Source organism: Pristiophorus japonicus, chromosome 9 (assembly GCF_044704955.1).
Source record: "Pristiophorus japonicus isolate sPriJap1 chromosome 9, sPriJap1.hap1, whole genome shotgun sequence".
Lineage (NCBI taxonomy): Eukaryota > Metazoa > Chordata > Chondrichthyes > Pristiophoridae > Pristiophorus > Pristiophorus japonicus.
Genome location: NC_091985.1, coordinates 78471451 through 79048166, shown reverse-complemented (window position 1 = coordinate 79048166; position 576716 = coordinate 78471451). Strand labels below are relative to the sequence as shown.

The 576716-nt window shown below is 44.9% G+C and overlaps 5 protein-coding genes and 1 long non-coding RNA gene across 15 annotated transcripts; 2 read left to right on the top strand and 4 right to left on the bottom strand.

The window, feature by feature from the left end:
- Window positions 1-14964: 14964 nt before the first annotated feature.
- Window positions 14965-36311, bottom strand: slc30a1a (solute carrier family 30 member 1a). The gene is made up of 2 exons (XM_070889521.1): window positions 35368-36311; window positions 14965-16280 (listed from the first exon to the last, which is right to left on the bottom strand). Exons 1-2 carry the CDS (start codon window positions 36023-36025, stop codon window positions 15376-15378), a joined length of 1563 nt encoding a protein of 520 aa, XP_070745622.1. The 5' UTR covers window positions 36026-36311; the 3' UTR covers window positions 14965-15375.
- Window positions 36312-95382: 59071 nt separating this feature from the next.
- On the bottom strand, window positions 95383-220602 carry nek2 (NIMA-related kinase 2). 5 transcript variants are annotated; one of them, XM_070889517.1, is made up of 9 exons: window positions 220578-220602; window positions 116751-116968; window positions 106939-107179; window positions 106453-106535; window positions 101561-101687; window positions 100397-100619; window positions 99296-99350; window positions 98328-98401; window positions 95383-96538 (listed from the first exon to the last, which is right to left on the bottom strand). In XM_070889517.1, the coding sequence occupies exons 2-9, from the start codon at window positions 116948-116950 to the stop codon at window positions 96306-96308; spliced, it is 1236 nt and encodes a 411-aa protein (XP_070745618.1). In that variant the 5' UTR covers window positions 116951-116968; window positions 220578-220602; the 3' UTR covers window positions 95383-96305. The 5 variants fall into 5 exon arrangements, with proteins under 5 accessions (XP_070745618.1, XP_070745613.1, XP_070745616.1 ...); XM_070889512.1 differs by lacking the exon at window positions 220578-220602 and adding an exon at window positions 119172-119420; XM_070889515.1 differs by lacking the exon at window positions 220578-220602 and adding an exon at window positions 118685-118984.
- A 172-nt stretch (window positions 220603-220774) lies between these two features.
- On the top strand, window positions 220775-372259 carry lpgat1 (lysophosphatidylglycerol acyltransferase 1). 3 transcript variants are annotated; one of them, XM_070889519.1, is made up of 9 exons: window positions 220775-220929; window positions 221384-221587; window positions 223364-223624; window positions 256658-256776; window positions 261404-261499; window positions 270887-271154; window positions 297144-297270; window positions 357032-357138; window positions 367532-372259. In XM_070889519.1, exons 3-9 carry the CDS (start codon window positions 223387-223389, stop codon window positions 367684-367686), a joined length of 1110 nt encoding a protein of 369 aa, XP_070745620.1. In that variant the 5' UTR covers window positions 220775-220929; window positions 221384-221587; window positions 223364-223386; the 3' UTR covers window positions 367687-372259. The 3 variants fall into 3 exon arrangements, with proteins under 3 accessions (XP_070745620.1, XP_070745619.1, XP_070745621.1); XM_070889518.1 differs by having other exon boundaries at window positions 220775-220941; XM_070889520.1 differs by lacking the exon at window positions 220775-220929 and having other exon boundaries at window positions 221004-221587.
- Window positions 372260-423273: 51014 nt separating this feature from the next.
- Window positions 423274-502529, bottom strand: ints7 (integrator complex subunit 7). Of its 2 annotated transcripts, XM_070889510.1 has the most exons (20): window positions 502393-502529; window positions 497300-497429; window positions 497043-497189; window positions 496026-496163; window positions 493954-494000; window positions 479070-479269; window positions 478109-478231; window positions 471627-471744; window positions 468608-468739; window positions 460493-460590; window positions 456658-456897; window positions 455247-455384; window positions 443630-443836; window positions 441443-441637; window positions 440635-440738; window positions 439864-439932; window positions 435040-435172; window positions 432921-433019; window positions 430173-430358; window positions 423274-428869 (listed from the first exon to the last, which is right to left on the bottom strand). In XM_070889510.1, the coding sequence occupies exons 1-20, from the start codon at window positions 502484-502486 to the stop codon at window positions 428576-428578; spliced, it is 2892 nt and encodes a 963-aa protein (XP_070745611.1). In that variant the 5' UTR covers window positions 502487-502529; the 3' UTR covers window positions 423274-428575. The 2 variants fall into 2 exon arrangements, with proteins under 2 accessions (XP_070745611.1, XP_070745612.1); XM_070889511.1 differs by lacking the exons at window positions 497043-497189; window positions 497300-497429; window positions 502393-502529 and adding an exon at window positions 496578-496629.
- Window positions 502530-502624: 95 nt separating this feature from the next.
- On the top strand, window positions 502625-546098 carry dtl (denticleless E3 ubiquitin protein ligase homolog (Drosophila)). 2 transcript variants are annotated; one of them, XM_070889508.1, is made up of 15 exons: window positions 502625-502745; window positions 504627-504749; window positions 508054-508152; window positions 519039-519100; window positions 519191-519311; window positions 519407-519472; window positions 521367-521482; window positions 521608-521681; window positions 522725-522828; window positions 523282-523386; window positions 525175-525287; window positions 528960-529049; window positions 529884-529998; window positions 543085-543932; window positions 544641-546098. In XM_070889508.1, the coding sequence occupies exons 1-15, from the start codon at window positions 502697-502699 to the stop codon at window positions 544695-544697; spliced, it is 2142 nt and encodes a 713-aa protein (XP_070745609.1). In that variant the 5' UTR covers window positions 502625-502696; the 3' UTR covers window positions 544698-546098. The 2 variants fall into 2 exon arrangements, with proteins under 2 accessions (XP_070745609.1, XP_070745610.1); XM_070889509.1 differs by lacking the exon at window positions 519407-519472.
- On the bottom strand, window positions 523571-552060 carry LOC139273114 (uncharacterized). Of its 2 annotated transcripts, XR_011595019.1 has the most exons (5): window positions 552001-552060; window positions 550774-550986; window positions 544479-544710; window positions 529783-529968; window positions 528951-529158 (listed from the first exon to the last, which is right to left on the bottom strand). It is a non-coding gene; the product is annotated as an uncharacterized lncRNA (long non-coding RNA). The 2 variants fall into 2 exon arrangements; XR_011595020.1 differs by lacking the exons at window positions 528951-529158; window positions 529783-529968 and adding an exon at window positions 523571-525471.
- Window positions 552061-576716: the final 24656 nt, after the last annotated feature.

The window sequence follows — 576716 nt, the reverse complement described above, 5'->3', positions numbered from 1 at the left end:
ATCTGTAGCTCTGGATTGTTGCAGATTGGACTGCAGGTTCAGGACGGAACCTTGTGTGAGGACTGACTGCTGCACGGACAGACGCTGAGCAGGTGCGCTCATGAACACATGTACAGTAATGGCGGTGCCCAGGAGCCGTGCGTGAACCCCCTGCCAGAGAGCGCGAGAGGCAGCAGAGCCCCGAGCCGACACCACCAAACCCCAGGCTCCTCACCCACTCGTCAAGGATGCAAGATGGGCAAGCTCAACCAGGTGAGCTGGGCTTTAAACATCGAAGCCTGGGCTGGGTTTCCACCCTTGGCAGAATCACTGGGTTTGAGTTTAAATGTTTATTCTTAATCTCCAGCTGTCCCCCTCCAGCTGGGGAATCGGCCGCACTCCGGTTTCCCCCAACCGACCCTCCTTCATCTCCTGGCCTTCTCCTCAAACACGTGTAGCACAAACAGACCGGAACTTCGGCCTGGCCTCTTGAAGCCCCGGCCTCATAGCTGCAGAGCCCTCATCTAGTCTCCCCGCCCAGACTCCCAACCCTGAGACCTACTGCTCAGGCCTATGCCCATCAGCCTACGCCACAGATCGCTTGTGATGGGCGACAAGTACCCTCTGGTGCAGGTGCGCAGCCACAATGTCGGCGTGCCTACACAGTCGCAATGTCTGTGCAATGCATGGTTCTGGTGGGTAGGGCAGAATTTAGGCCCCATGCCCTCATAGAAACATAGAAACATAGAAAATAGGTGCAGGAGCAGGCCATTCAGCCCTTCTAGCCTGCACCGCCATTCAATGAGTTCATGGCTGAACATGAAACTTCAGTACCCCCTTCCTGCTTTCTCGCCATAACCCTTGATCCCCCGAGTAGTAAGGACTTCATCTAACTCCCTTTTGAATATATTTAGTGAATTGGCCTCAACTACTTTCTGTGGTAGAGAATTCCACAGGTTCACCACTCTCTGGGTGAAGAAGTTTCTCCTCATCTCGGTCCTAAATGGCTTACCCCTTATCCTCAGACTGTGACCCCTGGTTCTGGACTTCCCCAACATTGGGAACATTCTTTCTGCATCTAACCTGTCTAAACCCGTCAGAATTTTAAACGTTTCTATGAGGTCCCCTCTCATTCTTCTGAACTCCAGTGAATACAAGCCCAGTTGATCCAATCTTTCTTGATAGGTCAGTCCCGCCATCCCGGGAATCAGTCTGGTGAACCTTCGCTGCACTCCCTCAATAGCAAGAATGTCCTTCCTCAAGTTAGGAGACCAAAACTGTACACAATATTCCAGGTGTGGCCTCACCAAGGCCCTGTACAACTGTAGCAACACCTCCCTGCCCCTGTATTCAAATCCCCTCGCTATGAAGGCCAACATGCCATTTGCTTTCTTAACCGCCTGCTGTACCTGCATGCCAACCTTCAATGACTGATGTACCATGACACCCAGGTCTCGTTGCACCTTCCCTTTTCCTAATCTGTCACCATTCAGATAATAGTCTGTCTCTCTGTTTTTACCACCAAAGTGGATAACCTCACTTTTATCCACATTATACTTCATCTGCCATGCATTTGCCCACTCACCTAACCTATCCAAGTCGCTCTGCAGCCTCATAGCATCCTCCTCGCAGCTCACACTGCCACCCAACTTAGTATCATCCGCAAATTTGGCGATACTGCATTTAATCCCCTCGTCTAAATCATTAATGTACAATGTAAACAGCTGGGGCCCCAGCACAGAACCTTGCGGCACTCCACTAGTCACTGCCTGCCATTCTGAAAAGTACCCGTTTACTCCTACCCTTTGCTTCCTGTCTGACAACCAGTTCTCAATCCACGTCAGCACACTACCCCCAATCCCATGTGCTTTAACTTTGCACATTAATCTCTTGTGTGGGACCTTGTCGAAAGCCTTCTGAAAGTCCAAATATACCACATCAACTGGTTCTCCTTTGTCCACTTTACTGGAAACATCCTCAAAAAATTGCAGAAGATTTGTCAAGCATGATTTCCCTTTCACAAATCCATGCTGACTTGGACCTATCATGTCACCATTTTCCAGATGCACTGCTATGACATCCTTAATAATTGATTCCATCATTTTACCCACTACTGAGGTCAGGCTGACCGGTCTATAATTCCCTGTTTTCTCTCTCCCTCCTTTTTTAAAAAGTGGGGTTACATTGGCTACCCTCCACTCGATAGGAACTGATCCAGAGTCAATGGAATGTTGGAAAATGACTGTCAATGCATCCGCTATTTCCAAGGCCACCTCCTTAAGTACTCTAGGATGCAGTCCATCAGGCCCTGGGGATTTATCGGCCTTCAATCCCATCAATTTCCCCAACACAATTTCCCGACTAATAAAGATTTCCCTCAGTTCCCCCTCCTTACTAGACCCTCTGACCCCTTTTATATCCGGAAGGTTGTTTGTATCCTCCTTAGTGAATACCGAACCAAAGTACTTGTTCAATTGGTCCGCCATTTCTTTGTTCCCCGTTATGACTTCCCCTGATTCTGACTGCAGGGGACCTACGTTTGTCTTCACCAACCTTTTTCTCTTTACATACCTATAGAAACTTTTGCAATCCGCCTTAATGTTCCCTGCAAGCTTCTTCTCGTACTCCATTTTCCCTGTCCTAATCAAACCCTTTGTCCTCCTCTGCTGAGTTCTAAATTTCTCCCAGTCCCCAGGTTCGCTGCTATTTCTGGCCAATTTGGATGCTACTTCCTTGGCTTTAATACTATCCCTGATTTCCCTAGATAGCCACGGTTGAGCCACCTTCCCCTTTTTATTTTTATTTTGCGCAGAAGGACAGAGAAGATCATGCAAATAATCAGTGCTAGGGGTCGGTTCATAGGCGACCCCGTCTACTTATGGAAATTACCTTCCTCCCACGAGCACAAAGAAAAAAAGTAACAGGGAAGACTCTAAACTGTGGCATTTTCTTTGTGATTTTGAGTGTTCACCCTGACCCCCTTCATTGGGAGACTGTGATGTTCCTACTAAATGGAGACATACTTTGCAGAGTACAATAGCACCCCACTAACTTTCTTCCCCACTTGTCTTTCAAAATAAAACCTTGTTCTACATCCAAAACCAGCAGCCACAAGATTTGCACACCGACCAAAGTGGAGTTTATTGTCAGCTATGGCTGAGAATTAAATTCCAGAACCCTCCACCTAGGCATCATATACCAACAGAACTAATATCACTCTTAATTTGACTATAAGTCAAATACTGTATTTGTAAATGATGTAATCTGCTGTGAATGCAGAAACAAACTTTACTTCTCTTTATCTATATTTTATGTCCCTATCAAGGCTTGTATAAAAACCTGTTACTTGTGGATAGGTAATTAATTGTGAAAGATTGTATTCAACACTAGAACTTCCTCCATTCTCTAAATATATGCCAACTGTCAAGTTTTAGCCCTTATAGCATCATTTTACAAGAACATTTTGTCTTTTCACTGGAACTGGAGGCTGTCAGATCATTTGGAACGTAGGACTGGAGCCGATCAGAACCAGACAGGTTGGAGAGCAGAACGAGAACCATCTTTCTTCCATTATTTGAGGCAGAAAAACTTAACGAACTGCTTTTTTCAGAGAGGCTCCATTACAAACGAATGTGTTTAGATACAATTCCACTTGGGCAAACACAAAATAATGAAATGTTAAATGTAGTTAACATTTTTTCATTTCCTCAAAAGGAACATTCTGGGTCATGTCTGTCTGTTTTGTGTGAAGGTTTATTTTTTTCAATAACATATTAAATTGCATTATTTTACTTGTGGAATTGCTACAATTTAGAAATAAAATAGAGAATGGGGTTGAAGTGATGGTAGATATTAAAAAATGAGAGACCTGCATTGAGAATTACAGTAGGCTCCAAATCACCAAAAAATGTGTACAAAAATTAATTCTCATGATTTTGGACACTCGCATCCCCATTGTGTAATTCTAAAGCATCACAGCTGCTAGCGGTTTTCATTTGCTGCAATAAGTGATGGAATTACATAGAAATACACAAGTTTACAACACAAACAGGCCATTTGGCCCAACTGGTCAATGGCAGTGTTTATGCTCTGCACGAGCCTCAAGAACTAGGAGCAGGAGTAGGCCATTTGACCCCTCGAGCCTGCTCCGCCATTTAATAAGATCATGGATGATTTAATAAGATCATGGCTTATCTGATCTTGGATTCCTTCCACCCCTCTTCATCTAACCCTATTAGCATATCATACTCCTTTCTCCCTCATGTAATCATCTAGCTTCAGTATACATACAGCTCAGCTCATGACGAACTCTTCTTCACTGTATTCTGTCAAAATCCTTATCTTTAAGCGTCACGGATCTACATTCAGAGCTATTTTTGAGCAGACACCTTTTTTTAAAGCTTATGCTAGTTTTCTTTCAAGGTTGGCATGAATGTTTTACCAAAGTTGCTGAATTTAAAATAAAAATGATTAAATTTATTAAACACTTTATTTTAATGCCTTTGTTGAAAGGTTTTAGCTGAAATACCAATTTTATTGTTCATGTTCATCTCAGCTCCACTCTTGTACCTCTATCAAATGCATAGGTTGAATTATGTATCCAATATATTGGAGGAATCGAAAAAGACAGACATTATTGATGGTGAATAGCCTATCATTTTCCCTATCTATGCACATGGGTACAGTAGCTGCATAAATAATGCAGGTCTATCATTCAAATAATATATAGCTTCAAAATTGCATATCTCAGCACCACCTTTTCTTTTTCCCCCAACCTGGTGTCCCATTCTATCTCCTGAAAGTGACTTCTGACAGATACAGTCCAACAGGTGCTAGTTGCCTTCCAGTACCTCATTCAAGTCACTGCTCGTGTATCAGCCAAGAGTTTCAGGCTATTCTACCGGAGGATTTATCACACACAAGCTATATCCTGTTCTCACCAATGTACTGTAACCAGGGAGAGGAATGTTGCTGGTCAGCAACTAGGGGCAGGAAACTTGGCCACATTTCCCTTCCAAATCCAATGGCTCTATTGCTACCCTGGCAGAGATCAGCTAACTCAGCACAAGCCAGAGAATCAAACTTGGGACCTTCTTTGTCTGTTCAGCTCAGTTACTCACCACCTTAACCAGCAGAGCCACTAGGAAAGCCAGAGTCCTCCCTTTTATGCTTTGTATATGCAGTCAAGTCTATTTAGGAGGAAGCAATATGTCCTAAAATGCATGGATTTTGCATTTCCATTACTGCTGTTTGATCCAAAAGTAAATGCATATTTGGAAATTAGACCTGAATGGCAACTTTCTATATGCAATACAGCAATCTACATTTGAACTTGGTCACTTTTCTATACTTATTTGATAAACTCCAAAATGAGGAATTTATATTGCAGAGTACCAATCATTCTGGTTTACTTAGCTATTGCTTTGCAGTTTTGCACCATTAGTGTGTTTGCTCAACACCAACTATACTTTCACCTTGTATTCGCTATGTGCTGGGTGAAATCTACCCATCAATCCTGCTGTAAAGTTGAATGATGATGCAATATTCTAGAACATAAGAACATAAGAATTAGGAACAGGAGTAGGCCATCTAGCCCCTCGAGCCTGCTCCGCCATTCAACAAGATCATGGCTGATCTGGCTGTGGACTCAGCTCCACTTACCTGCCCGCTCCCCGTAACCCTTAATGGTTAAAAATCCACCTATCTGTGATTTGAATACATTCAATGAGCTAGCCTCAACTGCTTCCTTGGGCAGAGAATTCCACAGATTCCTTCTCAACTGGGTTTTAAATTGGCTCCCCCGTATTTTGAGGCTGTGCCCCCAAGTTCTAGTCTCCCCGACCAGTGGAAACAACCTCTCTGCCTCTGTCTATCCCTTTCATGATTTTAAATGTTTCTATAAGATCACCCCTCATCCTTCTGAACTCCAACGAGTAAAGACCCAATCTACTCAATCTATCATCATAAGGTAAACCCCTCATCTCCGGAATCAGCCTAGTGAATCGTCTCTGTACCCCCTCCAAAGCTAGTATATCCTTCCTTAAGTAAGGTGACCAAAACTGCACACAATACTCCAGGTGCGGCCTCACCAATACCTTATACAGTTGCAGCAGGACCTCCCTGCTTTTGTACTCCATCGCTCTTGCAATGAAGGCCAACATTCCATTCGCCTTCCTGATTAACTGCTGCACCTGCAAACTAACTTTTTGGGATTAATGCACAAGGACCCCCAGGTCCCTCTGCACCACAGCATGTTGTAATTTCTCCCCATTCAAATAATATTCCCTTTTACTGTTTTTTTTTCCCCCAAGGTGGATGACCTCACATTTTCCGACATTGTATTCCATCTGCCAAACCTTAGCCCATTCGCTTAACCTATCTAAATCTCTTTGCAGCCTCTCTGTGTCCTCTACACAACCCGCTTTCCCACTAATCTTTGTGTCATCTGCAAATTTTGTTACACTACAGTCTGTCCCCTCTTCCAGGTCATCTATGTATATTGTAAACGGTTGTGGTCCCAGCACCGATCCCTGTGGCACACCACTAACCACCGATTTTCAACCCGAAAAGGACCCATTTATCCCGACTCTCTGCTTTCTGTTAGCCAGCCAATTCTCTATCCATGCTAATACATTTCCTCTGACTCCGCGTACATTTATCTTCTGCAGTAACCTTTTGTGTGGCACCTTATCGAATGCCTTTTGGAAATCTAAATACACCACATCCATCTATCCACCATGCTCGTTATATCCTCAAAGAATTCCAGTAAATTAGTTAAACATGATTTCCCCTTCATGAATCCATGTTGCGTCTGTTTGATTGCACTATTCCTATCTAGATATCCTGCTATTTCTTCCTTAATGATAGCTTCAAGCATTTTCCCCACGACAGATGTTAAACTAACCGGCCTATAGTTACCTGTCTTTTGTCTGCCCCCCTTTTTTTTTAAAAATAGAGGCATTACATTAGCTGCTTTCCAATCCGCTGGTACCTCCCAAGAGTCCAGAGAATTTTGGTAGATTATAACGAATGCATCTGCTATAACTTATGCCATCTCTTTTAATACCCTGGGATGCATTTCATCCGGACCAGGGGACTTGTCTACCTTGAGTCCCATTAGCCTGTCCAGCGCTACCTCCCTAGTGATAGTGATTATCTCAAGGTCATCTCTTCCCACATTCCCGTGACCAGCAATTTTTGGCATGGTTGTTGTGTCTTCCACTGTGAAGACCAAAGCAAAATAATTGTTTAAGGTCTCAGCCATTTCCACATTTCCCATTATTAAATCCCCTTTCTCATCTTCTAAGGGACCAACATTTACTTTCGTCACCCTTTTCCATTTTATATATCGGTAAAAGCTTTTACTATCCGTTTTTATGTTTTTGCGCAAGTTTACTTTCGTAATCTATCTTTCCTTTCTTTATTGCTTTCTTAGTCATTCTTTGCTGCCGTTTAAAATTTTCCCAATCTTCTAGTTTCCCACTAACCTTGGCCACCTTATACGCATTGGTTTTTAATTTGATACTCTCCTTTATTTCCTTGATTATCCACGGCTGGTTATCGCCCTTCTTTTTGGAATATATTTTTGTTGAGCACTATGAAAGGGCTCCTTAAAAGTCCTCCACTGTTCTTCAATTGTGCCACCGTTTAGTCTGTGTTTCCAGTCTACTTTAGCCAACTCTGCCCTCATCCCACTGTAGTCCCCTTTGTTTAAGCATAGTACGCTCGTTTGAGACACTACTTCCTCACCCTCAATCTGTATTACAAATTCAAGCATATTGTGATCACTCATTCCGAGAGGATCTTTTACTAGATCGTTTATTATTCCTGTCTCATTACACAGGACCAGATCTAAGATAGCTTGCTCCCTTGTAACATACTGTTCCAAGAAACAATCCCGTATGCATTCTATGAATTCCTCCTCAAGACTACCCCGTGCGATTTGATCAATCGATATGTAGATTAAAATCCCCCATGATTACTGCCGTTCCTTTTTCACATGCCTCCATTATTCCCTTGATTATTGCCCGCTCCGTGAAGTTATTATTTGGGGGCCTATAAACTACGCACACCAGTGACTTTTTCCCCTTACTAACTCTAATCTCCACCCACAATGATTCAACATTTTGTTAATTAGAGCCAATATCGTCTCTCACAACTGCCCTGATATCATCCTTTATTAACAAAGCTACCCCACCTCCTTTCCCTTCTTGTCTATCTTTCCGAATTGTCAGATACCCCTGTATGTTTAATTCCCAGTCTTGGCCCCCCTGCAACCACGTTTCTGCCATATTACAATAGACAATATCCTACCATCTAATACAACTGAAAGTTAACACTGAATTTTACTTTGGGCATTAAAACGGACATAAATTCAATGACTTGCTACAATTATTTCCTTCCTCTTGTGAAGAGCACTCTATTAAAAGATCAAGTTTCAACACTGGTCATAAATGCAGTGCAAAATGTGACATTGAAGCACATACAAAGTTCATTGCTCCCACTGCAACTGTCATACTCCTTTATACTTACAAAAATATATTCCTTTTAATGCTTTTAACTTGGTTACCAAACACTTATGTAGCCCCACTGCCACAATTATAGCCCTTCCTATATTTTTGTCCCACACAGAAACATGGATTAGTTGAAAATGAATTATGCACTATTATCTATGCTTACTTATGAAAAATGGTAATCGTGAGCATACATAATTATGTTTCTTTCGAGTTGTGCCTCAGAAGTTAAAATTGTAATATTCCAATTTAGGGTAGTCCTGACTTAATTTTATTTGTTCACAGATTTCAGGTTTCCAGCAATTACTTATTTTGTTTGCACCACATTTTATGTTAAAATGGGTTTAGTAAAAGACAACTTATTACACTTTTGTGTAACAGTTTCCCACTTCTCCCTCACCTGCTAGCACTCCTGTCTTCTCAGCTAGGGGGACCCAACTCTGCTGCTTGGATAGTGCACTGCTCACAAACCAGGTTAGGCAAACTCCACTTAAATAATTAATCACTCCACTGCATCAAATTTTTACTTCAATAAGTTGAGTGGGGGCAAGGATCAAACGGTAGGCGTCAGTCATTAAACAAACACTAAATATATAAATTACTTATGAAATGGTCTACAAAAGGAACCATAGGGCCAAATGTAACCCAGAGTCCTGTCAAACCAGGCCTTTCAATACTTGAGAACTTGGTTATTTGTACTTGTATTTTTTGTTCCTAGGTCTGTCCAGTTCACATTTTATGGATCTAGGTGGTGTGAAATGCACCATTTCTAGCACGGTTACTTAACACCAATATTCATTAATATCAGCATCCAAGATATGAAAATTAACAGGAACATTGATTTAAACGCAAGACGAGACCCCAAGGCTCTTTCTAATTGCATCCAAGCAGCACAAGGCAACAAAGATTTGGACACCCGTCTTAGACAACTTAAACACTGGGATCGCTCCTATCATTTGTCAAATAGTTGTGATTATTTCAATGTTTCAGCAACATTAGTAGTATTTTGTTAATAGTTTGGTGGACATTTTCCAGGTGATTAGTTCTAAACATTGGGCATTGCCAGGTCCCCCACTATCAGTTTTAATTCCTGAAACAGCCAACAAATCCCACCATCTAAAGTTTGGGACTTTTTTTAATTTGTCTGGCCATAAACTCACTATCAATGATTTTCTCCATACTCACCAAAATTTAGCATCTTTCTAAACATAATGGGCTGGGTTTTTGGTTCTGCTCATTTCATGGCGGTAATGGCGGCAGGGCAGAACAGTTTGCGCCTCAGTCATCAAAATTCATCAGCTGGACCCTGAGTGTGCGGCAGAGCGCTAAGGGAGGCATTCCACACCTCTTAGGGCGCTAGACCGGCTGAGCAACTGAAAATCTCAAGCTAAACAGCTGGCCTCGGAGTGCTGTAAGAGAGGCCTGGGTGGGAGCAGAGGGAAAACTGAAATAAAAACACCAAACGCCACAACATAAACCGCCCAAAAAAAAAATCACTTACTTACCTCACTTTGACCACTACAGCTTGGACCACTCGCTTTCACAGGCGGTCCCAGCAGGGCGCTCTATGGAGCGCTACAGATTGGGCGACAGCCAAAAATCGAGCCAGTGTCACAACCCTGGGCGTTGCACACCAGCTCACCTCTTCCGGGCAGTAATGCATCGCGACCAGTCAAAACGGGCACCGAAAGTCCCGGAGGGGCGGTGGAAGGTGGTCGCCTGCTCGAAAGTGCTTACCACCACCATTGCCATCCCTTTGGGACATTCACAGGAGTGTCAGAAGCCCGAAAATCCAGCCCCAAGTTACTAAAGTGGAAACTTGGGATCCTAAAAAAGCACCCCCTCTGCTAATCTAATTAGGGTGCAACACCCTAGCAAACATTACAAAAAGTTCAACATTTAACTTGAACCAGCAGTTTCTAAAAAGGACACACAAATTTCATTTTTTGTCAAGAGCAAGTTTATAATGTATCAATACATTGAAATATTTCAAATAGTCGCTATGAGGTTGGAATAACTTTGGGAAAATTACAAAATGCAATATATACAATAGCAATGAAATTCCAGATTTGAGGAGTGTAGCTGTATTTGCAGACAAAAAAGGTGCATAGAACTGCACCAGAATCACTGCCAGAATTAGGCTGGCAACAGTACTAAAGTAAACAGAAACATTTACATACACAACACAAATCTATACAAATCACATACTCAAAAAGCAAAATGTTAGACCTCAAAAAAGTAAGATTTCTTATTCAAATACCACATATTTTTAAAAAAGGAAATGAGACACCAAGATTCATTTCTAGATGATTAACATTTACATCATCTGATTATGTTCACACTTGGCTCACTTACTGCTCTTCTCACTGCACTATCAACTTATTTTTATACTCATGACTAAAACCCCTGAAATACTATACTCCAACCAATGCCCACAATTTTCATTACCTGAGCCACATCATCAATCTCTGCAAGCAAAGTACGGATATTAGTACTTGAAGTCATTAATAGGACACGCAGGACACATGAAGGTGGGACTTGTAATATTATTTGTAAGCCCAATCTATTGGACTCATGTATTTTGAAAAGTTATAATTTTAAGTGGAAAAAACAAATTCAATTTTCCACTGATTTTAGTTATAACCTTTAAATAAAAACATTTTTCTATTATACATAATCATTTGTACAACCCAAGGAATGCCACTCTTCCTCCTCCCAAAAATGTTTTTAAATAAAAAGGTTTAGCCACGAGTTATCGCTAGATCTCATTGTACCACATCTCAAAATTAATTTAAACCAAACAGAAAGTGAATAGTTAGTGCTAAGAAACTGGCATTTTCAGTAATCCACAGTATTTCAGCAGCAATTCTCATACACAGCCAGGGTAGAAATCACATACCCAAATCATATGCAAAAGAACGCATCTCAGCAAGGTTTCGCTCATTTGATTATAAATAATATGATCAAAACAGCACTGCCCTGGCTATATAGAAACACAGTACCTGTATATCAAATATATGGTCTTTACATGTATTTATGGAATTAAGCAACTACAGGAAATAAAATTTAAAAATATTCCTGCCGTGGACAGCGAGTTGTCAAACAAAAGAATAACCATATTACCAACTAGATTAAAAAGAAAAAAGAAAATAATTCTGTTTATCCCCACCTGCCCTGATGATCATAGCCCTCACTTGGAGACAGTTTCTTTAAAAAGGACATACACTTCATTAAGCATTCTCTTTTTAACAATGCTAAACCACACCAATGTCCACAAAAAAGATCATGTAGCAGTTCTTTAATTGTACTGCCAAAAAATCAATCAGTTTCATAACTTTCGCCCAACAAACCAGTCAATTGTGCAAGTCTCCCAATAATTGTAATGATACGTGATCAACGATAAATGTCAAATCATCACATTGCCTGTGATTTAAACAAAAAGCTTGAAGTGGCAGCTAGTCTGATTTCCAAGCATCAGAAATTAATTAGTTCTTGTTAACTTAGGAGAGCAGATTTACTGCCAACTGAAATTGGCAAAGCTACTGAATTCTTTAAGCAGCCGTCCCTATTTAGACAGTATTAGTTTAGAAAAACCCTCCTATAATTTCAAATGGGCAAGATCAAACTGCTCATACACAGAGATCAAGCAAATTATTACATTTCCTTCAGGTCATCTCAAAGTCTATAAAAAGTATAAGGAATCTATGCAATACATATGAAATTCTCATTTTCCTGTAAAATAGGAATTTTATGCTTTAATTTTGTTCTAACGAATGCTCATTAAAGACATCACTGGAATGCTTAGTAAGTGAAAATTACACTTTGGCTTCATATCACTCCTCCAAAGAAAATCCAAAACAACTATTTTGAAATGTAAATAAAGTGTGTTTACTGATGTAAAACTGTGTGATGTATTTTCTCACATCAATGCTTAGACCCAAAGTACTGTTACACAGCAAGTAGAACGATGTCACATCATCCCACGGCCCAAAATCTTTATACTGTGTCCAAATGAGACTGCATTTCTCGTAACTACACACTTGAGCCACTATAAACAGGAGATAACTTAAGAATTAAATAACTTTCAAAATTTACTTTATTTATCTGAAGTTTGAGACTCCAGAAAAGAATCTGCTCAATGCTGTGTTATGAATAGATTAATTTCACCCCAAAAATGTGTGATCTATTTGATACCACAAATAGATAATACCTAACTGTAATGATTTGTGTTGGTTCGATCCAAATCATCCACAAAACCGATTGTAGGAGTCATGCATGTTCATAAGATATATCTAGGTGTGTTTGAAATATAGATGCAGGAATATCAAAGCAAAACAAATTGAGGGACAAAGTATTGTAATACATTTAATGAGTGCAAAAAATGAGAAAGTAATTTTAGCACTTATTTTCTTGTAAACCATTGGGCAAAATGTTTGAAGCTTCCAATAACTACAGATGGTTTATTCTTAAGGTATACACTATGTTTTCTCAAAGTACATGCCACATCCCTTATGAAATTTTTCAGCTTTCTTTCCCCCTCCCTATTAAATTTGGAACTTTTACATTTACATTTTTGGTTTCTCTTTTTTTTTTTAAATGACTATTACCTTCATTTAAAACATTACTTAGAACCTATAATGAAGAATTCTGGACCCAAAAGACTTGGACTCTGTAACTGATCTAGTCAAAACTCAAAAACACAAGCCTGATCTCCCATTTTCCCCCCCCCCACCCCCAAAAAATAATTCTAAAAAGCACTGAATAACCTGGCCACTGGGCTTCTTTAAAATATCGGGAAAGTTATATTCAAGCCCACGTATTTAAATGTTCAGTCAATACACTTCATTCATCATCTCAAATCACTCCTACCACTATCACAATCAGTAACAGACTTGTAATCACCAATACTACACCTCAATACTAGTTTTAAATCGTCTCTTCAGGCAGAACACATTTGGAATGTTAAATCTAATTGTACATTAGGGTATTTTTCACAGTTTTAATGGAATTAGTATGAAACTTGCATACACCCATTTAGGCTTTACTGAAATCCTGGTGAAAACACATGTATATCCCTTCAATCTAGCATCAAAGTATTGTTTGATGATTTAAATTTAAGCATTTTGATGATAGAAATGCTTTCAATAGTCCTGGGAGGAGGCATACTTAAGGTTTAGCCCAGAGGATTTTTAGCTATAAATGTATTTAATATTTTCATAGTGGACTACAGTTCAAGCTTCTCAAACGTAAAACCTTACTTAGTTTCTGCAGGTGGTGCTGCATTAAAATCCAAAAGTACTTTGACAAAAAGGATGGTTTAAAAACCACAATGATATGGAAGCTGAAAAACAAGGAAATTGTATGCTTTTATCAGAATTTCAGTGGAGTTTGCTTTGAGATTTATAAAATGCATCATACAAAATGCTAACAGTGTGCCATTAGTTTCCTCAAAATTCTCACACTAACCATTACACAGAATTTATGTTTCACAAAAGTTAACAGAGTTATAGCTTTTGCAGCTGCCTGACACCTCCATTTAGACTAATCTCAGACTTGTGTGTGTTTTTGTTTGGCTACAAAACTACTGTCTTAAAATTTTAAAGCAAAGGTTATCAAAAGAGCAGTAGAGGTTATTAGATGCAGGTACGATGTTACGGTATGCTTTTCCTCCAGGTTTTGACAGGAGTCTTTTGTACCTCATCACTGCATGACAAGTACTGCTTGTTGTGTACTACCTTATCTGTAAAGTGCTCTCATCGAAAGAGAGAAATTAAAGATAAAAATCCATCCAGATCTTGTATCCTCTGGCATTAGTACTGGCAGTAAAAGTTACAAAAATCTACCTGAATAGCTGAAGCACATATACCTGCTATTGTACTTTGTCCCAGAAAATGAGAGAATGCAGCCCAAACATCTTGTGTGCTTGGAAGAAAATAGCATATCTTGTCAAATAGGATAATCGATCAGAATTTCTGGTAATAAACAATTCCAAAAATTAAACGAAGCAAGTTACTAAGCAGTACATTGTTGCTGTCCCTCACTTGCTTACTATGCACTCAACCTCCAATGTACCAGTTCAAAAGCCTGCATCTTACAGATTTAGTTGACTTTTATTCTGAAATAAGCTCACACCACTGGTTCTTGCATATTTCAGTATATTTGCACAGGCTGTTGGTTCAGAGGAAAGCTATTGCACACCTCCTCAAGAGACAGAAACAGTTATTACCTGTGGTACAAATGCATGTCAGAGTGTTAAAGCATATCAAAAACATTTCTGCTATCTAATAATTTAGAGAAATACAATAACTGCACTCTTGAGCTCAAGAGGGAAAATGGTCACTATACATTTTAACCATACAAAGCAAAATTACCCATGTCCATGTGTAATACCAATCATTAGGTTTAACACTCTGGCTTCAATGGGTTATTTATACACCACAACCCTCCCTCCCTCTCCCACCCCACCTCCAGTTTTATATAGCAGCAACTCACATTGGTAAGGACAAAGGGTTTTGCAAGTTGATGTAAAACTGTTACATCAATCTATATAAAACTGCTCATGTAAAAACCCAAGTATTTTCCCAAAATGCGATCGCCTTTAATAATAATTAAATACATTTTTCTGCTGACAGTCAGAGATGCATTATCCACATTGTTTGTCACAAAGCTGTGATAACAGATTCAAGTAGTTTCTAGTCAGCTGTCCACGAGTTTGCTTTGGAATGTGCCATACATAAATCAAGGAGCTGTAGAACAAGTTCAATAACAGTTGTGTTATCTACCACGGTTATTTTAGCTCAGTGCCAATCAATTCCAGTTGACAACCCCAAAATTTGAAGTCAATAAAGTACCACATCACTTTTTAAAGTTAGATTGGCTAAATTTACACAGCCGATTCATATTGTGTGTCTTTGTTTTTTACTGCATTGTTGCCAGTCTCATTTCTTTCAGTCCTTGCACTGGGGTGTTCAGGAGATTCCCTGATAACCTCAAGAGAATGAGTAGATGGAGTTTCCAACTTTGAATCGCTAGAGGACTTCTCTCCATTGCCGCAGCACTGCTTTAAGGCACATTGAGTCTTGCATGGCAGTTCACAAAGGGAAATACGTGATTCAGAGTTTACTGAAGCAAATTCTGGTTGGATGGTTGTGGCATGGATACCTTCATCATGGAAAAAGTCTTTGATGCGTTTCGCTACATCCATGTAAGCAGTTGGGTCACGGCATTTAATGTGGGCCGTTGCAATGATTCTACTACCAGCTAACTGCCAGACATGCAGTTCATGTACAGCAAGGACACCTTCCAAGTTGCGCAGCTTCTCATTTAATAACTCCATATCTATTTGTTTTGGGACCGTTTGTAACAGAATAAGAGCAGATTCCTTCAGCAGAGGATAGGTTGTGTACAGCAAGATACATACCATAATACAGCATAAAGTGGGATCCAAGAACAGCACCCAGCAGGGTCCAGCTTCTGGAATGATTTCACCATTTTCAGACATGTTTGACAGTGTGCCATTTAGATGTGTTTGATCAACACAATGATCATGTAAACACAGATTAATGCATGGGCCATTTTCAGGACATGGGTTCCAAACAAAGTAAAATATCAGTGCATTTACCACCACTATGACAGAGCCTAGGGCATCTCCCAACACATGGAGAAAGACACCACGCATGTTCAGTTGCGATGCGGAGTCTTCTATATCTCCAAATTCATCACGATGGTCATCAAGAATAGAAATCCCATTCAGTTGCAGGCCCTCCATACTATTCTCCCTCAGTAGATCTGTTTAAAACAAAAACATTATTAGACACAACAGAAACATTTAAAGATCTACAGCATTTCTTTCTCCCCCTCATCACCCTTTGTAACTCCAATTTTTCAATGTACTACTCCCCTTTGATTTCCTATATAAAACACCATTCCTAAGACAACAGGCAGACAACCTACTGTCAATAGTATGTTTGAGCCAGGCACTGAATGTTCAGAGTGTGATCTACCACAGGATTTGTCTCTCATACTATATGTATTTAAAATGCAAAAACAAAACACATTCAATATTACAGATTAACCGATTTTCCTGAAACATGAACCTGCTCAGTATAATCTCTGGGCTTTTTGCCTTGTTCAGGGAGAGCTTTTCCACAAGGTTCCACCATCTAACAGTCAAGGTGAGCACCAAGGGCTCAACTATCTTTTCTCTCAGTTCTTTCCTTACATTCCTATATGCAGAATGTAATAACTCGTCTCATTAATGTCATCATTCTAAAGGCTCTTCTTAACAGACATCATATACTTCAACATTTTATATTTCAAATGTGCATGTGCCAACCAAAAAGAAAATACATGTTTTCCAATTTTGAACATACTGTTAGAACAACAACAACAACTTGTATTTATATAGTGCCTTTAACATAGTAAAACTTTCCAAGGCACCTCACAGGAGCATTATCAAACAAAACGACAGCCATTTAAGGAGAAATTAGGGCAGATGCCCAAAAGCTTGGTCAAAGTAGTATTAAGGAGTGGCTTAAAAGAGAAAAGAAAGGTAGAGAAGCGGAGAGGTTTAGGAATGGAATTCCAGAGCTTAGGGCCTGGGCAGCTGATGGCACAGCTGACAATGGTGGTGTGATTAAAATCGGAGATGTTTAAGAAGCCAGAATTGGAGGAACGCAGGTTTATCGGCGGGTTGTAGGGATTTGAAAACAAGGATAAGAATTTTAAAATCGAGGTGTTGCTTAACCGGGAGCCAATGCAGGTCAACGAGCACAGGGGTGATGGGTGAATGGGACATGGGGTGATGGGTGAATGGGACATGGTGCAAGTTAGGAAATGGACAGCAGAGTTTTGGATGACATCAAGCTTACAGAAGGTAGAACACGGACGGCCAGTCAGGAGTGCATTGGAATAGTCCCAAGTCCAGAGGTAACAATCACATCGATGAGGGTTTAAGCAGATGAGTGAGGAAGGGGCGGAGTCGGGTGACATTACGAAAATGGGCGGTCTAAGTGATGGCACGGATGTGTGGTCGGAACTCATCTATTTACTCTTGAGGAATACAAACTTATATTGTTGTCTTAAAACATGATTATTAAAAGCCAGACTTCAAATGGAATTTTTTTTTTAAATAAAAGAAAACAGTAAATGATGTAAATAATTTAGTTTTTAAGATTTCTAAGTATGTTAGCACAAGAGGAGAAAAAGAGTGCGCTTCAGATGTAGAACTGTCCGTCAAAGGATCAACATCCGGAATGTTCATCCATCTTTTGATTGGCCTACTACGTATTTTCAATGTTGCCTTTTATTCCAAATAGAAGCAAGTTTTAAAAGGCATCGGACAGAATTTCATAAAGACTAATTATAAAAAGTATTCAGAATTAACTGCTCTAAAATATGGTCTTCCATTCTGTTTGAAAGCACAATTAAAAACAATTGGGTACTAATTCAACCAATTCCTGTATTTATACCTAGCCTCTGACTTGCTCTAGTAGAACATAAGAACACAAGAACATAAGAATTAGGAACAGGAGTAGGCCATCTAGCCCCTCAAGCCTGCTCCGCCATTCAATAAGATCATGGCTGATCTGGCCGTGGACTCAGCTCCACTTACCCGCCTTCTCCCCGTAACCCTTAATTCCCTTATTGGTTAAAAATCTGTGACTTGAATACATTCAATGAGCTAGCCTCAAGTGCTTCCTTGGGCAGAGAATTCCACAGATTCACAACCCTCTGGGAGAAGAAATTCCTTCTCAACTGGGTTTTAAATTGGCTCCCCCGTATTTTGAGGCTGTGCCCCCTAGTTCTAGTCTCCCGACCAGTGGAAACAACCTCTCCCCCTCTAGTAGCCACAGCATTTATGTGGTTTGTCCAGTTCAATTTCTGGATCTGTAGTATAGAGTAAACGGTACAATATCATTTTTTTTTTTAATTCACTCTTGGGATATGGGTGTCGCTAGCAAAGTGGGCATTTGTTGCCTTTCCCTAGTTGCCCTCAAGATGGTGGTGAACCGATGACTTGAATCGCTGCAGGTGTGCAGTGAAGGTACTCCCAGAGTACTGTTGGATAGGGAGTTATATATGAACATAGGACATTCCGCCTCTCGAGCCTGTTCTGCCATTCAATGAGATCATGGCTGATCTGTATCTCAGCTCCATCCACCTATCTTAAGCTCCATATCCTTGTTTAGCAAAAATCTAATGATCTCTGATTTAAAATTATTAATTGAGCCAGCTGCTGCTTTTTGAGAGACACTTCGACACACCCTTTACCTGAAGAAGTGTTTCTAACCTCTCCTGAATGTCTTGGCTCTGATTTTAGGGGTATGTTCCCTTGTCCTAGACACTCCCACCAGCAGAAAAAGTTTCTCTTCATCTATCCTATCAATTCCTTTCAAAATCCTAAAAATTTCAATAAAATCATCCCTTCACTGTCTTTTTCAGAGAATACAAGCCTTGTTTATGTAATCTCTCCTCATACTTTAACCCTTAGAACTCTGGTAACATTCTGATGAATCGGTGCTGCACATCTTCCAAAGCCAATATATCCTTTCCAAGTTCCAAGAATTTTGACCCAATGACGGTGAAACAGCAGCGATACATGTCCACGCAAGATGGTGTGTGATTGGGAGGGGGAAAGGGAGGTGATGGTGTTCGATGTACCTGCTCTCCCTGCCCTTCTAAGTGATACAGGTAATAGGTTAGGGAGATGCGGTTGAAGAAGCCTTGGCAAGAGGCTGCAGTGCATCCTGTACATAGTATACTGCAGCCAGGATGCACGAGGGAGTGGATGGGCAAATGATCAAGCAGAGAGCTCGGTCCTGGATGGCGTCGAGATTCTGGAGTGCTGTTACAGCTGCACTCCAGGCAATTGGAGAATATTCCATCACACTCCTGACTTGTGGATGGTGGAAAGTCTTTGGGGAGTCAGGGGGTGAGCCACTCGCTGCAGAATACCCAAGCCTCTAACCTGCTCTAGTAGCCATGGCATGTATGTGGTTTGTCCAGTTCAGTTTCTGGTCAACAGTGATCCCCTCCAGGATATTGATGTTGGGAATTCAGTGATGACAATGCCATTGAATGTCATGAGGAAGTGGCTAGACGCTACACATTACAACATACAATGCATTCAAGAAAAATATGCAAAATATTTATATCCTTTGTTTAGATATACATAGCTGGTGTATCCATCTGTTAAATTAGACAAAGCAGTTTCACTTATACTTTCGATAGCTCTCAAGGCTTTTTTTATAAATTCATTCTCAGGATGTGGGTGCCACTGGCAAGGCCGGCATTTGTTTCGCATCTGACTCTTAACTAGCTGTATGAAACCAATCATGTTGATGTGGGACTGGCATCACATATAGGCATAACCAGGTAGATAGGAGTGGCAGGTTTCCTTCCCTAAAGGACGCTAATGAACCAGTTGGATTTTTACAACATGGTCACTTTTATTGTACAAGCCTTTTTTATTTCTAAATATAAACCAAATTAAAATTCTCAAACTGCAATATTGGGATTTGAATTCACATTCTCTGGATTATTAGTTTATGCCTCTGTATTACTTGTTTTGAGTTATTAGCTCCTCACATACCAACATATTTTATTTTACTACTGGACAGTGAATGAAGATGCACGATGCTGAGGAGAGTGTATGGCAGCTGTATTAGTTTTGGATAGCTCAAGCAAAGAGCCAAATGGCCGCCTTCTGTACTACAAACTTCTATAATTCTAGGTCCTCTGCTGCAGTGGGCATAAAAGATTACATATATAAACTAAAAGCTCAATTAATTCATATACATTACAATTGAACAATTATATTTTACCTAACAAATCACACATCCATCAAGAACTCAGTCCTTTTCACTAAATATTGAAAGATAAGCCAACATTTAGGTTTTTAACAAGGCTAGTCACGAAGTATGTCGTAAGAAGTTGACATCTTCAAGACAGGAGGAGAAAAAAAAATAAACAATTCCAAGTGATTGCATCTGTGAATTCATTCCAATACCAATGTATGCTCACTGTGAGGAGTTATCACATGCAGGAAGCTTCTTATAGAATCACAGAATGATACAGCACAGAAGTAGGCCATTCAGCCCATGTACCTGTGCCGACTCTTTGAAAGAGCAATCCAATTAGTCTCCTTCCCCTGCCCTCATATTCAAATCATTATGGATCTTCTGCATAATTGTACTTTCATGCAGGATTTTAAAATGAGGTAATTGAGTACCATGTTACAGCATATACAGGTCAGGCAATGTAAAAACATTATATCTGCAATTTTTACAAATCATGCTGGTTATATAGGTCTTGTGACGGAGATCTTTTCACCCTGTTTTAAATTACTCAACTTGATCCAACTACACTATAGAAAATGTGTGTGAAACACCTGCTGTATTGCTATAATAAAATCCACTTTGTTTTTGTACCGCTTCTGTAAATTTGCTTTGTACACCTACAGAACTTGTTCTTGAACTATATTCTGCAATTTACACATCCATAAATTTTTCACTCTTGGGGGTTTATCTGATAATTTATCAAATCAAAAATTATTTGCATTATGATATTCTTTAAATAACTGGATGACAATACTGGCATACAAATAGTCGCAAGTCGGGGAGTCGAGAGAGGCAGCGGCCTATAAAAGGCTCAGCAGTCCGGGGAGCGTCGAGAGAGGAGGGAGTCGAGAGAGGCAGCGGCCTATAAAAGGCTCAGCAGTCCGGGGAGCGTCGAGAGAGGCGGGAGTCGAGAGAGGCAGCGGCCTATAAACGGCTCAGCAGTCCGGGGAGCGTCGAGAGAGGCGGGAGTCGAGAGAGGCAGCGGCCTATGAAAGGCTCAGCAGTCCGGGGAGCGTCGAGAGAGGCGGGAGTCGAGAGAGGCAGCGGCCTATAAAAGGCTCAGCAGTCCGGGGAGCGTCGAGAGAGGCGGGAGTCGAGAGAGGCAGCGGCCTATAAACGGCTCAGCAGTCCGGGGAGCGTCGAGAGAGGCGGGAGTCGAGAGAGGCAGCGGCCTATAAAAGGCTCAGCAGTCCGGGGAGCGTCGAGAGAGGCGGGAGTCGAGAGAGGCAGCGGCCTATAAAAGGCTCAGCAGTCCGGGGAGCGTCGAGAGAGGCGGGAGTTGAGACACGTACCGGTGCAGCTCCAGCTGGGAGAGAAGGCAAAAAAGAAGTAGAAAGAAATCAAAAGGTGACGTCACAGCCAACGTGGTAAGTGATTGGCTGCTGATTGGTGAGTAGTTTTTCTTTTTCTTTATTAGTCAGTAACTTTTAACATTGTTGTCGGCAATTTAAGTGTATCTAAGGGTTAAGTCATGGCAGGACAGCTCGGTCATGTGATATGCTCCTCCTGTACCATGTGGGAACACAGGGACAACACCAGTGTCCCTGACGACTACATGTGCGGGAAGTGTGTCCACCTCCGGCTACTGACGGTCCGCGTTGCGGAGTTGGAGCTGAAGGTGGATTCACTCTGGAGCATCCACGATGCTGAGAATGACGTGAGTATCACGTGTAGCGAGTTGGTCTTACTGCAGGAGAAGGGTCCACAGCCAGCGAGGGAATGGAAGACCAGCAGGAAGAGTAGTGCAAGGAAGGTAGTGCAGGGGTCCCCTGTGGTCATCCCCCTGCAAAACAGATACACCGCTTTGAGTACTGTTGAGGGGGATGACTCATCAGGGGAGGGCAGCAGCAGCCAAGTTCATGGCACCGTGGCTGGCTCTGTTGCACAGGAGGGCAGGAAAAAGAGTGGAAGAGCGATAGTGATAGGCGATTCAATTGTAAGGGGAATAGATAGGCGTTTCTGCGGCCGCAACTGAGACTCCAGGATGGTATGTTGCCTCCCTGGTGCAAGGGTCAAGGATGTCTCGGAGCGGGTGGAGGACATTCTAAAAAGGGAGGGAGAACAGCCAGTTGTCGTGGTGCTCGTTGGTACCAATGACATAGGTAAAAAAAGGGATGAGTTCCTACGAAATGAATTTAAGGAGCTAGGAGCTAAATTAAAAAGTAGGACCTCAAAAGTAGTAATCTCAGGATTGCTACCAGTGCCACGTGCTAGTCAGAGTAGGAATCGCAGGATAGCTCGGATGAATACGTGGCTTGAGCAATGGTGCAGCAGGGAGGGATTCAAATTCCTGGGGCATTGGAACCGGTTCTGGAGGAGGTGGGACCAGTACAATCCGGACGGTCTGCACCTGGGCAGAATCGGAACCAATGTCCTCGGGGGAGTGTTTGCTAGTGCTGTTGGGGAGGAGTTAAACTAATATGGCAGGGGGATGGGAACCAATGCAGGGAGATAGAGGGAAACAAAAAGGAGGCAAAAACAAAAGACAGAAAGGAGATGAGGAAAAGTGGAGGGCAGAGAAACCCAAGGCAAAGAACAAAAAGGGCCATTGTACAGCAAAATTCTAAAAGGACAGAGGGTGTTAAAAAAACAAGCCTAAAGGCTTTGTGTCTTAATGCAAGGAGTATCCGCAATAAGGTGGATGAATTAACTGTGCAAATAGATGTTAACAAATATGATGTGATTGGGATTACGGAGACGTGGCTCCAGGATGAGCAGGGCTGGGAACTCAACATCCAGGGGTATTCAACATTCAGGAAGGATAGAATAAAAGGAAAAGGAGGTGGGGTAGCATTGCTGGTTAAGGAGGAGATTAAGGCAATAGTTAGGAAGGACATTAGCTTGGATGATGTGGAATCTATATGGGTAGAGCTGCAGAACACCAAAGGGCAAAAAACGTTAGTGGGAGTTGTGTACAGACCTCCAAACAGTAGTAGTGATGTTGGGGAGGGCATCAAACAGGAAATTAGGGGTGCGTGCAATAAAGGTGCAGCAGTTATAATGGGTGACTTTAATATGCACATAGATTGGGCTAACCAAACTGGAAGCAATACGGTGGAGGAGGATTTTCTGGAGTGCATAAGGGATGGTTTTTTAGACCAATATGTCGAGGAACCAACTAGGGGGGAGGCCATCTTAGACTGGGTGTTATGTAATGAGAAAGGATTAATTAGCAATCTCGTTGTGCGAGGCCCCTTGGGGAAGAGTGACCATAATATGGTGGAATTCTGCATTAGGATGGAGAATGAAACAGTTAATTCAGAGACCATGGTCCAGAACTTAAAGAAGGCTAACTTTGAAGGTATGAGGCGTGAATTGGCTGAGATGGATTGGCGAATGATACTTAAGGGGTTGACTGTGGATGGGCAATGGCAGACATTTAGAGACCGCATGGATGAACTACAACAATTGTACATTCCTGTCTGGCATAGAAATAAAAAAGGGAAGGTGGCTCAACCGTGGCTATCAAGGGAAATCAGGGATAGTATTAAAGCCAAGGAAGTGGCATACAAATTGGCCAGAAATAGCAGCGAACCTGGGGACTGGGAGAAATTTAGAACTCAGCAGAGGAGGACAAAGGGTTTGATTAGGGTAGGGAAAATGGAGTATGAGAAGAAGCTTGCAGGGAACATTAAGACGGATTGCAAAAGTTTCTATAGATATGTAAAGAGAAAAAGGTTAGTAAAGACAAATGTAGGTCCCCTGCAGTCAGAATCAGGGGAAGTCATAACGGGGAACAAAGAAATGGCGGACCAATTGAACAAGTACTTTGGTTCGGTATTCACGAAGGAGGACACGAACAACCTTCCGGTTATAAAAGGGGTCGGGGGGTCTAGTAAGGAGGAGGAACTGAGGGAAATCCTTATTAGCCGGGAAATTGTGTTGGGGAAATTGATGGGATTGAAGGCCGATAAATCCCCAGGGCCTGATGGACTGCATCCCAGAGTACTTAAGGAGGTGGCCTTGGAAATAGTGGATGCGTTGACAGTCATTTTCCAACATTCCATTGACTCTGGATCAGTTCCTATGGAGTGGAGGGTAGCCAATGTAACCCCACTTTTTAAAAAAGGAGGGAGAGAGAAAACAGGGAATTATAGACCGGTCAGCCTGACATCGGTAGTGGGTAAAATGATGGAATCAATTATTAAGGATGTCATAGCAGTGCATTTGGAAAGAGGTGACATGATAGGTCCAAGTCAGCATGGATTTGTGAAAGGGAAATCATGCTTGACAAATCTTCTGGAATTTTTTGAGGATGTTTCCAGTAGAGTGGATAAGGGAGAACCAGTTGATGTGGTATATTTGGACTTTCAGAAGGCGTTCGACAAGGTCCCACACAAGAGATTGATGTGCAAAGTTAGAGCACATGGGATTGGGGGTAGTGTACTGACATGGATTGAGAACTGGTTGTCAGACAGGAAGCAAAGAGTAGGAGTAAATGGGTACTTTTCAGAATGGCAGGCAGTGACTAGTGGGGTACCGCAAGGTTCTGTGCTGGGGCCCCAGCTGTTTACACTGTACATTAATGATTTAGATGAGGGGATTAAATGTAGTATCTCCAAATTTACGGATGACACTAAGTTGGGTGGCAGTGTGAGCTGCGAGGAGGATGCTGTGAGGCTGCAGAGCGACTTGGATAGGTTGGGTGAGTGGGCAAATGCATGGCAGATGAAGTATAATGTGGATAAATGTGAGGTTATCCACTTTGGTGGTAAAAACAGAGAGACAGACTATTATCTGAATGGTGACAGATTAGGAAAAGGGGAGGTGCAAAGAGACCTGGGTGTCATGGTACATCAGTCATTGAAGGTTGGCATGCAGGTGCAGCAGGCGGTTAAGAAAGCAAATGGCATGTTGGCCTTCATAGCAAGGGGATTTGAGTACAGGGGCAGGGAGGTGTTGCTACAGTTGTACAGGGCATTGGTGAGGCCACACCTGGAGTATTGTGTACAGTTTTGGTCTCCTAACCTGAGGAAGGACATTCTTGCTATTGAGGGAGTGCAGCGAAGGTTCACCAGACTGATTCCCGGGATGGCGGGACTGACCTATCAAGAAAGACTGGATCAACTGGGCTTGTATTCACTGGAGTTCAGAAGAATGAGAGGGGACCTCATAGAAACATATAAAATTCTGACAGGGTTAGACAGGTTAGATGCAGGAAGAATGTTCCCAATGTTGGGGAAGTCCAGAACCAGGGGTCACAGTCTAAGGATAAGGGGTAAGCCATTTAGGACCGAGATGCGGAGGAACTTCTTCACCCAGAGAGTGGTGAACCTGTGGAATTCTCTACCACAGAAAGTTGTTGAGACCAATTCACTAAATATATTCAAAAAGGAGTTAGATGAGGTCCTTACTGCTAGGGGGATCAAGGGGTATGGCGAGAAAGCAGGAATGGGGTACTGAAGTTGAATGTTCAGCCATGAACTCATTGAATGGCGGTGCAGGCTAGAAGGGCCGAATGGCCTACTCCTGCACCTATTTTCTATGTTTCTATGTTTCTAAGTCAAAGCTTTTTATTTAAATAGCAAAGCACATGCTGCAGCCCAGGGGAGAAATGAGGACAATAATCTCATTATTTTTCTTTTAAATAAATATCAGCTCAGTCCTATACCTTTAACATTCTGGCATTGCCGAAAATCTTTTCTTACAAAACATCCAGTACAGATGAAGTTGAGTTCTTGTTTTCTGATTAAGTATTCAAATCCAAATCAAACCATTCAACCAAGTTAATTTAGGAAGCATAGTAAAGATTAAATGAAATTCAGCACACTCTCAAGTTCTGGCTACTATTTTGATTTGTTTCAGTATTATATTTAATATTTGACTAAAATTGTATGCTATATTATTAGTGAGTTACGAACATCTTTCTAGCTGCAATCTCTTTCCCGAAAAATAATAACTGTGTTCAATACCCTACTTACAATACTACAGCTATATGGGTAAAAGCTGTAATCTCTCATTTGATTAAGTGGGCTACAACAGTGCATGGAGTAGCAGAGTGTAAAGCTAGTCATTTTAGCTTGTCTAATATACGGTTAAGAACTGCACTACGCATGTTGGTTTCTCAAGAGTTTGTGACAACAAACAAGACACAGCTAAGCAAGCTGCATAAACTCAAACTATAGGATTATAGTTTTGTTGTTTGACATGATTTTACCAAGATCATTTCCCAACTTCAAATCAATTATCTACAAGGAAGTTGAAAGTTTATTTTATCTTTTAAGCTATGACTCATCCCACAAGCAGAAGAAGAAACAAAAAACCCTTTCATACACTGTAAATACTTCTCAATCAGGACTCACATAATTGGCTCAATACAGAATGAGTTCACTATTCCCTTCTCTCTAAAATTTAAACAACACCACCTCTGTGCAGAGCAGTTTTTGAGTTCAGACATCTTGTTAGTTGCTCACAATGCAACCTACCACAATTCAAGGAGTGACAAGGGGTCGTCAATATTAAGATTTTCACTAAGAGGAAAGAAGTTGTGACTTTTCTTGGTTATTGGAGCATGAAAGGTTTTGCCATGGAATCGGCAAGATAGACGTATGCATCTTTTAAGAGAAAATTGGATAAATATTTGAAGCAGAGGAAGATATCGGCTATGAGGACTGTATAGAGTTTTGGATTGCTCTAACAAAGAGCCGGCACATTTCTATGGTCCTATAAACTCTACTTCCAGGTGGGAAGAGGAATAACTTTGGATAGATATATGAAGTATAGCCTTTTTTTTTAAAAACAAAGTAAAACTTATTCAATCCAATTCTACACCTGCATTCAAATGAACATTTTGCAAATAGGATTGGTTACTGAGAAACCAAAGAGCACACAATGTGGAATGTGCCAACTGAGATACTGTGGGTCCTATTGTATTTGAACAGCAATGTAATTTAATGCAAAATGAACAAATTACCAGTATGATTACACTTTGGTAAAGCTATATTTACCTCACACATCTCGAAGAAAGTTTGCTATACCACAAATTCTGTGGAAAGATTATCTTGGTTCTTAAACTGTTAGAAGAGTCAATATGTGAGACTGGAATTCCAAAGCTTAATCTCAGCTGGCACAGAAACCAGCGACTGGTCAGGCTGAGGGGGTCGTGTGCACACATTTATTAATCACTTTTGGCAGGTTATTTAATTTTGACAATAGCTCAAACCACAAACTAGATTTCAATCCAGAGACAAGCTCACAAGCTCACCTTTCCCGTACACTATTCTATGCTTATTTAAGCTGCTGTTCCTAAGCAGCTTTAAAAATATATATATATATATATATATATAATATTTGTGGAATGCATGGCTGCATTTATGCCCTCCATAGCTGGCCTGAGGCAATAGTAACTAGCCATCTCCTTGAACCACTGCAGTACTTGTGATGGTAGTGCTCCCAGTCATGTTAGGTAGGAAATTCCACAAGGACTCAGCAATAATGAAGGAACAGCAATATATGTTTGAATCAGGGTGGTGAGAGACTTGTAAGGGAACGTGAAGATGATGGTGTACCCATAACATTGGTGCTTTTGAACTTTAGGGTGGTAGAGGTCTCAAGGGAGGGGAGTGCTATTGAATGAAGTAACACTGGTGAGTTGCTGCCATGCATCTTGTACATAGCATAGCAATAGTGCACCCATGATTCTAGGCATGGATAGTGTGTTCAGGGGCATACCTTAGGTTATTAGTACACGAGAGTATAATGTCTTCTATTCTAGAAAATCTGAGAAAAGTTAAGAGGAGCACATTTTAGGACAATGATTTTCAAATTTCTGAGGGAACCCTTGCAAACGCTGACATACTACTCCCAGGGAAGCCTCTTTCTTATCTTCGACAAGTTAGCATCAGCGCTATCATTTCAGAAAACTTTGTTGTAATGGGTTTTCAGCTGCAAGTAATTTCGTTACAAAGTGCTTCTATTGTACAAATCACATTGTTTTTCCTATTGTATCTTTTACCACCAGTGATGAGTGCAATTTCTAAGAACATGCAATTTCTACTCCAAAACTGGTCAAAGTCAACAGTGTGCTTTTTCCTTATGGAAATTTGGCTGTCATGTTTAGTCTTCCTTCTAGAAATAAGCTTCTGATGCAAAATAAAGAATAAGTTTGAACAGTCCAAATGCTTTATGCTACACTTAATGTGAAGACGTCAACTCGGATGCTGGATTATATTCTTCAGTAGAAGAATAATGCAATAATAAGACAAACCAAAATTACTTAGTTTGTCTAAATTATTACATTCTTCTTCCACTGAATAGTTAATAATATATTCCACAGCTTATAAAACCAATGTTTGTCAATATGATGTAGTTGGGAGTCCGGCATATTAATTAGTGGTTGGATAGCGAGATATAGGCCACAATACTTAGCAGCTCATGTTAGTGAAATAAACTTATGAGAAAATGTGCGATTGGCCTTAGACTCCCATTGACATATCTAATGATTCTAGTAGCTTCAAAATGTGCCGTTTAGTCCCAAATTGCTTATAAATTCTCTAGTACAACATTCCACCTATCCTGTTAGCTTAAATGAAGTTAATTTAGTCTCAGTTTCATTTAATGAGAGACATGCAGTCAAAACCAATTTTAGAACATTTTTTGGCCAAATATATACCTCTCAAACAAACTCAGTTTTCCATACTATGGCTATTTGTCACAACCAACATTTCTTGGAACCTACCAAATACTCCCTCTACACCAACCCACAACATTTTTTTTAAATATCATACAAATCAGGCATTACATTCCAAACACAGGAAACTGCTGTAACAATTCAAATAAAATCTAATTAAGAGTAGGACGCGTGCAACTCCCATAAGTTGCAGTACCTTTCACAATACAATGGGAATCTACTCAATACAGGAAAATATCGGCAGAGAGGTGCACACGAATGGAGACGAGGAAGTGGTTGCACAGAGTACTCACAAGGGTAAAAACCTCGAAGGCCTCAAAAGACATGCAAATTAATGAGATTGAGGGTATATCCATGTACATGGAAGCTGACATGGAACATTAGGTTGAGTGAGGTGAGCAGAGCAAGGAGGTCAACAGAGATATGAGAGGATGGGTTCAGGTGAAGAATTAAATCACTGAAAATGAGTTACCCAGTGCCGAGGCTGAAAATAGAACAGATGGGGAAATCTGATAAGATGTCAGAACAGGGAGAAACGCAAAACCAGGAACTTGATTGAGTTCTTTGATGAAATAACAGAGGGTTGATGAAGGTAGTGCAGTTGATGTTGTGTATATGGGCTTTCAACAAGTACCACATCATAACCTTGTAAGCCAAATCAAAGCCCATAGGATTAAAGCGACAGTGGCAGCATGGATACGAAATTGGCTAAGGGACAGAAAGTAAAGGAGTAGTGGTGAACGGTTGTTTTAGACTGGAGGGAATTGTACAGTGGTGTTCCCCAAAGGTCGGTATTAGGATCACTGCTCTTTTTGATATATATTAAATAACCTGGACTTGGGTGTACAGGACATAATTTCAAAGTTTGCAGATGACACAAAACTTGGAAATGTGGTAAACAATCAGGAGGATAGTAACAGACTTCAGGAGGACATAGACCGAGACTGGTGAAATGGGCAGACATTTGGCAGATGCAATTAACAAGTGTGAAGTGATGCATTTTGGTAGGAAGAATGAAGAGACGTAGTACAAACTAAATGGTACAAAGAGACCTGGGGGTGTATGTACATGAATCATTGAAGATGGCAGGACAAATTGAGAAGGCTGTTAAAAAAGCATATGGTATCCTTGGCTTTGGAAACAGAGGCATGGTGTACAAATACAAGAAAGTTACACTAAACCTTTATAAAATCACTGGTTCGGCCCCAGCTGGAGTATTGTGTGCAATTCTGGGCACCACACTTTAGGAAGGATGTCAAAGCCTTAGAGAGCAGAGGAGATTTACCAGAATGGTACCAGGGATGCGGGACTTCAGTTATGTGGAAAAACCAGAGAAGCTGGGGTTGTAAATGCATTGACAGTCATTTTCCAACATTCCATTGACTATGGATCAGTTCCTATCGAGTGGAGGGTAGCCAATGTAACCCCACTTTTTAAAAAAAGGAGGGAGAGAGAAAACAGGGAATTATAGACCGGTCAGCCTGACATCGGTAGTGGGTAAGATGATGGAATCAATTTTTAAGGATGTCATAGCAGCGCATTTGGAAAGAGGTGACATGGATTTGAGAAAGGGAAATCATGCTTGACAAATCTTCTGGAATTTTGTGAGGATGTTTCCAGTAGAGTGGACAAGGGAGAACCATTTGATGTGGTATATTTGGACTTTCAGAAGGCTTTCGACAAGGTTCCACACAAGAGATTAATGTGCAAAGTTAAAGCACATGGGATTGGCGGTAGTGTGCTGACATGGATTGAGAAATGGTTGTCAGACAGGAAGCAAAGAGTAGGAGCAAATGGGGACTTTTCAGGATGGCAGGCGGTGAGTAGTGGGGTGCCGCAAGGTTCTGTGCTGGGGCCCCAGCTGTTTACACTGTATATTAATGATTTAGACGAGGGGATTAAATGTAGTATCTCCAAATTTGCGGATGACACTAAGTTTGGTGGCAGTGTGAGCTGCGAGGAGGATGCTGTGAGGCTGCAGAGCGACTTGGATAGGTTAGGTGAATGGGCAAATGCATGGCAGATGAAGTATAATAGGGATAAATACGAGGTTGTCCACTTTGGTGGTAAAAACAGAGAGACAGACTATTATCTGAATGGTGACAGATTAGGAAAAGGGGAGGTGAAACAAGACCTGGGTGTCATGGTACATCAGTCATTGAAGGTTGGCATGCAGGTACAGCAGGCGGTTAAGAAAGCAAATGGTATGTCGGCCTTCATAGTGAGGGGATTTGAGTACAGGGGCAGGGAGGTGTTGCTACAGTTGTACAGGGCCTTGGTGAGGCCACACCTGGAGTATTGTGTACAGTTTTGGTCTCCTAACCTGAGGAAGGACATTCTTGTTATTGAGGGAGTGCAGCGAAGGTTCACCAGACTGATTCCCAGTATGGCAGGACTGACCTATCAAGAAAGACTAAATCAACTGGGCTTGTATTCACTGGAGTTCAGAAGAATGAGAGGGGACTTTATAGAAGCGTTTAAAATTCTGATGGGTTTAGACAGGTTAGATGCAGGAAGAATGTTCCCAATGTTGGGGAAGTCCAGAACCAGGGGTCACAATCTAAGGATAAGGGGTAAGCCATTTAGGACCAAGAGGAGAAGAAACTTCTTCACCCAGAGAGTGGTGAACCTGTGGAATTCTCTACCACAGAAAGTTGTTGAGGCCAATTCACTAAATATATTCAAAAAGGAGTTAGATGTAGTCCTTACTACTAGGGGGATCAAGGGGTATGGCAAGAAAGCAGGAATGGGGTACTGAAGTTGCATGTTCAGCCATGAACTCATTGAATGGCGGTGCAGGCTGGAAGGGCCGAATGGCCTACTCCTGCACCTATTTTCTATGTTTCTATGTTTCTATGTCCTCCTTATAGCAGAGAAGGTTAAGGGGAGATTTAACATAGGTGTTCAAAATCACGAAAGAGTAAATAAGGGGAAACTGTTTACAGTGGCAGAAGGGTCAGCAACCAAAGGCACATTTTTAACGTGATTGGCAAAAGAACTAGAGATGTGATGAGAATTTTTGATTTAACGCAGCAAGTTATGATGATCTGGAATGCAATGCCTGAATGGGTGGTGGAAGCAGATTCAATAACTTTCAAAAGGGAAGATAACTACTTGAACGGGAAACATTTGCAGGGGTATGGGAAAGGGCCGGGGGGTGGGGGGGTGGGTGAGACTAATTGGATAGCTCTTTCATTGAGCCAGGACAGACACGATGGGCCAACTGACCTCGTGATGCATCAGTCCATGAGTCATAAACAGTGAAGTGGTCAAATGTGGAGAAGCCGCAAGAATAGGAAGATAAGCCAAGGTCTCAAGATGAGCTAATGCCAATAATGCTACAGTTTGATAGGGAACATGAAGCCATAAACCAGCAGTCTTGCTATTCAAAACACTGTACTCCATTTATAATAGATAGGATCCCCCCAAAAAAAATGACCTGAAGAAACCTCACACTCAAAACCAAATACATTTAAAAATGAATTTGTATTTACATTGCTCCTTACAACATCCTCAGGACATCCCTAAGCAAGTGACTAATCAATTAATCACTTATGTAGGAAACAGGGCAGCCAACTGCACATGGCATTCCCTGCCTAAACCTCTCTTTCCTCCTTTAAGACACTCCTTAAAATCTACCTCTTTTGGTCACCTGTCCTAATTTCTCCTTGTGCGGCTCCATATCAATTGAGTCTCATAATACTCCTGTGAAGCACCTTGGGACTTTTATTACATTAAAGGCGCTAAATAAATACAAGTTGTTGTTGTGGCAAGTCCAACAAACAGCAAATGAAAAAAAAACGACTAGTTAATATTTGTTTTGATGGTGTTGGTTAAGAGGAATGTTGACTAAGACTACTTGCTCTTTTTTTGAATAGTGCTATGGAATGCTTTACATCAACCTGAACAGAAAGATGGCATCTCCAATGGTGCAGCAGAGCTTGAAACCAGGATTTTCTGACTCAAAATGTACATGTGCTACCAACTGAGCCAAGCTGACAACTAACATCACCAATTTGTCTGGACAGGGTCCCATCAGGATGCTTTTTAAATCTGTTTCTAAACCTCCCAGATTATGGAATATTTTCCAAAAATATAGTTGACTCAAAAAAGTAGCTAAAATATGGAGCAGGATCAATATTTCATCAGAAATACAGTCTTGTGTGCACAAAGAAGCTGCGAATCATGGCACACCATTATGCCCTTTCTTCTGACCTTGTTACCATGGCACTGTAAGAGAGCCAGATATCAGCCATGAGCATTCATGATCTCCATTTACAAACCCTGTCTATACCAACAAATTACAGTAGGGTATATGTAGAGATGATCTTTCTACTGATGAGAGTTCAAAATTAGGTGCCATAAATATAAAATAGTTACTAATAAATTCAATAAAGAATTTAAGAGAATGTTCTTTACTTAGAGTGGAGAGTATGTGGAATTCACTGCCACATGTGGCGAATAGCATAGATGCATTTAAGAGGAAGCTGGATAAGTACATGAGGTAGAAAGGAATAGAATCATAATCATAGGCAGCCCCTCGAAAACGAGGGAGTCTTGCTTCCACTCAAAGTGAGTTCTCAGGTGACTGTACAGTCTGTCACAGGTGGGGCAGACAGTCGTTGAAGGAAAGGGTGGGTGGGGAGTCTGGTTTGCTGCATGCTCTTTCCGCTGCCTGCGCTTGTTTTCTGCATGCTCTTGGCGACGAGACTCGAGGTGCTCAGCGCCCTCCCAGATGCTCTTTCTCCACTTAGGGCTGTCTTTGGCCAAGGATTCCCAGATGTCGGTGGGGATGTTGCACCATCAAGGAGGCTTTGAGGGTATCCTTGAAGAGTTTCCTCTGCCCACCTGGGGCTCACTTGCCATGTAGGAGTTCCGAGTAGAGCACTTGCTTTGGGAGTCTTGCGTCAGGCATGCGGACAATGTGACCCGCCCAACGGAACTGGTCGAGTGTGGTCAGTGCTTCGATGCTGAGGATGTTGGCCTGATCAAGAATACAGCCGTTGATGCGTCTATCATCCCAGGGGATTTGCAGGATCTTGCGGAGACATCGTTGGTAGTATTTCTCCAGCGATTTGAGGTGTCTGCTGTATAAGGTCCACATCTCAGCCATGCAGAAGGGCAGGTATCACTACAGTCCTGTAGACCATAAGCTTGATGCCAGATTTGACATGGATATGTTGATGGGGTGAGATGAAGTAAGGTGGGAGGAAGCTCGTGTACAATATAAACACAGATGTAGACTTATTGGGCTGAATGGCCTGTCTGTGTGCTGTAAAATCCTGTGCAACAGCTTCCTCTTTCCCCACTGTTGCCCAGCATCCTCAAAAGTAATCCCCATAAATGCATTTGGCATACAGGTAAAATGAATGTACATTTTTAGTATTCAATCTGCACAAGTTCATTTTCATTTGCTATCAAAGCTGGTTTGTTGGACATCATTTAAACTAGATAAATCAGGTCAGCATGACCTTACACTATACCCAATATTAGATTCACTGTTTACAAAAAATTAAAGATGTCAACCATAGTTCTTTTGATTTTTTTTTAAAAAAAAGAGTACTGATAAAACATCAATACCTCGTGATATAGTAGGTCTTCCATTGGAACAACTCAAAAGAGTGCACTGTTGAAAGTCCTGTAACATAATAGCCAAATTGGCATTGGAAGTGTTTGGAGAACGCAGGCAAGGAGTTCAGACTCCCCATTCAAAAAAAAAACAAGACTGGGTAGCACACCTCACTACTACCGTTGGCGCAGTACAAAGGGCATAATACTGGATATTAGTTTGCAAACCAGATACAACACAAATCTTTTTGATAAAATCATTATCCTAGGCTCTATTTCAGTACAGTATGGATTTGTTAGTTTAAATGGTCCAAACGTTTGCTGGGCACTCTACACTTGTTCTGACTTTTGCCCACATTGCTACTATGACAGGACGTTATTGGCGTGGCTTAAAGTTATTTCAGGCGTTGCCTGAAGCAAATTATATCAAGACATCGCCAGGTAATGCTACAGAAACAAGCTCGGGATCGAACCCTCACTATAATTCAGATGTTTCCTTCATGGGAATTGTTTTCTGTGGACATAGCGTCGAAATGGGTACAGATGAGGGTCACAGTGTGTATACAAATCTGCCGTGACATTTTACTAGCAGCAAATTACAGCCGATCGATAAAAATCTTAGAATATAACATTCCCAGGGATGTCACAAAGAACTAAAAGAAAAAGAAAGCCGGTTTTGTTTCCGATTGCTCTTCAAGATCGCGGTTTCTGTTCACAGTGATTTCGAGCCGCAGACTCTGGAGTTGTTCTCCAGTTACGGTCACATCACATCCCCGGGGTTTTCCCATTTGCACAAGACAACAACACAAAAAAATAATGATAATAAAAGTGCATTTACCGTTCACAAGCCGGGGGTCGTCGCCGCCGCCGCACGACCCGAAGCCGTCCTGCTTGTCGGGGCTGACGCCGTTAATGGCGCTGCCACTGTTGACCAGGATGTTGATCTCCTCCTGGTTCAGGCTCGTCCCGTTGCCGGACAGCTTCTCGGCGTCGTCCTTCCTCTTCCTGCGGAGCCAGTGGCCGCTCCGGGTGCCCGAGACATGGGTGTGCGAGTGCCCGTGGGCCGCCGCGCCTCCTCCTCCTCCCCCGCTGCTGTGGAACATGCAGAGCCCCAGCAGGTTGACCAGCAGCCCGGCGGCTCCCACCCCGATCACCACCACCGCGTTCTGGATCTCCCGCGGCTCGCTGAAGCGCTCGATGGCCTCCAGCACGATGGTGAAGCAGAGCGCCGTCAGAAAGACGGCGTTGACCAGCGCGCCCATCACCTCGGCTCGGATCCAGCCGAACGTGTTCTTGGCCGTCGACTGGGTCTTGGCGGCGAAGCGCACGGCGATCAGGGCCACCACCAGCGCGATGACATCCGACAGCATGTGGAAGGAGTCGGAGAGCATGGCCAGCGAGCTGGTCAGCCGGCTCACCACCACCTCCACCACGAAGAAGCCGAAGGTCAGCCACAGCATGCACATCAGGCGCGCCCGGTTCGGCTCGCAGTCCATCTTCCTTCAGCCTCACAAGCACGGCGAGCGCGGAGCAGGCAACCGAGGTAGCGTTCCCAGGCAGAACAAAGGGCCGTTTAACGTTCAAAAACAACCGTCGCGATTTAAAACACAATAAAAGTGTGAGGGGGGGGGACGACGACAGAAAAAAGCTAAGCCGAAAGTTCCAGAGAATGTAGAAACTGCCCTCTCATTCTTTCACCCAGCTCTGTAACTATGCAGACGGTTACAAAAAACTTTTGCACCCGGCAAGTTTTTTTCCCCTCTCTGCGCACGGTTTTTTTTTCAGCACGGACCCATTTCTTCCCTCCCTCCAGTTCACCAAACCCTGCCTCCAGCCGAAGCCGATTGGTTGGAATGCCAGTTAGCCATCATTCCTATTCGTTAGTTGCCGTGTCAATCATTGTCACACTCTGCGCAGCCGCTCTGCTCCTTTTTTTAAAAGGTCCGGCTGGTCATGCGCGTTTTGCCGGGTCCCTGTGATTGTGACGCTATCACATTGTCCAGAAATCAATCAGCTACCGCTCTGGCCGGCTCTACCCCACCTCCTTACCTTAGCGCCGATTGACCGCTGTCTTCAACCTTTCTTTTTAATTGGGTAGCAGTTGTGTCAATCATACGCAGGTGGGTGAGGTCACCATTGTACTCGCCTTGCGGTATGCTGATTGGTCTTTCTTGTCAAGGGTTCTCTATCAATGATTGACAGCCCGTCCTGTTCAACAGTTTCACACTTCTCCAAAAAACCTTCCGTTGCTGTCCAGAATGCCTTATTTAGTGTGACTCAGCATTACAGGAAAGTAATATTTTAAGCAGCTTAAAATAAAACACTTAAAGGAGCGGTATACGTTATTTCGAATGTGTACATGTTGTACTATTATTCTTTCGAAGTTTTGTTTCTACTTTTTAATTTAAATTACTTTAATAGTCTAGCCTGGCTTGGAAGAGAGAAGAAGAGTTGGGGAGAAAGCTCCACATTTACTTATAAAAGGTCTTGCACATAGTATGCAAGTCCATTAAATGTCACATTTACTTCAAGTCACACTTTCACTAGCAAACTCTTCCAACTCAATGTGTCACCATAGTTCTGCAAGTAATTGGCCCAGATTTCCTGGCAACCATCTGCCATGCCGATCGTGCCAGTGATAAATTATTCCCTGGCTCAGAAATTGCAGCGAGCGGCGTGAAGTTGATTCCTCCGTCCGTCCCCCCCCCCCCCCCGCTTCAGATCGTATTATTCTTGCACCGCAAATTGTTGGAAATAGGCCCGGAATTTGCGGTGTGTAACAACAGCGAACGAATAGCATTCGCCATTATTATCCCTTTGAAACCGACTGTAACTTCAGGATGTAGCACATGCGCACCTAACATGGAAATCCCGATGTTGCGGTCAGTCATTAACTGCTCTGACACTGGCTACGCTGCCCCCGTCCACTCCCTACTGCCGGCAATCAGGGAAACTGATGAAAACTTTGGCTCTTCTGTGGTAATCGCTGTTAAATACCTATTAAAAGTTTGACCCTTTTGGATTAGGTGTAACTGGGATTGTAACAGTATTTTGACTGTTAAACAAACGTTATGGCTCTGAAAACACTAATTTTAATTTTGTGGAGTGTCAAATTTATCCATTTTAATAAAAATTACAATTTTTAAGAAACTTTTAAAACAAAAATTTAAAACTTTGTTCATTTTTTTCAGGTTTACCTTTTCTCCACGTGAGGCTCAATTTTTGTTTTGCTCTCTATAGCATTTTTTTAAAGTTAGAATTTTAGGAGCTTCATCATCATCACAGTCCCTCGAAATCGAGGAAGACTTGCTTCCACTCTAAAAGTGAGTTCTTATGTGACCGACTAGTCTCTGTCACAGGTGGGACAGACAGTCATTGAAGGAAAGGGGAGGTGGGACTGGTTTGCCGCACGCTCCTTCCGCTGCCTGCGCTTGATTTCTGCATGCTCTCGGCAACAAGACTCGAGGTGCTCAGCGCCCTCCCGGATGCACTTCCTCCACTTAGGGCGGTCTTTGGCCAGGGATTCTCAGGTGTCAGTGGGAATGTTGCATTTTATCAGAGAGGCTTTGAGGGTGTCCTTGAAACGTTTCCTCTGCCCACCTTTGGCTCGCTTGCCGTTAAGGAGCTTTCCCATTTCCTGGTTCTCAATCTGTGAGAATTCTGCATTGTGATCGGCTGCTTAGATAGGTTGTTAACGTCACGACAACTCGCATTAGGGATTCTGCCTTAACCTATGCTGATTTCAACTGAACGTTGGAAAAGCCATACTTCTCGCCACAGAGATCACACGATCTTTGTGGAACGCCTACTTCAGGACCAGCGGAGAATGCCTTTGTTTCGCTGCTGACCGTAAATTACGGGTCGTTAATTGATAATGGGACAGCGATGTCAACGGGGTATTTGGGATCTCCAACTCGTCGAGTTGAGTGGTCTATCTCCTTAACCAATGAAATTTAAGGATAAAGGAAAAAACAGAGCAAATAACAAAGGAAATAGGCTGATTTAAAGTCAAATTAGATACAAAAAGAGAAATAGAGAGAGAAAAAAGATTGGATGAAGACAGAAAGAAAAAAGAGACAATGGAAAAGTAAGAATTTTTTTAAAATTTAAAAACATTCTAGGAATAATTTACTACCTGCAGGATGCTCCACAGTTTCAATTGTTCCCTTTCTGGGCCTCCGAGGTTAAGTAGCATATCACGACCATAAATCACGTCATCAATAGGGTCCTTACTACATGAGATAGCACCCCTAAATAGCTGTAGTAAGATTCATTCGTATTTATAATGCAAATCCAGCAATTTCTTGACACTCACGGGAAGATTGACGGCGAACTTCCGTTTTAGCGAGGCTAATGATAGACTAGCTCAAATCATCTAGCAATTGGTGGTGAATCGCAACTCACGCCGTATCTCTTCCTTGCCACAAATTGCTGGGGGGGGTTTTTTACGCACTAATAATGGCATGTGCCATGAACTCACCATTATTTTCCCAACAATTTCTGGGACATTAGTTCCCATTTGAGCTCAATCTCCAATGATAATGATGGCATTGGGTGATTCTGACAAGAGCGCTGACATCGAATGATGTAATAGTTGCAAACACTTCAGTACTTGATAAACTGCATGGACTGGTTATATAATTTTAGGTCATTAAAGGTTTCATTATAGAACTATAGCATTATAGCCTGTGTCGAGTGGGTGCTTTGAAATAAATCATTATAATATGCTGCCCGCTGCAGTATATTCTATTTGGAATGCAGGAAAATATAAGTTATCAATAGAGACTGTCAAGGTGTCAGATAGTGGGTAGCACTCTTGCCTCTGAGTCAGAAGGTTGTGGGTTCAAGTCCCATCCAGTGATTTGAGCACAAAATCTAGGCCGACACTCTAGTGCAGTGCTGAGGGAGCGTTGCAATGTCGGTGGTGCCGTCTTTCGGATGAGACGTTAAACTGAAGCCCTGTCTTCTTTTTCAAGTGGATGTAAAAGATCCCATGGCACTATTTCGAAGAAGAGGAGGGGAGTTATCCCCGGTGTCCTGGCTAATATTTATCCTTCAATCAACATAACAAAAACAGATTATCTGATCATTATCGCGTTGCTGTTTGCGGGAGCTTGCTTGTGCGCAAATTGGCTGCTGCATTTCCCACATTACAACAGTGTCTACACTTCAAAAAGTACTTAATTGGTTGTAAAGCACTTTGAGACATTCAGTGGTCATGAAAGGCGCTATATAAATCCAAGTGTTTCTTTAATGACGAGATTAGCATGCTAGAAGGGAGATTCACGGTATATGTCACCAATCTCTGTCAGTTACCAGATGCTAAGCTCAGGCCAACTGGAATACAGGTTTAAAGGTTTAAGACCGATCTTGGAACAATAAATTACACAACTGCCAGGTCACTAGCACCATTATTTTTAAGTCTAAGACGCAGAACTGTGAAAACTGGCTTGAATGCAGTAAAATTGCGATAGCCATTGATTTCAATGGAGGAGGCGCATTGATAATTACATTCTAACTTATCGGCGAGGGTAATGGTGGAGCAGCGCAAAAGTCCAAGAAAAATATGGAGTGACATAATAGCGTAAGTCACTTACTCCATAACTTTCTCGTTCTTTTGCATCGTTCAAGAGTTCCTTGAATGCACCATGACAATGGTACACATGCCCAAGAAAATATGGGCCATAATATTTCCTTGGACTTTTTTTCATTGCGCCATGAAGTTGCGGCGGCAGAAATTCAGGAAATTCAGAACCTGTATTTCGTCAAAGAGGAATTTTCTGGAGGAGAACAATGGCTGGAACACCTGAGTGACAATTTTATCACAGTGACACATTTAGTGTGAATTGGAATAGAATAACATAAAAACATAAAAATTAGGTGCAGGAGTAGGTCATTCGGCCCTTCGAACCTGCACCGCCATTCAATAAGATCATGGCTGATCATTCAACCTCAGTATCCCTTTCCTGCTTTCTCTCCATACCCCTTGATCCCTTTGGCCGTAAGGGCCATATCTAACTCCCTTTTGAATATATCTAACGAACTGGCCTCAACAATTTTCTGCAGTAGAGAATTCCACAGGTTAACCACTCTCTGAGTGAAGAAGTTTCTCCTCATCTCGGTCCTAAATAGCTTACCCCTTATTCTTAGACTGTGACCTCTGGTTCTGGAACTCCCCAGCAACAGGAACATTCTTCCTGCATCACAGCACCTGGCAAGCAATTAAATATGTAATTGGAGGAAGGCAAATTTCAGTGGGATGAGAACGGATCTGGCCCGGGTAAATTGGAATTAAAGATAGGCAGGCAAAACTGCAGTGGGACAATGGGCTGCCATTCAAAAGGAAATAGTTCACATACAGTCGAGGTACATTCCCACTCAGGAGAAAGGTAGGGTAACTAAAGTCAGAGCTCCCTGGATAATAAAAGAGATAGAGAGTAAGATGAAGCAGATAAAGAGCATGTATGACAGATGTCAGGTCGAGAATACATCTGAGAATCGGGGTAAATATAGAAAGTTCAGAGGAGAAGTGAAAAAGAAAATAAGAGGGACAAAGAGAGGGTAGGAGAATAGAATGGCAGCTAACATAAAAGGCAATCTAAAAGTCTATAGGCATATAAATAGGAAATGGGGAGTAATAGGAGGAGTGGGGCCCATTAGGGACCAAAAAAGAGACCTACGCATGGAGGCAGAGGGTATGGCTGAGGTACACTAATGAGTACTTTGCATCTGTCTTCATCAAGGAAGAAGATGCTGCCATAGAGTGAAAGAGGAGGTAGGAGATACTGGATGGGACAAGAATTGATGAAGACAAAGTACTAGAAAGGCTGGCTGTACTTAAGTAGATAAGTCACCAGGACAGGATGGGATGCATCCTAGGATGCTGAGGGAAGTAAAGGAAGAAATCGCGGAAGTACTGGCTATAATCTTCCAATCCTTCTTAAAAACAGGGATGGTGCCAGAGGACTGGAGAATTACAAATGTTACACCCTTGTTCAAAAAAGGGTGCAAAGATAAACCCAGTAACAATAGGCCGGTCAGTTTAACCTCGGTAGTAGGGAAGCTTTTAGTAACAATAATCAGAGACAAAATTAATAGTCGCTTGGACAATTGTGGATTAATTAAGGAAAGTCAGCACGGATTTGTTAAAGGCAAATTGCGTTTAACCAACTTGATAACAATTTTTGATGAGATAACAGAGAGGGTTGATGAGGACAATGCAGTTGATGTGGTGTACATGGATTTCCAAAAGGCTTTTGACAACGTGCCACATAATAGGCCTGCCAGCAAAATTTAAGCCAATGGAATATCATCATCATCATCAAATAAAAGGGGCACTGGCAGCATGGATACGAAATTGGCTAAGTGACAGGAAACAGAGTATTGGTGAACGGTTGTTTTTCCAGACTGGAGGGAAGTGGTATTCTCCAGAACTAGGACCATTGCTTTTCTTGATATATATGTTAATGACTTGGATGTGGGTGTACAGGGCACAATTTCAAAAGATGCAGATGACACAAAAATTGGAAGTATAGTGAACAGTGAGGAGGATTGTGATCGATTTCAAGAAGACATAGACAAGCTAGTAGAATGGGCGGACACGTAGCAGATGAAATTTAACACAGTGTGAAGTGATACATTTTGGTAGAAAGAATGAGGGGAGGAAATATAAACTAAAGGGTACAATCCTAAAGGGAGGGCATGAACAGAAAGATCTAGGGGTAAATGTGCAGAAATCGTTGAAGGTGGCAGGGCAAGTTGAGAAAGCAGTTAAAAAAGCATATGGGATCCTGGGCTTCATGAATAGAGGTGTAGAGTACAAAAGCGTGGAAATTATGATGAACCTGTATAAAACACTGGTTCGGCCTCAACTGGAGTATTGTATTAAGTTCTGGGCACCGCACTTTAGGAAGGATGTGAAGGCCTTAGAGAGGATACAGAAAAGATTTACAAGAATGATTCCAGGGATGACGGACTGGAGAAGCTGGGGCAGAGAAGATTGAGAGATTTGATAGAGGTGTTCAAAATCATGAAGGGTCTAGACAGAGTAGATAGAGAAAAACGGTTCCCATTGGCAGAAGGGTCAAGAACCAGAGGGCACAGATTTAAGGTGATTGGCAAAAGAACCAAAGACGACATATAGACCAGTTAGCCTAACATCTGCTGGAGTCCATTATTAAGGAAGCAATAGCGGGGCATTTGGAAAAGCAAAATTCAATCAAGCAGAGTCAGCATGGTTTTATGAAAGGGAAATCATGTTTGACAAATTTGCTGGTGTTCTTTGAGGATGTAACAAGCAGGGTGGATAAGGGGGAACCAGTGGATGTGTTGAATTTGGATTTTCAGAAGGCATTTGATAAGGTGTGACATAAAAGGTTACTGCACAAGATAAAAGTTCACGGGGTTGGGGGTAATATATTAGCATGGATAGAGGATTGGCTAACTAACAGAAAACAGAGAGTCAGGATAAATGGGTCATTCTCCAGTTGGCAAACAGTAACTGGTGGGGTGCCGCAGGGATCGGTGCTGGGTCCTCAACTATTTACAATCTATATTAATGACTTGGATGAAGGGACCGAGTGTAATGTAGCCACAAAGATGAGTAGGAAAGCAAATTGTGAAGTGGACACAAAAAATCTGCAAAGGGATATACACAGGCTAAGTGAGTGGGCAAAAAATTTGGCAGATGGAGTATAATGTGGGAAAATGTGAGGTTATCCACTTTGGCAGAAAAATTGAAAAGCAAATTGTAATTTAAATGAAGAAAAATTGCAAAGTACTGCAGTACTGCATGAAACACAAAAAGTTAGTGTTATGTATTTAACCCTTTGTAACTTGCAGTACACCTGACCACCAGAGGACCCACCTGTTGGAGTCCCAAGGGATCCCAGCATCTCTTGGGAGCACAGCATATAAGCAGGTCACCCACGAAGTGCCTGCACTCTGGAACCTTAATAAAGGAGCTAAGGTCACACTTGCTCATTACACACAATACTCAGTCTCACCATTTATTATGAATGTAATAATTGGCGACGAGGTAACGAACAACCATGCGAAAATGCAAAGAACAATCAGCATCCTGGAGAAGTTCTCAGAAGGGGATGATTGTGAGGCCTTCATGGAGAGACTCGAACAATACTTCGTGGCCAATGAGCTGGAAGGGGACGAGAACGTCACCAAACGAAGGGCGATCCTCCTAACTGTCTGTGGGGCAACAACCTGTGGCCTCATTAAGAATCTCCTGGCCCCGGCAAAACCAACAGAGAAATCCTACGAAGAATTGTGTACGCTGGTCCGGGAGCACCTAAATTCTAAGGAAAGCATTTTGATGGCGAGATATCGGTTCTACACATGTCAACGATCGGAGGGCCAGGAAGTGGCAAGTTACGTCGCTGAACTAAGGCGCCACGCAGGACATTGTGAGTTTGAGGGATTCCTAGAACAAATGCTCAGAGACTTTTTTGTACTGAGCATCGGACATGAGACAATCCTTCGCAAACTGTTAACTGTAGAAACTCCAAATCTGAGTAAAGCCATAACGATAGCCCAGGCATTTATGTCCACCAGCGACAACACCAAGCAGATTTCAAAGAAGTTTCGGCTAGTACTGTGCATAAAGTAATGTCGGTTTTGAGCAGAAATGTACATGGCAGAACGTACACGCCAGCTGCTGTGGCCCAACCCCAATTGACCCAGAGTCCGCTATCATCTGTTAATGCGAGGCAGTTAACACCCTGTTGTCACTGCGGAGGTGATCATTGACCCCATCATGCCGCTTTAAGTACTATGCATGCAATGGTTGCAAAACAATGGGACACCTCCAATGAATGTGCAGGCGAGCTGCAAACCCTGCAAACCACCACGTTGCATAGGAAGATAAATCCACAGTGGATCAGACTGAGTTGGAAACTCGTACGGAGGAGGCAGAAATGTACAGGGTACACACGTTCATGACGAAATGCCCACCAATAATGTTGAAAGTTGAATTGAATGGCATTCCAGTATCTATGGAGCTGGACATGGGGGCAAGTCAGTCCATAATGAGGAAAAAGGTCTTCGACAGGCTGTGGGGAAAGAAGGCACACAGGCCCAAGCTCAGCCCCATTCACATTAAACTAAGGACTTACACCATGGAACTAATCCCTGTAATTGGCAGTGCAGAAGTCAAAGTCTGCTATGATGGAGCAGTACACGAACTCCTGCTGTGGATTGTGCCAGGCGACGGCCCCACGTTGTTTGGCAGAAGCTGGCTGGGGAAAATCCACTGGAACTGGGATGACATCCGAGTGCTTTCGTCCGTCGACGATGCCTCATGTACCCAGGTTCTAAGCAAGTTCCCATCGCTATTCGAGCCAGGCATTGGAAGCTTCTCGGGGTCGAAAGTGCAGATCCATTTGATTCCCAGTACACGACCCATCCATCAAAGGCTCGAGCGGTACCGTACATGATGCGTGAAAAAGTGGAAATTGAGCTGGACAGGCTGCAACGTGAAGGCATCATCGCGCCGGTGGAATTCAACGACTGGGCCAGTCCAATTGTTCCGGTACTCAAGGAGGATGGTACGGTTAGAATTTGCGGGGACTATAAAGTAACTATTAACCGTTTTTTGCTGCAGGACCAGTACCCGCTACCCAAGGCACATGACCTATTTGCGACCCTGGCTGGAGGGAAGACGTTCACCAAGCTGGATCTGACCTCGGCATATGTGACGCAGAAGCTGGGGGAGTCTTTGAAAGGTCTCACCTGCATCAACACACACAAAGGTTTGTTTATCTACAACCAATGCCCGTTCGGGATTTGGTTGGCCGCGGCGATCTTCCAGCGGAACATGGAGAGCCTGCTAAAGTTGGTTTCTTGCACAGTGGTCTTCCAGGACGACATATTACTTACAGGTCGAGACACCATGGAGTACTTGAAGAATCTGGAGGAGGTTCTTAGTTGGATCGCATGGGGCTCAGGTTGAAACGCTCAAAGTGTGTTTTCCTGGCACAGGACGTCGAACTCTTAGGAAGGAGAATCCCAGCAGACGGCATCAGACCCACCGACGCCAAGACGGAGGCCATCAAGAATGCGCTGCAACCACAGAACGTGACGGAGTTGCGGTCGTTCCTGGGACTCCTGAACTATTTCAGTCATTTCCTACCTGGGTTAAGCACCTGCTAGAACCCCTACATGCGCTAATGCGCAAGGGAGACGACTGGGTATGGGGGAATTCACAAGAGGCTGCCTTTAAGAAAGCCAGAAATTTATTGTGTTCTAACAAACTGCTTGTCCTGTATAATCCATGTAAACGATTAGTGTTAGCTTGCGATGCATCGTCATACGGGGTCGGGTGTGTGTTACAACAGGCTAATGATTCGGGGATTTTGCAACCAGTTGCATATGCATCCAGGAGTTTGTCCAAGGCCGAAAGGGCCGAAAGCATGGTTGAAAAAGAGGCTCTGGCGTGCGTTTACGGGGTAAAAAAAATGCACCAGTACTTATTTGGCCTCAAGTTCGAGCTTGAAACTGACCACAAGCCGTTCATATCGCTGTTCTTTGAGAGCAAAGGGATTAATACCAATGCCTCTGCCCCGGATCCAAAGATGGGCGCTCACGCTGTTGGCATACAACTATGTAATCCACCACAGACCGAGCACAGAGAACTGCGCAGATGCTCTCAGTCGGCTACCATTGCCCATCACCAGGGTGGAAATGGCACAGCCAATGGACTTGCTCATGGTCATGAAGGCATTTGAGAACGAGAAATCCCCCATTATAGCCCGCCAAATCAGGACCTGGACCAGCCAGGATCCTTTACTGTCCTTGGTAAAAACAACTGTGCTCCATGGGAGCTGGTCCAGTGTCCCAGTGGAGATGCAGGAAGCGATTAAGCCATTCCACAGATGCAAATACGAGTTGTCCCTGCAGGCGGACTATCTTTTGTGGGGCAATCGTGTGGTCTTGCCCAAGAAAAGCAGGGACACATTTATTTGCGAACTGCACAACACCCACCCAGGTATTGTAATGATGAAAGCCATAGCCAGATCTCACGTATGGTGGCCTGGCATCGACTCAGATTTAGAGTCATGCATGTGCTAGTGCAACACTTGCTCTCAGTTGAGCAACGCACCCAGAGAGGCACTGCTAAGTTTGTGGTCGTGGCCATCCAAACCGTGGTCGAGGATCCAAATAGTCTATGCGGGCACATTCCTAGGCAAAATGTTTTTGGTTGTTGTGGACGCTTACTCAAAATGTATTGAATGTACAATAATGTCTGTAAGTAGATCCATGGCCACCATTGAAAGCCTACAAGTTATGTTTGCCACGCATGGCTTGCCTGATGTCCTAGTCAACGACAATGGGCCGTGCTTCACCAGTGCTGAATTCAAGGAATTCATGACCCGCAACGGGATCAAACATGTCACATCTGCCCCGTTCAAGCCCGCATCCAACGGCCAGACAGAATGGGCAGTTCAGACCATCAAGCAAAGCTTGAAACGTGTGTCAGAAGGCTCCCTGCAGACCCGGTTGTCCCGAGTGCTGCTCAGCTACCGCACCAGACCCCACTCACTCACCGGGATTCCCCCAGCTGAGCTGCTCATGAAAAGGGCGCTTAAAACAAGGCTCTCTTTTGTCCACCCTGCTCTCCATGATCACGTGGAGGGCAAGCGGCATCAACAAAGTATGTACCATGACCGCGCAAATTTGTCACACGATATTGAGATCAATGATCCTGTGTTTGTGCTCAATTATGGACATGGTCCCAACTGGCTCGCGGGCACGATCACAGCCAAAGAGGGGAGTCGGGTGTTTCAGGTCAAACTGACCAATGGACAAACGCACAGAAAACATTTGGACCAAATCAAATTGCGGTTCACCAACAGCTACGAACAACCCAAAGAGGACACCACCAACTTTGACCTTCCAACACACACACACTAGTGGCAACTGACATCATAGTTGACCATGAAACCGAACTTATCATCCCCAGCAGCCCGGCAAGGCGGGCTGCCCAAAGCCCAGAGAAGAACTGACCAACCCACCCAGACCAGTATTTGTACCGAGAAGATCAACAAGGGAGCGCAAAGCCCCAGATCGTCTCACCTTGTAAATAAGTGTACTGTTGACTTCACGTGGGTGTGATGTTATGTATTTAACCCTTTGTAACTTACATTACACCTGACCACCAGAGGGCCCATCTGTTGGAGTCCCAACGGATCCCAGCATCCCTTGGGAGCACAGTATATAAGCAGGCCACCCACGAGTGCCTGCACTCTGGAACCTTAATAAAGGAACTAAGGTCACACTTGCTCATTACACACAGTACTCAGTCTCACCATTTATTATGAGTGTAACAGTTAATATGCAGGCACAGCAAGTAATCAGGAAGGCAAATGGAATGTTGGTCTTTATTGTCAGGGGGATAGAGAATAAAAGCAGAGAAATCCTGCTACAACTGTGCAGGGTATTGATGAGACCACACCTGGAGTACTGCGTCCAGTTTTGGTCTCCGTATTTAAGGAAGGATATACTTGCATTGGAGACTGTTCAGAGAAGGTTCACTAGGTTGATTCCGGAGATGAGAGGGTTGACTTCTGAAGATAGGTTGAGTAGGTTGAGCCTATACACATTGGAGTTCAGAAGAATGAGAGGTGATCTTAACGAAACATATAAGATAATGAGAGGGCTTGACAAGGTGGATGCAGAGAGGATATTTCCACTCATAGGGGAAACTAAAACGAGGGGACATAGTCTCAGAATAAGGGGCCGCCCATTTTAAACATGTGATGAGCAGGAATTTCTTCTCTCAGAGGGTTGTAAATCTATGGAATTCTCTGCCCTAGAGAGCTGTGGAGGCTAGGTCATTGAATATATTGAAGGCGGAGATAGACAGATTTTTGTGATAAGGGAATAAAGGGTTATGGGGAGCGGTCAGGGAAGTGGAGCTGAGTCCATGATCAGATCAGCCATGACCTTATTAAATGGCGGAGCAGGCTCGAGGGGCCAGAGGGATAAGAATTAGGAACAGGAGTAGGCCATCTAGCCCCTCGAGCCTGCTCCGCCAGTCAACAAGATCATGGCTGATCTGGCCGTGGACCCAGCTCCACTTACCCGCCCGCTCCCCATAACCCTTAATTCCCTTATTGGTTAAAAATCTATCTATCTGTGATTTGAATACATTCAATGAGCTAGCCTCAACTGCTTCCTTGGGCAGAGAATTCCACAGATTCACAACCCTCTAGGAGAAGAAATTCCTTCTCAACTCGGTTTTAAATTGGCTCCCCCGTATTTTGAGGCTGTGTCCCCTAGTTCTAGTCTCCCCGACCAGTGGAAACAACCTCTCTGCCTCTATCTTGTCTATCCCTTTCATTATTTTAAATGTTTCTATAAGATCACCCCTCATCCTTCTGAACTCCAACGAGTAAAGACCCAGCCTACTCAATCTATCCTCATAAGGTAACCCTCTCATCTCCGGAATCAGCCTAGTGAATCGTCTCTGTACCCCCTCCAAAGCTAGTATATCCTTCCTTAAGTAAGGTGACTAAAACTGCACGCAGTACTCTAGGTGCGGCCTCACCAATACCCTATACAGTTGCAGCAGGACCTCCCTGCTTTTGTACTCCATCTCTCTCGCAATGAAGGCCAACATTCCATTCGTCTTCCTGATTACCTGCTACACCTGCTTATGTTCTTATGACATAAGAAAAGAACATTTATACACACCGAGTGGTTAGGATCTGGAATGCACTGCCTGTGGGGTGGTGGAGGCAGGCTCAACCACTGCTTTCAAAAGAGAGTACCTGAAAGAAAAACATTTGCAGCACTACGGGGAAAGGGCGGTGGAGTGGGACTAGCTGAGGTGCTCTTGGAGAAAGCTGATACAGGCTCGAAGGGCCAAATGGCCTTCTTCCATACTGCAACCATTCTATGGGCTATACTTTCCATAAGTTTTGCATCGCTACCGCCCACTTAACATCCATTTTAATGCTGAGATGAGGTATAACGCCCAGATAGCGCTCATTTAGGGGAAAAATGGAAACTTACGCCCATTTATCGCTCGCTTATCGCCCAACATTACTTTCAGCATTTAGTTAACGCTGAGAATTAATAATACCGCCCGCCCATTTGTTTTCTGCCATAAACGTCAGAAAAATGGAAACTAATGCCCATAATATTGGCGAGCGTTACTTTCAGCATCTCGCCCACATATCGCCGAAAATATCGCTCGCCGAAAAAAACGCTGAGAAAAAGTTGCTCTCACCTGAACTTAACCCAGCGTTATGGACGCCATTGTCATGTATGTAACCATCATGCAACAGTAATCTTCATGTAACTGTAACCTTCATGCAACTCCTGTACACTGTACTTATACCCTAGAAATGCACACCCTGACCACAGGGGGTGAACTTGTGGGAGACACTCCTTACCTGGGTTTCCAGGTATAAAAGGGGAGGTCCCACCCAGGCTCAAAACTCTTTGGTCCTGGGAATAAAGGTTAAGGTCACGTAGTGACTATGTCTGCAGTACATGTCTCGTGTGAGTTTGTAGTACGGTGCAGGGACACCACATTTGGTGACGAGAAACGGGAACCGAACCACGAGGATGGCCACCAGTAGCACAAAGGAACGTTAACTGTGTGGGTGAGGACTGGGATGACTTTGTGGAAAGACTTTGTCACGAAGGACTGGCTGGGAGCAAAAGCGGCTGGCAAGCGGAGGGCACATATACTGACCAGCTGCGGACCACAGACATATGCGCTGATGAAAGACCTGCTCGCACCCCAAAAGCCAGTGAACAAGTCCTTTGAAGAGCTCAGGCCAGCTGATCAGTGAGCATCTCAAGCCAGTGAGTAGTGTACACATGGCCTGGCACCGGTTCTACACACACTGGCGTCGGGAGGGATAATACATCTCGGACTTCGTTGCGGACCTGAGGCGCTTGGCCAGTCTCTAAGCTCACAGACGCCTGCAGGGGAGGAGATGTTAAGGGACTTTTTCATTGAGGGCATTAATCATGCCGGGATTTTCAGGAAGCTCATAGAGGCCAAGGACTTGACTTTAGAAGGGGCGGCGTTGATAGCTCAGACCTTCATGGCAGGGGAAGAGCAGACCAAGCTAAGTTACGCGCGCAGCCCTGGTCCCAACGTGGCGATGGACCAGGGAGTTAACATTGTGAACATGACTAGGGACCCCGCAGGCAGGCAAGGGCATTTCGAAACCACCCCGGCAGCAACAGACTCGAGGGTGGGCCCGCAACAAGGACAATGGAAAGGGGATCGGCAATTCACGCCATCACGAGGAACAATGCATCCCACGATGGGACCATTAACACCCACCATCAGAGTGCTTAGAAACAACCAAATGGGCGATCAGAGAGGAATGCCTGGTAACAGTCCTTATGTTAACAACAATCTCAGCTCATGCTGGAGATGCAGCGGTAGACATACTGCGAAAAGCTGCAGGTTCCAGCAATATACCTGTAGGATTTGTAACGTCAGTGGACACTTGGCCAGGATGTGCAATAAGTCTGTGGCGAGGCTAATCTGCGAGACAGAGGAACCAGATGAGGGGTCTGCAATGCAGGATGATGCCTGGGGAAAAGCCATGGATGCTGAAGTTCAGCAGGTTCACATGGCTGACGTCCCACAGCTCATACACTAAAACGCCAGTCATGATGATGAAAGTTTTATTGAACGGCATCCCGGTGCACATCATTATAGTTGACATGATGGAGCTTGTTGCTGCAGGCTCCTCAGATGTCTCACAGTCATCAGTGGAGCGGGCACCCTGCAGCTCCACGGGCGAGATTCAGGGCTCCTCACCACTAGAATGACAATCCCCCACCGATGCCGGATCCGCACCTTGCCTCGGTGATGTTGCCTGTCACTGCGCTCTTGGCTGAGCTACAAAACATAAATGAGGTTCTTAGAGGGGAAGGGGGTGCTCAGGTCACAGGGTGATTCAAACACTACACACAGCATATGCACGAGAACAGCACTACTGCTTTCAAAATAATCACAGACATCATATTTAATGAACATAACCAAATTCTGCATTACACTGATTTTCATGAGCCCATCATTAATTAGATAACACTTTCAGCAATTATCTATCATATATTGTTCAGATATGAGTGGGTGTGGCATCTATTGACTTTACATCACGCAATGGTGTATATTTTACTCACATGGCATCACATCAGGTTCTGCTGCTGCTTGCGTGGCCGACTGGGCGTGGATCCCCACTAGCGCCAGCACCCGTTCCTCAAGGTCGGTCAGCTCGCACATGACTGGTGGGCCGCCACCCGTGTGCCGCTGCTCGACCCTATTCTTTGAAAGCTTCTTCTGTAAAAGGTAGCAACAGCACGACATGGAATAAGATTATTGCGTAAGATCATTGCTAGGTACTGTCACAGATACTGATACAACACACAACTGACAGATGTTATAATTATTATATTATTAACCTAAAGACGTACACCGTAAATGTAGGCTTTGAGAAAAACATTCCAGGTCTAACTGCAACACATCAGATTTGAATGTTTTTACTCATTACACTTACAATTCCAATTATATAAATATAAGTAAATTAAATAAATGTAACACTTACTCTGCCGGAGCCGACAAGATCGTTCCAGCGCTTGCGGCACTGGCTGCCCTCATGCACCTTGTGCGTCACTGACAAGACCATCTCAGCTATCTCTGCCCAAATCTTCGATAAACCTTTGCGGTGGGCTTCCCACGCCCATCCCGGGTTAATTGACCCCAATGTGACTCCACCTCCTGCAGGATTTGCCTCATCGGAAAATTTCCTAGCTCGTTTTCGTCCTCCTAACTCGATTTCCTCTCCAACTTCACTGCCCTCACCAGCCTCCTCCCCCTCCACATTGTGCTGTCTCACCTCCTCCATACCTTCCATGTTATTATTTTTCTTTTGCAAATATTTCTGTGTCACCAGACTAAGTAGTACTCTAATTTCTTCTTACTCCTCACAAAAATCTTTACTACTTCTCACAACAGCCAAACAAGCCACAAAGAACCAGACAATACACCCACACACGCTTTCTCTTCCTCTCTGCTCTCTCTCTCTCCTCTTCTGTGCATGTACTGATGACCTCTGATCTCTGAAACGCAGGAAAAGACCATTGCTGTGGACGCCGACATTTTACGGCAGAAGAAGAAAAAATTTACCGCTAACGCCCATTTCATTTTGCTCTCGCTAACGCCCAATTTATAAAGTGGAAACTAGGGGTTTTGAAAATGGGTGATAATCCGGCGATCTCAAAACCCATAATAAATGCTAATACTGGAAATAACGCCCATTTTGGGGCGATCTGCACAATAATGGGAAGTCTAGCCCCTTGATTCTAAGCAATGATGAACTATGCCAAGTACTTTTCAAGTCCTTAATTAGCAGGCCGCTGGAGGTAAAATTATAGTATTCATGATACTATTACCAACAAAGTAATATAAACTAAACTGATGGTATTTTATGTATGCCACTTCCTGCATAACAATTATCGGAAAAAATTATCTTTTTATAATGTCATATACCAAAGGTATTCAGTCAATGTAAAGTTATCAATAAGGCTGGTGATATATTAAGATATATATCAAGGGGTATTTGACTGTAAAGTCAAAATAAATTATTCTACCATAGCATTAGTGAGGTCACACTGGAATAGTATATGTAATTTTAGGAACAGTATCTTGAAAGTTATTTTTGTTGCTTTGAAAAGTACTCAGAATAGTGACAAGGATACTTTGGGCATTTACAATTCCATGTTATAGAAACATAGAAACATAGAAAATAGGTGCAGGAGCAGGCCATTCAGCCCTTCTAGCCTGCACCGCCATTCAATGAGTTCATGGCTGAACATGAAACTTCAGTACCCACTTCCTGCTTTCACGCCATACCCCTTGATCCCCCGAGTAGTAAGGACTTCATCTAACTCCCTTTTGAATATATTTAGTGAATTGGCCTCAACTACTTTCTGTGGTAGAGAATTCCACAGGTTCACCACTCTCTGGGTGAAGAAGTTTCTCCTTATCTCAGTCCTAAATGGCTTACCCCTTATCCTTAGACTGTGACCCCTGGTTCTGGACTTCCTCAACATTGGGAACATTCTTCCTGCATCCAACCTGTCCAAACCCGTCAGAATTTTAAACGTTTCTATGAGGTCCCCTCTCACTCTTCTGAACTCCAGTGAATACAAGCCCAGTTGATCCAGTCTTTCTTGATAGGTCAGTCCCACCATCCCGGGAATCAGTCTGGTGAATCTTCGCTGCACTCCCTCAATAGCAAGAATGTCCTTCCTCAAGTTAGGAGACCAAAACTGTACACAATACTCCAGGTGTGGCCTCACCAAGGCCCTGTACAACTGTAGCAACACCTCCCTGCCCCTGTACTCAAATCCCCTCGCTATGAAGGCCAACATGCCATTTGCTTTCTTAACCGCCTGCTGTACCTGCATGCCAACCTTCAATGACTGATGTACCATGACACCCAGGTCTCGTTGCACCTTCCCTTTTCCTAATCTGTCACCATTCAGATAAAGTGAAACTTAAAGAATTCAACTTTTCATTCAATTGAGAAAAAATAGGATTACATGGAATCTACATCTGGTCTATGCTGGTGTTTATAATCTGCATGAGACTTCTCCCACTCTAATTACCTCTTCCCACCCTGTCCCTTCATTCCTCTATTCTCTTCTCCCTGATGTATACACCAAGCCTCCTTTAAATGCATTACTGCTATATGCTTCGACACTCCATGTGACAGTAAGTTCCATATTTTCAACATCCTCTGTGTAAAAAAGAAATGTCTCTTAAATTCTTTATTTAATCTTGTAGTGGCTATCTCATATTTATGGGGCGGGGGAGGGGGTGGGAGTGCATAATACAGATTTTCAAAATGTTGGAAGAATTTGAGAAACCTAGGTGAATTGTATTTATATTTATATTCAAAAAGCCATAGTGCAGCGCATTATCACAGTTAAAAAGAACAAAAGAAAAGATAAGATAAATTAAGAACTGATGTTGAAGCAATGCCAAGCCTATTGTAGGAGAGAGAAGGAGCGAGGTTAGGTGTTCCACAGTTTAAAGGTCCTAGGAAATCTGTTTGATTAGCAGATTTTGCGATATGTTTTGAATTCAGCACAGGAGTCAGGAATGAAGATGGGTGTATAGAATGGAATATTGAGAGCTTAGTAAAACAAGAGAACAATGTTTAGTGGATCAATGACGATAGTCATATTGATAAATTAGACAGGAATAAAATATTCCAAAGTGAAAATAGCAAGAGATTGGAGGCTATAGGTGAGACAGGATCACCTCTCAGTTGACCGTCTCACATAATACATATCCACTTCCAAGTCAGCAACCACACAGAAGAATCAGCTGTGTATTCTGTTACCCAACAATTAGGGGATGCTATCTCAGTATCAGCAACATCGATTGTGTTTTCTTTAGGTTTACTGATTATTTTCTTCATCTTGTGAGGATGTGTAACATAAAATTACACAATAAGAGGTACAGGAGTACAGATAAATTAAATAAAATCAGCACATATCATCTATTATGTACCTAATAGTGATCATAGGTTCACTATTGAGAAACACATAATTGCTGATCAAGATTCATCCTGATTAATTGTGGTCCATATACACATCTACTGACCCTAGCCTTTGGCATATTCGTCCGGGGTTAATGAAAGTATTCATTATGGTCAATTGATCTATTCATGCAAGGTCAGTGAGAGAGAAGACCTGAGATTAGCACCAACACACACAATGAGGATTAGTAAAAAGCTTAAAATAAAAACTGGAAAGGTTACAAATATTGAAAACAGCTAGTGTGAAGAATTGTAAGATCTATTAACCACTGCAGAGCTGGATTGTCCGGCCAGGGAAACCCACTGTGAGAATCATAGTTTATCAAAAAAAACTTCACATATTCAAAGGATAGAGGTAACCTTCTCCTTTTTTGCTACTGTAGCCGCTGTAGTGACTTAAGTCATATAGAGCTCAATTTTCCCCAGTGATTTGTGCCGTTTTTTTGGCGCAGACCGCTTTTTTTGGCCTAAGTTTTAAAAAAATCACAGTTTCCCCGATTAATTTGCACCAGCATAATTCAGTTAATTACGATTTTTTAGGGTAAGTTTTATTTTCAGCCAAAGTGGGTGTAACCTGCCACACGCACCAATTCTGGCCATTTAGGCAAGTTACTCCAGTTCTTCTTAGGCCAGGGTATGTGGCCTCTGTAGAAAAACCTTCTGAAGAGTTAAGGAAATCGGCGCAGGTAAGGAAATCGGTGCAGGTAAGTGCAGCAGATGCCCAGACAGCAGCAGGAGAGGTAAGAGAGTGGGGGAGAAGCTTTCCGGGTGTAGTTATGTGCGGGAACCAGGAGGGAGGAGGCCATTCGGCCTGGGATAGGGACGGGGGAGCCAACCGGGAGGCTATGCAGCCTGGTATAGGGGCAGGGGAGCGGACCGGGAGGCCATTCGGCCAGGGAGAGGGGCGGGCAGCGAACCGGCAGGCCTTTCGGCCAGGGCTAGGAATGGGGGAGCAGACCGGCAGGCCACTCAGCCTGAGATGGGGACGGGGGAGCAGACCGGCAGGCCACTCAGCCTGGGATGGGGGCGGGGGAGCAGACCGGCAGGCCACTCAGCCTGGGATGGGGGTGGAGGACCGGACCAGGAGGCCACTCAGCCTGGGATGGGGGTGGGGGACAGGACCGGGAGGCCACTCAGCCTGGGATAGGGACGGGGGAGCAAACCGGGAGGCCACTCAGCCTGGGATAGGGACGGGGGAGCAGACCGGGAGGCCACTCAGCCTGGGATGGGGGTGGGGGAGCAGACCGGGAGGCCACTCAGCCTGGAATGGGGGCGGGGGAGCAGACCGGCAGGCCACTCAGCCTGGGATGGAGGCGTTGGAGCAGACCAGCAGGCCACTCAGCCTGGGATGGGGGTGGGGGAGCAGACCGGGAGGCCACTCAGCCTGGGATGGGGGTGGGGGAGCAGACCGGCAGGCCACTCAGCCTGGGATGGGGGTGGGGGAGCAGACCGGCAGGCCACTCAGCCTGGGATGGGGGTGGGGGAGCAGACCGGGAGGCCACTCAGCCTGGGATGGGGGTGGGGGAGCAGACCGGCAGGCCACTCAGCCTGGGATGGGGTGGGGGACCGGACCGGGAGGCCACTCAGCCTGGGATGGTGGTGGGGGACCAGACCGGCAGGCCACTCAGCCTGGGATGGGGTGGGGGACCGGACCGGGAGGCCACTCAGCCTGGGATGGGGGTGGGGGAGCAGACCGGGAGGCCACTCAGCCTGGGATGGGGGTGGGGGAGCGGACCGGGAGGCCACTTAGCCTGGGATGGGGACGGGGGAGCAGACCGACAGGCCACTCAGCCTGGGATGGGGGTGGGGGAGCGGACCGGAAGGCCACTTAGCCTGGGATGGGGGTGGGGGTGGGGGAGCAGATCGGGAGGCCACTCGGCCAGGGCTAGGAGTGGGGGAGTGGACCGGGAGGCCACTTGGCCTGGGATAGGGGCAGGGAAGCGGACCGGCATCAGGAGGAGTGGGGGGGGGGGGGGGGGCGGCCTTTAAAAATTTAATGTAAGTAAGTTGCTGCAATGTATTTTAATGTGTTTGTGAAGTTGCTGCAATGTATTTTAAGGTGTTTTTAAGTTACTGCAATGTATTTTAAGATGCTTGTGCAGGTTGCAAACTGGTTGTATGTTTCACTTTTCAACCTCAGCCTGCATTGTGTCCCTGGTTACCGTGGCAACCCGATCTTTTTGGCGCAGATTAAGGCTCCACCTCCAAAATTAAAGGACAGGTTAGGCTGTGCCAAAATAAAGAAATCAAGCGGGGAAACTTAGAACTTTTTTTTTTGACGAACTTGGGCCCCCAAAAAGCCGACATAACTCTTCAAGTGCACCAAAAAAAAAGCTTTGTGTAAAATTGAGCCCATAGAGTGTTAGAAAGTGGGATCTTTGATACTTTTGAGAAATGGATGCAATACTGAGTTACCATCATGAGTACTTGGTGATAATCTGCTCCAGGGAAAACGCCTCCTCACAGAACTTCCACCAGAATACAAGAGAAGTATCATTTTTAAAATTGTTGATAACTTAATGTTGGGTAGGATGTCATTGTCAAGAATATATAAAGTATATATGTAAAAATAGACCATTGAGTGACTTTAGATTTCTGACTATCATAGAATTATATAGAATTTACAGAATAGAAACAGGTCATTTTTCTCAATTGCTCTATGCCAGTGTTTATGCTCCACATGGGCTACCTCTCGCCTTACTTAATCTAACCCTATCAGCGTAACCTTCTATTCCTTTCTCACTCGTGTATTTATCAAGCTTCTCTTTAAATGCATCTATGTATTTGCCTCAACTACACCATGTGGTAGCAATTTCCACTTTCTAACTACTCTGAGTAAAGAAGTTTCTCCTTGTAAAGTCCTGTCCCCTCAGTACAGATTCACACGAGGCATGTAGTGAAATCAAGGTCACTCTGGACCTGCACCTTTATTTCACAGCTCTGGAATGCTGCACTTGCCTGAGACCTGTCCTTATATACCTGTCTCTTGCAAGTGCACCCCTGGTGGTAAGGTATGCTGGTGGTTACAGGTCATATCTTATTACAGTCATGTATAGCATGTTAGGATACAGTTATATATAATAATGTAAGATACATGACATCACCCTCCCCCAAGGTCTTATTGTCTTTATAGGTTCAGTCTCTCAGGTGGTCTACGCTCTCGCATGGAGCGTCTGAGTTGTGGTTCAGTTGTTTGCCTTGGTGTCTGTTTTTCTTTGGGTGTGGTTGCTGGTATCTCGCCTGGGCTGTCTGTTTCGATTGGTGTGATTGTTGTTGACTCGCCTGGGCTGTCTGTTAGGATTGCCCTTTCCTCAGGTTGTTCCCTCTGTCTGTTCACCAGGTATGGTGCGAGTTCCACATTGTAGTCTGCCTCTGGTTCCGCAGTGTTGTTGGTAAATCTGCTTTTGACTTGGTCTAGATGCCTCCGGCAGGTTTTGCCATTGTCCATTTGTACTACCAGTAGCCTGTTTCCTTCCTTAACCCGTTACTGTCCCTGCAAGCCATTTGGGACCCCTGCCATTGTTTAGTACAAACACTTTGTCCCCTATCTCATTCCATCTCCCCCTCGAATTTCTGTCATGGTACTCAGTCAGCTTATGGCACTTTGCCTCAACGATTTCATGCATGTCTGGGAGGATTAATGAGAGCCTTGTTTTTAAAGTCCTTTTTATCAACAGTTGCGTGGGGGGGATCCCAGTCAATGAGTGCTGACGAGATCTGTATGCCAGCAGCAGTCACGACAGGCGACCCTGCAGTTTTGAACCTTGGATTTTAAGCATGCCTTGTTTAATGATTTGCACTGCTTTCTCGGCCTGGCCGTTGGAGGCCGGCTTGAACGGTGCCGTCTTGACATGATTTATGCCGTGGTCAATTATAAAATCTTGGAATTCTGTGCTGGTGAACACGTACCATTGTCACTGACCAATATGTCAGGGATTCCGTGCGTTGCAAACATGGTTGCGAGGCTCTCTACAGTGGTGGAGGTTGTGCTCGAGTTTAAAATGGTGCATTTGATCCACTTTGAAAATGCAACTACAACTACGAGGAACATTTTACCCATGAATGGGCCCGCATCGTCTACGTGCACCCGCGACCACGGTTTGGTAGGCCAGGGCCAGGGGCTCAGTGGAGCCTCCCTGGGGGCATTGCTGAGTTGGGCACAAATGGTGCACCTTCGGACGCAGTGCTCCAAGTCCGCATCAATACCAGGCCACCAGGCGTGGGATCTGGCTATGGCCTTCATGAGAACGATCCCCGGGTGCTCGCGGTGGAGCTCCCGGACAAATGCCTCTCTGCCTCGCAGAGGCATGACTACTTGGTTGCCCCACATCAGGCAGTCTGCTTGTAGTGATAGCTCATGCATGCGCCTGTGAAAGGGTTTTAATTCCTCGGAGCAGGCATCGCAAGCCTCTGTCCAGTCACCGGTTAGGACACATCTTTTTACGAAGGATAACGTGGGGTCGCTGGCCGTCCAGGCTCTGATTTGGCGAGCCGTCATGGGCGAACCTGTGGACTCAAAGGCATTGATTGCCATGACTATCTCACAGTCCTGTTCGTCAGACCCTTCCGTGGTCGCCAGGGGTAGCCTGCTGAGCGCGTTGGCACAGTTGTCTGTGCCTGGTCTGTGCCTTATGGTATAGTCGTAGGACGCCAGCATGAGTGCCCACCGTTGAATTCGCGTCGAGGCGTTGGCGTTTATTGCCTTGCTCTCGGATAGGAGGGACGTGAGGGGCTTGTGGTCAGTTTCTAACACGAACTTGGCCCTGAAAAGGTATCGGTGCATCTTTTTGACACCGTATACGCACGCAAGTGCCTCCTTCTCTACCATTCCGTACCCACGCTCCGCCTGCGAAAGTGACCTGGAGGCATAAGCTATGGGTTGTAATTTGCCCGCACTATTGACATGTTGCAAAACGCACCCAACCCCATATGCTGACGCATCGCATGTGAGAACTAGCTTTTTACCTGGATCAAAGAAAGTCAAAACACTGTTGGAATACAGAAGGTTGCATGCCTTATTGAAGGCGCGTCCCTGGGCGTCCCCCCAAAACCAATCGCACCCCTTCCTGAGTAGCACGTGGAGAGGCTCCAGCAGCGTGCTTAAGTTCTGCATAAAGTTCCCAAAGTAATTGAGTAGCCCGAGAAAGGCGCGCAGTTCTGAGATATTCCGGGGCCTGGGTGCCAGGCGAATTGCTTCTGTTTTGGATTCTGTTGGGCGGATTCCATCAGCGGAAATCCTTCTGCCCAAAAACCTCGGGTGCGAGAAACAGGCACTTGGATTTCTTGACTCGTAGGCCTACCCGATCCAACCGCTTTAGTACTTCCTCCAAATTACGGAGATGGGAGTCGGTGCCCCTGCCCGTGATAAGTATGTCGTCTTGAAATACAACCGTCCCCGGGATGGACTTGAGCAGACTCTCCATGTTGCGCTGGAATATGGCAGCTGCCGACCTGATGCCGAATGGGCATCGATTGTACATGAAAAAGCCTCGGTGTGTGTTGATGGTGGTGAGTAGCTTGGATTCCTCAGTCAATTCTTGCGTCATATACGCAGATGTGAGGTCTAATTTTGAGAAAAGTTTACCTCCAGCCAATGTGGCAAATAAGTCCTCCGCTCTGGGCAGAGGGCACTGGTCCTGTAGGGAGACTCTGTTTATGGTAGATTTGTAGTCCCCACAGATTCGTACGGATCCATCAGGCTTCATGACTGGGACGATGGGACTTGCCCAGTTGCTAAATTCCACAGGTGATATAATGCCTTCCCGCAGAAGCCTGTCTAGTTCGTGTTCAATCTTTTCCCTCATCACATAGGGTACAGCTCTGGCCTTGTGATGGACCGGTCTAGCGTCCTGTGTGATGTAGATTTTGACTTTGGCCCCTTTGAAAGTGCCCACACCTGGCTGAAAGAGATGTACAAATCGCTTTATAACTGTTGAGCAGGAGGTCCATTCCTCTAATGACATGGCATGGACATCATCCCATTTGCAGTTTAATTTTGCCAGCCAGCTTCTCCCCAGCAGTGCTAGGGGGTCTCCGGGGACAATCCACAGGGGAAGTCGGTTCACTGTCCCTTTGTGTGTGACAGAGATCATGGCGCTGCCGAGGACTGGTACGATTTCTTTGGTATAGGTCCTTAGTTTGGTGTCGATCCTTGTGAATTTTGGTCTGTCTCTTTTATGCGGCCACAGTTGTTCAAATTGTTGAGCGCCCATGAGAGATTGAGTCGCTCCCGTATCCAGCTCCATGTTGACAGATATCCCATTGAGTAGGACCCTCATCATTATAGGAGGCGTCCTGTTGTAGGAGCAGCGGCCATTGATCGTGTTGAACCGCTGTACTGTCCCCACCATCTTCTGGTCCGCTTTCCGACCCATCCGATTCGTATACCAGCCGAGCTGCCATTTTTATGCACATGCGGGCCAAATATTCACAATATCTGCAAACAGCCTGATGAAATTGACATCCCCTTGATGAATGCCCACCCCTACACCTCCAGCACAGATCTGTTCCATTGTTCAAAGTGTTGCCAAAGAATGAGCTGCGTCTGGCTGATCTCTCTTGAGCTTCTCTCAGTTTGTAGTTGATTGCTCGCATTGTGGGTTGATGAGGTGTGAATGGCCGTTCCTGTGGCCCTTGATGGCTTCTGCCTGCTGTCGAGAGTCTGTTCTCCCGGTTTTGTCTGTGTATGGGGGTAGCAGCTTGTTTAGTGCTGTGAACTTCTTGTTCCGATATTTCGTTAGTTGTCGTACCTGCATTGTAAATCAACCTCGTTTCTTCTTCCCCTTCCAAGAATGTCTGTGCAACCAGTGCTGCTGCCTCTAAGGTGAGGTTCTTGGTCTCTATGAGCTTTTGGAATATGCCTGCGTGGCCTATTCCTTCAATGAAAAAGTCTCTCAGCATTTCTCTCCTCAGTTCATCGGAGAACTCACATAAACTAGCCAACCTCCAAAGTTCCGCCACAAAGTCGGGTATGCTCTGGCCCACACAGCGTCTGTAGTTGTAGAACCTGTGTCTGGCCATGTGTAGGCTGCTCGCTGGCTTCAGGTGGTCTCTTACCAGTGTGCTCAATTCTTCAAACGACTTGCTTGCTGGTTTCTCGGGTGCCAACAGATCCTTCATTAAAGCGTATGTTTTCGAGCCACAGCTGGTCAAGAGATGGGCTCTTCTCTTGTCTGCCTTATCATCGCCTAACCAGTCTTTGGTTACAAAGCTTTGCTGGAGCCTTTCTATAAAGTCCTCCCAATTGTTCCTGCATTGTACTTTTCATCTGATCCGTTGTTCGCCATTCTGTGGATTCTGTAATCCCGTAACTCGTCGCCACTGTAAAGTCCTGTCCCCTCAGTACAGATTCACACGAGGCATGTAGTGAAGTCAAGGTCACTCTGGACCTGCACCTTTATTTCACAGCTCTGGAATGCTGCACTTGCCTGAGACCTGTCCTTATATACCTGTCTCTGGCAAGTGCACCCCTGGTGGTAAGGTATGCTGGTGGTCACAGGTCATATCTTATTACAGTCATGCATAGCATGTTAGGATACAGTTATATATAATAATGTAAGATACATGACACTCCTGAATTCCTTATTGGATTTATTCATGCCTATCTTATATTTATGATTTTTTGGGGGAAGGGGGGAATCCAACTCTTGGGGCCACAAGTGACATATTTTCCATACATCATCAGCTACTCAACAACATTTCCATACTATATTTGAATTTAACATTTGTAGTGCAATTTTTTAAATATATATGTTAAATATTTAGAACACTGATTCCATCTAGTGGCCATTGTGTGTGCAATGTAAATTCTTGCATAATATTACATATGGTGACATTAACGAAAATGTATTTAAAGTGGTGCACTACCATTGAAACATTGAGTTCACAACATATAAAAAGTTTGGAACATTGATTGAAAATAAACCTCTCAAATCTAACAGCATACCCATTGGTATAACCAGGTTAATGCGATGCCTATTTTCACAAAGGTGACAAGACACACAGGCAACTATAGACTCATTAATCTGACCTTTATCTTGTGTAAAATACAGAAATTGATTATCATAGAACTATAGAACTGCCAGCTCTTTACTAGAGCAATCTAAAACTAATCCTACCATCCTCTGCCTCTTTCTATCCTTGTATCTTTCTCCACTTCAAATATTTATATACTTTTTCCTTAGAAGAAATGATCTCTGCCTCAGTCACTCCCTGTGGCAAAGTATTCCATGCTCCAACAATCCTCTGTGCAAAGACATTTCTAATCTCTCTCCTCACTGTCTTGGTGAAAATTTGAAATTGATGACCCCTGTTCATTTCCCTCTCCAACTAAAGACAATAGTTTTTCCCTATTCAGCTATCTAATTCTTTCTTAATTTTAAAAAGCTCTATTATATCTTATTTTAGCCTTCTCTGCTCCAGTGGAAATAATCCCAGTAACGCAAGTCTTTCTTCATAACAATAGTTGCCATTGTTGGCACCATCCTGGTGAATCTACACTATATGTGCTCTATGTCTTTAATGTCCTATATGTAATAGGGTGCCCCAAACTTCACGTAGCCCTCTAATTTTGAACTAATCATTCCCCTATGCAAATTCATCATCACTTCTTTAGCCTCGAATCTATGCCTCTATTTATGAAACCTAAAAAGCTATTGGTGTTCTTTTATGACCTTATCGAACTGCGCTCATATTTTCAGCAAATTTTATATTTGAATTCTTAGATCTTTGTGTTCAACCACACCTTTCAGAATCTTTCATGGGAACTTAGGAACAGGAATAGGCCATTCAGCCCCTCAAGCCTGAATTAGATTAGAGCATGGCTGATGTGTACCTCAACTCCATTTAACACCTTTGTTCCTTATCCAGCCCTTGATATCCTTACCTAAAAAGAACCTATCAATCTCAGTCTTGGAAAATTTCAATTGACTCAGCAGTCACAGCCTTTTGAAGGAAAAGGTGCTTTGTTTTTCACTCCAAAATGGCCTAGCTTTAATTTTAAGATTGTCGTTCTGGATTCCCGCACCAGATGAAATAATTTCTCTGCATCAACCCCTTTAAATCCTGTAAAGTCCTGTCCCCTCAGTACAGATTCACACGAGGCATGTAGTGAAGTCAAGGTCACTCTGGACCTGCACCTTTTTTTCACAGCTCTGGAATGCTGCACTTGCCTGAGACCTGTCCTTATATACCTGTCTCTTGCAAGTGCACCCTGGTGGTAAGGTATGCTGGTGGTTACAGGTCATATCTTATTACAGTCATGTATAGCATGTTAGGATACAGTTATATATAATAATGTAAGATACATGACATCACCCTCCCCCAAGGTCTTATTGTCTTTATAGGTTCAGTCTCTCAGGTGGTCTACGCTCTCGCGTGGAGCATCTGAGTTGTGGTTCAGTTGTTTGCCTTGGTGTCTGTTTTTCTTTGGGTGTGGTTGCTGGTATCTCGCCTGGGTTGTCTGTTTCGATTGGTGTCATTGTTGTTGACTCGCCTGGGCTGTCTGTTGGAATTGCCCTTTCCTCAGGTTGTTCCCTCTGTCTGTCCACCAGGTATGGTGCGAGTTCCACATTGTAGTCTGCCTCTGGTTCCGCAGCGTTGTTGGTAAATCTGCTTTTGACTTGGTCTAGATGCCTCCGGCAGGTTTTGCCATTGTCCATTTGTACTACCAGTAGCCTGTTTCCTTCCTTAACCCGTTACTGTCCCTACAAGCCATTTGGGACCCCTGCCATAGTTTAGTACAAACACTTTGTCCCCTATCTCATTCCATCTCCCCCTCGAATTTCTGTCATGGTACTCAGTCAGCTTATGGCGCTTTGCCTCAACGATTTCATGCATGTCTGGGAGGATTAATGAGAGCCTTGTTTTTAAAGTCCTTTTTATCAACAGTTGCGTGGGGGGGGATCCCAGTCAATGAGTGCTGACGAGATCTGTATGCCAGCAGCAGTCGCGACAGGCGACCCTGCAGCGTGGGACCTTGGATTTTAAGCATGCCTTGTTTACTGATTTGCACTGCTCTCTCCACCTGGCCGTTGGAGGCCGGCTTGAACAGTGCCGTCTTGATGTGATTTATGCCGTGGTCAATTATAAAATCTTGGAATTCTGCGCTGGTGAAGCACGGACCATTGTCACTGACCGATATGTCAGGGATTCCGTGCGTTGCAAACATGGTTGCGAGGCTCTCCACAGTGGTGGAGGTTGTGCTCGAGTTTAAAATGGTGCATTCGATCCACTTTGAAAATGCAACTACAACTACGAGGAACATTTTACCCATGATTGGGCCCGCATAGTCTATGTGCACTCGCGACCACGGTTTGGTAGGCCAAGGCCAGGGGCTCAGTGGAGCCTCCCTGGGGGCATTGCTGAGTTGGGCACAAATGGTGCACCTTCGGACGCAGAGCTCCAAGTCTGCATAAATACCAGGCCACCAGACGTGGGATCTGGCTATGGCCTTCATGAGAACGATCCCTGGGTGCTCGCGGTGGAACTCCCGGACAAATGACTCTCTGCCTCGCAGAGGCATGACTACTCGGCTGCCCCACATCAGGCAGTCTGCTTGTAGTGATAGCTCATGCATGCGCCTGTGAAAGGGTTTTAATTCCTCGGGGCAGGCATCGCGAGCCTCTGCCCAGTCACCGGTTAGGACATATCTTTTTACTAAGGATAACGTGGGGTTGCTGGCCGTCCAGGCTCTGATTTGGCGAGCCGTCATGGGCGAACCTGTGGACTCAAAGGCATTGATTGCCATGACTATCTCACAGTCCTGTTCGTCAGACCCTTCCGTAGTCGCCAGGGGTAGCCTGCTGAGCGCGTCGGCACAGTTGTCTGTGCCTGGTCTGTGCCTTATGGCATAGTCGTAGGACGGCAGCATGAGTGCCCACCGTTGAATTCGCGCCGAGGCGTTGGCGTTTATTGCCTTGCTCTCGGATAGGAGGGACGTGAGGGGCTTGTGGTCGGTTTCTAATGCGAACCTGGCCCCGAAAAGGTATTGGTGCATCTTTTTGACACCGTACACGCACACGAGCGCCTCCTTCTCAACCATTCCTTACCCGCGCTCCACCCGTGAAAGTGACCTGGAGGCATAAGCTATGGGTTGTAATTTGCCCGCACTATTGACATGTTGCAAAACGCACCCGACCCCATACGCTGACGCATCGCATGTGAGAACTAGCTTTTTACCTGGGTCAAAGAAAGTCAAAACACTGTTGGAACACAGAAGGTTGCGTGCCTTATTGAAGGCGCGTTCCTGGGCGTCCCCCCAAAACCAATCGCACCCCTTCCTGAGTAGCACGTGGAGAGGTTCCAACAGCGTGCTTAAGTTCTGCATAAAGTTCCCAAAGTAATTGAGTAGCCCGAGAAAGGCGCGCAGTTCTGACATATTCTGGGGCCTGGGTGCCAGGCGAATTGCTTCTTTTTTGGACTCTTGTGCGGAATCCATCAGCGGCAATCCTTCTGCCCAAAAATTCAACCTCGGGTGCGAGAAACAGGCACTTAGATTTCTTGACTCGTAGGCCTACCCGATCCAACCGCTTTAGTACTTCCTCCAAATTACGGAGATGGGAGTCGGTGTCCTTGCCCGTGATAAGTATGTTGTCTTGAAATACAACCGTCCCCGGGATGGATTTGAGCAGACTCTCCATGTTGCGCTGGAATATGGCAGCTGCCGACCTGATGCCGAATGGGCATCGATTGTACATGAAAAGGCCTCGATGTGTGTTGATGGTGGTGAGTAGCTTGGATTCCTCAGTCAATTCTTGCGTCATATACGCAGATGTGACATCTAATTTTGAGAATGTGGCAAATAATTCCTCCGCTCTGGGCAGCGAATACTGGTCCTGTAGGGAGACTCTGTTTATGGTAGATTTGTAGTCCGCACAGATTCGTACGGATCCATCAGGCTTCATGACTGGGACGATGGGACTTGACCAGTTGCTAAATTCCACAGGTGATATAATGCCTTCCCGCAGAAGCCTGTCTAGTTCATGTTCAATCTTTTCCCTCATCACATAGGGTACAGTTCTGGCCTTGTGATGGACCGGTCTAGCATCCTGTGTGATGTAGATTTTGACTTTGGCCCCTTTGAAAGTGCCCACACCTGGCTGAAAGAGATGTACAAATCGCTTTATAACTGTTGAGCAGGAGGTCCGTTCCTCTAATGACATGGCATGGACATCAACCCATTTCCAGTTTAGTTTTGCCAGCCAGCTTCTCCCCAGCAGTGCTGGGGGGTCTCCGGGGACAATCCACGGGGGAAGTCGGTTCACTGTCCCTTTGTGTGTGACAGAGAGCATGGCACTGCCGAGGACTGGTATGATTTCTTTGGTATAGGTCCTTAGTGTGGTGTCGACCCTTGTGAGTTTTGGTCTGTCTCTTTTATGCGGCCACAGTTGTTCAAATTGTTGAGCGCCGATGAGAGATTGAGTCGCTCCCGTATCCAACTCCATGTTGACAGATATCCTGTTGAGTAGGACCCTCATAATTATAGGAGGCGTCCTGTTGTAGGAGCAGCGGCCATTTATCGTGTTGACCCGCTGTACACCGGTCTCCCGGGTACTGTCCCCACCATCTTCTGGTCCACTTTCCGACCCATCCGATTCGTATACCAGCCGAGCTGCCGTTTTTTTGCACATGCGAGCCAAATGCCCTGTATATTCACAATATCTGCAAACAGCCTGCTGAAATCGACATCCCCTTGACGAGTGCCCACCCCCACACTTCCAGCACAGACCTGTTCCATTGTTCAAAGAGTTCCCAAAGAATGAGCTGCGTCTGGCTGATCTCTCTTGATCTTCTCTCAGTTTGTAGTTGATTGCTCGCATTGTGGGTTGATGAGGTGTGAGCAGCCGTTCCTGTGGCCCTTGATGGCCTCTGCCTGCTGTCGAGAGCCTGTTCTCCCGGTTTTGTCTGTGTGTGGGGGAAGCAGCTTGTTTAGTGCTGTGAACTTCTTCTTCCGATATTTCGTTAGTTGTCGCACCTGCATTGTAAATCAACATCGTTTCTTCTTCCCCGACCAAGAATGTCTGTGCAACCAGTGCTGCTGCCTCTAAGGTGAGGTTCTTGGTCTCTATGAGCTTTTGGAATATGCCTGTGTGGCCTATTCCTTCAATGAAAAAGTCTCTCAGCATTTCTCTCCTCAGTTCATCGGAGAACTCACATAAACTAGCCAACCTCCGAAGTTCTGCCACGAAGTCGGGTATGCTCTGACCCACACAGCGTCTGTAGTTGTAGAACCTGCGTCTGGCCATGTGTAAGCTGCTTGCTGGCTTCAGGTAGTCTCTTACCAGTGTGCTCAATTCTTCAAACGACTTGCTTGCTGGTTTCTCGAGTGCCAACAGATCCTTCATTAAAGCGTATGTTTTCGAGCCACAGCTGGTCAAGAGATGGGCTCTTCTCTTGTCTGCCTTATCGTCGCCTAACCAGTCTTTGGTTACAAAGCTTTGCTGGAGCCTTTCTATAAAGTCCTCCCAATTGTCTCCCGCATTGTACTTTTCATCTGATCCGTTGTTCGCCATTCTGTGGATTCTGTAATCCCGTAACCCATCACCACTGTAAAGTCCTGTCCCCTCAGTACAGATTCACATGAGGCATGTAGTGAAGTCAAGGTCACTCGACCTGCACCTTTATTTCACAGCTCTGGAATGCTGCACTTGCCTGAGACCTGTCCTTATATACCTGTCTCTTGCAAGTGCACCCCTGGTGGTAAGGTATGCTGGTGGTTACTGGTCATATCTTATTAGTCATGTATAGCATGTTAGGATACAGTTATATATAATAATGTAAGATACATGACAAATCCCTTACTCATTTAAAATATTTTGATTAGGTTACCCCTCAACCTCTAAATTCAAGGGAATACAAGCCAAGTTTATGCAACCTGGACTCATAATTTAACCCATTAAGCCCTGGTTTTGCAACATTAAAGGTGCTATATAAATGCAAGTTGTTGTTGCTTGTATCGTTTAAGTGTATACTCCCATTTCTTGTTTTTTCTTCCAAAATGTATTACCTCACACTTCTGTATATAAAATTGCATCTCACATATCTGGTATTCCACAAATCTATTGGTGTCATCCTCATGTCTTTGTTAACCCCTTACTTTTGTGCTATCAGTAAATTTAGTTATTGTGGTCTCTAGGCCCATGTCCAAACTGCACACAGTGTGGTGTAACCAAGGTTCTATATCAATTTACCATTAGCTCCCTGCTTTTGTATTCTATTTTTCTAGAAATGAACCCCAGTATTTTGTTTGTACTCTTTATGGCCTTATCAACTTGTGTTGCTACTTATGGTGATTTATTCATTTTAAAATCACAGATCACTTTACATGTCTATTCCATTTAGTTTCTTATGTTCCAAGGAGCAAGTGGCCTTCTTATTCCTCCTACCAAAAATGAACCAGCTCACACTTTGCTATATTGAATTTAATTTCCAATTTTTCCACCTACTCTGCAAGCCTGTTTATATTTTCCTGTATTTTGATGCAATCCTCCACATTATTGGCTATGCCCCCTCCCCCCATTTTGGTATCAGGTGCAAATTTCAACAACGTACCTCCTATTTCTGAGTCCAAATCATTTATGTATATAGTGAACAATAGTGGTCCCAGAACAGACCCCTGCAGAGCATTACTGTAGTGCATTTGCTTCCTGGGTTCTTAGCTTAATATTCATGGCTACGCATTTGCTGTAAAGAATTAGCTGGTTTATTAGCAAAAGTTTAACAACAAAACTGAACATTACCAGTTCATCTACCAGGCTCACAGCAGCCCACCTCATCGTGGAGAGCCTGAACGCAATTAACTGGGGTTTTATTGCACTTGGTGAACGTCACGTGACTGGGTAAGCCACTCACAGTGCAGCAGCTCCACAACTATTTTAAGCTGAAACCATAAATCAAGTAGCCCCTATTAAAGGGGACACTAAAACTGACAAAAAAACAAATTAATGTTTTACCATAAACTTAAATCAAATTAAAATTTGGTTGCCGGGGATGATGATGCACTCGTCTCGCGGAAGGCCGCGAGCGTACCGGTGGACACCGCATGCTCCATCTCCAGGGACATCCTGGCTTGAATGTAACCGCGGAAGAGAGGCAGGCAGTCAGGCTGAATGACCCCCTCGACCGCCCGCTGCCCGGACCGGTTAATGGCCACTTTGGCCATGTCCAGGAGCAGTCCTATGAGGAGGCCTTCCAACCTGCCCGCTCCCCTCCACACAGGATGCCCAAAGATCAGGAGCGTGGGACTGAAGTGCAACCAGAATTTGAGGAGCAGCCCCTTCAAATATTGGAACAGGGGCTGCAACCTGACACACTCCACATAAATATCGAACATGGACTCTTCCAGACCACAGAAATTGCAGGTGGCCTGGGAGTCCGTGAACCGACTTAAAAAGTGATTGTACGGGACTGCCCCATGCAACACTCTCCAGGCCAAGTCCCCAATAAATAAAGGGAGGAATCACGCGTAGAGAACACTCCTTGCGGACCCCCACCTCCTCTGGACCCCAAGATGGTGCACCATGATGTGTCCGAATGGCAGGCCAGGATGACAAAGTGGAGAGTGTGCAAGAGCAGCCCGTACAGGAATCCTATCCGTGCAGAACTGAAAGGCACGGAGGGGATTTCCTGGAGGAGGCTCAAGTTGTGAGGCACTGGCTCCCGGAGGAGGTTTCGGAGCTTGGCGCCGATGAGAAATTCCGTACGGATGAGAGTCAGTTCGGACGGGATCGGCCCACGTGCTTGAGCCTCCTCAATGCACCTAAAGGAGTCAGGGCCCAGTGCTGTTTTTAGCGACTCGATAGCATTGGCCGCTGGCCGGACGTCGGCCCAGGATAGACGCCGTGCCAGCAATAGCTCCACAAACCTGGGATCATGCTCACAGGTGCATACATTACGCTGCTACTCTTTTTTTAGAAACAAGGTATTTATTGTTGTAGTTATTTATATAATATTTCAACATTACGATTGCAATTTTAAAGTTCGACTGCTGGGCCTGCGTACTTTGTTGTAAGCTATTAGCTTCCTCCCCCTCAGACCTCCATTTCTTTGCATTTGGCTGGCCATGCCAATTTTCTATATTCTCCTTTGGCTCAGGAAGCCATCTTGAGGAATTTCTGTTTTCATGGCTAGTGGCCCAGGATTCCTGACCTCTATCTTCCTGTGTCCTCTTGGGTTTCCTTGTGTTAGCTTTCTTCCTAAGATTTTGATTATTCCCAGTTATTAATGTCCTGTTTAGTTGGTTTGCATTTTCTCATTGATCTTCTCAACTGAACCCCAACTCCACTTCCCCCTCAGAAGATACAGAGTCTCTGCGAGCTTGTCCCTTACCTGCAGAATTGTCTTCAGTCGGCTGCAGCTGAGTCAGTGAGGATATGGACGTTGTGTCCGTTGGAAATATTTGATCAGCATGCACCTTTCTGATGTAGTCACCAATTTTAACTAAGTACTGCTTGGTGCCACATACCCGAATAATTGTACCAAAGTCCCATCTGCCCTTTTTGACAGGCTGAGAACTCTGACCTGATCACCCTTCTGAAAGCACCGCCGAAATGATAATGACGTTTCTGCACCAATTGTGCCTTCTCTATCTTATCAGACAAGTTCGGTTGCAATAAACTGAGATGCGTCCTCAGCCTACACTTCATCAATAATTCAGCAGGTGAGTACCCTGTTGTAGAATGGGGCATAGTTATGTATTTGAAAAGAAAATTTGCTAACCTATGCTTCATGCTCACCGATGATCCAGTCTGTAGAACTTGTTTCTGCAAAGCCTCCTTGACAATGCTGACCGACCTTTCAGTTGCACCATTCAAAGCAGGATGATATAGTAACAGTGACTACATTCCAACAGTACTTCATTGGCTGTAAAGCGCTTTGAGATGTCCGGTGGTCGAGAAAGGCGCTATATAAATCCAAGTCTTTCTGCTTTACCGACGTGTATTTGATACCATTGTGTCTGGCAAAATGTGCAAATTAGATGGACCAAAATTGTGGCCCATTATCTGACACTATTTCTTCGGGCAGGCCATGGTATGCAAAAATATCCTGCAATTCATCCAATGTACGGCTCTGTAGTCGTAGATGACCCCATATGCTGTACTTCCAGTTATTTCGAATGGCTATCAATTAGAACCAGAAAATTATCATTGACCCTCTCAAAAAAATTAATCTCTTGGGCTGGATTTTCGGGTTTTTGCATTTTCGCCCAATTCCGGGCGCAAATCGCGGCAAAATCAAAAAATTAGCACCAGGTTAGCATTAGCACCAGAGTGCACAACTTTCACCAAATAAAAGTGCACGAGGAGTGTTAGCACTAACTCTCGTGTTGCACCACACAATTTGTGCACGGAGCCGAATATTCCGGCGCTAAAAAAATCGGCCATTCTGCGCATGCGCAAATGTTTTTTCTTGCTGCGCTTCTGGTCTGCTGTCCGATCGCAAACACGAATGCAGGGTGCAGCCACATACATGCGCAGTACACCAGGGGCTGAATCAGCCATTTTAACATTGAATTTTGATCATGGAGGACGAGGAATTGACACAGCGTGCCAGCCGATTTAACCAGGAGATAACAAAGCTCCAGTAGGGGCTGTGGAGAGAAGATGGCAGGAGTTACATCGCAGGGGTGGATCTAGACCCCTGTCATCCATTTTTAATTGCATATGGAGAGAAATCGCTGAGGAGGTATCTGCCTCAGACACAGTGGTCAGGAGTGGCAAACAGTGCCGAAAAAAGTTCAATGATCTTTCAAGGATCGTTAGAGTGAGTACAATTTTTATTCATGTACTCCTTCATTACTTCAATTATAAATCTGACACACTATTTGTTCTCCTGCTGTTGCTGTCTCTCAGCACTCTGTGGATTGCCTCCTAAAATGCATGACACATAGGTAGGCTTAGTTTGGCACCCTATTTGCCATGAATGATGTTTACACATTATTAAGATTGCTTTCTGAGATCTCATAAGAAGTTTCCGTACTCCGATGACTACCTGATGAACCACGTGAAACTTCCAAGGCCATTAAACAGAGGACTCTATTACATTCAGACATTATGTTATGTGCTTTGGTGGCTATCTGTGTGTGCCACAAAAGCAGATGGACCCTCTTGTAACCATTCCAATTTTCATCTTTGCAGGCAAAGAAGCCCCATAATCGACGCAAGCAGGTGTAGACAGGCGGGGACTGCCTCAGACCCTGCTACTCACCAATATCGGGGAGCGAATGGCAGGCCTCATCGGTGTCACTGGTCGGGCAGCTGCCACTGCTTGGAAACTGGGGGTAAGTCCTGCACACTCCCTGGGCTGGGTTGGGGCAATGTCACGCAGTGTCTGTAGGCTAGATATAATGGAGTAGCGGCGGTCCTTCAAATGAGCCTGTGTAATGCGACCTTACTCATGTCACCCTGCCCCCTCCCCTGCTGCTAACCACTCATCTGTTGCTTTCTACTTCCAGATGATGAGCCACAGCCGCAGCACCCCTCAAAGGAACACTCCACGTCAGGCCATCATGTGGAGGAGGAGGGAGAAGAAGAGGACGAGTTTGCAAATCAGCCGACTCCGGGGCAGATGCAATCCACCCCTCTTTTATCACCAGCACTCACCTCGTCTGAGGATGATGATGTAACTTTCTTGGGGTTCGACAACTCCGAGGCTCCTGGGACTAGTGGCGTGCAGCAAAGCAGTTCTGGGGTCGAATCCTGTATGCCATCTCTCCAGAGGGTGAGTCGGCAAAGTCGGTCTGCTAATAGACAGGCAGACGTGGAACTGGACATGGTGAGACAGTCCAGGGAGAGCATCCAGGTCAGCCGTCGGCTCCTTGATGTCTTGGGTAGGATTCCTGCGACCATCGAGACTCTCACTGCGACCATTACGGATGTAGGGTCGCAGATTGTCAGTGCGAGCCGTGAAACCAGCGAGGCCATCAATGCCCACACGAGGCTGGTGGTCTCCAACAGTGACACTGGAGTCCTGGAGAGTGTAGCACAAAGCCTTGCGGAATATGGTGCATCAAAGGCACAAGCTCTGCTTCAGCTAGGGCAGGTGATGCAGTCCATAAACCCTCCCGCCATACTCTCTGCATTTCCCCACTGGCACACTCAAACCCAAACCACCTGTGACTGTCAACGCTGATGAAGAGGCTCGCCAGTCAGAAACTGGGCCTTCCACGCCACGGGCTGGTCCAGTGTGTCCCCAGACGGCATCTCCATTGTCTCTCCCCCCAACACAGCAGCACTCTGACAATGTTGCTGCACACCATCTTGGTGCCATTCAGGTTAGGAACAGCAGGCAAGGGAGGGGGATAAGGGTAAGGGGGGGAAAAGCCGGGGCAGGGGTTGCTGCATTTATGTTGTTGATGCTGGATGCATCCGATGTTGTATGTTTTATTATTATGTTCTGATTTACCTTGTTCATAATGTTGTTGTTGAATTATCACACTGCTGGATGCAGCTAATTTATGTTATTTTATTAGCGTTTACAAAGTTGACAAAGTTTACAATGTTTAATAAATTCTTTTGTTCACCTTAACCATTCCTGTGTAGTGTCTCATTTGCAGAATAAGAGGGGGAATAGTCAACATGGTGGGATAGAGTGGCCAGGCAATGCTGAAACATGCCGTTCACTCTTCAAGCAAAGCGTTCAATTATGAGCTGCTGACATAAGGCTTTTGCAGCAGCGAAATTTCCACGATGACTCCCCTGTGGTTGTCGTGGGGGTGGTGGTGGCATGGGTTCCTCGCCAGGCTCCTCTTCCTCGTCTTCCTCCTCCTCCTCCTCCCCTCTCTCCTGATGTGGTTCTGCAATCCCCAGTGGCAATTCCTGTCCCCTCATGATGGCTAAGTTGTGTAGCATGCAGCACACCACAATGAACACAGAGACCTGCTGAGGGGAGTATTGCAGGCAGCCTCCAGAGTGGTCCAGGCATCGGAAGCACTGCTTGAGCACTCCAATTGTCTGTTCGACGATGTTGCGTGTGGCTGCATGGCTCTCATTATAGCAATGCTCAGCTTCTGTCTGAGGGGGGGTCATGAGCCAAGTGGCAAGGCTTTAACCTTTGTCCCCGATCAGCCAGCTTGTGGTTGATGCTGGAACATGTGTGTGACACTGCTCTCATCCAAGATGAAAGCATCATGGATGCTCCCTGGATATTAGGCGTTGACTGCCATGATGTGCTGAGTGTGATTGCAGACAATCTGGACATTCATGAAGTGGAATCCCTTTCGGTTTCGGTAAACCTCTGGATTCTGTAAAGGTATTCGCAGGGCGATGTGCATACAGTCAAGGGCACCCTGAACCTTGGGGAAACCAGCAAATCATCCAAAACCTTCAGCCCTCTCAATTTGGGTCTCCTTGGACATTGGGAAGTTTATGAAGTCCATCCTATGTGTGTACAGTGCAGCTGGCGAATGCAGCAATGTGTAGCGTGCTGCGAGACGGATCACATGTCCCCGCTGATGCCTGAAAGGAGCCGAAGGCAGAGAAGGCAAGTGCCACAGTCACCTTCACCTCGATGGGAGTGCAGTCCTGTTGCCGCTGGTAGGCTGTAGGTCTGCCCGCATGAGCTGGCATATCTCTGTGACCGCCTCTTTTTGGAAGCACAGCCTTCTAACGCACTGTGCCTCAGAGAGCTGCAGATATGAGCGTTGATCCCTGTAAACTTGTGGGGGGTAAGATCTCCTCCCCATACGTCTGAGACCTCTTCAATTACGTTGAAAATGATCATCAATAAGCCTCTTCCAGCTCGACGCCGTATGAATATAGGAGCCAGGATTACTGGCTGACGTAGCATGGCCCCCATCTTTTAAAATGTCCTTTAAAACAAATTATAAACTCACATAACCCACAATGAAAAATATGCAGTAATCCAGCATTCTTCTCCCAATGCTTTTAATCACTCAGAACTCCAACTTTCTCCTCCGTTTTCAAGATAGCGCTGTTGGCGCCTGTTGCGCTCTGGATCTGACTGCTTTTTGTTGATGGGTTCCCGGGCGGATGCTAAATCAGGCGATATGCTTGAAAATTCCACCCGGAGCACTAGCGCAGTGATGCACGATGATTTACATCATCCAAACAGTCAAAACAGCAGACCGGCGCTAAGGTTTAGTGCCGCCGCAAAATCATTGACGAAAATTCTGCCTGGGCGCAAAATCTTGTGCGCCTCGTTTCACGCCAAAAAAAATTGTTTTTGCACTCCACCCAGGCGCTAAATGGGGTTCCACTAAGCTGAAAATTCAGCCCACATTCTTTGGAATGGTCTCGTCGGCCAACTCCATGTTTGCAGCGGCATTTAGCTGGCATGGCCCTGCTGTCTTGACAGATAGTACACTTACTATTAATTCTAAGTCATTATCCAAACCAGGCCAATAAACAAAACTTCAGGCCACTGCTTTCATGCCCACGATGCCAGTATGCTCACCGTGAAGTTCCGTCAAGACTTTGGCCCATAGTGTATTGGGAATGACTACTCTCAGGCCCCATTTTAGACACCCCTGCTTACATGATAATTCATGCTGACGATGACGAAGCGGCTTCATCTCCTCATCTAAATGCTTCCGATCTTCAGGCCACCCTCGCAGAGTGTACTCAAAGGCATGGTGTAACATGGCATCTTTCTGTATGTGCTTTGCAATAACAGAGGCTGTGACTGGAAAGTCCTCATCAACAACATCTAGAGTAAAGGTTGACTGTTCGCGGCCGATTTCAGAATCTTCACGAGGCAACCTTGAAAGGACATCCACCACTATATTCTGCTTCGACTAACAATACTCGATTTTGTAATCATACTGAGACAATAAAATAGTCCATCTTTGCATCCTGGAAGCCACCATAGATGGAATTACCGTCTTTGGGCCTAAGATAGCTAGTAATAGTTTGTGATCAGTTCCTAGCATAAATTGGCATCGCAAAAGGAACTGGTGACATTTTGTAACACCAAATATAATTGCCAACGCCTCTTTCTCAATTTGGGCATACTTTTGTTCGCTTTTGTTCAGAGTATGCGATGCCAAGGCAACCATTTTTTCCTGCCCATTATTCATAACATGGCTGATCACTGCTCCCACACCATATCCAGAGGCATCACATGCTAGTCTTAGTTCACAAGTCAGATTAGAGTGGACGAGAAGAGCACTACTGCTCAAACGTCGCTTGCATGTGTTGTATGAACTCTGTTGCTCTTTGCCCCATATCCAACGCACATCTCTCTTTAATAGAAAATGGCGTGGTGCGAGCACCGTCGCTAACCCAGGAAGAAAATGAGCATAATATTGGACCATGCCTAAAAAGAATCATAAATTCAGTAACATTTTTCGGTTCCAGAGCCATCATGGTGGCTTGTTCTTTCTCCTTAACCAGTTGGAGACCATTTTCATCTACTTAGAACCCCAGGTAAACCACCTCACGCTGTATAAATGCACAGTTACTCCTCTTCAGCTTCAGATTATGGTCATTGAACGTCTGAATACTTCTAAGATTTCCAGCTTTTCCTTTTCTATGCCGATGGCTATCAACACAACATCTTGATTGCACAAACAGTGATTTATTCTCTGTAAGATCTTATCCATGGTAGCCTGAAATATCTTTGGTGAGGAGTTGATACTATAGGGCAACTTGGTGTATGAATATAAACCTTTGTGTGTATTGACTGTCAGATACTGCTGGCTAACCTTGTCAACGTTGAATTGAGTGTAGGCGTAGGACAGATCCAATTTTGTGAAGACTTTGGCTCAGACATTAAATGCAGCACCTCAAGAGTGGATTGCAAAATGGCTACATAGCAGAAAATAGAGGGTACGAAGTTTCTCAGAATGGCAGAAAGTGGGACGTAGTTGTAATGTATGCACCTGTGAGCATGCTCCCAGGTTTGTGGAACTGTTGCTAAAGGGGCTGCTCCTCAAATTCTGGTTGCACTTCAGTCCCATGCTCCTGATCTTTGGGCACCCTGTGCAGAGGGGAGTGGGCAGGTCGGAAGACCTCCTCATAGGACTGCTCCTGGGCATGGCCAAGGTGGCCATTAACCGGTCCGGGCAGCGGGCGGTCGAGGGGGTCGTTCAGCCCGACTGCCTGCCTCTCTTCCGTGGTTACGTTCAGGCCAGGATATCCCTGGAAATGGAGCATGTGGTGTTCACTGGTACGCTCGCGGCCTTCCATGAAAGATGGACGCCAGAGGGACTGGAGTGCATCATCAACCCCAGCAACCAAATTTTAATTTGATGTAAGTTACTGTAAAAGTTCAATTTGAAATTTGTCAATTCTGGTGCCCTTGCCAAAAGGGGGTGCTTGATTTTACGTTGTATTAAAATAGTTGTGGAACTGTTGTACTGAATGGCTTACCCAGTCACGTGACGTTTACAAGATGCAATAAAACCCCGGTTAATTGAGCTCAGGTTCTCCACAATGAGGTGGGCTGGTGTGAGCCTGGTGGATGAACTGGCAGGGTTCAGTTTCGTTGTTAAACCTAATTAATAAACCAGCTAGTTCTTTACAGCAAGTGTGTAGCCATGAATTCTTAAACAAAGAACCCATGAAGCAAATACACTACAAAATTAACAGCGAGGATGGGACTTTCTTCATGAAGAAATTGAGGTGGAATTTCCTTTTATGAGGAGACAATTGCAAGTGAAGCACGGTCAGAAGATATACCAGCAGTGTGGTTCCCAAATGAGAGTCTGGCTGAACTATATTTTTGTGAATATTGACAGTGTTGAACTGATAAAAAAGAGCTTGTGGAAAGCCATTTTGAATCATTGGAAAGCAATTCAAAATTACTGAGAGTAACTAATGGCTATTAAGCTAAGCTAAGAAGGCAACATGGATGTGACAACGAGTTATGTCAGTAATTTTGGAGCTTTTGACAAGAATAAGGAATCGTTTAGAACCTACAGTGAAAGATTGCAAATGTTTTTTTAAATCTAATGTCATCAATGAAGTCTCAGCAGGTGTGGCAGGTTCGCAATTAAGCAATCAAGCAGTTCAGGAGTAGATGAAAGCTATTTTGTTAGTTATGATTGGAGCAGAAAATTATATTAGCTTAGTGAATCAGTTAACTCCCAAGAAAGGATAAGGATGCTTCATTCTCAGACATACTACAGATATTGAAGAATCATTTGGATCCACAGCCTTTAGAAATAGCGGAGAGCTATAAGTTCGCAAGGAGAAACCAAAGGCTTGACGAAACCATCAGTGATTAAATTGTTGCCATAAGAAAATTATCTCTACACTGCAATTTTGGAGGATTCCTAGATAGGACTCTTCGAGATAAAGTTGTATGTGGACTAACGGATGAACGCATCCAGCAAGGAAGCTCCCTAAGCAAGCGCACTACTCGGAGCTCCGACACAGAAAGCAAGCCCCAGGTGGACAGAGGAAATGTTTCAAGGACACCCTCAAAGCCTCCTTGATAAAGTGCAACATCCCCATTGGCACCTGAGAATCGCTGGCCCAAGACCGCCCTGAATGGAGGTAGAGCATCCGGGAGGGCGCTGAGCACCTCGAGTCTCGTTGCCAAGAGCATGCGGAAATCAAGTGCAGACAGCGGAAGGAGCATGCGGCAAACCAGGCTCCCCACCCACCCTTTCCTTTAACTACTGTTTGCTCCACCTGTAATTCCCGCATTAGACTGTACAGTAACCTGAGAACTCACTTTTAGAGTGGAAGCAAGTCTTCCTCAATTTCGAGGGACTGCCTATGATGATAATGATGATGAACGCATCCAGTCAAAATTGTTAGGTATGGATGATCTCTCTTTTGAGAAAGCTTGCAAAATAGCCACCTCCATGAAGATGGCAGAAAAAAATATGAAGTAATCTCACCCATTGCCAGCAGTAGTAGCAGTTCACAGCCACCGGGCTGTAGAAATGCAGAAGAGGGTGAGCCCTAGTTGGAGGGAGAGTTATGAAATCAAGAATCAATGTCATATGTGTAATGGTAACCATAACAACAGTGTCGGTTTAAGTGGGCAAGATGCGACCAGTGTCAAGTAAGGGGACACATTACATAAGAACATAACATAAGAACATATGAAATAGGAGCAGGAGCAGGCCATTTGGCCCATCGAGCCTGCTCTGCCATTCAATAAGATCATGGCTGATCTGATCTTGGCCTCAACTCCACTTCCCTGCCCTCTCCCCATAACCCTTGACTCACATATTGTTCAGAAATCTGTCTATCTCCACCTTAAATATATTCAATTACCCAGCCTCCACAGTTCGCTGGGCTAGAGAATTCAACAGATTCACAACCCTCTGAGAGAAAAAATTGTTCCTCATTTCCATTTTAAATGGGCGACCCCTTATTCTGAAACTATGCCCCCTAGTTCTAGATTCCCCCATGAGACGAAACATCCTCTCTGCATCTGCTTTGTCAATCCCCCTCAGAATCTTATACGTTTCAATAAGGTCACCTCTCAGTCTTCTAAACTCCAATGAGTATAGGCATAACCAGCTCAACCTTTCTTCATATGACAACCCCTTCATCTCAGGAATTAACCTCATGAACCTTCTCTGAACTGCCTCCGATGCAAGGATACCCCTCATTAAATAAGATCAAAACTGTACACGGGACTCCAGTTTTAGAAGGACTTCCTTACTTTTATACTCCATCCCCCTTGCAACAAAAAGCCAACATTCCATTTGCCTTCCTACTCACTTACTGTACCTGCATGCTAACTTTGTGTGCTTCATGTACAAGAACCCCCAGATCCCTCTGTACCACAGCATTTTGTAATGTCTCCCCATTTAAATAATAATTTCCTTTTTTATTTTTTCTACCAAAGTGGATAACCTCACATTTACCCACATTATACTTAATCTGCCAAATTTTTGCCCATTCACGTAGCTTCTGTATATTCCTTTGCAGATTCTTTGCGTTTTCCTCGCAACTTGCTTTCCCACCTATCTTTGAATCGTCAGCAAATTTGGCTACATTACACTCGATTCTTTCATTCAAGTCATTTAATACAGATTGTAAATAGTTGAGGCCCCAGCACTGATCCCTGTCGCACCACACCAGTTACAGTTTGCCAACCTGAAAATGGCCCATTTATTCCGACTCTCTGTTTTCTGTTAGTTAGCCAATCCTGTATCCATGCTAATATATTACCCCAACCCCGTGAGTTCTTATCTTGTGCAGTAACCTTTTATGTCACACCTTATCGAATGCCTTCTAGAAATCCAAATACACGATCAACGGTTTCCCCTGTATCCACCCTGCTCGTTACATCCTCAAATAACTCCAGCAAATTTGTCAACGTGATTTCCCTTTCATAAAACCATGCTGACTCTGCTTGACTGCATTATGATTTTCTAACTGTCCTGCTACTACTTCCTTAATAATGGACTTCAGCATTTTCCCAATGGCAGATGTTAGGCTAACTGGTCTATAGTTTCCTGCTTTCTGTCTCCATCTTTTCTTATATAGGGGCATTACATTTGCAATTTCCAATCTTCTGGGACATCTCCAGAATCCAGGGAATTTTGGTAGATTACAACCAATCTCTGCGGCCATTTCTTTTAAGACCCCAGGTCCAGAGGATTTGTCCACCTTTAGTCTCATTAGTTTGCCTAAAACATTTTCTCTAGTGATAGTGATTGTTTTAAATTCCCCTCCCCCAATAGCCCCTTGATTATCAATTATTGGGATGCTTTTAGTGTCTTCTACCGTGAAGACTGATACAAATAATTTGTTCAAAGTCTCTGCCATTTCCCTGTTTCCCATTATTAATTCCTCAGTCTCATCCTCCTAAAGGACTAACATTTACTTTAGCTACTTTCTTCCTTTTTATATATCTGTAGAAGCTCTTACTGTCTGTTTTTATTTCTTGCAAATTTATTCTCACAAGTTATCTTCTCTCTCTTTATCATTTTTTTAGTTGTCCTTTGTTGATTTCTATAAATTTCCCAATCCTCTGGCCTTCCACTATTCTTCGCAACATTGTATGCTTTTGTTTTCAATTTGATACCATCCTTTACTTCAGTTAATAAGGATGAGATCAGTGCAGTAGTGAGAAATGATATTGGCTCAGAAGATCATGATGTAGAATCAGTTTGGTTGGAGATAAGAAAAAATAAGGGAAAGAAGTCACTAGTGGAAGTGGTATACAGGCCCCCTAACAGTAGCTACACTGTAGGATAGAGTATACATCAAGAAATAATGAAGCCTTGCAAAAGTCTAAAGGGAAAAAGTGTGTTAAGAAGACAGGCCTGAAGGCTCTGTGCCTCAGTGCGAGGAGTATTCATATTAAGGTGGACGAAATAACTGCGCAGGCAGCTATTAACGAATATGATATAATTGGGATTACGGAGACATGGCTCCAGGGTGACCAAGGCTGGGAACTCAACATCCAGGGGTATTCAACATTCAGGAAGGATAGACAGAAAGGAAAAGGAGGTGGGGTAACGTTGCTGGTTAAAGAAGAAATTAACGCAATAGTAAGGAAGGACATTAGCTTGGATGATGTGGAATCTGTATGGGTAGAGCTGCGGAATACCAAAGGGCAGAAAACGCTAGTGGGAGTTGTGTACAGACCAACAAACAGTAGTAATGAGGTTGGGGACAGCATCAAACAAGAAATTAGGGATGCGTGCAATAAAGGTACAGCAGTTATCATGGGCGACTTTAATCTATATATAGCTTGGGCTAACAAAACTGGTAGCAGTACGGTGGAGGAGGATTTCCCGGAGTGTATTAGGGATGGTTTTCTAGACCAATATGTCAAGGAACCAACTAGAGGGCTGGCCATCCTAGACTGGGTGATGTGTAATGAGAAAGGACTAATTAGCAATCTTGTTCTGCGAGGCCCCTTGGGGAAGAGTGACCATAATATGGTAGAATTCTTTATTAAGATGGAGAGTGACACAGTTAATTCAGAGACTAGGGTCCTGAACTTAAGGAAAGGTAACTTCGATGATATGAGACGTGAATTGGCTAGAATAGACTGGCGAATGATACTTAAAGGGTTGACGGTGGATAGGCAATGGCAAACATTTAAAGATCACATGGATGAACTTCAACAATTGTACATTCCTGTCTGGAGTAAAAAAAAAACAGGGAAGGTAGCTAAACCGTGGCTAACAAGGAAAATTAGGCATAGTGTTAAATCCAAGGAAGAGGCATATAAATTGGCCAGAACTGAGGACTGGGAGAAATTTAGAATTCAGCAGAGGAGGACAAAGGGTTTAATTAGGAGGGGAAAATAGAGTATGAGAGGAAGCTTGCTGGGAACATAAACACTGACTGCAAAAGCTTCTATAGATATGTGAAGAGAAAAAGATTAGTGAAGACAAACGTAGGTCCCTTGCAGTCATAATCAGGTGAATTTATAATGGGGAACAAAGAAATGGCAAACCAATTGAACAAATACTTTGGTTCTGTCTTCACTAAGGAAGACACAAATAACCTTGCGGAAATACTAGGGGACCGAGGGTCTAGCGAGAAGGAGGAACTGAAGAAAATCCTTATTAGTCAGGAAATTGTGTTCGGAAAATTGCTGGGATTGAAGGCCGATAAATCCCCAGGATCTGATAGTCTGCATCCCAGAGTACTTAAGGAAATGGCCCTAGAAATAGTGGATGCATTGGTGATCATTTTCCAACAGTCTATCGACTCTGGATCAGTTCCTATGGACTGGAGGGTAGCTAATGCAACACCACTTTTTTAAAAAGGAGGGAGAGAGAAAACGGGGAATTATAGACCCGTTAGCCTGACATCAATAGTGGGGAAAATGTTGGAATCGATTATTAAAGATGAAATAGCAGCGCATTTGGAAAGCAGTGACAGGATCGGTCCAAGTCAGCATGGATTTATGAAAGGGAAATCATGCTTGACAAATCTTATAAAAATTTTTGAGGATGTAACTAGTGGAGTGGACAAGGGAGAACCAGTGGATGTGGTGTATTTGGACTTTCAAAAGGCTTTTGACAAGGTCCCACGCAAAATTAAACCACATGGTATTGGGGGTAATGTATTGACGTGGATAGAGAACTGGTTGGCAGACAGGAAGCAGAGAGATAAACGGGTCCTTTTCAGAATGGCAGGCAGTGACTAGTGGGGTGCTGCAGGGCTCAGTGCTGGGACCCCAGTTATTTACAATATACATCAATGATTTAGATGAAGGAAGTGACAGTAATATCTCCAAGTTTGCAGATGACACTAAGCTGGGTGGCGGTGTGGGCTGCGAGAAAGATGCTAAGAGGCTGCTGTGTGACTTGGACAAGTTAGGTGAGTGGGAAAATGCATGACAGATGCAGTACAATGTGGATAAATGTGAGGTTATCCACTTTGGTGGCAAAACACGAAGGTAGAATATTATCTGAATGGCGTCAGATTAGGAAAAGGGGAGGAGCAACGAGACCTGGGTGTCATGGTACATAAGTCATTGAAGGTTGTCATGCAGGTGTAGCAGGCGGTGAAGAAGGCAAATGGCATGTTGGCCTTCATAGCGAGGGGATTTGGGATTTGAGTATAAGAGCAGGGAGGTCTTGCTGCAGCTGTACAGGGTCTTGGTGAGGCCTCACCTGGAATATTGTGTTCAGTTTTGGTCTCCTAATCTGAGGAAGGATGTTCTTGCTACTGAGGGAGTGCAGCGAAGGTTCATCAGGCTGATTCCCGGGATGGCAGGACTGACATATGAGGAGAAACTGGATTGACTGGGTCTGTATTCACTGGAGTTTAGAAGAATGAGAGGGGATCTCATAGAAACATATAAAATTCTGACGGGACTGGACAGGTTAGATGCAGGAAGAATGTTCCCGATGTTGGGGAGTCCAGAACCAGGGATCACAGTCTAAGGATAAAGGGTAAGCTATTTAGGACTGAGATGAGGAGAAACTTCTTCACTCAGAGAGTGTTAACCTGTGGAATTCTCTTCCGCAGAGAGTTGTTGATGCCAGTTCATTAGATATATTCAAGAGGGAGTTGAATGTGGCCCTTACAGCTAAAGGGATCAAGGGGTATGGAGAGAAAGCAGAAAAGGGGTACTGAGGTGAATGATCAGCCATGATCTTATTGAATGGTGGTGCAGGCTCGAAGGGCCGAATGGCCTACTCCTGCACCTATTTTCTATGTTTCTATGTTTCTATGTAAGAAAGGTGCAGCAATAATCATGGGCGATTTTAATCTTCATATTGATTGGATAAATCAAATTGGGAAAGGTAGTCTTGAGGAAGAGTTCATGGTGAGTATGCGGGATGGTTTCTTAGAACAATGCAGGGAACAGACTATTTTAGATCTGGTAATGTGTAATGAGTCTGGATTCATTAATGATCTCATAGTGAAGGATCCTCTTGGAAGAGTAATCATAGCATGCAGCCACATGTAAATCCAAGGGCAGACCCAATGATAATCAAAGACATCATTGTGTGGAAACCAATCAGGACAGTATAGGTTTTGATGTATATGCAGTGAAGGGCAAGGCAATACATTCAGTAAGTCAGGATTTCAGAACGATAACACTGATTAATAATCGATGGATTAATATGGCTGTAGATATAGTGGCTGATTGCTCAATAATGGGTCAAAATGTATATTACAAGAATTTTAGTAGCATACCGCTAAAACCGAGCCCAGTGGAGCTGATAACATATTCAGGGGAAAAACTGCAGATGCTTGGACAGATGGAGTGTGTAGTACAATACCAGGGGCAACAAGCAAGATTACCTATTATTATAGCGAAAGACGTCAATTGGCCGACACTCATGAGCCAAGATTGGCTAAGAGTGCTTTGCTTGAATTGGTACAGCATCTGCAGTACAGAAATGGTTACGTTTCGGCTAGATACTCTAATGGGAAATATGCTAACATGTTTCAGGACTTATATGAGGGTATCAAGGGATATAAGGCAAATATTCGGATTAGGTCAGATGTTAAACCTATTTTTTGTAGACTGAGGCCGGTACCATATGCATTCAAATCACAGGTTGAGCAAGAGCTTGATTGTTGGAGAAAAATTAAGTTTAATGAAGACTGATAGGAGTGACTGGGCCACCCCGTTAGTTGTAATTTCAAAAGCAGACAAAATGGTAGGGCTCTGTGATAATGAACAGTACCCTTTACCGACATCACACGACATGTATGCAGAACTGGCAGGAGCCAAAGTCATCACAAAACTGGATCTGTCCCACACCTACGCTCAACTCAACATTGACAAGGATAGCCAGCAGTATCTGACAGTCAATACACATAAAGGTTTATATTCATACACCAAGTTGCCGTATGGTATCAAGTTCCAGAATTTTGACCCAGCGACGATGAAAGAAAGGTGATGTTATGTGACTTGTAGGGGAACTTGTCCTTCTGGGCGGTAGACGTCATAGGTTTGGAAATTGCTGCAGTGCAACCTGTAGATAATACACACTGCAGACACAGTATATCGGTGGTAGAGGGAGTGGATGTTTATGGCTCCTGTATGGCTCCGAGATATGGACCATATATAGCAGATACCTCAAATCGCTGGAGAAATACCACCAACGATGTCTCCGCAAGATCCTGCAAATCCCCTAGGGTGCCAATCAGACTGCTTTGTCCTGGATGGTATCAAGCTTCTTGAGTGTTGTGGGAGCTAACCCACCCAGGCAAGTGGTGAGCATTCCATCACGTTCCTCACTTGTGCCTAGTAGGTGATAACGAGGCTTTGGGGAGTCAGGAATACCCAGCCTCTGGCCTGCTATTTGTAGCCAAGGCATTTATGTGGTTGGTTCAAGTTCAGTTTCTGGTCAATGGTAACTTCCAGATATGGTGGAAGACTCATCGATGATAATGCCATTAAGTGACAAGGGAAGGTGGTTATGCTCTCCTGATGGTCGGCCTGACACGGACTTTTCACACAAACTTTTTCTGTTTTCCAGAATTCAGCTGAATTACTGAAGACTCCATTTTAAGGACACCTTTTAGGCACTTTGCATTTTCACCACAGGTACCACCTGCTGAGAAATGGTATAGTATTGAGACACGTTGGCACAATGCAGCTGAATTTCTGGGGGGGTGGGTTCCCAGTTGTCTGCTAAGACTTTGGTGGAAGAGCCACAGAAACCAACGAAAAACAGTAAAATTTCTGCTGTTTTTCTGGGGTTTTCATGACTCTTCCACCAACGTTATGAGAGATGACTGAGAAAATCCCTGTGGAAATTGACTTCCTTCCCTCCCCCACCATGATACTCAACATTAAATATAATAAATTATCTTCTAATGAATTGTGATCTAAACAACAAAACTCAGTTTTATAAATTATTATCTGGCAAGAATTAATTATTTCTTAGAGCTTCACTGCAGACAAGAAAAGGATTTATGTATAGTACATTTTATTTGTGTTGTGGCACATTTCGAATGTTCAGATTACTGCAACATTTACTGTGGTATATATGCTTTCCACAATCATGTGTGAGATCTAAATGTATGTAATACCTTATCAAGACTCTCAGAAATGCCTCAAAGTGTTCCACATATAATTATTTACTTTGCAGCATCGTAACTGTTATCAATAAAGCAAAATCCAACAAATGGTAATGAGATATATGACCAGTTAATCTGTTGTTGTCAGTGTTGTTAAGGGAGAAATGTTGGTCAGAACAGAGAGAATTCTCTGCTCTATTCAACTAATGCCATTTAGCATCCACCTGAGCCATCAGAAAAGACAGAAGGGGCCTCATATCAAAATATTGTCTTCAACAGTGCACCGTGTCCTCTGGGCGTCTCAGCCCAGTTTATATGCTAAAATTCGAATGTACAAATGGTGCTGCATTGGAGCCTACTCTGAATGTGCAAAATAGCTGATAAAATAAGCATTCTTTTTGTTGAATAAGTGGCATGATTTTTGCTACCATATCTATAATAGTTCTACTGAAGCTTAAGGATGTTGGGAGGGTGCTCCCCAAAAGTCAGCCTGGATTTTGTGGTGGTAATTACAGCAAAATTGTCAACATTCACTGTCATTCCCCTTCTGAAACTGACAGCAACTTCAAGATTTAGTGCATGCGCAGATAAACTTGGAAATCCAGAAGTTGAGATCAGTCATTCATAGAAAATAGGAGCATTAGTAGGCCATTTGGCCCTTGAACCTACATGGTTGATCCTTTATCTCAACACCATATTCCTGCTTTCTCGCCATATCCCTTGATGCCTTTTGTGTCTAGAAATCTATCTCCTTAAATATATTCAGCGACTTGGTCTTCACAGCCTTCTGTGGCAGAGAATTCCACAGGCCTTCTGAAAATCCAAATACACTACATCCACTAGTTCTCCCTTATCTATTCTATCAGTTACATCCTCAAAAAACTCCAGTAGGTTTGTCAAACATGATTTTCCTTTCATAAATCCATGTTGACTTTGTTTAATCCTGTTGATATTATCTAAGTGTGCCGTTATTACATACGTTATAATAAACTCTAGCATTTTCCCTACTGCTGATGTTGGGCTAACCAGTCTGTAGTTCCCTGTTTTCTCTCCCTCCTTTTTTAAATAGTGGGGTTATATTTGCCACCCTCCAATCTGCAGGAACTGTTCTATAATCTATAGAATTTTGGAAGATGACAACCAATGCATCCACTATTTCCATGGCTACCTCTTTTAGTACTCTGGGGTGCAGATTATCAGGCCTTGGGGATTTATCAGCTTTCAGTCCCATTAGTTTCTCCAGCACTATTTTCTTACTAATAATCATTTCCTTTAATTCCTCTTGATCACTGGACCCTTGGTTCCCTAGCATTTCTGGGACGTTATTTGTGTCCTCTTCCATGAAGACAGAACTAAAGTATTTATTTAATTGTTCTGCCATTTTCTTGTTCCCCATTATAAATGCTCCCGTTTCTGACTGTAAAAGACCTACATTTGTCTTCACCAATCTTTTTCTTTTTACATACTTGTATAAATTTTTGCAGTCATTTTTTTATGTTCCTTGCAAGTTTACACTCATACTCTATCTTTCACCTCTTAATCAATCTATTGGTCCTTTTTTGCTGAATTCTAAATTGCTCTCAGTCCTCAGGCTTTCTACTTTTTCTGGCAACTTTGTATGATTCCTCTTTGGATCTAATACTATCCTTAATTTCTTTTGTTAACCATGGTTGAGCCACTTTTCTTTTTGTGTTTTTATGCCAGAAAGGAATGTATAACTGTTGCAATATATGCATTCGTTCCTTAAAAGTTAGCCATTGCCTATCATGCCTTTTAATGAATCTTCCCAATCTATCATAGCCAATTCATTCCTCATACCTTCATAGTTTCCTTTGTTAGATTTAGGACCATGTTTCGGATTGGACTACTTCATTTTCCATCTTAATAAAGAATTCAATCATGTTATGGTCACTCTTCCCTAAAGGACCCCGCACAACAAGACTGTTAATTAACCCCTTCTCATTGCACAATACCCAATATAGGATAGCCTGTTCCCTAGTCGGCTCCTCAATGTACTGGTCTAAAAAAATCATCTCATACACACTCCAGGAATTCATCTTCCACAGTATTATTACTGATTTGGTTTGGCCAGTCTATATGTAGATTAAAGTCACCTACGATTACTGCAATACCCTTGTTACATGCATCTCTAATTTTCTGTTTGATGCCATCCCCTACATTACTACTACTATTTGGAGGCCTATAGACAACTCCCACCAATATTTTCTGCCTTTTGGTGCTCCTTAGCTCCACCCAGACTGATTCTACATCTTGATTTTCTGAACCAATATTCTTTCTTACTATTGCTCTGATTTCATCCTTTACTAACAACGGCACACCACCCCCTTCTCCTTTTTTGCCTGTCCTTCCTAAATATCAAATATCCTTGGATATTCAGTTCCCAACTCTGGTCACCCTGCAACCATGTCTCCGTAATTGCAACTATATCGTATCCGTTTACATCTATTTGCACTGTTAATTCGTCTACTTTATTACAGATGCTTCGTACGTTCAGATACAGTACTTTTAGATTTGGCTTTTATAACATTATTAGACATCTTAACATTATTTTGTACTATAGCCCTATTTGTCTAATCGCTATTTTTTCTTACCTGGACCCTGTTTGTTAAGTGCACTCTTTTGTTTGTATGCTCTGTCCCTTCCTGACATAAATGGTTATCCTTACCACAATCACTTTCCTGCATCACTTCCTTTTCTTTTCTCTTTAGAATTCTGGATTTCTCTCCACTGGGACACTCCTCCCTCCCACCCCCCTTATTTAGTTTAAAGCCCTGTCTACCTTCCTAGTTATTCAATTCGCTAGAACTCTGGTCCCAGCATAGTTCAGGTGTAGTCCATCCCCCATGGAACAGCTCTCTCTTTCCCGAGTATTGGTGCCAGTGCCCCACGAATCGAAACCCAGTTCTCCCAACCAACCTCTGAGCCATGCATTCATCTCCCTGATTCTATTCACCCTATGCTAATTTGCTCATGGCTCAGGTAATAATGCAGAGATTATTACCTTTGTGGTTCTGCTTTGCAATTTAGTCCTTAGCTGCTCAAACTCTCTCAGCAGAACCTTTCTTAGTCCTGTCATTGGTACTTATGTGTACCATGACAAATGGATCCTCCCCCTCCTACTCCAAGTTCTTCTCCAGCCTGGAGATGTCCTTTACCCCAGCACCAGGTAGACAACACAGCCTTTGGGACCCACGCTTTCGGCTGCAGAGAACCTTATCTATCCCCATAACTATACTGGCCCCTACTACAACCATCTTCCTCTTTACTCCCCTCATTTGAATGGCGCTTTGCACCATGGTGCCTTGGTCAGTCTGCACACTTGTCCAAAAGGGTTGCAAGAGCCTCAAATCTATTGGACAAGTGCAGGGACTGAGGCTCCTGCAATACTACCTCCTGGATCCCTGTACCTGCCTCATTCGCAGTCACACCCTCCTGTCCCTGACCACATGTCAATTCTAAAGTATTTAATCTAGAGGGTGTGGCTGCCTCCTGGAACAAAAAGGCCAGGTAACTTTCTCCCTCCCTGATGTTTCGCAATGTCTGCAGCTCGGACTCCAACTCCTCAACTCGGAGCTGAAGTTCGTTGAGCCGCAGTTACCGCAGATGTAGTCACCCTGGACAAAAACATCCATAAGCTCCCACATATTGCAGCAGCAACACATCTCCTGTTCTCCCATTATTTTATTTAATTAGTTAGTTTAGTGTTAATCAAAATATTTACCGTATATGGTTTATTAAATTAAAGGTTAGTTTTTAGAATTTAGTTATATGCTATATGTTAATTTAAAAGAAAAACTTAGCCCACAATAACTACCAATCATTTATCTGCCTTACCTGTGATTCCCTACTCCTCCACAGGTTGCACTATAGAACTCCCCAGAGTTGGTAATCAAATCAGTTTTTGATGAAAACTTTCCCTATTATGCTGGAATATCACTGGTAAACCCCACCCCCAGCAGAAAAAGTTACGTTTGTTGAAAGAGGTGTAACTGGGTTTTTAATGGAGCACTGACTGCTGAACCCATGTTCTGGCCCAGAAAAACAAATTTTCTATTTGTGGAATGTCAATTTTTTTTCCATTAATATGATCAAGAATTATGTTTTTTTTTAAACTGAGCTTCTACCTTAATCCTATGTGTATGTCACAATCTTTATTTTGCTCTCCATGAAATTTATAAAAAAGTAAATTAGAATCTGTGCATTTTATTTCCTAGTTTCCGGTCTGTGTTCTTCAATGTGATTTGGCTACTCAGCTTCTTTGATGACATCACTGTTGCTGGATGTTGAAGATTCACTTGATATGGTCAGATTCAAACTAAGGTGGGGAGAGCTGAAATCAACACCAGAGATTGCTAGCTCTTTATGGACAGCTTTCTTTGGAGGTCAATGGTGAGCGCTATCACTTCGCCGCTGATTTCAAAATTTGGGCCGATATGCTATACAGACCAGGAGCCTTCAAAGTTTGATCCCTAATCTTTGCTGAGTTAGTCCAGCATATGGAATAATGCTATGGCTGCCATAATTAACATCTGCATCTTTAGATTAGGAATAGAAAAAATTGCCAGGATTCCCACTCTTGCTTGCTATCCAATGTCTTCAACTGGAACTGTGTATACATAGAAACATAGATGTGTGGATTGGGCAAAAACAGGACGAAGCTTGATTGTGATGCCCCCAGTTAAACGGTCTACCAATATTATCGTAAATTGCACGTGAATAACTTTAGTGAAGTACCAAGATGTTGTCTATGGTACTATACTCCAATCAGAAAATGTTCATTCTGATTAAGTACAAAATATTTGTTTAAGTAAATAGATGACACAGTTCAGAGCTTCGTAGCTTTTGACTTTGTAATCCATAATGGCTCACTTACTATCTTCTGGCAGATAAAAGCCATCTACACTTGAGAACCATAGAAGGCACATGGCTGAACATGATGGAGCCACATTCTTTCAATGATGATATCCCATCACTCTCTGAAATTATATGAATACCACTAAGAGAGCTCCTGAACTTTTTTTTTTGGGGGGGGGGGGGGGGGGGAAAGAGATGGAGAAGAAAAACAAAGTCTTTCTGGGGTAATTAGGTAAAGCTATACAAGAGATTTAGAGGGCTTGTAGTAAAAATGTGTCCTGCAAATATCATGCAAGAAAATTGTACAATGACACTACCAATATATAAACCAATGAAAAACACTGGAAAAAATGTGTAAAGAGGAAACTAACGATAGAGAAGTCATGTTAATATAAAACCAAACATTTGTGTCCCCTAACTTGGCAAAATATTTCAAAACTTCCAACTTGTCAAATTGGACACTGAATTTGTGAGAATCACTCAAATAATATCAGCATCATTTTTTTTAGTCATGGATATTGAAGGAGATGCAAGAGTTGGAAATTCTGTACTGGTTGAATGCTGTGTTTGGGAAGGGAAGTACTAGCATAAATGTGGTGTGATGACAGGATTATAGAATAGCATGTGGAAGTTACCCAATAGCAAAAGGCCCTGCATTTCAATTAACCCATCCTCACTTGACTGCATTGGCTCCCTGTGCCCCTACAAATTAATTTCAAGATCCTAATCCTTACCTTCAGATATCTCCACAATTTTTCTCCACACTATCCCAGCATGCATTAGGTTTTGAAATTGACACAGAAGGGTGTGTTCCTTCAACTTGAGGATTTGAGAATTTTAGTTTTTTCCAAAAGACTTTGAACCAATCCAGAGACTAAATTCTATTGGGCCCGAAATTGATGCACTCACTGCCCACTGCCTCAGATATTCCTCCTCGGGTTCCGCCCAGTGCCAGTTTCGATCTGGTCTGGAGCTGGGGGGAGGGAGGGGAGAGCTGCCGGGAACTGCCCGCTGACGTCAGTGGACAACCGAGTGGCGTAAGTGGACCCCCGCCCGCCAGGATGCCAGATTGGTGCGGGCGGGAGTCAGCGCCAGAACGGGGTGGACCGCTGCAAGGAGGCTGGTATTTCCAAGATGGTAGATATGAAGAGCTGAAAAAAAAAGAGTAAACATTTTTTTCTTTTTACAGGGACTTACCGGTATGGAGTTGCCTGCAGGTGTTCCGATGGTTTTTTTAATGCTTTTTCGTTACAGGCCTTCGACTCTCCGTGGGCCCGACGCCATCCTCGGCAGCAATTGGGTGGCATGCATCTTTGCCGCCGAGATTGGGAGCTCCTGCTGACTGCCGCCCAGATTGGCAGCGTAAGTCCCTCATTTGCCACCTGCCTCCCTTTGAAGGACCTTTTTGATGAAAACCCCACAGAAAGTACCATCAGTTACCTTGGCAGTCCTTGGGGCAGGCAGGGGCCTTCACCAAATTCGGGGCCATTAAGATTTACTTCAAATATATTAAAATATTATGTTATACAAGGCCTGTAATTAACATACCTGTGATTATCAGCTGTGGTTTCTTTATCATTTTTGTGAACAAAGATTTTTTTTCTAAATCAAGAAAGGGTTTATTTTTTTCCCTCAATACAAAGGTTGAAAATTCAGTTCAAAACATTTGTGGAGGTGGGACATTGATTTTTTTTAATTCAGGAAAACTGTATAATGTTTAACTGAGGGCATATGCTAAGATTCATGTCTAAATATCAACCATGAAAGAAAGCTTTAAGTACAAGAAAGTTTGCAGCATGGAAACACATGGTCTTAACTTGCATTTATATAGTGCCTTTAACATAGTAAAATGTCCCAAGGCGTTTCATAGGAGTGTAATTAGCCAAAAAATTTACACTGATCCAGAGGTAGAATTTAAGGAGGGTCTTAAAGTAGGAGAGCTGTAGAGGTTTAGGGAGAAAGTTCCAGAGCTTAGGGCCTATATAGAAGGCACAGGTGGCAATGGTAGTGTGATCAAGCTTGCTGAGAATTAGCCTCAAATGCAAATATTTTTTCAGGTAAATCTAGAAAATTATCACTTCCACCAGAACAATCTCATCAAGCTAGATGCAAATTCTTTGGTCAAGTAACACATGCAAGACTCAATGTTCTTGTTTGGGTTATCATCAATGGATAAATCTCTATTATAAACCTTCAAAACTCATCGTAAATTGTCAGGTAAACACTGGCCCTCTCAGGGGCCAGGCTGCAAGCTCTGTGTTACTATGTGGTAATGGTTTGTAATGCAAGAGGAGGTTCTGTGAAACCTAGAGAATAATGAAACTTGCTTCTGTGCCATACAAGTCAGTGCCAATGTAGTACAATTTTCTGGAAGCATTTCCTGCCTATTTGCCAGAACTACAAACTTGTTTCAGGAAAGAAGCAGATTCCAAAGTGTTTCCCCTCCTGGAGGAATCAAGCTTAGATTTGGTCATCAGGCTAGCCTTACCCTGAACAAGACTGTCACAGCATGTCTTTTTCCATTTTCTTCGGCATAGTCCAATTATGATTTTTATTTAAATCATGTCATGGTCTAAGTAATGTTGGTATGAGAACTAGGATGCAAACATTTTCTAGGGTGTGGACATGATTGCAGCCAACAACACAAGAAAAACTAACAAAATAAACCCTATTAATCAGGAATTCAAGCTTTTGTCTGTATGAGCTGCATGGTTATGTACAAGGGAGCCCCAGAAATGTACCTCATTAATTTGCGCCAGATCACATCACAGCTTGCTGATAATGGAGCTTGAATTTATCCATCAATGTGACAACAGCCTAAAAAACACAGGCATATGCCATCACTTCTTGTTTGTCCTGCTTGAATTGCATGAATATGAGTGCATTGTCTTTATATAATAGAATGGCACTTGAAGTAAGTTGTTGTGATATTTAAGTGTGGAAATCTAGTTGAAAGTTAAAGTTAATTTATACACTTGCATGTACAAAGTTTGGCTTCAAAGAGCGTGAGTAAAAAATGGACTTTATCAATTGTGGTCCTACACAAATAATTGAATTTTACATCTATATTGCTGTATCAAAGAATAGAAAACCAGCTTTACATCATATCCAAAAATATAGAAGGAAACTTTCAACTTTGGTGGGGCAAAAAACTGGCAGTATCCAATTGGCTGCCCATTATACACCCCGCCAATTTTCTTTCTCCTGGAAAGGAAGTACAGTATCAGACAGGGTGTATAGCAGGCAGCCGATCTGATACAGCCAGTTTACTATCCCCAGTTGAGTTGCCGCTATAGATTATAGATACAGATACCTGTATAGTAGTACAGGAACACAAACTGTACATTTCTGGCAATTAAACAGTTTGTACATAGAATGGAAAATAATCCTGTTAAACAATATACATTTTTAAATGAAGCTATTTCCTCCAAAGTTTTCTGAAAATATTTCACAACTAATCTGATCTCATACAAAAAAGTGGTAGCATTGGTACAGTGCAAGGCAGAATAGAAATAAGTGTGACAAGGTCAAGAAATGGTGCATTTCAAGAGGCCATAACAGCCTGGTATTTGCTGCAAGAGATTCAGTAGCAAAGCTTAAAAGTGTGAAGAATAATTGGTGCACTAGGGAAGGTGGTCTGTGATTCACAGATGCAGAGAGCCACAGTGGGGCAGCAATAGGCCCCAAACAAGGTGAACCATGGCACTTGATAAGAAAGCAAGTGGTTGATCTTTAGGATGCTGAAGGTAGGATGTTTGTTTTCATTTGTGCGTGGAAGCGAAAGTTAAGAGATTCAAAATATCAGGTGTGCACAGTTTAGCTTTAAAAGAAAAGGGATTGTCAACTTCATGATAGATCACCATTCTATAGATCACTGATACAGCTTTTCACAGAATCTCTTTTTTAAAAAAAGATTGATTACAAACAAATTAGCGCATGCCCAAAAGTTGCCTGCTTTTTAGTTGGTAATTTTTTTCCAATTCACATAATGCTCTGGCACGGAGGTTAGCAGCTTGCAATCTTTTCTTCAAATCCAAGTTCTTTGGTTTATTAAGAAGTCGCTTTGTTGCATCACTTTCCTTGAAGTGAATATTTTCTTTACTTTCTCCTGCAAAATGAACTTTCTTCTTCCCAGGAGAGGACTCTGTGTCTATATAATCATCTAGCAGAAAAATCAAATGCGAAAAAAATCAATTTCAGACATAGTTTACATGAATTCCAACTTTTTCAAAAAATATACAAAGGAGTTCAGCAGTTATCTATGTAGAGTCTCAACTGGTTATGACTTTTTTTTTTAAATAGGGACCAGCATTTTTGGGATGGGGTGAGGAGAGAAGAAAGGGAAAGATGATGAAGGCTGAAAAAAAATATTTGTTACACTTTTCAGCTCTCACCAGATATATTGTGTTCACACCATAAAAGCCCTCAGCCCCTACAAACCAAAATGTTAGCATAGATCCAGAGCACCCATAGAAATTTATTTTCAAACTAGAATTGTCAAACTCTTGTATCTTCTCAATCTTCAGTTAACAGCAGAATAAATCAGATCACATGGATTAGGCAATAATCTATGAATTATGTTAATTAAAAAGGGTAAAAAAACACCAGTTTTGTAACATCAATTTTCAGTTGCAAAACAAAAAATGCAATGCTTTGCTAGCTCTATGCTGAACCTAGACCAGCAGCCGCAGAAAAAAAAAATGGTATGGAAGGTGAAGCAAATCCTGTTCACTTCCATCTCAATAGAACAGAAAAAAATGCTGATTTAGCCAAAAGCTAGAGAATACATTTGTGCCAGGGCACGAAAACTCCTTGCTCCAGAGAGACCCTATGGGACATCCCTGCCACGAGAAACTAGTAGCTGAAGTTCAGATTTCACTGGCATTTCACATTACCGATCAATCAAATACAATTGAACCTATCTGGCTGGAACACCTGCTAATAAGCATACTAACCCACTCCTACTCGAGATGGCTCTGCCATTAGCAATCTTCAACTAGATTCTAAAACAATGACAATCTCCTGTCCCAAGTGAATGTCAAAAGCCATCAATATTGTGTGATGATACTTGCATATTCTAACACAATCTTTCAAAAATGTTACCTATTTGGAGCCAGTCTGCTGTCACAGCAGGTGAAGATGACACCTACAACAGTCTTAAGCTCCAGCCAAAGGCCAGTGTGGATTTCAACAAAGAAACCGAGTCAGCAGTAATGAATCTAAAGTAGTACTCCCAAGCCTCAAATTAAAAAGATATCTATTAGAAGGATTCTTATAACAAACAGAGCAGAATTCCAATTAGTCAGCTATCTTGAAGTTGATTTTTTGAATCTTAATGGAACTTTTGTGCAGAAGGAGAAAGATTTCAACAGTTTGTTCTGAGATTCCACTACATGCAAGATGCTTATGCAAACCCAGTTTAAAAGTTTCTATGGGCTAGAATTTCCAAACAATCTGCCAGCGCCGGATTGCCGCCCAAAATACCGCTAAGATTCCCAAAATTATTGCCGGTGAAAAATTCCCCCCAAAAATAAAAAAATCCCGGCCAGCAAAAAAAATGGATCTTACACCATTCTTGGTGAAAAAATGGAATCTTGGGCCAATTGGACGGTCCTTAAAAAAAAAAAATGGGTGATAATTACTAACAAGCAATTGCATGCCCACATACCATATTCCTCCTGCTGTTGAGGATTCTGAACTCAATTTGCAGCAGCATAAACAACAAAAGTTCAAATCAAAACACTAATTTGATTATTTGTTTTGACAAACCTACTAGTTACAATAATTTGGTGCGACAGATCATGGGAAAATAAAAATGGGGTCCTCTAGTATATGTATATCCAACATAAATATGGAATTCAGACAATTAAAATACCAGATTCATGCACCATTAGTATTAATCATTTAAGGGCTAAACAGGTGTGCCAAGTGGTTGTGCCAATAACACATACCTAATCTATGGACTGCTGTCTTCAGTATTTGTTGTTCCTTCATCAAGGTGTAGTTCTTTATTAAGCTATCTGCCCTGTTCAGAAAAGACAAAAAATTGTATGTTTTATTTTACCAATAGCAACTGAATAGGAAAGAAGATCTCATTCAGTTTAAACAGAAATATTACTTAATAAAACAAACCTGATATTAAAGGAGATGACAAAGAGGGTAGGGAGACAAGGGGAGAGAAAAATAGGAGAGAAATAATAGAGGCAATTGCATTAGCAGCTAACTAGTGCTAAACTTCCAATAATAACAGCTGTTGGTACAGAGTTCAGCTTCCAATCTTAAATTACACTGTGAAAAACAAAAATCATGTTTCGATGAGATTTTGTTAAAACAAAAACATTTAAATCTTTATTTGTGCTTTGAGACCTTATTCAAATGGTCTCCTTCTGTGCCATAAAGTTCTATGATTCTATGAAATAAAATGTGACTAATAGCTTGGATTTTACTTTTTTTTTTTAAATTGTATATAATTAAAATGTTGGTGATGCGTGTTTTTAAAAATTCCTTCATGGGACGTGGCCATCGCTGGCAAGGCCAGCATTTATTGCCCATCCCCAATTGCTCTCTAGGTGGTGTGCCACCTTCTTGAAGTTACACACCATCCTGACTTGGAAGTATATCAACGTTCCTTCATCATCGCTGGGCCAAAATCCTGGAACTCCTAACAGCACTGTGGGAGTATCTTCACCACAAGGACTACAGCGGTTCAAGAAGGCGGTTCACCACTACCTTCTCAAAGGCACCTAGGGATGGGCAACAAATGCTGGCTTTGTCAGCAATGCACACATCCCCTGAACGAATAAAAAAAAAGCCACTCATTTAGAATTGAAATGAGATGGATGTTACTGTACAATTCTTCTACCTCAGCTCCCTTATGCAAAAGAAAATAGTACTATAGTACTAAGCTGGGCTCTGTTACCTAGAAAACTTCTCCTCTGCTAATCTCTCCCGAATGCAAAGCTCCCGCTCACGTTCTGGAAAGAAAATAAATAGAAAGCAGTGTTAATAGTAGCAGTAAAGGTTCCAATACATTTTTACACTACAATACAATGAGGTGTATAAAATTATGAGGGGCCTAGATAGAGTGGATAGGAAGGACCTATTTCTCTTTGCAGAGAGCTCAACAACCAGGGGGAATAGATTTAAAGTAATTAGTAGAAGGTTTGGCTTCAAATGTTTTGACCTAGAAGATGGTGGAGGTCTGGAACTCACTGCCTGAAAGGGTGGTAAATGCAGAAACCCTCACCATATTTAAAAAGTGCTTGGATACACATTTGACGTGCCATAACCCACAGGGCTACCGACCAAGAGCTGGAAAGTGGGATTAGGCTGGATAACTTTTTGTCGGCCGGCACGGACACGATGGGCCGAAATGGCCTCCTTCCGTGCTGTAAATTTCTATGATTCTAATGTATTCAAAATTGACTTTTTGCATACAGTGTAGCAAACTGATAAACCGACATGTAAACAGTTTGTTGCACAAAGTTTTGCACAGATCAAACCTTTAGTGATGGGAAGTTCAAAGTGTTCTTCTCGATTGTGTAAATGAGTTTCATTATAAACATAATGCTCATGTGTTACAATCTCAACAATGCTTCCTTTTCCGATAATGCCTAGAATCTGATGCTATAAAAATAGGAAAAAGTATGCATAACATATTGGAATCGCTTTAGATTGAAGCACATTCTGTGACCTGTGTTCACTATACCCTACCTTCAACAAAAAAAAGACACGCAGATCAATTTAATTTACTTGTAATCAACAGATAACTAGTTTATAGTATTATATGCACTTTCAACCAACTGCTGATCTAATTCATACCCCCATAACAACTATTAGAGGAAGAAAACCCAAAGAACTGAAAACCCCAATAAAGTTGCTTTACAGTGCAGTATCTGAATTCATCAATTGCAAGAGGCAGGCCTCAAACCCTTGTTAAAATTCAATAGGAACATAGATTCTTCCATTTTGTTCCAATATACTAGAAATAAATAAAATAAATCAAAACAAGTATAATTACGTTCAAGAAGCTCTTCTCTTTCTTTCAAGGCCTTCTCCCTGTTGTGAAGCTGTTCCTCTTTAAGTTTCAGCTCAGTCACCAGTGGGTCACTGTTGTGGAGATGTTCATTCTCCAGAGATCTTCTCCCTCGTCTTTCGGCTGATATTTTTCGCTGCTCTTCAGCCACCAAATTAGCAATCAAGAGATGCTGCATTAGTTCATCCACAGAAGGCCTCAGATAATCCTGGTATATAAAAGACAATCAGTTACATTGAAAGAATAAATCACAAGTCAACTATATAAAAACAAATGAATCATTTTGGTGTGTCTGACTTCCCCTGCCGCCACCGACCCCCCACCTCCCCCTCCCTCCCACCCACCCTATGGAAAATTTCACGTCATGTAAGCAGTGCACAGCAATACTGATTGTTCACATATTGGGTGGCTCCAGAAGGAGTAGAAACCCAAAATGGCACAGGTTGATGGAATCAATACAGTTGTAGTTTGCGAGTATACTTCATCATGTTCCTTAAAAATTGCTTTATCCCACTAGCCATTCCTTCTTTAAGCGAACAGACACCAGTCAGATTGGGGCTCTGACCTAGTGTTTGCCTAATTCAGTGCTCGAGATCCCTCAATACCAGCTCATAACACTGAATATGATAATGGTACTGTACTAACAACCCAGAGTTCAAATCCTACCGTGTTAAGTTACGAAATAGAATTCAAACCAGATAAAATTACCATGAAAACCATTGGCTTGTCATAAAAAATAACTAATTCACTAATGTCCTTCAGGGAAGAGACCCTGTCTGGACTGCGCACAATTCCAGTCCTTTACTACGTGGTTAATTATAAATACCCTCAGGGAGGCTAGGGATGGGCAAGAAGTACTGCCTTGCCAGTGTCCTCCACATTCCAGGAAAAAACATTTTGATTTTAATCTAACTGAATGAATTGGTGTGGAAATAATAACTTGTGTACTCACCAATAGTATAGGATTTTGGGTTATACTTGTATGACCTGAACTGAATTGTGTAGAATTGGATAGGGTTTGCAGCTTTTGTGGCCAATACATGATGGCAAATGGTACAGAAGATGGATAGAGGAATAATATGGCAAGCAGGAATGATAAAAAGAAAACGATTCATAAAAACTATAGGACAAAAAAAAACTGATACTAACCTTGAGGTTTAACATCCTGCCAAGGAGTTCATTCAGTTCATCAGAATAGCGATAAGGGATTCGTCTAAACTTGCCCTCTCGTATTTTTTCTGCTAATTCCTTCTGATTATATGCAGTGAAAGGTGGGCTTTAAAATAAAATTATAAATTGAATCAACTATTCTTCTGCAAAAATCTATATATTTTGTATGTTTATAATACCGATACAAAACATGATTGGTATAATCGATAGCAAAGCTTAAACTGGACATTACAGCAGCACAGAGCATCATTTAACATCAAGGAAAAACTTGAAAGATATGCAATTCAGAATCTAAATATATAGGCTTTCTAGTTCCAAAATTATCTACTCATCAGTACCTGCAAGCTGTAGAAATGCTATGCAAAGATTTTAACTTTACCCCTAACCATCTTTCTGTTGTGCGTCTTCAGTACTTTAGATGTCATTATTCCACACATTAACAGCTCCGTTTTGCACCAATGGCGCAATACAATCCAACAGTTATGATACATACTGGGGTAGAGTTTCCGCTTTGGGCTCAACCGGAAAATTGCACACAAAAAAATGCGCTGTTTAAGTCACCTTTCAAGTTTTCACTAAAATTCATCTACATAATCACAAACTTAAAATCTTCCATGAACGAGCGCAATTGGGCAGAGTGATGGAAGGTAATCGTTTCCCACCCCCCGGATGTCTCAAAGTGCTTTACAGCCAATGAAGTACTTTTAAAGTGTAGTCACTGTTGTAATGTTGGAAACACGGCAGCCAACTTGCGCACAGCAAATGCCCACAAACAGAAAAGTGATAATGACCAGATAATCTGTTTTTGTTATGTTGATTGAGGGATAAATATTAGCCAGGACACCGCTCTTTTTCGAAATGGTGCCATGGGATCTTTTACGTCCACCTGAGGGGGCAGACAGGGCCTCAGTTTAATGTTTCATCCGAAAGATGGCACCTCCGACCGACAGTGCAGCACTCCCTCAGCACTGTACTGGAGTGTCAGCCTAGATTTTTGTATGCTCAAGTTCGTGGAGTGAGACTTGAACTTGCAACCGTCTGACTCAAGAGGAGAGTGTGCTACCCACTGTGCCAAACGGACACTGTAAAGTAAGCCTTGATGTATTTAAGAGTGGTATCCTGGTGCAGTTTTATTAATATAGCTGAAAATGGGTTTATCACCAAAAATAAGGTGTCCAATCTTCCACCTGTGCACAACCCAATTTAAAAATGACTGAAAATGACTTTGAAAATTAATACTGAACTATTTAATAGCTTCAGTGATGTACACTAGTCAGTTTCTTCGTCATTTTTTTTATATATGAAAGAACTTTTTAAAAACATGCCTACTAATGCAAGTGTGCCCAAGAAAATTAGCACAATTTGAGGAGCCTTCCCGAACCAGTGCAAATCGGCAGAATCTTGCAATTTCAACCTGGAGGTGTGGCCTATTTTGTGGGCAGAGCCCGATCCGGGCGAATCTTGAACCAGCGCAAATGGTTGTGGAAAATACGATGCAAATGGTTTTGGGCATAAATCACTTACATGTAAAATTCTCTGATCGTTTGCACTGGTTTGACCGATTCCGCCTAGATTGCACTGATATTACCAGTGTAAACAAGTGAACAAGTGATCCGGGACCTCAGACATACACCAGTTACGTGCACTATCAGAGCAGGCCGGGGAGTGGAAGGAGCAGGAGAGCGATGGCTGTGAAGAGGCTGTGGATTTGGCGGCACCAAGATCCAGGTCGATGATTGTAAAGCAGGAGCAGCGAGGTCGGGGCGAAGGAGCGGCGAGAGATTGTAGAGCGACGTGATTGGGGCCCAGGGGCAGCACGGGCCAGCCTACATTGCGATATGTGTGCGCACTAGGTCCATGCAGCAGAGCTGGTCTCCTGTCGTCTTGGTTAATCCTTGCCATGGACCAACACCAAGCTGTGTCAAGCCCGTGTGGTGGCTGGTGTGCAACGGCTACCACACGTTAAAAAAAATCCACGCACAAGCATCTTCCACCCTTCAACATGTAGTTCGAGACCTGGAATATTAGGTCCTCATTCAAACACCTGTGAACTTTTTGGCACGGAAGCAAGTTATCCTCAATTCGAGGGACTGCCGATGATGATGATGAAACAAGGGAAAACTCAACCCCATTAAAAAGAAAATGTTAAACCGATGTTTAGAAATTATCTATAAAATTGTATTTGTCTTAACTCAATTAGATTGCAAGCTTTTTAAAACATTTTAGAATTGGCACTCATTTTCAGTGACTTTTATTAAATTTAAAAATCAAATGATATTTCTACATATGGCTAAGAGGGGTATAATAAACCAAATCTCCCAAGATTCAAAACATCAAGGATTAGCAAGTTCGCCAATTTTGTTTAGGTGAAAATTCAGTCCAATAAAAATTAACGTGAATCAAATGATTTGAAAGAAAAGATAAATACTGAAAACAAAATGATTATCGCCTGTTTTTCGGCTGGCGATAAAAGTTAAAAATACCTCTTCCAAATCCATCTCTTATAATGCCACCAACACATTATCAACAGAGATTGACTAAGGTTACCTCACTCCTCTTCAAGAGACATGTTCAGTGATTCTCATCTAGCCTTGTATGGATATAATCCAACATTTGGCTACATACTCTCTCACTTCTAGGTTCTTCAATGAGGGCTAAATAAAGCAATAGGTCGAAAGCCTCATGGAAATACACCTGGTTCCCCACCCCAACCGAACACACCTGGGCCCCCACCCCAACCTTTAAGATGCTCTGATCAAATAAAGCAAATTTCCATCAAATGGAACCAACCAGTTCTCAACAGGTCTCCAGAGCATCCAATATACCCAAAGAACCACCTCAACAGCAACTGATATTGACAAGATTCCTCGGTAGCGTTTTGAGCGCATTAGGCTTTCTTGCAGGGAGAAACCAAAATTGCCTCAAACAGAATCCCATTCAACAAGGGAAGCTTCAAGATCAGTTATTGTTCACCAACAGCAATGCTTCTCTACTTTTTAGAGCAGTTTTGGGCATGAATACTGTGCATATCTTTTCTGCATTATCACTGATTAGGTGAAGAAGTGAGAGTTTACTTCCTCCCATCAAACTAGTTCATTAAAGCATTATATTGATGCAGCACATTTCAGCAGCTTCTCCGACCATACAAGTTGGTCCTACTACTGTCTGTTGGGTCAGGCACAACTCAATATAGCACTCTTTCCAGAACTCCAAGGATGCCCCTCAAGTTTATTAGAGAGCACTAGACTGGTCAGTCTTTGGCGCTCAGCCAGAGGAACACTTTTGATCATGATTCACAATAGAAAAATTACATTCGCATAATTGCGTGTCCTTATGGATGATTACAACCCACTGATCCCACTTTATTGCCCAAATGACCCTCTTGCCCTCATGCCTTTCCAGCATATTGATTGTTCCAAAGAAGCCATAAGTACTGTGTTAAACATCTTTGGATTTTGTCCAGTAATCTTCATTTTACAATTACCGTAACAGGGTGCCGAGTGACTAAGTCGCTATCACCAGTTTATGACTTCAGCTGTAGAGGGAAGGAAATCAGAAATCATTGGCTACATAACTTGTCAGAGTCTGCCCTATTAAGTCACAAACCTGGTCTTAGGCTTCATGGTTGACATCTCATAGCACAAATGCCATCAGCTACTCCAGCTTGACAGCCACTCTTTCATCATGACATCCACTTAAAGAAGATAACCCACCAATGATCTGTAATTTCCCCAAGACATCAAATATTACAGCTGGAAAGCAAAGGACATAGCATGCTCTTCACAACTGCATGATCAATTACAGTAATTAACTGATGTCAGACTCTTGCCTCAGAGTCAGAAAGTTGTAGATTCAAGTTCCACTCCAGAGACTAGAGCACAAACTCTAGGCCAACACCCCAGTGCAGTACTGAGGGAATGCTGCATTGTCAGAGGTGCCATCTTTGGATGAGACATTAAGCTGAGGCCCCATCTGCCCTATTAGGTGGACGTAAAAGATCCCAATATTTATCACTCAACATCACTAAATAAAACAGATTATCTAGTCATTATGTCATTGCTGTTTGTGGTTATTAACTCATTGCTTGTTGAGCGCAAATTTCTTTATTTTCTGTCATTACCACTCTGAACCCCATACTATCACATAATTAATGAACCTTGGAAAAGCAGAGCACTGGTGGAGTCTTGCACCACTTTTGAAACTCCAAGAATGACACATAGACAGTCAGAAAATTGTTCTGCAAAGCCATGTGGAGACTTCTACCCCATCACCCTCTTCTTTCCCCCACCCCCACTCAATTTGTCAGCAAATTCCAAAGTCACTTGATTTTTCCTACTTTAACTATCCAGCTTTACGCAACTTCTTACAGCATAATGGAAGCCAAACGTTAATGTCTGTCAACTGTTAAAGAGCTTATCTACATTTGGAAGAACTACAGGAAACACATTTTCTATCTAGTTAAGCAGGAAAGTTTCCCACTGAGACATCTTAAATCAATTTGCTCCTTCTTCTAGCAGAGGTTTGACATGCCAAGTAGAGCTGTATGTTTTGCAGTGTGCACCATACCCGCTACTCCTAATAATCTCCAAGCTTCAGGGACTCCGCTAGTAATCTCCAAGCTTCAGGAACTCCACAAGAAAAGAAAATAATGGATTTCTCCCCCACCCCCTTGACTTTGCAAAGCTTCAGGAGAATCACACTGCACAAAACATACCACTTTTAAGAAAATTGTCCATTTTAAACAAAAATTGGAGGGGTGGGGGAGGGGAAGACATAAAAAATAAAATACGAAGCATAATAAGTCAATTAAAATGCAGGCTCATAATCAAAACAGAAGATACTAATTAGAACTACCTTAGTACAGTACTTACGAAAGTGCACAAAGTTCATACAGCAAACACCCCAAGGACCATATGTCAGATTTCTCATTGTAGGACATGTGATTAATTTGTTCCTGCAAATCAAAACATACAAATGGTTTCGGTTTAAATTTACATGATCAGTAATATAATAATTGTAATCCTTAAGCCACCCACTCTAGTTAGTGGAAATACTTTAATGCAAGTTAGATAACATCTCAAAGTAATGACAAGTATAGTAATGTAATATTTAACAATTACATAAAGTAGATTGTATAATTAATGATCCTCAGATGGTCGCTATATTCAGAAAACTTCCCTATTAAAAAAGGTAATGTTATTTTTTTTCAGCTAAGTAACATGCCCCAGGATTACTTAATTGTTGAAATTCAGAAATTATTGGTAAAATCAGATATGCAAAAAAACAAAATTTTCAGGATTATTAACATTGGCCATTGCATCTATCTTTATATTGTAATCAAAAATATATATACTCACTGGAGACATGTAATATGGAGTGCCAACAAACGTTTTGGCAAAACTAGTGTCATGTTGCAAAATCCTAGCCAAGCCAAAATCACCGAGTTTGACATTATGTTGCCCATCAAGAAAGACATTAGCAGGTTTGAGATCTCTGTGTAGCACTGTGCGACCACTTTCACTGCTTCTGTGACATTCTCGTAAGGCCAGAGCTAACTGAGTAAGGACACGCAGAGTTATATCTTCCTCCAAATAACGCCTGCAAGACAAATATGGATTTTTAAAACAGTACTCTTGAAAATATTCAGTAAGAAAAATAACTTAAATTCATAATATTTCTATAGTTCATGAGTTTTAAATAAAATATGTAACTCTGAAACAAAACACGCAGGCAACACAATCCACTCTAAAGGGATTATGCTCATCTATTATTATCTGCTGAAGCACAAGTATTGTCTTCAAAATTATTTAGCATATTGGAAATAATGTACCCTAGGATGTTACAGTCCTTTATTCTTAACTTTTTCCAGTGCCCAATTTTCTGTCTGGTGTTCATTTTGCTGGGGTACAATCTGATTTCTCACCCAAATGGCTATTGTTATTCATAAATAAATAAGAAGCAAAACGGCAAATGCTGGAAGACGAAGAGTTTACTCGAAACAGTAACTCCTCAGTTCTCTCCACAGATACTGTTTAACCTGCTGAGTGTTTCCAGCATTTTCTATTTTTGCTTTTGGCTATTCTTCATGTGCGATCTTTGGCACCAAGCCGTAGCAGGTTAAGAACAAAAGAACATAAGAAATAGGAACAGGAGTAGGCCATACGGCCCCTCGAGCCTGCTCCGCCATTCAATAAGATCATGGCTGATCTGATCATGGACTCAGCTCCACTTCCCCGCCCACTCCCCATAACCCCTTATCGTTTAAGAAACTGTCTATTTCTGTCTCAAATTTATTCATTTATTCTCAGTTTCCACAGCTCTCTGAGGCAGCGAATTCCACAGATTCACAACCCTAAGAGAAGAAATTCCTCCTCATCTCAATTTTAAATGGGCGGCCCCTTATTCTAAGATCATGCCCTCTAGTTCTAGTCTCCCCCATCAGTGGAAACATCCTTTCTGCATCCACCTTGTCAAGCCCCCTCACAATCTTATACGTTTCGATAAGATCACCTCTCATTCTTCTGAATTCCAATGAGTAGAGGCCCAACCTACTCAACCTTTCCTCATAAGTCAACTCCCTCATCCCCAGAATCAACTTAGTGAACCTTCTCTGAACTGTCTCCAAAACAAGTATATCCTTTCGTAAATATGGAAACCAAAACTGCACGCAGTATTCCAGGTGTGGCCTCACCAATACCTTGTATAGCTGTAGCAAGACTTCCCTGCTTTTATACGCCATCCCTTTTGCAATAAAGGCCAAGATACCATTGGCCTTCCTGATCACTTGCTGTACCTGTACACTATCCTTTTGTGTTTCATGCACAAGTATCCCCAGGTCGCGCTGTACTGCGGCACTTTGCAATCTTTCTCCATTTAAATAATAACTAGCTCTTTGATTTTTTTCTGCCAAAGTGCATGACCTCACACTTTCCAACATTATACTCCATCTGCCAAATTTTGCCCACTCACAGCCTGTATGTCCTTTTGCAGATTTTTTGTGTCCTCCCTCACACATTGCTTTTCCTCCCACCTTTGTATCTTCAGCAAACTTGGCTGTTACACTCAGTCCTTTCCTCCAAGTCGTTAATATAGATTGTAAATAGTTGGGGTCCCAGCACTGCTCCCTGCGGCACCCCACTAGTTACTGTTTGCCAACCAGAGAATAAATCATTTATCCCGACTCTCTGTTTTCTGTTAGTTAGCCAATCATCTATCCATGCTAATATATTACCCCCAACCCCGTGAACTTTTATCTTGTGCAGTAACCGTTTATGTGGCACCTTGTCAAATGCCTTCTGGAAGTCCAAACACACCACATTCACTGGTTCCCCTTTATCCACCCTGTTTGCTACATCCTCAAAGAACTCCAGCAAATTTGTCAAACGTGACTTCCCCTTCATAAATCCATGCAGACTCTGCCTGACCGAATTTTGCTTATCCAAATGTCCTGCTTCTGCTTCTTTAATAATGGACTCCAACATTTTCCCAACCACAGATGTTCGGCTAACTGGTCTATAGTTTCCTGCTTTTTGTCTGCCTCCTTTTTAAAATAGGGGTGTTACATTTGCAGTTTTCCAATCTGCTGGGACCTCCCCAGAATCCAGGGAATTTTGGTAAATGACAACCAATGCATCCACAATCCCTGCCGCTACTTCTCTTAAGACCTAGAATACAAGCCATCAGGTCCAAGGAATTTATCTGCCTTTAGTCCCATTATCTTATTGAGTACCACCTCCTTAGTGATTGTGATTGTTAAGTTTGTCCCCCCACCCACTATAGCCCCTTGACTATCCACTGTTGGAATATTGTTAGTGTCCTCTACCGTAAAGACGGATACAAAATATTTGTTCAGAGTTTCTGCCATCTCCATGTTCCCCATTACTAGTTCCCCGGTCTCATCCTCTAAGGGACCAACATTTACTTTAGCCACTCTTTTTCTTTTTATATACCTATTTGAATGCACGGGCAAAACAGCTGAGCCAGATGCTATTCCCACCCAATATTCACACGTAAGTCCAAGGGGCACAGACTTGAATGGATATGGCGGACAATTGGTTTAGCCTTTCACTGCCAGATTTGGCTGGACCACGTAAAGCATTATTGGGTCCTGCTTTCGTCTGTCAAAATTGCTCACTACTCTGGAATGTAAAGATAAACCCTTTAAACTTCTATTCTCCACTACTAACCGCTTTTTTAAACCCCTCTCCCCAGTCTCCACCCTCACCTCCGACAATAAGTGTGAGGAACTCATGGACTTCTTTGTCTCCAAGATTGAGACCATCCGATTGCCCACCTCTGCCTCTTCCCTTCCTTCTCCTAGCCCACCAGGCCAAACTTCCTCTGAGGATTCCCCCTACTCCAGCCCTGACTTCACATCCTTCTCCAATTTAACTGCGATCTCCCCTCATGACCTTTCCGAGCTCATCCTGTCCATAAGACCCACTTCCTGCTCCCTTGACCATTTTCCCATCAAACTGCTGACCACCAACTTCCTTTTCTGGCTCTCATGTTAGCTGACATGGTTAACAGTTCTCTCTCCTCAGTTACTGTCCCCCTCTCCCTCAAATATGCTGTTATCACCCCTCTCTCCAAAAAGAAATCAACCCTCGATCCCTCCATCCTGGCAAACTACCGCCCCCATCTCCAACCTCCCTTTCCTCTTAAAGTCCTTGAATGTGTTGCCTATTCCCAAATCTATGCCCATCTTTCCCGCAATTCCATGTTTGAATCCCTCCAATCCGGTTTCCGCGCCTGCCACAGTACCGAAACGGCTTTCATCAAAGTCACAAATGACAAACTTTGCGACTGTGGCAAAGGCACAATATTTCTCCTCGTCCTTCTTGACAAGTCTGCAGCCTTTCACACGGTTGACCACTCTATCCTTCAACACCTTTCCACCGTCGTTCAGCTGGCTGGCACTGCACTCGCCTGGTTCCATTCTTATCTTATGTAATCGTAGCCAGAAAATCACCTGCAACTGCTTCTCTTCCCGCCCCCGCATCATTACCTCTGATGTCCCCAAATGCCCCTCCTATTTCTCATCTGCATGTTGCCCCTCGGCGACATCATCTGGAAACACAGCGTCAATTTTCACACATACTGTTGACACCCAGCTCTACCTCACTGACAACTCGAGACAGGCTGTGCTGTGCTGTGCCCCCGCCTCCACAAAAAAACAAAATGTAATCACTCAAATCAGGGCAACTAATGAAAACTTTGGCTCTTCCACAGTGGGTACGCTGTTAAATTCCCCACTAAAAGTTAGACCCAAAGGGATTAAGTGTAACTGGGGTTTTAACAACATATTGACTGTTAAACAAATGTAAAGGACCTGGAACACTAATTTTAATTTTGTCCAGTGAAATCTGTTCATTTTAATAAAAATTTAAATTTCAAGATTCAACTTTTTAAAAAAAGTTTGTCCCTCTTTATTTCAATTTACCTTTTCTCCCTGTTAAAAGATTCAAACTTTCTTTTGCTCTATTTTAAAAAGTTTGAATTTTAAGAGCTTACTCACTTCCTTGTGAATTCTGCTTGTTGATTGGCTGCTTAGAAACATAGAAAATAGGTGCAGGAGTAGGCCCTTCGAGCCTGCACCACCATTCGATAAGATCATGGCTGATCATTCCCTCAGTACCCCTTTCCTGCCTTCTCTCCATACCCCTTGATCCCTTTAGCGGTAAGGGCCATATCCAACTCCCTCTTGAATATATCCAATGAACTGGCATCAACAACTCTCTGCGGCAGGGAATTCCACAGATTAACAAATCTCTGAGTGAAGAAGTTTCTGCTCATCTTGATTCTAAATGGCCTACCCCTTATCCTTAGACTGTGACCCCTGGTTCTGGACTCCCCCAACATTGGGAACATTCTTCCTGCATCTCATCTGTCCAGTCAGAATTTTATATGTTTCTATAAGATCCCCTCTCATTCTTCTAAACTCCAGTGAATACAGGCCCAGTCAATCCAGTCTCTCCTCATATGTCAGTTCTGCCATCCCGGGCATCAGTCTGGTGAACCTTCGCTGCACTCCCTCAATAGCAAGAATGTCCTTCCTCAGATTAGGAGACCAAAATGGAACACAATATTCCAGGTGAGGCCTCACCAAGGCCCTGTACAGCTGCAGTAAGACCTCCCTGCTCGTATACTCAAATCCCCTAGCTATGAAGGCCAACATGCCATTTCCCTTCTTCACCGCCTGCTGTACCTGCATGCCAACCTTCAATGACTGATGTACCATGACACCCAGATCGCGTTGCACCTCCCCTTTTCCTAATCTGCCGCCATTTAGATAATATTCTGCCTTCATGTTTTTGCCACCAAAGTGGATAACCTCACATTTATCCATATTATACTGCATCTGCCATGCATTTGCCCACTCACCTAACCTGTCCAAGTCACCCTGCAGCCTCTTAGCATCCTCCTCACAGCTCACACCGTCACCCAGCTTAGTGTCATCTGCAAACTTGGAGATATTACTCTCAATTCCTTCATCTAAATCATTGATGTATATTGTAAATAGCTGGAGTCCCAGCACGGAGTCCTGCGGCACCCCACTAGTCACTGCCTGCCATTCTGAAATTGACCCGTTTATCCCGACTCTCTGCTTCCTGTCTGCCAACCAGTTCAATATCCATGTCAATACATTACCCCCAATACCACGTGCTTTAATTTTGCACACCAATCTCTTGTGCGGGACCTTGTTAAAAGGCTTTTGAAAGTCCAAATACACCACATCCACTGGTTCTCCCTTGTCCACTCTACTAGTTACACCCTCAAAAAATTCTAGAAGATTTGTCAAGCATGATTTCCCTTTCATAAATCCATGTTGACTTGGACCGATCCTGTCACTGCTTTCCAAATGCACTGCTATTTCATCTTTAATAATTGATTCCAACATTTTCCCCACTATTGATGTCAGGCTAACCGGTCTAAAATTTGCCGTTTTCTCTCTCCCTCCTTTTTTAAAAAGTGGGGTTACATTAGCTACCCTCTAGTCCATAGGAACTGATCCAGAGTCGATAGACTGTTGGAAAATGATCATCAATGCATCCATTATTACAAGGGCTACTTCCTTAAGTACTCTGGGATGCAGACTATCAGGCCCTGGGGATTCATTGGCCTTCAATCCCATCAATTTCCCTAACACAATTTCCTGGCTAATAAGGCTTTCCTTCAGTTCTTCCTTCTCGCTAGACCCTCAGTCTCCTAGTATTTCCAGAACGTTATTTGTATCTTCCTTAGTGAAGACAAAACCAAAGTATTTGTTCAGTTGGTCTGCCATTTCTTTGTTCCCCATTATAAATTCACCTGATTCTGACTGCAAGGGACCTACGTTTGTCTTCACTAATCTTTTCCTCTTCACATATCTATAGAAGCTTTTGCAGTCAGTTTTTATGTTCCCAGCAAGCTTCCTCCCATACTCTATTTTTCCCCCTCCTAATTAAACCCTTTGTCCTCCTCTGCTGAATTCTAAATTTCTCCCAGTCCTCAGGTTTGCTGCTTTTTCTGGCCAATTTATATGCCTTTTCCCTTGGATTTAACACTATCCCTAATTTCCCTTGTTAGCCACGGTTGAGCCACCTTCCCCCCGTTTTATTTTTACTCCAGACAGGGATGTACAATTGTTGAAGTTCATCCATGTGATCTTTAAATGTTTGCCATTGCCTATCCACCGTCAACTCTAAGTATCTTTCGCCAGTCTATTCTAGCCAATTCACGTTTCATACCATCGAAGTTACCTTTCCTTAAGTTCAGGACCCTAGTCTCTGAATTAACTGTGTCACTCTCCATCTTAATAAAGAATTCTACCATATTATGGTCACTCTTCCCCACACAACAAGATTGCTAATTAGTCCTTTCTCGTTACACATCACCCGGTCTAGGATGGCCAGCCCTCTAGTTGGTTCCTCGACATATTGGTCTCGAAAACCATCGCTGATACACTCCAGGAAATCCTCCTCCACCGTACTGCTACCAGTTTGGTTAGTCCAATCTATATGTAGATTAAAGTCGCCCATGATAACTGCTGTGCCTTTATGGCACGCATTGAAACAGTTAATTCAGAGACCATGGTCCAGAACTTAAAGAAGGGTAACTTTGAAGGTATGAGGCGTGAATTGGCTAAGATAGATTGGCGAATGATACTTAAGGGGTTGACTGTGGATGGGCAATGGCAGACATTTAGAGACCGCATGGATGAATTACAACAATTGTACATTCCTGTCTGGCGTAAAAATAAAAAAAGGGAAGGTGGCTCAACCGTGGCTATCTAGGGAAATCAGGGATAGTATTAAAGCCAAGGAAGTGGCATACAAATTGGCCAGAAATAGCAGCGAACCTGGGGACTGGGAGAAATTTAGAACTCAGCAGAGGAGGACAAAGGGTTTGATTAGGGCAGGGAAAATGGAGTACGAGAAGAAGCTTGCAGGGAACATTAAGGCAGATTGCAAAAGTTTCTATAGGTATATAAAGAGAAAAAGGTTAGTAAAGACAAACGTAGGTCCCCTGCAGTCAGAATCAGGGGAAGTCATAACGGGGAACAAAGAAATGGCAGACCAATTGAACAAGTACTTTGGTTCAGTATTTACTAAGGAGGACACAAACAACCTTCCGGATATAAAAGGGGTCAGAGGGTCTAATAAGGAGGAGGAACTGAGGGAAATCTTTATTAGTCGAGAAATTGTGTTGGGGAAATTGATGGGATTGAAGGCCGATAAATCCCCAGGGCCTGATGGACTGCATCCCAGAGTACTTAAGGAGGTGGCCTTGGAAATAGCGGATGCATTGACAGTCATTTTCCAACATTCCATTGACTCTGGATCAGTTCCTATCGAGTGGAGGGTAGCCAATGTAACCCCACTTTTTAAAAAAAGGAGGGAGAGAGAAAGCAGGGAATTATAGACCGGTCAGCCTGACCTCAGTAGTGGGTAAAATGATGGAATCAATTATTAAGGATGTCATAGCAGCGCATTTGGAAAATGGTGACATGATAGGTCCAAGTCAGCATGGATTTGTGAAAGGGAGATCATGCTTGACAAATCTTCTGGAATTTTTTGAGGATGTTTCCAGTAAAGTGGACAAAGGAGAACCAGTTGATGTGGTATATTTGGACTTTCAGAAGGCTTTCGACAAGGTCCCACACAGGAGATTAATGTGCAAAGTTAAAGCACATGGGATTGGGGGTAGTGTGCTGACGTGGATTGAGAACTGGTTGTCAGACAGGAAGCAAAGAGTAGGAGTAAATGGGTACTTTTCAGAATGGCAGGCAGTGACTATGGGGTACCGCAAGGTTCTGTGCTGGGGCCCCAGCTGTTTACATTGTACATTAATGATTTAGACGAGGGGATTAAATGTAGTATCTCCAAATTTGCGGATGACACTAAGTTGGATGGCAGTGTGAGCTGCGAGGAGGATGCTATGAGGCTGCAGAGTGACTTGGATAGGTTAGGTGAGTGGGCAAATGCGTGGCAGATGAAGTATAATGTGGATAAATGTGAGGTTATCCACTTTGGTGGTAAAAACAGAGAGACAGACTATTATCTGAATGGTGACAGATTAGGAAGGGGGAAGGTGCAGCGAGACCTGGGTGTCATGGTACATCAGTCATTGAAGGTTGGCATGCAGGTACAGCAGGCGGTTAAGAAAGCAAATGGCATGTTGGCCTTCATAGCGAGGGGATTTGAGTACAGGGGCAGGGAGGTGTTGCTAGTTGTATAGGGCCTTGGTGAGGCCACACCTGGAGTATTGTGTACAGTTTTGTTCTCCTAACTTGAGGAAGGACGTTCTTGCTATTGAGGGAGTGCAGCGAAGATTCACCAGACTGATTCCCGGGATGGTGGGACTGACCTATCAAGAAAGACTGGATCAACTGGGCTTGTATTCACTGGAGTTCAGAAGAGTGAGAGGGGACCTCATAGAAACTTTTAAAATTCTGACGGGTTTGGACAGGTCGGATGCAGGAAGAATGTTCCCAATGTTGGGGAAGTCCAGAACCAGGGGTCACAGTCTAAGGATAAGGGGTAAGCCATTTAGGACCGAGATGAGGAGAAACTTCTTCACCCAGAGAGTGGTGAACCTGTGGAATTCTCTACCATAGAAAGTAGTTGAGGCCAATTCACTAAATATATTCAAAAGGGAGTTGGATGAAGTCCTTACTACTCAGGGGATCAAGGGGTATGGCGAGAAAGCAGGAAAGGGGTACTGAAGTTTCATGTTCAGCCATGAACTCATTGAATGGCGGTGCAGGCTAGAAGAGCTGAATGACCTGCTCCTGCACCTATTTTCTATGTTTCTATGTTTCTATCCCTAATTTTTTGTTTGATGCTGTCCCCAACCTCACTACTACTGTTTGGTGGTCTGTACACAACTCCCACTAGCGTCTTCTGCCCTTTGGTATTCCGCAGCTCTACCCCTACAGATTCCACATCATCCAAGCTAATGTCCTTCCTCATAATTGCGTTAATTTCTTCTTTAACCAGCAACACTATCTCACCTCCTTTTCCTTTCTGTCTATCCTTCCTGAATGTTGAATACCCCTGGATGTTGAGTTCTCAGCCTTGGTCATCCTGGAGCCATGTCGCCGTAATCCCAATTATATCATATTCGTTAATAGCTGCCTGCACAGTTAATTCGTCCACTTTGTTACAAATACTCCTCGCATTGAGGCACAAAGCCTTCAGGCTTGTCTTTTTAACACACTTTGTCCCTTTAGACTTTTGCTGTAATGGTCAGCCTGTTGACGTCACAGCAGTTTGAACAAGGGGATCACCACGACAGTCCATTGAATTGAATGTCGAAAACCCGAAGGTCACAACACAGGGATTGCGAGATCCTTATACGGAGTGTACTCTGGGGCCAGCAGCGAACACCTTCCCTTCATTGCTGACTGCAAATTCCAGGCCATTGTTTTCCAATATAACAGTTATAACAGATTACAACAGTGACTACACTGCAAAAGTACTTAATTGGCTGTAAAACACATTGAGATGTCTGGTAGTCATGAAAGGCGCTATATAAATGCAAATCTTTCTTTTCTTTAGCAATTAATGGAAAAGCACCTTATCGCTTAAAATAAAGATTTAAAACAGCCATTCAGCTTCAACACACTTCCTTTAACAGGACAACCAATTTACAGCATTAATATATTTATCCAGTAAACCCACTTTACCTTTCTCGTAGACACTTGTTAATCAGACTGGCCAAATCTCCTCCTTCACAAAACTCCATTACTATGTACAATGTTGCATTTGTTCTGTCAATAATACGGTCATAATATCGAACAATGTTTGGGTGTTTAAGTTCACGGAGCAAGTTCACCTCCGATACAAGCATCTGCTTCTCTGCCTCAGACATTGACCCATAGTCCATCTCCTTCCAGACCAGGACCTGCAAAAGTTAGTGAAGAAAACACCCATTTCAGACAGACCACAGTAGTTTGGCATGTAAAAACAGGTTAGTATTTTTCTCTTTTGAAGTTGAAATTAGAGGATTGCGTTTATAATCCGATTATTGAGGAAGCTTTGCTGCATGATAACATACATATTTAAGTACTAATTGTTAAATATAAACTTTTCTGTAATTTTAGGGAAGGTCCAGGACTTCCCTTCCTCTTACCCTCTTAAGCAAGAGGAAAGGAATCTCGCCCTTTACTTTGAGCAGAGACAAATAATAAGTCATACACCATAGAATTTTCAATTTTCTAGTAATCAATCAAAATTTTGTCAAATGATTATCTGTAACAATTAAATCAGTCATGAATCATCGTGGCTCGGTGTAAAATTTATCTGTTTTGTCTTGTAACACTGTTGTGAAGTGCCTTGGGACATTTTACTACATTAAAGGCTCTAGAGAAATAAAAGTTATCAATGGGAATTACACAGTACACCCTGACATATGTCCACTAAGAAACCCACTGCAACCCAAAATAACACGTGTCCATCATATACCACTTTTATTTCCATCTCAATGTTGCCCACCTCCACTCCTACCTCCACTCCTACCTCAACACTTAAGTTGCACTTCCAGATTTAACTACTCAAAAACTCTCCTAGCTGACCTCTCATTCTCCATAAAATTCAGATCATCCAAAACTCTGTTGCTGGTGGTATCCTATTCCATACCAATACTTCTCACCCATTTGTTCAGAGCAGAAAACAACTAAGGTTAGCAAACTTCCAGGATTGTCCTCAAGCATGTCTGCTGTGAGGTAAATCATAGGGACATTAAAAAAGCATGTGTGTGTGTGTTTTCATTTTCTTTACATGGAATGTACAACACAGAAACAGGCCATTTTGCCAAACAAGCCTCCTCCCACCCTACTTCATCTAACCCCCATCAGCATATCCTTCTTTTCCTTTCTCCCTCAAATGTTTATCTAGCTTCCCCTAGCATCTATACTATTTGCCTCAACTACTCCTTGTGATGCCAAGTTCCATATTCTAACCACTCCCTGGGTAATAAGTTTCTCCTCAATTCTTTACTGGATTTATAAGTATAATTTACTGTATTATATTTATGGCCCCTGATTTTGGTCTCCCCCATCCTACATCTACCCTATCAAACCCTTTCATAATCTTAAAAAGCTTCTATCAGGTCACCTGAGAAAAGAGTCTCAGGTTGTTCAATTGTTCCTGATAGGTACAACCTCTTAATGTGGTATCATCCCCGTAAATCATTTCTGCACCTTTGAACACTTCTATGCATTAGTTATAGAAATATTGGTAGGTAGGTGGGAAAGGGTCCATTGAACTGACAATCATCCCATCATCATCATCATAGGCAGTCCCTCGAAACGAGGATGACCCATTTTCACGCCAAAAAGGGATGAGTTCACAGGTGTTTCAATGAAGGACCTAACATTCCAGACCCCGAACTACATCTTGGAGGGTGGAAGATGCCTGTGCTTGGATTTTTTTAACGTGTTGCGGCCGTTGCACACCAGCCACCACGTGGGCTTGACAGAGCTAGGTCTTGGTCCAGTGGCAAGGATTACTCAAGACGACTGTAGACCAGCTCTGCTGCAGGGACCGAGCGCACACATATTGCAGTGTGGGCTGGCCCGTGCTGCCCCGGGCCCTCGCCTCTTCTGGGCCTCAGACTCACGCTTCTCCTGGGCCCAGGTCACTTCCTTCTACAAACTCTGGCCGCTCCTTTGCCCCTCCTGCTGTGCCTGCCCGCACTGCAATCAGCGTCCTGACTTCACAGCCGTCGCCCTCCTGCAGTGGGTATGCCGTCGCACGCTGCACCCTCTGATGGCCCCGGCCTACTGATGGTCTTGCAGGCCGGGACCGCACCGATTTCCGGACCGGGCCGCCGCACGCTGCTCCTTCGAATGCAGCCATCTAATGGGATAACGAAGAGCCTTCCCATTGGTGGAGAGGGGAGATCATGTGATGATTCCTCCAGGAATGCCTGGGACCAGAAGCAGCAGAGGCGCAGTTTTTCCATTCAAGTTCAAATGACCCCAGCGTCTGTTTTAAAGCGTCCTCATCACCCCCCTAAAAAAAAACTCTCCGCGCCCGTCAGGTTAACTGCTCAGCGGCGCAGGTTTGTTTAGCCGACGGCCAGATCGGAGCAGCGCCTCACTCACTTTGCCGTCCGACTTCCTTCTGATCTTCTGGCACCTGCCGTAAGAGCCAGAGCCAATGCTCTCCATCAGTTCATAGTCTTCCAGGCGGGACGGCATTTTTTTCTATATATATCTATGAGACGAATGGCCGCGGGCATCGAAATCTAAAAATGAGCTGAAGGCGCTGCAGAGTTGGGCGGCTGCTGACTCTGTGTAACCGGCGGCCTGAGTTGGAACAGGAGCCGCGCATCCAACCGTCCAATCACCGCGAGTCGCGAGCCGCGCGCCCAACTTTAAAACCTAGTATCCTTACCGCCCCCCCAGCTCCATTCCGATTGGTCGGTCGGCCTCGGCGTCCCGGCTTTTGATTGGTTCACAGGCCACAACAAACGGGTCCCTTGGCAGCGGCTCACGGCGCGGGAGCAGCGCGCGAAGTTTAAAAGCGATCAGTATTCTCATAGCTGGCTTTTCATGGTTTCGGATTTCGGAACTTGTTTTGGTTACAATTCATGCAGGAAATTTTGAAATGCCAGTTAGTTTGTTGGTGGAGACTCGGTTATTCGATTTTTAAATTCAAATTTTTGGAATACCTATTTGAGCAAACACCAGAACTATAATTTTACTATAGTTCTTGAGGAAACAGTTGATTTATTGGAAATGAATTTTTTTTTAAAGTTTTTTAAATTCTTTAACCATAATACTTAAATAAAAAGGAAACACTGGGAGGACACTACTTCCAGTATTATTTGTTTCAGGAGTGTGGTGTGTTGAGACTTGAGAACATAAGAAGCAGGATTAGGCCATGCGACTCTTGTCTGATGTGCCATTCAATAAGATCATAGCTGATCTTCTACAACTCCACTTCCAACCCCCCTGTCCCATATCACTTGATTTCCTTAGTGCCCAAAAACCTATATACCTCAGTCTTTAATATACTCATCGACTGAGCATGCACAGCCCTCAAGTAAAGAATTCCAAAGATTCACAACCCTCTGAGTGAAGAAATTTCTTCTCATCTCATGCCTAAATGGCCGACCCTTTATCCTGGGACTATGACGCTTTGTTCTAGACTCTTCAGCCAGGGGAAACAGCCTTCTCAGCATCTACCCTGTCAAGCCCTCTAAGAATTTTCTGAAGTTTCAATGTCACCTCATTCTTCTAAACTCCAGCGAATATAGGCCCATTCTGCTCATTCTAAGGCAGAATAAAGGCATGGAATGAGGATTGAGATCAATGGAAACAAAAGTGCCTTATCACAGAACTTCATTTCCAATGAGTTACTTTGGAAGTGTACATGCAAATAAGATGAATGACCAGTTTATCTGGTTTTTGGTGTTGGCTGAGGGAACACATCTGCTCTATTTCAAACAGTGCCATGGTCATTTTTATATTCACCTCAACAGACAAACACGGCATCAATTTAACAGCACTTCAAACAATACAGAACACCAGCAATATTTCTCATTTACACCCTGCCCCTTGTACGAAAACACACTGTCGGGTTCCACATGTATGCTGACAACACCCTACTCTACCTCGTCAGTACCTCTCTCGACCCCTCCTCTGCCTCTAATTTATCACACTGCTTGTTCAAAATCCAGTATTGGATGAGTAGAAATTTTCTCCAATAAAATATTGGGAAGACCGAAGACATTGTCTTTATTTTCCAATCCCTCTATCACCTCATCCCTCCTTATCTTTGTAACCTCTAGCCCTACAACCCTCCGAGATCTCCGTGTTCCTCCAATTGTGGCCTCTTGCGCATTCCCGATTTTCATTTCTCCACCATTGGCGGCAGTCCCTTCAGCCACCTAGGCCCTAAGTTCTAGAATTCCCTCCATAAATCTCTCTGCCTATCTACTCTCTTCCTTTAAGATGCTCCTTAAAACCTACCTCTGTGACCAAGCTCTTGGTCATCTGTCTTAATATCTCCTTATGTGGCTCAGTGTCAAATTTTATTTGATAATGCTTCTTGGGATGTTTTACTACATTAAAGGCACTATATAAATGCTAGTTGTTGTTTCATTTATGTTTTATTTATGCCAGAGTCCATAAATATTTTTAAAAGAGAATTAGATAATTGCTTGGAAAAGAATTGAAGAGTAGGAAATAACAACAAAATATATTTATATAGTGCCTTTAATGTAGTGAAACATCCCAAGGCACGTCACAGGAGTATTATGAGATACAAATTTGACCGAGTTCAAATTAGCGCAGGTGACCAAACATTTGGTCAAATAGGTAGGTTTTAAGGAGCATCTTGAAGGAGGAAAGAGAGGCAGAGAGGTTTAGGCAGGGAGTTTCAGAACTTGGGCCCTCGGCAACAGAAGGCACAGCCACCAATGGTTGAGCGATTATAATCAGGGATGCTCAAGAGGGCAGAATTTGAGGAGCGCAGACATCTCAGAGGTTTGTGGGGCTGGAGAAGATTGCAGAGATAGGGAGGGGCGAGGCCATGGAGGGATTTGAAAATAAGAATGAGAATTTTGAAATCGAGGCGTTACTTAACTAGAAGGAAATGTAGGTCAGTGAGCACATGGGTAAGCGGGACTTGGTCCGAGTTAGGACAAGGGCAGCCGAGTTTTGGATCACCTCTAGTTTACGTTGGGTAGAAAGTGGGAGGCCAGCCAGGAGTGTGTTGGAATAGTCATGTCTGGAGCTAACAAAGGCAACGAAAGGGGGATTAGATTGGGTGGGATATTAAGGGACACAGGTGTGAGCAATAGAGTATGATTAGACTAAGTGCTACAGACTTGATGGGCCAAGTGGAACATTCTATGGTTCTTTGTCCTGTTTCTGTGTTCTAAGATTCTTTTTCTTTAATCTTTCCATCTAAGAGGCGAACTGCTGTTGCTGAGAGAACTTAGTAGGCGAAGAGGTTTAGGGAGGGAATTCCAGAGCTTAGGGCCTAAGTGAGCTGAAGGAAAAGGTCGACAATGGTGGAGAAATCTAAAGCGGCTAGAATTGGAGGAACACAGAGATCTCGGAAAGTTATAGGGTTGCAGGAGGTTACAGAGAAAGGTAGGGGCGAGGCCATGGAGGGATTCGAAAACAAGTTTGAGCGGATTGAAAACCGCAAATGTAACGACCCTATTTAAGAAAGGAGGCAGTCAGAAAGCAGGAAACTATAGACCAGTTAGCCTAACATCTGCCATTGAGAAAATGCTGTAGTCCATTTTTAAAGACATTTAGAAAATCATAATACAGTCAAGCAGAGTCAACATGGTTTTATGAAAGAGAAATCATGTTTGACAAATTTGCTGGAGTTCTTTGAGGATGTCGCGAACAGGGTGGATAAAGGGGAACCAGTAGATGTAGTGGATTTGGATTTCCAGAAGACATTCGATAAGGTGCCACATAAAAGGTTACTGCACAAGATAAGAGCTCACGGGGTTGGGGGTAATATATTAGCATAGATAGAGGATTGGTTAACCAACAGAAAACAGAGAGTCTGGATAACTGAGTCATTTTCCGGTTGGCAAACTGTAACTAGTGGGGTGGCACAAGGATCAGTGCTGGGGCCTCAACTATTTACAACCTATATTAATGACTTGGATGAAGGGACCGAATGTAATGTCGTCAAATTTGTTGATGATACAAAGATAGTAGGGAAAGTAAGTTGTGAAGCGGACACTAAGAATTTACAAAGGGATACAGATAGGCTAAGTGAGTGGGCAAACATTTGGCAGATGAAGTATAATGTAGGAAAATGTGAGGTTATCTACTTTGGTTGGAAAAATAAAAAGACAAATTATTATTTAAATGGGGAGAGATTACAAAATGCTGCAGTACAGAGAGATCTGGGGATCCTCGTACATGAAACACAAAAAGTTAGCATACAGCAAGTAATTAGGAAGGCAAATGGAATCTTGGCCTTTATTGCAAGGGAGTGAAGTATAAAAGGAGGGAAGTCCTGCTACAACTGGTGAGACCACACCTGGACTACTGCGTACAGTTTTGGTCTCCTTATGTAAGGAGGGATATACAGGTACAACCACCGAAATCCAAAGTTCCAAAAACCGGAATGTTTCGAAAACCAGATGTTTCCCCTCGTGGGGGAATCTAGAATTAGGGGGCATAGTTTCAGAATAGGGGACCGTCCATTTAAAATGGAGATGAGGAGGAATTTCTTCTCTCAGAGGGTCAAGAATCTGTGGAATTATCTACGCTAGAGAGCTGCGAAGGCTGGATCATTGAATATATTTAAGGTGGAGATAGACAGATTTTTGAACGATAAGGGAGTCGAGGGTTATGGGGAGTGGGCAGGGAAGTGGAGTTGAGGCCAAGATCAGATCAGCCATGATATTATTGAATGGCGGAGCAGGCTCGAGGAGCCAGATGGCCTACACCTGCTCCTATTTCTTATGTTCTTATCTCAGGGGTTTGTGGGCTGGAGGCTCGACTCCCTTATCGTTCAAAAATCTGTCTATCTCCACCTTAAATATATTCAATGATCCAGCCTTCGCAGCTCTCTGGCATAGATAATTCCACAGATTCTTGACCCTCTGAGAGATAGGGAGGGGTGAGGCCATGGAGGGATGTGAAAACAGGGATGAGAATTTTGAATTGAGGTGTTGCTTAACTGGGAGCCAATATAAGTCAGCGAGCACAGGGGTGATGGTTGAGCGGGACCTGGTACGAGTTCGGACATGGGCAGCTGAGTTTTGGATCACCTCAAGTTTATGTAGGTCAGAATCTAGGAGGCCAACTAGGAGTGTGTTGGAATAGTCAAGTCTAGAGGTAACAAATACATGGATGAGGGCTTCAGCAGCAGATGAGCTGAGGCAAGGGCGGAGACGGGCAACGTTCGGGAGGTGGAAGTAGGTGGTCTTAGTTATGCTGCGAATATGTGGTCGAAAGGTCATTTCAGGGTCAAATATGACACCAAGGTTACGAACAGCCTCACAGATGTTAGGGTGAGGGATGGAGGCAGTGGCTAGGGAACGGAGTTTGTGGAGGGGACTGAAAACAATGGCTTCGGTCTTCCCAATATTTAATTGGAGAATATTTCTGCTCATCCAGAACTGGATGTCGGACAAGCAGCCTGATAATTTAGGGACCGTGGAGGGGTCGAGAAAAGTGGTAGTGAGGTAGAGCTGGGTGTCATCAGCGTACATATGGAAACTGATGCTGTGTTTTCGGATGATGTTGCCAAGAGGCAATGTGTAGATGAGAAATAGAGGGGCCAAGGATAGATCCTTGGGGGTCACCAAAGGTAACAATGCGGGGACGGGAACAGAAGCTGTTGGAAGTGATTCTCTGGCTACGCTTATATAGATAAGAATGGAACCAGGCGAGTGCTGTCCCACCTGGCTGGACGATAGAGGAGAGGCGTTGGAAAAGGATAGAGTGGTCAACCATGTCAAAGGTTGACCACACATCAGCCAGGCTTCCGTCATAATCTTAGGCTAAGTTTCCATGATTTTATTTCTAATACCTTCTGAAAATAAACATATACCAATAACATCTACAGGGAGAAAGTGACCTTTTTGAGCTGGTTTTTCTTATTCCAACACCATTTTAAGGTTATTGAATCATTTTAACCTAAAGGTGACTTGGGTTTTTTACATTCAAATCTCAGGATACCCAACAAAGGAATTGAGTTATCCTCTGCAACATGTAAACCAGCTTTAAGTACTATACTGTCACATTCAGCAAATGTTATATGATGCAAATCTACTTCGCAATTAAAATGGAGTGAGTAGTGTTGTGTATGGAGAAAGAATCAAACTGAACACTGTGAGCTCAAAGTAAAGTGTAACCTTAGTCTTTTATTGCAGGTCTCCAGAGTGCCTCTCCAACTTGTGAAGCCTTCTTAAATACCTGTGCTCCCAAGGGATTATGGGATCCCTTAGGACTCTGGGGAATGAGCCCTCTGGTGGTTGTACAGAGGTACAGAGTAAATACATGTCCACATATGTAACAACATTCCCCCCCAAAGCCAATAGTGTAACTATTTACAATGTGAGTCGATCTGGGGCCCTTCTTTCCCTGGTTGATTGCCTCGGTGTGAAAGCTGGTGTTGTTGAATCATTTGTTGGACCCTCGCTGGGCTGCTGTGCAGCTGGCCTTGCTGGGCTGCCTGGTGTGTTGGGCCCTGCAGGGCTGCTGTGGATGATGGGGGTCGGTTGCCACTGGCATGTGTGTTGGGGGATCAAAAAAGGTAGGGTCCAAGGTGGGTTGCTCAGGGTAGTCCGTGAATCTGAGTTTGATTTGGTCCAAGTATTTCCGGTGAATGAGTCCATTTGAAAGGTTAACCCGAAACACCCTGCTCCCCTCTTTGGCCACGACAGTGCCGGGAAGCCACTTGGGACCTTGTCCATAATTTAATACAAATACAGGATCATTGTCTTCAATCTCGCGTGACACATTTGCGCTATCATGGTATGCACTTTGTTCAAGCCACCTGCTCTCTATCTGTTCATGTAGATCAGGGTGAACTAACGAGAGCCTTGTCTTAAGTGCTCTTTTCATGAGCAGTTCAGCAGGTGGGATCCCAGTGAGTGAGTGGGGGTCTCGTGCAGTAGCTAAGCAGGACTCGGGATAGGCGAGTTTGTAGTGAGCCTTCAGTTACCTCATCAAGCCTTGCTTGATGGTTTGCACTGCTCGCTCTGTCTGACCATTGGACGCTGGTTTAAACGGGGCAGATGTGACATGTTTGATTCCGTACGGATCATGAATTCTTCGAACTCAGCACTGGTAAAACATGGCCCATTGTCGCTCACCAGGACATCGGGTAAGCCGTGTCTGGCAAACATGGCCCGCAGGCTTTCAGTGGTGGCAGCGGACGTGCTAGCCGACATTATCTCACATTCAATCCACTTGGAGTACGTGTCTACAACCACAAGGAACATCTTACCCAAGAATGGGCCTGCATAGTCGACATGTACCCTAGACTACGGTTTGGAGGACCAAGACCATAAACTTAGTGGCGCCTCCCTGGGTACATTGCTTAACTGCGAGCATATATTATATCTGTGAACGAAGGACTCTAAGTCCGCATCGATACCGCGCCACCACACATGAGATCTGGCTATCGCTTTCATCATTACGATGCTTGGGTGGGTACTGTGGAGGTCATTGATGAAGGTGTCTCTGCTGTTCTTGGGGACCACTACTCGATTGCCCCACAGAAGGCAGTCTGCCTGTATAGACATTCCATCTTTGCGCCACTGGAATGGTTTTATCTCTTCCTGCATTTCCACTGGGATACTGGACCAGCTCCCGTGAAGCACACAGCTTTTGACTAGAGATAATAAGGGGTCCTGGCTTGTCCAGGTTTTGATCTGCCGGGCAGTAATGGGTGATTGTTCACTCTCAAATGCTTCCATAACCATGGCTAGATCTGTGGGCTGCACCATTTCCACCCCCGTGGTGGGCAATGGCAGCCTACTGAGAGTATCGGTGCAGTTTTCTGTGCCTGGCCTGTGGCAGATGGCGTAGTTGTATGCGGACAACGTGAGCGCCCATCTCTGGCTGCGGGCCGATGCGTTGGTATTTATCCCTTTACTCTCGGAGAACAGGGATATAAGTGGCTTATGGTCAGTTTCCAATTCGAATTTTAGCCCAAACAGGTATTGATGCATTTTCTTTACCCCATTGACACACGCTAACGCTTCTTTCTCAATCATGCTGTAGGCTCTCTCAGCCTTAGACAGACTCCTGGATGCATAAGCAACCGGTTGCAGTTTTTCGAAATCATTAGCTTGTTGCAATACATACCTGACGCCATATGACGACGCATCACATGCTAGTACCAAACGCTTACATGGATCATACAACACAAGCAATTTGTTTGAGCATAACAATTTTCTTGCTTTTACAAAGGCATTTTCTTGGCTTTTGCCCCAAACCCATTTGCCCCCCTTTTCGTAGTAAGACATGTAGTGGTTCTAGCAGGGTGCTGAGACCCGTTAAGAAGTTACCAAAGTAGTTCAAGAGTCCCAGAAACGACGGCAGCTCCATCACGTTCTGTGGCCTTGGTGCGTTCTTGATTGCCTCCGTTTTCGCGTTGGTGGGACTGATGCCGTCCGCCGCAATCCTCCTTCCCAGGAACTCCATTTCAGACGCCAGGAAAATGCACTTCGAGCGTTTTAACCTGAGCCCCACACGGTTGAGTCGACTAAGAACCTCCTCCAGGTTCTGCAGGTGTTCGACTGTGTTCCGACCTGTGACCAAGATGTCGTCCTGGAAGATCACAGTGTGTGGGACCAACTTCAATAAACATTCCATGTTTCTCTGGAATATCGCCGCCGCTGATCGGATTCCAAACAGGCATCTGTTACAAACAAAAAGACCTTTGTGCAGGTGAGGGCCTTCGATGATTCCTCCAGCTCCTGCGTCATGTAGGCTGAAGTCAGATCCAGCTTCGTGAAGTTCTTTCCTCCCGCCAGCGTTGCAAAGAGGTCGTTGGCTTTTGGTAGTGGGTATTGCTCCAACAGGGAGAAACGATTGATAGTTACTTTGTAATCGCCACAGATTCTGACGGTGCCGTCTCCCTTGAGGACTGGGACAATAGGACTGGCCCACTCGCTGAACTCGATTGGTGAAATGATGCCCTCTCGTTGCAGCCGGTCTAGCTCGATCTCTATCCTTTCTCTCATCATGTATGGTACTGCTCTCGCCTTGTGATGGATGGGTCGCGCCCTCGGAATTAGATGGATCTGCACTTTTGCTCCTTGGAATCTCCCGATGCCTGGTTCGAACAGCGAAGGAAATTTGTTTAAGACCTGGGCACACGAAGTGTCGTCAGCGGGCGATAGCGCTCGGACGTCGTCTCAGTTCCAGCGTATCTTTCCCAGCCAGCTCCTGCCGTGCAGCGTGGGACCATCGCCCGGTACCACCCAGAGTGGTAGCTTGTGCACCACTCCATCATAGGAGGCCTTTATGGTAGCACTGCCGATTACAGGAATCAGGTCTTTAGTGTAAGTTCTTAATCTCGTGCGAACTGGAGTTAAGACTGGCCTTGAGGCCTTGTTGCACCACAATCTTTCGAAAGTCTTTTTGCCCATGATGGGCTGGCTTGCGCCCGTGTCCAGCTCCATTGACACTAGGAGTCCATTTAGTTCAACATTCAGCATTATCGGGGGACGATTCGTGATGAATGTGTGCACCCCATGTACCTCTGCCTCCTCTATCTGAGGCTCTGGTTCGTAGTGACCCTCCGTGGCTCTGTCCTCCTCTGCAACATGGTAGTTTGCAGGTTTAACAGGCTTTGCAGCTCGCCTGCACACTCGTTGGAGGTGTCCCATTGTTCCACAGCCCTTGCAAACGTATCCTTTGAATCGGCATGAATGGAAACAATGATCACCCCCGCAGTGCCAACAAGGTGTTAATGGCCTTGCATTCATCACCCTTGATAGTGGACTCTGAGACAACTGCGGACGTGTAGTTGCAGGTATGTGTGACCTGCCCTGTACGTTACGATTCGAAAACAATATCACTTTGTTCACAGTACTTGTAGCAGCACTTGTGTGCTGAGAGATTCGCTAAGTATTGTCACTGGTGGCAATGAATGCCTGGGCTATCGCTATGGCCTTACTCAAGGTTGGGGTCTCTACAGTCAAAAGCTTGCGAAGTATAGTTTTGTGGCCAATGCCAAGTACAAAAAAGTCTCTGAGCATGTGCTCCAAATGTCCTTCAAATTCGCAATGCCCTGCAAGGCGTCTCAGCTCGGCGACATAACTTGCCACTTCCTGGCCTTCGGACCTTTTGTAGGTGTAGAACCGGTACCTCGCCATCAAAACGCTTTCCTTCGGGTTCAAATGCTCTTGAACCAGTGTGCACAAATCAGTGTATGATTTCTCCGTGGGTTTCGCTGGAGTGAGCAGATTCTTCATGGGGCCATACGTTGTGCCCCACAGACGGTGAGGAAGATTGCCCTTCGTGTGGCAGCGCTCTCTTCCCCATCTAGCTCGTTGGCCACGAAGTATTGGTGGAGTTGCTCTACAAAAGTTTACCAATCATCTCCCTCCGAAAATTTCTCCAGGGTGCCCACTGTTCTCTGCATCTTTGGGTTCACTATCTGTATCTCATTGCCAGTTGTTGTGTATGGAGAGAGAGTCAGACTGAACACTGTGAGCTCAAAGTATAGTGTGACCTTAGTCTTTTATTGCAGGTCTCCAGAGTGCCTCTCCAACCTGTGAAGCCTTCTTAAATACCTGTGCTCCCAAGGGATTATTGGATCCCTTGGGACTCCGGGGAATGAGCCTTCTGGTGGCTGTACAGAGTAAATACAAGTCCACATATATAACAAGTTGGAAGGGCTACTCAGCGTGAGGAGCTTATTGTTATGCAAGATATTTCAAAACATAAAGTGAAATCATGGCTGATGTCCGGTGGGAGCACTGCAAAGTTCAGCACTATTATATGATTTAAGTTTAATTATATTAGGTGTTTATTTTGCTCAGCATGAGTCTTTCCTCGTGAGTGCTTCCGATATGTCTTCCTTTTTCCTCAACTGAGGATTCCACTCTACCGTGGTTGACATGGCCGTTGACCGTGTCTGTTCCATTTCTCGCACTTCTGCTCTCAGCTCTTCCCCTCCACTCCCAGAACCATCATATGGTTCCCCTTGTCGTCGCCTTTCACCCCACCAGCCTCCACATTCAACGGATAATCCTCCGCCATTTCTGCCACCTCCAGCATGATCCCAGCACCAAACATATCTTCCCCTCCCCTCCCCTTTCAGCATTCTGAAGGGACCACTCCCTTTGTGACACCTTGGTCCACTCCTCAATCACCCCCTTCCCACAGCGCCTTCCCGTGCAAGCGCAGGAGATGCAACATCTGCCCTTTTACCTCCTCCCTTCCCACCGTCCAGAGCCCGAAACACTTCTTCCAGGTGAAACAGCGATTTACTGGTACTTCTTGCAATTTATTATACTGTATTCGTTGCTCACAATGTGGTCTCCTCTACACCAGGGAGACCAAACGCACATTGGGTGACCACTTTGCGGAACACTTCCGTTCCGTCCATAAGTGTGACCCCGAGCTTCCATAGAAATATAGAAAATAGATGCAGGCCATTTGACCCTTTGAGCCTGCACCACCATTCAATATGATCATGGCTGATCATTCAACCTCAGTACCCCACCCAAGCCTTCTCTCCATACCCCTTGATCCCTTTAGCCGTAAGTGCCACATCTAACTCCCTTTTGAATATGTCCAACGAACTGGACTCAACAACTTTCCCGTCAGAATTTTATATGTTTCTATGAGATCCCCTCTCATTCTTTTAAATTCCAGTGAGTATAAGCCTAGCCGATCCAGTCTTTCCTCATACATCAGTCCTGCCATCCCAGGAATCAGTCTGGTGAACCTTCGCTGCACTCCCTCAATAGCAAGCACGTCCTTCCTCAGATTAGGAGACCAAACCTGCACACAATACTCAAGGTGTGGTCTCACCAAGGCCCTGTACAACTGCAGCAAGACCTCCCTGCTCCTATACTCAAATCCTCTCGCTATGAAGGCCAGCATGCTATTTGCTTTCTTTACTGCCTGCTGTACCTGCATGCCTACCTTCAATGACTGATGTACCATGACACCCAGGTCTCGTTGCACCTCCCCTTTTACTAATCTGTTACGATTCAGATAATAGTCTACCTTCCTGTTTTTGCCACCAAAGTGGATAACCTCACATTTATCTACATTATACTGCATCTGCCATGCATTTGCCCATTCACCTAACCTGTCCAAGTCCCCCTGCAGCCTCACAGCATCCTCCTCGCAGCTCGCACTGCCAGCCAGATTAGTGTCATCTGCAAACTTGGAGATATTACATTCAATTCCTTCGTCTAAATCATTAATGTATATTGTAAATAGCTGGGGTCCCAGCACTGAACCCTGCGACACCCCACTAGTTATTGCCTACCATTCTGAAAAGGACCCGTTTATTCCCACTCTTTGCAACCTGTATGCCAACCATTTCTCTACCCACGTCAATACATTATCCCCAATAACATGTGCCTTAATTTTGCACACTAATCTCTTGTGTGGGACCTTGTCAAAAGCCTTTTGAAAGTCCAAATACACCACATCTACTGGTTCTCCCTTATCCACTCTATTAGTTACATCCTCAAAAAACTCTTGAAGATTTGTCAAGCATGATTTCCCTTTCATAAATCCATGCTGACTTGGACCAATCCTGTCATGTATGTAACCTTCATGTAACTGTAACCTTCATATAACAACATTGTACACTGTATACAGCAAAGTAATGCACACCTTGACCACAGGGGGTGAACTTGTGGGAGACACTCCTCACCTGGTCATCCAGATATATAAAGGGAGGTCCCACTTCTTGGTCCTGTGAATAAAGGTACAGGTCACAGAGTGGCCTTGTCTCCAGTATGTGCCTCGTGTTGATTTACAGTAGAGTGTAAGGACACAACATTTGGCGACGAGAAATGGGAATCAACGACTCACGAAAATGGCCACCGATAGCACAGAGGAACGGTACTGTGTTGGTGAGGACTGGGACGATTTCGTTGAGAGGCTCCAGCAGAGCTTTGTCACGAAGGACTGGCTGGGAGCGTCAGCAGCTGACAAGCGAAGGGCGCATCTACTGACCAGCTATGGACTTAAGATGTACGCGCTGATGAAAGACCTGCTCACATCCGAGAAGCCGGTGGACAAGACCTTTGAGGAGCTTAGCAAGCTGATCGGTGAGCACCTCAAATCGGTGAGCGGTATACACATGGCTCAACACCAATTCTATATGCACCAACGTCGGGAAGGGCAGAGCATACCGGACTTTGTTGCAGACCTTCGGCGCTTGGCCAGCCTCTGTAAGTTCACAGACACCTGCAGGGGGGGAGATGTTATGGGATTTCTTCATTGAGAGCATTGGTCATGCCGGGATTTTTAGGAAGCTAATTGAAACCAAGGACTTGAACTTGGAAGCAGCGGCGTTAACGGCTCAAACCTTCATGGCGGGGGAGGAGGAAACCAAGATCATATACGCGCGCAACTCTGCTCCCAACGTGGCGATGGAGCAAGGAGTGAACATGGTAAACGCGACTCAGAACCCCGCAGGCAGGCAAGGGCAATTCGACACCAACCAGGCAGCAACAGACTCTAGGGTGGGCCCTCAACACAGACAATGGCAGGTTGAACGGACATTTACACCATTACTGATACGTCCTTACTACACAGTATAAATGCACACGAGGCCCATGCTTGAGAGAAGGTCAGTCTGTGACCTGTCCTTTATTCCTTAGCACTCAACTGATGAAGGTGGGTGGAGCTTCCCCTTTTATACCTGAAGGTCCAGGTCAGGAGTGTCTCCCACCTAGTGGTCAGTGTTCTCACGGTGTACAACTTAGGTCAGTTTATACATGGGTTACAATGCTGGTTGAATACATGACATCACCTCCCCCCCCAAAGTCTTATTGGGATCACAGGTTGAGTCTCTCTGGTGGTTTACGCTCCCTTGTAGAGCGCCTGAGTTGGGGCTCCGGTTGTTGGGCGCTGGCCTGAGTGTCTGCTGTTTGCAGTGCCTGATCGGACTGCCCACAGTGACTGGGCTCTCCTCCCTTTGGTTCCGGTGTTCGGTCACCTGTGGTGGAGTGAACTCGATATCGTGTTCTTCCTCTGCTTCTTCTATGGGGTTGCTGAACCTCCTTTTTGTTTGATCCACATGTTTGCGGCAGATTTGTCCATTGGTAAGTTTAACTACCAGAATCCTATTTCCCTCTTTGGCAACCACAGTGCCTGCGAGCCATTTGGGCCCTGCAGCGTAGTTGAGGACAAAAACAGGATCATTTACATCGCGCCCTCACATTCCTGTCATGGTAGTGATATTGTGACTGGCGCCTGCTCTCGACAATTTCTTTCATGGTGGGGTGTATAAGGGATAATTGGGTTTTGAGCGTCCTTTTCATTAGTAGCTCTGCGGGTGGAACCCCTGTGAGCGAGTGTGGTCGGGATCTATAGGCCAACAGGAGGCGTGATAAGCGGGTTTGTAGGGAACCGCCTTGGAATCTGAGCATCCCCTGTTTGATTATCTGCACTGCTCGTTCTGCCTGGCCGTTCTAACATGGTTAATTCCATTGCCTGCCATGAAGTCCTGGAATTCAGTGCTTGTGAAGCACGGGCCATTGTCACTGACCAAGATGTCCGGTAGACCGTGGGCGGCGAACATTGCCCGTAGATCTTCTACCGTGGCAGAGGATGTGCTTGAATTTAAAATGTCACACTCGATCCATTTGGAGTAGGCGTCTACTACAACCAAAAACATTTTCCCCATGAAAGGACCTGCGTAGTCCACATGGATGCGTGACCAAGGCTTGGCGGGCCAGGGGCTAAGGGGGGCTTCCCTGGGCGCATGGCCCAGCTGGGCACAAGTGTTGCACCTGCGAACATGAAGTTCCAGATCTGCGTCTATCCCTGGCCACCAAACGTGTGACCTGGCAATTGCCTTCATCGTGACAATGCCCGGGTGCCCATTGTGGAGTTCTCTGATGAACACCTCTCTGCCCATCTGAGGCATGACTACGCGGTTTCCCCACAGTAGGCAATCGGCCTGAATCGAGAGTTCATCCTTGTGCCTGTGAAATGGTTTAAATTTCTCAGGGCATGCCCTGTATGTGGCTGCCCAGTCCCCATTCAGGACACATTTCTTGACTAGAGACAATAGCGGGTCTCTATTTGTCCAGACTTTAATCTGACGGGCTGTCACGGGTGAGCCTTCGCTTCCGAAAGCTTCAACAGCCATGACCATCTCAGCACCATGCTCGGTAGCCCCCTCAGTAGTGGCTAGTGGGAGCCTGCTGAGTGCATCAACGCAGTTTTCGGTGCCCGGTCTGTGCCGAATTGTGTAGTCATAGGCAGCTAACGTGAGTGCCCACCTCTGTATGCGGGCCGATGCGTTTGCATTTATGGCCTTGTTATCGGCCAAAAGGGACGTTAGGAGTTTGTGATCTGTCTCCAGCTCAAATTTCCTGCCAAACAGGTACTGGTGCATTTTCTATACCGCATATACACATGCGAGCGCCTCCTTTTCTACCATCCCGTAGCCCCTTTCTGCCTGGGACAGACTCCTGGAGGCATAAGCTACCGGCTGTAACTGACCCTTGGCATTGACATGCTGCAACACACACCCGACACCATAGGACGACGCATCGCACGTTAACACAAGTTTCTTACATGGGTCATATAGCGTTAACAGATTGCGTGCTCTATTAAAAGCCCTTTCCTGGCTGTGCCCCCAGACCCATTCCCGACCTTTGCGTAGGAGCACATGTAGCGGCTCTAGCAGCGTGCTCAATTTGGGAAGAAAGTTACCAAAATAGTTCAGGAGCCCCAGGAACGAACGCAGCTCCGTCGTGTTACGGGGTCTGGGTGCTCTCTGGATCGCTTCCGTCTTGGATGCAGTACGGCTGATCCTGTCTGCTGCTACCCTCATCCCCAGGAATTCTACCTCTGGAGCTAGGAAGACGCACTTCGCCTTTTTCAGTCGCAGACCTACCCGGTCCAGTCTGCGTAGCACCTCCTCCAGGTTGTGGAGGTGTTCTTCAGTATCGTAACCCGTAATGAGGATGTCGTCTTGAAAACCCACCGTCCCTGGAATCGACTTGAGGAGGCTTTCCATATTTCGTTGGAAGATCGCGGCGGCCGAGCAAATCCCGAACGGACATCTGTTGTACTCAAGCAACCCCTTGTGTGTCGTGATGGTGGTCAGCTTCTTCGACTCACTCGCCAGCTCCTGGGTCATGTAAGCTGAGGTCAGGTCCAATTTTGAAAAAAGTTTGCCGCCGGATAGCGTCGCAAAGAGGTCCTCCGCTCTCGGAACGGGCAGTGGTCTTGGAGTGACACCCGATTGATGGTGGCCTTGTAATCACCACATATCCTGACCGACCCATCCGCCTTGAGCACCGGCACAATCGTGCTCGCCCAGTCACTGAATTCGACTGGCGAGATGATGCCTTCCCTCAACAGGCGGTCCAATTCGCCTTCTATCTTTTCCCGCATCACATACGGCACTGCTCTGGCCTTGTGGTGTACTGGTCTGGCGTCCGGGTTTATCTGAATCACTACCTTGGCCCCCATGAAAGTGCCAATGCCGGGTTGAAATAATGAGTCAAATTTGTCCAGGACCTGTGAGCATGATACTCACTCCACAGAGGAAATTGCATTGACATCGCCCCATTTCCAGTTCATGACAGCAAGCCAACTCCTCCCCAGTTGAGCGGGACCGTCCCCTGGGACAATCCAGAGTGGCAACCTGTTCTCCGAATCTTTGTGGGTCACGACTACCGTGGCGCTGCCGAGCACCGGAATGATCTGCTTTGTGTAAGTCCGTAGCTGTGCGTCAATCGGCGATAATTTTGGCCTCCTGGCCTTGGATGCCCACAACTTTTCGAACTGTTTGATACCCATCAGGGACTGGCTGGCACCCGTGTCTAACTCCATTGATACTGGGATGCCATTGAGGAGCACTTTCGTCATTATCGGTGGCGTCCTGGTGTATGAACTGTATACGTGCTCCACATGAACTCGCTAAACTTCAGCTTCCAGCGATTTCCCCCAGTGTCCATTTCTGAAATTTCTGCAGGTATTTTGCTCATCTCTGCAAACTCCGGCTGAATGTATGCCTCCACGCCTCCAGCATGAGTTGCGGTTTGAAACAAAAGGTCCCTTGCCAGTCGATCGTCCCTGACTGCCCCGTTATTGTCCTTGAGTGCACCATTAACAGGTGTTGATGGCCCCATTACTGGCCGCATTGTCCCTTGCAATGGCGTGAATCGCTGTTCAGCTTGCCATTGTCTCTGTCGAACTCCCCCTCTGGGTTCGACTACATGTTGGGGCATGCCTGACTGCCCTTGTCTGCCTGGAGAACTGTGTGCTGCTTTAACAATGTTGAATCTCTGTCCCAACCATTCCTTAACACAGTACCTCTCGTCTGTTCTGCTAGTGGCCATGCTCGCGTGGTTTAAATCCCAGTTTCTTATCGCCATTGATACGTCCTTACTACACAGTATAAATGCACACGAGGCCCATGCTTGAGAGAAGGTCAGTCTGTGACCTGTCCTTTATTCCTTAGCACTCAACTGATGAAGGTGGGTGGAGCTTCCCCTTTTATACCTGAAGGTCCAGGTTAGGAGTGTCTCCCACCTAGTGGTCAGTGTTCTCACGGTGTACAACTTAGGTCAGTTTATACATGGGTTACAATGCTGGTTGAATACATGACAATCACAATGGACAATACGTCCCGGGATGGGGCCATTGACACTCACTAACAGAGTGCTCAAGAGTAATCAAAGAGATAATCAGAGATGAATGCCTGGTAACAGCTCTTTTGTTCACAACAATCTCAGCTCATGCTGGAGGTGTGGGGGCAGACATGCTGCGAAAACCTGCAGATTTCAACAATTTATCTGCAGAAATTGTAACTTCAGTGGACATTTAGCCAGAATGTGCAGGAAGCCCGCAGCGAGGCTGGTTTACGAAGCGGATGAACCACAAGAGGGGTCTGCAAGGCAGGGTTATGCCTGGGACACAGCAATGGAAGCTGAAGTTCAGCGGGTACAGATGGCAAACATCCACAGCTCATACACAAAGACGCCATCTACGATGATGAGAGTACTGTTAAATGGCATCCCGGTACGCATGGGGCTGGACACAGGAGCCAGCCAGTCACTTATGAGTGTCCAACAATTCGAGAAACTGTGGCCACTCAGAGCTAGCAGACCCAAACTGGAACTCATTGACACGCAATTACGGATGTACACCAAAGAGATCAGCCCAGTGCTAGGCAGTGCAATGTTGCTGGTCACACATAATGGATCAGAGAACCGGCTGCCACTCTGGATTGTCTCAGGAAATGGTCCCGCGCTTTTGGGGAGGAGCTGGCCAGCCGAGATGAACTGGAAATGGGGGGATGTGCACGCCATCTGTGGAGTGAAGTTCATGCTCACAGGTCCTACAAAAGTTTGAGTCACTCTTTCAACCTGATGTCGGGACTTTCAAAGGTACAAAAGTAGTGATACGCATCACCTCGGACGCCACACCAGTGCACCACAAAGCCAGAGCTGTGCTGTATGTGATGCGGGAGAAAATTGAGAGTGAGTTGGACAGGTTGCTAAGAGAGGGCATAATTTCACCCGTTGAATTCAGCGACTGGGCAAACCCCATCGTCCCTGTCCTAAAAACGGATGGCTCAGTCAGGATCTGTGGCGACTACAAGGCCACAATCAACTGAGTGTCACTACAAGACCAATACCCGCTTCCGAGAGCGGAGGATCTTTTTGCCATGCTGGCAGGCGGCAAGCTGTTCACCAAGTTGGACCTCACTTTGGCCTACATGTCCCAGGAACTGGCTGAAGAATCCAAGCGACTGACCACCATCACCACGCACAAGGGGCTGTTTGTTTACAACAGGTGTCCATTTGGCATTCGTTCAGCACCCGCTATCTTTCAAAGGAACATGGAAAGCCTGCTCAAATTCATCCCCGGAACAATCGTATTTCAGGACGACATCCTTATCACGGGTCGAGACACCAAGGAACACCTCTATAACCTGGAGGAGGTGCTACGTCGACTGGACCGGGTAGGCCTGCGATTAAAGAAGTCCAAGTGTGTGTTTTTGGCCCCAGAGGTCGAGATTTTGGGCAGGAGGGTTGCCACAGACGGGATCCGGCCGACCGAATCCAAAACCGAGGCGATCCGTCGCGCGCCCAAGCCCGGCAACACATCAGAGTTGCGTTCATTTCTGGGACTATTGAACTATTTCGGGAACTTTCTGCCGAACTTAAGCACATTGTTGGAGCTGCTACACGTGCTCCTGCGTAAGGGTTGTGATTGGTTTTGGGGGGACTGTCAGGAACGGGCTTTCAATCGGGCGTGGAACCTGCTTTGTTCTAATAAGCTGTTGACCCTGTACAACCTCTGTAAGAAATTGGTTTTGACATGCGATGCATTATCCTATGGGGTTGGGTGTGTGTTGCAGCAGAGTAATGATGAGGGCCAACTCCAACCTGGGCTTATGCTTCCAGGTCGCTCTCCGAAGCAAAAAGGGGATATGGGATGGTTGAAAAGGAAGCACTCGCATGTGTCTACGGGGTGAAAAAGATGCACCAGTACCTTTTTGGCAGAAGGTTCGAGTTAGACACGGAGCACAAGCCGTTAACATCCCTGCTGTCCGACACCAAAGCTTTCAATGCCAATGTGTCAGCTCGCATACAGCGATGGGCTCTCACGCTGGCTGCGTATGACTACACCATACGGCCCGGCCAGGCACCAAAAATTGCGCTGACACGCTCAGCAGGCTTCCACTGGCCACCACTGAGCGCCGGCTCCCCCATCACAGCCCACCAGAACAAAACATGGACAAACAGAGATCCCCTCCTATCTCTGATTGAGAAATGTGTCCTGACTGGGGATTGGGCGCCTGCACACGGAGCATGCCCTGAAGAGGTCAGACCATTTCACAGACGGATGGATGAGCTCTCCATCCAAGCTGACTGCCTACTATGGGGCAGCCGGGTAGTCATGCCCCAGAAGGGAAGGGAAGCATTCATCAGGGAACTCCACAGCGAGCACCCAGGCATTGTGCTAATGAAGGCCATTGCCCGGTCACATATATGGTGGCCGGGAATTGATGCAGACCTAGAACACTGTGTTTGCAGGTGCATGACATGTGCCCAGCTGGGCAATGCCCCTAGGGAGGCCCCACTCAGCCTGTAGCCCTGGTCCACCAAGCCATGGTCACGTATTCACGTAGACTACACGGGCGCATTCATGGGGAAAATGTTCCTCATTGTTGTTGATGCGTACTTGAAATGGATCGAGTGCATCATATTGAATTCGTGCACGACATCCACCACAGTGGAGAGTTTGCATGCGGTCTTTGCGACCCACGGCTTGCCGGACATCCTGGTTAGCAACAACGACCCGTGCTTCACTAGTTATGAATTCCGGGAGTTCATAGAAACATAGAAACATAGAAAATAGGTACAGGAGTAGGCCATTCGGCCCTTCTAGCCTGCACTGCCATTCAATGAGTTCATGGCTGAACATTCAACTTCAGTACCCCATTCCTGCTTTCTCGCCATACCCCTTGATTCCCCCTAGTAGTAAGGACCTCATCTAACTCCTTTTTGAATATATTTAGTGAATTGGCCTCAACAACTTTCTGTGGTAGAGAATTCCACAGGTTCACCACTCTCTGGGTGAAGAAGTTCCTCCGCATCTCGGTCCTAAATGGCTTACCCCTTATCCTTAGACTGTGACCTCTGGTTCTGGACTTCCCCAACATTGGGAACATTCTTCCTGCATCTAACCTGTCTAACCCCGTCAGAATTTTAAATGTTTCTATGAGGTCCCCTCTCATTCTTCTGAACTCCAGTGAATACAAGCCCAGTTGATCCAGTCTTTCTTGATAGGTCAGTCCCGCCATCCCGGGAATCAGTCTGGTGAACCTTCGCTGCACTCCCTCAATAGCAAGAATGTCCTTCCTCAGGTTAGGAGACCAAAACTGTACACAATACTCCAGGTGTGGCCTCACCAATGCCCTGTACAACTGTAGCAACACCTCCCTGCCCCTGTACTCAAATCCCCTTGCTATGAAGGCTAACATGCCATTTGCTTTCTTAACCGCCTGCTGCACCTGCATGCCAACCTTCAATGACTGATGTACCATGACACCCAGGTCTCTTTGCACCTCCCCTTTTCCTAATCTGTCACCATTCAGATAATAGTCTGTCTCTCTGTTTTTACCACCAAAGTGGATAACCTCACATTTATCCACATTACACTTCATCTGCCATGCATTTGCCCACTCACCTAACCTATCCAAGTCGCTCTGCAGCCTCACAGCATCCTCCTCGCAGCTCACACTGCCACCCAACTTAGTGTCATCCGCAAATTTGGAGATACTACATTTAATCCCCTCATCTAAATCATTAATGTACAGTGTAAACAGCTGGGGCCCCAGCACAGAACCTTGCGGTACCCCACTAGTCACTGCCTGCCATTCTGAAAAGTACCCATTTACTCCTACTCTTTGCTTCCTGTCTGACAACCAGTTCTCAATCCATGTCAGTACACTACCCCCAATCCCATGTGTTCTAACTTTGCACATCAATCTCTTGTGTGGGACCTTGTCGAACGCCTTCTGAAAGTCCAAATATACCACATCAACTGGTTCTCCCTTATCCACTCTACTGGAAACATCCTCAAAAAATTCCAGAAGATTTGTCAAGCATGATTTCCCTTTCACAAATCCATGCTGACTTGGACCTATCATGTCACCTCTTTCCAAATGCACTGCTATGACATCCTTAATAATTGATTCCATCATTTTACCCACTACCGGTGTCAGTTTGACCGGTCTATAATTCCCTGTTTTCTCTCTCCCTCCTTTTTTAAAAAGTGGGGTTACATTGGCTACCCTCCACTCGATAGGAACTGATCCAGAGTCAATGGAATGTTGGAAAATGACTGTCAACGCATCCACTATTTCCAAGGCCACCTCCTTAAGTACTCTGGGATGCAGTCCATCAGGCCCTGGGGATTTATCGGCCTTCAATCCCATCAATTTCCCCAACACAATTTACCGGCTAATAAGGATTTCCCTCAGTTCCTCCTCCTTACTAGACCCCCCGACCCCTTTTATAACCGGATCTCCTAGCTTGATCTCCTTAAATACATCTAAATACAAAAAAAAAAGTGAACTAACATGGTACTCTCTACCAACCGGCTTTTACATAATTTGAATGCTGTGTCGCATTCTTCTGACCACATCCAATGGACCTGTTTTTTTCAACAGTTCATTCAATGGATGTAACTGTAGCCAAATTTGGTAGGAACTTCCCATAATAGTTCAAAAGACCCCAAAATGATTGAAGTTCAGTGATATTCTTGGGAGTGGGTGCATTTCTGATTGCATCCAGCTTTCCCTTGGTTGGATGTAAACCATCTTCGTCTACTCTGTGCCCTAAGTATTCCAGAGAGTTTTGAAATAACTCACACTTGCGAGCAGTCACTCGTATTCTGTGCTTCTCTAGCCATTTGAGCACGTCCTTCAATACGTTATTATGGATTTGCCTGTTTGATGCTGAAATGAGTATGTCATCTAAATAACATACTACCTATTCAAGGCTTTGCAAAATATGGTTCATCACCCCTTGGAATATGGCGGGGGTGGAAGACACTCCAAATGGTAGCCTATTAAATTGATATAGGCATAGATGAGTATTTATAGTCAAGCATTCCTCATCTAGTTCAAGTTGTAAGTAGACATTTTCTGATCTAACTTTGAGAAGATCTGACCATCTGTCAACGTTGTGAACAAACCTTCTAGATTTATAATAACATATGAACATAAGAATTAGGAACAGGAGTAGGCCATCTAGCCCCTCGAGCCTGCTCCGTCATTCAACAAGATCATGGCTGATCTGGCCGTGGACTCAGCTCCACTTACCCGCCCGCTCCCCATAACCCTTAATTCCCTTATTGGTTAAAAATCTATCTATTTGTGATTTGAATATATTCAATGAGCTAGCCTCAACTGCTTCCTTGGGCAGAGAATTCCACAGGTTCACAACCCTCTGGGAGAAGAAATTCCTTTTCAACTCGGTTTTAAATTGTCTCCCCCGTATTTTGAGGCTGTGCCCCCTAGTTCTAATCTCCCCGACCAGTGGAAACAACCTCTCTGCCTCTATCCTGTCTATCCCCTTCATTATTTTAAATGTTTCTATAAGATCACACCTCATCCTTCTGAACACCAACGAGTAAAGACCCAGTTTACTCAATCGATCATCATAAGGTAACCCCCTCATCTCCGCAATCAGCCTCGTGAATCGTCTCTGTACCCCTTCCAAAGCTAGTATATCCTTCCTTAAGTAAGGTGACCAAAACTGCACACAGTACTCCAGGTGCGGCCTCACCAATACCCTGTACAGTTGCAGCAGGACCTCCCTGCTTTTGTACTCCATCCCTCTCGCAATGAAGGCCAACATTCTATTCGCCTTCCTGATTACCTGCTGCACCTGCAAACTAACTTTTTGGGATTCATGCACAAGGACCCCCAGGTCCCTTTGCACCACAGCATGTTGTAATTTCTCCCCATTCAAATAATATTCCCTTTTACAGTTTTTTTCCCCCAAGGTGGATGACCTCACATTTTCCGACATTGTATTCCATCTGCCAAACCTTAGCCCATTCGCTTAACCTATTTAAATCTCTTTGCAGCCTCTCTGTGTCCTCTACACAACCCGCTTTCCCACTAATCTTTGTGTCATCTGCAAATTTTGTTACACTACAGTCTGTCCCCTCTTCCAGGTCATCTATGTATATTGTAAACAGTTGTGGTCCCAGCACCGATCCCTGTGGCACACCACTAACCACTGATTTCCAACTTGAAAAGGACCCATTTATCCCGACTCTCTGCTTTCTGTTAGCCAGCCAATTCTCGATGCATGCTAATACATTTCCTCTGACTCCGCGTACCTTTATCTTCTGCAGTAACCTTTTGTGTGGCACTTTATCGAATGCCTTTTGGAAATCTAAATACACCACATCCATCAGTACATCTCTATCCACCATGCTCGTTATATTCTCAAAGAATTTCTGTAAATTAGTTACACATGATTTCCCCTTCATGAATCCATGTTGCGTCTGCTTGATTGCACTATTCCTATCTAGATGTCCCGCTATTTCTTCCTTAATGATAGCTTCAAGCATTTTCCCCACTACAGATGTTAAACTAATGATTTGGCAATGTATTGGGTAGATTACCCTCTAGAACCTGGTTTACAGTTACTTTATAATCACCACAAAATCTTACCTTACCATCTGACTTAGGTACAACAACAATGGGTGCAGCCCAATTACTTAGATGTATCTTAGAGATAATATTCTCAGTCTCTCGCTTTAGAGTTCTTGCTCAACTTTCTCCTTGAGTGCATATGGTACAGGACGTGGCTTGCAGTAAACTGGTCTAGCATCCTTCTGTACCCTGACACGTGCCTTGGATCGGACTGCCTGTTTCACAGAACACCTTCGGATACTTCTTGATGACATCATCTTTCGATGCAAATCTTGTTTCAACACGAAAAATCTCATTCCAATCCAGCTTCAGTGATCCAACCAATTTCTACCTTGCTATACTAGCATGGTTGAGGATTGGTTAACGGACAGAAAACAGAGAGTAGGAATAAACGGGTAATTTTTGGGTTGGCAGACTGTAACTAGTGGGGTACCGCAAGGATCAGTGCTTGGCGCCAACTATTCACAATCTATATCAATGATGTCGATGAGGGGACCAAATGTAATATATCCAAGTTTGCTGATGATACACAGCTCGGTGGGAATGTAAGTTGTGAGGAGGATGCAAAGAGACTTCAAAGGGATATAGATAGGCTACGTGAGTGGGCAAGAACATGGCAAATGGAATATAATGTGGAGAAATGTTAAGTTATTCACTTTGGTAGGAAAAATAGAAAAACAGATATTTTTTTTAATCAGTTTTGGTGGAAATAAGAAATAATAAGGGGAAGAAGTCACTGGTGGGAATAGTCTATAGGTCCCCTAACAGTAACTACACTGTAGCACAGAGTATAAATCAAAACATAATGGAGGCTTGTAAGAAAGGTATGGCAATAATCATGGGCCATTTTAATCTTCATATTGATTAACAAATCAAATTGGTCAAGGTAGCCTTGAGGAAGAGTTCATAGAGTGTATCTGGGATAGTTTCCTTGAACAGTATGTTGTGGAACCAACCAGGAAGCAGGCTATCTTAGATCTGGTACTGTGTAATGAGACAGGATTAATAAATGATCTCATCGTGAAGGATCACCGAGGAAAGACTGATCATAGCATGGTTGAATTTCAAATTCAGTTGGAGGGTGAGAAAGTTGGGTCTCAAACCAATGTCCTGATCTTAAATAAAGGCGATTACAAAGGTATGAAGGCAGAATTGGCTAAAGTCGACTGCGAAAATAGATTAAAGTGTAAGACGATTGATAAGCAGAGACAGACATTTAAGGAGATATTTCATAACTCTCAACAAAAATATATTCCAGTGAAAAGGAAAGAATTTAAGAGAAGGGAGAACCATCCATGGCTAACTAAGGAAGTAAAGGATGGTATCAAATTGAAAACAATGGCATACAATGTTGCCAAGATTGGTGGGAGGCCATAGGATTGGGAAATGTTTAACAAACCAACAAGGAATGGCTAACAAAATAACAGAGAGAAGATGGATTATGAGAGTAAACTAGCAAGAAATATAAAAATAGATAGTAAGAACTTCTACAGGTATATAAAAAGGAAGAGAGTAGCTAAAGTAAACATTGGTCCCTTAGAGGAGTAGATTGGGGAATTAATAATGGGAAACAGGGAAATGGCAGAGACTTTGAACAAATATTTTGTATCGGTCTTCACAGTAGAAGACACTAAAAACATCCCAACAATCAATAATCAAGATGCTATAGGGCGGGGGGAACTTTAAACAATCACTATCACTAAAGAAAAAGTACTCGGTAAGATAATGGGACTAAAGGTAGACAAGTCCCCTGGATCTGATTGCCTGCGCTCTGGGATCTTAAAAGAAGCAACTGCAGAGATAGTGGATGCAATCCACCAAAAATTCCCTTGATTCACGAGAGGTCCCAGCAGATTGGAAAGCCGCAAATATAACGCCCCTATTTAAAACAGGAGGGACACAGAAAGCAGAAAACTATAGACCAGTTAGCCTAACATCTGTTGTTGGAAAAATGCTGGAGTCCATTATTAAGGAAGCAGGACATTTGGGAAAGCATAATACAGTCAAGCAGAGTCAGCATAGTTTTACGAAAGGGAAGTCATGTTTGACAAATTTGCTGGAGTTCTTTGAGGACGTAATGAGCAGGATAAGGGCAAACCAGTGGATGTGGTGTATTTGGATTTCCAGAAGACATTCAATAAGGTGCCACATAAAAGGTTACTGCACAAGGTAAGAGCTCATGGGGTTGGGGATAATATATTAGCATGGATAGAGGATTGGCTAACTAACAGAAAACAGAGAGTCGGGATAAATGGGTAATTTTCCTGTTGGCAAATGATAACTAGTGGGGTGCCACAGGGATTGGTGCTGGGGCCTAAACTATTTAAAAACTATATTAATGACTTGGATGAAGGGACCGAATGTAATGTAGCCAAGTTTGCTGATGATACAAAGATGGGTGTGAAAGCAGTGATAAAAACAGAAAATGCTGGAATTCTCAACGGGTTAGGCAGCAAGTGTGGAGAGAAAAACAGAGTTAACGTTTCAGGTTGATGACTCTTCATCAGAACTGGAGAATGTTTGAAATGAACGGATTCTTAAGGAGCACTGAAAGGGGGAAGGGAAGAAAGAACAAAAGGGAAGGTCTGTCACAGGGTGGAAGACAGGAGAGGTTAGAGAGACAAAAGGGACGATGGGCCGACTTGAAATGGTAATGGCAGAAGTTAGAAAAAGGTTAATTAGATAGAGTGTAAATGGCAGAATATTACCAGCAGCCATGAGAGACAGAAAGATTTTTTTTTACATAAGATCGGATGGGCAGGGGGAAGGAAGTTGTGAGGAGGACACAAAGAATCTGCAAAGGGATATAGACAGGTTAAGTGAATGGGCAAAAATTTGGCAGATGGAGTATAATGTGGAAAAGTGTGAGGTTGTCTACTTTGGCAGGAAAAATAAAAAAACAAATTATTATTTAAATGGAGAGAGGTTACAAAATGCTGCAGTACAGAGGGATCTGGGGGTCTTTGTTCATGAAACATAAAAAGTTAGTATGCAGGTACAGCAATTAATCAGGAAGGCAAATAGAATGTTGGCCTTCATTTCAAGGGGGGGTGAAGTATAAAAGCAGGGAAGTCCTGCAACAACTGTACAGGATATTGGTGAGACCACACCTATAGTAATGTGTACAGTTTTGGTCTCCTTATTTGAGGAGGAATATACTTGCATTGGAGGCAGTTCACGAGGTTGATTCCTGAAATGAAGGGGTTGACTTATGAAGAAAGTTTGAGCAGTTTGGACCTATACTCATTCGAGTTTAGAATAATGAGAGGTGATCTTATTGAAACATATAAGATACTGAGGGGGTTCGACAAGGTAGATGCAGAGAGGATGTTTCCCCTAGTGGGGGAATCTAGAACTAGCGGGCATAGTTTAAGAATAAGGGGCCTCCCATTTAGAACTGAGATGAGGAGAAATTTCTTCTCTCAGAAAGTCGTAAATCTGTGGAATTTTCTGCCTCAGAGAGCAGTGGAGGCTGGGTCATTGAATATATTTAAGGTGGAGATAGACAGATTTTTGAATGATAAGGGAGTGAAGGGGTATGGGGAGCGGGCAGGGAAATGGAGCTGAGTCCATGATCAGATCAGCCATGATCTTATTAAATGGAGGAACAGGCTCGAGAGGCCAAATGGCCTACTCCTACTCCTATTTCTCGTGTTCTTTGTCTGATGGCAGAAAAGATGATTTCAGACGGTTGAAACTTAAAAATTACTATACTGGCCTGCATTTTAATTTTTCTTCAACATAATATCTTAATCATAACGTGTCTCCAATGTTGATGATTCATTGTTCACTCTCTTTAGTTTAAGAATGCATATTTTGATTCATGTTACTCTTAGAAATAAAATTAGAAGTTCATATTGAACAGTGTTTACAATCTGGCTCTCTCCTTTGATCAAAAATCTTACTCCTACCACTTGTCCTCTCCACTTCCTCAACTACATCATCCATGATCAGCTTCGACATATATGCTGATGATACCCAGATCTACCTCTCTCAACCGTTTCTGTACTGTCAGACTGTTTGTCCCACATCCAGTCTTGGATGAGCCACAATTTCTTCCAGTTAAACATTGGGAAGACGGAAGCCATCGTCTTTGGCCCCTGCCACAAATTTTGTACACTCATCATTAACTCTATCCACCTTCCCAATCACTGTCTCAGGCTGTACCAGATTGTTCACAATTTTAGTGTCCTGTTCGAACCCGAGTTCAGATTACAACCCTATATTCTCTCCATCACTTCTGTATAATTCTGTATAATTTCCCAACTCTTATCCAAGCCTTTATCACTTCCAGACTCAAATGTTCCAATGCTTTCCTGGTTAGCCTTCCATTCTCCACCATCTGTAAAGTTCAGTTCATCCAAAAATCTGATGTATCCTATCTTGCAACAAAGCCCCCTCGCACATTACCCATGTCCTCACTGACATACTTTGACTCCTGGTTGCCCAATGCCTCAAATCCTCGCATTAGAATCCCTTAATGGCCTTGACCCTCCCCATCTCTGTAACCATCTCCAATGCTACAATCTAACGCCTCCACCGCCGCCCCCAAAAAACTTCTCCTCGTTTCTTTAAAACCCACCTCTTTGATCAAGCATTTGATCATCATTCTGCTTTGGCTCAGGGTCCTATTTTTCCTTAGGCTTCTGTGAAGAACCTTGGTATATTTTGCCACGTTAAATGCACTATATAAATACAAGTTATGATAACATTGCAGTCGGCGACAAGACTCAAGGTGCTCAGCGTCCTCCTGGATGCTCTTCCTCTACATAGTCTTTGGCCAGGTACTCCCAGGCATCAGTGGGGATGTTGCACTTTATCAAGAAGGCTTTGAGGGTGTCGTTGAAACGTTTCCTCTGCCCATCTGGAACTCGCTTGCTTTAGGAGTCTTCTGTCGGGCATATGGACAATGTGGTCCACCCAATGGAGCTGGTCGAGTGTGGTCAGCGCTTCGATGCTGGGGATGTTGGCCTGATCGAGAACACTGATGTTGGTGCGTCTATTCTCCCAGGGGATTTGGAGGATTTTGCGAAGACATTATTGGTGGTATTTCTCCAGCGATTTGATTGTCTACTGTTAAGTCCTGACTCTAATGTACTGACTTACACGAGACACATGCTGAAGTCAAGGTCACTCAGGACCTGCGCTTTTAATTCCAGCTCTCCAGTGCTGCGCTTGCCTGAGACCTCGCTTTATATACCTCAGTGGGATAGGTATGGAGTGTCTCCTGCAAGTGCACCCCTGGTGGTAAGGTATGTTTATTGTTACAGGTCATATCCAGTTACATTCATGTATAGCATGGTAAGATACAGTTATATACAGTAATGTGAGATACATGACATCACCCTCCCCCAAGGTCTTATTGCCTTTATAGATTCAGTCTCTCAGGTGATCTGCGCTCTCGCGTGGAGCGTCTTAGTTGTGGTTCAATTGTTTGCCTTGGTGCCTGTTTTTCGTTCGGTGTGATTGCTGGTATCTCGCCTGGGCTGTCTGTTGAGACTGCCATTTCTTCAGGTTGTTCCACCTGTCTGTCCACCAGGTGTGGTGTGAGTTCCACATTGTAGTCTGCCTCTGGTTTTTCAGTGTTATCAGTGAATCTACTTTTTACTTGGTCTACATGCCTCCGGCAGGTTTGGCCATTGTCCATTTGTACAACCAGTAGCCTATTTCCCTCTTTGTCTGTTACTGTCCCTGCAAGCCATTTGAGATCCCGGCCATATTTTAGCACAAACACTTTGTCCCCTATCTCATTCCAACTCCCCCTCGAATTTCAGTCATGGTACTCAGTTAGCTTTTGACGCTTAGCCTCAACAATTTCATACATGCCTGGGAGGATTAACGAGAGTCTGGTCTTTAAGGTTTGTTTCATCAATAGTTGCGCGGGAGGAACCCCAGTCAACGAATGCGGACGAGATCTGTATGCCAGAAGCAGTCGCGATAGGTGGCTCTGCAGCATGGGACCTTGGATTCTGAGCATGCCTTGTTTAATGATCTGCACTGCTCGCTCCGCCTGGCCATTGGAGGCCGGCTTGAAAGGTGCTGTCTTAACGTGATTTATACTATGGTCAACTATAAAATCGTTAATTTCTGCACTGGTGAAGCACAGACTATTATCACTGACCAATATGTCAGGAATGCCGTGCGTTGCAAACATGGTTCTAAGGCTCTCCACAGTGGTGGAGGCGGTGCTCGAGTTTAAAATGGTGCACTCGATCCATTTTGAAAATGCATCAACGACTACGAGGAACATTTTGCCCATGAATGGGCCTGCATAGTCTACATGCACCCGCGACCATGGTTTGATGGGCCATGGCCTGGGGCTTAGGGGGGCCTCCCTGGGGGCATTACTGAGTTGGACACAAATGGTGCACCGACGGACACAGAGCTCCAAGTCCGCGTCAATGCCAAGCCACCAGACATGAGATCTGGCTATGGCCTTCATAAGGACGATCCCCGGGTGCTCGCGATGGAGCTCCCGGACAAACGCCTCCCTGCCTCATAAGGGCATAACTACTCGGCTACCCCACATCAGGCAGTCTGCCTGTAGTGAGAGTTCATGCATGCGCCTATGGAAAGGTTTGACCTTCTCGGGGCAGGCATCGCGAGCCTCTGCCCAGTCACCGGTTAAAACGCATCTTTTAACTAAAGATAACGTGGGGCCACTGGTCGTCCAGGCTCTGATTTGGCGAGCCGTCCTGGACGAACCTGTGGATTCAAAGGCATTGATTGCCATGACCATCTCACAATCCTGTTCGTCGGACCCTTCTATGGTCACCAGGGGTAGCCTGCTAAGCGCGTCGGCACAGTTGTCTGTGCCTGGTCTGTGCCTTATCGTGTAGTCGTAAGCCGCCAGCATGAGTGCCCACCGCTGAATGCGCGCCGAGGCGTTGACATTGATTGCCTTGCACTCGGATAGTAGGTACGTGAGGGGTTTGAGGTCGGTTTCTAATGCAAACTTGGCCCCGAAAAGGTATTGGTGCATCTTTTTGACACCGTACACGCATGCGAGCGCCTCCTTCTCAACCATACCGTAGCCGCGCTCCGCCCGCGAAAGTGACCTGGAGGCATAAGCGACTGGCTGCAATTTACCTCCACCATTGACATGCTGTAAAATGCACCCGACCCCATACGCTGACGCATCACACGTAAGGACTAACTTTTTACCTGGATCAAAAAAGGCTAAAACACTCTTGGAACATAGAAGGTTGTATGCCTTATTGAAGGCGCGTTCTTGGGCATCCCCCCAAAACCAATCACACCCCTTTCTGAGTAGCACGTGGAGAAGCTCCAACAGCGTGCTCAAGTTCTGCATAAAGTTCCCAAAGTAATTGAGTAGCCCGAGAAAGGCACGCAGTTCCGAGACATTCTAGGGCCTGGGTGCCAGGTGAATCGCTTCGGTTTTGGATTCGGTTGGGCGGATTCCATCAGCGGCAATCCTTCTGCCCAAAAATTCAACCTCAGGCGTGAGAAACAGACACTTGGATTTCTTAACTCTCGACTTAGTACTTCCTCAAGATTGCGGAGATGAGAGTCCCTGTCCATGATGAGTATGTCATCTTGAAACACAACCATCCCCGGGATGGACTTGAGCAGACTTTCCATGTTGCGCTGGAATATAGCAGCTGCCGACCTGATGCCGAATGGGCATCGATTTTACACAAAAAGGCCTCGATGTGTGTTGATGGTGGTGAGTAGCTTAGACTCTTCGGTCAGTTCTTGCGTCATATACGCAGATGTGAGGTCAAGTTTCAAGAAAAGTTTTCCTCCAGCCAACGTGGCAAATAGGTCCTCCGCTCTGGGCAGCGGGTATTGGTCCTGGAGGGAGACTCTGTTTATGGTCAACTTGTAATCCCCACAGATTCGCACGGATCCATCAGGCTTCATGACGGGGACGATGGGGCTTGCCCAGTCGCTGAATTCCACGGGAGATATTATGCCTTCCCGCTGAAGCCGGTCCAGTTCGTTTTCAATCTTTTCCCTCATCACATAAGGCACAGCTCTAGCCTTGTGATGGACCGGTCTGGCATTCTGTGTGATGTAGATTCTAACTTTAGCCCCTTTGAAGGTGCCCACACCTGGCTGAAAGAGATATTCAAAATGGCTTAGAACTGTTGAGCAGGAGGTCCGTTCCTCTGACGACATGGCGTGAACATCATCCCATTTCCAATTAAGTTCTGCTAGCCAGCTTCTCCCCAGCAGTGCTGGAAGATCCCCGGGGACAATCCGCAGGGAAAGTCGGTGCACCATCCCTTTGTGTGTGACTGAGAGCATGGCGCTGCCAAGGACTGGGACGATTTCTTTAGTATAGGTCCTTAGTTTGGTGTCGATCTTTGTGAGTTTTGGTCTGTTGCTTTTGTGCGGCCACAGCTGTTCAAATTGTTGAACGCTCATGAGGGATTGACTGGCCCCCGTGTCCAGTTCCACGTTGACGGGTATCCTGTTGAGTAGAACCCTCATCATAATTGGAGGCGTCTTGGTGTAAGAACAGTGGACATTGATCGTGTTAACCCGCTGTACCTCGGCATCCTGTGCACTGTTCCAACCGTCTTCTGGTCCACTTTCCGACCCTTCCGATTCGTATACCAGCCGAGCTGCTGTTTTTCTGCACATGCGAGCCAGATGCCCTGTGGAGTTGCAGTTTCTGCAAAAGGCATGCTGAAATCGACACATCCTGGTTTAGTGCCTTCCCCCACATCTCCAACACAGACCGTTTCCATTGTTTCCGAAGGATGAGCTGCGTCTGGCTGATCTCCCTTGAGCTTCTCTCAATCTGTTGTTGATTGCTCGCATTGTGGGTTGATGAGGTGTGATCGGCCGTTAATGTGGCCCTTGATTTTGATGGCTTCTGGCGCCATTGTCTGCTGTTGAAGGCCTGCTCTCCTGCCTTTGTCTGTGTGTGGGGGTAGCGGTTTGTTTCACAATGTGAACCCCTTGTTCTGATGCCTCGTTGGTTGTCGTACCCGAAGTATAGATCAGCCTCGTTTCTTCTTCGCCTGCCAAGAACGTCTGTGCGACCAGTGCTGCTGCCTCTAGAGTCAAGTTCTTAGTCTCTATAAGCTTTCGGAATATGCCTGCGTGGCCTATTCCTTCAATAAAAAGTCTCTCAGTACTTCTCTCCTTAGTTCATCCGGGAACTCACATGAACTAGCCAGCCTCCAAAGTTCCGCCACAAAGTCGGGTATGCTTTGGCCCACACAGCGTCTGTAGTTGTAGAACCTGTGTCTGGCCATCTGTAGGCTGCTCGCTGGCTTCAGGTGGTCTCTCATCAGTGTGCTCAACTCCTCAAACGACTTGCTTGCTGGTTTCTCGGGTGCCAGCAGATCCTTCACTAAGGCGTATGTTTTCGAGCCACAGCTGGTCAAGAGATGGGCTCTTCTCTTGTCTGCCTTATCATTGCCCAGCCAGTCTTTGGTCACAAAGCTTTGCTGGAGCCTTTCTATAAAGTCATCCCAATTGTCTCCAGCATTGTATTTCTCATCTGTGCTGTTGGTAGCCATTCTGTGGATTCTGTGATCCCATAACTCGTCGCCACTGTTAAGTCCTGACTCTAATGTACTGACTTACACCAGACACATGCTGAAGTCAAGGTCACTCAGGACCTGCACCTTTAATTCCAGCTCTCCAATGCTGCATTTGCCTGAGACCTCCCTTTATATATCACAGTGGGACAGGTATGGAATGTCTCCTGCAAGTGCACCCCTGGTGGTAAGGTATGCTTATTGTTACAGGTCATATCCAGTTACAGTCATTTATAGCATGGTAAGATACAGTTATATACAGTAATGTGAGATACATGACATCTACTGTATATGGTCCACATTTCTGAGCCTTACAGGAGGGCGGGTATCACTCCAGCCCTGTAAACCATGAGCTTGGTGGCAGATTTGAGGGCCTGATCTTCGAACACTCCCTTCCTCAGGCGACCGAAGGCTGCACTGGCACCTGGAGGCGGTGTTGAAACTCGTCGCGATGTCTGCCTTTGCTGATAATAGGCTCCCGAGGTATGGAAAGTGGTCCATGTTGTCCGAGGCCGCACCATGGATTTTGGGGGCAGTACTGTGTGGTGGGGTCAGGTTGATGGAGGACCTCTGTCTCATGGATGTTTAGCGTAAGGCCCATGCTCTCGAATGCCTCGGTCAAGATGTTGACAATGGCTTGGAGTTCAGCCTCTGAATCTGTGCAGACGCAAGCGCCATCTGCGTACTGTAGTTCGATGACAGAGGATGGGCCGGTCTTAGATCGAGCCTGGGCGACGAAGGTTGAACAGGTTCCCACTGGTTCTATAGTTTAGTTCCACTTCAGCGGGGAGCTTGTTGAGCGTGAAGTGGAGCATTGCAGTGTGGAAGATCGAGAAGAGTGTTGGTGCAATGACACAGATGCTTGACCCTGGTCCAGACGTGGATTGGGTCTGTGGTGGATCACGGCTTGCATGTCATCGTGGAGCAGGCGGAGGATGGCGACAAACTTTTGGGGGCAGCCGAAATGGAGGAGGACACTCCATAGTCCCTCGTGGTTAATAGTGTCAAAGGCCTTTGTAAGGTCAAGGAAGGCCATGTACAAGGGTTGGTGCTGTTCCCTGCATTTCTCTTGCAGTAGTCGCGCCGTAAAGATTATGGGGCCAAAATTCACCATCCCCAAAGGGACAGCTACCACAAAATTTGTGCAGGCAACCGAAAAAATTGATCAGCCGGCACGGTTGGATGATTTTCTCTCCCCGAGCCATATTCAGCTCGGGGGATTTGAGTTCACTTATGCCGGAAACGACACGATTAAGCCACTGTAAAGGAGACATTCCAGTGATGAGCTCTGCAGCATGCAGGCCACTGAAAAGTGACCAGGACAGGATTTTCAGCTGCAAAAAGGTAGGCCATTTCCCAGCAGTGCCCCCGCGAGGTATTCCAGTCGGTGCTCAAACGGGACACCGCTGGTGTATTGCTGCGATTGGGCCCTTTGGTAAGGAAATAGTTTTATTCATTTTAGTATTTTTATTTACGATTACAGCATCCACTGTATTTATCTTTTAATAGTTATATTAATTATTAGTGTTTTTATTTAAGATTACGGTATCCACTGTATTTATATTTTAATAGTTTTATTAATTGTTTTCGCTCCATTCAACCTGCTAAGTGCTGCTCAGAGGTTTGCACATACTTTTGTACAACTTTCAGGTCTGACTCTTGAGTGGAGTCCTGTGGGCTGCAGAGACCTGCTTGGCAGGGTTCACCCTGAGGATGAGAGGAGTGTTGGGAGGGTGACAGCTGGTACACCTGCTCAGAAGCAGGGCGACACGTAGAAGAAGGCGTCGCCGTCAGCACTGTGCAGACAGGTAGTGGGCAAGGGAGACAGCAGCCATGGTTCGTTCATTTTGTACCAGACCAGTGTGCCCGCCGGGTCTTCACTGGCCCGAATCAGGATTGCGATTGGCTGCTTGGGGACAAGGGATATCTCCTGTCCACTTGGCTGCTCACTCCTCTGTGGAACCCCAGGACAGCGCCAGAGCATGCATACAATGACGCTCATTGGGCCACCAGGTGCATCATCAAGCAGTGCATAGGCATCCTTAAGCAGAGGTTCCGGTGCCTGGACCACTCTGGTGGCACCTTGCAGTACTCTTCTCAATGGGTCTCCATCATCGTCGTGGTCTGCTGCATGCTGCACAACCTGGCCATCATGAGGGGACAGCCACTGGAGGTCGAGCCAGCAGTACCACCTGAGAAGAAGGAGGAGGTGCAGGAGAGGAGGAGGCAGCGCAGGATGAGGAGGAGGTGGCACATCAGGAGGAGGAGGCGCAGGAGGAGGAGGATCCCCATCGCCCCAGAGCTAGGAGGCATTGACTCATCGACCCTGGAAGGGCTGGGTGCAGACTGGCCAGCATGCGTCTTCACATATATGGAGGTGCCTGACACCTCCCCTGTAATCTCCCTCCATGCATTATGTACTGGTGGTCTACCAGGTCTCCCCACATCAGGAAACAGTATTCTTCTTCTGTCCTCCACACCGTCCATCAGTGTCCAGCTCCATATCAGTGAACCTGTTGGCTCTCCTTGCACCTCTTGCACCAGCCATCCTTCCAAACTCCTTCCCCCCTCAGGGCCTTGCTGCAAACCCTAGCCTTTAAAAAGGCCAGTTAGCAGCTGGCTTGTTAGAAACCCTTACCTGCATGCTGAAATTCTCAGTGGTGATAACGCTCAAATTAAGACAGCCACACTGCCGAAAAATCCACTTTGGAAGGATTCATTAGTGCTGGAACCCATTTGTTCACTTTTGGAGCTGAATATGGGGTGGCCCAGCCACGAAAAAATTTTGCCGCTAATGGCCACAAAAAGGTGGGGGGAGCACCAGTTTTCCAGCGGTACTGAATTTCGGGCCCCATGTCCGTTGTACCCCGTAGTGGACAGAATCTGCACTGTGACTCCCGGAGGAGCTCCTCAGCCACAGAGAAAAAACGGTTGAGGAGGATTCTAGCGATGATTTTCACAGTGGCCGACAACAGGGAGATTCCTCTGTAGTTGCCACAGTTGGACTTGTCCCCTTTTTAAAAGATGGTCACGATTACTGCAGCTTACCCCACAACTTATAGCGGGCACGTTGGTGTGAATGTGATTTGCTCGCTATAAAAAGTGGATGGTAAAACTGCTTCATGATGTATACAAAAAGCAAAATAGTAGATTTTCTCCAGGTCTCCATTTCTGAATCATTGTGATTCTTTCTATATTTCCTGCGGACTCAATTTGCTGCTGCAACATATTGGGAGTTTTGCTCAATTTGCTGCTGCAACAATCAATTCAAAATCATTAAGAAGCGCCGGTGGCAACTTGTGAACATTAAGATGATAAAGTTTCCACTTCCTATATGCTTGAAATAGCCGATGCACTTAATGTGTTATAAGCAGCATCTTTGTAATTGACTTCAATGGAAATGGCAAATGGTTAGTACCTTTTGCCCGATATAGACAGCTGCCCATGATGCTAACATGATTAAGGACCAGTTGAATACCAAATTTTTTCAGGGAGGTAACCTGAAATAAGGAAGCAGTTCTTTAATCCAGTGGTTCTCAAATTGGGGTCCGCGAAGCCCCAGGGCCCATAGAGGCTTTCCAACGGATCTGCGAAATAATGTGAGTACCGAGCAGGACATGTGGCAGCTGCACTCCCTTCCCGCCTCCTGGCTCACACCATGCCCGCCTCCGGCTCCTGCTCACTCGCTTACTTTTGACTCAAGAGTAAGTGAATGAGCGGTGGTCGAAGATGGGCTTGCTGCGAGCCGGGAGCGGAGTGTGGCTGCCACATGTGCAGCGCAGAGTGGGCTGGCTGTCTCACCTAGGAGGGGAGCGAGCATGGAGGAGCACTGAGAGTGGCATGAAGATCGCCAGGAAGAACCACAGTTACCAAGGCTGGTGGAGGTGCCAAAAAGTTGCTCGATGGTAGTGTCAAGGAGAGATAGACTCTGCAGGGAGAAGCAGGTACACCCATCTCACTGATATCTGTAAGTAAATACCTGTTTTCATAAAAGCATTATTAAAACTCTCTTTACATGCAGCACTTTCATGTTATGAGTATTATGTAGCATTATAATTAGATGGGATTTCCGTGATTACTAATCCATTTGAAAAGGGGTCCTTCAACCAAAAAGGTTTGAGAACCACTGTTTTAAACATATGGTAGAAATACTTACTTGAGGTAATTTTATTTAAAATGTGTGAAAATACATCATTACATAACAAAAGGGCATGAACTATTCTCCACAGCATACTCAAGGTTATTATGAACTAGTAATTTAGAAAGTTTAACAAATATTAAAAAAAAATTTGATGCAGAATCTTGCAATAGTAAATCAATCAATTATATAACCGCAAGGGCTTGCTCCATATGAAAATCTAGGGTTGGAAATGAGTGTGCATTTTGAAAAAACGGCACTGTGAAGTTGAATTCTGCGGCATGACATTTGGAATTCCCTTGATATCTTCCTGCCATTTGGTGGATAGAAGATGCCCCTCCTCCTGCTGACCTCTTTCACGAAAACCTTCAGTGCAGGATCAGAAAAACGGGAGGCAGGTCTTACAAATTCTCCTGTGCCTGCCATTGTCCACAAGCTTCAGTTATAGTTGTCTGCAACCAAAGTGCACTTCCCCTTTAAGAGTTGCGAGCTGCCCTTAAATGGCCTCAGCAAAGCACGCTATTGACACCTCCCCACGCCCCCCCGTCCCCCACCCTGCCCTTTAGGTGAGCTGCCAATGAACAGTAACGCTGACAAACTATTTAATTTTAATTAATCAGGGAGATCAACTTGGGGCCTTAGTTGGAGGGACACGAGGCGGGGAGTCAGTGGGGGCGGCGGTGGAGGGGAATAAAGGGAGTCTGGAGAAATGGGTAGGTATGGAGACCTGCATTTGCTGCAGAGCTGGGAGCAGCAACATGGTGAGTGGGAGCGATAAAGGGGTCAGAGGGTCTAGTAAGAAGGAGGAACCGAGGGAAATCCTTATTAGTCGGGAAATTGTGTTGGGGAAGTTGATGGGATTCAAGGCCGATAAATTCCCAGGGCCTGATGGAATGCATCCCAGAGTACTTAAGGAGCTGGCCTTGGAAATAGCGGATGCATTGACAGTCATTTTCCAACATTCCATAGACTCTGGATCAGTTCCTATGGAGTGGAGGGTAGCCAATGTAACCCCACTTTTTAAAAAAGGAGGGAGAGAGAAAACAGGGAATTATAGACCGGTCAGCCTGACATTGGTAGTGGGTAAAATGATGGAATCAATTATTAAGGATGTCATAGCAGCGCATTTGGAAAGAGGTGACATGATAGGTCCAAGTCAGAATGGATTTGTGAAAGGGAAATCATGCTTGACAAATCTTCTGGAATTTTTTGAGGATGTTTCCAGTAGAGTGGACAAGGGAAAACCAGTTAATGTGGTGTATTTGGACTTTTAGAAGGCTTTCGACAAGGTCCCACACAAGAGATTAATGTGCAAAGTTAAAGCACATGAGATTGGGGGTAGTGTGCTGACGTGGATTGAGAACTGGTTGTCAGACAGGAAGCAAAGAGTAGGAGTAAATGGGGACTTTTCAGAATGGCAGGCAGTGACTAGTGGGGTACCGCAAGGTTCTGTGCTGGGGCCCCAGCTGTTTACATTGTACATTAATGATTTAGACGAGGGATTAAATGTAGTATCTCCAAATTTGCGGATGACACTAAGTTGGGTGGCAGTGTGAGTTGCGAGGAGGATGCTATGAGGCTGCAGAGTGACTTGGATAGGTTAGGTGAGTGGGCAAATGCATGGCAGATGAAGTATAATGTGGATAAATGTGAGGTTATCCACTTTGGTGGTAAAAACAGAGAGACAGACTATTATCTGAATGGTGACAGATTATGAAAAGGGGAGGTGCAACGAGACCTGGGTGTCATCGTATATCAGTCATTGAAGGTTGGCATGCAGGTACAGCTGGCGGTTAAGAAAGCAAATGGCATGTTGGCCTTCATAGCGAGGGGATTTGAGTACAGGGGCAGGGAGGTGTTGCTACAGTTGTACAGGGCCTTGGTGAGTCCACACCTGGAGTATTGTGTACAGTTTTGGTCTCCTAACTTGAGGAAGGACATTCTAGCTATTGAGGGAGTGCAGCGAAGGTTCACCAGGCTGATTCCCGGGATGGCGGAACTGACATATCAAGAAAGACTGGATCAACTGGGCTTGTATTCACTGGACATCAGAAGAATGAGAGGGGATCTCATAGAAACGTTTAAAATTCTGACGGGACTGGACAGGTTAAATGCAGGAAGAATGTTCCCGATACTGGGGAAGTCCAGAACCAGAGGGATAAGGGGTAAGCCATTTAGGACTGAGATGAGGAGAAACTTCTTCACCCAGAGCATGGTGAACCTGTGGAATTCCCTACCGCAGAGAGTCGTTGAGGCCAGTTCATTGGATATATTCAAGAGGGAGTTAGATATGGCTCTTACGGCTAAAGAGATCAAGGGGTATGGAGAGAAAGCGGTGTCATGTATGTAACCTTCATGTAACTGTAACCTTCATAACAACACTGCATACTGTATACACCTAAGAAGTGCACACCTTGACCACAGGGGGTGAACTTGTGGGAGACACTCCTCACCTGATCATCCAGGTATATAAAGGGAGGTCCCACGCAGGGTCATCACTTCTTGGTCCTGTGAATAAAGGTTCAGGTCACAAAGTGACCTTGTCTGCAGAATGTGCCTGTGTGAATTTATAGTGGTGTGCAAGGCAGGGTTATGCTTGGGACACAGCAATGGACGCTGAAGTTCAGCGGGTCCAGGTGGCAAACATCCACAGCTCAAACACAAAAACGCCACCTATGATGATGAGAGTACTGTTAAACGGCATCCTGGTACGCATGGAGCTGGACACAGGGGTCAGCCAGTCACTTATGAGTATCCAACAATTCGAGAAACTATGGCCACTCAGAGCTAGCAGACCCAAACTAGAGCGCATTGACACGCAATTACGGACGTACACCAAAGAGATCATCCCAGTGCTAGGCAGTGCAATGTTGGTGGTCACACATAATGGATCAGAGAACCGGCTGCCACTCTGGATTGTCCCGGGAAATGGTCCCGCGCTTTTGGGAAGGAGCTGGCTAACCGAGATGAACTGGAAATGGGGGGATGTGCACGCCATTTCATCTGTGGAGTGAAGTTCATGGTCACAGGTCCTAGAGAAATTTGAGTCACTCTTTCAACATGGTGTTGAGTCTTTCAAAGGTACCAAAGTAGTGATACGCATCACCCCGGACACCAGACCAGTGCACCACAAAGCCAGAGCTGTGCCATATGTGATGCGGGAGAAAATTGAGAGTGAGTTGGACAGGTTGCTAAGAGAGGGCATAATTTCGCCCGTTGAATTCAGCGACTGGGCAAGCCCCATCGTCCCTGTCCGAAAAACGGATGGCTCGTTCAGCATCTGTGGCAACTACAAGGCCACCATCAACCGAGTGTCACTACAAGACCAATACCCGCTTCCGAGAGCAGAGGATCTTTTTGCCATGCTGGCAGGCGGCAAGCTGTTCACCAAGCTGGACCTCTCTTCAGCCTACATGATCCAGGAACTGGCCGAAGAATCCAAGCTACTGACCACCATCACTACGCACAAGGGGCTGTTTGTCTACAACAGGTGTCCATTTGGCATTCGATCAGCAGCCGCTATCTTTCAAAGGAACATGGAAAACCTGCTCAAATCCATCCCTGGAACAATCGTATTTCAGGACGACATCCTTATTACGGGTCGAGACACCGAGGAACACCTCCACAACCTGGAGGAGATGCTACACCGACTGGACCGGGTAGGACTGTGACTAAAGAAGTTCAAGTGTGTGTTTTTGGCCCCAGAGGTTGAGTTTTTGGGCAGGAGGGTTGCCGCAAACGGGATCCGGCCTACCGAATCCAAAACGGAGGCGATTCGTCGTGCACCCAGGCCCGGCAACACATTCATTTCTGGGACTCTTGAACTATTTCGGGAACTTTCTGCCGAACTTAAGCACATTGTTGGAGCCACTACACGTGCTCCTGCATAAGGGTTGTGATTGGTTTTGGGGGGACTGTCAGGAACGGGCTTTCAATCGGGCGCGGAACCTGCTTTGTTCTAATAAGCTGTTGACCCTGTACAACCCCTGTAAGAAATTGGTTTTGACATGTGATGCATCATCCTATGGGGTTGGGTGCGTGTTGCAGCAGAGTAATGATGAGGGCCAACTCCAACCTGTGGCTTATGCCTCCAGGTCGGTCTCCCAAGCAGAACAGGGATATGGGATGGTTGAAAAGGAAGCACTCGCATGTGTCTACGGGGTGAAAAAGATGCACCAGTACCTTTTTGGCAGAAGGTACGCGTTAGAAACGGACCACAAGCCGTTAACATCCCTGTTGTCAGACAGCAAAGCTGTCAATGCCAATGCGTCAGCTCGCATACAGCGATGGGCTCTCACGCTGGCTGCGTATGACTACACCATATGGCACCGGCCAGGCACCGAAAATTGTGCTGACGTGCTCAGCAGGCTTCCACTGGCCACCACTGAGGGGGCAGCGGAGCAAAGCGCTGAGATGGTCATGGCCGTTGAAGCCTTTGACAGTGCAGGCTCCCCCATCACAGCCCGCCAGATCAAAATCTGGACCATCAGAGATCCCCTCCTATCCTTGATTAAGAAATGTGTCCTGAAATGGGCGCCCGCACACGAAACATGCCCCAAGGAGGTCAGACCGTTTCACAGACGGATGGATGAGCTCTCCAACCAAGCCGACTGCCTATTATGGGCAGCCGGGTAGTCATGTCCCAGAAGGGAAGGGAAGCATTCATCAGGGAACTCCACAGCGAGCACCCAGGCATCGTGCTAATGAAGGCCATTGCCCAGTCACATGTATGGTGGCCGGGAATTGACTCAGACCTGGAACACTGTGTTCGCAGGTGCACGACATGTGCCGAGCTGGGCAATGCCCCCAGGGAGGCCCCACTCAGCCCGTGGCCCTGGCCCACCAGGCCATGGTCACGTACTCATGTAGACTACGCGGGCCCGTTTATGGGAAAAATGTTCCTCGTTGTTGATGCATACTCGAAATGGATCGAGTGCATCATATTGAATTTGTGCACGACATCCACCACTGTGGAGAGTCTGCGTGCGGTCTTTGCGACCCACGGCTTCCTGGTTAGCGACAACGGCCCGTGTTTCACTAGCTTTGAATTCCGGAAGTTGATGTCGGGTAATGGCATCAAACATGTCAGGACGGCACTGTTCAAGCCGGCTTCCAATGGCCAGGCGTAACGTGCAGTCCAAATCATAAAACAGGGCATGCTCCAGATTCAAGGACCCTTCCTTCAATGCTGCCTATCACGCCTCCTGCTGGCCCATAGGTCCCGACCACATTCGCTCACGGGAGTCCCGCCCGCGGAACTACTCATGAAACGTACACTTAAAATTCGGCTGTCCCTCATTCATCCTGTCCTGTCGGACATTGTTGAGGGCAAGCGCCAGTCCCAAAATGAGTGCCATAACCGTAACTCAAAGGGGAGATGTATAGAAATCGATGACCCTGTATTTGTTCTTAATCACGCTTTGGGGCCCAAGTGGCTTGAGGGTACTGTAATTGGCAAAGAGGGGAATAGGGTCATAGTGGTCAGACTTAACAATGGACAGATATGCCGCAAGCATCTGGACCAAGTCAAAAAAAGGTTCAGCATGGACACTGAGAAACCTGAGGAAGATCATGAGATGTTGCCCACACCACCACCAGTGAATGAGCAACGAGAACCATCAGCAGCATGCACAGTCCCTGCGGCCAGCCCGGACAAGCCGGAATCACCACAGGTGACAGAGACGCATGCCAAGGCTCAACAACCAGAGCCCCAACTGCGGCGCTCCTATTTCTGATGTTCTTATGTTCTTATGGAACCAAACAGGGAACAGGCTATTTTGGATCTTGTATTATGTAATGAGACAGAGTTAATTAGTAATCGCATAGTAAAGGATCCTCTTATATTAGCTTATGATAAACCGCTGATATCCAATGATTCAACGTTGACCCGTCTTGGTGGCAGTGATTGCTGGGGAAGAGTGATCATAATATGATAGCATTTTACATTGAGTTTGAGAGTGAAATATTTCAGTCAGAAACAAGAGTTTTACACAAATTAAGCCAATTACATAGGTATGAAGGGCGAGTTAGCTACAATAGATCGGGAAATTAGATTAAAAGGTATGACGAAAGATAAGCAGTGGTAAACATTTAAAGAAATATTTCAAAATTCTCAAAGCATATACATTCCATTGAGAAATAAAACCTCCATAGGAAAAGTGATGCATCCATGGTTAACTAAAGAATTTAAGAATCTATAATGTTGCAAAGAATACTAGTAAGCCTGAGGTTTGGGAGAGTTTTAGAAACCAGCAAAGGATGACCAAATAATTAATAAAAAGGGATAAAATAGAATATGATAGTAAACTAGCAAGAAATATAAAAATAGATTGTAAGAGCTTCTACAAATATGTAAAAAGGAAGAGAGTAGCAAAGGTAAGCATTTGTCCCTTAGCGGCTGAGACAGGTAAAATTATAATGGAGAATAAGGAAACGGCAGAGACTTTAAACAAATATTTTGTATCTGTCTTCACAGTAGAAGACACAAAAAGCATATCAAAAATATTGGAGAACCAAGGGGCTAGTAAGAGTGAGGAACCTAAAAGTAATTAATATCAGTAGAGACAAATGGGACTAAAAACCAACAAATCCCCTGGACCTGACAGCCTACATCCTAGGGTTCTAAAAGAGGTGGCTGCAGAGATATTGGATGCATTGATTGCCATCTTCCAAAATTCGCTACATTCTAGAAAGGTCCCAGCGGATTGGAAGGTAGCAAATGTAACTCCACTATTAAAAAAAGCAGGGAGAGAGAAAACACAGAACTTACTGGCCTGTTCGCCTAACAACAGTCGTTGGGAAAATGCTAAACTCCATTATTAAGGAAGTGGTAACAGGACACTTAAGAAATCATAATGTGATTAGGCAGAGTCAACATGGTTTTATGAAAGACAAATCGTGTTTAACAAATTTATTAGAGTTTTTTGAGGATATTTTGATTTCTGAATGGCATTCAATAAGGTGCCACATTAAAAGGATGCTACACAAGTGAAGGGCTCATGGTGTTGGGGGTAATATATTAGCATGGCTCGAGGATTGGTTAATGGACAGAAAACAGAGAGTAGGGTTAAACGGGTAATTTTCCAGTTGCCATGCTGTAACTAGTGGAGTGCCACAAGGATCAGTGCTCGGGCCTCAGCTATTTACAATCTATATTAATGACTTAGATGAAGGAACCGAGTGCAATGTATCCAAGTTTGCTGATGATACAAAGCTATGAGGAGGACACAAAGAGCCTGCAAAGGGATGTAGACAGGTTACGTGAGTGGGCAATAAGGTGGAGTATAATGTGAGGAAATGTGAGCTTATTCACTTTGGTAGGAAGAATAGAAAAACAGAATATTTTTTAAATGGTGAGAAACTATTAAATGTTGCTGCTCAGACAGATTTAGGCATCTTGTTACAGGAAACATAGAAAGTTAGCATGCAGGTACAGCAAGAAATTTGGAAGCCAAATGGCATGTTGGCCTTTATTGCAAGGGGTTTGGAGTACAAGAGTAAGGAAGTCTTACTACAATTGTACAGGGCACTGGTGAGACCACAACTGGAATACGGTGCATAGTTTTGGTCTCCATGGACCCGAATTTGATGAAGGCTTCCGCCCGCCCAAGTGCCGCCCAAAGGACCGCCAATGGTCGCCGAGGTACTTGATGGTACTTTAAGCGGGATTTTCATCGGAGAGGTACCTCGAAGGTCGGTGGGTGGCAAATGAGCGACTTATGCCACCAATCTGGGGGGCAGCAGGCGTGAGCTCTCATTTTCGGCGGCAAAGGTGCTTGCCACCCAAGTAATGGAGTTGGGCCCACAGAGAGTCGAACAGCTGAAAAGCAAAAGCTTAAAAAAAATATCTGAAGACCTTCAGGGGACCCCATCCAGGTAAGACGCGGCAGTGAGAGGCGGGAGTTCATGGCGTTGGTGAGGCCTACAAAAGGCCCAGCAGCAGTGAGAGGCGGCGGCAGTCAGAGGCGGGAGTTCGTGGCATTGGTGAGGCCTACAAAAGGCCCAGCAGCAGTGAGAGGCGGCGGCAGTCAGAGGAGGGAGTTTGTGGCATTGGTGAGGCCTACAAAAGGCCCAGCGGCAGCGAGAGGCGGCGGCAGTCGGGGGCGGGAGTTCGTGGTGTTGGTGAGAACTATAAAAGGCCCAGCTTGTGCAGCTCCAGCCGGGAGAAAAAGCAAAAAAGAAGTAGAAAGAAATCAAAAGGTGACGTCACAGCCAAAGGGGTAAGTGATTGGCTGGTGATTGGTGAGTAGTTTTTCTTTTTCTTTTTTATATCAGTAAGTAACCTGTTAACAATGATGTCACCAAATTAAGTATATCTAAGGGTTAAGTCATGGCAGGAGAGCTCGGTCACGTGATATGCTCCTCCTGTACTATCTGGGACCTCATGGTGTCCCTGACGACTATGTGTGCGGGAAGTGTATCTGCCTCCACCTCCTGACAGACCGCGTTGCGGAATTGGAGCTGAGGGTGGATTCACTCTGGAGCATCCACGATGCTGAGAATGACGTGAGTAGTACATGTAGCGAGTTGGTCTTACCGCAAGTGAAAGGTCCACAGCCAGATAGGGAATGGAAGACCAACAGGAAGAGCAGTGCAAGGAAGGTAGTGCAGGGGTCCCCTGCGGTCATTCCCCCTGCAAAACAGATACACCGCTTTGAGTACTGTTGAGGGGGATGACTCATCAGGGGAGGGCAGCAACAGCCAAGTTCATGGCACCATGGCTGGCTCTGCTGCACAGGAGGGCAGGAAAAAGAGTGGGAGAGCGATAGTCATAGGGGATTCAATTGTAAGGGGAATAGATAGGCGTTTCTGCGGCCGCAACCGAGACACCAGGATGGTATGTTGCCTCCCTGGTGCAAGGGTTAAGGATGTCTCGGAGTGGGTGTAGGACATTCTGAAAAGGGAGGGTGAACAGCCAGTTGTCGTGGTGCACATTGGTACCAACGATATAGGTAAAAAAAGGGATGAGGTCCTACGAGACGAATTTAAGGAGCTAGGAGCTAAATTAAAAAGAAGGACCCCAAAAGTAGTAATCTCGGGATTGCTACCAGTGCCACATACTAGTCAGAGTAGGAATCGCAGGATAGCTCAGATGAATATGTGGCTTGAGCAGTGGTGCAGCAGGGAGGGATTCAAATTCCTGGGGCATTGGAACCGGTTCTGGGGGAGGTGGGACCAGTACAAACCGGACGGTCTGCACCTAGGCAGGACTGGAACCAATGTCCTAGGGGGAGTGTTTGCTAGTGCTGTTGGGGAGGAGTTGAACTAATATGGCAGGGGGATGGGAACCAATGCAGGGAGACAGAGGGGAAAAAAATGGAGGGCAGAGAAACCCAAGGCAAAAAACAAAAAGGGCCACTGTACAGCAAAATTCTAAAAGGTCAAAGTGTAATAAAAAGGCAAGCCTGAAAGCTCAGTGCCTCAATGCGAGGAGTATTCGGAACCCAGGAGAGGGCTCTGAGCTAGTTAGAGTGTGTGAGAGCTCAGATGAACAGGACCCCAAGAAAGAATGCAAAAGGCAGGAGGCAACAGAGCAGAGTAGCACTGGGGTAAGTGTAAACCACAAGGTGATAGGAAGGGATAATATGTATGAATATAAAGGGGCTGCAGGAGGGGTCAAAACTAAAAATCATGTTTTAAAAACTAGTATTAAAACACTCTACCTAAACGCACGCAGCATTCGAAATAAAGTAAATGAGTTGACGGCACAAATCATTACAAATGGGTATGATTTGGTGGCCATTACAGAAACGTGGTTGCAGCGTGGCCAAGACTGGGAATTAAACATACAGGGATATCTGACAATTCGGAAAGATAGACAAGAAGGGAAAGGAGGTGGGGTAGCTCTGTTAATAAAGGATGATATTAGGGCAGTTGTGAGAGACGATATTGGCTCTAATGAACAAAATGTTGAATTATTGTGGGTGGAGATTAGAGATAGTAAGGGGAAAAAGCCACGGGTGGGTGTAGTTTATAGGCCCCCAAATAATAACTTCATGGTGAGGCGGACAATAATCAAGGGAATAATGGAGGCAAGTGAAAAAGGAACAGCAGTAATCATGGGGGATTTTAACCTACATATCGATTGGTCAAATCAAATCGCACGGGGTAGCCTTGAGGAGGAATTCATAGAATGCATACGGGATTGTTTCTTAGAACAGTATGTTACAGAACCTACAAGAGAGCAAGCTATCTTAGATCTGGTCCTGTGTAATCAGACAGGAATAATAAACGATCTCCTCGTAAAAGATCCTCTCGGTATGAGTGATCACAGTATGATTGAATTTGTAATACAGATTGAGGGTGAGGAAGTAGTGTCTCAAACGAGCGTACTATGCTTAAACAAAGGGGACTACAGTGGGATGAGATTTGGCTAAAGTAGACTGGGAACACAGACTAAACGGTGGCACAATTGAGGAACAGTGGAGGACTTTTAAGGAGCACTTTCATAGTGCTCAACAAAAATATATTCCAGTGAAAAAGAAGGGCGGTAAGAGAAGGGATAACCAGCCATGGATAACAAGGAAATAAAGGAGAGTATCAAATTAAAAACCAATGCGTATAAGGTGGCCAAGGTTAGTGGGAAACTAGAAGATTGGGAAAATTTTAAACGACAGCAAAGAATGACTAAGAAAGCAATAAAGAAAGGAAAGATAGATTACGAAAGTAAACTTGCGCAAAACATAAAAACAGATAGTAAAAGCTTTTACCGATATATAAAACGGAAAAGAGTGACTAAAGTAAATGTTGGTCCCTTAGAAGATGAGAAGGGGGATTTAATAATGGGAAATGTGGAAATGGCTGAGACCTTAAACAATTATTTTGCTTCAGTCTTCACAGTGGAAGACACAAAAACCATGCCAAAAATTGCTGATCACAGGAATGTGGGAAGGGAGGACCTTGAGACAATCACTATCACTAGGCGGGTAGTGCTGGACAGGCTAATGCGACTCAAGGTAGACAAGTCCCCTGGTCCTGATGAAATGCATCCCAGGGTATTAAAAGAGATGGCGGAAGTTATAGCAGATGCATTCGTTATAATCTACCAAAATTCTCTGGACTCTGGGGAGGTACCAGCGGATTAGAAAGCAGCTAATATAAGGCCTCTGTTTAAAAAAGGGGGCAGACAAAAGGCAGGTAACTATAGGCTGGTGAGTTTAACATCTGTTGTGGGGAAAATGCTTGAAGCTATCATTAAGCAAGAAATAGCGGGACATCTAGATAGGAATAGTGCAATCAAGCAGACGCAACATGGATTCATGAAGGGGAAATCATGTTTAACTAATTTGCTGGAATTCTTTGAGGATATAACGAGCATGGTGGATAGAGGTGTACTGATAGATGTGGTGTATTTAGATTTCCAAAAGGCAATCGATAAGGTGCCACACAAAAGGTTACTGCAGAAGATAAAGGTACGCGGAGTCAGAGGAAATATATTAGCATGGATAGAGAATTGGCTGGCTAACAGAAAGCAGAGAGTCGGGATAAATGGGTCCTTTTCGGGTTGGAAATCGGTGGTTAGTGGTATGCCACAGGGATCGGTGCTGGGACCACAACTGTTTACAATATACATAGATGACCTGGAAGAGGGGACAGAGTGTAGTGTAACAAAATTTGCAGATGACACAAAGATTAGTGGGAAAGCGGGTTGTGTAGAGGACACAAAGAGGCTGCAAAGAGATTTAGATAGGTTAGGCGAATGGGCTAAGGTTTGGCAGATGGAATACAATGTTGGAAAATGTGAGGTCATCCACCTTGGAAAAAAAAACAGTAAAAGGGAATATTATTTGAACGGAGAGAAATTACAACATGCTGAGGTGCAGAGGGACCTGGGGGTCTTTGTGCATCAATCCCAAAAGGTTAGTTTACAGGTGCAGCAGGTAATCAGGAAGGCGAATGGAATGTTGGCCTTCACTGCGAGAGGGATGGAGTACAAAAGCAGGGAGGTCCTGCTGCAACTGTATAGAGTATTGGTGAGGCCGCACCTGGAGTACTGTGTGTAGTTTTGGTCAGCTTACTTAAGGAAGGATATACTAGCTTTGGAGGGGTTACAGAGACGATTCACTAGGCTGATTCCGGAGATGAGAGGGTTACCTTATGATGATAGGTTGAGTAGACTGGTTTTTTACTCGTTGGAGTTCAGAAGGATGAGGTGTGATCTTATAGAAACATTTAAAATAATGAAAGGGATAGACAAGATTGAGGCAGAGAGGTTGTTTCCACTGGTCTGGAAGACTAGAACTAGGGAACACAGCCTCAAAATACGGGGGAGCCAATTTAAAACCGAGCTGAGAAGGAATTTCTTCTCCCAGAGGGTTGTCAATCTATGGAATTCTCTGCCCAAGGAAGCAGTTGAGGCTAGCTCATTGAATGTATTCAAATCATAGATAGATAGATTTTTAACCAATAAGGGAATTAAGGGTTATGGGGAGCGGGCGGGTAAGTGGAGCTGAGTCCACGGCCAGATCAGCCATGATCTTGTTGAATGGCGGAGCAGGCTCGAGGGGCTAGATGGCCTACTCCTGTTCCTAATTCTTATGTTCTTATGTTCCAAGAAAAAAATTATAAAAAGTGTACTAACTTTTTTTCCCCATCTTCCTACCTATCGTCGTGGACAGACCAGCCTCCAACCAATGGTGCACCCCTGTTATGCTGCCGACTCCCGCCTACTCCCGCCCACATCAATATCGCAGCTCGGTGGGCGGGAGGTCAGTTGCGCGACTCGGTCGTCCGCTGATGTCGGCGGGCACTTCCCGGCGGCTCTCTCCTCCCACCCGCTCCAGCCCGTTCCAGGCCACTTCAAAAGTGGCACTGGGCGGTTCAACATGAGGAATGTCGGCAGCAGTGGGCGGTAAGTTCTTCAATTTCGGGCCCCATATCTGAGAAAGGACATACATGTCTCAGAGGCAGTGCAACGAAGGATCACTAGATTGATCCCTGGGTTGTCCATTGAGGAGAGATTGAGTAGATTGGGCCTATACCCTCTGGAGTTTAGAAGAATGAGATGTGATCTCATTGAAACATATACGATTCTGAGGAGGATTGACAGCGTAGATACTCGGAGGTTGCTTCCCCTGGCTGGAGAGTCTAGAACTTGGGGGCATAGTCTGAGGTCGGCCATTTCAGACTGAGATGAGGAATATCTTCAGTGAATCTTTGGAATTCTCTGCCATAAAGGGCTGGGGATGCTGATCGTTAATAGATAGATTATTGCACTCTAGAGTAATCAAGGGATATGGGGATCAGGCAGGAAAGTGGTGTTGAGGTAAGCCATGATCTTATTGGAAGGCAGAGCATAGGAACAAGAGTAGGCCATTGAGCCCCTCAAGCCTCTTCCGCCATTCAATGAGATCATGGATGATCTGCGACCTAACTCCATAGGTCTTTGGCCCATATCCCTCAATACCTTAAAGGATCAATCACACTAATAGGTGTAGTCTACATAAAAGATCAATCACATTAATAGGTGCAGACTATGGACCACCTAATAGTGGAAGGGAGGTGGAGGAAGAAATATGCAGACAAATTAGGGAAATGAGTAAAAAACATAGAATAATAATCATGGGGGATTTCAACTACCCTGATATTAATTGGACAGAAGAGGTAGGTAAATGAGATAAGGGATTGGAGTTCCTACAATGTGTACAGGACTCCTTTCTAAACCAATATGTAAAAAGTAAAACATGGGAAGATTCGCTATTGGATCTAGTAATGGGGAATGAACCAGAGCAGATAAGAGAAGTAAAAGTAGGGGAATATTTTGGCAATAGTGACCAAAATACAATACGCTTTAAGATGATAATTAAGAAGAACATAAGTATGATGAAAACCAGGGTAATAGATTAGAGAAAAGCTGATTTTGAATGGCTGAGAATAGAACATGGGAAAATAAAATGGGCAAAATATTGGCAAAAAACAATGTAGAGCAGCATTGGGAAACATTTAAAACAGTGTTCAACAGAGTGCAGGAACAGTATAGTCCGCTAAAAGGAAAGAACAAACTAAACATTAATGAGACTCCATGAATGAATAAAGCCATAAGAGAAAAATTGAGGGTAAGGAAAGAGGCATACATTAAATACATAGACAGCAGGGGAGTGCATGATGAGGGAGAATAGAAAAAGATTAGGAGAGAAGTCAAAAAAACAATTAGGAAGGCAAAGAGGAACTATGAAATTAAATTATCACAACATAAAACAAAATAGTAAAATATTTAACAGGCACATCAATAAAAAAATGAAGGTTGGGATGGGAATAGGGCCATTAAGGGATAGACAGGATAATACCACAGGTAACGATAGAGAGATGGCTGAAATATTGGCCCGAAAATTCCGGTCGTAGGCTTCCTGCGGGCAATTGCCTTCCGACGGAAGATGTTTTACGAATCTACCTGGTGGTCGAGGAGGCGCCCTGGATTCCGGTAGGCAGTTCACAGGTTCCCATTGATAGCACTGAGACACGTGTATCTACGAGTTCCCAGTACTATCAATGGGGGAAAAAACAAACACACACTAATAAAAAAATAAAAAACAGACCGCACATAATTAAAATTAATTAAAATTAAAGTTAATAAATGCCTTAGAAAAAAACAATATATTTCTGATTTTTTTTTAAAGTTTTATAATTCGGATAAAAAATTAACAATGCAATTTAATTTTATTGTGTTTATGTGTGTTTTTGAACACTTGCACCTGTAAAAATAGGCTATGTGCCTGCTTTTTCAGGCACAAGATTTTTGAGGACATTTGCTGGGCAAGATATGGGTAAATACCGCAACTTGTCCGTACAACTATCCTTGCTCCCGTTCTGTCTACAATCTGTCAAGCTCCAGCTGAAAACGGACTTTTCCGATGCCTTTCCGGGTCCGTAGAAACTTCATACAAGCCTGGGACATCAGAATTTCCAGGCCATTAAATAATTATTTTGCTTCAGTATTTACCGGGGAGATAGCACAGGTGGACATGACATTGGATGGTGAGATTAGTAATGAGATAAGTACATTTAAAATAAAAAGAGGGGATATATTAAATAAACTAATTCAACTCAAAGAGGATAAAACCCCTGGTCCGGATGGATTGTATCCACGCATTTTAAAAGAATTTAGGGAAGAGATAGCAGAGACCTTATTACACATATTTAATAATTCGTTTGAAAAAGATGTAGTGCTAGGGGACTGGTGGATAGCTAACATAATACATATACAGGAAACTCTCGTTTATCCGGACTGCTCGGGGATTCGGCAATTCCGGGTAAATGAATTTTCCGATAGGGCGAGTTTACATTTTAAAGTTAATACTTGTATATATATTTGACAACTCATTGGAAATCAAAATTCCCATGGGTATGTTAGTGATCGCCTACTTAATAGTCGCTGCATCTGAAGTAACTAATTGCAAGAAGAGTTCTGAGTGGTTTCAATGTGAGAACGTGCGAGGCAAACGGTTCATGCACGACAATCGTTTCTGCAGAAGAAAAGGGATTGAGTTGCCAGCATGTACCTTCCCCGGACTGTAATCGCTGAGGGATGAATGCTGCACTGGGAGTGGCTGCAGGTGGCCTCGAGGAGGAGATTGTCTAGCTCCGGGGTTCCGGTGTGCGCTCTCCGGGCTGAGTTCTGTGCCTGGAAGCTGGTGCCGGCACTGCCCCCATTCCCAACGTCAGCGGCGGCGGCGAGAGACAGCGGCTGCAGCAGCGCACACACACACACACCAGCAATGCAAAGGGCAAAGGAGGGTGAACTTGTGTATTCCGTTTTTAGATTTTTACAGGAGATTTTCTGAGTCCTTGCTTGTTAAGTCCTGACTCTAATATACTGACTTACACCAGACATATGCTGAAGTCAAGGTCACTCAGGACCTGCACCTTTAATTCCAGCTCTCCAGTGCTGCACTTGCCTGAGAGCTCCCTTTATATACCACAGTGAGACAGGTATGAAGTGTCTCCTGCAAGTGTACCCCCGGTGGTAAGGTATGCTTATTGTTACAGGTCATATCCAGTTACAGTCATGTATAGCATGGTGAGATACAGTTATATACAGTAATGTGAGATACATGACATCACCCTCCCCCAAGGTCTTATTGCCTTTATAGATTCAGTCTCTCAGGTGGTCTGCACTCTCGCATGGAGCGTCTTAGTTGTGGTTCAGTTGTTTGCCTTAGTGCCTGTTTTTCATTCGGTGTGATTGCTGGTATCTCGCCTGGGCTGTCTGTTTCGTTCAGTGTGATTGCTGGTATCTCGCCTGGGCTGTCTGTTGAGATTGCCATTTCTTCAGGTTGTTCCACCTGTCTGTCCACCAGGTGTGGTGTGAGTTCCACATTGTAGTCTGCCTCTGGTTCTTCAGTGTTATCAGTGAATCGACTTTTTACTTGGTCTACATGCCTCTGGCAGGTTTGGCCATTGTCCATTTGTACAACCAGTAGCCTGTTTCCCTCTTTGTCTGTTACTGACCCTGCAAGCCATTTGGAACCGCGGCCATAGTTTAGCACAAACACTTTGTCCCCTATCTCATTCCACCGCCCCCTCGAATTTCGGTCATGGTACTCAGTTAGCTTTTGAAGCTTAGCCTCAACAATTTCATGCATGTCTGGGAGGATTAACGAGAGCCTGGTCTTTAAAGTTCGTTTCATCAATAGTTGCGCGAGGGGAACCCCAGTCAACGAATGCGGACGAGATCTGTATGCCAGCAGCAGTCGCGACAGGTGGCTCTGCAGCGTGGGACCTTGGATTCTGAGCATGCCTTGTTTAATGATCTGCACTGCTCGCTCCGCCTGGCCATTGGAGGCTGGCTTGAAAGGTGCCGTCTTAACGTGATTTATACCGTGGCCAACTATAAAATCGTGAAATTCTGCGCTGGTGAAGCACGGACCATTATCACTGACCAATATGTCAGGAATGCTGTGCATTGCAAACATGGTCCTAAGGCTCTCCACAATGGTGGAGGTGGTGCTCGAGTTTAAAATGGTGCACTCGATCCATTTTGAAAATGCATCAATGACTACGAGGAACATTTTGCCCATGAATGGGCCCGCATCATCTACATGCACCCACGACCACGGTTTGGTGGGCCAGGGCCAAGGGCTTAGGGGGGCCTCCCTAGGAGCATTACTGAGTTGGGCACAAATGGATGGACACAGAGCTCCAAGTCCGCGTCAATGCCAGGCCACCAAACATGAGATCTGGCTATGGCCTTCATAAGGACGATCCCCGGGTGCTCGCGATGGAGCTGCCGGACAAACGCCTCCCTGCCTCATAAGGGCATAACTACTCGGCTGCCCCACATCAGGCAGTCTGCCTGTAGTGAGAGTTCATGCATGTGCCTATGGAAGGGTTTAACCTCCTCGGGGCAGACATTGCGAGCCTCTGCCCAGTCACCGGTTAAAACGCATCTTTTAACTAGAGATAACGTGGGGTCGCTGGTCCTCCAGGCTCTGGTTTGGCGAGCCATCATGGGCGAACCTGTGGATTCAAAGGCATTGATTGCCATGACCATCTCACAGTCCTGTTCGTCGGACCCTTCTATGGTCACCAGGGGTAACCTGCTAAGCGCGTTGGCACAGTTTCCTGTGCCTGGTCTGTGACTTATCGTGTAGTTGTAAGCCGTCAGCATGAGTGCCCACCGCTGAATGCGTGCCGAGGCGTTGGCGTTGATTGCCTTGCACTCGGATAGTAGGGACGTGAGGGGTTTGTGGTCGGTTTCTAATGCAAACTTGGCCCCGAAAAGGTATTGGTGCATCTTTTTGACACCGTACACGCACGCAGGTGCCTCCTTCTCAACCATACCGTACTGCGCTCCGCCCGCGAAAGTGACCTGGAGGCATAAGCAACGGGTTGCAATTTACCCGTATCATTGATGTGCTGTAAAACGCACCCGACCCCGTACGCTGACGCATCACATGTAAGAACTAGCTTTTTAACTGGGTCAAAAAAGGCTAAAACACTCTTGGAACATAGAAGGTTGCGTGCCTTATTGGAGGTGCGTTCTTGGGCATCCCCCCAAAACCAATCGCACCCCTTTCTGAGTAGCACGTGGAGAGGCTCCAGCAGCGTGCTCAAGTTCTGCATAAAGTTCCCAAAGTAATTGAGTAGCCCGAGAAATGCGCGCAGTTCCGAGACATTCCGGGGCCTGGGTGCCAGATAAATCGCTTCGGTTTTGGATTCGGTTGGGCGGATTCCATCAGCGGCAATCCTTCTGCCCAAAAATTCAACCTCAGGCGCGAGAAACAGACACTTGGATTTAACTCTTAGGCCTACCCGATCCAATCGACTTAGTACTTCCTAAAGATTGCGGAGATGAGAGTCGGTGTCCCTGCCCATGATGAGTATGTCATCTTGAAACACAAAAGTCCCCGGGATGGACTTGAGCAGACTTTCCATGTTGCACTGGAATATAGCAGCTGCCGACCTGATGCCGAATGGGCATTGATTGTACACAAAAAGGCCTCGATGTGTGTTGATGGTGGTGAGTAGCTTAGTATCTTCGGTCAGTTCTTGTGTCACATACGCAGATGTGAGGTCAAGTTTTGAGAAAAGTTTTCCTCCAGTCAACGTGGCAAATAGGTCCTCTGCTCTGGGCAGTGGGTATTGATCCTGTAGGCAGACTCTGTTTATGGTAGACTTGTAATCCCCACAGATTTGCACGGATCCATCAGGCTTCATGACAGGGATGATAGGGCTTGCCCAGTCGCTGAATTCCACGGGAGAAATTATGCCTTCCCGCAGAAGCCGGTCCAGTTCGTTTTCAATCTTTTCCCTCATCACATAAGTCACAGCTCTAGCCTTGTGATGGACTGGTCTGGCATTCTGTGTGATGTAGATTCTAACTTTAGCCCCTTTGAAGGTGCCCACACCTGGCTGAAAGAGATGTTCAAAACAGCTTAGAACTGTTGAGCAGGAGGTCCGTTCCTCTGACGACATGGCGTGAACATCATCCCATTTCAAATTAAGTTCTGCTAGCCAGCTTCTCCCCAACAGGGCTGGGATATACCCGGGGATAATCCACAGGGAAAGTCGGTGCACCATCCCTTTGTTTGTGACTGAGAGCATGGCACTGCCAAGGACTGGGACGATTTCTTTAGTATAGGTCCTTAGTTTGGTGTCGATCTTTGTGAGATTTGGTCTGTTGCTTTTGTGCGGCCACAGCTGTTCAAATTGTTGAACGCTCATGAGGGATTGACTGGCCCCCGTGTCCAGTTCCATGTTGACGGGTATCCTGTTGAGTAGAACCCTCATCACTATTGGAGGCGTCTTGGTGTAAGAACAGTGGACATTGATCGTGTTAACCCGCTGTACCTCGGTGTCCCGTGCACTGTTCCAACCGTCTTCTGGTCCGCTTTCCGACCCTTCCGATTCGTATACGAGCCGAGCTGCTGTTTTTCTGCACATGCGAGCCAGATGCCCTGTGTAGTTGCAGTTTCTGCAAATGGCATGCTGAAATCGACACATCCTGGTTTAGTGCCTTCCCCCACATCTCCAACACAGACTGTTTCCATTGTTTCCAAAGGATGAGCTGCGTCTGGCTGATCTCCCTTGAGCTTCTCTCAATCTGTTGTTGATTGCTCGCATTGTGGGTTGATGAGGTGTGATCGGCCGTTCATGTGGCCCTTGATTTTGATGGCTTCTGTCTGCTGTTGAAGGCCTGCTCTCCTGCCTTTGTCTGTATGTGGGGGTAGCGGTTTGTTTCACAATGTGAACCCCTTGTTCCGATGCCTCGTTGGTTGTCATACCCGAAGTATAGATCAGCCTCGTTTCTTCTTCACCTACCAAGAACGTCTGTGCGACCAGTGCTGCTGCCTCTAGAGTCAAGTTCTTAGTCTCTATAAGCTTTCGGAATATGCCTGCATGGCCTATTCCTTCAATAAAAAAGTCTCTCAGTACTTCTCTCCTTAGTTCATCGGGGAACTCACATGAACTAGCCAGCCTCCGAAGTTCCGCCACGAAGTCGGGTATGCTTTGGCCCACATAGCGTCTGTAGTTGTAGAACCTGTGTCTGGTCATGTGTAGGCTGCTCGCTGGCTTCAGGTGGTCTCTCACCAGTGTGCTCAACTCCTCAAACGACTTGCTTGCTGGTTTCTCGGGTGGCAGCAGGTCTTTCATTAAAGCGTATGTTTTCAAGCCACAGCTGGTCAAGAGATGGGCTCTTCTCTTGTCTGCCTTATGTTTGTCTCTCTCCCCGCCCCACCCTCTGCCAGTTGGAAATAATTCTTTGAATGTGCCCAACTGAGCAATGCCAGGTAAGAGATTTAAGGTTTGTCACTGTGTCAACTTAAGGGTCCTTGATGACCCAGTCAGTGCCATACTGACATATTTGTCTTTACTACTAACCTTTGATGGAACTGGAGAGATGTCGACTGTGATGCCAACAGTTTTGGCAACAGACTGTTTAGAGGAGCCGATCCCAAAAACTGCCCCAATGTTAATACAGCCCCTTTGATCTGCTGGAGTATTTTCCCATGAATTGTTCTCATATTGATTACCAAAGCATTTGGTGACATAGCCTGACAAGTCTTTGAACGGTGGCGGGGGGGCAATTTTATCCTGAGCCGCCCTACCCCGCGGGGAACTGCCAGGAAGGATGGATGGGGGGCCAGCACTGACTTTACAGCCCAGAGTCAGTATCGGGAGTGGGGTAATACTGGCGTCCCATCCCATCCCGTGGTGATTCCTGCCCGGCGAGTTTGATAAAAGTGATACCCCCCACCCCTGGGTCTCTGTGTGGCAGCATCTTCAGGGGTTTTAATTTCTCCAGCCTCCCTGCGCACGGTTTCAGCGGGTCCCCCAAGTCAGGGGGTCCCCCGTTACTGGCTGATGCTTGGCAGTGCTTACGGTCTTGTATGCATTGTCGCCATCGGGTTAATCAAGATCTGGTCAGTTACAAGCGATCTGTAAAGATGCAATGGGTTTTCCTGAATTTGTTAAGTCCCCTAGTTAATACACAGCGAGGGTGTTGCCATTCACCTGGACTTGGTTGGTTGTGAGGACAAGTGTACCCACTGTAGCCAAACTCCCTCCTCCTGCTCCAGGCCAAGCAATGGAAGATACATTCAGGAAAGGGGTACTGAGGTGAATGATCAGCCATGACCTTATTAAATGGTGGTGCAGGCTCGAAGGGCCAAATGGCCTACTCCTGCACCTATTTTCTATGTTTCTATGTTTCTATTATCGTTGCCCAGCCAATCTTTGGTCACAAAGCTTTGCTGGAGCCTTTCTATAAAGTCATCCCAATTGTCTCCAGCATTGTATTTCTCATCTGAGCTGTTGGTAGCCATTCTGTGGATTCTGTGATCCTGTAACTCGTCGCCACTGTTAAGTCCTGACTCTAATGTACTGACTTACACCAGACACACGCTGAAGTCAAGGTCACTCAGGACCTTCACCTTTAATTCCAGCTCTCCAGTGCTGCACTTGCCTGAGACCTCCCTTTATATACCACAGTGGGACAGGTATGGAGTGTCTCCTGCAAGTGCACCCCTGGTGGTAAGGTCTGCTTATTGTTACAGGTCATATCCAGTTACAGTCATTTATAGCATGGTAAGATACAGTTATATGCAGTAATGTGAGATACATGACATTGCTCATGGTGAGTGTCACGTTGTGCAATTGTTAGCGATTTTGCAACAGAAGGATCTCGATATGATATATGTCGAAGTGTTACGTGCAGGGCCGCCAGCCGATGAGAGGTGGCGACACAATATTTTAAATTCCGTTACAGCAGGTTTTCCGTTAAATCCGTATCCGGTTAAAGGAGAGTTTCCTGTTTTTAAGAAGTGCGATAGAACATTTCCAGGGAATTATAGATCTGTCAGCTTAACGTCCGTGGTAGGAAAAATAATGGAATCCCTACAACAGGAGAAAATAGAAGAACATCTAGAAACCAAAAATATAATAACGAATAGTCAGCATGGATTTCAAAAGGGAAGTTTTGCTTGACCAACCTCACTGAACTTTTTGAAGAGGTAACAGAGAAAGTAGACAATGGTAATGCAGTAGATGTAATTTATCTAGATTTTCAAAAGGCCTTCAATAAGGTATCCCATAATAGACTGATGAACAAGGCCAGAGAATGCAGAGTCAGGGGACATGTAGCAGAATGGATAGCTAGCTGGCTTCAGGACAGAAAGCAGAGAGTCGGGGTAAGAAGGTAGCTATTTACAGTGATAGAAGGTGAGTGGTGGTGTTTCACAAGGATCAGTGCTGGGACCACTGTTGTTCACAATTTATCTTAACAATTTAGACTTTGGAGTCAAAAACACAATTTCTAAATTTGCAGATGACAACGCATATGGGGCGATAGTCAATACTGAGGAGGATGCAACAAATTACAGGAGGAGCGGCAGTTCGAGCAGCGGGGAGTCGGCGAGAGGCCGATAAAGGCCCAACGTCGGAGGAGGAGCGGCAGTTCGAGCAGCGCGGAGTCGGCGAGAAGCCTATAAAGGCCCAACGTCGGAGGAGGACCGGCAGTTCGAGCAGCGGGGAGTCGGTGAGAGGCCGATAAAGGCCCAACGTCGGAGGAGGAGCGGCAGTTCGAGCAGCGGGGAGTCGGTGAGAGGCCGATAAAGGCCCAACGTCGGAGGAGGAGCGGCAGTTCGAGCAGCGGGGAGTCGGTGAGAGGCCGATAAAGGCCCAACGTCGGAGGAGGAGCGGCAGTTCGAGCAGCGGGGAGTCGGTGAGAGGCCGATAAAGGCCCAACGTCGGAGGAGGAGCGGCAGTTCGAGCAGCGGGGAGTCGACGAGAGGCCGATAAAGGCCCAACGTCGGAGGAGGAGCGGCAGTTCGAGCAGCGGGGAGTCGGCGAGAGGCGTGGCTTGTGCAGCTGCAGCAGGGAGGCAAAAAAAAAGTAGAAAGAAATCGAGAGGTGACATCACAGCCAAGGAGGTAAGTGATTGGCTGGTGATTGGTGAGTAGCTTTTTCTTTTTCCTTTCTTTATCAGTAAGTAACAGTTAGCATTGTTGTTGCCAAATTAAGTTTATCTAGGGGTTAAGTCATGGCAGGACGGCTCGGACACGTGTTATGCTCCTCCTGTACTATGTGGGAAGTCAGGGACGCTTCCGGTGTCCCTGACGACTACGTGTGCGGGAAGTGTATCCACCTGCAGATCCTAACAGATCGCATTGCGGCACTGGAGCTGGGGGTGGATTCACTCTGGAACATCCATGATGCTGAGAATGACGTGAATAGCACGTTCAACGAGTTGGTCTTACCACAGGAAAAGGGTACACAGCCAGATAGGGAATGGAAGACCACAGAGCAGTGCAAGGAAGGTAGTGCAGGGATCCCCTGCGGTCATCCCCCTGCAAAACAGATACACCGCTTTGGGTACTGTTGAGGGGAATGACTCATCAGGGGAGAGCAGCAGCAGTCAAGTCCATGGCACCGTGGGTGGCTCTGCTGTACAGGAGGGCAGGAAAGAGAGTGGGAGAGCGATAGTGATAGGGGATTCAATTCTAAGGGGAATAGCTAGACGTTTCTGCGGCCGCAACCGAGAATCCAAGATGGTGTGTTGCCTCCCTGGTGCAAGGGTCAAGGATGTCTCGGAGCGGGTGCAGGACATTCTAAAAAGGGAGGGGGAACAGCCAGTTGTCGTGGTACATATAGGTACCAACGATATAGGTAAAAAATGGGATGAGGTCCTATGAGACGAATTTAGTAGCTAGGAATGAATTAAAAAGTAGGACCTCAAAGGTAGTAATCTCAGGATTGCTACCAGTGCCATGTGCTAGTCAGAGTAGGAATCGCAGGATAGCTCAGATGAATACGTGGCTTGAGCAGTGGTGCAGCAGGGAGGGATTCAAATTCCTGGGGCATTGGAACCGTTTCTGGGGGAGGTGGGGCCAGTACAAACCAGACGGTCTGCACCTGGGCAGGACCAGAACCAATGTCCTAGGGGGAGTGTTTGCTAGTGCTGTTTGGGAGGAGTTAAACTAACATGGCACGGGGATGGGAACCTATGCAGGGAGACAGAGGGAAACAAAGTGGAGACAGAAGCAAAAGATAGAAAGGAGAAAAGTAAAAGTGGAGGGCAGAAAAACCCAAGGCAAAAAACAAAAAGGGCCACTTTACAGCAAAATTCTAAAGGGTCAAAGTGTGTTCAAAAGACAAGCCTGAAGGCTCTGTGCCTCAATGCGAGGAGTATTCGGAATAAGGTGGACGAATTAACTGCGCAGATAGCAGTTAACGGATACGATGTGATTGGCATCACGGAGACATGGCTCCAGGGTGACCAAGGCTGGGAACTCAACATCCAAGGGTATTCAGCATTTAGGAAGGATAGACAGAAAGGAAAAGGAGGTGGGGTGGCGTTGCTGGTTAAAGAGGAAATTAATGCAATTGTAAGGAAGGACATTAGCTTGGATGATGTGGAATCAGTATGGGTGGAGCTACGGAATACCAAGAGCAGAAAACGCTAGTGGGAGATGTGGACAGGCCACCAAATAGTAGTATTGAGGTTGGGGACAGCATCAAACAAGAAATAAGGGATGTGTGCAATCGAGATACAGCAGTAATCATGGGCGACTTTAATCTACATATTGATTGGGTTAACCTAACTGGTAGCAATGCGGTGGAGGAGGATTTCTTGGAGTGTATTAGGGATCGTTTTCCAGACCAATATGTTGGGGAACCAACCAGAGAGCTGGCCATCCTAGACTGGGTATTGTGTAATGAGAAGGGACTAATTAGCAATCTTGTTGTGCGAGGCCCCTTGGGGAAGAGTGACCATAATATGGTAGAATTCTTTATTAAGATGGAGAGTGACAAAGTTAATTCAGAAACTAGGGTCCTGAACTTAAGGAAAGGTAACTTTGATGGTATGAGGCGCGAATTGGCTAAATTAGACTGGCAAATGATACTTAAAGGGTTGACGGTGGATAGGCAATGGCAAACCTTTAAAGATCATATGGATGAACTTCAACAATTCAACAAAGGAGGCTAAACTGTGGCTAACAAGGGAAATTAAGGATAGCGTTAAATCCAAGGAAGAGGCATACAAATTAGCCAGAAAAAGCAGCAAACCGGAGGACTGGGAGAAATTTAGGATTCAGCAGAGGAAGACTTGGGTTTAATTAAGAGGGGGAAAATAGAGTACGAGAGGAAGCTTTCCGGAAACATAAAAAATGACTGCAAAAGCATCTATGGATATGTGAAGAGAAAAAGACTAGTGAAGACAAATGTGGGTCCCTTGCAATCGGATTCTGGTGAATTTATAATGGGGAACAAAGAAATGGCAGACCAATTGAACAAGTACTTCGGTTCTGTCTTCACAAAGGAAGACACAAATAACCTTCCAGATGTACTATGGGACCGAGGGTCTAGTGAGCAGGAGGAACTGAAGGATATCCTTATTAGGCAGGAAATTGTGTTAGGGAAATTGATGGAATTGAAGGCCGATAAATCTCCAGGGCCTGATAGTCTACATCCCAGAGTACTTAAGGAAGTGGCCCTAGAAATAGTGGATGTATTGGTGGTAATTTTCCAGCAGTCTGTCGACTCTGGATCAGTTCCTATGGACTGGAGGGTTGCTAATGTAACACCACTTTTTAAAAAAGGAGGGAGAGAAAACGGGTAATTATAAATCGGTTAACCTGACATCAGTAGTAGGGAAAATGTTGGAATCAATCATTAAGGATGAAATAGCAGCGCATTTGGAAAGCAGTGATAGGATTGGTCCAAGTCAGCATGGATTTATGAAAGGGAAATCATGCTTGACAAATCTTCTGGAATTTTTTGAGGATGTAACTAGTAGAGTGGACAAGGGAGAACCAGTGGATGTGGTGTATTTGGACTTTCAAAAGGCTTTTGACAAGGTCCCACACAAGAGATTGGTGTGCAAAATCAAAGCACATGGTATTGGGAGTAATGTACAGACGTGGATTGAGAACTGGTTGGCAGACAGGAAGCAGAGAGTCGGGATAAACGTGTCCTTTTCAGAATGGCAGGCAGTGACTAGTGGAGTGCCGCAGGGCTCAGTGCTGGGACCCCAGCTCTTTACAATATATATTAATGATTTAGATGATGGAATAATATCTCCAAGTTTGCAGATGACATTAAACTGGGTGGCGGTGTGAACTGTGAGGAGGATGCTAAGAGGCTGCAGGGTGACTTGGACAGGTTAGGCGAATGAGCAAATACATGGCAGATGCAGTATAATGTGGATAAATGTGAGGTTATCCACTTTGGTGGCAAAAACACGAAGGCAGAATATTATCTGAATGGCGGTAGATTAGGAAAAGGGGAGGTGCAGCGGGACCTGGGTGTCATGGTTCATCAGTCCTTGAAAGTTGGCATGCAGGTACAGCAGGCGGTGAAGAAGGCAAATGGTATGTTAGCCTTAATAGCAAGGGGATTTGAGTATAGGAGCAGGGAAGTCTTACTGCAGTTGTACAGGGCCTTGGTGAGGCCCCACCTGGAATATTGTGTTCAGTTTTGGTCTCCTAATCTGAGGAAGGACATTCTTGCTATTGAGGGAGTGCAGCGAAGGTTCACCAGACTGATTCCCGGGATGGCAGGACTGACATATGAGATCAACTGGGCCTTTATAGTCTGGAGTTTAGAAGGATGAGCGGGGAACTCATAGAAACATATAAGATTCTGACGGGACTGGACAGGTTAGATGCGGGAAGAATGTTCCCAATGTTGGGGAAGTCCAGAACCAAGGGACACAGTTTTAGGATAAGGGGCAGGCCATTTAGGACTGAGATGAGGAGAAACTTCTTCATTCAGAGAGTTGTTAACCTGTGGAATTCCCTGCCGCAGAGAGTTGTTGATGCCAGCTCATTGGATATAGTCAAGAGGGAGTTAGATATGGCCCTTACGGCTAAAGGGATCAAGGGGCATGGAGAGAAAGCTGGAAAGGGGTACTGAAGGAATGATCAGCCATTATCTTATTGAATGGTGGTGCAGGCTCAAAGGGCCGAATGGCCGACTCCTGCACCTATTTTCTATGTTTCTATTAATGAACTTGCAGAATGGGTATATAATTGGCGAATGAAGTTCAACACAGATAAATGTGAGTTATTACATTTTGGTAGGAAGAATAGGACGGTCACCTATTACTTGGAGGGTGCGAGTCTAGGTAGGGTAGATGAACGAAGGAATCTCGGAGTACAAATACACAAATCGCTAAAAGTTGCGACACAGGTTAGCAAGGTCATAAAAAAAGCGAACCAAGCACTAGGGGTTATTTCTAAAGGTATAGAATTGAAAAGTAGGGAAGTTATGCTAAACCTGTAATGAACCTTGATTAGACCACACTTGGAGTACTGCGTACAGTTGTGGCATATTATAAAAAGGACATAGAGGCACTGGAAAGGGTGCATAGAAGATTTACACGGATGATACCAGACATGCGAGGGTATACATATCAGGAAAGGATGAACAGGCTGGGTCTCTTTTCTCTTGCAAAAAGAAGGCTGAGGGGTTACATAATAGTGGTCTTTAAAATTATGAAAGGTTTTGATAGAGTGGATACAGAGAGAATGTTTCCACTTGTGGGGAAGAGCATAACAAGAGGCCATCACTAAGAAATGATCAGCCATTAAACTTCTCAACCAAAGAGTGGTGAGTATGTGGAACTTGCTACCACAGGGAGTGGTTGAAGCGAATACTATACATGCATTTAAGGGGAGGCTCGACAAGCATGTCAGGGAGAAGGGAATAGAGGATAATGCTGATAGATTTAGATGAGGAAAGATGGGAGGAGGCTTGAGTGGAGCATAAATGCCGGCATAAGAACATAAGAACATAAGAATTAGAAACAGGAGTAGGCCATCTAGCCCCTCGAGCCTGCTCCGTCATTCAACAAGATCATGGCTGATCTGGCCGTGGACTCAGCTCCACTTACCCGCCCGCTCCCCATAACCCTTAATTCCCTTATTGGTTAAAAATCTATCTATTTGTGATTTGAATATATTCAATGAGCTAGCCTCAACTGCTTCCTTGGGCAGAGAATTCCACAGGTTCACAACCCTCTGGGAGAAGAAATTCCTTCTCAACTCGGTTTAAATTGTCTCCCCCGTATTTTGAGGCTGTGCCCCCTAGTTCTAATCTCCCCGACCAGTGGAAACAACCTCTCTGCCTCTATCCTGTCTATCCCTTTCATGATTTTAAATGTTTCTATAAGATCACTCCTCATCCTTCTGAACTCCAACGAGTAAAGACTTAGTCTACTCAATCTATCATCATAAGGTAACCCCCTCATCTCCGGAATCAGCCTAGTGAATCGTCTCTGTACCCCCTCCAAAGCTAGTATATCCTTCCTTAAGTAATGTGACCAAAACTGCACACAGTACTCCAGGTGCGGCCTCACCAATACCCTGTCCAGTTGCAGCAGGACCTCCCTGCTTTTGTACTCCATCCCTCTCGCAATGAAGGCCAACATTCCATTCGCCTTCCTGATTACCCGCTGCACCTGCAAACTAACTTTTTGGGATTCATGCACAAGGAAAGATCCCGTCCGAACTGACCCCCGTCCGGACGGAATTCCTCATCGGCGCCAAACCCCGGAACCTCCCTCGGGGGCTGGCGCCTCACAACTTGAGCCGCCTCGGGGAAATCCCCTCCGTGCCTTTCAGTTCCGCGCGGAGGGGTTTCCTCTACGGGCTGCTCCTGCACACCCTCAACTTTGCCATCCTCGCCGGCCGTCCGGACACGCCATGGCGTACCATCTTGCCGTCCGGAGGAGGCGGGGGTCCCCGATGGAGGGCACTCTACGCAGGGGTCCTCCCACTATTCATCGGGGACTTGGCCTGGAGGGTGGTGCACGGAGCAGTGCCGTGCAATAAATTTTTAAGCCGGTTCACGGACTCCCAGGCCGCCTGCAATTTCTGCGGTCTGGAGGAGTCCGTGTTCCATGTTTTTATTGAATGCACAAGGTTGCAGCCCCTGTTCCACTATTTGAAGGGGCTGCTCCTGAAATTCTGGCTGCACTTCAGTCCCACTCTCCTGATCTTTGGGCACCCTGTGCGGAGGGGAGCGGGTAGGTCCGAAGGCCTCCTCGTAGGACTGCTCCTGGGCACGGCCAAGGGTGCCATCAGCCGGTCCAGGCAGCGGGCGGTCGAGGGGGTCGTTCAACCTGACTGCCTGCCTCTCTTCCGCTCTTACATCCGGTCCAGGGTGTCCTTGGAGATGGAGCACGCGGTGTCCACCGGTACGCTCGCGGCCTTCCGCGAGAGGTGGGCACCGGAGGGACTGGAGTGCATCATCACGCCCGGCAACCAAATTTTAATTTGATTTTATGTTTTTAAGTTTAATTTGTTTTAATTGCCGGTGCTTTTAGTGTCCCCCTTCCCTTTTATAGGGGGCACTGGGGAAAATTGTGATTTTAGTGCCCAAAAAAAAAACCAAAAAAAGAAAAACACAAAAAAAAACACAAAAAAGGGGGGGAAAAAAAAAGGGCCTTGTAAATGTCTGGAGTGTCACCCAGGTCGGGTGGCACCGTTTAATGTTTTATGTTTTCGCAGGTAAACTCAAAAGAGTTTCATGCACAAGGAACCAATCGTGGAGCAGTGGAGGCGTGTCCTGCACAGTAGGAGCTGTGAGCAGTGAGGAGAGCAGCTAGCAACTTGTGCTCCTGCCTGGAGAGCCCTGAGACCAGCCCAGGAAGAGAAGGAAGGAAGGGGCTTCACCACCACTTTTACCCAGAGGGAGAGGAGGAGAAAAGAAAACATTTCAACTTTTTTACCATTCTGCAAGGAGTTGGAGAGAGGGGGAAAAACCAACAACATCCAGTGTGGAAGGAGGGAGACTCTACATCTTCTACAGGTGGGTGTGGGTGCATTTCCCAAAAAGACTTTGTTGTATCGGTGGGGGGAGGAAAGAAGACCACTGAGGGCCGGAACATCGCGGGGGGTGAGTGTGTGTGTGGTAGTGTGCGTGGGGGCCGTGCTTACAACTAGGCCCCCCCCCACAATTGGAACCCCCCCCACCCCCCCACATTTGCCTAGCCTGGGATAGCTGGAGCTACCAGGCTGAAGATTCTTTAAATCACCAATTAACATCGTTAAGAGTGTGTGCCTGGTGGCTCTAGCTACCCCAGGTGAAGACGTCTTCTCCCCCCACCTGAAGACCAACCCAAAGACTGTGCTTGTGTGTTTTGCCATCTGGGGAGTGCACCCACCCACAGCTGCGAGGGGAGACCTGCCCTCGCAGCCCCTCCCCCCTTCCCACCCCCCCTCTCTCTTTCTCCGTTACCCTCTGTTTCTCCCCTCTCTCTCTGAGAGCCCTTTCTTCCGAATTTAAAAAAAAACCAAAAAAAAAACCAATTAAGACAACTGAGCAGAGGGAGCAAGGCCCCTCCCCAATTACCAACTAGGGGAGAGGTACCTCATTAAGGGCTCCTCTGCTCAGTCTAATCAAACGAGGCCAATTAAAGACCATTAAGGCCTGTGACTTTGGGGTGGGTGTAGCCCTCAAAGGGACCCCGTGATGGCGACCCCATCCACGCCGGTGGCAGGGCCAGCGAGGACATATGCGCAGGTGGCAACTGCTTCCACGGCACCTCCTGCGCCACCCGCTGCCCTGCCACCTTTCAGATTAATCACTAAAAAACACGGGGTCAAGAGCTACACTCACCCCACAATGAGCATTGAGGAGTGCGTGCGGGCGATGGCTGGGGTAGTCGGCCCCTCGGCCATTGTCGCAGCCTCCAAGATGTCTGGGAAGGCCGTGTTCTTCCTGGGGTCGGAGCGGGCGGTGTCCCTGGCCCTCGAAAAGGGGCTCACGGTGGGCGGGACGTTCCTGCCGGTGGACCCTCTCGAGGCCACCGCGCAGAGGGTCATCATATCGAAAGTCCCGCCCTTTGTTCCCGCTGGGCTCCTCCTCCCTCACCTACACCAACTGGGGGAGGTAAGGTCGGGGATCAACCCTATACCGCTCGGCCTCAGGGAGAGCAGCCTGCGCCACGTGTTCTCCTTCCGCCGCCAGCTCTTTGTCCGGCTGGCACGGGAGGAGACGACGGAGGGATCATTTAATGTGGTGCACGAGGGGACTGCCTACCGCTTCTTCTGGACGTCGGACGGCGTGCGGTGCCATGCCTGCAGAGAGGTGGGGCACGTTCGCAAGAACTGCCCCGCCTCCAAGGCCGCCAAACCACCGAAGGCGGCCAAGGCTGGCGCCGCCGCCACCCCTCCCCCTAGTTGCGTCCGCGTGCCGGGAGCCGTAGGTGCGCGGGCATCGTCGGAGGCCTTTGTTTTCAGGGCCTCCGGCGGGGGGGAGGGAGAGCGTCCGACCGGAAAGAAGGCGCGGAAGAAGGCAAAACATCAAGAGGCGGGTCCCCTCAGTGCGCCAGATAATTTGACCACCGCGCTCAGCCCAACCCCGTCACCGGTGAGCGCGGGGTGCTCCGAGCCCGTGCCCGAGCCCTTGAACAACACCACAGAGGGGCCCGGGCGCGGGCAAGAAAAGGAAAAGGGGGGGGCGGAGCGGGAGGCCTCGGCAGACATGGAGGTCTCCCTGACTCCGCGCGCACCCAGGAACAAAAAGAGGCACCGCCCCAATGAGGCGGAGGGGGAACAACATCCCTCCGCGGAGGAGGCGGTGCCCGCCGCGTGTCCCGCGTCCCCCACCAGCGCCCCCAAATTGCGCTGCAGGCACGAGGAGTCTTTCCCCGGGGAGGGTGAGGCAGTCGAGGCTGCCCAGCCGCTGCCTCCTGGGGAGGGCGTGGAAGATCTGCCTGTCGTGGGGGGCGTGGGGCCAGTGGAAGAATGCGTAGCCGCCGGGTTGAGCGTCCCGGGGACCGAGGCGGGCGGGGCCGAAAAGGCCGAACCTGAGCCCGCCCAGCTATTATCCAACTTCCCCCGGGAGTCGCTCGACCCGGCAGAAACACAGTTTACTGTTTTTAATGACACTGTAGATGCTGGGCCGGGGGGTGGCAGCGGGGAGGGGGAAGAACACTCACCCTCGCCCCTTACTTTGGAGCTGGTGCACTTGGAGAGCCTGGGGATTTCCTATGGCCGGGTCTCTCCTTGTTCCCCGGTTCCTGGGGCGGAGGGGGAACCCCTTCCGCTGTCATTTCCCGACCCAGCACCATTTTTAAAAGAGCCCAGTGGGGACTCCTCTGCCGACGATCCTGGGGGTGGGATCGGGGCAGAGCCAGGGCCGGTTGGAGCGGCCGGTTCATTTGCCGTACCTTGTGCGGTCGATGGGCCGGCTGCTGGCGGCCACCTCCCGGAGGAGGACGGGGACTCGGTGGGGGACGCGGGTGAAGACCTAGAGACCACCGCCAGCGAGGCGGTGGATCTGCTCGCGGCCGCCGCCGAGACCATCCTCATTCCTGCAAAGGAACTCCGGGACTTTTTGGCCCAGAGCCGGGGTCGCTGCAACCAAGCCCGACTGGCCCTGGAAAAATGGTCCGAGCCAGAGCTGATCAAGGCGTCCGTCCGCGCCGCCGTCAAAACCTTGGCCGCGGGCGGGCCCTTGACAAAGGCGCAACACCTTGAGCTGCGCGAGCTCGAGGGACTCCTCGCTGGGCTGCGGAGGGAGCGGAGTTCAACAAAAGACTCCGCTCCCTCCCCCACAATAGGTTAAGGTAGAGGTTGCACTATGCTTTTGCCATGAAGATAACCATAGCCAGCCTCAACATCAACGGCGGCAGAGGGGCACGCCGTAGATTTGACAATTTTTCGCTCCTGCGGGAGGGGAAATATGCGGTGTGCTTCCTGCAAGAAACCCACACCGTTCCGGGAGACGAAGCCACGTGGCTCCTGGAATGGCAAGGAGAGGTCCGCATGAGCCACCTCACCGCCATTTCTAGTGGGGTGGCCATCTTGCTGGGCCCGCATTTTCAGCCGGAGATCTTGGGGGTCGAGGAGCCCGTGCCAGGCCGCTTGCTGCACGTAACGGTTCGCCTGGGGGACGTGCCGCTCCATCTCGTGAACGTGTACGCCCCTCAGCCCGGCCCGCAGCAAACGCGCTTCTTTGAAGAGGTGTCCGCTCTTCTTGGCTCCGTCGACGTCGGCGACTGCATTGTCCTCGGGGGGGATTTTAACTGCACCCTCGAGGCGAGGGACCGCTCCGGTGCCCCGCAGTGCATGACGGCGATGGAGAAGTTGAGGGACCTGGTCGAGTCCTTCGACTTGGTGGACGTCTGGCGAAATCTCCACCCCGACTCCAGCGCCTTTACTTGGGTGAGGCCTGGAGTTGGATGGTCTAGAGTCGACCGCCTTTACGTGTCTCGGGCGTACGTTTCCTGCGTCCCGGCGGCCTCCATGCGGCCGGTGCCGTGTTCGGACCACCACCTGGTGTGGGCGGAGCTCGCTTCGCTCCGCGCGAGGGCGGGGTCCGCGTACTGGCACTTTAACAACCGGCTGCTGGAGGACGTGCGGTTCCAGGACTCGTTCCGTCGATTCTGGTCCGACTGGAGAAGGAAGCAGGGGGGCTTCCCCTCCTTGAGGCTATGGTGGGACGTGGGCAAGGCTCACGTCCGCGTCTTCTGTCAAGAGTACGCGAGGGGGTCGACCAAGAGGCGGGCGGCCAGAGTCGGGCGCCTAGAAAAAGAGGTGCTCGACCTGGAAGCCCGTCTCGGTCAAGTCGTCCAGGACCCGGCCCTGCGGACGGTGTACGAAGCGAAGAAGGCCGCGCTGAAGGACCTGCAGCTCGTCGGGTCCCGAGGCGCGTTCGTGAGGTCGCGGATCCGGTTCCTGCGGGATCTGGACCGCGGCTCCCCCTTCTTCTACTCGCTGGAAAAAAGGCAGAGTGTCCGTAAGCAGCTCTTGACGCTGCTGGCCGACGACGGCTCTCTCGTCTCGGATCCGGAGGGCGTCAACAACAGGGCCCGTGAATATTACAGGGCTCTGTTCTCTCCGGATCCGTCCAGCAAGGAAGCGCGTAGAGTTTTGTGGGAGGACCTGCCGAAGGTCAGCCCGGAGGGCGCCGAAAATCTGGAAGCTCCGCTAAGCCTGGCGGAGCTGACCGGTGCCCTCGCCCGGCTCTCGAGGGGAAAATCCCCGGGGCTGGACGGGCTGACCGTAGAGTTCCACAGGGCGTTCTGGGACGTCCTGGGGAGCGACTACGCGCGGGTCCTGGGGGAAAGTCTGGCGACCGGGGAGATGCCCCTCTCTTGGCGCAGGGCAGTCATCGTCCTGCTGCCTAAGAAGGGCGATCTCCGCCTCCTTAAGAACTGGCGCCCGGTCTCCCTCCTCAGCACGGACTACAAAATCTTCGCCAGGGTGATGTCTGCTCGCCTTGGTGCCGTGCTGGACCACATGATCCACCCCGACCAGTCCTACACGGTCCCGGGCCGGACAATCCACGATAACATCCATCTGGTCCGGGACCTCATCCATTGTTCCCAGGAGGCTGGTCTGTCGGTCGCCTTCCTATCCCTCGATCAAGAGAAGGCGTTCGACAGGGTGGATCACGACTACCTGCTCGGAACTCTGCGCGCTTTCGGGTTCGGGACGCATTTCGTCGCCCGGATCCGACTTTTGTACGCCGCCGCGGAGTGTCTGATTAAGGTTAACGGGTCCTTGACGGCGCCCCTTCGCTTTAGGAGAGGGGTGCGCCAGGGATGCCCCATGTCCGGCCAGTTATACGCCGTTTGCGTGGAGCCTTTCCTGCGCCTCTTGCGGACGAGGTTGACGGGACTGGCTCTGCAAGGGCCGGGCGTGGAGGTCGTCCTCTCGGCTTACGCCGATGACGTGCTCCTCGCGATAGAGGATCCCGCTGACCTGCGGAGGATGCGTGAGTGCCAGGAGATTTACTCGGCCGCGTCCTCCGCCAGGATCAACTGGGAGAAATGTTCCGGACTCCTGGTGGGTCAGTGGCGGGTGGACTCCCTGCCGGAGGAGCTCAGGCCTTTTGCCTGGAGCACGACCCATCTCCTCTATCTGGGAGTCTACCTTAGCCCCGACGAGGGAGCCTGGCCGGCGAACTGGCAGGAGCTGGAGGCCAAGGTCGCCGCTCGCCTAGGGCGCTGGACAGGACTGCTCCGAGTGCTGTCCTACAGGGGTCGAGCGCTAGTCATAAACCAGCTGGTGGCCGCAATGCTGTGGTACCGGCTGGTCACTTTGACCCCTCCCCCTGCGTTTGTCGCCAAGATACAGAAGAAGCTGGTGGACTTCTTCTGGAACAACAGGAAGCACTGGGTCTCTGCTGCGGTCTTGAGTCTCCCGCTTGAGGAGGGCGGTCAGTCGTTGGTGTGCGTCAGCGCCCAGCTCGCGACTTTCCATCTTCAGACCCTGCAGAGATACCTTTACGTCGAGCCCCCTCCTAGGTGGTGCGCTCTGGCGAGGTATTTCTTCCGCCAGCAGCTCGACCTCAATTATGACACGCAGCTCCTGTTTGTGAACTTGGGGGGTGCCAGGACCGCCCTCCGGGAGCTGCCTGTCTTTTACAGGGAACTCATCAGGGTCTGGAACAAAGTCTCCACCAAGCGCAGCTCTCCGCCGGCTGGAGTGGCGGCCGTCCTGCAGGAACCGCTGCTCGGGAATCCGTACCTCCACGGCCGAGGCTTTATGTGGCGGTCGGAAGAGAGGGCTGTGGCTGGTGAGGTGACCAGGGTCAGGGACCTGCTCGATGGCGGAGGAGCGGGCTGGATGGCGCCAGACACGCTGGCGCGGCACCTAAATTCTGCCAACGTCCGCCACGCGGCCGATGCCATCGAGTCGCTAAAAACAGCTCTGGGCCCTGACTCCGTTAGGTGCATCGAGGAGGCTCAAGCACGTGGGGAGATCCCGTCCGAACTGACCCCCGTCCGGACGGAATTCCTCATTGGCGCCAAACCCCGGAACCTCCCTCGGGGACCGGCGCCTCACAACTTGAGCCGCCTCGGGGAAATCCCCTCCGTGCCTTTCAGTTCCGCGCGGAGGGGTTTCCTGTACGGGCTGCTCCTGCACACCCTCAACTTTGCCATCCTCGCCGGCCGTCCGGACACGCCATGGCGTACCATCTTGCCGTCCGGAGGAGGCGGGGGTCCCCGATGGAGGGCACTCTACGCAGGGGTCCTCCCACTATTCATCGGGGACTTGGCCTGGAGGGTGGTGCACGGAGCAGTGCCGTGCAACAAATTTTTAAGCCGGTTCACGGACTCCCAGGCCGCCTGCAATTTCTGCGGTCTGGAGGAGTCCGTGTTCCATGTTTTTATGGAGTGCACAAGGTTGCAGCCCCTGTTCCACTATTTGAAGGGGCTGCTCCTGAAATTCTGGCTGCACTTCAGTCCCACTCTCCTGATCTTTGGGCACCCTGTGCGGAGGGGAGCGGGTAGGTCCGAAGGCCTCCTCGTAGGACTGCTCCTGGGCACGGCCAAGGGTGCCATCAGCCGGTCCAGGCAGCGGGCGGTCGAGGGGGTCGTTCAACCTGACTGTCTGCCTCTCTTCCGCTCTTACATCCGGTCCAGGGTGTCCTTGGAGATGGAGCACGCGGTGTCCACCGGTACGCTCGCGGCCTTCCGCGAGAGGTGGGCACCGGAAGGACTGGAGTGCATCATCACGCCCGGCAACCAAATTTTAATTTGATTTTACGTTTTAAAGTTTAATTTGTTTTCATTGCCGGTGCTTTTAGTGTCCCCCTCCCCTTTTATAGGGGGCACTGGGAACATTTGATTTTAGCGCCCCAAAAAAACCCCCAAAAAAATAATTAAAAAAAAAAAAGGGGCCTTGAAAATGTCTGCTGTGTCACCCAGGTCGGGTGGCATGGTCTTAATGTTTTATGTTTTGCAGGTAAACTCAAAAGAGTTTCATGCACAAGGAACCAATCGTGGAGCAGTGGAGGCGTGTCCTGCACAGTAGGAGCTGTGAGCAGTGAGGAGAGCAGCTAGCAACTTTTGCTCCTGCCTGGAGAGCCCTGAGACCAGCCCAGGAAGAGAAGGAAGGAAGGGGCTTCACCACCAACTTTCACCCAGAGGGAGAGGAGGAAGCAGAAAACTTTCCAACATTTTTTACCATTCTGCAAAGAGTTGGAGAGAGGGGGAAAAGACCAAAACAACATCCAGTGTGGAAGGAGGGAGACTCTACAATTCTACAGGTGGGTGTGGGTGCATTTCCCAAACAGACTTTGTTGTATCGGTGGGGGGAGGAAAGAAGACCACTGAGGGCCCGAACATCGCGGTGGGTGTGTGTGTGTGTGGTAGTGTGTGTGGGGGCCTTGCTTACAACTAGGCCCCCCCCACAATTGGAACCCCCCCACCCCCCACATTTGCCTAGCCTGGGATAGCTGGAGCTACCAGGCTGAAGATTTTTTAATCACCCAATTAACATCGTTAGGAGTGTGTGCCTGGTGGCTCTAGCTGCCCCAGGTGAAGACGTCTTCTCCCCCCACCTGAAGACCAATCCAAAGACTGTGTTTTTTGTGTTTTGCCATCTGGGGAGTGCACCCACCCACAGCTGCGAGGGGAGACCTGCCCTCGCAGTTCCCCCCCTCCTTCCCACCCCCCCTCTCTCTTTCCCTGTTACTCTGTTTCTCCCCTCTCTCTCTGAGGCCCCTTTCTCCTAATTTTTTTTTAAAAAAGGGAACAATTAAGACAACTGAGCAGATGGAGCAAGGCCCCTCCCCAATTGCCAACTAGGGGAGAGGTGTGCCTCATTAAGGGCTCCTCTGCTCAGTTAATATACAAGGCCAATTAAGATCATTAAGGCCTGTGACTTTGGGGTGGGTGTGGCCCTTAAAGGGACCCCGTGATGGCGACCCCATCCACGCCGGTGGCGGGGCCAGCAAGGACATATGCGCAGGCGGCATCCACATCCACGATGCCTCCTGCGCCACCTGCTGCCCTGCCACCATTCAAACTAATAACCAAAAAACACGGGGTCAAGAGCTACACTCACCCCACAATGATCATTGAGGAGTGCGTGCGGGCGATGGCTGGGGTAGTCGGCCCCTCGGCCATTGTTGCAGCCTCCAAGATGTCTGGGAAGGCTGTGTTCTTCCTGGGGTCGGAGCGGGCGGTGTCCCTGGCCCTCGAAAAGGGGCTCACGGTGGGCGGGACGTTCCTGCCGGTGGATCCTCTCGAGGCCACTGCGCAGAGGGTCATCATATCAAACGTCCCGCCCTTTGTTCCCGCTGAGCTCCTCCTCCCTCACCTACACCAACTGGGGGAGGTAAGGTCAGGGATCAACCCCATACCGCTCGGCCTAAGGGAGAACAGCCTGCGCCACGTGTTCTCCTTCCGCCGCCAGCTCTTTGTCCGGCTGGCGCGGGAGGAGACGACAGAGGGGTATTTTAATGTGGTGAACGAGGGGACTGCCTACCGCGTCTTCTGGACGTCGGACGACGTGCGGTGCCATGCCTGCAGGGAGGTGGGGCATGTTCGTAAGAACTGCCCCGCCTCCAAGGCCGCCAAACCACTGAAGGCGGGCAAGGTTGGCGCCGCCGCCACCCCTCCCCCTAGTTGCGTCTGCGTGCCGGGAGCCGTAGGTGCGCGGGCATCGTCGGAGGCCTTTGTTTTCAGGGCCTCCGGCGGGGGGGAGTGAGAGCGTCCGACCGGAAAGAAGGCGCGGAAGAAGGCAAAACATCAAGAGGCGGGTCCCCTCAGTGCGCCGGAAAATTTGACCACCGCGCTCAGCCCAACCCCGTCACCGGCGAGCGCGGGGTGCCCTGAGCCCGTGCCTGAGCCCTTGACCATTACCGCGGAGGGGTAAGAAAAGGAAAAGGCGGGTGCGGAGCGGGAGGCCTCGGCAGACATAGAGGTCTCCCTGCCTTCGCGCACCCCCAGGAACAAAAAGAGGCACCGCCCCAATGAGGCGGAGGGGGAACAACATCCCTCCGCGGAGGAGGCGGTGCCCGCCGCGTGTCCCGCGTCCCCCACCAGCGCTGCCAAATTGCGCTGCAGGCGCGAGGAGTCTGTCCCAGGGGAGGGTGAGGCAGTCGAGGCTGCCCAGCCGCTGCCTCCTGGGGATGGCGTGGAAGATCTGCCTGTCGTGGGGGGCGTGGGGCCAGCGGAGGAATGCGTAGCCGCCGGGTCGAGCGTCCCGGGGACTGAGGCGGGCGGGGCCGAAAAGGCCGAACCTGAGCCCGCCCAGTTTAATAAATCCGTACACGCTGGGCTGGGAGGAGGCGGCGGGGAGGGGGAAGAACAACAACCCTCGCCCCCTACTTTGGAGCTGAGGGACTTGGTGGACCTGGAGAATTTTCTAAACCAGGTCTCTCCGTGTTCCCCGGCTCCTGGGGCGGAGGAGGAACCCCTTCCGCTGTCGCTTCCCGACCCAGCACCAATTTTAAAAGAGCCCAGTGGGGACTCCTCTGCCGACGATCCTGGGGGTGGGATCGGGGCAGAGCCAGGGCCAGATGGAGCGGCCGGGCCGTTTGCCGTACCTCGTGCGGTCGACGGGCCGGCTGCTAGCGGCGACCTCCCGGAGGGGGACGGGGACTCGGTGGAGGACGCGGGTGAAGATCTCGAGTCCATCGCCAGTGAGGCGGTGGATCTGCTCGCGGCCGCCACTGAGACCCTCCTCATTCCCGCAGAGGAACTCCGGGACTTTTTGGTCCAGTGTCGGGGTCGCCGCGACCAAGCCCGTCTGGCCCTGGAAAGATGGTCCGAGCCGGGGCTGCTCGTCGCGTCCGTCCGCGCCGCTGCTAAAACCATGGCCGCGGGCGGGCCCTTATCAAAGGCTCAAGGCCTTGAGCTGCGCCGGCTCAAAAAGTTCCTCGCTGGGCTGCTGAAGGAGCGGAGGTCAACAAATGACTCCACTCCCCCCCCACAATAGGTTAGGTAGAGGTTGCACTATGCTCTAGTCATGAAGATAACCATAGCCAGCCTCAACATCAACGGCGGCAGAGGGGCACGCCGTAGATTTGACAATTTTTCGCTCCTGCGGGAGGGGAAATATGCGGTGTGCTTCCTGCAAGAAACCCACACCGTTCCGGGAGACGAAGCCACGTGGCTCCTGGAATGGCAAGGAGAGGTCCGCATGAGCCACCTCACCGCCATTTCTAGTGGGGTGGCCATCTTGCTGGGCCCGCATTTTCAGCCGGAGATCTTGGGGTTCGAGGAGCCCGTGCCAGGCCGCTTGCTGCACGTAACGGTTCGCCTGGGGGACGTGCCGCTCCATCTCGTGAACGTGTACGCCCCTCAGCCCGGCCCGCAGCAAACGCGCTTCTTTGAAGAGGTGTCCGCTCTTCTTGGCTCCGTCGACGTCGGCGACTGCATTGTCCTCGGGGGGGATTTTAACTGCACCCTCGAGGCGAGGGACCGCTCCGGTGCCCCGCAGTGCATGACGGCGATGGAGAAGTTGAGGGACCTGGTCGGGTCCTTCGACTTGGTGGACGTCTGGCGAAATCTCCACCCCGACTCCAGCGCCTTTACTTGGGTGAGGCCTGGAGTAGGATGGTCCAGAGTCGACCGCCTTTACGTGTCTCGGGCGTACGTTTCCTGCGTCCCGGCGGCCTCCATGCGGCCGGTGCCGTGTTCGGACCACCACCTGGTGTGGGCGGAGCTCGCTTCGCTCCGCGCGAGGACGGGGTCCGCGTACTGGCACTTTAACAACCAGCTGCTGGAGGACGTGCGGTTCCAGGACTCGTTCCGTCGATTCTGGGCCGACTGGAGAAGGAAGCAGGGGGGCTTCCCCTCCTTGAGGCTATGGTGGGACGTGGGCAAGGCTCACGTCCGCGTCTTCTGTCAAGAGTACGCGAGGGGGTCGACCAAGAGGCGGGCGGCCAGGGTAGGGCGCCTAGAAAAAGAGGTGCTCGACCTGGAATCCCGTCTCGGTCAAGTCGTCCAGGACCCGGCCCTGCGGACGGTGTACGAAGCGAAGAAGGCCGCGCTGAAGGACCTGCAGCTCGTCGGGTCCCGAGGCGCGTTCGTGAGGTCGCGGATCCGGTTCCTGCGGGATCTGGACCGCGGCTCCCCCTTCTTCTACTCGCTGGAAAAAAGGCAGAGTGTCCGTAAGCAGCTCTTGACGCTGCTGGCCGACGACGGCTCTCTCGTCTCGGATCCGGAGGGCGTCAACAAATGGGCCCGTGAATATTACGGGGCCCTGTTCTCTCCGGATCCGTCCAGCGAGGAAGCGCGTAGAGTTTTGTGGGAGGACCTGCCGAAGGTCAGCCCGGAGGGCGCCGAAAATCTGGAAGCTCCGCTAAGCCTGGCGGAGCTGACCGGTGCCCTCGACCGGCTCTCGAGGGGAAAATCCCCGGGGCTGGACGGGCTGACCGTGGAGTTCCACAGGGCGTTCTGGGACGTTCTGGGGGGCGACTACGCGCGGGTCCTGGGGGAAAGTCTGGCGACCGGGGAGATGCCCCTCTCTTAGCGCAGGGCAGTCATCGTCCTGCTGCCTAAGAAGGGCGATCTCCGCCTCCTTAAGAACTGGCGCCCGGTCTCCCTCCTCAGCACGGACTACAAAATTTTCGCCAGGGCGATGACTGCTCGCCTTGGTGCCGTGCTGGACCACATGATCCACCCCGACCAGTCCTACACGGTCCCGGGCCGGACAATCCACGATAACATCCATCTGGTCCGGGACCTCATCCATTGTTCCCAGGAGGCTGGTCTGTCGGTCGCCTTCCTATCCCTCGACCAAGAGAAGGCGTTCGACAGGGTGGATCACGACTATCTGCTCGGAACTCTGCGCGCTTTCGGGTTCGGGACGCATTTCGTCGCCCGGATCCGACTTTTGTATGCCGCCGCGGAGTGTCTGATTAAGGTTAACGGGTCCTTGATGGCGCCCCTTCGCTTTAGGAGAGGGGTGCGCCAGGGATGCCCCATGTCCGGCCAGTTATACGCCGTTTGCGTGGAGCCTTTCCTGCGCCTCTTGCGGACGAGGTTGACGGGACTGGCTCTGCAAGGGCCGGGCGTGGAGGTCGTCCTCTCGGCTTACGCCGATGACGTGCTCCTCGCGGTAGAGGATCCCGCTGACCTGCGGAGGATGCGTGAGTGCCAGGAGATTTACTCGGCCGCGTCCTCCGCCAGGATCAACTGGGAGAAATGTTCCGGACTCCTGGTGGATCAGTGGCGGGTGGACTCCCTGCCGGAGGAGCTCAGGCCTTTTGCCTGGAGCACGACCCATCTCCTCTATCTGGGAGTCTACCTTAGCCCCGACGAGGGAGCCTGGCCGGCGAACTGGCAGGAGCTGGAGGCCAAGGTCGCCGCTCGCCTAGGGCGCTGGACAGGACTGCTCCGAGTGCTGTCCTACAGGGGTCGAGCGCTAGTCATAAACCAGCTGGTGGCCGCAATGTTGTGGTACCGACTGGTCACTTTGACCCCTCCCCCTGCGTTTGTCGCCAAGATACAGAAGAAGCTGGTGGACTTCTTCTGGAACAACAGGAAGCACTGGGTCTCTGCCGCGGTCTTGAGTCTCCCGCGTGAGGAGGGCGGTCAGTCGTTGGTGTGCGTCAGCGCCCAGCTCGCGACTTTCCGTCTTCAGACCCTGCAGAGATACCTTTACGTCGAGCCCCCTCCTAGGTGGTGTGCTCTGGCGAGGTATTTCTTCCGCCAGCAGCGCGACCTCAATTATGACACGCAGCTCCTGTTTGTGAACTTGGGGGGTGCTAGGACCGCCCTCCGGGAGCTGCCTGTCTTTTACAGGGAACTCATCAGGGTCTGGAACAAAGTCTCCACCAAGCGCAGCTCTCCGCCGGCTGGAGTGGCGGCCGTCCTGCAGGAGCCGCTGCTCGGGAATCCGTACCTCCACGGCTGAGGCTTTATGTGGCGGTCGGAAGAGAGGGCTGTGGCTGGTGAGGTGACCAGGGTCAGGGACCTGCTCGATGGCGGAGGAGCGGGCTGGATGGCGCCAGAAACGCTGGCGCGGCGCCTAAATTCTGCCAACGTCCGCCACGCGGCCGATGCCATCGAGTCGCTAAAAACAGCTCTGGGCCCTGACTCCGTTAGGTGCATCGAGGAGGCTCAAGCACGTGGGGAGATCCCGTCCGAACTGACCCCCGTCCGGACGGAATTCCTCATCGGCGCCAAACCCCGGAACCTCCCTCGGGGGCCGGCGCCTCACAACTTGAGCCGCCTCGGGGAAATCCCCTCCGTGCCTTTCAGTTCCGCGCGGAGGGGTTTCATGTATGGGCTGCTCCTGCACACTCTCAACTTTGCCATCCTCGCCTGCCGTCCGGACACGCCATGGCGTACCATCTTGCCGTCCGGAGGAGGCGGGGGTCCCCGATGGAGGGCACTCTACGCAGGTGTCCTCCCACTATTCGTCGGGAACTTGGCCTGGAGGGTGGTGCACGGAGCAGTGCCGTGCAACAAATATTTAAGCCGGTTCACGGACTCCCAGGCCGCCTGCAATTTCTGCGGTCTGGAGGAGTCCGTGTTCCATGTTTTTATTGAGTGCACGAGGTTGCAGCCCCTGTTCCATTATTTGAAGGGGCTGCTCCTGAAATTCTGGCTGCACTTCAGTCCCACTCTCCTGATCTTTGGGCACCCTGTGCGGAGGGGAGCGGGTAGGTCCGAAGGCCTCCTCGTAGGACTGCTCCTGGGCACGGCCAAGGGTGCCATCAGCCGGTCCAGGCAGCGGGCGGTCGAGGGGGTCGTTCAACCTGACTGCCTGCCTCTCTTCCGCTCTTACATCCGGTCCAGGGTGTCCTTGGAGATGGAGCACGCGGTGTCCAGCGGGACGCTCGCGGCCTTCCGCGAGAGGTGGGCACCGGAGGGACTGGAGTGCATCATCACGCCAATTGATTTTACATTTTAAAGTTTAATTTGTTTTAATTGCCGGTGTTTTTAGTGTCCCCTTCCCTTTTATAGGGGGCACTGGGGAAAAATTGTGATTTTAGTGCCCCAAAAAAAAAGAAGGAAAAAAGAAAACCCAAAAAAAAACCAAAAAAAAAGAAAAAAAGGGACTTGTAAATGTCTGGTGTGTCACCCAGGTCGGGTGGCACGGTTTAATGTGTTTTGTTTTGCAGATAAACTCCAAAAAGAGTTTCATGCACAAGGACCAATTGTGGAGCAGTGGAGGCGTGTCCTGCTCAGTAGGAGCTGAGCTGCAGTGAGAGGAGCAGCTATCAACCTGTGCTCCTGCCTGGAGAGCCCTGAGACCAGCCCAGGAAGAGAAGGAAGGAAGGGGCTTCACCACCAACTTTCACCCAGAGGGAGAGGAGGAGAAAAGAAAACTTTTTAACAACTTTTTACCATTCTGCAAAGAGTTGGAGAGAGGGGGAAAAACCAACAACAAACATCCAGTGTGGAAGGAGGGAGACTCTACATCTTCTACAGGTGGGTGTGGGTGCATTTCCCAAAAAGACTTTGTTATATCGGTGGGGGGAGGAAAGAAGACCACTGAGGGCCGGAACATCGCGGGGGGTGTGTGTGTGTGTGGAAGTGTGCGTGGAGGCCTTGCTTACAACTAGGCCCCCCCCACAATTGGAACCCCCCCCCACCCCCCACATTTGCCTAGCCTGGGATAGCTGGAGCTACCAGGCTGAAGATTTTTCTTAATCACCCTATTAACATCGTTAGGAGTGTGTGCCTGGTGGCTCTAGCTGCCCCAGGTGAAGACGTCTTCTCCCCCCACCTGAAGACCAATCCAAAGACTGTGTTTTTTGTGTTTTGCCATCTGGGGAGTGCACCCACCCACAGCTGCGAGGGGAGACCTGCCCTCGCAGTTCCGCCACCCCCTTCCCACCCCCCTCTCTCTTTCTCCGTTACTCTCTGTTTCTCCCCTCTCTCTCTGAGAGCCCTTTTCCTCCCAAATCAATTTTTAAAAAAAACAATTGAGACAACTGAGCAGAGGGAGCAAGGCCCCTCCCCAATTGCCAACTAGGGGAGAGGTGCCTCGTTAAGGGCTCCTCTGCTCAGTTAATATACGAGGCCAATAAAGACCATTAAGGCCTGTGACTTTGGGGTGGGTGTAGCCCTTAAAGGGACCCCGTGATGGCGACCCCATCGACGCCGGTGGCAGGGCCAGCGAGGACATATGCGCAGGTGGCAACCGCTTCCACGGCACCTCCTGCGCCACCCGCTGCCCTGCCACCATTCAGATTAATCACCAAAAAACACGGGGTCAAGAGCTACACTCACCCCACAATGACCATCGAGGAGTGCGTGCGGGCGATGGCTGGGGTAGTCGGCCCCTCGGCCATTGTCGCGGCCTCCAAGATGTCTGGGAAGGCCGTGTTCTTCCTGGGGTCGCAGCGGGCGGTGTCCCTGGCCCTTGAAAAGGGGCTCACGGTGGGCGGGACGTTCCTGCCGGTGGACCCTCTCGAGGCCACCGCGTAGAGGGTCATCGTGTCAAAAGTCCCGCCCTTTGTTTCCGCTGAGCTCCTCCTCCCTCACCTACACCAACTGGAGGAGGTAAGGTCGGGGATCAACCCCATACCGCTCGGCCTCAGGGAGAACAGCCTGCGCCACGTGTTCTCCTTCCGCCGCCAGCTCTTTGTCCGGCTGGCGCGGGAGGAGACGACAGAGGGGTATTTTAATGTGGTGAACGAGGGGACTGCCTACCGCGTCTTCTGGACGTCGGACGACGTGCGGTGCCATGCCTGCAGGGAGGTGGGGCATGTTCGTAAGAACTGCCCCGCCTCCAAGGCCGCCAAACCACTGAAGGCGGGCAAGGTTGGCGCCGCCGCCACCCCTCCCCCTAGTTGCGTCCGCGTGCCGGGAGCCATGGGTGCGCGGGCATCGCCGGGGGCCCTTGCTATTATGGCCTCCGGCGGGGGGGAGGAAGAGCATCCGATCGGAAGGAAGGCGCGGGGGAAGGCAAAACATCCAGAGGCGGGTCCCCTCGGTGCGCCAGACAATTTGTTTACCGCGCTCGGCCCAACCCAGTCACCGGCGAGCGCGGGGTGCCCCGAGCCCGTGCCCGAGCCCTTGAACAACACTGCAGAGGGGCCCGGGCGCGGGCAAGAAAAGGAAAAGGGGGGGGCAGAGCGGGAGGCCTCGGCAGACATGGAGGTCTCCCTGCCTCCGCGCGCCCCCAGGAACAAAAGGAGGCACGGCTCCGATGAGGCGGAAGGGGAACAACATCCCTCCGCGGAGGAGTCGGTGCCCGCCGCGTGTCCCGCGTCCCCAACCAGCGCCCCCAAGCTGCGCTGTAGGCGAGAGGAGTCTGTCCCCGGGGAGGGTGAGACAGTCGAGGCTGCCCAACCTCTGCCTCCCGGGGATGGCGTGGAAGATCTGCCTGTCGTGGGGGGCGTGGGGATCGCGGAGGAATGCATTGCCGCCGGGCCGGGCGTCCCGGGGACTGAGGCGGGCGGGGCCGAAAAGGCCGAACCTGAGCCCGCCCAGCCAATACCCAACTTCCCCCGGGAGTCGCTCGACCCGGCAGAAAATGAAACATATGTCTATTATGACACTGTAGATGCTGGGCCGGGGGGTGGCAGCGGGGAGGGGGAGGAACACCCACCCTCGCCTCTTGCTGTAGAGCTGGAGCACTTGGAGAGCCTGGGGATTTCCTATGGCCGGGTCTCTCCTTGTTCCCCGGTTCCTGGGGCGGAGGGGGAACCCCTTCCGCTGTCATTTCCTGACCCAGCACCATTTTTAAAAGAGCCCAGTGGGGACTCCTCTGCCGACGATCCTGGGGGTGGGATCGGGGCAGAGCCAGGACCGGTTGGAGCGGCCGGGTCATTTGCCGTACCTTGCGCGGTTGATGGGCCGGCTGCTGGCGGCCACCTCCCGGAGGAGGACGGGGACTCGGTGGGGGACGCGGGAGAAGAACTAGAGACCACCGCCAGCGAGGCGGTGGATCTGCTCGCGGCCGCCGCCGAGACCATCCTCATTCCTGCAAAGGAACTCCGGGTCTTTTTGGCCCAGAGCCGGGGTCACTGCAACCAAGCCCGACTGGCCCTGGAAAAATGGTCCGAGCCAGAGCTGATCAAGGGGTCCGTCCGTGCCGCCGTTAAAACCTTGGTCGCGGGCGGGCCCTTGACAAAGGCGCAACACCTTGAGCTGCGCGAGCTCGAGGGACTCCTCGCTGGGCTGCGGAGGGAGCAGAGTTCAACAAAAGACTCCGCTCCCTCCCCCACAATAGGTTAAGGTAGAGGTTGCACTATGCTTTTGCCATGAAGATAACCATAGCCAGCCTCAACATCAACGGCGGCAGAGGGGCACGCCGTAGATTTGACAACTTTTCGCTCCTGCGGGAGAGGAAATATGCGGTGTGCTTCCTGCAAGAAACCCACACCGTTCCGGGAGACGAAGCCACGTGGCTCCTGGAATGGCAAGGAGAGGTCCGCATGAGCCACCTCACCGTCATTTCTAGTGGGGTGGCCATCTTGCTGGGCCCGCATTTTCAGCCGGAGATCTTGGGAGTCGAGGAGCCCGTGCCAGGCCGCTTGCTGCACGTAACGGTTTGCCTGGGGGACGTGCCGCTCCATCTCGTGAACGTGTACGCCCCTCAGCCCGGTCCGCAGCAAACGCGCTTCTTTGAAGAGGTGTCCGCTCTTCTTGGCTCCGTCGACGTCGGCGACTGCATTGTCCTCGGGGGGGATTTTAACTGCACCCTCGAGGCGAGGGACCGCTCCGGTGCCCCGCAGTGCATGACGGCGATGGAGAAGTTGAGGGACCTGGTCGGGTCCTTCGACTTGGTGGACGTCTGGCGAAATCTCCACCCCGACTCCAGCGCCTTTATTGGGTGAGGCCTGGAGTTGGATGGTCTAGAGTCGACCGCCTTTACGTGTCTCGGGCGTACATTTCCTGCGTCCCGGCGGCCTCCATGCGGCCGGTGCCGTGTTCGGACTACCACCTGGTGTGGGCGGAGCTCGCTTCGCTCCGCGCGAGGACGGGGTCCGCGTACTGGCACTTTAACAACCGGCTGCTGGAGGACGTGCGGTTCCAGGACTCGTTCCGTCGATTCTGGTCCGACTGGAGAAGGAAGCAGGGGGGCTTCCCCTCCTTGAGGCTATGGTGGGACGTGGGCAAGGCTCACGTCCGCGTCTTCTGTCAAGAGTACGCGAGGGGGTCGACCAAGAGGCGGGCGGCCAGAGTCGGGCGCCTAGAAAAAGAGGTGCTCGACCTGGAAGCCCGTCTCGGTCAAGTCGTCCAGGACCCGGCCCTGCGGACGGTGTACGAAGCGAAGAAGGCCGTGCTGAAGGACCTGCAGCTCGTCGGGTCCCGAGGCGCGTTCGTGAGGTCGCGGATCCGGTTCCTGCGGGATCTGGACCGCGGCTCCCCCTTCTTCTACTCGCTGGAAAAAAGGCAGAGTGTCCGTAAGCAGCTCTTGACGCTGCTGGCCGACGACGGCTCTCTCGTCTCGGATCCGGAGGGCGTCAACAACAGGGCCCGTGAATATTACGGGGCTCTGTTCTCTCCGGATCCGTCCAGCGAGGAAGCGCGTAGAGTTTTGTGGGAGGACCTGCCGAAGGTCAGCCTGGAGGGCGCCGAAAATCTGGAAGCTCCGCTAAGCCTGGCGGAGCTGACCGGTGCCCTCGCCCGGCTCTCGAGGGGAAAATCCCCGGGGCTGGACGGGCTGACCGTGGAGTTCCACAGGGCGTTCTGGGACGTCCTGGGGAGCGATTACGCGCGGGTCCTGGGGGAAAGTCTGGCGACCGGGGAGATGCCCCTCTCTTGGCGCAGGGCAGTCATCGTCCTGCTGCCTAAGAAGGGCGATCTCCGCCTCCTTAAGAACTGGCGCCCGGTCTCCCTCCTCAGCACGGACTACAAAATCTTCGCCAGGGCGATGTCTGCTCACCTTGGTGCCGTGCTGGACCACATGATCCACCCCGACCAGTCCTACACGGTCCCGGGCCGGACAATCCACGATAACATCCATCTGGTCCGGGACCTCATCCATTGTTCCCAGGAGGCTTGTCTGTCGGTCGCCTTCCTATCCCTCGACCAAGAGAAGGCGTTCGACAGGGTGGATCACGACTATCTGCTCGGAACTCTGCGCGCTTTCGGGTTCGGGACGCATTTCGTCGCCCGGATCCGACTTTTGTACGCCGCCGCGGAGTGTCTGATTAAGGTTAACGGGTCCTTGACGGCGCCCCTTCGCTTTAGGAGAGGGGTGCGCCAGGGATGCCCCATGTCCGGCCAGTTATACGCCGTTTGCGTGGAGCCTTTCCTGCGCCTCTTGCGGACGAGGTTGACGGGACTGGCTCTGCAAGGGCCGGGCGTGGAGGTCGTCCTCTCGGCTTACGCCGATGACGTGCTCCTCGCGGTAGAGGATCCCGCTGACCTGCGGAGGATGCGTGAGTGCCAGGAGATTTACTCGGCCAGGATCAACTGGGAGAAATGTTCCGGACTCCTGGTGGGTCAGTGGCGGGTGGACTCCCTGCCGGAGGAGCTCAGGCCTTTTGCCTGGAGCACGACCCATCTCCTCTATCTGGGAGTCTACCTTAGCCCCGACGAGGGAGCCTGGCCGGCGAACTGGCAGGAGCTGGAGGCCAAGGTCACCGCTCGCCTAGGGCGCTGGACAGGACTGCTCCGAGTGCTGTCCTACAGGGGTCGAGCACTAGTCATAAACCAGCTGGTGGCCGCAATGCTGTGGTACCGGCTGGTCACTTTGACCCCTCCCCCTGCGTTTGTCGCCAAGATACAGAAGAAGCTGGTGGACTTCTTCTGGAACAACAGGAAGCACTGGGTCTCTGCCGCGGTCTTGAGTCTCCCGCTTGAGGAGGGCGGTCAGTCGTTGGTGTGCGTCAGCGCCCAGCTCGCGACTTTCCGTCTTCAGACCCTGCAGAGATACCTTTACGTCGAGCCCCCTCCTAGGTGGTGCGCTCTGGCGAGGTATTTCTTCCGCCAGCAGCGCGACCTCAATTATGACACGCAGCTCCTGTTTGTGAACTTGGGGGGTGCTAGGACCGCCCTCCGGGAGCTGCCTGTCTTTTACAGGGAACTCATCAGGGTCTGGAACAAAGTCTCCACCAAGCGCAGCTCTCCGCCGGCTGGAGTGGCGGCCGTCCTGCAGGAACCGCTGCTCGGGAATCCGTACCTCCACGGCCGAGGTTTTATGTGGCGGTCGGAAGAGAGGGCTGTGGCTGGTGAGGTGACCAGGGTCAGGGACCTGCTCGATGGCGGAGGAGCGGGCTGGATGGCGCCAGACATGCTGGCGCGGCGCCTAAATTCTGCCAACGTCCGCCACGCGGCCGATGCCATCGAGTCGCTAAAAACAGCTCTGGGCCCTGACTCCGTTAGGTGCATCGAGGAGGCTCAAGCACGTGGGGAGATCCCGTCCGAACTGACCCCCGTCCGGACGGAATTCCTCATCGGCGCCAAACCCCGGAACCTCCCTCGGGGGCCGGCGCCTCACAACTTGAGCCGCCTCGGGGAAATCCCCTCCGTGCCTTTCAGTTCCGCCCGGAGGGGTTTCCTGTACGGGCTGCTCCTGCACACCCTCAACTTTGCCATCCTCGCCGGCCGTCCGGACACGCCATGGCGTACCATCTTGCCGTCCGGAGGAGGCGGGGGTCCCCGATGGAGGGCACTCTACGCAGGGGTCCTCCCACTATTCATCGGGGACTTGGCCTGGAGGGTGGTGCACGGAGCAGTGCCATGCAACAAATTTTTAAGCCGGTTCACGTCTCCCAGGCCGCCTGCAATTTCTGCGGTCTGGAAGAGTCCGTGTTCCATGTTTTTATTGAGTGCACGCGGTTGCAGCCCCTGTTCCATTATTTGAAGGGGCTGCTCCTGAAATTCTGGCTGCACTTCAGTCCCACTCTCCTGATCTTTGGGCACCCTGTGCGGAGGGGAGCGGGTAGGTCCGAGGGCCTCCTCGTAGGACTGCTCCTGGGCACGGCCAAGGGTGCCATCAGCCGGTCCAGGCAGCGGGCGGTCGAGGGGGTCGTTCAACCTGACTGCCTGCCTCTCTTCCGCTCTTACATCCGGTCCAGGGTGTCCTTGGAGATGGAGCACGCGGTGTCCACCGGTACGCTCGCGGCCTTCCGCGAGAGGTGGGCACCGGAGGGACTGGAGTGCATCATCACGCCCGGCAACCAAATTTTAATTTGATTTTACGTTTTAAAGTTTAATTTGTTTTAATTGCCGGTGCTTTTAGTTTCCCCTTCCCTTTTATAGGGGGCACTGGGGAAAAATTGTGATTTTAGTGCCCAAAAAAAAACCAAAAAAAAAGAAAACACAAAAAAAAAAGGAAAAAAAAAGGGCCTTGTAAATGTCTGGTGTGTCACCCAGGTCGGGTGGCACGGTTTAATGTTTTATGTTTTGCAGGTAGACTCTAAAAGAGTTTCATGCACAAGGACCCCCAGGTCCCTTTGCACCGCAGCATGTTGTAATTTCTCCCCATTCAAATAATATTCCCTTTTACTGTTTTTTTTTCCAAGGTGGATGACCTCACAATTTCCGACATTGTATTCCATCTGCCAAACCTTAGCCCATTCGCTTAACCTATCTAAATCTCTTTGCAGCCTCTCTGTGTCCTCTACACAACCCGCTTTCCCACTAATCTTTGTGTCATCTGCAAATTTTGTTACACTACACTCTGTCCCCTCTTCCAGGTCATCTATGTATATTGTAAACAGTTGTGGTCCCAGCACCGATCCCTGTGGCACACCACTAACCACCGATTTCCAACCCGAAAAGGACCCATTTATCCCAACTCTGCTTTCTGTTAGCCAGCCAATTCTCTATCCATGCTAATATATTTCCTCTGACTCCGCGTACCTTTACCTTCTGCAGTAACCTTTTGTGTGGCATCTTATCGAATGCCTTTTGGAAATCTAATACACCACATCCATCGGTACACCTCTATCCACCATGATCGTTATATCCTCAAAGAATTCCAGCAAATTAGTTAAACATGATTTCCCCTTCATGAATCCATGTTGCGTCTGCTTGATTGCACTATTCCTATCTAGATGTCCCGCTATTTCTTCCTTAATGATAGCTTCAAGCATTTTCCCCACTACAGATGTTAAACTAACCGGCCTATAGTTACCTGCCTTTTGTCTGCCCCCTTTTTTAAACAGAGGCCTTACATTAGCTGCTTTCCAATCCGCTGGTACCTCCCCAGAGTCCAGAGAATTTTGGTAATTATAACGAATGCATCTGCTATAACTTACGCCATCTCTTTTAATACCCTGGGATGCATTTCATCAGGACCAGGGGACTTGTCTATCTTGAGATCCATTAGCCTGTCCAGCACTACCCCCCTAGTGATAGTGATTGTCTCAAGATCCTCCCTTCCTACATTCCCGTCACCAGCACTTTTTGGCATGGTTTTTGTGTCTTTCACTGTGAAGACCGAAGCAAAATAATTGTTTACGGTCTCAGCCATTTCCACATTTCCCATTATTAATTCCCCCTTCTCATCTTCTAATGGACCAACATTTGCTTTAGTCACTCTTTTCCGTTTTATATATCGGTAAAAGCTTTTACTATCTGTTTTTATGTTTTTGCGCAAGTTTACTTTCGTAATCTATCTTTCCTTTCTTTATTGCTTTCTTAGTCATTCTTTGCTGTCGGTTAAAATTTTCCCAATTTTCTAGTTTCCCAATAACCTTGGCCACCTTATACACATTGGTTTTTAATTTGATACTCTCCTTTATTTCCTTGGTTATCCACGGCTGGTTATCCCTTCTCTTACCGCCTTTCTTTTTCACTGGGATATATTTTTGTTGAGCACTATGAAAGAGCTCCTTAAAAGTCCTCCACTTTTCCTCAATTGTGCCACCGTTTAGTCTGTGTTCCCAGTCTACTTTAGCCAACTCTGCCCTCATCCTATTGTAGTCCCCTTTGTTTAAGCATAGTACGCTCGTTTGAGACACTACTTCCTCACCCTCAATCTGTATTACAAATTCAATCATACTGTGATCACTCATTCCGAGAGGATCTTTTACGAGGAGATCGTTTATTATTCCTGTCTCATTGCACAGGACCAGATCTAAGATAGCTTTCTCCCTTGTAGGTTCTGTAACATACTGTTCTAAGAAACAATCCCGTATGCATTCTATGAATTCCTCCTCAAGGCTACCCCGTGCGATTTGATTTGACCAATCGATATGTCGGTTAAAATCCCCCATGATTACTGCTGTTCCTTTTTCACATGCCTCCATTATTCCCTTGATTATTGTCCGCCCCACCGTGAAGTTATTATTTGGGAGCCTATAAACTACGCCCACCAGTGACTTTTTCGCCTTACTATCTCTAATCTCCACCCACAGTGATTCAACATTTTGTTCATTAGAGCCAATATCATCTCTCATAACTGCCCTGATATCATCCTTTATTAACAGAGTTACCCCACCTCCTTTCCCTTCTTGTCTATCTTTCCGAATTGTCAGATACCTCTGTATGGTTAATTCCCGGTCTTGGCCACCCTGCAACCACGTTTCTGTAATGGCCACCAAATCATACCCATTTGTAATGATTTGTGCCGTCAACTCATTTACTTTGTTTCGAATGCTGCGTGCGTTTAGATAAAGTGTTTTAATACTAATTTTTAAACCATGATTTTTAGTTTTGATCCCTCCTGCAGCCCCTTTATATTCATACATATTGTCCCTTCCTATCACTTTGTGGTTTACACTTACCCCAGTGCTACTCTGCTCTGTTGCCTCCTGCCTTTTGCATCCTTTCTTGGGGTTCTGTTCATCTGAGCTCTCATCCAATCTAACTAGCTCAGAGCCCTCTCCTGGGTTCCCATCCCCCTGCCAAGCTAGTTTAAAGCCCTCCCAACCGCACTATCAAAACCACCCGCAAGAACACTGGTCCTGTGTCTGTTGAGGTGTAACCTGTCCGACTTGTACAGGTTTCACCTACCCCAGAAGCGGTCGGTCCCAATGAACATGGACTTGTTTGGGCTGAATGGCCTGTTTCTGTGCCATATATCCTATGTAATCGTTTAATTAATAAAAAGCTATCAATCTACAATTTAAAATTAACAATTGATCTAGCATCAATTGCCGTTTATGGAAGAGAGTTCCAAACTTCTACCACCCTTTGTGTGTAGAAGTGTTTCCTAATTTCACTTCTGAAAGGCCTGGCTGTGATTTTTAAACTATGCCCCCAGTCCTAGAATCCCCAACCAGCCAAAATAGTTTCTCTCTATGTACTCTATCTGTTCCCCTTAATATCTTCAAAACTTCGATCAGATCACCCATAACCTTCTAAATTCTGGGGAATACAACACTAATTTGTGTAATCTCCCCTCCTAACTTAACCCTTGAAGTCCGGATATCATTCTGGTAAACCTACACTGCAGTTCCTCCAAGACCAATATATCCGTCCTAAGGTCTGTTGCCCAGAACTGCTCACAGTACTCCAAGAGTGGTCTAACCAGGCTTTTATATATCTGGAGCATACCTTGTATTCTAGTCCTCTCGTTATAGAGGCCAGCATTCCATTAGCCTTTATGATTATTTTCTGTATCTGTTCATGACATTTTAATGATCTATGTACCTGGATCACCAAGTCTGTTTGGACCTCTTCAGTTTTTAGCTTTTCACCATTTAGAAAGTACCCTGTTCTATCCTTTTTAGATCCAAAGTGGATGACCTCGCATTTACTTACATTGAAGTCCATTTGCCATAGTTTTTCCCACTTAATCTGTCGATATCCCTTTGTAAATTTATGCCTTCGTTTACACTGCCTACAATGTCGCCTATCTTTGTGTCATCGGCAAATTTCGATATATGATTTTCTACGCCATCATCTAAGTCATGAATAAATAATGTGAACAGTTGAGGCCCCAACACAGATCCCTGCGGAACACCACTAGTCACATCCTGCCAATTTGAGCACCTACCCATTATCCCTGCAGTCTGTCTTCTGCCGCCTAGCCAATTTCCTAATCAGGTCAATAATTTTCCCTCAATTCCGTGGGCTTCTACCTTAGTTAACAGTCCTGTATGTGAGACTTTATCAAATGCCTTCTGGAAGTCCATATAAATAACATCCATAGACATTCCCCTATCCGCTACTTTAGTCATCTCCTCAAAAAATTAAATCAGGATTGTCAGGCATGTTCTACCTTTCACAATTCCATGCTGGCTCTCTTTGATCAGTTGAAAATTTTAGAGATGTTAGTCACCCTATCCTGAATTATAGGCTCTAGCAATTTTCCAACAACAGATGTTAGGCTAACTGGTCTATAATTCCCAGGTTTCCCTCTCTCGCCATTCTTAAATAGCAGAGTGTCATGCGCAATTTTTCAATCTAAAGGAACAGTGCCTGAATCGAGAGAACTTTGGAAGATTATAATTAGGGCATCTGCAATGTGGTCACCTATTTCCTTTAAAACCCTGGGATGGAAACCACCTGGTCCTGGGGATTTGTCACTCTTTAGTGCCATTATTTTATTCATTACTGGTATTTTACTTAGGTTAATTTTATTGAGTCCCTGTCCCTGATTTATTATTAGTTTCCTTGGGATGTCTGGCATGCTAGCCTCTTCCTTTACTGTAAATATTGACGCAAAGTAATTATTCAACATGTCTGCCATTTCCTTATTATCATTAACAATATCACCACTTTCAGTTTTTAAGGGGCCAACATTGCTCCTATCTACCCTCTTTTTCCTAATATAATTATAAATATTCTTTCTGTTGATTTTGATATCCTTTGCAAGTTTCTTTTCATATTCCCTTTTTGTAGCTCTTAATATCTCTTTTGTGACCCTTTGATGTTCTTCGTATCTTTCCCATTTGCCAGGACCTATGCTTTTTTTTGCATTTTTGTATGCTTTTTCTTTTAGTTTTATGCTGTCCCTTACCCATTTAGTCATCCATGGCTGTTTTTTGGGGGGCAGGTGGAGCTCTTGCCCCTCAGGGGTATAAATTGGTTCTGTATCACCTTAAATTCTTTTTTGAACATCTCCCACTGACCTTCTGTCGTTTTATCCATTAACAGATTTGTCCTGTGGACAGTCTCTGTCTCATCCCATTGAAGTCGGCCTTACCCAAATCTAGAATCTGAGTAGCTATTTCGCGTTTCTCCTTTTCAAATGCTATGTTGAACTCGATCATGTTATGATCGCTATTGGATAAATGTTCATGCACAGTTAGGCTTTTAACTCAATCTGGTTCATTACTCTTTACTTAATCTAATATGGCATGCCCCCTTGTTGCCCCTAGGATATATTGTTGTAGAAAACTATCCCAGACACACTCAAGAAATTCACTACCTTTTTGACAGGTGCTTGTCTGCTTATCCCAATCTCTATGAAATTTAAAATCCCCCATTAAAACCTCTCTGCCTTTGCTACACGCTTGTTTAATCTCTGCATTTATACAATCTAGCACCATAGCTGCTACCAGGGAGCCGATACACAACTCCAGTCTTAAATCCTTTCCTATTTCTTAATTCTACCCATAAAGTCTCCACTGCCTGCTTACCTCTCGTTATATCCTCTCTTATCATTGAAGTGATTTCATCCTTAATTACTAAGGCTACTCCTCCCCCTCTGCCATGTTCCAAATCTTTCCTGTAGACCTTATAACCTGGTATATTTAGTTCCCAGTCCTGACTGTCTTGCAGTCATATCTCAGTAATGGCTACAATGTCATACCCTCCAATTTGAATTCGCGCCTGCAGGACATTCAATTTATTCCTTATACTTCATGCGTTTGTATAAAGAACACTTATTTGGGCCTTACACCGTAGCCTGTCCTTCAGCTCTAATGTTTTACTCACATATTTCGTATTTCTCTCTCCTGGTTTAATCACTTTACATCTTTTAGTTTTACCTTTACATCTAGTGCCGAAAGCACAATTTCTGACTATTACTCTACTCTCTTACCTTTTGTTTGTTTTTGAACTACTATTTGTGCTACAATTTCCACCTGAGCCTTATCCCCCATTTACTAGTTTAAAGACCTTGCAACCACCCTACTTATCAATTCCACTAGGACCCTGGTCCTGACCTGTCCCAATACTGGTGCCCGTGCACCATGAACTGGAGCCCCTCTTTCCCACACCACATGTTTACTTCCCTAATTAGCTTATGACTAAACCAATTTGCACGTGGCTCAAGTAATAATCCAGAGATTATAACCCTTGAGGTCCTGTTCTTTAATTTAGCTCCTAATTTCTAGTACTCCCCAAACGGTACCTCTTGCCTACTCTTCCCTATTTTGTTAGTTCCAACATGGACCACAATGACTGGATTCTCCCCCTCCCTCTTCAATATCCTTTCAAGCTGGTTTGAGATGTCCCTCGTTGTCATGTATGTATGCTTGAGGTTACTAGCCACCAGGCGGCACCATTGTCGGAGGTCACTGGGCTTTACGCACGTGTGTGTGGGCCAGGTATATAAGGGGAGCCACCATGTAATGCGGGCACTTTGAGCCCGAATATAGTTGAGTCAGGTTTGCACCTGAGTGAGTTTACAGTATTCAGTCTATCAAGTTATTACATACATAACACTCATTCTGGCATCAGCAAGGCAACATACCATGTGGGACTTTTGATCTTGCTTCCAAAGGATGCTATCTGTCCCCTAATTACAGAATCCCCTACAACAACCAAATTACACTTCCTCTCCTCCTCCCCCATCCCCCCCCCCCCTTCCCCCAGGACAGCCTCCTGCTCCAAAACACCATGGTACGCATTCTGGCAGTCTTTCCGACAGTCTTTATCCTTATCCTCACATGGAGCAAGTACATTGTACATGTTGGACAGGATCAGTTTCTGTGGATCCTCATTCCCTTTCTTACCTGGGTTCTCCTTACTCTGCACACTATCGGTCACACCAACCCCATTCTGAACCTGCACCTCTCTATGAGGTGTGACCGAAGTCTGGAGCAAAATGTTCTGATACTCTTCCCCCTCCCTTATGTGTCAGATTGTCTCCAACTCACACTCCAGCTCAATGACTCTAAGCCGGAGAAATTCGGGACAGAGACATCTACTGTAGACGTGTTCGCTTTGGACAGACTTGTCCACAAACTCCCACATACTGCAGTCTAAAACTAGGGGGCATTGTCTCAGGATAAGGGGTCGGCCATTTAAGACTGAGATGAGGAGGAATTTCTTCATTCAGAGGGTTGTGAATCTTTGGAATTCTCCATCCCAAAGGGCTGTGGATGCGGAGTCATTGAGTATATTCCAGGCTGAGATAGGTTGATTGTTGGACTCTAGGCGAGTCAAGGGATATGAGGATCAGGCAGGAAGGTGGAGTTGAGGTCGAAGATCAGCCATGATATTATTGAATGGCGGAGCAGGCTCGAGAGGCCGTATTGCCTACTTCTGCTCTTAATTCTTCTGCTCTTATGTGGCCCTTGAAATCGACATCAATACCATGTTTACTCCCTGTGATATATTCACAGAGCACAGCACACACAGCTCCTAACATGGCAGGCAGCTCTGTCGGAAGCCTCCGGAACATGCCTGGTTCTGTTTATTATTAACTATGCAGTTGCAGTACACAATACGTCCACATCCACAGTGTGGAGCTACAAACATTACAAGCTCACAGACATTACACTTCTCCCTCCTTCATGAAGAAGTTATTATAACAACATTATACATAACTTTCATGTTTATACATAACACAGGATATAGACTTATATTTTTCCATATTTACAAATTTAACTTGACCACTTGTTTTCTGTTTCGAAGAGGATACCTTCGCTCTCGAACAGAACCTTCCAAGCATGGTCTCGAATCTAAACTCATTCGAGGCTCATCCTGAGGAACGTTTTCCTCTACGGAATTTCCTTGATTTTCATTTAAACTCACTCACACTTCAGGCTCTTTGTTTCCCTCACTCAGACTCAAGACTTTCATTCTGATTTTCTCTTGGGTTTGTGTCCAGTACACTAGGATATGCTACTGGTGTATCAAAACTATCTGATGAGTCAGAAATAATTGAATCATTCCCACCTTCAACTCCTTCCATGTCTGTAGGTAAAATATGATCAATATGAACAAACCTAACCTGTCTATTATCAAACATCTTTACCAAATATGTGCGAGGACCACATATCTTCACCACTCTTCCTAGTAACCAATTTAACCATTTATGGTGATGGTTCTTCACCCTCACCTTCTGGTTTAATTTCACACTTCTCTCTTTTACTCTACCTCTATCATGATTCTTTTTCTGTCTTAATTGTGTCTCTTCTGCTGACTGTGCCAAATTTGGCTTTAACAACGAGAATCTGGTTTGTGGCTGTCGTTTGAGAAACAACTCTGCTGGTGTTCTACCAGTAGTTGTATGATGAGTATTTCGATATGTAATCAAATAATTAGCCAATCTGCGATCCAATGACAATGTCGTTTCTTTGGATTTGGATCTAACATTTGTTTTATGAGGGCATGTTTTACAATTTGTACAGTGTGCTCTGCTGCACCATTCGAAGTAGGGTGGTACGGTGGAATCTTGATATGTTTCACACCATTTTTGCTCGTGAACTGTGCAAATTCTCTGAACGAAATTGTGGTCCATTATCCGAAACAATTTCTTCACGGAGGCCAAATGAAGAAAATAATCTACGTAAAATGTCCAATATTTTACATGTTGTTATTTTCCTCATTGGGAACACCTCGACTCACTTCAAATGGCTATCAATCACAATGAACAATTGTTGTCCTTCTAACTCAGCAAAATCAATATGTAGCCTTTGTCACACCCTGGGTGGCCATTTCCATGGTTGTAAAGGTACTGATGGTGGTTGCTTGCTTACCGATTGACACGTCGTACTCTATATCTTTATCAAGACCTGGCCACCATAAATAACTGCGTGCAAAACTCTTGGTCAAGCACATTTCCAGGTGCTGGTCATAGAGGTCTCCTAATAATTTGGATCTAAATTTATTTGGTATAACCACTCTTGCACCCCACATGATACAATCTTTATTGACTGATAATTCATTCCTACGAATGAAGAATGGATGAATATCTTTGTCTGTTACATGGTTTGGCTATCCATTTGACACCTTTAACCTCACTGGGTCACGTTTGGTTGCTCTACCAATCTCTTCAGCTGTGACTGGCAGTTCATCAATGAAAAATAAAACACTTCTTCCCTATCGGGTGTAACTTGTGATGAGGAAGGCAATCTAGACATTGCATCAGCATTACTGTGATCAGCTGATCGTCTGTATTCAATATCATATGTATATGCTGAGAAAATCAAAGCCCATCTCTGCATTCGGGCTGTAGCTAATGTTGGAACTGGGGACTTTGGATGGAGGATTGCTGTTAGGGGCTTATGGTCGTAATGATGGTAAACTCACGACCATACAAGTATTTGTGAAACTTCTTAACCCCAAAAATTAATGCCAAAGCTTCCCTTTCAATTTGCACATAATTACTCTCACTGGCACTGAGAATGCGTGAAACAAAAGCAATTGGTCTCTCCTCCCCACTACGTGATACGAGAGATTACTGCCCCAACTCCATATGGAGAGGCATCACATGTTAGCTTAATCTCCTTAGATATGTCATAGTGAACTAACATGGTTCTCTCTACCAAATTGCTTTTACACTCCTTGAATGCTGTATCGCATTCTTTTGACCACTTCCAATGGATTTGTTTTTTCAATAGTTCATTCAGTGGATGTAATACGGTAGCCAAATTTGGTAGGAACTTCCCAAAATAGTTCAAAAGACCCAAGAATGAACGAAGTTCAGTGACATTCCTGGGAGTGGGTGCATTTCTAATTGCATCCAATTTTTCCATGGTTGGATGTAAACCATCTTTGTCTACTCTGTACCCTAAGTAGTCCACTGGGTTTTTAAATAACTCACACTTACGAGCAGACACTCGTACTCAGTGCTTCTCTAGCTGTTTGAGGACTTCATTCAATATGTTGTTATGAATTTGCCTATTTGGTGCTGAAATTAGTATGTCATCCAAATAACATACTACCCTTTCAATACCTTGAAAAATCTGGTTCATCACCCCTTGGAATATGGCAGGGAAGACATTCCAAACGGTAGCCTATTAAATTGATATAGGCCTAGATGAGTATTTATAGTCAAACGTGACTTGGACTCCTCATCTAGTTCAAGCTGTAAGTAGGCATTCATAAGATCCAGTTTTGAGAAGATCTGACCACCTGTCAGTATTGTGAACAAATCTTCTATATTCGGCAATGTATTGGGAACATTACCCTCTAGAACCTGGTTTACGGTTACTTTATAATCAACACACAATCTTACCTTACCATTGGACTTAGGTACAACAACAATGGGTGTAGCCCAATTACATCGATCTATCTTACAAATAATGTTCTCAGTCTCTAGTCTTTTTGAGTTCCTGCTCAACTTTTTCCTTGAGTGCATATGGTACGGAACGTGGCTTGTAGTAAACTGATCTCGTGTCCTTCTGTACCCTGACACTCACCTTGAAGCCTTGGATCGGACTGCCCGTTTCGCAGAACACCTTCGGATACTTTTTGATAACCTCATCCGTTGATGAAAATCTCGCTTCCACATGGAAAATCTCACTCCAATCCAGCTTCAATGATCTCAACCAATTTCTTCCTAATAAGACAGGCTTATCTCCTTTCACTACTATTAGAGGCAAGTTCTGAAATTGATCCTTATAGTTCACCGGTACAGTGATACGACTTACCACAGGAATTTTCTCTCCCGAGTAGCCTCGCAGCTCCATCTTGGATTTCTCCAGTTGGAAATCACGCAATTTGTCGAGGTACAGCGACTCCGGTACTACACTCACGGATGCACCCGTGTCAAATTCCATAGGTATCTTGAATCTCGCAACCTCTATGTGGATTTTGATGCTTTCAGAATCGCTGTCCATTAAACTCGTGCTCCTGATGACGTGTAACTCCAACATCTCCTTGTCCCGTTGTTGTCCTTCTATGCTATGTAGTGTCTTGGGATTTCTACTCATAGCTTTGAACGCTGGACTCATAGCTTTGAACGCTGATTTACCCTTCAGTCGGCATGCCTTCGCAAGATGCCAGTCTTTCTGCAGAAGAAACACTCTGCCTTTATGTATGGACAACTTTGAGCAATGTGTTGTCCCAGGCATCTATAGCACGACTTCGACGCTCTGTTAGAATTCCCAGTTTCTGAGACTTTGGGCCGTCACCGTCTTTTACTCTGAACCTACAGGCGATTCACCTCGGTTGACTGACGACCGTAATTATTATGAAATTCTAGGGAATATTGTTCGGCCATGCCCATCGACCTCACTGTCTGACAAGCAATCTCAAAAGTCAAGTCATCCGTCGTCAATAACTTTCTTCTGATCGCATCATTTTTCATCCCACAAACAAAACGATCCCGTAATGCTCGTTTTTGAAAGTTTCCAAAATTACAGTGCATCGATAGCTTTTTTAATGCTACGATGTAATCACTGATACTTTCATCAGCCTTTTGATTCTGAATCCCGAAATGATAGCTTTCAGCAATTTCTAACGGTTTGAGGTTATAATGCTGCTCCAGCTTCATTAAAATCTCTTTAAGCGTTGTGTCCTTTGGCTCGTCAGGCACAAGCAGATTTACAAGGGTTTCATACAATGCCAGACCCGTCTCCGATAAGAAGATAGCTCGCTTCCATTCCAATATTGCCTGATTCTGGACTGTATTGTCTGGAACTTTGATTATGTTATTTGCAATGAAATACATTTCTAGCCGATCCACATACGCTTTAAAATGTTCCTTGTCGTGTCTATATTCACCCAATGTCCCATTACACCTGCGGGTGCTGCCATTTTAATTTCTCGCTGTTCACAATGTGCTGTAGTTTACCTCGGATTTTGTAGCTTTTTCCAAAGACAGAGAAGCTCCCAAAGTCTCTCTGTCGGCTGGATGAATCCTTCACCAACAAAATTTTAGCTTTAAATCATCCGGAAAATCTCATCTCGCAGCCAAATGTGATATATTCACAGAGCACAGCACACACAGCTCCTAACATGGCAGGCAGCTCTGTCGGAAGCCTCCGGAACATGCCAGGTTCTGTTTAATTATTAACTCTGTAGTTGCAGTACACAATACGTCCACATCCACAGTGTGGAGCTACAAACATTACAAGCTCACAGACACATTACACTCCCAAACAACTGGTCACTGTTAGGAGAGCGTTAGTTGAAGCGCTAGCCACTAAATGCTATGCAGCCGCTTTGAATAGTGCTAGCAGGCATTTTAAGTGAGAATCAGCTGTTTAACGAGCAGCCTGACGGCTGTTGTTAGCACCTGCTTCAAATCCCTTCATCATCATCATCACAGGCAGTCTCTTGGAATCGAGGAAGACTTGTTTCCACTCTTAACATGAGTTCTTAGGTGGCTGTACAGTCCGAGCTCTGTCGAGCCTGTGTGGTGGCTGATGTGCAACGGTCACCACACGTTAAAAATATCCACGCACAGGCATCTTCCACCCCTTCAATTGGAGTTCAGGACTGCAATATCGGGTCCTTCATTGAAACATCTGTGAACCCATATGGAAGCAAGTCATCCTCGTTCGAGGGACTGCCTATGATGACAGTTCAATACAAGAACCACAGTCTCTGTGACAGGTGGGACAGATAGTTGTTGAGGGAAGGGCTGGGTGGGACTGGTTTGCCGCACGCTCTTTCCGCTGCCTGCGCTTGATTTCTGCATGCTCTCGGCGACGAGACTCGAGGTGCTCAGCGCCCTCCCGGATGCATTTCCTCCACTTAGGGCGGTCTTTGGCCAGGGACTCCCTGGTGTCAGTGGGGATGTTGCACTTTATCAGGGAGGCTTTGAGGGTGTCCTTGTAAAGTTTCCGCTGCCCACCTTTGGCTCATTTGCCATGAAGGAGATCAGAGTAGAGCGCTTGCTTTGGGAGTCTCGTGTCTGGCATGCGAACTATGTGGCCTGCCCAGTGGAGCTGATCAAGCTTTACCAAACTGGCATCTTGCACTAATTGTGGCTAAAGTGGCCCCACCTTGGCCGCCTCCTTGGCTACCTTGGAGGCACTTTAGCTCCTAAAGTATTCGGTGAAAATTGCCCCCCTAATCCGGAGTGCGATTTGAACCTACAACCTTCTGACTCACTGTTATGTATGTGAACCTCATCTGTGTGTAAGACTTGCCACAAGGGGGCACACCTGTGGGAGACCTATGGGTCACCTCTGTACTCTGGAGCAAGCAGGTATAAAAGGCAGTCCACCACGCTGCTGCCTCACTTTGGAGTTATATTAAAGAGACCAAGGTCACAATGGTTTGAGCTTACAACACAGTCTCGTGAAATTATTCTGAACTTAACACTCACAAAATAAAAACTTGTTTTCTTTTAAATGAGCAGTACAAACCGACTCAATGGTCTTTAAGTCATGCTTGTCATTTACGAGTGGAAGGGCTTGGATTCTGTTCTTACGTTCAAGGAGCTTTATCAATGCAAGTTGTTGCTGCCAGCGGGAGCCCCAAAGTTGTAGTTCGCCACCAAGCAAAGGCAAGGGGGCGCTGCTGTAGACCGAGCGTCGTGTGTATGTGAAAAATACACGCGCGCGCAATCGTCTACCCCTCCTTCCTCGCGCGTTCTTTTCCTTTGTTCCGGAGCGCGTCTGACGTCGCGCGTAGTGCGTGTGTGTTGTGCGGGCTTGGCTGGTTACGTGCAGGCCGGAGATTGTAGTGGGAGACACAGGGCGAACGTTGTGAGATTGAGAGCTGTTAGGGTTCGGGCTTGTGGAGCGCCCAGCCCGCTGCAGCGCCCAGACTCTGCGAGCCATGTGAGAGCCACAGTATGTGTGGCAATTGTTCCGCTGGGCTGCTCCCGCTCGCACTGTGGAGGGGAAGGGGCTTTGGTTTTAGGGAGGAGGGGGGAAGGCGGAAACCTCCAGACAGTAAAGCAACCGGGTCATTTTCCCAAAAAAGGGTCCTTGCTTGTCCATTTATTCGCATTGAGAATGAACTAAGCCGTTTACATTGGATTACCATCGCGAGATTATTTGTATTTTTATAAATAAATATATATATGTGTATGTATAGGAGGGGGAAGGAGAGAGCGTTGTAGTTGATCGGTTTCAAAGTGACTATCGCAGGTCTGAAGTGTTTTTTTTCCTTCTAAAATGGGCATGGCACTAAGGGAAGGGCTAGCTAGCACTTGTCAGGTGGGGTGGTATTGTGAACGGGATAATCACCGATTGGTTTATTTGTATTCTTTTCCTGTCTTATTCTTGTCAGGAGATCAGTAAGGAAACCAGCTTCTTCTTGGCCCAGTGGCTTCAGGCAGCTGATGCTCATCCCCGTTATATGTGTGAGTAAGTGCCCAGGCGATCAGTCCATGACCTCTCCGCTGCCACTATAGTAACCGTCCAGCTCCCCTCGCTGTTCACTGCATCTCGGTCTTCTTTCCATTTATAGATACTGGGTCACAAACAACCACAGGTAAGGCTGTGTTTTAATACATCTGTGTGAATGAGGATTCAGATATTCTAGTTTTAACTCTGCATTTACAAAAACGTGGCCGTGGAAGTCAGGGGCAAATCTATCAGACATTATCCAAGCGATAGAGAAAGTAAGTCGCCTGCTTTTTTGGCAGTCGTGACAAAAGTACACGAAGTGCAAGGACGAGACTGGTTCGAGGGATAAAATGCACCCTTGCGCGTGTAATTGCCCAGGATTCCCAAATTTGAATAATCTGCATTTAGCCTGGAATTGTAAATTTAATCCGGGGCTATCTTTTGGTTTTGTCTTTTGTAATCCAAAGATCTATTTTTCTTTTTGTTAAACCGATTAAAGGAAATAGAAATACAAAGTAGTGACGCAACTGGGGCGTGCACTACTCTAGTGTCTACTCCACGGGTGCGTGCGTTGTAAAGTGCCTGCCTTTCACAGTCGAAGTTTTCAGAAGTTAACATTTGGAACTTTTTCTGTTAAATATATGTTGAGGTTAATTTTTCTTCTAATTGACCTTCACAGCTCAAGTCTCGTTATTGTCAATGTGCATCTGTTAATTGTTCATTTATTTGTTATTTAATGTATCTTACTCTAAATCCTATTTTCCCCCATTTATTTGACGTAGGGCTGTATACAATGATATAACATTACTATTTTCAAAAGAATGAAATTATGATGCATGGAGGAGATTAATATTCCATGTTTCATATTTAATTTGGGGAAGAAGGGTTCAGTTAGAAGAGATATTGTTTGTACTTTTGCAGATGAATTCTGAATTGGTCCTAGCAAAGCTTCCAAAAATAAAAATGGATTTTATGGTTGCAGTTCTCCAGTAACTTTAGCCTTCCAGACTAACATAGTAGTAACTCAATGAATGCAACTCGGTGGTTTATGCATGTTTATTGTGTTGTGTTCCCAAATGCAGGATGCTGCTTTTGCAAATTAGCTGCAGATAATGTAGAATAATTGTTGTGAAGCAAAAGTGACAAAACTCTGCTGTCAGATCCCAGCCTGGCTCCAGTATGCAGGGTGTGAGACTCTTGAGAGAAGGCTTTCGCACCCTTTCGGGTATGCCACTGAGTGGATAATTCCAGTCCAGTGCAATGTTTGTCCTGTCTGTGCTCAAAATATGAGCACTTTTGCTGTATTCCCAGTGTAATTCACAGCCAGCAATATAACTCCAGAGTTGCTAGCTTCATATCCCACCGCAGTAATGGAATGTAATCACAGTCTAAGCATGGTTGAATATTGTGCATATACAGTACCACACTTTCTCTCAGGTTTTTGTGATAAAGGTATCCAACTTATGTTTGAGTCAGTTTTGTACATATTTTTTAGTTGTGATGTGGACCTGTTTTTATTGTACATAGTGACCTTGGCAGCCACTGCCTATGGGCAGTAACTGTTATGCTCCCTAGATATTTCTCAGCATTCATTTCAAGCATTGCAACTGCAGAATTCTATTTTATAATGTTCAGCATTGCAAGGTTAAACAATTGTTTTTAGACCAATTGCACAATGTGTCATTTATGTGACCAGCTTTTACATATGATGGATATCAATACTCTTAGGGGTTCCTTGGGTGTTGTCACCAGTAGTTTTGCACTATGATCTGTAAGGTTATCTCAGATGTTCATTTAGAACTTCAATACCAATTAAAGTGACCACAATAAATAACTCTATCCCCTTTTAAGTGTTTACTGTAGAACACATTTTGTGTTGATTCTTTGCATTATGTACAAACATATTTTATTGTTTCTATAGGACCAGGCAGAGGCAGTAGAGGCATGGCAGTGAACAGAAAAGAAATACAGCGTGACAGCTGGATATTGGTGAAAGGGACAATCCGATTTGTTTTTATGGTCATCAACAACCTGGTTGCAATTCCATCCTATGTTTTGTATTTCATAGTCCTTCAGCCATTGAAATTCCTTGATAGTAAACTGTTCTGGCACATTGAAGGAATCATGTTCAAATGGCTGCTGGCTATGGTGTCTTCGTGGGGTTGGACAGCAGGCTACACAGGTAAGAATTTAAGAGAAGCGTATGTTTGTATAGATGTTTGCATCACTAAATGGAGTACAATTTGATATTTGTGCAGTGGTTGTATTTGTGTACTGGAAAGCATAGTCAAAGAGGTCGATTTTGAATAGATTTTTTCTACTCGCGTCTTTTTTTTTGCTTCAATTAATAAAGAAAAGTATATTTCATTTCAAAAGAATTAAACTCCAATGAGAAATTACTGTAGGCAAGCTAGTATTGGGAGTAGAAATCAATGAATGACCAACTAATATCCAAATTTTACACTTCTCAAACACTTGTCCCATAGCTATTCTGTTCTGAAGAAGATTGATTGGTAACCTGATCCAGCAATTTCAGTCTTGCTCTGACATTATCTGTGAGGAGCAGTGAGAATATTTACATATGACTTGTCCACTGACTACTTTTATTTATTTTTTATTCCTCCCTGTGGGCAGTATCCAACTCCACTTAGCACCCTGTCCTGACACTTCTGAATGAAGTAAGGAACTTGTGGAGGAATGTATGATGCCTGCAGAAAACAAGCTAGTAATTAGGGAAACCTATTCCTGCCACTATTTAGTACTGAGCAACACGAGTTTACCTACAGTGATTTCTTGTTAGAATTTAATTCTTTTGGAATTGTGGAATATACTTTTCTTAATTAAAGCAAAAAAACCAGACATGAGTAGAAAAAATCTATTCAAAATCGACCTCTTTGACTATGCTTTCCAGTCATCATCTTCGTCTTCTGTTTGCTGTCTTTGTTTCTGTGAAGTACCAATGGGCTTTTTGCTGTGTTAATGGCACTACAAGTTGCTGTTGTTAATGCTAGAATCATCAAGTGGAGGAAAATACATACTTATGCGAGGATAATGCTGCTGCTAAGAATTTCTGTTTCTTGAAGTTTTGTTCCTTTTTAAGTACCTTTTCCTCCCTGTCCTTATCCTTTTTGTTCCCGATGACACACCTTTCCGTTGGCAAGTGGCTTAATGCTCTGAAATTAGCCACTAGTAGGTGTGAGACTGTGATCCTGCATGACCCTCCATCTCCCCAGTTCCCAATGGGTGTGGAGAAAGTGCTAAATTGACTTGAAATTGTTGAAATCAGTACATTGTGCAGTGAATTGAAGATTCAAACATTTTGCTCCGCAGTACATCAGGTGCTTAGGAAACACTTCGAATAGCAGTAGACGGATACACTTAATAGTAAGCGTTTTGGCAAAGAATGTGTTCTGAGTCAAAGGGTTGATGGGTGTTTTTGTGACTGGAAGGCTGTTTCCAATGGGGTTCCCCAGGGCTCAGTACTAGGTCCCTTGCTTTTTGTGGTAGATATCAATTATTTGGACTTGAATGTAGGGGGTATGATTAAGAAATTTGCAGATGATACAAAAATTGGCCATGTGGTTGATAATGAAGAAGAAAGCTGTAGTCTGCAGAAAATTATCAATGGACTGGTCAGGTGGGCAGAACAATGGCAAATGGAATTCAATCCGGAGAAGTGTGAGGTAATGAATTTGGGGAGGGCTAACAAGGCAAGGGAATACACAATAAATGGTAGGACACTGAAGTGTAGAGGAACAGAGGGACCTTGGAGTGCACGTCCACCGATCCCTGAAGGTAGCAGGGCAGGTGGATAAAGTGGTTAAGAAGGCATACGGGATACTTGCCTTTATTAGCCGCGGCATAGAATGTAAGAGCAGGGAGGTTATGCTTGAACTATATAACACCCTAGTTAGGCCACAGCTAGAGTGCTGCGTATAGTTCTAGTCACCACATTACAAAAAATATGCGATTGTACTAGAGAGGGTACAGAGGAGATTTATGAGGATGTTGCCTGGACTGGAGAATTTTAGCTATGAGGAAAGATTGGATAGGCAGGGGTTGTTTTCTTTGGAACAGAGGAGGCTAAGGGGAGACCTAATTGAGGTGTATAAAATTTTTAGGGGTGCAGATAGAGTAGATAGGAAGTATCTATTTCCCCTAGCAGAGGAGTTAATAACCAGGGAGCATAGATTTAAAGTAAATGATAGGAGGTTTAGAGGGGATTTGAAGAGAAGTTTTTTCACCCAGAGGGCGGTGGGCATCGAACTCGCTGCCCAAAAGGACGGCAGAGAAAGAAACCCTCATTGCATTCAAAAAGTACTTGGATATGCACTTGAAGTGCCATAACCTACAAGGCTACAGACCAAGAGCTGGAAAGTGGGATTAGGCTGGATAGCTCTTTGTTGGCCAGCATGGACACGATGGGGCAAAATGGCTCCTTCTCTGCTGTAAATTTCTATGATTCTATGAGTCATTCTGTACATCAGTCGTGCTATAGAAATGTAAGATGTTGAAGAGCTAAGAAAAGGACTGAGATGACACTGCTTGGCGATCGGGAAAGTTCAACAAGGCTTAATTACGTTATTTGACGTAATATGCCACAGTGTTATGATACAATAATTTGTTCTCCTAATTTCTGCTCATAGTTCCCAGTCTTGCTTGTTGCATCTTGATGGAAAGAACAAATTTTGTACCTGTGCTCATGACACTCCCATTGACATCAGCATCTCCTGTGGCCTCTTTACTCCTATAGTCTCTAATTGACCAGGCCATCTTCGACACTTTCGTATATACATCACCACTCTCATCCCTCTACCTGCTTGCTACTCCACTTCCTTCTGCGCCTGTCCCTGGGGAAAAATTCCTCCAAGTTGCTTACAACTGCCTAGCTTTTGTCTCTCCATTCATCGTGATACCTGAGCAGTTGCTGATTTGCTCAACTACTCCCTTGCCTCTATTTTTGATGCCTTTGTCCCCAGCAAAGCCTTCACTGTCTCCCATCCCAGCTGATTCATTGGTACGACACCCATCTCTGTTCCCTGCAGTCCAAGAGGTGTAAATTAAAGTGTATCTGGTGCACAGTTGGCTTACCTATCTATCGCTAGATCTGGCGGGACCACATCCTACTCTACTGGGCCTCACTCTCATAGAAAATAGGAGCAGTAGTAGGCCATTCGGCCCTTCAAGTCTGCACCACCATTCAATATGATCATGGCTGATCCTCTATCTCAACACCATATTTCTGTTTTTTCCCCATACCCCTTGATGTCTTTTGTTTCTAGAAATCTATCTATCTCCCTCTTAAATATAATCAGTGACTTGGCCTCCACAGCCTTCTGTGGTAGAGAATTCCACAGGTTCGCCATCATCTGAGTGAAAAAATTTCTCCTCATCTTGGTCCTAAATTTCCTACCCCGTATCCTGAGACTGTGACCCCCTTGTTCTTGACTTCCCAGCCAAGGGAAACATCCTCCCCACATTCAGTCTATCCAAACCAGACAGAATTTTATACGTTTCAATGAGATCCCCTCTCATTTTTCTAAACTCTAGTGAATACAGGTCTAGTTGACCCAATATCTCCTCGTACGACAGTCCTGCCATCCCAGGAATCAGTCTGGTGAACCTTCGCTGCACTCCCTCTATATGGCAAGTATATCCTTTCTTTGGTAAGGAGACCAAAACTGCACACAATACTCCCAAGTGCGGTCTCACCAAGGCCCTGTATAACTGTAGTAAGACATCCTTGCTTCTGTGCTCAAATCCTCTTGCAATGAAGGCCAACATACTATTTGCCTTCCTAACTGCTTGCTGCACCTGCATGTTTGCTTTCAATGACTGGTGTACAAAGACACCCAGGTTCCTCTCTACATCGACACTTCCCAAGCCATCACTATTTAAATAATACTTTGTCCTTATGTTTTTCCTACCAAAGTGGATAGCCACATTTATCCACGTTATACTACATCTGCCATGTGTTGCTCACTCACTCAACCTATCGTCTTTGCATCCTCCTCTCAACTCTCAATCCCACCTAGTTTTGTGTCATCAGCAAACTTCGAAATATTACATTTGATTCCCTCATCCAAATCATTATATATATTGTGAATAGCTGGGGCCCAAGCACTGATCCCTGTGGTACCCCACTAGTCACTGCCCGCCAACCCGAAAAAGACCCATTTATTCCTACTCTCTGTTTCCTGTCAGTTAACCAATTTTCACTCCATGCCAATACATTACTCTAAATCCAATGTGCTTCAATTTTGCACACTAACCTTTTATGTGGGACTTTATCAAAGGCCTTCTGAAAATCCAAATACACTACATCCACTGGTTCTCCCTTATCTATTCTATCTGTTACATCCTCAAAAAAACTCCAGTAACTTTGTCAAACATGATTTTCCTTTCATAAATCCATGTTGACTTTGTTTAATCCCGTTGATATTATCTAAGTGTGCCGTTATCACATCCTTTATAATAGACTCTAGCATTTTCCCTACTATTGATAGGCTAACCGGCCTGTAGTTCCCTGTTTTCTCTCCCTCCTTTTTTAAATAGTGGGATTACATTTGTCACCTTCCAATCTGCAGGAATTGTTCCATATTCTACAGAATTTTGGCAGATGGCAACCAATGCATCTACTATTTCAATGGCTACCTCTTTTAGTACTCTGGGATGCAGATCATCAGGCCCTGGGGATTTATCGGCCTTCAGTCCCATTAGTTTCTCCAGCACTATTTTCTTACTAATAATCATTTCCTTTCATTCTTGCTCACTAGACCCTTGGTGTCCTAGCATTTCTGGGACGTTACTTGTGTCCTCTTCCATGAAGACAGAACTAAAATATTTATTCAATTGTTCTGCCATTTCCTTGTTCCCTATTACAAATTCTCCCATTTCTGTCTGTAAAGGACCTACATTTGTCTTCATCTTTTTCTTTTTACGTAGAAATTTTTGCAGTCTTTTTTTTATGTTCCTTGCAAGTTTACTCTCGTACTCTATTTTTCCCCCTTAATAAGTCTCTTGTTCCTTTTTTGCTGAATTCTAAACTGCTTCCAATCCTCAGGCTTACTACTTTTTCTGGCAACTTTGTATAACTCCTCTTTGGATTTAATACTCTCAATTTCTTTTGTTAGCCATGGTTGGGCCACTTTTCCTTTTGTGTTTTTACACCAGAAAGGAATGTATAACTGTTGCAATATATGCATTAGTTCCTTTAAATGTTAGCCATTGCCTATCCACCATCATGCCTTTTAATGAATCTTCCCAATCTATCATAGCTAATTCATTCCTCATACCTTCGTAGTTTCCTTTGTTTAGATTTAGGACCCCTGTTTCGGATTGGACTACTTCACTTTCCATCTTAATAAAGAATTTAATCATGTTATGGTCACTCTTCCCTAAAGGATCCTGCACAACAAGACTGTTAATTAACCCCTTCTCATTACACAATACCCAATCTAGGATAGCTTGTTCCCTAGTAGGCTCCTCAACATACTGGTCCAAAAAACCATCTCGTGCACACTCCAGGAATTCATCTGCCACAGTATTATTACTAATTTGGTTTGGCCAGTCTATATGTAGATTAAAGTCACCTACTAATCATCTCTCATTTCCTGTTTGATGCCGTCCCCTTCACTACCACTTCCAAATATCGGCACTACTCTAGGATTATCCTGAAGAGTAAAGATAACCTTCTGATTCTAATCTCCACTACCAACAGCCTCTTTAAATCTTTGTCCCCTCCAATCTCCTTTCTAACCACAAGTGTGAGGAGCTCGTGAATTCCTTTGTCACCAAAGTAGAGACCATCTGTTCAGCTGCCTCTGCTGCTCACCGCACCTTCTTGCCCACCAAGCCAATTCTCACTTTCCTCCTCCTCAAAAAAACACATCCTCATCTCCTTTGTCCTTAGAAAGCTATTGCCTTATTTCCAACCTCTCTTTCCTCCCCAAAGTCCCAGATCCATGCCCATCTCTCTCCTTCAACTCCCTGTTTGAATCACTGCAGTCAGATTTTCACCCCTCCTACAGTACTGAAAAGACCTTAACCCAAGTCAGATTTTCTGTGGCTGTGTTCTTGGTGCGTTATCTCTCAGTCTCTTTGCAGTCTTTGACACAGTCAACCTTACTAACCTCATCTAACATCTCTTCTCTGTTGTACAACTCTATGGGCCCAAGTTTCCGATATCCGCTAGAACGGGGCACCTCCAAGAGGCTTGCCTATTTTGTGGAATGAAAAGTGCGACAAAAATTTAGCTTGCGATTCTCTGAGTGCAGCAGTCAGCGCGACGCAGCACAACAGCAGTGGGGCGGAGCTACAGCCCTGGGCCAAAGAGTGCCGGCAGCTGCGCGCGTGCGCAGTAGCTTCTGGCCCCCAGATTCTGTGCGCGTGTGCTGCTGTGCTGGCTGTGTGGGAGAGGCCCGAAGCACGCAGCCCCTAGCCCAGGCCAAATGGACTCCTGGAGCGGGCAGAGTGCCGATTTCCAGCCTGCAACACGCAGCCCCTAGCCCTGGCTGAATGGGCTCCTGGAGCGGGCAGAGTAAATATTAGGAAGACCAAAGCCATTACCTTCGGCTCCCACCATCAACTCTGTGTCCTCACCACCAACTATATCTCCTTCCCCAACCACTCTCTCAAATTGAACCAGATGGTTTGCAACTTCAGTACAGTACTTTATCATGTTTGATCCTAAATTGAGCTTTCAACACAATTTCCCCTCCATCACAAAGACTGCCTACTTCCACCTTCATAACATCGCCCACCTTTGTCCCTGTTTCAGCCTGTGTGCCCCTGAAACCCTCATCCATTCATTTGCCACCTCCAAACCCAACCATTCCAATGCTCTTCTGGCTGGCTTCTCATGCTCCACATGATCCTGTATACTTCAGCTCATTGAAAACTTCTGTCCGTATCCAATTCTACTCACCAATTCCCCCTGCCTTTGCTGACCTACATTGGCTTTCAGTTCCCCAATGCCTACAATTTAAAATACCTTCATTGCCTTGTCCCTTCTGATCTCTAACCTTTTCCACCTCATCCTGTTTCTCCCCTACCTTCCCTCCTGTTCTTTTGACTCCAACCTCTTGCACATCGCCCACCATTGGTAATCTTGTATTCAGTCGCCTAGGTCCCATGCTCTGGAATTCCCTCCCTAAACCTCTTTGTCTCTTCACCTTCCTTTACTCTCCTTTAAAACCTATTTATTTGTCCAAGCTTTTGGCCACTCCTCCTAATCTGTCCATCGGCTCAGTGTCCATTTCTTTTCACTTATACCTCTGAAGCACCATGGGACATTTTTCTAGGTTAAAGCACTATATAAATGCAAGATATGGATGATACACGGCAAGTTTCCGAAGAGAAGACAATTTGCTCTGAGTCTCTTGACAACTTTCTAGTGGCTGTTTCATAGGCCATTGGATGTTGGGCACCTGCCAGCACCTCAACAGGAATGGGATTTAAGGGAGGGAAAAAAAGGAGAAAATCAAATTCTGAAATGAGAGTACAGAAATCATGTATCCCTAAGAACCTCCTAATTTTTAAAGACATTTAATTAGTTGAATGAAAATATATTGGCAATATGCATTAATATAGAAATGCTGCCTGTTCATACCAAACCATTTAGGTATTTAATTATCTGAACAAATATTCTCTTTTTATTGTTTGACCAGACTGTGATTCGATGTCGATATGATCAGGTAGCTTCAGTGTTTGACACACAATGTAATCCTATATTACTGCTCGCCAAGATGTTTTATTACTGGAATGGGTGGCAGTATAGAATTTTTATTGAATTCTAAATAATGAATAATTAGAATAGGAGTAGATAAGAGGTTTATTGCAAACATTGGGAGTGGCTTCTTTCAGATTTGTTTGGTACAATTGATTCTTTTCAGGATTTCCCAGTTGTTTTTGTTCTTGCACAGTAACATACTGCTGGGGGCAGCACTTCACTCTGTTTCCACGGCTTTGCTGTGGGAGTGCTACTTGTCAATTTCCCACGATGTCCTGGCAAGTACAATGTGTGGACTTCCTGTTGGCTTCCCATGTTAATGGTGAGCCTTTTACTGACCTCGAGAGTGCAGAAACCACTGGAGTTGAACCCATAATCTCTTGGCTTCTTGCTGAGCACCTACCAGTTCGATGAACAGAATACTTATTTTTTCCCCCAAAAAATGGTTGAGGAAAATTCCAAAATAATATCAAAAGATTAACAGATAATGCAACATGGTTTACAAGTTGTATAAACTGGGAACAGTATTTATTTTATAAGTCCTGATCATAGTGACAGTCTGATAGTGGTAGAGACTACTGGTGCTGAGAGGTGAAGTGGAACTTAAGGACTATATCACATCCACAGAATTTCCACTGTCAACAGTTCCATAATTTTCCTCGAAGAGTTCCAGTAAATTTGTTATGCAAGACCCCCTCCAATAATTCCATACTGACTCCCGGTTACCTTACCATACCATACTTATTTAGATGTTTGATTAGCTTCTCCTTCAGTATACTTTCTAATACATTGCCCACAGAAGATGTTAGACTCACTGGTCTGTGATTTCCTTGGTCATCCCTATGCTTTTTTTTTTAAAGATTAGTGTTTTGTCAGCTACTTTCCAGCTATCAGGTACTACTCCCATTGCTGATGCTTCATTCACCATGATGTCATGCACATGACCAGTTTCATGGGCTACTTTTATGAAGTCCAACTTGGCCTGGTGCCTTGTGTCCCATTACTTCCACAGCCCATCAGTGATCGCCTTGTCTGAAATTTCAGCTTCTTTCGTACTTCCTTGGTTACCCTTGAAATTCAACTTCCTTGCTTGTCGTCTCTGAACACAGGAAAAAAATAATTTAGCATATTTTCTGTCACTTGACATCATGCCTTTCTGACATTTCAGCAATACCATTTATCTGCTTACTGTGAATATATGCGTAATATTTCTTTTAATATTTCCTGCTATCCTAATCTAATTGTCTATTTTATCTCTGCTGTCCAGTTTCTTAACTTTCTTTATTTTGTTTTTAATAATCTCAGTCCATTGTGCAACCGGTAGCTTTACACTTTAGGAAGTCTCTCTTTCCCCCCCCCCCCCCCCCCCCACCTTATTTTAGCATTACTTTAATTGTTGCCCACTGTGGAAGCTGGGACATTGAATACATTTAAGACAGAGATAGACAATTTCTTAACCAATAAGGGGTTATGGGGAGCGGGCAGGGAAGTGGACCCTAGTCCATGATCGGATCAGCCATGATCGTATTAAATGGCGGAGCAAGCTTGAGGGGCCGTATGGCCTACTCCTGCTCCTATTTCTTATGTTCTTATTGCTCATTTCTTCTACTTTGCTTTCCAACGGTAGGTGTGACATCATTTTGTCAATGATATTCTTTGTTGTTGGTCACAACACACATTTGGTTAAAATTTGTTAATGCTAGTTCTTTCTGCAGGCTGTAGAGAATATATAACCCAACTGGCTGATGTATACACCTCAGGACTAGATCAGGAACGCCTTCATATGATAGACCCATTTCTGTCATTGTTTTTGGATGGAGGCCCACCTCACAGATCATTGAAAGTATTTGAACTGATCAGTGGGGTAAAGCATTCAGTTACATCGTGTGGGGCTGTTTACAGCAAGTATTAATTTAGCAGCTCAATTTTCATGGTAAAATCATGTTTTAAATCCTGTGAATGTCTGACAACCTAATGTTGGCTATAAGAAGTACAGTTTTAATGCCCATTGGCCTGGGATATTCTGAAAAGAATCTGGAGCTGTGTCCTGGGCAGCACTGTATAGAATGACATAGAGGAGTCAAAATTCGGTTATGCCCCATTTGAGGGCAGCAACCAAGGCAAGGCGGGACTTCCTGTGCCTAATGCAGAAACATAGAAACATAGAAAATAGGTGCAGGAGTAGGCCATTCGGCCCTTCTAGCCTGCACCGCCATTCAATGAGTTCATGGCTGAACATTCAACTTCAGTACCCCATTCCTGCTTTCTCGCCATACCCCTTGATCCCCCTAGCAGTAAGGACCTCATCTAACTCCTTTTTGAATATATTTAGTGAATTGGCCTCAACAACTTTCTGTGGTAGAGAATTCCACAGGTTCACCACTCTCTGGGTGAAGAAGTTCCTCCGCATCTCGGTCCTAAATGGCTTACCCCTTATCCTTAGACTGTGACCCCTGGTTCTGGACTTCCCCAACATTGGGAACATTCTTCCTGCATCTAACCTGTCTAACCCCGTCAGAATTTTATATGTTTCTATGAGGTCCCCTCTCATTCTTCTGAACTCCAGTGAATACAAGCCCAGTTGATCCAGTCTTTCTTGATAGGTCAGTCCCGCCATCCCGGGAATCAGTCTGGTGAACCTTCGCTGCACTCCCTCAATAGCAAGAATGTCCTTCCTCAGGTTAGGAGACCAAAACTGTACACAATACTCCAGGTGTGGCCTCACCAATGCCCTGTACAACTGTAGCAACACCTCCCTGCCCCTGTACTCAAATCCCCTTGCTATGAAGGCCAACATGCCATTTGCTTTCTTAACCGCCTGCTGCACCTGCATGCCAACCTTCAATGACTGATGTACCATGACACCCAGGTCTCTTTGCACCTCCCCTTTTCCTAATCTGTCACCATTCAGATAATAGTCTGTCTCTCTGTTTTTACCACCAAAGTGGATAACCTCACATTTATCCACATTATACTTCATCTGCCATGCATTTGCCCACTCACCTAACCTATCCAAGTCGCTCTGCAGCCTCACAGCATCCTCCTCGCAGCTCACACTGCCACCCAACTTAGTGTCATCCGCAAATTTGGAGATACTACATTTAATCCCCTCATCTAAATCATTAATGTACAGTGTAAACGGCTGGGGCCCCAGCACAGAACCTTGCGGTACCCCACTAGTCACTGCCTGCCATTCTGAAAAGTACCCATTTACTCCTACTCTTTGCTTCCTGTCTGACAACCAGTTCTCAATCCATGTCAGTACACTACCCCCAATCCCATGTGCTCTAACTTTGCACATCAATCTCTTGTGTGGGACCTTGTCGAACGCCTTCTGAAAGTCCAAATATACCACATCAACTGGTTCTCCCTTATCCACTCTACTGGAAACATCCTCAAAAAATTCCAGAAGATTTGTCAAGCATGATTTCCCTTTCACAAATCCATGCTGACTTGGACCTATCATGTCACCTCTTTCCAAATGCACTGCTATGACATCCTTAATAATTGATTCCATCATTTTACCCACTACCGATGTCAGGCTGACCGGTCTATAATTCCCTGTTTTCTCTCCCTCCTTTTTTAAAAAGTGGGGTTACATTGGCTACCCTCCACTCCATAGGAACTGATCCAGAGTCAATGGAATGTTGGAAAATGACTGTCAACGCATCCACTATTTCCAAGGCCACCTCCTTAAGTACTCTGGGATGCAGTCCATCAGGCCCTCATCGGCTGCAAAATTGGGGTACTGCCCCCGAGAGGAAGTGGAGCGCAATGTGGGGCGCTCCACTTCCTCCCGGGGGTGGGACTGACTGCAGCGGGGCACTGCCGGTTTAGAGCCTCCGCTAACTCCCGTGCAATTTTGCGGGAGCTGGTAGCGCCCTCCCCCTCTTTCCCCCCCTCCTTTGTTGAGGGTTGGCACAGGAGAAACACCGTTGTTATTTTTGACATTGGAAGTATTTTTGACATTTGTAGTAGATTAGTAAAGTTCATAATTGCTATAAATATACTTTTTATACTGGGTAATGTTACCTGACTAATTGATTACAGTGGCACAGCAGCCAACGTTATGTGATAGATCCAAACTGTACCTCAGTAAACCTCATTTATTCCTTTGTTAAAAGCCATCATGAATGCAGCATCCCAGGATCTATCAAAACCAATCAACATTGTGTAAAGCGACTTGTAGGGTCTAAACGTGATGGCCAACAGTTAAGTATGATCTGCCTTCTGGACCGCCACCAATCCAAGAGAGCAGAAATTGCCATATAAACACCTGTACTAGTATAATGGAGTAAGTGAGAAAAATTGGAATTGTCAGAGTGGAAAACGTACGCACCCGAACTGTAAACTCAACGCCCTTGTGCCCCTGCCACAGTAAGCAAAAAACAAGGGTGCCAGAAATACCTCACATAAACATTGTAGTACTCTGAACACTTACCCATGCAGAACATAAGAAATAGGAACAAAAGTAGGCCATATGGCCCCTTGAGCCAGCTCCGCCATTTAATGCGATCATGGCCGATCCGATCATGGACTCAGATCCACTTCCCTGCCCAATCCCCATAACCCCTATTCTCTTATTGGTTAAGAAACTTGTCTATCTCTGTCTTACATTTATTCATTGACCCAGCTTTCATAGCTCTCTGAGGCAGTGAATTCCACAGATTTACAGCCCTCAGAGAAGAAATTCCTCCTCATCTCAGTTTTAAATGGGCGGCCCCTTATTCTAAGATTATGCCCCCTAGTTCTAGTCTCCCCTATCATTGGAAACATTCTCTTTGCATCCACCTTGTCAAGCCCCCTCATAATCTTATAAGTTTCGATAAGATCACCTCTCATTCTTCTGAATTCCACGAGTAGAGGCTCAACCTTTCCTCATAAGTAAACCCCCTCATCTCTGGAATCAACCTAGTGAACCTTCTCTGAACTGCCTCCAAAACAAGTATATCCTTTATTAAATATGGAAATCAAAACTGTACGCAGTATTCCAGGTGTGGCCTCGCCATCATCATCATCATCATAGACAGTCCCTCGGAATCGAGGAAGACTTGCTTCCACTCTTAAAATGAGTCCTTAGGTGGCTGAACAGTCCAATACGAGAACCACAGTCCCTGTCACAGGTGGGACAGATAGTCGTTGAGGGAAAGGATGGATGGGACAGGTTTGCCGCACGCTCTTTCTGCTGCCTGCGCTTGATTTCTGCATGCTCTCGGAGATGAGACTAGAGGTGCTCAGCGCCCTCCCGGATGCACTTCCTCCACTGAGGACGGTCTTTGGCCAGGGACTCCCAGGTGTCAGTGGGGATATTGCACTTTTTCAGGGAGGCTTTGAGGGTGTCCCTGTAACATTTCCTCTGCCCACCTTTGGCTCATTTGCCGTGAAGGAGTTCTGAGTAGAGTGCTTGCTTTGGGAGTCTCGTGTCTGGCATGCGAACGATGTGGCCTGCCCAGCGGAGCTGATCAAGTATGGTCAGTGCTTCAATGCTGGGGATGTTGGTCTGGTCGAGGGTGCTAATGTTGGTGCGTCTGTCCTTCCAGGGGATTTGTAGGATCTTGCGGAGGCATCATTGGTGGTATTTCTCCAACGACTTGAATCTACTGTACATGCTCCATGTCTCTGAGCCATAGGGGAGGGCGGGTATTACTATACCCTGCAGACCATGAGCTTGGTGGCAGATTTGAGGGCCTAGTTTTCGAAAGCTGCACTGGCGCACTTGAGGTGGTGTTGAATCTCGTCGTCAATGTCTGCTCTTGTTGATAAGAGGCTCCCGAGGTATGGGAAATGGTCCACGTTGTCCAGGACCATGCCGTGGATCTTGATGACTGGGGGGGCAGTGCTGTGCGGCGAAGACAGGCAAGTGGAGGACCTTTGTCTTACGGATGTTTAGCGTAAGGCCCGTGCTTTCGTATGCCTCAGCAAATACATCAACAATACCCTCACCAGTAAACTGTATAACTGCAACAAGACTTCCCTGCTTTTATACTCCATCCCCTTTGCAATAAAGGCCAAGATTCCATTGGCCTTCCTGATCACTTGCTGTAGCTGCATACTAACCTTTTGTGTTTCATGCACCAGGACCCCTAGGTCCCGCTGTACTGCAGCATTTTGCAATTTTTCTCCATTTAAATAATAACTTGCTCTTTGATTTTTTTTCTGCCAAAGTGCATAGCCTCACCCTTTCCAACATTATACTCCATCTGGCAAATTTTTGTTCACTCACTTAGCCTGTCTGTCCTTTTGCAGGTTTTTTGTGTCCTCACACATTGCTTTTTCTCCCATCTTTGTATCGTCAGCAAACTTGGTTACGTTACATTCGGTCCCTTCATCCAAGTTCATATAGATTGTAGATAGTTGGGGTCCCAGCTCTGATCCCTGCGGTACCCGACTAGTTACTGATTGCCAACCCAGGAATGAACCATTTATCCTGACTCTCTGCTTTCTGTTTTCTGTTTTCTGTTTGTTAACCAATCCTTTATCCATGCTAATATATTACCCCCAACCCTGTGAACTTTTACCTTGTGCAATAACCTTTTATGTGATACCTTGTCAAATGCCTTCTGGAATTTCAAATACACCACATCCACTGGTTCCCCTTTATCCGCCCTGTTTGTACATCCTCAAAAACTTCCAGCAAATTTGTCAAACATGACTTCCCCTTCATAAATCCATGCTGACTCTGCCTGACTGAATTTTGCTTTTCCAAATGTCCTGCTACTACTTCTTTAATAATGGACTCCAACATTTTCCCAACCACAGATGTTAGGCTAACTGGCCTATAGTTTCCTGCTTTTTGTCTGCCTCCTTTTTTAAATAGGGGTGTTATATTTGTAGTTTTCCAATCTGCAGGAACCTCCCCAGAATCCAGGGAATTTTAGTAAATTACAACCAATATCCACTATCCTTGCCACTACTTCTCAAGACCCTAAGATGCAAGTCATCAGGTCCAGGGGATTTATCCACCTTTAGTCCTGTTATCTTACTGAGAACAAAAATCACTAAACCGAAATCCGGCTACCAACCCACCTCCTCGCAACAGAAATTCATCCCAGTTCCCTTTCACTCACTGAAGGCAAACTAGGCTCATGCGCCCCCACCCCGCCTCTATCCCCACTAAGGACAAATTAAACCTCCCTTCCAAACCCGAGGACAAATTAGGCCTTCCCCGCCGCCCCACTGAGCACGAATTGGACCGTCCCCCACTAAGTGGAAGCTTGGTTTCCCCATAATCTTCTAAATGGTCTCCTTACCTAAGGAAGGATATACTTGTCATTGAGGGCATGCAACGAAGGTTCACCAGACTGATTCCTGGTATGGTGGGGAGGGGGGTTGTCCTCTGAGGAGAGAAGACTATATTCTCTTGAGTTTGGAAGAATGAGAGGTGATCTCATTGAAACATACAACATTCATATCGGGCTTGACAGGGTAGATGCAGGGAGGATGTTTCCCCTGGCTGAGGAGTCTTGAACCAGGGGTTGCAGTCTCAGAATAAGGGGTCGGCCATTTAGGACTGAGATGAGGAGAAACTTCTTCACTCGGAGGATGGTGAATCTCTGGAATTCTCTACCCCAGAGGGCTGTGGAGGCTCAGTCGTTGAGTATATTCAAGACAGAGATCGCTAGATTTTTCGATATTAAGGGAATCAAAGGATATGGGGATAGAGCAGGAAATTGGAGTTGAGGTAGAAGATCAGCCATGGTCTCATTGAACGGTGGAGCAATCTCGAGGGGCCGAATGGCCGACTCCTGCTCCTAATTCATGTGTTCTAAATATTCCAGAATGTACAGCAGTTGAGTGTGTGAATATTTTGAGAAATACAGCAGTGGAAGAAAATGAAACCTTGTTTTAACATGATCATTTAATACTCAAGTATTTTGTCATTTAATGTTTCTTCTTCAGAATCTTTGTCTCGGAGATGCTTTTATAAGGCCACCCTGTTCTTGCACTGATTATGGACTCCTAAATGAACTTGGCTGCCAATAAAAATGGATATGGCCTGTGTATTTTTGTTTTAACCCAGGAAACATATCCACTGCAGGAAGAACAAATCTGACACTTTTTCTTGGGTGATAGAGAAGAAATTGTTTGCCGCTAAGTTGCAAATTTTATGGCTGCATCATGGAAACAGGGAATGTTGCTGCTTTTGTCTTTCCTGCATGGTATTCTTGTATTGGAAATGTAGATGGAACTCCTCCAATGGATTTAAAAAAAACACTCATTTAGTACTTAGCCCCACAGACCAATCTGTGCTGGTCAATTCCAAGGTTGTGTTGAGTTCGCTGATCTTAGCTGGGCTGCAGTAGAAGCATCATAGTAGGCCTCAGTACCCGAGACTAGGTGGAAAGTGCAAATATGAATGTTGGGATACTAGGACCAGACTTGATCGTGATATGTCCCAATAGTTTGCTAGCATTCACTGTGCTCGCGAGAAGAAGGATCACATCAGTAAGGTAGAGAAAGAAAGGAGCGTCTTTATATAGGGCTCTGTTGCATCGCTCCAAAGCATATGTGTTCCACATACAGTCAATTACTTTTATGTGCAGCGACTGTTGTCATATAGGCAAACTCTGTAGCATTTTTCACACAGCAAAGCCGCACTAATAGCATTCAGATGGATGATCTTTATTATGGTTGAGGGAGGAATGTTGGCCAGGACACCAGGATAATTCCCTCCTGCTCTTCAAATAGTGCCATGGGCTATCTAGCTGAACAGGTAGAAGGTCTCATTAAATGGATACCACCTACAGCAACTACTGAACTGGAATGTCAACCTAGATTATCTTTTCAAGTACAACAGTGAGGCTTAAATCTACAATCTTCTAGCTCAAAGACTGGTAAATACATCAGCTTAGCTCAAAGTGCAACTGATACCTGTGGTGGGACTGTACCCCAGCAATTGTTAATGCCTTCAGGGAACAAAGGAAAGATGTTGTTAGACAGCTTTCACTATAGTTACACAAAGATCCTGGTTCCTAAATCACATTTGTTTTGTTCTAATTTGTCTTGTGCATCATGTGTGGTTTTACTGTGTAAATTCTTGACACTTTGTGAACCTTTCTTACTTAATTATTTCTCCAGCTGGCATCTCAGACCAGCAATATTCTGTTGTCACCAGGATTTCAGTAAAGCCATGTGTTAGGTGTCATGCTCACCGTATGAGTACTTTAACTGCCAAAAGCACACAGCAGTACAATTATACACTTTTGTCCCTCTATAAACTTTTTTTGTCAGGAGAGAGTATTTTGATTTCTCATTCCTACAGGCTTGCCAGTGGTAGTGGTGAGGCAAATTGAGGTAATAAATTGAGTACTGCACACAAAGCATCATGGATTAAGTGCAAATTTTGTGGTAGTGTATTGATACCAGTAAACTAAATATCTGTACATCTATTAGCAAGACTGCATTGCTGTTATCCGCCAACTCCAGAGCAGCATTGAGGGTCACAATAAAGAAATCGCAAGGTGGTACAAATGAACATAAGAAAAAAGAGCAGGAGTAGGCCACCTGGCCCCTCGAGCCTGCTCTGCCATTTAATAAGATCACGGCTGATCTGATCATGGACTCGGCTCCACTTCCCTGCCCGCTCTCCATAACCCTTTATTTCCTTATCGCTCAAAATTCTGTCTGTCTCCGGCTTAAAATATATTCAAAGACCCAGCCTCCACAGCTCTCTGGCAGAGAATTCCATCGATTTACAACCCTCAGAGAAGAAATTCCTCCTCATCTCCGTTTTAAATGGACGTCCCCTAGTTTTAGTTTTCCCTATGAGTGGAAATATCCTCACTGCATCCACCTTGTTGAGCCCCCTCATTATTTTATATGTTTCGATAAGATCACCTATCATTCTTCTGAACTCCGAGTATAGGCTCAACCTATCTTCATAAGTCAACCCCCTCATCTCCAGAATCAAACTAAACAGCCTCCAATGCAAGTATATCCTTCCTTAAATACGGAGACCAAAACTGTGCACAGTACTCTAGGTGTGGCCTCACCAATACCCTGTACAGTTGTAGCAGGACTTCTCTGCTTTTATACTCTATCCCCCTTGCAATAAAGACCAACATTCCATTTGCCTTCCTGATTATTTGTTGTACCTGCTTACTCACTTTTTGTGTTTCATGCACAAGGACCCCCAGGTCTCTCTGTACTGCAGCACTTCGCAATTTTTCTCCATTTAAATTATAATTTGCTTTTCTATTTTTGCTGCCAAAGTGGATAACCTCACATTTTCCCGCATTATGCACCATCTGCCAAATTTTTGCTCACTCACTTAGCCTATCTATATCCCTTTGCAGATTTTTTGTGTCCTCCTCACAATTTGCTTTCCCACCCATCTTTGTATCATCAGCAAACTTGGCTACATTACACTCGGTCCCTTCATCCAAGTCATTAATATAGATTGTAAATAGTTGAGGCCACAGCACTGATCCGTGTGGCACCCCACTAGTTACTGTTTGCCAACCAGAAAATGCCCCATTTATCCTGACTTTCTGTTTTCTGTTAGTTAGCCGATCCTCTATCCATGCTAATATATTATCCCCAACCCCGTGAACTTTTATCTTGTGCAGTAATCTTTTATGTGGCACCTTATCGAATGCCTTCTGGAAATCCAAATACACCACATCCACTGGTTTCCCCCTTATCCACCCTGCTCATTACATCGTCAAAGAACTCCAGCAAATTTGTCAAATATGATTTCCCTTTCTGACTGCTTGATTGAATTATGTTTTTCCAAATGTCCCGCTACTGCTTCCTTAATAATGGACTCCAGCATTTTCCCAACTACAGATGTTAGGCTAACTGGTCTATAGCTTCCTGCTTTTTGTCTGCTTCCTTTTTTAAATAGGAGCGTCACATTTGCAGCTTTCCAATCCACTGGGACCGCCTCAGAATTCAGGGAATTTTGGGAGATTACAACCAATGCATTCACTATCTCTGCAGCCACTTCTTCTAAGACCCTAGGATGCAAGCCATCAGGTCCCGTGGACTTGTCCGCTTTTAGTCTCATTATTTTAGAAACATAAAAACATAGAAAATAGGTGCAGGAGTAGGCCCTTCGGCCCTTCGAGCCTGCACCACCATTCAATGAGTTCATGGCTGAACATGCAACTTCAGTACCCCATTCCTGCTTTCTCGGCATACCCCTTGATCCTCCTGGTTCTGGACTTCCCCAGCATTGGGAACATTCTTCCTGCATTTAACTTGTCTAAACCCGTCAGAATTTTAAACGTTTCTATGAGATCCCCTCTCATTCTTCTGAACTCCAGTGAATACAAGCCCAGTTGATCCAGTCTTTCTTGATATGTCAGTCCCGCCATCCCGGGAATCAGTCTGATGAACCTTCACTGCACTCCCTCAATAGCAAGAATGTCCTTCCTCAAGTTTGGAGACCAAAACTGGACACAATACTCCAGGTGTGGCCTCACCAAGGCCCTGTACAACTGTAGTAACGCCTCCCTGCCCCTGTACTCAAATCTCCTCGCTATGAAGGCCAACATGCCATTTGCTTTCTTAACCGCCTGCTGTACCTGCATGCCAATCTTCAATGACTGATGTACCATGACACCCAGGTCTCATTGTACCTCCCCTTTTCCTAATCTGTCACCATTCAGATAATAGTCTGTCTCTCTGTTTTTACCACCAAAGTGGATAACCTCACATTTATCCACATTATACTTCATCTGCCATGCATTTGCCCACTCACCTAACCTATCCAAGTCACTCTGCAGCCTCATAACATCCTTCTCGCAGCTCACACTGCCACCCAACTTAGTGTCATCCGCAAATTTGGAGATACTACATTTAATCCCTTGTCTAAATCATTAATGTACAGTGTAAACGGCTGGGGCCCCAGCACAAAACCTTGCGGTACCCCACTAGTCACTGCCTGCCATTCTGAAAAGTACCCATTTACTCCTACTCTTTGCTCCCTGTCTGACAACCAGTTCTCAATCCACATCAGCACACTACCCCCAATCCCATGTGCTTTAACTTTGCACATTAATCTCTTGTGTGGGACCTTGTCGAAAGCATTCTGAAAATCCAAATACACCACATCAACTGGTTCTCCCTTGTCCACTCTACTGGAAACATCCTCAAAAAATTCCAGATTTGTCCAGCATGATTTCCCTTTCACAAATCCATGCTGACTTGGACCTATCATGTTACCTCTTTCCAAATGCGCTGCTATGACATCCTTAATAATTGATTCCATCATTTTACCCACTACCGATGTCAGGCTGACCGGTCTATGATTCCCTGTTTTCTCTTCCTCCCTTTTTTAAAAAATGGGGTTATATTGACTACCCTCCACTTCATAGGAACTGATCCAGAGTCTATGGAATGTTGGAAAATGACTGTAAATGCATCTGCTATTTCCAAGGCCACCTCCTTAAGTACTCTGGGATGCAGACCATCAGGCCCTGGGGATTTATCGGCCTTCAATCCCATCAATTTCCCCAACACAATTTCCCGGCTAATAAGGATTTCCCTCAGTTCCTCCTCCTTACTAGACCCTCTGACCCCTTTTATATCCGGAAGGTTGTTTGTGTCCTCCTTAATGAATACCGAACCAAAGTCCTTGTTCAATTGGTCTGCCATTTCTTTGTTCCCTGTTATGACTTCCCCTGATTCTGCCTGCAGGGGACCTACTTTTGTCTTTACTTTTTCTCTTTACATATCTATAGAAGCTTTTGCAGTCCATTTTAATGTTCCCTGCAAGCTTCCTCTCGTACTCTATTTTCCCTGCCCTAATCAAACCCTTTGCCCTCCTCTGCCGAGTTCTAAATTTCTCCCAGTCCCCGGGTTCGCTGCTATTTCTGGCCAATTTGTATGTCACTTCCTTGGCTTTAATACTATCCCTGATTTCCCTTGATAGCCACAGTTGAGCCACCTTCCCTTTTTTATTTTTACGCTAGACAGGGATGTACAATTGTTGTAGTTCATCCATGCAGTCTCTAAATGTCTGCCATTGTCCATCCACAGTCAACCCCTTAAGTATCATTTGCCAATCTATCCTAGCTAATTCACGCCTCATACCTTCAAAGTTACCCTTCTTTAAATTCTGGACCATGGTCTCTGAATTAACTGTTTCATTCTCCATCCTAATGTAGAATTCCACCATATTATGGTCACTCTTCCCCAAGGGGCCTTGCACAACGAGATTGCTAATTAATCCTCTCTCATTGCACAACACCCAATCTAAGATGGCCTCCCCCTAGTTGGTTCCTCGACATATTGGTCTAGAAAACTATCCCTTATGCACTCCAGAAAATCCTCCTCCACCATATTGCTTCCAGTTTGGTTAGCCCAATCTATATGCATATTACCGAGTACTACTACTTTAGTGATAGTGATTTGTATTAAGTTCCTCCCTCCCTATAGCCCCTTGATTATCCACTATTGGGATTTTTTTTAGTGTCTTCTACCATGAAGACCGGTACAAAATATTTGTTCAACGTCTCTGCCACGTCTCTGTTCTCCATTATTCATTCCCCAGTCTCATCCTCTAGGGGACGAACATTTACTTTAGCCACTCTTTTCCTTTTTATGTACCTGGAGAAACTCTTACTATCTGTTTTTATATTCCGTGCTAGTTTGCTTTCATCATCTATCTTCCCTCTCTTTATCATTTGTTTAGTCGTTCTTTGTTGGCTTTTAAAAGTTTCCCAATCCTCTGGCCTCCCACTAGTCTTGGCCACAGTGTATGCTCTTGCTTTCAATTTGATGCCATCCCTTATTTCCTTAGTTCGCCATGGATGGTTTCCTTTCTCTTAGTCTTTCCTTCTCAGTGGGATATATTTTTGATGCGAGTTATGAAATATCTCCTTAAATGAACCGTCTCATACTTTAATCTATTTTCCCAGTCCACTTTAGCCAACTCTGCCTTCAGCACAAAATATAAAAACAGATAGCAAGAGTTTCTACAGGTATATAGGGCCCAGGTTTCCACATGATTTGCGCCTGATTTTTAGGAGCAACTGGTGGAGAACGGACTATCTTAGAAATCGCAATTCTCCACATTTTTTTTCCTGCAGTTCTAGTCAGGTAGAACAGTTCTACTTTGGAACAGAATTTTTTCTTCAAAAGGGGGCGTGTCCGGCCACTGACGCCTGATTTCAAAGTTTCCACAGTGAAAACGTACTCCAAACTAAGTTAGAATGGAACAAGTGAAGATTTTTGTAGAACTGAAAAAACCTGTTCTTCACATTAAAAAATCAGGCGCAGGTTACAAATTAGGTGTCCAGAACGAGGAGATGGGGGGAGGGGGGGAGGGAAGTCATTAAATTCTACAATAAATCCTTATTTATACTTCTACAAATATTATACAAATAAATCCAACCTGAATAAACATTTATAAGCAAAGAAAAGATTAAATAAACCATCTTCCTACCTGTGTGAAGGCACGGAGAATGCTGCAGTCAGCCTGAGGCGCCCGTTCTTCCCACGGGGGGAGGGGGGGTAGGAGGCGCCCGTTCTTTTCCGCGGGAGGGGGGAGAGGAGGCGCCGTTCTTCCCGCGGGGGGGGAGGCGCCCATTCTTCCCGTGGGGGGGGGAGGAGGCGCCCGTTCTTCCCGCGGGGGGGGGGGGGGGGGGGGGGGGGGAGGGAGGCGCCCGTTCTTCCCGAGGGGGGGGGGGGGGGGAGGCGCCCGTTCTTCCCGCGGGGGGGGGGGGGGAGGGAGGCGCCCGTTCTTCCTGTGGGGGGGGGGGGGGGAGGCGCCCGTTCTTCCCGAGGGGGGGGGGGGAGGCGCCCGTTCTTCCTGTGGGGGGGGGGGAGAGGGAAGAGGAGGAGGCGCCCGTTCTTTCCGCCGCCGGGGAGGGGAGGAGGAGGCGCCCGTTCTTCCCGCGGGAGGGGGGGGAGAGGGAAGAGGAGGAGGCGCCCGTTCTTTCCGCCGCCGGGGAGGGGAGGAGGAGGCGCCCGTTCAAAAATGGCCGAGTGCCAATGTTTTTTTCACACTGCGCGAACGCTCCAACGCGCACGCGCAGCGTTGCCAGCAGGAAAAAAACTAATTTAAGTAGTACCCGCCCCCTCCCACTTACAAAATCGGTGCGAGTGTAGGCTCTGCCCCCCTGGGCGCCGCGCCAGGCAGACAAGGAGCTGCAGGGCTCCAGAATTGCGATTTTTTTTTTTTTTTTTTTTCCCCCCCCCCCCCCCTCCGTTTTAGGCGCGAAAAACGGGCGCCCGTTTTTTTATCGTGTGGAAACTTGGGCCCATTAAAAGGAAAAGAGTGGCTAAAGTAAATGTTAGTCTCTTTAGAGGACGCGACTGGGGAATTAGTGATGGGGAACATGGAGATGGCAGAAACCCTGAACAAATATTTTGTATCCGTCTTTACGGTAGAGGACACTAAAAATCCTGATTTTATTTACCCTATGCAAATTTGCATGTGGCTCAGGTAGTAATCCAGAGATTATTACCTTTTTTGGTTCTGCTTTTTAATTTGGCCCCTAGCTGCTCATAATCCCTCAGCAGACCTCATTGTTTGTCCTACCTATGTCGTTGGTACACATGTGGACACGACAACTCCCTCCCAATTTCCTCTCCACCCCTGAGGGGATGTCCTTAACCCTGGCACTGGGCAGGCAACACAGCCTTCGGGACTCACGTTCTCAGCTGCAGAGAACCTTATCTATCACCCTAATGATACTGTCCCCTCCCACTACAATGTTTCTTTTTACTCCCCCCACTTGAATGGCTCCCTGTACCATGGTGCTGTGGTCAGTTTGCTCATCTTTCTTGCAGTCCCTGCTCTCGTCCACACCGGGAGTAAGAGCCTCGAACCTGTTGGACAAGGGCAAGGGCCGAGGCTCCTCCATCACTACCTCCTGAGTCCCCATACCTGCCTCGCTTGTAGTAACATTATCCTGTTGTTGACCACGGACCAAATTTGAATGAATTAATCTAAGGGTTGTGACTGCCTCCTGGAACACAGCTTCCAGATAACTCTTCCCCCTCCCTGATGTGTCGCAGTGTCTGCAGTTTGGAATTCCAGCTCATCAACATGGAGCTGAAATTCCTCGAGCTACAGACACTTGCTGCAGATGTGGTCGCTGTGGACCTGAATGGGGTCAACCAGCTCCCACATGCAACAGCAGAAACACATTGCTTGTCCTGACATCTCTAATGCATTTAGTTAATTAAGTTTTCAAGTTTTGTTTTTAGTCCCAACTCTTAATTCAAACCAGTGCCCCAGAAAAGAGAGAAAAATTCACCAATCAATCACTTCCTCTCTTTCCTGTGAGGTCACACTTGATTTTGATTCTTTCTGTCTTCAGGTCAGTTGGTGTTTGGGCCGCTCCTCTCGCGCTGCTTGGTGGAGTGCCGTTCAGGTCTGGTCTCGCGCTGGGCTCCCCCTCTCGCACTGCTTCGTGGACTGGCACTTCCTGCCTCCAAATTGAAGAGAAAGTGTGGAGATGAGGGGCATTACATTAAATCAGAGTAGATAATGAAATTTAGTTCTGTGGAGCATGTTGCTGCAGAACACTGGCATGAAACCTAGTTAGTCCTACTCAGAATGTTGTGAAAAGGAAGGAGCATTGGAAACACTTTGAGTATTGCAGTAGTGTATTAAGTATATATATTTTTTTTAAAAGTGTTTTACCTTCAGGAGTAAAAACATTGTCCTTTTTTAAGGAGCTCTCCTTAAATTCTCAAATACAAGTTTCTTCATTCTGGTGGTGCTGTATTCTTGGTATAATTTCCTCTATGATCAGTGGATCCAATCTCCCTTAATTAAATCTTTTTTTTTTAAATACAACCTATAGTAGTAACCTGACAGCTTGGAACAATGAGATTGGCTTCAAAGAAAACGACTTTAATGTTAGATTGCTTCTATTAGGTTGTGTTTTGCATGTCACTTTTTTTCCATATTTTAATTAAAAAGTTGTGATATATCTATGTAATTGCAGGACGCCCTCATCTGTATTTTTCCTGGGTCTAGCCAGAGAGCTACAACAGCTCTCATGGAAAACTGTACACTTTGCCTCTGATGCGGATTGACTCTCTAATCTTGCCATAGTCCCCAGCTTGGGTTACATGTTTTTGTTTCTCCAACGTCTACTTGATAAACATTCCAGCACTGGCCACTGGCCATAATTTGAGATGTGCCATGGCAGGCCTTTCAAGAATTGCAGTTAGGAGCTGAACTATACAGCAATGCAAACACAGATGAAGCATTTGTGATGGATGCTACAGAGCTGGCTTGCTACAGGGATATTTTGCAGTTTCTAATTGTTTAAAATAAATAAATAAATAAATAAAAACACAATGCCATATTTCGGGTGTGAATAAAGTATTTGTGCGGAATGCATTACAGGTCAGTTGGAGTAACCTGATATATCAAGATTCCTTGTATTAGCAGTTTCAGCCAACTCCTTGATACAAATTGTCATGTTGCTATTATAGAGCTCCGTTAAAGTGAAACTCTCAATCTTATCAAAATAATCTTTGATTGCCATTCGAGTTGGGAGATTGGATGATAGATTGGGTTGGCGTTTTGACCTTTCATCAGGAACCTGGCTTCAAATCATAGATTGGTGACCTGAATGTTCTGATCCTCTGATTGTTAAGGGTATTCCATGGAATGAGTTTGAGACAGTTCCTGGGTCAGTTCTTTGAGTGTTGGGCTGTACCACAAAATTAACCATAAATTGGCAATTTCCCACGGTTCAAGCTTCAAAAATTGCTTGCATGCACAATGGAGGGAGGGAAAAGAGGGAAGTTGCATTGATGCAATGGAGTGCTGTATACAGTATCTGATTTGTGTTATATGTCACTTGGGAATGTGTGGTGACTTTGAATGCTAATAAATTTACATAATAATTACTGGCAGCTTGCAGGATTTTGAGCATTGAGTTACAAGCAAGTTCAAACAGCCTTAAAGGAACACGATTCTCATGGAAAAGTGCAACAAATGTTTTGTTTAAAAGCATGAACCATGATGTAAATTGTGTTTTGTATATGTTTCCATTTGCACATGTAAATGTTGTACAGATCTTCTCACTCCCTTGTGGGGGGTGGGGGGGTGGGGGGGAGGAGCCGGGGAGGAAGGAAGGAGAAGATTTGCCACTTCTACATGATATTGTGCCCCCTTTTATGGGTTAGTTTCTTGTTACCTTTTTAGTTAGAAGGTTTGATTAAGAGACAAGAGCCTATGCATACTTTCTAAAAATATGCTAGGAGTATCAATGGGTAAAGCTGTGATTTAAGATTATAAGAAACCTTGATGCATTTTCTTATCTCTTCAGATTAGATCTAGCCTTGTTACAAAGTATAGATTGGCATTTTAACAAACGGATCTCTTGTCACTGTTTGAATAGTGAGATCCTGCTCCCTCACAAAACCTCCCCACCTGGTTATGCACGTACTTTCCATCACCTGCCCTGCTCAAACTGCTGTGATGGTGGTGTGGCCTTAAACACCAAGTCATACCTATTCCTTTTGCACCTTCTCCTTTGAGCATCTCGATTTGTTCCACCCCTCTTGCCTCTCCTTTAAAATCCTTGCAATGTTGTGAAATTTATACTTATGTTTAAACTTTCATTTTGGACATTAGAAATGTTAGTAACTGAGGTAAATGGTGGCTGAAAAAGAAATTTCAGAAAGCATTTTGGGGAGAACTGTGGGAACCCGGGGGGAGAGGAGAGGAGAGGAGAGGAGAGGAGGGGACTGGGGTGAGGGCAGGGGGATGCGGGGAGAAAGAGTGATGTGAATGTGGTTCTGGCCACGTCCATGGTAGGAATATGAAACTTTGGATCATATTACAATTTTTACACCAAGACCTCCCATATGTTGCAGCATGTGTTGCGACACTATCTTTCCTACCTGCTTTTCCTTCTTTTAATTTATAGCATGCATGGACTTTGTTTTGATCTTCTAGCTCACTTGTAATGCTTGGCTTTTTCTGGACCTTGAATCAGCTTTATATATTCTGTCTAACTAACTCTAAAGTATCTTTTTATTATAATACATTTGTTATGTCGCGCCCATTTCAGTGTTTCCTTTACTCATAACATTAATTTACTTGAAAAATATTTTTCAGTGTACTATTCTGTGAGGATCAGCAGATGACCTGCCAAGAAATGTGCAAGAGTGCTCCCCATGTTTCTTGCTTCTTTCTTCAAGTAAACACAAGGGGGGTGAAATTGGGTTCCTTTGCGCCTCCCATTAGCGCCTCTGGGGAGGGGGGGGGACGGGGGGGCGATAACGAGGCGCAAATAGCTTTGCGACTGGGCGCAGTGATATCAGCTACTCCCGCCATATTCGGCGTGAGTTTCGTGGTGACAGTACGGCATTGCACCCTGATCTCTTTCACCTGGAGATTTTGACATCATCGCCCTGGTAGCACCCCGGTCCCGTAATTGCGTTCTGCCCCCTGCAGCAGCGCCGGGCGAAAACACCGACAGCTGCAGGAGGTGTGCATCGTGCGTCCGGCCGCTTCGGGGGCAATGCTTGAAGGCGAGGTGACCGAGGTAAGTTTATTTATTTTTTAAATCTTACCTTCTCTCTTGCAGCTTTTTTCGTCAGTTCCTGTCTGCAATCAATCAGCCCAGCACTCTGCTTGAGTGTCGAGCTGATCTCCACGGATCGCGGCTGCTGTCGTGGAGAAGCTAAGTTTATTTTTCTTTGCAGAGCCTGAAGCAATGGCCCTTCCCTTTAAGGGAGAGAAGGAGCCTTTTAACGCGGCAGCGCTGCACGGTCCAATGTGCATCGCTGCTGAACTCACCGGGCCCCCCCTGCTGCTGATTGTGCTCCAAGAAGGAAGTGGAGTACTTGATTTAGCGCTCCACTTGCTTCATGGAGCGTGAACGGCAAATTTTTTTAAAGTTTGAAATGATTAGCGCCTGGCACTAATTCTTTAAACTTTTAAAATTTAGTATCCCAAACGGGGCGTTGCCCAATTTCACCACTAAGGTCTTTGCTTCAAAGAGTAGGCTTTATCCTGGAGTATAGAATCAAAAGTTATAATCCTGTATCTAATTTAGAAGAAATTCATCATGCAATCTTATTCTGTGTTTAGCTCTGGCTCCCAGCACTTCCCACTGCTTGTTGTTTTCTGTGTAGCAGTGGAATTTCTGGAACGACAACACTTAGCATTTATATAGCACATTTAACATCCCAAGGTGCTTCACGAGCGTAATCAAACAAAAATTGACAGGAAGCAGAGATTAAACAAAGAAACATCATGTTCCACTGCATAGCAGGATGGTAGGACTGATTCGGAGGTCAGCAATGGTGTCTTTTTAATTCACTTGTTCTCACGTTGATGGTGGAAAACTCGGTTCAGATAATTTTCAGACATTCTTGATAAGGCCATAATAAGGCTTTATTCTGAAATATTCCTTTGTTTCACAATAGTTACTTACTGATGCTCTGACAAACCATGGCCTTCAACTTGGAGCATGTCAGTTATGTAGAAAAGTTTGGAGAATGTATTTTCTGTAATCTAGGGCTCAGTGTAACACAGCGCAATAATTATTTTGGATCTAATGGTGAATATTTTCTATATTTTGTTGGTTTTGAGTTTGATTTGGGAGGAAAAAGTAATACTTAAATTCTGGTAAAAAGCAGTTTATATTAGTGGTTGATGTGACCAACTGTATTATGCAGAGAACAAGTGCAATGTAAATGGGTCGTCTTCAACAACAACAACTTTTATTTATATAGCGCCTTTAAAATAGTAAAATGTCCCAAGGTGCTTCACAACAGTGTTATAAGACAAGCCGCTTGATCAAAGAGGTAGGTTTTGAGGACTGTTTTAAAGAAGGAAGAAGAGGTTAGGGAGGGAGTTCCAGAGCTAGGGCTCAGGCACGGCCACCATGGTTGAGCGATTATAATCAGGGATGCTCAAGAGGGCAGAATTAGAGGAGCACAGACTCATGGGATTGTAAGGCTGAAAGAGATTACAGAGATGGAGAGGGGCGATGCCATAGAGAGATTTGTAAACCAGGATGAGAATTTTGAAATCGAGGAGCCAATGTAGGTCAGTGAGCACAGGGGTGATAGGTGATCGGGACTTGGTGCGAGTTAGGACACAGGATGCCGAGTTTTGCATCACCTCTAGGTTACGTAGGGTAGAATGTGGGTGGCCAGCCAGGAGTGTGTTGGTGTAGTCAAGTCTAGAAGTAACAAAAGCTTGGATGAGGACTTCAGCAGCAGATGAGCTGAGGCAGGGACGGAGGCGGGCAATGTTAGAGATGGAAATAGGCGGTTTTAGTTATGCCGCGGATATGTGGCCGGATGCACATTTCAGAGTCAAATATGACACCTAGGTTGCGAACAGTCTGGATCAGCCTCAGATGGATGCTAGGGAGAGGGATGGAGTCGGTGGCTAGGGAACGCAGTTTGTGGCGGGGCCCAAAGTCGATGGCTTCGGTCTTCCCAATATTTAATTGGAGAACATTTCTGCTCATCCAGTATTGAGATGAGTAAAAAAGCAAATAGTGATGAGAGAAGCAAACCTCCAACTTGACAACACAGGGATTGCTCGGCCCACTCTCGAATTCCTGAAGCGATACTTGTTCAGGAACAAAATATACTTTCATTTGACTAATTTAAGCAGTTTGTTGAGGCATTTAACGGATTGCCAGTTGAATATTTTTTTCCAACACCTTCAAGGTCATTTTTGTCTTCACCACTTGGGCAGATCACTCACCCGTTGCAGAAATCATCTGATTTGCATCTCCACAGGAACGTGAATATTGAGCAGTTTCTATAATAGACGGGTGATCCGCCCTGACATTTACTGCCTAAATGGTGATGACAAAAATACCCCCAACCCATTTCCACTTCTTCCATCCAATTAATTCTCAATTATTACAAGAAAAATTGCATTTATAAAGCAGCTTTCATGACCTCGGGCCAATGAAGCACTTATGAATTGTAGTTACTGTTGTAATATAGGGAAACATTGCAGCCTGTATGCACACAGCAAGGTCCCACAAACAGCAATGAGATAGTGACCAGATAATCTCTTTTTAGTAATGTTGGTTGAGGGATAAATGTTGGCCAGGACACCCAGAAAATGTTCCTGCTCTTCAAATAGCAACTTAGGATCTTTTACATCCACCCGAGAGGGCAGAGAGGGCATCAGTTTAATGTCTCATCCAAAGGACTGTCTCCACCAATGCAGCATTCCGTCAATAGTACACTGAAGTGTTAACCTAGATTATGTGGAGTGGGGCTTGATCCTAATGCTGCCACTGAGCCATGGCTGATAAATTGTACTGCCCTTCAGTTGATCAACGAGTCTGGAGACAGATGTGAAAAGGAATCCTCGCCTCTGGACCAGATCCTCCGTGTTTTATAAAAGCAGTAAAGTTTTGTTTGGGTTGAAGTTCTTTATTATATTATGACCAATATTGAAGCCATCTTGATTATAGTGGAGTGGAATCCGCTTGTCATATGCAGCTCAGAAATTGGACTGACTTTGTGTGAAAGCACACGATGAACTTTAATGCCAGAGCAGCAGTAGAGATGCAGTAATTGCTCTCAACATTTCGAGACCAGGGAGCAAGGGTCAATCACTCCTGATGACCTATTGCAAGGTGCACATGTGGGCGTTGGTAAAGACGGGATCTGACCCTCGTGATGCTGCCCCACCACCCCCCAACCCGGTGCTGTAAAAACTCACTGTGTAGGTTGATAAGAATGGTGGAACCATTGGTCTGGCAGCACCCAAGAGTCTCTGCTCCAGCAAGAAACATTACGTTCAAGACTGGAGGAAATAATATTGGGTAGGGGAAGAGGAACTTAGTAAAACTAATGCAAAGAACAATGGTGGTTCAGTTAACAGAAAACTGAATTTCTAATTTTAGAACATGGAACTAGACCATTTTATGGTCAGTATCCTAGATGCTTGAATTTCATTTCAACTTGTTTGTTTTCTATGAGTTGTGGTTCTGCTTTCCTTCTGTCCCATGAAAACATTCTTCACATTTGTGTATTGTTACATGTTTCAAGTGTGTTTTCGAGCTGATGGTGATCTATAACACATCTGCTATAAGTACATGCTGCCCTTTGGCCAAATCATCCGAAAACACAGCAGCTTCTACATGTACGCTGACAACACCCAGCTCTACCTCACCACCACCTCTTTTGACCCCTCTGCTGTTTCTAAATTGTCACACTGCTTCTCCGACATCCAGTCCTGCATGAGCTAAAATTTCCTCCAACTAAATATTGGGAAAACCGAACCCATTGTCTTCAGTCTCCATCACAAACTTTGTTCCCTAGCCGCCGACTCCATCCCTCTCCATGGCAACTGTCTGATGCTGAACCAGACTGTTCACAACCTAGGTGTCATATTTGACCCCGAGATGAGTTTCCAGCCACATCTGCGCCATCATTAAGTCCACCTCTAACATCGCCTGACTCTGCCCCTGCCTCAGCTCATCTGCGGATGAAACTCTCATCCATGCCTCTGTTACCTCTAGATTTGACTATTCCAATACACTCCTGGCCAGGCTCTCGCTTTCTATAAAAGCAAAATACTGCGGATGCTGGAATCTGAAATAAAAACAGAGAATGCTGGAAATCACAGCAGGTCAGGCAGCATCTGTGGAGAGGAAAACAAAGTTAGCGTTTCGGGTTGACGACTTTTCGTCGGAACTGCCGAATGTTCGAAAAGAGCACATTCTTGAGCACTGATAGGGGGAGGGTAAGAAAGAACAAAAGGGAAGGCCTGGGATAGGGTGAAAGGCAGGAGAGATTAGAGACACAAAAGGGCTGAATTGAAATGATAATGACAGAAGTTAGAAAAAGGTTAATATGGATAGGGTGTGAATGGCGGAGTAGTGACCAGCTGCCGTTAGAGACAGAGAAGAAAGAAGAGAAATAAACATGAGATGAAGGGAGGGTGGGGGGTGCAGGGAAGGGCGGGAAGAGACGAGCAGCTCAGGGTCAAACTTACGGACTGAACGGAGATGTTCAGCAAAGTGGTCACCCAATCTACACTTGGTCTCTCCAATGTAGATGAGACCACATCGTGAGCAGTGAATACAGTATACTAAATTGAAAGAAGTACAAGTAAATCGCTGTTTCACTTGTATTTGGGGCCCTGTATAGTGGGAAGGGAGGAGGTAAAAGGGCAGGTGTTGCATCTCCTGCGCTTGCACGGGAAGGTGCTGTGGGAGGGGGTATTGGAGGTGACTGCGGAAAGGACCAGGACGCCACGGAGGAAACGGTCCCTTCGGAACACTCAGAGGGCAGGGGAAGATGTGATTGGTGGTGGGATCACGCTGGAGGTGGCGGAAATGGCAGAGGATGATCCGTTGAATGTGGAGGCTGGTGGGGTGAAAGATGAGGACAAGGGGAACCCTGTCGTGGTTCTGAGAGGGAGGGGAGGGGGTGAGAGTAGAGGTGCGGGAATTCGAACAGACACGGTCGAGGGGAATGCTCGGTTGAGAAAATAGGAAGACATGTCGAAGGCACTAGTGTGAAAGGTGGCATCATCCGAGCAGATGCGACGGAGACGAGAAACTGGGAGAATGGAATGGAGTCCTTGCAGGATGCGGGATGAGAGGAAGTGTAGTCCATGTAGCTGTGAGAATCTAGAGGTGACAAAGGCCTGAATGAGTGTTTCAGCAGCAGTTGAGCTGAGGCAGAGGCGGGCAATGTTATGGAGGTGGAAATAGGTGGTTTTAATTATGCCACAGATATGTGGCCGGATGCACATTTCAGGGTCAAATATGACACCTAGGCTGCAAACAGTCTGGATCAGTCTCAGATGGATGCTAAGGAGAGGGATAGAATCGATAGCTAGGGAACGCAGTTTGTGGCAGGGACCAAATTCGATGGCTTCGGTCTTCCCAATATGTAATTGGAGAAAATTTCTGCTCAGCCAGTACTGAGATGAGTAAATAGTGAATACTGGTCGAAAGCCTATCCCAGAAATGGAGACCAAGAAGTTGAGGAAGGGAAGAGTCTGATGAGGGAAGGGTGGAAATTGGATGCAAAGTGAATGAAATTTTCAAGTTCAGGGCGAGAGCAGGAAACGGCACTGATACAGTCATCAATGTACCGGAAAAAGAGGCGAGGGAGGGGACCTGATTAGGACTCAAACAAAGAATGTTCCACATATCCCACGAAAAGGCAGGCATAGCTAGGAGGTTCCCATAGCATGCAGGTTCCCATAGCAACACCTTTAATTTAGAGAAAATGAATGGCGTTAAAGGAGAGGTTAATGTGAGAACAAGTTCAGCGAGGAGGAGGGCGAGGGCGAGGAGGACCGGTTGGGCCTCTGCTCGAGGAAGAAGCGAAGCGCCCTCAGGCCATCCTGGTGGGAGATGGAAGTGTAGAGGGATTGGACTTCCATCGTGCAAAGGAGACGGTTAGGGCCAGGAAACTTTGATAATGCTCCTGTGAAGCACCATGGGACATTTTACCACATTAAAGGCGCTATACAAATACAAGTTGCTGCTATGGGTATGAAGGGAGTTGTTTTTACTATGAACTGGTATCTTGTGACAAATGTTTTTTCTTTCCTAGTGGTTGAATGGGGAGATGACGTGAATGCAATTACTGAAGATGAAACTATGGTCTTGGTGAATCATCAGGCAACAGGTGATGTCTGCACCCTCATGATGTGTCTCCAGGACAAAGGAACGGTAGGGTCTACAACCTTCTGGCAGTTTGTGTCGTCTTTGTGTTCCAAGTCTGAACCAGATGCGGTGGACGTTTCTTGCATATCGCTAGTGATTCTAGTTGACGAGGAATGAGTTAACATCTTCCGTGTCCTGCCAATATGGCTTCACTGCTTGCCAGAATATACTACTCGAGCTCCAGTATTGTATATGCTAGTTGAAGGGATATATACACATTCAATTTCTGTGTTGTCCTCTAACTAAGACATATGGAGAACACTAATTAAAGCATGCATCCTTGCATTTGGTGTGCGGTAGTGTTGCCGGCTTATTCTGAAGGGCAGAGGTTAAATTTTAAAATGGTTGTACTATCTTCTAAAAATATACAAGCAAATCTTTCTGCCAAGTGTGTAAATGACTTGCTCCATGAACTTATTTTCCTCATGGCTCACCAGTTGGCCCCCTCCTATATAAGTTTTTGAGCTAGACAACTTTGGTCTGTTGGTGATCCACACTTTGTCAAATAGAGTCTGCTAAGAGTAATGTACTTACAGTCTACAAGATGATATTCTCTGTGACTAAAGGATGAGCAATTCTGGAAACACACTGTGCCTTCTTAAAACCCATCTTTTTGGCCATGCTTTTGGTAATCTCTATGAATTCTCTCACCATTCCTTTTTATATTTTTCTCTGTAAAGCTCCTTAGCACCTTTTTCTACATTAAAGGCACAACACAAATACAATTTTTGTGGCTTTATGTTAAATTTTCTACTTTAAAGGACTGCTTTGTCTGTTTATCTCAAGATTTGGACTAATTCTTTACTTTGTCATTTAGTAACATTTATTTATAGGGTCACTGCTAGCTTAGTAAGTTTTACGCAGTGAGCTGCTGTGTTACAGGCCAGAAGGTCCCAGGCTCTTTATCCCTCAACGGGCTATCAGGTGAAAGATGTGCGCTTAACTTGCGTCTGTCTCGCCTCTGATCTATTTAGATACTTTGCTGTCATCAATGAATGTTAGAATGACTGTTTGAGGAGCTTGCAGTACTGATGGTTTCTTTTTCAAGTCAATGTCCATGGGATTTTTTTTAAAGCTACTAGACTTTTTCAATTTCAGTTGAAATGATTTCCCATTGATGCTTAAATTCCAAACTGTGTCTACCTTTTGTCAAATACTTGTGGCAGATTGCATTGTCCATGAACATATATTTTCCAGTAAATGTTATCAGTATTTATAAGTGAATACATTGATTTTATTCATCTCGTCTGCACAGTATGAGATCCTATTAATTGTTGATGAATGAAATAAAATATTATTTAACAGAAGTCTAAGAAATCAATCTGAACACTATTAATAGCAGTATATCTAAAATCTTTTTAAAATGGTGCTTTATTTCTTAAACACTTAATCTGCTCTTTAAACTAACGTAATATTACAGATCTTTTAGAGCAGCTCACTTACAAAGTCCTTTTCTGCAGCTAACAGATCTGTTTATTCCGAAGTTTCAACATTTCAGTAAATGGCCATGCAGAGTCTTTGGCATTTGGGATCGTTGACTGAGTGGATTCATTAGCGTAATTTCTACTCATCTTGGATTGGGGGGAGGATATTTATATAGATGAAGCAAATATTTACAGTTCCTTGTAGCTAGGGTGATTGTAATACATTTTTAAAGGAAAAGATTATCCTTTACAAATTAATGTTTGTTACTTCCCTTTCATAAAAGCACTAAGAACTTAGTTTTATTGTACCTTGTAGAGCCACATCTCAAGCACTTCACATCCAATTAATTACTTTAGAAACGTCACTTATGTAGGTGAACATGGCTGCCAATTTTCACAAGACAAGATCTCGCAAATGAGATTAATGACCAGTTAATTTATTTTCTGGAGGAGTAATGACCAGGAGTCTGCGAAGCCTGCTCTTCGAATTGTCATTGGGACTCGTGTTCATCTGGACAGGCAGATGGGCCTCCGTTTAACATCCCATTCAAAGGAAGGCACCTCCAACAATGGAAGGAGTAATTAATGCAGAAACACTTGCATCTTTTAAGGAAATCGTAGATGAGCATTTGAAGCAGATGATGCAGGGCTAGAGGGAGGGAGCAAGTATTAGTTTTCGATTTGCTCGAGCAAAGAGCTGGCATTTTCACGATGGGCCAAATGGTCGTCTCGGGTGCTTTTTTAGGGGCTATTTTAACGCTGCCCCGGTGGCTTATCATGGGTGCGATTGCCAGTTCCATTTGGATGGAGGAAGAGTAACTGCGCCAGCCACCAGCATGAGCAGCAGCTGGGCTTATTCGAAGACCATTTGTGAGGGGGGCTGTTTGTAGGAGCCATACCCACAACAAATGGGGTACAGGCCAAGAGTCAGTTTTTTGGATTAGTATTGTATTAGGAGGCTGCTCTTCTCCAGGAAAAACTCTGCAGCCTCCTGCAACAGGATCTGCTGCCTGCTTGACCAGGGGGCCATGCTTTGGCTGTCAGTCACCATGGCCCTTAACTTCTTTGCCACTGCTTCCAGTCTGCTATAGAGGACATCTCCTGCATATCCCAGTCGGCAATATACAGTTGTGTGAAGGAATGACGATAGATGTCCAAGTCAAGATGGTGTGTAGCTCAGAGGTGGCCGGTGTTTCCACGCTCCATCTTCCCTTATCCTTCTCGGTAGTGGAGGTTGTGGGTTTGGGAGATGCTGCTGAAGAAGCCTTGGCGAGTTACTGCAGTGCATCTTGTAGATAGTACAAACTGCAGTCATAGTACGCTGGTGACTGATGGGATGGATATTTAGGCTGGTGGTGAAGTGCCGATCAAGCAGACTGCTTTGTCCTGGATGGTGTCAAGCTTCTTATGTCGTTGGACCTTCACTCATTCAGGCAAGTGGCTAGTATGCCATCACACTCCTGACCTGTGCCTGATAAGTGGTGGAGAGGTATTATGGTGTCAGGAGGTAAGCTACTCGCTGCAGAATATCTAGCCACTGACCTGCTGTAGTAGCTACGGCATTTATGTGGCTGGTCCAGTTGAGTTTCTGGTCAATAATGACTGCCAGGATGCTGATGGTGGGGAAACTCAATGATGGTAAATCCATTGACTGTCAAGAGGAGCTAGTTAGATACTATAATTGGAAATAATAATTACCTGGCACTTGTGTGGCGCAAGGTTACTTACCACCTATCAGCCCAAGCCTGGATTTCGTCCAGGTGTTGCTGTAGGTGGGCATGGACTGTTCCATTATCTAAATATGGGGTTGAAAATCGTAATCATCAGTCAACAGCCCCACTTCTGACCTTGATGGAGGGACGGTCAGAAGCAATTGAAGATAGTTTAGCCGAGGACGCAGCCCTCGGGAACTCCTGCATCAATATCATAGGACTTGGAGGATTGACCTCCGACAATCACAACCATTTTCCTTTGTGCTAGGTATGACGCCAGACATTGGCTATGCCCCTGATCCCCATTGACGTCACTTCTACCAGGGCTCCTTGGTGCCACACTCGATCGACTGCTGCATTGATATCAAGGGCAGTCACTCTCGCCTCACTGCTGGAATTCAACTCGAAGTGTTCATGTTTGGACTAAAATTATGAAGCGTTTGGATAGAATGAATCAGGAAAGAAAACTTCCTCTGGTTGGAGTGAGAATAATAAGGATGTCATCAATTTAAAAGTATCACGAAGAGTGTGAGGAAAGCGGTTAGAAGAAAATTCTTTACACAGTAGGTTGTTGGAATGCTTTGTCCACAGGGAGTGGTTGATGCAGAGATCATTGCTTCATTTAAGGAAACTTTGGGTAAATATCTGAAGCCGAGGAAGAAAAGGCTATAGGGAGATTTGAGACGGGATTAGTATTGGATGCTGTACCATAAAGCCAGCACAGGCACCATTGCCCAAATGGCCGCCTTCTGTGGTGTAAATTTTTTTGGTTTATTTTAAGGCTGTGTGCTAATGATTCAGGAGTAGGCTGGCAATTGATTTGATTTGCCCTGAAGACAAATTTTTGAATATTCTGGAGAACAGCAGAAATCTTAAGTAAACCAGAGCATTGGTTTAGCTGCGCTGTTTTTTAAAACAAAAATAACATTTAAAATGTCAGTCTTGTTTGAGCAGGATACTCCTCTTGTCCTCAGCTTACCAGTTTCATTTGTTTTAAATAGACCGACAATAATAAAGAAGGGTCGGTACAATAAAAGAACAAAAACGACTGAGTATCAAATGGAAATATTTTATAAACAGTAAGAACAGAAAGAAAGGGTGGGTGAAGGATCAATGTAATAGAATGAAGGGCTAATGTACACATGCAGACAAAAGAATAGATGGCTAGACCAAGATTTTACATTTAACTTAGGATTCAGTTTTGTTACTGTAGCTAAAACATTAAAATTAATCTGACGAGAAGATATATGTGGGACAAGGAAATGGCTCTGTGATGAACAGAGTAAATTGCTTTTTAAGGTACATCAGTAGACTGTTGCTTTCATCCTCAAAGGATTAATAATTAGTTTACCCTTTCAAAGTATTTCAAGCCCTTAATCACAATGTACCCTTATTTACTGAATATTTCCAGTAATTATCCTCAATCAGTCAATGGTTTTCTGGTGCTGGTAGTTTGCATGCCAATTGAAACGTTTGTTTTTTTGTTGCTCCCAACAGGTAGTTTGCCGCATGATGTGGCTGATGGAATACATTTTCAAGTTTACAAACTTCGGTATTGTCTCTTTCATCCATGGGGATTTCTTCATTCGACAGGTGAGGGAAATGATGATGCTAATTAGCATCATGTGTTTATAGGAACAACCACATAAACAAAAGCAGTTGCTACTGTTTACCATGGCGCATATTGCTTGTACAGTTTCCAAACCGTTCTGTGGTTTATGTCTGGGGAAAGGGAAATAAAGCAGGGCTTATTATAGAAACATAGAAACATATAGAAACATAGAAACATATAGAAACATAGAAAATAGGTGCAGGAGTAGGCAATTCGGCCCTTCTAGCCTGCACCGCCATTCAATGAGTTCATGGCTGAACATTCAACTTCAGTACCCCATTCCTGCTTTCTCGCCATACCCCTTGATCCCCCTAGCAGTAAGGACCTCATCTAACTCCTTTTTGAATATATTTAGTGAATTGGCCTCAACAACTTTCTGTGGTAGAGAATTCCACAGGTTCACCACTCTCTGGGTGAAGAAGTTCCTCCGCATCTCGGTCCTAAATGGCTTACCCCTTATCCTTAGACTGTGACCCCTGGTTCTGGACTTCCCCAACATTGGGAACATTCTTCCTGCATCTAACCTGTCTAACCCCGTCAGAATTTTATATGTTTCTATGAGGTCCCCTCTCATTCTTCTGAACTCCAGTGAATACAAGCCCAGTTGATCCAGTCTTTCTTGATAGGTCAGTCCCGCCATCCCGGGAATCAGTCTGGTGAACCTTCGCTGCACTCCCTCAATAGCAAGAATGTCCTTCCTCAGGTTAGGAGACCAAAACTGTGCACAATACTCCAGGTGTGGCCTCACCAAGGCCCTGTACAATTGTAGTAACACCTCCCTGCCCCTGTACTCAAATCCCCTTGCTATGAAGGCCAACATGCCATTTGCTTTCTTAACCGCCTGCTGCACCTGCATGCCAACCTTCAATGACTGATGTACCATGACACCCAGGTCTCTTTGCACCTCCCCTTTTCCTAATCTGTCACCATTCAGATAATAGTCTGTCTCTCTGTTTTTACCACCAAAGTGGATAACCTCACATTTATCCACATTATACTTCATCTGCCATGCATTTGCCCACTCACCCAACCTATCCAAGTCGCTCTGCAGCCTCACAGCATCCTCCTCGCAGCTCACACTGCCACCCAACTTAGTGTCATCCGCAAATTTGGAGATACTACATTTAATCCCCTCATCTAAATCATTAATGTACAGTGTAAACAGCTGGGGCCCCAGCACAGAACCTTGCGGTACCCCACTAGTCACTGCCTGCCATTCTGAAAAGTACCCATTTACTCCTACTCTTTGCTTCCTGTCTGACAACCAGTTCTCAATCCATGTCAGTACACTACCCCCAATCCCATGTGCTCTAACTTTGCACATCAATCTCTTGTGTGGGACCTTGTCGAACGCCTTCTGAAAGTCCAAATATACCACATCAACTGGTTCTCCCTTATCCACTCTACTGGAAACATCCTCAAAAAATTCCAGAAGATTTGTCAAGCATGATTTCCCTTTCACAAATCCATGCTGACTTGGACCTATCATGTCACCTCTTTCCAAATGCACTGCTATGACATCCTTAATAATTGATTCCATCATTTTACCCACTACCGATGTCAGGCTGACCGGTCTATAATTCCCTGTTTTCTCTCTCCCTCCTTTTTTAAAAAGTGGGGTTACATTGGCTACCCTCCACTCCATAGGAACTGATCCAGAGTCAATGGAATGTTGGAAAATGACTGTCAACGCATCCACTATTTCCAAGGCCACCTCCTTAAGTACTCTGGGATGCAGTCCATCAGGCCCTGGGGATTTATCGGCCTTCAATCCCATCAATTTCCCCAACACAATTTCCCGGCTAATAAGGATTTCCCTCAGTTCCTCCTCCTTACTAGACCCCCCGACCCCTTTTATAACCGGAAAGTTGTTCGTGTCCTCCTTCGTGAATACCGAACCAAAGTACTTGTTCAATTGGTCCGCCATTTATACCATGTTGCTAAATGCTCTCTTTGCACCAAATAACTGATTTAAGTGCTGTTGTATTGAGCAGCAAAGTACTTCTAATGCAAAGAGAACACTTTTTTCCCCACAGTCCGAAAGGTCGCATTGTATTTCTTGCTGCATCAGAGTGGGTTTCCCATTTTACACTTGCGCCCTCTGTGAATTTATGTATTTGTATCAGTTAATGTTGGCATTAAGGACTGCTTTGTAAAATTGAATTGCAGCTACCTAAACTAGTCCTTCTACTTTAATATTTTTATTTTAAAACTGTAGATTCTGATAATCTGTCCACACCACTAACATCCACTTGCCTGTTCTCTCCTGCATGACCTGCTGAATGCTTCCAACAATTTCTGTTTTTGATTCTAGTATTTCTACTTCTACATTAGGGGTTTTGTTTGAGCTGAAAACGTGTATTTATGGTAATGGGCAGGCCTGGATAGTTTCAGTTCCTAATTAACATGTGTTTACTTCATTCATTGTGAAAGGCTTAAAGGCCTGATTTGGTTTCATGCTTGCAGGCAGTGCATTTTTTTTTAAAACAAAAAATCCCAGAAATGCGGCTGTTTGTTCTCGTGGTACAGAGATGGGTAGTGAGCTTATTGTGTTTTGTCCTGCTCATGTGTTACTGGGTACACCATGTTGGGCCACCAGCTGGATGTTGAAATGTCAGTTCACTTCAAGGATGACTGGGTGGGAGTTTAGTTTCATTTTAATAACTGGTAACATTTTCAAAATATGTTGCATTTCTTTTCTCTCAGATATATTAGTGGTGGAATCACTGATTTATATTTTACTGTTGCAAAGTGGAGTTTGGTGGATTTACTGAAGCAAAGATGCAAGACTTTTCCTATTCTACAGTTTGCTTACATTGAAACAAATTTAATTTAAATGAAATTGGCTAAAAGGATGTCGATAGTCACTTCCTTCAGCATTTTCATCCTGTGATGATGCATTTATTAAATAAGGATGTATTAATGATTAACATTAGCTAGGGGATTTGAGTATAGGAGCAGGGAGGTTTTACTGCAGTTGTACAGGGCCTTGGTGAGACCACACCTTGAGTATTGTGTGCAGGTTTGGTCTCCTAATCTGAGGAAGGACATTCTTGCTATTGAGGGAGTGCAGCGAAGGTTCACCAGACTGATTCCCGGGATGGCAGGACTGACCTATGAGGAGAGACTGGATCAACTGGGCCTTTATACTCTGGAGTTTAGAAGGATGAGCGGGGATCTCATAGAAACATATAAGATTCTGATGGGACTGAACAGGTTAGATGCGGGAAAAATGTTCCCAATGTTGGGAAAGTCCAGAACCAGGGGACACAGTTTTAGGATAAGGGGCAGGCCATTTAGGACTAAGATGAGGAGAAACAACTTCTTTCAGAGAGTTGTTAACCTGTGGAATTCCCTGCCGCAGAGAGTTGTTGATGCCAGTTCATTGGATATATTCAAGAGGGAGTTAGATATGGCACTTATGGCTAAGGGGATCAAGGGGTATGGAGAGAAAGCAAGAAAGGGGTACTGAGGGAATGATCAGCCATGATCTTATTGAATGGTGGTGCAGGCTCGAAGGACCGAATGATCTACTCCCGCACCTATTTTCTATGTTTCTATGTAATGCTGTCCGTCTTGGTCAATGCTGTTAGCTGATTCCAGAGATGGGGTGGTAGATACAAATTCAATAGTAGCCTTCAAAAGGGAATTGGATAAATACTTGAAGGAGAAAAAATTGCAGTGCTATGTGGAAAGAATGGGGCAGTGAAACTAACCGTAACATAAAGGAAATTAGTGACTGCCATTAAACATTGTATTGTTTTATAGGGACAGCAATAGAGCGGTCACTGGAAGAATTGAACAATGTGTAAATAGATCTTTAAAATACTAATTAGGAACAGGAGTAGGTCATTTAACTCTTCAAGCTTGTTCCACCATTCAATGGGATCATGGTTGATCTGTGATCTGATTCCATATCCTCGCCTTTGCCCCATATCCCTCAATATCTTTGGTTGACAGAAATCTATCCATCTCACATTTAAAATAACAATTGATCTAGCATCAACTGCCATTTGCAGAAGAGAGTTCCAAACTTCTACCAATCTTTGTGTGTAGAACTGTTTCCGAACTTCACTCTTGAAAGGCCTGGCTCTAAATTTTAGGGTATGTTCCCCAACTAGCAGAAATAGTTTCTCTTTCTGCCTTATCGGATCCCCTTAATATCTTGAAAACTTTGATCAAATCACCCTTTAATCTTCTAAATTCCAGGGAATACACCCTTGTTTGTGTAATCTCTCATAATTTAACCCTTGGAGTACAGGTATCATTCTAGTAAACCTACGCTGCACTCCCGCCAAGGCCAATATATCCTTCCTACGATGTGGTGCTTAGAGTACTTCAGGGCTTTGAAATTGCTGCAGCATAGCTTCTACCCCCTGCCACCCCTTGTATCTAGAGGACTAGAATATAAGGCCAGCATTCCATTAGCCTTTTTAATTATTTTTTGAGACCTGTGCATGTCATTTTAATCTATGTACATGGACCCCTAAGTCTCTTTGGAACTCCGCTGCTTCCATAGAAACATAGAAAATAGGTGCAGGAGTAGGCCATTCGGCCCTTCGAGCCTGCACCGCCATTCAATAAGATCATGGCTGATCATTCCCTCAGTACCCCTTTCCTGCTTTCTCGCCATACTCCTTGATCTCGTTAGCCGTAAGGGCCATATCTAACTCCCTCTTGAATATATCCAATGAACTGGCATCAACAACTCTCTGCGGCAGGGAATTCCACAGGTTAACAACTCTCTGAGTGAAGAAGTTTCTCCTCATCTTAGTCCTAAATGGCCGACCCCTTATCCTAAGACTGTCCCCTGGTTCTGGACTTCCCCAACATCGGGAATATTCTTCCCGCATTTAACCTGTCAAGTCCTGTCAGAATCTTATATGTTTCTATGAGATCCTCTCTCATCCTTCTAAACTCCAGTGAATAAAGGCCCAGTTGATCCAGTCTCTCCTCATATGTCAGTCCTGCCATCCCAGGAATCAGTCTGGTGAACCTTCGCTGCACTCCCTCAATAGCAAGAACGTCCTTCCTCCGATTAGGAGATCAAAACTGAACACAATATTCCAGGTAAGGCCTCACCAAGGCTCTGTACAACTGCATTAAGACCTCCCTGCTCCTAAATTCAAATCCCCTAGCTATGAAGGCCAACATACCATTTGCCGCCTTCACCGCCTGCTGTACCTGCATGCCAACTTTCAATGACTGATGAACTTTTTCCAGCTTTTCACTATTTAGAAAGTACCCTGTTCTATCCTTTTTTAGATTCAAAATGGATGACCCCACACTTGCCTACACTGAAATCCATTTGCCACAGTTTTGCCCATTCGCTTAATCCATTAATATCTCTTTGTAATTTTATGCTTCCATCTACACTGCTTACAGTGCCACCTATCTTTGTGTTCAGCAAACTTGGATATGTGACTTTCTATCAAAGCCCCAACATGGAATGAAAATAGTATTTTGCTGAATGTATTTATGCTTGTGGTGAGATCATCTTGTATAAAGATTTCCTTTGGGGCATGTTTGTGAAGATGGTAAATTAAACAGTTTATCAAACAGATGGTGGCAAAGTATTAATATGAATTTGAGTCCTCAAGGAATCATTTTAATTCCTTTTTTCTCTTAAGGTAGCAAAGAGAGGAGATCCCTGAGTCTCATCTATGTAAGATCCTGAATTTCCAACAATGTAGATCCTGGTGTTAATGGGTTAGTAATGGTACAATTGTGATTTTAGCAATATCAACCAGAACAGTCAGGTTATGTGTATCCTGCATGATGATGTAAGCAGACAGATGCCGGCAATTTTCATTCGATGAGGTTTGTTGTGGAGGTGGCACTTGTGAGTTAATGATGTAGACTTTTCTCAACCAGATGTAGCTGTTGTACTTTACTTTGGCAAAAGCAGTAATTTTGCGTCCTTAGTTTTGTCAGACAGGGAAAAGAACAGGTGCACTAGGGAATGCAAGAGAAAAATGATAAGCCTACAGGGAAAATCTGATCATGATCTGCAAATAGTGTGCATCATTAAGTACTTTAATTTGAGAAACTTCAGAACTGTAAGTTGTTTCAAAGTCTCTTGAACACAAGAATGTATGGCCTAGAAAAATTCGGGTCATTTGCGTCTCCCATTAGCGTAATGGGATGCAAACGACTTCACGCCTGGGCGCGGTACCGCTGACAACTCCCGCTAAATTCCACGGGAGTCGAGAGGCGGTGGTAACCCACAGTGCCCCGCTCCGCTGGTGATACTGTGCGTAGTGCCCCAGACCCTAAATTGGGTATCGCCCCCTGAAGCTGCACCGGGCGATGACTGCTTCAGGGGAGTCTCACCTCGCGAGTGTTACCACCTCCCATATAACATTACATTTCTGTGTATTTTGTGTTTTTCCGTTTTGTTCCCCCCATGTTTCTTGCTCTCCCCTGCCTCACCCCTCACTGATCAAAGGATAGGTAGCCAACTGGCCGTGTCAGTCTTGAGCTAGGTGGATGATCATTTTCCTTCCTTGTCCTTTCCCACCTTGTGTCCTCCTGATGCCTATGGTCTACGGTAGTAATGGTATAAGGAATTTCCATGATCAACCTGTGTTGGAATGCTCTGTTATAAGTTTCTGATATAGCTGCATATTCCTTGCAATCCACTTGGTTGTTCATTGTAAATGACCCAATTGTTTGTGATCTATGGAAAGCCTTATATTAACAAAGCTTTTGATCAGGTTCCACCCAAAATATAAATTAAGCGTAACACAGCTTGGCCATTAGCTCTCTGCTTGCCACAGTACTTCTGCAGTTGTTCTGCTCAAGCGGTCCCTCACTTCCAGCTTTGATGTCCTTTCCCCCAGAAAAATCTTCTCTCTTTCTCTCCTTTTCCAGTCAGTTCCCCTGCTGTGGGCCCCATTTACTGTCCCTCAAGTCAAAGGAGGACAAACATCAGTGTATTTGACACACAACTGGTATAGCTATCCATCATCAGATCTGGTTAGACCACATCAAGTACTATTAGGCCTCACTCCCTCTACCAAAACCACTACCTACTCCCGTATCATTCTGAAAAGCAAAGGTAACACCTGGCTTCTTTCCTCCTTAAACTACTCTGCTCTGCTCCCTTCACCCTCTCCTCCAATAACAAGTATGAGGAGCTCGTGGATTATCTGTCACTACGATTCAGACCCTCTACTTATCTTGCTCTGCTGCTTCCACACTTAGACTGCTCACCAAGCTAAACTTCCCCCAAGGTTCTCCCCTGCCCTAGCTCATGCCCTCTCCAAGCTCATCTTGTCTTTTCTCCAGTTTCTCACCTAACTCCCCTCATGCCCTCTCCAAGCTCATCTTGTCTATGAGATCCATTTCCTCCTCCTGTAATCCTATTCCCACTAAATTGCTGGGTCCCATACTAGCTGACATTGTAAATGTTCCCCCTCTCCAGGTACTGTCCCCCTCCCTGTTCAAAATTGTCATATTCCCCCTCGACTTCTGTTTCTGCAAACAATCACCCATCTCCAGCCTCTAACGTCTTTGGAACGTGTCGTCCCAAATTCCTGCCCATCTTTCTCGCAACTCTCATCTGTGCAATCAGGTTTCCGTCTCTGCCTCAGCACCAAAAACAGCCCTAATCGAAGTCACAAATGACATCCTCTGTGACTGATTATGGTGGATTATCCCTTCTCAACCTTTCTGCAGCCTTAAACATGGTCGACCACACCATCTTCAACCCCTTTGCAGACTCTGTGTTGTCAGACTTCTTGACTGACAGCCAGGCTTCAGTGAATTGCATTTCTTTCCAGTTAAACATCAAGATGATCGAAGTGATAATTTTTAGCCCCTGTCACAAGCTCCATACTTCCATCCCCCTCCCCAGCCGCTGTTTTAATCTGAACCAGATTGTTCACAACCTAGGCCTTCTATTTGACTCCATATCCTGCCCATCACAAATACTGCCTTTCCCTTACATCCCCCTTTGTAACATTGCCCGCCGATGGCCAGTGTCCCATTCTTCAGCACATCCAAAACGCTGCTACCTATATCCCAGCCCACACCATCCTACCCACCGATTCGCTCTGTCCTTGCTGACCTACATTGGCTCCTGGTCTCCCAATTTCGGCTCTCTGCAGCCCTCATCCTTCAAGACCCTCTTTGAAACTGTAGTGTCATCCCTCCAAATCACCTCTTTTGGCTTAGCATCCTTTTATTTATTATTTACGGCTCTGTGAAACAACTTGCAACATTTCCTACATTAAAGAGGCAATATAAATTGAAGTTGTTAAAATGCTAGGAATTCATGGTAAAATCTGGGAATGGCTAAGAAATTGGTTTAAGAGTAGGAAGCAGCAGGTACTTGTTAGGGGAGTGATGTTTTGGGATGGGGCGGTGTGAGGAGGAGAAGAGGCGTGTGAAATGAACTGCCTCCAGGATCAATGTTAGGACTGGTCCTAATTAATTTATATTAAAGTGCGAGTGGATCAAATTCACTGACTAGCAAATTGAAGGGGAGTAGTCAAATCTGAATAGTTATCAAGGACCTATAAAATGAGCTCGCAGATGAAATTCACTCAAACAGTATTGCACAGATGAAGAAAAAAATGGTTGGCATAAGTATTAAAATAGTTGAGTGAAATTAAGAGATTTCTAGGTGGTAATCGACTCAGCACTCAACACGTTCAGTCACTGGAATAGCAGTCAACTAACCGATTACTGAATTAAATAGCTAGATCAGTTGAGTACAAATTGGAGATGCCATGCTAAAACTGTACAGTGCTCTGGTCAGGCCACAGCTTTGTGTTGTTTCCAGTTTTGGTCAAGGAAATGGAGAGAAACATTTGAACCATAGAGGTGGTCGCGGAAGAATCATGAGGCTACTTCCGGAGCACTGAGCTTTGAGGAAAGATTCAAGAAACTTGGGCTTTGCAGACCTGATTTACAACTAATAAGGGATCTCCTAGGTGGAATGCAAGTGCAACAGTGTAGAAAAAAATAAATCGGGAACACTACTTCAAGTTAAACCAGTAGGAAATGGGGGCATTGGTTCAAACAAGCGACAGGTAAATTTAAGACTGATGTCAGGAGATTCTTGATCCAGAGTGAGCACAGAATGGGTTTTGTAGTTGAATATTGGGGTTAAAACCCTGGAATTATTTAAGACACATTTGAATAGTATGAAACTTTGGTTTTTTTTCTGGGAGACGAATGGTCTTGTCATCCATATCTATATTGTGATTTTAGTTGGTGTGTGTACTTTGCTGGTATTGAGAAATTGGAATTTTCCTGGAGCATAAATGCCTCTTGTGTGTATCTGAGCCAAATTGCCTCTTTTCTAATGTCCATTAACACTTTCATCTATAAACTATTACTTTGTATGCTGTAATTTCCAGGGTAAAGCTCACCGTGACCAGCAGCTGATTCTTCTGCGACAGCACTTAGAAAAATACTACAGGAGCCGGGACCGAAAGTGGATTGTTTTGTTTCCTGAAGGAGGTTTCCTGAGAAAGAGGCGGGAAACCAGCCAGTCATTTGCAAAAAAGAACGACTTACCATTTCTAAAACACGTAACTCTGCCCCGACAGGGAGCCACTGAAGTCATCCTGCAGACCCTGTGCGCACAGCATGAAAATGGAGCAGTTGGTGATGCTAATGGAGCAGGTAAGTGTCAATCTGATGATGACAATAGCCATTTGATGGACAAACCACCTCTTTGACTGGTTGCTGGTTATATGGCATTATTTGCAGGCATTTCAAAATAAAGCTATCTTGTTGGTGAAACTAATAATCTCTGGTCTAGCATTTAGAAATGGTGTATAGATGGAGTGTGGACGTTAATCTTCTGTGTGAAATGCCCTTTTCAAAATAAGAGTAGATTTCTGTCCTATCGTATAAATCGTGTAGGAATATCTTTCTATAAATTTCTTGAGTGAGTGACTGTACGGTAGTGCTTCTATGCACAGTTAAATGGTGCAAGAGGAAATGGGATTGATCCTACTGTACTATCATTTTGTACGTGAGGCAGCCTGGACAGGGAGGTGTTGCATCTCCAAGGCTATACCAAAGAGTGAGGGGATGCAGGCTCTAATCCTCGCATTCCACTCTTCCCACACTGAGCCATGCCGAGTGCAGACTGCAACATTCTAGGCAGGATGACTGGAAGAATTAAGTAGAGATAGCATTACAGAGTTGTTACTATATACTGGTAGCCAAACAAGTATTGTTGACTGAGGTATAGAAATATGTCTTCAGCTCTCTTTGCAGAGGTGCAAGTCCAAGGCAGTAGTTACGAGAGAAAATTGAGGCTATGCGGTCCTCAAAGTTGTAATTAATTTTTTTTTACATTGTACAAGCAATCTTGCTTTTCCTGCTCCTGGTCACAGGAAGTTCATCAATTATAAAAATTGTAGAGCATTGTGTTTTCACACCGCCCTTTCATTTCTGGAACCCGAGTTTCAATTCAGGCTGATGGGTGAAAGTCTCCTTTTCCAGGTTGCAAAAATCATTCTTAAAATGAGTTGTGGCTTTTTAAAAAATGTACTTGTTGTTGTGATGTGGGTAACACTGGTAAGACTGCATTATTGCTCTTACTGTTCTAATAAGATGGGGGCGAGCCACCTTGAACTGCTGCCTTCCTTGGCCTAGTGTCTTGTTTGAGGCTGATCACGAAGGAGCTCTGTGAAAGATGCTTGGTTTGTATTTTGGAAGTATGCAAAACAAAAGCCTGGATTTTTCAAAGTGGTATAAATTGGGCAGCTGGTATGTCAAATTGGATGGAAGTGCCACTCCGTCGGAAATGCTCTGAGTTCTTCCATCCTGATGGATTTTTCTTTGGATGGTACTGGCATCAAATAGAGGCACCTGCCTCAGAGTGACCATTTTATTTAAATATTAATTTGTGAATGTGTCATCCTTGCATGATGTTGTGACAGCAGGATGCCAGACAGAGAGAACACCCATTTGAACTGGGCGCCAAAGTTGCTAAATCGATGTTGTCCAATACATTGGGCACTAATCTCAGAGTCATAAATCTGTGGAATTTTCTGCCCCAGGCTGGGTCATTGAATATATTTAAGGTGGAGATAGACAGATTTTTGAATGATAAGGGAGTGAAGGGTTATGGGGGGCAGGCAGGGAAGTGGAGCTGAGCCCAAGATGAGATCAGCCATGATCTTATTAAATGGTGGAGCAGGCTTGAGGGGCCAAATGGCCTACTCCTGCTCCTGTTATGTTCTTAGCCACATGTGGGGAATTGGGAGTGCCTGATTGGCCACAACTTCCAAGACGCCATGAACCCTGGCACACTTACCTGTAATTGACTGTGGAAAACAGTCTTTTGAGTGTCTACATCAGCAGAAGGACACACGTCAGCTACAAGTGCAGCATTGGGTTGACACATCCCGTGACTGTAATGGTCTGCTGTGTCCTCGTTTTTGGTTGCACCTTCTTGCTGGTATGCTGTAATACTACTCTTAATGTGGAATATACCCACCTCATGCAGCACCACAGATAACCTCAACAGCCATAAAAAAGTGGGTCAGGCGCTCGACTGCTTCACCAGACTAATGCTTGCACCTTGGGTTTCCTGGGGGGGTTTTTTGCATCTCTTTGTCCCCTCCCTTTCAGCCTTGTCAAATGGTTTTAGATGCCTTTTGAAGGTGCCCAAATTTTTGCAGAATTTCTGTCCCACCATTGTGAAACGCCTGTAATTATCCCCATTCCTTTAAATTTGACTTGCGTGCAGTGTACTGCTCCCACCATTATACACCAAATCTGTATCCATTTCAGTTTGTCTAAACGCCGTACAGGTGTAAATAACGGCAATGTTGGAAAATCCAGGCTGATCATTTTTGATGGTCTTTTCTATCCATGTTCTTGAGAGGTGAAATTAAAAATTTTTTTAAGGAATTTAGCTGAAATTTGAGAGCTGAAGCAAATAACGGTCCTGTAAGAAAGTATATAGGAACAGTTAGTTGCATATTTCCATTGGTTAGTTTGAATATTGGCAGAGCTAACCAATCAAATTATAGATGGGAGTTTAAAACTGTCCAGAAGAATTGGTTATGAGTAGCACCAGTTTTTAGTGTTACAGTGGAGGTGGCTACAGTTCAGATGGATTCTGACAGGAACTGAGGCAGGCAGCATGAAGGCTTTGGTTTAGAACCTGTTTGGTTTAGAGTAGACACGTGGAGCAGAATTAACCAGTAGAGCGCACTCGCCCAGCTTGTGGGGAAGATCAACAGTTATGGTTCAAAAGAGAGGCCAGCTGTCTGTGCTGGATTTATTTTTAGATTATTTGTCTGTTTTTCTCCTTGTATAGCTTGTGCTCTAGGCGTGTTGGTTCAGGAGAATGGCTAGCAGCCTTCTTTTTGTCGGAAGAACAATTTGTTTTGTTTTTACAGGAACTGAAACTATTATTTTTATTTTGTGGGTTCAGTGTTTAAGGATAGTTTAATTTCTATTTAAAAATTATATAGATTTTTAATATATAAAAATAAATAGATTAAATATTTGTACTATGCAGGGACACAACTTCTACCTTCATAATACTGCCTGTTTCCACTCTTGCCTCAGCTTATTTGCTGATTGAAACCCTCATTCCTGCTTTTGTTACCTCTAGATGTAACTACAGGTTGAACCTCCCTTATCCAGAACCACCCCTCGTCATGAACCATTCCCAGCTACCGGGTGGCTCATGTGCAGAACTCCGACACGAACAAATTGACGTCCTTCCTTGCTGCCGACTCCCGCAATCGCTGGCCTGGCCCCGCGATTCACCCCCCCCCATGATCTCTCTGCCGCACTCCCAACCCTAAGCCAGCCAGTCCCGATATCCCCTTGCTAAGTACCTGTACTATCCAATTTAACGTGACCATCCCTCGTCCAGAAAAGTCCCTTATCCAGATGAGGCCAGGTCCCGAGGGTTCTGGATAAGGGAGGTTCAACCTGTATTCCAATGCTCTGCTGGCCAGCCTTCCGTGTTCTACCCTCCCATCTACCACCCTCCATGAACTTGAGCTCATCCAAAACTCTGTTGTCCATATCCTAACCTGCACCAAGTCCCGTTCACCCATCACCCCTGTGTTTGCTGACCTACATTGGCTTCCGGTCCACCAAAGACCTCGATTTTAAAAATCCTTTCATAGCCTCACCCCTCCCTAAGGGCCCAAGTTTGGTCTTCTGTTTTTTTTGGTGCATTTATGTGAGGTGCGCCGATATTCCATGCTCAAAACAGCGGCGAAAAGATATCACCATATTCTCCCCGCTCTGTTGACCGTCCTTGTGCTTGTCATGGCAATTACAGTGGGGGGCGGAGCTAGGGCCCTGCGCTCAAGAGTGCCAGCAGCTCAACGCATGTGCACTGGAGGTTTCGTGCATGCGCAGTAGCTCCTCTGCAGCGTGGGACCCGATGTCTTGCCCCTATCCTAGGGTGAATCGTGCGCTGGGCTGCTGCATGTCAAGGAGAGAGTCCCGCACCTATCCCTGGCCGAGTGGCCTCCCGCACCAAGGTAGGACTTGAGTTTTATTTTTTATTTATTGATGGTTGTGCTTTTTAGTGAGGAGAGTTTTGAGGGAGGAGGGACGGAGGAGACGACGACGACGGAGTGCTAATATCTCCTTCCTTGACTCTCAATGTGTGTCTGATATCATTTCTGTGAAGCACCTTGGGTTATTTTACTGCGGTAAGGGTTCTGTATAAATGCAAGTTGTTGCAAACTGTCCTGGGAGAGTTCCTCTCTCCAGAACTTTGTGGTGTGAGGCAGGAGTGAAGTTAAATGGGTGCTAAAAGAAGAAAAGTTAGAAGTGCTACAACAACAACTTGTTTATATATCGCCTTTAACATAGTGAAACATCCCAAGACACTTCACAGGAGTATTATGAGATGAAAAAATTTGACACCGAGCCATACAAGGAGAAATTAGGGCAGGTGACCAAAAGCTTGGACAAAAAGGTAAGTTTTAAGGAGGATAGAGAGGCAAAGAGGCTTAGGCAGGGAATTCCAGAGCTTAGGGCCTAGGCAACAGAAGGCACGGCCTACAGTGGTTGAGCAATTATACTCAGGGGTGCTTGAGATGCAGACAACTCTGAGGGGTGGGCCTGAAGGCGATTACAGAGATAGGGAGGGGCGAGGCCATGGAGGGATTTGAAAATAAGGATGAGAATTTTGAAATCAAAGTTTGCTTAACCTGGAGCCAATGTAGGTCAGCGAGCACAGAGGTGATGGGTGAGTGAGACTTGGTATGAGTTAGGACACTGGCAGCCGAGTTTTGGATCACCTCGTTTACATATGGTAGAATGTGGGAGGCCAGCCAGGAGTGCGTTGGAATGGTCAAGTCTAGAGGTAAAAAGGCTTGGATGAGAGCTTCAGCAGCGGATGAGCTGAGACGAGGGCGGAGATGGGCGATGTTACGGAGGTGGAAATCGGCGGTCTTAGTTATGCTGTAGATATGTGGTCGAATGCTCATTTCAGAGTCAAATATGACATCAAGTTTGCGAACAGTGTGGTGCAGCTTCAGACAGAAGTTGGGGAGAGGGATGGAGTCAATGGCTAGGGAATGGAGTTTGTGGCGGGGACTGAAAACAATGACTTCAGTCTTCCCATTATTCAATTGGAGAAAATTTCTGCTCATCAAATTTCTGTCGAACAAGCAGTCTGACAATTTAGAGACTGTTGAGGGGTCGAGAGAAGTGGCAGTGAGGTAGAGCTGGCTGTCATTAGCATACATGTGGAAACTGATGCTGTGTTTTCGGATAATGTCGCCAAGGGGCAATATGTAGATGAGAAATAGGAGGGGGCCAAGGATAGATCCTTGGGGGACACCAGAGGTAACTGGGGGCGGGAAGAGAAGTCGTTGCAGGTGATTCTCTGTCTACGATTAACTTGATTAAAAAAGAAACCAGGCGAGTGCAGTTCCACCCTGCTCGACAACGGTGGAAATGTGTTAGAGAAAGAATGGCCCCAAGTTTCCACATGATTTGCTCCTGATTTTTAGGAGCAACTGGTGTAGAACGGAGTATCTTAGAAATCAGAATTCTCCACATTTAGTTTTCTGCAGTTCTAGTCAGGTAGAACAGTTTCACTTTGGAACAGAATTTTTTTTTCAAAAGGGGGCGTGTCCGGCCACTGACGCCTGATTTGAAAGTTTCCAGAGTGAAAACGTACTCCAAACTAACTTAGAATGGAGCAAGTGAAGATTTTTGTACGCTTGAAAAAACCTTGTCTACACATTAAAAAATCAGGTGCAGGTTACAAATTAGGCGTCGGGAACGAGGTGGGAGGGGGGGGAAGGGAAGTCATTAAATTCTACAATCAATCCTTAGTTATACTTATACAAATATTATACAAATAAATCCAACCTGAATAAAAATTTATAAGCAAAGAAAAGATTAAATAAACCATGTTCCTACCTGTGTGAAAGTGCTTCAGGCAGGCCTTGCAGCCAGCGGTGTGGCGTCAGTGTCTCAATGGCAGGGGCAGCAAGCAGCCTTCGAGCTGAGCTGCGGTGCTTGAGGCAGGCCTTCATTCCCCGCGAAGATGCAGCACCCGGACAGACTTGAGGCCATTCGGCCATGGGATTGCAGCGGCATCAGTGGCTGGCCGGGAGCAGCAGCAGCCTTCGAGCTGAGCTGCAGTGCTTGAGGCAGGCCTTCATTCCCTGCGAAGATGCAGCATCCGGACGGACTTGAGGCCATTCGGCCATGGGATTGCAGCGGCGTCAGTGGCTGGTCGGGAGCAGCAGCCTTCGAGCTGTGAGGGGGACTGACTGAGGCCATTTGGACAGGGAGAGGCAGCCACATCGACATCTTTATATTTAAATTTGCAGAATGGGTGCACCACATATTATGCAATGGTTTGCTTCCTCATGCAAGAAATTCTTTGTTCTTGGTGGAAGTTGACCCATTGCAAAGTTGAATTGGCACTTTTATTTCTCCAAACGCACAGTCCTTAATTTTCAGGCACCGGTTCTGCAAGTTTAGCAGTGAAAAGCTGAACTCACTGATTTCAGCAGGTGATTTATTCAGCAGTGCTGCTAAAAGCACTCCCTCACACACAGAAATATCAAGAAAATTAAAATACGAGCCTTTGCAGGGGTCCAAGAAACAAATCTTCACTTTTTCTGCAGCACTTTTAAAAATGGCCGAGTGCCAATGTTTACTTCAGACTGCGCGTGCGCGAACGCTCCAACGCGAACGCGCAGGGTTGCCGGCACCAAGAAGCCTCATTTAAATTGTACCCGCCCCCTCCTACTTACAAAATCGGCGCGAGTGGTAGGCTCCGCCCCCTGTGCGCCACGCCAAGCAGACATCGAGCTCCAAGGAGCTCGAGAATACCGCATTTTTTTTCAGGCGCTGTTTTCGGCGCGAAAAACAGGCGCCCAGCTCTGACGTGCGCCTTTTTCGCCGCGTGTGGAAACTTGGGGCCATAGAGTGGTCAACCGTGTCAAAGGCTACGGACAAGTCAAGAAAGACGAGGAGAGATCGTTTGCCTTTGCCACAGTCACAAAGGATGTAATTTATGACTTTAATGAGAGTGTTTTGGTACTGTAACAGAAAAGAGGTAAAAGAGAAATGTACCGACCAAACTGCTATGGGAACAGCAAGAAGGTGATTGTATACAGGAGGCCGAGTGAGGTAAATAATAGATACAAATTCCAAAGTGAAAAAACTGGTACCTTTTTGTACTTAAAAAGGGATGTTTGCATTTTGATCAGAGAAAATTTAAAATCACCAGTAGGATAGGTCTCTTGGTAGGATGCAGGCAAAATAAGGTATGTTTTCTTTGGGTCAATCAGTAAGTGAAACTGGATAAAGAAAAATTGTTTAAAATCCACATCAAGTTAGCCTTTTATTGAGTATGGCATCAAGGAACCCAGGCAAAACTGAAATCAATGAGTCAAAGGGAAAACCCTCCAATGGCTGGAGTCATATCTAATTCAAAGGAAGCTGGTGTGGTTGTTGGAGTTTAGTCATTATAGCTCCAATGCTTCACAGCAGGAGTTCCTCAAGAAGACATCCTCGGTCCAACCATCTTCAGCTACTTCATTACCGACCTTCCCTCTGTCATTAGATCAGAAGCGAGGGTCTTTGCGGACAATTCCACAGTGTTCAGCTCCATTGTCATCTGATAATGAAGCAGCATGCCAGCCTACAACAGGACCTGATGACATCCAGGCTTGGGCTGACGAGTCACAGGGAACATTCACGACACAAGTTCCAGGTAATGATCACCTTGAACAAGAGAAAGCTCAGCTTCATTTGACCTTGAGTGGCACCTCCATCAGCAAATCCCAAACCATCAATATCTTGGGGGTCACCATTAATCAGAAGCTGAACTGGACTAGCCACATCAACACTGGCTACAATAACTGAGCATAGATGAGGTACTCTGATGAGTGACTCACCTCCTAACCCCTCAAAGACTGTCCACCATCGACAAGGCTCGCCAGGAGTGTGATGGAATACTCGCCACTTGCAGGATAGCTGCAGCAATACACAAGCTTGACCTATCCAAGATAGAGCAATTTGCTTGGTTGGTACCCTTGCCACTGGACTCCATAGCCTACCCTATCACCACCAGTGCGCTGCGGCTGCAGTATGTATAATCTATAGGATTTACTGTAGTACCTCTTTCCCCCGTGACCCCTACCACCAGGAAGACAAGGGCAACAATGTTGTGGGAACACCATCGCATGTTCCCCATGTCATACACCATTATGACTTGGATATATTTTTCACTAATCCTTCATTGTTGCTGGATCAATATCCTAGAATTCCCTACTAACACCATTGTGGGAGCACCATCACTACAAGGACTGCAGCAATTCAAGGAGAATGTCCATCACCACTGTACCAAGTCAATTCGGAATGGGCAATAAACACCCACAACACCCACATCCCAAGAACATAAAATAAAAATAATTAATTAATTTCTGTGGACCTAGCACAGATTAATTGGCAGATCATAGTGGGCCAGCAATGCAAGATATTTAAATAATGGAACAGGTGCAGGTAAGTAAACATTACAGCCAAAATTAAAGGGGCTGTGTCAAAGGCAGTATAAAATGGAAAAAAATTATATTAAAAACAGCATATAAAAGGAAAAGACTTGCATTTGTATAATGCCTTTCACGATCTCGGGACGTCCTAAAGTGATTTTTTTGGTGGGAGGAAAGGGAAATATAGCCTAAGTAGTAAGACTCTTAACAGAATTGTTATTTAGTTTTTATGTACCTGTATCTATCCTTTTATATGCTTACCAAGGAAAAAAAAACTTGCATTTATATAGCGCTTTCACAACCTCAGGATGTCCTAAAGTGCTTTACAGTCAATTAAATACTTGACTCGTGACTGCAGTTCTTTTTTTTTAATGTCAGAAGCACAGCAATGTGTTAATGACCAGATAAACTGTTTTTCAGTGATGTTGATTGAGGGATAACTATTAGCCAGGACTCCAGGGATAACTCCCCTGCTCCTCTTCGAAATAGTGCTATGGGATCTTTTACGTCCACCTGAGAGCGCGCACAGGGCTTCGGTTTAAGGTCTCATCCGAGAGACGGCATCTCCGACAGTGCAATTCTCCCTCAGTATTGGAGCGTCAGCCTAGATATTTCTGCCCAAATCTCTCGAGTGGGACTAGAACCCACAACCTTAGCGATTATGCTACCCATTGAGCCACAGCTGACACTGTTGAAGTATCTGCTTAACTTTTTCATGTCATTCATTATTCAGATTTCTTCACAGACTCCAGATTAAACTCTAAAAGATAGTTGAAAAATTTCCGACTAATCAATAAATAGGGCTATGTGGAATGTGAATAACTCTCCTACCTTCAGAAGGAACTGACAACTACATACATACATGAACCGTCACAGCATATTTATGTGTGAATTGTGTAGTGTGTGTTCCCCCTCGAGCAGCTTGCATGAAGGTTGTCGCATATAACTCCAAATTTATTGATTTTAATTTGGGACATAATTTCTGAGTGCTGCTTTTTAAAAAAAAAAAAAATTTTTATGTACCATGACTGAATTAAAGGAGTTAAAACTAGACAAAAAAACCTTATTTTTTGTTGCATACATGTTTTTGGTGAATCAAGGGGATTAGCTGCTGCGCCTCTTCAATACTACCAGGGAATCTTTTAGCAATCACTTGAATTGGTACATGGCGCCTTGATGCAAAATGATGGCACCGTTGGCAATGCAACATTCCCTCAGTTCTGCGCAGGAGATCAACCTAGGTTACAAACTGAAGTTCTAGCTTGGCATATGAACACTCAATGTTTTGATTCAGAGCCAAAAAATGGTGGTATCCAAGCTGATCTAACAGTAGATTCCAAAATGCTGGGAAATGCAAGAAATAAAGTTTTCTTTTTTAAAAAAAAAAAACATTTTCTACATGGGCGGGAGACTATGCCGTTTGGGCCACAGAGAATAAATCTTGAGGTTTTTCAGTGCACAAATCCACCCACCTCCCCTTTCAAACTTCTAAATTTATCATCTCAGCAACATGCATCATGTGTACTTTTATTGTTCTTTCTACAATACAAGCATTGGAATGTTGGGTATAGTTTCTGATTAAATCATAAGCCTGTGAACATTTCCATTTTCAGTATAACCACCTGTTTTCACATGTTTGCTATACTTGGTTCTTTTTAAATTGGAATTTTTTTTTACAGGGTTGGGTACGGTTTGCTTTTTTTGAAACTTTGTGGTTTTAGCATGTATGCACTGAACATAAGAGGGAAAAAAAGGTGCTAATAATGAGTATAGTATTAGGCAGTCCCTCGTGTCGAAGATGACCCGCTTCAACACTAAAAAGGGATGAGTTCACAGGGGTTTCAATGAGAGACCTGACATTCCAGATCCCGAACTACATATTGAAAGGTGAAAGATGCCTGTGCGTGGATTTTTTAACGTGGGCTGGCCGTTGCACAACAGCCACCACACAGGCTTGACGGTCTTGGTCCAATGGCAAGAGTTAGCAAAGACGACTGGAGACCAAGCTCTGCTGCACGGACTGAGTGCGCACATATACTCCTACTGTCCCATGCTGCCTCTGGGCCCCGATCTGTCCGCCATGATCTCCTGCTCCTCTGCTGTACCCGTGACCCGCCGGTGATGCTGCCCACATTCCAATCGGCATCACCCAGTCGCCCTCCTCGAAGCCGTATAAAAGGAGGAGCGGCGGCCCTGGAACCTGTGTGGCGCCCCGATCTGCGAAGATACACCAGCCGCTGGTCGATGGTATAAAAGGAGGAGCCACTGCAAGGTGCAGCGCAAGCTGTCCCAGGAGGGCGATGGCTTCGATAGCACGGATTAGATACAGAGTAAAGCTCCCTCTACATCCAGGGCAGGTATAGCATGGGTTAGATACAGCATAAAGCTCCCTCTACATTGTCCCATCAAACACTCCCAGGGCAGGTACACGGACAATGTTATCGCTGCCTTCTCTGGATACCAAGGCTAGGGGAGGCACTCTGAAAGGTACGGGGAGCTGGGACTTGTCCATGAGAGTAACCGAAGGTATGAGAACTGAAATAATCTAGAGTGTGGGAAAGGATTCATTCTGTCATCCAGTCTCACTGCACACCAACTTGTTCATACTGATAAGAGACTGTTTAAATGTTCTGACTGAAAAAAGCTTTATAAGCAGAAGGGATCTTCTGACACACCAGCGAGTTCACACTGGGGAGAGGCTGTTCACCTTCTCCATGTGTGGGAAGGATTTTGCTCCGTCATCCCACCTGCTGACACACCAGAGAATTCATACCAGGGAGTGGCCGTTCACCTGCTTCGTTTGTGGGAAGGGATTCACTCAGTCATCCATCCTTTTGAGACACCAGCGAGTTCACAAGTGACTGCTGTGGTTGGATTCTGCTGCTGTTAATCACATCCAGGACTGAACCCTGTTCATTCTGGCATTTCGGGTTTGTTTCTGCTGCTGATAACCCGCACAACTGGGGTGGAGTTTAATATTTTGATATGTCAAATAGATTAGGTTTGTTTCAAACAGTGTGTCGGGTCCTTTATTTTCTAAGATAAGAGAAGACAAATTGATGTACTATTACAGACTGCTCCATTTTGGGACCTTGTCTCCTTTCTAACTCTAGAACAGTGCGTGATTGCATAATGAGGGGACTTACATGTCTGGCCAAGAGTTGGGAGTCCATAAAGATGTGTTGCTTCCTGGTACCAGGGTGAAGGACATCTAGGAACATGCAGACAGAATTTTTGGAGGTTTTGTTGAGCCACCAATGATAGTTTATATAGGAGCCAATGACATGGTTAGGAGTGAAGAAAGGTTCTTGCATAGGGATTATGAGTAGCGAGACATCAAGACTAGTATTTTTGGGAGTATTACTGTACCCTGAGCTAATCCTAATGGGCAGAAGAAGATTAGATAACTGAACATATGGTATAGGACATGATTTCAGTTTTGAGAGTAGTGGAATGGAATGGTCCTGACAGCAAGAATAAATAGAGTTATGGATATGATTTTAAATGAGTATGCCTGGGGTTGAGATGGAGAAACTTGCCGTAGAAAGATGGGTGAGAAGTTAAGAATTATAGTGGAGGAAAAAAAGAGGCATAACAATGATTTTATACAGTTGTGTGTAATATGAAGAATGAACTTGGGAAACTATTTCGTATAGGGCAGTATGACAATGTGACTTTGAGAATCTTGACTTCAGCCATGGCAGGACTAGGAAAAACATTTTTGGCCATAACATTTACAGAAGAGATGGATAAATCAAAAGTGGAGGAGGGGTGACATCATTAAGTGCTTGATTACATAGTGTTAGAAAGGAAGGGTATTAAAGGTGGTGTCTATGGAGATTCACTAGGATGATACGAGGGAAGAAAAGATTCACTAGGATGATACCAGGGAAGAAACGATACAATTATGCTGAGCGACTCCAAACTATTCCGGCTGTCTTCACTGGAGCATACAAGGTTAAAAGGGATTTAATAGCAGTGCTTAAAATTCTGAAATAGTTTGAGAACAAATAGTGAAAGATTATTTCCACTAGTTAATGAATCGGTGAAGGATTCTAAACTAGAAGTATGAAAAGGGAACTTGGAAGGACCTTTTTTCATGCAATGGATTATTAGGATATGGAAAACTTTACCACAGTCCCACTGAAGCAGAGACAATGACTACATTTATGATGAAAGATACTAATGCATTTTTCAAATAAGATTAATGGGCAAAGTATTTCAAATGAAATAGATTTGGAACTTGCTCATTCTTTTCCCAATGGATGAACAGCTCCAGTGTGTCATTTGCACTATTTTTGTGGAGAGAGAGAATTATGGGCCCAATTTTTATTTTATTTTTTTTGCTTCTGCTGATTGGACAGCCAAGCTCCTGGGACATTGCGAAATCCACATGGGTAACCGATTTTAAAATAAAATTCCTGGAGAAGCAGCAGTCCTTTCTGAAATCTCATTTGACCTTAATTCTAAGTAACAGCCAGATGTCCTGAGAATCAGGAGGGTCAAATAAATTAGCACAGGAATTTGAAATTGAAGTGAAGATATAATTGATGGTCCTACCTGAAAAGAGAAACTTTCGTCTGAGTTTACTGGTCCTTTGAAACTCATCCCAATTCGATCCATTTAAAATATGTTGTGAATGTCTTTCTGTCGCAGGTCAGAGGAGTTCACTGATGAGAAAACATCTATGTTTATGTCTGTAATGGGACTGAATTAGTGTAGTTTAAAAATTCTTGCCTCTTGTTTCCCTACTTCAGTGCTTATCAGATGTTTACATGGGCAGAGCTGGTAATGCATCTCGAGTTTGAATGTGTCTTATCTTGAATAAAGTTTTCACAATTAGCTGAGACTCATAATCCTCAAAGTTTCACCGGTAAATAAACACCAACATTCTGAAACAAAACCATAATTTCAAAATGTTCTGTCTTGGTATTTTTTTTAAATGTTCTGTAGAGCTGAAAGACTTTGCTGAAGAGTTAAAGAATTAATAATGACAATTTGGTTAAATAAAAACTTTTTCTGGAGATCCTTTCAACCTCTGAACCTGCTAACTGCTACAAATATTGGGGACAGATGACTAAAATCAAAGATACTTGTTGGCTTCCATGCTTATTGCTGAGTTCTTCAGCCTGTCATCAGCCCAAATTCCACATACCTGTGTGTTATAATTGCATAGCTTAAAGCTGTTGTTCTTGCAGAGGATTAGTGTCAACAGTTATGCTGCTTTCATACTGTCCTTTTGGCATAGGCCTCATACCAAAATTGCAGTGTATGTTGGTGCAATATTGCAAAAGCTATCTGGAAGAAGTGATCTCGCGCGGTAAAGGTAGGCACAGGTGATGGGAGGTCACTGACCTGCAGTTCATATGTGTTTGAGTACACTTGCATGGAGCTTTGTGCTGCTCTCTCCAATTTCACAACTATGTGAGCAAATTGGGCACAAACTTGTGCTGCAATGCTGGTGATCTGGTTTTGGACTTGCATTTGCATACTGTCACTTTTCCAGAGAGCAATGTACCTGGAGATTATAGCTGAATGAACAATGTGGATGATCCAGTTCCATAGAGCTCCAGTCCTGAGGAATGCACACATTTTGAACCAAACATGCCTTCTGTGATGACCCAATAACACAGTCTGTACAGGTAGGTGCAGTAAAGAGTATTGTACATACAAAAAAATACAAATCCATAACAAATGGTTTATTTTTAAGAGGAAACATCAGGCCATTGTTCTCAAGTTGATTGCTTTGGTTTTCAAAAGTCGGAGGTAAATAGAGTAGACAGCTTAACAGATCTTGGACCACATCACTGAGTTGGGTGTTTGGCTGGCATCACTGTTTTGTGTTTTTTTTTAAAACTAACTGTTTTAAGGCTTTTTAAAAAAAAAAGCGCTCTCAATTTTATAATTTGTTTCTGTTATTGATGACTGCACACTGAAGTGAGTCCACAGGATTTTACCATTATTACGTCGAGGAACCAACTCGAGAGCTGGCCATCCTAGACTGGGTGTTCTGTAATGAGAGAGGATTAATTAGCAATCTTGTTGTGCGAGGCCCCTTGGGGAAGAGTGACCATAATATTGTAGAATTCTTCATTTAAGGTGGAGAGTGACGCAGTTAATTCGGAGACTAGGGTCCTGAATTTAAAGAAAGGTAACTTCGATGGTATGAGACGTGAATTGACTAGGATAGACTGGCGAATAATACTTAAAGGGTTGACGGTGGATAGGCAATGGCAGATATTTAACGATCACATGGATGAACTTCAACAATTGTACATCCCTGTCTGGCATAAAAATAAAACTGGGAAGATGGCTCAACCGTGGCTAACAAGGGAAATTAGGGATAATGTTAAATCCAAGGAAGAGCCGTATAAATTGGGCAGAAAAAGCAGCAAACCTGAGGACGGGGAGAAATTTAGAATTCAGCAGAGGAGGACAAAGGGTTTAATTAGGAGGGGGAAAATAGAGTATGAGAGTAAGCTTGCAGGGAACATAAAAACTGACTGCAAAAGCTTCTATAAATATGTGAAGAGAAAAAGATTAGTGAAAACAAATGTAGGTCCTTTGCAGTCAGAATCAGGTGAATTTATAATGGGGAACAAAGAAATGGCAGACCAATTGAACAAGTACTTTGGTTCTGTCTCCACTAAGGAGGACACAAATAGCCTTCCGGAAATACAAGGGGACAGAGGGTCTAGCGAGAAGGAGGAACTGAAGAAAATCCTTATTAGTAAGGAAATTGTGTTCGGGAAATTGGGACTGAAGGCCCAGGGTCTGGTAGTCTGCATCCCAGAGTACTTAAGGAAGTGGCCCTAGAAATAGTGGATGCATTGGTGGTCATTTTCCAACATTCTCTGGATCAGTTCCTATGGATTGGACGGTAGCTAATGTAACCCCACTTTTATTTTTAAAAAAAAGGAGAGAGAGAGAAAACAAGGAATTATAGACCGGTTAGCCTGACATCGGTAGTGGGGAAAATGTTGGAATCAATTATTAAAGATGTAATAGTGCATTTGTAAAGCAGTGACAGGATCAGTCCAAGTCAGCATGGATTTATGAAAGGGAAATCATGCTTGACAAATCTTCTAGAATTTTTTGAGGATGTAACTAGTAGAGTGGACAAGGGAGAACCAGTGGATGTGATGTATTTGGACTTTCAAAAGGCTTTTGACAAGGTCCCACGCAAGAGATTAGTGTGCAAAATTAAAGCACATGGTATTGGGGGTAATGTATTGATGTGGATAGAGAACTGGTTGGCAGACAGGAAGCAAAGAGTAGGAATAAACGGGTCCTTTTCAGAATGACAGGCAGTGACTAGTGGGGTACCGCAAGGTTTGGTGCTGGGACCCCAGCTATTTCCAATATACATTAATGATTTAGATGAAGGAATTGAATGTAATATCTCCAAGTTTGCAGTTGACACTAAGCTGGGTGGCGCTGTGAGGAGGATGCTAAGAGGTTGCAGGGTGACGTGGACAGGTTAGGTGAGTGGGCAAATGCATGGCAGATGCAGTATAATGTAGATAAACGTGAGATTATCCATCTTGGTGGCAAAAACAGGAAGGTGTAATATTATCTTAATGTGACAGATTAGGAAAAGGGGAGGTGTAATGAGACCTGGGTGCCATGGTACATCAATCATTAAAAGTTGGCATGCAGATACAGCAGGCGGTGAAGAAGGCAAATGGCATGTTGGCCTTCATAGCGAGAGGATTTGAGTATAGGAGCAGGGGTAGGTCTTGCTGCAGTTGTACAAGGCCTTCGTGAGGCCACACCTTGAATATTGTGTACAGTTTTGATCTCCTAATCTGAGGAAGGACATTCTTGCTATTTGAGGGAATGCAGCGAAGGTTCACCAGACTGATTCCTGGGATGGCAGGACTGACATATGAAGAAAGACTGGATCGACTAGGCTTAGATTCACTGGAATTTAGAAGAATGAGGGGATCTCCAAGAAACATAAAATTCTGACGAGATTGGACAGGTTGGATGCAGGAAGAATGTTCCCAATGTTGGGGAAGTCCAGAACCAGGGGTCACAGTCGAAGGATAAGAGGTAAGCCATTTAGGACCGAGATGAAGAGAAACTTCTTCACTGAGAATTGTGAACCTGTGGCATTCTCTACCACAGAAAGTTGTTGAGGCCAGTTCATTAGATATATTTAAAAGGGAGTTAGATGTGGCCCTTACGGCTAAAGGGATCAAAGGGTATGGAGAGAAAGCAGAAATGGGGTATTAAAGTTGCATGATCAGCCATGATCATATTGAATGGTGGTGCAGGCTCGAAGGGCCGAATGGCCTGATCCTGCACCTATTTTCTTTATTTTCTATGACCTGTTTGAAGATTGTATCTTGAGATTACTGATGTGGGGATGTGAACAAGAAATCTCCGTTCATACCTTTGCTTAACTGAGGTCTGAAGTGGAAATTGCCCCTTTTATAGAAAGTGTACGAGATGAAACGTGCACTATTCAGCAACCTGGTGACAAATGACCATGTATTTATGTAACAGCGGAAGGCCCAAATAAAAGAGCTTATCCTTTCATGAGATTCCTGATGTTGAGATTCATGCCACTATTGGTGTGTGTATGCGACTGGCTCCAAGAGTGATGCTGTCAAGAATTCTATCTGTTAATAAGATTTCTGTAACATTTCCAGAAGCACTGAATGAGCATCATCCCATAAACTCCTGAGTTCTGCCCACAGCTGCCTATTTGTTACAATAGATGGGATAACTTATGGATGATCGCACAATGTGTGCTGACGTCAGAGGATGACAATCACACACTATTACACTAACATTAGAATGTAATAAGTTATTAAGCCAGATGCTACCACCACACACAGCTGTTTCTCTGCCCCCTTATTTGATCATCTAATCCTCCGAATGAGCTCTCCAACTACTCTGGCTCCCCATTAATCTATAAATTCCTAAACTTAGGAATATATATTTTTTAATCAATAAAGTTCAATATTCTGATGCACCATGGATCTGTTTTTGCCACCATTTCCTCCATTATACTCCTGGGGTGCTAAATCTTCCCAGGGCATGTTTCCACGGCACAGACAACCAGTGGCCATTCTTCATGTTAGACAGTAAATGTTGGCAAGCTATATAGATGGTGTCGCTGCCAAGCTTGATTCTGTCCTCATCTGACATCTGCTTTCTACCAGGAATCACTGCGTAGCAGTCAAGAATCTTTGGAGGGAATGCGCCAGAGACTGAGGCCAATTTTAGCATTTCACCCAATTAATTCGGCATCTTTTAGGCAATGAATCTGGAACCTTCTATTTACAGAGCCTTACTGATTTTAATTGATCGTACTAAATTACTCAACAGGTCTAATTCATTCGTTTGATGTGCCTGGTCTACTTCAGACTAGACCTTTTAAAGCCACTAAGTCAGAAGTTTCCACAATTGGAGCAATAGAAATTAGCTTCTAATAGAAAAGGATGAGGTAGATTTAAGTGTGAAATTATTTATTTTTGAAATTAAGATGACTCATAGGGACTGCCACTCACCCCTTTACTCTTTCCACACCTACTACAGACCGTTTTGTTTGAAGATAGTAAGAAAGCAGGCTGGGTATTTTCAAGTTTTTTCATTAGATAATACCCAAAACTCCATGAATGAAATGGTGATGGTGGGTGTGGGGTGAAAAAACAGAATTGTACTTGTTCACAATTTTGATCTTCCCATGACCTGAATAAATGATTATAGTTATGATAACCTCACAATTTAAAAAAGAAAGTTGCATTTTCTTAAGTGAAACATGGTGATGTATAATTGCATTTTATTTTAATTTTTCTTCCCTTTTCATGTAGACAGGGTATGATAGCGTAGAGGTTGTGTTACTGGACTGGTAATCCAGAGACCTGGGCTAATAATCCAGAGAATGTGAGTTGAAATTCCACCATGTCAGTTTGAGAATTTAAATTCCGTTTAGGAAACCTGGAAATAAAAAGCTAGTATCAGTAAAAGTGACCATAAATCTGTTGAATTTATGTAAAATAGAATATGTATTGGCATCACAATAGTATAGGAACAGGAGTAAGCCCCTCGAGCCTGTTCCGCCATACAATGAGATCATGGCTGATCTGCCACCTAACTCCATATATCTGCCTTAGGCCCATATCCTTTAATAACTTTGGTTAACAAAAAGCTAGCAATCATAGATTTAAAATTAACAATTGATCTAACATTAATTGCCATTTGCGGAAGAGAGTTCCAAACTTCAACCACCCTTTGTGAATAGAAGTGTTTCCTAATTTCATTCTTGAAAGGTCTGGCTCTTAATTTTTAAACTATGCCCCATGTCGTAGAATCCCCAACCAACAGAAATAGTTTCTCTCTATGTACCATATCTGTTCCCCTTAATATCTTGAAAACTTTGATCCGATCACCCCATAACCTTCAAAATTCTAAGGAATACAATCCTAATTTGTGTAATCTCTCCTCGTAACTTAACCTTTGAAGTCTGAGTATCATTCTGGTAAACCTACGCTGCACTCCAAGGCCAATATATTCTTCCTAAGGTGTGGTGCCCAGAACTGTACACCATACTTCAGGTGTGGTCTAACCAGGGTTTTGTATAGCTGAAGCATAACTTCTCCCCCCTTGTATTCTAGTCCTCTAGATATCAAGGCCAGCATTCCATTAGCCTTTTTGATAATTTTCTGTACCTGTTCATGACATTTTAATGATCCATGATACCTGGATTCCCAAGTCTCTTTGGACCTCCACTATGTTTAGCTTTTCACCATTTAGAAAGTAACCTGTTCTATCCTTTTTAGTGATCTCACATTTGCTTAAATTCAAATTCATTTGCCACAGTTTTGCTCATTCACTTAATCTATCAATATCTCTTTGTAATATTATGCTTTCATCTACAATTGCCTACAGTGCCGCCTATCTTTGTGTCATTGGAAAATTTGGATTATATGACTTTCAATGCCATCATCTAAGTTGTTTATAAATATTGCTTGACCCCCGGTCCGGACGTTGATTGAATCAGTGGTGGATCTATTGGTCAGGATCACGGCTTGCATGTCGTCGTAGAGCAGGTGGAGGATGGCGACAAACTTTTGGGGGCAGCCGAAACTGAGGTGGACGCTCCATAGTCCCTTGCGGTTAACAATGTCAAAGGCCTTTCTAAGGTCAAAGGATGCCATGTACAAGGGTTGGCGTTGTTCCCTGCATTTCTCTTGCAGTTGCCACGCCGTAAAGATCATGTCCATTGTACCCCGTAGTGGACGGAATCCGCACTGTGACTCTGGGAGGAGCTCCTCGGCCACAAGGAGAAGACGATTGAGGAGGATTCTAGCGATTACTTTCCCAGTGGCTAACAACAGGGAGATTTCTCTGTAGTTGCCGCAGTCGGACTTGTCCCCTTTTTTAAAGATGGTCCGGACTGGGGTCAAGCAGGACTGTGTCATCGCGCCAACCTTCTTCTCAATCTTCTTCGTTGCAATGCACCACCTTACAGTCAACCAGTTCCCCACTGGAGTGGAATTAAACTATAGAACCAGTGGGCACCTGTTCAACTTTCGTCTCCTCCAGGCCAGATCCAAGACCGTCCCATCCTCTGTTGTCGAACTACAGTACATGGACAACACTTGCTTCTGCACACATTCAGAGCTGAACTCCAAGTCATTATCAACATCTTCACCGAGGCGTACGAAAGCATAGGCCTTACACTAAACATCCGAAAGACAAAGATCCTCCATCAACCTAACCCCACTACACAGCACAGCCCCACAAAGATTCACGGCACGGCCGTGGGCAACATGGACCACTTTCCATACCTCGGGAGCCTATTATCAGCAAGGGCAGACTTCGACGACTGGTTCAACAACGCCTCCAATGCAGCCTTCGGCCGCCTGAGGAAGAGTATGTTTGAAGATCAGACCCTCAAATTTGGCACCAAGCTTATGGCCTATAAGGCTGTAGTGGTACCTGCCTTCCTGTATGACTCAGAGACGTGGACCATATACAGTAGATACCTCATCGCTGGAGAAATACCACCAGCGATGTCTCCGCAGGATCCTGCAAATCCCCTGAGAGGACAGACTCACCAACGTTGGTGTTCTCGATCAGGCCAACATCCCCAGCATCGAAGCGCTGACCACACTCGACCAGCTCCGTTGGGCGGGCCACATTGTTCGCATGCCCGCCACGAGACTCCCAAAGCAAGCGGTCTACTCAGAACTCCTACACGGCAAGCGAGCCCCAGGTGGGCAGAGGAAACGTTTCAAGGACACTCTCAAAGCCTCCTTGATAAAGTGCAACATCCCCTGACACCTGGGAGTCCCTGGTCAAAGACCACCCTAAGTGGAGAAAGAGCAGCCGGGAGGGCATTGAGCACCTCTAGTCTCGTCGCCAAGAGCATGCAGAAAACAAATGCAGGCAGCGGAAGGAGCGTGCGGCAAACCAGACGCCCCACCCACCCTTTCCTACAAAGACTGCCCCACCTGCGACAGAGACTGTAATTCCCGTATTGGACTGTTCAGTCACCTGAGGACTCACTTTGATGATGATTATAAATATTGTGAATAATTGAGGCCCAACATAGATCCCTGCGGGACACCACGAGTCACATCCTACCAATTTGAGTAGTTACCCATTATCCCTTCTCTCTGACTCCTGCTGCTCAGCCAATTTCCTAACCAGGTCAATAATTTGCCCTCAATTCCGTGGGCTTCGATGACGGTCTCTTATGAGGGACTTTATCAAATGCCTTCCGGAAGTCCATAGACATTCCCCTGTCCACTATTTTAGTCACCTCTTCAAAAAATTCAGTTAGGTTATGTCTGATAAACCTACTTTTTACACATCTATGCTGACTCTCTCTGATCAATTGAACATTTTTAATGTGTTCAGTCACCCTATCCTTAATTATAAACTCCAGCAATTTCCTGACAACAGATATTAGGCTAACTGGTCTCTCATTCCCTGGTTTTCCCCCCCCTCACCATTCTTAAATAGCGGAGTCTCATGCGCAATTTTCCCATCTAAAGGAACAGTTCCTGTATCTTGTGAACTTTTGGAAAATTATAGTTAGGGGATCTGCAATGTGGTCACCTACTTCCTTTAAAACCCTGGGATGGAAACCACCTGGTCCTGGGGATTTGTCACTCTTTAATGCCGTTAGTTTCTCCATTACATATGTTAATTTTATTGAGTTCATGTCCCCGATTCAATATTGGTTTCTTTTGGATTTCCTGTGTAAATACTGATGCAAAGTAATTATTCAACATGTCCGCCATTTCCTTATTATCATTGACACTATCACCAATTTCAGTTGTTAAGGGCCAATATTGCTCCTGACTACCCTCTTTTTCCTAATATAATTGTAAAAATACTTGTCGATTTTGCAAATTTGTTTCATACTCCCTTTTTGTCGATCTTGCTATCAGTTTTGTGACCCTTTGCTGTTCTTTTTATCTTTCCTATTCTCCATGAGCTGTGCTATTTTTTGCATTTATGTATGCTTTTTCTTTTAGTTTTATGCTGTCCTTTTACCTCTAGTCATCCATGGCCTTTTTTGTCATGGGGTATAAACTGGTTCTGTATCACATTAAATTATTTATTAAACCTCTCCCACTGTCAGTTTACCCATTAACAGATTTGCCCAGTTCACTGTGGACAGTCTCTGTCTCATCACATTGAAGTTAGTCTTACCTAAATCTTAGTAGCTGTTTCGCATTTCACCCTTTCAAGTGCTACGTTGAACTCGATCATGTTATGATCGCTATTGGATAAATATTCACGCACAGTTAGGCTGTTAACTAAATCTGGCTCATTACTAAATCTAATATGGCTTGCCCCCTTGTTGCCTCAAGGACATATTATTGTCGAACTATCCCAGACACACTCAAGAAATTCACTACCTTTCTGATGGGTGGTAGTCTGCTTATCCCAATCTATAGAAAAGTTAAAATCCCCCATTAAAACTCCTCTGCCTTTACTACACATTTGTCTAATCTCTGCATTGATAATCAAGTCACTATTGGGATGGGGGAATTTAAAACAAAAACAATCACTATCACTAAAGAAAAAGTACTAGGCAAAGTAATGGGATTAAAGGTAGACAAGTCTCTTGGACCTGATAGCCTGTATCCTAAAGATGTGGCTGCAGAGATAGTGGATGCATTGGTTGTAATCTACGAAAATTCCCTCGATTCTGGAGAGGTTCCAGCGGATTGAAAAACCGCAAATGTAACTCCCCTATTTAAGAAAGGAGGGAGACAGAAAGCAGGAAACTATAGACCAGTTAGCCTAACATCGGTCATTGGGAAAATGCTAGAGTCCATTATTGAGGAAGTAGTAGCAGGACATTTGAAAATCATAATACAGTCAAGCAGAGTCAGCATGGTTTTATGAAAGGGAAATCATGTTTGACAAATTTGCTGGAGTTCTTTGAGGATGTAACGAACGAACAGGCTGGATAAAGGGGAACCAGTAGATGTCGTGAATTTGTATTTCCAGAAGGCATTCGATTAAGGTGCAACATAAAACGTTACTGCACACGATAAGCGCTCACGGAGTTGGGGGTAATATATTAACATGGATAGAGGATTGACTAACTAACACAAAACAGAGTCGGAATAAATGGGTCATTTTCAGGTTGGCAAACTAACTAGTGGGGTGCCACAGGGATCAGTGCTGGAGCCTCAACTATTTACAATCTATATTAATGACTTGAATGAAGAGACCAAGTGTAATGTAGCCAAATTTGCTGCTGATACAAAGATAGGTGGGACGCAAGTTGTGAGGAGTACGCAAATAATCTGCAAAGAGATATAGGGAGGCTAAGTGAGTGGGAAAATCTTGGCAGATGGAGTATAATGTGGGAAAATATGAGGTTATCCACTTTTGTAGGAAAATTAAAACATTATTTAAATGGAGAGAGATTACAAAATACTGCGGTACAGAGGGATCTGGGGATCCTCGTACATGACACACACACAGTTAGTATGCAGGTACAGCAAGTAATTAGGAAGGCAAATGTAATGTGTCTTCATTGCAAAGGGGATAGAGTATAAAAGTCGAGGTCCTGCTACAACTGTACAGGGCGTTGGTGAGACCACATCTGGAGTACTGCGTACAGTTTTGGTCTCCTTATTTAAGGAGGGATATACTTGCATTGGAGGCAATTCCTGAGATGAAGGGGTTGTCTTATGAAGAAAGGTTGGGCCTATACCATTGGAGTTTAGAAGACTGAGAGATGATCTTACTGAAATGCATAAGATTCTGAGGAGGCTTTACAGAGTAGATGCAAAGAGGATGTTTGCCCTCGTGGGGAAATCTACAACTAGAGGGCTTAGTTTCAGAATAAGGGGTCACCCATTTAAAACGGAGATGCGGAGGAATTTCTTCTGAGGGTCGTGAATCTTTGGAATTCTCTACCCCAGAGAGCTGTGGAGGCTGGGTCATTGAATATATTTAAGGTGGAGATAGACAAGATTTTTGAACGATAAGGTTGTCAAGGGTTATGGGAAGCAGGCAGGGAAATGGAGTTGAGGCCAAGGTAAGATCAGCCATGATATTGAATGGCGGAGCAGGCTCGAGAGCCCAAATGGCCTACTCCTATTTCTTATGTTCTTGCGTATACAATCTTATACTTCACAGCTGCTCCAAGGGGCCTGTGCACAACTTCCGCTGAAGTCTTAAATCCTTTGCTATTTCTTAATTCTACCCTTAAAGTCTCCACTTACTGCTTACCTCTCGTTATATCCTCTCTTTATCATTGAAGTGATTTCATTCTTAATCATGAAGGTTACTCCTCCCCGGCTGCATGTCCCATGTCTTTCCTGTAGACCTTATAACCTGGTATATTTAATTCCCCCTCCTGACTGTCTTGCAGTCATGCTTCAGTAATGGCTACAATGTCATACCTTCTAATTTGAATTCCAGCCTGCAGTTCATTCAATTTATTCCTTACACTCCATGGGGCAGAAATTGCCCTCCGCCCGAAATGGGGCGCATCTACCAATTTCGAAGGATTTCATCCGTCCCAATGAATGGGGCAGACAACCCAGAGAAATTCAGGTCTTTATGCGATTTTTTTGAGCGGGGCAGAAGTAGTCTCAACCTCAGGGCAGAAGTGCGGGCGGGTCGGAGGGACCATCAATCCGAGTCATCAGCGCCGCGCTGATGATGTCAGCACTACACTGTTGCGCTGATGCATCACAATGTCCTTCAGTTAAAGGGGAGGGCCGCTGCGAACTCTGAAGCCATTTTAGTGGCAAACACTGGGCCACCAGAGAGGGTTTCAGCCAGGCCAGCGGCCCGGTACCCAAGAGGGATGCCAGGTTGCCTGTTGGTGGCCCGGCCAAACTGGGGGACATAATTGTCGACCCGACCTGGCAGTCGGCCGACAAAATAATATGGCGACTGCAGCAGCGCGCCTTCACCTTTAAGAGTGCGCACGCCACTGAGACAGACACACAGAGAAAAAGCTGTCAGTGGCATCGACTGGCAGCAGCGCCGCTCCCACGGGGCAATTCCGTACGGCATTTTTCCAAGGGGGTCGCCGTCAGCCATTAAGGGTTCGGCGCGTGCCCGATGCGGCGGGAAAACTGGCAGAGCGGAAACCTGTTGCTGCCACTTCTGGCCCGGGGACAATTTTAGAAGGGTTGGCCCATTCGTCTACCCCTAGTCGGTAAGGCCTCTCCGTCCTTTCCCATTTCTTAGAGGCGGTAATGGAGCTTATCGAGGAGGGCAATTTCGGTCCCGTGCATTTGTATAAAGAAAGCTTATTTGGGCCACACACCTTTGCCTGTCCTTCAGCTCGAATGTTTTACTCGCATATTTCTTATTTCTCTCCTGGTTTAATCACTTGACATCTTTTAGTTTTCCCTTTACCTGTTGTGCATAAAGCACAATTTCTTACTATTACTCTACTCTCTTCCCTTTTGTTTGTTTGTGAATTACAATGTCCAGTTGAGCCCTGCCCCCCTCCCCATTTACTAGTTTAAAGTCCTTGTGACCGCCCTATTTATCCTTATGGGGCATCATTCATTAGGTCTTTTCCTGTCCGTCATATTTCATATGTTGATGTGTAAGAACCCAACTAGTACTAGGTCTGGCCTGTATGCAATTCCAGGCCCACATGAATGTGATTGACTCTTAACAGCCCTCTGAAGTGGCTTAGCAAGCCACTCTGTTGTATCAAAACTCCACCGCCTTCTCAAGGGCAACTAGGGATAGGCAAAAAATGTCAGCCTTGCCAGCAATGCCCGCATCCAGAAACGTAATTTTTTTTTAAAGCAACTTCTGCAGGTGCTCCCTGTGTGCAGCATGATTTAGGTAGCTTGGGCAACTTGCTCCTACATTGCTTTACACGTGTCTCAATCTTAGACTTGCACTGCCTACTGCCCAGTATGATCTTATTTTATTCCAAACTAAGTGAAATGGTAACATTGATATTAATTGTACCAAATTATGGACAAGTTGGGACTCTGTATACACAACTTAGTATTTGAATGCAACCAACTTTGACTGGTTTTATAAAGACCTGGCCATTTTTGATTGGAACAAAATAACTACGATGCAAGAGCGTCACTACTGTGTCAGTGATCTCATCAAGGCCTCTATGTGCAAAAAAATAAGTTTGCTTACCATTCTGTTTTTTGTTGTCTCTACTATGTAGTGGCCAAACACAAAGGTCTCCAGTGGGTTATAGATATTACCATCGCGTATCATAAAGCAAAGCCAATAGACATTCAGACTTGGATCATTGGTTACAGAGAACCAACAGTCACACATGTACACTACAGGTAAGTCCTGTTATCTTAAATATTTAATCCAATTCTTGCAGCATTTTACAACTGGCTGATTGGGGAACTATGGACTGCTATATATTGGGATGATGTGTTTGTTTACTGGAGTGCAAGAGGGACCTATTTGTCATGATCTCATTGTCTTGTCACTGTAAAAGGTCATCTCTCTCTACCCGCCCCCAACCCCTTCCCAAAACTTAGTAATTATCATCAGTAACCAAACACATTGCAAGGATTGCTGGTAAAGCAATAGCTCTTATTCTGCTGTTCAGCGGTTTGTAGAAACCTAACCATAAAGTTTTTCTAAAGTGTATGTACAGATTTCAGATTTGTCTGGAACAATAGAGTTGAAAGCTGCTTTTGCCGCCTTGATCCCAGAATGTTGACTGCTTTGTTTGCCTTTTTTTTGGAGTGTTAATTGATACCTACATAGCTGTTGATATTGATAAGCGACTGATTTTATTTCTTCTGTAGATACCCCAAATCTACAAATATATTAGGTTAGTGTAATCTGAAGATATTTGCTAGAACGTTGATCTTCACAAGTTAATAATTGCCTTCGTCAATAGAGTTTGCTTCAGTAATAACGACAGCAGTTACTTGACACAGCATTGTTCCAGTACTGAGCAAATACACATGCTAGAATGTGGACAATAACCACAGTTCAGTTGTTTTAAAAAAGCATTCTGGGTTGATTGTGCTTTACAAACACAAGAAGAATATGTGAATTGTTCCTGATGATGTGTATGTTGATAAAGTACATTGTGATTGAGATTGTAAGATTGGAGAAGTTACTAGCTGAAGTAATCTCTCAGATGTCAAGATTATTAGGATTTTCCTGACAATTCAGATCTAAATCCATCTTTGTTGTTCAGTGGTAGGTGTAATATCGGTTGGACTCAAGTTACTCTCATTAGGTTTGATACTTTGAATTTTTTTCTCAGTAGTTTGCTGATAAATCTGATCAGTTTGTAGGTCAGTATGCTAAGTATCAAAAGCAACTTGCATTTATATTTATATAGCACTCTTCACAGGTAGGATTATGTCTGATTGTTTACAATAAGGAGGAAAAGGATACAGTGGATACTGAGAATGGGGAAAGATAAAGAACATAAATGGGCTCGGACGGGGAACGGAAGGCATATTTGAGAAGGGTTTTGAAATGCGGAGAACAAAGCAAAGAGGGAACTGGGTAGAGAACTCTAGAGGATAGGAGCATAATGGCTAAACAAGCAGCCAACCATGGAGTGGTGGGGATAGGAGAACTCCAATGTTAGAGAAACAGTGGTTATTTGCAAGAATGTAAGTATGAGAGTAACTGTACTTATGTTAAAACATTGTCCAACATATGAATGTATCAGAAATCAATTTGGTACCTTCTGCTTCATCCCATTTAAATCGAAGATATATGCATTGGGAGCCTACAGCTGATGAATCTACTGTGCAGTTCTAAACTTTGCACGTAATAAAATATATTCTTATTCTGTAAATGTTGTAATCTGATTTGTTTGTGTTCTCTTACTTGATTTATAATGGCCCAGATTCCGCTGGATCGGGGCTGCCATTTGTTTCAATGAAATTTGTTTGCCGGTTCTAATGCACCATCCCTGGATTTTAGCAAAAAAACTGGAGATCACAGGGAGTCCAGAACAAGGGGGCATAACCTTAAAATTAGAGCAGGCTGTTCAGGGATGAAGTCAGGATGCACTTTTTCACAAAGGATAGTGCTACCTGGAATTCTCTTTCCCTCCTTTCCTCCCCCACCCCCCCAAAAAAAAGCTGTTGAGGCTGGGGTAATTGCAAATTTCAAAATTAAGATTGTTAGAATTTTGTTAAGCATGGGTATTGAGGGTTACGGAACCAAAGCAGGTAGATGGCGTTAAGATGCAGATCAGCCATGATCTAATTGAATGGTGGGACAGTCTCGAGGGGCTGAATAGCCTACTCCTGATCCTATGTTCCTATAAAAGTTGATTATAGATTTGCTTTATTTCCTCTTCATTTTGGTGTCTATCTTCTCTTGATTCTGTGGAGTGGGCCAGTGCTGATGTTTTTGTTACTAATAGCTTGGCAACTGAGATTCTAATTGAACTTTCCCAAATTACTCAAAACCACTGTTATTAACCACAGAAACTAACTCCAAACAGAAGAACTACACTTGGAGTGAATCATCTGTACCCTTGAGTTACATCAGATGAAATTCCTTCAATAATAAATAAAAACAGAAAAGGGACATTGATTAGGATTTTTCAAAAGGTTCTGTAGTTTGTTCATTGAAAGTGAAGATCCTGTCAAATCACCTTTTTAAAAAAAAAACCACAAGTAAGTCTACTAAACAAGCCGAACTGTGACTCAGCTTCGTATCCAGTTGTGCGGAATATTAACTGCTCAAAAAAAGCTTTACTGTGAGGGTGATGTGCATATATGTATTAAGACATCCTATGCCCAGGTAACGATCAATTGCAGAAGCAAACTTCAGATCTTCAACTGCCTCATGACACCATGTCAAATCCAAGTGGTGGTATTGAATCAAAAATTACATTTTGGCATACAGAGATGTGTATGTTGAAATATTACAGTGCTTGAGTCACATGATTTTGAGGACGAGCCTCAGCGAGCAGCACTTGTGTGAGCCTTAAAACTGCACTGTGAATAAAGAACCGACTGACATTGTGTTGCTAAAAGATTTGAAACCAAAGCACGACTAACCAAAAGGTCCTGATTACTGTTATTCAGAAAGCCAAGATACTATTAAAGACACTTGCTGTAATTGCCATGGATGGGCACCAGCAATGTTATCATCGGCACATAGGTTAGAGGAACTTTGTAAAGCTGATAACAGCTTTCCAGAATTTTATTGTAACAATTATCAGGAGTAGCTGGTGTCAAAGCATCTGAATTTGAAACATGTCAGAATGCTCGTTTTGGAAATTGTCATCACATTGAAACCTATGCACTGAATTACAGGTAATTCTGATTGAACATCCCTGTCTGCCGTAAAAATAAAATGGGGAAGGTGCCTCAACCGTGGCTAACAAGGGACATTCGGGATAGTGTTAAATCCAAGGAAGAGGTATATAAATTGGCCAGAAAAAGCAGCAAACTTGAGGACTGGGAGAAATTTAGAATTCAGCAGAGGAGGACAAAGGGTTTAATTAGGAGGGGGACAAAAGAGTATGAGAGTAAGCTTGCAGGGAACATAAAAACTGACTGTAAAAGCTTCTATAAATATGTGAAGAGAAAAAGATTAGTGAAGACAAATGTAGGTCCCTTGCAGTCAGAATCCGGTGAATTTATAATGGGGAACGAAGAAATGGCAGACTAATTGAACAAATACTTTGGTTCTGTCTTCACAAATAACCTTCCGGAAATACGAGGGGACCGAGGGTCTATCGAGAAGGAGGAACTGAAGGAAATTCTTCTTAGTCAGGAAATTGTGTGAGAGAAATTGATGGGATTGAAGGCCGATAAATCCCAGGGCCTGATAGTCTGCATCCCAGAGTACTTAAGGAAGTGGCCCTAGAAATAGTGGATGCATTGGTGATCATTTTCCAACATTCTATAGACTCTGGATCAGTTCCTATGGATTGGAGGGTAGCTAATGTAACCTCACTTTTTAAAAAAGGAGAGAGAAAGAAAACAGAGAATTATAGACCGGTTAGCTTGACATTGGTAGTGGGGAAAATGTTGAATCAATTATTAAAGATGTAATAGCAGCGCATTTGGAAAGCAGTGACAGGATCGGTCCAAGTCAGCATGGATTTATGAAAGGGAAATCATGCTTGACAAATCTTCTGGAATTTTTTGAGGATGTAACTAGTAGAGTAGACAAGGGGGTGCCAGTGGATGTGGTGTATTTGGACTTTCAAAAGGCTTTTGACCAGGTCCCACACACGAGATTAGTGTGCAAAATTAAAGCACATGATATTTGGGGTAATGCATTGGCGTGGATAGAGAACTGGTTGGCAGATAGGAAGCAAAGAGTAGGAATAAACAAGTCCTTTTCAGAATTGCAGGCAGTGACTAGTGGGGTACCGCAAGGTTCAGTGCTGGGACTCCAGCTATTTACAATATACATTAATGATTTGAACGAAGGAATTGAATGTAATATCTCCAAGTTTTCAGATGACACTAAGCTGGGTGGCAGTGTGAGCTGTGAACAGGATGCTAAGAGGCTGCAGGGTGATTTGGGACAGGTTAGGTGAGTAGGCAAATGCTTGCCAGATGCAGTATAATGTAGATAAATATGAGGTTATCCACTTTAGTGGCAAAAACAGGAAGGCAGAATATTATCTGAATGGTGACAGATTAGGAAAAGGTGAGGTGCAACAAGACCTGGGTGTCATGGTACATCAGTCATTGAAAGTTGGCATGCAGGTACAGCAGGCGGTGAAGAAGGCAAATGGCATGTTGGCCTTCATAGCGAGAGGATTTGAATATAGGAGCAGGGAGGTCTTACTGCAATTGTACAGGGCCTTGGTGAGGCCACACCATATTGAATATTGTGTACAGTTTTAGTGTCCTAATCTGAGGAAGGACATTCTTGCTATTGAGGGAGTGCAGCGAAGGTTCACCAGACTGATTCCCGAATGGCAGGACTGACACATGAAGAAAGACTGGATCGACTAGGCTTATATTCACTGGAATTTAGAAGAATGAGAGGGGATCTCATAGAAACACACACAATTCTGACGGGATTGGACAGGTTAGGTACAGGAAGAATGTTCCCGATGTTGGGGAAGTCCAGAACCAGGGGTCATAGTCTAAGGATATGGGGCAAGCCATTTAGGACTGAGATGAGGAGAAACATCTTCACTGAGAATTATGAACCTGTGGAATTCTCTACCACAGAAAGTTGTTGAGGCCAGTTCATTAGATATATTCAAAAGGGAGTTAGATGTGGCCCATACGGCTAAAGGGATCAAGGGGTATGGAGAGAAAGCAGGAATGGGGTACTAAAGTTGCATGATCAGCCATGATCATAATGAATGGTGGTGCAGTCTCGAAGGGCCGAATGGCCTATTCCTGCTTTCTATGTTAAGAACTTAATCTCCCTGAAAATCTCCTTGCTGACCTTTTTGCTTCCTGAGCTGGCAGCTCTTTTTTTCCTGAATTGCCCAATATTTGCTATCTAATTATTCTACTTTATTGTTTGATTGCGGCTCTAATGCATCACAGAAACTTGAAACATTTGGTTTGGATCTGGAAAGTCTAATATAAAGCACCACTGCATTTCCTTGGTCCCAGTGGTTATGCCAGGATCGCGTCCGCCAGTAGCCTCCATTATTGACCATGCTGAAGTTTGCAGGATCGGAGAATGGGGAACTAATTTGCATAGGGCAAACAGATGCAAATGCCATTACAGGAGCCTGCCATGGGGGGGGGGGGGGGTTGTTCAAAGCCCCACCTCACCCTGACACCTCTGTAATGTTTTCTTCGGCCCCCTGTGTTTTTAAATTGTCATATCTTTGGTGGTCCAAGTCACTTTCTTGGCCCACTGGTGCAAGTTTTTTCCTATCTGAGGCTCAACTCACTTGGTGTTACCGGCATCCAGAGATGCATCATATCCCCACTGATCCAGTGGAGCAGGAAATCCTAAGTCTCCACCCTGGCTCCCTTCCCCCATGATGAGGAGAATTGGTCACTCCCCGAAGCGATCAGTTTTAACAAGGTTTTTGCTGAGGTTACGGCAGGTCACTGAAGAGATTATTGTAATATGAAAAATTGTATTTGTATTTTCCATACATAGAAATGTTGTGACCAAAAGTTTTGTTTCTAGAAAGGGTTTATTGAGGTTGTAGTTGGTATGTTTTTTGTCGAGTGTAACTCCAGGCTGTAGTTTGTCTGCAGGGCGTTTACTTTTCACACATTTAATAGATCTCAGTATCTGGTTACTAACTCTTCAATGAATGTGTTAAAACCAATTTGAAGGCGGATATTTTTCAGTGATCTCATAACGGCCATCTTACTGCTTTTAGAGAGACCAGTAGCAATGTTTGGTCACAAAATGATGTCTGCTATTGGCATAAATATATCGGAAACTACATATTTTCTCTCTTTGGTTTGTTTTTAAAATTGGGACATTTCAGAAAAAAAAGGTTCGTTAGCAATTCAATATTTTTATTTTGTTTTGTTCTGTGCGACTATACACTTAAAAGCACTTAGCTACCATCAGCTAGCATCCTTTTTAGCTATCATCACAGCATTTAATAATAAAATCCTACTTGCAATCTCTCCAGCATTATGAATGGCTGTTACTGAGTAAGTGGAGGAAAAATCCAATTCAAAACTTTGCTGTAATGTATATCTGAAGTGACAAATAACCTGGTACTAGGAATGTCAGATTGGGGGTGTGTTCCACCCAGTCCAGTTTGCATAGCTGGTAATTGGCTTTAGTTATGTGAGCAACCTTAAAACTTGTGTGTGTTTGTGCTGAGCATATTTAGTTCCCTGCTGGCAAAGGGATTGAGAATGTTCAACTCCTTCATCCCTTGACAAAGTACCACACATGAATCTATTCAGCGGAATCTGCTGTGACTCAGTGGTAGCACTCGCCTGAGTCAGAAGGTTGAGAGTTCAAGTTCCACTCCAGAGACTTGGATTAAAATTTGGTTAGAAGGGAGGAACGGAGTAGAAGTTGAGTCATTTCTTAGAGTGTTTGGAAGTGGATAGCCGTATACCAGAGTGTTCTGTTTTGGGACCAATTCACTGTTGTACATCGATGATGGAGCTAGAGGGGGCAGTGTGCAAATTTGCAAACAATACTAAGATGGGCATGATAAATAATTCTGATATTGATAAGACGATGGAATGGGCAAAAAGTGGCAGATGAAATTCAATGTCGGTAAATGTGAGGTGGTACATTTTTGATTAAAGTAAAAATGAAAAGCTGAATGATGTGGAAGAGAAGAGGGATTTGGGAGTTCCGAATCTCAAGACATTGAATGAAGGACTTCGTGATTAAGACCACCATTAAAGTGAATGGAGTATTGGCTTTTATGGTACGAGGTATAGCAAAGAAATTTTTAGATGTAATAATTATAAAACTTGAGTACGACCACAGTTGGAGTACTATCTGCAGTTTTGGGCTCCACGCTACTTGAAGGATTTTGAGGCAATATAGAGTACAACACAAAGTCACGAGAATGCTGCTTTGTATAATGCAATACAACTATGAAGACAGACTTGGAAAAATTAAAGCTGCTTTGGTTCGAACAAAGGAGATAATGAAAATTGTTTAAAACTATGAAGGGACGGGGCAGAATAAATGGAAACAGACTGCTTCCAGTGGTTGAAAGAAAGAAATGCTTGCATTTATATAGTACCTTTCACAACTATCAGACGCTCCAAAGCGCTTTACAGCCAAAGAAGTACTTTTTGAAGTGTAGTCACTGTTGTAATGTAGGAAACACGGCAGCCAATTTGCGCAAAGCAAGCTCACAAACCGCAATGTGACAAATGACCAGATAATCTGTTTTTGAGATGTTGATTGAGGGATAAATATTGGCCAGGACACCGGGGATAACTTGCTCTTCTTCGAAATAGTGCCATGAGATCTTTTACGTCCAGCTGAAAAACTGAGGCGCCGTCTGCCTTAACGTCTCATCCGAAAGGGGGGTCTTGAATGAGCACCAACTTGGGCTGAAAGGCCTGTCTCCATGTTGTAATTTTTTTGGAAAGTAGTCCCATACCTTCAACCTACAACAAAATAGTATAGTAAACTGACTCTCTCAATCATTTGTTATCTCCGAGATAGTCATGAGTTACAAGGCAACAATTCACTCATGGGAGTTCTGCTCATGATAAAAAAATACACAGGCAATGCTCCAATAGCTTCTGAAAATCATGCAGAGCCGGGCTTGAATTACTTCCTTGACTTTGTTGAGGACTATTTAATCTCGTACAATTTTTTTAACATGTTATTCATTCCTCCTATTTGTGGAGCTTATTCTCTGCTCAGGTTCTCACCTCATATAAATTATAATCAGGAAAATATCCCATTTGCCATTACCCCATGGTGCAGCTTTAGTGTCACTATTGTGTTGTGCCATCTCAAGTGTTTTTTTGTACTTAGTGACATGATGTGTGTTTAGGTATTAAGGACCACATTATAGCAGAATTTAATATTTTTTAATCTGTTCCTTCACGTGGTGCACTGTTTGTTGAATGAATCTGTTCAAAATGATTTAGGTAATGAGGTAATCATGACAATTGATGTCAGCTGAATGTTTATTTCATCATGTGACCAATGTGGTGGTGGTGGAAAATGCTGTATATGGTGTCATGTATTCAACTATCATTGTAACCCATGTATAAGCTGACCGAAGTTGTACACCTTGAGAAGATTGACCACAAGGGGCGAACTTGTGGGAGACACTCCTAACCTGGACTTTCAGGTATAAAAGGGGAAGCTCCACGTACCTTCATCACTTGAGGTCTTGGCAATAAAGGTAATTGGTCAAGAGTGACCTTCTCTCAAGTATGGGCCTCATGTGCATTTATACCGTATAGTAAGGACATATCATTGGCGATGAGAAACTGGGATTTAAACCACCCGAGCATGGCCACTAGCAGCACAGAAGAGAGGTACTGTGTTGGTGATGATTGAGATGACTTTATTGAGAGACTACAGCAAAGTTTTGTTACTAAGGAATGGTTGGGACAGGATTCGGCCGACAAACGCAGGGCTCATCTGATGGTTTGTGGATCCAGAACGTACTCCCTGATGAAAGACCTTCTAGCGCCAGAGAAGCCGACGGACAAGACGTTCGACGAGCTCAGTAAGTTGATCGGGGAACGCCTTAAACCGGCGAGCAGCATGCACATGGTGAGACACCGGTTTTACACGCACCAACGGCAAGAAGGGCAAAGCATTCCAGACTTTGTGGCAGATCTCCGCCGACTGGCGAGCCTATGTAAGTTCCCAGATGCATGCAGAGCGGAGATGCTGCGAGACTTTTTTTATTGAGGGCATCGTGCACGCTGGGGTTTTCAGGAAACTGAGACCAAAGACTTGACCTTGGAAGTAGCGGCTCTGAGCCCAGACATGTATCTCAGGGGAGGAAGAGACCAGAATGATGTATGACAAAAATCTTGGCTCAAATGCGGCAAACAACCAGGGAGTCAACATTGTTATCGCGGCACACAGTTCTCTAGGCAGACAAGAGCAATCAGACATGCCCCAGCATGTAGTTGAACCCAAAGGAGGAATTCAGCAGAGACAATGGCTAGCTGAATGGCGATTCATGCCATCGCAATGGACAATGGGGCCATCAACACTTGTTAATGGTGCGCTTAAGGACAGTTACAGAGACAGTCAGACGATCGACTGGTAGTGGACCTTTTGTTTCCAACAATGGGGCCTCCAGCTCATGCTGGAGGTGTGCAGGCAAACACCCAGCCAGAGCTTGCAGGTATCAGCAATATACCTGCAGAAACTGCAACGTCAGCGGTCACTTGGCGCGTATGTGCAGGAAGCCTGCAGCCAGGTTGATGTACGAAGAGGACGGGCCCGATGTAAGCCCTACGAGGCCAAATGAATACTGGGGGAAATCGGTGGAAGCTGAAGTTCAGTGAGTTCATGTGGAGCACATATACAGTTCATATACCAGGACGCCACCGATAATGATGAAAGTGCTCCTCAGTGGCATCCCAGTATTAATGGAGCTAGACACGGGGGCCAGCCAGTCCCTGATGAGTATCAAACAGTTTGAACAGTTGTGGGTGTCCAAGGCCAGGAGGCCAAAATTATTGCCGATTGACGCACAGCTATGGACATATACAAAGGAGATCATTCCGGTGCTCGGCAGCGCCACGTTAGTCGTGACACACAAGGATTCGGAGAACAGGTTGCCACTCTGGATTGTCCTGGGGACGGTCCCGCACGAGGAAGGAGTTGGCTTGCTGTCATGAACTGGAAATGGGGCGATGTCAATGCAATTTCTTCTGTGGAGCGAGTATCATGCTCATAGATCCTGGACAAATTTGACTCATTATTTCAACCCGGCATCGGCACTTTCATGGGGGCCAAGGTAGTGATTCACATAAACCCGGATGCCAGGCCAGTACACCACAAGGCCAGAGCGGTGCCGTACGTGATGCGGGAAAAGATAGAAGCCGAATTGGACCGCCTGCTGAGGGAAGGCATCATCTCGCCAGTCGAATTCAGTGACTGGATGAGCCCGATCGTGCCGGTACTCAAGGCGGATGGGTCGGTCAGGATATGTGGCGATCACAAGGCCACCATCAATCGGGTGTCACTCCCAGACCAGTACCCGCTACCGAGAGCGGAGGACCTCTTTGCGACGCTATCCGGTGGCGCACTTTTTTTCAAAATTGGACCTGACCTCAGCTTACATGACCCAGGAGCTGGCGAGTGAGTCGAAGAAGCTGACCACCATCACGACACACAAGGGGTTGTTTGAGTATAACAGATGTCTGTTCGGGATTCGTTCGGCCGCCGCAATCTTTCAGTGAAATATGGAAAGCCTCCAAGTACGGTGGTTTTTCAAGACATCCTCATCATGGGTCGCGATACTGAAGAACACCTCCACAACCTGGAGGAGGTGCTACGCAGACTGGACCGGGTAGGGCTGCGACTGAAAAAGGCGAAGTGCGTCTTCTTAGCTCCAGAGTTGGAATTCCTCGGGAGGAGGGTAGCAGCAGACGGGATCAGACCGACTGCGTCCAAAACTGAAGCGATCCAGAGAGCACCCAGACCCCGTAACACGACGGAGCTGCGTTCGTTCCTGGGGCTCCTGAACTATTTTGGTAACTTTCTTCCCAAATTGAGCACGCTGTTAGAGCCGCTACATGTGCTCCTACGCAAAGGTCGCGATTGGGTCTGGGGGGACGGCCAGCAAAGGGCTTTTGATAGAACACGCAATTTGTTATGCTCCAACAAACTGTTAACGTTATGACCCGTGTAAGAAACTTGTTTTAACGTGCGATGCGTCGTCCTATGGGGTCGGGTGTGTGTTGCAGCATGTGAATGCCAATGGTCAGTTACAGCCGGTAGCTTATGCCTCCAGAAGTCTGTCCCAGGCAGAAAGGGGCTACAGGATGGTAGAAAAGGAAGCGCTAGCATGTGTAAATGCAGTAAAAAAAAATGCACCAGTACCTGTTTGGCAGGAAATTTGAGCTGGAGACAGATCACAAACTCGTAACGTTCCTTTTGGCCGACAACAGGGCCATAAATGCAAATGCGTCGGACCGCATACAGAGATGGGCACTTACGTTAGCCGCCTATGGCTACACAATTCGGCACAGACGAGGCACTGAAAACTGCACCGATGCACTCAGCAGGCTCCCACTAGCCACCGCTGAGGGGGCAACTGAGCATGATGCTGAGATGGTCATGGCTGTTGAAGCTTTCGAAAGCGAAGGCTCACCTGTGACAGCCCGTCAGATTAAAGTCTGGACAAATAAAGACCCGCTACTGTCTTTAGTTAAATGTGTCCTGAATGGGGACTGGGCAGCCACGTGTGGGGCATGCCCTGAGGAATTTAAACCATTTCACAGGCGCAAGGATGAACTCTCGATTCAGACCGATTGCCTACTGTAGGGAAACAGAGTAGTCATGCCCCAGATGGGCAGAGAGGTGTTTATCAGAGAACTTCACAATGAGCACCCAGGCATTGTCATGAAGGCAATTGCCAGGTCACACGTTTGGTGGCCAGGGATAGATGCAGACCTGGAACTTTGTGTTCGCAGGTGCAACATGTGTGCTCAGCTGGGCAACGCACCCAGGGAAGACCCCCTTAGCCCCTGGTCCTGGCCCGCCAAGCCATGGTCACGCATCCATGTGACTACGCAGGTCCTTTCATGGGAAAAATGTTTTTGGTTGTAGTAGACGCCTACTCCAAATGGATTGAGTGTGACATTTTAAATTCAAGCACATCCTCTGCCACGGTAGAAAGTCTACGGGCAATGTTCGCTGCCCATGGTCTACCGAATGTCTTGGTCAGCGACAATGGCCCATGCTTCACAAGCACTGAATTCCTGGACTTCATGGCAGGCAATGGAATCAACCATGTCAGAATGGCACTGTTCAAGCCGGCCTCAAACGGCCAGGTAGAACAAGCAGTGCAGATAATCAAACAGGGGATGCTCAGAATCCAAGGGGGTTCTCTACAAAGCCACTTATCACGCCTCCTGTTGGCCAATAGATACTGACCACACTTGCTCACGGGTTCCACCCGCAGAGCTGCAAATGAAAAGGACGCTCAAAACCATTTTATCCCTTAGACACCCTACCATGAAAGAAATTGTTGAAACATAGAAACATAGAAAATAGGTGCAGGAGCAGGCCATTCAGCCCTTCTAGCCTGCACCGCCATTCAATGAGTTCATGGCTGAACATGAAACTTCAGTACCCCCTTCCTGCTTTCACGCCATACCCCTTGATCCCCCGAGTAGTAAGGACTTCATCTAACTCCCTTTTGAATATATTTAGTGAATTGGCCTCAACTACTTCCTGTGGTAGAGAATTCCACAGGTTCACCACTCTCTGGGTGAAGAAGTTTCTCCTTATCTCGGTCCTAAATGGCTTACCCCTTATCCTTAGACTGTGACCCCTGGTTCTGGACTTCCCCAACATTGGGAACATTCTTCCTGCATCCAACCTGTCCAAACCCGTCAGAATTTTAAACGTTTCTATGAGGTCCCCTCTCACTCTTCTGAACTCCAGTGAATACAAGCCCTGTTGATCCAGTCTTTCTTGATAGGTCAGTCCCACCATCCCGGGAATCAGTCTGGTGAATCTTCGCTGCACTCCCTCAATAGCAAGAATGTCCTTCCTCAAGTTAGGAGACCAAAACTGTACACAATACTCCAGGTGTGGCCTCACCAAGGCCCTGTACAACTGTAGCAACACCTCCCTGCCCCTATACTCAAATCCCCTCGCTATGAAGGCCAACATGCCATTTGCTTTCTTAACCGCCTGCTGTACCTGCATGCCAACCTTCAATGACTGATGTACCATGACTCCCAGGTCTCGTTGCACCTTCCCTTTTCCTAATCTGTCACCATTCAGATAATAGTCTGTCTCTCTGTTTTTACCACCAAAGTGGATAACCTCACATTTATCCACATTATACTTCATCTGCCACGCATTTGCCCACTCACCTAACCTATCCAAGTCACTCTGCAGCCTCATAGCATCCTCCTCGCAGCTCACACTGCCACCCAACTTAGTGTCATCCGCAAATGTGGAGATACTACATTTAATCCCCTCGTCTAAATCATTAATGTACAATGTAAACAGCTGGGGCCCCAGCACAGAACCTTGCGGTACCCCACTAGTCACTGCCTGCCATTCTGAAAAGTACCCATTTACTCCTACTCTTTGCTTCCTGTCTGACAACCAGTTCTCAATCCACATCAGCACACTACCCCCAATCCCATGTGCTTTAACTTTGCACATTAATCTCCTGTGTGGGACCTTGTCGAAAGCCTTCTGAAAGTCCAAATATACCACATCAACTGGTTCTCCTTTGTCCACTTTACTGGAAACATCCTCAAAAAATTCCAGAAGATTTGTCAAGCATGATCTCCCTTTCACAAATCCATGCTGACTTGGACCTATCATGTCACCATTTTCCAAATGCGCTGCTATGACATCCTTAATAATTGATTCCATCATTTTACCCACTACTGAGAGCAGGCATCAGTCACAATGTGACTACCATGACAGGAATGTGAGGGCATGATGTATTGATGTCAATGACCCTGTTTTTGTCCTTAATTACGCTGCAGGGCCCAAATGGCTTGCAGGCACTGTGATTGCCAAAGAGGGGAATAGGGTTTTGGTAGTTAAACTTACCAATGGACAAATCTGCCGCAAACAATTGGATCAAACTAAAAGAAGGTTCAGCAACCCCATAGAAGAAGCAGAGGATGAACAAGACGTAGAGTTTGCTCCACCACAGGTGACCGAACACCAGAATCAAGTGGAGGAGAGCCCAGTCACTGTGGGCAGTCCGGACAGGCTTGAAGCACCGCAAACAGCAGACACTCAGGCCAGCGCCCAACAACCAGAGCCCCAACTCAGGCGCTCTACAAGGGAGCGTAAACCACCAGAGAGACTTAACCTGTGATCCCAATAAGACTTTGCGGGGGAGGTAATGTCATGTTTTCAACTATCATTGTAACTGATGTATGAGCTGACCTAAGTTGTACACCTTGATGACATTGACCACAAGGGGCGAACTTGTGGGAGACACTTCTAACCTGGACTTTCAGGTAGAAAAGGGGAAGCTCCACGCACCTTCATCATTTGAGGTCTTGGTAATAAAGGTAAGTGGTCACAGAGTGATCTTCTCTCAAGTATGGGCCTCGTGTGCATTTATACTGTATAGTAAGGATATTTCATATGGCAAGTAGTCAGATAATGCATTAACTCAACTTCCTCTTCCTGTTGCATGAATGCTGCTGTAAGAATTAATGTCCCCACTTCTGCTTGTTTCATCATTGGTCTTCCATTTGTTGTATTGATCAAGGGAAGGGAAAAAAAATCCTCCCTCTAAACTACAGATTATAAAAGCAGGAAATACTGCCAATGCACAGCAAGTCAGAAAGTAGTAAGCTAAGTCAAACTTTTGGGTGTGCTTCCTCGTCGAAGTTAAATGTTTTGCATTTTCTGGATGTTTTTTATTTTGGGCTTTTAGCATTCATAGGGTTTCTATTTATCTCTACAAACTGTGAAAGATAATCTGTTATCAGGACATTGAATTTGCTCAACAGTTTAATAAGCTACCACCAAAACTGCCAACAAATAATGGCTCAAAGTCCCAATGAGGAAAAGGAACATGTTTCAGTTAAACAAGTGTGTTGAAGTGCACATATGAAAAAACCTTAAACTCCCCTCAGTACAAGAATATTGACCTGTACATGTAATACCATTAGAGCAGCCTAATACAAGGGATTGTAGGCAGTCAAGCTGACACAACTGTGGGCCCTGTTTTTCAGGATAATTAAAGAGGCATTGAAGTATTTTTTTAAATATTCTTTTAGTTGAGGAGAGAGAAGAGGGAGAGCTGTGCTTCAGTTTTAGTACAATAATAATATGCCCGTTAATGATCTTGTCCACGAGTTCTCTGGGAGTATTATTTCATCATTATCATCATCGGCAGTCCCTCGGAATCGAGGCAGACTTGCTTCCACTCTTAAAATGAGTCCTTAGGTGGCTGAACAGTCCAATACGAGAACCACAGTCCCTGTCACAGGTGGGACAGATAGTTGTTGAGGGAAAGGATGGATGGGACCGGTTTGCCGCACACTCTTTCCGCTGCCTGCACTGCATGCTCTCGGCGATAAGACTCGAGGTGCTCGGCGCCCTCCCGGATGCACTTCCTCCACTGAGGGCGGTCTTTGGCCAGGGACTCCCAGGTGTCAGTGGGAATGTTGCACTTTTTCAGGGAGGCTTTGAGGGTGTCCTTGTAACGTTTCCTCTGCCCACTTTTGGCTCGTTTACCGTTAAGGAGTTCTGAGTAGAGCACTTGCTTTGGGAGTCTCGTGTCTGGCATGCAGACAATGTGGCCTGCCCAGCGGAGCTGATCAAGTTTGGTCAGTGCTTCGATGCTGGGGATGTTGGCCTGGTCGAGGACGCTAATGTTGGTGTGTCTGTCCTCCCAGGGGATTTGTAGGATCTGGCAAGACATTGTTGGTGGTATTTCTCCAGCGACTTGAGGTGTCTACTGTACATGGTTCATGTCTCTGAGTCATACAGGAGGGCAGGTATTACTATAGCCCTGTCGGCCTTGAGCTAGGTAGCAGTTTTGAGGTCCTGGTCTTGAAAGACTCTTTTCCTCAGTCTGCCAAAGGCTGCACTGTGCACTGGAGGTGGTGTGGAATCTCGTCGTCAATGTCTGCTCTTGTTAAGAGGCTTCTGAGGTATGGGAAATGGTCCACGTTGTCTGGGGCAGAGCTGTGTGGCGAGGACAGGCTGGTGGAGGACCTTTGTCTTACGAATGTTTAGCATAAGGCCCCATCCTTTCGTACGCCTCAGTACATAAGAACATAAGAAATAGGAACAGGAGTAGACCATACGGCCCCTCGAGCCTGCTCTGCCATTCAATAAGATCATGGCTGATCTGATCATGGATTCAGCTCCACTTCCCCACCCACTCCCCATTACCCCTTATCCCCTTATTGTTTAAGAAACTATCTATTTCTGTCTTAAATTTATTCAATGTCCCATCTTCCATAGCTCTCTGAGGCAGCGAATTCCACAGATTTACAACCGTCTGAGAGAAGAAATTTCTCCTCATCTCTGTTTTAAATGGGCGGCCCCTTATTCTAAGATCATGCCCTCTCGTTCTAGTCTCCCCCATCCTCTCTGCATCCACCTTGTCAAGCCCCCTCATAATCTTATACATTTCGATAAGATCACCTCTCATTCTTCTGAATTCCAATGAGTAGAGGCCCAACCTACTCAACCTTTCCTCGTAAGTCAACGCCCTCATCCCCGGAATCAACTTAGTGAACCTTCTCTCAACTGCCTCCAAAGCAAGTGTATCCTTTCGTAAATATGGAAACCAAAACTGCACGCAGTATTCCAGGTGTGGCCTCACCAATACCTTGTATAGCTGTGTAGCAAGACTTCCCTGCTTTTATATTCCATCCCCTTTGCAATAAAGGCCAAGATACCATTGGCCTTCCTGATCACTTGCTGTACCTGCATACTATCCTTTTGTGTTTTATGCACAAGCACCCCCAGGTCACGCTGTACTGCGGCACTTTGCAATCTTTCTCCATTTAAATAATAACTTGCTCCTTGATTTTTTTTTCTGCCAAATTGCATGACCTCACACTTTCCGACATTATACTCCATCTACCAAATTTTTGCCCACTCACTTAGCCTGCCTATGTCCTTTTGCAGATTTTTTGTGTTCTCCTCTCAGATTGCTTTTCCTCCCATCTTTGTATCGTCAGCAAACTTGGCTACGTTACACTCCGTCCCTTCTTCCAAGTCGTTAATGTAGATTGTAGATAGTTGGGGTCCCAGCACTGATCTCTGCGGCACCCCACTAGTTACTGGTTGCCAACCAGAGAATGAACCATTTATCCCAACTCTCTCTTTTCTGTTAGTTAGCCAACTGTCTATCCATGCTAATATATTACCCCCAACCCCGTGAACTTTTATCTTGTGCTGTAACCTTTTATGTGGCACCTTGTCAAATGCCTTCTGGAAGTCCAAATACACCACATCCACTGGTTCCCCTTTATCCACCCTGTTTGTTACATCAAAGAACTCCAGCAGATTTGTCAAACGTGACTTCCCCTTCATAAATCCACGCTGACTCTGCCTGACCAAATTTTGCTTTTCCAAATGTCCTGCTACTGCTTCTTTAATAATGGACTCCAACATTTTCCCAACCACAGATGTTAGGCTAACTGGCCTATAGTTTCCTGCTTTTTGTCTGCCTCCTTTTTTTAAATTGGGGCGTTACATTTGCAGTTTTCCAATCTGCTGGGACCTTCCCAGAATCCAGGGAATTTTGGTAAATTACGACCAATGCATCCACAATCCCTGTCGCTACTTCTCTAAAAACATTGACTATGTCCTGCAGTTCAGCCTCTATGTGTGCAGACGCAGCCGTCGTCCGGGTACTGTAGCTTGACGACAGACGTTGGAGTGGTCTTGGACCTGACCTGGAGATGGCGAATGTTGAACAGGTTCCCACTGGTTCTGTAGTTTAGTTCCATTCCAGCGGGGAGCTTGTTGACTGAGGTGGAGCATGGCAGCGAGGGGACAAATCTCCCTGCTATCAGCTACTGGGAAAGTCGTCGCTAGAGTCCTCCTCAACCGTCTTTTCCCTGTGGCCGTGGAACTCCTCCCAGAGTCAGTGCGGATTTCGTTCCCTACGGGGCACAATGGACATAATTTTTGCAGCGCGACAGCTGCAGGAAAAATGCAGGGAACAGCGCCAGCCCTTGTATATGACCACCTTTGATCTTACAAAGGCCTTTGACACTGTCGATGGTTAAACTAAAACTGCTCACTTGCAGAGAAACGCTTACAGAACCCAGTTTTGAATCTAAAATGTCTCTCTCTGTGTGGTAGTAATTGTTTTACAGTATTAGTGCAGTAGATCTGTGTATGTTATGAATCCGAGTGCACATTTGAACTCTGTCTAAACTCTCCATATGTGATTGAGGAAAAGAAACAAGTGAGGCTAACACTGCAGCATGTGTGAAAATTGGTAAAATGTTATAAGCAATTTTTAAAATATTAATTTACTCCCAACTATAATTGAAAGTTTTGGTGCTTGAAGGACATTTTTTTTACATTTGAATTCCTCCTTGTAGGCATTGAACATTAACTGTATTGATGCAGAAGCCTTTTTTTTTTAAAAACAGTCTGACGCTGAAGTAGAATGAGAAACCACACTAATGCAAGAATTTTTTAAAATCTTCCGTCCCATCCCCAAACAATTTTTCTTTTAAAGAAGCCCTGAGGACACGTCACAGGCCCATGGTGTGTGTCTGTAGCTGTGACATACAATCATAATATATCTCCTTTTGTGGATGAAATCTGACAATGTTAGATTGTTGCTCGTGATCGATCCTTTCCATTTGCTAGGGTTTGTCTGAGTCAGAAAAGAACTGCTCTGAAATTGAACTGGTCTTCCTGCAAAATAGACATTCGACAAGAAGAGTGGCGGTGTTTATGTTGCATCAGAATGGTACCTGCGTGGTGTCATCTCCTTACGAAATGGAATTGCAATGCTGGACTTAAGTAGGATTTTACCCTTGACAGGTGGCTTTAATTGGATTTCCTGTGATTTACATCCTAGCTGAATTTTATTTTGTGTATGTGTTTGTGGGACAGAGATTTTCTTCCCCTTCTCGCCCCTCCCCAGCTGGTGTTCGACATCATGCTTTGGACTGTGATCATTGAACTAGTTCTCTCAGAATATGGCAGCTTTACAGAGCTCTCCCTCTCCCAAATTGTTTGAGGCATGGGTAGAAATTAAATGCATTTTCTAGAAATACCACTACAGGTTTATGATGTGTTCAGTGTCAGCTCTATGGAAGTGTGTATGTTCAAGGTAAGTATATCACTTCTGCACATTTTCTATCTGTTGTGTCCTTGGATGCTCTAATAATGACTCCACGAGGCAATGTGTTGTACTTGAACTGAAGTGACAAAGGTCCTTTATTAGTTAACTCCATCGTGAGGATCACACCTGGTGGCCTGCTTTTTATACTAGGCCAGGCACACCTGTACAGGTAACCTACAAGTCTCCCACTGCTGTGCCCTCTGGTGGCACACCTTGTGACAGTACCAACAGTAGCCATGTAGGATACATGACATCACTCCCCCCTAAGCCTTTAGTGCAAATCGCCTCTGCATTGATTGTGCTCTGGGCTTAGCTCTATCTGAGCTCTATCTGATTGACCAGTGGCAGGTTGTTTCAATTTTGGGTGAGTGGTTGGTGCAGTAGAGTGCTGATGGTTGCTGTTTGTGTGTGTCCCTGACCCACTCCATTCTCCGCTCTCCCCCCCCCCACCCACATATAGATTATGCCGGAGGCTCATTGCATTCATATACATTCAAGTTCAGAAAAACAAAGTTTCATTACATTTGTGGTTCCATTGTGAGGCAAGTACGTTAGACTGGTGAGATACACTATCGATGCAGTGACTGGTGGGTAAGGACAAATTAGTTCCAGAACTGTTGGATGGTGTTCCTGCAGTCCGGTTGCGGCGCGGTGCCCAGTGCTGGCAGTGGGAACCCGGTTGGCTCGAGTTGCCTGCTCTTGGGGCTGTTGCCCCAAGGTGAGGGCTTGCTGTGCCTCCGAACGCGGAGAACGTCGATCGCTGGAGGTTTGAAGTCTTCCCACTTCCACTGGATCTTCTCCATCCACCGTCTGCCGAGCAGCATTGGTCCATCACCTGCAACAATCTACAGAGATAACTTGTGCACCGCGCCATCATGGACTACCTTTACATTCGCAATACCAACAACTGGGATAAGTTCATCGGTGTAGGTGCGCAGTTTTGCCTGAACCGGGACCAACTTGGGTCGTTCAGCTTGATTGTCCCATAGCTTCTCAAAGGGTTCCTAGCGTCGGGCAGGTTCACAGATGCCTGTGACCTCCCTGTCCTTTCTTTCACCCTGGGTCACTGCGGCTCCCTGAGGAGCTGTCGTCTAGCAGTGCACAGGGAGCTGCTGACTCGTTGGTCTGGGCGTTGTTTGGTTTGGGATCCTGGCTGGTCCCGGTCCCCTTTGGGGGAACTGTAGCGGGTGACCCTTCATTTATGGGTATAACCTTGGTAGCGATGGGGTCTGGGGACTGCGCCTTAGCACAGTCTGCTCTTTCAGGCTCGTGGCAGTTGGTGGTGTCGAGTGCCCGAGAGGTGGAGCTGATCAGGTGCATGGTATCGATACCGGTGCGTTGGCCTGCTGAGCTCGTTTGCTCTACAGCTCGTGTGTGTTGGCTGCTTGTGGCCACACTCCATGGTGCATAACTCTGGTCCACGGGACGCAGGCTACAGCGTTGGATAGCTCGCTGGACCTGTGTGCTCCCGATGGGTGTCTGCCCGCTGCATGCAGTTGAAGTCCTACATCGCACAACTTTTCATTACTTATGATGGATACTCTGTAGTTCTGATCGCGATCACGTGACTTTTCCTCGCTGATTGCATGTACACAACTCTGATCATCAATTACACATTTTACATGATCGCGTGACTTTTCCTTGCTTCTTGCATGTACACAACTCTGATCGTCAGTTACACATTTTGTCTCTAACCTACAGTTGCTATTACATTGCTTGAGTGTGTGGAACTGTCCCTTTAATTGTAGTGGGTTGCAGGCCTCCTTTAAGAGAGCCTTGCTTTCTTTACCCCAATCCTCTTCTCCGGTTGGTGCTACGTGTTGCTCCATCAGCGCTGCACCTCGTGGTCTGGCCGCGGCCATCTTTTTCTTCAGCGCCTCATCGCGTGGTTTGGACGCCATCTTTCCTCTATCCACGATGTTGACTGCGGTGATCCTCCTCTTCCCGGGTTCTGCCTCCGCAGTTAGGAAGTCGCCTTTGGATCCGATTTTCTTCCTCCGGAGTCCTGCCACTGGAGCCTGGAAGGTGCGTTTGGATCGTCTCAGCTGGATCATCTCCACGCAGTCATGCTGAGTGGTCTGTGCCTTGGGTGCTGTGCTGGTCTGCTCTCTGGTGTCGGGTCCACCCTCAGATGAGGGCTTGCTGTGCCTCCGAACGCGGAGAACGTCGATCGCTGGAGGTTTGAAGTCTTCCCATTTCCACTGGATCTTCTCCATCCACCATCTTCCGAGCAGCATTGGTCCATCACCTGCAACAATCCACAGAGATAACTTGTGCACCGTGTCATCATGGAGTACCTTTACATTCGCACTACCAACAACTGGGATAAGTTCATCGGTGTAGGTGCGCAGTTTTGCCTGAACCAGGACCAACTTGGATCGTTCAGCTTGATTGTCCCATAGCTTCTCAAAGGCTTCTTGATTCATTACTGACTGGCTCGCCCCGTGTCCACTTCCATGAAAACTGCAACGCCATCTATCTCGACTTCCATCTTCAGCGGGGAACACTCAGTGGAGCAGGTAAACATGCTATATACCTCATCGTGGGGCTGAGCGAACTCTCTGCCTATCGTTTCATAATCCATGCTGGATTCATGGCCATCTGCAGACCCTTCATCGACAGTGAGTCATATTTCTCTCAAACATTGGCTGGAGGTGGCCCTTTGTACTGCAGCCTTTACACACATAGGGCCCAAGTTTCCACACGATAAAAAACGGACGCCCCTCCGAGCTGGGCGCCGTTTTTCGCGCCTAAAACGGCGCCGGAAAAATAACTCGCGATTCTGGAGAGCCCTGCAGCTCCTTGTCTGTTTGGCGTGGCGCCCAGGGGGGCGGAGCCTACACTCGCGCCGATTTTGTAAGTGGGAGGGGGCGGGTACTATTTAAATTAGTTTTTTTCCTGCCGGCAACCCTGCGCGTGTGCGTTGGAGCGTTCGCGCACGCGCAGTGTGAAGAAAATATTGGCACTCGGCCATTTTTGTAGTTCTTTGTAGCTGTTTAATTTTTGAACATTTTTTAATAAAAGCACATTGCCATCAGCACTGAGGCTTCCTGCAGCCTTATCACTGTCTCCTTCCTGCCCGCCGTCTGGAATGTCTTCCTCCCCCCCGCTGCGTTCGGGCCCGCACTCCCTCCCTCCCGCCGTCGGGAACGGCTTCCTCCTTCCCCCCTGCCATCGGGAACGAACGAACTTGAGGCTGGCTGAAGCACTTTCACACAGGTAGGAAGATGGTTTATTTAATCTTTTCTTTACTTATAAATGTTTATTCAGGTTGGATTTATTTGTATAATATTTGTATAAGTATAAATAAGGATTTATTGTAGAATTTAATGACTTCCCTTCCCGCCCATCTCGTTCTGGACGCCTAATTTGTAACCTGCGCCTGATTTTTTAATGTGTAGAACAGGTTTTTTCAGTTCTACAAAAATCTTCACTTGCTCCATTCTAACTTAGTTTGGAATACGTTTTCACTGTGGAAACTTTGAAATCAGGCATCAGTGGCCGGACACGCCCCCTTTTGAAGAAAAAATTCTGTTCCAAAGTAGAACTGTTCTACCTGACTAGAACTGCAGAAAAAAAAATGTGGAGAATTGCGATTTGTAAGATAGTCCGTTCTCCACCAGTTGCTCCTAAAAAATCAGGCGCAAATCATGTGGAAACTTGGGCCCTATGTCTTTAAAGCAGCAACTGGTGAGCCCTGTGATTCCCTCCACAATGCCAGCATGGAGCTACTCGATTAGCCCCCCTCGGCGGACTCGGGGGCCTGTTCTCTCTTCCCTGAGAGGGTTCGCGCTCTACAGTCCAGCCTCTAAAAGGCGCCACTTTGTCCACAGTACCTGCCGGGTTTGAGTCCAGAGGATGAGTCATCTGCCTAGAGCTGCAGGTCGAGGTCATGAATGCCTGGCTCATGGAAATGGTCTTCTGCAGTGTGACTGGTATCCGCCGACAGTAGCTTATGAAGAAAGTCCTCATGGTCAATTCCAATGACAAAAATGTCCCGCAGCGCTTCGTTGAGGCGGTTGCCGAACTCGCACGGTGCCACCAGCCTCCTGAGGTCTGCGGCCTATTTTGAGATTTCCTGGCCTTCGGTGGGTGTAGAACCGGTGTCTGGCTGTGAGGATGCTCTCCTTGAGATTGAGTTGCTTATGGATCAGGGTTACGAGCTCCTTGTACGTCTTGGTTGTTGTCTTCACTGGTGCCAGCAAGTCCCTGACGAGGCCATAGATGGTGGGCCCACAGCTGGTTAGCAGGATAGCTCTGCGCTTATCAGCCGGGTCATCTCCTGCCAGGTCGTTTTGCTGTGAAGAAATGTTCAAGCCTCTCCACAAAGACGTCCCAATCGTCACCATCGGCGAACTGCTGCAACGTACCAAGGGTAGCCATTTTCTCATGAAGGTTCATAATTCCGTCGCCAATTGTTGTGTCCTTAGATGCTCTAATGACTCCATGAGGCAGTGTGTTGTACTTGAACTGTAGTGACTAAGGTCCTTTATTTGCGAACTCAAGTGAGGATCACACTTGGTGGCCTGCCTTTTATACTAGGCCAGGCACACCTGTACAGGTAACCTACAAGTCTCCCACTGCTGTGCCCTCTGGTGGCACACCTTGTGATAGTACCAACAGTAGCCATGTAGGATACATGACACTATCCACTTGTTAAAATAACTGACAAGGTTTTCCCTATTTACTCCCCCCCCCTCAATGAAAATAGAATCTTCTAGTAGAGCAAGCTACCTATGAGGAATGTGGGTAAGTCCATCTCTTTCACAGTGAGACAATGTTGTGCATGAAGCTTCAGATTTAAAATCAGCCAGAAAAATCCAATCTGAATGGACTCTGACATGCTTTCTACATTTGTTTACACACATTGCTCATCCCAGTGCTGTAATCTTCCGGCAGTGACCTGTAATCAAGGTAACATTACACATGGTTTGCCAGAAATGCAAGTGATCTTCACTAGGAACATACATCAGTAACTGTTGTATACAATGAATCCTGCCATCTTGTTTGCCAATTCTGCAGTATCACGTTGTCATTGTTTATCAGATAGTGTGGTGGGAAGATTTTGATAGATTTGTGGTTTCTTTAATAGAAATAATTTTGAGGGTGTTGAGCACTGTAAGCAGCTTTATTATTTCTTGACTTCTTGCTAGTTTATTTGGCTGAATGCCATGCAGCATTCCATAGCATGTCATGGCTTACCCCACTTAAATTATTACATTTGCTATATATTGGTGATTATTTTGCATGGATCAACAATTCTTGGCTAGGAGATGGAGGTTCCAGCCAGACAAGGACACTGTCTTCCATATAGTGTTGGGAGTTTGCTTGGAGCACCCTAAATATTCATGCAATATTGTTGTTGTAGTTTTTGTCTTTGTGCCTTGGACTATTGCTAAGGATGAGTCACCTTCCAGCTAACAACACCCAAAATGATATCTGATCACTGGTTTGTGGGCAAATTACCTGTGATAGCATAAATATTCTATAACCTGTCCTCCTTGCACATTGAAGCATGGAGTAGATTTCAACTCTGAACAGGTTTCGGGGGTGGAGGGGTGCGCAGGGTGAGTGTGAAATGCATCTGCTGTCATAAATTTCAAGCACAGGGTATTTTAACTCCCACACCTTATTAATATTTGATTGGCAGGCTTTCCACCCAGTCGCAGAAGACACCTCAGAGGAGGACACTCCTTCTGAGGATGCACTGCCACGTGCTCCAGCACAGAGATTGGCACCCTGGATAGCTAAGGGACTGTGTTATGAGAGTTAACACTTGGTGAAGCAGGAGTGAGCAGGAGCAGATAGTGGCCGCAGGGACAGCCCAGGAGACTGTTCGCCAGAGGGCGAGATTATCCTCCGCTCTGCTGAGGAGGATAAAGATGTGGATTTTAGAGGCTCAACTTTGAAAAGAAAACTGATTCCCTCACACGAGCAGCTATGCCAGATATTGGAAGGTCTGCTGCGGAGTTGCCATACCAGCTTGTGTGGCGTCAACTTGCACTGCATCAGCACTCTACAGTCTACCTTGGAGAGTGGCCACCTCCAGGGACGATGCAGCTGGGCCCACACAACAGGAGACGGAGTTACCAGCCTTTCTCTCTGATGGAATCTCGAACGGCTGGCACTCGGACACTGGATTAAAGCATGTGATCCACCTTGGAGAGATTGATGGAGGCTTTGAAGGTGTCGCTCATCTCCTACAGTCTTCTATCCCCCAAATCAATGGCAGTACTAAGCCACAGCCCCATGGGAATGGCACGTGTTGCCCTCTCTCGGGACGTCCCAAGATTTGCTCCCTCGCCACCCCCTCAACCAATACCCGCCATGATGCTAGAAAGCCAGCTGGGCCAGATTGCCCTAGCAGCAGCCAAGATGCAGTAGTCTGCAGTCAGGCTCGAGCTCCCTAAAGTTGCTGGCCACGGCATCTATAGGGATCCCATATGAGCTATAGCAACCTTCCACCAGCTTTGCTGATGATAAAACTTTTAAGAAAGGCATCATGGGTTGACACTTGGCTGTGAAACGAATTAAAGCCAATTATCATGTCTGGCATTAAACCAATCAAGTTTATCACCTATGGCACTTTGGTCAGAAGTATATTTTCATAGCAGCTTCTGAGTCCGGTATTGTAAGTATATTAGTGATATAAAAGTTGGCTGAATGGCTTCGGTGTTCTTCAATGCAGGATTAAGGGAGTGGTGAAGGAAGTGACGAGGACTGTTAATACAGACGGACATTGTATAACTTCAGGAAAAGGGAATGAGCAGGTCACCGGAGGAGTTGTGCTATCAACAGATCTCTGGCTGCAAGATACTGTGCTCTCTCTCCTGATTCCTGGCCTTCACCCAAGTCTTACTCATTGGATGATGACTGTTGTGGTTGTTCTGCCTCCTCCAAATGTAGGCCCCTCTGCATTGCCATGTTGTGCAACATGCAGCACACGGCAATGATGTGGCAGACTTTGTGTGGGAGCCTCCAGACCTATCTAGACATCTGACCAAATGAGTAACCTTCCAGCTAACAGAACACAAGTAATGATATCTGACTACGCTGGTTTTTGGCAAATTACCTTGATAGCATAAATAATGGGGCAGAAATTCCAGCCTCCTGGGTCCATAATGAGTGTGTACGGACCCGGGAAGGCATCGCAATGCGCATACACTGAAAACCGGCTTTTCCGATCTGTCAAGATTGACAGATCTTCCGTATCTTGGCAGCCAGGACATTTGCATGGATAAAATTGCGGTATTTATCCATATCTTGCCCAACAAATGTCCTGAAAACTCTTGCGCCTGATAAAGGTAGGCGTAAGAGTTTTAAAATACCCAAACAGTTTAAAATAAAATGATAACACATTTTATTGTTTTTAAAAACCCTCCCCACTACGTTAAGTTTATTTTAAACCATAATTTTCAAAACTTTTTTTAAATTTTTAAAAATAAATTTTTTTATAATGCATAAATAACTTTAATTTAAATTAATAAAAATATGTGGTGTATTTTTTATTAGTGTTTTGGGGGGTTGGGGGGGGCTTCTCTTTCATAATAATGGGCACTCCAACTTAACGGAGTTCCTATTATTATGAATGAGAACATACTTTACCCGATTGGCTGCCCAGAGCCATGTGACTGCAGCTCCAGCCCTGCGCACTTCCTGATGTGCATACGCTGCAACTCGCAGTCAGTGGAGGCCTCAGGACTGGGAACTCGCGTGGGTGCAGCAGCTTCAGGTAAGTGCGCATCTTTTTAAAGTTTTTCCGTCGGGAAGCAGCCGACTGGGATTTCTGGGCCATTAACTAACCTACCCCAATTACGCATTGAAACGTAGGGGACGACATTCCCCTGTTGAGGCGCGAAAGTGTTTTCACCTGGGGGAGGTGGGGGGAGGCGCGCTACAGGCTCCCGTGAAATCGCATGGGAGTTAGCAGAGGCATGAATCCAGTAGCACCGCGCCCCACTGGTAGTGCCCCGGGCTGTCATGCCTCCAGCGATGATGATATCGTGCATGGCGACCCTTTTTCACCCTGCGGCGGCAATGCCCATGCCAGCGTCGTGGGTCGCAAACCGGGCCGCACACCCATCGCGGGCCGAAAGTTAAAGGGGAGGTGCGCTGTCGTGCGCCGCCATCTTTTTTTTAACCCCACTGATCGGTCGGGCTGTTGTCCGAAACTTTCGCGGGGTCTGGGCCACTATCGTGCAGCCCGGCATTCCGTTTCAGTGCCAGGCTGCGGCCACGGTACCCCGTATCCTTGGTGGCCCAGTGGAGGCCATCAAAGAGCCTGCAGTGCCCTTGCCCTTTAACGGAAGGAGAGGGGTGTTGAAATGCGTCAGCGCTATGTTGGAGAGGCCGCATAGCGCTCCGCGATTCGCCCGGGTAGCACCCCTGATCCCACCCTGAGAGGAAGTGAAGCGGGCGACATTGGGCTCCACTTCCTGTGAGGGGCGGTATTCCCAATTTCGCTTCCGGGCCGGAACTTCTGCACTGGGCGCAGAATGTCCATCCTCTGAAAGGTTACTGCCCCCAGCTGGGGCAATAGCCAATTTCGGCCCCATAGTCTTAATGTTGTCCTCATTGTGTATACACCCTTAGTGGACAGACAGTCATGCTATTAATCAGTTGTACCACTCAAATCTGGTATCTGAACACTAGCCCCGTGGCTATCTGTTAAGTTGTTCATTAGCATTTCAAGGACCTGGGGTAGTTTCTGATGCAATTAACATAGAAACACTGGCAAAAATGTCACAAAGGGAAACCAACTAGATATTCCCTTCTTGCCCCACCCCCACTATGCACAAGCAGATATCTCCAGACAGCTTAATCTGTTTACCCCAGATAGCAAAACACAATTTTTTTAATTCAACAAGCTACGTCTGGGCATCAAACAAGAAATAAGGGATGGGTGCAATAAAGGTACAGCAGTAATCATGGGCGACTTCAATCTACATATTGATTGGGCTAACCTAACTGGTAGCAATGCGGTGGAGGAGGATTTCTTGGAATGCATTAGGGATGGTTTTCTAGACCAATATGTCGAGGAACCAACCAGAGAGCTGGCCATCCTAGACTGGGTGATGTGTAATTAGCAGACTAATTAGCAGTCTTCTTGTGTGAGGCCCCTTGGGGGAAGAGTGACCATAATATGGTAGAATTCTTTATTAAGATGGAGAGCGACACAGTTAATTCAGAGACTAGGGTCCTGAACTTAAGGAAAGGTAACTTTGATGGTATGAGGCGCGAATTAGCTAGATTAGACTGGCAAATGATACTTAAAGGGTTGACGGTGGATAGGCAATAGCAAACCTTTAAAGATCATATGGACGATCTTCAACAATTGTACATCCCTGTCTGGAGTAAAAATAAAACGGGGAAGGTGGCTCAACCGTGGCTATCAAGGGAAATTAAGGATAGTGTTAAATCCAAGGAAGAGGCATACAAATTAGCCAGAAAAAGCAGCAAACCGGAGGACTGGGAGAAATTTAGAATTCAGCAGAGGAGGTCAAAGAGTTTAATTAAGAGGGGGAAAATAGAGTATGAGAGGAAGATTGTCGGAAACATAAAAATTACTGCAAAAGCTTCTATCGATATGTGAAGAGAAAAAGATCAGTGAAGACAAACGTAGGTGCCTTGCAGTTGGATTCGGGTGAATTTATAATGGGAACAAAGAAATGGCAGACCAATTGAACAAATACTTCGGTTCTGTCTTCACAAAGGAAGACACAAAATAACCTTCCAGATGTACTAGGGGACCGAGGCTCTAGTGAGAAAGAGGAACTGAAGGATATCTTTATTAGGCGGGAAATTGTGTTAGGGAAATTGAAGGGATTGAAGGCCGATAAATCCCCAGGGCCTGATAGTCTACATCCCAGAGTACTTAAGGAAGCGGCCCTAGAAATAGTGGATGCATTGGTGATTATTTTCCAACAGTTTATCGACTCTGGATCATTTCCTATGGACTGGAGGGTTGCTAATGTAACACCACTTTTTTAAAAACGAGAGAGAGAGAAAACGGGTAATTATAGACTGGTTAGCCTGACATCAGTAGTGGGGAAAATGTTGGAATCAATCATTAAGGATGAAATAGCAGCGCATTTGGAAAGCAGTGATAGGATTGGTCCAAGTCAGCATGGATTTATGAAAGGGAAATCATGTTTGACAAATCTTCTGGAATTTTTTGAGGATGTAACGAGGAGAATGGACAAGGGAGAACCAGTGGATGTGGTGTATTTGGACTTTCAAAAGGCTTTTGACAAGGTCCCACACACGAGATTGGTGTGCAAAATCAAAGCATATGGTATTGGGAGTAATGTACTGGCGTGGATAGAGAACTGGTTGGCAGACAGGAAGCAGAGAGTTGGGATAAACTGGTCCTTTTCAGAATGGCAGGCAGTGACTAGTGGAGTGCTGCAGGGCTCAGTGCTGGGACCCCAGCTCTTTACAGTATATATTAATGATTTAAATGATGGAATTGAGTGTAATATCTCCAAGTTGCAGATGACACTAAACTGGGTGGCGGTGTGAGCTGTGAGGAGGACGCTAAGAGGCTGCAGGGTGACTTGGACAGGTTAGGCGAGTGGACAGATGCATGGCAGATGCAGTATAATATGGATAAATGTGAGGATATCCATTTTGGGGGCAAAAACACGAAGGCAGAATATTATCTGAATGGCGGCAGATTAGGAAAAGGGGAGGTGCAGCGAGACCTGGGTGTCATGGTTCATCAGTCATTGAAAGCTGGCATGCAGGTACAATAGGTGGTGAAGAAGGCAAATGGTATGTTGGCCTTCATAGCAAGGGGATTTGAGATAGGAGCAGGGAAGTCTTACTGCAGTTGTACAGGGCCTTGGTAAGGCCCCACCTGGAATATTGTCTTCAGTTTTGGTCTCCTAATCTGAGGAAGGATGTTCTTGCTATTGAGTGAGTGCAGCAAAGGTTCGCCAGACTCATTCCTGGGATGGCTGGACTGACATATGAGGAGAGACTGGATCAACTGGGCCTTTATACACTGGAGTTCAGAAGGATGAGGGGATCTCATAGAAACACATAAGATTCTGATGGGACTTGATTGGTTAGATGCGGGAAGAATATTCCCGATGTTGGGGAAGTCCAGAACAAGGGGACACAGTCTTAGGATAAGGGGCAGGCCATTTAGGACTGAGATGAGGAGAAACTTCTTCACTGAGTTGTTAACCTGTGGAATTCCGTGCCGCAGAGTGTTGATGCCAGTTCATTGGATATATTCAAGAGGGAGTTAGATATGGCCCTTATGGCTAAAGGGATCAAGGGGTATGGAGAGAAAGTAGGAAAGGGGTACTGAAGGAATGATCAGCCATGATCTTATTGAATGGTGGTGCAGGCTCGAACGGCCGAATGGCCAACTCCTGCACCTATTTTCTATGTTTCTAAGCCACAGCAACAAAACAAACTTTAACTGTTTGAGGCATGACTGAGCACTGCCTCCATCACAGTCTGCTCGGAATATGAGCAAGTACAGTTTCATGGCTCTGCATCTCAGCAAGTAAAGGAATTTGATGTTCTAAGAACATAAGAAATAGGAGCAGAAGTAGGCCATACGGCCCCTCGAGCCTGCTCTGCCATTTAATAAGACCATGGCTGATCTGATCATGGACTCAGTTCCACTTCCCTGACCGCTCCCCATAACCCTTTACTCCCTTATCGCTCAAAAATCTGTCTATCTCTGCCTTAAATATATTAAATGACCCAGCCTCCACAGCTCTCTGGAGCAGAGAATTCCACAGATTTACAACCCTGAGAGAAGAAATTTCTCCTCATCTTAGTTTTATATGACTGGCTTCTTATTCTAAGACTATGTCCCCTAGTTTTAGTTTCTCCTATGAGTGGAAATATCTCTCCAACCAATCCCCAAAAACGATTTTAGGGAACTGTATTAAAATAGATGAAAAAGATTATGGTGTACTCAGATTGAATTATTTAACTTCAGGAAGGTGATGCAAGAGCCTATTTTGGTAGGAAATGGGTTTATGCCTGAAAGTTCCAATGTTGCCTATTCCAGTAGAAAGAAATGAGAAGCAACGGTTAGACACTTCCAAACAGAGAGAAAAAATATATAAGCTATCACCCTGGGCTGTTCTTGAGCTATTATAGTGGCTAGGCCGAGCTGCTTTTTTACAGGCCTCTGATGAGGTTGCTTGTCCACTCTTTCAAATGAGACATAGCACAGAAAGACTTAAAAAGGAAGACAAAAATAGCCTTAAAAAATAGTTGGATGTCATTCAGGACTTGCCTTGCATTTTTCCAGGCATTATTTCACAAATGTTGCATAGCTTGTGAATATCAATGCTGACGCAATGGCTGCTGGCAATGCAAACCTTGAGTATTTGTTTATGCTGTGTTGGAGGAATTGTGTTTGATGGGTAATTAAGCCTGATTGCTGACTATTCGGTTTGGGCTGAAAGGCAACTTATCATTCCTGTTCTATTTTCATTTGTCTTAGTTGAGTAGTGCATTTGGTGCTTGAAATTCCATCTACCTCACCAAGGTGTTGTATCTGAATCTTGCCATATCCTTTGGACCACCTTCCTGAGATGTGGCGATGTAATTGTAAGCAGGTTGCTGGTGCTGCAGTAGTTGTTTTCCAGTCTTCTCCATTTTCTCATCAGTCTTTGGCACTGAATGTGACCAAATAATTGAGTTTTTAAAAAGTAGCAGTTTGGGATTTTTTTTACACTAGAAGTGGTCCACTGTTGAATTGCGACCCCCCTCTCCCCCTTTAGTGGCCCTAGAAATAGTGGATGCATTGGTGATCATTTTCCAACAGTCTATCGACTCTGGACTGGAGGGTAGCTAATGTAACACCACTTTTTAAAAAAGGAGGGAGAAAGAAAACGGATAATTATAGACTGGTTAGCCTGACATCAGTAGTGGGGAAAATGTTGGAGTCAATCATTAAGGATGAAATAGCAGCGCATTTGGAAAACAGTGACAGGATCGGACCAAGTCGGCATGGATTTACGAAAGGGAAATCATGCTTGACGAATCTTCTGGATTTTTTTTGAGGATGTAACTAGCAGAATGGACAAGGGAGAACCAGTGAATGTGGTGTATTTGGACTTTCAAAAGGCTTTTGACAAGGTCCCACACAAGAGATTGGTGTGCAAAATCAAAGTGCATGGTATTGGGGGTAATGTACTGACGTGGATAGAGAACTGGTTGGCAGACAGGAAGCAGAGAGTCTGGATAAACGGGTCCTTTTCAGAATGGCAGGCAGTGACTAGTGGAGTGCCGCAGGACTCAGTGCTGGGGCCCCAGCTCTTTACAATATACAACAATGATTTTAGATGAAGGAATTGAGTGTAATATCTCCAAGTTTGCAGATGACACTAAACTGGGTGGCAGTGTGAGCTGTGAGGAGGATGCTAAGAGGTTGCAGGGTGACTTGGACAGGCTAGGTGAGTGGGCAAATGCATGGCAGATGCAGTATAATATGGATAAATGTGAGGTTATCCATTTTGGTGGCAAAAACACGAAGACTGAATATTATCTGAATGGCGGCAGATTAGAAAAAGAAGAGGTGCAGCGAGACCTGGGTGTCATGGTTCATTAGTCACTGAAAGTGGGCATGCAGGTACAGCAGGCGGTGAAGAAGGCAAATGGTATGTTGGCCTTCATAGCTAGGGGATTTGAGTATAGGAGCAGGAAAGTCTTACTGCAGTTGTACAAGGCCTTGGTGAGGCCTCACCTGGAATATTGTGTTCAGTTTTGGTCTCCTAATCTGAGGAAAGACGTTCTTGCTATTGAGGGAGTGCAGCGAAGGGTCGCCAGACTGATTCCAGAGATGGCTGGACTGTCATATGAGGAGTGACTGGATCAACTGGGCCTTTATTCACTGGAGTTTAGAAGGATGAGAGGGGATCGCAAAGAAACGTATAAGATTCTGACGGGACTGGGCAGGTTAGATGCGGGAAGAATGTTCCCAATGTTGGGGAAGTCCAGAACCAGAGGACATAGTCTTAGGATAAAGGGTAAGCCATTTAGGACTGAGATAGGAGAAACTTCTTCAATCAGAGAGTTGTTAACCTGTGGAATTCCCTGCCGCAGAGTGTTATTGATGCCAGTTCAATTGGATATATTCAAGAGGGAGTTCGATATGGCCCTTACGGCTAAGGGGATCAAGGGGTATGGAGAGAAAGCAGGAAAGGGGTACTGAGGGAATGATCAGCCATGATCTTATTGAATGGCGGTGCAAGCTCGACGGGCCTAATGGCCTACTCCTGCACCTATTTTCTATGTTTCAGTCTAGCTGTATATACTCCAGAAAAATGAACAATAATGGCATGCATTTCTTTAATTCATCTAATATTGTGATTGATGCTTTCAAGACCACCGACCTCTCAGGTATGCACTATTTTGAATAAAGCCAGTGGTGCTCCTTGTTGGACATCGTGAGAGTTAAAAGTTTAACAGTCGCCAGACTTCTTTGTATCTTGGATTAACAGGCTTTCTAATATAAACAGGATGACTTTTAAGTGTCGTAGAAGGAATGCATTGCTTGTTTTCTGAGATGTAAAGTGCTTGTGTCAGGAAATAAGTATTAGTGACGTCACCCATGAGTGGTTCTGGCTTTAGTTCCAAGGTAATAAAATAGGGCAGCGAATCAATTAGCTACAGATAACAGTTGGTAAAGCTTTTTCTTAAGTGTTTAGTGATTTACGTCAGGAAGTCTTGTTTAGGGGAAGTAGTTTTGAAGTAAACAACTACAAACTGTTTACATGAATAGTCTGCTTTCAAAGGATTTGAGAATAGATACACATCATGCAGTCTTACCTCTGACATTTTCCTTTGATGTCGTCAAAATATGGTGTATAAAAGGAGCATGGTTTTCAACAGTATCTCAAAAGGCTCGAAAGGTACATAAACCAAAAAGTCACTATCTATGCAGTTAAGACTGATCACCTTTACTGTGCATCAGTAAAGTCTGTTCCGTATACTCCAGTACAACGTTCTCGTGCTTACTCAAATCATGTTGTTGTGAACCAGAGGAGAAAGGAGATTGACTGCTGATGCTCCTATTAATCTCGGATTCTGTATTCCATTAATGAATAATCATATCTTTAAAGTGCACTTTTACTCCCGATTTTAACACTGCAAAAACTAATGGGCTGAAAATTGCAGCCTCGCCAGGTGTGTACAAAGTGCTTACACACCCAGCAAGGCCTTGCAAAAGTCAGTTCTCTGGGCGCGATGCACAGGCACCGAGAACCAGCTTTTCCGATTTGTCAAAACAGATTCTACGCATATCCGCAGGAAGGACATCCGTGCGGCAGAGATTGGGCTATTTGCCCAACTCGTGCCCAGCAAATGTCCTTCAAACTTTTACACCTGGTAAAAGCAAGCGTATAGCTTTTACCAGCGTAACATTTTTTAAAACAGAAAAATTAAATGTAATCATTAATTTTTATATTAAAAACCTTGTCCATTAAGGTAAGTTTATTTTAACCCTATTAAAACACATTTAAAACAGGTTCCCGTGCGCTGCGCAGCGAATGAAGGCCTCAGACCACAATCCTACGTTCCTCCGGGACCAACAGGTGACATTGTTCCCTTTGAATGTGTTTAAATAGGGTTAAAATAAATGTGTTTTAATAGGGTTAAAATAATGTGTTTTCCAAAAATGTTTTTTTTTCTAAAACATTTAATTATATTTAATTTCAATCAATTTTAAATGTGAGATTTTTTTATTTTTTGTGCTGTGTTTCTTGTTTTAGGTGGTTATTCTCATTGATGGTAATGGGAGCGCGCACAAACTGAGTTCCCATTTTTATCAATGAAACTACTAGATAGTGATTGGTGGTCCAGGCCCACATGACTCCAGCAGATGCGTTCGTACGTGGAAAACAGGTTCCCGTGCGCTGCGCAGCGAATGAAGGCCTCAGGCCAGAATCCTACGTTCCTCCGGGACCAACAGGTGACATTGTTCCCTTCTGAATTTTGGATTAGCTGAGTAAACCAAGTGGCAATGTCAGAGGTTCAGATCTGATCCATATCTCTGCCTGCACTATAGTACATACTGTGAAACTCTTGGAATTTTATTTTTTCGTAACAACTTGGGAACAACTTCCTCCCTGCCCTAGCCCTGAACTCGTATCTATCTCCAGTTTCTCTCTGATCTCCCCTCTTGACCTCTCCACGCTCATGAGACCAACGTCCTGCTCCCTTGACCCTATTCCCACCAAACTGCTGACCACCCAACTTCCTTTTCTGGCTCCCATGTTAGCAGACATTGTTAATGGTGTTCTCTCTCCTCGGGTACTGTCCCCCACTCCTTCAAATCTGCCATCATCACCCCCCTCAAAAAAAAAACCTTGACTCCACTGTGCTTGCAAGCTACTACCCCATCTCCAACTTCCCTTTCCTCTCCAAAGTCCTTGACTGTGTTGCCTCCCATGTCTGTGTTCATCTTTCCCGGAACTCCATGTTTGAATCCCTTCATTCTGGTTTCCATCCCTGCCACAGTACAGAAACAGCTCTCATCGAAGTCACAAATGACATCCTTTGTGACTGTGACAAAGGTAAACTATCTCTCCTTGTCCTTCTCGACCTGTATTACAGTCTTTGACACAGTTGACCATTCCATCCTCCTTCAATGCCTCTCCACCATCGTCCAGCTGGGTGGGACTGCATTCGCCTGGTTCCATTCTTATCTATCTTATCGTAGCCAGAAAATCATCTGCAATGGCTCCCTTCCCACTCTCGCATCATTACCTCTGATGCCCCCAAGGATCTGTTCTTGGCCCCCTCCTATTTCTCATCTGTATGCTGCGACTTGGCGACATCGTCCGAAAACACAGCGTCAGTTTCCACATGTACGCTGACGACACCCAGCTCTACCTCACCACCACTTCTCTAGACCCCTCCATGATCTCTAAATTGTCAGACTACTTGTCAGACATCCAATACTGAATGAGAAGATATTTTCTCTAATTAAATATTGGGAAGACCGAAGCCATTGTCTTTGTTCCCTGCCACAAACTGTGTTCCCTAGCCACTGACTCCATCGCTCTCCCTAGCATCTGTCTGAGGCTGAACCAGGCTGATCGCAACCTAGGTGTCATATTTGACCCTGAAATGAGCTTCTGGCCACATATCCACAGCATAACTAAAACCGCCTATTTCCACCTCCGTAACTTTGCCTGTCTCCGCCCCTGCCTCAGCTCATCTGTTGAAACCCTCATCCATGCCTTTGTTACCTCTAGACTAGACTCTAGACTCCAACACACTCCTGGCTGGCCTCCCACATTCTACCCTCTGTAAACTTGAGATCATCCAAAACTTGGCAGCCCGTGTCCTAACTCACACTAAGTCCCGTTCACCCATCACCCCTGTGCTCGCTACATAGGCTCCCGGTTAAACATAAGAACGTAAGAAATAGGAACAGGAGTAGACCATAAGGTCCCTCGAGCCTGCTCCACCATTCAAAAAGATCATGGCTGATCTGATCATGGACTCAGCTCCACTTCCCTGCCTGCTCCCCATTACCCCCCTTATCCCCTCATCGTTTAAGAAACTGTCTATTTCTGTCTCAAATTTATTCAATGTCCCAGCTTCCACAGCTCTCTGAGGCAGCGAATTCCACAGATTTACAACCCTCAGAGAAGAAATTGCTCCTCATCTCTTTTAAATGGGCAGCCCCTTATTCAAAGATCATGCTCTCTAGTTTTCGTCTTCCCCCATCAGTGGAAACATCCTCTCTGCATCCACCTTGTCATAGAAACATAGAAAATAAGTGCAGGAGTAGGCCATGCGGCCCTTCGAGCCTGCACCACCATTCAATATGATCATGGCTGATCATTCCCTCAGTACCCCATTGTCAAGCCCCCTCATAATCTTATACGTTTCGATAAGGTCACCTCTCATTCTCCTGAATTCCAATGAGTAGAGGCCCAACCTACTCAAACTTTCCTCATAAGTCAACCCCCTCATCCCCGGAATCAACCTAGTGAATCTTCTCTGAACTACCTCCAAAGCAAGTATATCCTTTCGTAAATATGGAATGCCCCATTTCAAAATGGGGCGGCGGCAGTCGAGAGCAGCGTCGAGGAGGTGCGTGGAGAGGCCTCTTAAAGGCACAGCAGGGAGTCCGGGGCCCCGCGTTGGCGGCAGTCGGGAGCAGCGTCGAGGAGGTGCGTGGAGAGACCTATAAAAGGCACAGCAGGGAGTCCGGGGCCCAGTGTCGGCGGCAGTCGGGAGCAGCGTCGAGGAGGTGCGTGGAGAGGCCTATAAAAGGCACAGCAGGGAGTCCGGGGCCCCGCGTTGGCGGCAGTCGGGAGCAGCGTCGAGGAGGTGCGTGGAGAGGCCTATAAAAGGCACAGCAGAGTGTCCGGGGCCCAGTGTTGGCGGCAGTCGAGAGCAGCGTCGAGGAGGTGCGTGGAGAGGCCTATAAAAGGCACAGCAGGGAGTCCGGGGCCCAGTGTTGGCGGCAGTCGGGAGCAGCGTTGAGGAGGTGCGTTGGTGAGGCCTATAAAAGGCACAGCAGGGAGTCCGGGGCCCAGTGTTGCCGGCAGTCGGGAGCAGCGTCAAGGAGGTGCGTGGAGAGGCGTGGCCGGTGCAGCTACAGGGAGAAGGCAAAAAAGAAGTAGAAAGAAACAGAAAGGTGACGTCACAGCCAAGGGGGTAAGTGATTGGCTGGTGATTGGTGAGTAGTTTTTCTTTTTTCTCTTCTATAACAGTGAGTAAACTTTAGTATTGTTGTGGCTTATCTAAGGGTTAAGTCATGGCAGGACAGCTCGGTCACGTGATATGCTCCTCCTGTACCATGTGGGAACTCGGGGACGACACCAGTGTTCCTGACGACTACGTGTGCGGGAAGTGTATCCGCCTCCAGCTCCTGACTGACCGCGTTGCGGAATTGGAGCTGAGGGTGGATTCACTCTGGAGCATCCACGATGCTGAGAATGACGTGAGAAGCACGTGTAGCGAGTTGGTCGTACAGCAGGGAAAGGGTTCACAGCCAGATTGGGAATGGAAGACCAGCAAGGAAGAGCAGTGCAAGGAAGGTAGTGCAGGGGTCCCCTGTGGTCATCCCCCTGCAAAACAGATACACTGCTTTGGGTACTGTTGGGGGGGATGACTCATCAGGGGAGGGCAGCAGCAGCCAAGTTCATGGCACCGTGGCTGGCTCTGTTGCACAGGAGGGCAGGAAAAAGAGTGGGAGAGCGATAGTGATAGGGGATTCAATTGTAAGGGGAATAGACAGGCGTTTCTGCGGCCGCAACCGAGACTCCAGGATGGTATGTTGCCTCCCTGGTGCAAGGGTCAAGGATGTCTCGGAGCGGGTGCAGGACATTCTAAAAAGGGAGGGAGAACAGCCAGTTGTCATCGTGCACATTGGTACCAACGACATAGGTTTTAAAAAAAAAAAGGGATGAGGTCCTACGAAATGAATTTAAGGAGCTAGGAGCTAAATTAAAAAGTAGGACCTCAAAAGTAGTAATCTCGGTATTGCTACCAGTGCCACGTGCTAGTCAGAGTAGGAATCGCAGGATAGCGCAGATGAATACGTGGCTTGAGCAGTGGTGCAGCAGGGAGGGATTCAAATTTCTGGGGCATTGGAACCGGTTCTGGGGGAGGTGGGACCAGTACAAACCGGACGGTCTGCACCAATGTCCTAGGGGGAGTGTTTGCTAGTGCTGTTGGGGAGGAGTTAAACTAATATGGCAGGGGGATGGGAACCAATGCAGGGAGACAGAGGGAAACAAAAAGGAGACAAAAGCAAAAGACAGAAAGGAGATGAGGAAAAGTGGAGGGCAGAGAAACCCAAGGCAAAGAACAAAAAGGGCCACTGTACAGCAAAATTCTAAAAGGACAAAGGGTGTTAAAAAAACAAGCCTGAAGGCTTTGTGTCTTAATGCAAGGAGTATCCGCAATAAGGTGGATGAATTAACTGTGCAAATAGATGTTAACAAATATGATGTGATTGGGATTACAGAGACGTGGCTCCAGGATGATCAGGGCTGGGAACTCAACATCCAGGGGTATTCAACATTCAGGAAGGATAGAATAAAAGGAAAAGGAGGTGGGGTAGCATTGCTGGTTAAGGAGGAGATTAATGCAATAGTTAGGAAGGACATTAGCTTGGATGATGTGGAATCTATATGGGTAGAGCTGCAGAACACCAAAGGGCAAAAAATGTTAGTGGGAGTTGTGTACAGACCTCCAAACAGTAGTAGTGATGTTGGGGAGGGCATCAAACAGGAAATTAGGGGTGCATGCAATAAAGGTGCAGCAGTTATAATGGGTGACTTTAATATGCACATAGATTGGGCTAACCAAACTGGAAGCAATACGGTGGAGGAGGATTTCCTGGAGTGCATAAGGGATGGTTTTCTAGACCAATATGTCGAGGAACCAACTAGGGTGAGGCCATCTTAGACTGGGTGTTGTGTAATGAGAGAGGATCAATTAGCAATCTCGATGTGCGAGGCTCCTTGGGGAAGAGTGACCATAATATGGTGGAATTCTGCATTAGGATGAAGAATGAAACAGTTAATTCAGAGACCATGGTCCAGAACTTAAAGAAGGCTAACTTTGAAGGTATGAGGCGTGAATTGGTTAAGATAGATTGGCGAATGATACTTAAGGGGTTGACTGGATGGGCAATGGCAGACATTTAGAGACCGCATGGATGAACTACAACAATTGTACATTCCTATCTGGCGTAAAAATAAAAAAGGGAAGGTGACTCAACCGTGGCTATCAAGGGAAATCAGGGATAGTATTAAAGCCAAGGAAGTGGCATACAAATTGGCCAGAAATAGCAGCGAACCCGGGGACTGGGAGAAATTTAGATCTCAGCAGAGGAGGACAAAGGGTTTGATTAGGGCAGGGAAAATGGAGTACGAGAAGAAGCTTGCAGGGAACGTTAAGACGGATTGCAAAAGTTTCTATAGATATGTAAAGAGAAAAAGGTTAGTAAAGACAAACGTAGGTCCCCTGCAGTCAGAATCAGGGGAAGTCATAACGGGGAACAAAGAAATGGCGGACTAATTGAACAAGTACTTTGGTTCGGTATTCACTGAGGAGGACACAAACAACCTTCCGGATATAAAAGGGATCAGAGGGTCTAGTAAGGAGGAGGAACTGAGGGAAATCCTTATTAGTCGGGAAATTGTGTTGGGGAAATTGATGGGATTGAAGGCCGATAAATCCCCAGGGCCTGATGGACTGCATCCCAGAGTACTTAAGGAGGTGGCCTTGGACATAGCGGATGCATTGACAGTCATTTTCCAACATTCCATTGACTGGATCAGTTCCTATCGAGTGGAGGGTAGCCAATGTAACCCCACTTTTTAAAAAAGGAGGGAGAGAGAAAACAGGGAATTATAGACCGGTCAGCCTGACATCGGTAGTGGGTAAAATGATGGAATCAATTATTAAGGATGTCATAGCAGTGCATTTGGAAAGAGGTGACATGATAGGTCCAAGTCAGCATGGATTTGTGAAAGGGAAATCATGCTTGACAAATCTTCTGGAATTTTTTGAGGATGTTTCCAGTAGAGTGGACAAGGGAGAACCAGTTGATGTATATTTGGACTTTCAGAAGGCTTTCGACAAGGTCCCACACAAGAGATTAATGTGCAAAGTTAAAGCACATGGGATTGGGGGTAGTGTGCTGACATGGATTGAGAACTGGTTGTCAGACAGGAAGCAAAGAGTAGGAGTAAATAGGGACTTTTCAGAATGGCAGGCAGTGACTAGTGGGGTACCGCAAGGTTCTGTGCTGGGGCCCCAGCTGTTTACACTGTACATTAATGATTTAGACGAGGGGATTAAATGTAGTATCTCCAAATTTGCGGATGACACTAAGTTGGGTGGCAGTGTGAGCTGCGAGGAGGATGCTATGAGGCTGCAGAGCGACTTGGATAGGTTAGGTGACTGGGCAAATGCATGACAGATGAAGTATAATGTGGATAAATGTGAGGTTATCCACTTTGGTGGTAAAAACAGAGAGACAGACTATTACCTGAATGGTGACAGATTAGGAAAAGGGGAGGTGCAACGAGATCTGGGTTTCATGGTACATCAGTCATTGAAGGTTGGCATGCAGGTACAGCAGGCGGTTAAGAAAGCAAATGGCATGTTGGCCTTCATAGCGAGGGGATTTGAGTACAGGGGCAGGGAGGTGTTGCTACAGTTGTACAGGGCCTTGGTGAGGCCACACCTGGAGTATTGTGTACAGTTTTGGTCTCCTAACCTGAGGAAGGACATTCTTGCTATTGAGGGAGTGCAGCGAAGGTTCACCAGACTGATTCCTGGGATGGCGGGACTGACCTATCAAGAAAGACTGGATCAACTGGGCTTGTATTCACTGGAGTTCAGAAGAATGAGAGGGGACCTCATAGAAACGTTTAAAATTCTGATGGGTTGACAGGTTAGATGCAGGAAGAATGTTCCCAATGTTGGGGAAGTCCAGAACCAGGGGACACAGTCTAAGGATAAGGGGTAAGCCATTTAGGACCGAGATGAGGAGAAACTTCTTCACCCAGAGAGTGGTGAACCTGTGGAATTCTCTACCACAGAAAGTTGTTGAGGCCAATTCACTAAATATATTCAAAAAGGAGTTAGATGAAGTCCTTACTATTAGGTGGATCAAGGGGTATGGCGAGAAAGCAGGAATGGGGTACTGAAGTTGCATGTTCAGCCATGAACTCATTGAATGGCGGTGCAGGCTAGAAGGGCCGAATGGCCTACCCCTGCACCTATTTTCTATGTTTCTAAAACTCTCATCCTTGTTTACAAATCCCTCCATGACCTCACTCCTCCCTAGCTCTGTAATCTCCTTCGGCTTCACAACCCCCCCTCCCCCCGAGATATCTGCACTCAAATTCTGCTCTCTCTCGAGCATCATTGATTATAATTGCTCAACCATTGATGGCCGTGCCTTGAGCTGCCTGGGCCCTCAGCTCTGGAATTCCCTCCCTAAACCTCTCTGCCCCTCTACCTTTCCTCCTTTTAAGATGCTCCTGAAAACCTATCTCATAATTCTCCTGTGAAGCACCTTGGGACGTTTTACTACGATAAAGACGCTATATGAATACAAGTTGTTCAGTTTGTTGAAATATTTGGTTTGTAAGGCAGTAAGATGGTGCTGTGCATTGGAGCAATGAGCACAACAGCATGAACTGGAAGGAGGCAGGTTTCATTTCCCTCTCAGTGCTGAGTTACCAATCTCGGCTGCCAAAGGGTAATGTGTATTTTTACGTTCATTAAAGGGTCTGGGGGATGGACAGCTGTCTATGCTACTGCCAAGCACCTCTTTCCCCACCCCCATTTATCCAGCAATATTATTAGGATATCACTGTCGGGGATTGGGGTGCACTTACAAATAATGATTTTAAAAAGGGGGCATATGTGGGTGACTACTGTACTTTACCAGACCATCTGCGCTGCTTTCACACTTGGCTTTCTTATCTTGGTTTTGCAGCAATAGGGGGAGGTGCTGAGCAGAAGCCAGGTCCTTCCTCACATGAAGGGAGAGATACTCAGCCACTTCAAATCACCCTCATGCACCTCTTAGCGCTCCTATGGAGCGAGTTTCATTCTATCCTCTTGGCCAAGGAAGATGCATAGCCAGGCAGATAGAGTGTGTTGATAAATGGGAGCAAAATAAACCTTTAACTGTTTCTCGTTATGGATTAATGGCTAGCTTTGGAAGCAACCTGGGAGAGATTTGGGATACAGCTCCCTTGATATTACAGGAAGTAATGTTTGGTGATTCCTCCGCATTAGTGCACAAGCTGAAATGGTGCTTTTAAAAAGCCAAACAGCGAGTACTGAATACCTTGCAGCTGCTCGCAGTGTAGGGTTACACTGCCAGTCCACATAGGTGACAGCACGCAAAATAAACTCTCGCATCGTTGCACAGTACCCAATCCAAGGGAGTTTGTAGGATGTCCTATTTGCTGATGTCACTATGAAAATATTTGGAGGGACTATCAGTTACACTTTGATTGTGACCATAACAATGCAGCCAACAGCATGCCTTTCCCAGAAAGTTCCAAGTTGGAATGGAAGTCAGACTGATGGGATTCAAACAGAGACTGGCTGGCGAAGTCAAGAAGGGATCGAAGGAACAACTGATGGTTTGTCTGGAAGAAATCAGTCTGATGAGGGCTAGGGCAGGATAAGGGAGAAAATAGAGTGTATTCTGGGGTCAGGACTGGATAGGGTTGGGAGGCCAAGTGGGTGATTTCAGTTTTGGAGAAAAAGAAACAACTAACTTCTTGCTCCAGACATCAGAGTTGCAGTTAATGATGAAGAGGAGGAGTTTGTAGTTAACCTTGCTTTCAAATATGATCCTCTTGTAGTAAGAGGATTTGGTGACAGGGAGCAAAATATTGTTTAAGGTGCTCGATCCCTCTTGTGTGGTCTTTAGTCTATGTACTTAGCAGCTGCATATTTTCATTTAATATGCTGATGGTTTGCAGTGCACTGTTTAGGAAATGGTGATTGTAGTATTTACTGCAAGTGCTTGGGGGGAGTAGGGTTAGTATTCTGTGAAGTTGTTAAGAGGTGCTGGTGTTTACTGTGTGCATAGAGTGTTAGAAGTGGTGGTACCTACTCTGCATGGTTTAAGAGTTGATGGCAGGCAGTTAGATTGCAAACATGGCTAAGTGTTTGCTACACAAACTAAAATGAGGAATTATAAACAATGCAATATTCAAATAAACAGGACAGAGTTCACAGCACTTGGAAATCATTTGTAGGTTATTATGCCACAGTTAGGATCAGAATACCCTGACCTGAGTGTGTTTTCATAGTACTTACACACTGAAAATAATACAATTCACACCTTGAATCATCAAACCTTTTGCTTCCACTAAGTTTTCCTTGAGCAGAGATATCTAGATAAAACTGTAGTGTTTTGGCCTGTATGCCTGGTGGTGATCATTTTATTCTAAGCACTTCCGGGGTGAAGAATAAAAACTCTGCTCTGGAATTTGTTTGAACCCTTTATTATTGAGTAGTTACAGTTTTATCTAGATATCTCTGCTCAAGGAAAACTTAGTGGAAGCAAAAGGTTTGATGATTCAAGTTGTGAATTGTATTATTTTCAGAGTGTGTAAGTACTATGAAAACACACTCGGGTCAGGGTATCCTGATCCTAACTGTGGCATAATAACCTACAAATGATTTCCAAGTGCTGTGAACTCTGTCCTGTTTATGCTGTTAATTTGAATATTGCATTGTTTATAATTCCTCATTTTAGTTTGTGTAGCAAACACTTAGCCATGTTTGCAATCTAACTGCCTGCCAGTTTGGATCTGTTTAAATGTCTCAAAATCATTATGACCTCTGTATATGTCCCACAGCAACAATCAATATCATATTAGCAAACAAGCATTTGAAGGACTGCTGCAGATTGCAAGCAACTTGTATCTGATATACAAAAATTACTATCCAATATCTTGCTCCTAGCACTACGTCTCTTTTTTTTAATTGTATCTGCAATTGCAAATAATTATCTGTAGCCTAGTATAACACTATGCTGATGGAATGTTGGTTTCTGTACCTGTGATTTCCCCATCAGGAGCTCAATGTTCAATTGGAGTTTCAATGCCTTAACAGTCACTGAAATGTTGAACATACATGAGATCCTCATGGATAAATTGCAGCCTGTTTAGAGAATATACTGAAGGAATGACGAGGTCTGTAACACCTTATGTTAGAGCTTATAATATAAGGGTAGGAAGATCTCTTAACGGGGTTGTCATCATGAGTGCAGCTGAATTAGCTGTAAAAAGCTCACTAAACGTCAAATGATGAGATTTTTGTGAAGCTCAAACTTGAGAGTTAAATGCTATTTGCCTATTCAGGTTTTACTGTTTGGCATTATAACTTGCATATATTTAAGAAAGAATCTACTTTTGTATTTGCAGAATGCAGTTTTTTGGTTATAAAACCAATTGGTTGTGAAGAAAGTATTCACTGGACCTTGTACAGCCATATCAGTCGAGGCTGATGAGGTCAGAATGACTCAAACCATTGCAGCTGCCCAAAGGTTGTGTTTTTCCAGTCAAACCAAAGAGCATGTTCATTTCCTTCAGTAACCATAGCAGCATGAGCTGAAATTAAGGGTCATCACCAACTGGAAACCACTTTTTTTAAGTGGGTGATAATTTAATTAACCTTCTAGCTTCTACTGAACCCGTCTCCACACATTCTCGTTTAACTGATTTTGAAGTGTACAGCCTGTGAAGGAGCAGAGACTTTGATAGACTTTTCTATTAAAGGATAGAAAAGAAAGAACTCCCATTAATAGAAGAAAAAAATAGAATTTTTCTTTTATAACATTAATTTTATCACCGTTATGGAGCCCCTCAAATTGGATCATCTTCCATCTCTGTTAACTTCAGTTTAAAAAGTATCGAGTGTTACATTGTACACAGACACAAATTCAAACCAGCTTGATGGTAGCTCTAGAGCTACCTGACCCAGGAAATCTTTCTGTGGCTGGTAAATCTCCAGTAGTGTGGTTTCCAGAGGTCACGTGGTTCTCTGACCATTCGAAAGCACTGAAATGAACCTAATCACAGTCACAAATGATATTCTCTGTCACTTTAGTGTACTATCCCTCTTCATTCTCAACCCCTCTGTTGCATATTTGACCCCGAGCTGAGCTTCCTATCCCATATCCTCTCCATCACAAAGACCGCCTACTTCCTAGTGTGTTCCTAACACAGATGAGGCTGCACACAGGGAGGTTAAAGTAACAGTGACCTCAGTCTTTAATAAGACACTCCAGAGTGAGGAACAGGCCTTTGGAGGCTGGCTTATATACAGTGCTCGCAAGGGATGCTGGGATCCCTTGGGACTTCAGGGGATGAGCTCCCTGGTGGCGGAACATGGGAGTGCATGCTTTACAGATGCACAACATCACTCTTTCCCCCCAGCCCCCCAAAAGTCAAAGTGAAAACTATTTACAAGGTGAGGTGGTCGGGAGCCTTTCTTTTTCTGATGGACCGCCTCGGTACAAATGTCTGTTCTGGTGTGTTGGCTGTGGCTTCGCTGGACTGGTGTGTTGTTGGCCCTGCAGGGCTGCTAGGTAAGCCTGGCCTTGCTGGGTTGTTGGGCGTGATGGGTTCGATTTCCTGGTCCGGCGTGGTGCCGTTGATCCTTTGGGTGTGTGTTGTCGGCTCAAAAGGTGGTGTCTGCTGTGGGTTGTTCAGGGCAGTCTGTGAACCACAGCCTCGTTTGGTCCAGGTGCTTTCTGCAAATTTGTCCATTATCTAGTTTGACTACAAACACCCTATTCCCTTCTCTAGCTATCACCATGCCCGCAATCCACTTGGGACCATGTCCATAGTTTAGTACATACACAGGGTCATTCAGATCAGTTTCCCGTGACACAGTGGCGCAACCATTGTTTACATTTTGTTGCTGCCACCTGCTCTCTACCTGATCATGCAGGTTGGATTGAACCAGTGAGAGTCTGGTTTTAAGTATCCTTTTCATGAGTAACTCAGCCGGGAGCACCCCTGTGAGTGAGTGGGGTCTCGTGCGGTAGCTGAGCAGTACTCGGGACAGGCGGGTTTGGAGTGAGCCTTCTGTGACTCGTTTAAGGCTCTGTTTGATGGTTTGTACTGCCCGCTCTGCCTGCCCGAGGTGACATGTTTGATCCCATTGCGGGTCATGAATTCTTTAAATTCGGCACTGGTGAAACATGGCCTGTTGTCACTGACCAGTATGTCAGGCAGGCCGTGGGTGGCAAACATGGCCCACAGGCTTTCAATGGTGGCGGTGGCGGTGATTCCCGACATTATTTCACATTCAATCCATTTTGAAAAAGCATCCACCAGGAACATTTTACTGAGAAACGGGCCCGCATAGTCGACATGGATCCTCGACCATGGACCACAAACTTAGTGGTGCCTCTCTGGGCGCGTTGCTCAACTGAGCGCACACGCTGCATTGCCGTACACAGGATTCTAAGTCAGAGTCAATACCGGGCCACCACACGTGGGATCTGGCTATCGCTTTCATCATTACTATACCCAGGTGTGTGCTGTGGAGATCCGAGATGAACGTCTCCCTGTCCTTTTTTGGTAGCACTACTCGGTTAGTCCACAACAGGCAGTCTGCCTGAATAGACAGCTCATCCTTTTGCCGCTGGAACGGCTTGATTGGCTCCTGCATTTCAACGGGAATGCTGGCCCAGCTCCCACGAAGTACACAGTTTTTTAGTAGGGACAGCAGAGGATCTTGGCTGGTCCAAGTCCTAACCTGGTGGGCCGTGACAAGTGATTTATCATTTTCAAACGCTTCCATGACCATCAACAAGTCTGCGGGCTGCGCCACCATCAACAAGTTTGCAGGCTGTGCTATTTCCACCCCCGTGGTGGGCAATGGTAACCGACTGAGAGCATCTGCACAGTTCTCGGTGCCTAGCCTGTGGCAGATGGTATAGTTATACGCTGATAGCGCGAGTGCCCACCTTTGTATGCGGGCTGAGACATTAGTATTTATCTCCTTGTTTTCAGCGAACAGGGATGTGAGGGGCTTGTGATCGGTTTCCAACTCACATTTGAGGCCAAACAGGTACTGATGCATTTTCTTGACCCCGAACACACACGCTAATGCCTCTTTCTCAATCATGCTGTAGACCCTCGTGGCCTTAGACAACCTCCTGGAAGCATAGGCGACAGGTTGCAACTTCCCCGCAACGTTAGCTTGTTGTAATACACACCCGACTCTATACGACGATGCGTCACATGCTAGCACAAGTCTTTTACACGGGTTATACAATACAAGCAGCTTGTTGGAGCATAAAATGTTTCTGGATTTCTCAAAAGCAATTACTTGTTTTTTTTTCCCCATACTCAGTTCTCACCTTTGTGCAATAACACATGTAGGGGCTCTAAAAGGTTGCTTAACCCCGGTAGGAAGTTACCAAATAGTTGGAGTCCCAGGAACGACCACAGCTCCGTGACATTCTGTGGCCTGGGCGCGTTTCTGATAGCCTCTGTCTTGGCGTCTGTGGGCCGAATGCTGTCCGCCGCGATCTTTCTTCCCAAAAACTCCCCTTCTGTTGCCATGAAGACACATTTCGACCTCTTCAGCCGCAGCTCTATGCGATCCAGTCGCTGGAGGACGACCTCCAGGTTTTGTAGGTGCTCGGTGATGTCCTGACCCGTGACCAATATGTCATCCTGAAAAACCACCGTGCGTGGTACCAACTTGAGTAAGCTCTCCATGTTTTTCTGGAAGATCGCTGCAGCCGACCAAATTCCAAACAGGCATCTGTTGTAGATGAACAGTCCCTTGTGCGTGTTGATGCAGGTGAGGCCCTTCGAAGACTCCTCCAGTTCCTGCATCATGTAGGCCGAAGTCAGGTCGAGCTTGGTGAACGTCTTGCCTCCTGCCAGCGTCACAAATAGGTCGTCTGCCTTGTTAGCGGGTATTGGTCCTGTAGCGAGAAACAATTAATAGTTACTTTATAATCGCTGCAAATCCTGACCATGCCATCACTTTTGAGTACTGGAACAATCGGGCTGGCCCACTTGCTGAATTCCACTGGGGAGATGATGCCCTCGCAGTGCAGCCTGTCCAGCTCGATTTCACACTCTCCCTCATCATGAGGTACCGCTCGCTCCTTGTGGTGAATGGGTCGTGCCTCTGGAACCAACTGGATCCGCGCCTTCGCCCCGGAAAAGTTTCCAATGCCTGGCTCAAAAAGGGAAGGAAATTTGTTAAGAACCTGGGTACATGAGGCCTCATTGACATGTGATAGCGCTCGGATGTCATCCCAGTTCCAGCGGATTTTGCGCAGCCAGCTCCTTCCAAGCAGTGTGGGACCATCACCCGGGACAATCCAGAGTGGCAGTTCGTGCACCGTGCCCTCGTAGGTGACCTTGACCATGGCGCCGCCCAGGACAGTAATAAGCTCTTTGGTGTATGTTCTCAGTTTCATGTGGATGGGGCTCAGGGCTGGTCTGAATGCCTTGTTGCACCACAGTCTCCCAAACATCTTTTTACTCATGATGGATTGGCTAGCGCCAGTGTCCAGTTCCATGGCTACAGGTAAGCCATTCAATTTCACGTTTAGCATTATAGGTGGACATTTCATCTCAAATGTGTGCACCTCGTGTACTTCAGCACCTGTCTGCTCTCTCTGAGGCTCGAAATTGCTTTGACCCATCATGCACCGATCTTCCTCTGCCACGTGGTGGTCAGCAGGTTTTGCAGAGCTTGCAGCTCGTTTGCAAGCTTGTTGGAGGTGCCCCATTGTTCCACAGCTCTTGCAAACATACCCTTTGAAGCGGCATGAATAGGCTGAATGGAAGCCTCCACAATGCCAACAAGGTGTGAATTGCCTTGCATTCATCCTTTGTTGGGGATTCTGGGTCACCTGAGGTCTGCTGGCAGTTGCAGACTCGTGGTTCTTCTGTCCTGTACATTTCTGCTCGCATACACAGTTCCAGTTAATTTATGAACATTGCTAGCACTTGTGTGCTGAGAAATTTGTTTGGTGTTATCACTGGTGGACATAAACGCTATCGCAATGGCCTTACTGAGGGTCGGTGTCTCTACAGTCAAAAGTTTTCATAGGATGGTCTTGTGGCCAATGCCCAGTGCAAAAAAAGTCTCTGAGCATTTTCTCCAGGTAGCCATCAAACTCACATTGTCCTGCAAGTCGCCTTAGCTCGGCAACGTAGCTCGCCACTTCCTGACCTTCAGATCGCTGGCACGTGTAGAACCGATACCTCACCATCAGCATGCTCTCCCTCGGGTTAAGATGCTCCCGAACCAGTGTACACAGCTCCTCATACGACTTATCTGTGGGTTTCACCGGAGCCAGAAGATTCTTCATGAGGCTGTAGGTGGTGCCCCGCAGACTGTGAGGAGGACCGCTCTCTTTGCAGCACTTTCTTCTCCGTCCAGCTCATTGGCTACAAAGTACTGGTCTAGCCGTTCGACATAGGCTTCCCAGTCCTCACCCTCCGAGAACTTCTCCAAGATGCCCACAGTTTGCTGCATCTTTGCGTTGGATTTTTATTCTCGTCGCCAGTTATTGTGTTCCAAACACAGATGAGGCTGCACACAGGAAGATTAAAGTAACAATGACCTCAGCCTTTAATAAGACTCCAGAGTGAGGGACAGGCCTTAGGGGCCAGCTTGTATACAGTGCTCCCAAGGGATGTTGGGATCCCTTGGGACTTCAGGGGATGAGCTCCCTGGTGGCGGAACATAGGAGTGCATGCTTTACAGATACACAACGCTTCCCACCTCCATTTTGGCCTGGGATTTGCGGTCAGCGGTAAAGCAAAGGCGTTTGCCACTAGCTGTGAAGAAAGCTACCCACAAAGGTATCTCAATCTCTGTGGCAAGACGTTTGCCTTTTTCAACGGGCAATTGAGATCAGTGTAATGCATTGGGAATTGCACAGCGCGAGCTGCTGTGACATCAACAAGCTGTCTAAGCAGCCAATCATGCAGAATTCTCACAGCCAGGGAAACAGGAAGTAAAGGAGCCGTTTTTATTCTGACTTTTTAAAAATGCTAGAGAGCAAAACAAAGATTGGGGCTCTCATGGGGAAACGGTAAACCTGAAATATCATGAATAAACTTTTAAAAAAATCTATTTTTTGAAGTTTCTTAAATTGTAATTTTTATTATAATGGAGGAATGTGACACCACGAAATTAAAATTAGTTTTCCATAGCCATAACGTTTGTTTAAATTCCAATTACACCAAATCCAACAAGGTCCAACTTTTAATGGGACATTTAACAACAGAAAAGCCCACGGTTTAATCAGTTTTACTGATTTCCCTGATTACACTGATTACTGGCTATGGAGGGCTGCACCACAGCGCAGCCAGTATCAGAGCAGTGAATGACTGACCGCAACTTCAGGATTGTCACGTTGGGATGCGCTTGTGCTAAATCCTGAAGCTGCGGTCAGTTTCAAAGGGGTAATAACAGCGAACGCTGTTTGTTTGCTGTTGTTACCCACCGCAAATTCCGGACCAATGTTGCACCACCATCCCCCATCTCGGCCTAACTGTTGCTGAAACCCTTCATCCTCACCAGACTCAACTATTCCAATGCTCTCCTGGCTGGGCTCTCATTCTTCGCCTTTGATAAAAAAATCAGCTCATCCACATATCTGCTGCCTTTGCCCTATCCTGCACCAAGTCTCGCTCACCAATCACCCTTGTGCTTGCTGATCTAGACTGACTCCAATTTAAAATTCCTTTCCTCAAAATTAAACCCCTTCATGGCCTCGCACCCCTCATATATTTATCCTCCTCCAGCTCTATAAATCTACATGGAACTCTCCATTTCTCCAACTCTAGCCTCTTGTGCACTGCTACTCCTTTCGCCACACCATTGGCAGCCGTGCCTTCAGCCATCTAAGCCCTAAGCTCAGGAATTTCCTCCCTAAATTTCTCCGCGTCTCCACCTCCGGCTCCTCCTTAAGACCCTCTTTAAAACCAAGCTTTTGGAGCGGGCAGGGAAGTGGAGCTGAGCCCAAGATCAGATTAATCATGATCTTAATTGAATGGCGGAACAAGCTCGAGGGTCCAAATGGCCTACTCCTACTATTTCTTAGGTTAATATCTTCTCCTTCAGCTCAGTGTCAATCTTTGTTTGACTTAAGCTTCTATGAAGGGCCTTGGGATGTTTTCTCTATATTAAAGGCAGTATATGAATACATATTGTTGTACGGAAGGATAGACAGAAAGCAAAAAGAGGTGGGGTAACTCTGTTAATAAAGGGTGAGATCACTGCAGTAGTGAGAAATGATATTGGCTCAGCAGATCAAGATGTAGAATCAGTTTGGGTGAAGATAAGAAATAATAAGGGGAAGAAGTCACTGGTGGGCGGCGTCGTCGTCGTCGTCATCATCATCATCATAGGCAGTCCCTCGAAATCGAGGAAAACTTGCTTCTACTCTAAAAGTGGGGTGACTGAACAACCCAATACGGGAATTACAGTCTCTGTCACAGGTGGGACAGACAGTCATTGAAGGAAAGGGTGGGTGGGACTGGTTTGCCGCACGCTCCTTCCGCTGCCTGCGCTTGGTTTGTGCATGATCTCGGCGACGAGACTCTAGGTGCTCAGCGCCCTCCCGGATGCACTTCCTCCACTTAAGGCGGTCTTTGGCCAGGGACTCCTAGGTGTCGGGGATGTTGCATTTTATCAAGGAGGCTTTGAGGGTGTTGTTGAAACATTTCCTCTGCCCACCTGGGGCTCGCTTGCCATATAGGAGTTCAGAGTAGAGCGCTTGTTTTGGGAGTCCTGTGTCAGGCATGCGAACAATGTGGCCCGTCCAACGGAGGTGGTCGAGTGTGGTCAGTGCTTCGATGCTGGGGATGTTGGCCTGATCGAGGACGCTAACGTTGGTACGTCTGTCTTCCCAGGGGATTTGCAGGATCTTGCGGAGACATTGTTGGTATTTCTCCAGCGATTTAAGATGTCTACTGTATATGGTCCACGTCTCTGAGCCATACAAGAGGGCAGGTATCACTACAGCCCTGTAGACCATGAGCTTGGTGGCTGATTTGAGGGCCTGATTTCAAACACACTTTTCCTCAGGCGGCCGAAGGCGTAGTCTATAGGCCCCTTAACAGTAGCTACATTGTTGGACGAAGTACAAATCAAGAAATAATGGAGGCTTGTAAGAAAGGAACGGCAATAATCATAGGCTATTTTAATCTTCATATTGATTGGATAAATCAAATTGGCCAAGGTAGCCAAGAGAAAGAGTTCATAGTGTATCCGGGATGGTTTCTTGGAACAATATATTGTGGAACCAACCAGGGAGCAGGCTATCTTAGATCTGGTACTGTTGTAATGAGACAGGATTAATAAATGATCTGGTAAAGGATCCTCTAGGAAAGAGTGATCATAGCATGGTTGAGTTTCAAATTCAGTTGGAGGGTGTGAAAATTGGATCTCAGACCAGTGTCCTGATCTTAAATAAAGGAGATTACAAAGGTATGAAGGCAGAGTTGGCTAAAGTGGACTGGGAAAATAGATTAAAGTATAAGATGGTTGATAAGCAGTGGCAGACATTTAAGGAGATATTGCATAACTCTCAACAAAAATATATTCCAGTGAGAAGCAAAGACTTTGAGAAGGGAGAACCATCCATGGTGAACTAAAGGACGGTATCAAAATGACCAAAAAAAATAATAGAGGGAAGATGGATTATGAGAGTAAACTAGCAAGAAATATAAAAAAGATAGTAAGAGTTTCTACAGGTATAAAAAGGAAAAGAGTAACTAAAGTAAACGTTGGTCCCTTCGAGGATGAGACTGGGGAATTAATAATGGCAGAAACTTTGAACAAATATTTTGCATCGGTCTTCACGATAGAAGACACTAAAAACATCCCAATAATGGATAATCAAGGAGCTATAGGGAGGGAGGAACTTTAGACAATCACCATCACTAAAGAAAAAGTACTAGGTAAAATAATGGGACTAAAGGTGTACAAGTCCCCTGGACCTGATGGCTTGCATGCTTAAAAGAAGTATCTGCAAAGATAGTGGATGCATTGGTTGTAATCTACCAAAATTCCCTGTATTCTGGTGAGGTCCAAGCGGATTGGAAAATCGCAAATGTAACGCCATTATTTAAAAAAGGAGGCAGACAGAAAGCAGGAAATCAGAGACCAGTTAGCCTAACATAGAAACCTAGAAAATAGGTGCAGGCATAGGCCATTCGGCCCTTCGAGTCTGCACCACCATTCAATATGATCATGCAACTTCAGTGCCCCATTCCTGCTTTTTATTCATATCCCTTGATCCCTTTAACCATAAGGGCCATATCTAACTCCCTTTTGAATATGTCTAACGAACTGGCCTCAACAACTTTCTGTGGTAGAGCATTCCACAGGTTCACAATGCTCTGAGTGAAGAAGCTTCTCCTCATCTCGGTCCTAAATGGCTTACCCCTTATCCTTCGACTGTGACCCCTGGTTCTGGACTTCCCCAACATTGGGAACATTCTTCCTGCGCCGAACCTGTCCAATCCCATCAGAATTTTGTGTTTCTATGAGGTCCCCTCTCATTCTTTTAAATTCCAGTGAATATAAGCCTAGTCGATTCAGTCTTTCTTCATATGTAAGTCCTGCCATCCCGGGAATCAGTCTGGTGAATCTTCGCTGCACTCCCTCAACAGCAAGAATGTCCTTCCTCAGATTAGGAGACCAAAACTGAACACAAGGCCCTGTACAACTGCAGTAAGACCTCCCTGCTCCTATACTCCAATCCTCTCGCTCTGAAGGCCAACATGCCATTTGCCTTCATTACTGCCTGCTGTACCTGTGTGCCAACCTTCAATGACTGATGTACCATGACACCCAGGTTTGTTGCACCTCCCCTTTTCCTGGATCTGTCACCATTCAGATAATATTCTGCCTTTCTGTTTTTGCCACCAAAGTGGATAACCTCACATTTAACCACGTTATACTGCATCTGCCATGCATTTGCCCACTCACCTAACCTGTCCAAGTCATCCTGCAATCTCTTAGCATCCTCCTCACCGCTCACACTGCCACCCAGCTTAGTGTCATCTGCAAACTTGGAAATATTACATTCAATTCCTTCGTCCGAATCATTAATGTATATTGTAAATAGCTGGAGTCCCAGCACTGAACCCTGCGGTACCCCACTAATCACTGCCTGCCATTCTGAAAAGGACCTGTTTACTCCTACTCTTTGCTTCCTGTCTGCCAACCAGTTCTGTATCTACGTCAATACATTACCCCCAATACCATGTGCTTTAATTTTGCACACTAATCTCTTGTGTGGGACCTTGTCAAAAGCCTTTTGAAAGTCTAAATACACCACATTCACTGGTTGTCCCTTGTCCACTCTACTAGTTACATCCTTAAAATTCCAGAAGATTTGTCCTTTCATAAATCCATGCTGACTTGGACCGATCCAGTCACTGCTTTCTAAATGCGCTGCTATTACATCTTTAATAATTAATTCCAACATCTTCCCCACTACCGATGTCAGGTTAACTGGTGTATAATTCCCTATTTTCTCTCCCTCCTTTTTTTTAAAAAGTGGGGTTATAGTAGCTACCCTCCAGTCAATAGGAACTGTTCCACTGTCTATAGAATGTTGGAAAATGACCATCTATTATTTCTCGGGCCACTTCCTTGAGGAAACTGTGATGCAGACTATCGGGCCCTGGAGAATTATCAGCCTTCAATTCCATCAATTTCCCTAACGCAATTTCCTGATAAGGATTTCCTTCAGTTCCTCCTTCTCACTAGACCCTCGGTTCCCTAGTATTTCCGGAAGGTTATTTGTGTCATCCTTAGTGTTGGTGGGAAAATACTGGAGTCCATTATTAAGGAAGCAGTAGCAGGGCATTTGGTAAAGCATAATACAGTCAAGCAGAGTCAGCATGGTTTTATGAAAGGGAGATTATGTTGGACAAATTTGCTGGAGTTGTTTGAGGATGTAACGAGCAGGGTGGATAAGGGGGAACCGGTGGATAAGGGGGAACCAGTGGATGCGGTGTATTTGGATTTCCAGAAGGCATTCGATAAGGTGCTACATAAAAGGTTACTGCACAAGATAAAAGTTCACTGAGTTGGGGGTAATATTTTAGCATGGATAGAGGATTGGCTAACTAATAGAAAAGAGAGATGAGATAAAGGGGTAATTTTCCAGTTGGCAAACAGTAACTAGTGGGGTGCGAGGGATCGGTGCTGGGTCCTCCACTATTTACAATCTATATTAATGACTTGGATGAAGGGACTGAGTTTGCTGCTGATACAAAGATAGATGGGAAAGGAAATTGTGAGGAGGATACAAAAATTCTGCAAAGGGATATAGACAGGCTAAGTGAGTGGGCAAAAATTTTGCAGATGGAGTATAATGTGGGAAAATGTGAGGTTATCCAATTTGGCAGAAAAAATAGAAGAGCAAATTATAATTTAAATGGAGAAAAATTGCAAAGTGCTGCAGTACCAGAGGGACCTGGGGGTCCTTGTGCATGAAACACAAAAAGTTAGTAAATGGAATGTTGCTCTTTATTGCAAGGGGGATGGAGTATAAAAGCAGAGAAGTCCTGCTACAACTGTACAGGGTATTGGTGAGGCCACACCTATAGTACTGCATACAGTCTTGGTCTTCGTATTTAAAGAAGGATATACTTGCATTGGAGGCTGTTCATTATACACCATCTGCCAATTTTCTGCCCACTCACTTAGCCTGTCTATATCCCGTTGCAGATTTTTTGTGTCCTCCTCACTCATTGCTTTTCCTCCCATCTTTGTATCAGCAGCAAACTCTGTCTCTTCATCCAAGTCATTAATATAGATTGTAAATAGTTGAGGCCCCAGCACCGATCCCTGCGGCACCCCACTAGTTACTGTTTGCCAACCGGAAAATTAGCCCTTTATCTCATCTCTCTGTTTTCTATTAGTTAGCCAATCCTCTATCCATGACTTGATTCCAGAGATGAGGGGGTTGACTTATGAAGATAGGTTGGGCCTATAGAAACATAGAAAATAGGTACAGGAGTAGGCCATTCGGCCCTTCGAGCCTGCACCACCATTCAATAAGATCATGGCTGATCATTCACCTCAGTACCCATTTCCTGCTTTCTCTCCATACCCACTGATCCCTTTAACCGTAAGGACAATATCTAACTCACACTTGAATATGTCCAATGAACTGGCATCAATAACTCTCTGGTAGGGAATTCCACAGGTTAACAACTCTGAGTGAAGAAGTTTCTCCTCATCTTAGTCCTAAATGGCTTACCCATTATCCTTAGACTATATCCCCTGGTCCTGGACTTCCCCAACATCAGGAACATTCTTCCTACATCTAACCTGTCCAGTCCCGTCAGAATTTTATATGTTTCTATGAGATCCCCTCTCATTCTTCTAAACTCCAGTGAATACAGGCCCAGTCGATCCAGTCTCTCCTCATATGTCAGTCCTGCCATCCCGGGAATCAGTTTGGTGAACCTTCGCTGTACTCCCTCAATAGCAAGAATGTCCTTCCTCAGATTCGGAGACCAAAACTAACACAATATTCCAGGTGTGGCCTCACTAAGGCCCTGTACAACTGTAGTAAGACCTCCATGCTCCTATACTCGCATCCCCTAGCTATGAAGGCCAACATACCATTTGCCGCCTTCAACGCCTGCTGTACCTGCATGCCAACTTTCAATGACTGATGTACCATGACACCCACGTCTCGTTGCACCTCCCCTTTTCCTAATCTGTCACCATTCAGATAATATTCTGCCTTCGTGTTTTTGCCACCAAAGTGGATAACCTCACATTTATCCACATTATACTGCATCTGCCATGTGTTTGCCCACTCACTTAACCTGTTCAAGTCAACCTGCAGCCTTTTAGCATCCTCCTCACAGCTCACACCGCCACCCAGCTTAGTGTCATCTGCAAACTTAGAGATATTACACTCAATTCCCTCATTCAAATCATTAATGTATATTGTAAATAGCTGGGGTCCCATCACTGAGCCCTGTGGCACCCCTATAGTTCAGAAGAATGAGAGGTGATCTTATTGAAACATGTAAAATAATGAGGGGGCTCGACAAGGTAGATGCAGAGAGCATATTTCCCCTCGTGGGGGGAATCTAGAACCAGGGGGCATAGTTTCAGAATAAGGGGTCAAAACTGAGATGAGGAGGAACTTCTTCTCTGAGGGTTGTATATCTGGAATTATCAGCCCCAGAGAGCCATGGAGGCTGAGTCATTGAATATATTTAAGGCAGAGATAGACAGATTTTTGTGCGAACAGTGAGTGAAGGGTTATGGGGAGCGGGCAGGAAAGTGGAGCTGAGTCCATGATCTGATCAGCCATGATTTTATTAAATGGCGGAGCAGGCTCAAGGGGCCAGATGGCCTACTCCTGCTCCTATTTCTATTGTCCTTATGTCACCACCCGACAACCACGACGTGCGTGGATTCTTCAGCGCAGTCAAGACCACCTACGGCCCAAGCACCCAAGGCCCTACCCCACTGGTGGCCAAGAACGGTGAGGTACTCATCAAGGACAGAGAGGCAGTCAGCGTCCCTTGGAAGAAGCATTTTCAAAATCTCCTGAACCGAGACTCTATTCGCCGTGAGTGTCCTCGACTCCATCCCGCATGCTACCCGCCACCATCTCGGCACAACCCCAGCCCGGCACGAGGTAGAAAAGGCCATCTGTCAGTTGAAGAATAACAAGGCAGCAGAGCTGATGGAATTCCCACCGAAGCAGTAAAACATGGCGGAGAAGCACTTTTGGCACGAATACATGACCTAATTTCTCTTATCTGGAAGGAGGAGAGGATGCAAGGAGATCTCCGGGATGCCATTATCATGACCATCTTCAAAAAAACGGGACAAGTCCGAATGCGTTAACGACAGAGGAATCTCTCTGGGTTCAAGACCTATTCTAGGACTTGAGCACTTAAATCTAGCTTGATACTAGCTGAGGGAATTCTGCACTGTTGGAGGTGCCATTTTTCAAATGGAACAGCAAGCCAAGTCTGTCTTCTCAGGTGGATGTAATTTATCCCTCAACCAATGCCGCCAAAAAGATTATCTGGTCATTTATCTCATTGATCTTTGGAGGGCCTTGCTTTGTGTGAACTAGCTTCTGTGTTTACTTACATTACAACAGTGACTACACCTCAAAAGCACTTCATTGGCGGTGAAGTGTTTTGGGATGTCTCTAGTTGTAAAAGGCGCTATATAAATTCAACTCTCTCTTTCCTTCTCTTTCTCTCCCCCCCCCCCCCCCCCCGCCCCCAACCACCGTAGTTAAAAAAAATAAAAACCTTGAGCAGGACATGTTGTTTGATTTCCTTTGTTGCAAGGTATTGATTTACCATCTAATAGTGAAACTAAAATTTGCAAATACTATGGATATTTCTTGGTTATTCTTGGGAAGATTGTGGTAGGCTTTCCTCTTGTATCGCTGCAGTCCTTGTACGGACGGTACTATAACAATGGTGTTGGGTAGGTAATTCCTGGATTTTGACCCAATAATGATAAAGGAACAGCAACGTTTGTCTAAGTCTGAATGGTTTGTGACTTGATGGTGATGGTGTTCCCATGATATTTGCTGCTCTTGTTCCTCTTTGTGGTAAAGGCTGTGGGGCTGGGAAGTGCCACCTCCACAGTGCACTGGTAATGAAGCGGTTAGTTATTGAGTCTGGTTCATCAATCAGACTGCTGAGCTGTTCGTGTTGTTGCGTCTACACCTTAACTGAGCAAGTGGTCAGTATTCCATCACACTCCTAACTTGAGTCCAGTAGATGGTGGAGAGGCTTTGAGGGATCAGGTGAGCAACTTGGCAGAGAGTACCCAGCCTCTGCCCTGCTTTTGGGGGCCTTGATGTTGATTTGGCTAATCCAATTAAGCTTCTGGTCAATGGTGACCGCACCTCCCCCCCCCCCCCCGACCAGGATGTTGATGCTAGGAGAATGATTGTGGTCAGGTCAATGCGAAGTGGTTGGGCTTTTTCTTACTTTGAGGTGGTCATGGCCTGGAATTCATGTGGTACAAATATTCTTGGAACTCGTCAATTGTTTACTGCACAGGGGGAATAACATTTTTAGGTTTTAAAAATATAATAATTGCAGTAATAAAAAACGAATATCCTCTAGCACTAAGTTTGCCTCTCTGATTAGCTAAAGAGTACTTTCCTTGTTTTTTTCCTGCAGGATCTATCCCATTAAGGATGTTCCTATAGAGACTGAGGCACTCACCAGATGGCTCTACCAGCGGTTTGTAGAAAAAGAGGAACTCTTGGCACATTTTTATGAAACAGGTATAGTTGCTCAGGATTTGAAAAAGACTTAAATTTGACAGATTTCTTTCTGAGGCATGGACCTTAGTTATTAATACCTTGTAACAGAGAGTCCCAAGACTGGGTATTAATTTAATTGCCCTCTTCCATACCTTCTCCAGTGACGGGATATCTCTCGTGTGGTAATCAGAACTGGACACACAACTCCAAATGTGGCTGTACAAAGGCAAAGTGTAGTATTATTACTTTTATATTGTATTGTCCTAGCAATACAACCCAAAGTCCTATTTGCCTTGCCAATATTCTTGGCACATAACGTGTGGACTTTGATCAGCAATGACTCTCGGGTCCTGTAACCTTTAGCAAACTCCACTGCATCATATACATTGTCTAGAGTTGACCAGACCCAAACATTGCACTTCTCCACATTAAAGGATATCTACAACAGACTGATCCACTCCCCCAACGTATTTTACTTGACCTGGGAACATCCTGGTCTGAAAGTTTCAGCTGCTCACTGAATACTGTTACCGGAGTTGCTGTTGTTTGCAAGAAGGAAGTTAGCCGGCAGCTTTCAATTTGGAATTTGCAGTATGCTCTGCGCAACTTCAGCACTACTTTAAATACTAAAGTTTCAAATAATTCTACTTTTCAAATTGTTTTAAATACATCTTTAGTCCTACTAGAACAAAAAGCCTTTTTAAACGAGCAAAATTCCCATTCAGCGTGCTCCATTTGATTATTTTTGTGGCTAGTTCCTGAGAATTTTGGCTGTTGTGAAAATTGAATCTGATTCTACCCCTACACCCCTTGACTATGGATGGCATCCAGCAACACAGTGACTGCGGACTAAATTCCAGTGAAACTAACACTTTCATAACTGTTGTTGCGTATGTGTCACCTCGTATTTATGAATTGAATTCTTTTGAAGGCTTGCAAAGAGGGAGAGGCACTTCCACCTCTTGTCATGATGTTAGTTCATCCTCTGGCTGGAATTGTATTTATCTACCAGTATTGTCTGATTATTGAAACCAAGACCACTTTATTGAAATGTGAAAGTCATCCTTGCAACTAGGCTGATTCCGGAGATGAGGGGGTTACCTTATGATGATAGATTGAGTGGACTGGGTCTTTACTCGTTGGAGTTCAGAAGGATGAGGGGTGATCTTATAGAAACATTTAAAATAATGAAAGGGATGGACAAGATAGAGGCAGAGAGTTGTTTCCACTGGTCGGGGAGACGAGAACTAGGGGGCACAGCCTCAAAATACGGGGGAGCCAATTTAAAACCGAGTTGAGAAGGAATTTCTTCTCCCAGAGGGTTGTGAATCTGTGGAATCCTCTGCCCAAGAAAGCAGTTGAGGCTAGCTCATTGAATGTATTCAAATCAAGATAGATAGATTTTTAACCAATAAGGGAATTAAGGGTTATGAGGAGCGGGCGGGTAAGTGGAGCTGAGTCCACGGCCAGATCAGCCATGATCTTGTTGAATGACGGAGCAGGCTCGAGGGGCTAGATGGCCTACTCCTGTTCCTAATTCTTATGTTCTTATGTTCTAACTCATTACTTACAATAAAACCACCAGAGAGGATTGGATACTATAATTGAGTGGAGGTTTCAGACACTAGGCAAAGTGAGTTACAAACACCAAGCCCAAGAGTGAAATAGTAATGAAGGCACAAATTTAAAATAATTATAAAAAATTAAAGGGGGTATTTAGAATGATTTATTTTACACAGATGGTTAACATTTAGAATTTGCTGTCATTATCTGGTTGAAATTTGGCAGATGCAGTATAATGTTGGAAAATGTGAGGTCATGCACTTTGGCAGAAAAAAATCAAAGAGCAGGTTATTATTTAAATGGCGAGAGATTGCAAAGTGCTGCAGTACAGCGGGACTTGGGGGTACTTGTGCAAAAAACACAAAAGGTTAGTATACAGGTACAGCAAGCGATCAGGAAGGCCAATGGTATCTTGGCCATTATTGCAAAGGGGATGGAGTATAAAAGCAGGAAATCCTTGCTACAGCTATACAAGGTATTGGTGAGGCCACACCTGGAATACTGCGTGCAGTTTTGGTTTCCATATTTACGAAAGGATATCCTTGCTTTGGAGGCAGTTCAGAGAAGGTTCACAAGGTTGATTCCGGAGAGGAGGGGGTTGTCTTATGAGGAAAAGTTGAGTAGGTTGGGCCTCTACTCATTGGAATTCAGAAGAATGAGAGATCTTATCGAAACGTATAAGATTATGAGGGGGCTTGACAAGGTGGATGCAGAGAGGATGTTTCCACTGATGGGGAAGACTAGAACTAGAGGCCAGAATCTTAGAATAAGGGGCCACCTATTTAAAACTGAGATGAAGAGAAATTTCCTCTGAGGGTTGTGGATCTGTGGAACTCTCTGCCTCAGAAAGCTGTGGAAGCTGGGACATTAAATAAATTTAAGACAGAAATAGACAGTTTCTTAACCAATAAGGGAATAAGGGGTTATGGGGAGCGGGCAGGGAAGTGGACCTGAGTCCATGATCGGATCAGCCATGATCGTATTGAATGGCGGAGCAGGCTCGAGGGGCCATATGGCCTACTCCTGTTCCTATTATGTTCTTATGAAGTAGTCTATACATTTTTTAAAGAGAATTAAATGGTTACTTAAAGAGTAATATTAAAGTGTATGAGACTTGATTAGACTAGAAGGCTCATGGAGAAAAACACCAGCACAGACTTGATGAGCTGAATGTCCTATTTTTGTGCAGTAGCATTCTGAAATTCTTATTCAGATGAAATATTTACTTGTGGAAGGATATTTTGGGAATATTCTCAGACTGTAAGTGCATTAGTCCTAGAAGAAAGGCTAAACTTATTTGTGCAATCTTGAAGGAACCATTCAAAATATCTTACTGAGTATATGAATCCACCACACTGTAAAAATTAACTATTAATAAATATTTATAAAAATCCCATATCTGGGCAAATCCCCTTGAGGCTGTCCTCTTCATACGTCGCTAGTCTTTGTAACTACTCTGTCTTCTGGTAAAGCTGACCACTGCCTGATGCAGTGAGGCTATTGAAGATTTAAACACAATTTTACTCATTCACATTTCTGAAACAAAGGCCTAGAAATTTGTGGCCACTGCAAAAGCTGCCGGTGCCATCTTGGCTGTGGGTTAACGGCCGCCGAAAACAGTGGTGCTGGCAGGACTGAAAAATTGGCTCTGGGGACTAATTATCATTAGCCCAGTGCTTAACTCATTGTGGAAGGCCAACCTGGTGATGTTGGTCATGGCAGGATGCTCCAATGTGGCATGCCCAAGCGCCATTGCTACTAGAACAGCCTCTGAAAGTGAAGCTGTGATTTCACAAGGCATTCTGGGATTCTTAAAAAGGCAATGCATTGTTTTTTTACAAGGGCAATGTGTTCTTAAATTTAAAAAAGAAAAATGAACTAAAATATGCAGTTATTAGCCCTTACAGCTCAACTGCCTTCTGAAAAATAAGTAACATTAAAAGGAATTCCCAAATAGGAGTCTTCAGCTCTTAAAGCTGAATTCCCTTCCGCACCTTTTTAAAAAAAAAAAAATGGGAAAAGTGCTTCAGCACTAACACAAGTCACTCGGCAAGCAAGAGAAGGAGCACCCAGGGTCTTGCATGCAGCACTCCAGCATTGTACAGGGGGTCAACACTTCAAAAGAGGTCCGCGACCCACGGGCCAGGAGGTCCTTCAGAAAGAATGATGTGAAACCATATCACTAAGACCATCATGAGCAGCAGTGTCACCCCAGAACCTGCCTCCAGTGCCCAAAGAAGCTTCATGATCTTCAAAGGTCAAGGACAGTGAATGCATCTTCAAAAGCCGTCTCCTACCAACTGCATCACTAACCTCACACACTTCTCAATGCTCACCTTCCATTCATAGCTTCACCATACCCCCTTGGAGGAGACGCTGCTGGCCACTCTTGACACGGGCATGGCTGAACCCTTGGCCAGCGGCGGGGCCGAATGGATACAAGATGTTGGTATCCTCATACGTTATCTTTCTTCTTGCATCTGTTGCTTTTCTGCCCTCCCCTCACCACAACTCCACCCTTGTGCCTTCTCCATTTCATACACCCAAGAAATGCTGCCTGCCCAGCCAGTGGTTGACCAGGGAGAGGAGAGTGAAGAAGAAGAAACACCTTCGCTGATTTCATGCTCCTCTAGGTCGACCAGCAAGGCCATTTGCAGTGTCCCCCACTAAAAGTCTGCAGCCTTCCACCCAGCATGCGGCAGCCACTGGTGTGTGCAGTAGCACTGCGTGACAATTTCTTCGCCAAAGTGTCTTTCAGTCTGAATGTAAATAAGAGTGTTTTAATTTTGGCCAACAGCACTGATGTGGATAAAGATGGAAGGAATAGATAGTGCTTCCTCCAGCTGCAATAGCAGCTGTGGTGGGAGATTGTCACTTAGCCAATGCCACTGTTGTGTTTCCTAACCCAGAGTGGGTAATTCTAAACTTCTCTCTTTTGGTTCTCAAACTCTAGCTTTTGCAAACAGATAATTTGTAGTGTTAAAAGCATATCCCCAGAATAGCAAGTGCCAACATGCTAATCATTTAGTTGACCTTGGAAACCAATGCCATCTGCACAAAACCAATCTAATGCCAGCAGCAAGGCAAGCCATCTGGTCATGTTTTCTCTCGCGTCTACCCTGCCATTTTCTTCAAATTGTATAACAGTCTTCTCCCTCCCTGTTACCTGATTATACTTGTAGTCCAGAGTCATGCATTTTGAGTTGCTCCTGTTAATCTCATAGCTTGTCATGCAGAGGATTCAGAAGTACATGGGTTAAGCAAGCAGGATATATGGTACAATATCATGCATATTGTTCAGCACGATAATAGCCTCTGTCTTTTTGTGCGGAGTAACTATTTGTACTATGTCTCCCTTCTGCGCATGCGTCTCCTGAGAGCTGGGGGAGGGGGAAGAGAGAGAGCCCGGGGAGGGGGGGTGTTGGAAGAGAGAGCTGGGGGGGAGTGGTGAGAGAGTGTACTTTGAGAAGACAGATCACATTCTTCCTACTCCCTGGTGCATGCAAGCTTGGTGCATGTGTTACAAGAGACATCGTTGGGGTGAATGACGTCCAGAAGTCATGACACTGTCACTATTCACTTCATACCCAACAAACATTTTGTTAACAATCTGCGCACATTGCTTCATCTATGGTGGGGAGGTGCGTAAGGTTTTGCACTTGGGTAAGGGTCTTCAGCTGGTGGAGGGATTGCTGGGGTAAGGGTCTTCAGCTGGCGGAGGGATGCACTTACGCTGGGGTAATGGACTTTGGCTGGAACTTGGTGGCTTTTGGGAAGATCTATCCTCTCTGGCTTCTGAAGTCAAAATGGATCGAATTACAAATTGGAAATTCACTTGGAACTTGGGCTGGGCGGTTCCAGTTACACATTCCAGAGGAACTTCAGGGTGTGGCTGGTCCCCTTGGAGTATAAATCATAAAAATGGCTGCATTTCAGTTAATACAAATAGACGCATCTATTTTTGAGAGTTCTTCGTGCCTGCTAGTCATAGTTCCTGTACCAGAACAAGGAGGAAAGATGTTAGAGAATCCATTTACGTAGTCCAGTGTAGACTAAATGCTGGGGAGATAATGCTGTATCCATCTTGTATCCATCTCGAAGGAGGAGAGGGAGATGGTCAAAACCAAAATAACAGAATTGAAGTTGGTACATAATTCAACTAAAGGTCTTCACCACATCAAAGGGCAATTTAGCCACATGATTTCCCTGGTTGCACACCAATTACAGGTGATTAGTAAGTCACTTGCGCTGTCAAGATTGGTGGTGGTGAATCCTACCTGATCTGGATGAATGATGTTCATGGTGACATTGACCAATCTAAATCAGAATTTTTCACCAGAATCTCCTGAAAAACATGATGGTAACATTTGATTAGTTCTGCCCTGCAACTTCAGCCCATTGTGGATCACATTGGACATAACCATCCCGTTTCAAACACATCCTGACAAGTATCTTTAAACAAAGGACACTAATTTGCTTTAATTAACATTACTGAAATACACTAGGAAAACCCTCTCTTTCAGGAGATTCCTGAAATGTAACTGAGAAATGCTGAACCTCTGCCAATCCAAATGGTACTGCGATGGTCTCTATCATCATCTGAGGTTCAACTAACTATCATACTGAAGAAAAATCCATTGAGTTCTGTTTGAAGCATTGGGCTTCAATCGAGTATGATTGGCGGTCAAATATGTCAAATCATAGAAGTTAAAACCCGATGGAGGCCACATGCCCACTGAACCAGAGCTGCTGCTTGGTATTCAACTGGACTTTTCTTCTATTCCTATTTCTCTGCCCTTCCCCCATATCCTTTTATAGTTTTCCTTTTCTACCACAACTTGCATTTTATATAGCACCTATAACCTAAAAAAACATACCAAGGTGTTTCACAGAGGCGTAATCAAACAGAAATAGACACCAAGCCAAGTAAGGAGATATTAGCAGTGATTGGCCAAAGAGGTGGGTTTTAAGGGGGGTCTTGAAGGAAGAGAGGGAGACGGTGAGGCAGAAGGGTTAGGGAGGGAATCCCAGAGCATTGGGCTCTGAAGGCACTGCCACTAATGGAGGGTGAAGGAATGGGGTCGATGCACAAGAGGCCATAGTTGGAGGAATGCAGAGTTCTGGGAGCTGGAGGAGGTTACAGAGATAGGGAGGAGTGTTAGCATTAATCTCCTTTTTCCTCTGGTTCACAACGTTTTGAGTAAGCACGAGAGTTTTTTAGTGGAGTATACGGAATAGACTTTATTGATGCACAGTAAAGGTGATCAGTCTTAACTGTATACAGAGAGTGGCTTTTTGGTTTCTGTATCTTTCGAGCCTTCTGAGATACTTTGAAAACCATGCTCCTGTTATACACCATATTTTGACTACATCAGAGGAAAATGTCAGAGATAAGACTGCATGATGTATCTATTCCCAAATCCTTTGAAAACAGACTCTTCATGTAAACAGTTGTTTACTTCTAAACTACTTCCCCTAAACAAGACTTCCTGACATAATGTAAAACACCCTTTTAAGAATAGGCTTTATGAACTATCTATAGTTATGGTTTCTTTGACCCTGTTTTATCACCCTAAATCTAAACGTTTCATTTTATTACTAACACTTATTTCCTTACACAAGCATTTTACGAATCAGAAGCCATGCTTTCTCCTCAAGATACTTCAAAGTCATCCAGTTTATATTGGAAAGCCTGTTGCTTCAAGACACAAAGAAGTTCGATTGTTAGAATCATAGAATGGTTACAACACAGAAGGAGGCATTCAGCCCGTCGAGCCCGTGCCGGCTCTCTGCAAGAGCACTACAGCTAGTCCCACTCCCCTGCCCTTTTCCTGTAGCCCTGCAATTTTTTTGCCCTCAGGTACTTATCCAATTCCCTTTTGAAAGCCACGATTGACTCTGCCTCCACCACCCTTTCAGGCAGTGAATTCCAGATCCTAACCACTCGCTGCGTAAAAAGGTTTTCCCTCATGTCGCCTTTAGTTCTTCTGTCAGTCACCTTAAATCTGTGTCCTCTGGTTCTTGAACCTTCCAACAATGGGAACAGTTTGTCACTACTGTCTAGACGCCTCATGATTTTGAACACCTCTATCAAATCTCCTCTCAATCTTCTTTGCTCTAAGGAGAACAATTCCAGTTTCTCCAGTCTATTTACATAACTGAAGTCCCTCATCCCTGGAACCATTCTTGTAAATCTTTTCTGCACCCTCTTCAAGGCCTTCACATCCTTCCTAAAGTGCGGTGCCCAGAATTGAACACAATACTCCAGTTGAGGCTGAACCAGTGTTTTATAAAGGTTCATCATAACCTCCTTGCTTTTGAACTCTATTCCACTGTTTATGAAGCCCAGGATCCCTTATGCATTTTTTAATCGCTTTCTCAAGCTGCTCTGCCACCTTCAACAATTTATGCACATATACCCCCAGGTTTTTCGGTTTTTCGGCTTTGCCGCTTTCGGGGCGAAAACTGAGGTGGGGCGGGAAATTTACTACCCAATCAATGTTTGCGCTGTGTGGAGCAACCTTTGTCATTTGGCCCTCGCAGCGCAAAGGGAGGCGTTGTATGACTTTTGCAGCATAAAAACGGGAACCTCGCTAACTAAAGTACGTAGCCAGGAACGCGCCGAGGCCTTGGCTGGGGGGGGGGAAACAACAAAAAAATTCTCACAAACATTCAAAAAACATTGAATACAACACCTTTACAACACACATTGCTATAAAAAAATAAAAGAATAAAAACTGGAACTTGCCTTTTTTGCAGTTTATCCAACTCTCACCGCCACCGGCAGGGCTGGACCACTGTGTTTTCCCTGGCAGTCATGGTGGGGCGAGTTTCAGGGCATACGGGTCGGATAGGGTCGAAACTTCGGCAGTGTTGCAAGGAGAGCTGTTGCACACCCGGCACAGCTTTTAAGCGCTGCCGCAAAACCCAACCCGAGAATCGTGCCCGGACACCAAAGAGCTCACCACCCCATTTATCGCTACAGAGGGTCAAAACCTGGCGCAAACTGAGTCGCAAACGACTCGAAATTCCAGCCCTTTTAACCACTTTCTCGATCTGCCCTGCCACCTGCAACGATTTGTGCACATATATCCCCAGGTCTCTCTGTTCATGCACCCCCTTTAGAATTGTACCCTTTAGTTTATAATCCTTAACTATCCAAGATGTCCACCTATACATCCCTATAGGATGTTCAACAAGGGGCTATAGGGATTTAAACACGAGGATGAGAATTTTAAATTGGAAGCGTTGGAGGACCACGTCCGGAGGTGACAAAAGAACGGCATGAGTGTTTCAACAGCAGATGGGCAATGTTAGAGATGGAGAGTGTATGGGGTCGGAAGTTCAGAGTCAAATACAGTTGTGCCCTGCATTCTTTTCATGCTGCTTCTACTTGTCTTCCTTATCCCTTACTACCTTCTAAAGTCTTTCTCTTCCAGGGCCTCCATGAGGTGGCCTCTTTTTTTTTTATGGCAAAGTTATGCAGCACCATTGCTATCCTTAACCACCTCGTCATTATTTCCCATAATGATTTTTCTGGGCCGCGAGGCTCCTTTAACGGGCTGTGTGGCTCATTCAAAAGTCCGCACATCGGCTGCGCTGGACCCCTGGAGCAAAGGGAACCTTGCACCTAGTCAACCTATATTGCAGACAGTCCCCAGACCAATCCAGGCATCTGAAGCATGCGTTCAGAATTTGTATAATTTACTTTATGATGACTCTAGGGGCACAATGGATCTCATTATAGTGATGCTCAGCTGGCCTCCTGGGAAAGCATAGAGTTGACCACAGCTGTGGCTCAATGGGTAAGTGTACTGAGCAATACGGTTCAGGGAGGTCCAGAGAATGAATAAAAAAATCTTCCGGCCTGAAAGAAAACACAATCAAAATAACTTTAGTGATCTCTGCTGGAACGAGCACGTGCAAAGATAATGGATGAGGAAAGGATTGGGGTTAGCTGTGATGCCTCCCATGATAAAATAGCCTGCCAACCGTGTGTTCTCAAACATGAACAGTGACTATTTAGGTGAAGTGCTGCATTGATGCCTTCAGGAAAATTGGGGAGAAAATTTAAGGGTGCCTGTTTGTTTAAAGGTAATTTTAAAATATTTTGTAAATGCTGAGGGTTGAGTGATTTATATAGGACAAATTTATGTACTGTTCATGGACACTGCCATCACTATCTTCGGAATTTGTGGAAGCTGTGAGATCTTGAGGTGCAGTGTCTCAGGAGTTGGCTTTTACATTAGTCTTCCAGAGAGAAAATACTGGATGACATTAATCTGTAAATAAATTGTGACATACGCTGTAATTGGGACTGTAATTGCTTGCTCATTTTGCTATAAATTAGTTGCATTGTTGTTTACTTTTTATTTTTGTGGTGACACAAGAAAATATCTGACTCCAATAATATTCAATATAGGAGGCAAAAAGGAATGGAAATCTCCTCGTTTACATAAAATGTTTTTTGTATAAGGACAACCTAGTTACTTCCCTTACGTGTTGTTTCTTTTGCCTCCCGGCTACGACTAACCCAAGTTTCCCAGTTGGTAAGTTTTGCTAACTCTTGGCTGATCTGCTGAATGAGGTGTTGAATGATGGAGTGTGTTCCATCTAGGAGAGGGAGGAACAGTCAGTCCTGCCCTTAGGAAGTTTACACCCTGTCCACCTGTGACAGTGACATCAGTAATGACCATAAGCCTACAGCCCTCAGTAAACAGGAGAAAATCAGAGGGGAAAGGAATGTTGATTGTTGAAGTGGATTATTCATTGGATAAAAATGAAACAGAACATGCTTCCTTTTACCAAGTTACTAAGAAAACTGAAAAACCGTTTGTTGTTTTTTTTGCAGGAGCTTTCCCACCTCCCAAAGGTCAAACAACAGCGACTTCCAGAGCTATGACCCTTGACCCATTGTGGCTCTTCCTAGTACAACTAATGGGATTTCTTTCTGGCTACATGTGGTATAACGTTCTGCAGTATTTGTATCACTGCCTGGGGCTCTAGGAATTTGGAGAACTAAAACATTGAATTAGGACTTGAACCCAAGCACGTGTGTCAGTGTCCATGTGTGAATGTAAATGTTTCTTGAAGGATGATAAAGAGAAGTATGGATTGGTTGCCTGTCATTTTTCGTCAAGATTTTTAGACTCAAATTTAAAATATTAATCCAGATCATCAAGTCTACAACCTGGTGTTAAGAGTTCTGACATGTTTACGTGGTCCGTAAGCACCCTCACTGTTTAATTATGCTGCATATCTACAGATGTCCTCTTTGAGAGAAAAAACGTTGGAGAATACTTCAAATTATTGCAGTAAAAACCATCACTTCCCATTGCTTCAGGAGGCAAAATTGCCAACAGACAAGACTGTCACAAGGAAGCCCACGTCTCCAACCTTTCCCATGTTAAAACGATCCTGATGAGAAACTTGTCAGAGCTGCCACTGTTTTGTATGTTATTGGCAGTGAGAAGTGTTTATTTCCCTTAGCAGTTATTCAATATACTTCATTTTGTGATTCATTAAAAGGCTACTAAAGCATCTAAAATTCTAGTGATCACAGATCATTAATTGTGTCACTTTGACACTTAAATAGCTGCAGGTAAAATAGTTAGGAAAGTTGAAAAAACATGCTTCATTCTAGTTCTAGTATGTATGATACATTAAATCTGAGTAAGGTTTAGTTGAAATGACCAAATACAGTGATGCAGCCAATCATGTAGTATCTTACAGTGAGTAAGAAGCTGCTAGTTGGAGTTAGTTCAGGACAATTACAGCACTAATGTTGCAGAATAACCAGGCTGTCAGATAGCACTGAAAATATTTGTTATAAAAGACTTCACACAATGGACGAGAAATAGCAAAAAAAAAAGTTTACAAAATAGTTGAAAGTACAGGTCATCTGAGTAACTTTTACTCTGCTCCTTTCTTAAACGCTGTGATTCTGGCTGCATCTTTTATTGTACACATTCTACTGTTCAGAATTGTGTAGATGTTATTGATGGATTGTGTGAATTGATGCAGATCATTTTTAATCTTGGTTCACAAGTCTGTTGAATCTGAAGAAGTTTTAGCAGGGATATTTGTGGTTGTTCTAATTTGATGCTTGGAAGTCATGACTTAATTTTCATCACTTGAACTTCAGTATTTCATTTTCAATTAATGGGCTGGTAGCCTAGATGTTAAAATGAACATTTCATTGTCTGACACTGGATTCTGCCACCCATTGGGACGAGCAAAATGGCTCACCTTGGCCAAAGGGAAAATGCATTACCATATATTCTAGTGTTTGGGGACTGAAGGTAGACACACTGGTTTACTTATTACTTGCAGTATGATGTGTGTCTTAAGTTAACATATTCCCATGTTAATTTTTTTTTAATTATCTGAGTTAAAGTTTTGGCTAAAGAATCTTAAATTGGTGTTTTTTTTCCTCCCATCGAAAATGAAGTCCTCCTTCCTGCCTGGGTGAGTTAGGACGTGGGAGCTGTCTGCTCATCTATGTTGCTGGGAGCATATGTGGTGGTCTGTTGCACAATGTTCCATTTGTAAATCCACCTCTTTCCCTGCAGCAAGTTTGCCTGCAGTTGGTTAAAATGGTACTAACCTGGTAGAAAAGTTTTGGAGCAGTTGATAGCTCTCTCCATTCTTTATTGCTGAAATAGATACCATGGCGGTAACAACCATCAAGAGAGACAAATGTCCCATTCTGATCAGCCAGCAATTTCGAAGTACTATTTGGTAGCCAGTCAGCAGGTGGATTGTAGATGAGTATAGATCATGAAGCAAAATATATAGGAGTTTAGAACCCTGGATGGAAGCTATTCAAACAGCTTTACTTTGATACCAGTATTTACAGCAATGTTAAATATAAAAGGATGGGAGGAAGATCGAGTTTGCCCATTTAAACATGATATAGAATAGTTAAACGATTAGAGAAATTATAGAATCTATATACAGCAGATAGTGATCTGTTGACTTTTTTTTTGCAGAAATGCATAAAAATCTGTAAATGGCAAAATGATGTGATCACTCTCTCTCTCTCTTCCCCCCCCTCCTTCAACCCCCCCCCCCCCCCCCCCCCCATTGCCCTCCATAAGGAGATTAACTTATAACCTTTTAGTTTAAGCACTGACATACACCAATTGGCTCTTGGTTATATTTAAAAATGTAAAGTCTGAAAGAAAAAGCAACATTAATATTGAATTACTGAATTATCTGGTCTGAATGTATTGGACCCTTGTAAAGAGTGACTTTCTCATGTACTTCAGTTTCAGTGTAAATTGTTACTTTGACTAGTCTGCAATCCTTATTTCTTTCAATTATGTAGCAGGATGCTACAGTAAAGCTGCAGCAGGAGACTGCAAATATCAAAGTAATGATAAAATAGTTGCTGAGACCTGCTACATACCACAAGGCAGTACTGTATTTTTGCTTTTGTAATTTTGGGAATGTCAAGGAGTCTAAATTGCTGAATAATTTTCTTTATATTTTGGATCGTTGTATATATGGTGTGAGGCTCCAACACAATCAGCTTTCGTTTTTGAATTGCATTTAATGTTACACGACTTGAAATTGTCTGCTTTATAATGTCAGTATTTCTGCTTTAAGAAATAGAAAAATAGTTTAAATTGTTTTTTTTATACATCAGCGGTGCACCAATTGTTGGCATATATGGGTTTTATTTTAGAAATAAATATAACTACATTTTTGCCATTTTAAAATTTACTATGGGAATTCTTAATGGAGTTGAATTCGATACAATCAGTAACGAGACTGGTATAACACAAAGGAACAATACAGTTCTTCTAGATAGAAGCAATGGCACTGGAGGGCAGAAACCTGCCTGACACCTCCCCTAGATCACCCACTGGATTAATCTTCCCTTTTACTTTAATTTTCGTACGCCAAGTCCCACATCAATCATTCAGCTCACTTCATCCTTGGACGTTGCAATCGTCCTATGCTGGCTAATGCAGATCCTATATCAACTGCTGATCAACTTAAAACTAAAAGCACTGAAAGAACACAAATAAACTTATGAGGTTTAAGGAAACATAAATTACTATAAGTGGATTACACATTTCAACCCCTTTCCCACCCCAACCCCCAAATCTATACAGTTGTCTCCCCTGGGCTAACCCTGGAACAAAAAATAAACCAACAAAAATCTATATCACATTCTATAGCGTGGCTGAACACTTGGGCTGTGAGCTCATCTTTCAGGTCTTTCAACTGCAGGGGTTCCTGTCCTGAGTTGGTTTGCACACTGCAGCAGCTCTCTGGGTCCCTCTTCATGGCTAGCTTCTGGGTGCCTTGCAACTCATAACTGTAATCCATTCTCTGTCCCGCCCCACAATACCTACACCAGGCTGACTGTAACTGCCTCAATATGGACTTTTGCGTAAAGTTACTCAAAACATGCAACCTGGAAGTATATACAACCAACACAAATATATAGAAATGGGTTAAAATGTAAAGTAATGGGATGTGTTATATAAACAAATCTGGCAGTAGTATTTCAGAAAAAAATCATTTGGAAGCCTGCAGTTAATAAAAATTATACAGATCTCCATTTATACAGATAAATGTTAACACTTAACATAAATTTGACTGAATATCAGTCACTCACCAATCCATCTGTTTTCTCATCTGGCTTAGGTTAAAATACAGAGGTGGGTGTAGAGCTGAAAGAGATTGGAAGGGCAGAGATTCGTTTAGTTAGAAGATGAGCCAGACCATTTAATTTTTTTTTTAAGGGAGGGTTGGTAAGAAATGAAGACAAAATTAGTCTTGTATCTTCTAATGTGTTATTTATAAAAATGCTTTTTTCCAATTTTGACTTTATACAGTGATATTGATCTTTCACAGAACTGTGGAGAATCCCATTACTCCACATTTATGCTCTTGGAGATAAAGATTTATTCCATTGGGGTCGGGGAAGTGGTAGAAAAAAAAGTATTGGATTTAACGGCCTCCCATTTTCCTTGAAGAATATTTACTCCCACGGCAACCTGTGGAATCCATGTTTCTGGATATATCTGTTTTTGCTGAAGTAATGCTGCTGGTTCACAGTATTTTTTTGTATGATATTTCATGTTATGAATGTTAATCTTTTGTGTGAAGAAACTAAAAATCCATGTAAAAGTCCTACATTAATGGATGAATTAAAGTAGCACTCCATATCCAGGCATGTAGCAATTCAACAGGAAGCATTCAAAATCACAGATGGGAATGCTTCTTGAGCTGGCTTGCTAAATCCAAGTCTGTTGGTGTTTTCCAGAGAGAGTCTAATGGAGAAGTTTGCAAAATAGTTAATGCTACAAATATGAAACAAATGAATTTTAAATATTGCGGTTTATTTTTTATGAGCCCTGAATAAATATAGCTGACAGCTGTTTGCATTTTACTCCTGCCATTGTCTTTTAAAACATGCTGTTTACAATGTTTTTAATCTCAATTGCTACACAAGTCCTTGACCAGGTTACTGTCAATGTCAAACTGCAAAAACTCTTGATAATCTTTGTACCTAATTGTGTTCATTGTTTTACAACTATTGTATACTAAAATATGCACAGAAGGGATATTAATAAAATAATACATTCAAAATGTACTGATATCAATACTACTTCACCATTTCTAAAGATGAGAACTTTTATTTTCAAGCCTGCCATGTGGTTTATCTACACAGACTGGGAGATATTTTCATTTCTAGATTGCATGTGTACAGTGATGTGTGTGTGTGTGTGACAAAATTGTCAGTCAGTTCAATGCAGAGATTGGTATTTTTTTATTTGATTTTCTCTGGCTCCACTATTCAGGGAAAAAAACATGTAGAATGAATCAATGTAGCCATATCCATGCTTGCTAGTTTGATCAATATCAATGATTTTTTTTTACTTCTCCGGACAAAAGACAGTTGTAATTCATCTTCTGGTTCTGTATTAATCTGTCTTAGAGTTAATTGAGTCCCAACATTTATGTTATGTGGTAGAAGACACAGATGTAACTTAGTAAACAGTAAAATAAGGGGATGGCCTCGGAGACCATCTCGACTTGCTTAGGCCCATGATTATTAATAAGGAATGAACAAGACCTTTTTTTTTAATTAACTTTTCTTTGTATTGCATATGTTTGTGTGCAACTGGACAATTAGAGATACGTGGCTCTTAAAGGATGTTTATGCAACTGTCCAACGTACCTTTTTTTGATGTTTGGTATATTTGGTTGCTACATGGAAGATTTTGTCTTTAAATTCCATAATAGTGCAGGAAATCATTCCCCCCACCACTAACTGCAGATGCTCACAGATACTAGTTTACTGATTTAAGAATTATCTATCAATGACTCAGCAACACTAAGAAACTTCTACATCATAAAATTCAGGTAAACCTGAAAAAAAAAACAATTTTAGTAATTAGGCCCATGTTATCTGGACTTTGATTGTCGAATTACAAGGGAATGGGGACCTGGGGTCACAGGTTAATCATTCCAGATTCATGTCTACCATTGATACCTTGAATCGGTAGCATCAGTCATTTAGGCAGTCTGAGCACGAGTTGACCAACACTGTCCTATGTTAACACGTACTACGATAGCTTATCTGGAAATGTAACAATAACATCCCCATGTGATCTGGACCAGATACTCACATCTTTTGTACATGTATTTCTTTAATCTTTCCACTGGCAGATTGAGTTACCACCACGAGACTTGATCTGGATCATTAAGCTGCTTTATTTCATGGGAAGGTGAACATACGGAGCAACTATTAAGATCAGATTCACTTAGTTCAGTCAGTAAAACTTATCTTTGCGTACTGATACAAAATTAATGAAGACTACGCTTCCCACTTCAGTGAATTGGCTTAACTCTACTCCATCCTGTTCGATAGACCAAGGCAGAGTTTCCTCTCCCTTATTGACTTTCCAGTGTTGTTGCAGAACTTTTGCCAGTTTGCCTCCTGCTTTCACAGCTTTGTCTATATCTTAAAAAGCTTGACTTCAGTCTCATCTGTTAGTCAAACACACCCACCCCTCGAGTGGAACCTACCAGTCTAATTTCTGCTGAGTTCAAGTGAAGAGCATTATTACAGGAACAATGAGTGAATAATCACTGGAATGTTACTCTATCTTTGCCTGTAGAATATTGAGCCAGATGTCCTGTCTGAAACCTTATCTATGGCTGCCAATGATGTCTTGTGAATTTAACCCTTTGAGACCTATGTTTAACTCAATAGTAGAATTTTTAATCTGTATTAAACTACACTTCCCTTGTGGTGGTATAGTCTAAAATCCTGAAAAGTGATATCCTTGTTCTATAGCACAATGCTGTATATAGAAACAGTTTTTACGTTCTTACAAGCCATCCATTACTTTCAAAGGCAGTGGTGAATTGAAATGTGCTAATGAATTGATAAAGGTGCCTTCTGCTTTCTTCACATGATGGATGGGGAACCAGCATAGCAAAGTATATCAGATCACCAGCAGGTTGTTCCTACTTATCGTCCTTAAACTAGAGCACTTAGTATTTCTGAATTTTGGCACAGGCTTATTAAACACAGATTTTTTGACTGTATATCTGTGATAATGGAAAGAATTGATGAGGCTAGTGTGCATTTCTGCTGGATCCCTGAATCAGCCTCTACTGACATAGTCAACTTTCCACTCCTCCTCACCCTCTTTTCATCGGACAATCTCCAGCTATGTGCCAACTGATACTCTGGCCTGAACAGCTGGATTCACACACTCTCCACAACTGTCTCTAAACTTGGACATTGGTTCTCCAAGCTGACTTCATCCCACCACAGGACCTCAGACTTTAACTGGACAGTTTCATATGGACTCCTCCCTGTCCTCTGTTTATGACCAAAAAATGTCTCTCCTAATCGGTGCCATATCTGTGTAACCAGAATTCTTTGTGTCCATTCATGTGCGCATTTTGGCTGCAGCTCTGGAAATGAACCAATTACATCTCTCCCATTTTTTTTTCTCTTGGTCCCCCGAGGATTCTAGTCTTCTGTCTTCTCCCTTTCCCATCACCCAAACCTGCAACCTTTCATTTCTCTCATCCTCCCTAAACCATTTACCCTAATCCATCATTATTTTCTACTGCTGTCCCTAGCTTGAATCCCCTTTCTTTAAGGTCACAGCTATCCTCCACCTCTAGGCATTCTCCAAATGGACCATCAAGGCACCCATCACTGTCCCCATATGAGCAGCAATGTCAACTACACCATCCTCTTATTGATCTTTCTGCCCAATGTGCCTGATGGGGGCTAATCTTGCCAACATCCTTCCTGTCCCATTCACCTCACCCGCCACTACCCTGTGCTGGCTGTCTCTAACCATAGGGAGGGAGAGCTTTCCTCATGCTCCAAATTGCTGCAGACTAACTTGTGTTTCAATTTGATAGAAAGCCAAAAGCATTACTTTTGAAGCCCCAGCTCTCCATGCTGGGGATTGACAAGTCAAACCCACTACTGCTTTCCTTAGTGGGGGTCCTCTGCTGACTATCCCCTGCTGAGGTGAAGCCATTCCAACACATTGCAAATGCTGCTACAATGCAGAGCCTGGTCTCCAATCATCTTGGATCCCCTTGCCATTGGACCAAGACCGTGCTCTAACTCTGTGTGGTAGCTGGTGTGCAACAATCACCCCACATTAAAAGAATTCACGCACAGGCATCTTCTACTCTTTAAAATGAAGTTTGGGACCTGGAACGTCAGGATCCTCATGGACAACCCCAACAACAACAGACTCAGACATTTTGACATTGACATCGCTGCCCTGAGCAAGACACAAGGGGAAGGGGGAGGCCAGCTCAAGTCACCTTAGAACTCATATTAGTGTGAAAGCAAGTCATCCTCGACTCTGAGGGACTGCCCAAGAGAGAAGAGAGAATGCTTCAATTAAATGTTTCAAGCTGATATGGAATACTAGCAGGCTTCTGTCACATAGTTTTGGCTACTAGTTCAAATATATTTTCCAGGATGGCTTGTGTGTTTTGTGGATTTAACCAGTTGTGAGCTAGATTTAATTTACTAGCACCATCTTAATATAAATTTACCCACATTTCCTCCTGAGCCAAATTGTCAAAGATCCTGAAATGTGACAGGATCGAATGACATGTTTATTTGTGACTGGAATTTACATTGTGAAGATACCAGTTTCACAGCATTTATATCTCCTTATCATGTCTCTGAGGAAGGGTTTCCACACATTTTTACAATGCAGTCATTATGATGTCAGCAAATGCAGCATCCAATTTTCACACTTCATGATCCCACAACCATTGAGTTGAATGACCAATTTGGCTGTGATATTTAAAAACTTATTAATTGCAAAGCCATTAGTGTTGAGGTCACCAGAAGCACTTCCTGATAATTATCTCCAGGTTATTGAATCTGTCAAACTGCCCGTTTGTTTTCTTTTTGAATCCTACATTGAGTGACAGCTGTTTTTGGTTGTGAGAAAACACCTTTTTGAATTCGTTCACCTCAGTCCAATCTTCACCGTTTAAAAAAAAAATTGGTGGCGGAGCAATTCCAACAGGTGTCTGATGGGAAGAGGTCCCTGATCCTTTGAAGTCTGCCTAATAGGCAGCTCTGCAGCCAGGATATTATGATTAATTAAACCAAGTGTTTTATCATTCTGTAACTCAAACATTGTATAATCAAATGAAATCTGTAGGGTACTGATTTTCTGCTTAACGTTTACTTTTAATAAACTTGACATAGTTAATAGCATGAATCATGAAGCTAGATAGAGTGCCTATTTTTCTGCTATCTGCAGTCTAGGATAATGGAGGAGTGCTTGAGTCAATTCCATTCAACTACTTACAGTAACGAGGGTTGTTCTGACATTGGGCAATGCCACATTACCAAGTATTATTCCTGCAATGTCATACTCTAATTCATAGAGAGCAAGGTTTGTTTACGGGAGTGACCTTTGGCATTGAGCACGAGAAATATCTACCAGACATGGATAAGACCAAGCACAAGAAATGCGCTGGTTCACCGCTATTCGCAGAAAATATCAGTACAATTACTTCACTTTCAGCATATGCAGTATTAACATTTTCAACTGCTTAGACAGGAAAATTGTGCAGCTTTTGAGATAATATTCCTTTTGAAAAAACACATTGATCAAACATTTGGGGGATCCTCTGAAATACTGTGGGCAATGATATCCTTCAGCAGATGCACAAGCACAGCCATATGACTGTGCAGTGTAATAGCATCCGTCCCCGGAAAATCTCCGTATGCTTCAATGCAGGCAACAAGCACAAAGGCTGATGGGAGTCTGTACAAGATATGAATGTTCATCCATTAATGCTCGCTTGACCTCTGAATCAGAAGGTTGTAGGTTCAAGTTTCATTCCAGTAAGATGCATATAGAATCATAGAATTTTACAGTACAAAAAGAAGACATTCAGCTTAGTGCTCCTTACAACTCTCGGAAAAACTATCCACTTAAGCCCATTCCCTTACCCTTCTCCATACTCTTAATTCTTTCTTTTAAAAATATTTATCCACTTCACTTTTAAAAGCTGTTACAGATTCTGCTTCCACCACTGTTTCTGATAGGGAATTCCATGTCCCAACAACTCTTAAAACAAATTATTCTAACCTCCCTTCGTACTTTTGATGATAAATTTATGCCATCTAGTTACTGACTCAACCAGCAGTAGAAATAATTTTTATTTGGTTGATGAAACATCCTCATATTTTGAACCTTTACACTCGTCTCCCCTCATAATTGAAGTCTCTCGTCCCTGGTATCATCTTATTAAATCTCTTCTGTAAAGTAGGGCATTCAAAACTGGACATAATCTAGCTGTAGCCTAACCAGAGATTTGTGTAGGTTTAGCATTACTGTTTTGCTTTGTACTCCATGTCCTTATTTGTAAAACTTAGGATCCCATATACTTTTTCTTTTTACACACTTTGTCCATCAACTTTTACAGAATGAAACAGACCATGATTGATATACAATAAATATGGAGACTGTAATAGTATGGAAAGAGTTAATCAGGGCAGTAGCAGAAATCACGTAGCTGGCATGATTGATGACGGAATCTCCGAGTTTAGCATTGCTAGGCTTTATTTTACACAATATAAATTCTAACTTTTATTCATCATCCATGATAATATGACCCTTAAGCCATAAAGTCTTAAAGTAACTAATCAGTGCCTAATTAGTGGTTTGTATTTGTATGTAAGGAAATGGTTTAACAGATGGTTTTTGAGCGAGTGAATGAATAAGAAAGTGAAGTCTGGTTAGAAGGTGATGAGTATTTGAAGTTGGAAAAAATAAGTATGGTATGCCTTCACAATGAAATATTGCACTACAGGATGAGACGTGGCGGGGACAAATTCCTAAGAATGAATAGTAAACTGGATTATGGTTAACATCCACGTGGTTAAACAACGATTGACTGCAGGGAGACTGTGCTGTGTGAGAGGGTAACACAGCTTACTGATGCTTACTGATATAAATTGCAAGACTATCAACGTGTTAATACAGCAAAAGGGAACCAGTCCCTTAAATATGACAGCCTTTCTTCAGGTAATAAATGTTATCTGAAGCCTGGGAGACAATGGTAAGTTGCTGTTGGAGATAAGAAAAGATATAAAGAGAGAGGGTCTTCACCTAGACTGGGAGCTGCAGTGAATCCCTCCAGAGAAGAAAGACGTCGATCGGCCGTGCTCCCAGGATAACTATGGTATTCTGTAGGTTAATGTTGTCTCATAGCGGAATGTACACCAATGTCTTTTGTTGCATACTTTGCTGGTGTACATGAAGTCTGTCATAAAGACTAAATAGATTTTTAAATATATATTAAAAAAACTGTGTCTAATTGGAAACAAAATTATAAGACTGGGAGCTGGAAAAGCCAGCATGCCAAATTATATTTAAAGACACGGTGCTTAATTATCTAACAGTATTATTTATTTTCTTGTAAACTGAGTGACGTTTGTCACGTTTCATAGTCCTCTCTTTCGACTTTTCTTTCCCCATCAGCTTTTTGACTCTCTCTCTTTTCTGTTTGCCTACTTAGAAAGTTACTTCAGTTTCCCTCTCACCTGTTTCCTTCATCCTTCTAACTACCCAGCTCTCGCTGTCCTTTCTCTGAATGTTCGGAACCCTTCAACACCGATCCTTTCAAATCTGTAAGGATATGGTTAAACTGCCAATTGTGCAACACAAAAGTGACGGTATAAATCTGAAGTCAGTCTTTGGAGACACCGTCTGGACTACTATTCCAGTGAGGTGTAAAATTTAGTTTAAACTTCACACTTTCTAAATTTACACAAAGTTTTGAAGGTTTTTAGAAAGCAGACTATCCCAATTATGCTCTCAAAACATGTAAACACGTCGCTTCAAGCTCTTTTATTGCTGGGAGAATTGATTCAAAGACCGAAAGTATAAATGACATACTTGCTAGCTGGAACTGATTCTGTACAGTATAAACGTACTCTTAACTGGTTCTGTTCTCCCACAGCATGTCTGCAGTTTAAGGATATTGCATATGCCACTCAAAACTGTGGTTCCTAGCTGCCTCAATTATCCTATCTTTGCATGCTACTTTTCTACCACTGACATTTTGGAGCCTGCTCAAACTGGACCACATTCCTGCTGGTTCAAAAGTGGTGTCTTACAGAATTTAGGCCTAAATAGTGTGTCCTCTAACTCCAGCAGTGGCAGGGCACCGTATTAAAGGAGATGCATCATATCGCAGACTTGTGGCAGATTTGCTCTCCTTAGATTTGCAAGTTTGCCACCAATATTAACACCAGTCACTCCAGCTGACCTCAGACAGTTGGGATTACCTGGATTAAGGGATTGATTCCTCATAGCAATGAATTAAACCATACCTTTGTGACAAATGATCACACTAAATTAATTTTTTTCAAAAGCACATTTTTATCTGCAATTTGGCTTCCTTTCTTAATTTAAAAAATGTATTGTGTATCGCATCCTCAAATGATCATTCCTATGGTCATCTCTGCTCTAATGCAGCAATAAATACGGTGGTGATATTATGTCTGTCTCTGTACATTGTGCTACTCATTGGAGTGAGACGCAATCAAGTTTGATTTTCAAAGTGTCACTTATGCTTAGGTAACTCACCCTTAACAACGATCACAACATAATCTGTTTAAAAGGGATTGCAATACCCCATATTCTTTGATTATATAAATTTCACTCCTGTCTCTTCCATTACTCACAACTCTGGAGTCAGATGTGGCAGGGCGAGAGATTTGGAATGTGTAAGCTTAGTCTATGATAAAGAACTTAGAATGTGAATACAAGCAAACCAGATTAAAAGAGATTAATTATAATTCAAATTGTTTATGGTGGTATTGTAATTGCAGGCTTGCTACAGCTAACAATTCAATTCTGGCACAGAGCTTCTTTAAAGATTTACATTTGCAGGGATCCCATTTAATAATATGAGGTAGAATCTTAATTCTTATGTAATTAGTCACATGAAGTGAAAGAAAAATTGCCATTGGCAATATTTTAATTTGGATTCCAGGAGACCAGCATTCAAGATCAGCTTCTGGTATTTACATTATTAAATCTGGCTCCCTTATCCCAGTTGCAGAATTGTAGGCCCATGATATTTGTGGATCTACAGATCCACTACAAGGATAAGGCAGCCAGATTTAGTAGTATAGATGTTAGGAGGCTCTTAGATACCCATCTGCCGGAATCAGAGTTAAAAGAGCAGCAATATAAAAGCAGCTCAAGAGGCACTGTCAGGAAAAATATTTGTCAAATACTTTTTTTGAAGACGGCTCTTTTAAATGAATACAGTTTGTGACTCAGGAAGAGAGAATGAAAAGTCAGAAAGGGCTCTCACTCCTGATTGCTATCCAATGCTGTAAAGTAGTTGCAAGAGAGTGTGTGTGTCTGTGTGTGTGTATGATATGTGAAGAATAAATTGAACTGTTATTCCTGCTGACACTCAGTAATTAGTCTCATGCATGAAGAATGACAACTTGGATGACATACTGGAAAGGAAAAAAAGGATAGCTGGTGAATGAATACACTGCAGTGAATAGTCAGAACAAAATGCCAGACTCTTATATAAAACAGCAGCTTATATAAATTATACCAAGGTTTCATCCTTCCTTACTGCAAATCATCATCATCGGCTGGATTTTGGCTCTGACGGGTGAACATATGGCTCCAGCCGTTCGTTAGATTTGCACATAACAACAACAATTTGCATTTATATAGAACCTTTAACGTAGTAATACGTCCCAAAGTGCATCATAGGACTGTTATCAAACCACAACAAACCACACAAAGAGATATTAGGACAGGTGACCTAAAACTTGGTCAAAAATGTAGGTTTTAAGGAGAATCTTAAAGGAGGAGAGGTAGAGAGGCGGAGAGGTTTGGGGGTATTTCCAAAGCTTATGGCCTTGGCAGCTGAAGGTTCGGCTGCCAATGCTGGAGCGATTAAAATCAGGGATGCACAAGAAGCCAGAATTGGAGGAGTTTAGAGATCTCGGAGGGTTGTAAGGCTGGAGGAGGTTACAGAGATGGGGAGGGGTGAGGCCATGATATTATTTGAAAACAAGAATGAGGATTTTAAAATCAAGGCATTGTCAGACCAGGAGCCAATATAGGTCAACTAGCACGGGGTGATGTGTGAACAGGACTAGGTGTGAGTTAGGATATGAGCAGCAAAGTTTTGGGTGAGTTCAAGTTTGTGGAGGGTGAAAGATGGGAGGCCAGCCAGGAGAGCATTGGAATAGTCAAGTAAGGTAACAAAGACATGGATGAGAATTTCAGCAGCAGATGAATTGAGGCAAGGGTGGAGATGGCCGATGTTACTGAAGTGGAAGTAGGAGATTTTGCTGATGGAGCGGATATATGATTGGAAGCTCATCTCAGGATCAATTAGGACATCAAGATTGAAAACGGTCTTGTTCAGACAGTGAGCAGGGAGAGGGAGGGAGTCGGTAACTTGGGAACAGAATTTGTGGCGAGGATTGAAAATAATGGCTTTGGTCTTCCCAATATTTAGTTGGAGGAAATTTCTGCTTATCCAGGGCTGGATGTCGGACAAGCAGCGTGACAAATTAGAGACAATGGAGGGGTTGAGAGAGCTACTCGCATTTATTGGAGTTGAGGATGGAGGCGGCCGGGGAAAGTGATTTCAAAAGACAGTTTGTAGTGAAGTGGGATATCTTTGCATTCCAGGATGAATTTGAAAGCCAGTTTTCTTATGTTCTTAAGTGACTGGGGGGAGACTTTTCTCCAGGCGCAGACACAATAGGAAGTGGGAGTGGGATTGGGAGGGGGATACAAGGAAGGGATCCAAGATAGCCTTATTTGAGATTGACATGATGGAAGTGAAGTGGCCACGTGAGATGGCAAGATCGAGGGGGTAGCTATGAATATGGGTCGGGGTGTTAATATAAAGGAATCGATTAATAGAGGATAGGAGGGCAGTGAACTCAGAGGAGAGAGGGCATAATGAGTTGAGATGGAGGTTGAAATCACCGAGAATGGGAAATCACGGTGCAGAGGCTGAGAGAGGAAAGCAGTGAAGATATCTCAGAGAGAAACTTGGCATTGTACTTGGGTGGGTGGTACAGAATGAGGATTTTAAAAGGAGTTGAGGGGCTGGAACAAGGTGAGATGCTCAAAGGAGGAGAAGGTGCCAGGGGAGTGGGGAACATACCAAGGTATGATTTGGTGATAAGGGCCACACCGCCACCCTGATGGTGTGGACAGGGAAAGTGGTGCAAGGTATAGCCAGACGGGGAGGTTTCGTTAAGGGGGATAGACTTTCTATAGAGTTTTGCAGGGGAAATTGCTGTCAGAGGGACATCCAAACAACGCAGCACACTCTACAAGGCTGCTGGGACCTATGTGACCAGGGAAAGCAACTGTGCATCTCCTTAACCAATCAGATTGAAGAATGTTAATGAGCAGCTCAGAGTCCGAACCAAGAACATAAGAATTAGGAACAGGAGTAGGCCATCTAGCCCCTCGAGCCTGCTCCGCCATTCAATAAGATCATGGCTGATCTGGTCGTGGACTCAGCTCCACTTACCCGCCCTCTCCCCGTAACCCTTAATTCCCTTATTGCTTAAAAATCTATCGATCTTTGACTTGAAAACATTCAATGAGCCAGCCTCAACTGCTTCCTTGGGCAGAGAATTCCACAGATTCACAACACTCTGGGAGAAGAAATTCTTTCTCAACTAGGTTTTAAATTGGCTCCTCCGTATTTTGAGGCTGTGCCCCCTAGTTCTAAATATAGGAATAGTGCAATCAAGCAGACGCAGCATGGATTCATGAAAGGGAAATCATGTTGAACTAACTTACTGGAATTCTTTGAGGATATAACGAGCATGGTGGATAGAGGTGTACCGATGGATGTGGTGTATTTAGATTTCCAAAAGGCATTCGATAAGGTGCCACACAAAAGGTTACTGCAGAAGATAAAGGTACGCGGAGTCAGAGGAAATGTATTAGCATGGATAGAGAATTGGCTGGCGAACAGAAAGCAGAGAGTCAGGATAAATGGGTCCTTTTCCGGTTGGAAATCAGTGGTTAGTGGTGTGCCACAGGGATCAGTGCTGGGACCACAACTGTTTACAATATACATAGATGACCTAGAGGAGGGGTCCTGGTGCATGAAACTCTTTTAGGAGTTAACAGAAAAACATTAACCCATGCCCCCCGATCTGGGGGAAACACCAACATTTACAATGCCTTTTTTTTTGGGCACAGAATCAAATTTTTTTTCCAAGTGCCCCCTATAAAAGGGGAGGGGGACACTAAAAGCACTGGCAATTAAAACAAATTAACTTAAAAACATAAAATCAAATTAAAATTTGGTTGCCGGGCGTGACGATGCACTCCAGTCCCTCCGGTGCCCACCTCTCGCGGAAGGCCTCGCGGAAGGTGAATCCTTGTGCATGAATCCCAAAAGATTAGTTTGCAGGTGCAGCAGGTAATCAGGAAGGCAAATGGAATGTTGGCTTGACAAGGTGGATGCAGAGAGGATGTTTCCACTGATGGGGGAGACTAGAACTAGAGGGCACGATCTTAGAATAAGAGGCTGCCCATTTAAAACAGAGATGAGAAGGAATTTCTTCTCTGAGGGTTGTAAATCTGTGGAATTTGCTGCCTCAGAGAGCTGTGGAAGCTGGGACATTGAATAAATTTAAGACAGAAATAGACAGTTTCTTAAACAATAAGAGGATACGGAGTTATGGGGAGTGGGCGGGGATTTGGAGCTGAGTCCATGATCAGATCAGCCATGATCTTATTAAATGGCGGAGCAGGCTCAAGGGGCCGTATGGCTTACTCCTGTTCCTATTTCTTATGTGCTTATTACACTCTGTCCCTTTATCCAAGCCATTAATATAGTTTGTAAATAGTTGAGGCCGCAGCCCCGATCCCTGCGGAACCCCACTCGTTACTGTTTGCCGACCATCTTTCTTTCGCTCTCCATTTCACTTTCGATATCCGATTTGATATCGTGTTCGCTATTCTAACTGACACTTCGTAAATATGGAAAGCAAAACTGCATGCAGTATTCCAGGTGTGGCCTCACCAATACCATGTATAACTGTAGCAAGACTTCCCTGCTTGTATACTCCATCCCCTTTGCAATAAAGGCCAAGATACCATTGGCCTTCCTGATCGCTTGCTGTACCTGCATACTATCCTTTTGTGTTTCATGCACAAGTACCCCCAGCCGCGCTGTACTGCGGCACTTTGCAATCTTTCTCCAGTTAAATAATAACTTGCTCTTTGATTTTTTTTCTGCCAAAGTGCATAACCTCACACTTTTCAACATTACACTCCATCTGCCAAATTTTTGCCCACTCACTTAGCAGATTTTTTGTGTCCTCCTCACACATTGCTTTTCCTCCCATCTTTGTATCGTCAGCAAACTTGGCTACGTTACACTCAGTCCCTTCTTCCAAGTCGTTAATGTAGATTGTAAATAGTTGGGGTCCCAGCACTGTTTCCTGCGGCACCCCACTAATTACTGGTTGCCAACCAGAGAATGAACCATTTATCCCGACTCTCTGTTCTCTGTTAGTTAGCCAATCCTCTATCCATGCTAATATATTATCCCAACTCTGTAAACTTTTATCTTGTGCAGTAACTTTTTATGTGGTACCTTGTCAAATGCCTTCTGGAAGTCCAAATACACCACATTCACTGGTTCCCCTTTATCCAACCTGTTCGCTACATCCTCAAAGAACTCCAGCAAAATTGTCAAACATGACTTCCCCTTCATAAATCCATGCTGACTCTGCCTGACCGAATTTTGCTTATCCAAATGTCCTGCTACTGCTTCTTTAATAATGGACTCCAACTGTTGTGTATCTGTAAAGCATGCACTCCTATGTTCCGCCACCAGGGAGCTCATCCCCTGAAGTCCCAAGGGATCCCAGTATCTCTTGGGAGCACTGTATATAAGTCGACCCCCGAAGGCCTGTACCTCACTCTGGAGTGTCTTATTAAAGACTGAGGTCACTATTACTTTAACCTCCCTGTGTGCAGCCTCATCTGTGTTAGGAACACAATAACTGGTGACCAGAATACGAATCCAATGTAAAGATGCAGCAAACTGTGGGCATCCTGGAGAAGTTCTCGGAGGGTGAGGATTGGGAAGCCTATATCGAACGGCGAGACCAGTACTTTGTAGCCAACAAGCTGGACGGAGAAGGAAGCGCTACAAAAAGGAGAGCGGTCCTCCTCACGGTCTGCGGGGCACCGACCTACAGCCTCATGAAGAATCTTCTGGCTCCGGTGAAACCCACAGATAAGTTGTATGAGGAGCTGTGTATACTGGTTCGGGAGCATCTTAAACTGAGGGAGAGCGTGCTGATGGCGAGGCATCGGTTCTACACGTGCCAGCGATCTGAAGGCCAGGAAGTGGCGAGCTACATCGCCGAGCTAAGGCGACCTGCAGGACAATGTAAGTTTGATGGCTACTTGGAGCAAATGCTCAGAGACTTTTTTGTCCTGGGCATTGGCCACGAGACCATCCTACGAAAACTTTTGACTGTAGAGACACCGACCCTCAGCAAGGCCATTGCGATAGCACAGGCGTTTATGTCCACCAGTGATAACACCAAACAAATCTCTCAGCACATAAGTGCTAGCAATGTTCATAAATTAACTGGAACTGTGTTTGCGAGCAGAAATGTACAGGGCAGAACCCACGAGTCTGCAACTGCTAGCAGGCCTCAGGTGACCCAGATGACTCAGAATCCCCAATAAAGGATGAATGCAAGGCAATTCACACCTTGTTGGCGTTGTGGAGGCTTTCATTCAGCCTATTCATGCCGCTTCAAAGGGTATGCTTGCAAGAGCTGTGGAACAATGGGGCACCTCCAACGAGCTTGCAAACAAGCTGGAAGCTCTACAAAACCTGCTAACCACCACGTGGCAGAGGAAGATCGGTCCATGGTGGATCAAAGCAATTTCAAGCCTCAGAGAGGAGGCAGATGCTAAAGTACATGAGGTGCACACATTTTCAACGAAATGTCCATCTATAATGCTAAACATAAAATTGAATAGCCATGGAACTGGACACTGGTGCTAGTCAATTCATCATGAGTAAAAAGATGTTTGAGAGGCAACAAGGCATTCAGACCAGTCCTGAGCCCCATTCCACACAAAACTGAGAACGTACACCAAAGAGCTTATCACTGTCCTGGCCAGCGCCATGGTCAAGGTCACCTACGAGGGCACGGTGCACGAACTGCAACTCTGGATTGTCCCGGGCGATGGCCCCACACTACTTGGAAGGAGCTGGCTGGGCAAAATCCGCTGGAACTGGGATGACGTCCGAGCGCTATCACATGTCAATGAGGCCTCATGTACCCAGGTTCTTAACAAATTTCCTTCCCTTTTTGAGCCAGGCATTGGAAACTTTTCCGGGGCGAAGGTGCGGATCCACTCGGTCCCAGAGGCATGACCCATTCACCACAAGGCGCGACTGGTACCTCACATGATGAGAGAGAGAGGGAGAGAGAGAGAGAGAGAGAGAGAGGCAATCGAGCGGCAATCGAGCTGGACAGGCTGCAACGCAAGGGCATCATCTCCCCAGTGGAATTCAGCGAGTGGGCCAGCCCAATTGTTCCAGTACTCAAAAGTGATGGCACGGTCAGGATTTGCGGTGGTTATAAAGTAACTATTAATAGTTTCTCGCTACAGTACCACTACCCGCTACCTAAGGCAGACGACCTATTTGCGACGCTGGCAGGAGGCAAGACGTTCACCAAGCTCGACCTGACTTCGGCCTACATGACGCAGGAGCTGGAGGAGTCTTCGAAGGGCCTAATCTGCATCAACACACACAAGGGACTGTTCATCTACAACAGATGCCCGTTTGGAATTCGGTCGGCTGCAGCGATCTTCCAGAGAAACATGGAGAGCCTACTCAAGTCGGTACCACACACAGTGGTCTTTCAGGATGACATATTGGTCATGGGTCGGGACACCGCCGAGCACCTACAAAACCTAGCGGAGGTCCTCCAGCGACTGGATCGCGTAGGGTTGTGGCTGAAGAGGTCGAAATGTGTCTTCATGGCAACAGAAGTGGAGTTTTTGGGGAGAAAGATCGCGGCGGACAGCATTCGGCCCACAGATGCCAAGACAGAGGCTATCAGGAACGCCCTCAGGCCACAGAACGTCACGGAGCTGCGGTTGTTCCTGGGACTCCTCAACTATTTTGGTAACTTCCTACCGGGGTTAAGCACCCTTTTAGAGCCCCTACATGTGTTATTGCACAAAGGTGAGAACTGGGTGTGGGAAAAAAAAGTAGTAATTGCTTTTGAGAAAGCCAGAAACATTTTATGCTCCAACAAGCTGCTTGTATTGTATAACCCGTGTAAAAGACTTGTGCTAGCATTTGACGCGTCATCGTACGGAGTCGGGTATGTATTACAACAAGCTAACGTTGCGGGGAAGTTGCAACCTGTCGCTTATGCTTCCAGGAGCTTTGTCTAAGGCCGAGAGGGCCTACAGCATGATTGAGAAAGAGACATTAGCGTGTGTGTTCGGGGTAAAGAAAATGCATCAGTACCTGTTTGGCCTCAAATTTGAGCTGGAAACCGATCACAAGCCCCTCACATCCCTGTTCTCTGAAAACAAGGGGATAAATACTAATGCCTCAGCCCGCATACAAAGGTGGGCACTCGCGCTATCAGCGTATAACTATGCCATCCGCCACAGACCAGGCACTGAGAACTGTGCAGATGCTCTCAGTCGGCTACCATTGCCCACCACGGGGGTGGAAATGGTGCAGCCTGCAAACTTGTTGATGGTGGTGCAGCCTGCAGACTTGTTGATGGTCATGGAGGTGTTTGAAAATGATAACTCACCTGTCACGGCCCGCCAGGTTAGGACTTGGACCAGCCAAGATCCTCTGCTGTCCCTCGTAAAAAAACTGTGTACTGCATGGGAGCTGAGCCAGCATCCCCGTTTAATGCATAAGCTAATCAAGCCGTTCCAGCGGCGAAAGGACGAGCTGTTCCATTCAGGCAGACTGCCTGTTGTGGGGTAACTGCATAGTGCTACCAAAAAAGGGCAGGGAGATGTTCATCTCGGATCTCCACAGCACACACCCGGGTATAGTAATGATGAAAGCGATAGCCAGATCCCATGTGTGGTGGCCCGGTTTCGACTCTGACTTAAGAGTCCTGTGTACAGCAATGCAGCGTGTGTGCTCAGTTGAGCAACGTGCCCAGAGAGGCACCACTAAGTTTGTGGTCCTGGCCCTCCAGACCATGGTCAAGGATCCATGTCAACTATGCGGGCCCGTTTCTCGGTAAAATGTTCCTGTTGGTGGTGGATGCTTTTTCAAAATGGATTGAATGTGAAATAATATCAGGAAGCACCGCCACCGCCACCATTGAAAGCCTGAGGGCCATGTTTGCCACCCACGGCCTGCCTGACATACTGGTCAGTGACAACGGGCCATGTTTCACCAGTGCCGAATTTAAAGAATTCATGACCCACAATGGGATCAAACATGTCACCTCGGCCCTGTTTAAACCAGCCTCCAATGGGCAGGCAGAGCAGGCAGTACAAACCATCAAACAGAGCCTTAAACGAGTCACAGAAGGCTCACTCCAAACCCGCCTGTCCCGAGTACTGCTCAGCTACCGCACGAGACTCCACTCGCTCACAGGGGTGCCCTTGGCTGAGCTATTCATGAAAAGGACACTTAAAACCAGACTCTCGCTGGTTCACCCCAACCTGCATGATCAGGTAGAGAGCAGGCAGCAGCAACAAAATGTAAACGATGGTCACGCCACTGTGTCACGGGAAATTGATCTGAATGACCCTGTGTATGTGCTAAACTATGGACATGGTCCCAAGTAGATCGTGGGCACGGTGATAGCTAAAGAAGGGAATAGGGTGTTTGTAGTCAAACTAGACAATGGACAAATTTACAGAAAGCACCTGGACCAAACGAGGCTGGGGTTCACAGACTGCCCTGAACAACCCACAGCAGACACCACCTTTTTCGAGCCCACAACACACACCCAAAGGATCAACGACACCACGCCAGACCAGGAAATTGAACCCATCACGCCCAACAAGACCAGGCTCACCTCGCAACCCTGCAGGCCAGTCCAGCGAGGGCACAGCCAACACATCAGGACAGACATTTGTACCGAGGCGGTCCACCAGGGAAAGAAATGCTCCCGACCGCCTCACTTTATAAATGGTTTTCACTTTGACTTTGGTGGGGGTGGGGGGGAACCGATGTTGTTTATCTGTAAAGCATGCACTCCCATGTTCCGCCACCAGGGAGCTCATCCACTGAAGTCCAAAGGGATCCCAGCATCCCTTGGGAGCACTGTATATAAGGCAACCCCCAAGGCCTGTTCCTCACTCTGGAGTGTCTTATTAAAGACTGAGGTCACTGTTACTTTAACCTCCCTGTGTGCAGCCTCATCTGTGTTAGGAACATAATACCCATAACCCCTTATCGTTTAAGAAATTATCTATTTCTGTCTTAAATTTATTCAATGTCCCAGCTTCCATAGCTCTCTGAGGCAGCGAATTCCACAGAACAACAACAACCCCCCCCCCACCCCCGAGAGAAGAAATTTCTCCTCATCTGTTTTTTAAATGGGCGGCCCCTTATTCGAAGATCATGCCCTCTAGTTCTAGTCTTCTCCATCAGTGGAAACATCCTCTCTGCATCCATCTTGTCAAGCCCCCTCATAATCTTATACGTTTTGATAAGATCACCTCTCTGTTGTGTCCTTACACACTACAGCAAATCAACACAAGGCACATACTGGAGACAAGGTCACTCTGTGACCTGTACCTTTATTCACAGGACCAAGAAGTGCTGACCCTGCGTGGGACCTCCCTTTATATACCAGGCTGACCAGGTGAGGAGTGTCTCCCACAAGTTCACCCCCTGTGGTCAAGGTGTGTATTTCTCAGGTGTATACAGTGTACAGTGTTATTACATAAAGGTTACAGTTATGTGAAGGTTACAAACATGACATCAGCTCCCCCCAACGTCTTTGGGTCAAAGATTGAGTCTTTCAGGGGGTCGACGCTCTCTCGTGGAGCGCCGCAGTTGGGGCTCTGGTTGTTGAGCCTTGGCATGCATCTTTGTCACCTGTGGTAATTCCGGCTCGTCCGGGCTGGCCGCAGGGACTGTGCATGCTGCTGACGGTTCTTGTTGCTCGTTCACTGGCGGTGGTGTGGGCAGCATCTCATAATTTTCCTCAGGTTCCTCAGTGTCCATGCTGAACCTTTTTTTTTTTTACTTGGTCCAGATGCTTGCGGCATGTCTGCCTATTGTTAAGTCTGACCACTATGACCCTATTCCCCTCTTTACCAATTACAGTACCCTCAAGCCACTTGGGCCCCACAGCGTGATTAAGAACAAATACAGGGTCATCAATTTCTATCCATCTTCCCTTTGAGTTACAGTCATGGCACTCATTTTGGGACTGTCGCTTGCCCTCAACAATGTCTGACAAGACTGGATGAATGAGGGACAGCCGAGTTTTTAGTGTACGTTTCATGAGTAGTTCCGCTGGCGGGACTCCCGTGAGCGAGTGCGGTCGGGACCTGTAGGCCAGCAGGAGGCGCGATAGACTGTATTGAAGGGAGGGTCCTTGAATCCGGAGAATGCCTTGCTTTATGAGTTGGACCACACGTTCCATCTGGCCATTGGAAGCCGGCTTGAACGGCGCTGTCCTGACATGTTTGATGCCATTACCCGACATGAACTCCCGGAATTCATAGCTAGTGAAACACGGGCCGTTGTCGCTAACTAGGATGTCCGGCAAGCCATGGGTCGCAAAGACCACACGCAGACTCTCCACTGTGGTGGATGTCGTGCACAAATTCAATATGATGCATTCGATCCATTTCGAGTACGCATCAACAATGAGGAACATTTTTCCCATGAATGGGCCCGCATAGTCTGCGTGAATACGTGACCATGGCTTGGTGGGCCAGAGCCATGGGCTGAGTGGGGCCTCTCTGGGGGCATTGCCCAGCTGGGCACACGTCGTGCACCTGCGAACAGAGTGTTCCAGGTCGGCATCAATTCCCGGCCACCATACATGTGACCGGGCAATGGCCTTCATAAGCACGATGCCTGGGTGCTCTCTGTGGAGTTCCCTGATGAATGCTTCCCTACCCCTCTGGGGCTTGATTACCCGGCTGCCCCATTGTCGGCAGTCGGCTTGGATGGAGAGTTCATCCATCCGTCTGTGAAACGGTCTGACCTCTTCAGGGCACGCTCCGTGTGCGGGCGCCCAATCCCCAGTCAGGACACATTTCTCAATCAGAGATAGGAGGGGATCTCTTTTGGTCCAGATTTTGATCTGGTGGGCTGTGATGGGGGAGCCTGCGCTGTTAAAGGCATCGATAGCCATGACCATCTCTGCGCTTTGCTCCGCTGCCCCCTCAGTGGTGGCCAGTGGAAGCCTGCTGAGCGCGTCAGCGCAATTTTCGGTGCCGATGCTGTATGATGTAGTCATACGCAGCCAGCGTGAGAGCCCATCGCTGTATGCGAGCTGACGCATTGGCATTGACAGCTTTTCTGTCGGATACAACAGGGATGTTAACGGCTTGTGGTCCGTTTCTAACTCGAACCTTCTGCCAAAAAGGTACTGGTGCATCTTTTTCACCCCGCAGACACATGTAAGTGCTTCCTTTTCAACCATCCCATACCCCCTTTCTGCTTGGGAGAGTGACCTGGAGGAATAAGCCACAGGTTGGAGTTGGCCCTCATCATTACTCTGCTGCAACACACACCCAACCCCATAGGATGATGCATCGCATGTCAAAACCAATTTCTTACAGGGGTCGTATAGGGTCAATAAATTATTAGAACAAAGCAGGTTCCGCGCCCGATTGAAAGCCCGTTCCTGACAGTCCCCCCAAAACCAATCGCAACCCTTACGCAGGAGCACGTGTAGCGGCTCCAGCAATATACTTAAGTTCGGTAGAAAGTTCCCGAAATAGTTCAATAGTCCCAGAAATGAACACAACTCTGATATGTTGCCGGGTCTGGGCGCGCGACGGATCGCCTCAGTTTTGGATTCGGTGGGCTGGATCCCGTCTGCGGCAATCCTCCTGCTCAAAAACTCGACCTCTGGGGCCAAAAACACACACTTGGACTTCTTTAGTCGCAGGCCTACCCGGCCCAGTCGGTGTAGCACCTCCTCCAGGTTGTGGAGGTGTTCCGCGGTGTCTCGACCCATGATAAGGATGTCGTCCTGAAATACGATTGTTCCAGGGATGGATTTGAGCAGGCTTTCCATGTTCCTCTGAAAGATAGTGGCTGCTGAACGAATGCCAAACGGTCACCTATTGTAGACAAACAGCCCCTTGTGCGTGGTGATGGTGGTTAGTAGCTTGGATTCTTCAGCCAGTTCCTGGGTCATGTAGGCTGCAGTGAGATCCAACTTGGTGAACAGCTTGCCGCCTGCCAGCGTGGCAAAAAGATCCACCGCTCTCGGAAGCGGCTATTGGTCCTAAAGGGACACGCAGTTGATGGTGGCTTTGTAGTCGCCCCAGATCCTGACCGAGCCATCCGTTTTTGGAACAGGGACGATGGGACTTGCCCAGTCGCTGAATTCAACGGGCGAAATTATGCCCTCTCTTAGCAACCTGTCGAACTCATTCTCAATTTTCTCCCGCATCACATACGGCACGACTCTGGCTTTGTGGTGCACTGGTGTGGCGTCCGGGATGATGCGTATCCTTACTTTGGTGCCTTTGAAAGTCCCGGCGCCAGGTTGAAATAACGACTCGAACATTTATAGGACTTGTAAGCATAAACTTCGCTCCACAGATGAAATAGCATGCACATCCCCCCATTTTCAGTTCATCTCGGCTTGCCAGCTCCTCCCCAAAAGCGCGGGATCATTTCCCGGGACAATCCAGAGTGGCAGCCGGTTCTGAGATCCATTATGTGTGACCACCAAGTTTGCACTGCCTAGCACTGGGATGATCTCTCTGGTGTACATCCGTAATTGCGTGTCAATGCGTTCTAGTTTGGGTCTGCTAGCTCTGAGTGGCCACAGTTTCTCGAATTGTTAGACACTCATAAGTGACTGGCTGGCTCCTGTGTCCAGCTCCATGCGTACCGGGATGCTGTTTAACAGTACTCTCATCATCATAGGTGGCATTTTTGTGTATGAGCTGTGGATGTTTGCCACCTGGACCCGCTGAACTTCAGCATCCATTGCTGTGTCCCAGGCATACCCCTGCCTTGCAGACCCCTCTTGTGGTTCCTCCACTTCGTAAACCAGCCTCGCTGCGGGCTTCCTGCACATCCTGGCTAAATGTCCACTCAAGTTACAATTTCTGCAGATGAATTATTGAACCGGCAGGTCTTCGCAGCAAGTTTGCCCCCACACCTCCAGCAGTAGCTGAGATTGTTGTGAACAAAAGAGCTGTAACCAGGCATTCCTCTCTGATTGATTACTCTTGAGCACTCTGTTTGTGGGTGTCAATGGTCCCATCCCGGGACATATTGTCCCTTGTGATGGTGTAAATGTCCGTTCAACCTGCCATTGTCTCTGTTGAGGACCCACCCTATAGTCTGTTACTGCCTGGTTGGTGTCGAATTGCCCTTGCCTGCCTGCGGGGTTCTGAGTCACGTTTACCTTGTTAACTCCCTGCTCCATCGCAACGTTGCGCGCGTATATGATCTTGGTTTCCTCCTCCCCCGCCATAAAGGTTTGAGCCATCAACGCCGTTGCTTCCAAGTCCTTGGTCTCAATTAGCTTCCTAAAAATCCCAGCATGACCAATGCCCTCAATGAAGAAATCCCGTAACATCTCCCCCCGCAGGCGTCTGTGAACTTAGAGGCTGGCCAAGTCGCGAAGGTCCGCAACGAAGTCCAGTATGCTCTGCCCTTCCTGACGTCTGTGCGTATAGAATCAGTGGCGGGACATGTGTGTACTACTCGCCGGTTTGAGGTGCTCACCGATCAGTTTCCTGAGCTCCTCAAAAGGTCTTGTCCGCCGGCTCCTCGGGTGCGAGTAGGTCTTTCATCACCGCGTAAGTCTTAGGTCCACAGCTGATCAGTAGATGCACCCTTCGCTTGTCAGCCACTGCCGCTCCCAGCCAGTCAATCGTGACAAAGCTCTGCTGGAGCCTCTCAACGAGGGATGGAAAACAATGGCTTCAGTCTTCCCAATATTCAACTGGATGTCGAACAAGCAGTCTGACAATTTAGAGACTGAGATGTTGAGAGAAGTGGTAGTGAAGTAGAGCTGGGTGTCATCGGTGTACATGTGAAAACTGAAACTGTTTTCGGATGATGTCGCCAAGGAGCAACATGTAGATGAGAAATAGGTTGGGGTCCAGGATACATCTTTGGGGGGCACCAGAGGTAACGATGCGGGGACGGGAAGAGAAGCTGCTGCAGGTGATTCTCAGGATAAAATTAGATAGATAAGGATGGAACCAGGTGAGTGCAGTCCCACCCAGCTGGACGGTGGAGAGGTGTTGAAGGATAGAGTGGTCAACCGTGTCAAAGGCTGCAGACAAGTCAAGAAGGATGAGGAGGGCTAGTTTGCCTTTGTCACAGTCACAAAGGATGTCATTTGTGACTTTGATGATAGCCGTTTCAGTATTGTGGCAGGTGTGGAAACCGGATTGGAGGGAGTCAAACATGGAATTATGGGAAAGATGGGAGGCAACATGTTCAAGGGCTTGAGAGGAAAGAGTAAACATGTTAAGCCAAGGCCACACTACTTAATGGATTATAATCAGCTTTGGCCCCCTGCGTTAGAAAGGAGAAAATCAGCCATGGTTCTCACTCCCGATCACTATTAAGTGACCCGTCTGAAAGTGAACTTGTATGGATAATGGGTGGGGATGAGAGAGCGCTCGGCTGTGATGCCCTCTCCTCTAGAGTTGATGCTCCTTGCAGCCAAATAGCCTCCCAGCATTCACCATCTAGATTCACAGAAGAATAACAGTCATTTGAACAAGGTACCAGAGGGTGACCAGCACCTGTGGAGCCAGAGCACAATACAGAACTAAGAACCTTCATGAGGACAGAGGAGAACATGATTGAGAAAAATAAAAGGAAAATGAACTGAATTGCTTGTGAGCTAACTACAGCTAGTGGTAGTTCAAATAAGTATCAAAAAAGAGTCAAAAGCAATTTTGTGCTCTGTCCCCTTACCTGGGTGGGCATTGGAATTGGAGGAAGAAGTGCAGCTGTTAGAGTGAGTTGGATAAAAGTATGTGGTCAAATCAACGACCACTGACATTTAAAGCAGACAAATGCTAAGTATTGCACATAAGATGGAAAAGGAAAAATATGCAACAAATTAATGTTGTTGAAATATCTCAAGAAAAAGTGGAAACAAAACTAGGAGTCTTCGTAGACTTGACACTGAACGTGCCCAACCAATGCAAAGCACAATCAACAAAGCCAGTAGCGTGTTGAACCACATAGCCAAAATAGTTACATATATTCAGCGAAGTCATGAGCAAACTGTACAATGCTCTGTTCAGACCACACCTTGTGTATTGCATTCAGCTCTAGTCACCAAGGCACAAAGGAGACATTCAAATATCTCAGAAGAGAGAAACAGCAACATGAAGAGAACAGAGATTGTTAAAATAGGGACTGTATTCTCCAACTTACTCTGCGCAATGCCACAGTAGATATTCTAGCAATATATTACAATTCCTATGACTGCATGCACTTTCTGTTGTCACTAATTTGTTATCCCTTGTGACATTTGGGAACAACTGAAGTAGCACTAACATCCATTACATTTAACGAGATATTCTATGGCATTAATCAATTGAATCAAAGGATTACTATTTTATAATGATTGGGATATCAGCAGAATATGATGGAGAAAATTCGCTCAAATTTCCACAGGGCCAGAGACATATTCCTGGCACAAGTCAGCTGGGAGTGCAGCGTCACCTCAAGAAAATTAGGGAGGACATGGCATGGGTACATCGGGTCTTAGCTCAGGCTGGAAATTTCTAACAGAGCTGGGCATGTGGAACCACCTTGGACCTTTACCTCAGAGGACATAAGAACATGAGAACATAAGAAATAGGAGCAGGAATAGGCCATTTGGCCCCTCGAGCCTGCTCTGCCATTTAATATCATGGCCTGATCATGGACTCAGTTCCACTTCCCTGCCCACTCCCCATAACCCTGTATTCCTTTATCACTCAAAAATCTGTCCATTTCCACCTTAAATATATTCAGTCACCCAGCCTCCTCAGCTCTCTATGGTAGAGAATTCCACATATTTACAACCCTCTGAAGATGAAATTCCTCATCTCAGTTTTGAATGGGCGACCCCTTATTCTGAAACTGTGCTCCTGAGTTCTAGATTCCCCTATGAGTGGAAATATCCTCTATGCATCTACCTTGTCTAGCCCCCTCATTATCTCATATGTTTCAATAAGATCACCTCTCATTCTTCCGAACTCCAATGAGTATAGGCCCAACCTACCCAACATATCTTCATAAGTAAACCCCCTCATCTCTGGAATCAACCTAGTCAATCTTCTCTGAACAGCCTCCAATGCAAGTATATCCCTCTTTAAATAAGGAGATCAAAACTACGCCGTACTCCAGGTGTGGCCTCACCAATACCTTGTACAGTTGTAGCAGGACTTGTCTGCTTTTATACTCCATGCCCCTTGCAATAAAGGCCAACATTCCATTTGCCTTCCTGATTATTTGTTGTATCTGCATACAAACTTTTTGTGTTTCATGCACAAGGACTCTCAGGTCCCTCTGTACTGCAGCACTTTGTAATTTTACTCCATTTAAATAATAATTTGCTTTTTTATTTTTTATGCCAAAGTGGATTACCTCACACTTTCCCACATTATACTCCATCTGCCAAATTTTTGCCCACTCACTTAGCCTGTCTATGTCCTTTTGCAGATTTTTTGTGTCCTTCTCACACATTACTTTTCCTCCAATCTTTGTATCATCAGCAAACTTGGCTACTTTACACTCAGTCCCTTCTTCCAAGTCATTAATATAGATTGTAAATAGTTGGAATCCCAGCACTGATCCCTGTGGCACCCCACTAGTTACTGATTGCCAACCCAAGCATGAACCATTTATCCTGACTCTCTGTTTTCTGTTAGTTAGCCAATCCTCTATCCATGCCAATATATTACCCTCAACCCCATGAATTTGTATCTTGTGCAGTAACCTTTTATGTGGCACCTCGTAAAATGCCTTCTGGAAATCCAAATACACTACATCCACTGGTTCCCCTTTATCCACCCTGTTCGTTACATCCTCAAAGAATTCCAGCAAATTTGTCAAACATGACTTCCCCTTCATAAATCCATGCTGACTCTGCCTGACCGAATTATGTTTTTCCAAATGTCCTGCTACTGCTTCTTTAATAATGGACTCCAACATTTTCCAAACCACAGATGTTAAGTCTGGTTTATAGTTTCTTGCTTTTTGTCTGCCTCCTTTTTTAAATAGGGGAGTTATATTTGCAGTTTTCCAATCTGCTGGGACCTCCCCAGAATCCAGGGAATTTTGGTAAATTACGACCAATGCATCCACAATCCCTGCCGCTACTTCTCTTAAGACCTAGGATGCAAGCCATCAGGTCCATGGAATTTATCCGCGTTTAGTCCCATTATCTTACTGAGCACCACCTCCTTAGTGATTGTGATTGTGTTAAGTTCATCCCCCCTATAACCCCTTGACTATCCACTGTTGGAATATTGTTAGTGTCCTCTACCGTAAAGACTGATACAAAATATTTGTTCAGAGTTTCTGCCATCTCCATGTTCCCCATTACTAATTCCCCGGTCTCGTCCTCTAAGGGACCAACATTTACTTTAGCCACTCTTTTCCTTTTTATATACCTATAGAAACTCTTGCTATCTGTTTTTATATTCTGTGCTAGTTTATTTTCATAGTCTATCTTCCCTTTCTTAATCATTTTTTTGTGTCATTCTTTGCTGGCTTTTAAAAGCTTCCCAGTCTTCTGTCCTCCCACTAGTTTTGGCCACTTTGTGTGCCCTTGTTTTAATTGGATATCGCCCTTTATTTCTTTAGTTAGCCACAGATGGCTATCTTTTCTCTTGCACCCTTTCCTCCTCACTGGAATATATTTTTCTTGAGAGTTGTGAAATGTTTCCTTAAATGTACACCATTGTTCATCAACCGTCCTTCACTTTAATGTATTTTCCTAGTCCACTTTAGTCAACTCTGCCCTCATACCTTCATAGTCTCCTTTATTTAAGCTTAGTACGCTGGATAGAGATCCAACTTTCTCACCCTCTATCTGAATTTGAAATTCAATCATGCTATGATCACTCATTCCGAGGGGATCCTTTACTAGGAGATTGTTTATTAATCCTGCCGCGTTACACAAGACCATATCTAAGATAGCCTGCCCCCTGGTTGGTTCTGTTACATTCTGCTCAAGGAACCCGTCCCTTATGCACTCAAGGCTACCCTGACGAATTTGATTTGTCCAATCAATATGGAGGTTAAAATCATCCATGATTATTGCTGTTGCTTTTTTACAAGCCCCCACTATTTCCTGGTTTATACTCCGACCAACAGAGTTGCTACTGTTAGGGGGCCTATAGACTACGCCCACCAGTGATTTTTTTCCCCCCCTTATTGTTCCTTATCTCCACCCAAACTGTTTCAACACCCTTATCATTTGAGCCAGTATCATTTCTTACTATTGCAGTGATTCCATCCTTTATCAATAGAGCTACCCCACCTCCTTTTCCTTTCTGTCTGTCCTTCCGGATTGTCAAGTACCCCTGAATATTTAATTCCCAGTCCTGGTCACCTTGCAACCACGTCTCTGTAATGGCAATCAAATCATACCCAGTTGTCTCAATTTGTGCCGTCAACTCATCTATTTTGTTACAAATGCTATGTGCATTTAGGCAAAGTGCCTTTAAGTTTGTTTTTTTACCTTTTTTTCCTGCTTGTTTCCTCTCTCCTTCAAACTCACTTTCTTTATTTTTGCTTTCTAATTCCAGCTTTGCTCCCCACCCTACTGAATCTATTCTCAGGTTCCCATCCCCTGCTAAGCTCGTTTAAACCCTCCCAACAGCACTAGCAAACCTCTCTGCGAGGATATTGATTCCGGCTCTGTTGAGGTGCAACCCGTCTGGCTTGTACAGGTCCCACCTCCCCCAGAAGCGATCCCAATGCCTCAGGAAACTAAAGCTCTCCCGCCTGCACCATCTCTCCAGCCACGTATTCGTCTGCTCTATCCTCCTAGTTCTGTACTTACTAGCTCGTGGCACTGGGACTAATCCAGAGATTACTACTTTTGAGGTCCTGCTTTTTAATCTCTCTCCTAGCTCCCTAAACACTGTTTACAGGACCTCATCCCTCTTCCTACCTATGTCATTGGTACCGATGTGGATCACGACCTCTGACTGTTCACCCTCTCCCCCCAGAATGCCCTGCAACCACTCAGTGACATCCTTGACCCTGGCACCAGAGAGGCAACATACCATCCTGGAGTCACGTCTGTGGCCGCAGAAACGCCTGTCTGCTCCCCTGACTAGCAAGTCCCCTTCCACTATAGCCCTTCCATTCTTCTTTCTCCCCCCCCCCCTGTGCAGCTGAGCCACCCGTGGCACCGTGGACTTGGTTCTGGCTGCACTCCCCAGAGCCACCATCGCCCTCACCGGTACTCAGAACAGAGTACCGATTGGAGAGAGAGATGGACTCAGGGGACTCCTGCACTACCTGCCTAGTCCTTCTCTTCTATCTGTTGGTCACCCACCCCCTCTCTGCCTGCACACTCTTAAGCTGCAGGGTGACCACCTCTAGAAATGTGCTATCCACATTGCTCTCAGTCTCACAGCTGCACTGCAGTGACTCCAGCTGCTGCTCAAGCTCCAAAACATGGTGCTCGAGTTGGTGCAGCTGGAAGCACCTCCTGCACACATGGTCGCCCCGGCTGCGCGAAGCGTCCAGGACATCCCACATGCCACAAGATGTGCAATCCACGGGACTGAGCTGCCCTGCCATCCCTTCAGTTACACTCAGAACTTTCAACAAAAATGGCACGTTTAGTCCATATCTGTGAGGTAAGTACAGGACCTTCACAGTGTTCAAAGTACTTGAATGGTGAGTCAGACAGTAATATGCTGTTTTGGGGATTCTTGTGGAGGAAAGCTGCATCTCAGACAGCAAATTTTGGATTTCTGCATTTATCTGCACATGTGCGGTCGCCAAAAGCTGCTGTTCGATTTCCGCATAAATAACGGTGAGTGTGCTTCGCAAAATCCGTCCCCATGTGGAGGAATTCCTACTCAGGCTAATGCAGTGAACCAAAATGTCAAAGTCATACTCATCATAGATAGAACAGATAAACAAGTTATTTGCATGACATTTACTGTATCTCAATTGAGATAAATGCAATAAAAGGACGTGATATTAAGCAAGACACATTATATTGCATACTATTGTTCCAAAGCATAAATTAATAACATTTAAATAGTACTCTGAAGTATAAGGGACGAGCTAGGTGAGGGGAATTGTCCTGAGTCTTTTTCTGTCTGCAAAATTTCCTCTTTGTACCAACCTCATTTTTTCAGTGTCACTCTTTTCTCACAGGTAGACAGGAGAAAGGTCAGTTAGGGGGAAAATGATATTAGCAATGAATAATTTACACACACATGAATGAGAGAAGCGGGGAATTCCTCTTGTGACACATGAACTGAGATATCCAGAGAGAGATTAAACATGAAACGGAACAGAAAAGAAATTAACAAAGGTCTACTTGAAGGGAGGAAAACAATTTTGGAAATTTGAATCAGTAGAAACGACAATCATAGTGGGCTTAGAACATCTTGAGAAATTGTAACATTTGCATTTCAAGGCTCTGGTCCCAAAAATAATACTTGTATTTTTAGATGAACAGAATGCCACAATATAGCATTGGCAGAAGATTTCCTATTATAATGATGCTATCATGTAACTTTCAATTTGAAAACTAAAAATATTTCTATATTATTTAAATAAAATGACATGGAGCTTGGCTAGGTCCATGTTGGTTTAAAGTTCAGAACATTAAAAGCTGGGCATTGGCACTCCCTGTAGCCAGATCCCAATTCACTGCAAGGCAGACTCTGGACTCAACGTCTTCTCTATTGTTGTTGATATCACTGCCCGTGGCAGGTTTGGGTTAACTGAAGTGGGGAGTGGGGGGTGGGGGGGGGGTTGAGAAGAGAGGAGAAACTTTGTTATTTTAAAATTACATTAAAGATAAACGATGGTCAGCTGCTATTGGGCCTCTGCCATAATGCTCTTACCTCACTGCTAAACACTGAACAAAAACAGACCTTTTGATTTTCTTTCTGCCCCATACTTTGATGGGAGTGCTCTTGCCTCTAGTCAGCACCTGCCGATGGCAACACAGCAGAAATTGGGAACTCAGTGGCATGGGGTTGACCTACTTTGCTGTGGCACACTAAAACACCATTTGAAAATGAGCAGTAATTTAATTATTTTTTGTGCGACATCTACATCTCATAGAATGGTTACAGAACTGAAGGCAGCCATTCGGCCCATCGAGCCCGTGCCGACTCTCAGCTAGTCCCACTCCCCTGCCCTTTCCCTGCAAAAAATGTTCCTTCAGATATTTGGCCAACTCTCTTTTGTAAGATATAATTGAGTTTGCCTCCACCACCCTTTCAATCCTTTTATTGCATTTATCTCGATTGAGATATGGTAAATGTCATGCAATATCTTAAAAGTGGAAAGTGTGCACTTCCTGTTCGTGTCCCACCTAATTCCTGTAACAATTTTTCCATCATGCTTTTATGTCAAGAATGCTTATCCTGCTTTGATGATCCTATTCAATATACTGAGCTGTGGTAGAGTAATGATTCAGTTGTCCTAGCTGAGCCCCCAGGCCACATGGTGTGGCAATAATTTATTACATATACTTGTGTTTGGCTGGAGTTCATAGTGACCTGGTCTTTCCAGCCACATCTCCCAGATCTGTCAGATGGTATCGAGCTAGCTACCGCTCGAGATGCGGCCACCCTCACCTACCCACATCATCCACTCAACATTACACCCCCAACACCATGGCTAGCCCCAGACCCTCCTTATCATCAGACCACCCAGTCATGGCAGTTTCCCAGAACTCAATTAAGAAACCAGCACTATTTTCAAACATTTAAAATAATTATACGATACAAATTTCTAGTTGAAACTCTAAGTGATTAAAAAAAATTAAAACCCAACAAGGCAAGCCCCACATACGTGGTCACACCTTGCACAGGAAAGCAAAATATGGACATCATTATGGATCATGGCCCCCAAGAAAGCCCAGGAAGGATGCTGCACCTCTCATTGATGAAAAGGGGTTCAGGAAGGAAGGGAATGAGGGGGAAGCACGAGAATGCTTCATTGAAAGGGAAGAGTATCTCTACATCACTAACAAACAATTTATCAATAAGATTTAACAAATTGAGATTAGCAATACATATCCACAAGAGCCATTGTATTTCTGCAAGAAATAAGAGAAAATCTTCGCAACTTTTGTCACAATTTTCTACCATACCAGTGATTGGATGCATCTGTAGCTTAAGTTACAAGCCTTTCGCAGAACTTTCAGTACAATTACGTTATAGGCCTATGTTCAGGACATTTTTGAGTTGCTGCAGTGCATCTTGTAGATGGTACACACTGCAGCCACATTGCACTGGTGGTGGAGGGAGTGAATGTTTAAGGTGGTGGATGAAGTGCCAAACAAGCGGGCTGGTTTGTCCTGGATAGTGCTGAGCTTCTTGAGTGTTATTGGAGCTGCACTCATCCAGGAAAGTGGAGTATTCCATCACATTACTGACTTGTGGAAAGGCTTTGGGGAGTCAGGAGGTGAGACACTCGCCACAGAATACCCAGCCTCTGATCTGCTCTTGTACCCACAGTATTTGTGTGGCTGGTTCAGTTAAGTTTCTGGTTAATGATGACCCCCAAGATATTAATGGTGGGGGATTTGGCAATGGTAATGCCGTTGAAGATCATGGGGCAGCGGTTAGATGGTCATGGTCATTGCCTGGCACTTGTGCGGCATGAATGTTACTTGCCACTTATCAGCCCAAGCCTGAATGTCGTCTAGGTCTTGCTGCATGGGGGCATGGACTGCTTCATTATCTGAGGAGTTGCGAATGGAACTGAACACTGTGCAATCATCAGCGAATATCCCAACTTCTGACTTTATGATGGAGGGAAGGTCATTAATGAAGCAGCTGAAGAAGGTTGGACCTAGGACACTACCCTGAGGAACTCCTGCAGTGAAGTTCTGGGGCTGGGCTGATTGGCCTCCAATAACCACAACCACCTTCCTTTGTGCTAGATAGGACTCCAGCCAGTGAAAAGTTTTCCCCTCGATTCCCATTGACTTAAATTTTTACTAGGGCTCCTTGATGACACACTTGGTCAAATGGTCCCTTGATTTCAAGGGCATTCACTTTCTCCTCACTTTTAGAATTCAGCACTTTTGTCCATGTTTGGGCCACGGTTATAATGAAATCTGGAGCCAAGTGGTCCTGGCAGAAGCCAAACTGAGCGTTGGTGAGCAGGTTATTGGTAAATGCCACTTGATGGCACTGTCGACGAAACCTTCCATCACTTTGCTAATGATTGAGAGTAGATTGATGGGATGGTAATTGGCTGGATTGGATTTGTCCTGCTTATTGTGGACAGAACATACCTGGGCAATTTTCCACATAGCCAGGTAGATGCCAGTGTAGTAGCTGTACTGGAACAGCTTGGCTAGAGGCACGCCTAGTTCTTGTGTGCAAGTCTTCAGCACAACAGCCGGGATGTTGTCTGCCCCCGTATCCAGTATGCTCAGCCGTTCCTTGACATCACATGGAGTGAATCGGATTGGCTGACGACTGGCTTTTGTAATGGTGGGGACCTTGGCGGGAGGCTGAGATGGATCATCCCATTCGGCACTTCTGGCTGAAGATGGTTGCAAACGCATCAGCCTTGTCTTTTGCGCTCGTGCTGAGCTCCGCCATCATTGAGGAAGGTGGGTGATGTTCGTGGAGTCTCCTTCTTCCATTAGTTGTTTAATTGTCCTCCACTATTTACGACTGGATGTGGCATGACTGCAGAGCTTTGATCTGATCCGTTGGTTATGAAATCACTTAACTCTGTCTATTGCATATATGTAGTCCTGTGTTGCAGCTTCACCAGGTTGGCACCTCATTTTTAGGTATGCCTGGTGCTGCTCCTGAGATGGTCTTTTGCACTCCTCATTGAACCAGGGTTGGTCCCCTGACTTGATGTAATGGGAGAGTGAGGGATATGCCAGGCCATAAAGTTATAGATTGTGGTGGAATACATCTGCCACATCACAGAAGCTCATATGCTACACAAGCACATTCATAATTTATTTAATCTGCTTTTCACACCCTGCAGCTAACAAACAGGTTTTAAATGTCCAAAGCAAGAATGTGACGCTCACCTTCCTGCACTGTCTAATTGGGAACCAGAAACTGAACTGGTCACGATGCCCTGCAGCCAAGTGGCCCTTTCTATGTGTCCGCTCACCTCCTTCAGAAAGCCCACACCACCACCGGTCCTCACCCACTCATGGGCATTACGAGCCATCTTACTCTACACAGACATGAAAAATAAAAATGAGTTTTGAAGAAAGAGACACACAAGTTGGGTGGTTTAGAGAGCGGGTCTAATTCACTAATTGCAATTTCACATCTCTGGAGTACAGATAAAAGATCTTTAAAAGCACTTAGTGAGGCCCGTCTCCAATGACAACTGTGTTGTGTACGTAAATAAACAGGCTAACTGAAACAGGAGAAATGTAACTAATTGTGTCCTTTATAGCAACTCCCAAAATGGTGTCCCAAAACCAGCATGAACTAGCATGTTTACAGCAGTGTGTGAATAGCTCCCGCAGGGTCCTAATGCCTGACTCGTGTCCTGTAACAAACAGAGTATGAACACAACATATTTTCCCCCCCTTTTGAAAGCACAGTATATGAACAGACACAGTCCTTGAGATAACCAGGCCGTGTTCCGATATGCTGAGACCGGCATTTGATCGAGGTTTTCAGTTGGGAAACAGAACGGTGCCTCTGTTCCATCCTGCTGGTCTGTTGGCCTGTGAGTTGGGATCAGTCTACAAGCGTTCCATCAAGTTCCATCATTGAGCTCATAGGTGTGAGGACTGAACTTTCGCCCAATCTGTTGTGGAGGCGAAAGTGAAGATGCGAGCTTATGACTCCGGTTTGGACGCTTAACTCTGACCCAATCTCCATTCTTCAGTTGGAGCTTTTGAGTGCGTCGTTTGTGTCAGTGTATAACTTCGCTTTTCGTTGGCATTCCGAAATCTGGGATGGACTGTGGTTATCTTCACGCTAGGTTTGGCTGGGGGTTTGAGAATGTCCAGTTGCCAGCAAAGATTCCGCCCAATCAAAAGCTCAACGTGTGTCTTCCCAGTTAGCGAGTGCTTTGTTGAATGGTACGTGCGGAGAATGGTTTGAACCACTTCATCGAATGTTTGGCCTGCTGCGAGGTTCGCTTTCAAACCCTCTTTGATGACACAGTTAAAATGCTCAACACCTCTGTTGCTTTGAGGATTGTACCGAGCAGTAAGGTGATGCTCGATAGCATGACGAATGAGGAAATCCGCGAACTGGTCGGACACAAACTATGGTCCATTGTCAGTGATTATGACCTCTGGGAGGCCCCACTTCATGAATATACGCTGCGGAAAAGTGACGATCGTTGATGAGGTCATTGAACTTGTTGTAGTGATTTCTGGCCATTTGGAATGCAGGTCATTTACTACAACAAGGAAACGTGGTGTTATGGAGCTGTTTCAACTGGACCAAAAATATCCAATTGAAGTTGTTGCCATCGTCTTTGTGGTCACGGAATGGGTTTCATTGGCGTTGGTCAGATGTTTGTGGCCTTTTCGTTCAGACTGCATGCTTCGCAGTGAGACACAAACTCCTCGATGTGAGTGTCAATCTCAGGCCATATACTGAATCGCCACAACAGGCCACATCTCTGCTTCATGCAGACAATGCCAGGATGTCTATCGTGTGCCAATGAGAGAACACGCTGTTGAAGCGACTTGGGAATTACTGCTCTATCACCACGATTTAAGCAGCCATCGTTCCAAACGGAAAATTAATCGCAAAGTCAGCTCTTCCGGAATTTGTTTAGGTCACTCAGTCTGGAAGAAGATGCTCACGTGCTGAAGTGGAGCATCACTCTGTGATTCGGTTTTGAATTCATCACAGGAGACAAGAATTCTGATGGATTGAGTGATGATCGACGTGACATATATGTCATCATCTGTGAACAACTCAGCACCAGAGTCCGAAGCAGGTATTGAGCAGCTGAGCATGTCAGCTACGTAGTTGTGACTGCCAGCGATGTACTGCACATCAAAGTTATACTGATGAAGGCAATCTGACCATCGGCTGATTCGTAGTGGTCTGTACCCAGATCCAGTTGTAGCGAGTAGTGTAGTTTGCGCTTGGTGATTCGCACGGAGGGTAAATTTCCTGCCATAGAGGTAGATGTGTCAGTGTTCACACGCGTAGATGTAAGCGAGTGCTTCGCGTTCCCCTGTAGAGTATTTACGTTCTCTTCGGCTGCAGTGCCTGCTACTAGACGCAATGCATACCCAGGGACCCCGCACCGGCCCACTTCTATCCCAGGCCAAAGGGACCCCGCACCGGCCCACTTCTATCCCAGGCCAAAGGGACCCCGCACCGACCCGCTTCTATCCTGGGCCGAAGGGACCTCACACCAACCTGCGACTCCTGTTCGAGGCTTGCAACCCGAGCCATTTAGCGAGGCTCCACGCTGTGAGGAGGAGCACCCCCTGGGAACTGAGCCCGGCACCGCCTGGGAAACACAGCAGGAAACCAGGACGGCCCGGGGAACCGGGCCTGGCCTGGCACCGTCCAGGACACACAGCAGGGCCCCGAGCCTGGGACACACACACCAAGGAAAACAGACAACAAAGTGTCCCCCGATAATGCTGAAAGTTGAATTAAATAGACTCCCGGTGTTCATGAAGCTGGACACAGGCGCAAGCCAGTCCATAATGAGCAAAAAGACTTTCGTTAAGTTGTGGTGCAGCAAGGCCTCAAGGCCAGTCCTGATTCCCATTCATACTAAACTGAGAACGTATACAAAGGAACTGATTCCCGTAATCGACAGTGCTATCGTAAAGGTCTCCTACGATGGAGCGGTGCACAAGTTACCACTCTGGGTGGTACCAGGCGATGGCCCCACGCTGTTCGGCAGGAGATGGCTGGGAAAGATACGCTGGAACTGGGACGATGTCCGAGTGCTTTCGGCGGTCGACGACACCTCAGGTCCTAAACAAGTTCCCCTCGCTGTTCGAACCAGGCATCAGGAAGTTCCAAGGAGCAAAAGTGCAGATCCATTTGATTCCGGGGGCGCGACTGATCCATCACAAGGCGAGAGTGGTACCTCACACAATGAGTGAGGATGGAGATCGAGCTGGACAGGCTGCAAGGAGGAGGCATCATTTCGCCGATCGAATTCAATGAGTGGGCCAGTCCGATTGTTCCAGTCCTCAAGGGAGATGGCACCGTCAGAATCTGTGGCGATTACAAAGTAACTATCAATCGTTTCTCACTGCAGGATCAATACCCGCTACCAAAGGCAGACAACCTATTTGCGATGCTGGCGGGTAGGAAAATGTTCATGAAGCTGGACTTGACCTCGGCCTACATGACGCAGGAGCTGGAGGAATCATCGAAAGGCCTCATCTGCATCAACACGCACAAAGGTCTCTTCGTTTACAACAGATGCCCGTTTGGGATTCGATCTCTCTCTCGACTTCTCGCTCTCTCTCGACTTCTCGCTCTCTCTCGACTTCTCGCTCTCTCTCACTCTCTCTCGACTTCTCGCTCTCTCTCACTCTCTCTCGACTTCTCTCTCTCTCTCACTCTCTCTCGACTTCTCTCTCTCTCACTCTCTCTCGACTTCTCTCTCTCTCACTCTCTCGACTTCTCTCTCTCTCACTCGACTTCTCTCTCTCTCACTCTCTCGACTTCTCTCTCTCTCTCTCTCTCTCTCGACTTCTCTTTCTCTCTCTCTCTGCAGCCCAGTGAGGGCTCAACAAACTACTCACCAAAACCAGCATTTGCACTGAGACGATCAACCAGGGAAAGGAAGGCCCCAGATCGACTCACATTGTAAATAGTTACACTATTGACTTTGGGGGGGCGGGGTGGGGGTGGAGTGTTATGTTTGTAAGCCTGTAAATCCATGTCTAACCACCAGAGGGCTTATCCCCTGGAGTCTCATGGGATTCCACAATCCCTTGGGAGCACCTGTAAATAAAGAGGCCTCACAGGCTGGAGAGGCACTCAGATTTGTAATAAAGGACTACAGTCATACCTTACTTTGAGCTTGCAGTATCTAGTCTGACTCTTTATTCAAGGCATACCAGTCAGTATGAAGTTCGGGACCTGGAATGTCAGGACCCTCAAACAATTCCAACAGCATCAGGCCGGAACGCCACACCGCCATAGTTGCCCGGGAACTCGGATGTTTTGACATTGACATCGCCACCCTAAGCGAGACCCGGCGGGCAGGGGAAGGCCAGTTGAAGGAACATGGTGGAGTGTATACCTTTTTCTGAAAAGGAAAACCAGAAGAAGAACGGCGCCTTCAAGGAGTTGGCTTTGCCGTCAAGAATGAGCTGGTTGACCGCCTCAAAGACTCCCCCCCCCCCCCCCGCCGTGGGGCTAGCGAATGCCTCATGTCTCTTCGTCTTACCCTATCCCGGAACCAATGCGCCACAGTCATCAGTGCGTACTCCCCTACAGTCGATGCAACAGATGAGGCTAAAGAGGGTTTTTATTCCAAACTCGAGACATCCTTGTTCCGCGTCCCCACGGGCGACAAATTGATCCTCCTGGGTGACTTTAATGCCAGGGTCGGCAAAGACACAGCCCTCTGGGGAGGCGTGATTGGCAGAGAGCGGGTAGGGAAAGCCAACTTCAGTGGTACCCTACTCCTGACAAAATGTCGAGAACATGAATTCCTCATCACCAACACCCTGTTCCGCCAGAGAGACAAATACAAGGCATCGTGGCAACACCCTCGCTCCAAACACTGGCACCTGCTCGACTATGTCATCGTCCGAGCCAGGGATCGCAAGGATGTGCGCATCACCCACGCCATGACAGGAGCTGATGACTGCTGGACGGACCACCGCCTAATTCAATCCATCATCAATATTAACATTACCCCAAAGCAGAGGGGACAGCAGAAGCAGTGCCACAAAAAAGTTAATGCCGGGGCACTGAGAGACCCAGCTAAGTGAGTCCGAAACAGCCAATCTGTCATGCCTTGATGACCCTGAGATGCTGAATGCCCACAATGCTTGATCTGCCCTCCAGGCCTCTATAACCAATGCCTGTGAAGAGACACTTGGTCACTCAACCAGAAAACACCAAGACTGGTTTGATGAAAATGATCCGTAGTTCGAAGAACTAATAGATCGCAAGCGCAAAGCATTTCTGAGCCTCAAGCAACAACCCAACTCGGGAGCTGCAAAACAACATTATAGATGGCTCAAGGCTCGGGTCCAACAAAAACCCCGGGACTTAAAGAACAAGTAATGGATGGAGAAAGCACAGGAGATACAACAACTGGCCGACAGCCATGATATACGAGGATTCTTCATTGCAGTCAAGGCCACCTATGGTCCAAACTCCCAAGGCCCCACCCCACTCCTGGCCAAGAATGGGGAAACACTCAAGGACACCTAGGCGATCAGGGCCCGCTGGAAGCAGCACTTTGAAGATCTCCTCAATCGGGACTCTGCCTTTGACCAGAGTGTTCTCGACTCCATCCCGCAGCATGCGACCTGCCATCACCTCAGTGAAACCCCAACGCTGCACGAGGTAGGCAAAGCCACAAAACAGCTCAAGAATAACAAGGCTACGGGTGCGGATAGAATCCCTGCTGAGGCGCTAAAATATGGCGGAGAGGCACTGTTGGCGCAGATGCATGACCTCATCTTTCTCATCTGGAGGGAGGAGAGCATGCTTGGAGATCTCAGAGATGCAGTGACTGTGACCATTTTTTAAAAAGGGGACAAGTCTGACTGTGGCAATTACAGGGGAATCTCCCTGCTATCAACCACTGGGAAGGTTGTCGCTAGAGTTCTCAACGGTCTTCTCCCTGTGGCCGAGGAGCTCCTCCCAGAATCACAGTGCGGATTTCATCCCCTACGGGGCACAACGGACATGATCTTTGCAGCGCAACAGCTGCAGGAAAAATGCAGGGAGCAGTGCCAGCCCTTATATATGGCCTTTTTCGATTTTACAAAGGCCTTTGACACTGTCTACCGTGAGGGTCTATGGAGCCTCCTCCTCTGTTTCGGATGCCCCCAAAAGTTTGTCAACATCCTTCGCCTACTTCACGACGACATGCAGGCCATGATCCTTACCAACGGATCCATTACACACCCAATTCACGTCTGGACCGGGGTCAAACAGAGCTGCTTCATCGCTCCAATCCTCTTCTCAATCTTGCTCACTGCCATGCTCCACCTCACAAACAACAAGCTCCTCGCTGGAGTGGAACTAAACTACAGAACCAGTGGGAAGCTGTTTAACCTACGCCGCCTCCAGGTCAGGTCCAAGATCACCCCAACCTCTGTCGTTGAAATGCAGTACGCGGACGACGCCTGCGTCTGCGCACATTCTGAGGCTGAACTCCAGGATATAGTCAATGTATTCACTGAGGCATATGAAAGCATGGGCCTTACGCTTAACATCCGTAAGACAAAGATCCTCCACCAGCCTGACCCGCCGCACAACACTGCCCTCCAATCATCAAGATTCACGGCACGGCCCTCGACAACATGGACCATTTCCCATATCTCGGGAGCCTCTTATCAACAAAGGCAGACATTGATGCAGAGATTCAACATCGCCTTCAGTGGGCCAGTGCAGCCTTTGGCCACCTGAGGAAAAAAGAGTGTTTGAAGACCAGGTCCTCAAATCTACCACCAAACTCAGGGCTGTAGCAATACCTGCCCTCCTGTATGGATCTGAGGCATGGATGATGTATAGAAGGCACCTCAAGTCGCTGGCGATATATCACCAACAATGTCTCCGTAAGATCCTCCAAATCCCCTGGGAGGACAGACGCACCAACATCAGTGTCCTCGTCCAGGCTAACATCCCCAGTATTGAAGCACTGGCTACACTCAATCAGCTTCGCTGGGCAGGCCACATAGTTTGCATGCCAGATACGAGACTCCCTAAGCAAATGCTTTATGCGGAGCTCCTTCATGGTAAACGAGCCAAAGGTGGTCAGGGGAAGCATTACAAGGACACCCTCAAAGCCTCCCTGGTAAAGTGCGACATCACCACTGACACCTGGGGAGACCCTGGCCGAAGACCGCATCCGGGAGGGCGTTGAGCACTTCAAGTCTCAACGCAAAGACTGTGAAGAGATCAAACGCAGACAGCGGAAGGAGCGCGTGGCAAACCAGCCCTGCCCACCCCTTCCCTCGATGAATGACTGTTCCACGTGTGACACGGTCTGTGGCTCTCATATTGGACTGTTCAGCCACCAGAGAACTCACTTTGGGAGTGGAAGCAAGTCTTCCTCGATTCTAAGGGACTGTCTATAATGATGATGATGATGATTTATGTTCTGCAGACGAGAGCATGTGAGAGGCGAAGGTGACTGGGCGTTCCAGGCAGTCAATCCATTGCAAGAGCACAGCACCCATGGCGGTGCCTGATGCATCCGTGGTGACGTACGTAGTGGTATTCGGGTCAAAGTGCACGAGGATAGGAGGGGATGTGATTTTCTCCTTAAGCATGGTGAATGCCTGAGCCTGGGAATCTGTCCATTCCCAAGGGACATCCTTGCGCAGAAACTTGCGAAGTGGTTCGACAAAGTGCGTGTAGTGCAGGACGAACTTCAGATAGAAGTTGCAAGTGCCGAGGAATGATGAAAGTTCTTTGACGTTTGTAGTTTCCTGCATTCGCTGGATCGCGTCAACACCTTGGGCTATGACTCTGTAGCTCAGAAAGTTTATTTCTCCAGCAGCGATTGTACACTTATTGGCATTAAGTGTAATATTATGTGTAGCTAGCCATAACTGCGTGAAGTCGCTGGTCATGTTCTTCCATTGTCCGTCCATGGTCAACGATATCATCAAGCAGATTGAGGGCTCCCTCTATGCCTGCCAGCATAGTAATGACAATCTTCTGAAGTGCACTTAGTGTAGAAGATAGTCCGTAGGGCATGCGTCAATACTGATACAGACCATCATGCATCGTGAATGCCGTGACCGGTTTGCTATCCTCCGCTAGAGGTAATTGCAGGTAACTGCGGTACATGTTGAGTTTCGTAAAAACTATTGAGTCGTGGAATTCTGAAGACAGTTTGTTGATTGTAGGAAGAGGGTACTTGTCGGGGATGATGGCCTTGTTGACCTCTTTCAGGTCGATGCATAGGCAGATCTCCCCATTTTTACGCCAAGTAATGACTAAGTTCGAGATCTAGGGTGAGGAGTCGATGCTGTCAATGATTCCCTGAGGTTCGAGTCGCATTAATTCTGCGGATACTTGGTAACGAACCGCGAATGGGAGACAGCAAAGTCACTGCATAATCGGTTTGACGGAAGGGTCAACACAGGGACGATGGCAGAATTTTGTTGTCACTCTAAATCCTGTGAAGATTAAGGGATACTGCTTGTCAAAGTCCACCGTGTACACAGGTGTGCCAGTTGGGTTGTAAACTTTGAACCCAAGCCTATTAAAAAGGTCAACACCCATGAGGTTCGTTCCTTTGCAACATGAAAGGAAAAGTTCTCCAATGTTATGTCCTTGTAGTATATCGGGACAGATATGATCCCAAGTACCACAATTTTGGAGTCGGAGTACGCATGTAGAGTGGAAGTTGCGGGCTGTAGTTGACAGTGCGTGAAGTGGGTTTTGTACACAGCCTCGCTCAATATGGAGACTTTGGCTCCAAGGTCAATGAGGAGGCAGATGGGTGTGCCATCAATGTTTACATCACAGTCCTTGAATTTGCTCGAACCGATGTGCGAAATGTCACTAACGGTGTAAACATACTGGGTTCATCACTATCGGGGTTGTCCACAGACATCAGCAAAATGGTTCAATTTACCTCATGCAGAGCATTTCTTCTCACGTTCAGGGCAGTTAGGACTCTTTGCTGAATGTGATTTGTCCCCACAGTTAAAGCAGTGGAAGTTAGGTCCGCGATCTGTAATAGGTGGCTTATTACTAGCCCTAGGTCTCTGCTGTGATTTCCGCTTTGGACGAACACCTTGTACATAGGCTGTCGCTGAGGTCTGCTGCAGAGGGGGAGCAGGGGATTTGATTGCTTTTGAATCGGAAAGCTCTGATTCTATTTGGATGGCCAAATTAGTTGCTTTGTCCAATGTCAGTTTGTCAACCTCCATTAAGCAAGCGTTCCGAATGCGGGTATCATTTTCTCAATAATTTGATCCCTGATTATTTCCTCCAAAGTTACATGTAAAAATTAATGAAATGATATATTGTTTGATTGGTTCACCGTTCCCTTGGCCCCTTTGGCGAAATTTGTATCTCTCCATCTTTGGCCCAAAATATTTCTCTAGGGCGCTTACCGCTTTGTCGTAGGACTCCGCATCTTCGATTTGGCCAAAGATGCGTTGGCCTTCGGTGTCGAGGCAGTGGATAAGTATTGCACGGTGACGAGCTGGTGTTACATTGTCGCCGTCTAACCCACTCGCTGTGACGTACGTAAAAAAGTTTTTTATTCATCTCGGCCACAGAATTGGAGGGTCCCCGGGTGTGGAGAGGAAAGGTGGAGGGGTGGGGAGGTTAATTTGATTCATCCACGTCACCAAATGATGTTGTGTACGTAAATAAACAGACTAACTGAAAGAGTAGAAATGTAACTAACTGTGTCCTTTATAGCAACTCCCAAAATGGTGTCCCAAAACCAGCATGTTTACAGCAGTGTGTGAATAGCTCCCGCAGGGTTCAAATGCCTGTGTCCTGCAACAGAGTATGAACACAACAGTGAATTTTACTATCAGTTGATATTGATTGAACCCTGACCAGAGATCTTCATCGCCAAAGCTGTGAGACTTCATCTTTTCATCTGTCTTTTGCTCTGCCATTTATTTTGTGAGGAAGTGCATGGCTTTTTCAAAAAACAGTTCATTACTTTGCACTCATTTTTAAAAACTGCTCATTTTACAATGCTCTGCTTTTTACAAACTGTTTCTTTCACTTTGCCTTTTTATAAAGTTTATTTACAATTAAACTAACTTTCTATATCTTGGGGTCATTTGAATACTCTACTCACCTCTGACAGTCCTGGATGAATTGATGGGTGTGTCTTATCTTCCTTGTTTATTTTTCCATGTGATCAGACCTTTTCATGCACGATTCCAAATCAGAAGCTCTGTGCAGCATGCTGGGTTGTATTGGAATCTGGAAAGCAGGAACTTGCCATGCAAAAGCCCATGAAAAATCTATTGGCATGTGCAAGGGTAATGAATAACGGCACCACAAAATCCGAACCCCCAAATCACAGTAGTGCCCGCCCCATAGCTCCTTCCTTTTGTAGTACACCCCAACCATCCATTGTTTAACAAGCGTACTGTAGCTTGAAGTGGATTTGCCTGATTTTTGAAATAGGCTGAATGGGAGTTATTTTGCACACAAGGTGAAAAGATTAGTAAAGAAAATGGTTTTCTAAGCATTTACAGACAATAAAAAAAAGCTTCCCTTGGTTCTTTTTCACTGCAGAATCAAATCCTTGCAGGGGCGAGACACAGAGAGGTCTGAATGTGAAATCTAGCCCCAGGCAAGAAATAATGTAAACACATGAATATGGTCACTTCATATCATGGAGATGGACAATTAATTCATAATACTCAATAAAGTATTCCTGGGTCCAAGTCAGAGAAGCATGACTCCCTGGAGCGATGCTCTCAGTCAAGAGTATGAACCACTCAACTGACTTATACCAATCACCCAGACATTCACCCCCTTCCTTGCAAGTCAAGCAGTAAAAGGGGATTTGTGATTGACAGCTTGACAATCCAAATGTGTCCAGTCCCTAGACAACAGCAACTGGTTTCATTCCAATCCTTAAAATAAAAAGGATAGAACACCAGTAAGGAAATTCATTGCAAGGATTATATTATGGAGGTAGTAAAGGACCCGAGTCCCTAGGTTCTCATTCACACAAGATCAAAACATTGTTAACCAAAGAACCTGCCTTCACCAATCACCATACTCTACCCCAGAACGACTCAACCCTGCAAGCGATGACTCGGGAAATTCACCAGCAATTCGTCAGTGAACACAATTTTGGCAGACAGGTTACCATATCTATGTAAAAAAAAAACTTACATTTTTATAGAGCCTTTCACAACCTCCATATGTCCCAAATCGCTTCACAGCCAGTGAAGTACTTTTGAAGTTTAGTCACTGTTGTAATGTAGGAAATGTGGCAGCCAATTTGGGCACAGCAGCAATGTGATAATGACCAGATAATCTGTTTTGGTGATGTTGATTGAGGGATAATTATTGGCCAGGACACCAGGGATAACTCTCCTCTGACCTTCAAAATAATACCATGGGATCTTTTATGTCCACCTGAGAGAGCAGACAGAGTCTCGGTTTAACGTCTCATCCAAAAAACAGTACTCCCAACAGTGCAGCACTCCCTCAGCACTTCACTGAAGTGTCAGCTACATTTATGTGCTCAAGTCCCCAACAACCTTCTGACTCAGACGAGAGTGCTACCCACTGAGCCACAGCTGACACAGAAAAACAGAAATTGCTGGAAACACTGAGCAGATTATGAAGCATGTGTGCAGAGAACTGGTAAGTTGATTTTTACGGTGTGATCCAGTCATCAGAACTGGTTTAATCACTAATAATGTAAAACTTAGTTTTGCATATTAAACCTGCAACAATTTAATAGAATACTGGAGACTTCTGTAAAGTCAGCTCATTTAATGGGCTGATGGTTTTATGGACATATATCAACAGCACAATCAATATTGGTTGACAAGTTGTGGCCCTGGAGCTTAAAAGGTTATACATATTTAAAGAAGAACAAGTTCATTGTTTAAGGAGCTCAAGAGGGTGGCCTTGCATTATGCTATCTTGGTACCTCGAGGTGTCCTACTTGGCAGGCAAGTCTCTCTATTCTTTGTATGGAAATTTTAGTTGGACGATTAAAGCTGCAATCCCCAAAGCTGACGTTTTCAGCAGGAAGGAAAGTGACCAAACTGCTCTTGTACACTCCACATAGATTATGGAACCATTTCCACTGAAAGTAGTTCTACTAAGTACAGAAAGCTAATGATGCTTTAAAATCATCCGAGTGTTATGGTGGGACAATTCAGTGAATAGGAGCAACTGCACATGTGCAAGATCATGCATGTGCAGCTTAAAAATTGAATGAGCAATTAAGATTCTAACCATGGATCTTCTCCAATAAGAAGAGAAGGTCCATTAGGTCAGAAATGCATTGCTGGCTTTGGTCTGTAGGTCAGAACAGCACTATTTTGCCTCATAAGAACATAAGGAACAGGAACAGGAGTAGGCCATATGGCCTCTCGAGCCTGCTCTGCCATTCAATAAGATCATGGCTGATCTGATCTTGCCCTCAATTCCACTTTCCTGCCTGTTCCCCATAACTCTCAACTCCCCTATAGTTCAAGAATCTGTCACTCTCAGCCATGAATATATTCGGGACTCATGCTCTAGGCTGCAGAGGACTGTACCTATTCCCCTAACTATACTATATTCCTTTTTACACCCCCAACATGAATGGCCCCGTACCACGGTGCTTTGGTCAGTTTGCTCATCCTCCCTGCAGTTGTCCACACAGGCTGAAAGAACCTCGTACCTGTTGGACAAGTTCAAGGACTGAGGCTCCTCCAATGCTGTCTTCTGGATCCCCTTGAAATTCCACTTGGTGAGGTGGGTATGGGGGTCTCTGGAGAGATTTCTGCCACACCATTTGTACTCTAGCACTGCCTCCAAAGAGGATGTTGCAACATTAATGAGGCATTAGACCCCTCGAGCAGTTAGTTACACAGCAATCCGGCCTGACAACTGACATAGAAAATAGGTGCAGGAGCAGGCCATTCAGCCCTTCTAGCCTGCACCACCATTCAATGAGTTCATGGCTGAACATGAAACTTCAGTATCCCCTTCCTGCTTTCTCGCCATACCCCTTGATCCCCCGAGTAGTAAGGACTTCATCTAACTCCCTTTTGAATATATTTAGTGAATTGGCCTCAACAACTTTCTGTGGTAGAGAATTCCACAGGTTCACCACTCTCTGGGTGAAGAAGTTTCTCCTCATCTCGGTCCTAAATGGCTTACCCCTTATCCTTAGACTGTGACCCCTGGTTCGGGACTTCCCCAACATTGGGAACATTCTTCCTGCATCTAACCTGTCTAAACCTGTCAGAATTTTCAACGTTTCTATGAGGTCCCCTCTCATTCTTCTGAACTCCAGTGAGTACAAGCCCAGTTGATCCAGTCTTTCTTGATAGGTCAGTCCCACCATCCCGGGAATCAGTCTGGTGAATCTTCGCTGCACTCCCTCAATAACAAGAATGTCCTTCCTCAAGTTAGGAGACCAAAACTGTACACAATACTCCAGGTGTGGCCTCACCAAGGCCCTGTACAACTGTAGCAACACCTCCCTGCCCCTGTACTCAAATCCCCTCGCTATGAAGGCCAACATGTTATTTGCTTTCTTAACCACCTGCTGTACTGCATGCCAACCTTCAATGACTGATGTACCATGACACCCAGGTCTCGTTGCACCTTCCTTTTTCCTAATCTGTCACCATTCAGATAATAGTCTGTCTCTCTGTTTTTACCACCTCACATTTATCCACATTATACTTCATCTGCCATGCATTTGCCCACTCACCTAACCTATCCAAGTCACTCTGCAGCCTCATAGCATCCTCCTCGCAGCTCACACTGCCACCCAACTTAGTATCATCCGCAAATTTGGAGATACTACATTTAATCCCCTCGTCTAAATCATTAATGTACAATGTAAACAGCTGGGGCCCCAGCACAGAACCTTGCGGTACCCCACTAGTCACTGCCTGCCATTCTGAAAAGTACCCATTTACTCCTACTCTTTGCTTCCTGTCTGACAACCAGTTCTCAATCCACGTCAGCACACTACCCCCAATCCCATGTGCTTTAACTTTGCACATTAATCTCTTGTGTGGGACCTTGTCGAAAGCCTTCTGAAAGTCCAAATATACCACATCAACTGGTTCTCCTTCGTCCACTTTACTGGAAACATCCTCAAAAAATTCCAGAAGATTTGTCAAGCATGATTTCCCTTTCACAAATCCATGCTGACTTGGACCTATCATGTCACCATTTTCCAAATGCGCTGCTATGACATCCTTAATAATTGATTCCATCATTTTACCCACTACTGAGGTCCGGCTGACCGGTCAATAATTCCCTGTTTTCTCTCTCCCTCCTTTTTTAAAAAGTGGGGTTACATTGGCTACCCTCCACTCGATAGGAACTGATCCAGAGTCAATGGAATGTTGGAAAATGACTGTCAATGCATCCGCTATTTCCAAGGCCACCTCCTTAAGTACTCTGGGATGCAGTCCATCAGGCCCTGGGGATTTATCGGCCTTCAATCCCATCAATTTCCAACACAATTTCCCGACTAATAAAGATTTCCCTCAGTTCCTCCTCCTTACTAGACCCTCTGACCCCTTTTATATTGCCTTTCCCTTTATTGGTGAACAGTGCATAACTAAATAAGCAGAGAAATAACTTACAAAATTGAGGTGTGAAGAACTGTTAAAATAGATTTACATACCAAATGTTTGCATTTGAAATATGGTCCATTTTGCAGATTTTTAGTTTTGATGAGATTGGAAAACTAAAGGGATGCAGACATTGTTGAGAAGTGTCATTAATGCAGTTATGCATTGCTAATCTGACACTTTTCAACAGTATGTTTGAGGTTTCCAGTTAATTATTTAAATATGTAAATTTTTCTCCTTCTATTCATTTGTTCCAACTCTTGAAATGTGAAGCATGTCAGCTGAAATAGGAACAGGAATAGGCCATTCAGGCCGTCGAACCTGTTCAATCATTCATTCTGATAATGGCTGATCTGAACCTTCGGTGCATTTACTCACCTTTGCTCCATTTTCCTTTTAAATCATGTATTCATAGAATATTACAACACAGGAGGCCGCCATTCGGCCTATCGTGTCCGTGTCAGTCGAAAGGGAGCTACCCAGCCTAATCCCACCTTCTAGCACTAGGTCCGTAACCCTTTAGGTCACGGCTCTAAGTGCACATCCAAGTACTTTTTAAAATGTGATGAGAGTTTCACGCCTCTACCACCCTTTCGGGCAGTGAGTTCCAGACCCCCACCACCCTCTGGGTGAGAAATGTTTTCCTCATCTCCCCTCGAATCCTTCTACCAACTATTTTAAATCTGTGCCCTCTGGTTATTGACTCTTCTGCTAAGGGAAACTGGTCCAGCCTATCCATTCTATCTAGGCCCCTCATAATTTTATACACCTCAATTAAATCTCCCCTCAGCCTCCACTGTTCCAAAGAAAACAACCCCAGCCTATCCAATCTTTCCTCATAGCTAAAATTTTCCAGTCCTGGCAACATCCGTGTAAATCTCCTCTGCTACCTCTCTAGTACAATCACATCTTTCCTGTAATGTGGTGACCAGAACTGTACGCAGTACTCAAGTTGTGGCCTAATTAGTATTGTATACAGTTCTAGCATAACTTCCCTGTTTTTATATTCTATGCCTCTGCTAATAAAGGAAAGCATTCTGTATGCCTTTTTAACTACCTTATTGGACACGTCTTGCTACCTTTAACAATCTGTGGACATATACTCCAAGGTCTCTGTTCCTCCACACCTCTCAGTATCCTCCCATTTACTGTCTATTCCCTTGCCTTGTTGCTCCTCCCCAAATGCATTACCTCACACGTTTCCAGATTGAATTCCACTTTACTGCTCAACTGACCAGTTCATCGATATCTTCCTGCAGTCTAAAGCTTTCCTCCTCACTGTCAACCATATAGCCAATTTTTATATCATCTGCAAATTTCTTTATTATACCCCCTACATTTAAATCTAAATCATGAATATATACTACAAAAAGCAAGGGACCAAGTATTGAGCCCTATGGAACCCCAATGGAAACAGCCTTCCAGTCTCAAAAACACCCATCAACCATTACCCTTTGCTTCCTGCCACTGAGCCAATTTGCCACTCTCCCTTGGATCCCATGGACTTTTATTTTTTTGATCAGCCTGACATGTGGGACCTTGTCAAAAGCCTTGCTAAAATCCATATACACTACATCAAAGGCACTGCCCTCCGATCCTCCTGGTTACCTCCTCAAAAAATTCAATTAAGTTAGTTAGTCAGACACAACCTTCCCTTAACAAATCCATGCTGACTGTCCTTGATTAATCTGTGTCTTTCTAAATGAAGGCTTATACTGTCCCTTCAGAGTGGATTCCACCAATTTTCCCACCACCGAGGTTAAAGTTGCTAGTCTGTAATTACTCGGTTTATCTCTTTCTCCCTTTTTAAACAATGTGTACAACGTTAGCAGTTCTCCAATCCTCTGTCACCACTCCTGTCACCAGGGATGATTGGAAAATGATGGTCAGAGCCTCCGCAATTTCCTCCCTTGCTTCTTTTAATAGCCTACGATATATTTCATCCGGTCCTGGCGATTTATCTACTTTCAAAGATGCTAAACCCCTTAATACTTCCTCTCTTACTATGTTTATCCTATCCAATATTTCACTCTCTTCCCCATCATCAACATCGGCATCGTCCCCCTCTTTTGTGAAGACAGTCGCAAAGTATTCATTTAGTACCTTACCCACATTCTCCACCTCCACACATAGATCAGCATTTTGGTCCACAATAGGCCCTACTCTTTTCTTAGTTAATCTATTGCTCTTTATATAATTATAAAACACCTGTGGGTTTTCTTTGATTCTACTTGCCAGTATTTTTTCATGCCCTCTTTGCTTTCCTAATTTCCGTAATTTCACCCCTACACTTTCTGTACTTTTCCAGGCTTTCTGCAGTATTGAGCTCTTGATGGTCAAATTAAGCTTGTCTTTTTTGCCTTACCTTACCTTGTATGCATCTCGTCATCCAGGGGGCTCTAAATTTGCCAGTTCTACATATTTTCTTTGTGGGAACATGTTTTTCCTGAACTCCATGTATCTCCCTCTTGAATGCCTCCCACTGCTCTTTTAAAACAGTTCTAAGTAGCAACAAATACTGAATTATGAATGTCACTAATTTGACTAATGTCACTAATGGCAGGTAAAAGTTATTATTGTACACATGTAACTTCTATTAGATTTGTGCACAAGGTAGACAACTTCAGTTTTGAAATGCATTCATACAATTTGATAATTCAATACAGAATCCATCAGTTGGATTGTCATCATAAAGAAAACCCACCTGCAGTATTCTAAACAATGAACACGCAATCGTGTGATACATTTTGGGAATGTAAAGATTACCATTCCCTGGTATCTAGATTCTGATTAATCACATTTCTGGCTTGAATGTCGATCCATTTCAACAACTGACAGAACAGTAATTACATGAAAATGTCATATAGGTCATCCAAATTATGACTATTACTGTTACACAAATACGGCTCTCAACTCTATTTTGAGACACCAATTGATGTAGCTTTAGTATTTTAACAAGCTTGCACATCAGTACTCAAACAAAATAGTATCACTAGATACCATCGATGAATAAACAGCAGATACTAGCTTTTCCAAGTCTAAGTTTAATTTACTCCTACAATTAATTTATATTTATTGGAATATTCCACTGAATGGGTTTAATCTTGTAATCGGCACAAATATCTATTAAATTAGGACATGAGTTGATCGAGAACATCATTAAACTAGATCTAGGTTTGTATAATATTGCACTGGAATTATTAAACTACCTGTATTCTCTTCATACCATTTAATGTCACATAGCCACTGAAGGGAGGGTGCTATTAAAGTATGGCAAGTTTTACATCATTTCCATTATAAATGACATAGGAATTTAAAATGGAAAAAGTTTGCAGGAAAAGCACACAGATCAAGATTTTTTAATATATTACTAGTTGATCTGCATTGCCATTACTCATGAGTCAGACGATTTGTTGTTTTGCAATAGGGATATTTATGCCATGTAGGAGATAACATCAAGGCCACTCATTTACAATGACTGAAGTCAAATTACATTTTTATTGAAATGAATTCTGGGACTTTCACGATTTCTTTAGGGATTGAATTTCACAACTCTGTCCATTATTCTATGAAAAATGGGTGCAAGTGGTATATTATGTATCTAATATTGGAAATACACAACATGATATGCGCCAATTAGAGGTAGATATCTGGTACTGTATTAGCAATATTTCAGAGAGGGAATGGAGTTTAACTGCACTTAGGTGTAATCCTACCCTTTGATTGCAAAGTGAGCGGGGGTGGGGGCGGGCTGTGGTAGCATTGGGAAATAGTCCTGGGCTTGGACAGTACTGGGGGTCCTGGTGTTTAACAGTACTGGCAGTAGGGCTGCTGGAGCTTGGCAGCATGAGGGGATCCTTTGATCTGCAATCACAGAAGACAGGTATCTTTGGGTTCGACAGAACGTTTACCAGAACTGGGGGTGGGGCAGGAGGAAGGGAGGGGTTGGATGTGAGGTTTGGCTTGCTGGGAGATTCCTGGGATCTGTCAGCAATGAAGCAAAACATGGGCAAGGCACAATGGGTTGGGGGTCAGAGAAATCCCTTGTGCCACAGCGCTGGTTTGTGACTTTCGAAAGGATCCTTGTAAATACTGAATTTGGTGTTTTGCAATTGCTCCCTGGATGTGCATCTGTATGTCAATCTATGGCTTCCTCACAGCTGTAAGAAAATGTAAACATTCTAATTACAGCTAATAAAATACAGGTATTTACATCTTTCAAAATGTGTTTTTATTTGAAAAAACACAGTAAGTGTGTGATAGACAGCTGTTCGCAATTCAAATCTACATTTTTCCAACAGTGAACAGAACACAAGTGATAATCAGGTGTGACAACTAAAGGCTGCTTGCTTCAAAATCCAACAGTAAACACATGAATTCAATTACAATGAGAAAAGACAGTGCTTCTCTTTAACTTAATTCATATCAATGAAGTTTATACAACAGAAAATAACTACAATAGGTGTTTCTCACACACAGACAGCCTCTTACAAACACACATCCTCACTGCTTTTTTTTTTAAAACTCAATATGAATATTACCTGAATAAGGCTTTTAACATTTTTCCTCCAGCATTTCTTGAAATAATCTTGAAAATCTTTTAAGCAGAAACTGCTAGAGACCAAATAACAATATTCCATCATTGCAGCTGACTGAGCAATACTGATGTGTCCCAGAAAATTAGATACGCCACACAAGCTTAGAATTCCACAATTTAAATTTAACTCAGGACTCAAATCTGGGCAAAATTATTAAATCCAAGCCCAGGCTTTTGGGAGAGACCAAAGCCCTAAAGTAAAAGCTTTAATAAAGGCATTAAAAGATAGAAATGACAATTCAATGGATAAATTCAACTACTGCGAATTTTTTTTTTTTTTTTTTTTTTAAATTCAATTTTGTTTAAACCCTTATTTTGGACAAAACTTACTGAGAAAAGAAAAGGTGATGGAAAAAAATCTGAAAGCATTTTAAGCAATCTGTGGGAACCCAGTGACCAGATTGTAAACAATATCAAGCTTACATAGACAAATCCCATTTTAAATGTGGACAAAGGAAATTATACTAAAAATTGGACACAATGGGAGACAAAATCATGACAACAGGACGTTAAGTTGTGCAGATATGATATGTGAGTAGACATAAAATTAGATATAGTCCATTAATTTCTGAAAGTTACATGCTGAAACATGTCAAGAAGTGGAGATAATGAAAGATTAATGATTCAAAAAAACTAATCCTATTAAGGTAAGGCAGATAAATGTAACAGATCCAACTGGAGATATTGGGTGCTAAAATCCATCGGCAGCTGCCAGAATCCAGAAGTATTAAGCACTACATCCATCTGCAATTTATATTTGCCTCGTGTATTTCTGTAGACAGTATGGGTTGCTCATCACCAGATTGCAGGAAATGGTCTTTACATAAAGAATTATGTTATATTATCTCAACTGCTTTTTATCTGAAGAAACTGCATAAACCTGAAATTTATAAAACTTAAAATTCTTAATTTCCAGAATTTATAATAAACCAAACACACACACACATATATAAAAATAACAGGGCAGTAAATATCAAGGTCACCTGGTCTATGGCAGAACAAAATAATACATGAAATTTGTTTGAGGAGAGGCTTGTTTTAAATCTGGCTTCACGACTCAAGGATAGGGAGATTCGTTTTTTTTCTAGAAACATAGAAAATAGGTGCAGGAGTAGGCCATTCGAGCCTGCACCACCATTCAATAAGATCATGGCTGATCATTCACCTCAGTACCCCTTTCCTGCTTTCTCTCCATACCCCTTGATCCCTTTAGCCGTAAGGGCCATATCTAACTCCCTCTTGAATATATCCAATGAACTGGCATCAACAACTCTCTGCGGTAGGGAATTCCACAGGTTAACAGCTCTCTGAGTGAAGAAGTTTCTCCTCATCTCAGTCCTAAATGGCTTACCCTTATCCTTAAACTATGTTCCCTGGTTCTGGACTTCTCCAACATTGGGAACATTCTTCCTGCATCTAACCTGTCCAGTCCTGTCAGAATTTTGTGTGTTTCTATGAGATCCCTCTCATCCTTCTAAACTCCAGTGAATACAGGCCCAGTCGATCCAGTCTCTCCTCATATGTCAGTTCTACCATCTCGGGAATCAGTCTGGTGAACCTTCGCTGCACTCCCTCAATAGTAAGAACGTCCTTCCTCAGATTACGAGACCAAAACTGAACACAACATTCCAGGTGAGGCCTCACCAAGGCCCTGTACAACTGCAGTAAGAACTCCCCGCTCCTATACTCAAATCTCCTAGCTATGAAGGCCAACATACCATTTGCCTTCTTCACCGCCTGCTGTACCTACATACCAACTTTCAATGACTGACGTACCATGACACCCAGGTCTCGTTGAAACTCACCTTTTCCTAATCTGCCGCCATTCAGATAATATTCTGCCTTCCTGTTATTGCCCCCAAAGTGGATAACCTCAGATTCACTACCTGACTCTTCAAAGCCTCCCCATCATCTACAAGGCACAAGTCGGAATGCGATGGAATACTCTCCACTTGCCTGGATGGGTGCAGCTGCAACAATACTCAAGAAGCTCAAGAGCATACAGGCCAAACTGTCCGCTTGATCAGCAGCCCATTCACACCTTAAACATCCAATTCCTTCACCACAGGTGCACCTTGGCTGCAGTGTGTACTATAGAACCAATAAACTATAGAACTAATGGGAACCTGTTCAACCTAAGTCGCCTCCAGGCTAGATCCAGGTCATCCCATCCTCTGTCATCGAACTACACTATGTGGACGACGCTTGCATCTGCGCACACTCAGAGGCTCAACTCCAAGCCATCGTCAACACCTTCACCGAGGCATACGAAAGGAAGAGCCTTACGTTGAACATCCATAAGACAAAGGTCCACCAACTTGACCCCGCCACACAGCACTGCCCCCCGGTCATCAAAATCCATGGCTCGGCCATGGACAACGTGGACCATTTTCCATCCCTCTGGAGCCTACTATCAACAAGGGCAGACATCGATGACGAGGTCCAACACTGCTTCTGGTGTGCCAGCGCAGCCTTCGATCGCCTGAGGAAGTGTGTGTTTGAAGACCAGGACTTTAAATCTCGCACCAAGCTTATGGTCTGCAGGGCAGTTGTGATACCTGCCCTCTTATCTGGCTCAGAGACGTAGACCATATACAGCAGACACCTCAAAGCACCGGAGAAGTACCAACAGCATTGCCTCCGCAAGATCCTGCAAATCCATTGGGAGAATAGACGTACCAACATCAGTCTTCTCGCTCAGGCCAACATCCTCAGCATCGAAGCACTGACCACACTCGACCAGCTCCGTTGGGCGGGCCACATCGTCCACATGCCCGACAAGAGACTCCCTAAGCAAATGCTCTACTTGGAACTCCTACATGGCAAGCGAGCCCCAGGTGGGCAGAGGAAATACTTTATCAAGGAGGCTTTGAGGGTGTTTAAGTGTAATATCCCCAACGGCACCTGGGAATCTCTGGCCCAAGACTGCCCAAAGTGAAGGAAGAGCATCTGGGAGGGCACTCAGCACCTCGAGTCTCGTTGCCGAGCATGCAGAAACCAAGCGCAGACAGCGGAAGGAGCGTGCAGCAAACCAGGCTCCCCACCCACCCTTTTCTTCAACCACTGTCTGCCCCACCTGTTACAAAGATTGTAATTCCCTCACTGGACTGTACAGCCACCTGAGAACTCACTTTTAAAGTGGAAGCAAGTCTTCCTCGATTTTGAGGGACTGCCTATGATGATGTGTACTATGTACAGGATGCAACTCGCCAAGGCTTCTTCAGCAGAACCTCTCAAACTGGCAAACTCCACCACCTCAAAGGACAAGGGCAGCAGGTGCATGAGAATAGCATCACCTCCAAGTTGCCTGGCAAGTCACATACCTTTCCGACTTGTACATGCATCACCACTGGGTCAAAATCCTAAAACTCCCTACATATCAGCACCGTGAGAGCACTTTCACCATACTGATTGCAGCATTTCAAGAAGATCCATCAACACGTTCTCAAGGGCAATAAATGCTGGCCTTGCCAGTGCTCTCACATAAGAATGAATTTTTTATAAAAGATGGAGTTCAATGTGGGGAAATGAAAGGTCAGACATTGATCAGAGAAAAATAAAGCAGAATATTTTCTTAATGATGAAAGACTAGAAGCTCTGCAGGAGCAACAGGATTTGGGTGTCCATGTGCATAGATCATTAAAAGCTAGTGCACAAAAAGTAATCAAGAAGGTGAATAGAATGTTGGCTGATCTCAAAAGGGCTTTGAATATAAAAGTGAGGAAGTAATGCTTCAATTGCAAGGCCTTGGTCAGATCCCATCTGGAGTATTGTGTTCAGTTTTGGCCGCTGCACCTCAAAAAGCATATATTGACCTTGGAGGGAGAACAACACACATTCACCAGAATTATACTGGGGCTTACAGGGTTAAAAAAATTAGGAGGGCAGGTTTCATAAACTTGGATTCTATTCCATCGAGTTTAGAAGCTTGAGGGGTGATCTAATCAAGGGATTTAATGAGGTTGATACAGAGAAACTATTTGCTATAGTGGGAGAAATCCAGAACAAGGGGGCTTAATGTTAAAATTAGAGCTGGGCCATTTAGGAGTGAAATCAGGAAGCACATTTTCACACAAAGGGTAGTGGAAATCTGGGATTCTCTCCCTCAAAAAGGCTGTGGGATTCTGGGTCAATTGAAATTTTCAAGCAGAGATCGATACATTTGTGTTAGCTACGGGTATCAAGGGCTAAGGTGGGTAAATGGAGCTGAGGTACAGATGAGCCATGATCGAATTGAATGGCGGAGCAGGCTTGAGGGGCTGAACGGCCTACTCCTGTTCCTATGTCCCCCCCCCCCCTCGCTCCAGCAACACTGGTCAGGGCAGTTAAGCATGGACACTGCCACTGGATGTTCTTTTGAGAAGTGTGGGATTTCACACTTTACAGGCTTGCCCCATTCATTAAATCTGTATCAATTCACAATAGAATTTTGTGTTGTAATGTAATCAACTCAAATCCTATAGTCACTGCTCAATCCAAGATCACAATCTTTCCAAATTCAAAATTAGCAGATAAAGAAATTTAACTTAGCTAGAACCAGTTAACTCACATATTGATTCTGAAATAGGGAGGTTAGAAAATAAAATGCGCAACCTGTCAGCTGATCCAAAGAGCAGCACTAGCAGTGAAAGCAGAGTAGTGGTTTTGGTTTGTTTTCTGGTGGACAGGGCAGAAAGGGTTGGTGAAGAGAGCAAGATGAAACTTACTGGAGTAGGTTATAAAACAAAATAAAAACTTCCTTAATCTGGACTACAAGCTGCATAATACAATATTAGGGAATATTAAAGGATACAGTACATTCCCGAAGTTCTCCAACACTATTATGCTGCACGTCTGATATTTGGCAAAAGTCTTAATTACCTTGCAAAATGTTCTCACACACGGTCTATTTCCTATCTATAAGTGATTCATTTTTAAAATCGGCAGAGTGCATTCCTCTGCTGCAGCTGTGACTGTTGTTGTGACTGCTGTTGTTGCTGCTGCTGCAGGCGTTGCTGCTGCGAGAATGGATCCTCCATGGATTTGATAGCAATGGTAGTTTTGGGTCCTGTCTTCCAAATGATACCATTAGAGTCAATAACAGATGCTTCAACAGTAACACTGTGGTTACCAAGTGCAGCAAAACATAACAGGAACTGAGTGCTGAAGTAGTCATTATGGGGCTCCACTCGCTGCTCCATTTCATTGGTCATATTCTCCAGCAATATCTAGGAAATGGGCATAACAAGCAATTTAAACCCATACCACATCAGTCATCAGTATAAAGTTCATAAGTTATACTGAAGTTATAAATTCAGTTGGTTGCATAAATCCAAAGTTTTGTCACAATTATCCATTCAGTTTTGAGAAAATAAACAATCACTGATCATTGTGAACAATCAAGTGACAAATGGACAAAAGTTCACAATACACAGCTACACTGAGAGGAACAACTATAATATTATCTTGAAGAAAATACATTCACATTTTCAGTAATGTACAACAACGCTTGAAGACCAGGTTCAGGCTGCACAGAAAGGCGCAAGACAAGGGCCTAGAAATTCCGGTCGGATGGATGCCTCCGACCTGAAAAATTTCTACGAACTTACCTGGTGGTCCGGGAGGTTCGGTGGCTTGTGGTAGAGGCCCACGTATTCCAGGGACATAGACGCTTCGCTTGCATCCCTGGGATCACGTGGGCCGGCCCAACCAAAGTAGGGGTATTCCCAATCATACTTGCGGTGAGTTCCGTATGTATGGAATCACCATAAGTATGAATGGGAATACCCCGCAAAACACACAAACACTTAAAATAAATTTAAAACAAACATCATTTATTTAAAATTAATCAAAATGGAATTTAATTAATTAAAACAAAAATTTGATTTTTTGAAATATAAATTTACATATTTTAAAGGGTCTAAAAATAAACTTACCGTAGTTAGCAAGATTTTAAATGTTTAAATTATTATTTTTTTAAATATATTTTTCTGTCCTTTAAAAGTCTTACGCTGTCAGTCGTAAAAATTTCATGGGCATTCGCTGGGCAATAGCCCAACTCTCTGCCCGCGGAGGCCCTTTACTTCCGGATGCATGTGATCTGTCGAGGATTCTTGACGGATTGCAAATTCCGGGTTCACGCGCAATCGCTTCGCATGCCTATACCCAGAACATGCGGGGCCCCTCCGGGCGCGTGCACCTCGTGCGCGTCTGTAGGGGCCGCGAATTCAGGGCCAAGATATCAAACTGTGCCCTAACCTGTAAAATATATCACCAATGGCTACATTAATCATTAATGTAAAATGAAAACTGGACTGGTGTCCTATTCCTAAACTCCTTCCTCTCCAACCCTAATAATCCCACGAGAACTACTGATATTAGTTCGCAATCACAATCACAAACAAACATGAATCAACATTCATTTTTTCACAAATCATTACACAAAAAATGTTTTCAAATATTAGGTTATCAATACCATGCTATAGCCTATTTAGGATAAATGCAGATTTTTAAACTCCATGGGGCAGCTACCTTGTAATCTTGCACACCCTTGCTCTGTAGTGAGGAAGAAACATTTAGACAAACTGCCTGAATTTTCCGGAAGAACCCAGGCTTTGAGCCATGCTGGATAACTCCTTCCACCTTCAGAGCCAGTTGCTGGTTATTCTGCACTGTGATTGGTTCTGTTGGAGTGCGGGGTGAAGGTGACAGTGCCAACTGCAAAGACATTAGAAAATATGAATTAATTGCAATTGTAATGACCCTTTGGAAAGCTTAAATCAATAAAAAGCCTGTACTAACATTTCTTATCTTAGCTGGTTTAGAAGTTAGTCCAAAGCACTGATTTCTGGATTATTCAGTGGAAATGCTCCCATACACTACAAATTATATTTCAGGAGTCTACCAATGTGCCGTCTACAAGCGGACTGGACAGTAGCTAATGTAATATCTATTTTCATAAACGGAGACAGCGTCAGATAATTCCTGACCAGTCAGTTTAACACCTGTAGTGGGGAAAATTTTGGAATCTTTCATAAAGGTGAAATGTTTAAATATCTAGATGAAGAGAACATAATTAGAAGCAGCCAACATTAATTTCAGAAAGCAAGATTGTGTTTGATAAATCTGATACAGTTCTTTGGGAAGATTACAGATATGGTGGATGGGGGAAATGTAGTCAATGTGGTGTACATCGACTTTCAGAAGGCCTTTGACAAGATACCACACGAGACTGCTGGAGAAAATTAAGGGGCGTGGAATTAGGGGTAAAGGTAGCAAATTGGATTAAAAATTAGTTAGAATGGAGGAGAGAGAGATGATTTAAGGGAAAATTCTCAAGAAGTGGCACCACACTTCCATTCATTGTGTACATCAATGACTTGGATACAAGGCCAAAGGGAGTGGTGTCAAAATATGCAAATAGTACTAAAACAGAAGAACACAAGAAATAGGAGCAGGAGTAGACCATTTGATCCCTCGAGCCTGCTCCGCCATTTAATAAAATCATAGCTGCTCTGATCATGGACTCAGCTCCACTTCTCCGCCCGCTCCCTATAACCCTTTATTCCTTTATCGCTCAAAAATCTGTCTATCTCTGCCTTAAATATATTCAATGACCCAGCCTCCACAGCTCACTGGGGCACAGAATTCCACAGATTTACAATCCTCTGAGAAAACAAAATTACTCATCTCAGTTTTAAATGGGCGGTCCATTATTCTGACTATGCCCCTTAGTTTCAGTTTCCCCTATGAGTGGAAATATGCTCTCTGCATCCAACTTGTCCAGCCCTCTCATTATCTTATATGTTTCGATAAGATCACCTCTCATTCTTCTGAACTCCAATGAGTATAAACCCAACCGACTCAACCTTTCTTCATAAATCAACCCCCTCATCTCTGGAATCTACGTAGTGAACCTTCTCTGAGCAGCCTCCAGTGCAAGTATATCCTTTCTTAAATACGGAGACCAAAACTGCACGCAGTACTCCAGATGTGGCCTCACCAATACCCTGTACAGTTGTAGCAGGACTTCTCTGGTTTTATACTCCATCCCCCTTGCAATAAAGGCCAACATTCTATTTGCCTTCCTGATTACTTGCTGTACCTGCATACTAACATTTTGTGTTTCATGCACAAGGATCCCCAGGTCCCTCTGTACTGCAGCACTTTGCAATTTTTCTCCATTTAAATTATAATCTGCTTTTCTATTTTTCTGCCAAAGTGGATAACCTCACATTTTCCGACATTATTTTCCATCTGTCAAATTCTTGCCCACTCACTTAGCAGATTTTGTGTGTCCTCACAATTTGCTTTCCCACCCATCTTTGTATCATCAGCAAACTCAGTCGCTTCATCCAAGTCATTAACATAGATTGTAAATAGTTGAGGCCCCAGCACCGATCCCTGTGGCACCCCACTAGTCACTGTTTGCCAACCGGAAAATGATCCATTTATCCCGACTCTCTGTTTTTTGTTAGTTAGCCAATCCTCAATCCATGCTAATATATTACCCCCAACCCCGTAACCTTTTATGTGGCACCTTATCGAATGCCTTCTGGAAATCCAAATACACCACATCCACAGGTTCCCCCTTATCCACCCTGCTCGTTACATCCTCGAAGAACTCCAGCAAATTTGTCAAACATGATTTCCCTTTCATAAAAACATTCTGACTCTGCTTGATTGAATTATGCTTTTCCAAATGTCCTGCTACTGCTTCCTTAATAATGGACTCCAGTATTTTCCCAATGACAGATGTTAGGCTAACCGGTCTCCAATCCGCTGGGACCTTCCCAGAATCCAGGGAATTTTGGTAGATTACAACCAATGCATCCACTATCTCTGCAGCCACTTCTTTTAGGACCCAAGGATGCAAGCCATCAGTTCCATTATTTTACCTGGTACTATTTCTTTAGTGATAGTGATTGTATTAAGGCACAGAAAATAATTCTGAGAACCAAATGAAACTTCAAAAGGATATTGATAAGAAGCTGAAATGCCCAAAAACGTGGCAGATGAAATTCAATGTCAATAAATGTGAGATGCTACATTTTGATTAAAAAGAAAAGATAAAAATAATAATTTGAATATGGCAGGCTGGGTGATGTGAACAGAAAGGAAGAATGAGGAAGAGAGGAGTTCTAAACTGAGAAAGTACAAGTTACTTAGGACCTAAAATTTTAGTGAAACTAAAAGGTTTAAAAATTACTGCAAAATCGGAGGAAAAGCCTTCCAACAATGTCCAAAGCAAAAATCAGCCAGTTCCTTTAACAGACATACCTTGATGCTGGTAGACTGAAGCTTTTGGAAGAAATATCTCTGAAATGACAAGGGGACCTTCAGCAAGGAAATGACAGCCCCACATAGGCACATGGTGTGCTGGAATCAAATGACAAGATCAATAATCATCATATTGCTGTAAGAAAAAGATCAGCACATGACACTGCAATTGTACAGGTTAGTTACCCTAATAATCTACACGTAGATAATTAAATAGGTTTATTAACCTGCAAAATTACCCTGTACATTTTTGAAAGCTAAATGAAATTAATATACAACATCGGCACCAATGTTCTGCCTTGAGTTTTCCTCCCCCGAGAACTCCTCCTGCCCGCCCCCTCCGTCCCCCACCTTCATCCAATTATTCAGCTGCGTGCTAAATTCTGCTTGACCTGAAGAATGCACTTGATCGACCCCATATGTGCAAAACCATAGAAGATCTACTAGTATTTTATACATATTGTGTGTTTTGTTTGTTTGATTAATAAAATTAATCTCCGGCTGTTTCGGCGAGTGTCTACTGCAAAATAAAATTAAATGACACGAAGATTAAAGTAAATTTTGCTAAACATTTTTATTCCCGAAGTCAATTATTTTAGTATTAAACTGAACTAGTTAAATATATGCTCATATTACTGACATTGTTCCCGGTAACCACTAAAAACATGGTGCTGTTGAAATGCGACTCCCAGAAAAATTTTCAGCTAAGAGGGTAAAAAAGAAAAGATCAGCGGACATACTGGCCCAGGATCTGGACACCGGAATAACCCATTAGACATTTTACAACAGTCTCAATAGAGAAAGAAAGAACTTGCATTTCTAAAGTACCTTTCACAACCTCAGAACATCCCCAAAAAGCTTCATAGTCAAAGTACTTTTGATGTGTATTCAGTTGTAATGTAGTGAAACCCCAACGTTACAAAAGGTAGGAAAAGCCATAAGACAGCTCAAGAACAACAAGGCTACGGGGGCGGATGGCGCTAAAGTATGGCGGAGAAGCACTGTTGGCGCGGATGCATGACCTCATCTCCCTCATCTGGAGGGAGGAGAGCATGCCGGGAGATCTGAGAGATGCAGTGATCATGACCATCTTTTTAAAAAAGGGGACAAGTCCGACTGCGGCAACTACAGAGGAATCGCCCTGCTATCAGCCACTGGAAAAATGTCGCTTTAGTTCTCCTCAACCGTCTTCTCCCTGTGGCCGAGGAGCTCCTCCCGGAGTCAGTGCAGATTTCATCCCCTACGGAACACAACGGACATGATCTTTGCAGCGCGACAGCTGCTGGAAAAATGCAGGGAGCAGCGCCAGCACTTATACATGGCCTTCTTCGACCTTACAAAGGCCTTTGACACTGTCAACCGCAAGGGTCTATGGAACATCCTCCTCCGTTTCGGATGCCCCTCACAAACAGTAATGAGACAAATGAGCAGATAATCTGATTTGGTGGTGTTGGTTTAGGGATGAAAGTTGGCCAGGACACTGGGAGAACGCCTCTGCTTTTCTTTGAAAAGTGCCATAGGATCTTTTATGTTCCCCCGAGAGGTGAGACACGTCCCCAGTTTAATGTCTCAAATGAAAGACGGTACCTCTGACAGTAAAGGATTCCCTCAGTACTGCACTGAGGTGTAGGCCTGGATTATGCGCTCACATCTGTGGAGTAGGGCTTGAACACACAAGCCGACTCTGAGGCATGATCTATGTCCCCTGTAATTCTTTTTGGGTACGCGGCCCCTTTAAAGGGCTGCGTGGTCCATTCAAATTACTACGTATGCGCGGTTCTTGCCATTAGAATGCCATAGAGCCGACTATGCAGGACCTGCAGATCGCTGCACAACGGGATCATTGGGCATGATTACTACCACTGACACCTGAAGAAACACAAATGATCTTCACTGATGGTCTAGTGGATCTCTGCACTACTGAGATTTGATGCAAGGAAGGAGAAAATATGGAAGAAGGGCAACGGTGGATGGGGAAATTAAACATTTTCAGCCTTTTGAGAAGCTGACTGCTTTTTCACAAAACAGAAGCATTACATTAGGCACAAAACTGTCACAATTAATAGATGGACTCTCGACACTGGAAATGTCCTCACCAGCTGCAATCTACTGTACTTACCAGGTAGGACACCGGAGGATACTTCCTGCTGAGAGACTCAACATCCTCCAGCACCTGAGCAAACACAAACAGCATGCTTCTTTCATACTCGCTCTCAGCGTGCGCATTCCCACTGCATCCGTACTCTTGGAAACTGCAGGAGGGTCAATTAAAACAGATCACCTTCAAAGCTTTGAGCAGCAATATATTTAGATTTTAGCCATGTTAGTTTATACATACTGTTGTCCATAGTTTACCCACTATAATAAAACTATTTTTATATGCATGTGACAACTGAATGGGAATGGCTGCAATTTTATGTGGAGCACAGGAGGAGGGTGACAAATAGCTATGTAGGCCTGCTTCATTTCTGAGATAAACATAGCATCCTTACACCCATTATTGTTCTGTAGAATATTCGCTCTACGCAGCTGGCTTCATGATCTAAATAAAATAAAATGTGTGTGATGGATAGGGTAGATGCATTGTGCACTGAAGCCAAAAGGAAATAAAATAATAATTTTAAATAACTTTGAGGATGCTCTGAAGTGTTCAAGCACGATTGGCTCACAACAGAATCCACTATGTATTGGTGTTTCATCTAGAGATAGCAAAAATTGTATTTTCCCCATTTTAACATAAATTTGGCAATCATTTTATATGAAAATCCAGGGAAGTGTTAACGTGCCTGGTTATTTTTGGGCTCCAGTGATCAGGTTGCGCGTGCAAGTATGGCACGTTTTTATGACTGAATCCTAATTTTTTTTAAAAAAAACGAGATTTAAGAATTGTTCTTCCCGGAAAAAAAAACATGCAGCCGATGCAGGCAGGGGATAGTGTGGAGGCTGTGCAGTTGGCAGGATACATGAATTGCAGTGTTTCTTTCTCATGCATGGACCTAGTAAAAGTTTAGTTCCAGACATGATGACATTACACTGCAGGGAGAGAATATCTATTTCTCAAGCACATTCACAACAGTTGAACAAGTTGCTACAATTTTGTCGTCTTGCTCCAGAAATTAAAATTTATATGAATAAGGGTGATTTGGAATTAGGGCTCTACATTTTGCTGATAAGTCATTTGCTTCCCTGCCCCCCATCCCCCCACACATTCTAAAGGCAGGGGGGCGGGAGAGAGAGACCTAGAATATTTAATCTAGCGCAATGCAATCTCATAGAAAGCTTATATGGATTAAATTCATTCGCCGCAAAACTTCAGGGCCTCTACATGAAACCCCACTCTGCAAATATATCCACGACTTATCCTGGAAAAAAACCCTCCCCTCTCCACCAACTTAGTCCAAGGGCATCTAAATCCATCAGTAACACTCTTGGGTTATTCTGGCACACAAGATAAATTAATTAGTTTAATGCAGCTGGGATGCCATTTTCTTCCATAATTATGAGAAAGCAAATTTTAGTTAAGACTGGGATTTTACTTCTGCAACTTAGGAAATAATTCAAAGCATTAGCATTGCAGCTTCCAGGCTACCCATAGGGCAAAGATTAAATAAACCACAGTACAAAAAAAAGAGAAAATTAAAAGTTCAATAGGTAATATATTGAAGTTAAGAATTATAATTATAATTCTATAAATCAAACAAGCATTCATTGCAGAAAAGTAAAGTAGGACCTTCTGCAATATACTAATTCAAGTAAGGCTGAATTGCTGCGATAACAGCAACTGTGCAAGATATCAATGTCTGCTCAGTGAAAGGCTGCTCATTGCTTTCCTTTCCGATAGGACCGTGACAGTTAGAGTTTGGGACCAGCTCCCGGAGAAGTATAGAAGCATTGTTTGCACAGGAAATGTGCAACTAGTTTATCATATCAGAAAACAATGTGACTGAAAAATAATTATGGTTCAATAATCCTTGCTTTACAATTTTATTCTTGGGATGTGGGCAATGCTGGCAAGCCATATTTCTTGCCCTCCTTAAATTACTGCGATGGTGGTGGTGGACTTTCTCCTTACACCTCGGAGGCCCTTGTATTAAATAGTGGTTATATGCAAATCAGATGGTGTGTGACCATGACGCTGCTGCTCTTGCCCTTGCTGGTATAGATAATGGAGCTCGGAAATGTTGTCAAAATAAGCTTAATGAGTTGCGGCAGTGCATCCTGTAAATAGTATATATTGCAGCTACAGTGTGCTGGTGATGGAGGGAATGGATATGTAATTCAGTGGCAGGGTCACCAACCAAACTGCTCTGTCATGGATGGTGCTGAGCTTCTTTAGTGTTTTTGTGGCTGAATCTATCCAGGCTAGTGATTAGTATTCCCATTGCACTCCTGATTAAGCCTTTTAGATAGTGGAAAGACATTGAGGGATCAGGTGAGCCACTCATCAGAAAGCACCCAGTCTCTGCATCATCATCATAGGCAGTTCCTTGAAACGAAGATGACTTGTTTCCACGCCAAAAAAAGGATGAGTTCACAGGTGTTTCAATGAAGGACCTAATATTCCAGGTACTGAACTACATCCTGAAGGGTGGAAGATGCCTGTGTGTGGATATTTTTAACGTGTGGTTGCACACCAGCCACCACACGGGCTTGACAGAGCTAGGTCTTGATCCAGTGGCAAGGGTTAACCAAGACGACTGGAGACCAGCTCTGCTGCACGGGCCTAGTGCACACACATATCGCAGTGTGGGCTGGCCCGTGCTTCCCCTGGGCCCCGAACTTAAGCCTCTCCTGGACCCCGACCACATCCCTCCACAGTCTCTCGCCGCTCCTTCGCCCCGACCAGTCTCTGCACTGCTCTTGTAGCTACAATATTGATATGGCTAGTCCATGTACAAGGATTGGTGCTGTTCCCTGCACTTCTCCTGTAGTTGTCATCCCTTAGTGGACAAAATCTGCATTGCATCTCTGGAAGGAGCTCTTTAGCTCTGCCATACTTTAGTTCCTCAGCGGGGATTCCATCTGCTCCTGATGCCTTGCTGTTCTCAGAGACATGGACCATATACAGTCGACAACTCAAAGCGCTAGTGAAATACCACCAACGCTGCTTCCGCAAGATCCTGCAAATCCATTGGGAGGATAGACGCACCAACATCAGTGTTCTCGATCAGGCCAACATGCCCGACACGAGACTCCCAAACAAGCGCTCTATTCGGAACTCCTACATGGCAGGCGAGCCCCAGGTGGGCAGAGGAAATGTTTCAAGGACACCCTTTAAGCCTCCTTGATAAAGTGCAACATCCCCACCGGCATTTGTGAATCCCTGGCCCAAGACCATGCGGAGGACAAGCGCAGGCAATGGAAGGAAAGTGCGGCAAACCAGACTTCCCACTCACCCTTTCCTTCAATGACTGCTTATCCCACCTGTGACAGAGACTGTAATTCCCATATTGGACTGTACAGTCACCTGAGAACTCATTTTTGGAGTGGAAGCAAGTCTGCCTTGATTTCAAGGGACTGCCTATGATGATGATGATGATGGCTAGTCCAGTTCAGCTTCTGGTCAACCCAAGATGTTGATGGCAGGAGATGGGTCATTGAAGATCAGGGGAGGGGGCTTAAGCCTTTTCTTTTTGGAGCTGATTATTATCTGGAACTTAAGTGACCAAATGTTACATGTGACTTGAGCTCAAGGCTGAATGTTGCTCAGATCTTGCTGTAGTCTGGTCAAAACAGTGCCATAGGATCTTTTAGGTTTACCCGAGAGAGCAGATTGGCCCTCAGTTTAACGTCTCATCCAAAAGACAGCAACTCTCTCAACACTGCACTGGATTGTCAGCCGAGATATTTGTGCTCAAGTCTCTGGACTGGGTCTTTATCCCACAACCTTTTGACTCGGAGGCGAGGGTGCTACCAACTGAGCCACTGGCTGACATACTATAATGTTGTTCTGCACACTACATTCACTCAATTACACATCTTGAAGTCTGTGAAAGCAAAAAGATAACCTCTACCACAGAATTGAGTTTTAAATTCTACAAGAAAAGAGGAATGAAAAACACTACCAGGAACAATCTCAACAAGCAGCTGCAAATGGCTCCTGTAATTTTAAGAGTTAATTCTATATTCTAACTGGTACTATCCTGTAAAAAGCAAAGTAATAAGCAGTCTTTATGGGGGCAGACATCAATATCGTGCACAGTTGGTATTATTGCAACAATTCATCCGTTCTAATCAAAGGTTCCCAAGAGAACATCTGAGCCTTATTCAGAAGGCTCTGAACGTGTGAATTGTAGAATTCCATTAGATCTCTAACTTCAGCGTATCAGTCATTGAATTTTAAATTTTTTCATATTGTGGTTTATTTAATTTGCGGTGTCGGAGTAGCCTGACAGCTGGGCTGCTAAACCAATGCATTCTTGACATAATGATTGAGGTCTTGACTAAATTTGCAGCTGAAGGTGTTAACAGTGGCTCTTGGGTTGTGCTTCTGACTTACTTTTTAGTGACACCAAGTCATGTATAACACAGCCAACAGCAGAATAATGGTCTCTCAACTCTGCACCAGCAACAAGACTGGACTCCAACCTTATAACAGCACCTACTACTTTATCAGTTATCCATATAGTCTGAGTGAGATTGGCAGACTAGTGTCAATGCATGCTAAATTATTAGCAGTTTTAAGCTGTTGATGCACACCAGTAGGAACAGGAAGGAAATTGGCTGAAAGTATTTCACCAAGACGTTTATAACTAGCAGAACAAAGAGACTCTCATCCCATCAGTCTGGGTTGGATTCAAAATTGAGGTGAAAGGGCGGTTTATGCTAACCAACTGCACCACTCAGGCTCTTCATCCATAACAAGTTCCTGCCAGCGGCACTTCATAGCACATATCAGTCATAGAAATTACCACACAATAACACACATACTAGAAGTTGTTACCTAGCAGAATCTGGATCCAGGATCAGCGCTTCAATAGAGTGTGAAATCAGTAGGCAACTTTGTTGCTGCCTGAGGATAAAGTTAAAGGCCACGGTGTTTAGAAAACAATTTAGCCATTTAAGCTGCACCACCCTGTTCTCAAGTTCAAAGTGAAATGGTAATTTGCATACTCTACTGAGTAAATAATAGCAAATAAGGTGTTCATTACAAGTCGACAAAACTGGATATCTATCAGAGTCTTAAAGAAAGAAACCCCTTGAAGTAATGCAACTGAAACCTGCCATTTATTCTATTTCTTTCGTGCAATCTCAATGGCAACTTTTAACTTCAGCGGGTACATAAAACTTATAGCATCAATCAGCCACCATTTATATATCCTGCCTCGTTTCCTGTTGAAAATCAGGCAGGTTGTGTAACAGTTAGCCAATCCTGTACAACAAGTTTTACTCCTCCTTCTCTTCCCCGCCCCCAACACCCCTCGCTCATGTTAATGCAGAATATAGGAAAATACACCAGGGGGCAGTATTGAGTTAACATTGATAAAAATGAAACTCTTGTCAGGATGGACTTTAATAACAATGAAACAAGAGACCACTTGCACCTTTTCTGTGCAACACAAAATAATTCAGTATATACTTACAACTGCTAAAAAGAAATGAATCATAAATCAATCATTTGCTGTGACTGGTAATATCTACAACTGACACTTTTTAGGTTTTCTGCCTCTTATTTTTTTCCACAATTGATGCACAAAACAGCAAAAAAGGATACAGCTCAACATTTCTCAAGGTGGCAGAGTCAGCATCAAAGGAGGATTGATAAAGGTCATGGTAGCGTGTTGCTAGACTTCTGAACTCTTCCATTGATATCTTCATCTAAATGAATGCACATATTTTTACTTAACATTTCAATACTGAAAAATAATAATGAAGCTGACAAACAACATTAAACTTCTATTTGGAGGTTTAAAAAAAAATTAAAGATCGGCTGGTGTTTTCACGCCAGGAAACTGCAACTGGTTAAAGAGGTAGGCCAATGGTTGAGCAATTATAATCAGGGATGCTTAAGAGGGCAGAATTAGAGGAGTGCAGACATCTTGGGGAGGGGGGGGGGTGGGGGCGGGGGGGGTTGGAGGAGATGAGAGAGATTGGGAGGGGCGAGGCCAAGGAGGGATTTGAAAAGGCTGAGAATTTTAAAATCGAGGCTTAACCGGAAGCCAATTTAGGTCAGTGAGCATGGGTGAACGGGACTTGGTGCGAATTTTGGATCACCTCTAATTTATGTAGGGTAGAATGTGGGAGGTCAGGCAGGAGTGCGCTGGAATCGTCAAGTCTAAAGTTAACAAAGGCATGGATGAGAGCTTCAGCAGCAGATGAGCTGAGGCAAAGGTGGAGACGGGCGATGTTACTGAGGTGGAAATAGGAAGTCTTAGTTATACTGCGGATGTTGCCACTTTGGTTTTATACCACCATTTAAATTACTTGGTTGTGCTGAAGATCCTCCAAACCAATCTGTAAGTGATCATCCATCCCAGTCCTAATGTAATCCTGAGTCAAAGCATATAGTAAACTGTACATACCTGGTTGGTGATGCGGCCACATCTCTGCAAATCATTTCCTGATGCCATAGCAATTGCTGTGGCAATGGCAGGTGGAGGGCTTGTCTTCAGGCTGTTACAGGTACAGATCAGCTGGGAGAATGCCTGGAGCACATCAATCCTTAGTTTGACAAATTCACATTGAAAAGTCAGGGGATTGGAAGGTGTGCTTGCAGCCTGAAAGGAATAATCAATTTAAAATAGCTTGTCATTGTTATGCTCACAAACTTCTCCAGGTTTTTTTTTTTAAAAAAGAAAGTTTGCTTTACCTTTCCTACAATTATGTTTTGCTCTGTCCAAGATAATTATAAAAGGAAATCATCAGACAGCAAGGGTTTCTTTTGGAGATGGAGGGAGTTGACATATCTGAAGATGCAGTCTGTGCAAGTGGGATAGAGCACATCTTTACCATAACCAGGAGTCTTTTAAAAATGGGAAAGCTGCAAGTGCAGTCAGTATTGTTAAAACTGAAAGGCGCGAGGGGTTTCATTGTGGCAGAGAGATTAAAAATTCTGAAGGAAAGTTAGAAGCCACCTTGTTTGTAATGTTGCATTTTCTTCATTTTGTATTATTACATGAAGTTAAGTCGTATGGACTGAATTCAGCGAGTGCGGTCACCACGGTTGTTTTATACATTCACCTTATTACGAAATAAAGCAGCTTATCAATTCACATCCGACCTTGTCTTGCAAAGTATCTGCTTGATCCACTTTGAGAGATTGAAATATATGTGAGAAAGGCAGGAATATCCGGTCCAGGTCACAAGGGGGCATTAATGATACGCTATGCTGGTGAGAGATTGAGAAATGTTGGCATACAGAGGGACCTAGGTGTCCTTGTACACGAATCACTGAAAGTTAACATGCAAGTACAGAAAGCAAATGTTATGTTGGCCCTTATTACAAGAGGATTTGAGTACGAGAGTAGAGTAATTTTACAGCATTTATATAGGGCCCTGGTGAGACCGCACCTGCGATATTGTGTACAGTTTTGGTCTCCTTTTCTAAGGAAGGATATACGAGCCACAGAGGGAGTGCAACAAAGGTTCACCAGACTGATTCCTGGGATAGGGGTGGGGGGGAATTGTCCCATGAAGAGAGAATGAGGACACTCTGCCTATATTCTCTAGAGTTTAAATGAATGAGAGGTGATCTCATTGAAACATAAAAACTCTTACAGGGCTTGACATGGTAGATACAGGGGAGGATGTTTTCTCTGGCTGGGGAGTCTAGAACTAGGGTCACAGTCTCAGAATAAGGGGTCGGCCACTTCGGACTGAGTTGAGGAAAAACTTCTTCACTCAGAGGGTGGTGGATCTTTGGAATTCTCAGAGGGCTGTGGAAGTTCAGTCTTTGAGTATATTCAAGGCAGAGATCGACAGATTTTTGGATATTAAGGGAATCAAGGGATTTGGGGATAGTGCAAAAAAGTGGAGTTGTCATTAAATGGTGGAGCAGGCTCGAGGGGCCGAATGGCCTACTCGTGTTCCTTGTTCTTATGTTATGTTCTATGCGAGTAGAAATAAAGCATTGTGAGTTAACTCCACAAAAGAACGATACTTAGTCAGCTTACGGGAGCGACCAACATCACTGAACCCGAGAAGATACCTACACCAAACCCAAATTTGTAACACTGGCGACCTTTAGTCATCTGGCACAGCTTACGTATTGAAGAATGTTTGAAAGATGGTCAGAGTCTCCATTTCCTCATTGACTTCCTTCAGTATTCAAGGATCCATGCCATCAGGGCACATCAAGTAACTTTTTCAGTACTACTCCCTTATCTGTAATTATCCTATCTAAAACCCTAAATTAGAATAATTTCGCCAAAAAAGAAAATCCTACTCCAATTGGTGAATTACATTTAAACCAGTTTTTCCACACTATGAGCAGTGTTTTGTTTAGATCGTTCTTTTGACATTAAAAGATCTGAAGAGAGTTTGATACTTATTTTTTGTGAATTAGATTTCTAAAGGGTTTTATATGGCTTTAAGATATCTTGCCTACAAAGTGCACAACATACGACAGCTGTCAACTGCAATGTCCTCTGGGGAGCTGACAAAACAGCAGGCAACCATCTATTTTGCAACAATACAAATCATAAAGAATTTGACGACTGCTAAAGCTGTAAAGTTTTAGACTGGATATATGCACTTTGAATTGAACTCACTGTCAGTGAAGCAATGCCCCTCTGGTAGTATTTCAAAGCTTCAGCAATACAGGCCAGTGCAACACGAGATTCACTGTCCTGTAGGCCAGCTAGACATTGCTCTGCTTTCGAGAATTCCTTCAAACTGTTTAGCCAGAAGTAAAAATGTTCGGAGGCCACCTGAGTCAACAAGCCGTGGTAAAGCTCTCCAGCCATATCGTGGTTTCCCTGAAAATACCAGAACAGAGAAATATCAGTCAAAAGACATATCTGCAAACTGATGACATTTCAATATACAAGCTTTCAATGGGTGGAAGGGATTCTTGTCCAAGTTTTGCTTCCCCTCCTTTAATGCTCTGTGTTGCACATAATTACCAAGCTGAAACTATAGACAATTAGAAGAGATTTTTCTTCCTTTTCCCATGACAAGTACATGGCTTCCTTTCCTCCCCTCAATGTCATGATCAAACTTGGAATCTCAGGATCTACAGGCTCAATTCTGTGACCCGTCACAGCACAATACCTGACCTGCACAGAACTGCAGCCCCTAGCTATGAGGTTGACCTTTAATGTCTTCTGAAGTAGCTGAGCAAACCATCCTGTTGCAGAACAGTTGCTATATGATCAACTCTTCTACCATATAAAATAAATAAGAGAATGATTAATGCTCTTCGTACCATGTACAGGACACACATTTCACCCCTGTAGGTGAAAGTAAACAAACACATGGTGCCTCTGCAGAGAGCAGTTAAGATGTCCCCCTTGTTCCTACAAGTCCAGTTTCAATCCTGGTCACATCCAACACTGAATCTAAGCAATTTGTGCCAGATGACTCATTTGTTCTTATATTGGCTTATTAAAAAAAAAATGTGAGCAGGTTGAAATGGGGGGTATAAAGCTGGCACTTCCAACAGAAACGTAGCTTATCAAAAGAAATCTACTGAGAATAACTTGCTCTTATGGAAATCATACATCTGCTCATTGCAAAGCTAAACTGTTCAATCGGGTAGGAGGAACCAAAAACCTGGCTGTTTGATCAGATTCCAAACTCAGACTCTAATCAGATTCATTTTTAGTGTAGGAAATGTCAATGATTTTTGTTTTGCCAGGATTTTCTTTTGGGGGCAGGGTTGGATAAGGAATACAAAACTAGCGTATGATTACATTTTTCAGAATATTTTCAGTGCGACATTTCTGCATTACTTGGTATCTGCCACTAGAGGCTGCAAATAAACTGAAACAAACATTTACAGAAGTTAGACCATGTTACACCATAATGGAGAATACATGACTGACAGGCTAATTGCACTTTATCCTGATAGCTTCCAGGGCTGAAATAACAAGATACCAGATCAGCACTAAAGTCCATGCACTATATTGACACCATACACTGACAAGCTATAAGCCTCCAATTTTTAACTAGTACCCGTTTTTCAGAATATGCATTAAAAAGATTAAATTAATGTTATTGTTCAGTAGTACCATGCCACACTTTACATAGTGAAATACTGTTGAAGGGTAATGACTACTTTTAATGCAGCAGATATGCAGGCATTCTGCAATAGCAAGTCTTATAAATAGGCAATGAGATGATTGAGCAATTAATCTATTTTGCAGTAATATTTGATATGTGGGAACTCCTTTGCTCTTCTTTGATAAAACGTCTATTTGAAGACCACAACTACAATACAACATGGCCTCTGTACTGCAACGGAGTGTTAGTCTAGATCATGAACTGAAACTCTAGTAGGGTATTCAAACCCACAACCTTTTGATCCAGGAGTGAGAAGTCTACGACATGAAGAAAACTGGACTCACAGTATATGTCCAGCATGAGCAGTCTGCACATTATACCATTCTGAAGTCTACAAAATAAACTAAGGAGTTCAGGGACAAAAAGAGGACGGGCTTACATTAATAGGGCTTCACCTCATCTGAGCAAACAAGTACATCTATAATCAGCATCATATATACATCAATGGCTTGTTATAGCAAGCAATATGTAGTTACTTGCAGATTTACAAGAGCATTGCATGTATGTAATACCTGTACTCATCAAGTTCTGGGGACATCCCAAAGTAGTTTGCAATCAACAAACTACTTTTGAAGTGCAGTCACTTCTATCATGTAGAACAATGTAGCAGCCAATGACAGACAAACAGCAAATGAAATTAATGACCAGTTAACTTGTTTTGGTGATGTCAGCTTGGATGCCAGAAATCCTGCGTCATGCTACAAACTGGGAGGATGCACTTTCTATTATACAACACCTCTACAGTAGAGAACGGTTCAATGCACGTTATAAAAAGAACAAAATAGGAAAATAGGGAAATTGATGCCTGAGCCATAGTAGCGGGGACAAAAAGCTTAGTTAAAAAGGTTTTGAGATGGTTTATAAAAGATGGAGAGAAAGTGGAGATAGCTGAAGGCTCTGCCAATGGTGGGGTAAAGGGAAGAACAATGTACACAAAAAGCCAGAGTCAGAAGGACAAAGGGTGCGATGGAAACAAAGCTGGACGAGTTTGCAGAGATAGGATGGAGAAAGGCCATGAAGGGATGAGAAAATGAGGATGAGTATTTTAAAACAAATGAGATGGGATCTGGGAGATAATAGCCTTGATTGTAACCCTCACATGACAGGCGGGAGAGTGATTAAAAAGTGAAATCGCAGAACCCGATCACAGCATGCCGAGCAGGTGCCTGCCGTCATTTTAATGGCAGGGGATATTAGGGTGATGAGTGTCCCACTATGGAAATGGGGAACATTTACTAATATTTAAATTACACTAATTGCGAGCCCAATTTGAAATTATCTCGTGCTGTACTGGTTTCCCGGAGTTTGGGAAATTCAGTAATGAAACGGAGGTGGGAGCTGCCAACTCCACAAGGTAAGTAGCTCTTTAAGCACTCCTGTGGGCCAGGGGGAACAGGAATGCTCTCCCCCAGGCTCCTCAAGGAAGCAGTGGGCCATCCTAGCCCCGATCTCAAGTCTCTCCCTCCCACCCCCTCCCGATTGGTGACTGGAGCTTACTTACCAGTGCTGACCATCCCCCAGCCTTCCTGACTCTGCACCTGTCCTCATCCCCCCCCACCCGCCAAATTGATTGCCGACCGAAGCTTCTTTCCCCACTCTTCAGATTGCCGACCATTCCCCTCCACCCCCTTCCCAATTTCCAGGGACTGTCCCGAAGGATCCACATGTCCTCGTGTCCTGGACTCCCTCACCAGCGGAACAAGTTTCTATCTACCCCATCAATTCTTTTCAAAATCCTAAAAACCTCAATGAAATCACCCCCTAACCTTCTACATTCCAGGGAATACCAGCCTACCCTAGTTATTGTAAGCTCCCCTTATATTTTAACCTTTGGCGTCTTGGTAACATTCTGGTAAATCTGCAGTGCACTCCTTCCAAGGCCAATATATTCTTTCTAAGGTGTGGTGTCCAGAGCTGTACCAAGGCTTTGTATAACTGTGGCAAAACTTCCTCCCCTTTATAATCCAGCCTTATAGATATAAAGACCAACATTCCATTAGCCTTTTTGATTATTTTTTGTACCTGACCACTACATTTTAGTGATCGGAGTACATGGACTCTTAAATCACTTTGGACGTCCACTGTTCCTAGCTTTTCACCATTTAAAAAATACTCAGATCTATCCTTGTTGTTGTTTGAACTAAAATGGATGACCTCACACTTATCTATATTGAACTCCATCTGCAACAGTTTTTCCCACTCACTTAATCTATCACAGTCTGTATAATTTTATACTCCTGTCCACACTACTTACTAATCTACCTATCTTTGTCATTGGCAAGCTTAAATATATGCCTCAATGGGCTCAATTTTCCCCAATGCCGTTTCTTGGTATATTGCAAGAGTTACGCCTTTTTTTTGGCCCCGACTACGCCAAAAAAATAACTTGCAAGTTTCCCCATTCTAATTTTTGAAACGCAGCCTGTCCTTTAGCTTCGGGGGGTGGGGGCCTAATATCTGTGTCGAAAAAAGATGACGCCACCCCTTCTGCGCATGCGCGAAAAAAGACATTTTTGACGTGACTGCTATGGGCGTGCATGCCTAGTACAGCTCCCGGTCTGCATTCAGCCATTTTTAAAAGAGCCAGTTGTGTGTGAGAACTTTAATTCTCAGTGGAAAAATCGGAGCGGCAATACAATATGCAACGTGGCTCAAGGACCAAGAATTTCTCACAAGATGAAGTGCAGGCACTAGTTACTGTAATTAAGGCCAGATGGCACGAGCTGGACACCAGCAGACGTTACATAAAAGTTTCACCAAAAGGAATGAAGAAACATTGGAACCAACTTGAAGATTACTGTGCAATGATGACCACCCAGAGATCTGGAGGCCAGTGCAAAAAGAAGTGGCAGGACCTTGGTCAAGTATTCACTGGAATTGCAATTGTCAATGTGACCATCTGTATATGTCCCATCCAGCAGAAAGACACCCTCTCTAAAAAGTTATATTTTCATCTTTGCAGAGGAAGGTGGCACACAACAAAAGGGAAAGAACTCAGTCAGGAGGAGGCCCGGCAAATCTGCACCCACTGACACCCTCGGAAGACAGGGTCACTGCTTTGATGGGTCCTGCCTAGAGAAAAGCAACCACCACTGCACAAGCTGGACCCACACTCAAGGGAGAGGACAAATCCTGAAAATTCCAGTCTGGCTTTGCTAAATGTTAATTACATGCTTCAATTCATGGGGATGTCTCCCATCAGCTACGCGTTGGTTGATGCAATGTGTTATCATTCATTGTGGTCCTTCAAATGAGTCTGCTGCCTGTGCCGTGTGTGCCCACTCACGCCACCCTGCCCCCTCCTCTGCTGCTAACCATTTGTCTGTTCTATTATATTTTGCAGAACTTGAGACCAACCCTGACAAGGCTGAAGCCGATGCAGAAGATTCAGACGCGGACGAGCTTGAAGAGAAGAACATCTTCCAATCCCACCTTCCAGACCAAGAGCATGGGGGTGAGGGGGAGGGGATGAATGAAGCCCCCACTCTTGTACTCACTTTGGAGGGAGTGCAAGTGCTGCCCATTGAGGATCCATGCCCTTTCCCAAGTGGTACGAGTGTTGGGACACTCCATGGTTTCTCTCAGTCTGAGGCTGCGGGTCCCAGTGGGATGCAGCGAGGCACACCCGGGACCCACCATCGGAGGCTGTGGGTCCTAGGGGGATGCAGAAGGCACACACAGGGTGAGGATGGGAAGGAGAGCTCGACAGTGCTCTCCTGAGGTGCAGGATCTAACAGATGTGGTTTAGATGATGGTAATGAGTGCGGAGAGTATTGACGTTACACCATCACTCCTGGACACCATCAGTGGGGTGGGTGATGAGGTATCGGCACTGTCAGGAGAAGTAACAACACTCACGAGAAATGGGAACACTGTCCGGGCACATGAGGGAGGGAATGTCGCAGGAGCTGCTGCAATTAGGGAACACGCCCAGGCCCAGTGTCCATTGACAGAATCAACTGCCACTCGCACTCCAATCCCCAGACCAGCCTCTGAAGAAGCCCAAGCCGGGCCTTCCATATTACCACCTGATGGCACGACAGCTGCAAGAGAAATGCAGGGAACATCACCAACCCTTGTGCATGGCCTTCTTTGACCTTACAAAGGCCTTCGACACTGTTAACCGCGAGGGACTATGGAGCGTCCTTCTCTTTTTCGGCTGCTCCCAAAAATGTGTCGCCATCCTACGCCTGCTCCATGACGATATGCAAGCCGTGATCCTGACCAACGGACCCACCAGACCAAATCCACATCCGGACCAGGGTTAAGCAGGGCTGCGTCATCACATCAACCCTCTTCTCGATCTTCCTCGCTGCAATGCTCCACCTCATACTCAACAAGCTCCCCGCTGGAGTGGAACTAAACTACAGATCCATTGGGAACCTGCTCAACCTTCATTATCTCCAGGCCATATCCAAAACCATCCCATCCTCTGTCGTTGAGCTACAGTACATGGACGACGCTTGTGTCTGCGCACATTCAGAGACTGAACTCCAAGTCATAATCAACATCTTCACTGAGGCGTACGAAAGCATGGGCCTTGCACTAAATATCTGTAAGACAAAGGTCCTCCACCAACCTGACCCTGCCACACAGCACTGCCCCCCAGTCATCAAGATCCACGACGCGGCCCTGGACAACGTGGACCACTTTTGATACCTTGGGAGCCTATTATCAGCAAGGCAGACATTGATGATGAGGTTCAACACCGCCTCTAGTGCACCAGCGCAGTCTTCGGCCGCCTGAGGAAGAGAGTTTTCGAAGATCAGGCCTTCAAATCTGGCACCAAGCTCATGGTCGACAGGGCTGCAGTGATACCCACCCTCCTGTATGGCTCAGAGACGTGGACCATATACAGTAGACACCTCAAATCGCTGGAGAAATACCACCAACGATGTCTCCGCAAGGTGCTGCAAATCCCCTGGGAGGACAGATGCACCAATGTCAGTGTTCTCGATCAGGCCAACATCCCCAGCATCGAAACACTGACCACACTCGACCAACTCCATTCGGCGGGCCACATTGATCGCATGCCTGACACAAGACTCCCAAAGCAAGCGCTCTACTCAGAACTCTGACACGGCAAGCGAGCCCCAGGTGGGCAGAGGAAACGTTTCAAGGACACCCTCAAAGCCTCCTTGATAAAATGCAACATCCCCACCAACACCTGGGAATCCCTGGCCAGAGACCGCCTTAAGTGGAGGAAGAGCATCCGGGAGGGCGCTGAGTACCTCGAGTCTCGACGCCGAGACCATGCAGAAAGCAAGCGCAAGCAGCGGAAGGAGCGTGCAACAAACCAGACTCCCCACCCACCTTTTCCTTCAGCGACTGTCTGTCCCACCTGTGACAGAGACTCTAATTTCCATATTGGACTGTTCAGTCACCTAAGAACTCACTTTTAGAGTGGAAGCAAGTCTTCCTCGATTTTGAGAGACTGCCTATGATGATGATTACCACCTGTCCACCCTCCCCCATCAAGAAGTACACATTACCCGAGATGTTCGAAAGAATAAGCTTGGTACCAAACCGAGAAACACTGGAGTCAACAAGACCAAGCACAGCAGACGTTCTTAGAACAATGTGGAGGAGAGATGGGTGCAGCCTTTCTTTGATTATTATTATTGTTGTTACTGTTGTAACTGTTCTCAAATTAAAAGTTTTTTGTAAGTTATGTAAATTTACACATTTATTAGTAAGTGATCTTAACTGAAAACTTTAAAGTTTGATACAAGAATATTTTTTATTAAAGTTAACTATAAATAAGTGTTAAACTTTTGAATAAAATATATTTTAAATTACAACTGAATCATTTCCATTATTTGTTCCATTATTAATACAACTTTTTGAACTAAAGAAGAATAATTTCCATTATTTGTTCCATTAAAACACAACACAACATTACAGAACAGGTCCAAAAAGTAAACATGGTCCATTTGGAATAGTTGCCGCTGAGTCTTCAGGCAGCAAAGCGATCAAGGATGAGCTGTTGGTGCAATCGTTAAAGGGACACGACGGCAGTCGTGCTCCAGGTTCAGGTAGTTTCATGACTTCCTCGTTGTCCTTCTCATCGTCATTTGCATCTTCCTCCTCATCATCATCAGCCACTATCACCTCAGGTGGGTCTTCTACTACTAGCTGTTGCTGCCTCATGATGGCCAAGTTATGCAGCATATAACAGTGAACTGACCGACAATCTCAGGAGAGTATTGCAAGTAACCTCCGGAATAGTCCAGGCATTGGAAATGTTGTTTCAAGATGCCAATGGTCCTCTCTTTTATGCTGCGCGTCACAATATGCGACATGTTGTATTCCCAGTCAGCTTCCATCCGGGTTACGCATAGGGGTGTCATGAGCCAGGGGGCGAAGCCATACCCTTCGTCTCCCAGCAGCCAGCTCTGCCCTTCTGGCTGCTGCTGAAACATCGCAGATAATAGCACTCTCGCATGGGATAAATGCATCATGGGTGCTCCAGGGTATCTCGCATCAATGGACATGATGCGATGCATGTTGTCACACACTAGCCGCGCATTAACAGAGCCTTATCTGTTCCTGTACATCTCTGAATCCTCCAAAGGTGCTCGCAAGGCGATGTGGGTACAATCAATGCAGCCCTGTACCTTTGGGAAGCCAACAATCCTGGAGAAGCCCACAGCCCTTTCACGCATTGCCTGGGCAGTCATTGGGAACTTTACACCATCATTCCACCGGGCATATAGTGCAGCAGTCACCTGCTGAATGCAGATATGTGCTGCATGTTGAGAAATGGCGCACACATCCTCAGTTGTGGCCTGGAATGATCCAGATGCATAGAATGAAAGTGCAGCTGTAACCTTCACTTCAACTGACAAAGCAGTCCTCCTGACGCTTCTAGGTTGCAGGTCTGCTTTTACTAACTCACAGATCTCGGTTACAACTTCTTTGCGGAAACACAGCCTACTTACACAGTCTGCATCACTCAGGTGCAGGTATGAACACCTGTCTCGATATACCCGACGTGGGTAAGGCCTCCCGCCCATCATCCTACGTGCTCCGAGGTTGACATCGAATTAATCATCTCCTCCACAGGCCATCATGCAGAAGACTTGCACGAGGTATGGCATTGTCAATATTGCCCCCATAATTAAATTGTACCTTTGCAAGAAGCTCAAAACATCAGGATAAGGAGTTAAAGCTTCTCTGCTCTTGCTCTCTCTCTCTCTCTCTCTCTCTCTCTCTCAAGGTCGACGCCCTAGTATGGACCATACCCTGGTCTGTGCATGTGCAATAGGCTTGCTTAGAACGGGAAGCTTGGCATTCAAATGAGGACATTGGGGCAACGAAGTTTAATGTCATTCTTTAATTTTAGATTTTTTTCGAAGTACACCCCATCACCGACTGAATGTCTCCTCACCGGGCTCGAGGGTTGGCCGGCAGAATCACTCCCTTGTCCGGATACAGGGGCAAACACCGCCCCCCGCCCCCAGGCTTCTTTTGAAGCTGCTGCATAGTGTAAGGCTTCTCATGCCTTCAGTTCCACCCCTCCCCCCCACCACCACCCTGGTTTCTTTTGAAGCCGAGCCAGTGTCCGCCCGGGCGAGGGAGTAATTTTGCCGGTCGATGCTCCAACCCTTGAGCCCCGTGAGGAGACGTTTGGTGGTGGTGTGGCACTTTGAAAAAAATCTAAAATTAAAGAATATTAGACTTCCATTTTCTACGTTTTAAATTTGAAAAAATTTAAGCTTCATGATGCACAGGTCTTCTTGACTCCCTCCAAAACTTTGCATTAAAAACAATGGCATCTTTCTGCACCGATTTTTTTAATGTGCGCTGGTTTTTCTTAAGTGCCCAGTTTTTTGGGGGAGTGGTCACATAGGGCATCCTCGGAGAAGTGTAAGTTGGCCAACCTTGCATAAATCAGAAAAACTGGCGCAGACATCAGGTTATGATGCAAAAAAAAACTAACATAAAAAAATCGTAACTAACTGAGTTACACTGGCGCAGAAACTTTGGGGAATCTTGGATATTTTAATTTAGGCCAAATAAAGTGCACAGATAACTGGGGAAAATTGAGCCCTATATTGTGTTATTTACATCATCAATAAATGTAATGAATAGTTGAGACCCCAGATCCTTGTGGGACACCACTTGACACTTCCTTCCAATTCAAGTACTTACCCATTATCTCTACTATCTGTCATCGACTGCCTAACCAATCTCCTAACCAGGTCAATAATTTGCCTTCAATTCCATGAGTTTTAATTTTAGTTAACAGTCTCTTATGTGGAACCTTTTCGAATGCCTTCTGGAAAAACATAAACTACATCCATAAACAATCCCCCGTCTACTACTTTAATTACTTCATCCAAAAATTCGGTTAGATTCCTTTGACATGACCTACCCTTTACAAATCCACATTGTCTCTCTAATCAGCTCAAATTTCTCCAAGTGCTCTGTCACTCGGTCCTTAATTATAAATTCCAATAACTTCCCCATAACATTTGTTAGACCAACAGGTTTATAATTTCTTGATTTCTCTTTCAACCTTTCTTAAATAATGGAATTTTATTTGCAATTTTCCCATCTAAAAAGGGATATTTCCTGAATCAAGAGCACTTTGGATGATTACGGCTGCAGCATCTGCAATTTCCTCACCTACTTCCTGGGGTGAAAGCCATCAGGTTCTGGGGATTTGTTGATTTTTAGTGCCATTAATTTTTCTACTACAGGTTGGACCTGACCTGTACTGGAACAGAGAATTTGCCGAACTACAGGAAATCACACCTAGCCTAGACTTACTGGTACCTGAAGACAGCGTCTGGGCTCCTGAATGCTTCAGCCACGCTCCGGCTGCGAAACTCGGGCCTCGCTCTCTCTCTCTACATGCTGGTTTGCTGTTCTTTTTATTTTTTTTATTTTTTATAAAGGTCGTGTCAACCCGCCGCTGCGCCCGGATCCGCCGTTGCACCCGGACCCTCTGCAGCACCGCCGCTGCCCACGCTCCAGGCATGGGACTGATGCCGAACCACAGGTGGTGCCGGATCAGAGTGACACGGACTGGAGAGGTAGAACCTGCACTGCTTTCTTGCTTACTTTAAACTTTAGTGAGTTCCAGTCTTTGATTTATTAGTTTCCTTGGAATGTCATATATTATCCTCTACTGTGAAGAGGAAGTTGGGACTCACTATGCCATGATGTTGGACAGTCAGTTTGAGAACGTGCAGATGATCATAGAGCTAAGGGAACTGCCAGAGGTGACAACGCAGAATCAGAAAGTGAAACATTGCTGGGCAGGTTACTTTTGGGAGGCAGGAATGAAAATGTGCAAGGACTGTTCAATGGAACTGGAGAATAGCAGAGAGGTGTTAGAAGGATAATGGACCAGCATGTTTGATCTTGTCAAATGCTGCAGAGAGGTGGGGAGGATAAAGAGGGATAATGCACCATGGTCGCAGTGGATGTAATTTGTGATTTTGGCCAGGGAAATCTTGGGCAGAATTCAAACAGAAGAGCTTTGAACAGTGAATTGCGAGAGTTTTGGACATGTAGCTATGAGGCCGCACATTCAAGCAGCTCAGAGAGGAAAAGGAGGTTGGGGATGGGGCATTAAAAGACCCACTTCCTGCTCCTTTGAGCCCCTTCACACTCAATTCTGAACCACGCCTGCTGGCCCCCATGGACAGATGGGCAACGGGATGCTTTCTGGCGTTCCGGGGGGGCGGGGTCGAGGAGATTGGGAAAGAAGAGTGATGGACTAGGGACAGCACTTAAGCAAAAGGGCACAAGGAAACTGCCCTTGTTTGTTTCCACTTCTACCTGTTTGAACACAGTCAGCGCATATCCCCAATGAGGGGAAATCCAACACCCCAAGTAGCTCTCATGTACTCCTTGGCATTGTCTCAAGAACAATACTGAAAGAAACCCGAAAGCTGTTCAACAGGTGCAGGGGGAACCTTAAGAAATGAAGAGAATATTCTCCAGTTTCCAAGTTACCCTTAGGAGAGACAGATGCTCATCACAAAGCTCAGGTTTTGAAATGTGAAATGTTAAATGTTGGTGGAATATTTACTTAGACTTAAAACTTTAGTTATAATTCATTTATTGGTATTGATTTTAAAAAATCCTCACCATTCTGGATGCCTGCCGGGCTATCCTGTAAACTGTCCAGCCATTAGCTACATTTTCCAATTGTTGTTTTATAACACTTTTGACTTCAGAAGACAAAGTTTTCTGATTGGCTACAAAAATGACTGTAGCCAATGCTACCTGGTAGGCAAAGAAGAGCGTATGTCAATCAAAAAGTTATGAAAATAATTTTTAAAATGCAAACAACTTGCATTTACACAGTGCCTTCAACTTTCTAAAATGTCCCAAGGCGCTTCACAGGAAAGTAATGAAACATAACCGAGCCAATAAGGAGATATTTGGATAGGTGACCAAAAGCTAAAATCATAAGTAATCTGAAGATAAGTCAAATTAGTTTTGGTGTTATAAAAACAGAAAATGCTGGAAATCTCAGCGGGTCAGGCAGCATCTGGAGAGAAAAACAGTTAACGTTTCGGGTCAACGACCCTTCGTCAGATAAGGGTCGTCAACCTGAAACATTAACTCTGTTTTTCTCTCCACAGATGCTGCCTGACCCTCTGAGATTTCCAGCATTTTTGTTTTTATTTCAGATTCCAGCATCTGCAGTATTTCGCTTTTGCATTAGTTTTGGTGTTACTTTGCAGTGGCAATTTTGTGAAGAACTTGGAGGCATAAACACAATATAACTATTACTTCTTGAGTAAACAATTAAATTTGATAACAATTTTATATTTGAAGAGCACGATGAAGCACAAATTTCGTGGAAGGCATAAACACAAACATTCTTTGGGAATGAAAAAAATCAAATTAATTTGTCGAATTAAAATGAGTTGTATATCAAAGACTCATGCATCACTTTTCAAAGAAACAAAGACTGATTCTCACCTAAATATAAATTTTTTACTTAAGTCATCATTTCAGAATAATTATAACAATTCCTAACTTGATCTTTAATATCTTAAAAAATACAGATTTTATGGGTTGATTCATCAACGGTAATAATTCAGGTAATTAATGACAGTCAGCCAACAGCAGTAGTGGGTAAGCTTCTGGAGGCCATAGCATAGGATAAAACACTCACTTAGAAAGTCATGGGCTAATTAGGCCAACCAGGAAGGATTTGTAAAAAGCAAGTTATGAGTGACAAATACGGTTCTGATAAAATAATAGTGTATTCAAAGAAGGAAATGCGGTGGATGTTTTCTATGTGGATTTTTAAAAGGTATTTGGTCAGGTGCTTTGGGAGCTCTTTCAGAGAGCCGACACATGCAATGGGCTGGATGGCCTTTCTCTGCTGTAAAATTCTATGGTTCCCTCTGTGATTCTACTTGCCATCAGCTGAAAAGCTGCCGCATTATTTTCTTATATAAAATCAGTAACACCAGACTCTGTGGTACTTGTGTCGCTTTCAAATGCATTGTCCTCAAAAAATAAATCTGGAGATTTTTTTTACCAGGAGTTCTTGCTGTTTGTCTGTAGATGAAGATCCAATCATTTTATACAGCTCCATTAATTCTCCCAGCATCCCCTCTGCCAAGACAGGCAACTGCACTGCAATAGCTGCAAGGCAATGGCACATTGGAATCCGAGCGGTGTCCTGTGCAGTATGTATCTGGGTCAGCAGGGATTCAACCACTGGCTGGCTCAGGTGGGGGCGATTGTGCATCAGCTTCACCATGCAAGTAAATGCAGTCTGTGCAAGAGGGAAAAAGGCAAGCATTTGAGCAATTTTAAGTCCACAACTATACTGATTTCAGAGAAACCGACTGCAGGATCCCCGACGAGCACCAATGAAGGCACCAAGAACACTGATGCACAGCCTACTACAACATCATAAAATGCAAAAGTTTCCTGAATAATTAGGAAACAGTGACACTATTTCATGATATTAAAAATCACAGAAGCAAAGGCTTCGATATTAACCCCCTTCATGAGAGGGTTAAACCGTCAAATGTGAAAAACGTGACCCTAACCCATCGCGCACACGGCCATTTTTGCAGCGCCTCGGCCTTCACCACACCCCCCAACCGCCCCCCCCGCAAAGTCAGACTTCCCCCACCCTTCGGCGCTGTCCAACCGTGTGTCTCCGCCCCCCTGCCATCCGACGCCCCCCCACTGCAAGGCATCAGTAATTGTTGAGCTTTAGATTAGCTTCCAACTGCTTCAGTTTTATTATCCATCTATGTATCTATCGTTTAATCTAAGTTATCTGACCTGTATCTCCTTTATAGTTGTTTCAATATCTCATTGGTCGATGATAACCAATGCATCAGTGACTTGGTCATCATAACTAATCCCTGCACTCCTAGACTGCCTCTCCTATCCAGCCAGTTGGCTGCTGCCCAGCACAAGCCCTGGACTTCATAGTCATTGCCCCCAGGCCTTGGTCTTGCCACCACCAGCTCCCCACCATGGACTTTGCTGTTTCCTGGCTGAGTGGGACCATGCAAAGAGGCTAAGGCCGTGAATGCAGTGGCAAAGGGGTCAAGTTTCGGCCTGAGTTGCTCTTATTTTTTTGAAGCAACTAGTTTAGAATGAAGTATCTTAGAAATTGCAATTCTCGGCATTTAGTTTGCTCCAGTTCTAGTCAGTTAGAACAGTTTCATTTTAGAAGAGATTTTTTTTCCAAAAAGGGGCGTGTCCGGCCACTTGCGCCTGTTTTGAAAGTTTAGGCAGCGAAAACTTACTCCAAACTAATTTAGAATGGAGTAAGTGTATATTTTTGTAAGCTCAGAAAAACGTTGCCTACACTTAGAAATCAGGCGTAGGGAACCAAAAATGGGGGGGTTGGCGGAAGCGCGGGGAGAGGGGTGTTTACAAAAATTAAACACTTCACTTTTACAAATAAAGAGCCATCATCAATAATAAATAAATCAATAAATAAACCAATAAATCAATTCAAATAAATTTTTAAAAAAATTAAAAATCACTCAATAAATAAAAAATTATTTCTACTCACCTACTGTAGGGGCGGGGGGGTGGGGAAGAAAGAAGATGATGATGATGGGGGGAGGGGGAGGGAACAGAAGATGAGGGGGGCGGGGGGGGGGGGGGGGGAGGGTCAGATTTACTTGCAAATTCAGAGCAATTCAATATCTTAATGACACTAAATCACGGTAAGATGATGAGTTTTTGAGCACTGCAACATGGTCAAATCTTTACTCCTCCAGTATCCTACACATTTCAAAAATGACTGGAAGGGGAAGGAGTACAATGATGTTTGGTGATTCATCACAACACTGAGTTCTCAATCTCAGGTATACTACAATGCAGGGGCAGGCAGATGGAGGGGGAAAGAGGCCAGGAAGAATAGAGGGAATTCCTTCCCCAGGATGATCTTCTGTTCCCTCCGATATCCAGTTTACAGCTACATGGTCTGGGGCTGAGAGCGAAATGACAAAAGAGGTTTGTATCTTTATCAATAATGGGGTGGGTGAAGATCAACAGCACAGAAAGAGGCCATTCAGCCAGTGCTGGCTCTCTGCAAGAGCACTTCAGCAAGTCCCACGCCCCCACCCTTTCCCCATTGCCCTGCAAATTATTTTCCTTCACGTACTTATCCAATTCCCTTTTGAAAGTCACGTTTGAGTCTGCCTCCACCACCCTTTCAGGCAATGCATTCCAGATCTTAACCACTCAATGTGTAAAAAAGTTGTTCCTCACGTCACCTTTGGTTCTTTTGCGAATCACCATAAATCTGTTCCCTCTGGTTCTCAACTCTTCTGCCAATGGGAACAGTTTCTTACTACCTACTCTGTCTATGCCCCTCTGATTTTGAACACCTCTATCAAATCTCCTCTCAACCTTCTCTGCTCTCAAGAGAATATCTGAAGTTCATATGTGAAGGTCAATAATGCAGAAACACTACCTATTACCACTGTTTGATGATACATCCTAGTATGTTATTAAAAGTGATTTCTTACTGCTCCCAATTTCTTTCCTTTTATGTTATTGCCATTTCCCATTTTCTTTCCATCCTTCACTTTTTCATAGAATCATGCAGCACAGGAGGCCGCCATTTGGCCCGCTCTACTCAGATCTCCTACACGGCAAACGAGCTCCAGGTGGGCAGAGGAAACGTTTCATGGACACCCTCAAAGCCTCATTGATAAAGTGCAACATCCCCTCTGGCACCTGGGAATCCCTGGCCCAAGACTGCATTCAGGAGGGTGTTGAGCACCTCGAGTCTAGTCACCGAGAGCATGCTGAAATCAAGCGCAGATAGCAGAAGGAGTGTGCGGCAAACCAGGCTCCCCACCCACTCTTTCCTTCAACCACTGTCTGCCCCACCTGTTAGAGACTGTAATTCCCACATTGGACTGTACAGTCACTTGAGAACTCACTAAGAGTGGAAGCAAGTCTTTCTCGATTTCGAGGGACTGCCTATGATGATTCGGCCAGTCAGGCCTGTGCCAGTTCTTTGAAGGAACGCAAATTTATTCCCACACCCCAGTTTTTGCCCCAGCACCTGCAAATTAGTTACATGCCCAACTGCCTTTTATAAGTTCCTATGGAATCTGATTCCACCCCCTTTCAGGTAGTGCGCTCCAGATCTGAACAACCCTCTGCATGACGAAATTTCTCCTAATCTCCCCTCTAGTTCTGTTGCCAATTATTTTAAATCTATGACCTCTGGTTACCGACCCACTTGCCAGAGGAAACAGTTTAATTTTTGGAGGATCCTTCTCATCCCCTATATTATTCTCAGTCAATTAACATGCAACAATTTAGCTGTGATTGAGACAGACAGAGGATGTTGTTAGACACCCAGGCTTGAATCACGGCCTGACAAGAAGCGACTCTCTTTATAGTCCGAGCAGTGTATCCAGTTTACTGAAACTGCAATTCAAATAACTCTGCTCAAGACAGATGTCTTTCTGTAAAGGAGGGAAAAAAAATAAAACTCGTGATTCCTACTAAAATCATTAGCAGTGCCCAGAGATCAGGCTTCTCAGCCACAGCGACATATGCTGCCAAGAAGGAAAAAAAAGTGATGTATTCCTTCACTGAAAGATAACATACTCTGAAAACTGACTGAGCAAGAGAAGGCTGTAATTCATTGATGCATGCCAATGTGCCTAACTAAAATATACTGCCGAACTCTAGTTTTCATTTCAAACAATGCTGAACTGAGAAAAAGTACATTTGTTTTAATTCTTCCTTTTTGGCTGCCAAACTCAAATTAAGAGGAATCAATATACTGGGCAAGACAAAAAATATCCCATCTATGATGAGAGGACGGTCACGTGATCCATCTCACCCATCCATGAGCAGATCTTATTCCTTACCTTTAAAGCATTCTGTGCTCCTACACTATTTTCCTGGCTACAAAGAACTAGGAGAGACTCCAGGGCAAAAACTGCATCTTGTTCCAAAGCCAAAAAATCTGCAAAGAAAGTGAAATAATTGCAAGCAGCAAACATTAAAATAAAATATTTGGGGTGGTTGCTAAATAAGTTGCTACTTCCAATGATAACTAGAGTTCATGCTTGGCAGTCATACACATCATTCTCTCGTTATGTCTCATGCTGCAAATATAAGGCTACTGCCAGAGGTGGAGGTTGGGGACTGCAGCAGCCTGGTGTTAATACTGGCCAGGCAATTTCTCTTTTTTGAAATAGTACTACTGACATAAGAAAACTAGGGGACATCCTCAGCAAAGTCAAGTCAAGTCAACTCCTGCATAACCCAATATCATAGTTATAGTAGCTACTGCTGCACCAAGGACAGGCCTTCACAACGTGCATTTGATTTGGCCAGCTGAGGTAGAACTATCATTTACAGGTAGTAGGACCAATTGTGCAGAAGAACAGTCTCTAAACAAGATCAGCATTTTCCACTATGATGGGATAATGCTATTTTATTCATGCCCAAAATAATGTGAGATATAAATTAAGCTTTACATGTTTCAGTGACCAATTTTCTTAGCCAACCCTACAGCAGGTGGCGAGACGACTTGTACAGTGTTTTTGGAAAAAAATGCCACCACAAATATTTCACGTGCACATGAATAGAATTGTGCCTTATGCAGCAAAACTTTTGGTAGTGCAAAACATAATTTCAGTTCATACTTTAAAAAAATATACCCACTGCACAAAAAAATAGCCACAACATGTAAAGTTGGCTCAGTGACAATCAGAATACAGAGTTCAAATTGTCGGCTGGTACCTACAATTCAGAATGACCAATGTATTTTGGTTGTCATCTTGGACACATGTTGCTGCATCTTGTTGGCTAGTTTTTCATTTAAAAACTGCTAGTCACCACTGAATATCCCTCCTCCTCCCAGCCCCAAAATTGGACTATTGCATGCAGTTCTGGCACTCCATTATAAGAAGGATATTAGAGGATATGGAAATAGTACTTCTGTGATGCACCTGTGGATGTGTAATGTTAACAGCAACTTGTTGTGTCATCCCAACAGATTTGAAACCAGGTCCCAGAGGTGAAAAGACTGTGTTCAAACTCATGGAGCCCTTATCTTCATACTTGCTTTTTGATACACTATTTTTGATTTACACTATTGGCAATTATGCCACAAGTACAGAGGTACAGACATTAAATAGACTTTTGTTGCTCAATTATGCTGTATTTACTTAAATGCATTTACCCGTGTGAATCAAGTTTCCTTTTCTATACTGCAGTCAGTCTCTATTATACGAGAAGACAGCATATCTTTATAACAACATTTCTGGTGTCCAACAAGCCATTGGTCAATTTGCTTCCACCTCATTGGTTAGGATTTAAGTCTGTTTTTCTCCTTTCTAATTTGTGCAAAATCTTTCACAATTATAATTCCACCCCGCCGCCCAAATCGCATTCAAATTCTGCCGGTTAGTGCTATGACAGTACTACACCCAGCCCACTCTATACTGCTAAAAATAAATGTTATAACAAGATAAAAAGTTCAGAAAAAATAAAATTTACCTATACAATCATCTCTCTCATCCTTTGATTGCTCCAATTAACTCTCAACCTCTTTCCCACTCCCTACCCCACATACAATTCCTGACTACACCCCAGTAGGATTCAAGAACATCCCCGACTTTGGAATACCCATCGTAGATATTTCAAGGACCAGCTAAGTTCTGACTTTCTGAACCAAAGAACTGCATTGCACCAGCCATTGAGCCTCCATATCAACTCATACACAAAGAGCCCAAACATAGGGGTCAAGTTTCGGCCTGAGTTGCTCCTGTTTTTTTGGAGCAACTGGTTTAGAATGGAGTATCTTAGAAATTTGAATTCTCGGCATTTAGTTTGCTCCAGTTCTAGTCAGTTAGAACAGTTTCACTTTGGAACAGAATTTTTTTTTCAAAAGGGGGCGTGTCCGGCCACTTACATCTGTTTTCAAAGTTTAGGCAGTGAAAACTTACTCCAAACTAACTTAGAGGGGAGGGGGGTCGGGGTCGGGAAGAGGAGGAGGAGGAGGGGGGTCGGGAAGGAGGAGGAGGAGGGGGGTCGGGAAGGAGGAGGAGGAGGAGGGGGGTCGGGAAGAGGAGGAGGAGGGGGGGTCGGGAAGAGGAGGAGGAGGGGGGTCGGGAAGAGGAGGAGGAGGGGGGGTCGGGAAGAGGAGGAGGAGGGGGGGTCGGCAAGAGGAGGAGGAGGGGGGGGTGGCAAGAGGAGGAGGAGGGGGGGTCGGCAAGAGGAGGAGGAGGGGGGGTCGGCAAGAGGAGGAGGAGGGGGGGTCGGCAAGAGGAGGAGGAGGGGGGGTCGGCAAGAGGAGGAGGAGGGGGGGTCGGCAAGAGGAGGAGGAGGGGGGGTCGGCAAGAGGAGGAGGAGGGGGGGTCGGCAAGAGGAGGAGGAGGGGGGGTCGGCAAGAGGAGGAGGAGGGGGGGTCGGCAAGAGGAGGAGGAGGGGGGGTCGGCAAGAGGAGGAGGAGGGGGGTCGGCAAGAGGAGGAGGAGGGGGGGTCGGCAAGAGGAGGAGGAGGGGGGTCGGCAAGAGGAGGAGGAGGGGGGGTCGGCAAGAGGAGGAGGAGGGGGGGTCGGCAAGAGGAGGAGGAGGGGGGGTCGGCAAGAGGAGGAGGAGGGGGGGTCGGCAAGAGGAGGAGGAGGGGGGGTCGGCAAGAGGAGGAGGAGGGGGGGTCGGCAAGAGGAGGAGATGGGGGGGTCGGCAAGAGGAGGAGGAGGGGGGGTCGGCAAGAGGAGGAGGAGGGGGGGTCGGCAAGAGGAGGAGGAGGGGGGGTCGGCAAGGAGGAGGAGGAGGGGGGGTCGGCAAGAGGAGGAGGAGGGGGGGTCGGCAAGAGGAGGAGGAGGGGGGGTCGGCAAGAGGAGGAGGAGGGGGGGTCGGCAAGAGGAGGAGGAGTCGGCAAGAGGAGGAGGAGGGGGGGTCGGCAAGAGGAGGAGGAGGGGGGAGAGGGGGGTCGGCAAGAGGAGGAGGAGGGGGGTCGGCAAGAGGAGGAGGAGGGGGGGTCGGCAAGAGGAGGAGGAGGGGGGGTCGGCAAGAGGAGGAGGAGGGGGGGTCGGCAAGAGGAGGAGGAGGGGGGGTCGGCAAGAGGAGGAGGAGGGGGGGTCGGCAAGAGGAGGAGGAGGGGGGGTCGGCAAGAGGAGGAGGAGGGGGGGTCGGCAAGAGGAGGAGGAGGGGGGGTCGGCAAGAGGAGGAGGAGGGGGGGTCGGCAAGAGGAGGAGGAGGGGGGTCGGCAAGAGGAGGAGGAGGGGGGGTCGGCAAGAGGAGGAGGAGGGGGGGTCGGCAAGAGGAGGAGGAGGGGGGGTCGGCAAGAGGAGGAGGAGGGGGGGTCGGCAAGAGGAGGAGGAGGGGGGGTCGGCAAGAGGAGGAGGAGGGGGGGTCGGCAAGAGGAGGAGGAGGGGGGGTCGGCAAGAGGAGGAGGAGGGGGGGTCGGCAAGAGGAGGAGGAGGGGGGGTCGGCAAGAGGAGGAGGAGGGGGGTCGGCAAGAGGAGGAGGAGGGGGGGTCGGCAAGAGGAGGAGGAGGGGGGGTCGGCAAGAGGAGGAGGAGGGGGGGTCGGCAAGAGGAGGAGGAGGGGGGGTCGGCAAGAGGAGGAGGAGGGGGGGTCGGCAAGAGGAGGAGGAGGGGGGGTCGGCAAGAGGAGGAGGAGGGGGGGTCGGCAAGAGGAGGAGGAGGGGGGGTCGGCAAGAGGAGGAGGAGGGGGGGTCGGCAAGAGGAGGAGGAGGGGGGGTCGGCAAGAGGAGGAGGAGGGGGGGTCGGCAAGAGGAGGAGGAGGGGGGGTCGGCAAGAGGAGGAGGAGGGGGGGTCGGCAAGAGGAGGAGGAGGGGGGGTCGGCAAGAGGAGGAGGAGGGGGGGTCGGCAAGAGGAGGAGGAGGGGGGGTCGGCAAGAGGAGGAGGAGGGGGGGTCGGCAAGAGGAGGAGGAGGGGGGGTCGGCAAGAGGAGGAGGAGGGGGGGTCGGCAAGAGGAGGAGGAGGGGGGGTCGGCAAGAGGAGGAGGAGGGGGGGTCGGCAAGAGGAGGAGGAGGGGGGGTCGGGAAGAGGAGGAGGGGGAGGGGGGTCGGGGTCGGGAAGAGGAGGAGGAGGAGGGGGGTCGGGATCGGGAAGAGGAGGAGGGGGAGGGGGGTCGGGAAGAGGAGGAGGGGGAGGGGGGTCGGGAAGAGGAGGAGGGGGAGGGGGGTCGGGAAGAGGAGGAGGGGGAGGGGGGTCGGGGTCGGGAAGAGGAGGAGGGGGGTCGGGAAGAGGAGGAGGGGGGGGTCGGGAAGAGGAGGAGGAGGGGGGTCGGGAAGAGGAGGAGGAGGGGGGTCGGGAAGAGGAGGAGGAGGGGGGTCGGGAAGAGGAGGAGGAGGGGGGTCGGGAAGAGGAGGAGGAGGGGGGTCGGAAAGAGGAGGAGGAGGGGGGTCGGAAAGAGGAGGAGGAGGGGGGTCGGAAAGAGGAGGAGGAGGGGGGTCGGGAAGAGGAGGAGGGGGAGGGGGGTCGGGAAGAGGAGGGAGGGAGTGAAGGAAGGAGCGAGGAGGGAGGGAGTGAAGGAAGGAGCAAGGAGGGAGGGAGTGAAGGAAGGAGCGAGGAGGGAGGGAGTGAAGGAAGGAGCGAGGAGGGAGGGAGTGAAGGAAGGAGCGAGGAGGGAGGGAGTGAAGGAAGGAGCGAGGAGGGAGGGAGTGAAGGAAGGAGCGAGGAGGGAGGGAGTGAAGGAAGGAGCGAGGAGGGAGGGAGTGAAGGAAGGAGCGAGGAGGGAGGGAGTGAAGGAAGGAGCGAGGAGGGAGGGAGTGAAGGAAGGAGCGAGGAGGGAGGGAGTGAAGGAAGGAGCGAGGAGGGAGGGAGTGAAGGAAGGAGCGAGGAGGGAGGGAGTGAAGGAAGGAGCGAGGAGGGAGGGAGTGAAGGAAGGAGCGAGGAGGGAGGGAGTGAAGGAAGGAGCGAGGAGGGAGGGAGTGAAGGAAGGAGCGAGGAGGGAGGGAGTGAAGAAAGGAGCGAGGAGGGAGGGAGTGAAGGAAGGAGAGAGGAGGGAGGGAGTGAAGGAAGGAGAGAGGAGGGAGGGAGTGAAGGAAGGAGAGAGGAGGGAGGGAGTGAAGGAAGGAGAGAGGAGGGAGGGAGGGAAGGAGAGAGGAGGGAGGGAGGGAGGGAAGGAGAGAGGAAGGAGGGAGGGAAGGAGAGAGGAGGGAGGTAGGGAAGGAGAGGAAGGAGGGAGGGAAGGAGAGAGGAGGGAGGGAGGGAAGGAGAGAGGAGGGAGGGAGGGAAGGAGAGAGGAGGGAGGGAGGGAGGGAAGGAGAGAGGAGGGAGGGAGGGAGGGAAGGAGAGAGGAGGGAGGGAGGGAGGGAAGGAGAGAGGAGGGAGGGAGGGAAGGAGAGAGGAGGTAGGGAGGGAGGGAAGGAAGGAAGGGAGAGAGGAGGGAGGTAGGGAAGGAGAGAGGAGGGAGGGAAGGAGAGGAAGGAGGGAGGGAAGGAGAGAGGAGGGAGGGAGGGAAGGAGAGAGGAGGGAGGGAGGGAAGGAGAGAGGAGGGAGGGAGGGAAGGAGAGAGGAGGGAGGGAGGGAGGGAGAGAGGAGGGAGGGAGGGAGGGAGAGGGGAGGGAGGGAAGGAGAGAGGAGGTAGGGAGGGAGGGAAGGAAGGAAGGAGAGAGGAGGGAGGTAGGGAAGGAGAGAGGAGGGAGGGAAGGAGAGGAAGGAGGGAGGGAAGGAGAGGAAGGAGGGAGGGAAGGAGAGAGGAAGGAGGGAGGGAAGGAGAGAGGAGGGAGGGAGGGAAGGAGAGAGGAGGGAGGGAGGGAAGGAGAGGAGGGAGGGAGGGAAGGGAGAGGAGGGAGGGAGGGAGGGAAGGAAGGAGAGAGGAGGGGGAGGTTGAAGGAAGGAAGGAGAGAGGAGGGAGGGAGGGAAGAAAGGAAGGAGAGAGGAGGGGGGGGGGAAGGAAGGAAAGAGAGAGGAGGGTGGGGGGGGGGGGGGGAAGGGAAAGAAGGAGGCTGAACAGCCGGGCCCAAGACTTCGGGCTGGATTTACACGTAGGTGGCGCGGTCTCGGCGGGGGGTGGGGGGAGCTGGGGTCTGGTCGGGTAGGAGGAGCCTTATCCACGCAGCCCCAGTGATGCCATTCGGCCAGGGCTCGGGGCTGCGTGCTTCGGGCTCCTCCCACAGTTTTGGGCGCCTGGAGCTACTGCACATGCACTGTAGCGCGCATGTGCCGAGGTCCCGGCACTGTTTTCAGCGCAGGGACCTGGCTCCGCCCCTACAGCTCGTGCTGCGCCATGCCCAGCTCCAGAGGACCTGCAGGGAGCCGGAGAATAGGCAAGTTTTTTTTTAGGCGCACTGTCTGGCGCAAAAAATGGGCGTCCAGGTCCGGCGCGGCCCGAAACTTGGGCCCATAGTGAGGCCAATGCAATGTAACCATGCAACCAGATTACAACTTTTCAGAAGCCATCACGCAAGTCATTGTTACTCCCTCTCAATCTCTAATCTGATCCTAGTGTCTTCTGCTTAATTTGATCCGACACCCCCTGTTGCTTTCTGGCCAGACATCTTCCCATGCTTAACTCTGGGCTTCAAATATCCCCAGTTTGGCCTTACTCCTCGTCGAGCCTTATCAACTTGAGCACTTCCCTCTGTTTCTTTTAAAAAATACTTTGCATTCATATAGTGCCTTTAACATAGTAAAACGTCCCAAGGCACTTCACAGGAGCATTACAAAACAAAACATGACACCAAGCCACTTAAGGAGAAATTCGGTCAGATGACCAAAAGCTTGGTCAAAGAGGCAGATTTTGAGGAGCATCTTAAGGAGGAAGAGAGGTACAATGAACTACTGATTCCTTCAATAAAAAAAAAAATCAAATATATTTGAATCAAAATCCATGCTGTTAACAGGCAAGTATGTAAATTAAAAATATAAGCACAGGTTGTTAAATACAAAGATAAATATAATTTTGGATAAACAATAGAAAGGATCACAACAGAGATAATTATATTCAGTTCAAAAGTAAACTGAGAATTGCAAGCCAAATATTGCTGGATATTTTTCAATAATATATTTTCCAATAACAATACATGGTAAATGTTTAATATTCTGCTTTATAATTTTTGAAAATGTTTGTCCACGAGCAAAGGCACAGGAGATCAATTTTTTTTTTTTTAATTATTTTTTGAAGCAGCTAGTTTATATTTCAAATCTGATATTTATTAGTACTGTAACAAAATACATCTTAAAGTAAGGTTATGGAAGAAACTTAAGAGCACATTCGTATTATTGGCACTTGGAGGTAAAGTTGCATGCTGGTTCATGTTTATTTGTAGCATTGAGTGCCACTGACTCATGGAGCTAGAAATTTAAACAAGCTCCCTGACAGGTTATTTAGATATGGATGTTAGGGCTGCATCTGTCCATAACTTCCATCATTCAACGCATTTGTCGTAACAAAATTTTCAAGGGAGCGGTAAAGGAATATTAAAACTATGGACAGTATTAAAGCACCCTTTACCCACCTTCAATAGTGATATTTCCACTTTATAGTCAACATTAGTAACAAAAACATAGCATTTTATGTTAATCTTATACCAGATCTGGAGTGTAAACAGAATATTCAATACAGAATTTATCTCACTCTTATACCAAAGCCTTCATAGTTGATTTCGGCCACCAATAATCATGAATTATTTCCTTCATAGTCTAAAACTAAAATGTAGATTCTGTGGTTTGTCAACTTTCGACCGTGTAAATGTCACTATAAATGGCATCATCACTTACAGGTCCGACTCATTATAAATCACTATGCCAATGACTTCATCTCTAATTTAGATTCTGAAATTTAATCATAGCTTTTTGAATGATTTTCAGAACTTTCTCAATTGATAATTCCATGGAGAGGGGAGCTTAATTTGTTTCCATTGCCTCCACCCCCACCGTGTTTTATTATTGAGATACAAAATATTTATTCAACCTAGATTTGGCACAAAGACCTTGTAAAACTCATTGCAATCAATCCAGAGAAATATAACCCCTAACATTCATCTTTTCAAGATTACCTTTCTCCAAGCAGGAAGCTACGTTTGTCAGAACAGTAACACTGTGGGCTGCAATTGCACAATTGCTATGGTAACAGCACTCTTGTGCAAGTTTTATTAGGTCACCGGGATGTACTGGAGCAGTAGCATTTCCTTTTAAATGGGGAGAAATGCAAATAGCATTAGCTGCATTCATATTTCAATCACATAGCATACAAATAAGGCAGTCCAATTATGTATTTACATAAAATAAGCAGGTTAAGAGCTTTGAGTTTAATCCTCAAACTGCTTTTGCCACTTGCAGCCAAATTCACTACAGCGTAGCTATCAAATATTCATTTCTATAAATAAAGTAGATTACCAATTTCAGTGATATTTTGTCAACATACAGCTGGACTACCACATGGAATTCTTTGAAAGTGGGTGCTATAAGCCACTAAATGTATGTTGTGCTGTAATTATGTACTTCCGGATCAAAGGAAAAAAGCAAAAAAATTCCAAGTGGATGGGTCACTCATTTGGGTAACAGAGAAAACCTAAATTCATTAACTACCTAGACAGAGGTTAATGATCATTTTAAAACAGCAACAGTGAAGAAACATTTTCCCCTCCCTCATTGTCTTCCCATTGCCCTGACCGATCCTGGAGTAAAGTTGCACCGCAGTCGGGTAACCTCCTGGAGCTCACCCAACAGGCCCCCAACCTTCATATGTGAGCCGAGACAGTGACGGTTAACAAACTGGCTGTGTGCTTTCCATTGTCAAATACACAGATTTTCCAGAAGGGGTCCAAAAAAAGCTGTTGGGAGTATAAAATATGCTGATTTTGCTCCTCCCTCGTCCAAGGTCACTAAGGCTAATTGAGCATCTCCAATAATGCCAACTCTCGTGAATTAATTGTGAGACGCGGGATTTTTAATGAAAATTTAGCCCAATCACAATCCCATGATTCAACTCTGAAAAGTCATGATTTTTTTTCTACTTATCTTCTCCAGGTTTCCTGTTCTTACTGTCATTCGCTTCACTATTTTGCCGAGTCACAAGTATCCCTGAAAATGCCGTCTTCAGCAAACCAACTGCCCACTGAAGGCCATCTTTATACGGCAACATTGGCTGGGGGAGTATGGACCAGGGAGTTTAAAAGGGATTGTTTTGCACTTGTGCAATACAAAAGAGGTCGATCGGCAAAAATGCCCGCCAGTCCATGCACTTTTGCAGTAGCTTTATTTTTGGCTCAAAACGAATTGGGATTGAACCTAGGACATTCCTGAGGTGTATGGCTCAGTCCCATATCCATCACTGAACACCCAAAGAACCAAAATTACTTTCTCTCATACTTGGAAATTTCAAACCAGCGGTATTAAGAAAAGCTTCAGCGATACAACCAGATTTTACAACTGGAACACTGGTACTTACAATCTTAACACTAATGATTCGGGGCCCCCATTAACACTCTGAGGAATTCATTAACAGTGAGAAATCTTACAACCAAGAACCTTTGGCCTCACATGAAGCAACAATCGCTCCAACTTCCAAAGATTTATTTAACAGTACAGTCCCCACCGCTAAGAGGCCGCGCTCGTGCGAACCCAATTTGTTCGTTATACGCAATGGTCAGTATAATGTGGTAGCACTATAAGTTATTGGCTGATAGATTCTAACAATGACACCACTAGAAGATACACTGATTGATGGGCTTCATAATTTGATTGAGTTTACTACTTCTCCATGCATTGTCTTTTTTAAAAATCTCTTAAAATAATTTTTTCTCGTCTTTGTTTCATTGTCATTCTTATGCTTTGGGTCTGCTGTTCTCTGCACAGCCACAGCTTCATCCTTGGCTCTGGAGGGTAGAATGGTCCAGGCAGGAAATCTCCGAGAATTTCCTCAACATGGTTTACACCGCAGTGGGCCCTTTAAGAGTGCTGTCGTCGTCAATTTATTATACGCGTTGACCAGATAGGGAAAGCGGCAGACTTTTGCAAAACCATTATGAATTAAATTATTTTTATTATTTGAATCTGTTTGGGTTGTGCCTTTTATCACCTGAGTTAGTTGTATAAATGTGTGGACCATTGACAGAGAACAAAAAAATGTTAACTTTAAATGTAAGCATGCGTAGTAACTGCCCAACTTTTAACACTAACTGTTGCTCTAGCTCCAACCTTGATGAAACCGATCGATTCTGTGCTAATAGCTGTCTGTGAACTCTTGACATGAGTGATCAAGCACATCCAAAATAAATGGAGCACTTCAGATGCTATAGCCAGCAACTTTGAAACTGGAGCCAATACAAATGGCTAATGATCATCACATTTTGGCTGTTGAAGTGACTGCCCATTTTAAACATGGATGTTTTAAAGAAAGATTTGGATTTATACAGCGCCTTTCACGACCACCGGACGTCTCAAACACTTTACGGCCAACAGTACTTTTGGAGTGTAGTCACTCTTGTAATGTGGGAATGGCAGCAGCCAATTTGTGTACAGCAAGTTCCTACAATCAACAATGTGAAAATGACCAGAATATCTGTTTTTGTTATGTTGATTGAGGGATAAATATTGGCCAGGATAACTCCCCTGCTTTTCTTCAAAATAGTACCATGGGATCGTTTACATCCACCTGAGAGAGCAGACGGGGTCTCTGCTTAATGTCTCATCTAAAAAACGGCACCTCCAACACTGCAGCACTTCCTCGAGTGTCAACATAGATATGTGTGCTGAAATCCCTGGAGTGGGACTTGAACCAACAACCTTCTGACTCAGAGGCGAGTGTGCTACCCACTGAGCCACTAGCTGACACCTAAGTGGTGGGGACTGTATTGCTTGCTGTTGGACAAATGTTAGGAGGACATGCTTTAGGAGATGGAACTTGGTCCATCTGACCTATTCATTAGTAGCATGCATCAAAGGGAAGTTTCCTTTGCCACAATTACAGCTTTAGAAAATAATCGACTCAGAACTGCGTCATAGAAGAACGCAATCTCACACAGCTGATTAAAGTCAGTGATGATGAAAAGCTAAAAGTGTCATTGGCCTTACCTTGTGAATTATAGTAGTACTGTTTCATAGCTATAGTTCCCGAGAGTGTGGACAAAACAGAAAGTGTACCCAATTTCAAACTGTCGTAAGGGCTCTGAAGAGCACATTCACACAGTGACTATACAGGGAATAGAAAAATAAAGTTACTATTATGTCCTCAGGAAGTGTGGTTGAAGACATGTCATTTAATAAACAGCTAGATGTTGTAATGAGAAGAGAACAGATTTGGAATTTTGGAAGGATGAGATCAAATGGGCTGAAGGGCCTTCTTCATCCAAACCCAACTTGTGACCTTATGTCTTTTAACATGTTTAAGCCTCAAGTAATTTTTATTTATTTGTAAAGGTATAAGTTATCAAAATAGCTGGTTAATTATAAATCATTACCCATACTGAACAATCCCTTCTCAAAACACTGCTGTAACTGAATTAATGTTAATACTCTATCAAGCATCAAACCTAAAGCTGAATTTTGGTACCAACGATATTGGTAAAAAACAGGATGAGGTCCTTCAAGCTGAATTTAGGGAGCTAGGAGTTAAATTAAAAAGCAGGCCCTCAAAGGTAGTAATCTCAGGATTGCTACCAGTGCCACGTGCTAGTCAGAGTAGAAATAGCAGGATAGTCAAGATGAATACGTGGCTTGAAGAGTGGTGCAGGAGGGAGGGATTCAAATTTCTGGGGCATTGGAAACGGTTCTGGGGGAGGTGGGACCACTACAAACCGGACGGTCTGCACCTGGGCAGGACCGGAACCCATGTCCTAGGGGGGAGTGTTTGCTAGTGCTGTTGGGGAGGGGGTAAACTAATATGGCAGGGGGATGGGAACCTATGCAGGGAGACAGATGACAGTAAAATGGGGGCAGAAGCAAAAGATAGAAAGAAGAAAAGTAAAAATGGAGGACAGAGAAACCCAAGGCAAAAATCAAAAAGGGCCACATTACAGCAAAATTCTAAAGGGACAAAGTGTGCTAAAAAGACAAGCCTGAAGGCTCTGTGCCTCAATACGAGGAGTATTTGTAATAAGGTGGACGAATTAACTGCGCAGGCAGCTATTAACGAATATGATATAATTGGGATTACGGAGACATGGCTCCAGGGTGACCAAGGCTGGGAACTCAACATCAAGGGGTATTCAAACATTCAGGAAGGATAGACAGAAAGGAAAAGGAGGTGGGGTAGCGTTGCTGGTTAAAGAGGAAATTAACGCAATAGTAAGGAAGGACATTAGCTTGGGCGATGTGGAATCTGTATGGGTAGAGCTGCGGAATACCAAAAGGGCAGAAAACGCTAGTGGGAGTTGTGTACAGACCACCAAACAGTAGTAGTGAGGTTGGGGACAGCATCAAGCAAGAAATTAGGGATGCGTGCAATAAAGGAACAGCAGTTATCATGGATGACTTTAATCTACATATAGATTGCGCTAACCAAACTGGTTGCAATACGGTGGAGAAGGATTTCCTGGAGTGTATTAGTGATGGTTTTCTAGACCAGTATGTCGAGGAACCAACTAGAGGGCTGGCCATCCGAGACTGGGTGATGTGTAATGAGAAAGGATTAATTAACAATCTTGTGCGAGGCCCCTTGGGGAAGAGTGACCATAATATGGTAGAATTCTTTAAGATGGAGAGTGACACAGTTCATTCAGAGACTAGGGTCCTGAACGTAAGGAAAGGTAACATCGATGGTACGAGACGTGAATTGGCTAGGATAGACTGGCGAATGATACTTAAAGGGTTGACGGTGGATTGGCAATGGCAAACATTTCAAGATCACATGGATGAACTTCAACAATTGCACATCCCTGTCTGGAGTAAAAATAAAATGGGGAAGGTGGCTCAACCGTGGCTAACAAGGGAAATTAAGGATAGTGTTAGATCCAAGGAAGAGGCATATAAATTGGCCAGAAAAAGCAGCAAACCTGAGGACTGGGAGAAATTTAGAATTCAGAGGAGGACAAAGGGTTTAATTAGGAGGGGGGAAATAGAGTATGAGAGGAAGCTTGCTGGGGACATAAAAACAGACTGCAAAAGCTTCTATAGATATGTGAAGAGAAAAAGATTAGTGAAGACAAATGTAAGTCCCTTGCAGTCAGAATCAGGTGAATTTATAATTGGGAACAAAGAAATGGCAGACCAATTGAACAAATACTTTGGTTCTATCTTCACGAAGGAAGACACAAATAACCTTCTGGAAATACTAGGGGACCGAGAGTCTAGCGAGAAGAAGGAACTGAAGGAAATTCTTATTCGTCAGGAAATTGTGTTAGGGAAATTGATGGGATTGAAGGCTGATAAATCCCCAGGGCCTGATAGTCTACATCCCAGAGTACTTAAGGAAGTGGCCCTAGAAATAGTGGATGCATTGGTGATCATTTTCCAACAGTCTATTGACTCTGGATCAGTTCCTATGTACTGGAGAGTAGCTAATGTAACACCACTTTTTAAAAAAGAGGAGAGAGAAAACAGGGAATTATAGACCGGTTAGCCTGACATCAGTAGTGGGGAAAATGTTGGAATCAATTATTAAAGATGAAATAGCAGCGCATTTGCAAAGCAGTGACAGGATCGGTCCAAGTCAGCGTGGATTTATGAAAGGGAAATCATGTTTGACAAATCTTCCAGAATTTTTTGAGGATGGAACTAGTAGAGTGGACAAGGGAGAACCATGGATGTGGTGTATTTGGACTTTCAAAAGGCTTTTGACAAGGTCCCACACAAGAGATTGGTGTGCACAATTAAAGCACATGGTATTGGGGGTAATGTATTGACATGAATAGAGAACTGGTTGTCAGACATGAAGCAGAGAGTCGGGATGAACGGGTCCTTTTCAAAATGGCAGGCAGTGACTAGTAGGGTGCCGCAGGGCTCAGTGCTGGGACCCAGCTCTTTACAACATACATCAATGATTTAGATGAAGGAATTGAGTCTAATATCTCCAAGTTTGCGGATGACACTAAGCTAGGTGGCGGTGTGAGCTGTGAAGAGGACGCTAAGAGGCTGCAGGGTGACTTGGACAGGTTAGGTGAGTGGGCAAATGCATGGCAGATGCAGTATAATGTGGATAAATGTGAGGTTATTCACTGTGGTGGCAAAAACACAAAGGCAGAATATTATCTGAATGGCGGCAGATTAGGAAAAGGGGAGGTGCAACGAGACTTGGGTGTCATGGTACATCAGTCATTGAAAGTTGGCATGCAGGTACAGCAGGTGGTGAAGAACGCAAATGGCATGTTAGCCTTCATAGCTAGGGGATTTGAGTATAGGAGCAGGGAGGGCTTATTGCAGTTGTACAGGGCCTTGGTGAGGCCTCACCTGGAATGTTGTGCTCAGTTTTGGTCTCCTAATCTGAGGAAGGGCATTCTCGCTATTGAGGGAGTGCAGCGAAGGTTCACCAGACTGATTCCCGGGATGGCAGGACTGACATATGAGGAGAGACTGGATCGACTGGGCCTGTATTCATTGGAGTTTAGAAGAATGAGAGGGGATCTCATTGAAGCATAAAATTCTGACGGGATTGGACAGGTTAGATGCAGGAAGAATGTTCCCGATGTTGGGGAAGTCCAGAACCAGGGATCACAGTCGAAGGATAAGAGGTAAGCCATTTTGGACCGGGATGAGGAGAAACTTCTTCACTCAGAGAGTTGTTAACCTGTGGAATTCCCTACCGCAGAGAGTTGTTGATGCCAGTTTGTTAGATATATTCAAGAGGGAGTTAGATATGACGTTTATGACTAAAGGGATCAAGGCGTATGGAAAGAAAGCTGTGCTGAGGTGAATGATCAGCCATGATCTTATTGACTAGTGGTGCAAGCTCGAAGGGCCGAATGGTCTACTCCTGCACCTATTTTCTATGTTTCTATTCTTTGTGATATAATCAGTAAAAATTGGTACATGTAACAAAAGCAACTTGCATTTATAAAGTAACTTTTACATGAAGAAATACCCCAAAGCTCTTCAGAAATAACTTTAGGAAAACAAACACTCAGCATAGAAAGGGCGAGACTAGGATGGGTAATCAAAATCTTGGTCAAACATATGGAGATTGGAGGATTTTAAAAAGGTGAAGAAGTGCTGAGGTTTAAACAGGGAGTTCAAAAGAGTACAACGGAGGCAATTGAAAACTCTGCCACCAATAGTGGGGCAAAGGGATGGCGAATGCATAGAAGCCCAGAACAAAATGTTTGAAAGGGAACACAAAGCTGGACCAGATTGCAGCGATAGGGTGAAGCAACAGCAATGGCGATTTATAGGCAAGGACAAGGATTTTGAATTTAACGCAGTTGAATACAGGGAGCCAGTGTAGTTCAGGGAGGATGGGGGTGATGGGTCAGAAGGGGGCTTGTACTCAAGATGTGAGTGACATTGACAAGGACACATTTTTTGTTCATCCTTAGTTGTTCTGAGAAGATGGTGCGGAGCTTTCTCCATGAATCACTGCAGCCCTTGTAGTGATGGTTCTCCCAAAAAAGATGCTAGATATGGATGTCTAACACTTAGTGTGGGACATGATGCATACAGCGGAGCTTTGGACAAGTTGGAGTTTATGGATGAGACTGGCAGGCCAGCAAGAACATGGTCAACTATTTGAGTCTGGAGGTGACAAAGGCATGCACAAGAGTGGAGGGATTAAAGCAGGCAATGTTAAACAAGGGGAAATAAGCAGTCTTGGCACTGGAAAGGATGTGGAGTTTAAAGCTCAGCTCATGGTTGGACAGAACATCAAAATTATGACTGAGAAACAAAGAATGGAATCAATGGCAAGGGAATTGAGACTGTAGGATGGGGTTTAAAGATGTTGGAGGAAAGTGTAACTCGGATATCCAACACTTGATGTTGGAGGAGTTGAAATAACAAGAGGGTGTTAAGGGTAATACGGTTTTATGTTGTGCATACAGACTTTTCAAAGGCATTAGATAAAGTCCCACATAATAGACTGGTTAGGAAAATTGAAGTCCATAGGATTATAAGGGCAATTGGCAGCCTGATTACAAAATTGGCTAATAGATGGAAAGCAAAGTTGTGATAAACTGGTGTTTTTCAGACTGGAGGGAAGTGTACAGTGGTGTCCCCTCAACGTTGGTATTTGGACTACTGCTCTTTTTGATATATATTAATGATTTGGACTTGGGTATAGGGGGCATCAATTCAAAGTTTGCAGATGCCACAAATCTTGGAAACGTAGTATACAGCGAAGAGGAGAGCAACAGACTTCAGAAAGACAGACTGCTGAAATGAGCAGAAAAATGAAATTTAATGCAGAGAAATGTGAAGTGATGGATTCTGAAAGGAAAAATGAGGAGAAACAATATAAACTAAACGGTACAATATTAAAGGGGGTGCAGGAACAGAGAGACCTGGAGGTTCACACGCACAAATCTTTGAAGGTGGCAGAACAAGTTGATAAAGTGGTTAAAAAAGCATATGGAATTCTTGCCTTTATATGTATATAAAGAGGCATAAAGTATAAAAGAAAGGAAATTATGGTAAACCTTTATGAAAGACTGGTTATGTCCCAGCTGGAGTATTGTGTCCAATTTTGGGCTCCACACTTTAGGAAGGATGCCATGTCTTTGGAGATAATGGAGAAGAAATTTACTAGAATGGTACCAAGAATATGGGACTTCAGTTATGTGGAGACTAGAGAAGCTGGGATTGTTCCCCTTCGGGCAGAAAAGGCTTAGGGGAGATTTAATAAAGATGTTCAAAATAATGAGGGGTTTTGATACTAAGCAGAAACTGTTTCCACTGGCAGGAGGGCTGGTAACCAGAGGGCACAGATTTAAAATTGTTGACAAAAGAACCAGGGGGGAGGTGCGGAGAAATTACTTTATGCAGTGAGTTGTTATGATCGGGAGTTGGAACTAATTGTACAGCTCTTTCAAAGAGCAAGCACAGGCATGAATGGCCTCCTTCATTGCTGCATGATTCTATGAGCAGTCTGATAATGTTGGAGAGGTAATGTCACAAAATAGTTAAATTATTTGGAATAAAATGGGTTTATTGAATTTCAATTAAAAGACAGGGATTGCTGAGGTAGCATGTTTGAGCTGCACAAAGGAGGGAAAGTGGAAAGCATTATTCCCAAGTCATGCTGATGTGCCTTGCTGATGTAACTGGTTCTCAATAGCACTGGTACACACCAGCGAGCATTTATCTTGCTGTTGCTCCAGGACATAGATAGTTAACATGGCCAAGGAGAGAACACAGAAGGACTTGAAACCCAGACCAAAAAAAAAGTATAGCAAAGCACAAAGAATGCTCACACTAGGCATCATTTGTGACAGGTATATTTTTCTATGCCATGGTAACGAGGAATTTTATGAATAACTTTTATAAGGATTATCTGGCCAAGAGGAGAGACTGTGCGTGGTTAGGACAACTAACTTTAACCCAGTTTGCTTAAGGACGCCTCAAAGCATTATGCCAAATTAATTCAGACAATCATTTCTCCGCATTCATGCTTGGATTTAATCTGACGGTACCTGAATGTTATCTCTGCTCCACATGTGCGGTGTTTTGTTAGCCAACAATTTCAGATCCTGAACAGAGAGTCGCTTTACAGCTTTTCTGGGGTCTTCTTTCAAATATTGCAGCAAAAGCTGAATCTGTTCAGCACAAAGGTAAAGTATTAAATAACAAATTAGTCACAGCCTACAATATACCACATTTTCAATCTTAAACCACAATACTTTCTTTAAAAAGTGTGTCAAAATTCTAAGGAAAGTTTGCATACAACACACATTTTCACAAATGCGTTTCATTGTCTACAAAATCACCAAACCACTTGCGTGAAACAACAGTTTGTTTGGGTCTTTACTCATGTTTGTAGAATAAAGAGATCATTCTTCCTTTCCTCCTGCACTCTGCAGGCTTTTAAATCAGAACTCTGATCACCTAACCATTGCTTCTCTATTTATCCCATCTTCTCAACTACTCGCTTCAATCTTAGTCGTGTCCTGCATCATGGGTGGGATATGGTCATTCAACTAGGTTTCTCAATATGGTTTTAAAAAATTTCAAGGCAGCCTTGCAGCAAATCCCATGCATAAAAGCCTGCTGGTGCTAATTACAGCAAGGGAGACACCTTGCCATAGTTAATACCATAAACCCGCAACACTTGTGTATCCTCAATTGCTGAATAGGTCACGTGCAGTTTGCACTGCTGGCAAAATAACCGTACAAAGATCAGCAAAAGGAGTTGTAAAAAATAAAATGGTTCATTTTATATTGTAATTTAGTGCTCCTGCAGTCCCAGTGGATAACAGCGCTGACTTATTTTAATGGACAAAAAAAATGTCAGGTTACCTGCCCTTGATTTCCTACCATTAACCCAGCTGAGATGTTAGAATTAGACTGATAAATATTTAAATTAATTAAATACACAAAATAAACTGTACTAGAAGTTTTCTAATGAATAAAGGCTCTTTGAAAGATGACTCTTACCTGCTTTGGGATATCAACCAGTGAAGCTGCAGCGAGTTGCGTAAAAGTATGTAGGGTGACTACCACCATCTTGGTTGAAGGGTATAATGCCACTAGTTGCTGAAGGAGGACTCGGGTGCTGGATGCGAGGGTGGCATCATGATGCATGTGTTGCAGAATAGGGATCAGCTTTAACTTCAGATCTACAGGTGTAGCTAGTCCTGGAAAACAAAGATTTAAATAATTAAGACCAAGTTATTTTTTTCATGCCTTCAGTGTTTCTCAAATGCAACAACTGCCATACATTTTGGACTAATACAATGAGGGGGTGGGGGGGGAGGGGGGGGAAGAAATAGGTAGATAGAGGATGCTCGAGTCAGACAACCAAAAGGCACAAGCTGGGATGCAGAGCCAGATGGTACAGAGGTTGATGGGAGTAAAATTCTACATCAGAAAGTTATTTTTTGCACAACAGTCATGTAGCTTTATCGGACACTGGTTCGCCTTTGTCACTGCACAGTTGCTCATTTTCAAAGCTTCAAGTTGTAATCCTCAAACAGCTTTTCTATGTAATGAAAATGTAACACTAAAGACAAGTGGGGCCTTCTTCATTTCTCAAATTATATACATCCACAGGAATACAGCTTAGCTTAGTTTGATTGCTTATGGATCCCCAGAACCTAAGTGCACACAAGAAAATGTCATTATGATATTCCAGATAAGTGATATCCCACATGGTCACCATCTTCATACTTTATAAAACCCCAGGGCTTAAAGGAGGAAAGAGTTGTGGAGAGGCAGAGAGATTTAGGGAGGGAATTCCAGAGCTTAGGACCTAGGCAGCTGAAGGAATGACCACCAACGGTGGAGCATTTAAAATTGGGGGTGTTCAAAAGACCGGAATAGGCAGCGTGCAGAGTTCAAGGGGGTTATAGGGCTGGGGGAGATTAGAGATAAGGAGTCGTGAGGCCATGGAAGGATTTGAAAACAAAGGCATTGCTTAATTGGGAACCAATATAGGACAGCAAGTGCAGGGAGATGGGTGTGCTGGATTTGGTGCGAGTTAGCACACGGGCAGCAGAGTCTATGGAGGGTAGAACTAGGGAGGCTGACTAAGAGTGCATTTGAATAGTCAAGTCTAGATGATAAAGGCATGGATGAGGGTTTCGGCAGCAGATAAGTTGAGGTAAGGGCGGAGACGGGCGATATTCAACTTTGTTATTAACTGGCACTTGTGTAGCGGGAATGTTACCTGCCACTTTTTAGTCCAAACCTAGATGTTAACCAGGTCCTGCTGCAATCTGGCATTAACTGCTTCATTATTGGAGGAATTGTGAATGGAGGTGAACACTGTGGAATCATCAATGAAGAGCCCCACCATCTGGCAGAGGTAAGGCCATTGATTACGCAGCTGAAGATGGTTGTGCCGAGGATGTTTCATAAGAACGTAAGAAATAGGAGCAGGAGTGGGCCATTGGCTCCTCGTGCCTGCTGTGCCATTTAATATCATGGCTGATCTGATCTTGGGCTCAGCTCCACTTCCTTGCCCGCTCCCCATAACCCTTCACTCCCTTATCGTTCAAAAATCTGTATCTCCACCTTAAATAATTTCAATGACCCAGCCTCCACAGCTCTGAGGCAGAAAATTCCACAGATTTACTATCCGCTGAGAGAAGAAATTTCTCCTTATCTCAGTTCTAAATGGGCGACCCCTTATTCTTAAACTATGGCCTAGTTCCAGATTCCCCCACAAGTGGAAACATCCTCTCTGCATCTACTTTGTTGAGCCCCTAATTATCTTATATGTTTCAATAAGATCACCTCTTATTCTTCTAAACTCCAATGAGCATAGGCCCAACCTGCTCAACCTTTCTTCATAAGTCAACCCCTTCATCTCAGGAATCAACCTCGTGAACTGCCTCCAATGCAAGTATATCCCTCCTTAAATAAGGAGACCAAAACTGTACGCAATACTTTAGGTGTGATCTCACCAACGCCCTGTACAGTTGTAAAAGGACTTCTCTGTTTTTATACTCTATCCCCTTTGCAATAAAGGCCAACATTCCAGTTGCCTTCCTGATTACTTGCTGTACCTGCACACTAACTTTTTGTGTTTCATGCACAACGATCCCCAGGTCCCTCTGTACTGTGATTTTGTAATCTCTCTCCATTTAAATACTAATTTGTTTTTTTATTTTTCTGGCCAAAGTGGATAATCTCACTTTCCCACATTATACTCCATCTGCCAAATGTTTGCCCACTCACTTAGCCTGTCTTTGTCCCTTTGCAGATTCTATGTGTCCTCCTCACAACTTGCTTTCCCACCCATCTTTATATTAACAAACTTGGCTACATTACACTTGGTCCCTTCATCCAAGTCATTAATATAGATTGTAAATAGTTAAGGCCCCAGCACCGAACCCTGTGGCACCCCACTAGTTACCGTTTGCCAACCAGAAAACAACCAATTTATCCCGACTCTCTGTTTTCTGTTAGTTAGCCAATCCTCTATCCAAGTTAATATATTACCCCCAACCCCGTGAGCTTTTATCTTGTGCAGTAACATCTTATGTGGCACCTTATCGAATGTCTTCTGGAAATCCAAATACACCACATCCCCCTTTATCCACCCTGCTCGTTACATCCTCAAAGAACTCCAGCAAATTTGTCAAACATGACTTCCCTTGCATAAAACTATGCTGTATCTGCTTGACTGTATTATGCTTTTCCAAATGTCCTGCTACTGCTTCTTTAATAATGGACTCCAGCATTTTCTCAACGACAGATGTTATGCTAACTGGTCTATAGTTTCCTGCTTTCTGTCTCCCTCCTTTTTCCCTCAGGAAATCCTCATGTAATGTCCTGAGATTGTGATGACTGGTCTCCAAATACCACAACCACCTTCCCTTGGTTCAGGTATGACTTCAGCCACTGGAGGAATTCCCTTTAACACCTGCTGCCTTCCATTTTGCTAGGGCTTGTTGTTGCCATACTGCAGTCTAATGTTGTCTTAATGTCAATTGCTTATGCAGGTTAAAGAAACAACTGTTTTGCACACAATGTCGTCCCACAAACAGCAATGAGAAAAATGATTAGTTAATCTATTTTTGGTGGTGTTAGTTTAGTATTGTAATGAGTTTGTTCTTCTCTCTACTAATTTTATATCTGAATAAACCGAATTCACAATTTAAAGCCTGAGATGCACTTGTCCATCTATTAAGAGATCTGCAGATACAGATGACTTTAGAATAAGTTTAGTGAGCTTATTAATGCCTCAAGGGTTTTATTATTCACTCTGGACACACAACCTTCCAGGTTACTTGGTGTTTCAGTTGATAGGAAGCATATGTTTGCCAACGAAAGAGGTCCTTTGCACTCGGCATCAGAAAAAAGTATCTAGTGAAAGCCCAAAGTGAACCTACAACTTTTGACTAAGAACTGAGACTGCTACTAAGTGAGGAAACTGTCATTTTTCTCTGTCTGCTCATATCTTTTCAGCTACCTACAAGATCAGGTAAAATGCTTGCAAAAACTGGTGTGTCCAGGAAAAGGAGGCTATTCAGCCTTCAGGCTGATTTGGCTTCTGTCTCAGGAAAAGCACTGAAACTGGTTGCTGCTTGGAGAGGCAAACGGGCCTGTCTTCATACACCTCCATTCAATTTTGTGTTTTACACAAGATATTCTACTCTGGTGCAGCATTACCGACCACTCCCATAAGCAGACCGTGTGACCTGGATACCTGCCTAATATCGAGGTAAACAATAGTGAGACCCAGAGAATGCTTTCACCTGCTTACTGGATTGTACTAGATACCACCAATTGATGCTGTTGGTCTTCATTAAGTGGACTGAATATACACTACCAGACCAGGGCTCAGGTGAAAAACCAATATATTTAACACAGACCATAAAGCAAACAGTACTCATAATGAAAATGTATTTACAGGAATTAACAAAATTTGCTATCCTTCATGTGTATAAATCAACAAAGATACTTCGTTCAAGCAGTCTTTCAACATAACTGGATGTCTGAAATGGGTGCTCACTTCTTTTAAGGAATCAAACTAGCCCAGACCCCTGTTGGATGTAGAATAACTGATGGTCTGAAGCCCTGAAGCCACAGTTAAGCTCACAATTGAAATTTCTGGCCATGGTGCTGTCCAAAGGATCACAGCCAATCATCCCGCACCTGCTCACAGGTCTCTGATACAGTCTATCCCTGCTTGGTTCTTTGAGCTCTGCCAGATAAATCTTCTGAATGCATATCAGAACAAAAGACATTAATAAACTCTAGAATGATTAAACGTGCAGGCTGGTTGCCTGCCATTCTGCAATATTCAAACATAGACAAGTTTTGTAGAACCCCATGGTTCAGAAGCTTAGAAACAAAAAGCTTGACAATTCAAGCCAACATGTTACATAGAAACATAGAAACTAGGTGCAGGAGTAGGCCATTCGGCCCTTCGAGCCTGCACCACCATTCAATAAGATCATGGCTGATCATTCACCTCAGTACCCCTATTCTGCTTTCTCTCCATACCCCTTGATCCCTTTAGCCGTAAGGGCCATATCTAACTCCCTCTTAAATATATCCAATGAACTAGCATCAACCACACTCTGCGGTAGGGAATTTCATAGGTTAACAACTCTGAGTGAAGAAGTTTCTCCTCATCTCAGTCCTAAATGGCTTACCCCTTATCCTTAGATGGTGTCCCCTGGTTCTGGACTTCTCCAACATCGGGAACATTCTTCCTGCATCTAACCTATCCAGTCACGTCAGAATTTTATATGTTTCTATGAGATCCCCTCTCATCCTTCTAAACTCCAGTGAATACAGGCCCAGTCGATCCAGTCTCTCCTCATGTGTCAGTCCTGCCATTCTGGGAATCAGTCTGGTGAACCTTCACTGCACTCCCTCAATATCAAGAACGTCCTTCCTCAGATTAGGAGACCAAAACTGAACACAATATTCCAGGTGAGGCCTCACCAAGGCCCTGTACAACTGCAGTAAGACCCTCCTGCTCCTATACTCAAATCCCCTAATTATGAAGGCCAGCATACCATTTGCCTTCTTCACCGCCTGCTGTACCTGCATGCCAACTTTCAATGACACCCAGGTTTCGTTGCATGTCTCCTTTTCCTAATCTGCGGCCATTCAGATAATATTCTGCCTTCGTGTTTTTGCCACCAAAGTGGGTAAACTCACATTTATCCACATTATACTGCATCTGCCCACTCACCAAACCTGTCCAAGTCACCCTGCAGCCTCTTAGCATCCTCCTCACAGCTCACACCGCCACCCAGCTTAGTGTCATCCGCAAATTTGGAGATATTACACTCAATTCCTTCATCTAAATCATTAATGTATATTGTAAATAGTTGGGGTACCAGCACTGAGCCCTGCGGCACCTCACTACTCACTGCCTGCCATTCTGAAAAGGACACGTTTATCCCGACTCTCTGCTTCCTGTCTGCCAAACAGTTCTCGATCCACGTCAGTACATAATCCCCAATACCATGTGCTTTAATTTTGCACACCAGTCTCTTGTGTGGGGCCTTGTCAAAAGCCTTTTGAAAGTCCAAATACACCACATCCACTGGTTCTCCCTTGTCCACTCTATTAGTTACATCCACAAAACATTTTAGAAGATTTGTCAGGTATGATATCCCTTTCATAAATCCATGCTGACTTGGACCGATCCGGTCACTGCTTTGCAAATGCGCTGCTATTTCATCTTTAATAATTGATTCCAACATTTTCCCTACTACCGATGTCAGGCTAACCGGTCTATAATTACTCGTTTTCTCTCTCCCTCCTTTTTTAAAAAGTGGGGTTACATTAGCTACCCTCCAGTCCATAGGAACTGATCCAGAGTCGATAGACTGTTGGAAAATGATCACCAATGCACCCACTATTTCTCGGGCCACTTTCTCAAGTACTCTGGGATGCAGACCATCAGGCCCCGGGGATTTATCGGCTTTCAATCCCATCAATTTCCCGAACACAATTTCACGCCTAATAAAAGGATTTCCTTCAGTTCCTCCTGCTCATTAGACCCTCGGTCCCCTGGTATTTCCGGAAGGTTATTTGTGTCTTCCTTCGTGAAGACAGAACCGAAGTATTTGTTCAACTGGTCTGCCATTTCTTTGTTCCCCATTATAAATTCAGCTGAATCTGACTGCAAGGGATCTATGTTTGTCTTCACTAATCTTTTTCTCTTCACATATCTATAGAAGTTTTTTGCAGTCAATTTTTATGTTCCCAGCAAGCTTCCTCTCATAATCTATTTTCCCCCTCCTAATTAGACCCTTTGGCCTCCTCTGCTGAATTCTAAATTTCTCCAAGTCCTCAGGTTTGCTGCTTTTTCTGGCCAATTTAGATGCCTCTTCCTTGGATCTAACACTATCACTAATTTCCCTTGTTAGCCATGGTTGAGCCACCTTCCCCGTTTTATTTTTACTCCAGACAGGGATGCGCAATTGTTGAAGTTCATCCATTTGATCTTGAAATGTTTGCCGTTGCCTATTCACCATCAACCCTTGAAGTATCACTCGCCAGTCTATTCCAGCCAATTCACGTCTCATACCATCGAAGTTACCTTTCCTTAAGTTCAGGACCCAAGTCTCTGAATGAACTGTATCACTCTCCATCTTAATAAAGAATTCTACCATATTATGATCACTTTTTCCCAAGGAGCCTCGAACAACAAGATTGCTAATTAGTACTTTCTCATTACACATCACCCTCAAGTTGGTTTCTCGACATATTGGTTTAGAAAACCATCCCTAATACACTCCAGGAAATCCTCCTCCACCGTATTGCTACCAGTTTGGTTAGCCCAATCTATATGTAGATTAAAGTCGCCCATGATAACTGCTGTACCCTTATTGCACGCATCCAGAATTTCTTGTTTGATGCTGTCCCCAACCTCACTACTACTGTTTGGTGGTCTGTACACAACTCCCACTAGCATTTTTTGCCCTTTGGTATTGCGAAGCTCCACCCATACCGATTCCACATCATCCAAGCTAATGTCCTTCCTTACTATTGCATTAATTTTCTCTTTAACCAGCAACGCCAAACCACCCCACTTCCTTTTCCTTTCTGTCTATCCTTCCTGAATGTTGAATACCCATGGATGTTGAGTTCCCAGCCTTGGTCACCCTGGAGTCATGTCTCCGTGATGCCAATTATATCATATTAGTTCATTGCTGCCTGCGCAGTTAATTCATCCACCTTATTATGAATACTCCTCGCATTGAGGCACAGAGCCTTCAGGCTTGTTTTTTTAACACACTTTGCCCCTTTAGAATTTTGCTGTAATGTGGCCCTTTTTGCTTTAGGTTTCTTTGCCCTCCACTTTTACTTTTCTTTTTTGTATCTTTTGCAACTCTTAGCAATAACAGAACATTTGGAAAAGTAAAATTTGGTCAGGCAAAGTCATGGATTTATGAAGGGCAAGTCATGTTTGACAAATTTGCTGAAATTCTTTGAGGATGTAACGAACAGGGTGGATAAAGGGGAACCAGTGGATGTGGTGTATTTGGACTTCCAGAAGGCATTTGACAAGGTGCCACATAAAAGGTTACTACACAAGATAAAAGTTCACGGGATTGGGGGTAATATATTAGCATGGATAAAAGATTGGCTGACAAACAGAAAACAGAAAGTTGGGATAAATGGTTCATTCTCTGGTTGACAATCAGTAATGAGTGGGGTGCCGCAGGGATCAGTGCTGGGACCCCAACTATTTACAATCTATATTAACGACTTGGAAGAGGGGACCGAGTGTAACGTAGCCAAGTTTGCTGACGATGCAAACATGGGAGGAAGGGCAATGTGTGAGGAGAACATAAAGAGGCTGCAGGAGGACATAGACAGGCTAAGTGAGTGGGCAAGAATTTGGCAGATGGAGTATAATGTTGGAAAGTGTGCGGTCATGCACTTTGGCAGAAAAAAAAAATCAAAGATCAAGTTATTATTTAAATAGAGAAAGGTTGCAAAGTGCTGCAATACAACGGGACCTGGGGCTACTTGTGCATGAAACACAAAAGGATAGTATGCAGGTACAGCAAGTGATCAGGAAGGCCAATGGAATCTTGGCCTTTATTGCAAAGGGGATGGAGTATAAAAGCAGGGAAGTATTGTTACAACTGTACAGGATATTGGTGAAGCCACACCTGGAATACTGCGTGCAGTTTTGGTTTCCATATTTATGAAAGGATATACTTGCTTTAGAGGCAGTTCACAGAAGGTTCACTAGGTTGATCCTGGGGATGAGGGGGTTGACTTATGAGGAAAGGTCGAGTAGGTTGGGCCTCTACTCATTGGAATTCAGAAGAATGAGAGGTGATCTTATAGAAACGTATAAGATTATGAGGGGGCTTGACAAGGTGGACGCAGAGAGGATGTTTTCACTGGTGGTGGAGACTAGAACTAGAGGGCATGATCTTAGAATAAGGAGCCGCCCATTTAGAGCTGAGATGAGGAGTAATTTCTTCTCAGAGGGTTGTGAATCTGTGGAATTCACAGCTGCAGAGAGCTGTGGAAGCTGGGACATTAAATAAATTTAAGACAGAAATAGACAGTTTCATAAATGATAAGGGGATAAGGGGTTATGGGGAGCGGGCAGGGAAGTGGAGCCGAGTCCATGATCAGATCAGCCATGATCTTATTGGATGGCGGAGCAGGCTTGAGGGGCCTTGTGGCTTACTCCTGCTCCTATTTCTTATGTTCTTACCACTCAGCAGAAACTACCCATAAAATTATCACATATGCATAACCCTTCAATACCATGTTTGGGTTTTAAGCTAATGTACGTTCAAAAGGGCTAGCTATTTTCTGAGTGAGTCGAAATCTTTTCACTACTTGTGCTGTTACTAGTCAAAAAGCATCCAAATTACTAGTCTAGTACAGGCAAAAGTGTTCTGTTATCTTGTCATAGCCCCAATTCCTGAAAATGTACCAAGTCAATGTATTTGCCCTGCGGCAAAAAGCAAGCAATCAACAAAAGGGGACCGAAATTGGTCAATGCATAAGGTTTATATTTTAAATCGTGTATGAGGTGGATGAGTTCTTAATTATGAACCTTTTTTTTTTAAAACTAGTTTTGGGGGTGTATCGTTTCAAACCGCCGGCATACTGCCGGAGATAGAAGGGGACAAAATTGAGCAATTTTTTTTTTTTGTCGTTATGTAAGCGATCTGCAGCGGGCGGTATGTAACCTAGTAGTCGATCCAAATCGACTCTCCCTTCGATGGACGGTGCGGCACTGAACTGCGCATGTGCGATTTTATTTTCTAGGGTTTTTTTTTAAACAGAAGCGTTTTACCCGCGATTTTGGGGGTCAGGGGTCACCCGCACATGTGCAGTGAGTTGAAGAGGAGGGAGAGTGAGAGAAAGAGCAGCAAGCTAGTCGACGGGCAGTTACTTTAAAAACACATTGCAGAGTTAAAAAAATATTCATAACTGATAATTCTAGTTTGAAGAATAAGAATAAGACAAAGCAAAAATAACAGAAATATGGAAATATTTTTTAAAATCCAAGCGCAGCAACATTGAAAAGGACGGGAGGTTGAGGGCGCCCGTCTTCGACAAGACGGAGTTACCTGCCCTTCAAGAATATCACAGAGATACTCCGAGCTAACGAAGGGTGGTTGTGGAAAGCTTTCCCTCCAAAGGAGTACAACAGGATATGGGACGAGATCAGGGAGGCTATGCAACGCACCGGAGAAAAGTGCCATAAGATGTGGAACGACCTGGTGAGGGTGGCAAGAGTAAGTAATGATTTTATTTATACACACCCCACCCTCGCCATGTGCCATGTAAATTCCATGTCACAGAGATGATGTTATTTATCTTAAGGTTACGGCGATGGATTTGTGCTTTCAGGCAATTACAAGAGGATCAACGCAATGTTTTTTAATGTGTGTGTGTGTGACCCTGTGTGTCTGCGATGTTACATGGATTGAAGATTTTTACTTTACTTTACTTTACTTTCTGCAGAAGAAGACATCTGCAATAGCAGCCGATCAGCGGTGTACAGGGGGAGGACCCACAACCCAAGAGCCTCTGACTGAAATAGAGATCAGTGCCCTGTACCTGGTTGGGGATAGCAACTGTGCCACCACTGGCATTGGAGCTGACCCACTCACACAGAATGGCAAGTTGAATACAATCCAGTCTGTGTTGCAGTCCTGTCATGTCATGTAATGTAATGTAAGTTTATTGCACTGTAATGTTGGCCTGATGTGATGTACTGCAATGTTGGGGGCATGTAATGCAATGCATACATGTATCGTCTGTCTGCGATATGTAATGCAGTACTGCAGCAGTGCTGGACATTTAAGTAAGACTGCGATAAGTCACTGTACTGTGTACTCATGTAACCCTGACCCCTCCCCTGGTGTCAGGCATTTTTAAATGTTGTTTTGTACTTCCAGACTCGGGACGATTCAGACCACACTGACAGAGACCCCCACTGCCTCCACCTCTGGCGTCACCCAGCCCTCTCCCGACTTCACCACTGGCAGAGATGAGGAAGACGAAGCATAAGAGGAAGAGCCGCTGATCCTGGAGCCAGTGGAGATGGGGGTGGAGACGGAGGAGGATACACCAGCACCAAGTGGGCCAGCTGGAACATCCGCCACCACGGAGTTTGTATTCGGGGGATTCCCCCATGGCTCCTCTGATTCTGCAGGACCAAGTGGTGCGCAGCAAGGCACCCCCAGTGTTGCAGTGCTTTTGCCGCAGCGACGGAGTTTGGTGCAGAAAAGGTTGGTTGCTGTAGGCGTGTACCAGGACATGGTGCGTCTGTCACAGGCCAGCGTCGACATAGGTCGAGAGCTGCTTAAGGCCATGACTACGATAGCCGCAAATATTGCGGCGCTATCAGAGCGGCAGCCAGAGGATATGGCGCGTATGATCACTGCGAGGAGTGGACTGCCGACGCCGTCGAAGCCATGCGGCACCCCCCCCCCCCCCACCACCCCTCATGCCATAGTAGTCAGATCGACAGAACCTGAAGCCGTGCCTTCTACATCACGAGCTTTTCTTGAGGCCCCATTTATTGCGCCTGCAATGTCTGACTCCCAGTGACAGCAACAGTACTCTGGGTGCGGTGCTGCACACCATCTTGGTACCATCACGGGGAGGTCTGGGCTCACGGGCTTTGGGAAAGGGAAGGGTGGGAGTAAGAAAGAGGGTAATAGTCCCAAGGGTGGTGTAGCACGCAGTCGAGGTCATGGTCGAGGACAGTAAAGGGTCTTTTGTTGTACTTGTTCATTGAATAATTGGTTTGATTTATTAAAGTTTATTAAAGTTGTAAAAGTTGCTTATTAATTAAAGTTGTTGTGAAAGTTGTTTATTAATTAAAGTTGTTATTAAAGTTGAGAATTATTTTATAGTTATAAGTTTTACAAAATTTTTTAATTGTTGTATATTTGACATTTTTACATAAACGTTTGAATTAAATTTAAGCATTCTTGTACAGTGTCAAACTTTTGAAGGTAACAGTTATCAGGGTCCCAAAATGCAGCTCTCCACATTCAATCAAAGCGTTAATTTATAAACCTTCTCACATCTGGTTCCTCCATTAGACAGGAAGTCACCAATACAGGCTGAGATAGTACAGGCCCCATTCATTTTAAATCTCCACAATATTTTTCAATGAAAAAAAATAACTAAAATGCCTTCTATCTTAATAAGTTACTCAATACCAATAAAAATACCTTTTCCACTCTAAATCGCACTGTAAAGTCACTGTTCACCTCTGAAATACAGAGGTGCTGCTTTAGCTGACAGTTCCCAATTTCCAAAATGGCAGCTCCGTGCACTCCGCCCACTTAACATCGCGTAAAACTGCCTTTTCCAGGACGGTATGCAGCTGCGGTGGTTTGTCAGCGGCATGCGATGAAAATCGGACTTTTTAGGCAGTATGCGGGCGGTCCTGCACGGTGGACAGTGTGCATACCACTCAGCGGTATGTCAATTATGAAAATTCCACTGAGCGGTATGTCGGCGGTATGTAGGTGTTTTTTGACCAAAATTGCATTTTTGGGTGTAATGTCGACCAATTTCGGGCCCCAGGTACTTCCATGCTGAATGTTCAGATTCAAATGATGGTGCCGATGTCATAGTTCTCTTTTCCACTTGCTTCATGGCAATGACCTTTTGCAAGCCAAGATTATGCAAAAAAGGATAAATGTATTTATATGGACAAATCAGGTTGCAATCATCGTGGATACCTAGATGAGCATATACCACATGCCTCCTTTGATCCTACTTTTTATCCATTAGATAGATTTTTGGACTCTAGGGGAATCAATGGATATGGAGGTCAGTTGGGAAAATAGAGTAAATAGAGTTGAGGTCACAGTTCAGCCATGATCTTATTGACTGCCAGAGCAGGCTCAAAGGGCCAGATGGCCTACTTCTGCTCCCATTTCTTATGGTTAGAACTAGCAAATAGCAAGACATGGCTACGTCCTTTAAGAAAAGTTCAATTAAAGCTCCCTTGTCTCGCATAGTTGGCAGATAGGGTGTAGCTTTAAGGTGTGAGTTTTTGTAATTGTGAAATCCAAGTAATAATACCCCAAAGAATATTAGCTCATGCTTGCTTTTTTCTTAAATTTCTTTTGACTATGAATCCATGGACTGTGCTAATCGACATCAGGCATGAGGTTCTATGAGCCAACCATTGAAGTACAAATATGCAGAGATGTTGCATCCTAAAATATGGTGTGACCACAGAGAGGCACTTTATGAATACTGGATGCTGAGGATAACTATCCCCTGGAAACTGAACCCAAGAAATCTCCAATGGCTTTTGTGTATGGCAATATGACATCTTTTGGGTTTATGAAAACTGATTAGTTCTCAGGCAAACTGTCTGGATATATGGTTACATCATCTTGAATTTCCCGTTTAAGTTATTAGAATCCTGGTATAAACTGGAATCACTTCCTCCCAGTCACTGCCACCCTCCCTCGACATTTAGGAATATTTTTTATCCTCTCCTAATCAGGGTGTATTCTTTCTACAACCCAATACTAGTAATTAGTCTATACCAGCTTCAAATTAATACAGGCGGCCCCATACCAGGAATCCAGCTTTGGGGGAATATTTAATGAGCCATTGATTTGATTCCTGAGGCGATCTGGATCAGAGAGGCATCTCTAGCGTAGATAGCAAGACACACTAGAGTATGATCCCTGGGGACTCCAGAAGTGTCACAACAGACTGCAACATGGCTGGGCTTTGCTGTAGCTGGTCAGATGATGTTACAAATTCAGGTCTGTCATAGATATCTGCTCAAGTTCAGTGGCTTCAGTAGACTCCATAAGCAGCCTGAGTGTCTTACTTTTATGGGAGTTTACTCATACTGTCCTATGTCTAATTGTACAATCATGTATCGATGAACATAAATAAGGGCATCTCATTGTGATCTGCAGTGGATAGTCACATCTTTCGCACTTCTTCAATCCTTCCATAGGTGGATTGATAAATATTTAGAGAGGAGGCCAGATACGAATCATTAAACTCCTTATTTCACAGATTGACAGTTATGACCAGACTCACTTAATTCAATCAGTATGACTTATCCTCGTGCAATACAAAATAACCACAGAACTGCAGATCTTACTTCAATTAAACAAGATGGCTTCTAACTATCCTCCAGAATTTTTAACTTCTGCTTCAGTGAAAACCCTCACAACTTTGACACCCCTTGCAGCCTTCCCGTTTCGCAAAACCTCCATCTCTTTCTATTTTATCTCCCATTTGCTTATAGGTAGGGATAGATACTCCAGCACAAGCTAACAAATCGCATATTGCTTAGCCTTTAGTAAAAACAACTTCTGTTTAGCATAGCAACCAGCTGACATCTAGATGCCTTTTTAAAAAAAAACATTAATATACTTTGCTTAACAAACCCAATATTAGTAAGTATATTTTTTTCCCCAAATCATTTCTGTTGTAAAATGGCTATAAATTCCTGAAACTGGACAAGGGAGCTTTTAAAAAGATTATGTTCTGCTGTTTTCTCTTCAGATTCCAGTTGCACTTCTATCTTCCCCCCCTGCCCCCACCCCCCCAAAAAAGAACTTTCCTCATTAAACAGCAGTTATGATCAGCCATGATCTTCTTGAATAGTGGAGCAGGCTTGAAGGGGCATATGGCCTACTCCTGCTAATAATTCTATGTTCTTATGTCTCCCACTTGCCTCTCATATCATGTCCCTTTACTGAAATAATCAATACATTTTTTTTTTAGCATTTTTAGAGCCCAGGGAAAGACATCAATCAGCATGCATCAGGTCATCTAACCCTAAAATAGACTGAAGGTTCAGAAAGACTTAGAGGAGCAATGTGGCTCAGAGAAAGCAGTTACAATATAGAAAAACTAGGCCTGGTGGTGTGGGAAACACCACTACCCCAGCCGAATGGTCTTCCCATAATGTTTGCGCTGAATATGCAGTCATGGTCCCAATTGGTGCTGCTAGAACACTCGTGGGTGGGAAGAAGATATGGGAAAGAACAAATAGGCTTGGGTCCTGGAGATAGAAGTCTGAGGCAATGGAAGGGCCAGGGCCTGGAAGGAAGCAGGCAGGTTGACTGAAGAGCGAGAGTGAGCATGTTGGCTGTGGAGTGGAAAACTGGCGCACGGAGCAGAACGGAACATTCAAGCGGCGCAGGGAGCACAGCACTGCGATTAGGAATGGAGCACGGTTTGGTCTCTGGTAGTCATGTGACTGGTGTATTAAGGTTATCTGGTAATCACATAACCAATGAGATGCGCGAAACATAAACCATGTAGATACAACTTTTGTCTTATAACAAACAGATTGGAGAGACACCTAACTTAATATATTAACCCTGAAATTTGATTCTTTATCTAAAAATCTTACCTTCAATCATTTCACCAATTTTGTTACAAATTCCAGCAGCAAAATCTCTGGTGGGTTGTGGTGGGGAGAAACAAAATGGAAATGGTTACAATCACGCACACTTAACAATTTTGTAAATGAAAATGCTGAAAGTAGCAGAATTTTTATTCATATTTTAACAGACTCCTCAACTTGTCCTGTCACTTTCAAAGAATTGTGTACTAAATCTCAGCTCGCTCTTTCCCTGCACTTTCTTTTAGTTTCTTTTAGTATTATTTAGTTTATATTGCCTCTCTTCATTCTTCCCATCAAAATGCATCACTTGCATAAGAACATAAGAAATAGGAGCAGGAGTAGGCCATTTGGCCCCTCGAGCCTGCTCCGCCATGGTTGATCTGATCTTGGCCTCAACTCCACTTCCCTGCCCGTTCCTCATAACCCTTGACTCCCTTATCATTCAAAAATCTATCTCCACCTTAAATACATTCAATGACCTCTGCATTAAATTTTATCTGTCATGTGTTTGCCCATTTCACCAGTCTATGTCCACCTGAAGTCTGTTACTATCCTCCTCACGGTTTACTACATTTCTGAGTTTTGTTTCATCTGCAAACTTTGAAACTATGCTCCAATACCAAGTCCAGGTCATTAATATTAAAAAGAGCAGTGGTCCCAATATCGATACCGAGAAGACACCACTATATACTTCCCTGCAGTCTGAAAAACAACCATTCACCACTACTCGCTGCTTTCTGACTGTTAGCCAATTTTGTATTGATGTGGCCAGTGAACCTTTAGTCCCATGGGCTCCAATTTGGCAAACTAGTCTATTATGTGATATTTCATCAAACTCCTTTTGAAGGTCCATGTATACATCAACCGTCTCAGTTACATCAAAGAATTTAATCAAGTTAGTCAAACACAATTTGCCTTTAACAAATCCGTGCTGGTTGTCAATTATTAACCCATATTTTCTGACGTGCCAATTAATGTTGTCATGATTAACGTCGGCAGTGGGAAAACTTTGAGATAGAGTGACTGGCCTGTAGATGCCGAATTTATCCCTCTCCCCTTTTTTGAACAGGGATGTAACATTTGCTATCCTCTGATAAAGAACGTTCTCGTGTTCACACTTCAGGCATTTCTTCACTCTTCACAATATTATTTTCCCCATCTATATTAGAATAAATGGAGTCCCTCATTATCATTACTCTACAGTTTTGTATCTTTCCAAAATGTGCATGCAAATTTGCTCCTCTATCTCCTTCCCATGGTTTGGTGGCCTATAATATACACTCAGCAGCATAACAATTCCTCTATTCTTCCTTAATTGTAACCAAATAGAATCAGCTTTTGAATCCTCAAGTACACCATCCCATTCCAGTGCTGTAACAGCATCTTTGATCAATATTGCCACCCGCCACCCACCCCCCCCATCTTTCTTTTCTTCCCCATCATAGAAACATAGAAAATAAGTGCAGGAGTAGGCCATTCGGCCCTTCGAGCCTGCACCACCATTCAATAAGATCATGGCTGATCATTCACCTCAGTACCCCTTTCCTGCTTTCTCTCCATACCCCTTGATCCCTTTAGCCATAAGGGCCATATCTAACTCCCTCTTGAATATATCCAATGAACTGGCATCAATAACTCTCTGCGGTAGGGAATTCCACAGGTTAACTTTGTAACCAGGAATATTAAGTGCCCATTCCTCTATTATTGCAACTATATCATAATCCCACGTGCAATTTGTGCCTGCAACTCACAAACCTTATTTACCACCCGCCATGCAATTACGCACATGCACTCGAAACCCATCTTAGTCTGCCTTGCATTTCTCCCTGTTTAATCTCTATTTCTGAACTACACTTTATTGTAATGCTATTTGTATTTATAGTCTCTGGAGGGTTACAGAAAGTACCTATGTATATTATCAGTTTTGCTGAGGGCAATTATATTTAGATATATATGTCTATATGAATGAATGTAAATGATCTTGCATCTCAACTAAATCAGAATTGAGATGTAATTGTTCTAAAACATCAGCTTTGTGGCAGATATAAATGACACACAAAAGGTCTAGCTGTACTTACTTGGATTGTGCAGAAAAATGGGCGGCAGCAAAAACGGCAGCTTCCACTTCGATATTATCATGTGAATCTAAACTTTGCCGAATGCTATGATGAGCATTTTTTCTGTCAGGAATAATAGAAGCCATACTTCCCAGCATTCTGCAAAAGGACACAATCCAGTGAATCATATTTTCACCGATTAAGTACACAATGATTGACATAAATACAAATGCATGCACACACATGAAAATAAATAACAGCTATCTTGTCAGCCTGCAAAGTGGGAATCTAACATGGGGATTACATTAGTTTATAGATCACAAGAGCATTGCTTTTGTAAGTTAGAATGTTATCAACCCAGAAACTACATTAGATGACTTGAAATCTCGAAGATATATTTAACATAAATAATAGTTGGGAAAATTGTTTATAGGTTATGGTCAGTTGATTTTTTTGAACTCACACCAAAGGAATAACTGTAACATCAGTACAGTACTTAACGTTCAAGAAGTAGATTGCAGATGAAAACGGAAAAATTATCTGGCAAGTATATACTAGACAGATGACTGTTACCTGGACTAAGTACCAAGCCATAATCCAATCAAAGGGTGTAGATGATATCAACTGTAAGAGAAGAACTTGATTGGGCTTACAATTGAAAGAAAACTAAAATAAATCACCTTAAAATTACCCCTTTAAAAAATATATATTTATGCACTACTATTTTATTCTGTTGAGGCCAGTTTTTTTAAGCAGTGGCTGTTAGTGTAAGTTGATTGAGAAATAATTGGCAGTTGATTACTGGGAAATCCTATGGCTAATATGTCATACATCTCTTGCAATAAATAACATACTCAACAGCTTTATCAATTATCACAGTTACAGAAGTCAATGTGACTACCATGCGGTTTACTTCCCGAATGTTTTGTACAATTTTGATTTACTTACTTATTTTGGCTAATTATCCGTAAAGTCACCACAAATACAATTGGTTCAAAAGCACAGCAGGTTTTGACCCTTTACTGAAATTTTGCTTACCGGAGAGTGATGGCTCTGGCCACTGGATCGTTGCTATGGATGACTGAAAAGACCCTTTTCACAAACTCGTCAACATTCAAAATTTTCTCCAAGTGCTTTTCACTCTGCTGTGTCACCTTCAGTACACACAATCTCAAAAAGTTGTTTCTAAAGAAGGAAAACAGTGAGGTTAATTAAATCCCATTTTCTAAAATAACTATAAAAAAAGTAAATGATAGATAATTGACATTATCCTTTCAAGAGATTGCAATGCTTACCCAACTCTGAAGATGTCTGCAAGTTTCAAAAAAGCTGAGTTTATAAGAATCGGAAATGGGTACTTTTGGAACAGCCTTGGAAAACGAACAACTGCCTCACACTGCTCACCAAGTTTCCCTAATCTCAACCCTTAAGAGATAAAATACAAAACATTACATTGATCTATCAACTCACTGTCCAACTTTTTAAGATTTGTATTATTTAACATACAAATCAGGTCAGAATCACAACTTCTTTCCATTGTGACATTTTTGTACTTTTTAAGACACAGTTCTGGATCTTTCTTGAGAAGGATGTGAAATACAGCAGATTTGTTTACAGCATAGATCAAGATCCTAAATCATGTGTTCCATTTTCAAACAGTTCTGACCTCCATTCCTGGATGCAGATTCTTTGAGTCATTACTAAAAGTTAAAACTCATGGTCTCAATGTATCCTGCCAAAATATATATATATATATATTTTTTTAAATTATTTCACAATTAGTTTCAATAAACAGTGATGTTCTACTGCTTTAAATTCATACAGCATATATTAAACAGACGTTCGAGTATACTCAAATGGCAGATCCCAGCCCAAATCGAGATACCAGGAATGAAACGCTCTATGATTAAACACACATCATGAAATCGCACCCACAAACATTGTAATTCTCCATTCCCTAATTTGTCACTTACTGCCATTCTTGGTTTTTTCCCGTCAGTGCTGATTTACTCAGAGATTTAACTCTTCTATAGGCTGTGAATGCAAATTCCTGACTTCATATCTGATGGAGATTCTCATCCACAGCCAGGTGGGAAACTCAAACAAAGCAGCAGTGTAAGCAAGGAGTCAAGAGTGTCATTAAATGGCATATTAAGAGAATAACATTGCCTCCACAAACTGTCTGAGCAGAAGAGAGCCTTTGTGAACCGGGTGGGTATTTGGGAGAAAAGAATTGGAGCAAGGAAGTGAGAGAAAAAAAGCACCTCCTTGAACAGGGAGAGAGAAGGCAGCAACTCTGAAGTAGGCAGGAAGCAAGGAAGGAAGAGTGGCTTGATGGACTGGAGGAGAGGGGGGGACAGATAGAATGAACCTATGAACTTGGAGGGAGGAGAAGAGCCAAGAAGGCAGAGGGGAAGCAAGAGGCAGCAAACAGGTGAGAATCTTTTAATTATGAAAAGCACTTACTTCTTGTGAAAGTTGTAGCTTGGCACAAACTAGTAATTAATTAAAATAAAATAATTTGTTGCTTTAAATCTCCAGGCAGTTGTAAAATGTCAGTGTTGCTTGGCGTTGACCCTTGAAATTGTGATATATAATATAAATAACCTGTTTAATGTATTTTTGCTAATATTATAAAGCACAATTTCAACATACTTCATTTGGGAACTCCAGATCACAGGGTCACTGACATAGAAACATAGAAAATAGGTTCAGGAGTAGGCCATTCGAGCCTACACCACCATTCAATATCATGGCTGATCATGCAACTTCAGTACCCCATTCCTGCTTTCTCTCCATACCCCTTGATCCCTTTAGCCGTAATGGCCACATCTAACTCCCTTTTGAATATATCTAACGAACTGGCCTCAACAACTTTCTGCGGTAGAGAATTCCACATGCTCACAACTCTGAGTAAAGAAATTTCTCCTCATCTCGGTCCTAAGTGGCTTACCCATTATCCTTCGACCGTGACCCCTGGTTCTGGACTTCCCCAACATCGGGAACATTCTTCCTGCATCAAACCTGCAATTCCGTTAGAATTTTATGTTTCTGAGATCCCCTCTCATTCTTCTAAATTCCATTGAATATAAGCCTAATCGATCCAGTCTTTCTTCATAGGCCAGTCCTGTTATCCCAGGAATCAGTCTGGTGAACCTTCGCTGCACTCCCTCAATCGCAAGAACGTCCTTCCTCAGATTAGACCACCAAAATTGTACACAATATTCAAGGTGTGGCCTCACCAAGGCCCTGTACAACTGTAGTAAGACCTCCCTGCTCCTATACTCAAATCCTCTTGCTACGAAGGCCAACATGCTATTTGCCTTCTTTACTGCCTGCTGTATCTGTATGCCAACTTTCAATGACTGATGTACCATGCCATCCAGGTCTTGTTGCACCTCCCCTTTTACTAATCTGTCACCATTCAGATAATAATCTGCCTTCCTGTTTTTACCACATTATACCACATCTGCCATGTATTTGTCCACTCACCTAACCTGTCCAAGTCACCCTGCAACCTCTTAGCATCCTCCTCACAGCTCACACTGCCACCCAGCTTCGTGTCATCTGCAAACTTGGAGACATTACATTCAATTTCTTCACCTAAATCATTAATGTATATTGTAAATAGTTGGGGTTCCAGCACTGAACCTCGGGGTACCCCACTAGTCACTGCCTGCCATTCTGAAAAGGACCCGTTTATTCCTACTCTTTGCTTCCTGTCGGACAACCAGTTCTCTATCCACATCAGTACATTACCCCCAATTCCATGTGCTTTAATTTTGCACACTGATCTCTTGTGTGGGACCTTGTCAAAAGCCTTTTGAAAGTACAAATACACCACATCCACTGGCTCCCCCTTGTCCACTCTACTAGTTATATCCTCAAAAAATTCTAGAAGATTTGTCAAGCACGATTTCCCTTTCATAAATCCACGCTGACTTGAACCGATCCTGTCACTGCTGTCCAAATGCACTGCTATTACATCTTTAGTAATTGATTCCAACATTTTCCCCACCACCGTTGTCAGGCTGACCGATCGATCATTCCGTTCTCTCTCTCCTTCCTTTTTTTTTTAAAAGTGGTGTTACATTAGCTACCCTCCAGTCCATAGGAACTGATCCAGAGTCAATAGACTGTTGGAAAATGACTACCAATGCATCCACTATTTCTAGGGTCACTTCCTTCAGTACTCTGGGATGCAGACTATCAGGCCCTGGGGACTTATCAGCCTTCGATCCCATCAATTTCCCCTAACACAATTTGCTGACTAATAAGGATTTTGTTCAGTTCCTCCTTCTCGCTAGACCCTCGGTCCCCTAGTATTTCCAGAAGGTTATTTTTTTCTTCCTTAGTAAAGACAGAACCAAAGTGTTTGTTCAAATGGTCTGCCATTTCTTTGTTCCCCATTATAAATTCACCTGATTCTGACTGTAAGGGACCTACATTTGTCTTCAATAATCTTTTTCTCTTCACGTATCTGTAGAAGCTTTTGCTGTCAGTTTTTATGTTCCCTGCAAGCTTACTCTCATATTCTATTTTTCCCCTCCTAATTAAACCCTTTGTCCTTCTCTGCTAAATTTGAAATTTCTCCCATTCTTCCTCAGGTGTGCTGCTTTTTTGGCCACTTTATATGCCTCTTCCTTGGATTTAACACTATCCCTAATTTCCCTTTTAAGCCACGGTTGAGCCACCTTTCCAGTTTTATTTGTACGCCAGACAGGGATGTACAATTGTTGAAGTTCATCCATGTGATCTTTAAATGTCTGCCATTGCCTATCCACCGTCAACCCTTTAAGTATAATTCGCAGTCTAATCTAGCCAATTCACATCTCATACCGTCAAAGTTTCCTTTCTTTAAGTTCAGGACCCTAGTCTCTGAATTAACTGTGTTACTCTCCACCTTAATGAAGAATTCCACCATATTATGGTCACCCTTCCTTAGAGGGTCTCACACAACAAGATTGCTAATTAATCCTCTCTCATTACACAACACCCAGTCTAGGATGACCAGCTCTCTAGTTGGTTCCTCGACATATTGGTCAAGAAAACCATCCCGTATACAGTCCAGGAAATCCTCCTCCACCGTATTACTACCAGTTTGTTTAGTCCAATCTATATGTAGATTAAAGTCACCCATGATAACTGCTGTACCTTTATTGCAGGCATCCCCAATTTCCTGTTTGATACCATCCCAACCTCACTATGGCTGTTTGGTGGTCTGTACACAATTCCCACTAGCGTTTTCTGCCCTTTGTTGTTCCGCACCTCTACCCATACAGATTCCACCTCATCCACGCTAATGTTCTTCCTTACTATTGCGTTAATCTCCTCTTTAATCAGCGACGGTATCCCACCTCCTTTTCCTTTCAGTCTATCTTTCCTGAATATTAAATACCCTTGGATGCTGAGTTCCCAGCCTTGATAACCCTGGAGCCATGTCTCCGTAATCCCAATTACATAATATCCGTTAACAGCTATTTGCGCAGCTAATTCATCCATCTTATTACGAATGCTCCTCGCATTGAGACACAGAGCCTTCAGGCTTGTTTTTTTAAACACTTTGTCCTTTTAGAATTATGTTGTAATGTGGCCCTTTTTGATTTTCGCCTTTGATTTTTCTGCCCTCCACTTTTACTTTTCTCTTTTATACCTTTTGCTTCTGACCCCATTTTATTTCCCTCTGTCTCCTTGCATAGGTTCCCATCCTCCTGCCCTATTAGTTTAAATCCTCCCCAACAGCACTAGCAAATACACTCCCCCTGGGACATCAGTTCCAGTCCTGCCCAGGTGCAGACCGTCCAGTTTGTGATCAGTGGACTTCCAGTCAAACGAATTGACTATCCCTGCTACCGCATTTAGTTAATGTTCAAAACTTATTTACAAAATTAAAACGGTAAACAGATGAAACCGATTAGTCAAGATTATGTCTGCTGTGGAAAGAGATGTCAGATTCCAAACGTTTTTATAAACCCATTTAGGATGCACAGAATTGCGTTTATTTTTAAGGACAATTTGCATCAAATTTTGTCATTTTTAATCTCAATAGAGCCAGTACCACTCCTAATAATTGAGGCTGTGGATATAATGTGGAATGCGGCACTGGTCTGAAACTAATAATCACAGAATCAATTCGCATCCCTCAATTCCTGCATTACCCTGCCGTATTGGAATTGCATGTTAAGAGTTTACAGCCAATTGCACAGACTCCACCGTCAAAAGCTAAAATCTGAACGTGTTGCAGAGAGAACAAAACAAAACCCAGACGGACTTTATAAACCCAGCTCCACGCCGCACTGGAATGTGTTTCAGGAGTGAACTGGGCGGCTCAGCTACCGCCTGATAGACAGACACGGGCCGGTTCCAGCTCGTCCTCCTCTGGCGGTACCTTTGTCCAACTCCATCAGTGCAGAGTTGGCATCCATTTCCTGCTCGCCATAGCCTCCTTCTGACAAAAACGGCCTGGATGCAGCTAGCGCCATAACAACAGTTCGAGCCCTCACTCGTCCAACCGCCTCCTCCCAGTAATGCTCTTGGAGCGGAAGTGGCCGCCACCGCCATCGAGTTATGACGCGCTTCCGCACGGCGGCCGCGGATCAATCAGAGTGCGTGACGTCTATTTGGCGGGAGGTTGATTGCGGAGTGGAGCGCGCGGGAGATTAGAGTAAGAATTTCAGCCGCCCCGAGTGAAGATGCTGTTCCGCGCTGTGCTCAATAGCAGGGTTTGCAACAAAAAGCGGGGTGAGAGGCTGCCTTTGAGTTCTTTCATCAAGGGATGTTGTAGTTTAAAAAAAAAATCAGGACGTGTTTGTAAGTTTTTCCTGTAGTCGTGCTTTGTTTATATTTTATTAATCAGAATGTTTCCATAAGTTCTTTAAGTTTTGTTACACTTGAATATAAAATAATCTCGACTTTCATGTGTTCCGATTATTGATTTTAAAAGTAAAAGCTTCCTGAAGCGTAATTGCTTGAAATGCATGTGGCTGTAAAATTCGGGGCGATTGTCAAGCAGCTATATTGCTCTATGCAAGTTTAAAATAACTGCAGTATTATTTTATTTACGATATTGGTCTCATTTGTTACTGGCTTTAAACGAGAAAGATTATTTTCTAAAGATATACAGTGCGCATTACTCCGACTCGGCCATTGAGGAGTTGGTGAAGCTGTTATGTAATTGCGTGAAATAACCAGGATTGAGTATTTCCAGCTGGCTATTTTTGAATAGGAGGCTGTAGGAGAATCCTGTTTGAAGCGGGAACAATAATTTTAGTTTTTACTTGGTGTTAGGAAATTGTATATTTTAACCTACTACAAAAGGGGAAAATACTTTTATGTTTTAAATGAGGGATCTGTATGTGAAGAGACAAAAGAAACAGCGATTATTCTCCTTGGATCAGAGAAGGTTAAGGGAGATTTAATAGAGGTGTTCAAAATTACGAGGGCGTTTGATGGGGAGAAACTGTTTCCACTGGCAGTCGGTCAGTAACCAGAAGACACAGATTTAAGATAATTGGCAAAAGGAGCTGAAGTAGAAATTTTTGGAATAGATACCTGAAATGGTGGTGGAAGTAAATTCAATAGTAACTTTCAAAAGGGAATTGGATATGTACTTGAAAAGGAAAACCTTGCAGGACTATGGGAAAAGTGCAGGGGAGGGTGACTAATTGGATAGCTCTTTCAAAGAGCCGGCACAGGTGTGATGGGCTGAATGGCCTCTTTTTGTGCTCTGTGGTTCCAAGTTAGGAGTTGTCACAAATCGTTTGTACTTTTCATGGATATTTTATGTTATATTTTAAGGTGTAAACTTTCTATCTGAGAAATATGCTTTTGATAATTACATTGTTGCTGATGGATGTGGAGCTATGGGGTATATGATGCACCATAACGGTATGGTACAGGCTCGATGAAACAGCTAGTCTTTTTCTGTTAGACATCTTCGTATGTTCCTTTAACAAAACCATTTTGTGATTTGTGCCACTATCTGCTTTTTGTCTTTCAGCTCTCAATTTATTTCTAGTCGTAGTTAGTTTAATAGTGCAGAATGAAGCTGGAGGAAAGTCCCAATATGCAATTGCTTTTACTTGACACATAATTAAAACTGTTCCCCAATAGGCTATGTACTTGCCACCTGATTTGAACTGGAATTGAGCCACACAAAGCAGGAAGGGTCCACATTATCTCCTCTCAGTAGAGGTGCACTAAAGGTGCTACAATAAATCTTGTGCCCGGAGAAAAATAATACTGGTTGCTTTTCCTGATTTTTTTTTTCCTAGTGAATCCTGCTGAAAAATGTTAATGTTGGATGAGGACAACATTGGGTTCAGCTGTGATGCCCTCGAGGCTCATGCATGAGTAATGGCCACTTGAGTGTGGCTCTGAAGGATGGCTGGCTAATGTTTGGGAAAGGGGGGGTGACGTCAAACAAAAATACAACTCAATAACTTGGTAAAGGATTTCTCTTAAAATTTCCTTTTGGATACTGTTCTTTGTGCCTAATTTCTGTACAGACTGCTGTAAACTTGCATGTGTGGGATATCTGATACAAAAGAAAGTTGTATTAAGTTATTCAAACATTTGTTTGTTTTTCCATCAGTTTCAATATAATTTCATCTTTCCCATTAGAGCCTCACCGCTACCCCTTGGAGACGTTGCTGCAATATTACCAATGTAATCGACAGGATGAACTCACTTCATATGGTGACCTCGGAGTACCAGTTCCTCCTTTTGGCTGCTTATGGTCTACAGGTAAATTGACCTATTCAGGGCTTGTAATGACGACTGACTGCATACATAGAATAATAGAAATTGACAGCACAGAAAGAGGCCATACACACTTATTGCATCACTTTAATTTTAATTTAAAAGTTCTGTGCAGTGCATCTCTTGCAATAGTTGAGAGTAGGCATTAGTTTGGGGTCTCAATACAATTTGAAATTCTAGTACTAGTTAGAAGCTGCAAGTTTGATTACCACATACCTGAAGTTACAATCTGATTATGCAAAGCAAACAACTAGTGCCTCAGATGTTGTTGAACAACAACAACTTGTATTCAGTGTATTGATGGGGATAATGAGTAAGAATTAACTACATAATCTGATTTTAAAATGCATCAGTGATTCAAATACATGTCGTCCTTTGATTACATTGAGTATTAACGCATGTGAACATAAATAGGAGCAGGAGTAGGCCATACAACCCCTCGAGCCTGGTCCGCCATTTAATACAATCATGGCTGATCCGATCATGGACTCGGGTCCACTTCCTTGCCCGCTCCCCATAACCCCTTAATCCCTTATCGGTTAAGAAGCTGTCTATCTCTGTCTTAAATTTATTCAATGTCCCAGCTTCCACAGCTCTCTGAGGTAGCGAATTCCACAGATTTACAACTCTCTGAGAGAAGAAATTCCTCCTCATCTCTGTTTTAAATGGGCAGCCCCTTATTCTAAGATTATGCCCTCTAGTTCTAGTCTCTCCGATCAGTGGAAACATCCTCTCTGCATCCACCTTGTCAAGCCCCCTCATAATCTTATACGTTTCGATAAGATCACCTCTCATTCTTCTGAATTCCAATGAGTAGAAGAAACCCAACCTTCTCCACCTTTCCTCAAAAGTGAACCCCCTCATCTCTGGAATCAATGTAGTGAAGCTTCTCTGAACTGCCTCCAAAGCAAGAATATCCTTTTGTAAATATGAAAACCAAAACTATGCAGTATTCCAGGTGTGGCCTCACCAATATCCTGTATAACCGTAGCAAGACTTCCCTGTTTTTATACTCCATCCCCTTTGCAATAAAGGCCAAGATTCCATTGGCCTTTCTGATCACTTGCTGTACCTGCATACTAACCTTTTGTGTTTCATGCACAAGTACCCCCAGGTCCTGCTGTACTGCAGCACTTTGCAATTTTTCTCCATTTAAATAATAACTTGCTCTTTGATTTTTTTTTCTGCCAAAGTGCATGACCTCACACTTTACAACATTATACTCCATCTGCCCAATTTTTGCCCACTCACTATGTCCTTTTGCAGATTTGTGTGTCCTCACACATTGCTTTTCCTCCCATCTTTGTATCGTCAGCAAACTTGGCTACATTACACTCGGTCCCTTCTTCCAAGTCGTTAATGTCGATTGTAAATAGTTGGGGTCCCAGCACTGATCCCTGCGGCATCTCACTAATTACTGATTGCCAACCTGAAAATGAACCACTTGTCCCTACTCTGTTTTCTGTTAGTTAGCCAATTCTCTATCCATGCTAATATGTTACCCCCAACCCTGTGAACTTTTATCTTGTGCAGTAACCTTTTATGTGGCACCTTGTCAACTGCCTTCTGGAAATCCAGAAACACCACATCCACTGGTTCCCCTTTATCCACCCTGTTGGTTACATCCTCAATGAATTTCAGCAAATTTGTCAAACATGACTTCCCCTTCATAAATCCATGCTGACTCTGCCTGACCGAATTATGCTTTTCCAAATGTCCTGCTACTGCTTTTTTAATAATAGACTCCAACATTTTCCCAACCACAGATGTTAGGCTAACTGGTCTATAGTTTCCTGCTTTTTGTCTACCTCCTTTTTTAAATAGGCGTGTTACATTTGCAGTTTTCCAATCAGCTGGGACCTTCCCAAAATCCAGGGAATTTTGGTAAATAACAACCAATGCATCCACTATCCCTGCCACTACCTCTCAAGACCCAAGAATGCAAGCCATCAGAGGATTTATCTGTCTTTAGTCCCATTATCTTACTGAGTACCACCTCCTTAGTGATTGTGATTGTATAAAGTTCCTTCCCCCCCCCCCCACACCCAACCCCCACCCTGCCCCCATAGCTCCTTGACTATCCACTGTTGGGATATTGTTTGTGTCCTCTATTGTAAAGATTGATACAAAATATTTGTACAGCGTTTCTGCCATCTCCATGTTCCCCATTACTAATTCCCTGGTCTCGTCCTCTAAGGGACCAACATTTACTTTAGTCACTCTTTTCCTTTTTATATACCTATAGAAACTCTTGCTATCTGTTTTTATATTTCGTGCTAATTTACTTTCAAAGTCTATCTTATCTTAATCATTTTTTTTAGTCATTCTTTGTTGGCTTTTAAAAGCTTCCCAATCTTCTGTCCTCCCACTAGTTTTGGCCACTTTGTATGCCTTTGTTTTTAATTGGATACCGTCCTTTAGTTAGCCACAGATGGCTATCTTTTCTTTTACACCCTTTCCTCCTCCTCACTGGAATATATTTTTCTTGAGAGTTGTTAAATATCTCCTTAAATGTACGCCACTTCATCAACTGTCCTACACTTTAATCTATTTTCCCAGTCCACTTTATCCAACTCTGCCCTCATACGTTCATTGTCTCTTTTATTTCAGCTTAGTACACTGGTTTGAGATCAACTTTCTCACCCTCCATCTGAATTTGAAATTCAACCATGCTATGATCACTCATTCCAAGGGGGTCCTTTACCAGGAGATTGTTTATTAATCAGGACCAGATCCAAGATAGGCTGCCCTCTGGTTGATTCCGTTACGTACTGCTCAAGGAACCCGTCCCTTATGCACTCTATGAACTCCTCCTCAAGGCTACCCTGAACAATTCAATATGGAGGTTAAAATCACCCATGATTATTGCTGTTCCCTTTTTACAAGCTCCCACTATTTCCTGGTTTATACTCTGACCAACAGAGTTGCTACTGTTAGGGGGCCTATTGGACATTCAAAATGTCGTGAGTAGTTTGAGTTGTAGCGCTGTTTGACACATCAATCCGCCAACTGTAAGGCTCGAAAGTGTAATTTATTTAAGGTACATGCTTCAGTTGAGAACTGTTTTGACGAGCATTGGAGTTGACTTCTGCCCGTCCAGCGAGAAGAAGCGGCATAAAATTGTATAAAGGAGTGGAATTAAATCCTAATATATGTTAATACAAAATTGGAAGATCCCTTCCTGGTTTTCTCTTGTGTAATTTAGTCGTGCTTTCCATGTAAAAAGGACTGCTGTTACAGTGCTGTTGTGCTGACTGATTTTAACAAGGTTTAACATGATTACTTACAGCAGAGCAGTTACATTGGGTCCTTGCAGTAGCAAATGAAGAAGGTGTAGTCAGGCTGTATGATACAGAATGCCGCAACAAGGAGGACCCAACTTTTCGAGGTGTGCCAAGATTTTGTTTCTTTGCTTGTGATATTTTTTTGAAAGGGGTGTGTCAAAATCTTTGTCATGTCAAGAAGTTAAATATTTCATAAAATTATTCACCACTGTTTTATAAATACAACAACATCTAATGAGGAGATAACTGAGAGCCCTTCTTAATATGATGCCAATCTATCCTTCATGGGTACTATCTAGATTCCCGCTCAATTCCTATTGTAGCTCTGTATATGTAGGTGAGCTTTTCTACCACTTCAGTATAATTTAGAATTCATGTAAATGGTCTCGCGTCGCATGCAAAATATAATTGCCATAATATCGTGGTTGTAACATGGTCCCTTTAAGAACATAAAGTTTTGAATGAGAAAAGGCCTTAAAACTCATCATGCCCTACTCCTTGCACAGTTCATGTGTGAACATTAATTGTAGATCATCTTCATAGGTTTTTATTCTTGAATACAGGTATTACATGTGTTCAATTGTAGAGCATTCAAAAATAGCCAGCTGGAAATTGTAGAGCAGATACGGCTCAATAAACTGGGATAATCTGCTTCCTGTTTTTACAAAATAGGCGGTGAAAAAATATAGATTACCAAGCTATAAAGATTGGTATGGGAGAAATGGGTTTCGATTCATGGGGGACTGGCAATCAGTACTGGGAAAGAGGGAGTTATTCCATTGGGACGGGCTTCACTTGAACCATACTGGGACCAGTGTCCTGGCGAATCTAATACCTAAGGCTGTAGATAGTAGATAGGGCTTTAATCTAAGTGGGGAGGGGGAGGGGTTCTGCCTCAACAGCTCTCAGGTAGAGAATTCCCAAGAATCACGACCCTCTGGGAGAAGAAATTCCTCCTCATTTCCGTTTTAAATGGGCGACCTCTTATTCTGAAAGTAGAGTCAGAGTGGGGGGAAATGGTAAAAAGCCAAAATTAAAAGCTCTTTATCTAAATGCACGCAGCATTCGTAACAAGATAGATGAACTGATGGCACAAATAGAAGTAAATGGATATGATCTGATAGCCATTACAGAGACGTGGTTGCAAGGTGACCAAGGCTGGGAACTGTATATTCAGGGATATTTGACATTTTGTAAGGATAAGCAGAAAGGAAAAGGAGGTGGGGTAGCTCTGTTAATAAAGAATGAAATCAGTGCAATAGTGAGAAATGATATTGGCTCAGAAGATCAAGACGTAGAATCAGTTTGGGTGGAGATAAGAAATAATAAGGGAAGTAATTAATTGGTGGGAGTAGTCTATAGGCCCCCTAATAGTAGCTGTACTGTAGGACAGAGTATAAATCAAGAAATACTGGAGACTTGTAAAAAGGGTACTGCAAAAATCATGGGCAATTTTAATCTTCATATAGATTGGACAAATCAAATTGGCAAAGGTAGTCTTGGGGAAGAGTTCATGGAGTGTATTCGGGATGGTTGCTCAGAACAATACGTTGTGAATCCAACCAGGGAATAGGCTATTTTAGATCTGGTAATGTGTAATGAGATTGGATTAATTAATCTCACAGTAAAGGATCCTCTAGGGAAGAGTGATTATAGCCTGTTAGAATTTCAAATTCAGTTTGATAGTGAAAAACGTTGGTCTCAAACTTAATAAATAAAGGTAATTATTAAGGCCGCAACCGAGACTCCAGGATGGTATGTTGCCTCCCTGGTGCAAGGGTCAAGGATGTCTCGGAGCAGGTGCAGGACATTCTGAAAAGGGAGGGAGAACAGCCAGTTGTCATGGTGCACATTGGTACCAACGACATGGGTTTAAAAAAAAAGGGATGAGGTCCTACGAAACGAATTTAAGGAGCTCGGAGCTAAATTAAAAAGTAGGACCTCAAAAGTAGTAATCTCGGGATTGCTACCAGTGCCACGTGCTAGTCAGAGTAGGAATCGCAGGATAGCGCAGACGAATACGTGGCTTGAGCAGTGGTGCAGCAGGGAGGGATTCAAATTCCTGGGGCATTGGAACCGGTTCTGGGGGAGGTGGGACCAGTACAAACTGGACGGTCTGCACCTGGGCAGGACCGGAACCAATGTCCTAGGGGGAGTGTTTGCTCGTGCTGTTGGGGAGGAGTTAAACTAATATGGCAGGGGGATGGGAACCAATGCAGGGAGACAAAAAGGAGGCAAAAGCAAAAGACGGAAAGGAGATGAGGAAAAGTGGACGGCAGAGAAACCCAAGGCAAAGAACAAAATGGGCCACTGTACAGCAAAATTCTAAAAGGACAAAGGGTGTTAAAAAAAACAAGCCTGAAGGCTTTGTGTCTTAATGCAAGGAGTATCCGCAATAAGGTGGATGAATTAACTGTGCAAATATATGTTAACAAATATGATGTGATTGGGATTACGGAGACGTGGTTCCAGGATGATCAGGGCTGGGAACTCAACATCCAGGGGTATTCAACATTCAGGAAGGATAGAATAAAAGGAAAAGGAGGTGGGGTAGCATTGCTGGTTAAAGAGGAGATTAATGCAATAATTAGGAAAGACATTAGCTTGGATGATGTGGAATCTATATAGATAGAGCTGCAGAACACCAAAGGGCAAAAAATGTTAGTGGGAGTTGTGTACAGACCTCCAAACAGTAGTAGTGATGTTGGGGAGGGCATCAAACAGGAAATTAGGGGTGCATGCAATAAAGGTGCAGCAGTTATAATGGGTGACTTTAATATGCACATAGATTGGGCTAACCAAACTGGAAGCAATACGGTGGAGGAGGATTTCCTGGAGTGCATAAGGGATGGTTTTCTTGACCAATATGTCGAGGAACCAACTAGGGGGGAGGCCATCTTAGACTGGGTGTTGTGTAATGAGAGAGGATTAATTAGCAATCTTCCCTTGGGGAAGAGTGACCATAATATGGTGGAATTCTGCATTAGGATGGAGAATGAAACAGTTAATTCAGAGACCATGGTCCAGAACTTAAAGAAGGCTAACTTTGAAGGTATGAGGCGTGAATTGGCTAGGATAGATTGGCGAATGATATTTAAGGGGTTGACTGTGGATGGGCAATGGCAGACATTTAGGGACCGCATGGATGAACTACAACAATTGTACATTCCTGTCTGGCGTAAAAATAAAAAAGGGAAGGTGGCTCAACCGTGGCTATCAAGGGAAATCAGGGATAGTATTAAAGCCAAGGAAGTGGCATACAAATTGGCCAGAAATAGCAGCGAACCCGGGGACTGGGAGAAATTTAGAACTCAGCAGAGGAGGACAAAGGGTTTGATTAGGGCAGGGAAAATGGAGTTCGAGAAGAAGCTTGCAGGGAACATTAAGGCGAATTGAAAAAGTTTCTATAGATATGTAAAGAGAAAAAGGTTAGTAAAGACAAACGTAGGTCCCCTGCAGTCAGAATCAGGGGAAGTCATAACTGGGAACAAAGAAATGGCAGACCAATTGAACAAGTACTTTGGTTCGGTATTCATGAAGGAGGACACAAACAACCTTCCGGATATAAAAGGGGTCAGAGGGTCTAGTAAGGAGGAGGAACTGAGGGAAATCTTTATTAGTCGGGAAATTGTGTTGGGGAAATTGATGGGATTGAAGGCCGATAAATCCCCAGGGCCTGATGGACTGCATCCCAGAGTACTTAAGGAGGTGGCCTTGGAAATAGCGGATGCATTGACAGTCATTTTCCAACATTCCATTGACTCTGGATCAGTTCCTATGGAGTGGAGGGTAGCCAATGTAACCCCACTTTTTTTAAAAAAGGAGGGAGAGAGAAAACAGGAAATTATTGACCGGTCAGCCTGACCTCAGTAGTGGGTAAAATGATGGAATCAATTATTCAGGATGTCATAGCAGCGCATTTGGAAAGAGGTGACATGATGGGTCCAAGTCAGCATGGATTTGTGAAAGGGAAATCATGCTTGACAAATCTTCTGGAATTTTTTGAGGATGTTTCCAGTAAAGTGGACAAAGGAGAACCAGTTGATGTGGTTTATTTGGACTTTCAGAAGGCTTTCGACAAGATCCCACACAAGAGATTAATGTGCAAAGTTAAAGCACATGGGATTGGGGGTAGTGTGCTGACGTGGATTGAGAACTGGTTGTCAGACAGGAAGCAAAGAGTAGGAGTAAATGGGTACTTTTCAGAATGGCAGGCAGTGATTAGTGGGGTACCGCAAGGTTCTGTGCTGGGGCTCCAGCTGTTTACATTGTACATTAATGATTTAGACGAGGGGATTAAATGTAGTATCTCCAAATTTGCGGATGACACCCTAAGTTGGGTGGCAGTGTGAGCTGCGAGGAGGATGCTCTGAGGCTGCAGAGTGACTTGGATAGGTTAGGTGAGTGGGCAAATGCATGGCAGATGAAGTATAATGTGGATAAATGTGAGGTTATCCACTTTGGTGGTAAAAACAGAGACACAGACTGTTATCTGAATGGTGACAGATTAGGAAAAAGGGAGGTGCAACGAGACCTGGGTGTCATGGTATATCAGTCATTGAAGGTTGGCATGCAGGTACAGCAGGCGGTTAAGAAAGCAAATGGCATGTTGGCCTTCATAGCGAGGGGATTTGAGTACAGGGGCAGGGAGGTGTTGCTACAGTTGTACAGGGCCTTGGTGAGGCCACACCTGGAGTATTGTGTACAGTTTTGGTCTCCTAACTTGAGGAAGGACATTCTTGCTATTGAGGGAGTGCAGCGAAGATTCACCAGACTGATTCCTGGGATGGTGGGACTGACCTGTCAAGAAAGACTGGATCAACTGGGCTTGTATTCACTGGAGTTCAGAAGAATGAGAGGGGACCTCATAGAAACGTTTAAAATTCTGACGGGTTGAGACAGGTTAGATGCAGGAAGAATGTTCCCAATGTTTGGGAAGTCCAGAACCAGGGGTCACAGTCTAAGGATAAGGGGTAAGCCATTTAGGACTGAGATGAGGAGAAACTTCTTCACCCAGAGAGTGGTGAACGTGTGGAATTCTCTAACACAGAAAGTTGTTGAGGCCAATTCACTAAATATATTCAAAAGGGAGTTAGATGAAGTCCTTGCTACTCGGGGGATCAAGGGGTATGGCGAGAAAGCAGGAATGGGGTACTGAAGTTGCATGTTCAGCCATGAACTCATTGAATGGCGGTGCAGGCTAGAAGGGCTGAATGGCCTACGCCTGAACCTATTTTCTATGTTTCTATGTATGAAGACAGTTGACTAAAGTGGACTGGGAAAATAGTTTAAAAGGTAAGACGGTAGAAAAGCAGTGGCAGAAATTTAAGGAGATATTTCATAACTTTCAGCAAAGATACAGTTCAGTGAAAAAGAAAGACTCTGACAAGGATGAACCATCTGTGGCTAACTAAGGAAGTTAAGGATGGTATCAAATTGAAAACAAAGATATATAGTGATGTGTAGATTAGTGGTAGCCCAGAGGATTGGGAAAGTTTTAGAAACCAGCAAAGGACAACTTAAAAAAAAAAAAGAGAACGTTACTGGTGGTGACCCTACTCTGACATTGCTGGAGGTGGCACTATTCTAACATTACTGGTGGTGACCCTGCTCTAACATAACTGGTCGTGACCCAATCGAACATTACTGGAGGTGACACTGCTTTAACATTACTGGTTGTAACCCAACTCTAACATGACTGGTAGTGACCCTACTCTAATATTACTGGTGCTGACCCCAATCTAACATCACTGGTGGTGACCCTATGCTAACAGTACTGGTGGTGACCCTAGGAGAGTAGGAGAGTAAACTAATGTAGGAGAGTAAACTAGCGAGAAATATAAAAACAGACAGTAGGAGCTTCTACAGTAATATAAAAAGGAAGAGAGTAGCTTTAGAGGATGAGTTTGGGGAATTAATAATGGGAAACAAGAAAATGGCAGAGACGTTGAACAAATATTTTGTATTGGTCTTCACAGCAGAAGACACTTAAAAACATCCCAATAATAATAGCTAATCAAGGGGCTATAGGGAAAAGGGAACTTAAAACAATCATTATCATTAGCAAAAAAGTACTCGGCAAACTAATGGGACTAAAGGTGGACAAGTTCCCTGGCCCTGATGGCCTGCATCCTAGGATCTTAAAAGAAGTGACTGCAGAGATAGTGGATACATTGGTTGTAATCTACCAAAATTCCCTGGATTCTGGGGAGACGCCAGCGGATTGGAAAACCGCAAATGTATGCCCCTATTCAAGGGAGACCGAAAGCAGGAAACTCTAGACCAGTTAGCCTAACATCTGTCGTTGGGAAAATGCTGGAGTCCATTATTAACGAAGTAGTAGCAGGACATTTGGAAAAGCATGATTCAATCAAGCAGAGTCAGCATGGTTTTATGAAAGGGAAATCATGTTTGACAAATTTGCTAGAGATCTTTGAGAATGTAACGAGCAGGGTGGATAAAGGGGAACCAGTCCATGTGATGTATTTGGATTTCCAGAAGGCTTTCGATAAGGTGCCACATAAAAGGTTACAAGATTAGAGCTCACAGGGTTAGGGGTAATATATTTCAGAATCATAGCAATTTACAGCACAGAAGGAGGCCATTTCGTCCCATGTATCCGCACCGGCCGACCAAAAGCTATCCAGCCTAATCCTACTTTCCAGCTCTTGGTTCATAGCCCTGTAGGTTACAGCACTTTAAGTGCACATCCAAGTATTTTTTAAATGTTGAGTGTTTCTGCCTCAACCACTCTTTCAGGCAGTGAGTTACAGACCCCCATTACACTCTGGGTGAAGAATTTTCCCCTCGTATCTCATCTGAACCGCTCTCCAATTACTTTAAATCTATGCCCCCTGGTTGTTGACCCCTCTGCCAAGGGAAACAGGTCCTTCTATCCAATCTATCCAGACCCCTCATAATTTTATACACCTCAATCAGGTCTCCCCTCAGCCTCCTCTGTTCCAAAGAAATCAGAGTCAGCATCTCCAATCTTTTCTCATAGCCAAAATTCTCCAGTCCAAGCAACATTCTAGTAAATCTCCTCAACACCCTTTCCAGTGCAGTCACATCTTTCTTGTAATGTGATGACCAGAACTGCACACAGTACTCCAACTGTTTTATACAGTTCAAGCTTGGATATTAGCATAAAGGATTGGCTAACTAACAGAAAACAGTCGGGATAAATAGGTAATTTTCAGGTTTGCAAACTAACTAATGGGGTGCCACAGAGATCAGTGCTGGGGCCGCAACTATTTACAATCTATATTAATGACTTGGATGAAGGGGACCGTGTGTAATGTAGCCAAATTTAATGATGATACAACAGATAGGTGGGAAAGCAAGTTGTGAAGAGGACACACAGAATCTGCAAAGGGATATAGATAGGTTAAATGAGTGTACAAAAATTTGTGAGATTGATTATCATGTAGGAAAATGTGAGGTCCTTCCTACTTGCTTTGGTAGGAAGACAAATCGCTGGATAAATGCCACCAACGATGTCTCCGCAAGATCCTGCAAATCCCCTGGGAGGACAGGCGCACCAACGTTAGTGTCCTCGATCAGGCCAACATCCCCAGCATCGAAGCACTGACCACACTTGACCAGCTCCGTTGGGCAGCCACATTGTTTGCATGCCTGACGCAAGACTCCCAAAGTAAGCGCTCTACTCGGAACTCCAACATGGCATGCGAGCCCAAGTGGGCAGAGGAAATGTTTCATGGTCACCCTCAAAGCTTCCTTGATAAAATGCAACATCCCCACCGATACCTGGGAGTTCCTGGCCAAAGACTGCCCAAAGTGGAGGAAGTGCATCCGGGAGGGTGAAACCAAGCGCAGGCAGCAGAAGGAGCGTGCGGCAAACCAGTCCCACCCACCCTTTCCTTCAACCACTAACTGTCCCACCTGTGACAGAGACTTTAATTCCCGTACTGGACTGTTCAGTCACCTGAGAACTCACTTTTTTAAAGAGTGGAAGCAAGTCTTCCTCGATTTCGAGGAACTGCCTATGAGGATGGTAGGAAGAATAAAAAAGCAAATTATTATTTAATGCTGCATTACAAAGGGATCTGGGGATCCTTGTACATGTACATGAAACACAAAAAGTTAGTATGCAGGTACAGTAAGTGATCAGGAAGGCCAATGGAATCTTGGCCTTTTATTGCAAGGGGGATGGAGTATAAAAGTAGGGAAGTCTTGCTACAACTGTACAGGGTGTTGGTAAGACCACACCTGGAGTACTGTATAGTTTTGGTCTCGTTTAATATACTTGCTTTGGGGCAGTTCAGAGAAGGTTCAGTCGGTTAATTCCTGAGATGAAGGGGTTGTCTTATGAAGAAAGGTTGAGCAGATTGGGTCTGTACTCATTGGAGTTTATAAAACTAAGAGGTGATCTTACTGAAACATATAAAATTCTGAGGGGCTGAATGGGGTAGATGCAGAGAGGATGTTTCCCCTCGTGGGGGAATCTAGAATTAGGGGGCATAGTTTCAGAATAAGGGGTTGCCCATTTAAAACTGAGGAGGAGGAATTTCTTCTGAGAGTTGTGAGTCTTTGGCATTCTCTACCCCAGAGAGCTGTTGAGGCTGGGTCATTGAATATATTTAAGGTAGAGATAGAGACATTTTTGAACGATAGGGGAGTCGAGGGTTATGGGGAGCGGGCAAGAAAGTGGAGTTGAGGCCAAGATCAGATCAGCCATGATATTGAATGGCGGAGCAGGCTAGAGGGGCCAAATGGCCTACTCCTGCGCCTATTTCTTATGTTCTTATGAAACCAACAAACCATAATGTCTAGCATCCAAAAATGTGTTCATTCATGGTCATTATAAGCAATAAAATATTCATTTATATAGTTTCCATTTGCAGCCTTTTTCTTCTGTTTCCAGTTCAATGGAATTTATTTAGTCCATCAAATTAGCCAAGTCTTGGAGCACTGACTCAGCGCCATAGCACTAATTTGGTGATCTGAGCTGTGAAATTGGGTGCATCTGTGCTCCGAAGTGGTGCATGGCCCACTAGCCTCCAGCAAAGATACAGAGGCTTCAAACCCCCATGTGTAATATCTCCTTTGTCCTGTGTTACCATGCTTACATTGCAACATGTTTCCTGCTTTAGGCATTGATCAGAAATTCTCTCCTATTGTCCTCCCAGCTGGGTTCAGGAACAGTAAACAGCTGAATGTCAAACCTCATTCATATTGAAACACCAGTGGATTAGAATCTCTAACAAGCACTGGAGATTTTAATAGTTTCAACTTTAAGGTGGAAAACTATCCAACTGATATCTTCGTTACAGTTTCATGTAAAGTGTCTGTGTCATGTCATATGGTGATCCTGAGGTCTGTTTAACATAATACCAGTGCGCTTTAAGGGTGAGATTTCTGTTGTTTATTATTCATGGTGAAATATTGAATGCATTATTTAGAACCACTATAAATAGCAAACAGTGGAAATCTCCCTCCCACACCCATATATGAAGCTGTTCTTGGCAAAATTCTTAACATCTCTTCGAATTACCCCCCCCACCCCATCACTGACACTACCAATTTAGAGAAGGTTCACTAGGTTGATTCCGGAGATGAGAGGGTTGACTCATGAAGATGGGTTGGACCTATACACATTGGAGTTCAGAAGAATGAGAGGTGATCTTATCGAAACATATAAGATAATGAGGGGGCTCGACAAGGTGGATACAGAGAGGATATGTCCTCATAGGGGACATCGTCTCAGAATAAGGGCCACCCATTTAAAACTGCGATGAGGAGGAGTTTTTTCTTAAGGTTATAAATCTATGGAATTATCTGCTCCAGAGAGCTGTGGAGGCTGGGTCAATGAATATATTTAAGGCAGAGATGGACAGATTTTTGAGTGATAAGGGAATAAAGGTTTCTGGGCAGCGGGCAGGGAAGTGGAGCTCAGTCCATGATCAGATCAGCCTTGATCTTATTACCGTATATACTCGCGTATCATGCGACTTTTGAAGACCTAAATTGTAACCTAAATTTGGGGGGTCGCATGATACGCGAGATACAAAATTTGCGGGTGTGAAGTGCTGGCCAAGATTAGGCTGTTGGGCTGTTAAGCAGACCGTATCCATTTACGGTAAGTCAAATAGTACATATCTATATCAAATAAAGATGATTTTGATAAAACTGCTGTTTTACTTGCTGATACACACGTAATGTTTACGCTTTCCAAATCAGCTGAGAGGCTAACTACCAAAGGAAAACAGAAACGATTCTTAATTTCGGACACAGCTTTCTCCGACACCAAACAGCTTTGCAGCTTTAACGTTGTTGCTTTGTTCCGCTTCGGCAACAACTTGCAGCTTAAATTTGGCAGTATATTTCTTCGCAGATCTTTTCTCCATAGTGGCTAAGGGTAGAATGTAAAAATATATTTGTCATAGTTTACTACCTTAGATGAGATTTGGAACGAAATACGGTAACTGTTTATTATCGTAATGAGAAACAGCAAAACAGCTGTTTCTCATTCGGTTGTTTACGGCGGAAGAGTCGTTTCATGATTCGGTTGTTAAGGTCTGTATTCGATCGTTGTTATGTGTTAGGGTACTTGTTACGTGTTGGGTACTTGTTAAACTTGTTTGAAAGCCTAGCCTAGTGTCATCTGGTATCTCAAAAAAGTGACTCGCATGATACATAAGATATATGATAAAATCATGTTTTGGGGACGAAAATTTAGGGGTCGCATGATACGTGAGATCGTAGGATACGTGAGTATATACGGTAAATGGCGGGGACAGGCCTATTATGTTCTTACACCTGTAACCACCGGTACTTCACCCTAATTTGTAGCTAAAAATGCTCTGGACTTAACCTAATTTTGGAATGACAATATCTATAATGTATTGCATGTTTTTTGCAGTTTAAGTGGGCATTGTATTTGCCCACAAGTCTTGTTGTACTGAGATCCCAGTGACAACACTGTTTTCTAACCTGGTCTCATCTCTAAATTAGATTTTTCTATTTTCAGCATGGCTGGCTCACAACAATGCAGTGTTTGACCTAGCATGGGTTCCTGGAGAGCCCAAATTAGTAAGTACTCATTTTTTTTTTTCCTTGTACATTCCTTTAACAGGCAAGTGTGTGCTGTTTAACATTTGTGTTTTTTGTATGTTTTTGAAGGTTACAGCTTCAGGAGATCAGACTGCAAAACTCTGGGATGTGAAAGTGAGTGAGCTCCTTGGCACGTTTAAAGGCCACCAGTGCAGCCTTAAGTCTGTGGCATTTGGAAAGCAGGAAAAAGGTACCACATCTAATTGTATAATTTGTAGAGCTTTAATTATAAAGGGGAAAAAAACAATTTTAATTTTATCCCCTTCTCCCTTTTTTAAAAAAAAGCTGTATTTTGCACTGGTGGAAGAGATGGCAATATAATGGTCTGGGACACTCGCTGCAGTAAGAAAGGTATGGATTCCTTAAATGTGAACACAATTTGTAAAGTGTCCAAAATGTTCAGTGAACTGTTTTGGGGTCATAGCACACCTTCCGAATCAGAAAAGTGTTTTTTTTTTTTTGTTTAGCCCTATCTTCATTTCTTCCCTTACTCTTGAATCTCCCTGTCAGTTGCATCATTTTGCAGTTGATGTTTCCCCCAAGCCCCTACCATTGAAAGAATGTAATCAGCCCCTGAGAGATACACATGAGAAACTGAGGCATTAATACTTTATTCCCCCTCCCCTATGGAGACCTCTCCATGATCTATTGCAAGTAAGGTTGGAATTTGAGTGTGGGCACTAGTTACTCCATGTTAGTTGCTGATAGACTCGTGTTCACTTCAAAAGCAGTCCAGCTTCTTTCCAGAAAAATGACACCCCCGCCCCCCCCATCACTGACACTACCAATTTAGAGAAGGTTCACTAGGTTTCTAGTACCTACCAATCCAGATCGGGAATGTAGGAGAAATTGAGGCCCTTCTTGAAAATCGAGCAGTGCAATTAAATAGAGAGGGGTTCCTGTCGCAATTACTGTTGACTAGATTCAGTTCCTTCTAGTCTTCCAATTATTAATTTTTAGGGTAACCATTTCAACAAAGCGCTGTAAATGATTTTCCAAACACGTGATAGTTGCATCTTGGACTCCTTTTTGCTGACTGTCAGGGTTTTTATTTGAAATTAGTTCAGTCTGGACTCTGTTTGCAGTGAGTGTGGCAGAAAAAGTTTCTAATTTAAGCACAAAGCTCCCTCAAAACCACATGGATTGCTGGTATGAGAAACTGAAAAATTATTGATGCAGGAGGGGTCTGCTTTTTGAAGTTGAAAATCGAGCAGAAGGAGCTTGTCTGCACCTGGCTTTGTTGTTCACAGATTGGAAGTGGTTGATGCTGATATTGGCTGAGAGATCTTTGTTCTCTTGCTTGTAAAATTCACACACAAAACTTGAATTCTTCATTTGTAAACTAGATCGGCCAATTCATGTGCTGCATTGCAGTAATATGACTTCTCTGGAAAGAACACTTCTCAACACCTTTTAACAAAAAATACAAAATGTCATGAAATCACTGTCGTCCATCAGAGAATTGCAATTTACTCTGTGAACGCTACATAACTTAAGTTCATGTGATCTGTTTTTTGGTTCCAAAATATTGTATATAGTTTATTTTTCATTTCTTCTTTGTAGAAACAATTCTACAGGTGAAGTGGTGAAACAGGGGCTCACCTTAAGTAAGGAAACACTTGTAGGGCTATGGGTAAAGAGCAGGGGACTGGGCCTAATTGAGTAGCTCTTTCAAACAGTCGGCACAGGCACGAAGGGCCAAAAGGTTTCTTTCTGTGCTGTACGATTCTATGACCTAAATACTTCTCTTTTAAACCAGTGAGGCCCGGGTGCAGATGTTCCCAGTGAGGCCCGGGTGCAGATGTTCCCAGTGAGGCCCGGGTGCAGGTTCTTCCTTTCGTGCCCCTCTATTTCATATGTTGCGCACGTTGTAACAAATTGAGTCATTTTTCAACAGCTTTTTGTGGCAAGTTTTTTCTCCTATCTTGGATGTGTAACTTGATAAACTTTGGAATATATCTGTCATGTATCTTACATTATTATATATATATATATAACTGTATCCTAACATGCTATACATGACTGTAATAAGATATGACCTGTAACCACCAGCATACCTTACCACCAGGGGTGCACTTGCAAGAGACAGGTATATAAGGGCAGGTCTCCTTTCTCACTGCCGATTCTCACTATCTAGATTTGGGCGTGAAGAGTAGTCATCTGGGCAAATGAGTTCCTCTGGGGTTGGGGGGAAGGAGACAATGTGCTAAGTTTGAACATTATTCATAGACTTGCTTCTGTTTAGATGGATTTTACAGACAAGTGAAGCAAATTACTGGTGCTCACAACACGCAGGCCAAGCAGACTCCTCCGAAACAGAAGAAACGACGGCCGGCTGCACGCGGACTTGCTCCCTCTGTGGTATGACTGTTTTTCACAGTAGTTCAGTGTTCTGATCTGCTCTTTCAGTGGCTGGGCTTCCGCAGCTGCTTGATCATAATGGTCAGGATCATTGCATGTGCTGAGTTGTCTTTTATTCTTCGCAGGATTTTCAGCAGAGTGTAACGGTGGTGCTTTTTCGAGATGAGAACACTTTGATCTCTGCGGGGGCAGTGGATGGGTAAGTGCAACTTGGAATGGGAGCTGCGTTGCCACATGAGTGAAGATAACAATTGCTTAGTTACACTGGGCCATTCTCATTCTGCCTGACCCCAATTTATCTTTTTTTTTAAATAAAATAAATTTCTTCTAGCTTTTTGATAATTTAATCAATCATGATCTGTCTCTGCTCCTTTTTCTTTCTTTTTGTTTTCCTTGATTTCCTCTCGCTCAGACTTTTCAAATTTTTGTTCTGCTGGCTGTATTTTAAACTACTGCTTCAATCTTCATTCACCATTATGATTCAAAATGAATACCAAAGCTTTGCTGAAGGATGTGGGTTACAATTAAAATCCTGAGGAGAGAAATGGCCTTGTTACACTAATTATTTTTAATATACTGGTCGATCTCTTGTGGTACACACGGGTTGTAGAGAATAAACTGAGATTTCAGGTCAAATAGGGTTAGAGGGTAGGGGAAAATGAAGAGTGGAAGCAGGGAGTGGCAGAGAGAGGAAGGGGAGAGAAAAGGATCAGAAGTAGGGTGGTTAAAAGGATTTTTGAGAGATTGGCTCAAATCAACTAAATGATGCTCCGTGGGAGTGTGGAGAGAGGTGACGAGGGTGGTTTCCAGTCACAAACTATTCTGGGGGGGTGTGGGGGCACACGGACCACCTAAGTAATGGTTGGTGTAGGGTATGTGGAGATGTGCTCAGCTATGTGTGCAGGTGTTGATCAAAAGAATGGTTGGTGTGGGATGGGGAGACTCGGTCATCTGTTTTGATGATGTTGTTTGAGGGATAAGTGTTGGGCAGGACACTGGGAGAACTCCCTTGCTCTTAAAATAATGCCATGGGATCGGTGAGGACCTTGGTTTAATATCACATTTGAAATACAGCACCTCCAACATTGCAGCACTCCCTCAGTACTCAGCCTCGATTATGTGCTCAAGTTTCTGGAGTGGGACTTGAACCCACACCTTTTTGACTTGGATGAGGCTGACATTTATTTAGATCATTTATTCAATAACTCATATCTGTAAAAATGGGTTCTATTTATTTTCCAGTGTCATCAAGGTGTGGGATTTGAGGAAGAACTACACCATTCATCACCAAGATCCTGTGCCAGTGCAGTCCTTCCCGTATCCAGGAACCAGCGCACGGAAGCTAGGTACATATTCTTTTACTGTGCAGTGCAGCTTTGGGAGACAGGTGACGATTTACTGATCTGTGGTGAGGAATCTGCCATTGAAAGCATCATTATTCCCCTGAAGGAGCAGAGGAAATGGTGTATGACCTACTCTGACCAGGTGTCATCACTTAAATAGCAGTGGCAGGGAGCAAGCAAGTACTACAAAAGTAAAATAATTAAGTACTTAATGTTTTGAGACACTGAATATTTAAAACTGTTATGTCCTGGTCTGCATGTAAAAATATAGAGGACCTTAAATATTGTTTTCTAAGGCCTAACAGATTTGTTTAGAATACTTGAGCTAGGCCCTTGCATTATAGGGAAGCATTAGTTGATTCAGTTGTCGTACAGTTAGTTTTTGGTTGCATATAAATTCAATTTTTAAGCAGTATCCTAAAATAATTTGGGAATTTCAATTTTTTCATTTTGTAGGATACTCCAGTCTTGTCTTGGACTCAAAAGGCTCCAATCTTTTTGCAAACTGCACTGATGATAACATTTACATGTTTAATGTGACTGGCCTGAAAACTGTACCAGGTAAGTAAGGGACAGACTATCTGTTAGACTTGTGAGGGGGAGCGGGAGGGGAAAGAGCAATTTACTGGCCATAATGTATGTTCATTTTTCTATTTCCTTTTTCAATCATCAAGCACATTTTAAAATCTGAACTAGATTATCTTTTCTATGAAATCTATATCTGCATCCTTTAATTTTCCAACTTGCCTATTCTTTTAAAAGTAATTGAATGTATAAAATGTTTTGAGACCTTTTGATGTGAAAGATGCTATGAAGATGTCATTATGATTTTATGATGTTCACAACCCACGGTAGGCCTTGCTTAAAGATTCTGATGAATAACTTAACTCAGAATAATGCATAAGCTGCATTTACACTACAACTAGCATTGGTGCAACATTAAGAATTTGTAATGTAAATTTAGAGTCCATGTCCAGACTAACTGGAGTAAAGGTGTGTTGAGACTTTCCTTCAGCAAGGCTTACTCTAAAAAGAAAAAAAGACTTACATTTATATACTTTACTGCAATCAGAACTTTGGGCAATAACTTGGGGTTTGCACTACAATTCTTGCATTGATGCAAAGTGAAACTGCTGCACACCAAGACAACAATTGTAAGGTGAACACAAAAGAACTTGCATATATTTATAGCGCCTTTCATGACCTCAGGACTTCCCAAGTTGCTTTACAGCCAATTAAGTACTTTTTGAAATGTAGTCACTGTTGTAATATTGGGAAATGTGACAGCAAATTTACATACAGCAAGGTCCCACATATTCCGACCATTCTAAGTTGCAATTTTTCTTGTGTATTCTACAGTGGAGATTCCAAAACCAGTGCGTTATTTGCCATTGAGCCCATGAGGCAGGCAGCATAGACAGGCTCTTTAAATGCCACAGCATATTTATGTAGCAGAGTTACACTATCAGTGACTGAATAAAATGATACAGAACCACCATCACAATCGAGACACACTCTGACAGTTTGAGGTGAACCTCTGCTAATTTCTGTTTTTTTCCCGTTGTGCCAAGCTGAGAGGCTGATGTTGTACCACTGTAAATCACCAGATAATCTGTTTGTATTGTTGGTTGAGGGATAAAAGTTGATCTCCTCTGCTCTTTGGAACGTGATCTTTTACATTCACCTGCCTTATCGGCAGGAGAAACAATTTTCCAAAGTGATAACTGAGGTGATGGACCTAGAGGCAAAGTCTACAGGCAGTTTTGTTTTTAAACCTGCCTTTCCTGAAGTCTCCCTATAATCCATTGTATTACTGGCTGAGGGAATGAGCTGGAGATTTGTTCCAGGTCTAGCTGACTACATTAAAGTTTGCAAGATCCTCCCCAGTGTGAAGGAATTCTATTTTGTGTGCCACATTCCCTGTGAAAAGCTTAATTTGCCTTGACTGCACTGCATGAGATTAGAACATATCTGTGTGAGGAAATATGGGCACAGATCAATGAGCTTATAATGCACTGTACATTCTTCGAATGTCTGATTTTTGACTTCACTTGCATTGACCTCTTCGTTTAGTCCGAACATGACTTACTCCATTTACCAAGTTCCGAATCACAGTCAAGACAACAGTTAGAGACTTTATGCCACTGATGGAGAATGTGACCTAATGGGGAATATAAGTAAAGAAATAAGTAGCATTATCATTCTTGATCTATTCTGCACGTTTTTAAAAATTTCCAACATTTTAAGGCCTAAAATCTGATGCTAAGTTGCACCAAGCCCAGGTCAGATTTTAATTCATGGCATTTCTTCGACCTCCTTTTACTGATTGCTTTTCTCTCTCTCTCATAGTGGCAACCTTCAGTGGTCACCAGAACTCCACCTTTTATGTTAAGGCCAGTCTTAGTCTGGACGATCAGTTCCTCCTCAGTGGGTCCACTGACCATAATGCCTACATCTGGAAGGTGAGTGATTGCTGTGCAGTTAGAAGTAAAAGCAGGTGCACTCAGCCAAAATGCCTGTTAATGCCATACAATATGCATTGAAAAGCACTCCAGGCTGAGCAGACACAGTTGTTATTACAATCCAATGTCACATTAAAAAGCTTCTCCTCTTGCCTTCCCCCTTCTCGACCGTGGTACAGATGCACTGAAACCAAATAAATTGCATTGAGTTAATATAAGCCACAAGATATCAGTTTCTTGCAATTTAAAAAAAAAAAGTACACTTCTGCCTCTTCAACTTTCTGCTTTCCTGAATGTGCCGGTTCACACTGCTACATGGTTTGATGGGACCTCCTCCTACCATACCTAAATGCTCATTCTTTATGCGTGATGCTTGTCAGCAAGTTATTTGTCCAATTGCAGGGAAGGGGGAGGAAAGCGGGGTCGTCATATTCAAGCTTGGTCCTGTCATCACCCAATGCAGACACTCTCATTTCCAGTAGAAACTACTGAATCATAATGAAGTATGGGAAACTTGTCGTTTGCCTGCTCTCTCCCCCTCCCAAGCCTCGGGTTGCTGAGATGCATCATAGTGTCCTTGCTGCCACTTTAGCAGTAATCAGATTAGCTAACTGCATCGACCAGGAATCTTGTCTCAGAACATTCTGGAAGAGGGGCTATGAATTGGGTGGATTATTACGTTATTGCATGTGACTAGACCCATTATTCTTCTGCATAAGCCTGGGATGGGTTGCATTCAGTTCAGGATCTATTAGTACTTTTAGTATAGCCGAGGTTAAAGTTCAGGGTCTTTGCGTAAGTTGCTCCAGTGACTCACTAAATTAATCTTGTGTCCAGCACTCTTGCACTGTAAAACTGCATATTTCTTCCTGGTAGATTTTTCATGTTGGAGTTCAGTGTGACAGCCAATCTATTAATTGTCACATCTGCGTTAGTGCTGAAATGGATGGTAACTCATCAGGAAATTGAAAGCCTGCAGAAGTGTTGCAGGAGGTTAGGAATCTTCCTGTGGTTGTTTCTTCAAAAGACTGAGAAAGGGAAACATGAGATTTATGGAGTTGGCTCATTTGTAATGATTTTCTCCAGCTCAAAGTTGCCTATTTCACCAGGAGAGTGAGTCTTTTAAATCCTTTAAATGTTTTCGTCTTCAACAATCTTCCCTCGACTGTGAAAGTGTACAATTAATTTCAGTCTGGGACAATGGGCCCAAGTTTCCGATGCTGCTGAAAACGGCGCACGTCCGTGATTTACATAACCTGTCTGAAGAAAATAAGTGTGCCGAAATCTTACCGGGGAATTCTCCGGTCGTCCTGGAGCGTGGTGTAGCGCAGCGGAGTCTCCCTGGGGCGGAGCAAGTTGATCGCAGCCAGCAGGGGGGCAGGGCTAGGGATCAGCGTTCTTCTGAGTGCCAGCAGCGTTGCGCATGCGCGTTGGAGCGTGCAAGCAATGGCTCAGCAGGGCGTTCCGTCCTCCGCCCCCCCCCCCACCCCCCCCACCCCCAGTCTTTGAATGGTGTGAGGACCGGGGAGGTGATCGGTGGGGGAGAAGCATGGGAAGGGATGGAGGAGCATGGGTTGGGGGGTACTCGAAATGATCGGAGGACCGGAGGAGAGAGCAGGGGTGCCTATACCAACTGGGGAGCTGGAGGAGTGAGGTTCCGGGGTTAAGAATGATCGGGGGGCTGGAAGAGAGAGCAGTCTGTCTTTGAATTATATCTCAAAGTGCAGGCAGGCAGACCCAAGCTGCAACATGGTGTCCTTGGACTGACCTCTACTTTTAAGGCCAGATGTTGGGAAATGTCATTCAGATTGAAGGTTTTCAGAATTGCACATTACAGTAATCATTTATTCAGCCTCTGTCCAGCCTCTCTCTCTCTTCTCCACCCCTCACTGACAGAGAGAGAGAGAGAGAGACTGACAGATAGAGACACGGAGCGAGGCTGACAGAAACACCTTCCCTTCACATGAAGCTAGGACTTCTACTTTTTATTATTGATTGGTTGCTTATTACTTTGGTCTTGGTGCTTTCGGTGCAGAGTTCCTTCTATTTTTTATTAATTAATTGCTTATTACTTTTTGTGCTTCGTTTAGTGCTTGGTGCTTTAAATATACTGCTTTGTTTTGTGCTTAAAATGTACTTTGCTTCTTTAATGTTGTTGTGAAGGTGTTTAGTGCTTTGGAAAATCCTCTAAATTCCCTTCTCTTCCACTCCCCACCCCCGTTATGATGTTGACGTGTCCTTTGTGTTTGATGCTTCCGCACCCCCCCTGCCCCCCCCACTGTCTCTGGCTGTGCCTGCACTAAACTTAATTCTAGGTACGGTTTTACAGAACTTACAAAAGTGGACACTTACTCCATTCTGTTAGTTTGAAGTAAGTTTTCGCTGCCGAAACTTGCAAAAAAGTGGCTGGACACACCCCACTTTTTGGGAAAAAAATACCTGAACTAAAACAAACCTAAACTAACTCACTAGAACTGGAGCAAACTAAGTGCCGAGAATTGCAATTTCTAAGATACTCCAAACTAAACTAGTTGCTCCAAGAAAACTGGAGCAACTCCACCCGAAACTTGGGCCTAAATGTGACTCCACGTTGAAATGAGCAGGAGTCCATTTAGCCAGCACCTTCAGATGTCCTCTGATAGCTCAGTGAATGTGTGCATTGAGGTGTGAGAAACTGAGCCACACAAACCAGGAGGCACTGTGGTTTGATCCTTTCTCTGTGCTGCGTTAGCTGATCCTAGCTGGGGCAGCGGTGGAGTGCTGCAGCTGGCCTCAGCATCTAGGTTGGGGAGGTAGAAAAATCAGCCAAGGTTGCTGCTCTTGTTTGCTAGCCAGTGACTTCTACTGGAAAGGTATTGCATGTACGTTAGATCAGAATAGGATTGAACTTGATTATGCTGCCTTCCATAATTAAACCGGTTAATGTCACAATTTTGCATCACAATGAAGGTTTCATGGGGCTGTCTTTTGAACTACACCACAGCATGAATTCACCACCTTCAGAAAAGGAGGAGGGGAAAGAGGAGATATTGCAAATGATGAACTTGTCACAGCTGCATCCAGTAGATTGTGCAGTTCGAGTAAATTGGGTGAGCAGGAAACCTTTTCTCCACAAGAGATCTGCTCCAAACTGCCCTGTATTCTCCTTTGATAAGTAGGACAGTTTCCAGGCCCCTTGTTATTCATATCTTTTCACCATCTGCTGAAAGTGGGTGAACTTGCATTAGGAAAACCTGACCAAATGAGCCTATTCTTATAAAATTAGGGATATTTGAGCTAAGAATTGCTATATCCTTCCATCTTATCACTAAAACTTGGGTTACGCTTATGTGTCAAGAATTGCCTCATGATCCCAATCTGCTCTGGAGCATATTTGGCAGCATTCTGATCGAGACAGTGTCAAAGGGTTGTAATGCCGTACCATTTAGTCACAGTGACTGCATGCTTATGACAACTTCACAATAATAATTTGAGTCTGAGCTGCAGCACTATCATTGGAACGTGTCCCACCTGTGGCTTTCTTTCATCTGAATACAGTATGGGATTTATAATTGCATCAATGAGAACAAATCAAGCTGAACATGATGCTACACTGCAGCAGATGATGTTTGGCTTGTTGAATTATCCAGCTTTAATGCAAATCAATTAATTTCCAATACCTCGTTATTTCAGGTCTCTGATCCTCATCATCCTACAACAGTGCTCCGGGGGCACTCCCAAGAGGTGACCTCTGTGTCCTGGTGCCTTTCAGATTTCACAAAGGTCAGTGTGTGCACGCTTGTGATCTGTTCCAGTCAGTGTTTAAAGGTGTTTCACTGTCAATTTGGCACCAAATCAACTTTTCTTCTCTGTTGTCGAGTGAAGTCTGACACTGGCCAAATTGTAAAAAGGATAACTGGTTAATCGGCTGTGCTGCTTAGGAACTTGCCCAAGGAAAAATAGTGGAAATTCTGCTTACTTGAAGCTACCATTTTAAGTCAAATCACCAACACTAATATTTATTCAATTCATTTTGGAAAAGTTAAACCTTTTTTGTTTCTGTTAAGTGTGTAACAAATTATTTTTGAAATAAATAACTTCAGACTGGCCATGTTTGTTGTTTGACTTTACAACACAGACTAGTGAGTTGGTCAGCTCACATTTGAGTCAATAGAGGGTGGTCTAGAAAAGCTAAGTGATTCTGCTAAATTTCACTGAAGATGTGCTGCTATTGTCACTGTGATCAACTAATCCTTACCACTCCAAAATAAGAATCTTAATGTGCGCTATTAAACTCCTAAGTGTAATTGAATCGTGTTTGGAGGTAGCTGGGCGTGCAGATGCATCTTTAATCTGGTCTTCAAAGAAATGCAATTATCTTGGGTGACCATTCTAGAATTTTGCTTCATCAGCAATGGGCTTATTTTAGTAAACAAAAAAAATATCCATCAAAGGCTGGAAAGGGTTTACATTCTAAAAGATAAAATGTATAACTACATGAAGATAGTTTATTTACGGTAAGTCTCTCGGGCACACGCATGTAGTTTTTTTTCTCTCTCCTGTTTGCAGTTGTGGTTTTGGAGTTCAATAATTCCATTTCTCTGTCTCCTCCTTTAGATTGCCACTTGTTCTGATGATAATACTGTTCGAATCTGGCGTCTCGATCGAAAAATGGATGTGTCACGGTCAGATTTGGTGGGGTCTGCATGCCAGAAGAAGCATTTGGAGAAAGGTAAAATAGATATTAGATCCACTAAAACCTGGAGCACATGACTTGGTCTTTGGAGGGAACAGTCTTCTATATGTTAATAGCGTGATTTGACTTGTATGTGTGTGTGTATGTATATATTTATACATTACCACAGCTGCAATTAATCAACCCCTTTTGTAATAAAAAAACATTGACTGGACAATACGTTTTCTTTATGTAATGCTTCTTGGGCAGGTTGTGCTAAACAAAACTAATCGTCCAGAAATTGCGGTCGAATGCTTCCTGCGGGCAGATGCCTCTGACCTGAAACATTTCTATGAATGTACCTGGTGGTTCCAGATGTACGCAGACTTGTGGTCCTGGGACTCTACGCGAAGGCCTGCGTAGAGACCCACGTATCCCAGGGACTTGAGCGCTTCATACGCGCCCCTGGGATCACGTGGGCCGACCCAACCAATCAACGTAAGGGAATCCCCATTCATACTTGAGTTCTGTATGTACAGAACTCAGCAAAAGTATAAGAATGTAAGAAATAGGAGCAGGAGTAGGCCATTTGGCCCCTCGAGCCTGCTACGCCATTCAATTAGATCATGGCTGATTTGATCTTGGCCTCAACTCCACTTCCCTGCCTGCTCCCCATAACCCTTGACTCCCCCATCGTTCAAAAATCTGTCTATCTCTACCTTAAAAATATTCAATGACACAGCCACCACAGCTCTCTGGTAGAGAACTCTAAAGATTCACGGCCCTCGTGAGAGAAGAAATTCTTCCTCATTTCAGTTTTAAATAGGCATCCCCTTATTCTGAAACTATGCCCTCCAGTTCTAGATTCCCCCAAAGTGGGGAAAAATCCTCTCTGCATCTACCCTGTCAAGCCCCCTCAGAATATTATGTTTCAATAAGATCACCTCTCATTCTTCTAAACTCCAATGAGTGTAGGCCTACGTTTCTTCATAAGACAACCCTTTCATCTTGGGAATCAACCTAGTGAACCTTCTCTGAACTGCTTCCAATGCAAGTATATTCCTTCTTAAGGAGACCAAAACTGTACACAGTACCTCCAGGTGCAGTCTCACCAACACCCTGTACAGTTGCAGCAGGACTTCCCGACTTTTCTACTCCATCCCCCTTGCAATAAAGGCCAACATCTCCAAGTTTGCATATGACACTAAGCTGGGTGGCGGTGTGAACTGCAAGGAGGATGTTAAGAGGCTGCAGGGTGAATTGGACAGGTTAGATGAGTGAGCAAATGCATGGCAGATGCAGTATAATGTGGATAAATGTGAGGTTATCCACTTGGGTGGCAAAAACATGAAGGCAGAATATTATCTGAATGGCGGCAGATTAGGAAAAGGCAACGAGACCTGGGTGTCATGGTACATCAGTCATTGAAAGTTGGCATGCAGGTACAGCAGGCGGTGAAGAAGGCAAATGCTATGTTGGCCTTCATAGCTAGGGGATTTGAGTATAGGAGCAGAGAGGTCTTACTGCAGTTGTACAGGGCCTTGGTGAGGCCTCATCTGGAATATTGAGTTCAGTTTTGGTCTCCTAATCTGAGGAAGGATGTTCTTGTTATTGAGGGAGTGCAGCAAAGGTTCACCAGACTGATTCCTGGGATGGCAGGACTGACATATGATGTGAGACTGAATCGACTGGGCTTGTATTCACTGGAATTTAGAAGAATGAAGGGATCTCATAGAAACATATAAAATACTGACGGGACTGGACAGGTTAGATGCAGGAAGAATGTTCCTGATGTTGGGGAAGTCCAGAACCAGAGACACAGTCTAAGGATAAGGGGCAAGCCATTTAGGACTGAGATGAGGAGAAACTTCTTCACTCAGAGTTGTTAGCCTGTGGAATTCTCTGCCGCAGAGAGTTGTTGATGCCAATTCATTGGATATATTCAAGAGGGAGTTAGATATGGCCCTTACGGCTAAAGGGATCAAGGGGTATGGAGAGAAAGCAGGAAAGGGGTACTGAAGGAATGATCAGCCATGATCTTATTGAATGGTGGTGCAGGCTCAAAGGGCCGAATGGCCTACTCCTGCACCTATTTTCTATGCATGTTTCTAACATTCCATTTGCCTTCCTAATTACTTGTTGTACCTACATAAGAACTTAAAAAATAGGAGCAGGAGTAGGCCACCTGGCCGCTCGTGCCTGTTCCACCATTTAATAAGATCATGGCTGATCTGATCATGTACTCAACTCCACTTCCCTGCCTGCTCCCCATTCCCTTATCGCACAAAAATGTGTCCATCTCTGCAATGACCCAGCCTCCACAGCTCTCAGGGGCAGAAAATTCCATAGATTTACAACCCTCTGAAAGAAGAAATTTCTCCTCATCTCCGATTTTAAATGGGTGGCCACATATTTTGAGACTATGTCCCTTAGTTTTAGTTTCCTCTATGAATGCAAATATCCTCTCTGCATCCACCTTGTCGAGCCCCCACATTATCTTATGTTTCGATAAGATCACCCCTCATTCTTCTGAACTCCAATGTGTATAGGCCCAACCTACTCAACCTATCTTCATAAGTCAACCCCCTCATCTCCAGAGTCAACCTAGTGAACCTCTTCTGAATAGTCTCCGGTGCAAGTATATCCTTCCTTAAATACGGAGACCAAAACTGCACTCAGTACTCTAGGTGTGGCCTCACCAATACCCCATACAGTTGTAGCAGGACTTCTCTGCTTTTATACTCTATCCCCCTTGCAATAAAGGCCAATATTCCATTTGCCTTCCTGATTACTTGCTGTACCTGCATACTAACTTTTTGTGTTTCATGTACAAGGACACCCAGGTCCCTCTGCACTTTGCAAATTTTCTCAATTTAAATTATAATTTGCTTTTCTATTTTTTTTTTTGCTGAAGTGGATAACCTCACATTTCCCACACACTCCATCTGCCAAATGTTTGCCCACTCATTTAGCCTGTCTATATTTCTTTGCAGATATGTTGTGTCCTCCTCAGAACTTGCCTTCCCACCCATCTCTCTTATCAGCAAACTTGGCTACATAACACTCGGTCCCTTCATCCAAGTCATTAATATAGATTGTAAATAGTTGAGGCTCCTGCGGCACCCCACTAGTTACTGGATGCCAAACTGAAAATTACCCATTTATCCTGATTCTCTGTTTTCTGATAAGTTAGCCAATTCTCTATCCATGTTAATATTACCCCTAACCCCATGAGCTCTTATCTTGTGCAGTAAACTTTTATGTGGCACCTTATCGAATGCCTTCTGGAAATCCAAATACACTACATCCACTGATTCCACTTCGAAACATAGAAAATAGGTGCAGGAGTCGGCCATTCGAGCCTGCACCACTATTCAATAAGATCATGGCTGATCATTCACCTCAGTACCCCTTTCCCACTTTCTCTCCGTACCCCTTGATCCCTTTAGCCGTAAGGGCCATATCTAACTCCCTCTTGAATATATCCAATGAACTGGCATCAACAACTCTCTGCGGTAGGGAATTCCATAGGTTAACAACTCTCTGAGTGAAGAAGTTTCTCCTCATCTCGGTCCTAAAATGGCTTACCCCCTTATCCTTAGACTGTGACCCCTGGTTCTGGACTTCCCCAACATTGGGAACATTCTTCCTGCATCTAACCTGTCCAGTCCCATCAGAATTTTATGTTTCCATGAGATACCCTCTCATTCTTCTAAACTCCAGTGAATACAGGCCCAGTCGATCCAGTCTCTCCTTATATGTCAGTCCTGCCATCCCGGGAATCAGTCTGGTGAACCTTCGCTGCACTCCCTCAATAGCAAGAACGTCCTTCCTCAGATTACGAGATCAAAACTGAACTCAATATTCCAGGTGAGGCCTCACCAAGGCCCTGTACAACTGCAGTAAGACCTCTCTGCTCCTATACTCAAATCCCCTAGCTATGAAGGCCAACATAGCATTTGCCGCCTTCACCGCTTGCTGTACCTGCATGCCAACTTTCAATGACTGATGTACCATGACACCCAGGTCTCGTTGCACCTCCCCTTTTCCTGATCTGTCGCCATTCAGATAATCTGCCTTCCTGTTTTTGCCACCAAAGTGGATAACCTCACATTTATCCACATTATACTGCATCTGCCATGCATTTGTTCCCTCACCTAACCTGTCCAAGTCACCCTGCAGCCTCTTTGCATCCTCCTCACAGCTCACACCGCCACCCAGCTTAGTGTCATCTGCAAACTTGGAGATATTACACTCAACTCCTTCATCTAAATCGTTAATGCATATTGTAAATAGCTGGGGTCCCAGTACAGAGCCCTGCGACACCCCACCAGTCACTGCTTGCCATTCTGAAAAGGACAAAAGGACCCATTTATCCCAACTCTCTGCTTCCTGTCTGCCAACCAGTTCTCTATCCATGTCAATACATTACCCCCTAGGGGATTTGAGTATAGAAGCAGAGAGGTCTTGCTGCAGCTGTACAGAGCCTTGGTCTCCTAATCTGAGGAAGGACGTTTTTGCTATATTGAGGGAGTGCATAGAGGTTCACCAGACTGATTCCCGGGATAGCTGAACTGACGCATGAGGAGAGACCGGATAGACTGGGCCCGTATTCACTGGAGTTTAGAAGGATGAGAGGGGATCTCATAGAAACATATAAAAATCTGACGGGACTGGACAGGTTAGATGCAGGAAGAATGTTCCCGATGTTGGGAACCAGGAGTCACAGTCCAAGGATAAGGGGTAAGCCATTTAGGACCGAGATGAGGGGAAACTTCTTCACTCAGAGTTGTTATCCTCTGGAATTCTCTTCCGCAGAGAGTTGTTGATGCCAGTTCATTGGATATATTCAAGAGGGAGTTAGATATGGCCCTTACGGCTAAAGGGAACAAGGGGTATGGAGAGAAAGCGGGAAAGGGGTACTGAGGTGAATGATCCGCCATGATCTTATTAAATGGTGGTGCAGGCTCGAAGGGCTGAATGGCCGACTCCTGCACCTATTTTCTATGTTTCTATACCATGTGCTTTAATTTTGCACACCAATCTTTTGTGTGGGACCTTGTCAAAAGCCTTTTGAAAGTACAAATACACCACATCCACTGGTTCTGCCTTGTCCATTCTACCAGTTACATCCTCACAAAATTCTAGATGATGTGTCGAGCATGATTTCCCTTTCGTAAATCCATACTGACTTGGACCGATCCTGTCACTGCTTTCCAAATGCACTGCTATTTCATCTTTAATAATTGATTCCAACATTTTCCCCACTACCGATGTCAGGCTAACCAGTCTATAATTCTGTTTTCTCTCTTCCTCCTTTTTTAAAAAGTGGTGTTACATTAGCTACCCTCCAGTCCATAGAAACTGATCCAGAGTTGACAGACTGTTGGAAAATGATCATCAATGCATTCACTATTTCTAGGACCACTTCCTTAAGTACTCTGGGATGCAGACTATCTGACCCTGGGGATTTATCGGCCTTCAATCCCATCAATTTGCCTAACACAATTTCCTGACTAATAAGGATTTCCTTCAGTTCCTCCTTCTCGCTAGACGCTCGGTCCCCAGTATTTCCGGAGGGTTATTTGTGTCTTCCTTCGTGAAGACAGAACCAAAGTATTTGTTCAATTGGTCTGCCATTTCTTTGTTCCCCATTTATAAATTCACCTGATTCTGACTGCAAGGGACTTCTGTTTGTCTTCACTAATCTTTTTCTCTTCACATATCTATAGAAGCTTTTGCAGTCAGTATTTATGTTCCCAGCAAGCTTCCTCTCATACTCTCTTTTCCCTCTCCTAATTAAACCCTTTGACCTCCTCTGCTGAATTCTAAATTTCTCCTAGTCCTCAGGTTTGCTGCTTTTTCTGGCCAATTTATATGCCTCTTCCTTGGATTTAACACAATCCTTAATTTCCCTTGTTAGCCACGGTTGAGCCACCTTCCCCGTTTTATTTTTACTCCAGACAGGGATGTACAATTGTTTAAGTTCATCCATGTGATCTTGAAATTTCTGCCATTGCCTATCCACCGTCAACCCTTTTAAGTATCATTCGCCAGTCTATTCTAGCCAATTCACGTCTCACCATCGAAGTAACCTTTCCTTAAGTTCAGGACCCAGTCTAAGAATTAACTATGTCACTCTCCATCTTAATAAAGAATTCTACCATATTATCGTCACTCTTCCCCAAGGGGCCTCACACAACAAGATTGCTAACTAGTCCTTTCTCATTACACATCACCCAGTCTAGGATGACCTGCCCTCTAGTTGGTTCCATAGAAACATAGAAAATAGGTGCAGGAGTAGGCCATTCGGCCCTTCGAGCCTGCACCGCCATTCAATGAGTTCATGGCTGAACATGCAACTTCAGTACCCCATTCCTGCTTTCTCGCCATACCCCTTCATCCCCTGAGTAGTAAGGACTACATCTAACTCCTTTTTGAATATATTTAGTGAATTGGCCTCAACAACTTTCTGTGGTAGAGAATTCCACAGGTTCACCACTCTCTGGGTGAAGAAGTTTCTCCTCATCTCGGTCCTAAATGGCTTACCCCTTATCCTTAGACTGTGACCTCTGGTTCTGGACTTCCCCAACATTGGGAACATTCTTCCTGCATCTAACCTGTCGAACCCCGTCAGAATTTTAAACATTTCTATGAGGTCCCCTCTCATTCTTCTGAACTCCAGTGAATACAAGCCCAGTTGATCCAGTCTTTCTTGATGGGTCAGTCCCGCCATCCCGGGAATCAGTCTGGTGAACCTTCGCTGCACTCCCTCAATAGCAAGAATGTCCTTCCTCAGGTTAGGAGACCAAAACTGTACACAATACTCCAGGTGTGGCCTCACCAAGGCCCTGTACAACTGTAGCAACACCTCCCTGCCCCTGTACTCAAATCCCCTCGCTATGAAGGCCAACATGCCATTTGCTTTCTTCACCGCCTGCTGTACCTGCATGCCAACCTTCAATGACTGATGTACCATGACACCCAGGTCTCGTTGCACCTCCCCTTTTCATAATCTGTCACCATTCAGATAATAGTCTGTCTCTCTGTTTTTACCACCAAAGTGGATAACCTCACATTTATCCACATTATACTTCATCTGCCATGCATTTGCCCACTCACCTAACCTATCCAAGTCGCTCTGCAGCCTCATAGCATCCCCCTCGCAGCTCACACTGCCACCCAACTTAGTGTCATCTGCAAATTTGGAGATACTACATTTAATCCCCTCGTCTAAATCATTAATGTACAGTGTAAACAGCTGGGACCCCAGCACAGAACCTTGCGGTACCCCACTAGTCACTGCCTGCCATTCTGAAAAGTCCCCATTTACTCCTACTCTTTGCTTCCTGTCTGACAACCAGTTCTCAATCCATGTCAGCACACTACCCCCCAATCCCATGTGCTTTAACTTTGCACATTAATCTCTTGTGTGGGACCTTGTCGAAAGCCTTCTGAAAGTCCAAACACACCACATCAACTGGTTCTCCCTTGTCCACTCTACTGGAAACATCCTCAAAAAGTTCCAGAAGATTTGTCAAGCATGATTTCCCTTTCACAAATCCATGCTGACTTGGACCTATCATGTCACCTCTTTCCAAATGCGCTGCTATGACATCCTTAATAATTGATTCCATCATTTTACCCACTACCAATGTCAGGCTGACTGGTCTATAATTCCCTGTTTTCTCTCACCCTTTTTTTAAAAAGTGGGGTTACATTGGCTACCCTCCACTCGCTAGGAACTGATCCAGAGTCAATGGAATGTTGGAAAATGACTGTCAATGCATCTGCTATTTCCAAGGCCACCTCCTTAAGTACTCTGGGATGCAGTCCATCAGGCCCTGGGGATTTATCGGCCTTCAATCCCATCAATTTCCCCAACACAATTTCCCGACTAATAAGGATTTCCCTCAGTTCCTCCTCCTTACTAGACCCTCTGACCCCTTTTATATCCGGAAGGTTGTTTGTGTCCTCCTTAGTGAATATCGAACCTAAGTACTTGTTCAATTGGTCCGCCATTTCTTTGTTTCCCGGTATGACTTCCCCTGATTCTGACTGCAGGGGACCTACGTTTGTCTTTACTAACCTTATTCTCTTTACATATCTATCGAAACTTTTGCAATCCGTCTTAATGTTCCCTGCAAGCTTCTTCTCGTACTCCATTTTCCCTGCCCTAATCAAACCCTTTGTCCTCCTCTGCTGAGTTCTAAATTTCTCCCAGTCCCCGGGTTCGCTGCTAATTTCTGGAAAATTTGTCTGCCACTTCCTTGGCTTTAATACTATCCCTGATTTCCCTTGATCGCCACGGTTGAGCCACCTTCCCTTTTTTATTTTTATGCCAGACAGGAAATGTACAATTGTTGTAGTTCATCCATGCGGTCTCTAAATGTCTGCCATTGCCCATCCACAAGTCAACCCCTTAAGTATCATTCGCCAATCTATCCTAGCCAATTCACGCCTCATACCTTCAAAGTTAGCCTTCTTTAAGTTCTGGACCATGGTCTCTGAATTAACTGTTTCATTCTCCATCCTAATGCAGAATTCCACCATATTATGGTCACTCTTCCCCAAGGGGCCTCGCACAACGAGATTGCTAATTAATCCTCTCTCATTACACAGCACCCAGTCTAAGATGGCCTCCCCCCTAGTTGGTTCCTCGACATATTGGTCTAGAAAACCAGCCCTTATGCACTCCAGGAAATCCTCCTCCACCGTATTGCTTCCAGTTTGGTTAGCCCAATCTATGTGCATATTAAAGTCACCCATTATAACTGCTGCACCTTTATTGCATGCACCCCTAATTTCCTGTTTGATGCCCTCCCCAACATCACTACTACTGTTTGGAGGTCTGTACACAACTCCCACTAACGTTTTTTGCCCTTTGGTGTTCTGCAGCTCTACCCATATAGATTCCACATCATCCAAGTTAATATCCTTCCTAACTATTGCATTAATCTCCTCCTTAACCAGCAATGCTACCCCACCTCCTTTTCCTTTTATTCTATCCTTCCTGAATGTTGAGTTCCCAGCCCTGATTATCCTGGAGCCACGTCTCTGTAATCCCAATCACATCATATTTGTTAACATCTATTTGCACAGTTAATTCATCCATCTTATTACAGATACTCCTTGCATTAAGACACAAAGCCTTCAGGCTTGTTTTTTTAAACACCCTTTGTCCTTTTAGAATTTTGCTGTACAGTGGCCCTTTTTGTTTTTTGCCTTGGGTTTCTCTGCCCTCCACTTTTCCTCATCTCCTTTCTGTCTTTTGCTTTTGTTTCCCTCTGTCTCCCTGCATTGGTTCCCATCCCCTGCCATATTAGTTTAACTCCTCCCCACCAGCCCTAGCAAACACTCTCCCTAGGACATTGGTTCCGGTCCTGCCCAGGTGCAGACCATCCGGTTTGTACTGGTCCCACCTCCCCCAGAACTGGTTCCAATGCCCCAGGAATTTGAATCCCTCCCTGCTGCACCACTGCTCAAGCCACGTATTCATCTGCGCTATCCTGCGATTTCTTGACATTTTGGTCGAGAAAACCATCCCTAATGCACTCCAGGAAATCCTTCTCCACCATATTGCTACCAGTTTGGTTAGCCCAATCTATATGGAGATTAAAGTCTCCCATGATAACTGCTGTTGCTTTATTGCACGCATCCCTAATTTCTTGCTTGATGCTGTCCCCAACCTCACTATTACTTTTTGGTGGTCTGTACACAACTCCCACGAGCGTTTCTGCCCTTTGGTATTCCGCAGCTCTACCCATACAGATTCCACATCATCCAAGCTAATGACCTTCCTTATTATTGCGTTAATTTCCTCTTTAACCAGCAATGCTACCCCACCTCCTTTTCCTTTCTGTCTATCCTTCCTGAATGTTGAATACCCCTGGATGTTGAGTTCCCAGCCTTGGTCACCCTGGAGCCATGTCTCCGTAATTCCAATTATATAATTCGTTAATAGTTGCCTGCGCAGTTAATTCGTCCACCATATTACGAATACTCCTCTCATTGAGGCACAGAGCCTTCAGTCTTGTCTTTTTAACACACTTTGTCCCTTTAGAATTTTGCTGTAATGTGGCCTTTTTTGATTTTTGCCTTGGGTTTCTCTGCCCTCTGCTTTTACATTTCTTCTTTCTGTCTTTTGCTTCTACCCCATTTTACTTCCCTTTGTCTCCCTGCATAGGTTCCCATCCTCCTGCCATATTAATTTAACCCATACCCAACAGCACTAGCAAACACTCCCCCTAGGACATTGGTTCCGGTCCTGCCCAGGTGCAAACCGTCCGGTTTGTACTTGTCCCACCTCCCCCAGAACCGGTTCCAATGTCCCAGGAATTTGAATCCCTCCTTCCTGCACCACTCCTCAAGCCACGTATTCATCTTAGCTATCCTGCTATTTCTACTCTGACTAGCACGTGATTACTACCTGAGATTACTATCTTTTTGAGGTCCTGCTTTTTAATTTAACTCCTAGCTCCCTAAATTCAGCTTGTAGGACCTCATCCCATTTTTTACCTATATCTTTGGTATCTACATGCACCACGACAACTGGCTGGTCACCCTCCCCCTCCAGAATGCGCTGCAGCAGCTCCGAGACATCCTTGACCTTTGCACCAGGGAGGTAACATACCATCCTGGAGTCTTGATTGCGGATGCAAAAATGGCTGTCTATTCCCCTTACAATAGAATCCCCTACCACTATCGCTCTCCCACTCTTTCCTGCCCTCCTGTGCAGCAGAGTCACCCATGGTGCCATGAACTTGGCTGCTGCTGCCCTCCCCTTATGAATTATCCCCCCCCCCCCCCCCCCCAACAGCACCCAAGGTGGTGTATCTGCTTTGGAGGGGGATGACCGCATGGGACCCCTGCACTACCTTCCTTCTGCTGCTCTGCCTGATGGTCACCCAATCCCTATCTGCCTGAGTAACCTTTTCCTGCGGTGTGACCAACTCACTAAACGTGCTATTCACCACTTTATCCACCCTGCTCATTACATTCTCTAAGAACTCAAGCAAATTTGTCAAACATGATTTCCCATGCTGACTCTGCTTGCCTGTATTATGATTTTCTCAATGTTGTGCTCCTACTTCCTTAATGTATTCCAGTATTTTCTCAATGGCAGATGTTGGGCTAACTGGTCTATAGTTTCCTGCTTTCTTAAGCAGGGGTGTTAGATTTGCAGTTTTCCAATCCGCTGGGATATCTCCGGAATCCAGGGAATTTTGGTAGATTACACCCAATGCATCCACTATCTCTGCAACCACTTCTTTTAAGACCCTAGGATGCAGGCCATCAGGTCCAGGGGACTTGACCACCTTTAGTCTCATTAGTTTGCCTAGTACTTTTTCTCTCGTGATGGTGATTTTTTTTTTAAGTTTCTTCCCCCCCCCCCCCCCCCCCCCCCGTCAATTTTCTGATTTTTATTTTTTTAACATTTTAAAGAGTCTGAAAATTAACTTACATTATTTAATAGGATTTTAAATGTTTAAATTATTGGGGAAAAAAAACATTTTTCTGTCCTTTAAAAGTCTTGCGCTGATGAAAGCAGGTGCAAGGCTTGCTTTTATCAGTCATAAGAATTTCAAGAGCATTCGTTGGACTAAAGCTGGGCAAATAGCCCAACGCTCCGCCCATGGAGGCCCTTCATCTTCGGAGGCATTGACAGATCGCAAGTTCCAGGTTTCGACGCATGCGCTTCGCATGCCTGTACCCAGAACTTGCGGGGGCCCTATGGGCACGTACGCGCAAGGACAGTGTTCCAAACAAAACACAAAATAGAAGCAGGTTATGTGTTACTAGCTGTCATTCGACATGTGAACGAGAAAACTAGGTTAATGTTTTGGCAGTGACCCTTCAGAACACAAAGCATTGCATTCCAAATATTTAACCTGTCTGTCTTCTTCAAATGCTGTCTGGCCCTGCTGTACTTTTCCATTTTGTATGTTTTTACTTCACAAAATACAATATTAATATATTCCTTTTTCTACTATTAAATATATTCATGAGCCATTGAGCACTATAATGATGAGAATCTCCGAATGAAGGTGTTCTAGGTTGAGAGTCCCGTAGCTGCTTACGACTTGAATCCTCCAGTCTTGATTGTAATGTGTTTAGATGATTATCTCTCATTGTGGAGAGGAAAGTGTTGGACATGGTCGGCTGAGCAGAAATGAACTAATCAACGTGTAATTGGGACTGGTTGGTGTAACTTGCTGTGTTGTGCTCAGCGACGTACAAGAGTAAAGAACTGACTAAACCAAGGGGCCAAAATTGCCCTCCGTCCCAAACGGTGCACTTAAGTTTTCCTCCGCCCTAATTCATGGGTCAGAGATCCGATTGAAATTCAGCACTTGTTTTTTGTGTATGTCGGGGCGAAAGTGCCCTTACAGTGGATCGGCCGCCCTGACCAGTCGGCAGCGGGTCGCTGATGATGTCAGCGCAACGTGGATGTGCTGTGTTTTTCTAACATGTCACGCTAGCGCGTCACAACGTCTCTCCCCTTCAGTTGAAGGGTAGGGCCACTGCGAACACTGCCAAGTTTTTAGTTAGGTCACCAGGGAGGGTTTCAGCTAGGCCAGTGGCCCGGCACCCAAGCGAGGTGCCATGCTGCTTGCCCGAACCTGTGGTCATAATTGGCGGCCGACTGACAAAAAATAAAATGGAGTAATCGACAGCACGACCTCCCCTTTCAGTGTCGATTCTGCACGGGGGTAGGCGCGTGCCCGATGCGGCGAGAACACAGAAGGTGCAGTAACCTACTCCTGCCGCTTCTGGCCTGGGGGCAATTTCGGATGGGTCGTCCCATCCATCTGCCCCCAGTCGGTAAGGCCACTCTGCTCCATTACTGCCTCAGCTTATAGAGGGGTAGGCAATTTTAGCCACCAAGTCTTTTTAAACAAATCAGAGTTTTGTTATGAATTGGTGTGCCAGTGAAGGCAACTTTTGCAGACGCTTTGCACAAAATTGTACAAACTTGCAGCATGTTACATTTATGTACTTGCAGGTGCATTCCAGGATACTTTCTCTAACATGACCATTCTGCCTGCAGAATTTATAAATTAGCAACTTTTTTATAGTAGTTGCTATATTAATTTTGAATGTTGTGAATTTTAGTAAGTTTTAACCTCTTGCTTTTAACAGATGCTGTCATTCGACCAATGCACAATACTCCTCCAAAAACATCAATGATGGTCGTAGGCCCCAATCTGCCATCACCACAGCAAGCTGCATGTGCCCCCAATGTCAATGGAGACCTGCCTCTCTCTTCCAGTACACCCACCTCTGCGGCTCAGAGTTCCTTGGGCAAGAATTATACACATCAGCTTGCTCAGTCAAGTTCCACTTCACCAAATTCTATCTCTGGGAAAATGTCAATCAAGAAATGGATGATTAAGAGCCCCAGCACTCCTACCTCTCTCTCTGATGCCCCCAGTACTTCACCCAGGATAGTGCTGGGCCCAGTTGTACAAAGTCCATCAAAAAATGACTTGGCCACTGAAAGCATCCAGGTTTCAGAGAAGAAAGTTAAAAGGAGATTGGACACTAGTGGTGGGTCAGTAATGAACAGTAGTAAAAATGAAGACGACTGCAGGTTTGCAGAAGAACTCAGTCCTGTTTCTAAAAGATGTAAAGTTGATATCTGTTGCTCGGAGGAGCAGATTAAGAAAAACTCATCTATGGAAAGTACAGAAGATAAAGGGATGAAAAGCTGTGATTGCAGCACTCGGGAAAAATTCTCTCCGGCAAGCTCTTTCCCCATTCCAGGCCTGGAAGCTTCTTCCTCTTCCTGCAAGCTCCAATACAAACATAGACCTGAGATTCTGGACAAAGAAAACCGCTCTCCTCAAAAGCCAAACTGGCTTGCAGAACTGGGGGAGAAACAGAAACTTGAAATGGGCGTTAGGATGGGGAGATCATCCCACAGTCCTGCAGCCTCACGGAGTCCAACGACGAAGAAAAGGGAAGAAAAGAATACAACAGGCTCACCAGTAAGTAATTGACTGCAGCACTGTGTACTAGATTATAACGGGTACTGCCATCTTGAAATCAAATACTGCTCATGGGATAGTGATTAGGAAGTAAACCTCGGGGGTTCCAATGCTCAAATCAGGCTTTAAGCTTTGATCAACATTCAAAATTTGCTGTTTTACACTCTTAACCTAGTAGCCATGCATGGGGGATTTTCATATTTCACACCTTCAGTACTGAAGGTGCTCCTTTCCAAATGCTCTACAGGTTCAATCTCTCAATTTTGTGCACTAAATTTTAGAATCCCTATTAATACCTTTGTAAAAAAAATCACTCCATTAGTTTGGATTTTTTTATTGCATTTCCTCCTCCCCAGAGAAAATTACTAATGGTGAAGAATTCTGCTATGTATTTATAACATTTGCCAGATGCTGAATAATGTCTGATTTCACGTGTATGAACTGCCTTGAGTTTTATTTATTTTTTGGTTAAAATATGGCATGAACGTTGTTCGAGTCTGCCACACGCACATGTGAATAAAGCTCTCCAGGTCAATGACTGCTTACCTCCCTTGCATGCCTCATCTCAGTCTGATCAATTTGCTGATGCCATTGGCACTCCCCATTTAAACTAGCGACCAAATCGTGAAACAGGTGTTGATTCATTTCCAAAGGTTGTTGCTTGTTTGGCAAAGTTCACATAACAAGTTGCTTTTTTTTGTTCTGCAGACTCCAGCTTCAATGCGCAAGATCTCCTCTTATTTTCAACGGAAGTCGACTGACTGACCATATTGTACTGCTGGAAATGGACAAATTATTGACTTAAATTAATGCTGCATTATGAGCTTGCAGCACTCTTGATGAAACACATTGTCTTCATTGTATAGTATTTCCTGTCTGTGCCATCTGTGATGGTGCCTGATTTCAATGAGTTTGCCAGTGAAACTGGGTTATCATTTTCTTAAAATAACTTTTTAAACTGTTCACTTTTTTTTCTCCTCGAGTTCGCCAATCTTAAAAAAAAATCATCCTACACCTAGCTCGGTAACTAATTCAAATTCTGATCATTTATGCAGTAGCAGTGACGATCCAGGGCTTGTGTTTGGAGTGTTGGTTCATGTACAGAGGAGGCCAGTGCATTTTTGTACATGTATAAAGGGGACTAAAAGCCACCTGCGCCAAACCAGCTCATTTTGCAGTGTTGAGAAATGAGCAGTTACAGAAAATAAGGAAGGACTACAAGCTAGAACAAACCCCTGTATTTAACTAATCAATGGTTTGAGCGCTGAAGTAAATCACTTAGTTTATTTTATTGTCTTTGTTTTCTTGCCTGTCAAAGGATGTTGTTCCACTTGATTTTTATCTGATTTTTAAAGAACATTTTAGAGCATAATTTTACACTCCCTTCAAAATGTTATTCTACCTTTAAAAGGCACCAAGTTGCACCGATGTATATAATCTACAAATATGGATCTTGGACATGTTACTGGTCAGTTTTGACCCTGTTGCTGCTCAAACTTCGCTCCATGTATTTCAACATGTTTGCTGTTACATTTTTTTTTGTTTGCTGTTGAACAAATCAAATGTAGTTCAGATGCAAACCTGGACACAATCACACAGCTTAGAACTAACTTATTTGCATAGTGTTTATAGATTCTACCATTTATTTATATAATTTTCATTGTTACAGATACGTGTATGTCGCTAAAAGGCTCAGTTGCAAGAGATGTATAATTACAATATAGTGCAACAAAATGACACTATGGAGACATATTGATGATCTCTTGAACTAAAGCAATGGTTTATTTACATTGAGCAGAAGCTTTGAGCCTTTCCTCAGCCCCAGACTTAGCTTTCCAATTTCAATACATACAGAACTGATACAATATGAATTGATGGGGTTTTACCATTGCAGGTGTGCTATCGTCTTTCATAATGTGTTTGCTAAGTTTTCTGCATTGCTTTACTAATTATGGTAGTAACTGTTGCACTTTCAAAAATGTCAAGGGTAATGTACTGATGCTGTGAAATGTTGTGACTGGAGGTTATCATTGCACTGTCTGCTGTAGTTTACTGGGCAATCTCTGATCGGGATATATAGTACAGTTGTACAATGTAAAAGTTTCATGTTAAGTTTTTTGAGTTTGGAAATTAAAGTTGCAGAATGTATTGATCCTTTCAAAGTAATTGCAGGGTTTTAATTGATCTCTTCCTTCATGAAGTTTCGGAAAATTTGTACCCTGCACTTTGAAGCAATGCTGTACTTCCAAAACATGTAGTGTGTTCTCCATGTTTAATGCTTGTGAATCATACTGATTTTCTTAATACCTGTACCACTTAAATGATTTTGTTTTACATCAAATACAAGGAAGTAATGAATCTTTACAAGACATCCATTAAAGTATTGTATGCAGCTTTGGAAGTCCCATTATGAAGTGTTTTCGAACCACAAAGTTGCAATCATATGGCTAGCATGAAAATGTAAAATTTAAAAATTACAACTAGTCATATTTACTGGAGCTGAGAAGGTTAAGGGTGGGAATTGGCTGCAGCAGGTTTTCTGTTCACCGTTGTAGCAGGAAAGTCACTGAAGCGCTCAGTGCTAGGAGGAACACGTACCTCTTTTCCCAATCGACAGAGTGAAGTAGGAAAAGAGTGTATTTGGGTACACTTGCACTAGAGGCTTCCTTGAGGTGCAAGGTGCTATTGAATGCACTCATTGTTTTGCATACTCTGTCACCATCCTGACATCTTAATAGAAAGGGATTCCACTCAATCAATGTCCATCTTGTTTGTGATCACAGCCAGAGCATCATGCAGATCTGTGCCTGATTTCCTGGCAGTAGTCATGGTTCATTGATTCTGCACTTTCCTTTGTGCCACCTTTTATTCCAAGCAGGCTGTAAGGTCACAGGCAAGAAGGGAGATCACCTTCACACATGGCTCATGACTGCTGTCAGGAACCTCGGTGCAGCTGCAGAGCTGACCTACACGGAGAGCCATGCCGCCACCAGAAACGTAATTGAGCAGACTGGACTGTTCTGGAGGAGCTCGAGTACAGCCCTAACTGTGTATCCAGACTTGCAGTTGTCTGCTGTATATTGCATAATTTTTCCATAATGATGGATGATCCTTAATTAGCTGGGCAGCAGGAGGTGGGGGAAGAGCAAGAATAACATCAACCACCACTGTCCCGAGCTGTCAGAGCCCTTGGAAAGCAGCTCATCCAAGAGTGTTTGCATGAACCATTATCCCTCCTATTTCAAATACACTTGAGTCTTCCCAATCCTTATTACCACTGACCTTAGTAGCACCATGTCTGATTTCAGTTGCCATAGAAATGTTAATACTTTTTGAAGTGCACTGCTCACAAGCTGATTGCTTGCCATAAATTGTTCTATTTTTAAGTACTCTGCTGTAATTGTAATTTTCTGAAGCAAAGCGTTTCAGCCTTTGCATGTTGAAATTGGGGGACCATCGTGTGCCCCAAAAAGTGATGGAAAATCAAACAGTTGATCCACAAGCCTTAAAGGGTAGCGGTTATATTTGGGGTAAATACTGCAGAATCACTGCAGTTTTTGTTGAAGGGCCAATCAGCTCCCTTGTAAAAGGGGGAGATATTTTCGGTTAGTGCTTGCAATTTTGGATAAGGCCCCTGCCTGGACCCTCTGGTTTAATGGCTTGTCTGGCTAGTTAATGCAGGCAAACTGGCTGCTGTGTGTAAACCAGGCTGAGGATGAGTTAATTCCTGATATCACAGGCCATTTTTGGGGCACCTGGAAGTTCTGTCTCAACCAATTCCCCAAAGAAAAAGCCATCAAAGGCTGAATCCTAATTCTACTGGCCTCTCCAAAGCACTTCCTGGCGACTTACTTTGGCAGTGTGGCCAATAGCCCAGCACATTAGTAAAATAATGTCTTCAATTTAACACAGAACAACATATACCACCTGGATTAGTAGAGGAATAAGCCTACTCTCCAATCGTGTCACCTTGGCTTAGTTGGTAGCATCTTGCTTCTGTGTTAGATTATGGCTTCAAGCCCCACTTTGGATAGTAGGATTGTACAGAGAGTGTGCAGCATGGTCAGAGATGCTGTCGTTTGGCTAAGACGTTAAACCCCATCTACCTGTTCGTCTGTTTTTTTTTTTAAAAGTATGGCACTATGCTATGAAGAGCAGGAGTTTTCCTGGAGCCTCGGTCAACATTCCTTCTTCATATAGCACCACTAAAAACAGATTTTCTGTTTCTGGGATCTTTGTTGCACACAATTGGTTACGGTGTTTGCCTATATAACAGGGCCTTAACTTCAAAAACAAAGCCATGGACTGAGGTCTTGGGACATCCTGAGTAAGTGAAAGGTGCTATATAAATGAAAGTTCATTCATCTTTCCAGTAATCAAGTGATCAAATAATGCCACTAAAGGCCTGCCTGTATCTGCGATAAACCTGCTGTGTAAGAATGAATTGCCGCAGCAACCTTTAGGACTTCAGGTAATAAACTGTCACAATTGGTCATTAAACATGATGATGTAGGATGAAGGTATTTCTGGTTAGCCAAAATGCCACACAGTTCACACAAAATTGGCACAACCTCTGTCCAGAATTCTTCCACTACTCCTTTAGCTGTCATCTCTGATGTATCGTATCAGCAATCCATGAACATCAAGTAATTCAGAACTCAACAATGTTCATGGAACTGAGTATCTGGTTAGTGGTGTTTAACTCCATTTCAATTCGGCTTAATTACTGCACCTGAAGTACAAGATGATTTTCCATTAAGAATATGGTTTCATTGCATTCATTTGTATTTTAACCAACATGAAATATCCCACTACAGTTTAAATATTACAAATCCATAACTGTCAGTGTCCATTAGTGCCAACCCCACTGAAGTTTGTGGGATCAATGGGAGAGAACCACATTTGCGTAGGGCAACTGGATGCATCTCCAGTAATCGTTTGCCTCGGGCAACTGGAAAATCTCAGTCTGCCCAGCTTGCTGTGGGGGCATTGTCCAAGCACCCCCATCCCCAACAAATATCCCTTGTCCCCCTGTAAGAGACAAAATGCTCTGCTTTCTTGGGGGTTGCTTCCCTGATCTGGACCCCAAAGATGAAGCCCATATTTTCCTAATTGGAGGTTGGTATCCCTCAACTTGCTTGGTGTACTAGCCTTCAGAGATGTGCCAGGTGTCAACTGAGCAAAAGCAGGAGGATCTTTCAGTGGAGGGAATCCTCACCCCAGGCACAACTGGGTCTCTACTATTTTGTTTGGTGGACTTCTCATCTCACAAACTATAGGTATAGAAATTGTCTACTGTCTGCACATTCCTAATCATTGCTCCTTTGCAAAATGGGCCTTTGATATCTTGGGTGCCCAGGCTCCTCAGCCAAGAAAGTGATGTTCTTCACCATTCATCTGGGCATAGCTCGATCCTCTATTCTACTCCCAGCTTCTTGTTCACAATGAGCATTTGGCCTTGTGAATTCTGCCCTCCTTGGGCTCTTCAAAGAAGATATTCAAATGAATGAATGGCTTGTGGGTGATGAGGCAAATGCCTTGCTGTTTAGTAAAAGTTGCAAGAACAGAAGCTGAGGCCCCAGCTGCTTTAAAGGTAAATCAACATGGGGGAGAGCAATAGGACAGCTATCACTCCAAGAACTTAAAAAAAAGACTTGCATTTATATAGCGCCTTTCACGACCACTTGACATCCCAAAGCGTTTTACAGCCAATGAAGTACTTTTTGAAGTGTAATCACTGTTGTAATGTAGGAAATGTGGCAGACAATTTTGGCACAGCAAGCTCCCACAAACAGTAATGTGATAATGACCAGGTAATCTGTTTTTGTTATGTTGGTTGAGAGATAAATATTGGCCAGGACACCAGGGATAACTCTCTTGCTCTTCAAAATAGTGCTGTGGGATCTTTTACGTCCACCTGAGCGAGCAGACAGGGCCTCGGTTTAATGTCTCATCTGAAAGACAGCAACTCTGACAGTGCAGCACTCCCTCAATAGTGTGCTGGAGTGTCCGCCTAGACATTTGTGCTCGGGTCTCTGAAGTGGGACTCAACACTTAAGTAACTGCTGTAAGGGGCATTAGAATTCAAGTTAGCAATTAAGTGCTCTCATCTATTTAACACAGTGTACCTTTGCCACAACTTCCATAAGTACATTCTCCTTTAATATTGGGAACACCAAAAGCAACCCTACTGTTCCCTCGCATTGCGAGTCCACTGGGTGTCAAAAAGTGCATTGCTTTCTCCTAGTCTAGTACTTTTCCTCGGTGCAACCCGAGGGCCAGTGTCCCCAAAGGTGGTTGGTTGCTCCTGTGGTTAAAAAGTTCATGAAGCTGAGGTGGCCCTCCTCTCATGGAAGCTTGTTCCTGGGAGGAGCTGGCTGCATCTTTACAGCTCCAAACTAGTCAACCTGGTGTCTCCTATGTTCCATTGGCATGATGCTCTTGGGGGATATGCTGGATGCCTGGCATTTGCTGCTGTCCTAAGCTAGGCAACCTGAGACAGATTGCCTCCAGCTGTTGCCATGCCACTTGCCCCCAAATCTCCATCCCCATTGATCAATGGCAGCTATCAGAATGACAGCAGCCAGACAGACCCCAAGGTTTTGAAACCCAGTATGCAGGGTGTTATTTATTCTGTCCGCTGCTGCTTCCAGGACAGCAGTCTGTGCTTTCACAAGGTGGCGGCACTGACTGGCCCTGCGACAGTTCTCAGGTGAGGGACTGTTGTAGATTTCAGTTAAGCTGTCACACATTCCATTGATTCCTGCAAAAAAAAAGTTTCAGTGATGTGCCAGCAAATTATGTCAAAGTTGTAAATTGCCTAACGTCCTGGGAGACTGACCTCCGAGCCTGCACATGGGTGTGATGTTCCTTTCTGTCAAGTAGCTATGCGGTGCGGGTCCCCCAACTCCAAAGCCATGAGCAGCCTTCTTAGTCAAGAAAAGTAGCACATCCTCGCCCTCTTTCTATGCCTCCGGCTCTCATGCTCTGTGAATCAACTGCTGCTATATCCTCACCAACAATATCGAATTCCCCGTGATCGTAAGTATCTGAACTGGTGTGTGGGATGAAAAAGCAAATGATGCAGCAGTTGAGCTTTGTCTTCAACCTTTGTTCCCTCAAGATCATACTTATCATTGTAGTCCACAAGGAAGAATTACATTCCCTACACATAGCCTGTGCCCATTAAAGTATTAGCTACTGTAATGGGGTACGGTTCCACAGGTGCCAGTCATCCTGTGGTAGCTCATCCATCTACTGATTATTCATGTGTGAGCCTTGACAGTGATTGTCAGCAGTCTATTTGATTTTGCAAGACATCACAACTGAGTCTATTCCTAACCACAGCTGATGTCCCGATGTGTACACTTACAGTATCTATTACTGCATCGGGAGCTTCCCTTCCCTTCAGCCAAATGCTGCCTCAGCTGTGATCAGGTAAATTAGCACAGATTGGAGACTGAACTTGGTAGCTACTTAGTTCATGTGGTTCCGAGACTATGCTGTCTGAATCAACAAAGGAGACTACAATAACATTTCTAATGGTTTTTTGAGACATTTACCAACCAATAAATTGTAATGTCTGCATACATCTATATATATATATAAACTTAGAAAATCAATCATATAAATGATCACTGTTGTTTAAACTCTAATCTCCTTTGTCTGCATTTGTTCCAATCTTTGTGCTGTGCTGAGTGAGAATTCATATTTTATAGATCATAGCAGATTAACGTACTGAAATACTAATTGACTGAACAGATCAGCCAAGGTTGGACAGCCATCAAAATTGGAGTGCAATTTGTGCAGGTGTGGCTGGAAATCAACATGAGATCATGCAATACTAAACATCCACCCATTTTTGCAACACTGCAGATTTCTGACATTAGTTACAACAACTTGCATTTATATATTGCGCCTTTAACATAGTAAAACATCCTATGACGCTTCACAGGAGCGTTATCAAACAAAATTTGACACTGAGCCATATAAGATATTGGTGCAGAAATCCAGGTTTCTTTTTCCTGCAGGCGTTCGACTAAAAATAGGAGAAAAGATGCACACTTACCTTTTGGTTGAACGCTCACTAGAGATCCTGGTCCTGAGGCCTCCTCTTGCGCAACGGAGCGCATTCAAGTTGGGACGTCGGTAGGAGTCACGGGGGCCTAGATGCCCAATCACGGTAAAGTATTTTCTCATTCATAGTAATTGGAGTTTCGTAACTCCAAAACTCCTATTACTATGAATGAGAAACACATCCAAACACAACATAAAATATTCAAAAAACAAATTATAGAAATTAAAGTTGATAGAAATGTTTTTGGAAAAAAAAATGCCGATTTAAAAAAAATTTTAATTATGGTTTAAAATAAAATTACTTGAGCGGCCAGGGTTTTTAACATAAATATATATTTAATTTTATTTTTATATGTTTGTTATGTTTTTAAACTCACACTAGTAAAAGTAGGCTAGGCGCCTGCTTTTACCAGGCGCAAGAGTTTTAAGGACATTCGCAGGGCAAGAGAATATCCTGCAAATAGCCCAATCTCTGCCGTGGGAATGTCCTTCTCCCGAAATGCGGCCATCTGTCAAGCCAGAAACTTGACAGATCGGAAAAGCTGGTTTTCGGCGCATGTGCATAGCTCCCGTACGGACCTGGGGAGGCCGGAATTTCAGAGCCATTAGGGCAGATGTCCAATAGCTTGGTCAAAGGGGTAGGTTTTAAGGAGTGCTTAAAGGATGATAGAGAGGAGGAGAGGTTTAGGGAGGGAATTCCAGCGCTTAGGGCCTTGGCAGCTGAAGACATGGCGGCCAATGGTGGAGTGATTAAAATCAGGGATGCTAATAAAGAAGTGATGGGGAGGAGCGAGGCTATGATGGGATTTGAAAACAAGGAGGATAATTTTAAAAATAAAGGTGTTGCTTAATGGGGTGGCAATGTAGGTCAGCGAGTACAGGGGAGATGGGTGAGCGGGACTTTGAGAGAGTTAGGACACAGGTGACAGAGTTTTGGATGACCTGAAGTTTACAGAGGGTAGAACTAGGGAGGTCGACCAGGAGTACATTGGAATAGTCAAAACTAGAGGTAACAAAGGCTGAAGCAAGAGTGGAGTCGGACGATGTTTCAGAGGTGGAAATAGGCGGTGTTAGTTGTTATGTATGAAGAAAGAGTCTGACTGGATACTGTGAGCTCAAAGTAAAGTGTGACCGTAGTCTTTTATTGCAGGTCTCCAGAGTGCCTCTCCAGCCTGTGAGGCCTCCTTAAGTACCTGTGTTCCCAAGGGATTATGGGATCCCTTGGGACTCCAAGGGATGAGCCCTCTGGTGGCTGTACAAAGTATATACAAGTTTACATATATAACAACACTCCTGCCCCGCCCCAAGTCAACAGTGTAACTATTTACAAGGTGAGACGATCTGGGGCCCTTCTTTGCCTGGTTGATCGTCTCGGTGCAGATGTTGGTATTGGTGAACCGTCTGTTGGGCCCTCGCTGGGCTGCTGTGCAGTTGGCCTTGTCGGGCTGCCTGGTGTGGTGAGTCCTGCTAGGCTGCTGCAGATGATGGGTTCTGTTTCATGGCCAGCCGTGGTGCCGGTTGCCACTGGTGTGTATGTTGCAGGGTCAAAAAAGATAGGGTCCAAGGTGGGTTGCTCAGGATAGTCCGTGAATCTGAGTTTGATTTGGTCCAAGTGTTTCCGGTGAATGAGTCCATTTGAAAGTTTGACCCAAAACACCCTGTTCCCCTCTTTGGCCACAACAGTGCCAGGAAGCCACTTAGGACCTTGTCCATAATTTAATACAAATACAGGATCATTGATTTCAATTTCGCCTGACACATTAGCGCCATCATGATATGTACTTTGTTGAAGCCGCCTGCTCTCTACCTGTTCATGTCGATCAGGGTGAACTAACGAGAACCTTGTCTTAAGTGCCCTTTTCATGAGCAGTTCAGCAGGTGGGATCCCAGTGAGCGAGTGGGGTCTCGTGCGGTAACTGAGCAGGACTCGGGATAGGCGAGACTGCAGTGAGCCTTCAGTTACCCTCTTCAAGCCCTGCTTGATAGTTTGCACTGCTCTCGCTGCCTGATCTTTGGATGCTGGTTTGAACGGGGCAGATGTGACATGTTTGATCCCGTTGCGGGTCATTAATTCTTTGAACTCGGCACTGCTAAAGCATAGCCCGTTGTCGCTCACAAGGACGTCGGGTAGTCCGTGCGTGGCAAACATGGCCCGCAGGCTTTCAGTGGTGGCAGCGGACGTGCTTGCCGACATTATCTCACATTCAATCCATTTAGAGTATGCATCTACAACCACAAGGAACATTTTACCCAAGAACAGGCCTGCATAGTCGACATGGACCCCAGACCACGGTTTGGAGGGCCAAGACCATAAACTTAGTGGCGCCTCCCTGGGTGCATTACTTAACTGCGAGCATGTTTTACATCTGTGTACGCAGGACTCCAAGTCCGCATGGATACCGGGCCACCACCCGTGGGATCTGGCTATCGCTTTCATCATTACGATGCCTGGGTGGGTACTGTGGAGGTCATTGATGAAGGTGTCTCTGCCCTTCTTGGGGACCACTACTCGATTTCCCCACAGAAGGCAGGCTGCCTGTCTAGACATTTCATCTTTGCGCTGCTGGACCGGCTTTATCTCTTACTGCATTTCCACTGGGACACTGGACCAGATCCCGTGAAGCACACAGTTTTTAAACTAGGGACAGTAAGGGGTCCTGGCTTGTCCAGGTTCTAATCAGTTAGGCTGTGGCGGGCGATTGCTCACTCGCAAATACTTCCATAACCATGACTAAATTTGGGGGCTACGCCATTTCCACCTCCATGATGGGCAATGGCAGCCTACTGAGAGCATCAGCACAGTTTTCTGCGCCTGGCCGGTGGCGGATGGTGTAGTTGTATGCGGACAACGTGAGCGCCCATCTCTGGATGCGGGCCAATGCATTTTTATCCCTTTACTCTCGAAAACAGGGATCTCAGTGGCTTATGGTCAGCTTCCAATTCAAATTTTAGCCCAAACAGATATTGATGCATTTTCTTTACCCCATAGACACACACTAATGCTTCTTTTTCAATCATGCTGTAGGCTCTCTCAGCCTTAGACAGACTCCTGGATACATAAACAACCGGTTGCAATTTCCCAAAATCATTAGCTTGTTGCAATACACACCTGACGCCATACGACGACACATCACATGCTAGTACCAAACGCTTACATACAACACAAGCAATTTGTTTGAGCATAACAATTTGCTAGCTTTTACAAAGGCCTTTTCTTGGCTTTTGCCCCATACCCATTCGTCTCCTTTATGCAGTAAGGCATGCAGTGGTTCTAAGTGTGCTAACACCCGGTAAGAAGTTACCAAAATAGTTCAGGAGTCCTAGAAACGACCGCAGCTCCGTCACGTTCTGTGGCCTCAGTGCGTTCTCGATTGCCTCAGTCTTTGAATCGGTGGGCCTGATGCCATCTGCCACGATTCTTCGCCCCAGGAATTCCACTTCAGGCGCCAGGAAAACGCACTTCGAGCGTTTTCACCTGAGCCCCACGCGGTTGAGTCGACTAAGAACCTCCTCCAGGTTCTGCTGATGCTCACTTGTGTCCCGACCTATAACCAAGATGTCACCCTGGAAGACCACTGTGCGTGGGACCGACTTCAGTAAGCTTTCCATGTTTCTCTGGAATATCGCCGCCGCTGATCGAATTCCAAAAGGGCATCTGTTATAAATGAAGAGACCTTTGTTCGTGTTGATGCAGGTGAGGGCCTTCGATGATTCCTCCAGCTCCTGCGTCATGTAGGCCGAGGTCAAGTCCAGCTTTGTGTACGTCTTTCCTCCCGCCTGTGTAGCAAAAAGGTCGCGGCCTTTGGTAGTGGGTATTGGTCCTGCACGGAGAAACAATTGATAGTTACTTTGTAATCACCACAGATTCTTATGGTGCCATCTCCCCTGAGGACAGGAACGATTGGGCTGGCCCACTCATTGAATTCAATCAGCGAAATGATGCCCTCTCTTTGCAGCCAGTCTAGCTCGATCTCTACCCTTTCTCTCATCATGTACGGTACTGCTCTCGCCTTGTGATGGATGGGTCGCGCCCCCGGAATTAGGTGGATCTGCACTTTTGCTCCTTGGAACTTCCCGATGCCTGGTTTGAATAGCGAAGGGAACTTGTTTAAGACCTGGGCACACGAAGTGTCGTCAACGGACGAGAGCGCTCGGACGTCATCTCAGTCCCAGCATATCATTCCTAGCCAGCTCCTGCCGAGCAGCTTGGGACCATCACCTGGTATCACCCAGAGTGGTAGCTTGTGCACCGCTCCATCGTAGGAGACTTTTACAGTAGCACTGCCGATTACAGGAATCAGTTCCTTTGTGTAAGTTCTCAGTTTTGTGCGAATTGGAGTCAAGACTGGCCTTGAGGCCTTGATGCACCACAATTTATCGAAAGTCTTTTTGCTCATAATGCACTGGCTCGTGCCCGTGTCCAGCTCCATTGACACCGGGAGTCCAGTTAGTTTAACCTTCAACATTATCGGGGGCACTTTGTGGTAAATGTGTGTAACCCATATACCTCTGGCTCCTCGGTCTGAGGCTCTGGTTCGTCATGATCTGCCGTGGATCTGTCCTCCTCTGCAACATGGTGGTTTGCAGGATTAGCAGTGTTTGCAGCTCGCCTGCACATAGATTGAAGGTGTCCCATTGTTCCACAGCCGTTGCAAACGTACCCTTTGAAGCGGCATGAATGGAAACAATGATCACCCCAGCAGCGCCAACAAGGCATTAATGGCCTTGCATTCATCCCCCTTGATGGTGGACTCCGAGGCATCTGCGGACATGCAGCTGCAGGCATGTGGGGCCTACCCTGTACGTTGCAATTTGAAAACATCACTGTTCACAGTACTTGTAGCAGCACTTGTGTGCTGAGAGATTTGCTTAGTATTGTCACTGGTGGCAATGAATGCCTGGGCTATCGCTATGGCCTTACTCAGGGTTGGGGTCTCTACAGTCAAAAGTTTGCGAAGTATCATTTCATGACCAATGCCAAGTACGAAAAAGTCTCTGAGCATGTGCTCCAAATGTCCTTCGAATTCGCAATGTCCTGGAAGGCGTCTTAGCTCGGTGACATAACTCGCCACTTCCTGGCCTTTAGACCTTTTGTAGGTGTAGAACCGGTACCTCGCCATCAGAACGCTTTCCTTCGGGTTCAAATGCCTCCCGGACCAGTGTGCACAAATCATCATACGATCCCACTGTGGGTTTCACTGGAGCAAGCAGATTTTTCATGAGGCCATACGTTGGTGCCCCACAGACGGTGAGGAGAATCGCCCTTCGTTTGGCAGCGTTAGCTTCTTCTTCCAGCTCGTTGGCCACGAAGTATTGGTTGAGTCGCTTCACAAAGGTTTCCCAATCATCCCCCTCTGTGAATTTCTCCAGGATGCCCACTGGACTCTGCATGGTTCGGTTTGTTATCTGTATTTCATCGCCAGTTGTTATGTATGAATAAAGAGTCAGACTGAACACTGTGAGCTCAAAGTAAAGTGTGACCTTAGTCTTTTATTGCAGGTCTCCAGAGTGCCTCTCCTTAAGTACCTGTGCTCCCAAGGGATTATGGGATCCCTTGGGATTCCAAGGGATGAGCCCTCCCGTGACTGTACAAAGTATATACAAGTTTACATATATAACATTAGTGATGGCGCGGATATGTGGTAGAAAGCTCATCTCGGGATCAAACCAAGGTTGCAAATGGACTGGTACAGCCTCAGACAGTTGCCAGGGAGACGGATAGAATCAGTGGCTAGGGAACAGAATTTGTGGCGGAGACCGAAGACAATGGCTTCAGTCTTCCCAATATTAAGTTGGAGGAAATTTCTGCTCATCTAATACTGGATGTCAGACAAACAGTCTGACAATTTAAAGAAAGTGGAGAGGTTGATAGAGGTGATGGTGAGGTAGAGCTGGGTATTGTCAGCGTACATATGGGAACAGATGCTGCACTTTTGGATGATGTCGCCGAGGATGATGCTCCCATCTGCTTACCAGCAATCTCATGCAAATAGCATAATTTTTGTTCACTGCAATGCTGATTTGCATGCCAGTTGGGTTCATCGAAAGCACACATTCCCGGTTTTTATGGTACTCCCCTAAAAGGCAAAAGTGGCTACAAAGTTCTCAGAGGCCTTTTAGATAGAAATGACACTGTTTGTTAATCTGCAATCTTTCACAATTTTCTTCCACTTTCCTTGTATTTAGGCAAAGAAGAGATTCTGCTGTTATTTTGTTAAATGGTTTTTAAGATAGTTTTTTGTTTCTCCGCACAGGGCAAATTAGTTGAATTGCCGCAGGCAAGGGTGTTCACAGTCCCAGCGGAAAACTTAGGCCATCAACTCAGAGAAGGGAGGGGAAATGGATTTGTGGAAAAATATCTATGGGCACAAGAGTACAGAAGACCCAGCAACACTAAAGTGAGTATCCTCCCCAAAATGAAACAAAAGCCTAGTTTGATTTATTTGCTCTGCATCTTGATATGCACAGCTTGCAAAAGCCTATGTTCTGCATGAATTTATCTCAATCCAGAATTCTGCATGGTCCAATTCTGGAACATGTTCTCTCCCCATAATCTGTGAGTTTCAGTTGCAGAGGTTGTTCATCATTTATACTGAGCTACCTTGCTTGAGTATGTTTTATCCATTCTTGAACAGACCACTCATTGCAGCTCCCTGTTTTGATGAATTCTATCTGTACTGCAGTTGCTATTGTGATATTTATAAACAAAACAACGTAATTCTGAAGAAAAAGTACTGTCGTGATTGTTTTAAGTATCTGGAGGTGCAGTTGTTGGCAGGTTGTTGGCAGTGAATTTCATAGAAACATAGAAACATAGAAAATAGGTGCAGGAGCAGGCCATTCAGCCCTTCTAGCCTGCACCGCCATTCAATGAGTTCATGGCTGAACATGAAACTTCAGTACCCACTTCCTGCTTTCACGCCATACCCCTTGATCCCCCGAGTAGTAAGGACTTCATCTAACTCCCTTTTGAATATATTTAGTGAATTGGCCTCAACTACTTCCTGTGGTAGAGAATTCCACAGGTTCACCACTCTCTGGGTGAAGAAGTTTCTCCTCATCTCGGTCCTAAATGGCTTACCCCTTATCCTTAGACTGTGACCCCTGGTTCTGGACTTCCCCAACATTGGGAACATTCTTCCTGCATCCAACCTGTCCAAACCCGTCAGAATTTTAAACGTTTCTATGAGGTCCCCTCTCACTCTTCTGAACTCCAGTGAATACAAGCCCAGTTGATCCAGTCTTTCTTGATAGGTCAGTCCCACCATCCCGGGAATCAGTCTGGTGAATCTTCGCTGCACTCCCTCAATAGCAAGAATGTCCTTCCTCAAGTTAGGAGACCAAAACTGTACACAATACTCCAGGTGTGGCCTCACCAAGGCCCTGTACAACTGTAGCAACACCTCCCTGCCCCTGTACTCAAATCCCCTCGCTATGAAGGCCAACATGACATTTGCTTTCTTAACCGCCTGCTGTACCTGCATGCCAACCTTCAATGACTGATGTACCATGACACCCAGGTCTCGTTGCACCTTCCCTTTTCCTAATCTGTCACCATTCAGATAATAGTCTGTCTCTCTGTTTTTACCACCAAAGTGGATAACCTCACATTTATCCACATTATACTTCATCTGCCACGCATTTGCCCACTCACCTAACCTATCCAAGTCACTCTGTAGCCTCATAGCATCCTGCTCGCAGCTCACACTGCCACCCAACTTAGTGTCATCCGCAAATTTGGAGATACTACATTTAATCCCCTCGTCTAAATCGTTAATGTACAATGTAAACAGCTGGGGCCCCACCACAGAACCCTGCGGTACCCCACTAGTCACTGCCTGCCATTCCGAAAAGTACCCATTTACTCCTACTCTTTGCTTCCTGTCTGACAACCAGTTCTCAATCCACGTCAGCACACTACCCCCAATCCCATGTGCTTTAACTTTGCACATTAATCTCCTGTGTGGGACCTTGTCGAAAGCCTTCTGAAAGTCCAAATATACCACATCAACTGGTACTCCTTTGTCCACTTTATTGGAAACATCCTCAAAAAATTCCAGAAGATTTGTCAAGCATGATCTCCCTTTCACAAATCCATGCTGACTTGGACCTATCATGTCACCATTTTCCAAATGCGCTGCTATGACATCCTTAATAATTGATTCCATCATTTTACCCACTACTGAGGTCAGGCTGACCGGTCTATAATTCCCTGCTTTCTCTCTCCCTCCTTTTTTAAAAAGTGGGGTTACATTGGCTACCCTCCACTCGATAGGAACTGATCCAGAGTCAATGGAATGTTGGAAAATGACTGTCAATGCATCCGCTATTTCCAAGGCCACCTCCTTAAGTACTCTGGGATGTAGTCCATCAGGCCCTGGGGATTTATCGGCCTTCAATCCCATCAATTTCCCCAACACAATTTCCCGACTAATAAAGATTTCCCTCAGTTCCTCCTCCTTAATAGACCCTCTGACCACTTTTATATCCGGAAGGTTGTTTGTGTCCTCCTTAGTGAATACTGAACCAAAGTACTTGTTCAATTGGTCTGCCATTTCTTTGTTCCCCATTATGACTTCCCCTGATTCTGACTGCAGGGGACCTACGTTTGTCTTTACTAACCTTTTTCTCTTTACATACCTATAGAAACTTTTGCAATCCGCCTTAATGTTCCCTGCAAGCTTCTTCTCGTACTCCATTTTCCCTGCCCTAATCAAACCTTTTGTCCTCCTCTGCTGAGTTCTAAATTTCTCCCAGTCCCCAGGTTCGCTGCTATTTCTGGCCAATTTGTATGCCATTTCCTTGGCTTTAATACTATCCCTGATTTCCCTAGATAGCCACGGTTGAGCCACCTTCCCTTTTTTATTTTTACGCCAGACAGGAATGTACAATTGTTGTAATTCATCCATGCGGTCTCTAAATATCTGCCATTGCACATCCACAGTCAACCCCTTAAGTATCATTAGCCAATCTATCTAAGCCAATTCATGCCTCATACCTTCAAAGTTACCCTTCTTTAAGTTCTGGACCATGGTCTCTGAATTAACTGTTTCATTCTCCATCCTAATGCAGAATTCCACCATATTATGGTCACTCTTCCCCAAGGGGCCTCGCACAATGAGATTGCTAATTAATCCTCTCTCATTACACAACACCCAGTCTAAGATGGCCTCCCCCCTAGTTGGTTCCTCGACATATTGGTCTAGAAAACCATCCCTTATGCATTCCAGGAAATCCTCCTCCACCGTATTGCTTCCAGTTTGGCTAGCCCAATCTATGTGCATATTAAAGTCACCCATTATAACTGCTGCACCTTTATTGCATGCACTCCTAATTTCCTGTTTGATGCCCTCCCCAACATCACTACTACTGTTTGGAGGTCTGTACACAACTCCCACTAACGATTTTTGCCCTTTAGTGTTCTGCAGCTCTACCCATATAGATTCCACATCATCCAAGCTAATGTCTTTCCTAACTATTGCATTAATCTCCTCTTTAACCAGCAATGCTACCCCACCTCCTTTTCCTTTTATTCTATACTTCCTGAATGTTGAATACCCCTGGATGTTGAGTTCCCAGCCCTGATCATCCTGGAGCCACGTCTCCGTAATCCCAATCACATCATATTTGTTAACATCTATTTGCACAGTTAATTCATCCACCTTATTGCGGATACTCCTTGCATTAAGACACAAAGCCTTCAGGCTTGCTTTTTTAACACCCTTTGTCCTTCTAGAATTTTGCTGTACAGTGGCCCTTTTTGTTCTTTGCCTTGGCTTTCTCTGTCCTCCACTTTTCCTCATCTCCTTTCTGTCTTTTGCTTTTGCCTCATTTTCCTGTCAGTTTCCATCAAGTACAGGACTTTAGCATGGGTTACAAAGTGTCCAGACCTATCTTGCCAACCTATATCACTTCATACTGTAAAATATACAGTAGTTTATATTAACATTTTTAGGTTTGCATAATGAAGCTTTTATTTCTAGAGAAATATGCCAATTTATGTCTCATGCAGAGCATCAGATAAAGGAATTAGCTAACTATGGGTTAGACACACCAGCTGGTAAATGTTGCTGTTTCGGCCCATGCATTGGAATGTCATGAGAAATCTATTGGCAGACAATCAATCATAATTAAACAGCCAAAAGAAGATAAGTGGCTTCAAAGTACACTTCAGAGACTTCAGCACATTATCTAGGTTAACACTTTATTGCAGTACTCAGGGTGTGCTGTAAAGTCAGAGGTACTGTCTATTAGATAAGATGTTAAACTGAGGTCCCGTCTGCCCTTTCAGATGGATGTAAAAGATTCCATGGCATTATTCAAACAAGTGCAAGGGAATTCTCCTGATGTCCTGGCCAATTTTTATCCCTCAATCAACATCACTAATACAGATTATCTGGTCATTTATCTCATTGTGGGACCTTGCTGTGTGTGGAGTTTTGACTCCATAGTGTGCGTGTTTTTTTAGCAACAGGATCTCCACCTGGAAGACAGCCTGTTTGACAGGTTTAGCTCCCTTTCGGGTGGGGAACGCTCCCGAAGAGGCCGCAGCCCATGATCACGGGGACAGTCAAATGGTGAGTAGGGGATCTGATCGCGCGCAAAGTGGGGGGGGGGGGGCAGTAGGGGATGTCACGGGGGAGGTGTCTGGGAGTGGGTCCAATCGCGGGGAGGAAGCACTCCTGCTCCTCCTAGCCCACAAGTAGTGCTGGAAAAGCACCTGCCTCTTCCACGCAGCAGTCCTCACCTCCCTTTAGCTGCCGGGTTAAACCCTGGAAGAGGGATAAAATTAGAGGCATGCAGCCTCCTTTAAATATTTTAATGAACAACTGGCCTCCTGGAAGTGGGTTGATTGCTGGGAGTAGCAGGAGTGCGCCACACTCCCAAGAGCCGCTGTTGACCCATAATTAGCCCCCTCTTGTCCGAATCTGAGGGTGTCTGCTGGCGAGACAAGAGGCCCAAAATTGATCTATTTGAAATGGTCAAGCTGCCTCTCGAGGGCCAACGGGCAGCGGCAGGTCTCTCAAATTATTGAAATGAGGCCCAAAATTGGCCATAACCAATTCCTACCGCTGCTACTTTTATCTAATAAATCTCCTACGGCATGAATTTTTTTTAAAGTTGGTAATAAAGGAAAAGAGTAATTGACAAATTCATTTTGGGTTAGAATTTCCACGGCATCTCCGCCCGGTTTCTCAGCGGTATTGGTCGGTTTGGGCGGAAAACCACCTGATGAAACTTTCGGAAAACAGTTCCGCCGGCAGTTTCAAAATACCACTGGGGAGCGGACCGCCACTGCCTAAGTTTTGTCCCAGCGGTGAACTGTAGGTAGGTAAAAAAAAAACGCCCACGAGAAACCAGCCGGAGCTGGGCGGTAGGTATGAAGCCCTGCAAAAAAAGGTAAGTTACAGTTTTCTCTTACAGCGATTATGTGTAAAAGGGTCATGAGAATACATTGTCCTTATTTGGACCTAGACTGATACGTCCTTACTACACAGTATAAATGCACACGAGGCCCATGCTTGAGAGAAGATAAGTCTGTGACCTGTCCTTTATTCCTTAGCACTCAAGTGATGAAAGTGGGTAGAGCTTCCCCTTTTATACCTGAAGGTCCAGGTTAGGAGTGTCTCCCACAAGTTCACCACCTAGTGGTCATTGTTCTCAGTGTACAACTTAGGTCAGATTATACATGGGTTACAATGCTGGTTGAATACATGACATCACCTCCCCTCCAAAGTCTTATTGGGATCACAGGTTGTCTCTCTGGTGGTTTACGCTCTCTTGTTGAGCGCCTGAGTTGGGGCTCCGGCTGTTAGGCGCTGGCCTGAGTGTCTGCTGTTTGCGGTGCCTCAGGCCTATCCAGACTGCCCACAGTGACTGGGCTCTCCTCCCTTTGGTCCTTGTGTCCGGTCACCTGTGGTGGAGTAAACTCTATATCGTGTTCTTCCTCTCCTTCTTCTATGGGATTGCTGAACCTCCTTTTTGTTTGATCCACGTGTTTGCGGCAGATTTGTCCATTGGTAAGTTTAACGACCAGAATCCTATTTCCCTCTTTGGCAATCACAGTGCCTGCGAGCCATTTGGGCCCTGCAGCGTAGTTGAGGACAAAAACAGGGTCATTTACATCAATACATCGTGCCCTCGCATTCCTGTCATGGTAGTCATATTGTGACTGGCGCCTGCTCTCGACAATTTCTTTCATGGTCGGGTGTATAAGGGATAACCCGGTTTTGAGCGTCCTTTTCATTAGCAGCTCAGCGGGTGGAACCCCTGTGAGCGAGTGTGGTCTGGATCTGTAGGCGAACAGGAAGCATGATAAGCAGCTTTGTAGGGAACCCCCTTGGATTCTGAGCATCCCCTGTTTGATTATCTGCACTGCTCGTTCTGCCTGGCCGTTTGAGGCCAGCTTGAACGGTGCCGTTCTGACATGGTTAATTCCATTGCCTGCCATGAAGTCCTGGAATTCAGTGCTTGTGAAGCACAGGCCATTGTCGCTGACCAAGATGTCTGGTAGACCGTGGGCGGCGAATATTGCCCGTAGACTTTCTACTGTGGCAGAGGATGTGCTTGAATTCAGGCCAACGTCCCCAGCATCGAAGCACTGACCACACTCGACCAGCTCCGTTGGGTGGGCCTCAATGTCCACATGCCCGACACAAGACTCCCAAAGCAAGCGCTCTACTCGGAACTCCTACATGGTAAGGGAGCCCCAGGTGGGCAGAGGAAACATTTCAAGGACATCCTCAAAGCCTCCTTGATAAAGTGCAACATCTCCACCGACACCTGGGAATCCATGGCCAAAGACCACCCTAAGTGGAGGAAGAGCATCCGGGAGGATGCTGAGCACCTCAAGTCTTGTCGCCAAGAGCATGCAGAAAACAAGCGCAGGCATGCATCGGAAGACGCGTACGGCAAACCAGACTCCGCACCCACCCTTTCCTACAATGACTGTCTGTCCCATCTGTGACAGAGACTGTAAGTCCCGTGTTGGACTGTTCAGTCACCTGAGAACTCACTTTTAGAGTGGAAGCAAGTCTTCCTCGATTTTGAGGGACTGCCTATGTTGATGATGATGATGATGATTTTGAAAAAAATATTTTTTGTGCTCTTCCCCCCCCCCTCCCTTGGCCCAACCTGCTGCCTTGGTCTAAATTTTAGTACGTACGGCCCAATTAGATTAAGTTCAGCCCAATTGGCCCAGGATCACGTTTTCCGTCGAGAATCGGGGTGTAACATCCATTCTTTCCCGCCAGGCGGAACCTTTTTACTTTTTTTGTGGAACGCGGTAATTTTAAATCTTTGTGGTATTTTAGGCGACAATCCAGTGGTGGTGAATTTTTTGGAAATTCTTCAGCAGAACCATTCATTAGTTACATACAAAGTTTATATATGCAATAGTCACTAGGCTGGCTGGTGACTGTTCTGATAATGATTAATGGTAAGAAAACAATTTAGCATGATCTTTCCTTGTTAAGACTGTTATATGATAAGATAATACCTTTTTTTGGTTATTGCCTTTTAGCAGATAAGGGCCTTGACTCTGTACTGGTTACGGTTGCGACTGAACTTAGAAAGAGCCATCACTGGTCAAACAGAACACTCAGATGAAGGACTATGTTGTATAACATGGACTTGAACCTGCACATGTGCAGCATATGCCCACAAAAATTAAAAAGATAATGATTAAAGAGCTAAGATTACAATGTACCACCCTATAATATGCTGGCAGTAAAACACATTTTAGGCAGTCGAATCAGACAATCTAGGCTTCAGAACACATTTAAAAATGGCTGTGTTATGATTTGGCCCTTCTCTAATACCGTTTTAGATGTGCAAATAGCTCTCCTGGCTGGCCTCCCACCTTGCACACTCTGTAAATATGAGCTCATCCAAAATTCTGTTGCCCGTATCCTAACTTGCCCCAAATCGTGTTCATCCATCACTTCCATACTGGCTGATCTACATGGGCTCCTGGTCCAGCAACGCTTCAATTAAAAAAATTCTTATCCTTGTTTTCAAATCCCTCTTTGGCCTCTCCCTATCTCTGTAACCTTTGCCAGCCCTACAATCATCCCAGATTTCTGCACTTCTCCAAATCTGACCTCTTGAGCATCCCTAATTTTCTCCGATCAACCATTGTCAGGTGTGCCTTCAGCTGCCCATGTCCTAAGCTCTGGAATTCCCTTCCTAAGCCTCTCTACCTCTCTCCCCTCCTTTAAGACGCTCCTTAAAACCTACCACTTTGGCCACATTTTTGCTCACCTGTCCGAATATCTCTTCTATGGCTCAGTGTCAGACTTTGTTTGATAATGCTCCGGTGAAGCACTTTGAGACATTTTACTACATTATATTGTTATGTATTGATGTTTGGGGTCACTAGACACTAGGGGGCCCACTGTCGGAGGTCATTGGGCTGTACGCGCATGTGCGCGGGCCCTGGTATGCAAGAATGAGTACCATGTGATGTGCGCACTTTGGGCATGAATAAAGTTGAACCAGGTTTACACCCAAGTGAGTTTACAGCAACAAGTCTTTCGAGTCATTATATACATTATATTTGGTGACGAGCTAACTTAAGAACCTTCGCATGCAGAATGGGTACCATTGGAATTCTGGAGAGATTCGTGGATGGCGAGGATTGGGCAGATTTTATTGACCGCCTGGATCAGTAATTCGTGGCCAACAAAATGGAGGAAGTTGGTGATGCAGTTAGGCACAGGACGGTTCTCCTCACCGTTTGTGATCCAAAAAGTTATGGCCTCAAAGAATCTTCTCTCGCCTGCACATCCAACAAACAAAGGGTATGGGGATTTGTGTGCTCTGACATGTGAACATCTCAAGCCAAAAGAGGGGATCATCATCTCACGCTATCGCTTCTACACACGTTCATGCTGAGGGCCAGGATGTGTCAGGATTCGTCACCGACCTAAGACGTCTGGCTGAACCTTGTAAGTTCGGAAACGCGTTGGAAGACATGCTCCGAGATTTCTTCGTGATAGGCATCAACCGTGATGTGATCCTTCGGAAATTATTGGCTGCAGAAACGTTGGATTTCAACAAGGCCATCGCGACTGCCCAGGCACACATGGCGACTGATGATAATTTAAGGCAGATATCATCGAAGAGTCGAGCTCCACGGCAAGTACTGTAAACAAAATTGTGTCGTCGTCTGGCAGAGCTGTTTATGGCAGGGCCTACTCGACTGCTTATGTGAAACCTGTAGCTGCTCAAAATCCACCAACTGGTACGAATCCAATTTCACCCTGTTGGCGTTGTGGGGGCAATCATCGGCCTCATCAGTGGCGGTTTAAACAGTACATCTGTGAAGCCTGTTCGAAAGTGGGGCATCTTCAGCGAATGTGTCCACAACTGAGCAAGCGTGCTGCTGCTCATCACATTGATGATGATGACCAGTCCAGTGCTGGCCCGGATATGCAACCCAAGATACCCGAGGAAGTGTACGGCCTCTGTATTCTTTCCTGACAAAGAGCCAACTGATAATGGTTAATGTGAAGCTGAATGATGTGCCTGTATCAATGGAGCTGGACACGGGTGTTGGTCAGTCGATAATGAGCCAAAGGACATTCGACAAGCTGTGGGACACTGAGGCCTTGAAGCCTAAGCTGAGTCCAGTCAATGCCAAGTTGCGTACTTACATTAAGGAACTCATACCGGTGATTGGCAGTGCAGTAGTCATGGTGTCGTATGAGGGTGTGTTTCATGATTTATCATTATGGATCATCCCAGGCAATAGTCCAACGCTGTTCGGCAGGAATTGGCTCGAGAAAATCAAGTGGAACTGGAAGCGTTATCCTCAGTGGATGACACTTTGTGTGCTCAAGTGCTGAAGAAGTTTCCTTCTTTGTTTGAACTGGGCATTGGCAATATTACTGGAGCCAAGGTGCAGATTCACCTGGATTCTGATGCAAGACCTGTCTATCATAAAGCTCGGTCTGTTCCATACATGATGAGGGAGAAGGTCGAAATTGAGCTTGGCAGACTCCAACGTGAAGGGGTCATATCACCGGTTGAATTTAACGAATGAGCCAGTCCCATCGTTCCTGTGTTAAAGAGTGATGGCACTGTCAGGATCTGTGGAGACTACAAGGTTACAATTAAATGATTTTCGAAACAGGATCAGTATCTGCTACCGAAGACTGATGACCTGTTCACCATGCTAGCTGGTGGAAAGTCGTTCACTAAACTGGATCTGACATCAGCCTATATGACACAGGAGGTTGTCGACACTTCGAAGAAACTCACCTGCATCAACACCCATAAAAGACTGTTTGCCTACAACAGGTGTCCTTTTGGAATCCGTTCAGCTGCAGCCATATTTCAGAGGAACATGGACTGAATGAACTGAAGTCCGTTTCAAGAACCGTTGTGTTTCAAGATGACCTTCTGGTCACAGGTCGCGACACTGCTGAACATCTGAACAATCTTGAAGAAGTCCGACATCGTCAAGACAAAGTGGGACTCAGGCTGAAATGTTCGAAGTGTGTCTTCGTGGCACCTGAAGTTGAATTCCTGGGGAGGAAGATTGCTGCTGATGGCATTAGGCCTACGGATTCAAAAACCAAGGCCATCAAAAATGTACCCAGACCTCAGAATGTGACGGAGCTGCGTTCATTCCTTGGGTTACTCAACTACTTCAGTCATTTCCTACCTCGATTGTGCACTTCATTAGAGCCACTGCACATACTGCTCAGAAACGGTAACAACTGGGTCTGGGGTGTATCTCAAGATAGAGCTTTTGAAAAAGCCAAGAATCTGCTCTGTTCGAACAAGCTGCTTGTTTACTATGATTCGTGTAAGCGTCTTGTATTGGCCAGTGATGCTTCGATGGTATGAGACGTGAATTGGCTAGAATAGACTGGCGAGTGACACTAAAAGGGTTGACGGTAGATAGGCAATGGCAAACATTTAAAGATCACATGGCAGAGAGTCGGGATAAACGGGTCCTTTTCAGAATGGCACGCAGGGCTCAGTGCTGGGACCCCAGCTATTTACAATATACATTAATGATTTAGATGAAGGAATTGAGTGTAATATCTCCAAATTTGCAGATGACATTAAGCTGGGCGGCAGTGTGATCTGCGAGGAGGACGCTAAGGGGCTGCAGGGTGACTTGGACAGGTTAGGTGAGTGGGCAAACTCATGGCAGATGCAGTATAATGTGGTTAAATATGAGGTTATCCACTTTGGTTTCAAAAACACAAAGGCAGAATGTTATCTGAATGGCGGCAGATTAGGAAAAGGGGAGATGCAACGAGACCTGGGTGTCATGGTACATCAGTCATTGAAAGTTGGCATGCAGGTACAGCAGGCGGTGAAGAAGGCAAATGGTATGTTGGCCTTCATAGCTAGGGGATGAGTGTATCGGAGCAGGGAGGTCTTACTGCAGTTGTACAGGGCCTTGATGAGGCCTCACCTGGAATATTGCGTTCAGTTTTGGTCTCCTAATCTGAAGAAGGACATTCTTGCTATTGAGGGAGTGCAGCAAAGGTGCACCAGACTGATTCCCGGATGGCAGAACTGACATATGAGGAGAGACTGGATCAACTGGACCTATATTCACTGGAGTTTAAAAGGATGAGAGGGGATCCCATAGAAACATAAAATTCTGACGGGACTGGACAGGTTAGATGCAGGAAGAATGTTCCTGATGTTGGAGAAGTCCAGAACCAGGGGACACAGTCTAAGGACAAGGGGGTAAGTCATTTAGGACTGAGATGAGGAGAAACTTCTTCACTCAGAGAGTTGTTAACCTGTGGAATTCCCTACCGCAGAGTGCTGTTGATGCCAGTTCAATTGGATATATTCAAAAGGGAGTTAGATATGGCCCTTACCGCTAAAGGGATCAAGGGATATGGGGAGAAAGCAGAAAAGGGGTACTGAGGAGAATGATCAGCCATGAAGAAACATGGAGAGTCTGCTAGTCGGTTCCGCGCACCGTGGTTTTTCAGGGCGACATACTGGTCACAAGTAGGGAAACCATCGAACACTTGCAGAACCTGGAAGAGGTTCTAAGTCGGTTAGATCGTGTGGGACTCCGGTTGAAACGCTGGAAGTGTGTTTTCCTGACGCCAGAGGTCGAATTCTTAGGGAGAAGAATCGCGGCAGACGGCATCAGATCCACCGACGTCAAGACGGAGGCCATCAAGAACACGCTGAGACCACAGAACGTGACAGAGCTGAGGTTGTTCCTGGGACTCCTCAATTATTTTAGTAATTTCCTACCCGGGTTAAGCACCTTGCTAGAACCTCTACACATGTTGCTATGCAAGGGAGATGACTGGATATGGGGGAAATCAGAAGAGACAGCTTTTAAAAAAGCCCGAAATCTGTTATGTTCCAACAAACTGCTTGTCCTGTATGATCCTTGTAAATGTTTAGTGCTATTTTGCGATACATCTTCGTACGGGGTCGGGTGTGTGTTACAACAAGCAAACGAATCGGGAAGATTGCAACCGGTTGCTTATGCGTCCAGGAGCTTGTCCAAGGCCGAAAGGGCCTACAGCATGATTGAAAAAGAAGCTCTGGCATGCGTTTACGGGGTAAAAAAAATGCATCAGTATCTGTTTGGGCTTAAGTTCGAGTTAGAAACTGACCATAACCGCTCATACCGCTATTCTCAGAGAGCAAAGGTATCAATACCAATGCCTCTGCTCGCATCCAAAGATGGGCGCCCACGTTGTCTGCATATAACTATGTAATTCGCCACAGGCCAGGCACAGGGAACTGCGCTGATGCTCTCAGTCGGCTACCATTGCCCACCACCGGGGTGGAAATGGCACAGCCTGCAGATTTGCTCTTGGTGATGGAAGTATTTGAAAATGAAAAGTCACCCGTTACGGCCCGCCAGATCAGGACCTGGACCAGCCAGGATCCTTTACTGTCCCTTGTAAAAAACTGTGTCCTCCATGGGAGCTGGTCCAGCGTCCCAGCGGAAATGCATGAAGAGATCAAGCCATTGCAGCGGCGTAAAGATGAAATGTCCATACAGGCGGACTGTCTTTTGTGGGGTAATCGCGTGGTTTTGCCCAAGAAAGGCAGGGAAACGTTCATACACGACTTACACACAGTACCCACCCATGAATAGTAATGATGAAAGGTATAGCCAGATCCCATGTGTGGTGGCATCGACTCAGATTTGGAGTCTTGCGTGCGCCAATGCAACACTTGCTCTCAACTGAGCAATGCACCCAGGGAGGCACCGCTAAGTTTGTGGTCATGGCCTTCCAAACCGTGGTCTAGGATCCACGTTGACTTCGCTGGCCCGTTTCTAGGCAAAATGTTCTTGGTTGTTGTGGATGCTTATTCAAAGTGGAATGAGTGTGTAATAATGTCTGTAAGCACGTCCACTGCCATCATCGAAAATCCACGAGCTATGTTTGCCATGCATGGCCTGCCTGATGTCCGTGTCAGCGACACCGGGCCGTACTTCACTAGTGCTGAATTCAAGGAATTAATGACCCGCAATGGGATCAAGCTCATCACATCTGTCCCGTTCAAGCCCGCATCCAACGGCCAGGCTTGAAATGCGTTGTGGAAGGCTCCCTGCAGACCCGCCTGTGCAGAGTCCTGCTCAGCTGCCGCACAAGACCCCACTCGCTCACCGGGGTTCCCGCAGCTGAAAAGGGAGCTCAAAACAAGGCTGTCTCTAGTCCATCCTGATCTCCATGATCACGTCAAGGGCAGGCTGCATCAACAAAGCATGTACCATGATCGCACAAATTTGTCACGTGATATTGAAGTCAATGACCCCGTATTTGTTCTCACCTATGGACATGGTCCCAAATGGCTTGCTGGCAGGCACTGTCATAGCCAAAGAAGGGAGTAGGGTGTTTCAGGTCAAACTTGCAAATGGACTAACTTGCAGAAAGCATTTGGACCAAACCAAACTGCGATTCACAGACAGCCACGAGCAACCTGAAAAGGACACCACCAACTTTGACCCTCCGACACACACACGTGGCAACTGACATCACGGTTGACCATGAAGCTGAAGTCATCATCCCCAGCAGCCCAGCAAAGCCAGCTGCGCAGCAGCCCAGCGAAGAACCAACAAACTCACCTGCATTTGTACTGAGATGATCGACCAGGGAGCGAAAAGCCCCAGATCGTCTCACCCTGTAATTAAGTGGACTATTGACTTTGGGAGTGATGTTATGTATGCAACCCTATGTAACCAGTATTATATCGCCACCAGAGGGCGTATCTGTTGGATTTCCAAGGGATCCCAGCATCCCTTGGGAGCACTGTATATAAGCAGGCCTCCCATGCTGTACCAGTATTCTGGAATTAGAATAAAGAGACTAAGGTCACAAATACTCACATCTACAGTACTCAGATTACTTTATTTGGGACATAACAAAGACCTCACACGCTTACCGGGGTCTCCCCTGCTGAACTACTGATGAAGAGAAGTCTCAAGACCAAGCTTTCTCTTGTCCATCCTGATTTGAATGATCATGTTGAAAACAGATGTCAAAATCAGCAATGGTATCATGATCGTGCCGCTCTGTCACGTGACATCTCCGTCAATGATCCCGTTTATGTGCTGAATTATGGTCAAGGTCCAAAGTGGATCGCCGGTACTGTTATGGCCAAGGAGGGTAACAGAGTATTTATTGTCATGCTCAAGAATGGGCAAACATGCAGGAAACATGTTGATCAGATAAAACTGCGGCACACGAATGAACCGGAACCGGTTGAGCAAGATGCAGTCAGTGACCAACCAAACAACCAATGTTCATTCATCAGCAGACTTTGTTGTCATTACTGAATCTGGACTTTCAGTCTCTGATAGGGTCATTACCACTCCCATCAGATCAGTTACTCAGCCTCCAGTCATAACTGACTCAGAACACTCGCCCAGAACTGGAGTTGAACTGGGACGATAGAAGAAACATAGAAAATAGGTGCAGGAGTAGGCCATTTGGCCCTTCGAGCCTGCACCACCATTCAATATGATCATGGCTGATCATTCACCTCAGTACCCCTTTCCTGCTTTCTCTCCATACCCCTTCATCCCTTTTGACAAGGTCCCACACAAGAGATTGGTGTGCAAAATCAAAGCACATGGTATTGGGGGTAATGTACTGATGTGGATAGAGAACTGGTTGGCAGACAGGAAGCAGAGAGTCGGGATAAACAGGTCCTTTTCAGAATGGCAGGCAGTGACTAGTGGAGTGCCGCAGGGCTCAGTGCTGGGACCCCAGCTCTTTACAATATACATTCATGACTTAGATGAAGGAATTGAGTGTAATATCTCCAGGTTTGCAGATTACACTAAGCTGGGTGGTGGTGTGAGCTGTGAGGAGGATGCTAAAAGGCTGCAGGGTGACTTGGACAGGTTGGGTGAGTGGGCAAATGCATGGCAGCTGCAGTATAATGTGGATAAATGTGAGGTTATCCACTTTGGGGGAAAAACACGAAGGCAGAATATTATCTGAATGGCGGCAGATTAGGAAAGGGGGAGGCGCAACGAGACCTGGGAGTCATGGTACATCAGTCACTGAAAGTTGGCATGCAGGTACAGCAGGTGGTGAAGAAGGCAAATGGTATGTTAGCTTTCATAGCTAGGGGATTTGAGTATAGGAGCAGGGAGGTCTTACTGCAGTTGTGCAGTTGAGGCCTCACCTGGAATATTGTGTTCGGTTTTGGTCTCCTAATCTGAGGAAGGATGTTCTTGCTATTGAGGGAGTGCAGCGAAGGTTCATCAGACTGATTCCCGGGATGGCGGGACTGGATCAACTGGGCCTTTATACACTGGAGTTTAGAAGGATGAGAGGGGATCTCATAGAAACTTACAAGATTCTGACGGGACTGGACAGGTTAGATGCGGGATGAATGTTCCCGATGACAGGGAAGTCCACAACCAGGGGACAGTGTCTAAGGATAAGGGATAAGCCATTTAGGACTGAGATGAGGAGAAACTTCTTCAGAGAGTTGTTAACCTGTGGAATTCCCTACCGCAGAGAGTTGTTGATGCCAGTTCATTGGATATATTCAAGACAGAGTTAGATATGGCCCTTACGGCTAAAGAGATCAAGGGGTATGGAGAGAAAGCAGGAAAGGGGTATGGAGGGAATGATCAGCCATGATCTTATTGAATGGTGATGCAGGCTCGAAGGGTCGAATGGCCTACTCCTGCACCTATTTTCTATGTTTCTAACTGGATGATACTAGCAGATCTATTGCATCATCATCATAGGCAGTCCCTCGAAATCGAGGAAGACTTGCTTCCACTCTACAAGTGAGTTCTCAGGTGACTCTACAGTCCAATATGGTAATTAAAGTCTCTATCACAGATGAGACAGACAGTGATTGAAGGAAAGGGTGGATGGGGAGTTTGGTTTGCCACATGCTCCTTCTGCTGTCTGCGCTTGGTTTTTGTATGCTCTCGACGACGATGCTCTTCCTCCACTTAAGGCAGTCTTGGGCCAGGGATTTCCAGGTCAGTGGAGATGTTGCACTTTGTCAAGGAGGCTTTAAGGGTGGCCTTGAAATGTTTCCTCTGTCCACCTGGGGCTCGCTTGCCGTGTAGGAGTTCCGAGTAGAGCGCTTGCTTTGGGAATCTCATGTCCGGCATGCGGACGATATGGCCCGCCCAACGGAGCTGGTCGAATGTCGTCAATGCTTTGATGCTGGGGATGTTGGCCTGAGCGAGAACACGAACATTGGTGTGCCTATCCCCCCAGTGGATTTGCAGGATCTTGCGGAGGCAGCGTGGCGGTACTTCTCCAGTGTTTTTAGGTGTCTACTGTATATGGTCCACGTCGCTGAGCCATATAGGAGGGCGGGTATCACTACTGCCCTGTAGACCGTAAGCTTGGTGCCAGATTTGAGGTCCTGGTCTTCAAACACTCTCTTCCTCAGATGACCAAAGGCTATGCTGGCTCACTGGAGGCAGTGTTGGACCTCATCGTCGATGTCGGCCCTTGCTGATAGTATGCTCCCGAGGTATGGAAAATGATCCACGTTGTCCAAGGCCTCACCGTGGATTTTGATGACCAGGGGGCAGTGCTGTATGGCGGGGTCAGATTGGTGGAGGACCTTTGTCTTACGGATGCTTAGTGTAAGGCCAATGCTTTCATACGCCTCGGTGAAGATGTTGACGATGGCTTGGAGTTCGGCAAGCATCATCCGCGTACTGTAGTTTGATGAGAGAATGGGACAACCTTGGATCTAGCCTGGCGGCGACAACTACAAGAGAAATGTAGGGAACAGCACCAATCCTTGTACATGGTCTTCTTTGACCTCACAAAGGCCTTGTACACTGTCAACCATGAGGGACTATGGAACATCCTCCTCCATTTCGGCTGCCTCCAAAAGTTTGTCACTATCCTCCACCTGCTCCACGATGACATGCAAGCCGTGATCCTGACCAATGGATCCACCACAGATCCAATCCATGTCCGGACCGGGGTCAAGCAGGGCTGCATCACTGCGCCAACGCTCTTCTCGATCTTCCTTGTTGCAATGCTCGATCTCACTCTCAACAAGCTCCCCGCTGGAGTGGAACTAAACTATAGAACTAATAGGTACCTGTTCAACCTTCGTCGCCTCCAGACTAGATCTATTACATCAGCTATATGATGGTCATCTAGGAGACATTCTTTAAATGTCAGTCCTCACCCAATTTCATAAATTGTGTTACAGGAGAAACTTGCACACAATGACCAGGAAAGGCAAGGCCCTGGAGGTGGCATTCCAGACTGAAAGGTGAGCCCCTACGAGTAACAGGCCATTAAACCTGCTGGAAAGGCACTCTGCTCTATCCATGGGAGATAGTGTATTGATGTGATGGTGTATTGATGTGATGGTGCAGGTGGCAGGTTTGTGGTTGCGCACCTAATCAGTTGCCATGGCAACAGACAGTTAGAAGCTTTCAAATCCTTTTTTCTTCTTAATCCTAAAAGGGGTTATATTTACATATTTGAAGACAACGTTGAGAACAAGATCACAAAGGAGTCCCAAGAGCAAGATCCTCAATCCCCTCAATGTATCACCCTGTACCACGCACCAACTCAGATACTTGCACTAGCAGGAGATGGGGAAGGAAGTAAAAAATAAATATGCAAAATCAGCCTCCTTTATAAGAAGGCCAATTGGCTTGCAATTGCCACCATCTCCAGTGTTCAAACGAGTTCGAGGCCAAAACACTTCTGTCTCACCGTGGATCTTGATGCCAATATCTTTCTAGTGCCAAGATCACGGAGGACACAGGAGGCAACAGCTGCGGGAAATCTTGCAGGTGATACCAATCTGGAAGCCCCACCTCCTTTTTCATGTCCAGCCATTTATGGGGCAGATGGAACTTCCTTCTGGAGGTGGAGCAGGTGGAATATCCAGGCTGATGTCTTCAGAGTACAGAGTTAGAATTTCTGGGTCTTCCTTGATCTACCACCTCCACCTGTCCTATCCCACCCCTTTACCTCAAAATTGTCCCCCAAGCCTTGAAATCTAGACCAAAAAAGAGTGAGGTGTGACGCATGCAGTCATTAATGACACAAAACTATAACTAATAAATTATTTATGTAGCACTTCATTTTTCACTCCCAATTTTGTCAAGACCTAAACCCTTGTTCTGTGGGCCATTTTTGCCTCTTGATATAAAATGAAGTATGTCACAACAAAATTCTGCATGCACAGTCAGTACAAACAACATAATTGAATGCCGGTTTTAACACACCACAA

Bases quoted from the DNA above. Each gene is read 5' to 3' on its own strand.
- slc30a1a (XM_070889521.1), bottom strand. From the start codon at position 36,025: ATGGACTGCGAGCCGAACCGGGCGCGCCTGATGTGCATGCTGTGGCTG. The intron at 16,281-35,367 runs GTAAATGCACTT...TGTTTTAAACAG, and splicing joins CGACCCCCGGCTTGTGAACG to ATCTACTGAGGGAGAATAGT.
- nek2 (XM_070889512.1), bottom strand. From the start codon at position 119,267: ATGCCGTCCCGCCTGGAAGACTATGAACTGATGGAGAGCATTGGCTCT. The intron at 116,969-119,171 runs GTGAGTGAGGCG...TAACTTTTGCAG, and splicing joins GAAGGAAGTCGGACGGCAAA to GTCCTGGTCTGGAAGGAGAT. The intron at 96,539-98,327 runs GTATGTGTTATT...TTTTTCTGCTAG, and splicing joins GACAGCAGTCCATAGATTAG to ATGATTATATAGACACAGAG.
- lpgat1 (XM_070889519.1), top strand. From the start codon at position 223,387: ATGGCAGTGAACAGAAAAGAAATACAGCGTGACAGCTGGATATTGGTG. The intron at 261,500-270,886 runs GTGAGGGAAATG...TGTAATTTCCAG, and splicing joins GGGATTTCTTCATTCGACAG to GGTAAAGCTCACCGTGACCA. The intron at 357,139-367,531 runs GTATAGTTGCTC...TTTTTTTTGCAG, and splicing joins GGCACATTTTTATGAAACAG to GAGCTTTCCCACCTCCCAAA.
- ints7 (XM_070889510.1), bottom strand. From the start codon at position 502,486: ATGGCGCTAGCTGCATCCAGGCCGTTTTTGTCAGAAGGAGGCTATGGC. The intron at 440,739-441,442 runs GTATGTACAGTT...GCATTCATTTAG, and splicing joins GTGGCCGCATCACCAACCAG to ATGAAGATATCAATGGAAGA. The intron at 439,933-440,634 runs GTATCCTTTTTT...CTTTATCCTCAG, and splicing joins ACCTTGAGAAATGTTGAGCT to GCAGCAACAAAGTTGCCTAC.
- dtl (XM_070889508.1), top strand. From the start codon at position 502,697: ATGCTGTTCCGCGCTGTGCTCAATAGCAGGGTTTGCAACAAAAAGCGG. The intron at 519,101-519,190 runs GTAAGTACTCAT...ATGTTTTTGAAG, and splicing joins TTCCTGGAGAGCCCAAATTA to GTTACAGCTTCAGGAGATCA. The intron at 529,050-529,883 runs GTCAGTGTGTGC...CTCCTCCTTTAG, and splicing joins GCCTTTCAGATTTCACAAAG to ATTGCCACTTGTTCTGATGA.